The 487587-nt window shown below is 45.0% G+C and overlaps 1 protein-coding gene across 3 annotated transcripts; it reads right to left on the bottom strand.

The window, feature by feature from the left end:
* Positions 1 to 10241: 10241 nt before the first annotated feature.
* On the bottom strand, positions 10242 to 238274 carry RADX (RPA1 related single stranded DNA binding protein, X-linked). 3 transcript variants are annotated; one of them, XM_086918577.1, is made up of 14 exons: positions 237458 to 238274; positions 221677 to 221819; positions 212381 to 212573; positions 195547 to 195655; positions 172605 to 172714; positions 172395 to 172517; positions 164921 to 165028; positions 149781 to 149948; positions 136672 to 136832; positions 132461 to 132669; positions 127471 to 127547; positions 101294 to 101584; positions 60717 to 60860; positions 10242 to 10736 (listed from the first exon to the last, which is right to left on the bottom strand). In XM_086918577.1, exons 1-14 carry the CDS (start codon positions 238074 to 238076, stop codon positions 10594 to 10596), a joined length of 2598 nt encoding a protein of 865 aa, XP_086774703.1. In that variant the 5' UTR covers positions 238077 to 238274; the 3' UTR covers positions 10242 to 10593. The 3 variants fall into 3 exon arrangements, with proteins under 3 accessions (XP_086774703.1, XP_086774704.1, XP_086774702.1); XM_086918576.1 differs by having other exon boundaries at positions 10243 to 10736; positions 101294 to 101581; positions 237458 to 238241; XM_086918578.1 differs by lacking the exon at positions 164921 to 165028 and having other exon boundaries at positions 237458 to 238241.
* Positions 238275 to 487587: the final 249313 nt, after the last annotated feature.

Raw genomic sequence — 487587 nt, 5'->3', positions numbered from 1 at the left:
GGCTTACTTATATATATATATATATATATATATATATATATACACACACACAAAACACATATGTGATAAATTCATAGGAAGGAATGTTGTGTGGAAATAACATTTTTCAGCGATTGCTCGTCTGATGCTACATTCGGTATAGCTCAGGCAGAACATCGAATTCAAAAGACTGTTGGAGAATCGCACAATATCAATACCAGTCTAGCCACTGCTAAGGACAGTGGAGTCTAAGCATTATCTGAATGAAGGTGTAATATTTTGTGAGGTTATTCCAAGAACATGTACTTTTTTGTTTTGTTGGAAAACAAGACACAACTAACTTTTTGTTGATGGCTTCCCTGTGGGTTAAACTCTTTTGCATATAGAAATTCAAAGGTCAAGGCAGTGCTGAGGCGACAACCAGTATGAAGCATGGCTTTCTCTACCAGCAGCACTTGAAGTCTGCAACACACCAAACACATTACTTGTGGCTTAACGGATAGTGAGTGCGGCAGGAGTTACCTTCGGTTTGCATCAAAGAAAAATCTAGAACTTTTTAAAAATACATTAAAAATTTCACTTCATATATTTATTTCTAAGACATTTCTGTATAATACTTTATAGGTTTAAGTTAAGTACAGTCAGGCAGGTGATTTTCTTACGTGATTTAAATTAGGGGACTATTTTTATATGAAGCACTTCGGCTATAGAACATTAAAACAAGTAAACAGGTTTGTTGAACCGGTCCTTTTTGCAGGGTTATCCCTAAACTATTTGTCTGCTTCCTCCTATTTTTCTGACCTTCTGTTTTTGTTGGATTTAGGACTCTAGCACTCGTGAGCAGTGATAAAGTGCCCAAAGTGCATACTTTCCCTGTGAAAATTGTATTGGTGATTGGGTTATCCATGATTGGAATATCTGATTTACTCCCTAGTAAAGTGCACCAGGTGTGCTGAGACATGCCCTTGCAGTGCGTGTGTGTGCAGTTTTAAACTGCCAATTCGACCTGGCAAGTGCACCCACTTGCCAGGCCCAAACCATCCCTTTTATGTAAATCACCACTAAGGTAGGCCCAAACCAGCCCCATGGGCAGGGTGCAGTGTATTTAAAAGGTAGGACGTGTACTGGTTTGTTTTACAAGTCCTAATATTGAAATACTGCTAATTTATTTTTTTCACTATCACAAGGCCTATCTCTCTCATAAGGTAACATAGGCATTGACTTGAAATATCTTTTACATGTAATTTCCCATTGGGAACAGATAGGGAATTGGAGTTTGGAGTCTCTGAACTCACAATTTTAAAGTACATCTTTAGGTGAAGTTGGTTTTTAACTTGCATGTTTGAAAATGGCACTTTTAGAAAGTGGGCATTTTCTTACGTAACTATTCTATGCCTCTGCCCGTCTATAGAATCTACGTCTGGGTGAGGATGACAGTTGGGCTCTTGTGCATTCACTCTTGAAAGTCACACAAACGGAGCCGAGGTGTGCCTTGCATGCTCTGATGGGCCATCAACAGACTGAGCAGCACTGTGCCTGTCCTCAAAAAAATCTGTCTCCACCCCCCTGTTGTGTGTCTGGAGCCAGGTCAGGGAAAAGCAGGGTCTGGTGCACTACAAAGACTTTCCTTTGAAGTTTGCCTACTTCAAAGGCAGGAAGGGGTATAAGTATTGAACCTTTGACACTCACATCAGAACACTTCTGGACTGAAGGACATTCTGCCAGGAAGAAGAGCTGGATGCTGTAGGGTGGACTGACACACTGCCTGTTGCTTTGTTGTGCTGGCTTGCTGCTTCTGTCCTGGGAGTGAAAGGACTGAACTTTGCTTTCTGTATCATCCTTCCAAGGTTCTTCAAGGGCTTGTGCATGCTTGCCTCCTAATAAGAAGTCTCATGGCAATCAAAGACTTTACCTACCAGTGCCTGGGCTCTTCTGCTGGAAACCCGGACTTGCCAAGTGGCACCAAATCCAGTTACTTGGAAGTGTACTCTGGTGACCTGAAGAGAAAATCCACACATCGACTCCGAGCATCTGGTTTGATCGACACATCACTACAAACTTAGAAGCATCGCCACTGCCAGCACCAGAGTGTGGTTCCTGATCAGCTCATCAACCAGGGCTTTCATCGCAGGCCCCAGCTTTCTGTCACAGGCATCAGAAGAACAGCTGCAGTGTCAGTTACGAGCACTGCATCACTGAAGTCCGCGATGCACCTCTCCAACTAGGACGCAGTGCCTGCTTCATCGGTGTGAAATAGATACATCCCATCTTGATTTTCAATGGATCCTCCCTGGGTGCCAATTTCTTCATCAACTTTGCCCAGCAGTAAGGAACCAAGGCCCCGTATCCGGAGACAGACGCATCACCTACCCTTCCAGTAAGGAAGTGATGCATCACCTCCCCTGCTCAGCAGGAAGGAACCAACACATCACCTCCCCTGGGAGTAAGGAATGGATGAGGGGGGTCGAATGCAACAGTGTGATGCGCAAGCCCTTCTGCTCATACCTATGTGCAATGATATGTCAGAGCACCGTCTGCCACCCAAGTGGATAATGAGCTTCCAATGCCAGTCAATCACATGTGGGGTGCAGGCACATTTGTGGGTTAATCTTCAGTCACAAATGAGTGGTAGTCATGAAGACACTTACCCATCCTATAAAACAATAGACAATCATCCCCAGCAAAAGAGTTATTAAAACCAAGTGTAAAGGGTAGCAGACGACGCTCTGACATATCATTACACGTGCGTACGAGCAGCTGGGCTTGAGCATCATTCTGTCGCATTCTGCCCCCCTCATGAGTGCGTTTGAATTTGGAGTAATGACAGCCCACTTGGGCTAGATATATTGCAGCAGTATCAATGCATATATTTATATTATATATACTAGTGGCGAATATGATGCACTTTGCAATATCAATGGATTGCTTTTATTCTTTCTCTGACATGTGAATTTCTTTATGTAAAACGCTGTTTTATCAGAACACTATTATTAATCCTTTACGAATTTGTAATGTGGTTTAGTCACAAAAGTATTGAACACTGCTAGTAAAGAAATTGTATTAGAAGTACATGGATGTTCTCCATTATGCAGTGGGAAATTGAGGCTAATATAAGATGGCGCTGATGTGAATTTGTAACACCTATGTTTATGACACTTTGTTTTGTTTATCAGTCCACTTTCACTTGCGAGTTGCACTCGTGTTCAAGGAAACCGTTTTTCCAGAAACGCGTTGTGTTTGCTGCGAAAGGATTAAATATCATCACTGATCCTGAAATGCACATGCCATGCTTTGTGCTCTATAAAGGTTATTTGCTGAATATGTGTGTGTGTATATATATATATATATATATATATCCAAAGAGTTGCCTGTGTATGAAGGGGCCACTCAACAGGTGTAACCTTCGCCAACTTTCTTTAATGGAAGAATACACAGCGAGGAGGAGGCGCTGCATCACACAGTTAAGTCCAACCTGACGCGTTTCATGCCTGTGGCATTTCTTCAGAGGTAGCAGACTTGTGAGGCATCAGCACAACATTTGAAATCAAAACTCCGCCTTGAGGGCGTGGCCACTTCCAAGGCTTTCTGGATCTCGTAGTCCCGTTTTACTCTAGTGAGGTGTTGCGCTTGACACCCAGCTTACTTTTATGACCAAGTGGTTTGTAATGTAGCACTCGAGTCCCCGCTGGCCATATCACTCTTCCATAAATAGGCTCCTGTCCCTTAGGCAACTACGTCGTTTAGGCGTCGCTGCAGGGAAGCTTCGCAGCCTCGGGTCACCCTCCGCGGCTCAGGCAAGCCGCAAATACATCCAAAGAGTTGCCTGTGTATGAAGGGGCCACTCAACAGGTGTAACCTTCGCCAACTTTCTTTAATGGAAGAATACACAGCGAGGAGGAGGCGCTGCATCACACAGTTAAGTCCAACCTGACGCGTTTCATGCCTGTGGCATTTCTTCAGAGGTAGCAGACTTGTGAGGCATCAGCACAACATTTGAAATCAAAACTCCGCCTTGAGGGCGTGGCCACTTCCAAGGCTTTCTGGATCTCGTAGTCCCGTTTTACTCTAGTGAGGTGTTGCGCTTGACACCCAGCTTACTTTTATGACCAAGTGGTTTGTAATGTAGCACTCGAGTCCCCGCTGGCCATATCACTCTTCCATAAATAGGCTCCTGTCCCTTAGGCAACTACGTCGTTTAGGCGTCGCTGCAGGGAAGCTTCGCAGCCTCGGGTCACCCTCCGCGGCTCAGGCAAGCCGCAAATACATCCAAAGAGTTGCCTGTGTATGAAGGGGCCACTCAACAGGTGTAACCTTCGCCAACTTTCTTTAATGGAAGAATACACAGCGAGGAGGAGGCGCTGCATCACACAGTTAAGTCCAACCTGACGCGTTTCATGCCTGTGGCATTTCTTCAGAGGTAGCAGACTTGTGAGGCATCAGCACAACATTTGAAATCAAAACTCCGCCTTGAGGGCGTGGCCACTTCCAAGGCTTTCTGGATCTCGTAGTCCCGTTTTACTCTAGTGAGGTGTTGCGCTTGACACCCAGCTTACTTACTATTGTGGTGACATGGCTGTTGGTTTCTTCGTTGCAACCCTTCAATAAAGAATTGTTGGCAATGGAACATCTTGTTAAGAGGCTGCTCCTTTAGACAGGCAACTTTGTTGGATTTGTTGCGGCCTGCCTGTGCCGCGGAGTGAGCCCTTGTGCTGTTCACAGCATTCCAGCTACGACAGTAAAACGCCGTTGCGTAATGGGACAAGAGCCGCTCATTGAGGGAAGATTGTTTCAGCGGAGACTCAAGCTGTGTCCCACCGCCCACTGAGGTGATTTTATTGAACGAAAATTGGGGCAAATGCACAGCATCTCACTGTAGTAACATTGGGCACTACAAAGACCAAGAGGCCACATGCGTGGCCACGCCCCCTTTGGGGCGGAGGTTCGTCATCAGGTGTGGTGCTTGAAAATTGCAGTGCTGCTGCCTGTCAGTTCTTGGGCCTTTGAGAAAGTGGAGAGACCACGAAACGCGTCAGGCTGAACTTACTATTGTGGTGACATGGCTGTTGGTTTCTTCGTTGCAACCCTTCAATAAAGAATTGTTGGCAATGGAACATCTTGTTAAGAGGCTGCTCCTTTAGACAGGCAACTTTGTTGGATTTGTTGCGGCCTGCCTGTGCCGCGGAGTGAGCCCTAGTGCTGTTCACAGCATTCCAGCTACGACAGTAAAACGCCGTTGCGTAATGGGACAAGAGCCGCTCATTGAGGGAAGATTGTTTCAGCGGAGACTCAAGCTGTGTCCCACCGCCCACTGAGGTGATTTTATTGAACGAAAATTGGGGCAAATGCACAGCATCTCACTGTAGTAACATTGGGCACTACAAAGACCAAGAGGCCACATGCATGGCCACGCCCCCTTTGGGGCGGAGGTTCGTCATCAGGTGTGGTGCTTGAAAATTGCAGTGCTGCTGCCTGTCAGTTCTTGGGCCTTTGAGAAAGTGGAGAGACCACGAAACGCGTCAGGCTGAACTTACTATTGTGGTGACATGGCTGTTGGTTTCTTCGTTGCAACCCTTCAATAAAGAATTGTTGGCAATGGAACATCTTGTTAAGAGGCTGCTCCTTTAGACAGGCAACTTTGTTGGATATATATATATATATATATATATATATATATATATATATATATCCTACTGGCGATAGCCAGTAGGTATATATAGTTAGGACCTAGCTCCCATAGGAAATCCGCAACATTCTATTGGGAATAACTTTGGCGCCTGTTGAGGAATTTGCATGTAATTTTCCAAAATTTTGGCCAGCTCCGCTGCGCTCCTTCCCTGAAAGTTTCGGGGGGATTCGTGAGGTGGGGGCTGAGAAAAAAAGGGGGTCCCAAAACGTTTTTTCCCCATGTTAATTTCCATACGACGTTTGACAAGTCTACAGCCCGAAACGCTGAACAGAATTACACCAAACTTGGCACAATTGTAGGGACTGGTACGCAGAAGTGCCTTTGCTATATTTGGTGAAAATTGCTCCAGTGGTTGTTATGAAAATTAACTTCAAAAACACACATATATATATATATATATATATGGGCGGAGCCTAACCACAGATCTCATCGTGAGATTTGATTGGCTGTCAGCACTTCTTCCAAGAAGTGTTGGCAGCCATCTTGGGACCAATATACATGATAGCACCTCATTAAAAAGCATTGTAGGTAATAGAGGGTTTTAGGACTTTAAGGTACATTATAAATCATTTGTTGATGGTACCATACTCATTTTAGGAATTGTGGTGTGTTCTAAGGTGATTTTACCATGTGAAACAGCCTTCTGCTGGGATATCATGAATCATGTTTGTAAGAAAACTATTATCTCATGCTTTTCCCACAGTGGTTTGGAAGGGGATCTATAAGCTAAACTGAAAGCATATTTTCTGTAAATTTCACATTATCTTTCTCAGTCATGTGAGAATGAAGTCCGATATTCTCAGTAAAACATGTACATCCAACAAGGACAGAGACTGTCAGTTGATTCCTTTGTGTTCTACTGCAGCCTCCTAGAGTGTTCTAAAGAACAACTAGAGCGCTAACAGTCCTACTTATTACAAAGGTATGGCACAACTGAAGCCATCTTGATTGGAATAAAGTGGTAACTCTTAAAACATTTAATTTAAAAAGGAACACAATGAGGGGGTATATTTTGCCATAGAAAATATGATTAGTGCTTCAGAAAGAAAAATTAGGGCACATTTTGAGTGACTTCTCAAATCCTCTTCTATTTCATTAAAAAAAATCTGACATGCAGACTGAAACATGCACTTTGAATACCAGCAGCAGACTTCCCTGGTGAGCAGTAGCTTTACTACAGTGATCTAATGAGCAACTAGAGTGCTAACATTCAGAATTTATGGCAAATGTGTGACACATCTGAATGCCTTCTTGATGGAACCAAAGTAAACAAGCATTGAAAATGCAATAGATCTCGCCCTCGTTTAAGTTAAAGCCATTCTGTTTGTAATGAGGTGGCTTTTTAGCTTTGCTTTTATTAGTGTTTTTAAAACTTTCATGTAAATAACATGCATATGTATGCATATATGTATATGTATGCATGCATTTATATTTGTATTTATATAGATATGCAGATTATATATCTTTATATATGTATGTATATGTATATATATATACATACATATATATATAAATGCATATGCATATATATGTGTATATGTGTGCGTAGAGGTAGAGGTAGAGTGGTAGGGACTAGTAGAGAGAAGTAGAGAGAAGTAGAGAGGTAGAGAGTGAGTAATAGAGTTGAGAGTGAGTAGTAGAGAGTAGTAGAGAGCAGTAGAGAGAGTAGCAGAGTGAGTAGTAGAGTGAATAGTAGAGTGAGTAGTAGAGAGTAAGTAGTGGAGAGTAGTAGAGAGTAAGTAGTAGAGAGCAGTAGAGAGTGAGTAGTAGAGAGCAGTAAAGAGTGAGTAGTAAAGAGTGAGTAGTAGTGAGTAGTAGAGAGTGAGTAGCAGAGAGAAAGAATAGCAGAGAGTTAGTAGTGAGTTGTAGTGAGTAGTAGAGAGTAGTAGAGAGTGAGTAGTAGAGAGTGAGTAGTAGAGTGAGAGTAGTAGGGTGAGAGTAGTAGAGAGTGAGAAGTAGAGAGTGAGTAGTAGAGAGTAGTAGAGAGTGAGTAGTAGAGAGTACTAGAGAGTGAGTAGTAGAGAGTAGTAGATCGTGAGTAGTAGAGAGAGAGTAGTAGAGAGAGAGTAGTAGAGAGAGAGTAGTAGAGAGTAGTGGAGTAGTAGAGAGTAAGTAGTAGAGAGTAGTGGAGAATATTCCAAAGTTTCCACTGATGACATCCTGATCATTGATCATTGATGTCATTTGAGATGTCATCAGTGATGTCACTGACCATGTCATGAATGATGTAATATGTGACATCAGCAGTGGATTGCGGGTGCGCGAAATATAGTTAGTACAACTAACTATATAGGAGTAATTTCAATGGTTTTGTATGAGTGAAATGTCCAGCTAACTCTAAAACCCCTAAAACTTATAGTTTTTTGAGTGAATTTTAAAGGTTTTTTTAAATGCTAATTCCTAACTATATAAGGCCTGAAACCTATGGTTTTTTCAGTGACTTATATATACATATACACACATACATACATACATATCTCCCAGCTCCCAAGTACATCAGTACAGCACTCTCGAGAAACTCAAACCAAAAGTGTATTTCTTGCTTCAACACAAAAGACGCGTTTCGGCGACTGCCGTTGTGTGTGTATATATATATATATATATATATATATATATATAATCATTTTGGTTCCGCAAGCGCTGAAATGCCGCCTTGACCCAACCTCTTTACGATGGGGCTCGTGCTGGGTGGCGAGCCCTGCAAATTATTTCGTATTTCCACACACTTTTTCCTCCAGGTATGAAAAACACGAGCCCAAAGTGCATCCAAAGATTTATAAAACGATTGCGAATGCACAAAAGGTGGTGGCGGGTAGGAGTAGAGAGTCATTACTCATTAAGCAGCCTGAGATAACAGAACAAGAAACAAAGACCAGGTTCATTACAACTTACAGCAGCAAAGCTTTTTTATTGCGGAAAAGCTTAAATAAATTCTGGCCTATGTTACATTCTGATCCTGATATAGCCACCTGCGTAGAAATGTCTCCACAGGTAACATTTAGGAGAGCGAAATCATTAAAAGACCAATTGTGCAAGGCAATTGAACCCAACAAAACGATATCACCATGTGTACAGGGGTTTTTTACATGCAGAAATTGCAAAGCCTGCAAGAACAGCCAAAATGTAAAAGTAGCAATTTTGTCTTCCGCAGCAGAACCATTTGTAATTCAGGAACATACATCGTGCAACACTGATTATGCTGTATATGCATTGTTCTGCCCGTGCAAGAAAGCTTACATTGGCAGCACAATCAAAAAGGCTAAGCTACGTGTTTTAGAGCACTTGCGTGCGATTAAAAACATGGACAAAACATACCCCATAGCAAGGCATTTCCAGAGTCACCACAACCAGAATTCAGATCTGTTGAGTTTTTGCGTCTTAGACACAATAAAATATAATGAAAGAGGTGGAAATAGACAACAGTGTTTACGGAGACTAGAGTCAAAGTTTATAATCAGATATAAGACCATGACACCTCTTGGACACAACAATGACGAAGAAATGGAAGTACACTTAGGGTGATCTTTTATACTCATTATGAAGTTAGTCAGATTTGTGTTTGCTGTACCTGGGTGCCCCATGGTCTGTCCTGAGATAATCCCAAGAGTTGATGTATATATATGTGCCCGTAGATATAACTCTTTTAAGAATTTGTATAAATATCTTGTTAGTGTGTTTTTATAATTTAGTTTATTTTTATTATTTTTCAGGGAATGTGAAAATCCTTGTGAAGGAGAAAATTTATACAGCTCACCAGACAGTAATGGTTAAACAAGGAAATGTGCCCACTGGGGCTCAATTCTAGTCACATGGTAGCCGCTGAGATTTCACAGTGTGTGCGCAATGTAATAATGAAATGTATGCCCATAGGGGTGGCATCGAATAGAAGTAACCAATTTTGGAAGGCACCGCACGATGAAAATTGCGATTGCCCACATGGGCTTTATTCTTATTCAATGATGTTTTACCTTGCGTGATGTGTAAGATACATACAATCGGAAGAACTGAGTAGAAATGAGAAATAGGACTGCCCACAGGGGCCCTATCTGTTAAATATTAAGGAGACGTTATGAATGTTGATCTGATTTAAGCCTTAGTTCTTCCTCTTCTTGATTTGCGCTGACACGGTACACATCAGCTGATTACCAAAATAAGTTGTGCCTTTTGTAAATAAAGCGATACACACAATGAATGTATAGCGAAATGCCATTGGCAATAATTTAAATTACAGTTAACCATGTTTAGGAAATGTGAATTGTATTTAGAAGAAACATTCCCTAACTACCGCTTTGTTTACCTAAATCGCGGTAGTCTTTTGTTTATGTTTATTCGTCACATGTTCTTTAAATTACTCCAATGAAATTCACACAACTTGACTCGTGAGCAAGGGAGACTATCCCGAAACGCGTTGAGTTAATCTGTTGCCGATTTTGCTGAAATAAATCTTTGGATGCACTTTGGGCTCGTGTTTTTCATACCTGGAGGAAAAAGCGTGTGGAAATACGAAATAATATATATATATATATATATTAGTTTATCATGTAAAATTCACAAAATATTCTTATCAAACGAAATTATGAAAGTCAGTACAAATATACTTTATTGACATATACCGTAATCACAGTGTGTTTCAGCCTATTTTTGAAAATTCATTAATGTAACTTAAAGTAATTCAATGGTTCTGGCAAGAAAGATAATTCATTGGTCTATTGCAATGCACATTACGAGTTTGGGCTGAGGTAAAGCGATCGATTAGGCTTTGTAACAGAGCGTTAACAGTAAATTAAAAACGGATACATATATTCACCCACTAGCTTGTAAACAAATGAAAACATTAATACATAATTCATATAAGAAAATACCCATACAAAAATTTACCTTTCGTGTTTAAAAAAATGACACTAACAAAGAAAATAAAATCTACACTATTATTTTTCCACATTAGATTCCTCTGCAGGGTTATACATTCTGTTCAGGCAGACTTCCACATGATCTCCACCCAAGTGACAGATGTCCAGGATAAAGATGAGATGTAATCTGTTGAGGTCGTGGATCGATTTCACATTTTTACCTGCAAGTGACATCGAATTGGAAATGTAAAAAAATATATATAACCAATTATGTATTTCTGTCTACCATTCATACCCATTTACTTTGATAACCTTTACTCTAACATTTGTTACCCAGACACGAGCAGACACCTTCGGAACAAATTATCTAAAAAAGTTTGTGTGTTCAAATATGAATATATTGTGACTGTTCTATTCATAGCAAAATATAGTATGTAAAATAAAGCACATCTTGTGAAGTGAACCTAAATCAGGTTTCCTAACATTGCAGGAAAAGTTTGGTGCATTTTCATGACCTTTTGTCTGAGGCATGGCAAACTTTACACAGTGAGTCTGCTAACACCAGAATGCACGCCTCCCTGTAGTCCCTCTGACTAAATGAAGCTGAAGCAGTGCAGTGCTGAGACTAGGATTACAGCTCAGGGCTGCATCAGCACCCAACCGCTGGATTATCAGCAGAAGAACTACCATAAATCAGAACAAATTTTACACATTGCCCATGGTTCTTTTTCTCTGGAGACGAACACCGACGGGCCATACTCGGGTATGAGAAGCACCAAATGTAGGCCAAGTCCTCTCACTGCCAGGCAAGACTATGTATGTGTGGACTGCCTTCTTACACAGCTTTCTTAATCATGGAGGTGGCATGCATTGTGCGCCATAACGTCCTGACAAACCTCGGGTCTGAACATTCACCCCCCTCCAACACAGTCATAATAGCTTCAGCCTCATAAATGCCCCTGTTCCGAGATCTGCAAGGAGCTCCTCCCGTCCTGCTTTAAACCACTGCAGTACGGCAATCTTGGCTCTTCAACCATTCACCCCCACCACACCCACATCCACCACAAGGCCAATGCGACTAAACACTAACACTCTTGCACCCCCCCTTTCCAAATGTAAGAGTCATAATTTACCTCAATATTACTCCCAACCCATCGAGACGAGAGCTGGTATGTGCTCTCAAACTTCCCATATTCTAATTCTAGAAGCTCACGCTGCTTTTATTAGGAAATACTGGATGCTTTTAAGACCGGAAAAAAACAAAATATAACTGAAAATAGGATTTAAGATGTCAAAGGCATTTACAGACTTGGATTTTCACTTCCAGCTGTAATTAGTCGGCATACACTATTAATCTGTCTTAACAACCAACTCCTTCCTTTGAAAACCTGAGTCCATGCATTCATTACTCAAGATAAAGCCATGCCTCCGCCAAGAAACGAGTGTAATTAATGTCTCCCTTTCTACCTCACACAGGCATTTTACTGTCAAAAGGTGAAGCGCTGAACTATTTAGAGTTCACAATTGAATACCAAATTTTATGTATGTATTTGTCTTTCAAAAATTAAAATAAATGTCTAGTAAGACCCTGCATCTAACCCATCAAGTTCCAACACCCCCCAATCCCCTCCAATCTAGGCCAATTCATTGAAACAGACGTGTACAACGCAGAATAAAAGCATCCATACGGAAATCATTTCATTTATGTGAGGCTTTGCACTACCCAACCTTTAAATCCACCTGAACAAGACTCGACCTCAGTGATACCTTTTTAGTAGACATGCTAATTCACATATGAAACTAAATATATTTGCAAAAGGCATCATTATCTTCGAAGCGCAGCAAAATACCAGGATCAGTTAATCATCTCAAAATTCTAAGGGACTAACACACCTTGTCTGCAAGGGAGCACAACTGGATCGCCAAGCACAAGCTGCAAACACTCGGATCCATGGGGATTTCAACCGCAAACTAAACCACAAACACACAGATGCGTCAGCTGTAGGAAGGGTTATGAGCAGGTGTTCCTGCTTTTCAGTGTTATATACGTATCAAAGGGTAATTCCTTGCTTAAAAACAACATAGTAATCCAAGTTGGGTTGAGAGAAAAGTGATTCTTTTTATTCACCACATTGTTATGTCCATTTCACTCTTTTGTAATGATTTTCTTTGATCGGACGTGAAGAGGACAAAATTGAATAAGTGAACAGTCGACATGCGTTTCCCCCGATGAGGCAGGTAGAGCCAGGGCTTTTTCAAGGCTAGTCGTTATAGTCCAACATCACGGTATCAATCAGTGGTCTATACATATTCAGAATTTATGAAAAAGTAGTATATTCAACATCCAAGATTTGTCGGTCGTGTTGGCAGGCGCGTCTCATCAGGTCAGCACAGGTGGATTCATTTTAAAATTATTATGACAAAAACAAACATGGTCATACTCACAAAAAAGAGAATTCATCAGAAAGCATAGAGAAAACGTATTGATAAAGGCACGTATTATTGGGAATGAAGTAGCCTATGTAACAACATCAAAGTCACACAGTAAAAATTCTCCTCATTGTTCATTCTATGTTTAAAATTAGGTCACTAAATGGCCAACTACTTTCTCAACAATGAACCAAACGGGAATATAATGGCATTTTCTTCATCTGCCCCGATCATTCCTTTAAGATGTAAGCTGCATCTACCGAGCTTCACAACCACCTCCTCAGGATAATCATTGTAGTCATGTTTTCCACTCACCAGTACTCACATTCTACTCCTGCACACTTGATATGTGCCCTTATGCTCGTCATAGAGAATTAGCAGTGCATGTGTATGACAACCAGATAGACATTGCTCGGATGTACCCAAATAGCAGAGCATATCTGGAGCAGGCATATATTTTCTGAAATATTTCCAGCCAACTAGAGGCTAAACAACCCTCAAAATGAAATACAAGGGACACTTGTAGAAATGACGGATCTACATTTACAAGAACAATTGTTGCAATAGATCTGTTAATCATAAAAATGCTTTCCCTCTTCATATATTTTTTATATCTTTACAAGATTCCAAAAGGAATCCCAATAATAATTTGGTGAATCTACCGTAAGCTATTACAAAACAGCAGCCTGTTTTATCAGATCAGAGGGTCTATGCCTGAGCATCCAATCATAATGATGTTTTCCTAAGCCATGGAAGGATTGTCAGATGGCCGTCCTGCATTTATATTTTTGCAGCTACCCGATAGCACAGTCATTGGATACTATTTAAGGAGGATATGGCACCTGTGGAGTGAACAATATCTTCCAGTGCTAAATTTTCTATCCTATCCTAGGACATACTTACTTCTGTTTGAGCCAATGGCACGGGAGACTTGCCTGAAATGAAAGGCACTGGAGGAGATCTAAATACAGTTGTAGTAGTGGGCCTCAGCAAGGCCTACCAGTGCTAGATGTTCGCCCATCTCTGCACAGAGTTCTCAGACCACAGAATAGAAGTTGGCACAGAAACTGGAATAGAAAGTACAAAATGTACATGAAATGGAACTACATTCACACAACACCCTTCGGTAATGTATAAAGTAGCACCCTGAATGGAAGGAGCTTGGTCCTTTTATACCCACAAAGGAGCTCAAATGAAGGCAGTACAAGTACAAAATGCTGGTTTCAGGTACATATAAGGTCATACAGAAAATGCACAGTCAGCAAGTGGGAGGAGCTAACAGTGGCTGTTTTTGCCAAACACATCCTGACAGTTACATTCTAGTGGCAGCTGAAAAGACAGCTGCAAGCTCAACTGAGCGTGTGCGAAGGTGGAAGATGCTAAATATATCTTGTCTCTAGGCAGATTTCAAGAGCAGTTAACAGAAAGGTAGGACAGAAAACATGGTAGCACATGGCAAACAAAATGGCTGTCGGAAATACAAAATGGATTCCACAAAACGGACAAGATAACTTCTAAACACAGGATGGATTCTACTAATGCTAACCTAATCGCTGCCAAATTACAACAGACAGCCCTTTTAGCATTAGCTGAAAATATTAGTTTATCTGGGATAATCTAGATATGCATCCTGTACATTGATACTCATAATCTCAATGATCTCTTTATTTAGCATTTGTTGTACTTTCATTTCTGCAATATTTCTCTTGGCAGGTGTACAAGCAGTCTGTGGTAATCTACTTATGCCTGTACAAATGTTATGTGCAATTGTAGATATGTCATATTGGAATTGATAGTGTCATAGTGTGATGTCATGGGTTCTTATAACTTCAGAAGTAAACCTGGTCAGTTGTTCCAGTTGTACTGCTGGTGGTTGGATGAGATTCTTACTACAATAAAACTAAGAAACGTACTACTTCTGCCTTTATCCTTATTGGACCAGCTTCACTGGCGTAGTCGGCAGAGAAGCAGTGAAGAATCTCAGAGGAAGTTTGGTGGGGAGCACTATTTAAAAAAAAAATAATAATTATTTTTAATAGAGACTATTTGGCATTGGATACTTGAAATCACTAACTTTTGAATTCAACTTATAAACATTCTTTCATTCTCTGGATGTTTGAAGACTTGTGATATTTCCTTAAAGTATCTTGAGATTGGGAGCTTTCGCCACATTTGTTAAGCTGTTTAGTTGGTATTCGATGCAGGCTCATCCCAAATTTTATCTTGCCAATTAGAGTTTTTTTTAAAAAGTTGCTTCGTTATTCTGTTCCAGTTGTACTGCTAGTGACCCTTGACCCGGTCACTCTACTACCGCACGGCCCCCGTGTGCCCGGATTCAGCTGCCGCTGCCTGCTTGGCCCTCTTGCTGCCACCTCTCTTTAGGGCCCCTGCTCTCCAGGCTTGCCCTCGCTCCCCAGGCTTGCCCCCGCTCTCCAGGCTTGCCCCCGCTCTCCCACGCTCCGCTTTCCCGCTCTTTCCACCCCCCCTCTGCTCCCCGCCGCTGCTCTCCTGCGGCCCCGCCCCCTTCTCCTGTCTCCCGCTCCCCATTCGCCGCCCCGCTCCCACCTCCCAGCTGCTCCTCCCTCCCACTTGGCCATAAATGGCGGGGACCGCGCAGCAGTGAGCTGTGACCCGGTCACTCTACTACCGCATGGCCCCCGTGTGCCCAGATTCTGCTGCCGCTGCCTGCTTGGCCCTCTTGCTGCTGCCTCTCCTTAGGGCCTCTGCTCTCCAGGCTTGCCCTCGCTCTCCAGGCTTGCCCTCGCTCTCCAGGCTTGCCCTCGCTCTCCCCCGCTCCGCTTTCCCACTCTTTCCAACCGCCCCCCTGCTCCCCGCTGCTGCTTTCCTGCGGCCCCGCCCCCTTCTCCTGTCTCCTGCTCCCCATTCGCCGCCCCGCTCCCGCCTCCCAGCTGCTCCTCCCTCCCACTTCGCCATAAATGGCAGGGACCGCGCGTACGCGCAGCGGGCGCGCCAAAGGCAAACCCATCTACGCCCGTCCGCGCCTGGACCGCGCCCAGTGCCAGAACCCCTGGACCCCGCCAGAGCCAGCCAACCAGACTGAGCTACGACATCGCCACCCTCCACGCACTCAACAACAGCCGACATCCAGCCTGCTACTAAGCCACCCCGAAACGCACCCACGGAGCCTTCACCTGCCACGCCTGCTACTTCACCTGCACTCGGTCCTGCACCGTGCCAGCCAAAACAGCCGCCAACAACAACCACCTCAAGTGCATCCTGCTCAACACCCGCTCAATCCACAGGCACGCCGTCAAACTATGGGACCTCCTGGACAAAACAGCATCAGACGTCGCCTTCTTCACAGAAACCTGGATGAACGCCTCCTCAGCCCCCGACATCGCCATTGCCATCCCGGAAGGCTACAAGATCATCTGGAGGGACCGCGTCAACCAGACCGGAGGAGGCATCGCAATCGCCCACAGAAACACTATCCACATCACGACCAACACCGACGACACCCTCGCCACCGCAGAGCATCTGCACTTCCAGATTCACACCGACCCCAAGACCACCCTCAGAGGATCCCTCATCTACAGACCCCCGGGATCACGCTCACACTTCAGCGAGGCCATCATAGACTTCATCAGCCCACTCGCCCTCGCCTCCCCGACTACATCCACCTAGGAGACCTCAATTTCCACCTGGAGAACGACCAGGACAACCAACACCACCGCCCTACTAGACAACCTCGGATTCAAGCAACTGGTCAACACTCCCACCCATTACGCCGGCCATACGCTCGACCCAGTCTTCTCCTCCAGCAACCACATCTCCTTCAGCCACACCACCGAGCTCCACTGGCCCGACCACAGCTGCGTACACTTCAACTTCAGGAAAACAATGACCCACCACCGCCCTCAACAAACCCCCCGAAGATGCTGGAGCAAGATCACCACCGATCAACTCACCACCTCCTTGCGCCTTAACCCTCCCACCCACACCACGGACCCCAACGAAGGAGCCTGCAACCTCACACAGTGGATCACCGACTGCGCCGACACCCATGCTCCACTGAAAAACCCTCCCAGCAACCTCAACAGCAAGAAAGCCTCGTGGTTCACCAACGATCTCAAAGACTCCAAGAAATCCTGCCGTGACCTCGAGAAAGCCTGGCGCCACAACCAGTCAACGGACAACATGACAGACCTCAAGAACGCCACCCGCAAACACCACCAGCTGATCCGCACCACCAAAAGGTCATCCTTCAGAGAACGACTGGACAACAACACCCACATCAGCAAAGAACTCTTCAACGTCGTGAAAGAACTCTCTAACCCCAACGCCAGCAACAACGAAATCACGCCTTCTCAAGACCTCTGCAACTCTGGCCACCTTTTTTCACTGTAAGATCGTCAACATACACGACAGCTTCAGTGCTCAGAACACGTACACCAGCACTGAACCTACACCCCTTACCACCACCATGTGCGCCTGGACTCAGGTCAGCACGGAAGAAACCACCCATACGATGAACACCGTCCACTCGGGCTCCCCAGCCGATCCCTGCCCACACCACATCTTCAACAAAGCCGACTCCATCATCGCACCCAAACTTCGGGACATCAGCAACAACTCCTTCATATCCGCCACCTTCCCGGAGAGCTGGAAGCACGCAGAGATCAGCGCCCTCCTGAAGAAACCCACCGCAGACCCCTCAGACCTCAAGAACTTCGGCCCCATCTCGCTCCTCCCCTTCCCTGCAAAAGTCATCGAGAAAACCGTCAACAAACAGCTGACAGCCTTCCTGGAGACGAACGGCTCCCTCGACCCATCGCTGTCCGGATTCAGAGCGAACCACAGCACCGAGATCGCCCTCATCGCTGCCACCCGACGACATCCGGACCCTGCTGGACAACGGAGAAACCGCTGCCCTCATCCTGCTCGACCTTTCGGCTGCGTTCGACACGGTCTGCCACCGCACCCTGACAACCCGCCTCCGCCACGTCGGGATCCAAGGAAAGGCCCTGGAATGGATCACCTCCTTCCGCTCTGACAGAACCCAAATAGCCCGTCTCCCGCCCTTCCTCGCAGAAGCCACCAAGATAATATGCGGCGTACCTCAAGGCTCCTCTCTCAGCCCCACCCTCTTCAACATCTACATGAGCCCCCTCGCAGCCATCTCACACAAGCACAACCTCAACATCATCTCCTACGCCGACGATACCCAACAGATCCTCTCTCTCACCAACGACCCCACCTCCGCCAGAGCCAGCTTCCAGGACGGAATGAAAGACATCGCAGACCGGATGAACCTCAGCCGCCTGAAACTGAACTCAGACAAGACGGAAGTCCTCGTCCTCGGCCCATCCATCTCCGCCTGGGACGACTCCTGGTGGCCCCCTGCTCTGGGCCCCCCACCCAAGCCCACGGACCACGCACGCAACCTAGGCTTCATCCTGAACTCCTCCCTCACGATGGGCAAGCAAGTTAACGCCGTTACCTCCTCCTGCTTCAACACTCTCCGCATGCTCCGTAATATCTTCCGCTGGATACCCACTGGAACCAGGAAAACGGTCACCCAGGCCCTCGTCACCAGCCGTCTGGACTACTGGAACGCCCTCTACGCTGGGACCACCGCCAAACTACAGAAAAGACTCCAGCGCATCTAGAACGCCTCAGCACGACTCGTCTTGGACATCCCCCGACACAGCCACATCTCCGTTCACCTGAGGGACCTGCACTGGCTTCCCGTCAGCAAAAGGATCACGTTCAGACTCCTCACCCACACACACAAGGCTCTCCACGACTTGGGCCCCGAATACCTCAACAACCGCCTCACGTTCTACTACACGCCAACCCGTCAGCTCCGCTCCGCCAGCCTCGCCCTCGCCAACATCCCACGGATCCGCAGAACCACCACCGGAGGAAGATCCTTCACCTACCTGGCGGCCAAGACCTGGAACACCCTCCCCACCCACCTATGACTCACCCAGGATCATCTCTCCTTCAGGAATAAACTCAAGACCTGGCTTTTAGAGCAGTAGCAGCCCCACCCCCAGCGCCTTGAGACCCGAGTGAGTAGCGCGCTTTACAAATACTCTTGATTGATTGACTGGTGGTTGGATGAGATTCTTACTACAATAAAACTAACAAACTTACTACTTCTGCCTTTATCCTTATTGGACCAGCTTCACAGTGATGCACATGAGCAAAGCATAGGACCACATTGTATACAAGCACAGCATGTAAATAATATCGCCAACAGTATACTTAAAATAGTCAGTAGTTTCCAGCCCCAAGTAGCAAATAGTGTCCAGAACCAGGTCGAAAAAGTCCATGTACCAATCTCTGGGTGAATCTCTGCAGCAATCTTATGCAGTCTTGATATTGCGTCGTATACTGAAGGTGAGTGATCTGGTATAAATACGCAGCAACTGCTACCGATGATGCGACATGCACCACCTCATCAGCCAAAATCACATCAAGCACAATTCTGTTTTGGAGTGCTATAATCCTTGCAATTTGCAGTTCCTCTGTAATGTTCCCAAGTGCCATTGCTGTCTGATTGGTAACAGCTTCCACAACACGAGTGAGTCTCCTTATTTTCCTACTGTTTAATGCAGCACCCACGAAAAAGAACAAACCCAAATTAAAAATCGACATATTGTTGCAAAGTGGTATCAGTCTAATCAACCTCATCAGTATTTCTTGTCCTCTTATTTCTGTTCTCGGAAATGTCATTGTACAATTTGAAGTCGACGTGATATGACTCATGTGCCAAAAACACAGGGGGCAACAGAAAGGACACATAGCAGATCCCTGACCACCCAACAGGTACTTGATGATATCACTTATTTCCGCACACAAAATAAGTATTGTGTGAGGCTGTAAAACCCGCTGTTATTAGCACCTTCAATAGTCAGTGTCAAAATACATTCACTCCGTCCCACTGGAATTCTCCCAACACTACTTATACACAAATCTGCTTTAGCTCTGGTCACAGATATCACAAATAGTCCATTGGTCTTAATAGCTCTCATATTCGTGAAGACATATGGTGTCATCCTACACACCCAACAGTTGGTGGTATTCGTGGCCTTATGTGTATGATGCAACATTTGAATAAAAGTATTGTTTAAGTAGGATTGTCGATGCTTCTGCTCGTGATAGGGAAGCGTGAAGTAGTGATGTTCCATTGGTACTGTAGTAGTGGCAACAAAAAGCTGTTGAGCAGGAGCCACTTTCTCAACATACCAGGTGATTATTGCCATAACTACCAGATCAGCAACAAACCCTACAGCACAAATGATTCTTTTGTTATGCATTTTAGCAACAGCGATAATTGATCTTTCTACAAACTTGTTGGAGCTCTTATCCCTGGGCAGCCGTTGATTTCTTCACCAAGGGCCAAGACGGGAATCACTACACTACCGAGGACTGATCCCCCCCCCCCCTGCTACATCGGCGTTCCGTTTCACTAACCCAAGGCGGTAGCTCAACCAGTCTTTTTCAGCAAAGCAGATTCTTTCCTTGGTCTCAGCTGATATCGTGATTCTCCAGCGTTCGTGTGGTCCGGGAAGACTTCCGCAGATTCGTCAGGCGAGATAGCTTGACCTTTCTCCGTCTCCAGAATGTCTCGATGGTCGGTCAACACAGAAGGTTCCACCAAGGTAGGTAGTACTCTCTTGCAGTGAGTACTATGGACCCAATTCTTTCGACTCGTCACTCGAACTGCAGTCCTTGTCGCTAGGAGCACTTGCTCTGGTCCTCGCCACCTCGGCTCCAAGCTGTTTGATCTGTCATAGACCATCACGTGGTCGCCAGGACGGAGTTCATGGGCCTCACCTGTAGATCTGTCAGGAAGAGCTTCTCGAACCTGTTGATGAATAGAGATCAAACTGTCGGTTAACTGTGCCAAATAATTATTCATCAGAACACAAGGTACATCATGTATGGGGCGTGGCTTAGGAACTCCCCAAATGTTAATCGGTCTCCCAAGTACCACCTCAGAGGGCGTAAGGCCGGATCGTGAATGTGGCACTGATCTTATGGACAACAATGCCAAGGGTAGTGCATCCGGTCACATCAAAGACGTGGAAGCCAGTATTTTCGCCAACTTTAGTTTCAAAGTGGCGTTGTAACTCTCCACTAATCCTGCTGATTGTGGGTGGAAGACTGCATGGAATTTCTGCTTGATCCCTAATCCTTTCAGGACATGCTCAACAACTTGCCCAATAAAATGAGGTCTGTTGTCACTCCACAAAAGTTTACAAACACCATATCTAGGGAAAAACTCCTTAAGAAGCACCTTCACTGTAGTAAGAGCTGTATTATCCTTTGTAGGGTATGCTTCTATCCATTTACTGAAGGCACATACCACCACTAGTACGTATTTCAGATTAATGCAGCGTTCAAGTTGGATGTAATCCATCTGCAAAACTTCAAAAGGTGCAGTCGTTGTAGCAAACCCTCCTGTAGGAGTTTGTGTCCCTTTTCCAGGATTATACTGCCAACAAATCAAACAAGACTGTACTACTTTTTAGCTGTGCTGGCAATTTCAGGATGCTCCCAAATTTGCGTAAGCAATTTAGTTATTGCTAGAGCTCCAACATGTGCCAGCCCATGTGCCATTTGAACCATAGGTTGTAAATAGGCTGCAGGCAATTTTTATTTATCCATGTCGTGTTGCGCCAACAACAGTCATCGTCCAATAGTCCTTCTTTAGACCATTGCTCAAGTTCTGCTACAGAAGCTGATCTCTGTACATCTAATACTTCTTCTCTAACATCATGCCATTGCTCAGCTTGAGACTTCACTACGTACATGGAAGTAGTGCTTCGTTGCATTGCAGTCTCACGAGCTACGCAATCAGCAAAAGCATTACCTTGTCCTATCTTGTCAGTCACTTTGTGTGCGCTACACTTCACAATGGCTATCTTCTTCGGATAGGTCAGTGCAGGCAAAAGGTTATGCACTAATTCTCCATGCATTATTGGCATCCCGTGGGATGTAAGAAAGCCTCTTTCCTACCAAAGCAGGCCAAAATCATGAGCCACTCCAAAAGCATAGGGGCTGTCTGTATAGATGTTCACACGCAAGTCGGTGCTAAGTTCACACGCTTGTGTCAGAGCTATTAGTTCAGCTACTTGAGCTGACTTCTGTGGTATGCGAGCTGTTTCCACTACTGTCTGAAGTGTCGTAATTGCATATGCAGCTGAGGTCGTACCATCTGGCAACTTCAAACAGCACTGAACAATCCGAAATTCAATATCCAAATTTCTTTCAGTACGCACACTGGTCAACAGACAAATTCGAACGAGTATAGGAAGGAAAGGACAAACCATAAGATACACGTCCACCTCTATCACTTCCTCTAGAAGGCGGACCATAAGCCTGAGCCAACATAACCTTCGTTTTCAACTCTTTAGTCTTTTTATCCTCATTACCCTTCGCTTCCAATTCCTGGCGTTCATAATACTGAGCCATAGTCAAAAGAGCAACCGGAGAAGAGGTAGTCCATGAACTGTCACTGGCCTTTAGGCGACTAGTTATTCCTAGCAAAAGGTTTGCAACCCATCAACCCACAGTTCCCCATCTAAATCTGGAAGGGGCGTATCTTGCAAATCGATGCAACCCTTTGTCTGTTCCTCAGTAAGGATATACAATCGTGAGGCTCCCTTGACTGAGTCGCAGGATATGGCAACAAAGTGGCTGGGTTCAGTGTCGCGCATCTCTTCAAGGTAATACGAGGTGCTAACCGTGTCAATTCGTATCCTGTCAAACGGGCACTAGTTAAGTGTTGTGTCTTGGTCTGATTCAAAAGGGCATCTCCTGCATGGGGTACTAGCACCAACAATTTGTGTGACAAAACTATCCCTTCACTCTGACGTATGGACCCAGCTCTTGCTGCAACTGAACGAAAACACCCAGGCAATGCACGAGCAACAGGATCAAGGACGGCTGAAAGATATGCACAGGGACGCTGCTTGTCACAATGTGTTTGTACTAGAACTGACAATGCAATCCATCTTTTTCGTGTACATAGACTGTAAAAGGCTTCGTGTAATCTGGAGTGCCTAACACTGGTGCAGAACAAAGAGCTTGACGTAACTGTCGGAAAGCATTCTCACATTCATCTGTCCATGGGAGGGGCATTGGACTATCTTTCGTCAAAAGTGCTAGCAAGAGTTTGACAATGTGAGAAAACCCTAATATCCATTGCCTACAAAACGAGGTCAGACCAATGAATGCACGGACATCTTTCTGAGTGGAAGGTACTGGTGTGTCTAAAATTGCTTGAATGCGATCTGGTGTAAGTGCATGGCCCTCAGACAGAAGATGACCTAAGTAGGTTACCTTCGGTCTACAATATTGCAATTTCTTTCGTAACACTTTATGAAGGTGTGTAGCAAGAAAAGAAAGCAAAGACAAAGTACACTCTTCACACAGTTCAGGCGTGTCAGCTGCCAACAAGATGTCATCGACATATTGAATGAGAGCCACTCCTTTGGGTAAGACGAAATAATCAAGTTGTCTTTTCAGTGCTTGGCTATAGATACCAGGACTCTCAGTGTACCCGTGAGGAATTCTACAAAATCTGTTTGATCGATTATTTAAAGTGAAACCAAACAAATATCTGCTATCAGGATGAATAGGGATCGAGAAGAAAGCATTCTTCAAATCAATCACGCTAAATGTTGTCGCTGTCGGGGGAACCAAAGTAAGTAGTGTTGTTATGTCAGAAACCACTGGGTATTGTGGTACTACAATCTTATTAACTTCTCGCAAATCAATAATGAATCTGTAAATCCTAGTATCAGTATCCTTTTTCAAAATGGGCAGAATAGAACTGTTACAAACATTGTAAGGGACTTCCTCCACAACCCCCACTTTAATCAAATCATGGACAATGCGAATGAGTGCTTTTTCGCCTTCCTGAGAAATTTTATATTGAGGCAAGCGTGGCAATGAAGCGCCCTCCTTGACACTAATATGCACTGGTGGAATAACCATTTGTCCTACATCAGTGTCTGAAGTAGCCCACCAACCACTAGGCAGTGAAGCCAATGCAGTATCCTCTTTCACAAGACAAGATCTCTCAATTGTGGGGTAGTTGTCATTCAAAATAACACGTACTCCTTCAGGAGAACATCGTATTGTAGCCCTGAAATACTTGAGCATATCAAGACCCACAATATTGTCTGGTGTGTTCGCAGAGAGCAAAAATGGACATGAAGCAGTAAACTTATCAACATGGAATGCAAGTGGTTGTGACAATGGACTAAGGGAAGGTGTTCCATCGAACCCTATCGATGTGATGGTTGAGCCAGACAGGGGAGCCCTTTGAACTAATTGTTTAGATAAGGCGCTACTAGTAGCTCTTGCATCAACCAGAAACTGATCAGTAGAACCCAAAACATGTGCTGTAACATAGGGACCCCTCTGATCTACTGGAACTTCAACTGATTCCTTATCACATCCTAGGCAATCCTGTGCATAAGCAGAATCTTGAAAATCAGATGGCACATAGTCGAACATTTGATATTGGTTCCTTCTATCAAAAGTGTTAAACCCATCCTGCCCACGTGTATTAGCATCAAACCTAGCGCGATCATTCGTGCTTCCTCTAGGCCCTGAATATCCTGAACGACTTCTTATTTGTTCCCGACCACGTGGACACTGCTGAGCAGGCAGCACTGGACAATCAGAAATCCAATGTCCAAATTTCTTGCAGTACGCACACTGGTCAACAGACAAATTCGAACGAGTATAGGAAGGAAAGGACAAACCATGAGATCCACTTCCACCTCTACCATTACCTCTAGAAGGCGGACCATAAGCCTGAGCCAACATAACCTTTGTTTTCAACTCTTTAGGCTTTTTATCCTCATTACCCTTCGCTTCTAATTCCTGGTGTTCATAATACTGAGCCATGGTCTAAAGAGAAACCGGAGAAGGGGTAGTCCATGAACTCTTACTGGCCTTAAGGCGACTAGTTATTCCTGGCAAAAGTTTTGCAACATATTTATCGACAAACAGATGCCTACCCGTGCCATCTGTCTATGACTGGCCACGAAAATCATGGATGCCTCCTCAACGCGTGTAAAAAAAATCTGAAACCGATTCATCTGCCTTATGCTTACACAACGCTAATACAGTCCAATCTATCTTTTTAGGGAGAACAATCTTCTTTAACTTTACTAATATAGCTGTAGGGAGACCTAAAATCAATTTACGCGGTTTCTGTGCAGGCTCCCGCTCCACATCCATTTGTTCTAACTCTTTCCATAATGCCCCAAAAGTTGCACAATCATCAACTTTACACAGCTCTCCACATGTCAGGCGGCAATATCAATCCAAAAAACAAATCAATATCAGGCAAAGTCATGGTACAAGAGCTAATAGCACCCTCAACTTCCTCATAAAATGCTGCTAGATTTTTGCGCAGATCAGGAAATGCATTTTTAAGGGCCATAACATCCGCTCTATTCCAAGGAGTATAGACCCAATTATAAATAAAGTAACCCTTTGCATCAGCAGAACTTTCATCATCATCGGTTTCCTCGCCTCTAGGAGGAACATACAAAGGCGCGGTTTCCCCCATAGGTTTCGCATGAACTATCATAGTCTCCACTGGTCTGAGATGTTTGTGCAGCTGTGTCTGCTGCCTTTTTCTCCTCTCGCAAACGGACTGCTTCAACACGTAATTTAACCAAACGCCTGATAGAGTCAGCCACCTGAGAAAAGAGAAAAAGACCACCACGCATTTGCTTACAATCATTTGCTATATCAACAGACTCCAATTCCTCAGCATGTTTCCTAAACAATTCAACTACTTCTGCGGCAAACACCTCTGTAAAATATACTTGCTCCCTTTCCTGCCAATTCTTCATGTCATCTAAAAGTTCAAAGGCAGAAGTAAATTACGGGCGGCTTTGCGCGCAGCAGATCGAAGCTCAGCAGAACGTGCAGTGGGCAACATAGAACGAGTCTCTCGCGCTTTATCCTGATCTGTAGAAGATTCCTCATCGGACTTATGAGGAGCGGAATGGGAAATATACAGAGGTGGAGAACGATCTAATAACAAGAATTCATCTTGGATAAAGGGGTTGCCTAACAGCGTAGTGGCCAGTTACCTGTAAATGGCGCTCCCTATCCCCTCTCTCTTTTAGTTCTTTCGTTTCCTTGTTTTGTAACTCTAATGCTTTCGCATAAATATTCTTTCGCTGTTCTTTTTAAATCAAGGCTTGCTCACGCTTCATTCGTTCACGCACTTCTTTTCCCCACATTTGCACACAAACATATCTTGCCTAGTCTTTCGCTTAAACATACATTGTTCCACATACTGAATCTTTCGCAAATCAAATGACCCATGCATAGGCCAACGCAACTCAGGATCCTTACAAGTAGATTTATTCCTTAACGTGCTTTACATTATAGAAGAAATACCATACTTAATATACATGTTCCTATTAGGTGTCCCCTCTGGGGGGGGGGGGGGTTGTGCTTCATCGAGTCTCAAACTGGTACCTCTACAAAAGTAACACATCCTACGAAGTGTGCTGGAAACAGGCGTACCAAAAATAGTGAGAAATATGCAGTATTATAATCAAAGTAGCGCTTAAGGGACTCTTCGTACTTTGCGCCGTTCAAACAAATTCGAATAGAGAAAAATCTCCTCATTACCTGCCTATATAAATTGCATTTTATATATTAAATACATACAAATATTGGCCAATCATTCAAATCAAAAGCCACAGTAAGTGTTACTAAACTACCGTACCAATTCAAGGCATCAAAAACCAACAGCAAGTGCCGCAGAACGACTCTTACCAATCAAATGGTGTCCAGGTTCCAACTGCCAATTTCTCAAATCGACCAAATGGTCACTGCACGGCGAATCAACAGAAGCGATCTCAGTCGAGGACCGGCACCACCTGGATGGTCAGATCAGAAAGAAAGGAATACGCTGTGGTTGCCAAGACTCGGGTCTCCTCAGGCAGCGATTGCATCCAAAGCGAAATTTCAATCCTTCATGTCGACCAGTCCTTCGGGCATCCGAGTCGCCGATGAGCCCTGTGTTGAAAGCGCCAATTTGAAGTAGTGGGCCTCAGCAAGGCCTACCAGTACTAGGGGTTCGCCCTTCTCTGCACAGAGTCCTCAGATCATAGAATAGAAGTTGGCATAGAAAGTACAACATTTATTAAACCTCATGAGGTGGAACTACATTCACATAACACCCTTCGGTAATGTATGAAGTAGCACCCTGAATGGAAGGAGCTTGGTCCTTTTATAACCACACAGGGGCTCAAATGAAGGCGGTACATGTACAAAATGCTGGTTTTAGGTACATATAAGGTCACACAGAAAATGCAAAGTCAACAAGTGGGAGGAGCGAACAGTGGCTGTTTTTGGCAAACACATCCTGACAGTTACATTCTAGTGGCAGCTGAAAAGACAGCTGCAGGCTCAACTGCGTGCGAAGGTGGAAGATGCTAAATATATATTGTGTCTAGGCAAATTTCAAGAGCAATTAACAGAAAGGTAGGACAGAGCACATGGCAAACAAAATGGCTGACAGAAATCCGAAATGGATTCCACAAAACGGACAAGATAGCTTCTAAACACAGGATGGCTTCTGCTAATGGTAACTTAATCGCTGACAAATCACAACACAGTCACCGGAGGATCACCTGCAGCTTTCTTCCCAAGAATTTCCAGAAACGTAAAGCTTATACCGTCTACTTCCCTCTCTTGACAACAGAGGAAACCTCTGCTTCAGTAGCACTTGATGAAGCTACCAATCATGTTAGGCCTACTCTAAATGGTGCAGCACAGCTGTTCCGCAGTTTCACTTCCCAGCCAGTGAGGCAAACCTCAGAATCTATGCATCAAAGGGCTACAACCTTTCCACAGACACAATGTGCAGATCCCGTCCTTCCTGATGAGATACTGCACCATACTATTGTTGTTTTGAGTATAAAAGTATTTTTTTCAGGAGTAGCTTATTGTGAGTCGGGTGACCACATTTAGTTCCCCGTTATGTAGAAGCCCCTCCTTTAATACCGAAAGGTCCTCATTGAAGGATCACGCTGGCTGGGTGTCCATATTTCCAGCGTGGCGTATACCAGAAAGACTACAGAACCAGAATCTCCCATAAGCCCAGGAAACCACAAACATATTTGCAGATTCCATTAATGCAGGGAAAACTAGCCTCAGGAGGCCACTGAGGGGTTTGAATTTATAAACAAACAAGAAAATAATAACCTGACTACATAAAGAAGGAGGAGCTCCGCATTTTGTGCTATCCGAGATCAACCCGTATTATACAGTGCTTTATAATTCAATTCTGCCACTTTAAACAGATGTCATAAATAGACGTGCCTTAGTCTGCGCTGATGGCAAAGAATTCAGTGACCTTGAAAGGACGAACGGATGAGTCAGCCTTTGCTGAGATTCAAACTTGTAAACACCAAATAACTGCAGTGTTAATGGTGATCCACCGTACAGGAGAAATGCAGGAATCCTTCAGAGCGTGAAAAGCTTACTTTTTCTACCCTGCTGGATATCAGAAACTTAAGAGTTTCTGTGGCTTGATAATTTTCCAGAGGGAAGACAATTTGTTTGTGCCATGTAGTGGCAGTTTCGAGAACTTGACTTGGAAAAACGGCATCACAAATATTTTTTAAACTTCAGGTATAGTAAGGAATATATATTTACAAGTGGGTGATTTTCTTTGTTGTTCTTTATTAACCAAAGTGCTTTTCTCTATGTAACTTTGCAGAAAAGCCGAATAATCTTCTGAATTATCAAAATAATCAGATAAATACTCAATGCTCAATGACACTGAGGATCTGGGTAACAGTAACCTTTAATTCTCTGCTTTTGGAATTTGGGAGAATATGGTCAAGGTTGAGTACAGGCCTTTGTTCGTCTTTAGGTGAAGTATTTGATGTAGCTTTATTGCTTCTAGTTTTCTAGTGTCTTCACCTGGATGTCGCGATTTTGAGAATAAGGTTGAAAAGGGAGTGGAAATCCAGAGGAGCTGTTGAGAAACCAAGTTATATTATATGCCTATCATTGAATAGAATGAAATAAAATCAAAAATGTATAATAAACGCGCTCTACTACCCTGAGGTGTCTAGGCGTGCAAGCTTGCAAAATTGGGCAGTGGCAGGTATGAGGCCAAGGGCTAAAGGCTCCTAGAAATTAAACAGCCATGTTTTTAGTTTTTTCCTTAAGCAGAGAAGGTCTGGTTCCTTTTTCAGGAATAAAGGGAGACTGTTCCAGAGACGGGAGGTGCTACCAGAAAAACTCCAACCCCATTTTACTTTTTTTTCTCTGGGAACAATGATGTTACAAGCGGTTTCCGAGCTGAGGGATCGTGGCGGGAGGTACCATTGAAACCATGGTCCGCTCCAGCTCATAGTATCCGATCGTGCTATACCTGGCCCACGGGGTGGGTGTGCGGGGGGAGCCGCCGCCATATCGTCAGTGCGGGAGGGGGGGGGGGGAGGGGGGGTTAGGGTCAGGTGAAGGGCGTTCCGCGACAGTCACCAGAGCTGCGGTGGCGGCGGCTCGAACACTGGGGGACAGCCAGCGCACTTGCGCAGGTACCGGGGACGGAGCCGGGAGCGCGGGGGCCTGGCCCACGGGAATGACGTCAACACAGAAACTCTGAAAGCCCGAGCAGCAGAGCGGCTCAACTAATAATCTGCGCATGCTCATATGCGCGTAGGGAGCCCAAGGAACATATTTCAGTCAGGCGCAACGTCATCACCACTCTGAGGCTGCAGAAGTCCAGAGTGGCGGTAAGTGGGCCTTAGTTGTAGGGGGAGTGGCGGGGGGGACATGGGGGGGGTCTCGGTGCGCCTGTGTGTGTGTGCGCGCGTGTGTGTGTATGTGTGCGACGGCGGTGTCTCTGTATGTGTGCATGCATGTGCGCTCGTGTGTGTGTCCGTGTGCGCATGTGTGTGTGAAAGCAGGGGGAGTTGTGGCTGTGTGTGTGTGTGTTGGAGCTTCCCAGGAGACGGCCACAGCGTGCTCGTTCTCGCGCGCGCGGCCCGCTCCGAACCGCTTTTGGAAAACGCGCGTGGCCATCTCTTGTCTCCTGGAAAGCTGAGTCGCTCACAATAGGTCTCTGGCGAGACAGCGCTTCGCGCTGTAAACGCCACGAGACCTATAAAGGGTCTGACTCAGAGACGAACCCTGGGGGACGCCGCAAGGGAGATAGAAGGAAGGGGATTTGAAGTTATCAGCTGCTACAAGCTGGATTCTGTTTGACAGAAATGATTTGACTAAATCAAAGGCTTTATCCTTTACCCCAATATCCTCCAGTCTCTTCAGCAGGATTTGGCCGTTTACTGTGTCAAATGCCACTGAGAAATCTAGTAGGACCAGCACTGCGCTGCCCCCTGCATCCAGTGTCTATCTAATCTGTTCTGAGGCACTTATCAAGGCCAATTCAGTGCTATGATGCTTCTTAAATCCGAATTGGCAAGGATCTATAGGACTCTGGTCCTCGATGAAAGCTGACAGCGGTGAGTTAAGAACTTTCTTGATTATTTTCACCGGTAGGGGCAATCTGGAACATCATCTTCTTTTGGTACCACCACCGCAGACTCCCATCGACATAACGACGATACCAAAAAATTAGTAGAACTAAAAAAGAAATTGAAGCACATGGGGAATTCATGTTAGCCTATTTACGGTTAGGTATCATCCCTATGGGTCTCCGAGTTAGAAACATCCCTGGCCTCTTTGTTCACTACAAAGCATTCCTAGACAAATGGAGCAGAATTGCTAGTAGATGTTCAGGGGACCTAATGATGCTCATCGTTGAGACCGCCAAAGAATTAGCAGCAGAAGTAAGGTCTGAAATAGAAGATCTAGAGAATATAATCAAAAAAATAGGAAATATAGAAGAAGCCATAAAAAAGATTGAAGAGTGTAATAAGGATTTAGAATCGTTCACTAGCTATTTAGAAAAAAGGAAGAATGACAAGCTACTAAAAGATAAAAGGTTTGCCACAATTGAAAATACTTATCCCTATCTGAGACCAGATTTCTATCAACAAAATCATTATAACACTGAAACTAGAGACCAACAACAACAAAAACAGCGTGTAAACACATTTTCAGACACTTCTGACTCTGAAAATGAAAACAATGAGGGTTACTATGAAGACGATCCTAATTATAATCAAGCACCTAATAGAGGGAATCGTAGACAGCCTTTTTTAGGGAACCGAGGGGGTGGTCGGGACGCCCCCGAGTTCACTTCCAGGGCCAACCGAGAGGGAACGATCAACCTCAGCACCACAGGAAGAGCCGCAATTTGTTCGAGAGACACGAAGCAGACAGTACTGGAAACAAGGAATGTGATTCCAATCTTTAATCTAACAAAGCTAGAACTAGATGAATACAGTACTAACTTGCTATCCAAAGGATTGTCTTACGTCTCACACTCCACACTCAATTTATTTGAGTTATATTGCGATATAATCTCCTTTTTCCGCAAAATTCGCTTGAAAAAGTTTTTTGCACTAAACCCTGCATTAGATGAAGAAAATCCCCCCATAAAACCCCTTTCTCTTTCATCTACCTTCAGCCCAAGCCTTGAGCAACTTGGACCTGAAGTAGCGACCTTTGAGTTAGTTGTTCTGAAGAAATTAGACCAAGCTTTAAGATTTATCCCCAAACCCATTTATAATCTAGGAAAAGAATAACACTAAGCCTTAATATCCCTTTCAACTAATAAAGACCTCTCCTTTAAAGGGTGCGACAAAGGAGGTGGCATAGCGATTATTGACGCATCTCAATATGAAACCAATATGCTTAAGATGCTAGATGATACGACATTTTATGTCCCTTTGAGATCTTACTCCACGATAAATCTGTCAAAAAGAATCATGTCCTTAACTAAAACTGCGAGGAATACATTACTGCACTACCGTAGCTTCCATCCGAGAACGCAAAAAAACAGTATTCCTTTCTCCCAGTTCCTGCGCATTAGGCGCAACTGTACAAGCCTAAGTGATTTTGACAGGCAAGCTTCAACAAGGAGATCTAAATTTATCGAAAGAGGCTATCCCCATCGCCTAGTAAGAGATTCTTACAAACGAGCACGGTATTATGACCGAGACTGCCTTCTAAGAACCAAAACAGCTAAACCTAATGACCAAATAGTCTGTATAACAAAACATTCGACTATGAATGAAAAAGTAAAGCAAGTTATAAACTCAAACTGGCATATACTAAATAGCAATTGCTCTAGTGAACAAAAATTGATGAAGCCCCTCTTTGCACACAAAAGAAATAAAAACATAAAAGAATTCATTGTTCATTCCCGATTTAAAACCACTGTAAATGAAGAAAACTTGACTCAAAGATCTATTCTGACGAATAATCCAGTCAAAGGGACCTTTCCATGTTCCTCATGCACTTCATGTGGAAATATTCTACGAGGCGAGGAATTTGAACATAATGGTCATAAAACAAAAGCAAAGGAAATGTGGAATTGCAAATCAACCAATGTGCTTTACTTCATACAATGTCCTTGTCTCCTAGGATATGTGGGAGAAACCTCACGCATGATTCAAACACGCTTGAGCGAACACCGCTCAGCCATAAGAACTAAAAAGATTGCTTCACCAATGGTAAAACATTTCATAGAAAAAGGCCACTGTGCTGAGGACTTCAAATGGAGAATTTTAGAAAAAATTCACACCCCAGACTCCAAAGGAGGTACAGCTATCCGAAAGAAAAGGGAAGTTTTCTGGATTTTTGTTTTCAATACCTTTCGTCAAGGCTTGAATAATGAAATTCCATGGGAACATGCAATCTGCTGAAGATTTCCATAAGTAGAGACGAATGTCAAAAAATATGAATCAATCTGCCTTGTCTATAAGCTAAAATAATTAGAATAGAAGATAGTAATCAACCCCCATCTTTTTAAAAAATAAATGGCGGTTACTGATCTAATAATTAAAGCCACTTATATATAAAAATAGCATTTTTGTCTTTTATGAAAAAGCCAACGATAAAGAAAACCTAGTCTCTTTTCTCTTACAAATGCCTACGAGGATAGACCAATGCAAAATAAGAAATTACTAAAAACTACAGAACTAGAGTCTTTCTTCCCTTGCAAACATGACAACATAAATCATATGAAGCTCCTCCTTGTCCACTCACTGGTACTTGCGCAGTAATTTCATCATTACTTATTTATCTTGGAGTCCTCTTTCTACTCCGTACATCTGATTATCTAAACAGAAACCTAAACAGGTATAGACAATTTACACCAATTAACATCAGTATGTATACGTGACTCACGAACGTGCAACCAATTACCACTTCCCGCGTTCGTATCACCTGATAGAACCACCCGCCTTAAACAGGTGTAGACAATCTACACCAATTAACATCAGTATATATACGTGACTCACGAACGTGCAACCAATTACTATTTCCCGCGTTCGTATCGCCTGACAGAACAACCCGCCGCCGGACATAGAGAGCCCTGCCGATCATCCTCAGGTAAGACTTGAAACCAAACAAGTCGCCACCCATGAGAAATTGAAGTTAGATCCTTCCGTAAATGAAACTTGATATACTCCCCTTTTTTACATCCACATGCAGGGAGATCTTTTAATACTACTCGCTCGTGCTCGATATCCGAGAACCTTAAAACACCATCTATACCTTTGGAATAGAAGACTCCATTATCTTGGGTAAGACTACTGACAGATAGGGCATTTTTTGCCCCTATCTTAAATCTATATAACAGAAACGGAAAATGTAGACCTAACTCCCAAATCTTTTTGTTTAGACTAATAGGAAGCTATCCAAAGCAGCTCTTCGTTATCAGATCATATCACAGATCGTAACCTGGGCCCAAGAGATTGTACAACAAATTAAAAAAATAATACTAGCACCTGCTTCAAAAAACCAATAGGTAAGATTAGATCAAGTACGGATAAAGAAATATTACAGTATGTTATGATATCCTAGGAAGAATCGCCTTTAATTAAAAATACTATAGGAATAAGGGAAACATACACATTTTTGTTTATATACTCCCCATAAAATAGATATCCAGAGATACCTTGGAAGGAATCAACTTTTGATATCAATCAGCGTTATTACATACAAAGGGCTCCGGCTGGCGGGAATCAACTCTTTTACTTCTAATTAATCAGGTAAATACGGTTGAAACATGTTAGTGTAACTATCTTAATCAGATATATGATAACCAGAAGACTCTAAAAGTTAACAAGTATGATCTCTCCCCCCAAAGCTCCTGCAATATCTGACTAATAGGAATCAAACAAGAGGCTGAAACTGTATCCGATTATTTTCACAAAAACTCCTATTAGTAAGTACTATAGATAAACGCATTATGACAACTGTCTCCTCATTAAATAATATATATAGCAAGCACACGTAGAAGCTGCTATAAATTGACTCTTTATTATTGAGTTTTTTCCTAAAATTGAAGAAACAGTGAACCTAGAGATAATGTTATGCCTGTTGTAAATATACTCATTGCTGCCAGGTCCACTTAGTCTGTTTCAAGACCCCATCTCCATAGACTTAGGCAAAATACCGCAAGGAAATGACAATGATAACGATGAAGAATAAGAAATATATCTACAATAAGTACTAACTGGCTGCAAAAGTTAAAACCTTTGATGTTAGAATTTTAATTTGTATAAAAATATTATTTTCAAAATGTATAATTATGTATTCTATATATACTTTCATTTTATAGAATTTGCGTGGCTGCTCCAGGAAGAAGGCGCTGGCCGCCGAAACGCGCTTAGAGACTCATTGTGCCACCTATCTACTAGAGATAATTTTTAACTTGTGTTTGCATTTAACTTTTGTATAATGTTTTTTTACAAAAATGTGTTCTGTGAAATTTTAACCTGACTATTGTGTTATGTCACTGATTTGTTAAAAAACATTTTAATTACTTAATAAAATACCATGTTTTGTAGCCAGCTGTAGCCAATTGTTCATTTCTATTGTTATTGTGTTTTAAATATTAGTTGCCTAGGTTGTTGTTTTTCAAATATATGCAATCTGGAAATAGGACAATACTTCGACGGATCTAGCGGGTTTCAGAGACTAGGGTATTTATTTACCTGACCTAACCATAAGATTAAAAATAGTGTCAGCCACTAGATGAGTGATTTTCGGTGGGCATGGATCCAGTGGAGAGCCTGATTTAAGTTGAAGGAGGATGGTTTTAATTTGGTCTAGGAAGAGTTCAGAAAAAAAGGTTAAATGGGACTTGCATTCGTTATTGATAGTTTGGGAGTCAATGTGACATTCAATGTTCAAATTTTGGGAGTCGTTATGATCATCCAAAGGATTGGAGGAAAAAAGATCAAAGACAGACTTAATGAGCCACAAACTGGTTATTGGTCAGCCTTTTGACGTCAGAGAGCAATCTAATTCACCCCACTGGTTTGTCACGGTATCAGTATGTTGGCTATAAAATGAGATCTTGGATAGTAACAGACACGTGTGCCTGAATGTCTCAAACAGCTCCAACAAAGATAAAAACCATTAAAAAAAACACCCAAGACTCAGAATACTGTTTCGAAACTGTTAGCACTTTTATAGTTTATTCCCCTCACCAACGTAATGCAACCAAGGGAATGTGCAAATAGCTGTCCACATAGATCTCACAATGTAATGCACAGGGTTAACTCCCACAACGATGATGTGCTTTAGGTAGTAAAAATATTAATAATAATTATGATAATATTAATAGCTAGCTGTTAGTTTCATCACAAGCCTGATATTTTTAAGCCCTGTAAATCACATGTGTTACCAAATGTGATGCACTAAGTTATTTGTCAATAAACAGCATTTGCAAATGTCAGCACTGTTACCCCTATGGGTATCTGGGTGCTGTGTCTCCGTCGAAGAGCCAGGACTTGAGCCTATTTCTGAAGTCTGCTGACAAGGGCGCTGTGCCTAGATGGAGAAGAAGGTCGTTCAAGGTCTTGGCAGCGATGTAGGAGAAGGTGTGGCCACCGTTGCAGCTGTGACCGATGGGTTGTGTGTGTGTGTGTGTGTGTGTGTGTGTGCGCGCAAGGGTGAGTGAATAGGAGGGCAGGTGTTTAGAGGGTTGGTGGAAGTTCAGTTGATGGTTGAGTTAGGCAGGTCCTGGAGGGCTTTGTAGGCATGCGTGAGGAGCAGCTTGAACTGGCCTCTTTTCTGAATTCGGAGCCAGTGGAGGTTTCTCAGGTGGCGGAGGGGCGATGTGGGTTCGTTTAGGGAGGTCCAGGAAAAGTCTGGCTGCAGCTTTCTGTATGGAGCTTGGTGGAGATATTGGCGTTGAGAGTGTTGCCATAGTCGAGGTGGCTGGTACGAGGGCCTGAGTGACCATGTTTCTGGTGTTGGTTGGGATCTATCTGAAGATTCTGCGGAGCATGCAAACTGTGTGTAGCCGGAGGCAGCGACCGCATTAACTTGTCATTTCATGGTCAGTTGGCTGCCGAGGTTGAATGTATGGTCGGTGTGGGTCAGAGTTCCGCATCAGCTGTGGTACCATGCAAATGTGTTCTTCCCGAAGGTCAGTACTTGAGTTTTGTCGGAGAAGAGTTGGAGGCAGTTGTCTCTTATCCTCTTGGCTACATTGGTCATGGTGTTGCAGACATTGGTTTTGGCATTGTAAGGGTCCTTAGTGAGTGAAAGGATCAGTTGAGTGTATTTTACGTAGGAGATTATGTTAAGTCTGTAGTATCCAACAACTTCTACGAGGGGGGTCATGTAGATGTTGAACTAGGTGGGGGCTGAGATATGATCTTTGTGGTATGCTGCAGTTGATTTCTTTGGATCAGGAGGTGAAGCGAGGTAGTCTGATGCTCTGTGTGCATGTGCATCCTTAAGGAAGGAGGCAATCTACTTGAGGATGTCTTGCTGTATGCCTATGTTGTGGAGTCTATTGATGAGGGTGTTGTGGGAGACTGTGTCAAACGCTGAGGAGAGGTATAGGAGAACCAAGGCCAGTTTCTCCACGGTCGAGGAGTGTTCTGATGTTGTCTGTGGCTGGAATCAGTGCGATCTCAGTGCTGTGGTTGGTATGGAATCGTGATTGAGAGGCGTCCAGTAGGTGGTTTGGTTCTAAGAATTCGCTGAGTTCTAGGAGTTTCTTGTAAGTGTAGCGTCGGGAGGGCCAGGGGTCCTGGCGCTGGGCGTTGTCAGACTGGCGGTGCGTTAGCGATGCTTCACTTGCTGAAGGAGCACGCTAGACTCTTCTCAACAGTCATATGAAGCAAAGCAAGTAACGGAGATCAAGATGAAAAAGTCACTTGCGAAATTAGGTTCACCTTGTTTGAGCTACTCTGCGTTTTCAGTGTCACTCATCACATACTTAATATATTGGTTTATTGTAACTGTCATTCATAACATATGAACCATTGCCAGTGTTTGAGCACGAGGTCAATACATATAGATAAGACCACATAAGGATGGACATCACTTTTGTTTCTTTCGATTTACTGTTTTGTGCAGAATTGGGTGTGAATGAAGGCCACATACAGTAGTTTACCCAATCAAAGTAAGTTTTCTTTGACGTGACAAAATACACTGTTAAATACGGCTATCAACAACAACTATAGGGGACCCCCAGGCACTGAAACTTACCCATTATGGAATGAACAACATATGAGCCACTTTGTGATTAAGCACCATCCGCAAGAATAATTAGTTATTAAAATGGAGCCTGGAAGGCTAATAATGATGGATGGGAGGGCTTTGAGAAAACAATAGGCTTGGGCATACTCCGTCCCAAAGATATGACTGACAAACCTGTACAGCCAAAGCGTGCAACTCAAATGCCATATACTTTAGGGAGAACTTAGATACTAAATAACTAGATAGGCCCATTTTTTTTTAAATGATGTCTGCTTCATGTTGCACTAGACCACCCACCCACAGATGTTTCTGAACCAATACAATCTATTGCAAAGTTAGGCTTTTTTTCTGCTTAATCAAGGTAGGTTCAGAAGACTACATGACTGATTGGTGGTAACTCTCACAAAAGAAGTAGGCTCAACGATGCCTATTGGAGCAATATCATTTCCCAGCTTTTATTTTTTTGACTGACTGACTGAATAATTTGTTAAAGCGCACTATTGCCGAGGCGTCTTGGCGCTGAGTGAGGGTTAGGATTGGCAGCTTCCAGTCTAAAATTGGCTGAATAGTCAGGTTTTTAAAGCCTTTCTAAACAAGATCTTATTCGTTTGCAAGCATAGCTCTGTAGGCAGAGAATTCCACAACTTTGCCGCCTGAAAGGAGAAGGTCTTCCCACCCCATCGGGCTCTCTTTATCTTAGGAAGGCAAACCAGACCTAGACTGCCAGATCGGTACATAGCGGGGAAAAAGATTTCATGTCCGCAGCACCTCCTCCATTTACAGCTTTATGAACTAGGCATAGAGCCTTGAACTGCACCCTTCGTCGCACAGGCAGCCAATGTACTTGCCTTATGCCATTAGACTTCGGGTGGTGTCTAGGAAGATCCAGCAGCACTCTTGCAGCAGCATTCTGCAATGACTGGAGTTTGGAGAGCTCTCTTTCTCCAATTCCAACATACAGTGCATTGCAATAGTCGACACGCAATAAAACCAAGGCTCCTGCTACTATCTTCCTTAATGCAAAAGGTATGAAAGGCAGTATTTTTCGGAGGACCTTAATCGTAAAAAAACAGGCAGAGGTAACCTGATTGACTTGAGAAGTGAGTGTTAAGTCTTTGTCAATGAGGAAGCCTAGGCTCTTAGCCTTTTGTGCCGGAACGGGACAGATGCCAGCTTCTAGGGGCCACCAATACCTGGAGTGAGCCAGCACACCAATCTCAGAAAAGTAAATCAAAAAGTAAACCAATAGTACCGAACCAATGTACTCAAATTTTGCATGCGTCCACGTGAGTGAGGGATGTAGCCCTAATCCCGAGCAATATACATGAAACAAAAGGAGGCAATGGAACACCACAACCTGCGAAGCGCACAGCTATGGACAATTATGTCTTCAATAAATTACACAAACATAAGTTCAAATGTACCATATTTGAAAAAATTATCAAAAGAATAAAACAGTTTTGATTTCAGCAATCAAGTAAACAAATGTACTCAATGTGCTTACAGGACAACCAGAAAAGTGTGTTTTATCATCATAATAACAAAAGCAAAATCTTTTTGATTCCACATATATACAGTCAGTGACAAAAAGTAGAAACAATCCCAATGCATTTCGGGTTCATTCTGAACCCTTCTTCAGGGGATAAAGTTCATCACACAATAACTTTGGAATCCTGTGTGTCCTCTTTAGGTATCTACAACACAACAAATATACACTAGGTAACAAATGGTGTCCGAACCATTCAGGTCTCAAATGTGAAACAATACATAAAAATTATTAGGATTTGCACTCGCAGGAAGAAACCATTTACAGGAAGGTAAAACAAAAAGAAGTGAGGAAAGAGTGAACAAGCTGTCCCGTGAAATGCGAAGGTGCGCATACAACCAGGTTCATAGGACAAAAGCACACCATAACGTGCCATTGTTGTCAAAACCTATCATGCATTGCAGAGCCTCAGTGAAATCTCTAAAGAGACCACATAGCTGTTCAAAGGTCTTAAGAGAACTAAACTAAAGAGATGTGAACAGCCGAATCTTACCCTTCTAAATCAAGAGCAGCTCAAAATATCACTAAAAAACATCAAACAACGTATATTATACACCTGAGCCCAGAAGACATGAAGTCTGTAAGACAAATATGAAAGCCAATGCTTCTAAACTGGTTCTTACCCGCCAATGTAAACAGCGTGGTGAACTTGATGCTTCCTTTGCAATACTACTTTTATTGCAGTATTGTATTTCTACTTGTATTTTGTACATTTTGTGTACTTCTACTTATATTCTGTGCATTTTTGTACCCTGCACCCATGTCACTTTTTCTTCACCGGTAATGCACCGATCGCTAACTCATATATGTGTGATTAAGTGTGCCTTTTATTGCAGTATTGTACTCCTACCTGTATTTTGTACAGTTTTTGTACCCTGCACCTATGTCACTTTTTCTTCACCTGTAATGCACCGATCGCTACCTCATATATTTTTGGCTGCTTACTAGTGTCATTTATGACTCATTCAGCTTTTGTTTGCACCTATATTCTGTTGAACATATCATCAGTATTTTACTTCTACTTGTATACTGTACATTTATGTAAGCTGCACCCATCTCACTTTTATGCCGGTAATACACTGATTGCTACCTCATATACCTTGTACATTTCTTTGTAAGCGTCACCCATTTCACTCTTGATTCCTGGATTGCACCGATTGCTACCTCTTATATCTTGGTTATATTGGCTACCGACTACTGTCACTTGATCCATGTAAGTTACTGTTTGCATTTGTTTGCACATGTGTATCACTATCGTTCACCCTCCCATACCCTCCTATACCGCCATCCCAACATGGATCCCATCGGCAAGCACACATATAAAATCAAATACCCTTCCACACTCACCAAAAAAGCCGCTAAACGCTTTAAACACAACTTCCTGAGGTCCCACCCTGAAACCCCCTTTGCCGACACCTACTTCTCACCGGTCAATGGATCCCTGAACATCGATATCATCTTCTACACCACACGCAGAGCTCAATGAAGAAAGGCGTTCCTCGCCTTACTCACCGTCTCAACCACCAGGAAATCCGCTCATGGCCTAACTCTCTCCATCACACCATCCCAACTCTTCCCAGGCAGAGCCACCATTACTATCTACAATAACGGGATTGTCCTAATTCAATCCACAGACAGGAACCTGGAACTGCTAGACAACCTGTTCCCCACTTTCAAAGAGCACCTCTCCAATCCTCGGTTCTCCACACATATCTCCTCCAGTACTATCACCCCTGACTTCACAGCCCCCAGCCACAACCCTCCTAACCCAGCTCAGCACCAGAACGGCACGCATCTCACCTCTTCCCCCAGCGCCCTTGTCAATCACCCACCTGCCGTAACCACCCCACACTCCTCAATCACAGACACAAATCTCTCCCCATCATACACCAGCCTCCCCCCTACCACCAACCCTTGGACACCCACTCATACCTCTCCCATTCCTCTCTCCCCTGACATCACAACTCCCACCCACAACCCCTCTAACCTAGCTCAGCACAAGAATGACACGCATAACAACAAATCCCACCCTTTATCCCCCCCCATTCTCAGCCCCCACTACCACCCTCTAACTAACTACTCAGAACACACCACATCCATTAATTTAACTCCCCCCTCCCCACAACAGGACCATCTCCAATCCCATTTCCCCCCCCCCCACTCTCAGCCCCCACTACCCTACCTGCTCCCCCATCACCACTAACATACACTCAACCTCTTCCCGGCTCACTCCGCCTGCCACCAATGCCCTCATCTACACCACTAACATCTTCCCTACCTCATCCACACCCATCCCTCCCAACCCCTCTCTCCTCTCTAACACCAACCCGTACATCGACGCCACGGAGACCTGCACGAACACCAACCCACCCCCTCGCTAATACTCAGGTCAGTCACTCACCCATCCCTAACTCCAACACTTATCCCACACTGGACAATATTATGCTCACCCTCCTCCAGTTCAAAGAAGACATGCATACCATCAAAGAAGACATTCACACCATCAAAGAACTACTCCTCACTCATCCCAGACACCCCTCACACACAAACTTGCCCCCCACCCTTCCGGATGACTCTCACACTCTATACCCCCCACATTGGACCGCGATCCCTGTCCACAATCGCAACAACCGCCCCCGTCGCCCATGCAACCCTCTTTCGGACATCGACACACTCACCCTCCTCCGCACATACGACCCTGCTCCCCTAAACCACACAACCACCACTCACCTCTCCATTCCCACGATGCACTCAAATTCACGTAGACCCCCCACACTAAGCAACAGAATCTCCGTCCCTAATAACCTTAGAAAAGTCCCTCTCACTCTAGAACCCTCTACCTCCCCTGACACACCCCGTCTCAAATGTACTCTCCTCAACTGCAGATCAGCCTCTAGACACTCCTCCGCCATCGCTGATCTCATCTTAACATTGGACCTTGACCTAATCATCTTAACTGAAACCTGGCTAACGGAATCTTCTACACCTATAATGGACATTCTGGTTCCCCCCAACTACCACACCATTAGACTTGACAGGTCTGGCAAGATAGGTGGTGGAATCGCATGCATATACAGGAACAACCTTTCTGTTTTGAAAGTCACCGCACCTTCCCTCCCCTCCCATCCCCTCCCCAACTTCCTGTGAATACATCTGCCTCGATATCGTTAGTGAGGGCAAACCGATATGCTCTCTTCACGGCATCTACCACCCACCCAGGGACAACCTCACCGTCGCCCAACAAATCTTGGATATGATCTCTACCAACTCCGGACGACAGCTCACCCAAATATACCTTGGTGACTTCAACCTCCACTGGAACGATCACAATGATGCGGTGGTAAATAGTCTCAAAAATCTCCTCAACGCCCTTGACCTCACTCAATTTTGCAACAGCCCGACCCACGAGAAAGGCTCTATCCTCGACCTTATCATCTCCAAAGAGGACGCTATCCAACTTGAGTCCATTCAACCTTGTGACTGGTCAGATCATCATATTGTCACAATCTTCATCAATGAAAAAGTCAAATTCAACACGGTTCAATCCTCCAAGACTAAAGTCTGGAAAAGAGACCTGAAAAAGCTCAACCCAAAATCCCTACCCCCGAACAGCTGCGAACTCCTACTCCCTCCTACCGGCGCTACGGACGTCCAATCCTTGACTGACCACTATCTCAACGCCATGACCTCAATAATTAATGAGGCTGCACCCATGCAGTTAAAAAGAGTCTCTGCTAAAATCTCCAACCCATGGTACGGCGGGAGTCTCAATGAGGATAGACGAACCATGCGAATGGCAGAGCGCACCTGGAGATCAGCTCCCTCTGCACTGCACCTAAAAAACCTGAAGGAAAAGAGAAACGCCTACTTCAGGAAAATAAAGCGCTCAAAATCAGCCTTCTTCAGCCTCCAGCTCGACCAAGCAAAAAACTGTCCGAGAAAACTGCTTGAGCTAATCAGAACACAATCTAAGGAACAACCCCAACCACTCAGCACTGTGCGCGAATCACCCTCCTGTGAAGCCTTCGCTGCTTTCTTTATCCAAAAAACTGAGAACATAAAGAGTGATCTCCTCATTGACGCAAGCCTTTACCCCAAACCTCACTGCATTGCACCCAACTGAATTAAAAAACAATGCTACATGGTCATCCTTTGACACCTATTCTGAAGAAGAAATTGGCAAATTGCTCAGCACCTTGAAACCATCCAATCACCTCCTAGACCACCCCCTGCTAACGCTGTCAAAGACTTCACCCCGTTGCTCCTTCCACTCTGGACTAAAATTATCAACAGCTCACTTCAACAAGGATCCATCCCGGACTCCCTCAAAGTTGGACAAGTCACTCCCTTACTAAAGAAACCTACAGCCGACCCATCTGATCCAAACAACTACCGTCCCATTACCAATATTCCCACTCTAGCCAAACTCCTGGAAAAATGCGCACAACTACAATTGACTAAACACATTGATCAGTTTGATCTCCTCAACCCTCATCAATCAGGCTTCCGAGCAGGGCACAGTACAGAAACTGCTATGACTCACATTATTGACGACGCCCTTCAAATCCTAGATCAAAACGACACCTGCCTCCTCATCCTTCTTGACCTCTCCTCAGCATTCGACACCGTTAAACATGAGAAGCTACTTGAACTTTTAAACACCAGAATAGGTCTATCTGGGACTGTTCTCAAGTGGTTCACTTCCTTTCTACACAACAGGACGCAGAAATTCAAGAACAACAACCTGATGTCCTCGCCAATACCTGTATCGTTAGGCGTCCCCCAAGGATCCTCCCTATCCCCAACTTTGTTCAACCTAGTCATTGAACCTCTCACCACCTTGCTACAAGCATCCAATGTACTCTTTCACATGTATGCCGATGACACCCAACTATATCTCAAATTACAATCCCCCAAAGACATTGTACTCCTGAACTCCACGATCAGAAACACCCAAACCTGGCTTGCAGATAATCATCTCAAACTCAATGCTCTGAAAACAGAGTTCCTTCTGATCTCACCTCCCGCGAAGATCTCCACCACTCAAACTTGGCTAAATCACCTAACTGCACTCAATGTCCAACCCACCATCGTGGACTCAGCAAAATCTTTAGGCATAACACTAGACACCAACCTCAACATGCAGCAACATATCAGCAAGGCAACTAAAGGAGCGAACTACCAAATCAATACCCTGAGGAAACTTAAACCCTTCCTCCCAGCCAAAGACTTCCAAACTGCAGTACAAGCACTAGTCCTCCCTCGAATAGAATACGGCAGCATAGCCCTCTGCGGGCTCCCTCTAACTTCTACTGCACCCCTAAGAGCTTCTCTAAACGCTGCAGCGAGACTCATCACTGGGTCAAAAAAGCACTCGCACATCTCCCCTGACTTTAAATCTCTGAACTGGCTGCCTTTTGAAGCCAGAATACATTTGAAAATCACCAGCATGACATACAAGGCTGTACACCTGAGCTCACCCGGATACCTCACCCCGAAGCTGACAATCTCTGGCGGTTCTAGAAACACTAGAGGCACAAATAATCTTCTGCTAAAACCTCGAAGATTCCGGAAGGAAAAAACGTATAAACGCTCCTTCTCAGGAATGGCACCCAGGATATGGAACTCACTCCCTCCTGAAACCAGACTCATCTCCTCCATCGCACTCTTTAAGAAAGAAGTAAAAGCTATCCTCATAGCCAAATACACTTGATCTGTTAACGTGGATTCTTAAAGTCTCTGCACCGATCTGTATTATTTGCTCGATCCCTTTGATGATTTGTATTACTTTTTTATTTACTTACCTGACTGTCTATGCTCACACTTATGTATTATTTGCATTATTAATGTACCTGCTTTACCATGCTCCCTCATGTACCTACCCCACCCCACTTATTATCTACAATTGCACTATACCGAATGGCCTGTTTTGCACCCTCATGTTTGTATTCCCCGCTTTGTAAAGCGATCTGATATCTGCAAAGATCTTGTTTGCGCTTATAAAACTTTAAAAATATAAATAAATAAATAAAATAAAAATAATACTCCGCGTACGTCGGTGAACCGTGTGCCACTGGAAAGCATAACTATAAATAAATCGCATTACGAGCAATCCTAGGGTATAAAGTGAAGCATAACAGCCGAAACAGCTGTGTAGTATCTTACCTGGCTCCGAGGCAAGCAAATCGTGCAGCAGTAGAGAAAGTCTATTGTAAGTGTACTGTTGGTAAAAAAACGCATGGAAATTAATAAAACGGAAGATAATGTGCAAGGTGAAAAAATAAAGTGTAAGCCCGCGCCGCCGAGTTTCTCACCGTAGTTAAGAATGCTGAAACTTGCAACCTCTGTGGCTATGTTCGGATCAAACGCCGGTAACTGCGAGATGAAACCGCATCCGGCATGCTGAGCGTTATTAAAGGGACCGCACAAACTACATGAGGAAATGATTAAAGGGACAGCGCAACTTAGACGCCCATAATACAACAAACTTTAATGTTCCCAAGGGCTTGATACTCAATGTAACTGAAACATAGATCGTATCATGCTTGCGTATTCGAACATTCTAAAACAAGTAGTGCAACGTAAAAACCGATCTCCAATTCCCAAAAACTACTGGACTAAGTAATACCAGGGTTGGAAAAATAAGTAATAGAAGAAAGGAAGGAAAGAACAATGGGAGAGGGCATATAAGTTCAAGAGGAGAGACATTCAGCCTCTTATACAAGTTACCAGCCCACGCAGAGATATGAGCTGAACCAGATGTTTAGTAATTAATACCAAATCCGAGTGTCTTGGTGCATAGCAAAACGCCAATCTATAGATAATGGAGTTCAGTGGGCAAAATAGAATAAACAGTCAAAAACAACTAATCAAGAGGAATATGAGAAAGCGTGTGAGTTCAAAAATAAAAACCAAACCCCCCCCCCAAACCTTGTTAGTCTATCTGCCAGTTACTAAAGTAACTAAGTACCGGAGTAAGAAGGAGGAATGCAAATCCTGTACAAAGGTATAAAAAGTATAGAAAATAGAACTGAGTCAAAGTAAGCTCAAAGGAAACACAATAATTCATAGTTATCATTGAGCCCCCCAGGGGTCACTGTGCCCAATATTTTTATCCAATATGTCTCCCTACGCGCCAGAGCGATGTTGATATCTGTGCCTGCACTCACAACCACTTGTTCTAAGATGGTGAACCTTAATTGTGGGATGGTATGTGAAGCTTGTAACCAGTGTGCAACCAATGGGGAGCTTCTGTTTTTACTGCGGATCCTACTCTTGTGCTCTGTCATACGTGTTTTACCCTTCCGACTTGTTCTGCCAACATAAACCAGTCCGCATGGGCACTTGATGGCATATACCACCCTCTCTGTTTTACAATCGGATGTGTGATATAATTTCATTTTTCTGCCTGTGTGTGGATGTGTAAAAATGTCTCGTACAATTACATTTCCACATTTTCCGCAATTGTAACATTTCCTCATTCCCTTAGTGAATTATTTTACGTCCTTCGTAGTAGGTTTCAGTAATTCACGTACATTTCTTGGTCTGTTGTGAGCAAATATCGGAGGGCCTTGAAAAACGTTTACAAAATCTGGTTCTTGAGCTAAAATTTCCCAATGTTTTCTGATGATCGATTTAATTTGAGAAGCTTGTATCGACTGCTTCAAAACAAAAACTTCACGGGATTTTGGTTGCTTTTCAGATGGCTTTAAAAAATCCTCTCTTGTTTTTGAGGCTACCTTCTGTGCAGCCTTTGTCAGAATCTGATCAGGATAACCTCTGGTCTTGAAGCGCATCAATTGATCCTGCATCAAATCCGTGCAAGCTTCTGCATCTGATGTGATCCTCTTGATCCTTATAAATATAAAACTGGTAAATGTTCTTTGAGGGAGTATGGATGGGCACTTGAAAAATGAAGCGCATTATTTACATCTGTAGGTTTCCTGTAAACCGATTTTTCAATCCAGAATTCGTTTTGCAAATTTCTATATCCGGAAAATGGATCTTCTCATATTGAATGTCATGTGCGAATTGCATTCTTGGATTAAAATCATCAAGTTCAGAAATACAATCTTCTAGTAATGCTCTTGAGCCTTTCCAGACGACAAGTATATCGTCTATATATCGCAAGAATAGAGCTGCGTTCTCCTTCCATTTTGTATTGGTTAAAATATGTTTATGCTTAAAATAAAACATGAAGGTGTTGGCATATGCTGGGGCCCTGTGAAAGCCCATTGATGTGCCTGTCTTCTGTACATAACATCTTTTTTGCCAAGTAAAGTAACTGTGATATAACACAAACTCCAACAAATCAAGTAAAAAAATACTCTTGTCTGGTGTGATTGAGGAGGCCAGTAACCACCATTCAATGGCCTCTAAGCCCTCATTATGGGCTATCGACGTATATAGGGCGACCACGTCAATAGTACACAGAATCACCTCCTCATCAAATAAGTGATATACTTTTTCCAATTTCAATAGACAATCTGTGGTATCCTTAATGTAAGTCTCCCATGACTGTACCAATGGTTGCAAATAATGATCCAAATAGTAGCCAAGTGGTTCGTATATAGAACTGCAACCTGCAACAATGGGTCGAAACGGTGGCTTCAGTCTGTTTTTGTGCATTTTCCGGAGCATATAAATATGCGGAACCTTAGGTGTAGAGTTCACAAGAAATTTACCAGTGTTGTCATCAATAATGCCTCTGTTTACAACACTTGTAACAATGTCAGTCAATAAAGTTCACATTTCAGGCATTGGATCCCTCTCCGGTAGGATGTATGTTTCCTCATCTTATACATGGGAATCAACCTCAGAGTTGTAGTAATCCGTATTTAGAATTACCAGAGCTCCACCCTTGTCGGCCGGTTGAAAAGTGATAGATCTATTCTGTCGTAGTGCATTAAGAACTTGAAGTTCTTTATGTGATAAATTTGAGCGTGAAGGTTTATTATATGTTATTTCTTTCAAATCTTTCTTAACCAAAATTGCAAAAGTATCAAGAGATTTGTGAGTTATGGGTGACATAAATTTGCTCTTTGGTCGAAAGGATTAAGTTTCTGGATGTAATTCTTCAGCTGGTGGCAATGTTGAAAAAAAACATCTGAGACAAAGTTTCGGCATGAATTGAAATAAAGATACTTTGGTTTCCAATTCGTTAGAACTATATGTGGGGACAAAAGAAGTCCCTTTATTCTACTTCTTGAGGTTCCTCTGGGGTCTCCCTGTTTTCTGGTGCTTTTTTTGCTTTTCCCTCTCCGGGTGCGGACTCAGGCTGCTGTGTGCCAGATATTGTAGCCGTTTCTTGTAGTTGGACAATGTTTTGTTGGTACACTTCTATAGCTTTAGGGCGTTGGGTTGTTAAATCCTGGTCAGGCACTATACTCTCCTCAGGAGAGGTTGCTCCCGATTTAAAAAAAAAAAACCTTTTTTGTGCGTATGTCTCGGCCCAGGTGTATACCTCATCTAATTTATAATCGATGGTATCCCTTCGAAATTTTCGAATCTTGCGTTTGTGAACTTCTTCTGGGGTTCACCATGGATGATTCCAGATTGAGGGTTTTTGGCCAAATTCTACCACCTCTGTTTTCTCTGTGTTGAGCTTTAGAAAATTAGTATTCATCCAGCTCATAACACTTGTGAGGCAATTTCGGAATTGTTCGGCTGTGACTTCGACACTCTGTGTAAGTGATACCACTAACTGTGTGTCATCAGCGTAGGACACCAGTTTCAAACCTTGATCTTTTATCAATTTTGCCAGTGGGGTCACATACAAGTTAAAAAATGTGGGGGATAACGCTGATCCTTGAGGGACTCCACATGGGAGGAAGAACTCTCCAGACTGAATCCCGTCCCAATAGATTGTTTGTACTCTGGAGTCCAGGATGGACCTAAGCAGGGTTAGAGCAGAATCCTTAATACCCATGGCTTTAAGTTTTTGTAGGACTACATGATTTACGGTGCCAAAAGCTGCCGTTAAATCAAGTAGAATTAGGACAGCTCTGCCGCCTTCATCCACAGCCCTACGAATTTCCTCAGTTGCCATTATTAGAGCAGATTCCGTAGAATGTCGTGATCTAAAGCCGTGCTGAGAGGGGTCTAGGATATTGTTAAGATCCACAAACTCCATTAGCTCCTGATTCATTGCTTTCTCAAATATTTTAGAGGGCAGAGGGAGACAGGATATAGGGCGATAGTGCTTAGTATCCTGAGGGTTCAGCGAGTCTTTCTTCAAAATAGGTCTTATACAGGCCTTTTTCCATCTCGGAGGAAAGAATCTAGATCTTCTAGTCTCGTTAAGGAGAGGAGTGAAGAAAGCACTTATCTCTTCAGGGGCCAAATGGAGTATGTAGGGAGGGCATGGGTCAGGGTCAACCTGACTTAGTTTGAGTTAACAGGTTAGTAACCTGTTTTACATTAAGGAAAGAAAATTGGGACAAACAATTCAGAAAGGAGAGGTCTAAATTGGTTCTCTGTTGTCTTTTCTCGTATTTACCGGCAGGTTCTGGAGTTCATTATAAATTGCTTGGACCTTTCGCTGAAAAAACAGAGCCAGTTTGTCAACAAAGTTTTGATCTGGGACAAACGTTGCGTCATGTGGACATTTAGTTAAAATTGATACTGTTTTAAATAGTTCCGTAGGGGAATTAGTGGCCTCTTGAATTTGTTTGGTAAAATATGCAGTCTTGGCCTGTTTTATTACCATTTTATACTCCTCCATAGTTCTATTATATTCCTTCCTATGCTCTGTACTGTACTGTAGTCGGATCTCCAGATTAGCTCCTGGCGCCGGCATTTAATTTTAATTAACCTAATCTCTGCTGAGTACCATGGTGAGGTGGCTAATCTTCTCCTAGGTTGCTTACTTTCCTCGGGGGGCAACTCATATACCGCCTGGCTGATCCATAAATCAAAATTATTAGCCCCGCTGTTGGCTATCCTCGATGCGGGGGGGGGAACTGTTTGACAAGATTGTGATTAGCTCTTCTCTCTGAATGTGTTTTCAAGGGTGAGCTTTAGCTATCAGAGGGCGAACCCTTCGGCCATTAATAGGTAAGTTTATTTTTACTTTAGAATCAATCATATTTTAATGTGTGGTAAAGGATCAGTATACACAGCTCAGCTGCCTACACCCAAATGCCGGCAGAGCGTTATGTTATGGTCAATGCACAGCGTGTAGGTCGCCCAGTGGAAAAAAAAAAAATTCAGACCACAGCGTATAGGCCACACAATGGGCTAAGATACCACTTTTGTAAAAGAAGAGGAACCTGAAAACAGACAAACACCCGCCCCCTCCACCCTCAATCCCCCCACCCCCCCACCCCTCATCAGTCTCTAACTCTCCCTCCTACCGCCCCATAACAGCCGGTCACATCTCAGAATTAATCAGGCTACCTTTGTGGTCCCCAAAGGTTCTAGAGGTATGAGTTGCAGGATTTGTAGGTATTTTGGGCACGTGACTTCCATCATTTCTTTGGAAAGGAGTTGCAGGAATGGACCCCATAGCTTCGCATATTCCGAGCCCTTCCCATCAATGCTAAGCGAGAGGTGCTCCATTGCTAAACGGTGCCAAAGCCTCTGGAACCAGGAGTGGCTGAGGAACCCCAGTGCACTAGGAGAATCTGTTGCGCCGCAAGCAATGCTAGGGCTATCTGTTTACCCCTCAACGAGCGTAAAGGGAAGGACTTATGATGGGGGAGTCTCAACAGTGTGTGCTCAGGTGCCCGTGGGAATGTAATCTGTTAATGTAAATGTAAATGTAAATGTACAGGAATTTATATAGCGCAAATCACCAAGCGGTTTCTAAGCGCTTACTTAGGGAACCCGTCCTGGAATTTCCCTGTGAGATAACCCCAGCAGGGTATCCGCAAGGTGAAAGCCAGGCATCCCGCCGCGAGGGGCCATTGTGGAGATTAAGCAAGCTATTGCCCAGAGTCGCAGAGTGTGAACCCATAAATCAAGTAGGCACCGGAGCGAGAATTGAAATGCAGCATCAAGGTAGTCAAGAACCGCTGTCCAATATCGTACCAGTTTCGGGCAGTGCCACAGTAAATGTATCAAGGTGCCAGGAAGACCACACCCCCGCCAGCAGAGGCCTGACTTCGTTCCATCTCAGGACTTGCGCTGGGGTATAATACCAATAAGTGATTACTCTATAGGCAGATTCCGCACCTGCGGTATTGGAGGCAGTGTGGTGTGCCCGGTAAAAGATGTACTCCCATTCTTTGTGTGTCAGGGGGTTCCCTAATTATTAAGTCTCCCAGCAGACCTGCGCCTTCGTAAGCTGCTTCTTGGGGCTCGCCATGATCATAGCATCCCTTTTGCAGACTAGCCACTTTTCAAAAGCGGTCAAGGGGCGAGACATTAAAGCGACGTTGGAGGGTTGGGTCACCAGTGTGCAAGCTGTGAGTAATGGAAATCGTCCGACTCTGGCAAATCATAATAATCCTTACACACTCTAGGGAAGGGGATCAAGTCATCTAGGTCAAATAGGGAGCCCACCCTTTTACGACCCTCCTCCCTCAACGGTGAAAGACTGGGGAGGCGCACCCTGGTGGGAAATCAGGGATGTCCACGATAGGAGTCATAGGGGAGGGAAACGTAGTCAAGCCTCTGTGTAGCGCTAATTGATCCCATGCTTTAAGAGTCGGCGAGGTCACCCTGGAGGAGTAAAGGCCCCACGCTCTGTGTTTGCGCGGAACCACAGTGCACGCCAGATATTACAGCCAGCTACTGTTTGGTCCATAAAGTTCCAATGTTTGCTGGACAAGGGCCTGTTCCACTCCGTGATGTAGCGGAGACAGGATGCTTAATAATAAGCCCCCACTAACGGGAAGCCCTCCCCCACCCCCCCATGCCTCCGACATGGAGGGAGTCACCTCCCCAGTATCGAGAAAGGAACTAAAGAGTCTTGTTAAAAGAGGAGGCAGCTCCACGCAAAAGGTTTTATAGAACAAAGCGGAGAAACCGTCCAGGCCCGGGGACTTGGCCACCCTCAAACGGGCTATTGCTGATATGACCTCCTCTATGCCAACAGCAGCATCTAACGCGTCAGCCGACGATTTAAACAGAGGCGTAAGACCACAAGAAGCTAGATAATCCACCATACCCTGCAGGCTAGTGTCCTCCCCCTTGTACAGGCACTGATAGAACTGACGGAAGGAGGCAACAATAAGGGTGTCTGTGGTATGTTCCACCGCCTGTGCATCTCGAATGGAGTGGATAGCCGACATCTGTGCTTGTGCCCTTAGCCTAAGCGGCAACATCCTCCTCCCCCTTATCCCCGCTAAGGTAAAACTTATGCCGCAAGCGCAGGAGGGCATGCTCTGCCCTATCTAAGTCTAAGTGCTTCAGCATGCGCCGCTTAGTTTCCAGTTCCCTCCATACTCTTGGGGCTCCCGTCCGCTTGTGTACTGCCTCTAGGGCTCCCACCTCCCCCTCCAACTCTGCACGCTTATCTTCGCGTAGGCACAAATGATGCCGCGGTCGCGATGAACTCGCCCGCACTACTAATTTCAGGGCTTCCCACACCGCCGCCAGAGGTGTGCCCTCCTGGTCATTATCTACAAGGTAGTGAATTATAGTATCCCGTATTCGAGTGATGACCGATTCCAAGTGTAGCAGGGAGTCGCAAAGACGCCAGCCGGGCGGTGGTGGACGTTGGCCGTGGGAGGTAAGCAGAACAGAGATGAGAGCATGGCCTGGTAGGGACCGGGGAGTAATATCCACTGTGTGCAAGTGGGGGAGGAGAGAGGCTGTGGCTAAAAACCGGTCTAGGCGTGCATAGGTTTTGTGCGCTGCAGAGTAGTAGGTGTAGTCGCGCTAATTAGGGTGCTGGACGCGCCACACGTCATGCAATCTGCCATCATGGTTTCCCCCCCCTCGACAGTGCTCTTGCCTAATGTGACCATTGCTCGGACCTATTCATCCCTGAATCCATCACTATGTTCAGGTCACCACCCACCAATATCGCTGCATCCGAAGATGCAAGAACTTCAGAAAGTGCAATACGCAGGAAGGGTTCTTGTCATTCGTTCGGGGCATATAGAGAGCCTACCGTCCATTGAGAGTTCCCCCCATTGGATGCAGACAGCTAGGAATCTACCTTTAATGTCTACCACAGGAGAGAGAACTTTGCAGTGCGAGCGCGTGCTAAAACTGATTGCCACCCCATGCTTCTTAGCCGGGCCCGAGGACCATAGTTGCAGCGGGAAGCACTTATCCGTCATCCACTTAGTATCTTTGGAGAGTAGGTGGGTCTCCTGGAGCAGGCATAAATCACTCACTGCGTTTTCAAAGAGTGAGAGGATTGCAGAGGGCTTGACTGGGCTATTTAACCCTCTGACTTTCAGGCTCACAACCTTTAGGTCTCTACCCATAGCATCTAAGGGAGGAGGAATAGCCACCTAGTTGCCCCATGCAAAAGGTACTAGAACCATAAGGAGTCCATGCCCTCGAGCGAGATACCTGCCCTGCCTGCTTGAGATCTGATGTGGAGCCCCAAAAACAACACCAAAACACCCACAAACCCCCATTCCCTAACACATAATGTAATAGAAGATAAAGAAGGAAACCCAAAAGTCGCACACAGTCTGTCTTGTGAGTCAAACGTTTAGGGGAACATGGTGCCATCCTGGATCAAGTCATGCGCCTGGTACAGAGCAAGTCCACCGCACCAAGAGTGAGTAATGACACAAATCCACGCCAGTGTACTTCCCACCTCCGGCGCCGAAAAAGAGCCCAACTGATGCCAATCATGTGTAGATCAAGGGACGTCGGTATTATTCGTCACCTGCGCCACCGAAGTAACAGCCGCATCTCTCTCCAGCATACTAGTTGACGTGTCCGGTTTTGATGGAGGGGCGATTTCCCGACTCATTGCCAATTGGTGGAGCGCCTGCTTCACCTTGAAGGAGATCCGTTGTTCCCAGGCTGAGCAGAAGGCCGCTCCAGCCCCAATACGTCGTAAGCGGCATCCAAAGAGAGAATCTGCAGGAGCTTGCCATGGTGCTTGAAGATGAGATGAAACGGATGGCCCCATGAGTAGGGCATTCCTTGCTCTTGTAGATGGTTAGTGATGGGCTTGAAGTCTCTATGTTTGGGCAGGGTGGAGGCCGCTAAATCCTGGAAGAGTGCAGGCTGATGACCACGGAACTGCACAGGGTTAAGATCGCAGGCCTTGCGAAGAATTCGCTTGTTGAGTTGGAAATCATGGACACAGACAAGCATGTACGGCGGGGGAGCCTTAGCGCCGCGAGGCAAGCCGATACGATGAACACGATCCATCTGAATTTCCTGATCCTCGCCTTCACCCAAGATCTGATGGAAGAGCTCGCAGACGTACTCACAAAGGTCATCTCCTTCTCCTTTCCAAGGCACCGCCCTGATTCTGATATTATTATGCCTGGACCGATTTTACAGGTCCTCAGCGTGGGCCTGGAGATCGAGATTCTGCTCAGTGAGACATCTTGCTGGAGTTGGTGGAGATCGTCTTCTCTTCCTAAGTCGTACTCTTCCAAGGTCGCCACTCGCTCCCAGATGGCATCCAAGTCACACCGTACTTCTCTTAGGTCTGAAGAGAGCTGGGAGCGCAGCTCCAGGATGTCCTCCTTTATGGCCGAGAACAGTTCGATCATAAAAGCTTTGGTCGCCTGCAATCCATGGTCCTCAAGGTGAGGAGATTCGGAGTCCGGCTGAAAGGCGGACTGTCCCGCCGACTTCTGTAGAAGATCCTTCAGGGGATTGTCCTTTCTTTTCCTGGAGGAAGACATGCAGTGGGAGGCAGGGCCTAAGCGCAGTAGCACGTGACCCGGGCAGGGATGCGCCGGACCCCTCGGGTATCTCAATTGAGGTCTGCCCTAGGCAGGACCAGGTCCTAAGCTCCAGGCAGCAAGTCACCGGCCCACAGCACCTCACGACCAACGTGGCTAACAAGGAAAAACCAGAGCCCTGGATCCACATTGCGGGTGTACATCAGGAAGGGGAAGCACCTGCACACGCATCTAATCTCGGGCCCCCTTTACCGGCAGTGTGCTGGCTGCAGCTGGGTAAGGCCTCCACCAGCTCACCCTACGTCCCCGCTGCTCCGATGCCCCAGGCCTCCCCTCAGTTAATAAAGGAAGTCACAAGGGGAGTACCGTCCCTCGAAGTGCAGTAGAGTGTGTGTGGGGGGGGCAGCTCCCAGGACAGAGAGCACCCCACAGTGCGCAAAACAGCATGGCTGCCCCCCCAGCTGTCGCCACCGGCCCTAGATCTCCGGACCACACCACACCGTCTGCCGATACACGGACCGACCAGCTCCACCAGGGGGCAAGCGACTGTCCTCCACCAATTGCCTCCCCCCATAGCACACATAGGGAAGGGGGGGTGCAAGGCTCCAGCCAGTGTTCAGTATTGGCGTCCTCCCCAAGTCCCACAGACGAGGCGAGATATAACACAGGGCAGAGAACCAGCGCCCGCCGACTCGCGGGCCGGCCCACTGCTCTCATTAGCGCAGGTCCCCAGGCCCCAGCTCCACTACAAGGCCCAGTTAGAGGCCACTCCGGGGGAGAGAGCCTACGTCCGCTTCAGCCCCTCAGGCCCCGCCACCACAAGGGATGCACACAGCGCGGCCTCCACAACCAAGTCCAGCCCCCACCACACAGCAGACGGCAAAGTCTTACTGCCAAGCAGGGGGTAGCACAGGGACCGCTGCAGACATCTATGTCATCCACAGGTAACCAGCAAGGCCCCCTCGCCACCTCCACCGGTGAATCGCCGCACCGTCCACCGACTCGCGGACCGAGACCCATAGCTAGAGGTCTGCCTCCCCGCCGCTCCTCACCATGTCTCTCCTGGACTTCGGGCACCTCGGCCCCGAACAGCAACAACGAGGGAGCAGTCAACCGCCCACCGGGGGTTCGCTGCTGTTGTCTCTCTGCGAGGGCTGTGCACGCCTTATACTGCTGGGCTGTCCGTGTGCCTGGATTCCGCACTCCTCGGCCAGGCCATCTCCTCAATACCGCAAAATGGCGGCCGCGGCGCGGGCCTCGTCTCAGCCCTCTTTCGGCAGCTCTGCAAGACGTGCCGTCGTCCAGCCGGTGAAGTTGCTGCCTCAAATGTGTTGCCGGGCATCCCCGCCAAGCAGTCGGAGGCACTGCGGGGAAGGGGTCAGCTGCAGCAGTAGTGCTCTGCTAGGCCCGCTGGGCCGCAGCAAGGCCGGGGCCGGACGGCCCAGACAGATGCAGAGAGAAGCCACAAATCGCAAAGGTGAGCACACCGCCGGTGCCAGGGGGTCAGCAGGCACAGCCACGCTCAGTGTCCAGTGCGGATGGGCATCAGGAGGGGAGATATATAAGGCTTTAGGCAGGCGGCGCCGAAGGGACTGGGAAACACGTCCTACCTCGCCGCCATCTTGGCCACACACCCCTATTTTTACTTTAAAATGTATTTTCTATGTAAGAGTTGTGCCTGAACGTCAGCATTGGTTGTATTAGTTAAATTACATTTTTGTTATTTTACTGAATTCCTAGTAGGTGCTACCTGGTTCCACGTTTCTATTTAAGATGCTTAATTTATTTTACCATTTTTCTTTTCATTTGTTAGTTTTGTTACTCTTATGTCATTTTTTACTTGGCTGATCTTGGCTGGGGCTCCTTCCTAGTTTGTTCCTGCAGCCTAATCCATGCCTTATCATGGCGACCGCTGCCTGCACCCTTTTATGATTGTTTGTAGATATGCTTCTACTTCTAATAAAAGATTAATAATGCACAACGGTGCATATCTGGAGCAAAATCAGGTCAAGGCTTCTATGTACTTCTATTCTACATGTAGGAGGGATGCTGGCCCTCTGCATTGATTTAATTATTTTTCAGTTATTTTGCTGCGATCCTTGTACTTAGGTACTGCCTGCCACAATTTTCCATTTGAGTTGCATTATTTATTTTAATAGTTTTGCTTATGCAGTTTTGTTTTTCTTCCACCACTTTTGCCTGCCTGATCCTGCCTACTATGGGATTTGCTCCTGCAGCCTTCCGCTTACTTGCCTTAAAATGGCAGCTACTGTTTGGTTGTACAGAGGACATGCCAAAGGCAAGCCGCCATGGCCAAACCAAAGCAAACCATGCTGGTGTTTTCTAATTCCATCTTGGATATTCTGATGAGTTCTCACTAGAATCATACTAATATAATTCTATTTAGGTAATTAGGGAAAAGCCTTTTTTTTTTTAAACAAGTGTTTTTATTGAATTTTTCAACAAAGTACAACAAACATATTGACAGATCAAGAATTACAAAGTATCTTTAGGAGCATCTTCATACAGGACCATGTGTTAACATGAGATAAGGGTGGGAGGTAATATAGATTGAGGACCAGGGCGGAGCTTGAAGCAAAACATTAACAACATCAGAGCACATAATTTTAATAGGGCTGAACCGTGCTGACAGTGGCATGATTAGAGGAGTGCCAAAGAGGGCCCACAGGAGAGGTGGGGTGTATCATCTGGGCTTAGCCAGGGTAGGGGAGAGTGAAATACTGAAGTGATATGTCATATAGCTCATGGAGGCAGTGTGTTGTCTCAGGTAAGAGTGAGGAAAAGTTCAAGGAGGGTATATCATGCGGGGGAAATGGGTCGCCTATGGATGCGCCGGACCACCTCAAAGCATAAAGCTTTGCCAGCCACCAGGAGAGCCACTAAAGCTGGGTTGCTAGATAATTAGCCTCAAACGAAGGTGCACCAAGACTGTCCCTCTCCACCGGTAGCTGCAGTTTCTGTAAACCTATGTGGTGGTGTTTCTTACTCCAGATAAACTCTGGAAGTACAGCATCTAAATCATTAAAAAAGCTACGTGGAGGGACAAAAGAAATGTTGGCACAGTGATAAAGAAGGTCGGGGAGCACGCTCATTTTAGAGAAGGGCATTTTTCCCCTTGGGGCTAGCGGGAGTGACTTCTAAACTTGGACCGGAGATTTCATGGATGTGTAGGTCCTCCGGAATTTGCCTTAGAACAGATCTATGGGAGAATGGTACGAACAAACCCCCAAGTACCGAATGGCTTCACCTCTCTATTCCAGCTGACATCCACCTAGACAAGCTTCAACAGGAGGCAGCGGGTCCCCCAAGGGGAACACACAAGATTTCGCTCAGCTTACATGCAGACTGGTAATGTGTGCCAATGAAAATAGCACAGTGTAATTAGGGGAGAGGACTGTATGGATATCACAGACGTAGAGTAGATAATCATCCGCCAAGAGAGAAACCGCGTGGGTCAACCCGTTGAGAGATATCCCCCAGGTCTCTCCCTCAATACAAGCCTGGAGGCCAGAGGCTCCATCCCCAGTGTGAACAACAGAGAGGACAGCCCTGTCTGGTGCCCCTCTCCACTAGGAATGCTAGGAAGACCAGTCAGCCAAAATGAATGCAAGATTTGGGGAGCAGAAGGCTCAGCCAACTCCTCCTGACAGTGTGGGTTGACCTTTAGGAGGGGGCACACAAATAAGAATAAGCTGATCTCTGTCGCCGGATGAGGTGTTGCAGCGTAGATTGAGGAATAGTAAGCGAAGGAGTCCAGAATAGTCTATGGGGTGTGAAGGGTGACCCCGTGGGTGAGGTGATTTAGGATGGACCCAGAATAGGATTCCTGGTGAATTAGCCACGCCAGAAGCCTACCCAATTTGTCCTACTCACTTGTCGTTTTAGTTTTATACGCCCTGTAGTTAAAGCAGCGCATCTGGTCAGGACTTCGGCATAGTGGATCCTGGCATCTAAGAGTGCCCCATGTCTGGATGTATCAATGACTACTGCCTTGTCCAGGTCAGTGATCTGGCGCTCGGCCTTTGCTAATTCCAGATGAAGTGTTTTGCGAACCCCAGATATAACCTGTATACAGGTGACCACGCATTACCTTTCAAGGCATCTCACTCAACTACGCACGAGGACGCTGAGCCACTATTTGTGGAGAAATATTGAGTGATGTGTTGGGCGTATGAGGCAGGGTCTTCCAGAGTCTCCCTGGGCAGATGCTATGTGGGTACTGGGCCCAGTAGGGAGTGCCAGTAGAGGGCAAACGTATGTGCGTCGTAGTCAGAAAGTATGCGCCCAGATAGTCCTCCTGGCACATGAAATCTAGGAGTGTGGCCGACATAAAAATGCAGTCGAGACGCACATAGGGGTTGTGCATCGTTGCATTACAAAAAAAAGCCAATCAATCTACTTGCCAGGATGGAGCGACCGCCATACATTAATTAATCTCCAGTGGTTAGCCCTCTCCTGCAGATGTGCTGCCTACAGGTGGGGCTGTGTGCGAGTTAACAGCGAACAGGAACGATCCAAGGAGATGTCAAGAGGGCAATCATAGTCCCAAGGCCAAGATCCATAGGGTCCACATTTTTTGTGACAGTGTTAGGAAAAGCGTGGCCCAGAAAGCATCTTGCTCAGTATTAGGGGTGCATATGCTGCCCAGGAGAACCCTGTAGCAATCTAGACCGCCTTCTATGAAGGCAAAGCACCCCTCCCTGTCCACTATGTTGTTGATTACCTGGAACAGGATGCCGGGCAAACCCAAACCGGGGCGCCACATGGGTATACAGAATAAGTGGTGCTTGTGATGTGACCTCTCCAGCGCTTACAAAGTCACTGCCATTCTGGAAGTGTAATGTGCATATTTTGGAGCAAGATGATCTGGGCGTTGTGATGCTTAGCGTAACAGTAAACATCCTCGACTAGGTCAGGACAGTTAAAAGTACAGGAGACATGAAATTTGTAGCAACAAGGATATAAACATATTTCTTCAATGTTTATTTTCAGTTTAACCTCAGTGGACATTTCACAAGTATGCAATTTACTGGAAATGACTTGCCCTCATCCTTACCCATGATGTGCATCCCTACAAAAGGAAAAAAGTTTCAGGAATAGCAAAGCTGGAAAATTGGTAGCTCAGAACCACCTTATGTTCCATGTATATGAGATTCTAAATAATAGCAAACAGGAACAATTTCTGCTGACACACTTCCCCAAAGTCCCAAGACAGACGGGATGTGTGGAATAATTCTTGGTGTTAACAAGGGTTGCCTTGTTAACACCAAGAATTTCCCAGAGAATAATGCACAAACAGGCTTTGCATTCTAGTCTTGCATCTTTTCATTTTAACTTATCCACCCAAACTTTAAGTCAACTAAAGGAGTAGAAGAACAGTATAATACAGTTCCTTAATTACTGAGTGCAGCCCTTACTAGTGGCATACGTTATGTTGGAAAGGACCTTGGGCCTTACAGTTTGGCAAATAAGGTACTCTATCACAAACTTTCATAACTTTGTCTCTGATGACTTGAGCTTTTATTTAGCAGTGCAAACAACTTCAACGTACCTCCAATCAGGATAAACCATAACTTCAAGACTATCGTCTGGCCATCATATTTTTTATTTTTATGCTCTTCATACTCAGTTTTTTGTGTACTCTAGAACCCATGTCTTTCACTAAGCATTCCAAATTACATGGAACATTTCTCTCGGCAGAATCTACAGTTGCATCAACTTTGCAAGGCAATCCTTCATCATCCTGGTTTTGCAAAGACCATACAACCCGGGTGAACTATGCAAAGAAATGGAAAATGCCACAAAATGTATCTTACCAGTGAGTGGAAATCTTTGGAGCATTCTTTTCATGCAGTTGGCTTTAGATTGGTCAGCTGGATTTGTAGGCCTTAACACATCTTGTGGATGTGTGGCATCCACAGGAAAATAAGCAACATCTATTGCGGCTCTATGGTTGAGATCTAAAAATGAGAAGACATGTGAAGCAATGAACATCATTAAGAATGGACAATAGAAAGCTAAAATGAACCATGTAATGTTGAGTCAGGGCATCATCTCCATGTGGCTCCCAATGGCTAAGGTGACCAAAGAGGCATCCATTATTTCACGTTATGGCGCATAAAGAAAAACAGCAATATTATGGAAAAAAATAAAGTATCTATGTAACAGTGCTTAAAATAATATTGTGATTGGGAAGAGTCATATAGAGTTTCTTGTCAACATTAAGTTGGACTTTTCAAACCAAGTATCAGAGTGGTGAGGCTTACTCATGAACCTATTTTGGGATCAATAGGATGAGAACTGCAGAAACGAGGAAATACTTTTTTGAAGACATAATTAATGCAGAAAAATATGCATATTAGGAAATGTGTAGCTGCAGACTCCTGCAAGCTATAAAGCAAAAGGCAGTGCTGAATTCCTAGCCGTTCCTTTACAAAGTATTTGCTAAGAATAGGCTCCACATGACAATACTTACAGTCACAACTGGGATCATCATGGCAGGTGTTGTAAATGGGCCTTTCTAAGGTGCTTTTCCCTCAACTTTTTGATTTTGTCCCTCCTGGTTATGCACTGATCTATATATTAGCCGTAGGATTTTGAGGACATTTGACACTGCTACTCAGTGCCACAGCGCTGTGCTTGTCATATATACACTGGAGATTGATGTACACATGATTGGCTGATTTGATTTAGCTGCAAGTCCCTTGTCCAGGGGTAAGACATATACCTAGGGCATGTAACCCAAATTCTCCTCCGTGGGCCTGAAGCACTGGTTGTGCCGACAGAGGTAGCTCTTCAAATGTGTCACAGGTTTGCGCTGGCGGGTCCTGTGTGTGCAGCATACCGATACTCTGGTTGTCATTTAAAAAGCTAGTGGCCAAGGTTCTATAGGTCTCTTGTTACATCGGAGCAATCCCTGGGTCGGGAAGAGGCAGCGCGTGTGCGCTACATGCACTGGTAGTGAATGGCACCAGATGGTGTGTTCGGTACTGCGAGGTCTGCTTCTCGCATTTATTAATGTGGGGACCAGGGGAAAGGCTATTTCGCAGTACTTCCTAAGAGTAGAAGAGTAGCAGTATAGTGTTTCAGATCGATGAGATAGTAAGGGCAAATCCTCTACAGTCGTGCAAGTGGATTCAACATTACTAATGTGGAAATGCCACAGTGAGAAAGTGGGCATTTCTGTGCTTGTGGCTCAGTGTGCCGGTCAGCCTGTTTCCAGAACTTATCTGGGTGCTGGGGGGACAGTTACATCTGTGTTTTCCCGATAGAAGGCCATAAACTAGGGGTCAAATAAAACTGCAGACCTCCGACTTTGAGAAGCCGTCCTGGGACGGATATGAGGGGGTGGATTTGGCACCTGCATTCCAAGGAGCAGGGTCTTAGCCCCACTAAAGATATTGTTCAAGCCGCCCGGGTAGGATGGCAGACAGGTCAAACTTTAGAGAGGGCCTTTTGAACTGGTCTCATCTTCAAAGGCAATGAGGAGTTAGAGACGCTTTTGGGATTGGAACCATACTACGCTGGTTCAATGCTAGGACATCGACACGAGGAACCAGTGGGGCAGAAGGGACTGCAACTGGATTACCTGCAGACATTTGGTTGCCTTGGGATGGTCGTGCTCCAGGAAGGGGACTATCACTTGGTGGATTTTGCCTGGATGTTGCTGGCCTGCAGCTAATTGCCAACTGTCGTGCACTTGTCCCTAAGCTGGCTGGCCTCCAGTCAACAAGATCCCAGGGACACAATTGACCTCCCAGTTTCCATGAGATCATGAGGACTGCACAGGGTGCGGCAGAAGCGGGTGGAAGTGATTGTCGATTGGGACAAGGACCTGACATCTTGATGTAGGCAGTAAACACACTGTGCAGAGAGGTATGTACTCATAAAGATCAGCAACCCACCTGCGGTGTCAGAACGTGAGGAGTTCGAAGAGTGCTGGGGAACTTTGCAGAGTCCGAGGGACCCATGCTTGCAAAAGGAAGCGTGCGCTAGCTCACACTCTGTAGCGTGTGGTGTCCGAGGGGTATTGGGTAATGTTTGCCAAGTCTGTGAGACTGGAGCTGGAAGCCTATACTGTCTCAGACCTCCAGATCGGAAGGACAACAGTGTCTGACATCGTGGCCTCTGTCCGAGCTCACTCTCACCGGACCCACGTCACAAGAAACTCCGTTGTTGAGAATATCCTGACTGACCCGAGGGCTGGCTGCCTAGAGCAACTGTAACTCGCATCTCCACCTGAGGAGAAACAATGCTGCAATTTGGAAGTGCGCCAGCTTCTTATTTTGCCTCGTGGGCAGGTGGAGTAGGGGAGTGTTTAAGTGATCCCGCACTTGTGAAGGTGCAGCTAGGTGCCTGAAGGCCAAATCTGGATGGACGAAACAGAGTAACTGTTTCCTTCCTCTTTAGATGGTCCCGACAGTCTAATCAAAGTGATGCCAGTGGATGCAGCATGTATCGTTGGCTGGTCTAGTTTGAGGGGCTGGGTCAAAACCTATGATTTCTTGACCATTACAACTGCAAGGGGTAAACGGAGGTGCGCAGCTCAAGAAGTCCAATAGATCAAAATAGTTAGTAAAAATAACTTCTTTATTCCAAAAAATCTTTTTTTGAAAGACATCAAATATAAACAATCCAGCCAACGTGTTTCATTCCCATATAGGGAACTTCCCCAGGGCAAAAAATGTATCACTAGTTGAAAGCACTTTGTAAGAGATGCCTTCAATACTTGGTAATCACGGTTGTAAAAGCAGCGGTTAACTTCTTTGGTACATTCCTATATATACCTATATTCGGCAGAAAGAGACTTCCGCCATATGTCAGAAATACGGATCCAATTGAAGTAAGGTAGCCCCATGCAGGCCAATCAATATCCATGAATGTACTGTCGTAGCTGCCTCGAAACACTCCCCAGAATTTGATAAATCTGTGTGCATGAAAATTCAACAGGAAAATTAATACGGAGCGCCTTATCGCCACGCACGAACCTGTCCCATTCCTTCATGTGCAACCTGTACACGAAGGAATAGGACAGGTTTGTGCACGGTGATAAGGTCCTCCATATTAATTTTACTGTTGAAATTTCGTGCACACGGATTTATCAAATTCTGTGGAGTGTTCACATATAATCTCTGACTGAGTTCGCAAGCGCAACAAGTTCAGCTGCTTGGGCAGATTTTTGTGGAATTCAGGCTGTTTCTACCACAGTTTGTAATGTGGTTATGGCATAGGATGTAGAGGTGGTGCCATCAGGTAGTCTTATACAAGAACCATCCACTCATAGTTCTCCATCAGGATCTAAAAAAGGTGCATCTTTAAGATCTTTTCTACCCTTAGTTTGTTCTTCTGTCAGAAAAATACAGTCATGCAAATCATGAGTTTGTTCAGCTGGCAAAGGTAACAATGTAGCTGGGTTCAATGTCAAACATCTCTTGAGAGTGATATGAGGTGCCAAGAGCGTAAGTTCATATCCTCTGAGTCTAGCGCTAGTCAAGTGTTGTGTCTTAGTCTGATTAAGAAGTGCATCTATGTAATGTGGTACCATAACCATAAGCTTGTTGCTCAACACTATTCCCTCAGATTGTTGTTTAGAAATCACTGTGGCGGCAACTGCTCTAAGACAGCCTGGAAGTCATGCCAATAAGTGCCCTGACTTCTTTTTGAGTATTCGGGATAGGAATTTTTAGAATAGTTTGAATTCTGTCTTTAGTCTGAGTGTGCCCTTCCTTAAACAGGGGGTGACCCAAATAAGTGATCTCAGACTGACAATATTGCAACTCATTCTTAGAGTCTATATGTCCCTTAGTAGCAAGATGATGCAATAGGGAGAGATTAGCCTCTTTACAAAGCTCAACTGTGTCTGCAGCTAGCAAAATGTCATTAACATATTACACAAGTGTAACTCCTGATGGCAAAAGAAGTTCATCCAACTGTCATTTAAGTGCCTGACAAATGTGCACCCTTAGGCGTAGATAGATCTTGCCCACTAAAATCGTGGAACACTTCCTCAAAGCGAGTAAAGAAATCAGGGACGGCCTCTCCCGGTTCTTGTTTACAAGCAGTAAGAAGTGCCCAATCTATTTTCCTTGCTGGTGCTATTGTTTTTATGTAAGTAAGAATGTTACCAGGCAGATCCAAAATGAGCAGACTAGGTTTCTGACCAGGTATCCTATCCCGGTCGGTTGCTACTATGGCAGCCCAGTCTCCGCCCAAATCAGCAGCATGATCCTGTTTCCGGGTAAGTCGCCACATATCTGGTGGCAGGATCATACCAAAAAACATATCAATATCTGCTACGGTCATGTCACAGGAATCAATGGCTGCGTGTACATCATCATAAAATCCTCTAGGATTTTTCCATATGTCTGGTAAGGAGGCTTTTAAAGTGCGTACATCCGTCCTTTTCCACAGTGAATATATATACAAAATTTACAAAAAATGGGCTCTAGCATTGGAATCATTAGGGTCATCATTATCTGCATTCCCTCTTCCAGGAATGAACTGTGGCGCGGCTCCCCTCATAGGTCTTATTCGGGGAGAAGAAGAAAGTTTATTACAATATCCAATTATTGTTGCTATGGCAGTGTTAAGTCTACTTACAGAGAAGGCTCCTCTCTGACACCATCGATTAATAGCTCTAACATCGTCAGAGCCATTCTGTCCTGTAGTCATCTCCCATTGGACCATAAGTTGATGAGAAAGCTTTTTTATGAGACAAAGAAGCTCACCCTCAGAAAAATCCTGTATTTGAACTATCATTTCTCCTACCTCTATTTCTAGATCACTCAAACAATTTAATACCATCAGCCTTATGCATCCTGACGTGATTGAGATACTTTAGAACAAAGAATTCGAGAGGTCAGGACAGATACAGAAAGTACAAGATCGTCAGTCATTTTGGGTGCAGTGGCCTGGGATGGAGGCGCAGTTGCCTGGGATGGAGGGAGTAAGGGATGTACCAGTACTGGCTGGAAAATAGGGAGCTGGACAACCGCTGGCAAAAGAGGTGGAGCCGAAGGTACAGGGGGAACGACATTCGGTGGTCCAGGGCGAAGAGGTGTCAAGGGTACATATGGGGGTGGGGCTGGGGGTGGTCAATCAATAATCTGTCAATGTCTGAATCCACATCTTCTTGGTGGATTTGTGCGATTACTGTCGGTCTGACTACATATTCCTTAGATACTAGTAATCTATGCTCTTTATCTAAACATTCCTTTTTCTCCTAAACTTCCTTATCCTTCAATTTCTTATATTCGGTCTTCCTTTCTTGCTTCCTTTGTACCTTCTCTGCCTTGAGCTGCCACTCCTTTACTTCCTTCCTCCACATACACAAACTGTCAAACATAGCTGGCCTAACTTTCTTTAAAAACAATTATCTATCTAAATACTCGAGTTTGTGAGGGTCCATTGTCCCCTCTAAAGGCCATTGCAACTGGGGATCCCCTTTTGTATATTTGTTCCACAATGCATTATACATGATGGGACAAACACCATATTTGAAGTACATCTCAAAATTCGGCGTACCTTCTGGTGGCGCCGGCTGACTTACTTACAAAATGCTCTGCTTATCGCAGCAGCAGCAACAAAACTTCCAAAGCGTACTAAATACAGGCATGTCATATAAGATATAAAAAAACTTATACACAAAGAGAAATAAAAAAATATTCCCACATTACCTGTAAGGAAAAAATGTTTAGTCAAAACAAATAGCAAGTAAAACAGATTCCAAATTCCAAAACAAATACCTATCAAATTCCAAATGGATACCAAACAAATACCTATCAAATTCCAAATAAATTCCAAGCAAATACCAAACAATTCTAACCAAATGAACCGGTTCAATACAGATTTACCTTATGTGTAATCTTCAACTCCTACCTGTCGATCCTCCACGACCCAAAAAAATGACGGTCCGAAGGCCCCAGTTAAGGCCAGCAGCCACCAGGAAGATCAGAGTAAGAGAGCTGAAAAATCACCTTGGACCACGAGAAACACTAGTCTCTTCAGGTGGTGCGCCCCTTAGCGAAGTTCATCTTACCGACATAATCTTCTGCCTTGGTCTGACTGCAAGCTCTTGATGGGGCCCACGTTCTGGGTCAATTTGTGGAAGTAGACTATTAATAATCTACTGGTGCAGGGTAACTTTTCGTCCACAGGTAAGGAGGAATCGACACTTGAGCAAAGTACAAACCACAAGTCATTTATTTAGCATTCATGAATGGGGCCTCATCCGACAAGCACCATAGAGATACTAAAGGAGAAAGCACACTGAACGATGGTTACATGGTTTTTTTTAGCAAAAGATCACAAACAAGGGACGCCCAGAGGTAAATAGAGCTTTGGGAAAAACACACAAAGGAGGTAACGGTAAGAATCGCCAGCCTTGGTGCCTTGTGCAATTGTTGCATCCTGAAGTCCTGAAGCTGCACAACATATGCTATTTGGGTTAACTTTACTTAAGGTTTTACCATTGTTTGAAAACCCTTGAGGAGACGCCAGCTGTTCTTTGGCGCTCACTTTGCATGTTTAAACAGCCTACAATGCCCCAATCTAGATTCTTTGCTCATGTTTATAGAGATGCTGGGTTAAGCATAGAGCGGGGCTGGAAGCAGGGCAGAGGTGAAAAAATGGATGTGTTGTAAATAAATGCTACGTAGTCCATATACTTCCTTGATGCTCGTCCAACAGGATGATGCAAAGCTTCATTAAAAAACGAGAGAATCAGATTTTAAATTTTAACACACCTTCAGGCCCAATACATAGAACCTGGGACTTCTTGAGGAGTGATCTCCCACTCAGGTGATCAGAAAAGAATCCTGATCAAGTTGTCCGCTCTAGTGTAGTGTATCCATGCAAGTCTTGTTGCAGTGCCCACTCCTACAAAGCTGCTGTTGGCAGAGTGTGTGCCGCATTTGCGTGGACCATAACCTTCATTCTAGATTTCAACACTCGGACACCTCAAAGAACACTGCCCTCAACTCCACTATATTTTCATGCAGGGACATATCCGATTTACTGTAAAAGACACTATACTGAGAAAATTGGTTTCCCCATCATGAACTGTAGGCGGTTTCATTATACTGTGCACATCCAGTTGTTGCTCTGTACAGCTGCTAAAACCTGGCTATTGTCAGCATTTTGAATGTCTACAGAGGAAATATCTGGTTCGAAGTTTAGAGACATAGGATAAGGTGGACTCTTCCCCATTCATTTATCCTTACAATTAAGTGGTGGGATTAACACCGCTGGTCTGTTCTGGGGAGGAACCAGCACAACTGTACATAAAAACAGGAGCTTCTCTGCCTTCTGTAAATATTTTTGGGACAATAACTGAGGCAGAGGGAACGTGGATGAAAGAGGCTGTGGAAGCTATAGAGCATAGCTATTCAGCAAAAGTAAAAATAACTATGCATCTTTGGTGGTTGCGCTGGTGCAGAGTGGTCTTCCTGAATCGGTGCCACAAAAGATCGTTGGTCCATGGGAACACACTAGGACTTGATTGCCTCAGCTGAGGCTGCGAAAGTGGGGTTTCCTTCCACTTTAAATGTCATCTTTCACCTGCCTGCTTCTGATAGAAGAAAAGCATTAAGTATGAGTTCTTGGATATGGAGGTCTCACTAGCCTTTGAAGACTGCAAGGCCTTTACTGGCTGTAAAGGAGGATGTGATCTTGTCACTACTGTTTAAATGGCATTAAGTCATTTGACAGTGACCATTCCCATCTTGTACAGGTTGGGGACCTCATTAATCATGAGATCAATCATTAAAAGAGAGGTATATGACTTTAAGCAGGGCTTCTTTTGGGTCCTGGTCCAAGAAGGTGAGCGAACAGGTCAGCCACGGGGTCCTAGCAGTTCTTATTCACAACCCAGTACCTTTTCTCCTGGAGATATAGATAGAGATATATATAGCTAGATATATATATATATATATATATATATATATATATATATATATATATATATATATATATATAGATAGCTAGATACATATATATAGATAGAGATATATATATATATATATATATATATATACATATAGATAGAGAGATAGATAGAGAGATAGATAGAGAGATAGATAGAGAGATAGATAGAGAGATAGATAGAGAGATAGAGAGATAGATAGAGAGATAGATAGATAGAGATAGATAGATAGATAGATAGATAGATAGATAGATAGATAGATAGATAGATAGATAGATAGATAGATAGATAGATATCAACAATCAAAGTTGCTCCCGATGGGAATTCCCTCACGATAGCATATTTCATGCAGCGGGGTCCACAGCAGGCTCCTGCACTACTTCAAACACCAACAGGCTCGACGCGTTTCAGAGTTTCCTCCTTTCTCAAGAGTCATTCACAAGAAAACAGCGACAGCGTGATTTGGAAAACCTGCTATTTATTTACTGAGTCCCGCCTTTAACAACAGGTTACTCCCGCCTACTTAGGCATCTGCCGTTAAGCACTGTGGTTGTTGCAGTCCAAATCCAATGATAAAACCACAGTGCTTGGCGGCAGATGCCTAAGTAGGCGGGAGTAACCTGTTGAAGTAGTGCAGTAGCCTGCTGTGGACCCCACTACATGAAATACTCTATCGGGAGGGCTTTCCCATCGGTCGGTAGATGTTGCGGGTGATGGTTCGTAGCATGTAGCAAAGAATTTCCCGCAGTAGGTTTACAATACATTTTGGTGGAGATTGTTTCATCCTTTATAAATACCTCCACATCTAAAAAAACTACTGAAGATTTACTCATGGTAGCAGTAAACTCAAGGTTAAGTTGGTTTCTGTTTATTTGATCAACAAATTCTAGGGCAAGTGATTCAGGACCTACCAGATTAAAAAAAGGTCGTCAATATATCGTAGCCAAAGGGGTACATGTTTATCTATAATGTGTTTAAAGTGCCCCATGAGGACCTGCTCCTCCCACAGCCCCATATGGAAACAAGCATAGCTGGGTGAGAAGCAGACCCCCATTGCAACTCCCCTAGTTTGTTGATAGATATGATTATCAAACAAGAAGAAATGTTGCTCCAAACAAGTAGTGACCATCTTGACTAGGATTTTGTTATGCAGAAATAGATATGCCGGCCTACGGTTTAGGTAATTTTGTACTGCCTTAATACCATCCTGATGACGTATGGGCGTATATAATGCAGTAACGTCCATAGTTATTAAAATTAAATCATCACTCCATTGTATTCCCTGAATTTTTCTTAGAAAGTAGGAAGTGTCTTGGAGGTAGGATGGTAAACCTTTAACCGATTCTTGAAGGAAATAATCGATATATTTTGTGGTATTTTCCATGATACTGCCTATGGCTAAAATAATGGGCCTACCCGGAGGTTTAGTTTCGTTTTTGTGAATCTTCAGAATAAAGTATATCAAGGGGATTACTGGATGGTCATTTCTAAAAAAAACAATATTCATCATCACACAGTAACCCCCCACTTTTCCAAGCAAGTAATTTACCATAATAATCATTCCAAGAGGCTTTGGCAATATTGATGTTACTTTTTTTTATAGCATGCAATTTCATTTAAGTGGAGTTGGGCTTCCTCCATAAACAACGTCCGTGGCCACAGGACAACCCCCACCCCCGTCAGATTGTCTCTCAATCAAGTTATCATTGTCCTGCAACTTCTTCATGAGTTGTACATAACATTGTTGATGATGGCTGTATTTGTACCCCGCAAAGTTAGTAGATTTATAGAGTCTTTTTAAATCAAGAGTTACCTGCTCATGATAGACATCAAGGTTATCGTGGGGCATAACCGGTTGGATCACAGATTTGGGCTTGAATGATGTTTTCACAGTCCCACTTATATCCATGGTTTCCAGCCCCAAATCACTTGTAGTGGCTGTTTGCTAGTTTTATATATCTCTCTCTCTCTCTTCTCCCCACCCCGTGGGTTTCTGTTTCCCAGAGGGGGGCTGACGTCGGTGAACTTTGCCTTGCCAGGAAATGTGTCTGCAAGGAATGCAGTTAGCATGCTCAGCACCCACTGTCTTGCAGCAAGAAGCAAAGATCAAGTGCTGATCCTTGGCAAAAGGAGTGCTCGGTCACTGATGAAACAAAGCACTCAATCTTTCACAAAACAGGTTGGCAATCAGGCAAGCACTGATCCTTGTCAAAGTTTAGCTGCTGGACTCACAGGTTGCAGAGTCCCATAGCAGTGGTAGGGATGTGAAGTCTTTGATAGCCCTGAGACTTTATGAACAGGTGGCAAGCCAGCAAGCCCTCAGAGTTACTTAAGATTCAAAAGATTGTTCAGAGTAGGTTCAGTCCTTCTCACTTGAAGGCAAGAAGCAGCGGGTTGTAGGCCAAAACAGCAGAGCAAGTTGCAAAGTAGCAGTATGTTACTGAGTCATCCTATGCACTAGGCACCCCTATTTTATTTGTTGGCTGGGAGTGGTGATAACTGACTTGATGTTCCAGAGCTCTGCCTAACCAGGCCCAGGGTCAGTAATATTATGAATACACTTCGAATACAGTGAAAATACCCACACACACAAGGGTACACTATGGGTTAGAGTACCCTTATGATTGGCATGACCACCCCTATAAGTCCCTAGTACATAATAGGGCATGGCAGCATAGAGGCCAGCAGCCATTTCTGCACTTGCATGTGTGGACTGCTGACAGGCAAAGATCCATTGAAAAGCAGCCCTGTTTTGCAGAACTGCTTTTAAATGTAAAATGTGCCCAAACTCAATTTTGGTGTTAGGGGTATTCAAAAATTGAAAAACGACAATACAATAATTTGGCATATTAAGTATCCCCAGAGTATCCCCAAGGTGTCCAAGGTTTGGGGGGGTCATGTACTTAGAAGGAGGAACCTTATAGAAGATGTTTTATATGACCAGAGGATAGAGAAATTGCACATTTCACTTACCTTATTGTAGTAAAGTGCTTCCCAAAATCGACTTTTGTGCTATAAGGACGGTGGAGTGAGGATCAACTTAATTTTTGTATAGTCAGGACCCCTAAAGTCTCCCCTAAGTGTCCCAGGGGTTGGAGGTCATGTAGCTATAAGCAGGGACCCTATAAAAGCAATGTTAGAGTCCCTGATGTTGTAGAAATTGGTCATTTCATGATCCCCATTCTGGATCCCCAGCCACATAGGTAAACATTGCAATGGTTTACGAATTCATAACTACTGCAAGGGACAACCGAAAAATATTATTCAAGGACTTTGGAGAATGGTATTGATAAATCCAACAATGTGCTTTTGTTGAATTTATCCTAAAAAGGTACAAAAACGAAGACATAAGTCTTTGTCTATGAGCAAAAATTCAGTCTTCCAGTGGTCTGCCCTGATTGGTCCGAGTTAAGTGGATTAGCCAGGCTACTTGGATAAAGTGGTAAGTGGCACCCAGGGAGAGAGGCTATCTCTTGTAAGAGGACCCTACTCCAGAGGAATGTCAGAGTAAGGGGGAAGGGTAGTAAAGCATCAGCTTCAAAGGTAAATGAAATCCAGTATTTGTAAAGCGCACAATTACCCAAGGGTGTCAAAGCGCTGGGGGCCATCGGGAAGATTAAGCGAGTTATTGCCCAGAGTCACATGGTGCTGGACTAACCTGCCACTGGCACCAGGGATCGAACTGTGAACCCTGTGGTGTGGAGTCAGGTGCCCTGGCCGCTGCGCCACACCTCTTCCCGTAGCCAGGTCCATCTACCCCCTGCCCCTCTGAACCCAGCCAGATGGCAGGCTTAAGGAAGGAATTTGCAGATGTCAGGTTACTGGGAGCGATGGAAATGAGTCATCCTGGAGATTGGTTTAGCTAGCTCTTGCTTCTCTGCTGAGATTCCAGCAATCTTGAATTTTGAAAGAATAGTGCTTTCTGGGAGACTATTGTGCCACACTTTGGAGGAAATGGTCATGCCCTGGGGTGTTGCACTGCAACTTATTGGACAGAAGTACCCTCCTGCTTGACCCCAGAGAACATTTAAAATGTGTCCGGTCCAGGGAAGACCTGTCTTGACAGTTTGGGCTGGACTGTTTCCATGAGGTACAGGATCAAGACGGATTTGCATATGGCTAGGTCTGAACTGTGTTGGCAAAGTGAGCTAAAGAACGAATATGGATTCAACCAAGATCTGTGACTGGGGGTGAGCGTCTGAAAAGTTTTAGCGCTCCGTCCATCATCTCCTTGTGTTTGCTTTGTTCGGCCTAGGTTGGCGGGGTATGCCCAGATGTGGGTGCCTTGCTCACTTTGCCACTGGATTCAAGCTAGCCTGGCTGATGAGGGGTGTTACCTCGAAACCAGTCCCAGGGTATTTGTTTCCTCTCCAGGGAAGTCCCGGCTTGGCAGTGCAGACTGGACTGTTCCCATGATGAACAGGGTCAAGACTGATTTGCATATGGCTGGGTCTGAACTGGGGTAACAAGTGAGCTAAGTGCTCTGTCCATCACCTCTGTTTGCTAAGTAGGTTAACTTGCCAGTTCAAAATGGAAGTTTAAAACTGCACACACAGGCTCTGCAGTGGCAGGCCTGAACCATGTTTAAAGGACTATTGAGTGAGTGACAGTGCTTCAGGCCCCCTAGTACCATTTAATATATAGGACCTGGGTACACATAGTACACTTTACTGGGGTCCTATAAGTAAATTACATATGACAATTGTGGATAAAGCAATGTTACCATGTTCGAAGTACAGAGCATATGCACTTTAGCTCAGATTAGCAGTGGCAAAGTGACCAGAATCCTAAAGTCAACAAAAATGAATTCAGCAAAAAGGGGAAGAGGAAGGCAAAACGTGTGTGGCAACCCCGCAGAAAGGGCTATTTTCATCATTGGAGCAACAACATTATTACAACTAAGGTTAGCTTTTCTAGAATGCTTGGGATTTGAGGGTTCCAGAAAGCTTGGTTGTGATTGATTGCAACTTTGAGAAAGTAGTAAACTTCTTTGTCAGGAATATTGGAGCTCTTTTCTAGGTATGCGTACGAGATTGTGTTCGCCTTGTCACCAACATCCTGAATAGAAAGGATGTTTAGGGATGTCCATTGATGCCAATGGTGAATTTTACTGTTAATTTTAATTAGTGGGTTGTGCCATAAAGAGGTGTAGGAGGAATGCTTAATTTAGACTACACTTTTGCTAAGTGTTTAACTGCCATTATTGTGTCTCTGATTATGTTTGAGGAGTGTGGGGGTTGGAATTGTTTCATAGAGATAGCAGCTCTTGAAGTGAAGGGGAGAATGAGTCCTTTCTCAATACCGGTCCAGAAGGGAGGGGTTGCTTCAGTTTCAGTTGAAACCAGTGGATGGATTGTTTAAGTAAAAATGGCAGTTGGAGTTTGCTCTTAGTAAGACAGAGTGGGTATCTTTATTCAGTGTGTATCCCGAGGCTTTGTCATATGCATCGATTAGATTCAAGGTTTCTGGTAAGGCTGTATCTGCATCTTTGGACAAGATGAGAACATAGTCACTGTATGCCGCCACGTTGTGGGGCTTGGAGTCAAACTGGATACCTTTTATGATAGTACCAAGACATTTTTCGGTTAGGATGGGTCGATACCAAGGATGAAAGTAGTGGGGACAAGGAGCAGCCTTGCCTGGTGCCTTGGGAAAGGTTAGATTTGTCTGACAGAGAGCCATTTATTCTCACTCTGGCTGAGGGGTTGTCCTAAAGTACAAACACCATACGATCATAGGTTGAATTTGCAGATAACAGATCTGAGGAAGGGTTGCCAAAATTTGTTGAAGGTCTATAGGTGTCTAAGGCCTTAGCCACCACTGGGGATTGTAGTAAACAAGCAGTTTCCAATAGATGAGCAAGCCAGATCTTATCAGAGCCAGACCTCCGTTAATAAAACCTGTATGGGAGGGATGGATTAATGAGGAAATCATGTTTCCAATCTTGTAGCTAAGATTTTTGCGTAGATACTACAATCTACGTTAATTAAGGATAGAGGCCTATAATTTTTGGTATCTAGCGGGTCTTTATTTTCTTTGAGAATAACTTAATATGCCCCCTGAAAAGTTCAGACTTGTTCTATCTTTTGAGGAGTAATAGTCAAAGTGGGATTTTAAATGCAGTGTTAGTAGTGCACTGAGAGCTTTGTAGAAACTACCTATAAAGCCGGCCCCCCAGTGCCTTCCTTATTTTAAGTGTTTTAACCATGTTTTCTATTTCTAGTATGTCAATCGGTTTATTTAAGAAGATTTGATCCTCCTTCCTGATCTCCTCGATTTTGTTGTTTTTGAGGTAGTCATCGTAATACATAATGTCTGGTCGCCACTCATTGTTGTAGAGCGCTTTATAATATTCCGCCCAGATTTATTTTTAATTGAAGTTATCGAGGAGTTCTTCTGGCTTTTGATCTGTAAGAAGTTAGTTAGCAATATCCCCGCCTTATTGAATGCATATAGTTTTTTAGCTTTATTTGTTTTCAGCCAAATATTTTTTTTCTCGCTTATTAGCTTGTTGTGTTCATATTTCAGGGCTTTGAGTTTATTAATTAATTCAGTGGAGTAGTTTGAGATTAGGAGACGTTCAAAATGTTTCACTTTGGATTCTAGCTCTTGCACATTTTTTATTGGCTACCTTGTTTTTGTTGCAAACACAAGGAGATGATGGACAAAGTGCTGAAACTTTTCAAACACTCACACCCAGTCACAGATCTGGGTTGAATCCTTAATCAGCTCACGTTGCCTCCCCAGTTTTTGTTTGTTCATAATACTGATCATCCTATCTCAGATTTATGTTTTCACGGCTTCCCAGATTGTTTCTGGAGAGAACTCTGGGGAGGATCTTTTGTTGAAGTAGTTTAAGATTGCGGAACTGATTTCTTCCCTGCTGGTTGGATCATTCAGCAGTGCTTCATAGAGACGCCATATTTTCTCAGGATTTTTGGAGTTGGAGATTGTAATATCCAATGACATACAAGCATGGTCTTAAATGAAGGGTTCTATCTCAGGAATGGCGCAGAAGGGGGTGAGATTCGGATTCATTAAAATGTAGTCAACCCTCAAATGGCAGTAATGCAGGTGGGAGTAAAAAGTACATTCTCTACCTGTGGGGTTGAATAACCTTTTTTCACTTGCTTACATTATTTTCCAGGTCTAAGTTTGTTGGGGAAGTCTGTCAAGCACTATGTCCATAGGAAGGTTAAAGTCACCTCTTAGTAGTATATTCGAACCATTTGGGATTTCATTTAGTCTTTTATTTAGATTGATCTAGAATGAGGGGAGTCGGTGTTGGGTGCATAAATGTTTACTATAAAGAGCTCTTGGTTGTTTGGACACTTGCGAGATGACTCATCTGCCTTCTATGTCATGTATGTTTTTGATGACTTTGATGCCTGCCCATCCAGCAAATACGGTGACGATTATTTTTCTTATTAGAATCGGGAGAGCATGCTAATTTTGAGTACCAATTATTTAGATGATTTGGGGCAATAGAGTGGTCTCATTTGGTTTCTTAAAGTAAGAGAATATCGTCTTTCAGCTTATGGCAGTATCCTATGATGTGTCTTCTTTTAACAGATGGTTCAGCCCCTTTGTGTTTAAAGAGAGAACCTTAAGGGTGTTAGGCATAATATGAATTGTATAGATGTTGGTCGCATTTAGGTAGTTTAGATATATAGTTGGTTCTGATCAGGCTGCAACATGTATTACAACGTATGGGAATAAGGGGATTTCGAGGATGAGACTTGGGATACCCTCGGACAGAGAAGGAAGGCTAGGGGAGTGAGTAAGAGAAGAGACTAAGCGCAGGAATGTGAGGAATGAAGCATGTAAGAAGAGAAGCCACTTTCTCAGATGGAAAGTAGGGCAGTGGAAGCCATAGGTTCACCCAATCAAGGGGTAAGGGTGGGGAGGGACAGCAGCAGGGGGGGGTTGGTTGATGGGTGAGTTGTAAGAAGGGAGCATGAGGGCTCAGGAGCCAGAAATTAGTCTTGGTGTAAATCATCATTGGGGGTGATAATGAATCTTCAGAAGGTTACCATCACGCTAAGTAAACCTCTTTAGCATTGGAAAAACAACATTGTCTAACAATTGGATGATGTAATTTTGGATCCGGTAGTTTTGTACAGGAATCTTATAACCAAACAATTGTCATACATCATTTATGAGCGAGCAGAACATGCAGACAATAACAACCTATCACAATTTCATAGCTCAAGGTTGGTTAGTGACTTTTAGAGAAAGGTTAGGTATGGAGCAGAAGAACAATAGTTACTTACCTGTAATCTGTGGTTCTCCAGTATTGGTGTCTTTCATAGATTCAAATGCCTGAATCATTCCCCGTCGTCGGAGTGGGAGTCCCACGGTACATGAAAAAGCAATAATATGCATTAATATCCTTGGAAAAACTTGGTAATAACCAACCAGGAAGTAAAGTAGCCCAAGCTACAAGAGTAAAAACTTCCAAACTCATGACTATCCTAGTCATTTTGTATAGTCCAAACTGCAGCCAATCAGGCGACAGCACCCACCAGAATGTTCTCCCCAGAGGCTCAGGGTCTCAGATTTTCTCGCACAGGAGTGAAGCTTAAAACTTCCTAGCCAAGAGCCTCTGAGGGGAGGTGGGCGGGTTGCATGTAAATCTATGAAAGAAATTGTAATTGAAAATGTGTGTGTCTTATAAAACGCACTTCTACCCGCACCGCAGGCCTCGTAGCGCTATAGACCGCTGGGGAACCCGTCCTGGCTTTCCCTGTGAGATAGTCCCTCCTGGGAGTCTCCAAGGTGAAACCAGGCATCCCCGGCGTTTGTGAGGGGCCGTTGTGGAGATGAGGCAAGCTAATGCCCAGAGTTGCCGAGTGTGATCTCTGGCTGGAGTAGGCACCGATGCGAGAATTATCGAGTCCGCTGATCCTGATCCGAAACCCTGCCGCATCGGGAATCGAACCCTGGTCCCGGGCCGTTCTCTGCTCTCGGGTCTGCCGCCTCTAACCAGTGAGCCACACCACTCCACCAATACTGGAGAACCACAGATTACAGGTAAGTAACTATTGTCATCAGTGATGTCATTTGAGATGTCATCAGTGATATCACTGACCATGTCATGAATGATGTAATATGTGACATCAGCAGTGGATTGCGGGTGCGCGAAATATAGTTAGTACAACTAACTATATAGGAGCAATTTCAATGGTTTTGTATGAGTGGAATGTCCAGCTAACTAACACCCCTAAAACTTATAGTTTTTTCAGTGATATATATATATATATATATATATATATATATATATATATATATATATTCGTTTCCCAACAAAACTCCTTCCGGGTCCCTTGACCCATGAAAGGTGGCGTGGACGTCGGCGGAGTGAATCCGACACAAGTATGCTCTCAATAAACAAAGTCCATATCCCACGCTCTCAGGAAACAACACGGAGACACCAAGATGAAGCCAGTGCTGTTTTAATTCACAACGCGTTTCGCCGAAAAACGGCTTGATCACGTGAATTAGCGTTACCGTATCAGTGCCATATATCACAAAACAGTGGAAATAAACAGAGGACTGTTCTGGCAGTTCATTGTAAGAGTAAAGTTTTCTGATACAAACTTGACGCACACACTCAATAAAGAATTTGCGACATACTGTGAAAACAATGTTAAATAATCACATACTTTTCACACAGAAATAAAATTGCATTGAAATACCTGCGCACACATATAAAATAATACGTGAAAAAGTTAGCAGCCAAAATGCGGCAAATTACGCAATGAAAGAGAGGCAAATTGAGCCAATGGATTTCCAACGTCTCACACTGTCTACACGCCCAATGCGTGTAAGGCAGGGAGGCTCACTCAGATACGCAAGCGTACGAGACTTATTATGCGCCTGCGCACAAGAACAAAATAGAAGCACTAGTGACAATGATGGGATGTCAAAATAAACAATGGGAGGAGCAGGGGGAGAGAACTTAATGGCAAGTGCCCAAAACATACTCTCTAATGCTTAGTCAGTCCGGTCACAAGAACGATAATACAGGTGCTTGTTAGAAAGATGGAGAGTCTCAGACTGTGCAGGGAAAAAGGTGATCTTAGTGGCAAGTGCCTAAAAATACTCTCACATACAAAGTCAGTCCAGTCAAATTCCAATTCTTAGTGCTGGCAGATCCGTAACGCAAAAGTGCTCATGTGACAAGAACCGGATTAGGGGAGAGGTCCCGTGAGGTGAAGTGCCGGTGAACTGGGCCCCATATCCCGGTCCTACAACAAAACAAATAAACAAAGACAATTAAAAACAGTTTCATCAAATTGAAAAGTTACATGAAGCTAAAATATGATCTTCAGACAGTCAAACATGGTGAAAGAAGAAGAACGTTATGATCTAATTACATTATTCCTTGAGGTGTACGGCTAGCTCCTCATCCTGGTTAAGACCCCCCGGGGTCTTGGTTTGGAAGTCTATGATAAGTTTGGACTCCCTTTGACGTAATTTGAGTACCCTGTTGCCCCCTCTGGGATTTTTTCCTATCTGTTCCAAGATGAAAAAACTCAGATCCTTGACATTAGAGAAATGTTTGTCTCTAAAATGTCGTGCCACTGGGTATTTTGGGTCAAAGTTACTGATGGCTCTAGTATGCTCCAAAATTCTTTTTTTGGCCATACATGTAGTACTCCCTATATACCATTTGTTACATGTGCATGTAATGGCATATATCACAAAAGTCGAGCTGCATGTCAGGAAAGGTGCAATCTTTTTCTGGACACCGTTATACATCACTTCTTTCACAGATTTACTGTTGGCACAGGCTTTACAGTGCCCACATGGGAAGAAACCATCTAATCCCTGTATATTACTGGGTGGGTACACTGTGATATCACTGTGAACTAGCATATCCCGGATACTCCTTCCCCTTCTGTACGTTATGCTAGGTCTGGGAGGTAGTTCTTTCCCTATAACACTGTCCGCTTTGAGAATGTCCCAATTTTTGGCTACAATTCTCTTGATGTCTTGGGAGTCAGTGCTATAGGTGAGGATAAGTCTGGTAATATCCCCACATTCCTCCTTGTTCTCAGTGTTGTCTAAGAGGGTATCAGGTCTTTGGATATTGTTGGCTCTATCCTTAGCTCTTTTAAGGACCCAATTAGGATAACCTCTCTCCTTGAATCTGTCAAGAATGATACCACTCTCTTCCAAGTATGCTGTCGCATAAAATCAAGATTGTGAACAATGAAATCCATACTTCACTCTTTCGCAAGGCGACTGCGCACAACAGTGTGCTTCATGCCCTCAGTAGTCATCCAGATAAGTTAAAATGGAGTATTCCTTTTGGAGAACTACTGAGGGCCAAACGCAACTGCAACACTGCGACAGCATACTTGGAAGAGAGTGGTATCATTCTTGACAGATTCAAGGAGAGAGGTTATCCTAATTGGGTCCTTAAAAGAGCTAAGGATAGAGCCAACAATATCCAAAGACCTGATACCCTCTTAGACAACACTGAGAACAAGGAGGAATGTGGGGATATTACCAGACTTATCCTCACCTATAGCACTGACTCCCAAGACATCAAGAGAATTGTAGCCAAAAATTGGGACATTCTCAAAGCGGACAGTGTTATAGGGAAAGAACTACCTCCCAGACCTAGCATAACGTACAGAAGGGGAAGGAGTATCCGGGATATGCTAGTTCACAGTGATATCACAGTGTACCCACCCAGTAATATACAGGGATTAGATGGTTTCTTCCCATGTGGGCACTGTAAAGCCTGTGCCAACAGTAAATCTGTGAAAGAAGTGATGTATAACGGTGTCCAGAAAAAGATTGCACCTTTCCTGACATGCAGCTCGACTTTTGTGATATATGCCATTACATGCACATGTAACAAATGGTATATAGGGAGTACGACATGTATGGCCAAAAAAAGAATTTTGGAGCATACTAGAGCCATCAGTAACTTTGACCCAAAATACCCAGTGGCACGACATTTTAGAGACAAACATTTCTCTAATGTCAAGGATCTGAGTTTTTTCATCTTGGAACAGATAGGAAAAAATCCCAGAGGGGGCAACAGGGTACTCAAATTACGTCAAAGGGAGTCCAAACTTATCATAGACTTCCAAACCAAGACCCCGGGGGGTCTTAACCAGGATGAGGAGCTAGCCGTACACCTCAAGGAATAATGTAATTAGATCATAACGTTCTTCTTCTTTCACCATGTTTGACTGTCTGAAGATCATATTTTAGCTTCATGTAACTTTTCAATTTGATGAAACTGTTTTTAATTGTCTTTGTTTATTTGTTTTGTTGTAGGACCGGGATATGGGGCCCAGTTCACCGGCACTTCACCTCACGGGACCTCTCCCCTAATCCGGTTCTTGTCACATGAGCACTTTTGCGTTACGGATCTGCCAGCACTAAGAATTGGAATTTGACTGGACTGACTTTGTATGTGAGAGTATTTTTAGGCACTTGCCACTAAGATCACCTTTTTCCCTGCACAGTCTGAGACTCTCCATCTTTCTAACAAGCACCTGTATTATCGTTCTTGTGACCGGACTGACTAAGCATTAGAGAGTATGTTTTGGGCACTTGCCATTAAGTTCTCTCCCCCTGCTCCTCCCATTGTTTATTTTGACATCCCATCATTGTCACTAGTGCTTCTATTTTGTTCTTGTGCGCAGGCGCATAATAAGTCTCGTACGCTTGCGTATCTGAGTGAGCCTCCCTGCCTTACACGCATTGGGCGTGTAGACAGTGTGAGACGTTGGAAATCCATTGGCTCAATTTGCCTCTCTTTCATTGCGTAATTTGCCGCATTTTGGCTGCTAACTTTTTCACGTATTATTTTATATGTGTGCGCAGGTATTTCAATGCAATTTTATTTCTGTGTGAAAAGTATGTGATTATTTAACATTGTTTTCACAGTATGTCGCAAATTCTTTATTGAGTGTGTGCGTCAAGTTTGTATCAGAAAACTTTACTCTTACAATGAACTGCCAGAACAGTCCTCTGTTTATTTCCACTGTTTTGTGATATATGGCACTGATACGGTAACGCTAATTCACGTGATCAAGCCGTTTTTCGGCGAAACGCGTTGTGAATTAAAACAGCACTGGCTTCATCTTGGTGTCTCCGTGTTGTTTCCTGAGAGCGTGGGATATGGACTTTGTTTATTGAGAGCATATATATATATATATATATATATTTATATTTATATTCGGTATAAACCTCCCTGGAGCAGAAAGGAAGAGGCCACTCGGGGAATCCAATGAGGAGGCTTTAATGGAAAGCAACAGGTAAGCATGATGCATTTCGGCCAATGGGGCCTTCCTCAGATGCCGCCGTTGAACCCAGAACATAGTCTCACCCTCGTTGAAATAGTTCTTGCAGCTCTCTCATTGGTGAGAGTAAACACCCTCCCCCAGTCATGTGATCACACACCATGGATGTCGCTGTAGGCACTACATCCCCCATAATGCATCTCTATTGGGTTGGTGTTGTGTGGGGAGTTAATATATATACAAATCTATCTATCTCTTTCACTTACTTGTGATAAACTTACATTTTCATGGAGACCTAGGACGGAGGCTTCAACATTGGGATCATAGCTCAAATGTCTTGGTCTCGATCCAAAAGGAAGGCCCAAAAGAGCACCTGGATGACTTAGAAGAATGGTGCAGCTTTAGCTAGTTAATTAAGAACCTCAGTGAAGTAAGGAGGTTGGCCCTCGCCTATAGGTGGCACAAGACTGATTGTGGCAAACCCGCTTTTATCAGTCAGTTGCTGAATTATCGGAAGACAGGTACCCACAACCTCCAAAGATGGGAGGAGATAACTGCCATCACCTTAACAAACACACGAGGGGCATTGGTGAGGCCAATAGAGAGCACAGTTAATTGAATTGCTTGTGTCCTACCTTGAACCACAGGTAGCATACATGGGCCTGCAGTACAGAGATAGGAAAATAGGCAACCTAACTGGCCCATCCTGTCTAATGGATCTAGGCCACAGTGACCATCTTGAATTTGTCCTTTGCAGGAATTAGTTGAGCGGATAAAGCTCCAAACTAGGACAAATGCTTCCATCCTTCTTCTGCACACAGAAGTAGCGAGATTAATATTCAGTCCCCATTTACAATGCCAGGACCTTCTCTATGGTTCCTTTGTCAAAAGCAGCCTGCACTTCCTGACACAAAAAGGACAGATGGTCCTACAAAAGCTTCTATGATGTAGGTGGCAGGTGCAGCATGTTAAACCAGGATTTGCAGGATGTAGCCCTATTGGAGCATTTGAGGGCCTATGCACCAAACCCCTGGCATACACCAAAAAGTATGGAGAGATTGCCCAACTGGTGCTGAAAGACAAAGAGCATGCCGTTGCTTGGTGGTTTTTAAAACGCTCCAGAGCAGAGTCAGCTTTTCCACTTAATAGGCGGGATCCTTTAAAAGGCATGACCATTCAGGATGCGAGGATGACCCCAGAGAAACCTGTGAACCTTAATGCGTGGTGCTGAGAAGAAATGCGTTACTTACCTGTAACTGCAGTTATCCAGTATGGGTATCTTTCATAGATTCACATGCCTGAATCATTCCCCGTCGTCGGGGTGGGAGTCCCCGGTACATAACATTAGTAATGTCATATAGACATATACAAACTAATAGGCCAGAGGCCTCACATTAGTAACCTGAGTCCTTTTGTAAAAAAGGACCAAACTTTGGCCAGGAGCCAATCAGCTACTACCACCCTCTAGAACTTTCCTGGAAGGAGCCCTAGTCCCTCAGATTTTCGTAAGCACAGTGCTAATTAATACCTACTGAGAGAACCAAGGTGAGCCCTTCCAGGGGAGGCGGGTGGGTTGCATGTGAATCTATAAAAGATACCAAAACTGGATAACTGCAGTTACAGGTAAGTAACGCATTTCTTATGCAGTATTATGGGTATCTTTCATAGATTCACATGCCTGAATCAGAGTAGCAAGCAATAGTCAGCACATTTCGTATAGTACACCATGTAAGACACTAAACAATACCTTATCATGAGTGCAATACCATAAAACTGGAAACATTATCATGAGGAAGAAATGTGCAAGAATGCAAAAGGAAGGTGGGATGAAAGGAAGAAGCCTCACCTCTAATTAAATAGATGACGGAGCACCGCTTGTCCCACTGCTGCATCCTTCATAAGTTCTGAATCCAAGCAGTAGTGCCTGGTGAACGTATGTGGTGTCTTCCATGTCGCCGCTCTACAAATGTCGACAATGGGCACCCCAGCAAAGAGCGCCATGGAAGAGGAGACTGCTCTTGTGGAATGAGGCCGAGCTTTGGAAGGCAGAGGATGTCATGCTTGTTGGTGGCAGAAGGCGATGGCCGCAGAGATCCATCTTGAAATACTCTGCTTTGTCAACGGATGACTTTTCCTAGGCCTGCTAGGCAATGAATAATTGGTTGGATTTTCTGAACTGTTCCGTCCTATGGATGTAGAACCTCAGACATCTCTTGAGGTCTAAGGAGTGGATAGATCTCTCCGCTGCCGTGGATGGATTCGGGAAGAAAGATTTTAGAACAATAGGTTCATTGAGGTGAAAAGTAGACAGAACCTTTGGTATGAACTTAGGATTGGTCCTTAAGATGACTCTATCCTGTTTGAACTGAAGGAAAGGGTCCTGAATAGATAAAGCCTGAAGCTCTCCTACTCTCCTCGCTGACGTGAGAGCCAATAAGAGAGCTGTCTTCCATGACAAGTATTTGATATGTACTTTATGAATGGGCTCAAAGGGGTGCTTCATCAACTGAGCCAAGACAATGTTGAGTTGCCATGTAGGTGGTAACGGTCTCACTGGAGGGAAAGTTCTAAATAACCCCTTCAGAAATTGATTGACCAATCTATTGGACCACAATGACTTTCCAGACGAAGAGCGCCTAAATCGAGAGATGGCCGCCAGGTGGACCTTTATCGATGCGTGGGCCAATCCCAAGTTAGCCAGGTGAAGTAAGTAAGGCAGCAATTGCGCCGGAGATGACGAAAATGGATGCAGTTTGTTAGCTTTACACCACATACAGAACCTCTTCCACTTAAGGGAATACGCCTTGTTGGTACTGTCAGCCCGGGCCCGGGCCAAGACTGTTTTGCACTCTTGAGGAATATCTAAGTCCTGGAACTCTCTGAACTCAGGAGACAAGCCGATAATCTGAGAGATGCCGGATCTGGATGCTGGACTTGCCCCTGGTTCATAGTGAGGAGATTCGGGTATGGCCTGAATGGAATCGGTGGCTCCAGCGATAGAAGGTGGAGTTCCGTAAACCAGTGTTGGCGTGGCCACGCTGGGGCTACCAGGATCAGGGTGCAATACTCTGTTTTCAGTTTCCGGAGAACCCTGGGAATCGGGGGAAATGGAGGAAATGCGTAAGCAAAGACGTTGCACTATGCGATCGAAAATGCATCCCCGAGAGATCCTGTCTGGGGAAGCCAGCTTGCATAATGTTGGTATTTTGCGTTCATTTCCGTCGCAAACAGGTCCAGGTGACGAGTGCCCCAGCGGTAGAACACTGCGAGGAGAGCATGATGGTCAAGCTCCCACTCGTGGCAAACGGAGCGTTGTCTGCTTAGAGAGTCCGCCAGGGTATTGTCTGCCCCTGGGACGTACTCGGCTCGAAGAGAAATGTTGTGTTGGAGTAACCATTTCCAAATTCGTTGAGATTCTTGAAACAACGTTATCGATCGAGAACCCCCTTGTTTGTTCAAGTAGTGCATTGTGGTGGTGTTGTCCGTTCTCACAAGCACTGTGAAGTTCCTGATCCGAGGCAGGAATGCTCGAAGAGCCAGGTATACGGCCTTAAACTCAAGGAGGTTGATGTGCAGCTGTTTTTCTGTCAGTGACAATTGGCCGTTGATCCGGAGCTCCTGCAGGAACGCACCCCATCCTTCCAACGAGCATCTGTTGTTATTATGTGAGGTGAAATTGGAAGTAGGAATGGAAGGCCCTGGTTCAGATTTTTTGTTTGAAGCCACCAGAGCAGGGCCTGCGTCATTACTGGCGTGATCTTGATCAGATCGTTGAAGGACCCCGAGCACTGGATCCACTGAGATGACAACGCTTCCTGTAATGGGCGCATACGGAGGCGGCAGTGTGGAATCAGTAGGATATTGGAGGACATCATCCCCAACAGTGATTTGAAGAGCCGCACCTTGATGGTCTTTTTGGTCCGAACTCTTAGTTTGATTTGACTCTCCTGTGAAGGGAAGGCCTTTCCCTGTCGTGTGCCCAGAGTTGCTCCCAGGAAAGTGAGACGTTGCGATGGCCGAAGGACAGACTTTTCCTGGTTGAGCGTAAGTCCTAGGCTCTCGAAGAGTTGAAGACAGGTGTTGGAAGATTTGGTTACGCCTACCAGAGTAGGAGCCTTGACGAGCAAGTCGTCCAAGTAGGGGAAAACCTGGTGATGGAGTTGGCGAAGGTACGCTGCCACAGGAGACAGGCATTTTGTAAAAATGCGTGGCGCCGACTTCAGGCCGAATGGCAACACTCTGAATTGGTAGTGCCTTCCCGCCACTACAAATCTTAGGAATTGACGGTGACTCTTGTGGATCAGTATTTGAAAATAGGCGTCCTGGAGGTCTAAGGACACCATGAAATCTTTGGAATTGAGTAGCTGTAACACCTCTTGAATGGATACCATACAGAACAATTGTTTCTTGAGGTATCTGTTGAGGTTTCTTAGGTCCAATATAGGCCTCCATTTTTTCTCCTTTTTTTGTATTAGGAAGAATCGGGAGTAGAATCCTTTACCCCTCTGACCTCGGGATTTCTTTCTACGGCTCTTTTCTGGAGCATTAATGAGAGTTCTTTTTGAAGGAGATGCAGATTCTTGTGCTGCTTAGGACGTAGGGGATTCGTCGGAGGAGTCTCTACGAACTCCAAAGTATGTCCGAACCGAACCAGCTAGAGAACCCAACGATCCGTTGTAATTTTCTTCCAATTGTGGAGGAAGTTGGATATTTTCCCTCCAACTGCGTAATGCGGAGAAAAATTGGAGGGCTGTGAGAGAAAGAGGTCATTGGCTTCTGGCTGTGTCCTTTTTTCCTCCTCGTCCTCGAAAAGAAGACTTGTTGTACGAGGAGTGGCCTTGTTGCTGTCTCTGCTGGTACTGCGCCTTGTATTGCTGTGATGAGCCATAGGAGGTTTTGTATCCCTGATAGCTACCTCTTGTCTGTTGTCCTCTTCCTCTGGAGCCCCGAAAGGAAGTATTTTTATACTGGAGGGTACCTAGGGCTTCTGCAGTCTCTGTCTTTTTCGATACCCTGCAGCATCTCATCTATATGCTCTCTAAAGAGCAGAACTCCATCAAACGGCATGTCCAGTACCTTGGTCTGTACCTCGGTCTGTACCTCGGGGCAAAATTATGTGGCTTTAAGCCATCCCTGGCGCCTGAGAACTGCTGCCCCTGCCATTTGTCTAAATCCTGTAGAGGCGATATCCATCGCCACGTCTATCATTTCCAAGGCGAACCGCTCGCCTTCAAGGAGTATCTTCTTGGCCTCGTCTTTTTGATTTTCTGGTATTGCTCCCAAATATGGGGCAATATCCGCCCACATCTGGCGATTGTATCGTCCCAAGAGGGCCAGTGAGTTTGCCGACCGGGTGGAAAGGGCCGAAAACTTCTTACCAATATTATCGAGTTTGCGGTCTTCCTTATCTGGTGGCGCAGTGAGCGCGGCCGACTGGTTACTAGATTTATGCTGTGCAGCCTGCGTAATAACAGAGTCCAGTTTAGTTTGGCCTATAAGGCATGCCGGAGCCGTATCTGGGGCCTTATATTTTTTGTCGAGCCTGGGCGGAACTGGAAGTAGAGATGAGGGGTTATTCATTATCTTTACCCCCTGATTCCAGATGTAATCTATAATAGGGATGGATCGCACAGTCTTCTTGAATGGCTCTTTGAAGAAGTCATACAGGAAGCAATCCTGTGTTTGAGTGGTCATTTTGATCTTAAATCTTGCGGCCGCCCTTTCTACAATATTATGAAACCCTCCGATATTCTCTGGGGGTGAATCCGCCTGTGCCTGGTCAGGGGATGCCGGATCCTGAATGACGTACTTATTCCATTCATCGTCCTGTATTTCTCCTTCCTCTTGCTGTACCTCCTCTTCTTCCACTACTTCCTCTTCTTCATCAGAAGAAGGTATAGGTGGTAAAGAGACTGGATCTTGACGAATGACCAGTGGAGGTGGTCTAGGGTGAGGTAGTTGTTGAGGTATCACAGGTGTTGGTTGCTTTACTGGAGGAGGTGGAGTGGGGGGAAACCGTTGTTTGTAGTCCGCTATAAGAAATTGCAGGTCCGTCACTATTGATTCTGGGAGGCACACCATAGGTTGTGAAGAAGGAGGAGGAGTAATATGACATTCCTCCTGACATCTCCCTTCATCCTGACCCAGATCTTCACAGTCTGAGCTTTCGTGGACCTTAACATGGAGATCTGATGGACTTGTCGCAGACTGGAACATGGAACCATTATCAGAATCCTCCATGTCCAGCAGGTGGGCCGGTGGCAGTGGCTGGACTCTGCTAGGTGACGTCAACTCTGGCGTTAAAGTACTCGTTGTCAGTCTGTAATGTGTGTAAGAGCACTTCAGCTTAGGAGACTCTGTCGTCGACAAGTCCGTCGACGGGGTGGTAGTCGACGGTGGATCGTCTACGGTCATAGCAGATGTCTCTGTTGTCTTCATCGACGACGATGCTGTCGACGGCAGCGTCGACAGTTGTTTCTTCGCCGACGGCAGAGTCGACGTTGGACCGGTCAACGCCTCGTCGACGCCAGCTTCATCGACGCGGTTGTCGACGTCGATGGCTTCGTCGACGCTGGTGTCGACGACGATGGCTTCGTCGACGCTGGCTTAGTCTATTGTTTCGTCGACGATGGAGCCGTCGACGGCACCTTAGATGCCATCGATGAGGATGTCGTCGACGCTGATGTGGCTCTCGTCGACGACGATTTTTTAATAGCAATGACGGATATAATAGACCTACCCGTCGACGACGTCGTGGTAGTCGTCATGGCGGAGAAGTACGATGCCGTCGACGTAGATATAGTTGCTGTCAACGTTGTCACAGACATGGCTGAAGTTACCAGCAAAGGCTTCTTGAAAGTGGCATCCTGAAGAGAACTCTTTCCTGCCATGGTCTGTCGACGGACCTCTGAAGACTTGGGTGTCTTCTTTTGAGGAGGCTGTATAGACCTGTTTGGAGATGATGGTCTGGGCCTTTTGGAGGAGGAGTGTGAGCTCCTGAAGGAACACTCGCTCTCATCTGAAGAGACTGTCTGATCCTTCTCCTCAAGTCCCTTGAGCCATAAAAGCAGGCGCCCCTCTCTGTCTTTCAGAGTCTTGGCAGAGAAAGTGCGGCAGACTTTGCAATTCTTCGCAGAGTGGTCAGGATAGAGACAGTAGAGGCAGTCTTCATGCCTGTCATCCACATGTAGTCTCAACTTGCTGCATGAAGCACAGGGTCTAAACAGCCCTTTTTTTAGGAGTGTCAGACATGGTTGACTGAAGTACTCCTCCACAAGAATAAATTCTGTGTGAAAAGTATGGAATAAATCCAGAAATATCAGAAAGCTGAGCAGAGCTCAGTGGAGACTCCCTTAGCACGACGTGCGGTAGAAAATCTGAGGGACTAGGGCTCCTTCCAGGAAGGTTCTAGAGGGTGGTAGTAGCTGATTGGCTCCTGGACAAAGTTTGGTCCTTTTTTACAAAAGGACTCAGATAGGTTACTAATGTGAGGCCTCTGGCCTATTAGTGTGTATATGTCTATATGACATTACTATTGTTATGTACCAGGGATTCCCACCCCGACGATGGGGAATGATTCAGGCATGTGAATCTATGAAAGATACCCATAATACTGGATAACCACACTCATCCTATTAGCCCGTCCTAGATAATCAGTGGTGTCCAGGACTGATAGGATAGCTTTCCTGTTCATCTGGGCACACTCGATGCAGGCCTTTGAGTCATTCGTTGAACCCAAACACTTGAGGTACACCTCCTGGTGATCCTTCACAAACATCTGTTTGCAACCGTCCCTAAAAGGTTTAAACCCTGTAGTCTTAGGAAGTTACATATTCCCTTGCACACTAGTAGAATTGAGATAACAAAAATTGATAAGAAATCTCTTTAAGATAAGAAAGGGAATAGAGCTCAGTTCCACATCTAAAGTTCGTAAAGAAAGGAACTGACGTTGTGCGCATGGATAGTGCTTATGTGCATCTGGCACTATCCACAGCAAGAGTAATGGCAATATTGGGAAAGTTGTGGAGTTAGCCAGAAGCCAATTGTCGGGTGATCAACCAGAATCTCAACTCTGCTTAGGGGAGTAGCAAGAGAACTAGTGATGATGGCTTGGGGAATACTGTGCCGGCCCATGCACTGGAGCTACCCCAAGATTCTGTAAGCGAAGGTGTTCGATTGGTGAGTGATACTATCTGCTCCAATGCCACTAATCCGAAGTGTATCACAATAATGTCATGGAATGTGGCGGGTTTATCAAACAAATTAAATTGTCCAGAGTGGGGTTCCTTTGTGGACACCAAACACATCTGTCTCTTTCAAGAGACTTGGGCTAGGGAGGAACAACACAGAGTGGGATTTGCCGCATACAATGTTCCCGCTCGTTGGGGAGGGAAGGGGCGCCCGTCAGGGGGCCTTACCACCTGGGTCGGCTTACATTTGGGCTGTTTGGGTGAGTCCATCTCCACCTATTCTGAGGACATTCAGTGTGTGGTCCTAAAGTGGCCTAACTCTTAAAATTGCTATCGTGAATGTTTATTCACGTCCGGTAAGTCCGGCCAGCGAGTCTACCACTATTGATGATCTATCGCACTTTTTGACCACTCTTGCTAGTGACCTTCATCTTTTGGTGGCTGGCGACTTAAATTGTCACTATGAGCCCCTGCGGGGGTTGAATGAAGGAGCCCTCACGGGTGAGGATGACCATTGGGTCATCCCGCCATGCCAGTCGCTCCGTCCCAAGTCATGGTCCCCGCTAGCAATCTAGATTATGGCCCTAACTTTAAACAATTCGATCAGGGCCTGCAATGGTCGAACCCCCTTCGATATTCCATCAAGGTGCACCTTTAACAAAAAGGGTCAAGAATCACGCCTCGACTATATTATGGTGGAGACACGGCTGTGGTCCAAGGTTATCGATTTTGAGGTAATCACTAGGGTCGATAGCGACCACAATGCTTTAAGTCTGAAGATCGTTTTCCCTGGGCCTAAGGAGATCGAAATTGAAGACGCGGCAGATCAAGGTGATGGGAAGAATCTAATTAATAATAGACGTAGGGTTAAGTGGGGGAAAATTGTGGCATCTTCAGATGGATTATCCGAATTATATAACACAATCCTCATTTTGTTCAAGGAGGTTGACGTTTTAACTACTCAACCCTCCCCCTAGATTTTAATGAAAAAACTACAGTTCTTGCACCAGGAACTGGTAGCCAGCTTAGCTGAAGTTTTCAATGCCCAGGTTCCCATCAGGAGTAAAAGGGTGCCTGTATCTTCCTGGTATAACGCCTCATGTAGGAAGGCTAAATCTGAGTAGCTTAAGGCCCTTAAGCTTGGGAGTGATAAACACAAAACCCGCACTCTGAGACTCCACCATAAGGAGACAATGAACCACGCGAAGAAAGAGTGCGATATGGAAAGGTGGACAAATTTAACTTCCGCCTTCAGATTTTGGGCAATAGTTAGTACAGGGTCTGGAGAACCAAAATCAGCTATAGAACCTAACATTGAGGCTGGTGTTTGGGAAGATCATTTTAAAGCCCTATATTCAGCTGATATGGGTTTGGAAACTATATCGGCACCTGTAATTTTAACTGACCAGCGGGTTGAGATGGAATTTACTGTTGAGGAGGTGTGTCATGCTATAGGAACACTTGCTTCGGGAAAAGCTCCGGGTCTCAACAAACTCCCATGTGACCTTTTTATGCATCAACCCAGGATCTGGGGTCCCTATCGGCACATTTTTTTCAATGCAGTTTTAAGAGGCATGGAGGTACCCTGTACTTAGCTGGGCGCAGAGATAGTTCAGATTTTTAAGAAAGGCTCTCCCCTGCTCCCAGCCAACTACAGGCTCATTAGCCTCATTGATGTTCCTCAAAAAATCTTCTCGCGGCTCATCCTGGATCACTTGCAGGAGTGGATGGAGGAACACTATTTCCTTAGTCCGTACCAGGCGGGGTTTAGGAGGAACACATCCACCATGGACGAGATCTTTCGCCTCATTTTACTGTACTGGAAAACGGCAAAGATAGAGGGTGGCAGCCTCTACATGGTGTTTGTGGACCTTCGGTCCGCCTTTGATTTAGTCCCCAGGGGAAAATTGTGGTCGGTGCTTTTGGAGTTGGGTGTACCATCCGAAATATTGAGTGTCCTGATGAGGCTGCATGAAGGGAACTTTGCACAGGTCAGATGTGGGAGGAATTGGGCGTTGTCATCCAGGTTCCCAGTTGGCAGGGGGGTGAGGCAGGGGTGCGTATTGGCACCGACCCTGTTTTGCCTCTACGTAAATGGTGTAATATCGCATCTGGATGAAGTCCCCAACAATGACGCACCTAGGTTGGCAGGCAGGAGTGTGCCGGCGATTATGTTCGCTGATGACACCCTCCTGCTTTCCAAGTCTCCTATGGGGATTCAACGCATATTGGATGGCTTTGTGGACTTCGGTCGATGCCGAGGATTGGAGATTAACGCGGATAAAACAAAATGTATGATTTTCAATCCCTCTGCATCTACCCGCCTTACCCCTATTTTGGGATCTGTGAGACTGGAGAGGGTAACTACCTTCCAGTACTTAAAGGTCACGATAAATGAAAACTTCTCTTGGGGCCCCCAACAAGTAAAACCTCAAATGAATTTGTCCCAACTGGCTGGGGGAATTCTCAAGCTGTCCAATACATCATCATTTAAACCGGTGAGCCCCGCGTTAGAGATTTATAAAACCCAAGCGAGGGCAGCGGTCCTGTATGGTGGGGAGCTTTGAGGGCATTCGTGTAGGCCCGAAATTTCCAAAACAGGAAACAAATTCAACCAGCAATTATTGGTGCTCCCTCAAAGTACACCGATTCTTCCACTAAGGTTAGACCTGGGATTGAGATCTATTGAGGACAAGTTAGCACTAAAACCCCTCAGGTTCTGGCGCAGGCTCTGGGTAACGCCAGAACTGATGAACTACAGGCTAGAACTGAAGGAAATACTAAATTGTAATAGTGCAGCAAATATTCCCTGGCTCGTCTTCTTAAAAAAGGAATTTGGGAGAATGGGTCTGCCTGCCTTGTGGTATGATCCGGAAAGGGCGTGCAGCGAGGTTTCAGGCAAATCCCTCAGGAGGAATTTTATGGATAACAAACTTAACTTTATTTTGTATGATTCACATGCTGGTACCCTGACCAATTCCTTTTTAACATTTAAAATTCCTTCTGTTTTGAGGATTTTATGGACATTATCTATCCCATAGGATCAAGGAAACTATATCCAATGGAGATATGGTACATTACCCTTAAGAGCCTTCACAAGCAAATGGTCTGCCTCCACTAATAAGTCCTGTCCTGGGTGTAGCTGTAATTTAGAGGATGAATGAGTAGTTTCTGTCCTGTAACTCCAGTTCTGTAGTAGGGGTATCTCTGTTATAGTCATAATCTAGTGAATAGTCCCGCCCATGTGCGTGGACCCCGGCAATCAAAAATAATCTCTTAAGTTGTCAAAATAATGCAGAAACTGCAAAGACACTTAAGAGAGAATTTAAAGACAAATAATGCAGCCTATATCCACAGGCTACACTGTCCAGTACTTCAACTAGAAATTCCACCAAAAAAAACACCACACATAATACAGCCTGCCCAGTTTCTACCATAGAGAAACTTGCCTCCCCCAGTAAAAGACTCTGGAATGATAGAGAGGAAGGTAGGGACAGACAAGCCCCATAGGCTGCCATTATGTGGCTTAAATAGGATACTGTGCCTTTAAGAGAACTTTCCAGAACTTCTCCCAGTATCCCAGAATGCATAGCAGGTAGGGACCTGCTATGCAGTCTGGGATACTGGGATGTTCTTTTTGAAGGCGAAGCACGCCAGACCTGTGGCATTCCTTACATGATGAAATATCTCCACCGGGGAGGAGGGCGGGCGCTTAAGACTATAACAGAGATACCCCTACTACAGAACTGGAGTTACAGGACAGAAACTACTCCTTCTGTAGTAGGGGATCTCTGTATATAGTCATAATCTAGTGAATAGAATGGCAAGCCCATCCCCACACCAAAGCGGCGGTGGAGAAAAAACACATAACGCCACTACTGTGCGAACAAATTCCGCAGCGAAGCCTGCCCAACCTGAGCGTCTGCCCTGGCGTCAGTGTCCAGGCAGTAATGCTTAGCAAAGGTATGAACCGACTGGCTGCCTTGCAGATTTCAGCAATCGGCACGTTACGGAGCAGAGCCGTCGTGGCAGCTTTGCCCCTGGTGGAATGAGCCTTAGGCTTACCTCCTAAGGTCTTATTAGCCTTTTGGTAACATAATTGTATGCAGGACAAAATCCACCTAGAGATGGACTGCTTAGAGGTCGCAAGACCCGTCCTGACCGATCCATAATTGATGAACAACTGGTCAGACCTACGAATATCTTTGGTTTTATCCAGATAAAATTTCAACACCCTCCTACATCCAGGGAATGGAGAGACCTCTCCGCTGGGGATGAAGGGTTCTGAAAAAACGTAGGCAAAGTTATGGTCTGGTTGACATGAAAATCAGAAATAACTTGGGAAGAAATTTAGGGTGAGTACGCATAACAACCTTAGCAGCATGAAACACAGTATAAGGTTCAGTACAACACAACGCCTGAATTTCACTCACCCTGCGGGCCGATGTAATGGCCACGAGGAACGCCGCCTTCCAGGACAGGTGCTGCAACGAAGCCTTATGAATAGGTTCAAAAGGCTCCTTCATCAATCTGGACAGCACCACATTCAATTCCCATGAAGGCGAAGGAAGCCTGACAGGAGGGAATACTTTTTTCAATCCTTCCAGAAAATCTTTGATCACAGGGATCTGGAAAAAGGAAGTCTGTGAAGGGCATTTCCTGTAGGCAGTCAATGCAGCAAGATGAACCTTAATGGAATGAACATTAATGCCAGACTGCGCCAAATGTAAAAGGTAAGGAAGGAAGACATTTTCCTTACAGGTCGTAGGGTCATGGTTCTTAGACTGGCACCAGATACAAAACCTCTTCCACATGTAAGCATATGAAGACCGAGTGGAAGGTCTCTTAGACTCCTTCAGTATGTCCATGCAATCATCGGGCAGATTCAGATGGCCATATTGCACTATCTCAGGAGCCATGCCGCCAAACTCAAAGACGAGAGGTTGGGGTGTAACATCCGTCCCCCGAACTTCGTGAGAAGGTCCCGCCTGCACGGCAACCGAATGCGAGGAAGGAGAGACCGGTGAAGTAGGTCCGTGAACCACCACTGCCTGGGCCACTCCGGGGCAATGAGTATCATCCGAGCCCTGGACCGGGCCAGCTTGATGAGCATCGCCGGAATCAGGGGAATGGGAGGAAAGGCGTACAGAAAGTTGTTCGTCCAGTCTATCCATAACGCATTCCCCAGCGTCGCTTGCTGGAAGTACCTGGAGGCGAAGTCTCTGCACTTGCTGTTTTCGGCGGTGGCGAACAAATCTACGTCTGGAGTTCCCCACCTTGCGAAGACTTCTCCTAGTACTTCGTCGTTTATGACCCACTCGTGGTTTTCCTGAACCAGCCTGCTCAGTGCGTCTGCCTGAACATTCTGCACACCTGGCAGATGGGTAGCCGTTATCGTCAGTCCTCTGGCTAGGAGCCAGTGCCAGATCGCCTGCGCCTCCTGTGACAGAGTGCGCGATCTCGAGCCCCCCTGCTTGTTGAGGTAATACATCGTGGTGGTATTGTCCGTCTGTACAAGCAGAGAGTTGGTCTGGAAGGACGGAAGAAAGGCCTTCAGTGCCAAGTGAACAGCTCTGAGTTCCAGGAAATTGATGTGATACGTGGCCTCCATTGGTGACCACGTTTCTTGAATCTGTAGAGTCCCGGAGTGTGCTCCCCATCCCAGGAGAGAAGCATCCGTCATGACAGTCTGCGTGGGAATGTCCTTGTGAAAGGGAACCCCTCTGAGGAGATTCTCCGCCGAACACCACCACTTCAGAGACTGAAAAGCATGCAGCGACACTCTAATCTTGTTGTCCCAAGATCCTTTCCTCTGATCCCACTGGTCCTCCAAGCACTCCTGCAGCGGTCTCATGTGCAGCCGTGCGTGTGGCGTCAGGAAGATACAAGAGGCCATCGATCCCAGTAGAGAAGACACCGTCCTCACTGTTGTAGATGGAGTTGTCATAAGAGCCTGAGCCTTCCGAAGGAGAGATAATCGTCGCTCTTCCGAAGGAGACACGCTTGCTGACAGCGTATTGATGGAGGCTCCCAAGTACTGTATGCATTGGACTGGAGTCGGGACAGACTTGGCCATGTTGATGTGCAGCCCCAGCTTGTTCAAGAGAACGCATGTCTTCTGGAAGTGTGCTCGCGCTTCCGAGAAGGAGGATGCCTTGATCAACCAATCATCCAGGTACGGGTAGACGAACACCTTGTTCTTCCTCAGGTGTGCTGCTACCACGGCCATGCACTTCGAGAATGTTCTTGGCGCAGACTTCAGTCCGAATGGGAGTACTGTATATTGATAATGATTGGCGCCGACTTGGAACCGCAGGAACTTCCTGTGTTTGTGTGCAATGGGCACATGGAAGTAAGCATCCTGGAGGTTTATAGCACATTGCAAGTCCCCCTGTTGCAACTGAGGATAAATCTGATGCAACGACAGCATGCAAAACGTTTCCCTGCAAATCCGTTTGTTTGCCTGTCGCAAGTCCAGAATGGGCCTGAACTCGTTCTTGTCCTTCTTGCGAACCAGAAAGAACCGGGAGTACAGACCTCTTCCTCTCTGAGACAGAGGTACGTCCTCTATCGCCCTTTTCCTTAACAGGATATCCGCTTCCGCCTGAAGCTCGCGCAGCTGAAACTGCGAGCTGACCGGTGGAATTGCTGGAGGAGGGCTGGTGAACCGAAGACTGTATCCATTGCAAACAATATTCAGCACCCACTTGTCCTGAGTAATTTTTCTCCACTCTGCCAGACAAAATTGAATGCTTCCCCCTACCGGAGTGGGTAACAGATCTGGGGGAAGTAGGTTCCTAGGGCCTAGACCCAGCCTGGCCCTTGGGCGCCGGAGCAGACTGCTGGCCTCCTCTGCCCTTCTGGAATGGCTTACGGAACTGTTGTTGTTGCGAAGCCTGGCCACGTCCTCTGCCTTGCCCACCGAACCGCCGTTGGAACGGGCGGTACGACTTCTTCGTGTCTTTAGGCTTCTCCAGGCCCACAGCAGTGAGCGTTTCGGCCTCCGCCTTCATGCGTGCCTTTTCATCGTCCGCATGCTTCCCGAAGAGGGTCTCGCCGGAGAATGGTAGGTTGGCCACCCTCTGCTGTGCGGCCGGTTTCAAGGATGTAAGACGGAGCCAGGCGTGACGTCGTTGGTTAACCCCATGGCAAAACCCATGAGCTGCCAACCAGGAATAGTCCGCTGCCGCGCTGATAATCTGGTTAGCCACCAGCATCCCTTCATTCAGCACTTCCTGGAAGTCCTCGCGCTTCTCGCGGGGTAACATCTCCGCAAACTGCTGGAGGGAGTCCCAGAGGGCGCGGTCGTAGTGTCCCAACAGTGCCGTGGCACTCGCAGCCTTCATGGAGGTAGCCGATGTTCCACACTCTTTCCTCCCTGCCGAATCCATCCAACCGTGGATGACGGGGAGGTGGCATGTTGCTTGCGGGCCGCCGTCACAATTACAGAGTCTGAAAGGGGTCCCGCCCTCAGAAAGGCCGGGTCCGAATCGGGAGCCCGGTACTTCTTCAGCAGCCTCGATGGAGCCGCCTTCGTCACCGGAGGGGTGAGAAAAAGGGCCATAGCCGGTTCTTCCAGGCCCGGCACCAGAGGCAGGAGAGGACGAGACAGGTGTTTTTGATGCAATGTCTCAAAAATGACTGAAGTTTTAGGAGTAGGCACCGTCAAGGATATGCCCAACTTCGCAGCGCCCCTTAGAAGGACATCATGGAACGCCACCAGGTCATCAATCGGGGACACCCTCGTGTCCGGTGACTCCGACAAGGTAGGAGAATAGTCTCTGGTACCAGAGGACCTTGTGTGGGAGCGAGATTTGCGCCTCCTATGGCGGCGTCTCGACCTCGTGGACGATCTGTGTCGCGATCTCTCCCTTCTCCCAGAGCGAGAGCGAGACCTGCCAGCCCGTGGCCGCTCCACCGGTTTCCGTGGTGGGGTCTTCCATGGCTCCTCTCGGGGTTTAGGTTTTGGGGTCCCCTTAGGAGGTACAGGCAAAGACGGCAGCGAAGTGGACCTCGGCGGAGGAACCCTCGGCTGCGGGGCGGGCCCATGCGGAGGAACTGGTGATGGTGGGTCGCCAGACGGAAGTGGAGGGTTGGGTGGAGGATCCTCTTTAGGAACAGGTGGAGGTGGCGACCGAGTCGGAGATGGCGTGTACACCTCTGAGTACACCGAGCCCGGTGACCTCTTAGGCGAAGGGGGCTGAGATACAGCCCCTTCAGCAGGTGATCGCTTCCTCTTGCGTCCTCCACTAGAAGCAGTCTGACTTCTGGGACCAGAATCCCTCTTGCGCCGTTTTGGAGAGGCAGAACGACTCCCAGACGCCGACCTCTTTCTTCTCGACGCTGAGTGTCGCTTTTCTGGCGAACGTCGCCTCCGCGACTCTGGCGTCGAACGCCGCCTCCGCGACGTCGACCTCCTCTTCCTCGACGTTGACCGTCGACCTCTTCCTCCGTGACGTCGTACGCCGCCTCCGCGACGTCGAACGTTCCTTCCTCGACGTCGAGCGCCGATTCCGCCGTCTAGATGCTCTCGGCGTCGAGGAGCCCCTCGACGTCGACCGGTGCTTCGACGGCGATCGGCGGTGTCACCTCGACGGCGAGCGCCGATGCTTGTCACTTCGTCTCCGACGTCGATAGGAAGACCTTGACGTCGACGATGATGACTTCGACGGCGACCTCTCCAGGCCCTTCGACGTCGAGCCGTCACGCCGTCTCGACCCGGAGCCCCGGGGAGAAGGGGAGCACACCGCCGTCATCCCTCTCGACGTCGTCGTCAATGCAATCGACGTCGACGGAGACCGGGACTGTTTGCTGGGCTTCCTGCCTCTGGGGAGCCCCCCAGAGGCCTCAGCAGAGGCAGAGGGAACCTTCCCAGCCTGCCCAGACCCACCTGCAGCCTGCAGACGTCTCTCCTCAAGGCCAGAAAGCCTGATCTTCATCCTGTCCCTCAGAGTCCGAGCAGTAAACTGCTTGCAGATGACACAGTCCTCAGGGACATGATCTTCAGGGAGGCAGACGATGCAGACATCGTGGGGATCACTCTTGGCCTTCTTCCTCCACATGCTGGACACTTATCAAAAAGGCCAGGCATTTTAGAGCCCTAAAACGCCTGAATCGGCACACAAAAGAGAAAGAGAACACCAAGAAAGTAAACTGAAACACTTTTAAAACACAAAAGTGCCAAAATATTCAATAAACCCTTGAAACAAGGGAGAGCTCAATGCCAGGGTCCTGTAAGCAGGAGCCGGAAAAAAGAACTGAAAGTAGAGGGACCTGCTATGCATTCTGGGATACTGGGAGAAGTTCTGGAAAGTTCTCTTAAAGGCACAGTATCCTATTTAAGCCACATAATGGCAGCCTATGGGGCTTGTCTGTCCCTACCTTCCTCTCTATCATTCCAGAGTCTTTTACTGGGGGAGGCAAGTTTCTCTATGGTAGAAACTGGGCAGGCTGTATTATGTGTGGTGTTTTTTTTGGGTGGAATTTCTAGTTGAAGTACTGGCAGTGTAGCCTGTGGATATAGGCTGCATTATTTGTCTTTAAATTCTCTCTTAAGTGTCTTTGCAGTTTCTGCATTATTTTGACAACTTAAGAGATTATTTTTGATTGCTGGGGTCCACGCACATGGGTGGGACTATTCACTAGATTATGACTATACATAGAGATCCCCTACTACAGAACTTCATATACTCTTCTTTTGTCCAGCTTACAGTAAACCCAGGAAGTACCGGCTAGTACAGTTATGTAAAAACATGGGTTTTGTTCAATGTCTATATGCTTTTAGAATCCTAAAAACAGACACTTCTAGACATATTGTATTTGCGCTTTCTAAGTACCTGCTAGCTATGTGGTCCAAGCAACGACTTAATTACCAATGAATGCTAGGGTTGATTTATTTAGAAGATTGTTTGAACTGTACCATTTTGCAGGTGTCTATACAAATGCTTTTATGTATTTTTTCTTTTCTTCCTTTTCCTTTTTTTTTTAATTCATGTTTTATCTGTACTCTTATGGCAAAAAAAAATTCCGAAATAAAGATTTCAAGCTTCAAGCTTATGTGCAGCTTTAATACTTCTGAAGTTTACCGAACTTGCTGTGGAGCCACACAATGCTACCTCATCGGGCACAGGACCACTGCTTTTTGAGTTTCTGGATCCAGTCTAGTATCTGGTATATTCAAAAAGTTAGGAATCTGAACTTAGAAGTATCCAGCAGAAATTCAAAGATTTTCGTGACTCCTACCATCAAAACCACAGCCTTGATCCGGGGTTAGCACATTATGCAAAACGCAAAAAGTCATCTTAAATTAATTTTTTTATCTCCTGGAAACACATGACAGCCTATGATTTTTACTTGTGGGATATGGTCAAAAAGTCTTGCGATGTTGCAGCCAGATAAGTCTGCTAGGAGGTATGTATGAGATCAAGGATGTACACAATGATTGCTTCAGCAGTGATCGTGAGACAGATGTGTACGTGGCTGGGAAAGGACTGTCACCCCAGCAATTAAGCAAAACAAGTAACGCTTAGGGGTAAATGGATATGAATTAAGAACTGAAACCAGGTTTATCCTTGTGGGATCCCAGGAGTCAAAACAGCTTTATCAGAAAATAAGGGACAATTTTTAATATTGAGATTCATTAATTAAGGAATGACTGGACCCTATTCCTGAGCACATTAAAGGGATACCTGCTCAGTAAGACGGTGGTCCCATGTTTGCAATGAAAAATAATTTTTCGGTGATCGATCAAAGTTTTAAGTTGTCAAGTCAATAACATTTTCCCAAATCAACATCATGCAACAACGGAATACAAGTTGTTTTAGTTTGAACAGGGACACTTTTTGTCTTCCTAAGAAGGCAGGGACATGATGGGGGTAAAGACAATCTCAGGTGTTTTTTAAAATGCATAAGGGTGTAGGATCTGAAATTTTCCAATAAGATGAGAATAGTTTTCCATGAGGTGGGACACATATGCCTTAAACAAAGTAAAATGACAACTGCACACTTCTTACCCTGGATTGTCAAAATATAGTATCCAAGACTACTAGCAGGTTTGAATTTGTCAACTGCTTCATCTGATTGGCAGTTTTTAGCTTTGAGTTTCGCTGGATATACATTGAATTGTTGCATTAGGAATTCTTTATGGCTGTAATCAAACTGACGTGGAATACTTTCTGGAAGAAGAGGGCAGTATTTTAGATGCTCGATCAAGTTAAGATTGACATCTGACCACATTTCACTTTCCCATCTTCCTTCATCTGCTTCTTTCTCATCAGAGGCTTTATTTGTGCTTTGTTCATCTGCTAAAAAGAGAGGATGAAAAATATTTATATTCTGGTGGCTAAATAGTGTGAAAGCAGTAAATAGTCGTTAAAAAAAGGCAGACCGGGTATAAAACAAACTAGCTTAAATGACAATTGCTTATAATGTTGAGGATATTTTGATTACATTTTAAAAAAGTAACTAAGGTTGAGGGCTCTTGTATATCTACTGTACAGAAACGGACTAATTCTTGCACCATTACAGGGCTAGGACGTTCTGAAATGGGAGTTTACCTTCTCGTTTGTTAGACTACAGATAGAGAATACATGACATACATATCTGACCTTTACAATTAGTATGCGTTGACAACCATATTTGAGTTGAAATCTAGGGTGAACCACTGGAAAAAAAAATGTTTACAAATTCTAAACACTATCTGGCCAACAGACACTTTACCAAGGAAGCCTCATTTCCTATATCAAAGAAAGAGGGGAACCCATTGTCTTGTGAGGTAAGGTAAACTTAAGATTCACTCTCAAGGACTGGAACAAAACCAGCAATTTCTTGCCCTATTAGCCTCATTAAAAGTTGTCCAGAATTTTGGGACGAGGGGAAGGAGGGAGAGATTCTGTGGCTGGAATGAACAATTACGGGCAGTATCCCCCTCACATAAATCTGGACCCAGAATTGTAGGGTCGTGTACAGTGTATAGTTCCAGATTCTGCAACCTGTTCTGCTGACATTCTCCATCTGCTCCGAGTAGGTGGTATATGACAGCAAACCTGCATTGGGTTTACCTGTGTGTAGTTCTCTGTCTGGCAATCCTGAATATTGGGCACCTAGGCCACAGAGTAGACATGAGTGGTATCACCCAAAGTACTGCTCTGGCTGCCACTGTTGCATAGACTAAGGCATTTACCTAGTTCTACCAAGTCTGGCTTTCCAGCCCTTGGGTGTCCGAACTCAGTCAGTGCACCAAGCTTGAGTATGAAATTCCTGGCTGTAGTAGCTCCACACAACCCCAAGTCACAGACCCTAGTCTGTGTGGTGTTCGCCCTTTCTGGGTTACTAGCAGTACAGTCTCATAAAGGAGTCAAGGACCCAGTGGTAATTCAAGCCCAATTTCTGAAAGTACTGCATTAAGAAAAGGCACTATATCTTTAAAAGGGTTTATTTCAATAGCCTCATCCTGTTGCTTAGTGCATTAGTAATAATCACATAGAACATCTTTAGAACAGAGCGTCACTAACAGTGAAAATAGCATGAACTTTTTAAACATGATTGCAGTGTTCCTGGCAGCCTAACACCCTATAAACTACTTGTCTGTGCTACACTATGACAGCATGGAGTAGCTAACTTGCCTCGAGTTTCTTGGGATTTAGTGCACTGCATACCTGTTCAAAGCAGAGAAGCTGTGATTATCAGACTTCTGCTAGGAGAGAGTGTTCTCTAGGAAGGAAGACATACATCAGCTGGGCTCAGCCCCTCTCCTCTCTAATTTGGATCTCAGCATAGAAATGGGTGCTGCAACAGTCTGGCAGGACCAAATGCGATAAACTGGTGCGAAGACCTCTCTAATTCAGTGGTCAATTCACTCAGAGAGAGGTGTGGCGCAGCAGACAGAGTGGCTGACTCCGGAGCGAAGGGCTCGTGGTTTGATTGCAGGCAGCAGCTCAGCACCATGTGACTCTGGGAAATAGCAGACTTAATCTCCCCGATGACCCCCAGCTCCTTGAAACCCCCCACAAAACAATTGAATTATGACGTACATATAGGGTTGATCACTGACTTTTATCCTAGTTTGGGGTACTTTCCACTTGGTCCGAGACAACCAGTATGAATGAGCATGATGGAATGCACTACATTTACATTTACATTTACAAATACATTAACTCTGACTACATGTTTATTTTTGCACATTCACAGTCAGAACTTGAAACAGATATCAGGGAACTTGTATCAGATTTGTGTCACCTTGGCCAAAGGCAGACTTGGCTAACTTAACATTCTCAAAATGGAGTCTGTCTTTTGACACTTTACAACAACTGCGGCTTGTACTTCTGAGTATGACATCATTGAATGACCTGTAAATGGATTACATAATTCGAAGGATTCTAATTTACAGGAATAACGTAAATAAAATCAACAAATTCGAAGTAAAATTTATGATCTCAGAATGGAAAACGGAAAACTTCACATTTAACATGAAGCAATAAAAATCAGCATAAACAGTATACAATAAATATATGTATAGCAGCATAAAATAATGCAGTGAGTTTTGCACAAATCCTTTCTTTCAAGCCTTGCATGTTTCAAGCAGCAATATAAAATGGTGTATCATAAAGAAAAAGATATCACCATATCTGGACATCAATATGGGAAGAGATTCATTGTGTTAATTAAATAGACTAGAGACAATACTGCAAAGGTTGAATTGGGGAAAAATCTACTTGGGAAAAACTAAATGATGAAAGAAAAAATATTCAAGGGGATTCAGGACACCTTTCTAGTTTATACAGAGGGCGGCTGCTCCTAGCTGTCAGCTGAAATTATTTCCAGGATAGCATCAAAGCACTTGAGCCGATAAGGCCCCTGGGGCCACCATCCTTTCTTATGGTCCGTGTTAGGTCTGGGGGTCTCTAGTTGGCAATGGTATTCACCTTTGTCCAAATAGGGACCCCTACTTCTAAGTCAGGATAAGGGGATTACACTCCTTAATAACCCCTGCTCACCCCCTTGGTAGCTTGGCACGAGCAGACAGGCTTATCTCAGAGGCAGTGTGTTAAGCATTTGTGACTATACACAGTAATACAGTGGAAACACTACAGGTGGACACAACACAGGTCTTATAAAACATAAGTATTCTTTATATAGACTTAACACAAGACCACAAATGACAAAAAACTACAATACTACACTTAAGATTACTTAAAAGATGATAAAAGTTACTTAGTTCAAGTTGATGATAAATGCAACAAAGTTCTCAACAAAGTACCTGGATGCGTAAGGCAAAGTAAACAAAAGGTTCGCATAAGGGGAGATTCTTTGGTTCCGTGATCCAGGGGAAATGATGCGTCGTGCCCCAATGCTTGCGCAGAGTAGGGGATGCGTTGTAATCCTTACCGGTGCGGAGGTGATGCGTAGATTCTCGGCCTGCGGGCCCGTTTGATGGCCAAGATGGCGCCTTGATGCTATGATCCGGTTGTGATGCGAGAAGATGGCGCCCTTGATGCGATGACGCTGCGATGATGATGCGTAGGCGCCCTGACAGCCTTTGCTACGACTCTGTACTTTGGAGCCGCGACAGGCACTGTGACACGCTTCTCCGGTGATGCGATGGAGACTCTCTCGATGGCGTCACGCTTCTCTGGTGATGCAACAGCAGGCAGCTTCGATGAACACCCGCTTCCAGGGAGATGCAGCGAAGGCTCGTTTCTCCGGCGATGCGAAGATTTCAGCTGCGGCGGCGACACGCTTCCTCTCGATGCGTTGCGCTTCCAGCTCCCAGCGACAAGCAAATGTCTGGAGGTGAGAATTCCCAGGAAGGAAATTCAGAGGGGAGCTGGAGATCAAGTCTTTTGTCCCTGAGACTTCAGCAGGAGGCAAGCACAGTTCAAGCCCTTGAAGAATATTCTGTAGATGATGAAAGTCCTTAAAAAGTTCCTTCTCCTTTCCTTGGCAATGAAGCAACCACTGCACGCCAACCCGACAAACAGCACACTGGCAGAGGGGCAGTCAAACTCCTGCAGCTTTGTTGGTTCTTCTCCTTGGCAAAAGGTTTCTTGTTCCAGAAGTGATCTAATTTCTTGGGATCAGGGTCCCAATATTTATACCCCAAAATCCTTTGTTCTCTGAAGGCAGAGAGGCATCGGCCTAGTCCAAACCAGTTCCTGAGCACTTTGTTTACATGACTCTCTCCTTCCTTTCACTGTGCAGGGCAGAGACATCAGCTGTCCCACAGGAGTTGGAGCCAGCACAGGGGAGGGAAGGCACAGCTCTGGAGCACTTTGTTGACAAGATTCCTTCTCTCCTTTCACAGTGCAGGGCAGAGACATCAGATAAGCCCTAGGAGGTGGAGCCAGTATTGTAGAGGGAAGGCCCAGCCCCAGCCCCATTCAGGTCCCAGGTGCAACTCCTACCTCCCATCTAGATGCAGATCTCTCTATTCACCACTGGGCTGACCCAGCATGTCTCCTGGAATCCCCCAGCCATGTCACTCACAAACCCAGACAAGGAATACACAACCTACCAGAGGCAGGCCTGGACAGTTAGGCAAGAAAATACCTACTTTCTAAAAGTGGTATCTTCAAACACAGAATATTAAAACCAACTTTACTAAAAGATCTATTTTATTATTCTGAGTTCAGGCATACTAAATTTTAATTTCTACCATGTTCCCTGAGTCAGTTAGGATTATAAGAATGTAATAATCTAACTGCCCATTCTAGCCTATGGAGAACAGGTAGCCTTGCAATAGTGCACAACGAAAATGGCTGTAGTTCACTATTTGGACATGCTACACACACCAGAGCATGTCCTACCTTATATTTACAATGCACCCTGCCCTTGTGCCTAACATAGGGGTGTATAATATGAAGCAAAGGGAAGGTTTAGGGACTGGCAAGTGGGTGCTCTTGCAGAGTCGACATGGCAGTCACAGACTGCACATAGGCCTTGCAATGGCAGGCATGAGACACACTTTACAAGCTGCTTCTGTGGGTGGCACAACTAGTGCTGCAAGTCCACCAGCAGCATTTGATTTACAAGCCCTGGGCACACATGGTGCACTGTACTAGGGGCTGACAAGTAAATCAAATAACCCAATTATGGAATCACCAATTAGTACATCAATTTAACCTAGGGAGCACTTGCACTGTGGCACTGAATAGCAGTGGCACAGTGCCCAAAGCACATAACCAGCAAAAACAGATCAAAACAGAGGAGGAAATCCATCAAAATGGAAGGGAGACTCACGCCAATTATGCCAGGTCTAACAGTCAGGACTAAACTGGAACCCCTTCCTCTGAAACTCTTTGGTCAGCTTCCGGGCCTTCCTGCCCATGCCAGGATGTACTGAGCAGCGCTTCCAGGAAGGTGTTGAGCGTCTTTGTTGCCATTGCTGGGGAGTCCCGTTGCAGGCCCCGGGAGGAGTCCTCTCTATGGGCCGCATTCTGAGGCCGTCTGCTGCTGTCGGCAGGCCTGCGCTAAGATCCATGCCCTGCCGGCAGGCTGGGTGGGTGTTCCCCATCGGTGTTCCCCGTATCAGTCACCTCCTCGCTGCACACGTTTGGCTCTTTGCCCCCAGGATGTAGAGCGGGATCTTGGCTGCCTGACAACGGGGTCGAGACACCACACCGTTGCCACTCAGAGTCCCAATGGCCTAGTGAGAGCCGTCTCTCTCTCATGGCCCGTCAGCAGGCCGCTGTTACATCAGTAGGCCGCCACTCGCATCAGTAGGTCGCAGTTCTTCAGTCTTCGCCGGGGTGATACGTCGTCTGTTGTCCAAACAACTCCCAGATGAACCAGAGCGTGTGCCGGGATCTACGCCTCCCCCCCACAGCCCAGGATGCTGCTGTATTGTGTGCGATAACAGTTGTTGCAGCGAGACCGGAGGGACCGCAAAACACGTCCCACAAGGCCGCCATCTTGGTAATGCCCCCTTTACATGTCTTTTAATACTGTATTTTTTACTTTAGCTTTTTTGATCCTGTTTTTACCTGCAATTATTGATTAATTTGTTGTGGAAATTAGATATTTTATTGAATGTATGTAGGACTTATTGTACTTTTATGATTTTAATGGTTAAGGTAGAATAAAGTTAATTGAACGAACGAGCTAACATGGCAGCTCAGAGGGTTAAGATACCTGTAGAATTAACTGTGGGTAGCCCACTAGCCTGCAAATTACAAATACTTATACTAGTAATTCTGATCCACTGAGGCAGATAACATACTATAGTTCTGGATAACAGCAACATCTACTATTAAGGTTCTACTGAGTGTTAAACCTGGCATCCTTGGCCTGGTTTCCCCCGATTGTTTGCCTTCTGACCTCATGTGTTGCCGACTTCATTTTCGCCGGCTTTAGGATTCTGGGCACTTTACCACTGCTAACCAGTCCTTACGCTCTGTACTCAAAACAAGGTATCCTTGGCTTATCCACAATTGGCATATATAATTTACTTATAGGTCCCTAGTAGAGTGCATTATATGTACCCATGGCCAGTAAATTAAAAGCTACTAGTGGGACGAGAAAGCAAAAGAGACACAAATGATGAACGGAATACAGAACAAATCAAAACATTTACCCCCACTCAAGAGATCTGGGTTAAATTTATCGTTCTTTTGATCACCATGCCACCCCAGTTTAGACCCAGCCATATGCAAAGCAGTCTTGACCTTGTTCCTCATGGAAACAGTCCAGCCTGAACTGCCAAGCCGTGTCCTCCCTGGACCAGAAACTAGAACCCTGAGACAGTTTTCGGGGTTTCACCCCTAATCAGCCAGGCTAGCTGAAATCCAGTGGCACAGTGATCCTAGGACTCACGTCTGGGCATAACCGGTGCACATAGGGCGAGAAAGCAAAAAACACACAAATGAAATAAGGAATGCAAAACAAATCAAAATAGTAACCCCCAGGCAATAGATCTGGGTTAAATCCATCACTTGTTTGCTCACCATGCCCACTCTAGTTAAGATCCAGTTTAGACCCAGCCATATTCAAATCAGTCTTGACCCTGTTCCTCATGGGAACAGTCCAGCCCGAAATGCCAAGCCAGGTCCTCCCTGGACCAGAATCAAGAATCCTAGGACCGGTTTCGGTGTTTCACACCTCATCAGCCAGGCTAGCTTGAATCCAGGGTCACAGTGAACTCCATGCCACTGGAGTCAAGCTAGCCTGGCTGATGAGGGGTGAAATCCCGAAACGGGTCCCAGGATGCTTGTTTCCAGTCCAGGGATTGCCAGGTTATTGCTGGGGCAGCTGTTCGCGCTCAAACAAATACTTAACATAACATGAGGAGCAGGGTCAACACTGATCTGCATATGGCTGGGCTTCAACTGGAATGGCATGTGGAGCACAAAAGCTATGGATTTATGCCCAGATCCCTGTACTGGGATGAATGTTTGACATTGTTCAGCATTCTATCAATTTTTCTTTTGTAAGCTAATGGGACTGCAGCACTGATTGTGCAACCCACTAAGTAGCCCTTTAAACATGGGTCAGGCCTGCCATTTCAGTCTGTCAATTCAAACAACTTGCCAAGCCCAAAACCTTCCTATTTATTACCTATAAGTCACCCATAAGGTAGGCCCTAGGCAGCCCATTGAGCAGGATACAGTGTATTTAAAAAGGTAGAGCTTGTGCTTTCGAGTTTTACATTTCATGGTAGTGAAAAACTGCAAAATTTGCTTTTCACTACTTCTAGGCCTATCTCTCCCAGAGGTTAATATTGTGATTGCCTTAAAGCATCTTTTAAGTGTCATTTCCATTTGGGAAAATATAGAGATTTGAAATTTGGAAATCTGAAAATGCCACTTTTAGAAAGTTGGCATTTTCTTACTTTAACCATTCTGTGCCTCTGCCCGTCTCCTAATACATGTCTGGGTTAGGTGACAGCTGGGCTTCGTGTGCTACCTGTAGAAAGTCAAACAAAGGGAGCTGGAGTGGGAGATTTGCATCCTGATGGCCCATCACCAGGCTGATGGCCCTTCCTGAGGTAGATTGGGGTGAAGGAGCAGACACTTACACCTGAATAGGGTTCTGCCTGTCCCCACACAAAGAACTGCAAACCACATGTAGCGAATCTGTAGCCAGGGCAGGAAAGGCAGGGACCTTGTGATCTTCAAAGGCCTCTTTGATGTCACCCCACTTGAAAGGCACATTTGGGTATAAATACTGGACCCCTGATACCACCAAATCAGTACTTTGCTAGAGCCAATGACATTCTGCCTGGAAGAAGAGCTGCTGTGCTGCAGGAGATACTGCCACTTTGCTAACTGCTTTGCTGTGTTGACCTGCTGCCAGCGGATTGCTGTGCTGTAGGGGAGACTGCCACTTTGCTACCTGCTCTGCTGCGATGGCCTGCTGCTTCTTGCCTGGGAATGAGAGGCACGGGACCTGCTCTCTACATCCTTGAAATCAAGTTTCTCCAAGGGCTTGTTGGCTTGCCTCCTGTTAAGTCTCAGGGGCACAAAATACTTTTTTGCAACTCTGCTGGTGCTGCTGGACTCTGCCATCTGTGAGCCCTACTCTTGCCTGAGGTGCCCCACCCCCCAGGTCCTGGGCCTCAGAAGTGGGTCCTTATTCTTATTCTTATTCGGAATTTGTTAAGCGCACGGTCACCCAGAGGTTTCATGGCGCTGAGAGACAGAAGGTGACTGATGAGGCAGAGGTGACAATGCTCTAACCGTGCGCTTGTTTGAATAGCCAGGTCTTCAAGGCTCTCCTGAATTCTACTAGCTTAGTGCAGTTCCGAATAGACAGGGGAAAGGAGTTCCAGATTTTGGGGGCGAGGTAGGCGAAGCGAGATCCACCTAGGCGTTTCTTTTTGTACATGGGTAGCGAGAGAAGGGACAGGTGGGCAGAGCGAAGATCCCGGGTCGGTTCGTATTTATTTATGAGATGGTTGACGAACTTGGGGCTTTTGCCGTGAAAGGCTTTGAAGGTTATGCAGCCTACCTTAAAGGTGATCCGTTGGGCTATGGGGAGCCAGTGGAGGGAGGCTAGTAGGGGTTTGGCCGACTTCCTGCGGTTGCTCTTAAATATTAATCTAGCCGCTTGATTTTGAGCAATCTGCATGCGTTTAACGAGGGTGAGAGGAAGGCCCAAGTAGATAGAGTTGGAAAAGTCCAGACGTGAAAGGACCAAGGCGATTATCACCTGAATGAGTGCAGAATGAGACAGCAAATGGGCGATTTTTTTTATCTTTCTTAGCTGAAAAAAGCAGGAAGAGATCACTGTTCCGACCTGGGTTTTCAATGAGAGGTCGGAGCAGAGAGTAACCCCGAGGCTTTTCACTGAATGGGTGGGGGAAGGAGGGGAGCCCATCGAGGCTGGCCAGAAGTGGGGGCCCCAACTTAAAGCGCTGTTACCAGGGAGTACAAGCTCGGTCTTTCCAGGGTTGAGCTTAAGATGGTTCTGGTCCATCCAGCTCTGGATGTGCAGCATGGTGGTTTGAAATTCCTTAGTAGAGTCCATAGAGTTGAGGGGGAATATCAGCTGCAAATCGTCCGCATAGTTGTAAATGCAGCTGCTTCTGCAAAAATTGATGCATTGTCATCACTGTGCTGATTGGAATGAACAGCAATGCAGAGCCGATCCAAGGACATCGATGGGCAGCTTGACAATGAAGCAGTGACCTGACTGTGAGGTTCAATGACAATGCAGCACCGATCCAAGGTCCCAACTGCTAGGCCTGATGATGACGCAGTACTGATCCGAAGAAGAATTCAACGCATCAACTAGACTGTATAAATCAGAACAGACACAGAGTATTGGACATCAACACTTGCTCCATAAAAAGGTACTTTTTCAGTAGGACCTGCGTGGATCCTGTACCCGGCCTGCCATCCATCACGGTCTGCCTGAACTTTGGATTTACCCCCGACTAGTGCATCCTCAAGTAACGTTTTGGCATTATTGACTAATTCTGACGTGGGGATACATGGTAAGTTCTCATGGTAGAAACAGCCGTCTCTTATACTGTGGTTGGGTTTCTCTAACCACCCTGGGGAGTCTGGGGTTTCTGTGGCTTTTACTAGCTTATGCCAAAATTATTCATAACTGCAGCTTATGATGACTTTTACCAGCAAATATAGTCTGTTCTCTAATCTCTTGAATTGCGTCTGCCAATGGTTTTTATAATAAAGAGTATCAGTTTTAGCTTACTTAGTGCCTCCACTCTTGTAAAGCCATTTTGATGGCCAACTGTTCCAGTTCAGCAATGCTGTATTTCTGCTCTGTGGGGAGTAGTTTTTTTTTTTTTTTAGAGAAGGTGGCTATGTGGGGGCAAGTGCCCTGCCTCATTGTGAGAACACTATGTCCATGGTGTATTGAGCAGCGTCTGTTAGTAATTGGGTTAAAAAAGTTCAGACCGATCAAGATGGAGCGCAGGTCCGAGGATGCCTCGACTTCGAGGGTGAGATGCGTGGAGCAGGGAGGCGGTGTCGGTTCTGATCCATAGGATTCCCAGGCGATGCGTCCTCGTTGAGCCGTGCACTCGGAGATGTGTCGTCGTCGAGCAGCACTGGATGTAGGCGATGAGTCGTCAAGCCGCTCAGCCAGCAATGCATTGTCCTCAAAGCAGACAATGCATTTGCGCCAAATGAGATGCATCAGTTCCGGCAGGCGCAACTTCAGCGATGAGAGGATTTTTGAAGATGCAGCACAGAAAACCAAGGGGCCAGGACTGGATTGGCATCGATTGGCATGCAGGACTCACAGATTGCAGAGTCAGGGTGCTGTTGCAGGGTTGCTGGAAGTATTTGATATCCCTCAGACTTTAGAATAGGAGGCAAGCAGACAAGCACTTGGAGTCACTCTGCGTTCAAATGGTGTAGGTCCAGTCCTTCTTACCCAGGCAGAGAGTGGAGTCGGCAGGTCTTCACAGCAGAAAAACAATTCTTCCGTAGCAACAGAGGGGCAGTCCTTCAGCAGCACAGCAGGCCTTCTTCCAGGCAGAGTATCTACAGGTCCAGAAGTGTACTGATTTCATAGAGTCAGAAGTTCTGTTCTTACACCAAGTAGTACCTTTGAAGTGGTAAAGACTTCAAAGAGATGTTGAAGTGCTCAGAGGTCCTCCCTTCCTGCCCTAGCTCCAGACTCACTCCAGGGGGTTAACCAGTCCTTTGTGTGGTAGCAGGACAATGCTCATTCAGGTATAAGTGTTAGCACCTCCCTCCCATCCAACGCCGGATGACCCATCAGGATGTGAATGGCTCATTAGAAACACCTACGTTTTTTTGTGTGTGACAGTCTAGAAGGAATGCACAAGGCCTTTCTATCCCCCACTTCTGGCGAGTACCCTGACCACCCATATGGGAGTCCCCCTAGATGCCTTTGTGAACGCTCTGCTGCTGAGCCAGAGGTCCGAGACAGAGTGCAGCTCTGGAAAACACAGTATGCACTCCCTCATAATTAGGTTGTACAGCCCATTAAAATCATCTACCTGTCTGCCCTCAACCAGCCTTGCTGAAATAATCAAGGAAATCCACTCAGGTTAGTGTGGGAAACTTGTGGTTATTCCTGAATCTCTGCCTCTCTCTCCCATAATATTAAGTATGGCTTTCATGAAGGTGTATCTGGTCTGGCTTGCTACCTCTAGCGTCAGGAGTGTGTCCCGCCACACTGTGGCCATATACCTCCACAAACTACCACCCTCTAATACTCCTCAGGAACCATGTGCACCCTTAGAGCCACCTCATAGGCTGATAACCACTTATCTATGTTGCCTCCGCCGCATAACGGGGCAAAACATCTTTTGGGATGTCTCTGACTACTGGTTCTACATTTGCATCTGCGAAATGGATTTTGAGTTGGTCAAACTTGAAAGTTACTCTGTGGTCAAGCACAAAGCTTCCTGCAAGGGGTTTGATCTTTCTACTAAAGGCTTCACCAGGAAGGTGGAGCCTCAGAAAGGCGCTGAGGGCCTGGATAGAAGGTTGGGTTTCTGGCTATCAGCCAGGATAGCTTGATTCCAGTGGCATGGAGAGCACGGGACTCACGTCCGAGCACACCCATCCCACTCGGGGTGACAAATGCAAAAACAACAATTGATGGACGGAATGTTGCACAATGGCAAAACATTCGCCCCCAGTCACAGATCTGGGGGGGAATTTTTTGCCATTGTGCAACATTCCGCCCATCATCTTGTGTGTTTTGCAGTTCACCCTATGTGGGAAGGGTATGCCCAGACGTGGGTCCTGTGCTCACTAAGCCACTGGAGTCAAGCTATCCTGGCTGAAGATGGCCGATAGCCAGAAACCAGTCCTAGGATGCTTGATTCCGGTCCAGGGAAGACATGGCTTGGCAGTTCGGGCCGGACTGTTGCCATGAGGCACAGGGTCAAGACTTATTTGCATTTGGCCATGCCTGAACTCAGGTGGCTTGGAGAGCAAAATAACGATGGATTAAACCCAGATCTGTGACTGGGGGTTTTTGCCATTGTAAAACATTCCATCCATCATCTTGTGTGTTTTGCTGTTCACCCTATGTGGGAAGAGTATGCCCAGACGTCGGTCCTGTGTCCACTAAGCCACTGGAGTCAAGCTATCCGGGCAGAAGAAGGCTGATAACCAGAAACCGGTCCTAGGATGCTTGATTCCGGTCCAGGGAAGACCTGGCTTGGCAGTTTGGGCTGGACTGTTCCCATGAGGCACAGGGTCAGGACTGATTTGCATATCGCCATGTCTGAACTGGGGTGGCTTGGTGAGCAAAATAACGATGCAATGGATTAAACCCAGATCTGTGACTGGGGGTGAATGTTTTGCCATTGTGCAACATTCCGTCCATCATCTTGTGCGTTTTGCTATTTACACTTATAGAAAGTAGGCATTTTCCTGTTTAACCATTCCGTGTGCCTCTGCCAGTTTGTGTATTGACCTACTTCACCATACAAATTGAGCAAGCAAAATGCTCCATGAAAAAACGTTTTCAGGTAGTGGATCACTTATCCACCCCACCGATCCCACCCCCACAAACTTCCCAGGGCCTCTGCAACTCATTAGCAGAATTTTTTAAGGATAAAGTCATGTCAATCTTCACAGACTTTTCCCCACAGCACAACCAAACTACCAAGATACCTAATCTACCCAACAAGTCTGATCCCCCGAGCTTTTTGGAGTTTCGCAAGGCACACCCCGATCAGATTTTTCAGCTGATTTCATCCATTAAATCAGGCTCACCCCAAGATCCATGCCCCCCTCCATACTCAATACAATTCCAGAAATCATTACCCCCGCAATAGCTAATATATGTAACACAATGTTCTCTAGCGGCATATATCCATCTATATGGAAAAACACAATCATCAAAACCTTGCTAAAGAAACCAATACTAGACCCCTCGATATCTGCTAGCTATAGACCCATTGCCTCCCTCCCATTCCCAGCAAAAATCTTTGAGTCTATCATGAACACACAACTGTCTGAATACATCCACACACATACTCTACTGGATGACTCTCAATTTGGCTTCAGACAGGGGCACGGCACCGAGACCGCCCTTATAAAAGCAGCAGACGAGATCAGAAGAACTATGGATGATGGAGGATCAGCAATCCTGATACTCCTGGATCTATCTGCTGCTTTCGACACGGTTGACCATACCACCTTGATCAACCGTGTTGAAACAATTGGCATCAAGCACAGGGCTAAGGACCTCCTTACATCCTTCCTTGCCAACCGCAACCAGGCAGTAAAACTAGGCCCATTCCCTTCGCCCATATTCTCTCTCCCATGTGGAGAACCACAGGGATCCTCGCTAAGTCCGACACTATTCAATATCTATGTCTCGGACTTTGCGAGGGAAATCAAGGATTATAACATTAACCTTACTACCTACGCCGATGACACCCAGCTGGTCTTATCCATCCACAAAGACGGTACCAAAATAGCAGCCAACTTTAAAGCAGGAATGAGAGCAATCAGCATCTGGATGGAGGCCAATTGCCTAAAGTTAAATTCATCAAAAACCGAGGTGATGATGTTGGCAAGGTACAACCACTGTGGTCGCCTCAATGGTGGGCAGAAGAAATGGGTGCACCACCGCAACCAGTTAGCAAAGTGAGAAACTTAGGGGTCATCTTTGACGACAAATTACATTTTGAACACCACGCCAGCTCGGTAGTCTCCTCATCATTCCATACTCTGAGGAAAATAAAAAAACTACTTCCCTTTCTCCCGACATCAGCAGGAAAGACCCTCATATCTACCCTTGAGTTCTCGCGTACAGATTACTGTAATGCGCTTCTCCTTAATGCCAGGAGAAAGTAATCAACAAGCTCCAAATGGTGCAGAACGCTGCAGCCAGAGTCCTACTGGGAATTCCCAAACATACTCACATCTCCCAACATCTCCGCCAATTACACTGGCTCCCCATCAGGAGCAGAACCAAATTTAAGTCACTCTGCATTGCCTACAAGGCAATCCACAAAACTGGACCCCAATTTCTCAAACAAGCATTTAGACCGTATGCTTCTACCAGAGCACTACGCTCCGACTCAGCCCACCTTCTCAATGTCTCTCGAACAAGGAGAGTCAACTGGGGTGACAGATGCTTCACTACCGCCACTGCAAAACTGTGGAACTCCCTCCCCCTCCACATTAAAACCAGCCCATCTCTCATCATGTTCAGGAAAAAGTGAAAACCTGGTTGTTCACACAGTAATCACCCTCTGTTCAGCTAGTCAAACTCAATAGCGCTGAGACACCCCTGGGTAATTGTCGCGCTCTAAAAATTGCAAAAACAAACAAACATATTGACTGTCTGGTTTTGGAGTGACAGGAGCTTGGGATGTGAATTCACTGTAGACAGCTACAGAGGGTGTTTGGGGTGGGGGGGGTAGATGGATGTGCCTGGCCCTTCTTGGATGGCTCAGAGTAGAGCTGAATTTATAGTAGTGGGAGTTTTCCTTGCACCTGAATAGGGCCTGGCTCACTTGCACAATGCTGTCTTTACCCCCTGTGGCCATACTCCACCAGTGAGGACAGAACTGATTTGGACTGGGCTCACAGACCCTTGCACAAAGAAAACAGACATGTTGAGGTATATGTATTTGACCTAAAACCTCAGAACTTTAGATTATTTCTGGATTCAAGAGGAACCTTGGTCAAGGAGGCGAGCTGAAGAACTGTGAAGAGGAGAACTGCCCCTTTGCTGTGTGCTGTGTGGGGCTGGCCTGCTGTTGCTCTTTCTGCCAAGGAAAGGACAAAGACTGGAACTTTACTTTGAACCTGCTTGAAAAAGGTCTCCAAGGACTGACCTCCTGTTCTGAAGTCTCAGGGATACAAAGACTTCACCCTCAGCTCCCTTGAACTCTGTTGCTGCAGAGATCTGACCTGCCAGGAGGTGCCTGTTTTTTTTCCGAATGCCAGCACCTTGAACTGGTAGTGTCTCTTGTCTACCACAAATCTATGGAATCTATTGTGGCTTGTGTTCATGGGAATGTGTAAATAAGTGTCTTTTAAATCTATTGTTGCCATGCAATCCCCAACTTGTTGCTGTGGTATTACCTCTAGCAGCGTGGTCATCTTGAATTTTTTTCGTTTTTATAAACTTTAGGACTAGTATAGGGCGTAAAGTCCCATCTAGCTTTTGGATTTGGAAATATGTTGAGTAATTTCCCTTATTCTTTGCAACCGGTGGCACTAATTCTATTGCGTTCTTGCTAACATTTCCTCTATTTTTTTGAGTAGACATGTGGTTTCCTCTTTTGAATGCACTTTTCTCCTTGGACCCGTGTTTGGAGGAGTCTTGTTTAATTCTATAGAATAACCATATTGTATTATGTGTCAAACCTACAAACCCAATTGTCTGAAGTGGTCTTCCTCCACTCCTGAAGAAAGTGGTTTACTCTGCTTCCTACGTGTGTTGAATGAAACCGGTCTTGATGATGTATATTTGTACCTTGGGTTGTTGTTTATTTTGTTACTACACTCCTGCATCTCTTTAGAGTGTCTTTTCAGGTCATTATTGAGTCACTTATTTGCTGGTGGGGCTTATCCCCTTTGGGGTTGTCCTCTTCCACGTGGACTTCCTTGAAAGGACTGTCTTCCCTGCTGGTACTGCCAACCTTCTTTTTGTTGATTTGCCAACCTCCCCCCCCCGATATATTTGCTGGTATGTTTTATTGGAGGTTCCTGCATGGAAGGTGCCCCTCTCCGAGAATCTTCGAGATGGTATAATTCTTCTCCGAATACTACCTCTGATTTGCAAAGCCCCAATTGACTTATCAGTTTCATTGTCCTTTTTAGGTCTTGCTGACCTAGAGCATGTGCTGCTCTGCGAGACATTTAGTGTGTGGCTCCAGAAAATGCTACCAGACGCTTTTGCTTGCGGCGGCCTAGAGCTTGCGGTTACACGCACAAGCGTACACGCCTCGCTCCGCCTCTCCAATGCTCGCTATGCAATGAGGCTCGAGAATACTTCTGAGGGGGCAGGGGCAACATGTGCGAGCGTGGTTGCTTTTGTAGACGATCAGGGACGGGCAGAGAAGACCCGGACAATGTCCTCTTCTTTTCTGTGCTGGCAGCTGACCCCTCCCTCCCTCTTCCTATTATTCCCTGTCTTTCTTTCTTGCTCCTGACTTACTGAAAACTGTGACTTGAAGAAACGGTTCACAACCTCTCTTTCCTTCTTTCATTTAGTTGTTTCCCTGTGAAATGGTTCCAAAAAAGAAAAACACTCTTGTGGGAAATGCCCTTTTACTAACATTTTTCTATTCCAAAGTGCAGCCTCGGGATGGAGAGAAATAAAAGGTTTTAAATATGAAAAATAAATACATAACTAAATAAATCAAGACAGAGTGGTTGCAAAGTGGACAGATTAGTTTTATTCACATCCAAACACATCAGCCTCACTTTACAGCCTTTGCAGTGAAGCGCTACTTTTCTTTTCTCGTCTTTCTTCGAACAGCATTGTTGTTCCAAGGTGGGGAAGTGCACCCTTCCTGTATGTATTGCAATACCTGGTTGATGGGTGGATTGGAAAACAAATTGTGTACCTCTGTGTTTATGGATGTGGTCTTTGTAAATGGTCGGTGAAATGCCAAATACTAAAAATTGGGATGTTTGGCACATTCTGGCCACACCTCTGACTCCGCCCAGTGATCCAATCCTTGGGTTATCCATGCCCGCAGAGTTTCCGGCCACAGTTCCCCTACTTTTTTTCACCTTCTTCGACCACTGGGTACAATCATGGACTTGAAACAGTGCAGCAAGGAGATGTATATCTACTCTGTGTGCAGAGGAATTGTAAACTCCGGAAGTTTAACTCTTCATCACCCTGGGATTACGCTCTCTTGCACGCATTCCGTCTCTCTCTTTTTCCTCTCTCTTTCTCTCTCTCTCCCCTTCCTTCACTGCCTCTCTCCCTAACTCTAGTCCTCTCCTCTCTCATGTTTCCTATCCTTTCTTTATCTCGCACTTCCTCTCTCCATCTCTGTATCCTCTCCCTGTGTCTCTTTTTTGCTCTCTGTGGCATTGTCTGTCTAAAGCACACACACTCGTCTTTCTCCGTTTATCTGTTTCCTCCGCCCACCCCGAAACTCTTGCCTTTTCTTCCCTATCAAGTACCGTTTGAACGACAAGAAAAATAGGATATCTTTATTTAAGGTGTTAAGAATATCGTAACATTTAGATCCAGAAAGTCAGATTCGATATATTTTTCCCTTTAAGGGCTATAAAAAGTTTTATTTAAATCTATATCCCTAGAAAACATTATAGTTTATAATATTGAAAAGTCTTTTCTCCTAATGGAAATTACATTTTTAGGTTTCCGATCAAAGCATGTATTTTCTACACACACGTTTTTAATCAGCTTTTCTCATTAGTTTCTGGCAGCCTGCTGTAAATTGTGTAGACAACTTGTCCCCAAATGGAGCTAATCACCCGGGACACCGACCCTTATTCCTTACAAACTTGCCACAGACAGTCTCAAAGCTCTCCCTGCAATGCCCATTGATCAGTCTTGATGTTCTGTTCGCTCGGTAAAAAGGCAATGCTTCGAACATCTAAACATGGCAAGGCTGACTTTGGAAGTACGGGGCATGTGTTTGCCAAGGACAACTGTCTGGCTTCTCAGGAGAAGAGCAGCAACTCATTTGCCTGGCCAGTTTTGCATGATTTTCTTGTCTGATTGGCACTTCTTAGTGCCACCTGTTGAGTACTGCTTTGAGACAATTTCTTAAGATTAGGTGTCTCGGAAAGAAGTATCCCCCGTGTTCGATAACTCTTTTTATGGTGTATAATCTATCTTTTGCAGATTCTTCACCTCTCCCCTTCTCTCCTTTTTAGGTTGGGCCAGTACTAGAAAGGTTCCATTTTAGGTTCTGGTTGATACTTACATCCGTCTAGTTTCCCCCTCCTTAGGCTTTGGCTGGCCGCCAGGAAAAACAAGCATTGGCATAGGTAATAGGTCTCACCTTTGGGACCTTATAAGTGTTTAGACATGCAACAGTTGATGTTGATGCACCAAGAACATTGCGATGCATAACTAAATACGTATAAGGTTCCAAAAGCGAGACCTATTGGCTATGCCAATGCTTGTTTAAATGGTTAAGGGTCTTAACTACTACACTCCTAAATCGCTGTACTCCATTAAATGGTGCATTCAAAATACTAGTTTGAACTTCGGGTAAGAAACCTGAAATTTTTAGCCAGGCATGTCTTCTTTCTGAGATGCCTCATCATCTGCCGCAAATCACAAAAAGGGTTAGGCCTTTAATCAGCAAGGCCGGACCAATAATACAAGAAACCACCAAAAAGAATGCCAATACTGATACTCATTCATCCTTTCATACCAAGATCAAAAAGCCCTAATCAATCTGATCTGAAATTTTTTTATTTTGATTACTTTGTGTTCTACTTTTAAAAAAAGAAAGATTTGAATTTTCTGAAATGGATCTTAATATAAATTTGACATACACTGAAAACACAACAACATAAACCATTATATAGCACAAAATATTGTCGATATACAAACAAATCACATCACATTAAAAACATATAAAACACATTATCCCCTCTGGTTCTGTATAATTCTTAATATCCACAATTTCATAAACCCACAATGCCTCTGGAGATTGTGTATACTGATCATTTTTCAATTTATTTCAGAGGCCAAGGTCAAATGGTGTCACTAGTCTGCTCACTTCTTGTTTCTAACAAAGAAAGCACAAGTATTTGGTTTGCACGAGTGGTATCTCATCCACATGAGCACCTATTTGGTCAAAAATAAACCAGTCAATGGTTTATGAAACAAATTATCCAGAGTGGACCTTAAACTACTCCAGTACCTTTCTAGAGGTTTCCTTTCTCCGGTCATCTTTTGGTGAACTCTTCCTGATTTTCCATGGATTTTTTTCCCCAGTTATTGGAGCGCCTTCAACTTACATCCAGGCCCAACGGTGGGGAAAAAAAAAGAATCTGAAGATGGTGACCAAACGTGGGAGCTTCTAGGGGAAGCACGACGATGTCACAAGAGGACTCCAAACGGCGTTCTGTCGCCGCCCAACAACAACAAAAGCAACAAGCATTGGCATAGCCAATAGGTCTCGCCTTAGGGTCCTTATAAGTGTTTAGCCATGCAACTGTTGATGTTGTTGCACCAAGGATATTATGCTGCATATCTAAATACTGATGAGGTCTCAAAAGCCAGACCTATTGGCATTGCCGATAATCAGGGGCAGGTCTCAAACAGGGAAATAATAGGAGGCTTTGTGGAGGGCGGGATCGGCTGAAAGCAAGGCTTGGAGCGCGACGCATTGTAAGCCTCATGTAGATCTCAAACAGGGAAATGGTAGGGTACAGGAAACAACTTGGAGGTTTTGTGGTGGGCCTTCTCAGCCGAAAGCGAGGCTTGGAACTCGATGCGTTCCCTTGCGGGAGCGAGCAAATATATGCTGCCAAAGCTCGCTCCTGCAAGGGAATCGCCAAACGTACACGCATTGCCATTGAAGGCAATGCAGTGCGTGCACGTTTTTGGCTGAAAAGCCGAAGCGATTTCTATAGGTCTTTTCCTATGCAGCACATGCGCGCTGTGTAGGAGAGACCTAAAAAGGACACGTTTTTTAAGAAGAATTCCGGACCCAACCACCAGATGGTAGAATAATGCACAGCATGTGAATCCATAGAAGATTAATGCGAAAACACTGAGTTACTCATAAAGTATACATGCAAATATAGTGGTTGCGCTTGAACGGGGTAAATCCAAAAGGTTTATGCTCCATCGCAGTCGGATGTGTCGGATTCAAAAACCAACCTTGTCCCACTGGAAAAGTACCTTGGTTGGAGGATGCATTGAGGGTGAGATGCGAGGAGCAAGTAGGTGATGCGTTAATTCAGATCCCTAGGAGATGCATCGTCGAGCTGTGCACCTGGAGATCGGTCGTCGTTGAGCAGCACTAGATGTAGGCTAAGAGTCATCCTCAAGCCCCGCAGCCGGTGATGGAATGCCTTTAAAGCAAGTGATGTCACCCTTCAATACCAGGTCACGTCACTGGGGCAGGCCTCAACACTTATTGAGTCTCCTCTTCTGTTCAACATTTTAATGAGAGTTTTGGCTCATCAGCTGAATGGACTGATGTTTCCATCATCTTCTATGAAGACGAAACCCAAATGTTAGTTATTGGAGAGAGTGGACTCAGTGTCAGATTCACTCGGGGGTCTGAAAAGTGTGGAGTGGTGGTTGAATGTAAGCTGCAACCATCAAAATCTTAGATATTTTAACTTGAAACGTCATCTTCAGCTGCCACAAATCCCTTTGGCTCAGATTCATGGAGTCAAGCCCAAGACCTTCCATGATGGTGAGAAATTCTGGGTGTATTACTAGGCTCCCACTCATTTACGGCACAGTTTAATAATGTTGCTTCTTTTTACCTTGAATCCTTTCAGAGAATCCATTCTTTCCTCCTCATCTCACACAAAGACTTGCCATTATATCTTTTTACCAGGAAAGGATTTAGACAGGCCACCGTACATTTAACAAGCATTGGCATAGCTTGGGAACTTATAAGTGTTTAGTTATCCAGCACAATATCCTAGGTGCAACAACATCAAGTGTTACATGGCTAAAGACGTATAAGGTCCCAAAGGCAAGATCTATTGGCTATGCCAATGCTTGTTCCCTTTTCAGTCTAGATAGAGTCAAAGTTTCTTCTCCAAGTTTGGATTGTTCGAAAAACAATGTTTTAAAACCCGATTTGAAATGAATGGAATCTCTGTTTAAACAGCAGGTGTTGGCTTGATGCCAGAAGGTGGTGCCATGTTTCGGCGATATGAAATCCCTCACTGGTGGACTCATCTGGGAATGACAACACGCAAAGCTGCCGGGTATGCGCGGCATTTGCTCCCGGGCTACGAGGCGTCTCTGCTTCCAGTCAGGGAATTGACTAGACATTTCAAGAGCCATTACTTTCAGTCAGCCACTGCGTACACGTGTTTCTGAGATGACCGGAGGTCACAAGAGCCGTGGCCTGGAGTGACAAGAGATTTCAAGAGCCATTACTACCAGTCAACCGCTACGTGCACGTGTTTCTGCGGTGACTTGAAATTACAAGCGCCATTACTCTTATCCAGCCACTGCATGCATGTGTCTCTGTATTGTCCGAAGCTTAAGAGCCAATGCTTTCAACCGCCACTGCATGCATGTGTTTCTGCAGTGTCCAGAGCTTAAGAGCCATTGCTTTCAGACAGCCACTGCATACATGTATGTATTTCACTACAGGCCCTTGGCACAGACAAAGAAGGGTAAAACTAACTGCACAGTGACCAGAAGTAAGTAGCTTGCAAACTTTCAGTCAGCCGCTACATGTATTTCAATAGAGGGCCTTCGCACTGGGAAGGGAGGATAAACCTGCCAGAGTAATGATGTGGCGTAACTCTCGTGCTGCCACAGAATAAACCATTACAGTGCCAATTTAAAGTAAAACAGCTCTATGACTAAAGTCAGTCGTTCGACCAAGATGGAACTGTGAACCAAGAGAGCAGGTTGTGGCCGAAAGTAAAGGGTGGGTCTGCTACGGGCATTGCCCTTAGGCAGGGGTAGAACCCTGGCTGGAGATAATGGCGTTTTGTATGGCCAGAGCTAGGCTGCGGTCTTTTAGCAATGGGCTGGGAATGTGGTCTCAGCGAAATAACGCAACTATAGAGTGACGACTAACGAAACCCGAACAAACAAGGTCGGAATCGGCAAGAGGCACTACCTACTGGCCTGACATTCTCCTACACACTCCCAAACATCGATCAAAACAAGGCCGCTCTACAAACAGGACCAACATTTTCAAGAAGGCCAGGAGCACAACCACAAGCACTTCAAGGCTGGCGTCTAACGTCACATGTGTAGTGTCACAAAGGCGGGGAGCGTGTGGGCTTTGTGAACGCTGCCCGACTACAAAACAACCTTAAAGGTCCAGCACACCACTGGAACTGGCAACAAACTTGATAGAAAATATGCAAGTGTACTGAACGTTCTAATAAACAGCTTATTCTATCTGGCAAAGCCAGCAGGGCACAGGCAACACTTTCTTGACGTACTCAACGATCAACCAGACACGTATTTGCGCACACCTCCCTAGGCACGGCCTTCCAGTCAACTAATGGTGAGTAGGTGCGGTATGTTTCTGTACAGTGCGCCCTACACACATCGCGTTACTAACCACAGTCATGGACCAGTCACTTGGCGTTTGGTTGACCGTGGGCCTCCTCTCACAAAAGACAGGGGTCAGGAGTTTACTGCAGCTGGGTCCTCTGTCAGCTGTTTACAATCCTTGTGCCTCCCAGCATGCAAGCTTTTTACATGCCTGCATTGTTGCGGGGGCTACTGTTAGGCTAGGCTGACCTGCCTTTGTGCTTTAATGACATATGGGCGGGCTTCACAGAGCAATCAGCAGACTGACACTCACCATACACTTGACCCTGCTTTTTCGCCATTGTTGTGCATATTTTTGGGGACCGGCAAGCAGCCTGCCCAACTGAAGGAGGCAGCCCAGCTTGCGAGCGGGACAGTATAGTCACATACAGTCCAGCATGCACACTGCTGACACTTGGCCTGGCATTCTTTGGATGGTTTACGCACATGTGCGGCCCAGTTGGCGTAGGCGCAGAGGGGTACAATGCCCAGCTCTGTCTGCTTGGGGCACGTGTGAGCGCCTGCACCAGACATCTGAAAGCCTCGCATAGGCACACAGCCTGTTGAGAGCTTACAGGCCATAGGGGCAGCACAAATCGGCTTTTGTGTGAGAAATACAAGAGTTCTTCCCACAACAGAGGCAATAACAGACGTCTCCACTACAAGGTGTGTGAAACAAAAACAACAAATCAACATCTGGCTCTACAGTGCAGAGGTGCTGCCCCTCACATGTCGCACACTTGATTTCGTTTGACTTTGAGCATGAACACCGTCAGTTACGACACCTCCGGGCCTCTGAGAATTACACGTACACACAAGCGCGCGCCTCCGAGCGCGTGCATGGTCTTCACATTATTTTATACTTTGTGGCTGGCAGGGCGCACCATGGCACACAGAGCTGGGAACAGTTGTCAGTGTTGTGTGGTTACTCTGGGCCCGAGGACCGCTGCTTAGATTACAACCCATTAATTCATGTGCATGATAAGGGAGGGCTGGCGGAGTCGCCAACCCTACAGTTCAGGCCTCTACATTTATTGCAGATATCTGCGTTTCAGCTACGGCTAGGGGGCTTCACGCAGCATACCCAAAAACAAAATGCAGAGTAATGCTTTGACAAAGTAAAGAAACCTACACCCAAAAAGATGACGTCTTGGTACGTCTACAGAGCACATACGCCAAGAGAAAACCCTTTGGACGAGGAGGCGGCGGGCAGGCTGTAACTCTGGGCGCACTGAGCTGACTGCGGCCATTGTAAAGCAGTAACAGAGAAAGTATGTTCGCATTGGACACTTTCGGAGACAAAGCGATCTCTTCTGCACTAACACCAACACAAACCTTACCACAGATGGCCCTGAGGTTTAGGGAAGGCCTCTGTCGCAACATTACTGCCACTGAGCCAGTCAAGCCACGTTTACAGTAACTCGTTCCTTGCCATTTATATAGCGCCCAGTGGGCCTCGGGTGTGGTATTGCGGCACTTATGCATCACTTGTAAAACGTTTAACTCTATCTTCTCAAAATCCAGTCATGCACTGGCACTTGTGCTACCAGGGAGGCCTCCCTGTAACATATATGATGTATGAGGTCCCTGAACCCACTCTTTAATGGGACATTAGAAAACTGAGTTTAATGGAAGGAGAGCCTCTTATTTTGGTGCACAGATAACGGAGCTCGGGATTATACTTGTATTGGTTCTTCGTGTTAATGCAGACAGAGCAAATACGTTTGACACGTGTAAGTTTATAAAAAAACATTTTAAAGATGTAAAGGAATGCACAACATACGAGTTAAATTTTTTAAAAAGCCAGGACCCAAAATTGAGGTGCACCGGAAAGGATCCTGCCACCAGGAACTGACAGATGACCAGTACTAAACCCTCCACAACCGCCCTAACACAGAGGGTACAGTACCACAGAAGTCAGATATTGGAGAATACAGCATATTGTGGTCGCGCACACCCCTGATGCAAGGTTTGCGCCACTGACAAATTAGACTGTGTGAGCTTCAACAGGAATGAAAAGACAAACGTGACACCTGTCAACTTAACAAGCCAGAAACAGAAAAGTTACACCACCTAGTCGTTTCAAAGGGAAATTCCAATTGAAAAAGAAAAACAGCAAGTAAAACATTTGTGAATGTCTACGGATCGCACCTGACATCCCTTCTGCGGGTGTTCAGCCTTGACCCGGACGATGCTGGTGTACAGAGCGCCAGAAACACAGGAAGAAGCCGCAGGTGAGTACATGCACACAGTGATAAATGGAGAGATATAAAACAACAAGCTGCCTGCAATAAGTGACAGAGAGCCGGCATCTCATGATACCGCATATAACTCACAGCCCCTTCACCTGCAGGGCTGACCAACAAACCGACAAGAGAAGGTAAACAAGCAGGCAGCACTACCTGCCTTACCCACATGAAGCAGTCAGCGGGTTCAAAAGGCCACGAGTCTTAACCTCTTCGCCGCTAATGACAAGGGTAACTCGTCATGGACTTTCCATTGATTTCAATGGAAAGTAAAGCAGAGGATAAATTGTACCTTAGCAGCCAAGTGGTTAAATACAGCCGGTGGAGAGCATCTGCCTGTACGCATTTCAAGTACAATGCAAATCGCCCTTGCAGGCGCTTCTTTCTAATGCACTTGGTTTCACATAGCACCGCTAACACACCTTTAATGCACAGATGCTATCAACACCCGGATTGTCCTCTTGATAGGCAGGAGCCCCCCTATCTCATCGTGGGCCACCATGCTGCCCCCCTGTGCTAGAACCAGTGTCAGGTTGTGTGTTGCGGCGGCGCCCTGTCATACACGAGCCTGCGGTGTGCGAGGAAACACTCACAACTCCTGCCCATGCTGCATGCTCCCAGAGCCCGACTGGTGGGGGCAGGGCAGGCGCCGCTTCCTTAAGGTGGGGGGGGGGCCTGTCGGCTCGGAGGCCGGCACATCCCATGCGCCCTGGGCCGCGCAGAGTGAAACACAAGCCGGTCTAGGCCTAGCCTTTGAAGAGTCTATTTTAAAGCTGCTCTCTGTGATTACAAAAAAAAAAACAAGCTCGCGTGGCAGCAGGAGGAGGAGGCGGTGGGCCTGAAGTTGAAGGAGCGATAATTGCTGGCAATTGCAGCGCGCGCTTCCGCAAGTGGATCGCCACACGTGCACGCGTTGCCATTGACGGCAATGCAACGCGTGCACGTTTTTGGCACAAAAAACAAGTCGATTACATGAGGTCCCCTCCTATGCAACGCATGCGCGTTGAGTTGGACGAGTCCTAAAAGCTCCAGTGAGATTGCTGGTGTGGCTTAGGATGTTACACTTATTGTCCAATAATATTAAATAAACTGGATGCTCACAATGAGGAAGAGGGTTCTTAGTAAGCAGTTATGTATTATGCACAGGATTTTCCATTCAGCTAGCCACAATTTCATTGCAACATGATGTCACCTTATTATCTAGAGCACACATTGAATAGTTGAGACCCCTGGGGACACCTAAATGACATCCATAACTCATTAACTATTGACAAAAATAACCATATATTAAATGATTAGAGAAAAGGAAACATAATGCTTTAAGCAATGCTTAATACCTGCTTCACTAAATTGGGACCCCTCTTCAATGCCTTCTTCATCAAAAGACCTTTCTTTCGAAGAGACACGTTTATTACTGAAAAAAACAAATTGAAAAAATGTGAGCATGACTGGTTCTATACTTGTGTATCTGTTTTTGTATTGTATTTTCAATTGTTATGTATGGCTTTAAATAGAACATAAAAGAGTGTCTAGGAGGTGAGATAAATCCCCTAACATGTACCTACAGCAAAATGTGGAGAAGTAATGTTCCATACAGAGTCATTCAAAAACCTTGTCAGCTCACAAGTTTACTTCCCAGAACGAAAATCAAAGAGCAGAAAGTAAAATATAACCGAAATGAACAGCATCCCTAGCAGCACAGGAAAGTTATTTGGCTCCCCCCCAAAATTAACGTTTTTATAAATTATTTTCACACAAAAATTTGCAAAACTGCAGATTCATCGTGGTATGATCAAACGTGTTACATTCTCAGCAAATCAGAGAGCAGTCTTATCAAATGGCGTATTCCCATAGCACCTAAGCACTATCCCAGGACATGAAAATTGATTCTGCCCACTCCATGCTAATGTCATCTAGAGATGGTGGAACACACTAGATACATGAACACCAGCAAACTATTATTAATAAGCAGGGCACTGTGAGCTAGCAGAAGGTCCTTGATGTAAAGATACAGTTTTACAGTAAAAAAAAGGGGGGGGGGGTTCCTTTATATTAATTTAACTTTTAGTATTCAAATATGACAGATTATTATATCTGCACACGACTAAGGTATTTTTTATCTATCAAAGTTTATTTTGTTAATATTTTAAAAACAATGGAATTCAATTATTTCATAACATTTTCAAATAATCCTACACAAATTGACTGTCTAATACACATGATTATCCCTATACTTATATTTTAATCAAATTGCAATTAGTCAGTACACAAAAAATTAAAAATTTCATAACATTATGACAACAAATATAAAAAGTTTTATATAAAAAACAGAAGAAAGTCCTTTGTCGACGCGTTTCGGTGTATAGAAGCTGTTGTAACACCTTCTTCAGGGCAGACTTTGAATTAAAAACCAAACTTCTTCATTCTAAAATTAAATACATACAGTTAGTGTCATATATTCTAATGAGAGCTAAATGCATTAACCTAGTGTGCATGGTTACCCACGTGACAAATTATTCAAAGTGTTCTTACTTTCTTATAATGGATCTCGATATGATTTTAGATTCCACACCCTTGGAAATTACGGTCAACAGTTCCTCCTCATAGGTAGTAGTACTGTTAGGTGTTAGGAACTATTTGTTCATAAGTAGTTTTCTCTCGCTTTTGTCTAGACACTTATGACCTTGATTTTGTAGTTCGGCGTATGTAAGCAATCTACCAAAATGGTGTATTAATACAGAAAACTAAACACATATAGCAGTCAGGCAATGTATACGGAAGGGTATACTAGTGAAACTAACCCTTTTCGGGCACCTTTGTGGGCATAGAACAGTTCGACATGTAAATTCCAAGAATATTTAACCCTATTCTTCGGGATATCTAGCTTAAGACAACGACAAGTTTAGCCTACAAAAGTCGATGCATAAAACCTACCAATATGGCGGCAAGCGATGGTACTTCCGGTGACAATTACCGCACAAGTGTAATTAATAAGCTAATTAAGCTAAATTTAGTGGATTATATAAACAGAGACTCAGGCGTATTCCTTCATCGTATAGCCGGGAGAGAGGACGTGTCGATCGCTAGAGTTCGCGTAGATTAAGGTAAGGAGTCTGGGACAACATGGAGGGGAATAGTAAGCCGTGACAACACTTAATGTGTCACAGATACCAGACTAAATTTGTAACGGGACTTTATATATGCCGTAAGCGAGGGCTCCGGAAACTCAAAACCGGCTCGTTTTATCGGGAATAAGGGAAACAGGTTAAAAACCAAACCGCTGAGCAACAGAGACGGCGATTGAAACCGTGGGTATTAGGCTAAATGCGCTTTCACTATTAGTGATAACGGCGGCACTAGCAAACTTAAAACAGAGTTATAGAAGCGTTTTAACTATTCCGCGAATATATGCTTAGCACTCACCATATCGGACAATGCTCACGAACATAAAGAACTTAATGAAATTGAGCGTTTTCGGCTCGAAATGTTAAAATTAAGAAATATAGATTGCTAAGTAAGAGAAGGTTTTAATAATAAAAAGCGTAATAATTTAAAATCTTTAAATTCAGGTCAATCAAAAAGAAGAATCACGGCTTCCATACTAAGGGTCTAAAGTGAAGAAAACCCCATTAAAACGAGAAAAGAATCAGTTTTTAGAATTACCGGAGAATGGATACATAATCCTAAGTATTTGTTTGTTGAAGGCCGAGTTCTGCTCTTGAGATACAATTTAAACATACGGCCATACCGATACAGATGTTCTCTTTTAGGACTAGACCCAAGAAAATAACCAGAAGGGACCTAGACCAGAATCGAAAGTAAAAAGACTCGATCCTGACACAAAAGACACACCTTTCTCCACTTTAAGTAACAACCCCACAGCCCATATTAGAGCCTCTAAATCCATCTGAGACATATCTCTAATTGGTGGGTTTTCTCTCCTTAGAGAAATTAAGAAATACACCCAACAGTACTACTACCTATGAGGAGGAACTGTTGACCGTAATTTCCAAGGGTGTGGAGTCTTAAATCATATCGAGATCCATTATAAGAAAGTAAGAACACTTTGAATAATATGTCACGTGGGTAACCATGCACACTAGGTTAATGCATTTAGCTCTCATTAGAATATATGACACTAACTGTATGTATTTAATTTTAGAATGAAGTTTGGTTTTTAATTCAAAGTCTGTCCTAAAGAAGGTGTTAAAAACAGCTCCTATACACCGAAACGCGTCGACGAAGGACTTTCTTCTGTTTTATATATAAAACTTTTTATATTTGTTGTCATAATGTTATGAAATTTTTTGTGTACTGATTAATTGCAATTTAATTGAAATATAAGTATAGGGATAATCATGTGTATGAGACAGTCAATTTGTGTAGGATTATTTGAAAATGTTATGAAATAAATTAATTCCATTGTTTTTAAAATAATAACAAAATAAACTGAGAGATAAAAAATATCTTAGTCGTGTGCAGATATAATAATCCGTGTCATATTTGAATACTAAAAGTTAAATTAGTATCTAGGCCTGAAGGTCAGACCTCAAAAGTCAATTAACACAGAAAGGAACCCCCCTTTTGTTTACTGTTGTATAACCAGTCCTTTCTGGTTTTCTGGGAAACTCTCTTTTGAAGGAAGATACAGTTTTACAACCAGGCAGAGGAAGATTCGTCAATAAAAGCATGAATAATTACAATGGAAATAAACAAACACCATTCTGCAAATGTTCATGAGAAGCTTGGGGAGATATCCATTTTGAACAAAATGGCTGCTAGACTCAAACTGAGGCCAAGATAACAAGGATCACGAAAACACACTTCTACATATTATAGGAAATTCTTTTTTTAAAACAATCATTAAATTAGTGTGCACATGTAATCAAAAGCAAACTACACTGTGCACATTCATTTGGTTGGTAGTTTGAAACACTTTAAATAATACAATTATTTATTTTGTTGTTGGAGTGAGCAACGAATATCACTAGTAATTGCACAACTGTATTTTTTTCGCCTCCATTGGTATACTATTTGCTCAGAGCCTGTCATACTGACAACATAGGGCACGATGTGACAAACGTCAACCATTAAGCAGGTGGTACCTTTGTGTAGCAACTGCTTTGGTAACGGACCCTCAATCTGTGCTGCAAAGAATGTACAAATCGGTCCTGCTGTCAGGCGACTATTTGGACAGTACATTGCATTATACACAGATGGCTCAAGAAAAACATGGAAATAATCTGAGTAGACAGGAATGCAGTTGGTTTGAAAGATGGAAAAATATGGAGCACAGAAAGAATTTAAGTGCCGGGAAATATAAAAGCATCGAGAGAACTAAAGAGCAGATAGATATTTCTGATTGAGGGTGTCTTTAACAAAGTTCTTCCCTCTTCAGGTCACATAGCAATGCAATTTTTGTCAACTATTGTATCCGTTCAAAAAAGATGCGTCATATTATTTAGCTTTTTAAGCTTGTATCCTCTTTGACCTGGTACGCCTTACCTGGATCACAAAATACCAACATTTGATATGCCTCAATGGTCTTGGTGTAGTACCGCAACATGGATAAGGAGACACCCAATGTTGCGTATCGTTATACAAATAAAGCTTTAATAAACTAGGTTTCATCCCTCATTATTGCAACGATCAGCCTAGGAGCCTTACATTAAGTGACACTACATATGTGAGGTTCTAGACTTTAGCAGATACCCTCTCCAGACTCCTCCCCAGGGATGGATGGATTGGTGATTGGCAGGCATATTCACTGTTCAGATCCTGAAGTTGGAGCTGGCAGTAGGTGGAGAACATTTTTGATAAACACATATCACTGAGTGCAGACGCTGAAATCTCGTTTAGGGGTGCTCATCTCCCAAGAAATTATGAAGAGAACCTAATTAAATATTTTAATCGGTCAGGACCAATGGCCTGGAATATTTCTGCAGCAGAAAATGTAATATGTAGCAATGTGAAAATTGTGTATTCTTCCCCAACAAATCCAACCCACAAAGCAAGCTGCTCTTAAACGGCCAAATGGGGCTTTTCCCGTGACTGCAAACAGGCAAAATACGGTCGCCCAAAAACGATAAGAAAGTAACATTTCATTTTTAACACACATTTGATAGAAAAATTGAGCTTAAGGTTTACCCATATCATATATTTTCAGAATATGTCATTTAATCCAAGAGCGAAAATAGCATTTGCATAAGCTCTAAACACGGTGTACTCCTATTCAAAGCATATGCTTTTAAATGTCAAACAATTCAAAGAAAAAATAAAACCATCATGTGCTGAATAAAATTACAACTGAGTAAGAAACCGACTTACTGCTGCGCTTTTGAATCATACTGTGTCTTTCTTCTCTTGCTCGGATTCTGAGGGCCTTGTTCCTGCGAAAGTTCCAGGTCACTAAGAGCAGGAGTATCTCTTTCATCATGACCCTGCCTCGCTTCTCCTTGGGGTCTCACTTTCAACAGAAGGCTAGGACTTCCTCCAGATTCTGCAGTCTCATACGGAGAAGACGAGAGTTCTTCTTCCTGCAAGAACCCTTATTTTACAGCTATATCCAGCACTCCAAATGCGCTACTGATAAAAATATCTGAGAGAAGTACTTAATGTACAGAAAACGGAAGAATCGATTGCAACATAATAAGACAAAGTATGCTGAATTATTTTTAAGCATATTATCCCTCTTTAGAACTGTGGCACTTCAGTATTCTCAGAAATAATTGTTTAACAGTGCTAGTATATCAGACGGCACAGTATGCGTATAAATTACAGAACATATTAATGCGCAGCTGAAACTGAAAAATCAACAGGATAATAATCCTGTACAGCAGGACAGCCAAAATAAATTCTGATCAATTCTCACAAAATATTTTATCACCCAGACAACCCAGTCTTCAAAGAGTAAGCATATTTATTCGGGAGACAATGCCCGTATTGTTCTTTAAGAGACTGTGGTACCAACAAAGGCAATGAGACGTTAAGTACTGCAAGTGCCGTGGTGACAAGGTGCATTTAAAAGAACAATGCTCAAAAATAAATAAACTGAACAAAAAGGAAAAGGTTTAGCAAGCAATTTGTAGGGTATTTAATAAATAACCCATCCACAGGGTGGACTGGTAGGTTTTTCAGTGTTACACTCCCAGAAATGTATCTCCCAAAAGATCTAGTCATTCAATGTATTTTACAGTACAATGTTTTAGGAGGCACAACTCCAGTTATAGAAGCCTAACAGACTAAGTCAGTAGATAGGGCCTTTGTGTTACACAAATCTTGCAGATCAAAATCTCAGAAGTCTTAATTAGGTTTAATGCCAATAACACTGTCAACACATACTAAGCTACACCGCATTGGCACCAATATTCCCCACCATTATCAATAACTCACCTACCCTTGGAGAGGAACCTTAAAACCTAAAAAATTGCATGGCATTCTGATGGATGCGCTGCACCCAGGGCAGCTGCGAACTCGCGTTGCCCTGGGGAAACAAGAGCAGCTGCTTTGAAGCCGCTCTCTGCTTTCACAGTGCATGCTTTGCAAAAAACACAGTTGATGGACAGAATGTAGAACAATGTCATACATTGACCCCAGTACAAGGATCTGGGCCTAAATCCATCGTTTTTTTTGCACTCCACACCACCCTGGGTTAGACACTGGCTATATGCAAATCAGCTCTGACCCTGTGCCTCATGGGAACAGTCCAGTCCGAACTACCAAGCCAGGTCTTTCCCAGACCGGAATCAAGCATCCAAGGACCGGTTTTTGGCTAACAGCCTTCATCAGCCTGGATAGCTTGACTCCAGTGTTGTGGAGAGCCTGGGACTCACGTCTGAGTATACCCAGCCCACTCGGGGTGAAAATTGTAAATTGTTCTACATTCTGTCCATCAGCTGTGTTTTTTGCAATTTTCACCCCGAGTGTGACTGTTCCCATGAGGCACAGGGTCAGAGCTGATTTGCATATAGCCAGTGTCTAACCCAGGGTGGTGTGGAGTGCAAAAAAACGATATGGATTTAGGCCCAGATCCTTGTACTGGGGTGAATGTATGACATTGTTCTACATTCTGTCCATCAACTGTGTTTTTTGCAATTTTCACAGAGCATGCGGCAACTTTGAAGGGGGAATAGAGATCCACTAGCAGGCTGGTGCAGTGAGTGACTGCACACACCTGCAACAAGATGTCTAGGGAGGGGAGGGTGGGGGGGGGGGGGGGTGGGTTCATGGGACTCCTTTTCTCCCCGCCAGAAGGCTGCCCTCAGCGGGCGCACTGTCATTGCGCCACCTTTGAGGTGTCCCCCAGAGTATTATAACACAAGGTATGCAGTTCCTGGAGAGGGTTGAATGGAAAGGGAGAGGACAGGTCGGTGTAAGTTAAGGTCCGAAAGGAGGAGGGGGCTCCCACTTTGGGAACTAAGACCCTCATACCCTGCTGGGTGTCATGCTTCATCATTGGGCATGCTCCTCGTCAGGTCGGTGCTGAAATACCCGATAGTCTCCCTATGAGGGCTCTGTGTTGGAGATCTTTAATTCCCAATGCATTAAGATGCATTTTTTTAATTGAGATTAGTGGACTCGCTGATTAAAATGTATTCTTGAGGACCACTACATCCCATTTTATCATTCTCAACCCCACCTTGCACCCATACTTTCCACACACTACACCACAAGGCCCGTACCGCATCTTACGGCATTGGGAATTAAAGATCTCTGACAAAGAGCCCCTCAGGGAGCCTGTCCGGTATTGCAATGCCGACCTGATGAGGAGCACGCCCTATGATGAAGCATGACACCCAACCGGGTGTGCTAGGGCCCTTGTTCCTAAAGTGGGACCTCCCTCCCCCTTCCGAATCTTAACTTACACCAACCAGTCCTCTCGTTTTCCATTGAACCCGCTCCAGGAACTGCATACCTTTTGTTGCAATACATTTGAGAATAGCTGCCTTCCTGCCTCAAACCCGCATTGATCGGGAGAACAATGGAACCTAGGACTCTACTCGATCAGTTAGCTAAGAGTTTAGTAAAGCTCTTATAGTCCACATTAAGTAAACTGATCGGCCTATAAGAGTTAATGTTTTCCTTTTTTTTGTAATCTTTCTTTAAAACGCTCACTACAACCCCTGGTCTAAAGGAAGGCGGGGGCTCGTCTCCCTTTAGTATGTAATTTGCAAGTTTAAAAATTTCGATATTGAAAATTGGTGCAAACTTAATATAAATCTGAAGGGGTACCATCTTCCCCAGCCAATTTAACATTAGCCAATGATTTAACTACTGTCTCCTCCACTTCTAAAGAGAATTCCGCAATCAATTCATTTGCTTGGTCGTTTTCCAACCGTGGAATAGGGAGCTAATTTAAAAATTGCTTCAACCGCGACGTATGAATCGGTTGATGCAGATTGTGTATATTTTCATAATGTTTGTGAAAGACATTCTGTATCTCTAGGGGATCTGTTAAGTGGGTCTTAGTTTCTGTGTCTAAGAGAGATGTAATCCTATTACTTGGTTTCTGTTTCCTAGACTGCCATGCCAGCAATTTACCCTCACATTCACTTTCTTTATAGATTTTTTGAAGATATGCAGAATTGGCAGTAATGCTTTGTGTATAGTAATATTCCTGGATGAGTATTTTGGCTTGTCTAAATAGTTATTTATTTACCACAGTCTTAACTTGCATGAATATAACACTTGCTTGATGCAACTCATTCTTCAACTTCATTCTTTGCAAAGATACCACTTTTGAATTTTTGAATCCCCTTGGTGGTAATATATCCCCAGAGAGTTGCCATCTTCCAACTTGTCTCTCTATCCTAATTTCCGTGATTTACATTTGAACCACGGCATGATCTGAAAAAGCATTTTGTATATGCTCGTATTTAATTCAATTCAAACCATGTGTGGAAAGAAAATAATCCACTCAGGCGGAATTGTGTTTAGCTGATAAACATGAGAATTCACGCTTTTGGAGGTGTATATCTCGCCAGAGATCTACTAGCTTTAGTTTACTCGTACAACCTGTTAATGCTCTGGCCATTTGTGGCCTATTGTGATTAAGAGCAACGGTGGATGAATCTAGTCCTGGATTTTGCAAAAAGTTAAAATTCCCTCCTTTAACTACCAGCCCTGGGATGCTAATGAAGGCCTCGTACAGCTCAGTGAGGGGAACAGGGTTATCATATATTGGTGCATATATCTTAGTTAGGGTGAGTCTCGTTTTATTTAATATACCACTAACAATAACCTATCTCCCTTCTGTATCTGCCTCGGTGAAAGTTACTTGTAAAGGCAGGAGCGTGTAAAAATGAATTGCTGCACTCGCTTTTGATAAACATTGGAAACCAGCCCACTGCTTGAGGAAATTACGAACTATTGATTAATGTTAAACAAAAAATAACCAAATATTACAAAAATATTCTTAACTTATATTAGAAACAAAAATGTTCTTTAAATAGCATTGTGTTTAAGCAGGCAGAACATGATCACTTAAAAACAGTTCTAACTTTAATTAATAACCTCAGTATTCTGTTCAAGCTCCGTACCTCAACTGGTTCTGGTCCAGAGACTCCTTTTGCTATACTGTCATCACTGATACACTGTATTGCAGCAATTATCCCTTGTACAGCAATGCGTCTGTGTTCCCTGTACTGCAGCTCTTCTATTTCCTTTTTCAGTTCACCAAAAGTTGAAAAAACGATTTCATCTGTAAAATACATTAACTCATAAAACACAGAGTTAAAAAAAAGTATTCTCTTGAAAGGTACAGTATTATTGGATGGGCAAAGAAAATGGGCGAAGAAAACATATCTGCACATGCAACTGTGAACTGATGTGCATACCCAATTCCTGTGATGTATCTAGGCCACCTCCTATGAGGGCCTGATTCTTAACCCCTGCGCTGCTAGGACTCCCGCCCCCCCGTGCAAAGCCTTTTTTTGGGGCTAATTGGGGTAGTTCGGGCTTAGGCCCCTGTAACTTTTTTACCACATAAGGTCTCTACGCCAAATTTGCATCCTTTTCTTCCAACATCATGGGGATTTTAAAGGTACCCAGGGTTTATTGATTTCCGTGGAGGGGACCCAGAAATAAGCAAAAATACAGGTAAATGTTTTTTATGGGAAATAAGTGCTGCAGAAGAAAGCGTCTGTTTTTTCCCTGCAAATGGTGTCAACAAAGGGTTTGTGGTGCGGAAATCACCATTTTCACAGCTTTCAGGGACTGACAGACTTTTGTCAGAAAACCAATTATTTATTTTTTTTACACAGTTTTAGTAATTTTACTAGGACATAGCCTATTTTTTTTTTTTGCTTTCAACCTCCTTCCTGTTAATGGTAGAAATGAGCATGAAAGCAAAATGGATCCTGGAAAGCTATACATTTCAGAAAATTAGACTAAATTCTGAATTCAGCAAGGGGGCATTTGTGTAGATTCTTCAAGGTTATTTTATAGAAACAAACAGCCATTTGTGCCAACGTTTTCACCTGTAACTTCTACCAAGTACGACACATTTTTTAAAGCAATATACCATTACATCCGCTGGACCCTTCTGGTTGTAGGGATATATAGGACTTGTAGGTTCACCAAGAACCAGAGGAACCCAGAGCCAATAACTGAGCAGCGTCTTGCAATGGTTTTATATTGTGCACCAAGTATATAGCAATTCTTTTGGGAACATAAAAACAGTGTATTTACGAAATGGGAACAAAATATAGAGTTTATAAACAGTAGCTATTTGCACATCTCCGAAAATTTGAGTACCCATACTAGCATGTGAATTATAGGAACGTTTTCAAAGTGACTACCTTTTTACACATTGTCCTACATTTGGAAGGCAGAAATGCATCGAAAGTCAACAGGAAATAACAGTTGCTACAATTCTGTGTTCCCCAAGTCTCCCGATACAAAATGGTACCTCACTTGTGTGGCTTGGCCTAGTGCCCGCGACAGGAAACAGCCAAAAACGCAAAGTGGACACTCCACATTTGTACAGTGATAACAGACCCTTTTTTGGCAAAGTGCCTAGTTGTGGTTTTTGAACCCTAGCTCAGCCGGCACCTAGGGAAACCTAGCAAACCTATATATTTTTTTAAACTAGACACCCAGGGGAATCTAGGATGGGGTGACTTGAGTGGCTCCCACGAGGTTCTGTTACACAGAATCCCTTGCAAACTTCTTTTTTTATTTTTTTATTTATTTTTGCATAATACATGAGACAATCGGAATGAATCACTTAAACATGAAAAAATGTATAATTGCAGCCATTCAAATCAGTATCCGCAATCAATATCTTGGACCATCAGACCAAATTAAGAATAACAGGACCTACATAATACAAAGAACATGCTGCATGACCTGACTGGGCAGAATTTTTTTTTCGGTAATTACAATTACAATGTGGAGCGAAAAAAGTGAAACATTGAAAACCAAGGAAAAAGACACAAGAAATACGAGCAATTTGGATAGATAAATAAACATGAGCGGGATTTACATTTCAGGCTCTAAGTACCGCCTCACACCCCCCATATTTGTTCACCAAGCTTTCTCTTACGATGACCCTACAGGGCATATAAACTGTACTGCAGATTATATACTGTGAAAAAACGTGCCCTCCACATTTCAAAAGAGGGCGGTTCCTGCTGCAACCAGAAGTATGCAATGCTAAGTCTATATACAGCAGTGGCTAAAAATATTAAATTAACATGTTGTCTTGGTATGCCGGTCTCCGCTGATCCCATTTCTACCCCTAAAAGAATCAGCGTGGCTGTTAATTGGAGTGGGGTCCCAACAATGTCTGATAAACATTTCTCCACCTGCGTTAATAACAGTGCCAACAATGAACAGCCAAAGAAAACATGAAGATCATCTGCAGATGGATATCCACAGCAGAAACATTTACCAATTACATCCCCCGACTAGTTTGAAACCTTGTCTGGTGTATAACAAATTAAAAAGTGACTTGAAATGCTGCGCTGATAACTTTGCCGAGAGGAACACATTTTTAGCCATTTTCAGAGAAATTTCAATCTGTATATCATGCCTACCTAATTTGGTCCCCCATTTAGCATTTTGTTGTTCAACATCATTAGCCTTCGTACTTAACATATGACCATGTAACACCTACCCTTGCAGTTTTCATGATATCTTCTATCAAATAATTAGCTTGGAAAATGCCTCCACTATTCACCAAATGATTCCGAATTTGTAAATACTTAGCAAAATGCTCCCTAGGGAGCTGGTACTGTTCCCTCAATTGTTCAAAAGATTTCAGACAACCTTCGCTATACAAATCCCCCACCATCCTTCTACCTTTCCCCCTCCACTAATAAACCACCCGATCCCATAAATCCACTGGCAAAAATTGAGGATACCAAAGGAGTATACCAAGAAATTTTCCCAAAGCAAAACATATTCCTTACAACCCGCCAAACTTTATATGCTTCCGCCAAAGTCTTAAATCTCATGCGCTTATAATAACTCCACTCGAGGTACAAAATCAAACAATTTCTCGCTTTCACCCCCAAAAGCATCTGATATATAGATGGACATTCCGCAATATCCAAGGGGGAGCCCCTGTTAACAAAAAGTTCATACCTTGTAACATACAAGCATAATAATACAGCGCAAAGTCTGGTACCGACCAGCCACCTAATATTCTTGGAAAAATCATGTATCGTACAGCCCTACGGACCTTGCCACCAGACCACAAAGCTCATACAGATAGTTTGGAGCTGTGTCAGGCTTGCCGTAGGGATTTCTAGAGGAACACATCTAAAAAAATTAAGTATTTTCCGGAGTATCATAATTTTTAATAAACTGCATCTCCCCACTAGGGAGAGATGCAGACATTCCGCCTGATCTAGTTGTTTCTTTACCCCCGAAAGAAGACCCTCCCAGTTAGATTTGACCAGGGCGGTTGTAGAGACCCTTAACTTAATCCCCAAATAGGTAACCTCCTGGCATACCCTTGGGTCAAAATACTTCGGCATATTGGCACATAACAGCTGGGTCTTGCAGCATTCAACTTATAGCCAGAGACCAGGCCAAATTTTGAGGCTAGATGTTCAATCTCCTGCATCGCTGTAATTGGACACGGTGTAATGACTGCAACATCGTCCGCATAGTTGAGGACCTTAAACTGATAAGGTTGTATCGCCACAGGTTGTATCCTAGTGCTAACTGCCAACATTCTTAAAAACGGCTCGACATAAAATGAAAATAAGAGGGGGGAACAAGGGCAACCTTGCCTGGTACCCCTTTGTATTTGAACCACCTCCGACACGAGTCCCATGGTGCTAATGCGGGCTACAGGTTGACAATACAGTGTCTGCAAAGATGTTATAAACTCTCGCCCAAAACCCCGGCGCCTCATGACATCCCACAAAAAGCACCATGCGACCCGGTCGAAAGCCTTCTCTGCATCTAACAAGATTAAACATAATGGCTCCCGGTTTACATTAACATAATCAAACAAAGTTATCACACGACGAACATGCAGCGATGGTAATCTTCCCGCACCGGACTGGTGCGTCCCGCAAAAGAAGGATGCGACGGCTCTGGCAGCGGCAACAGGCGCTGTGGCGATCTCTGCCTTCGTAGCGGCGGGAATTTCCTCGCCCTGTCGGGGATGCGCTCCGCAAGCGAGCGATGCGACAAAACTTGAAGAAAGTCTTTAAAAGCTTGGTTTCCAGCTCCCCAACACAGGTACAACTTCCAGAGGCACCACACATGGGCCACGCACTCCAGGAAGGCAGAACTCTCTCAGTAGAGTGGAGGGAAGCTGGGGGTGAAATCCTTTTGTTCCTGGGACTTCGGAACAGGGAGCCAGCACTTCTCAGGCCCCTTGGAGATTCCTACAAGCAAGGGGACACAACACACAGCAAAGTCCTTTCTCTCCTTGCCGGCAAAGCAACAGCAGGTCAGTCCAGCAGAGCAACAGCAGGACAGTCTTCCTCTTCAGTTTCAGCTTTCTCCTTGACAGAGGTTCCTTCGTGATTCCAGGAGGATCTAATTTTCTGTAGTCAGGGGTCCTGTACTTATACCCCTAAAAGTCTTTGTTCCCTTTGTGCAGGAGGGCTCTGAGCCCAGTCTGAACCAGTTCTGGGTGTTCCTTGAGCACTTTGTTTTCCTGGCTTCTCCTTTCCTTTCAGAGTGAGGGGCAGGATCGTCAGCCACCCAGCAGGAGGTGGAGCCAGCATTGTGGAAGGCAGGCACAGCCCTATTCAGGCCCAGGTGCTATCTCCTCCCACCACTCAAGTTGCAAATGCAGTCATTCAGCCTAGGGCTGACTCAGCCAGCCTCCTGGGGAATCCTCAGCCCATGTCACTCTCAAACCAGACAGTCAATTCACAAACAGGCCAAGGCACACAGAAAGGACAGACAAGAGAACAGCAACTTTCTAAAAGTGCTATTCTCACACACAGGAGTTGAAAACCACCTTTCCTAAAAGATGTGTCATTAAATTCTGTGTTCAGGGATACCAGACTTTTATGTCCTATCTTGCTCGTATAGGAAGATATGCTGGTAGCCACTGTAGCCAGCATCCCTCATGATAGCCTATGGAGAAAGATAGCCTTGCAGTAGTGAAAAACGAAAATGGCTGTAATTCACTACCAGAGCATGTCACCTGCACAAGTACATGCTCTACCTTTCACATACACTGTACCCTGCCCAAGGGGGTACCTGGGGCCTTCCATAGGGCTGGCTAATGTGCACAGAAAGGGAAGGGTTAGGCCAGGTCAGTGGGGACACTGACCAGGAGGACATGGCAGTTCACAGACTGCACACAGGCACTGCGGTGGCAGGCCTGAGACACCATTTTAGGGATACTCATGTGGGTGGCACAATCAGTGCTGCAGGCCCACTAGTAGCATTTGACATCACCAGCCCTGGCACACTCAGTGCACTTTACTAGGGACTTCTTGGTGATACAAATATGCCAATCATGTATATCCAATCACAATAACAATTTACACAGGGAGCACTTACACTCTGTCACTGATCAGCAGTGGCAGAGTGTCCCAAGTATCTAAACCAGCAAAGCATCAAAAATACAGGAGGTAGAGGCAAAAAGATAGGGGGAAACCACGCCAAGGATGCCAGGTCTAACACCCCCCATGGAGCGATTCCGGCAAGAGACAGCGGTCTGGCGCAACTTACCACTGACACTGCTAGAAAAGGCAGCGCGGTTTAAAATGATGGCGTTCCCACGCTTTTTATATGATTTGGAGAATACTCATTTTAGAGTACTTCTGAGCTACTTCAAAACGATAGCAACAGAAGTCTCCGGTCTATTTTGAGGAAATAAACCAGCGCGCATTGCACAAGATAAAATGGTAAGGAGCTGGTATGATGGCGGAATAGCCCTTCCAAATATACAGTTGTACTATTGGGCAGCTCAATTGAAAGTGGTGAATTGCTGGATACATGACCCCCAGACACACCCGGCGTTCCGGGCAGATAGGCAAGGACTGGGAGATGAAGGGGTAATGTCAGTGCTTTATAATACACGCAGATCCAAACTATTGATAGGGCCAACAGCACACACAGCATATGGTATGCGGCACATGGCTAGCTGGGGTGGCGGGGGGGGGGGGTCATCACGCAAATGACACCACTCTGCGATTCGCAACGGCTTGGGCGACTCAGAAACAGTAAAGGATTTAGCAAATGGGATGCGATAGGCATATCGGTGGTAGGTGATCTCTGGAAAAAGGGCGAAATGGTCTCGTTTGAACACTTACGGGCCCAGTACGAGCTGGCATTCTCAGAAATTTTCAGATACATACAGATCAAACATGCATTGAAGGCAGTTTTACCCTGGAAGCTACTCCTCTGGAAGATAGATCTATCGACAGAGTAAATGCAAAAAAGGGCCACCGCCCTCACCTATCGTAAGTTGGTTAACAATTTACCTGACCCCATGGTAACACTTAGGCAAAAATGGTACAAGGATTTGGGGGACTTCGATGACTCAGATTGGCAGGGGGCACTATCGTCCCCTCGTGAGGTTGGGATACCGTCAAGATTAAGGCTGATACAACTCAAAATACTTCACCGAACATATTATACTAGAATGACCCTCTACAAAATAGGGACAGCTTCACACCAGTTTTGTCTGCGAGATTGTGGGGAAGAGGGTACTTTTTATCATACTATATGGGAGTGCCCGAAGATTATGGCTTATTAGGTCAAGGTAATGAGGGCTGTATCGCAAACTGTGGAGGTGTCACTGATTCCAAAGCCAAAGAGATGCTTACTAAATATGTGGGAGTCAAATGATCTGAGTTATCCTGCGCAGGAAATATTGCGAGGAGGTGGGGTTCAGGAGAGTCACCTACACTGCAAGAATGGTGTAAAGACATGGATGAAGCCATGGTGGCGGAAAGGGCGGTGTATGTACACCGGGGGTGCCTTCAAAAATAGGGAAGAGTCTGGGGAGACTGGAACAAATTCAGAGGGTATATTTGCGAACCACCAAGAGAACCACCAGGCGTGGAGACTGAGCAGTTGTCAGATTGAAGGGGGAGGAATGTAATTGTTGAATTGTTCCTGGGATCGTTTGTGCTGCCACGGGTAGTAATGATGTAAGTGCTGTTACAGCTCAATGTGCCAAAGATTATTGAACAATATGAACCGTATGTAATTTTATGATGCCCTACGTTTATAATAAAAAAACATTTTTTTTTAAAGTGCATACATGACCGGTTTATCCTAAAGGACATGACAACGGCTTTTGTGTATACCTCAGGGAACCACTACTCTTATTGTACATGAAGAATTGGGCATGTCATATTTGTCAGACCTGTTATCTTTTCGCCCCCTATCCTATTGGCTTAAAGTATGGTTAAGTAACAGGACTGCTTTACACAAAGAAATCCTAAGGAATCGCCTGGCCCTGGACCGTGCTCACCATATTTCCCGGTTTAAATAATCACTGAAAGTATTTATGAGATTAGGAAGAGTGGCTCTCTTTAGCAATCCGGACATAATCAGAAGGTAAGACCTGCTTTGGGCCAAGGAGTCCTTTTCTAGACTGTGGCGGTAGTAAGGGAAGAATGCGATCTAAGGAAGCCCAGTTTACGTAGATTTATCATCTTAAAAACTGTAGTATCTTCTAGGGCTTCATAGCTGGTATGACTATTTTTTACTGACTAGATTTAGCTTCGATCTATTCCATCTTCTTCTTGCTGATCCACGAGTGAGTAACAAAGGCGAGACCATGTTGCCCTGCGGCTGCAACAGCAAGTCTCCATAGGACATGTGTCATTTTTTTTAATGTTTTGTAGCAATTACTAGGTGCCAAGAAAGACTCATTTAATTCCAATAAAAAAAAAAGAATATTTTAAACAAGTGGGTCCTGCTTTTAACTTATTATCAATGCTTTCATGGACCACTGTATGGCATGTTCTTAGCTTTTTAAATGCCACAGTAACGCTCAAATCGTGCTGTGATTAAGTAATATGGGTGGCGCATGATTGGGCGCAAAGTTTTTTTGTATCTTTTTAATTTGTATCATCTGCATTTTTATTATGTGTATTCTTGGGCACCCTGTAATCTTGAGTTATATTGTTTTTCTGACAAAGGCCGAATAAAGTATTGATGTTGTTATCTGGCATTGGATCATTTTTGGAGTCACACTCAAATTTAACACAGCATTTTCTGCGACTATTGGTAACCCAGATGCTGTCATATGTCAAAAAAATGAAGGACAAGCTTAACATACTCAAAAATATTGACTTTGATTCCATTACTGATTGTCTTCTAACACTAGATGCAGAGGCCTTGTATACGAGCATCCCGCAGGAAGCCACCCGCAAGGTACTTGAAACATTACTGAAAGAAATACAATGGAATTCCAAACACCTATTAATTTCATACTAGACTGCACACACATGGCCCTTACCAGGATTTATTCATAATCAGAGGTTCAATACTTCTAGCAGACACGCAGGACATCGATTGGCAGCACATTCTCCCCAAACATAGCGTGTCTCTATGTTCATGATTTCGAATCTAAGCATATTTACAACACCAATTCATACATTCCCAATAAATATTGACAATATCCTGATTATATGGCGAGGCAATAAATCACATGTTCTCAAATTTGCATAACAGTCACACTCTCAGGATCATTTTCTTTGATTTACCATTACGATAAACAGAAAAACAATCACATTCCTGGATCTAAAAATCTGGGCACATGAAAATCTCACAACTGAGGTATACTACAAATTTAAAGACTGTAATAACTTGCTAAGAGACAACAGCTTCCACCCAAAGTCACTCAAGGACATTCTAGCAGTAGGGCAGTTTCTAAGAATGAGCAAAACTGCACTGCCAAAAATGATTATTATCTACTTGCTGACTTTCCAACCAAAAAACTAAAGGCTAAGAGCTACCAGTCAATCTGTTCGAAAAAATAAAAAAGAAGGCTCGCAATAATCTGAGGCAATCCATGTTGCAATCATTCGAAAAACTAAAGAATGAATGTCTCATTTGTGTCGCTACATATGAGACACATTCTGATCAGATGAGGAAAAGGGGCTCCAAACATTGGAAGATTGGGACTTCGGGTCCCATAAATCTTCAAAAAACAATTCTCTTCTTCAAACGGGGAAACGCTCTGGAGAAATGTTAGTACATACCAGACACAAGCCCACTGGCAGCAAAACATACCTACTATTCGGTCACTGCGGAACTTGACCCCTGTGATAGGCCATTACCCATGCGGCAATTGCAACATTTTTCCTTTACCCAAACCAGTATAAGAACTAGACCTGGCTCAACGAACACCTTAAGCCCTGAGACGACAACACTAACTGTGACACAACCAGCATGGTCTATGTCCTCATCTGCCCCTGTGGCCTTAAATACATAGGCATGAGCACCAGAAAGATTCGCACCAGAATCAATGAGCACAGAAGCAACTCCAGGGGCACGAAAACAGTTCCCAAACTGATGCACCATTATTGGTCCATGGGACATTGAGGATGATTTACCGTGGTTTATAATTAGCAAACTACCATCACATGCATGCAAAAAAAAAAAAAGGTGTTTACTTACGTACAACGATGGATCTACAATGCTACAACTGGTCTAAATGACGCGATTTCTCAATCACAGCGGGAGGGAAAACAAAGCGAAGTCTGTGAATTCCTCAAAAACATCTCTCTCACCCTCCACCAGTTAGTGGAAAACATAAATAGGGCAGTATTTCTCCACTTGACATGTGCTCAGTTCTGTAAGAAAATACCCTCATAATAGTGTAATAATCTTGAGGAAAGTCAAGACCCCATTGTTATATGTTATTTCTTTTTATGCGTTATTTTTCCATTTTGCTGAGTTTTTTACAAGGTCCATACTGTTTTAACACATATCTCACACTCAATTTGGTTTTAACCACAGGACATTCAGATTGAATGGGCCTACATTGTAAATCCAGACTTAACATTGCATTTTTGCAGGCCTGTCCCAAGAAATGTTTCTTGTTGCCCCATACTGCGTCCTTAACACAAGTCACTGGTAAGGTAAATTTATTGCACAGTTAATTAAAACTCACAATTTAAAATGCATAAAAATTGGTTATCAAACTTTTAAAATTATTTGCGTAGTACATATTGTCGATGAGTCAGTTAATGTGCTTAGTTTGGATCATGGGCTCAGAGTTGCTCAGGGCAGTGACTGGCTATTGCACATTTACATCTTTTTGTCCTTAACACAAGTCCTGTCCTTCCAGTTACATCGTATGCCATTGAAATGTAATTTCACATGAAGCCCGCGGTGGCGTCCCCGTGACGCGTCATTTGATAGCGCTGCGAACCGACCCAATCACCTGCTTTCTTCCCCTTCATCAGAGCAGTCGGCACAAACTCTAATTGTTCATCAGCAATCTGTTGCGGGAAGCTGTCGATTTTAACGACATACATCGAACTTAACGAAGTAAGTGATTTGAGGGCATGAGCCCTGCACCTATTATCAGTCTGAGACATTGTGACTGTGATTTGAGCCACAAGTCATGCATGCCCAATACATTTGGTATGTGGCACCTCCGCTCCCTGCACCAATTATTACTCTGTGGCATTTTGGTGGAAGGGGTCTCTTGGGGGTGGGGGAGGGGGTGGCTCAATCCCCATACAGACTGGCATCTTGACTAGAGGGCACGCTTTGGGGAGCCAGCTCAATGACTTCTTAGATGATTGTTAAGTATTATGGAGCGAATCCAACATTTGGCTTACTAGCGTTTGCAAACATGGAATGGTATATAACTAACAAGTGCTTCTCCAGTATATGTGAGCCCATGCGAATCACAATATCCACATTTGGAGTGCATTTCATGAAAGCATAGTAAAAGCGTTCAGCCTCCCAGGACTTCCTGATTTCCTACAAGACCTTGCATGACAAGATAGCCATATTTAACAGATACTAGCCCCAGTGTGCCGTTACCAAACATAAGGCAATGTAACAAACTAAGTTATGCCCCTACCAATGAAGTGTGTGACTACAGAAGGGTGCAATCCTGCCAGGTCTGCATGACCCCTGTGCCACCCGAATATAGTGTAAAAAGTGTGTGCGTTTCGGCATGTTTTGTAAATTGCTGTTGGTGTATGCACGTGTGTCGTTCTGCAGTTGTTTGACGTGCCTCACTTTATAGCTTATTGTGTATATTACAGCAACAAAACTATACATAAATAAAGACCGTTTCTTTTAATACCAGTCTGATATAGAAATGGGGCTTTTTGCCTGTAGGTGGCTGCTATTGATGCGCCCACCCCCCCACCAACGTTTTTTCCCATTTTGAATATAATATTACTGGTAGTGCCATTCAGAGTCCTGTACCTATTAACTTTTGGTGCGTCCATTATAGTTTTAGGTTTTCTGAAGTAAAGTATCCTTACTCAAGAGGAGAGATGTAGGCCTCATACATATGCATGTCATAACTGCTTAGACGGGCTTTAAAGGCAGACCAAAACACGTTCGATATTAAAGGGTAATTGAGACATTGATACTTAATAATAACCCCACTCTCTGTTTTTATTCATGTCTAGGGTACCCACCTATTAAAGGAAATTTCCTGTGGTATGCCACAAGACATTTTTATCTCTTATTGTCTGGATCCCTATCACAAATCCAGCCATGGTTTATATAAGAATTACTATATTTTTGGTTGAACCTGCCATGGTTGTACCATACCAGGCTGTGAATAGGTGCAGATGATGAAGCATGCCAATATTAAGTGGGTGAGGCGTCTACTCCAAAATCTTTGGATTTTCCCCAGGACCTTCTTTTCTGGCAAATACATCCGAGTTGCCCTTTTGTGTAAGTGCTTTAACCTCTTCCGTGCTCGTGACGGAACCACTCCGTCACGAGCCACGGATGCGCTGTGCTGGTGATGGAGTGGTTCAGTCACTGCCCACGCTGCAGGAATTCCGGGTCTGCGCGGGCGTTCTATTGAGCCGGTGGGGCGGGGCCGGGACGGAACCACTCCGCCACAAGCACAGCGCGCCCGTGGCTCGTGAGGGTGTGGTTCCGTCACGAGCATGGCGGCGCCGCGCGGACCCCCTCCCCCCAGCGCCGTGGCGAAATTACCGCCGCGGCCAAGGGGTTAAAACTTAGGCAGTGAGTCACACTGAAATCCGCTCATCTATACCACAAGCCGGACAAGGGAAAATTATGCATATGATACAACACAGTTGTGAAAGGACCAAAAATATAGCCCACGATTCGGATTAAACTAAGGGGAAATAAACAGAAAATTGCAGGTTAACCCCTTCGATGCTCATGACAGAACGGTTCCGTCATCAGCATCGGCTGAGCTGTGCTGATGACGGAACCGTTCCGTCATGACTCCGCCCGCGCAAGGCGGAGTCAGCATGGGCGGGGAATTCGCGCCGCACGGATGCGGTTAAGATATTCAGTGGAGGGGGTGAGGGGGGGAGGGAAGTACATTAGTTAAACTGAATTACATGTTGCCCTCTTCAACACTCAAGAAACAGAGATACTGCCAACGGCATCAACTAAGCCCCAAAAGTTTTAGATTACAGGCTCAGCAAGGATACTGCACAGGAACCTGTTGATGACTTCTCTGCAATGGGAGGCCTGAACAGGACGTTTACAGCTGTGGGAAATTAACCTATTTTTCCAAAAGCACAAACTAAACAATAAGCACGAATGATGGAACATCAACATCAAAGTCAGGCTTTGATGATGCTATAATAGATGGAAAAATAGATCTAGATACGTGGGGCTGTATTCGATTAATCAAAGCCATTTGAAAATGCATCAGTATTTACTCAGTTGGTGGTTCTTAGCTCTCAATCTGTCAAGTATGTATATAAAGCCAGACGCTTGCTAGATTTGTATTTCCTAAAATTGCTGTATATCCAGTTCTGCATTTTGACATGGTTTCAAAAATTCAAATTTTAGTACAACATGACTTGCCATTAAAAAAGTATGACAACATAATGACAATATATCCATTAAAAATATTTGGAAAACAAACAAAACGGAAGGTTCGTTTAGCATAAAAAGGTTATACCAACAGATTAAAGATTATAATCTTGAGGAGTTAACGGAGTCACTAGCAATGTTGCATTTCATGAAGTAAACATTTAGGGTAAATACAAAGACAGAATTAGCGTTAACAGCACACCTTTGCTGTCTTTACGATACAGTGAAAAAGTATCAGGAGCCAGTGGAAAGTGGCAATATCCTCCTATGGAGCTTTTCTCCAGCAGCTCTGCTTCGGTCTGTGTTTTAGTCCACCGGATAAAGCGTTTAACCTTCTCGTCTGTAATGTAAGGCTGGCCTCTGTGAAATCCTGCCAGAAAAAATAAGCAGTTATGAAAAGGAGAATTTAGTGATGTGTGTGTTTTAAATCGAACACAGTATATATCTTATTGAACAAAGAAGCATAGAGAAGTCGAACAACGGGGTAAAGAAAGGTGTGCAACTGAAATCCTATCCATATTATCACTAGATTACACTAGACTGGGTTTTTCTCACAATCGGAAAAAACTACCATATACAGGACACAGGGATACAAATCACGATATGAAACTTGAACTGAGGAAACAATATTCACATTTTACCCATGGCCATCAGGCTGTTTGCTGCAATGAGCATCTAATAGCAACAGTCAGTTTTTGAGACGCTCGAGATGGGGTAGGTCGCCGGTACATTGTCCCCAAGACTGTCATGCTAAAGTATAGCGTGTCTCCATCGCTCACTCAAGGAGGCATACAGATTACCCATATTGGGTCAGCGTTTTTGGCATCTATTCTAAAAGGTACATCATCTTTGGGTGCTTAGTGTTTGAATTCCGTATAGTTTACCATTTAGTCCCAAACACTTTGTAGATTAGGTTCACTCGGACCTGACGAACTGTCCATTGATCTTTACTGACTCTACGACGGCAAAAAACATGTAGATGTTTTTAACTCTTTTGCAACCAGGGATCATGGTCTCCACAGGTGGCCACCACAGTTTTAGTTGAACAATAAAACTCGTAGAATAAAAGCCGCCTTAGAAAATTGCTTAGGCTATTTTTAAATCACTATTCACTTACATCTACATATCCTCCAATCAACACCCAGGGAACTACACCTGCATTTCACAGACAGCATTAGAACAAATGATCTCGATAAAGAGCACCCTTGAAGGTGCCCGACGGGCATTGCAACGCCAGCCTGACGAGGAGCAAGCCTGATGATGAAGCCTGATACTCATCTGGGTGTGTGAGGGCCCTAGTTGAATGAATAAAATTGGTTTTATATAGCGCACTTCTACCCTGAGGCCTCGTGGCGCTAGGACCGGACAAACAGAGGATATAGCATGTTAATGGATGGTAGTGAAAAGATAAGTTCTAATAACTCTACGAAAGATCTGTAGATTGGATTCCCTACGAAGAGTAGGGGGCAGGGAGTTCCAGAAGATGGAGGCATTACAAGAAAAGGAACGTCCACCCCGTCTGGATCTCCGTACTTTCCTCGTAGTGGCGAGTAAGGCTGCGCTGGAACGCAAGCTTCTAGAGAGTTGGTAGGGGGTAAACAGAGGGTGGATAATGGCAGGACCAGTTTTCCAAATGGCTCTATGGGCCAGGCACATGGCCTTAAATCGTATTCTGGATTTAATTGGCAACCAGTGAAGTTTCTTCAGTGAAGGAGTCGCTGATTGTCTCCGAGGGATCTCAAGGAGTAAGCGTGCCGCACAGTTCTGGGTCACTTGCAGTTTTTTGATGGAGGCTAACAGGGCGCCCGGATACAAGGCGTTCCCGTAGTCTAGGATGAACAGGATGAGGGCTTGCACCATAATCCTTCGCGCCTGAAAGGGGAGTAGAGGGAGGATTTTCCTCAACATCCTCATCAGGCCAAAGCAGGTAGCAGAGAGTTTGGTGGCTTGGTGATTAAAACAAAGGGTACTGTCAAGCCATATTTCTAAGCTCTTGATGTGGTGCTTTGGGGCTGGCATAGTGCCAAGACAGGCCGGCCACGAAAAAGCCAGGGTGGGTGAGGGAGACTTGCCCAGAAATATTAGTTCTGTCTTGTCCCCATTTAGCTTAAGGTGAGATAGTGCCATCCATTCGGCTCCCGCTTCTAGGCAGGTACCCAGAGTGCACGATGACCCCTCAGGGTGGTTTAGCGCCACCACCAATTGGGTGTCATCTGCGTAGGTGATGATTTGTATGCCGAATGGAAGCACTCTCTCAGCCAACGGCGCCACATAGGTGTTAAAAAGCGTGGGGCTCCGGGATGATTCCCGAGGAACCCCACAGCTAGGAGGCTATCGGTTTGAGGTGGCAGCACCCTCAGAGACCTGGAAAAATCGGTCTTTTAGAAAGGACTGAAGCCAGGTGATAGCCAGGCCTGTCACACCCAGGTGTTTTAGTCGCAAGAGCAGGATGTTGTGATCCACAGTGTTGATGGCGGCACTGAGGTCCAGCTAAATAATTGCTGCTGTGCCACCTTGATCCAGAAGTCTCCGTGCTTCTTCTGTCACTGCCAAGAGAGCCGTCTCTGTCCCGAGCTTGGGACGGAATCCTGTCTGGGAGTCATGGAGCAAGTTGTTGGACTCTAGGTAGTAAACTAGGGTGGAATTAATGTGTCTCTCAATCAGCTTGCTCAGCCAGGGAAGGAGGGAGATGGGGGGATAATTGGCCATGTTGGAGGTGTCCAGGTTAGTTGTTTTCAGCAGGGCTCTGACCTGGGCACATTTCCATGCCGGTGGCACCTTTTCCAAAGTGATGGAGGCATTAGGAGCATTCAGGATTACTGGACGGATTATATCAGTAACTAGAGTGATATAATGCGGAGAAGCGGGGCCCGTGGGCGAGCCCGATGTAACCCTTGAGATTAGATGTTCAACAAACCCTCATCTAGCAGAGGAAACTCTGCTAGAGAGCACTGTGGATCAGGATGGGAACTCGCAGTGCGAAAGGTTACAGACTCATTCTGGCATGGCACAAAGGATTGAGGTATTAGTTGAATTTTTTTGGTGGAAGTATTCCGCCTGATTGTTACAGCTAGCTTGTGCATCTTCTGGGTTGGGGAGTTTTTGCTGTGTAATAATGAGGGATTCGGCAATCCAGATTATCTCCTTAGGTGAATTCGCGGCCGCACTAATCCTGTCCTCATAAAATAAGGATTGCGCGGTTTTGATTTCGGCCTTGTAATTTCCAATTGCCTCTCTATAAACATTTTTCCTTTCAACTTCTAGGTTCTGTCCCCAGCTCCTTCAAGTTTCCTAGAAGTTTGTTTGAGTTCCTAGTTTGGGGGAAAACCATAGTGCCTATGTTTGTTTCGATTTCTTATAGGAGAGTTTCTTTGGGAGTAGTGAGTCTAGAGACGTATGTATCCAGAGATTAAAATTGCTGTTAGCCTTTTCAGGGTCTGGGTCAGTAATGTGGGTAGTGGTAGTTAACAATGTGGACCACTGACTGACAGAGAGATTGGACCATTTCCTTTCCAGCAGTGGAGCAGCGCTCTGCGCAAAAGAGGAGACTGTGGTTTCCCATACCAGGGGAACTAGTAAGTGATCAGCCCACAGGAGAGAAGTAGGGGGTGTTCCAAAAGGAATCATCTCCCTTCTTTTAGTTCCTATGTTTCCTACCAGATACCTTTCCTCTTAGGAACTGCATACCTTTAATTGCTACCATCTAAGAGCAAAGCTAGGAAAGGAAGGCAACTTGACAGGAAAAAGGGTCCGGAAATTGGGGCCGGAAATTGGGGCCAGGGGCTCAAAAATACGAATAGAAATCTATTTTGTTAAGAGTGAAATTGTCGTATGATCAGTAGTGTGAGAAATTCACCATTTCTTTTTTTAAATTAAACATTTCTGGAATATTATGCTAACCATAAACCAGCCAAAAATTGCACAAGATTGAAACAGCAATGGCTCAGGTTCTATTCATTCACACCACCTATGTGATCCTGCGATAGGAATTTTCCCCGAATGGACAGAAAATTATGAAATGTGTTGTAATGGTATAATTTCACGTATTTCGTCCAACAGGTGTAACGGAAAATGCCAGACATTACGCTACATTTTAATGGCGTACCTACAATTTAGCCCAGGCCTACTTGTGATGCCAAAAATATGCACTTGTGCTCTTATTCATGAGTCTACCTACGGTTTAAAAAATGCTATTAATTCAGACATTGGTTTCTGGCTTCACTGGGAACATGGTTCAACATGCCCTGACTCAGAACTGTTCTCTTTCCTGAATTAGTGGAGGAGAGTTCTAATAGTGTCTTGAGTTACTCTTCTCTCAAAGTGTGTCTTACAACTTATACTTTTCAAATATCATCTTTGTACAGCGATCATGCGGTTTAACTTAACCCTTTCGATGCGGATGACGAGCTCAGCTCGTCATCACCCACGGGTGTCGTGTGCTGATGACGAGCTGAGCTCGTCATGACACCAGCAAATTGGCAACAGCGCAAAAATCACCGCAGCAGCGATGCGGTTAAACCAGTTTTCAAGTTCTGCTCTAGGAAAACCTGAACCACGTGTTCTTTGCAGTCTCGTATTTTAATTGGCAAAATTAAGATGCGCATCCTGCTGAACTCTTCTTAAGTGATCCTAGATTAATGAATAGCAGCGTAAAGCAATATCATTAGTTTCTCTGGCAGAGTTGTGTCATTGTACACTATTATTCAGCAAACACTAGTTCAACACTTGAGATGATCACATTATCGTTTCTTTACTGTTCTTACTATCTGTATATTGCTTCACTAGTAAGACTTATCGTTGTTTCTAACAAAATCACATTTCATAATGGAAAGGAGCTGAGAAATGGATTTCAATACCTTATGCCACAGTTAATTTTCTAGTGTAGGGAGCAGACAACGGGAACTAGATAGTATAGCAAATGTGATTTACCTTGTATCAATTGGCCCACACTCTTATCACCTAAAGATAAAGATCTAAGGTAAACCCAACCTAATCAGAATGGGTGAACTGTACAGTCTAAATAGCCTAGTAAATGGATGAAACTAGCCCACTACATGTATATTTCAATGAACAGTCATTTTAATATGGTGTTTTTTCTCCACTATCATAAAAATAAGTTTAATTACCATTCTATTTCTTTGGTCTGCCATTAGTTACTTAAATGCTATGGGTATCTACGATACTATTCTCTAATTTTAAGAAATAACCATTGTAGAGCATGTCTGGCAAAGAAAATAGTACAACAAATAAGGCAACTTCATAATTTGACTAGGAGTGCCGGCTGGTGAAAAAGAATGTCCTGGATAAAATTACCATTAAGTATAATGGGGATGACCCTATAACCCTCAAAACCTGGTCGGGTAATGAAACAAACAATAATGGTTCTGTCGGGAGGAACAGTTCAATTTAACATGGTACTTAATACTTAAATTGCAATCATATGTCCCGGGAGAGGTACATACGTAGTAAGACAAATAAATGAACACTGACCCGAGTGATGAAAAAGTAAATCTTTAGTATTCAACTTTCTCATAGGTTTTGACTAAATAAAGCATTAGGTCTGCTGTCCAATATACAAGAAGACATATACAATAAAAACAACAAGTAGTGTAGATCGTGGTTTGTGATAGACAATTACAGGTTACACAACATGTATACATAAAAACTGAAATTTTTCAAGCTTATCAACTGCAATCACAATAGTCTTTCGGCAATAAATGATTTCTTTAGTTCCTATCAGACTTTGCGCAGTTAGATATATAGCAGTGTGTGTCGACGTTTCGACCCTAGTAGTGATGTGCTGACTATGTGCATCTGGGGCGGGTCTTCATCAGGATTGAAATTAGGTTGGACAGCCTTAGTGTTAGGTGTATGTTTCCTCTGTTCTTCTGGTGCGAGTCTTTGCTATGAATGGCATTCATAGCGAAGATTCGAAGGAGACGGTCGTTCTTCCAGATATACTTGAGCTATCGCCAAGGCGTCCCAGATCCGTAGATTTTCCCACCGGCTGGTGAACAAGAACCCGTGAACCTACAGCATACCATGGGCTTGTCGGCTGACAGACTCAATACAAACTTTCATAGGCATATATTTACATGTGCTTCTAAGGTCCCAAAAGATGTGAAAATGGGAGTGAATACCTAGAATGTTACGGTTTTCCGGCCTCAATCCTAAAATATAGAAAAATCGCAAGATTACAATTACAAAATGAACTGTTAGATTTAGGGGTCTCTAGTTGACACAGGTAGGTACCTTGCCTCTAGTCAGGGTAAGGGAGTACACTCCTAAAATAACCCCTGCTCACCCCCTTGGTAGCTTGGCACGAGCAGACAGGCTTATCTCATAGGCAGTGTGTAAAGCATTTGTGAACACATACAGTAATCAAATGACAACACTACAAATTGACACCACACAGGTTTAATATACAAAAAAAGTATTCTTTATATAGACTTCTCACAAGACCACAAACAACAAAAATCCACAATACTGTACTTAAGCTGGTAGAATTAGCTTAGTTCTTCTTAGATCTTAAAATGCGACACTGAGTCAATGTACCTTAAGATGCGACATTCAGGGCAAGGAAAGCATTGCAGGGAAGGTGATGCGGTAGTCCCTTACATGCAAGGACGGTGATGCGTTGAAGATCTGGTGCAAAGCAATGAAGATGGTGTTTTCTCCTTAATGCGACACGCTTCCCTGGCGATGTGAGTTGCTTCCACAACGATGCCACGACAGTCCCTGCGACACACTTCCCGGTGATGCGGCGGAGTCTGCTGCGACGTCTATCCTCTTTGGCGATGAGCCGCAACAGGCCCTGCAACACGCTTCTCTGAGATGCAGCGGCGTCTGATGCAATTTCGATCCTCTTCTCCTGCAACATGCTTCCCGGTGATGCACGGCGTCTGCTGCGACGTCGATCCTCTTCTCCGGCGGTGCGAGGCGCTTCGTGTTGTGAAGCGGCAGCAGCAGTTCGGCGATACGCTTCCTGTTCTTGAGTCGCGCTATCCAGCTCCTTGCGGCACAACTGCAGGCACTTCAAGAAAACTCTTGGGGAGCTGGTGGGTGAAGTCTGTTGTTCCCGAGACTTCAGCAGGAGGCAAGCTCTGTTCCAAGCCCTTGGAGATCCTTAAAAGTTGATGAAAAGTACACAAAGTTCCTCTCTCCTTTCTTTGGCAATCAGGCAACCACTGCAGGCCAATCCCCCAAGCAGCACTTCAGCTTAGGGATAGTCTCTCCCCAGTCTCTCTGGTTTTACTCCTCAGCAAAGGTTTCTTCTTGTTGTCCAAAAGTGATCTAAATTCCTGGGATCAGGGTCCCAATACTTATACCCCAAAATCCTTTGTCTTCTGAGGGCAGAGGGGCCTTTGCCTAGTCTAAAATAGTTCTGGTCAGTCCTTGAGCACTCTGTTGACATGACTCCTTCTCTTCTTTCACAGTGCAAGGCAGAGACATCAGACACCACAGGAGGTGGAGCCAGCATTGTGGAGGGAAGGCGCAGCCCTATTCAGGTCCCAGGTCCAACTCCTCCCTCCCATCTAGATGCAGATCTCTCTATTCACCACTGGGCTGACTCACCCTGTCTCCTGGAATCCCCCCCAGCCCTGTCACTCAAACTCCAGACAAGGAATACACAACCTAGCAGAGGCAGGCTTGGATAGTTAGACAAGAAAATACCTACTTTCTAAAAGAGGTATTTTCAAACACAATGTTAAGACCAACTTCACTAAAGGATGTATTTTATCCTCCTGAGTTCAGGCACACTAAACTCAAATTTCTACCATGTTCCGAGTCAGTTAGATGTAATAATCTAACTGCCCATTCTGGCCTATGGAGAACAGATAGCCTTACAATAGTGAAACACGAAAATGGCTGAAATTCACTATTATGACATGCCACACACACCAGGGCATGTCCTACTTTACACTTACAATGTACCCTGCCTTTGGGCCTACCATAGGGGTGTCTGATATGAGGAAGAGGGAAGGTTTAGGGACTGGCAAGTGGGTGCACTTGCCCAGTCAGCATGGCAGTACCAGACTGCACACAGGCTCTGCAATGGTAGGCCTCAGACAAACTTTTACAGGCTGCTTCTGTGGGTGGCACAACCAGTGCTGCAAGCCCACTAGCAGCATTTGGATTACCAGCCCTGGGCACTCCTGGTGCACGGTACCAGGGGCTGACAGGTAAACCAAACCAGCCAATCATGGAATCAATAATCCATACATCAATTTACAATAGGGAGCCACTTGCACTGTGACACTGGACAGCAAAAACACGAGGCAACAGCGAAAATGGAAGGGAGACCCACACCAAGGTGCCAGGTCTAACAACACAATTGTGACATCTATATATTTTTTAAAACCTCTTTATTAAACAATAGTCAGCTTGCCAAACATGATCATAGTCTTACATTGGGTTGCATTCTTTGGCATACACATTCTAATATATAGGGAAAGTGGTTCCTTGGTGTTCAACAGTTCAATTCACACCAGCTCCTGGGCCCTCCCCACCTAACTAGATCATACCCCCCCCCCCCCTGAAACCCTTGTAGTCCTCCCAACGCTGCCAGATTTTTGCCCATTTCCCTGGGCGTTTCCTGCTTTTGTACATGGTCTTTTCTGCCACACAGCACCAGTCCATGTCCTTTTTCCACTGTGAGATCTTAGGCGGTTGAATCGCGCCCATGCCCCCAAAATATTTCTCTCAGCAATTATCGCCGCTGCCTGTCGCCAAATCTTTGATATTTGGGCCGATTCAGTTGCCCAGTTACACACAATATATGCCATCTGGCGTCCAGGGGGACTTCCTGTTCTAACACCTCTGAAATAATCCGGACCACCTTCGTCCAGTATATCTGTTTCCTTCTGGGTACACCCCTCTGACACTCCTCAGCTAAGATGCGCACTAATTTAAACATAAGTGTGCTGGTGTAGTAGGACCTATGAGGAATCCGCAGTTGGACTAATCTAAATTGCGCGGGGATCACCACCTCTCTAGGACTCTGCAATACCTCCACCCAGCCATCATACTCTAATAGTCCCACATCTGACTCCCACGCCTCTCGCACCTTGGATAGTAAATCTGGGGAGTTGTTTATAATTTTCTTGTATGTACAGGACAGTGCCTTCTCCGGAATTGGGTCTAGCAACAATCGGTCTTCTAAAGGACTATATCCGGGGATCTGGTATCCATCCTTAAAATGTCTGCCCAGCGCATGCTTCAACTGCAAATATTTATAGTGTTCTGTGGTTGCGAACTGAAATTCTGCCTGCAGCTCTCAGAATGATAACACTGCCTGTCTCCGCCTCACATCCCCCAAGCGTAAAATATCTATTCGCTTCCATTTCGAGAAGCCCTGCAATCGACCCACCTCCTGGAGCATGTCACAGCTCCACAAAGGAGTCTGCTCCTTCAGCCGAGCCCAGAAATCTAGTAGCCTTAGTCCATGCCGTCCGTACTACTTGAGTATGCAGGGGTATACCATCCTGTCTCTCCTGACCATATATTGCCCGCATGTATCCGTCTGTCCCCATTGCCCAGTGGTTGACCCTATATGTCGGATCGTTTATCTGCAAAGACCCAGTTCTTAATACCCATAAGTTGTGACACCCAATAGTACTTTTGGATGTCTGGGACAGCCAAAACCCCCTTGTACACCCCTTTCTGCAGTTTTCCAATGCTATCCGTGCAAACCCCCCCCCCCCCCATCTCACAGCAACTTTGTTAACTCACTGTCTACCTCCTTAAAGAAAGTGTCTGGTATTTGGCAGGAGGTATTTTGTAGAACATAGAGTATCCGTGGCAGCGACATCATCTTGAAGATAACTGCCCTTCCCATCAGGGAAATTAGCAGCTTCCTCCAGTGTGCGACGTCATTCTTCAGACGATTCAACTGTGGCCTTAGATTCCTTGCCAAAAACGCGGTCAGATTTTTTGATCTGTATGCCCATCTGAGAGCATATAGAGGAGAGACGTATCCCAATTGATCTGATACCCGGAGTAACCCTCAAAAAGCTTGAAGATCTGGAGCAATCGGTTAATTGGAAACCGTGGTCTTGTTGCTTACAAGAGGACATCATCAGCGTACAACGATATCCTTTCCTCCCACTGGTCGCCCCCATAGATACCCGAGATTACCGGATCCTCTCTGACCCATACTGCCAAGGGCTCAAGCGCCAGTGCAAACAAGATCGGTGAGATGGGGCATCCCTGCCTTGTGTCCTTTCGCAGAGTAAATGAGCGAGACACCGAGCCATTTACCGGACCATGGTCATGGGCTGCGTATTGAGCAGCTTGATCCAGGTGAGGAACCAGGGCCCGAAGCCGAACCTCCCCAGGACTTCAAACAGATAGTTCCATTCAATACTATTCAACGCCGTGCCGGCGTCAAGTGACAACAGGTCCGCCAACACCCCCAGATTGGACCTTACCAGATGCATTACCCCATACAGTTGTCACAAATTGAGTCTGATACTTCGGTGGGGCATAAAGCCTGACTGATCCGGGTGTATCAGAGTAAGAATGGGCACCAGAAGTCTATTCACCAAAACTTTAGCCAGAATTTTCACTTCTAAATTTAACAGAGAGATCGGGCGATACGAGCCACACTGATCCGCGGGATTACCGACCTTGGGGATCACAACTTTTCTCGCTGGTCAATCGGTAGCGAACCACGAACGCTCGCCTCGTTGAACATGGTTAGAAGGTGTGGGACTACTGTGTTGGCTGTACATTTGAAAAGTTCAACTGGTAGTCCGTAGGGCCCCAGTGCCTTTCCCACCTGCAGATCCCTTATGACGCCCACTATTTCCTCCTCTGTTATCTCCCTATCTATAGAATCCCTGTCCTTCTCCGCTAGTACTGGAAGGCGCATTGCCACAAGAAGTTCACAACAGTCTTGGGCCGTCCTAACCAGGGTCGGGTCATAAAGCTCCTCACAGTAGTAAGTGAATACTTGTGCTATGTCCTCTCCCGCAGAGTTGTGCTCCTGTCCCTGTCCTTTATTTACGCCACCCAGTTCTTCTCTCTATCGTGTTTTTCTAGCTATGCAATCATTTTATTAGCCTTATCCCACAGGTCATATACTATTTTTTTGTGTAGCCAAGGCAGCTGACCTGGCTGCGTTAGTAGCCAGATCCTGTAATTCACTCCTCCGAAGATCGATTTGGTGCGCCAGCTCCCTATCTTTCCTCCCACTCTCCAAATAGAGTGCTTCCAACTCAAGTACTGCCATCTCCAACGCGTCCCAGCGCAATCTCTTTTCCTTGTTTTCTATCCCAATGCATGCTTGGATGTGACCCCTAATTACCGGCTTAAACGATACCCGCCTGCTTCACTGACCCTACATACTCCTGAAAGTAAAATTGCGCTCTTTCCTTGACCTTCTGGGCGATCTCTTAATTCTGAAAGAACCTGGCATTCAAGTGGGGTGGCAACGTATATTGGCAGGTCAGGCCTCTCATCGTTCTGTCCACCGGAGAGTGATCGGATATACCCCGGGGTCCGATTCTAGCATTAATGAACCACCCCTCAACTCCTCGGTGTGTCACTATAAGATCTAATTGTGAATAACTGGCATGGGCAGCAGAATAAAAGGTACATTGCTTGACACCCGGGTTGAGTAACCTCCAGAGATCGTTCAGCCCAAACGCTTCAGTAAATGCAGGAAGTGGCTCCAACCCCCTAACTCTCACTGCCACAGTGTCTGTCTTGCCCGCAGTCCATCGTAGAGTTCATATCCCCTCCCAGCACCAACACCCCCGGAGGAAGCTCCCGCAAGAAAGCTCCCAGTGCTGTGAACGCCTCAGAACGCACCATTGGCAGGATAAAACAGGAAACTAGATTAAGAGCCCGTCCCTCCCAACAAGAGCCAGTGTTTTGTGCCACACTTTATCAACTACTAGCGGGACCTTAGCCTTAACCAAGACTCCCACCCCACGGAATCCTGATGTATAACCCGTGTATGCTACCAATCTATAGCCATATCTATCCAGTGCTTGATACCTCTGACCCTTGAGATGCGTCTCCTGAAGCAACACAATACTCGGGGAGTGACGATGCAAATAGTGAAGCACAATTTAACACTTGATACGGTTCCCCAGTCCGTTTACATTCCAGGATATAAAACTTAGGCTGGTAATACCCCGAGTGCCCACCCATAGCCCTCTGGAAGGTGCCCGAGCTGTTCCCTGCCTGACTACCCGCTCCTGCGATACCATCCATGTCTTAATTGTCTCATCATGACGCTCTCGAATTGCAACAACCCATGAACATACTCACACATCACAAAGTAGCTGACTTTACAACAAAAAACCTTTACAACGCCTAACAGCCGCCCCCTGTCCGCACCACCCTCCCTACTACCCTGCTGGCAATTGCTACAACTCCCACCACCCCAACTCGCAGAGTGCCTGTCACCCCAAACAAAACCATCAACAGTGGGGTTGGTTGGTGCAGAGCTCGAGGCTCCTACCCCAGGTCCCGACCACATTCCATTAGCAAAAAATAGTTCTGTCCTATAGTGACCACAATAGCAATGTATGACAATATAAGGCCATTCCTGCCGTGCAGTCCTTAGCTCATACATTCCAACCGACCCGTTCAGTGTTCACCCTCATGTGACCCCAACTTTACAGTCCGTGGGTCATCCTGGGGCGACTTCCACGAATTCCAGACCCTCCATGCGTCCCAACTCCAGTGCGCCCATCAGTCGAATTCCTCTCCTGCCGTCCTGCTTCTCTCTCGCCATTTTCCTGTTTGCAAATTGGAACCAACAGTGCACCATGCTTCCAGCCAGTCCATGGCGCACTCCGGGGCTCCGAAGAACTACGCCTTCCCATCAGCTTCCACACTCAATTTAGCTGGGAACATCATGGAACACTTAAGTTCCTTGGCCCTCAGCTCCTTTTTGACAGCATCAAAAGCACACCTCGGACGCTGCACGTTGAGGGTGAAATTCATAAAAAAAATCTGATCACTGCATTTTTGTGGAACAGGTCACCACGTTGACGTGCTGTTTGCAAGATGGCGTCCCTATCATGGTAGTTAAGAATCCGAGCGATAATCGTGCGCGGCAAAGCTCCTGGCTTGGACTTAGGGATGGGAGCTCTGTGTGCCTGTTCAACAGTGAAATGGACGGAGAGACGTTTGGGCTTGAGGTGTTTCAGGATCAGGTTCTTGAGGAAGAGGTCCACGCTCGGCCCCTCCATTCCCTTCGGCATTCCCACCACGCGGATGTTATTTAGTCGTGCACTCCCTTCCTGGTCCTCCAACTTAGCCCCCATACGTTTTTGCTGTTTCATGAGGGCCTGAACCCTCTCTTCCAGACTCTGTACTAATTCCCAGTTGCGTTACTTGAGTTTCAGTGGGCGCAACCTTTACAGACATTTTCCTTAAATCCGCTCGCAGGAGGGTAGTTCGAGCGTTACAGCGTCGATTTTAGGATCTAATGTCCCCTTGAGGTCCGCAATTGCCACCCTGATGGCACTCAGTGAAGGTTCCGTCTTCTCCCCAGGTGGACAGTGTTGGGACGGTGCCGCTGAGAGCGGCACCACATATTTGTCTATTTTATTGATTTGCGCCCCCGCTTGGCCTTTGGGCTTCATCCGTGTAGATGCGCCGATACAGCGACGATCTTGCAGTAGGAAGCTCGCAGAGCACTCGCACCCCACGAGGTGTCTATCCGGCCTTACGCACCCCACACTCCCCAAGTCCAATAGTGGTCTCTGAAAGTGCCAGCAACTCACAGTTTGTAGCTCCCTCAACTGTCTGCAGATTATGGGTCAGCCCTCCGGGTCTCGTGGCCCACAGGAGGGTGTGAGCACGCAACTTAGTCCGCTCCAATGTCGCTCCTAGTGCCCTACGCACTGTCCAGCCCTTTGTAGAGCACACTGCCTCTGGACGTTCCGCACCCTCTGTAAGCCATCCATCTCATGTCCACCATTGGCACCCTTCCATGCCAGATTCCCCACTCCAAGGGCTCCTGCGCTACCGACTCACTTGCTGCGACACCTGCAGGTGTTGTTCTCTATCCCTGGGAGTGTCAGTCTCTGCCACGGGCTACACTTCTCCCCCCCCCCCCCCCCCCCCCCCCCCCCCACAGCCCCAGGGACTAGTAACCTCCTGTTTGTTGATGGAGTTTGGTTGAGTGGTGCCTACACGGGCGATAATGTCCGCGGTGAGTCGGGGTCCTCCCATGGGTTCTCAGGCCTCATCCACCGCACACCGCTGCCGTACCCTTCCGTAATTAACTGTTCCCTGTGCATTCGGTCCCACGCCATCAGGCCATTACCCTACAACCCTCGTGTCAGTCAAGGAAGGGTGCAGGAGCACCTCACCCCTGCATCCCGCTCGAGTAGTGCTCTCAGGACCGCCGCTCCGCTCACCCCACCTCTGGCAGTGATCGGAGGGTCCGGGAACCTGTCACAGCCTCTTCAATCTCCTCCGGGCGCCGCTGCTCCGCTCGTGCTCCCCAGGGGCCCGACTCTGTTCTACCGTCCCCTCACATTCAGCACTCGCCTGCTGTCTTTGAACGTGGTCCCAACCGCGGTGCATGCCGATGTTCTCCTTGTCACGCGGGACACCGCCTCTAATCAGGCCCGGGGCCCGCGGCAGTACAACGGGCGCCGCTGCGTCACACCAAACAGCGAAGCCCCAGGGGTCCGCACAGCTCAGGATCGCCTGTATTTGTGTTCTTGCAGCCTTCAGTCAGCCAATATCCCTCAGTTTGTTTCTGCGAAGCGGCTGATTTGAACGGATTTATCGGGTTTTAAGGACCTGTAGGAAGGAGCGCTTCCAACACGGTGCCATTTCCCTCGTCTCAGAAGCCTCGCCCGCAATTGTGATATATTTTTGACATCTTTTTCTGTTCTATAAACATTTTGATGCCTGTAATAGCAATTACAGATTTCTGTGTTATTAAATCTTTGGCACTGATAATCTTTAGAAGTGTGATGCTCTTAAGGTGAGCCTCTAATAGGCTAATGCTATGAACTATGAGGTCCATTGGGTCAAAGGATTGAAGAGTCAAAGATCACATAGTGCCTGTCTGGCATGACATAGGCTACAAAAATGAACAAACTCATTCTTAAAAATGTGAAAAACAAGTTTACTATGGCACAATAGCTACCCTGTTAAGGAAGTGACAAACATTTTATCAAAACATTATTAATGTTAGTGAGAAACCAATACTAGGCAATATTAAAATTATAGATATGGTAAAAGTAAGATTCTCCTGCATGGGTTTGTGTACTTGTGCAATAAAAGTGTACAATGAAAACAAAACTTGACAACCACGTTAGGAATGCAATACAAAGGATAAATAATATTGTTTTCATAACCTACCAGTAATAAATATTTGACTTTCACAAGTTGTTGTGAGATAAGCTGTAGCTGAAGTATTAGAAGCAGAGTCTTGTACCAATTTCATCTGTGTGCAAACCAAATAGGACACTAAAGAGAGCAAAGATCAATGTCAACAAATTAAAATTGATTTTCATTGAATTAACTACTTTTGCATATTTTTCACATCAAAATGTCCAGGCAAGGATGCATGAATGCATCACGTTTGCTACAAATAAACATCAGGGAAGATGGTGATCCTTTCTGTAATCAGAAGAATGTCATTCCCTCCCCCCTACCCCTTTCACTCAAACATATGGCGCCTCAGTTTAACAGTAGGCCAATTGCTCAAGGATAAGGAAATGTAAAAGTCCCTCAGATTCCAAATCATCATTGGCTTTTCAGATAAGCATAGTGGTGTGCTATTCTTAGTAGTTTCACAACTGTGAACAACTGCTCAGTGCCAAAGTGCAAGTGCTTCTTTTGTAAATTGTTGTTATGGATTGGTGTTTCCATGATTAGCTCATTTGATTTACTACTCAGTCCCTAGTACAGTGCACCGTGTGTGCCCAGGGCCTGTAAATCAAATGCAGCTAGTGGGCTGCAGCACTGATTGTGCCACTCATATAAGCAGCCTGTAAATTGGACTCAGATTTGCCACTGCAGTATCTGTTAGCAGTCTAGTACTGCCATGTCGACTTGGCAAGTGTACCCACTTGCCACGCTTACCCTTTCCTTACATGTTAGTCACCTCTAAGGTAGGCCCAAGGTACCTCTGTGGGCAGGGTGGAATGAATGTAAAAGGTAGGACATGTCCGGATATTGAATTACTACCAATTTTGTTTTTCACTATTGCAAGGCTATCTGTTCCGGTAGGCCAGAATGGGGAGTTTGTTTATAACATCGTATAAACATAACTGACCCTGGGAACAAGATAGGAAAGGAAAATGCTACTTACCAGTATGCATCTGTTCTTGGCATGTAGAGCTGCAGAGTCCTACACTTAGCAATAGATCGGCACCTGGTGTTGGGCTCGGATGATTGCAGGTTGTTGTCTTCTTGGAAGAAGTCTTTGTAGTCACAAGATGGGAGACTCCTCCCTTGGACAAAACTGCGCATGGTCGTCGACTCCATCCTCAGATTGTTTTTCGCCAGGATGGGAAATAATGAAGTTAGTAGAAGTAAAGAGAAAGGATGTCCATGCGTGTGCATCTAAGTAAGATGAGTACTGGAATGGATACAAGTCCCGGGGAGGCGGGAGGGCATGTAGGACTCTGCAGCTCTACATGCCAAGAACAGATGCATACTGGTAAGTAGCATTTTCTGTTCGAGGCATATGAGCTGCAGATCCTACACTTAGCAACAATTGTGCAGCAGTGTATCCCCTAGCGGTAGTCGCTTGTATCCGATGCAGCATACTGAAATAGTGTTTTAAGGACAGCTTGGCCCACTGCAGCTTGCTTCTTGGCTTGCACATCAACACAATAGTGTTTAGTGAAGGTGTGTATTGTAGACCATGTTGCTGCCTTGCATATGTCCTCTAGTAGTATGTTTCTTAAGAAAGCCATAGAGGCTCCTAGTTTGCGAGTGGAGTGTGCTCTAGGAGGAACTGTTAGTGTACGTTTAGCTTTTTGATAGCATATTTGAATACACTTTACAATCCATCTGGCAATTCCTCCTTTAGAGATGGGATTGCCTTTGTGTGGGGGAGAGAAAGATACAAATAGTTGTTTTGTCTTTCTGAAGGATTTAGTCCTGTCTGTGTAGTATAGTAGAGCTCTTCTAACATCTAAGGTGTGTAAAGCCCTTTCTGCAACAGAGTCCGGTTTTTGAAAAAACACTGGTAACTCTACTGATTGGTTTAGGTGAAAAGGAGTAATCACTTTTGGCAGGAATTTAGGATTGGGTCTAAGAACTACTTTGTTAGGATGTATTTGAAAAAATGGTTCTTGTATTGTGAATGCTTGTATTTCACTAACTCTTCTAAGAGAGGTGATGGCAACAAGGAAGGCAGTTTTTCATGTTAGAAATTGCAGTTCACACTTATGTAAAGGCTCAAAAGGGGGGGCCATGAGTCTTGTAAGGACCACATTTAGGTTCCATATTGGAGCAGGTGGTAACCTAGGTGGGATTATTAGTTTTAATGCTTCCATAAATGCTTTTATTGCAGGTACTCTAAAGAGAGATACATGTGGTCTATTTTGTAAATACGCTGCAATTGCTGCTAGATGCAGGCGTATGGAAGAATAAGCCAAATTGGACCTTTGTAGGTGTAGAAGGTAGCAAATGATGATTTGGATGGAAACATCCAGTGGATCAATTTGATTGTTGTTACAGTATATTGCAAATCTTTTCCACTTAGCAGCATAACATGCTCTGGTAGTGGGTTTTCTAGCTTCTTTAATTATATTCATACAGTCTGGTGGTAAGTTTAAGTAACTAAACTCTAGGACTTCAGGAGCCAGATCGCCAAATTCAGTTGGCTTGGTTCTGGGTGCCTTTTTTCTCCATGGTTCTGTGTTGACAGGGATGGCGTGAGCCGTAATTTCTGATGTGAAACCAGTGAGAGATCTAGTAGCGTGGTGAACCACGGCTGGCGTGCCCATGTGGGGGCCACTAGTATTAGTTTGAGAGACTGTTGTCTGAGCTTGCGTACTACTAGTGGAATGAGTGGGAGAGGCGGAAAAGCGTACGCAAATCTGCCTGACCAGTTCATCCATATTGCATTCCCCTCCGACCGTGGGTGTGGAAACCTGGCGGCGAAGGTTGGGCATTTTGCATTTTCGTGGGTGGCAAACAGGTCTATCTGTGGATGCCCCCACATTTGGAAGAATGGTTGTAGAACTTGTGGGTGCAACTCCCATTTGTGAATCTGTTGTGACTGATGACTCAACAGATCTGCTATCTGGTTGTGAATTCCTGGAAGGTGTTCTACCGTGAGGTGTATGTTTTGAGGGATGGCCCATCTCCAAATGTTTTGTGCAAGCTGGGACAGTTGCAGAGTGTGTTCCCCCCTGTTTTTGTATATAACACATGGCTGTCATATTGTCCGTCTGGACTAGGACAGCTTTGTTTTGTATTTGTACTTGAAAAGTCTTGAGTGCTAGGAAAATTGCTAGCAACTCCAAATGGTTGATGTGGAACTGCTTCTGTTGATTGTTTCACTGACCTTGTGTGGTATAAATCAAGAGATGGGCTCCCCATCCTGTGAGGGATGCATCTGTCGTGAGCACAATCTGTGGAACAGTGTCTAGGAACGGCCGTCCCTTTGTCAAGTTTTTGGTGTTCCACCATTGCAGAGAGCGATATGTACGGCTGTCTACCAACACCAGGTCTGTGAGCTGACCTTGAGCCCGATTCCACTGTTGTGCTAGACATTCTTGTAGTGGGCGCATTTGCAGTCTTGCGTGAGGAACTATAAAGATGCAGGACGCCATCATGCCTATTAGTTTCATGAACACTCTGGCTTGGAGAGAGTGCTGGCATTGAAAAAGGGAGACTAAGTTCTGAATACTTTGAATCCTGTCTTGATTAGGATACGCTAGAGCTGCAGATGTGTCTATGGTAGCTCCTAGATATTGATGAGCGTGCGAAGGCTCTAGGTGCGACTTGGTGTAGTTTATCGTAAACCCTAAGTCGTGCAATGTTTGAATTGTTTGTTTTGTGTGTTGTACACACTAGTTGAACGATCTTGCTTTTATGAGCCAGTCGTCGAGGTAAGGGAAGACATATATTTGTTGTCTTCTGAGATGTGCTGCTACTACTGCTAAGCACTTTGTAAACACTTGTGGTGCTGATGTGACCTCGAATGGAAGGACTTTGAACTGATAGTGTTGTCCTTGTATGACAAACCTTAGATACTTCCTGTGTGCAGGATGTATAGGAATGTGAAAGTAGGCGTCCTTTAGGTCTAGTGTGGACAGAAAATCTCCCCGTTGTAGTAATGGGAGTACTTGTTGTAAAGTGATCATGTGAAAATGATCCGATTGTATGTAGTGGTTGAGGGGCCTGAGGTCAAGAATTGGTCTTAATGTCCCGTCCTTTTTGGGAATTAGGAAGTACAGGGAGTAAACTCCTGTTCCTTGTTCCTCTAAAGGAACTACTTGAATAGCATCTTTTTGTAGAAGTGCTAGAACTTCCTGTTGAAGCAGAGTTATATGGTCTGTGGACATTGGACACTGCCTGGGTGGTATGTTTGGTGGGTTTGCTGTGAGTTCTAGGCAGTAACCATGTTGGATAATTTGTCTTACCCACCTGTCTCTTGTGCTGGAGTTCCAGACAGGTAGGAACTGTGAAAGCCTGCCCCCCACAGGAGTGGAATGCTGTAGGGGAGGCAGAGGGAAGTCACTGTTTGGGAGTGGAAGAGGAGCGGTTGTTGTTATTACCTCTGCCTCTTCCCATATTGTTGTTGCCTCTGTATCCTCCTCTAAAGTAGCCTTTATTAGAGGAGGTTTGTGTGTTTGTCTTAAAAGATGATGTGGTCTCTGTACCGGTCTGCTTTGAGCCTCCTCTATAAAAGGAGCGGCGAAAATAACTTTTATTCTGGGTGGATTGTAATGCACCCATAGACTTAGCTGTGTCCGTGTCTTTTTTCATCTTCTCTAGTGTGTTGTCTACCTCCGGCCCGAACAACTGGTTTTGATTGAAGGGCTGGTTCAGGATAGTAGTTTGTACCTCTGGTTTAAAACCTGAAATGCGTAACCATGCATGACGTCTGATAATCACACTAGTATTGACTGCTCTGGATGCTGTGTCAGCTACATCTAGTGTGCATTTAATTGAGGCATTAGATATTGGTTTGCCTTCTTGTAAGAGCTCTGCTGCCTGATCTTTGTATTGATCTGGGAGATGTTCCATTAATTTTTCTAGTTGGTCATAGTGATCCCTGTCGTAGCGTGAGAGTAAGGCTGGTGTGTTTGCTATGCGCCATGTGTTTGCTGCTTGTGCAGCAATCCCTTTTCCCCCCCGACGCATCAATAATTTTTGATTCTTTGTCAAGCGGGGGCGTGCCACCAGAAGTTTGGGAGTTTGCTCTTTTACATGCATTTGACACTACCAAAGAGTCTAGTGGCAGATGTCCCTTAATATAGACCGGATCAGCTGGTGCTGGTCTTTACTTTTTTTCTATTCTGGGATTTAGCACCCAACATCTTACTGGATCTTTAAAAATGTCCGGAGCATGTTTAATGACTCCTTTGATCATAGGTAATATTTGAGTAGACCTTTGTGACTGCTCAAAAGTGTCTAGTAAGAAATCCTCCTCAATTGCATCAGAGTGCATTGACACTCCATGGTAAAGGGCAGCTCTGTTTAATAAATGATTAAACCCAATACTATCTTCTGTAGGGGAAGGTTTTGTTGGGTAGTATTGAGGCTCAGGGATGTCTGGTGCATTGATTGGTGTAAAACCATATGCCTCGTCCTCCTTGGGATATTGGAGGTTGACATCCTCATTTAAAGGGTATGTTACGTCATTGCCCCCACCTAAATCATACTCTTCGTCAGTGTGGTGTGATGATGCAGGAGATTAACTGGAGAAGTAATAGGTTCAATGTAAGGATTAGGAGAGGAAGAAGGTGAAGGAGAGGAAGGGTGCATTGCAGAAGTTGCACAGTCCTTTTTGGCAGGAACCACAGGTGGAAGTGGTGTGTCTGCTGGTCTTTTGTTATATGGAATTGCCTCCACATGTCCAGTTTTTGGATTAATATAGACTTTTTTCTGTTTAGGATCTGGTTTAAACAGTTCTTCTTGTTCTATAATCTTCTTTGGCCTCGATTTTTTCGGTGCCGATAGAGGTTGGTTAGTGTTCCTTGCCTTAGGAGGAGTGATTGAGTCCTGTGGCAATTTTTTCGGTGCCGAAGGTGGTCTAGGCTTGTCTGTATCATGCCTTGGAGTCTTTGTTACCGATATTGTAGATTTTGGCGTGGACTGTACAAGGAATCGGACCCTGTGGTTTGTATTTGTGAGTGAGGTCAGAAATACTGACTATACAGAGATGTGTGGGGAGGTTGTGGTCTGAGCGGAGTCCCTAATTACAATAAAGTGTAGTTGCAAAGGCATATACAACACTCATCATACTGTAAACACAAAACATTAATCAATAAACAAATCCACCAAAAATGTAAAAACAATTAGCACAATTTATTATGGTACCTCCCTATAAGGGTTACAATCTAATTAAAAAACATTATTCATACGATCATCATCATAAAAAAATTTAAATTGTTAAAAAACAGTCAAAAGGAAGAGTGTGGATTTTTGTCATTTGGGCTTGTTTAGATAAAGATTACTTATTTTTCTAAACTTCTGTAGTGTCCATTTATAGTGTTTTCACTGTATTACTGTATGTGTTCACAAATGCTTTACACGCTGCCTTTGAGATAAGCCTGTCTGCTCGTGCCAAGCTACGAAGGGGGTGAGCAGGGGTTATATTAGGAGTGTATCCCCCTTACCCGGAATAGAAGCAAGGGCCCCTATTTGGACAAAGGTCCCTACCTCTACAAACTAGAGAACCCTATTTCTAACAAGGAGGAATCAAGACAGGCTTGTATTCAACAACTCTGAATTTCTACAGCTCTGGCGGCAGGCTTCTTAGAAAACCTTGGGCGATGGCACAAATGATTTTACAAATTTAGCACTGGTTGGGAAGCTAATAGAACAACAAGCTTCAGCATTAAAATGTGCTTACAGAGGAGCTGTAAATTGTGCTTACTTGGAAGAGGATAGTTCAGAAAGACAGGCAGTTGACTGATCTACTTTTTTCCTTTCATTTGTGGTCTGGAAAAAGATCATAATTCAGCAAACAAAGTTGCAAAAGGCAGAGGCAAACCACTATATGCTAATGTATAGCATTGCAAACACAGTGACTATGGGGCTAATTACGATCTTCGCGTTCAGGGTTTCTCCGTCACAAACGTGACGGATATCCCGTCCACCAAATTACAATTCTATTATGTCCTATGGAACTTGTAATTTGGATATCTGTCATGTTTGAGACGGAGTATCCCATCCGCCAAGATCGTAAGCAGATCCTGTGTCATCATTTGGGTGCCCATTTTTTCTGCATGAACAAACAAAGCGGTCAGTTTTCTGTGGTATAAGCTGGTCAAAGTACTCCATTAAATGCTACTTAGAAAAGTGATGGGAAGTGTCACTCACCAGGGAGCAAGAAGTCCAGGCTGGTATCATGAAAATAAGGGACAGAGTACTGCTGAAATTGTGGAAGAGCCATGGGATATGTAGTGTAACAAAATCAATTTGCGTTACCTCGTGTAAAACTGATTACGATAGGGATAACTAAGTATTCCCAAATCAGTGCTTTGGCCAAATGCCAGAGGGAATCACATTTCGGGATCGTAATAATGACGCATGTTGAGGTTCCCTAACAATATTTAAAGGACTAATACATGGCAGCAATGACAATCAAGCCACAGTGTTATCACTTCTCTAGAGCATCAACACTATTTGCAGTACATACTTGGGTGAATGTTTTCAAATATGTCTGGCTGAGAAGATGCAAACAGCTGAAGCACAAAAGGTTGTTCTGAAGTTCCATCGACAGCCTGAACCCAACGGTGCAACCAAAATCCTTCACAGTCATCTGTGGAGAAAGAATTTTAAAAATCATTTCCAAATTACTTTTCCCCCTTATAATCTTGACAAATACAACGTTTGCCAAAAACCATACCTGGAAACCCAGCTCTACTTTTCTTTCTTTTTCTTAGTGCTCTTCCAACAAATGTTACAAGACCGATCACATCACAAGAGTGATTATGTGGTAGAGAATTTAATTCTGATCTGAAACAAACGAAAAGTAAAACGAAAAACAGCATTTATTATTTAGTCATTCTACACATATTGACTAGAAAGAAAGCCCACTTCCTCAAAATAGGCTAAGCTGCGTTTTTATAGTAAGAGTCAAAATTAATGGTTTTCCTTTTTATGGTTTATACAGAAGCAGCACGGGTAATGTATGAACAGGATATTGCTACATATATCAGTAATTTAAACCATCCCTTATTTACATCACCCAGCACGACTGCACCTTTCAATTACTTTAGATTTTCTTCTCTAATATATCTGCCATAGAACAAACAGAAAAGCATTGGCAAATGTAAAAAGATCTAGCCCTCATTTTGAGTCCTGACTAAAGCTTTAAAATAGATTGCTACATTGAAAAAAAACAAAGAACAACAATACAATTTATATAATTCACTAAGGTTCTGACACAAGTAGGTAATGTGCGATGATTCAGATTACTTTTTAGAGCTAAAATAGGCCTACTTGCACAGAGCAATTCAATCATTTCAGTAGAGGTGGAAAATTACACTGAACAGCTAATAGCATGAGGTTAGTGATAAATACTGCTCTGGGTGGAGCCGGAAGCCACTCAATGTGCATAAAGAAGGAATAGCAGCAATAGGTTCAGGCACTTAAATATCAAGTCAGTTGTATAAATGTATCTAAACTCTGTCAAGGATGTGAAAATGGTTGGTAACCTGTGGATAACATACGATTTGGGATTCCATAGTTAAAGTTAAAATAACCTATCTAGACTATTTACCATGAGACCGACAAAGACATCTTATTACTATTATAAAAAGGGAGGCGGTCGAGAACATCCAACAACTTTCACGGGAGAAGTCTGAAGCGTCCTGTAATTACATTCCTACGGCATTCTGTCCCCAACAGCAGAGCCAAGCATAAGGAAAACGGCGACCTTGTCATAGACGTCAATTACTGGTGCTAGGCATAGTATCCGACACGCCTGGCTTGCCCTTCGATACCCAGGGCACTGCCCTTCCACCCCCTTATCGTAGTGGTCATAAAGGCTGAGGCAGAAACAGAAAGTTTCTCGTTTCCTAGATAAGAAATCACAAATCTGTTCCTACAGAAGGGCTAAGAATGGCTCAAAGGCTCAGTGTGAGCTTATCATAAACCATATGTTCATTGTTTCACAGCAAATATGCTCTATTAAAATACATGTCAAGTAAAAACAATCTCTAAAATCATATATAACACCAGAGCTACTTACTACAAACAAATCAATAAATCCTCCTATCCAATTATCGACAGTTTAACATGAAATAATCTGGGTAAATTATCTATTATCCGCCGAGTAGCTAATTCATCATACTGTGCCCATGATATGATATGATATGAATTGGCTTTTATAGAGCGCAGCTTACACTCCATGGAGCATCTTGGCGCTAGTCATCACGTGTCACAGATGAGAAAGAGGGAGAGCTACCTAAACAGACCAGGGGAGGGGGGAGAGGGGTGAGAGTCGGGTGTAAAGAGTGAAATTAAATTAACGCTAGGCAGAGTGTGTCAGTGGCCTTGAAAATCCATGTTTTGAGGGCTTTTCGAAATAGGTTCTCTGAATGGATCAGACGCATCTGGGGTGGGAGCTTGTTCCAGGCTCTGGCTCCTAGCACTCCGATGGATTTTCCACCTTTTGTGGTTAGTCTGAATTTGGGGACTGTCAATAGGTTTAGGTTGGATGATCTGAGTGACCGGGAGGGAATATATCTTCCAAACCTTTGAGCTAGGTATTTGGGGCCCGACTGGTGGAAAGCTCTGAAAGTGATGAGCAGGATTTTGAAAAGCACTCTCTTGTGGATGGGTAACCAATGCAGGGTTTTAAGTGCTGTTGAGGCAGATGATTTCCTGGGTAGTCTTAGCACTAGGCGGGCGGCAGCGTTCTGAACCATCTGCAGTTTGTGCAGAACAGCTTTGTTGGAACCTGCATAGATGCTGTTACAGTAATCTAGACGGGATGTGATGAGGGCCACTGCTACCGTCTTTCTGGCTGTCAGGGGGAGAAAGTCAAAGAACCTTCTGAGGCCTTTGATGATGTTGAAGCAGGACCCTGCCACAGTGCCTGCTTGTTGTTTGAAGGATAGGGCTTCATCAAACCTTATCCCGAGGTTGCGGGCCGACGTGATGGTGTTGGGTGGGACTTCGGCGTCTTGGGGCCACCATTTATTAGGGGAAAAAAGTTTGTTTTGGCCAAAAGGGAGGATTTCAGTTTTGCCTGAATTACATTTTAGGTGGCGAGTTCTCATCCATTCAAAGGTTGCAGTGAGACAGTCTCTCAGATTTTCTTCTGCTTTAGTTGAGTTGTTGTCCAATACCAGGATGAGCTGGGTGTCATCCGCGTAGGATATCGTACTGATGTTGAAGGATGTGATGAGTTCAATCAAAGGGGTCATATAAAGGTTAAAGAGAACCGGGCTCAAGCTTGAGCCTTGTGGTACTCCTGTTTTTAGTATTTTTTCATCTGAGCAGTGGCTTCCTAATATGGTGACTTGTTTCCTATAGCTTAGGAAGTTTTTCAGCCATTTGAAGGCGGTTCCTGCTAGCCCCGATTCTGCCAGGCGGCCAATTAGTACGGGGTGTGAGACCGTATCAAAGTCCGCCGACAGATCGAGCAGGATCAGGACGGCCTTTTTTCCTTGATCCAGTGCCATCTTAAGTGTCTCTACTGTATGTAGAAGGGCCGACTCCGTGGAGTGTTTTGCCCTGAAACCCATGGCAAGATAAACAGGTTGTACGGATTTTAATAAAGTGCAAATGCGCTAAAAACGTACCAACCTGTAAAAAAAGAAAAGCTGTTGAAACTGAATCCTCCTGCTGCACCCTATCAAATGCACAGGTTACATTTGGAGTAATGAGGTGCATGAGCAATATTAAGAATGGTCACTGGTAAAGAAGTTTAATAATGTAAGCACAGCCTGATATCCGAATCATTAAAGCACTCAACAACAACTTGGGTAATAACACAGAACTTCCAAACAGAATTCTGTCAGGATTGCAAGAGATGGGTAGATAGATTGTTGAGCTCTGAGTTGGAGTAGCCTCGGACTGCTCGCCCTTGCTACCCTGAGAGTCAAATGCAGAAAGAGCTGTACTTTGCGCAGTTTGCAGAGCCAAAGTAGTAAGGGCCCTGGGACATCATAGGCACACCAACTCAACTCTTACGGTTGAGGTCTCGTCGCTCCTACCAGTCTGCTCCTTCACCCTCATCAGCAAACAGAGTCCAACAGGAGGTAAACCGAATAACTAAAGTCTTTATTTTGTAACCAAAGTACCGCTGAACATTTTGCAAACTCACACCTTGATTTTTTTTTTTTACATTTGCAAAAGATGGAGTCTACAGTACAAGGAAAAAGGAGGTGTGCATTTACACGTTTTAATAAAGGAAAACATTACAGCTTAAGTGTATACCAGTGGTTCGTGATATAAGTAGCTGTCAGTACCATATAATGTAATAAAACAAAAACATGTAGATGCAGTTGGAAATAAAACAAGAAAAACATAAAACTGCCTTATTTTTTAGTCTTAGAGTTGATAGTTGCCTTCAGAGTTCGGACTAATTGACAATGTTTGTGAAACAGCAAACAAACCCTAAATTTCAAAGGTAACTTACTGCACTCTGTAGTCTTCGCTTGCAACAACTTACCAGAACGGAGTTCATTTAAGGGGAGTTGGAACGGATCGTGTTATTGCCTGCAGGGATGGTCTGTTGTATTGGATAGGCTTGGGTGATAGGACACCAGAGATCTGCCTCTTCACTTTAGTCACTTCAAGGGTTGCTGGAAAATCATGTGTGCAGGTGTTGTGTGCGGAGTGAAGATCCTGGGATGGTTCATAATGAATGCTGACTTCTGCTGTCACTGACCCTTTACTGTGGCTTTATGCGTGCTGCAGAGGGTCTTGACCTTAATCCTAGTATCCTTTTGGGACTAGCTTCGATGTGGAATTATCAAAACATTACCACCTTTGAACTGGCCTTATTTACAAATTAAATTACTGTGAGAAACGTAATTTTCACATAGTTGGGAAATCACAGCAAAAGAATATGGTTGTTTAAGAGTTTGGTAATCCACTGAAAAACATTGTAAGACTATATGAGCTAAAAAACAAGTTACTTACCTGTACTCTGTGGTTGTCTAGTATTGATATCTTTCATAGATTCACATGCTTGTATCTTCCCCGTCGTCATGGTGGGAGTCTCACGGTATAATAAATAGATAGCAGTACAAAGAAAAAAACTGCACCAGTAACAGACATGTCTTATACTTAGTAACCCAGTACCATCATTATGTGGTCCAAATACCGACCAATAAGAAGCCAGCCCCGAGATCACAATCCCCAGTAGAGCCACCATACCTCAGATTTCCAGCCCAAGTGTGGGCCAAGAGTTTATCAAGAGGTAAAAGTGTTCTACCTTAGCAACTGGGAGGCGGGCGGGTCGCATGTGAATCTATGAAAGATATCAATAGTGGAGAACCATAGTGTACAGGTAAGTAACTTGTCTTTCTCCAGTATGGAATCTTTTATAGATTCACATGCTTGTATCAGAATAGAAAGCAGTATCTCCTCCGTAAAAGGTGTTTCCCGGGTAGAAACTCTATTTACACATCATTAAATATAGTCTTTCACAAGAGTACCAGAACTCTCAGATAATATATTGGATTGTGTGTCTCTGCATGTACAATAGTGAATCGTACAATTTAAAAACAAACATATTATGAGTTTTATGAGCACAAAATAAACATAAATGAAACAATACATTAAAGAAACAGTCGGGGCAGCACCGCTTGTCCCACTCCTGAACCGGTCTTCCACGCTGTGTCGAGACAGTAGTGTTTGGTAAATGTATTGACATTTGACCACGTTGCAGCTCTGCAAATGTCAGGGAGCAATACTCTCTCTAAAAGTGCAGCAGAAGTCGCCATCTTTCTTGTTGAGTGAGCTCGGACTGCCGAGGATAAAGGCATTCCAGCCTTTTTGTGACAAAGTAATAGCCGAGGCTATCCATCTGGAAGTACGAGATCTTGACAGAGACAAACCATTCCTGGGAGCAGCATACGTATTAATAGTGGATTTGCTTTTCTAAAGGATTTTGTCCTGTCTATATAGAATTTTAGACATCTTTTGATATCCAATGTGTGAAGAGATTGTTATGCTGCAGAAGATGATCTTTAAAACTATGAAGATAAAACAATAGGTTCATTGAGATGAAAGGACATTGGAACTTTCGGAATGAATTTCGGATTCGTTCTGATCATTACTCTGTCTGCTGTGAACTGTAAAAAGGGTTCTGCTGTAGAAAAAGCCTGAATCTCACTGACTCTTCTGGCTGACGTCAGAGCTAAGAGTACAGCCACTTTCCAGGAAACAAATTTCATGTTAGCTTTGTGAATTGGTTCGAAAGGTGGCTTTATCAGTTGTGTTAAGACTGTGTTAAGCTGCCACAGCACTGACGGTTGTTTAATTGAAGGACATTTTCTAAAAGCCCTTTCATGAATTCTTTAATCACTCTCTGCGACTACTGAGATGGCCTTCTGCGATATCTTGAAATTGCCACAAGATGCACCTTCACCGATGCGTGAGATAGCCCTGCTTTGGCTAAAGGCAAGAGATATGGAAGGATTTGTTTTGGAGATGAAAGCAAGGGATGTACCGCTTGCTCCATGCAACATTGACAAAACTTTACCCACTTTACTGCCTATGTTTTGTTGGTAGACACTGCTCAAGAGTGAGAGAGAATATTGCTGCATTTCTGAGGGATATTTAGAGATTTAAACTCGTACTCATGAGGTTCCAGGCTGATAAATTCAGTGAGTCCAATTGAGGATCAAGCGCTTTACCTTTGTTAATTGAAATCAGATCGTGCATCAAGGGAAATTTAACCCGGGGAGCCACTGACCTTTGTAGGAGTTTCAAGAACCAGAACTGCCTCCGCTAAGCCGGGGCTATGAGGATCAAGTAACATGGTTCCAATCTTTGGAGAACCTTTGGGATCAAAGGGAAAGGGGGAATGCATACGCAAACATCCCTGTCCAGCGAAGGTGAAGAGCATTACCCCATGAGCCTTGTTGGGGGAATCTGCTGGCAAACTGTTTAATTTTTTTGTTGGTTCAAGTGGCAAACGGGTCTAATCCTGGGGTGCCCCAGAGTTGAAATATTTGCAGTAGTTCACTTTGATCCTGTTCCCATTCGTGGCATAGGGATGTCGATCTGCTCCCGTATTGCGAATCCCTGGGACATGTTGAACTTGTAGAGTGATATTGGGCCTTAGAAGCCACTGCCAGATTTGTTGCGCTTGTGCAGACACAGGTTTCGATCTTGTCCCTCCTTGTTTCAGCAGATAAAACATAGTCATTGTACTGTCCGTTCTGACTAGAACTGGGGAGTCTTGCGTTCTTGGCAGAAATGCTTGTAGGCCTAAAACACTGCTGTGAGTACTAGCAGATTGATGTGCAGCTTTGCTTCCTGTAGATGTGCCCCCATCCCTGAAGGGAGGCGTCCGTCGTCATCACATAACTTGGAGATTGTGGTGCAAAGAGTAGGCCTTCTGAGAAAAAAATTCTTATCTCCTACCATTACAGAGCTTTCTTTATCAAAGGATTGATGACTATTAGATCTTCGATCGATCCTTGATGTTGTACCCATTGTAAGTCGAGAAGCTCTTGAAGAGGCCTCATGTGAAGACGGCAATTCGGGACTAAAGGGATGCAGGATGAAAGCATCCCCAGCATGGACTTTAATATCGTCACTGAAGTGAACTTTCTTTTTCTCAACTGAGAACTTAGCTTGAAGATTTTTTGAATGCGCTCCTCCGACGGATACACCTTTGCTTCCTTTGTTTTCAACGCAGCCCCCAGGAACTGGAGAGTCTGGGACGGGACTAAAGATGATTTTTCTAGATTTATCTTCAAACCCAGAGATACAAAGATGTTCATGCAGCTTTCCAATGAGTCTTGAGTGTCCTGATACGATAGGCCTTTGATCAGCCAAATGTCCAGATATGGATATACCTGGTGACCTTGCTGATGTAATTGTGCTGCCACTGGAGCCATGCACTTTGTGAATACGAGTCCAAAGGGAAACACTCTGAACTGGTAGTGGCGCCCTGCCACCTCGAACTGGAGGTACTGTCTGTGTTTGACGTGTATTGGAATATGGAAGTCTGCATCTACTAGATCTACAGATGTCATATACTCTCCTCTGTTTAGCATCAGCAGTATATCTTGCAGGGATAACATTTGGTAAGACTTTCCTGATAAATTTGTTTAGACCTCGCAGATCCATCACCTGTCTCCACTTGGTAGTCTGTTTTTTCCCTATCAGGAAAAAATGCAAGTAGAATCCTTTCCCTCGTTGTAGACAAGGAACTTCTTCTATTGCCCCTTTTATGAGAAGAGAAATAATTTCTGTTTTTAGGGTCGACAGGTCCTGCTGTTTTCTGGGAACCGGAGGGCGGTCCAGAGGCCTTTGGAATAAGTCTAGGGAGGCCTTTGGACGAAGTCTAGGGTGTGACCATGATAATAATGTCCAACAATGAAAAACAGCATTAAGTGTAAATACTTATTGTCCCTCAGTTGCACTCCGTGTAGGTTGGAATAACCTTTTTGTTCAAATTAAAGAAAGTTCCACAAAATGAATTCATAGTATATCCAATAGGAATATATCTTGTTTTATTATCACGTGTAGATCATCATAATGATACTTCTCAAGTATGATTATACATCAAATGTGTATGTTCTTAATGACACGACATTTTTAGACCATCCCAATGCATTTCGGGTCAAAGACCCTTCATCAGGGGGTTTAGTATCCTGAAAGTAAATAATTCACAACTAAAATTCAAGAAGGGAGGCCTTCTGGTATATACAAGTTGACATGAAAATACATGTTCACAACAACCAAGGCTCTTGAGCGATCATTGAAGTGAAAACGGTTGAAATCAAAAAGTGAGTGTACCCTAAGGTCGAGTGAAAAATTTGTGGTAGAGAATGCATGCCAGGATAAAAATGAGCTTGGTGTGTTGGTAATATGTGCCATGCAACAAGTGTATGAGAACAAAAATGCAGATAGCGCCATGGTTACACGCTTAAGTCAACCATGGCGAAAGTAAATTACACGCAAATAAGTGCAACAAGAAGTAGGGGCGCAGGCAGGAAACATGCAAAATCTATCACTATTAGAAGAAAATAGTTGGTGCAGAACGGTAAACCTGCTTAGAAAGTGCCGTGATAGAGCGGGTACAGGGTTTAAAGGATGGTTCCTACCTGAACAACAGTTAAGTGGGAAACCCATTCAATGTATGAAAACGAAGCTCGGAGTCTGTAAAAAGAAAAGCGCAAACACTGTGCCGTGTCAAAGATAATAAAATCGAGAGTCTGCTGCTGAGCGAGGGCGCTTACCTGGATAGTCGCGGTACGACGCTGAGATGTAGAAACGAGAAAAGTGTAAACTTTCACAAAGTACACCGGAGTTATAATGCGTCACTCAATGGTAAACAAAGAAAGTGGACTTGCGGGAAGTATAGAAACGATAAAAGTGTAAGCTTTCGCAAAGTACACCGGGGTAAACAAAGAAAGCGGACTCGCGGAAAGTATTGGTGCCATGATGTTGCAGCACCACAAATCAGTAGCGAAGAGATAACAGAGTATATAAGAGGTTGGAAAGAGAGACCACAGAGTGCAGAACACTCAAAAAACGAGTAAAACTGCCTGTGGGAGCCACAAGAAGACTTAAGCCGGTACAAAACCGGGAAAACAGCTGTTTGAAAAATAACCATTGTGGTGAACAACGAAAATGCAATTGTAAAAATAACAAAAAGTGTGAATGTGAAAAGAACAATAAAGGTGTATTGAAAGCGAAGTAGAGCTGTGTGAAATCCAAGTTTGTTGCAAACTTTAAGTGCAATAAAAACAGTTCATGAACACAAAGTGTACATAGTACCCAGATACATAGTTCACATAAAACAAGTATATTCTATGTGGTCATGGAGACCTTTTGGATGACATGAGTCCAATTTTTGTACCACATTACTTCTTTTTGTAATAGTCCCTTTCTATTACCCACTCCTTCCAAAATATTAAAATTTTCTAGGACCATGAATCTCAGTTGGCTGATATGTCTTTTGTTATTGAAATGTACCGCTATAGGTGATTTGTCGGATTTGGTTCTGATCTTACTCTTATGCTCAGTCAGTCTCACTTTGATATTTCGTTCCGTTTTTCCCACGTATGGTAATCCACAGGGACCTTTCAATAGATAAACCACATTTTTTTTTTTTGATTTTTTTTTTTTTTAAATCGGTGGTTCGAAGTTTAATAGGCGTGCCTCTTGAGGGGTGTGGGATACTTGTGCCCTTTATGATATTGTTGCAGTGGCTGCAATTTAAACAGGGGAGTGTTCCTTTGTAGATCGGTTTGTCAGGAATCGAAGGTTTAGATAAAAGTTCTTTCAGGTTTTTGGTACTCTGATAAGCGAATAATGGTTGTGTGTTAAAGATTCCTTTAAAGTCACTCTCATTCTATATCATGGGCCAGTATTTCAGCAAGACTCTTGATTTGTAGGCTTTTCGTCAAGTATTTAGATACAAAAACAGGTCTGTTACTGGTATCTGTAGTTTTTCTGCTGGTCAATAGTTGTTTTCGATGAATGTTCTCAGCTCGTTTAACAGCACTTTCTATGACCGAAGTGCGATAATTTCTCTCTTTGAACTTGTCGATCATTAGGTTTTTGTTTTTTTCAAAACTTTGTCCAACACCGATCTGTCTGATGTTATTGACAACCGTTGGTGGTGAAAACGAGAGAGATAATGGGTCCGGTGAGGATTCATTGATCTCGAAGTGGTTGGCGCCTTGCCACTGTCTCCTATTAGACTCCTGGGGTTTTCCTCTTGTCGAGGACTTTCTTCTGTTCGTCTGTTGATACGAGGGACCGGATGATCGAAATTGATACGTACTGGAAAACTGACGATACTCCTGCTGTTGGTAAGGCTGGTACCAATATGAAAGAAAGGATGGTCTTTGCTGATAATGACCTCGTGTTCCTCAGCCTCGAAAGGACTGAAATCTGTTCTGCTGCAGAGACCCTAAGGCTCGAGCCATATCCTTTTTAATGCCTTGCAGGGCATCTTCCACATGTTTCCTGAAAAGGTTCTCCCCATCAAAGGGCATATCAACGATTTTTGCTTGCACCTCTGGTCTGAATGAGGTGGCCCTAAGCTAGCCCTGCCTGCGGAGTGCCACAGCTCCTGCCATTTGTCGAAAAGCCACTGCAGCTATATCCATGGCTATGTCAATCATCTCCGAGGCCCCTCGGGTCCAATCTTGAAGGATCTGTAAGGCCTCTTCATTCTTATCCTCTGGAAGATAAGATAATAAGGGTGCCAGATCTGACCACATTTGTCCATCATATCGGCTGACTATAGCCAGCGCATTAGAGGCCTTGATGGACATGGCCACCATGACCACAAAACATTTTCCTGCGCTATCCAGTTTTCTTCCCTCTTTGTCCGAGGGTGCTGAGCAAGCCGCAGCCAGGTTTCTTGAAACGTCTTTGAGCTGCCTGCATCACAACAGAATCCGGTCTGGGATGGGATGACCTATCAGACAAGCTGGGGATGATTACAGGAATTTATATTTCTTTTCAATTCTCGGAATCGAGGCTGAAATGGAGGCTGGAATCCTCAAGATTTTTAAGCCTTCTTCCCAAATATAATGGACAACATGGATAGTTCTGATTGAATTCCTGACAGAATCTTTGAAGTCATTAGAAACATTCTGTTCCTTTTACTGGAAGAGGGAGATCAAAACATTTTGAGGTTCTTTCCATGAGTTTGTGATATTCCACGTTATCCCCCGGCGGGGAGTTTGCTGGAGAAGGTGATGGGGAAGGAGATGATGTAGCAGTATATTGGTCCAATTCATCTCCCACAGGCTCATCCGGTGTTAATTCCCCTTCCTCTGTTTGGTCTTCTACCTCGCTTTCTACATAGTCGTCTCTGATGGTTATGAATTTTGGAGGTAGTATCTTTTGAGAGGTTTGAGGTGTCTGCACTTACACAGCCTGAAAAGCGCCCTGCGATTTACTTGTAGTATCAGACGCGGGAGCATTGGCTTCCGGAAAATGGAGATAGTAATCTTAAATCATATGTCGCAAATCGGTTACCAAAGATATTGGCATGGAAATTGCCTCTTCCCTTGGGGGTAAATCCTCATCCTCCTCATATTCATGAGTATCCTGAAAAGCGCCCTGCGATTTACTTGTAGTATCAGACGCGGGAGCATTGGCTTCCGGAAAATGGAGATAGTAATCTTAAATCATATGTCGCAAATCGGTTACCAAAGATATTGGCATGGAAATTGCCTCTTCCCTTGGGGGTAAATCCTCATCCTCCTCATATTCATGAGTATCCTGAAAAGATTAATTTGTTTTTGTGCTTGACGAAGGGCGATCTTTGAAAGAGAATTCTTCTTGTACCACCTCAAGCTGTTCCTGGTACTCCTCCTCTTCTGTATCTTGCCTTTTTATTTTAAGTTGAGATGAGCTGTAGGCAACCCCATAAGCATTATCTTCTTCAGACTCCTACATCTCCAGCAAATTGGATGGAGTAAGCGGCGAAATTCTATTCCAAGACAAAACCTCTGAAAAGGCTTTCCTGATTTTCTTTCCGTCGACGAGCCCGTCGATGGAGAATACCTTTTAATAGATATAGACGTCACCACTGTTGGAGAAATTGGAGACTTAAAAGTCGTCGACAGAGCGGTCGTCGACTAGGTTGTCGTCGACTAGGTCATAGTCAGGACTGTAGTTGACGGTGCCGTTGTAATTGTCGATGCCGTTGTCAGCACCATGACCACTTTAACTTTCGTTTGCGGGTCCGACGGCGGAGCCTCCGTCTCCTTATATTTCTTGAGAGGAGTATGAGGCACTGAAGAGGATGCAGACTCCTTTTCCTTAGATTTGTCAATTTTTGGTTTTTTAGAATCAGACCTCGACCCAGAAGGCTCGACCTTCCTTTTTTGAGAGGAATGAGCCTTTTCCTCCTCCGAACCGGAGTCAGACATGACCTTCTTTTTTTGAAGCCATAAAAGCAAGCGTGCCTCTCTGCCTCTCATAGCTTTTGCAGGAAAATTCCTACAATGCTTGCACTCCTTAGGGACGTGCTTAGGATGAAGGAAGTATAGGCAATCCTTGTGGGAGTCCTCTGAAAACAGTCTGGCCATCCCACAAGATCTACAAGGCCTGAACAGCCTCTTTATAGAGCTGTCAGACATTTTAACCTGAAGACAAAAGGCAATACCTTCTTCCCAGAATAAACTTGCTATAAAGTAACAGGTCAAAAGTTCACCAAGGAACAAAACTGAGCAGTGGGAGACTCCTCACATGACGGCGGTTGGAAATCTGAGGTATGGTGGTTCTAATGGGGATTGTGATCTCAGGGCTGGCTTCTTATTGGTCGGTATTTGGACCATATAATGATGGTTCTGGTTTACTAATAATAAGACATCTCTATGTTACTGGTGCAGTTTTTTTCTTTGTACTGCTATCTATTTATTATACCGTGAGACTCCCACCATGACGATGGGGAAGATACAAGCATGTGAATTTTTGAAAGATTCAATAATGGAGAATCATACTTCCCTCTGTTCACTGCCCTTGCCTTTCACATGACAACTGATGGGTGCCAGAGTTACACAGAACAAAGAGTGCAATATGCACATTAATTTTATCCATTAGTACAGGTAAATATGAAAACTGTTTTGCTCCTTTTTTTGGAGCAAGATGGCGCCTGAGTAGCCGGCTCGGAGAACTCTCCTCGCGGCTCGATATCAATCTGCGGTTTAAACTGTGCCGACCCATGGTAGAAGCAGCACGCTTACCTGCAGATGCCCCCTGGCTGGGATCTCGTTGATGCAGGATTTCTCGCCGTGGTGGAGGAGCTACTGGTGACGGCCTCTGCGGCGGTGCGGCTGGTGGAGCTCAGGAGCGGCTCGAATCCAGCCAGAAAGTGCACGGAGTGCCGAGGAGCATGAGCGGACCCGGCTACACGGCCCGGGTGGTTCGCGGCAGGATATCGCTCCCAATTGTCACAAGCGGTGAGAATGGCACCAAAGACGACTCGCAGAGCTCGAGGAAAAGCTCCAGAGACACAGATGTGTCAATCACCACAGGAAAGCACGGAGACAAGCGCTACCAAGGGAGGAAAAGGGCTGATCAGTGCAAAAACACTACACCCTCACCCAAACACTGCTTTAAAAGGCGAGAGCACTGAGGTAAGCTAGAAAAAGGGAGAGAAGGAGAAGGGCACTGTGGGCGCAGCTGCAGGTGCTAAGGGGGCAAAAACGGGCTCCAAGGATCCCGGGAAGGGGAATGCCATTACAAACTTTTTCTCTGGTACGGCATCAGCCCTAAAAAAGAAGGGCTTACAAGCTCCAGCACGGGGTGAGAGAGGAGCAAATGGTGGATTCAGAACTTGACCACACCGAACAGGCAATATCACCACCATCTCAGCCTGGCTCTAGTATACACATACACACGAATGTGCATGCTGATCTTATAGTAGAGCATACCCCACACACTGACCCTGCAGCAAGCATACAAACCCCTTTAGGAAGTCAAGTCATACCCCACCTCCCAAACGGGGGAAGGGGTCTACCCAGAGGCAGCCGCAGCATTTGTGGCCTCAGTGGCAACCGGGGGTCCACCCTCAACGGAGTCGCAAATGGACACTAGCGCACTAATAAATGAGATTGAAGTAGCCGATGTCTTGGGAGATCTGGCTGATCTCGATTTTGACCTAGGAGATACGTATGGTTCTGATGGGCCTGACTTAAGCCCCTCGGAGGTGGAAGAGAGTGAGTCACAACTTTCCAGTGCCACGACAAGCCCGGACACAGAGAGACACTGTCGTTAGGAGAAAGAAAATACTAAAGAAACACAGAGAAGGGTCAATATTGGAGAAAAGTGCGGAGGCCCATCAAAGAGAAAAAAGAGCCAACTTGGACACTCCTTTGAGATGGGATTACTCGGCCACCAGGAGCACCTATCCAGATCAAGCGGGATCAGAAGAAGTTAGAGATAAAACTTCACCATCCTTGAAAATGATATTCGACTATCAAACAACTGCAGGAGGAGACGCGCATGGATGGCAAGAAAAATAGGCTTGCTACTAAAAAACTGCAGGGGGCAGGAAGGAAAATGGCCAAGGCTTGCACGAATGTAAACACAAGGATAACACACGTTGAAGAGCGCACAATCACTTTGGAAGAGAACGCAGTGAAAGCCTAAGCGCAGGTTGACTCTTATGACAAACAACTGGTCGATCTTCAATGGAAGATGGAGGACTTGGAGAACAGGCAACGGCGCATTAACCTCAGAGTTCTTGGAATTGAGGAAGGCGCAGAGGGCGATGACATCCACGCCTATATCTTGAAATTGATGAAAAGTGCCTTTCCTGAGTTACAACATTGGAACTGGGAGGTTGAGATTCAACGCGTCCATCGCTTTCCTTTGATGCTGAAGAAATCATCGTATGCGACCAAACATGGATCCACCTTACCTAGAGCAACCTTAATCTACTTTGGAAATTTCCTGCTACGAGAAGAGATCTACGCAAAGGCACACCCCAATGCCAAACGCTCATTTGAGAATCAGTCTTTCTTCACCAGGCAAGACTACTGTCATACAACTGTGGAAAGACGCTGGAGGTTAAGAGAACTGATCCAACCCTGTCAATAAACAAAAGAAGAGAGGTTAATGTCTCTTATAAGCCACTTGGATGGAGCCAACAGATTCAAGATATTCACACCCTATTTGGGTTTGAAGGAAAGCCCTCACACACCGACCTAGTCAGTGTCATGCTTCATCATCGGGCCCCACCGAAGAGACCTAATGCCTCTTCGGTGTGCTGCGACGCCAGAAGACTGCGGAGCTGGTATTGTGTAAAGGGTGTGTTGTGAGGATAAATAAACTTAAACTTAAAAGTGTCTAAAGGGTATCTAAAAAAAGTTTATTAATGATCCCTAGGACACGAATACAGGAGTTCTATGTGTCTGAATTGTAAAGCCAAGGTAATGATTGGTTTAATTCAGAATTAATATATCATTAGTATGTCAACATGTTTCAGCCGTAGTGTTGGTTTTATTTTACCTAGGCATTCGTCAGGACAATGATAAACCCCGGCGGTATGGACTCTCTAATCGTCCACCCTGACCTGGGGACGTGAAAGTGAAGAAATAAAAAGGTGTTTAAAGTGCATAAAAATAGGAAGAGCAAATGCTCATTCCAAAAATCACTCCTAGTTTTGGAGTGTCTCGGCACCTGTGGAACAAAAAAGTACGAACAGACATATAAGACAAACAAACAATTATTTGTAGGGCTATGCCAAAGTACTTTTCGGTTCATGGTGTTCCAAATAAGTGGCAGCAAACGTGTTCCCAGAATAACTACTAGAGTTAAGCACCATCCACAAACCCTCTAGGGATGATACAACTAGTTCTGGGAAGTGTAGTGAAAATAGTGATTTAAAATAAGCCGTGAGTGGCTTAAGGGGGTTAAAATCACATGGTATAAGTGTTTCAAAAGGATCAATAGACAAAGAGTCAGTGACCCCCACACGCAAGTATGATATAAAAACAAGTCTCACTTTAAATATTGGCGCTATCTGCACCATGGGTCTCAGGAGGGGGGTTGGAGTGTCCCTGGCACATCCTAAAGATAAGAAAACATAGGCTAGAAACATACGGAATCGCGATTGACTTAGCTTGATAGTATGGATTTGGTCCGATCGTCATTGCAGCATTACTCACGCCCTCAGCACTCGCAGCCCGCTTGTACACCTAGTACTACCTCCACCGGACCCCGACGATGGAGAGCGGGGCCGGTGGATTTGTTTTAAAGGGCTGTGAAACGCTGTTGGCGCTCTTCCGGGTGGGCGTGGCTATTCCCGAACGAGGCCAGGGTGTTCTATCCCGTGGGCGCGGTCGGTGAAAACGAGGCTTGGTTGCACTCGTTGCTATGGAAACCTCGTGTTATGTCTCCAAAGAGAGGCTTGCTTTAGCTGGCCAATCCTTGACTTCGGGCTTCGGTCTTCGGACTTTAAAGAGAAGCCAACAAAATAAAAATAAAAAATAAGGGATGTATACAGCGGCAAGCCTTGGTTGTGCTTGTTGCCATGCAAAACATTGCATAGTATTGTTTACATTGGGGCTAGAGACTATATTGGCCGATTATTAGTTTTGGGGATGTGACTAACAGCAGTGTTCCTGTTACGCCAGTATAACACAATTTGTATTGGGTTGTGTATTCGCCAACCCTGTCAAGCCATGGGTACGCAGGCCTTTCTGATGAATCCTGCAAAATTTTAAATTATTTATGAAAATACATCCAAAGTCTTTACCTCAGAGAGCCAAGCAAAGGCTTATATGGATTAATTTCCTAAATCACAGGTGGACTGAAAACCTGCTGTATATTTCGAGCTCAAACAAACCTTGAGTCTGTAAGCTAGGGCAACTGAAACATGGGGTAGGGTATCCTAAAAGGGGGGGGGGGGTAGTCTGAAAAGGCCAGGGGCAGGGTAATGAGGGCATGATAGGCTAGACGCACACATAGGTTATTAACAGGGTTAGCTATGAAGGGATGGTAGTAGGGTTTGCACGGAAATAAAAAGGCATGTCTGCAGCGAGGAGGGTCGCTTCTCAGGCTCCATCACAGAGACCTTAGGTCTGCTTGCTTCACAATGTAGGAGGGGTGAGGGGGTGGGAGGGGGGGTAGGGAGTGGGGTATCTGCTGGGAGGGCGTGGGAGGGGAAAAAAGGGGGAAAAATTCACCATCTAGTATGAAAAATGGTCAGCTCAATAAAGGAGATAAAGTTGATACGCAAAAAGGCCAAGATTATTATGATTGGTATTACACTAAACCTTATAGTTCATGCGAGTAATTACACTTCACATCTGTGGTTTGAATGACCCAGTTAAAAGGAGAGCGGTGAGAGAATATCTTAAAACGTTACGGGCATGCCTGCAAGAGACATGCTAAGGGAACACGCAAGTTCCTTTTGTTCCTTTTGGAACAACTAGGTTTTCAATTAATAGCCTGTACATCACAGGGAACCAGGACCAGGGGGTGGCAATATTGGCTAAAAGCAGTGGGCTAACCTTTAAGAAGTGCCTGTCAGACAAATACGGTTGATGGGTAATTGTAGAGGGTCAAATGGCAAGATTCAAATTCACACTTTGCTCAGTTTATGGCCCCACGGTTGATGATGCAGAGATGTTTGATACAGTTAATCAACAACTGGCAAATTGGCCACTCCAGATTATCTACTGTGGAGATCTTAATATAAATTGCATGAACGGGCTATGGAAGGGGGATCCAACTAAATTTACAGGCCGGAAAAAGAAGGGCCATAGGGCGCTAACCCAAACAATGGAGGATAATGGCCTTGTCGATGTATGGGAGCAGTATAATTCCCAAGGCAGCGGTAGCACCTATTACTCTGCACCTCACAGGATAGTGGCGCGGCTAGATTACTTCTTAGTTTCCCTTTCAATTATTTCAGCCTGCAAAATCAAGAAATTACCACGTCTAATATCGGACCATAACCCTTTGATTTTAGACATCCAGACTAATAAGGGGGCCAAAAAAACAACTAATTGGACATTTGAACGAGCTTTTTTATACAAATCTGAATATGTAAACCATATGAATAATTGGCTCAAGGATTTCTTGGAGATTAACTGGGGGAGTGCTGAACCAGTAATTGTCTGGGACTCTCTTAAGGCTGGAATACGGGGGGAAACAATGAGCTACTCCTTGAGAAGGAACCGGTTGGAAAAGCTTGAACGGGAGGCTATGCAAAGGTTAATTGGGATCCTTGAAGAGGAGTTGGTTAAGGCAATTGCTCATGGCTTGAATATACATGGGATCCTGTGGAAATTGACTCAGGCAAAAGCGACCACAGGGGAAGCTATTGCAGCAAAAGCAGCAGGGAAATTTCTAGCATGGAAGCAAATACAGTACGAGTTTAGCGAGCAAGTAGGGCACTTATTGGCAGTAAGGTCAAGACAGTTAGCTTCTAAAGGGGAGATCACAGAAGTTAAATCATTAGATGGTATGGTGGCTAAAACCACGGAGGATATTTGTAAGGCCTTTCAAGGGTTTTACCAAAAATTATACAATGAGGATGAGATAAGAGATCCCGAGGGGAATAGGGAATACTTCGACTCAATTTCGGCTGATGTTTTCTCCCCAGAAGATTCAAATGCAATGGAAATTAACTTTACAGATGAGTAAATTAAGAAAGCTGTCTTTGATTTACCATCAGGGAAGGCGGTCGGCCCGGATCTTATTCCCTTGGAATTCTATAAAATCTTTTTATCTTCGCTAAATAAAATTTGATGTAGTATACTGCGACAGGTACACCTCCACAAACATGGGGAGAGGCTACTAGGATTGTGTTTTTAAAAAAAAGGCAAACACCCTCTTGAGCTTGGGTCTTATAGACCAATATGTTTAATGAATAGTGATTCTAAGATCTACTCGAAGATCCTGGCCAATCGCCTTAGCCTGATTATAGGAAAAGTGATATCTGTTCAGCAACATGGCTTTATACCAGGCAGAGGAACAGCTGAGCATGTGAGGAGAGTTTTCACCCTCCTGGACGGTACATCAGTCACGCGAGACCTTATGGCACTTATCCTGCTTGACGCGGAAAAGGCGTTTGATAGGGTCTCGTGGGGCTTTCTTTGGTCAGTACTGGAAAGAGCTAACATCGGCAGGGAGTGCTTAGGAGCATTACAAGACCTATACAAAAATCCTAGGGTTCGGGTGATGGGAGGACAAAATGATGTTATAAATATCAAACGAGGAAATAGGCAGGGGTGTCCGTGCTCACCCCTCCTATTTGCTTTTTACATTGATCCATTTATAAGGAAAATAGTTTCAAACAGACGCATTGCTCCAATACAATTTAATGGTTTTGAAACAAAAATATTGGTCTGCGCTGACGATTTGGCTATTATGTCCCCGCATCCTGCAGAGGCCTTAAATGAAATTGAACAAGAGGCAGATTTATTTGGGTTAGTCTCTGGATACAAACTCAACAGGGGGAAACTCAGATAGTTATCAATGAGCATATCAGCCTGGTAGATTAATGTGTCACAGAATCAGCCACATACTTAGGGGTGGTAATTTAATCTAATTTAACAAAAGTCGTCGAAAGGAATATCTCTCCTGTAATTAAGAACTCGTGGAGGGATTTAAATAAGATGAACAACTTGCCTCTAACAATCGTGTGTAGGTGCAACATTATTAAAATGCTGTTTCTCCCAACGGTTTTATATCTTTTTAGAACAATACCTCTAAAATTTGATAATAGCTGGTTTCAAGAGATGGAGAGAATGATTAATAGATTCATCTGGGCCCATGGAAAGACTAGAAGAGCCTATAAGTTTATGACGCTTCCAAGGGAGAGAGGTGGTTGGGCAGTTCCCAATGTAAAACTATACTATTGGGCAACCGCACTGCAGTATATGCGGGGGCTGCTGGGGGGTTATGTGACTGATAAATGGAGGGAGGATGAAACGGTGTCAGAAGTATATGGGCTCCTTTTAAAAGGTGAGGCACACAAATGGCTTCGAAGGTTTCACGAGGCCAGCTACCACAAGAAAGTGAAATTTAAGACTCTAGGAGCAGCAATTTCAGTTTGGTCCTCCGTTAGAAAAATGCTAGGAATAGGCAGAATGAATTTCTATACTCCTTTATTCGGAAATCCAGCCTTCCCAGAGACGTTTCATAATAATATAATGAAACGGTAGGACGGGATGGGAGTAAAACTATTGGTGATATAATGGATTCTGACTGTATAATAACATTAGAAATGGTACAAAGTCGGTTCCACCTTGATCGAAGGGAGTTTTTTTAATTCCTACAGATACGCTCAGCTTTAAGTAAAAAGAGGGGGGGGAGTAAACGGTTTGGATAAAGAAGTAGTCCCGGACAGGCTGCAAAATCTTGAAGGTTGCTCCATATCCCAACTATATGGCGAGTTAAATCAAAAACAAAATGATGATCTTACCAAACATACTGAGAAATGGAGGGAGAAGCTGGGTATCGAAGGTAGTGAATTGGCTACCTTGCTCAAAATGGGCTGTATGGTTTTGAAGGTAGCAAACCTACAAGCACAACATTTTAAAACGATTTTTAATCTCTACTATACCTTGGCGAAAATAGCCCAGTGGGGAGGACAAACAGGAATTAGCTGTCCACGATGTGGCAGTCTGGAGGCTGATGCTTTGCACATGTTTGCAACCTGCCCAAAACTTGATCAATGGAAAGGTGCTATAGAGTCCTTTTTGGATCATTCGCTAGAAGTTACAGTAAATTTATCTAATGAATTAATGATCTTAGGCACTTGTTGGGAGGGTGATGTAATACCGCACAAAGAATTTTTATTTGTTGCCACTGCGATTGCCAGGATCTCTGTTGCTGCAGCCTGGAAAGATCCTAACCCTCCCACATTCCAACAATGGGTCTTTAGACTTCTGGCCATGTACAATTTGGAAAAAGCGCTCTATGAGAAGAAAGGGTGGAAAGATAGAAATCTGGGAAAAAGCATCTGGGCTCCGATAACAGACTGGAAGGCTAGGATGTAATTACTTTAAGCATAAGAGCGGATTATTGATATGAAATGTCTTAGAATTGTTTATGACATGTAATACTCTTTGTTTTTTCCCTGTGTATTATGCTACTGCTTCTTCTTGGTTTTCTTTTTGTTTCTGTCTATACTGCTTAAACATTTTGAGGCTTAATTGCTTTTGTTTACATTTTGTGAAAAAATTGATGGAATACGGATGGTGAAAAATAAAACAAATTAAAAAATTTAAAAAAATAGTACAGGTAAATATAAAATTATACGGCCAGAGGACAAAACAATTGGTATACCTACAAATAAGATCCTACGGATACACATGGTTCTTAAGAGTCCCGATACCTACAATGAGAGCTGCTGGACGTTCGTTCCCATAGCCCTTCGGGGTACAAGGCTCCTGTGGCCTTTAACCATATGGTTTCTACAGAGGAACTTCAGCCAGTAATAAAAAAATTAAAAAAATGAATAGCAAGACATTTCTCCATAGAAAAAAAATAGTACTGTAGCAGATGTCCCGTTCTGGTTTTGCCATGAGACAGAAAGAAGACCAGAGGTTGTAAGGGACATGGCAGAAATTCTTCCTAAAGTACAAGATGTCTTGATGAACAAAGGACACAGTTCCCTATTGTACAAAAGAAAGAAAACTGAAGAAAAAAGGGCATCAGCAGAATGGGGTGCAGCACAACGCATAGGCAACCAATCAAGAACTAGGGGGAAAAAGCTACTCCGTAATGCAAGTTTAATATTAAATGGGAGCAAGCATCACATTACAAACTACAAATGAGGCATGGATTGATTAGCAATGGCGTCATGCTTTGCTTCACAAGGTACTCTACGACACTTGTATTCTTATCACTTGAGCAATTACATATGTATGACAGCCTAGCCTTGTTGAAATATTAGTTTGTTTAGAGGATGGGATGAACTTCCAAATTTGAACACTGCAATAAAGACAAAGAAAATATAACCGCACCCTGTTTTTATGGGAAGCCCACTACAAAATCATGTATGAATAGTACCTACACCCCCAGAAACTTCACACAATTTTCCCTAACACCTCAGATAAATGTTGGCGGGGCTGTGGGTTGATGGGAGGCTTTCGCCATATATGGTGGGATTGCCCCTCTATACAACTCTTTTGGAAATAAAATCTCTCCCAAATTAAAACTATTCTGGGATACCTAATTCCGAACACCTTGGAGCACATGCTCTTGGGCGTGAGGAACCCAATGCTAAAGTATCAAACCCAGTGGGACCAATCCATCATGTGGCTATGTCTTGGAGTGGTCAAGATGGCAATAGCTGCAGCCTGGGAAAATAAGCCAGAGGCCCCCTCCATTACTCAGTGGCATGGTCGTCTGTGGCAGGCATTATCTCTTGAGCGGATTACAGACATTGTTGAAGGCACACAGGCGGGCTTCGATTATGTCTGGAGCCCCCTGGTGGGTTACCTATCAGAGGGTCTACCCTTGTTTGCATGCGAACTTAGATTGCGAGCCCTTTACCTCTTTCAGACTTAGAGGCTTGGGCTCCTCCTTGACCTGCTCAGTGGATGTTCTCGAAGACGCCTGGGGTAGCCCTCGGAGGCGGTGGTCGCGGGACACTCTGGAGATGTGGGGGGAAGGGTCCTGGAGACTCAGCGGCCCAGTAATATGATCCCGTTCCCAGCGTATCCCCAACCCACCTGGACCAATTATTCATATTACCACGGTACAGTTGTATTGTTTGTTGTTTGGTTAAAACTGAGATTTTCTTTGCATAAGCTGTGCATTATCTGTGGTCCCCTGGGCGCTAGTGGGAAGTTACAACCTAGAACATACAAGCTTTATACTGAAATGGTATAGGGACAACCCTGCCACATCTAGTGGAACGTGTGAAGTAAAACAAACAGAGTCGAGAACTTGTGAAAATGCTGTGTTTCTTTTTAGATATCTGTAACTCTTGCCATGTGAACTGTGCTTGGGAGAACTACAATGTACTGTGAATCATTTCAAAATCAATAAAAATATTTTTACATAAAGACAAAGATACATTTTGCATTCATTTGCTTAATGAACACACCTCGGACCATATGAATAAATTCCAGTTGGACGATAAAATGCATATTTCTAAATATTTACTCATAGTACAGTACTAAGTTATAACTAGGTATCAACATTGTTTTCACCTTGTAATAAAGTTATATTTTACATCAGGTAATTTCCACTCTGCTTTAACTTGTTTGTCTGGTACGATATTAATGATTGGAGATGGGTTTTGTGAGTTCAAACTTAATTCTGAAAAATATATAAAAAAAAAAGCAGACCATGAACATTTAGTTTGTGGTTGGGTCAAATAAAAAAAGCTCAACTTGTATGAATAGGGAAGAAAACACACTTTTACAATCCTCAATTGGGATTTTTCTGATTACATTGTCTATTTCTGCTGTACAACTACGGATTTCACATTTACAATTATTGTCACTGTAATATGAAACAAGGTATTTACTTCATATATATTAGGAAATATACACTGTATAGTCAAGTTAACATATCGCAGACATTTACATAACTGACTAGTATAACGTAATTACCCATGAATAGTAAAACACATGAGATATGCATATTAATTGCCCTGTGAGTTTTTAAAAAACACACATAAAACAGGCAAGAAGTCTAAAGTAAAGGAGAATGAGGTATATATGGAATTATTTTTGCCAAGTTTACTGCTTCTCTTAGCTTCCCCACTTGGATGAAGTCTTGGATTCAGTGGTCAATATTTTTTAAGACAGTCAGCATATTTTTGACACCACACTTTTGGCTACGAGCAAGGTTTTAATATAAATATGCTTTTCTTATTAATAATAGTTTAATTTGGCTGGCAAAGGCAAGCAGGGTAAACATTTGCTGATTTTCAATTTCCAATTTTCCGGTCAACTCTCAACCTAATTCTGTGGAAACCCCGAGACTAAAGTGAGGACAGACGGTCACATTACATAAGATATGAACAAAAGGTCTCCTTATCCTCTACAGGACCAACATAAATCAATTTCCAACAAACACAAGTGATGCGAACAGGTGTACAATATTTACAATATAAACACTGCTGGAATAACGTTAAATTCAGTTAATATTTGGAACATTGAATTTTTAAAACGACTTGGCAGCATTTCTTTTGCAAATGGTGCGTTTAACTCATCAGATCATTCAACGCAAGTCTTTAATTGTCAATAGTAGTAAATTGCATCTTTTTTACCATCTTCATTAGGGTTTTGACATGAACACCACATTATGCAGGCCAGCACATGCTCGTCGATGAAAAATATCAATGCAAGCAGTAAGCCCACCGCACCCCTCATAATCGCGATACACATTTTCGAGGTGATCAGGAGATACAGGTTCTTCAAAGTCTACGAACATAGAAACATATCAAACAATAAACCAAGTTAGCAGCAGTCATACAGAGAACATCGCGATGTTGTGGATCATTCCTTCCAGGCCTGCAGCTCATTAACCCTTTGTGACCCCCATACTCTGATGGTAAGTCCTATTACTTGGTATATTTGAATACATGATCTGCAACCTTGCTGCACTCTCCACCCTCGTACCCCCCTAAACGTCAGAGCAGGTGGGAAGGCCAGTGTGCACGAAGTAAACGTGCTATATTCTTATGCCTTTGCAACAAGGTCTACCTGGGGAGTCTGCAGCAAAGGGTGTCTTCCACAACCCACGTGCCTCCTTCCTCTTCAACTTTAGCTCTACCCCAATGCCCTATTCCGGGCAATACTCCAGCCTTACAATGCATGTCAACCAATTTACAGACCCTCAACATCGCTAAATTTATGAAGTGGTCTGTAGTACCCCCTGCATGACTGCACTTATATAGCACCAGCATGCCACTCGCCATATTATATAGTTCGGTGCAGCCCTTTATCCTGGTGAGTTTGTCCGTGACCACTAGCCATTGGTCCTTAAATAGCGGGCAATTGCAGAACATGTATGCCATGCCCGCTTCAGTCACCATACACTGTGGGCAAATCGATGCGGAGCCAGTAGAGATCCTGTGGAGTCTCGCTGGAGTGAGGTAAGCCATGTGCAAAAATGTTGTGTTGTAAGTACTGGAATTGGGCATTATTGGCGATCTTTCATAGGTGTAGGATGGCCCGTCCCATTTCTTCTGTGTCAGTTCCCAACCTCCGTTCCCCTCTTGGCCACGTGAAGTGTTACTAAAGAATCCTTTGATAGATGTGAAAGGGACAGTGAAAGTTTTATCTGAAAGAAACAGTTAGTTATAGATTCCTTACCTTAGAATTACCCCAGGCGTCAGACTGGATCCAGAAAGTTTTTCGTCAGCAGTACCAGCATTCCTCGTTGGCGTCGTAGTCGCCGGGATGACATCGCAGTAGCTACATAGATGCCACCCTGGCGCGCTGATGTCAGTTCTTTCTTTTTCCACGCCAGCAAGCGCAGATCCGGAAAGAGCGGTACCCCCAGTCACTTTTTGACCGACTTTTTTGCCACTTTGTTTTTTAGTCTAACATCGACTCCTGGTATACGAGGGAGTCCCAGCTTCAAGGCCTGCGGTTCCTGTACCCGACTGTTGTCAGTGACGGATCCGCACTGCGTGTGACTCTCCTGCCTGGAGCACGACCATGACCCCAAGTCGTGCTCCTACTGCCAAACCATGGCCCGAAGTGTTTGCGGAAGCGGTCCCGAAAGCTGCTCAGAGTCGTTCAAGGTCCCAGTCCCGTGGGAGGTTGAGGGACCGATCGCAGAGCCATCATCACTCCTTGTCTAAATCTTCGCACTCTGGGTCAGGTAAGTCAAAACATAAGAGAAGTCGAAGAAGGATTGTCGTTTTTTGGATTTCCCCTCACCTGTCGGCTGATGCGGCAAAGTGGGCGGGTGGTGCCACCCCCGTGTCCCCTCGTGCGGAGCCTACAGGGTTGATTCCGGCCTCCCAGGAGCGACCACTGCCCAGCTTAGTCAGTTTTACAAAGCGATGCATGCCATCTTTGGGCAGCCCGACTACGCCGGTGCGCCTACGGGCCCCACTGACTTGGCTGGGGACCTTAGGACTTTGATGCCAGCGGCTCCGGCCTCTGCACCGCAGGGCCCAGTTTGGATCCAGGCTTGGATCCAGATCGGCGTCGGTCGACCTAGTTACACCTCCACCTGTGCCGATTCCACCGGCAGCACATCTGCAGCCAGAGTTGGCTGGGCCCCCAACCAGAGTCGAACCTGGCTTACACTCCGATGTGGATATGGAGCCGGAACCGGACCCGGATCCAGCGCTGATGGGTACATTTGTGCCTGCATTCCACCCCGTTCATTTTCAGCCAGTTTGGCAGCCAAAGGAGGGTGAGTAATACTGGGAGGTGTTTGATGACCCTTTAACAGACCAGTTGGAGTATGACCAGTACTGGAGAGGATGCCAGTGGTCTGAACATCTCACCAGACCATGGCATGTGGTCTCCTCCTACCATGGCTATGGAGGAGGGACCGTCTTACGCAGTGGTGTTGCGTAGGCCATCCGAGGCCCTAACCTTGAGCTACCTACTGTGGTAGTCTGGTCTAACTTCCTGACAAAGGTGCTTCAGCTAGCAGCGAGCTCTTCGGAGCCCCATGCTGCTGTTTAATGAAGCCCTCGAGGACATCCTTTTGGGCACCTGGTCCAGGCCCAGGGGCTCCTATGGATAGGATGGTTGCCCAACGCCACTCCCGGCACCGGGCGACTCCACTTTCCTCCCCAGAGAGCTTGGTGGTCCAAGCTTCAACTTCCCAAAGCGCATTCCCTAACGCACAACCGGACGGTGAATCCAAGCAGCTGAATCAGCTTCGGAAGAAGTGTTTTTCTTCCTCCAGCTTAGGGCTGCGGTCAGTAAACATTGCATGCCTGTTGGGCCATTAGTCCCACTCTGTGTGGGATACGGTGGTGCAAGTGCTGCCTCAGTGTCCAGAGGAGGCCCGGGCCGTACTTTCCAGTGCTATTGCCCGGGGTGGGGGGGGAAGGACGCAGAAAAGTTTACCCTCCGCTGTGGACTGGACACTGCTGACTCACTGGGTAGGACCATTTCAACGTCGGTGGCGCTTCGCCGTCACGCCTGGTTGAGATCAACTGACTTTTCTGGGGATGTCCAGAACACTTTGATGGACATGCCCTTTGATGGCCGTTGCCTGTTCGGCGACAAGGTAGACAGTGCACTAGAGCGCTCCAAGGACTCTCGGGCTACGGCCAAATCAATTGGGCCTCTCCACCATGCACCCTGCCCGGTCTGCGTTTCGCCCTTCTCGTGGCCACGGAAGGGGTGACCCAACACATTCCTTTCAGAGCCACAGGCCAGCGCTAACTGTTCAACCTCAGCGAGGCGGGGGAAGTGCAAACCACTGATGTGGTTCTGGGGGCCAACGGGCGGGCCAGTCCACCAATGCCCTCTCTGCAGCAGCCTCCAAACACTCCTAGTCTGACCTTTCAGGCCCATCAAAGGACAGTGGACGACAGGAACTGCCATGACCTCCCACACTGGCGCACCATCACGTCGGACAGGTGGGTTTTGCAGATAGTCCAAAGGGCTACTCCCTCACTTCGAGACTACCCCTCCAGTCATGCCACCCCAGTACGATCGCATGTCGGGGTATCACCTGGCCCTTTTCCAACAGGAAGTTACGGCTCTCTTGGCCAAGGGTGCCATTGAACGCATTCCTGCCGCAGAAGTAGGTTGTGGTTACTATTCCCACTACTGGTGGTCAAGAAGGACCTACGCCCTATCTAGGATCTCAGGGACGTCAACTGCTTCCTCCGGAAGGAGAAGTTCAAAATGTTGACCCTGGTTCCGTTCTGGTCTGCCCTTGACCCTGGAGACTGGATGGTAGCGATGAACTTGCAGGATGCTTATTTTCACACCCCAGTCCTGCTGGCCTACTGGTGTTACCTGCGGTTCACGGTAGGCCACAAGCACTTTCAGTTTACAGTGCCCCCTTTGGCCTTACCAGCGCCCCTAGGGTGTTCACGAAATTGATGGCGGTGGTCGCAGCTCATCTGGGCAGATCAGGGGGTCCATTCTTCCCCAATCTCTATGACTGGTTGTTGAAGGCAGGCTCGCCCAAGGCAGTAGTCTCCCACCTCCAGACTAAGGCAGACCTCCTGCATTTGCTGGGGTTCTCCATCAACATGCCAAAGTCACACCTGACCCCCTCTCAGAAGCTCTTTTTCATCAGAGTGGTTCTGGACACAACGCAGTTTCGGGTTTATCTACTCGAACAGCGAGTCTGGGATATTCGGGCTATGATTCTGATCTTTCAGCCTCTATCCCAGGTTTCGGTCAGGATGAGCCTAAAGCTGCTGGGCCTCATGCATCCTTCTGGTCGATCATGCTAGATGGCATATGCGGGCTCTGCAGTGGGACCTGAAGTTCCAGTGGACACAGCATCAGGAGAATCTGGCGATTGCATCCAGATCTCGGAGGGCACTGCACGGCAATTGCAGTGGAGGCTCATGAACCAGGATTGGGTCAACGGCAGATCCCTCTTCCTTACCCAACCAGAACACACAGTGATGACAGATACATCCCTTCTGGATGGGGCGGCCACATGGGAAAGGCGGAGATCAGAGGCCTCTGGGCTCCGGCGGAGTCCGAGCTCCACATCAACCTCCTGGAGCTTCGGGCGATCCGTCTTGCACTGAAAGCATTGCTTCCCTCTGTCTGAGGAAGAGTAGGGCAGGTGTTCACGGATAACACAGTTGCCATGTGGTGATGGAACAAACAAGGCAGGGTGGGGTTGGTGGACCCTATGTCAAGAGGCCATCTGTCTCTGTACATGGCTGGAACATCAGGGCATATCCCTGGTGGTTCAACACCTGGCAGGGCAGATAAACTCCGCCGCAGATGCATGATGATCACAAATGTCGTCTTCACTCCGAGGTGGTGCAAGGTCTCTTTCTACGATGGGGAGAGCCTTGGTTAGATCTATTCACCACCGAAGAGAAAGCACAATGTAAGCAATTCTGCGTGTTGCAATTTCAAAGGCAGCATTCGCTAGGCAAAGCTTTTCGTCACGAGTAGAGTTGCGGTCTTCTATACGCCTTTCAGACTATACCACTTCTGCCCAGAGTGCTGAAGAAGATCAAGCGCGATTGGGCCCAAGTCATTCTTGTGGCTCCGGATTGGGCACAAAGAGTCTGGTATCCAGAGCTGCTCAACATGGCCATCGATCATTTGATCCGACTGCCTCTTCAGGACGATCTTGTGTCGCAGCAGCAGGGGTCGGTCCTCCACCAGAGCCTGTCCAGCCTCCACCTCTTTGCGCGGAGATTGAGCTGCGGCAGTTGACGTCATTTGACTTGTTTCCCGAAGTCTGTGATGTAATCTTGGTAGCCAGGCGTCCCTCCACTAAGAGGGTATACGCCTGCAGATGGAATACATTTGTGGCATGGACGCATGGTGCACAGCAAAGGCTGTGAATCCCCTTTCTGCCCCTTTTCTGAGGTTCTCTTGTTCCTTCTGTCTTTGGCCCAGTAGGGCTCTGGTCTGGGCACTCTTTAGGGCTACCTCGTGGCCCTTTTAGCCTTCCTCAGGCATCTTGATCTGTTGTGTAACATTTTAGGACCCTATTGTAATTTTCCCGATTCATGCCCTTATATAGGCATAAATCACCATATACTTATATAGGCATAAGAATCATAACCGTATTTAGACATAGCTAATGCAGTCCAAATACGGCAGGGCTACTTCCACTAGTTTCGAAAATCTACAACGATTTCTTGGAAAACTCTGCTTCAGCAGCTAGGGACTTCCCCTTGCTCGAATACTGGCTTGTCCAAGAACTCATGGAGTTTTCAAAGAACTGAGACTCTTTGATGACGTTATTATGTACACCTTTACGTCAATCTCGGCATCTTCAAGGAATAAATATGCCCACACTTGCCATAGCAAACACACAGTGTTTTGGAGCAGTTCGACTATCTACTTGCCCGACGTGCCCTGCTACTGCAAGTGCCGAAGGAAGCCGACCCTTCAGCAGACGCACTGAGAGAGAAACGGTCTTTTCTCCTGCTGAGAAATCAATCTCCAGTGTTTCCAAGCTACCCTTGGGGATTGTTGGGCAATCGAGTCCTGAGCCTGACCTTCTTCATTCCAAATCAAGGTACGGAGCTGATTAGACCCTAAGAGAAATCTTGGACAGATTCTTGGCAAAAGAATACTACATTTATGCTACACCTCACTTACTTCTTCCCTCGTACTAAGCTTAGGTTAGGTTAGGTACATCGGGGTAGGGGTATTTTAGAAGCACCAGTACTTTTAGCCTCTGTTATTTATGTATGTATTTATCTATGGTTTAGGAACCATACAATGCTCTTAAAGTATTATTTTATTCTACTCTTTTTACTGTATCCATTATATTTTGCAAACAGTTTTACGATTGTAGCAGTTCATTTCTTATGCTTGAGAAAGAAGACTGTTCAATAAATCCTTTTATTGAAAACGCCCGTCTATCTATTTCTCTGCACCTCTGGTGAAACTAAGCATGCACGATTGACTAAGTGAAACATCTATCTATTGTTTCCACGACTCTGAAGATCAGTTTTATCTTGGGGAAACAAAGTTGTCATGTTTATGCGGTTGTCAGAAACTAAATCCCTTCTTGTGAACTCGAGAAAGTTTCTAGTGACCTCTGAGCTAACGATGTCACAATTAAGTTTAATATATTCAATAGAGACCTAGTCGACCTAAGTCCTACGTCACATCTATAGAATATATTATTCCAATGCGCAGAGCCTATTGGGAATATAGGAACTACACTACAGATCAGCCTTCTCTTTTCAAGTCCCCTGTTGTAAATAGATTTCTTATAGGCATTATTCATCTTTTTCCACCCGTTCCATTTGTGATGCCTCAGTGGGACTTGAACTTGAATCTTAGTTATTTGCTGTGCGCTCCCCTTGAGCCACTACATAACTGTTCTATCAGACTCCTTACTCTGAAAACTGCTTTTATGGTGGCCATCACTCTGCGCACAGGGTGAGTGAGCTACAAGCTCGGTCTTCCAAGCCTCCCTTTCTGGCTGTTCAGCTGGACAAGGGTGTCGTCAGAACTCGACCTTGCTTTCTTCCCAAGGTGGTCACTTCTTTTCATATCAGCTAAACCATCACTTTGCCCACCTTCTTTCCGCCTCCGCATTCTTCAAATGAGGAAGAGAGGCTCCTTCATCTGGAACCAAAACGTGCCCTCTCCTATTTGGTTCGCACCAAACAATTCCGGGTGAACGACCAGCTCTTAGTTGGTTACGCAGGCACTAAGAAAGGTCAGGCTGTGCACAAACGAACCATCTCCAGGCGGGTTGTTTTGTGCATCAAGGCATACTATTCTTTGGCAAAGAAGGAGCCTCCAGTGGGGCTGCGCGCCCATTCCACCAGGGCGAAGGCAGCTACTACTGCTTTGGGACGGGAGTCCCCCTAAATGACATCTGTCCGGCAGTTACGTGGGCATCGCTGCACACGTTCACCAAGCACTACTGCCTATACAGCCAAGTCTGGAGAGATGGCTTCTTTGGACGTTCTGTTCTCCAGGACTTCCTGGTGTGAACTTAGTTCTCAAACTCACCTCTGGGGTTGGTATTGCTGGTGTATCTATTCTAAGGTAAGGTATCTATTACTGTTTCTTTCAGATGAACAAGTTACTTGCCTTCGGTAACAATATATCTGTAAGAAACATAGGTTAGTTATAGATTCCTGACCGCACCACCCATCCTCCCCGTTCTACGAACTGACTTCTAGGGTTAAGGACATCTTTTCAGGGCCCTAGTTATGTCCACCAGTGGTCAGTGTTTTGCATGGCTCTGCGCTTCTGGTGTGGAAAGTCGTGTACAGAACGGACATCAACACGCAAGGGCAGCGTCTTAAGTAGCTACCACAACGCCAACCCGGCGACCACGACGCAATGACTAATGCGGAGCCGACCGACGCCACCTTTTGACGCCTGGGGGTAATTCTAAGGTCAGGAATCTATAACTAACCTATGTTGCTTACAGATATAGCGTAACTTGTTCGTTATCAGACGACAGCTGTCGCCTATAGTTTGCATTTTTGTATGAGTGGGTGCTGATCTGGTTCCAGGTCAGTGATATCTAACAATCGTTCAAGTTCAGCCACCAGCCGGCCATAGGACAGGAAAGGCCCTGATGGGAGTCCCCTGTCCTCTCTCAATGGTCAAGAGGGACTAGTGCTCCATCCTTGAACAAGTCTCCCTGGGTTCCTACCCACTATGTCACACCTCCCCCCCCCCCGACCCCACCCCCCAAGCAGCTCTGCAGCTCTTCAAATAGCCGGATAGAGCCTAAATGGATCCCAGGTGCATACGGAGGTATATTCGGCATGAGGCATAAACTCCTCCGAAAACTACTTTGGTCCACTCTTAATAAGCCACTAGCCTGCTGGGGGATCAACCCCTGTGGGTGAAAAGTCTCTCTCACTTGGGGCTCAGGGGCCAGTCCCATCTCCTCTACGTACCAGTCCACCACCCAGCTGCTAAGTAATGTTGGACATTTTTACTAAATTGCATCTTGAGCAATCTGTAGAATCTGTTGTGAAGCTGATTTCACAGGTACTCTCAATTAGATAACCAACACTGAGTAACACCCGATTCCCTGAGTTGATGGGCTGGCTAGGTGCTGCTAGGTTCTTGATAGGACCAGTGGGTATGCCAAATTACTTTGGCACCTACTTCCAAGGAGACAACTGCATTTTCCACAATGGAGGGGTTATATTCCATATAGGTACCCTATACAGGCGCAAGTAGCATTGCAACCTTTCACCTATATTCTTCCCTACATTACATATATAACGGTTCTTAGGAACTGACCTTTTACCTAGATACGACACTGCATTCAGATTGCTGGTTTTTCCCTAGCTCGAATCTCATAATTTATGCACGAGGTTTCTTGGAAGCACAGCAGGACTACCATCTCCTGTATAATATCTCTGTATAAAGTTCAGGCCCGACGCCATTCTTTAGGCCGACACAGTAACACAGCAAGGTAGGATCCCTGGGGAAACCCATGGGTATATATACATCATGTCTTGTTTAGAAAGACAGAAGAGACAGACTTCCCAGCTGACACACTGACCAGAGATGCGGAGGTTCCTGCATGCAGATACTCCAGCTCGCAGTGGTCTAACATCTCTTGCAGAGTGTCCAACTCGAGACCATGACTGGGTCCCATATTCGCTCATTCTCAGGTAATGGGGTTGACCAGATCCTAGAGGGATTCTTGGCATAACACCTAAACAGATGCTAGGTACATCTAGTTAGGGAGGCACCATAGGAGTATGCACTCTTGATCATGTATTTTATGTACTTGTATATATTCTCAATTACTGCAAAATGGTAGAACTGTACTTACTTTCGTAGTACTGCTAATCATATATCTCTGCTACTGTCTAATGGTTGTTACAGCTCATCTAGTCTACACTAGAATAACAACTGTTCAATAAATTCAAATTGACAAAAGCCCAGTATGTGTATTCAGTGTATCTCGGAGGCAAACTAAGTGAGCATGAGTGACTGAGCGAAAGGTGGTATATTGTTTCCACAAGTCTGAGGGATCAGGGTTGTCATGTTCGGAGGTTGCCAGAAACTATTCTCGCCTTGGTAAGAGGAGATTATAGTGGCACTGTAAGCTAGCACAGTTTATGTTATCCAAACGCACAGATCCTGTATAGGTTACATAGGAACTACATGACAGAGGGTCTGGGCCAGTACGGAGTCATGCCTTTGAACAGAAGTATGCTCCAACCACTTTTGTACGTAGCTCACTTCATGATACTACTATTTTCAGCAATACATGTGAGGACCATCTGAAACACCTGGACGAAATGCTGTTGAGGATCCATGAAGCAACACTGACCCTTAAGATTTGTCCAGTGACACAAAGGGTTCTAGCAACCTGGAACACAAACCCTGTAAGAAGCCCTTTTCACCGACACTGCAATTTCGTTAAAACTTGCTGCCTCCCTATCCTCCACCTTTCTAAATGGTGAGATGGGTCGAAAAACCAACCTATAACCCCTCCGTATATGGCCCAAATGAGGGGGGGGGGAATATTTATATATCTGACCACCTTAGTTAGTGGTAGGTCATTAAACCCCCCGCCCCCCACCATGCAAATGTACTGATATATACTCTGGATATATTTATACCTCCCCCTGCTCCAGAGGCAGCTGGTGTTAATTAAGTAGACAAATGCCGCTGCCCTGGACAATGGTGAGGAGATTCTCTCACACCCCTCGCTTCGCCCAAGGGCAAGTAGGTTGGCAGGAGTTTAAAAAACAAATTCTGAAAAAGCAAGCAAGCAGCTACCAGCTTCTTTGTGGCCCATAAAATGTGTACGGCGTGTAGCTGTCCCAACTCTCAGTTGGTAAATTCTTAATGAATTGTTTTGGTACGTGTAGCTGTCCCAACTCTCAGTTGGTAAATTCTTAATTAATTGTTTTGGTACGGAGTTAACAGTTCCCATTTCCACCCCTCTGTGTATGTTTTTTTTTTGTTTTGCAATTTCACAATTGGTTTAGCTTTCACTTTCCACTGTTTTTATTTCGAATTCTTTTCTGTGTGCTGGCCTCGACTACATCTCCACTGGCACGTGTGTTAATCTTTTTTTCGTATTATTCACCAATCGTACTGTTCATTAAGGGGTTGTTAAATCAACAAGTTTTAATCAGACATTTCCAGACACGCATTTTTCCTCAGCACATGTAATTTACGGAGACTTTACATTTAATTTCACCCTAGTGTCGGGCCATAATAGAACACGATCTCAACCAGTTACACTAAATGGATTGGGTTACTTACATTGTAGAATTTGTCTGACATTGGCACTTTGCAGAGTTAGCTTTTCAATTTACAGGGCTTGTGAACGGACCATCCATCAGACGATGACAAGAGCCTGACTCCTTCAAGCAGGAAAGGGAAAACAGCCTCTACTAACTTTTCAAGTAGAGAATTGGAAAGCACACAGTACAGCGAATACCATCACATGGAAATGTACCAAACTCGTTTTCAGAGTGCATATGGGCGTTGCTTAAATACCAAACCTTAATGCACTTCGCGATCCTAAACACGGAGCAAAAGTCACTGAATGGTTCTGCCTCTTCTCCAGAGGACAATATCACAATTCCTTATTTCGGTTTTGTCAGGTCTATGATGCGGCGCTGAAACAAATCTTTCCCATGAGAACATTTTAGAAGACAGCCTTTTCACTTCGTCGATGCTCACCAACTTCATTTTTTTAGATCTTGCCTACACACAGCTTTTAGCAGTCAGTTGTCAGATACTTTTTGTGACCAACAGAGGGCATTGGTCAGACCATTGCTTACCATTTGTTGGCTTTTTGTCAATCTCATTTGCTTACATCTTATTCAACCTCGTTCCTTCATCTTGCGTTTGTCTTTCCCTGGAGCGTAGCTTCTTTACCGTCTTTATGTTTGATTGGATGTCTTGCGTCCTTCTGCAGCTTCACAACCAGTAACTACTTTTCCTTTCCGTACTCCAAGGGTCGCAAGGGTTATCTTTCTCCGTCTCTCCTCACATCCCCACTTATCACTGCCATGTTCTATTTGTTGCTCCCCATTCCATATGCTGTTTTCTCCTCCCTACCCAGCCATGTTCAACTTTGATAATTTTTTTATTTATTTAAATTTAGTTGCTCCCTTGCCGCTTGCTGGCATTTACCCCACCTGCCAGTCACTTTTGTCTTTTTCTTTTATAGATGGCACATCAGCTTCAATTAGCTGCTCGATCACTCCTTTCTTTAATAAAAATGAGGTTTGACACACTTGTGTATTTCAGTCAGTCAGTCAGTCAAAGTACTTTATTTCGGTAACATACCATAAAAAGGCCATACAGCTCAATAAGCATAGCACAGTAAGAAAATAAAACAGATAAAACCATGTATTAAGTTTCACATACAAGCAATTCCTACAAATATTAAACAAACATCAGATATTACACCGAAATATCAGTATATAAAATGTATAAAATTGGGTAAAAAAATGTTGCACCTCCTAAAAGTAGCCCTTAATGCGAACTATGAGCTTCCAGCTTTAGTATTGCACATCTCATGTACCACATGGATTGAAGAAATCTTGCTGTGGCAAAGACTATCAGGGGGAAAGTATCATATTAACCCCTTCCTTGCTCATGACGAGCTCAGCTCGTCATGAGGCACAGTTGAGCTGTGCTGATGACGAGCTGAGCTCGTCATGAATACAGGAGCATAGCAATTTCCAGCACAGGGGAAAAATAACCACAGCAGCGATGTGGTTAACGAATCCTGAAAACCTCCCTGTAGTCCCTAAAGCCCCTGGCCCTACACAGCTGTAGAATCCATTTCTCCCTTGCACTAGCGTAAGTGGGGCAGAAGAGCAGAACGTGCAGATCTATCTCACTGCCGCTCAAACACCCAGGGCATGTACTTGCCATTGAGGAGGTGTTCCGCCATTTGTGCGTTACCGCCCTCAATGGCAGTATGGTGTGTCTGAACTGAATGTAAAGTTTCTTAGCAAGGGGCAGGCTGGATATCATCCAGGAAGACTTCAAAGCGGGAGTTAGCCTTGATGTTCAGGAAAATGTCCGTTAGCTTACCTGTCAAATGATTGCTAGTTATAGACTCCATGCGGTACCTCCTAAGAGCTACATTCAATAGTTTTTTTAGAGAGCTGAGGACAGGAATCTTGGGGAAACTACCACATGTCTCATCTGTCTAAAGCATGGCAGAGGTGCTTGATGTAATTCAGCCAGGGTATTTTCCCAGAGGTCCCCCTCTGCAGAATGTCTCTCAGGTCATCCCTATAGCTCGAAAGCTCAGGGGTCGCCCAAAGTCGCCTCCAGTACAGGAGAGGGCGATTTGCTACGATCTCCTGAATTGGAACCAAACCCTACTTCAGAGGGATCGAGGGCGAGCTCACAGGAAGACGAAGTAAGCGCCTAATAAAGCTGTTTTCAGTGAGCATCAGATGGGTAGCTGATGTATGACCCCAGAGCTTCACGCCATAAAGGGCGCCCCCTCTTGCTTGGGCCTTATAGATCTTAAGAGGCGGGCTCACAAGTTTCAATGAGGTGTCATTAAAAACCTTTAAAATGCCACCCGAAGATTGGGCCAGCTTTAAGTTGGCCCTGCCCGTTTGAGACCCCAAATCCATCTTATCGTTCAAAGTGACCCCCAGATACTCAAAGGTGGACACACGGTCCAGCACTGTTCTGTTCATATGCGGGCGGGGGCAATTGGCCAGTTTATAGTTAAAGACCATAAACTTTGTTCTCGAGGTGTTGATCACCAGGTTTCTCAGATGGCAAAAGGAGCAGAATGCCTCTAATGTGCGCTGTATACCCCCTGACGATTTTGACACCAAAAAAAAAAAAAAAAAAGACTTTATAAATTGGCAGAAATCACTTCCGCAGGGATGTAATGAATGCGAATGTGGGTGCAGCTGTGCAGGCGTTTTGAGCTAATGTGGCTTTTTGGAGGACCCTGCCCTTCCCGGGCCACATATCGGTCAATAAAATGGGGGCTCTAACCCGCTTACTATATTTCTTTACCACCCTACTGATTTCCATCTCTTGCACTGTTTTTAAGGAATTGGATTCCTTACTGGTTCACCTGGAGTTTAGGTAGACAAAGTGTCCATGGCTAGGTTGCATAAGCCTACTGGGGAGGACGACTTGGCCGCGCCAGATTGGGAAACATTCTACTGATCAGCTCAGCTCCAGTGGTTTACTAGGTGGTTGCATGCCAGATTGAAAAGTGACAGGGGGGATGCTACTAGGATCCCAGCTCTGCACAGCCTGCTCCGTATCCTTCTGAGCGGCATCACAGAATGGATTGTTTGTTTTCTCAGTTTGCAGGCAGAGTGCTGCTAGTGCTGAAGACTGTTGTTCACATTTGCTCTTGGACTTTGGGCTGAATGTTCAATTATATCATTGTAGAGGTATCAGTTTAATGATGCATGTACGATGTAAACAATATGAGAATTAATATGGAACCGCTAGACTGCAAAGACAATTTTTTTTTTTTTTAAAGTTGTGTTATACAGTTTAAATACGGTCATTACATGAAATGGAGGTCTCAGAGAAAATGTCATCTCTTATGAGGGGCATTTCATGGAGCCTCTTGTCTTGATCTTAGGCTCATTTTGCTCATGTTGGTGATCCCTAGCCACCTGGAGCAGTTTCAGTATGCCTTCTGGCCTAAAAAAGGATGCACTCTGCAGAGAGCTGTTTGCACTGGCTCCCTGCACTACTTTTTCAATTTTGTCAGACTTCTGGTACTCCTCTTCACCTGGTGGGTCACAGAGGTCCAAATCTAACCCAAACTGGTCAACAAGGGGTTTAAGGGGCCAGCGTCACTAGCCCTGGAGAGACCCATATAGCCTCGGAGGGGTTCAGCCGTAAACAACGTTCTTAGTTCACAGAGGGCTTTGCAGAGGGCTTTGCATCCAACGGTCCACGGTGTTGCCGCCGTGGCCGTCCAGGACTAGGGTCTTTCTTTACTTCTTGTTCAGGGGATGCCACTTTTATGACTAGCGCTAAAACTTGTTCTGGTCAGTTCCTCCCTTTCCTCTGGGTTTGGCTGCAGCCTTCTATTAAAACAAAGGCAATTGCGGCCCAGGTGTCAGATTTCTTCATGTGTGCTGGAGGCAGGTTCCTTTGAAATAAAATTAGTGCAGGGCAAGGCTCCTTCCCAGATATTGTGCCAGAAAGACCCATTTCCCTCTACACCCAGATCCCTTTTGTTCACGCTCTGCCTCCAATACACATTTCCCAGTGTGACAACCATCACAGAAAGGTAGCGAAATACTAACTTTATAAAAGCGTAATTTCCAAAATAATTTAAAATCCAACTTTACGACTAAAGAGGTTTACAAATTACATTTTAAATGAGTGGGAGTTGTATTTCTCTAGCTGCTACCAACTCAAATTTAACACTTAATTAATGTAATAAGGTAACCCAACGATTCCCTATGGCAGCAGTCAGCCTGGTGACATTCTCACTTTATTGGCAATAAGGCCTACATATGGGTGACTTATTAATATTTCAAAGGAAGATTTAGGTCTGTAGAAGGGTCAATTTGGCAGGTCGAATTTGCAGTTTAAAAGTGCCACAGGCAGGTTACCTGTGTGCAGCTACCAGGCTGCACAAGACTGTAGTCTCGGATTTGCAGATCGCACACATGTGCACATGTTCACATGAAACCAGCTAAGTGCCTCCTTACTCTGTGTTGCAGCTGCCATATCTTAAAAGGCAGACAACTGGCAGCAAACAGCAGTCCAATTTAAAATTAAATTACTAAGTGAAATTCGGGTAGTGAAACTCGCTCACAGTAAAGGTTAGAAAACTGGGTGATCAAAAAGCAAAATTTCCGGATGTAGTAAATATGCGGAACCCACTTGCAACGACTGCCGTAAATTGTACCATGCAATGTGGTCTATACTGAACTACGTTATAATGGTAGGGGCTCAGCCAGACATATCAAATCACCACTAGCTGCTCAAAGAATATGAGCACCTTAAGCAAACTGCAAGTGTCATGCAGAGAAGCTGTAATGCATGCAGTCACTCAAACCAGAGGCTGAGGCGGCAGATTGAGTCCATGAAATACATTACATAAGAAAGACCACCCTACTAAAACAGCTCAACTTATTGAAGACCCAGTACAAATTAGACAGAGGAAGCAAATATTAAATTGCAGCATAGCAAAACATATAGGAAAGAAATAAGCATTTCTTAATGCTGGACCCTGCAAACAAAGAAAAGTCCTGGTATGGAAAGAGTGTGTTAGGAAGGGGGCTATGTGGGAGATTTTGTATAGTTATGAAATACATCTGTGACCAGATTTAGAAATTATTTATTTGAGTTTGCTACTGGATGGAGTAAAGAAACTGTAATTATATGACAGAGAATTATAAGGAAAGACAGTATCAGATGTATCGTGAAACTTGTTAAAAAGAAGTATACAAATGAAGTACTTAACCAATTGTTGTAAACATATTCATCTGTGGGTTCCTAGGAACTGGACGAATTCTAGAGGGGTAACTCAGTTTTACTGAATACTGACGAAGCAGAATTACAGTACCAACTTTTAGACTCTGAAACCAATCAAAACAAACGGAGTTCCACAAAACCAGTGACATCATGCCCGATTGGTCAGCCACTTCAAAATATGCCTAGAAAAGATAACAGGAACGATAATCAAGGACATTGCTAACGCCAATATTCAACACTTCAGCTGGACAACTAGATTACAGATAACATGAATTCATTAGGCATACACATCAAAGATAATATTTTAAATCAATACAGTGTACATATAGATCATTTTTGAACTTAGGAAACATGTGCTAATTTGTCAGAAAGCCCATGAACAAGCATATTTTGTACAAGTAGTGTATACCAACAATTTATTTCTCAAATTGAATACACCTCTTTACTGGGAGATCTGTAGAAGATGAAGTCTTGCCTTTACAAAACTTTAGACTAAATGTGGCAAAAAGAATGCAATTTACAGACGAACGCCCTGATTTAGGGTCTAATGGAGGAGGTAACAGATATCTAGGCTCCGTTATTGCAAGTGCACTAGGACTAACCATCCACTCAACTCTAAACCGGGCACTAATTTCTCAAATTCTTGAGATAAATGTTACTTGTGCTAGAATGATCTGGGCTTTGTTTGGAGGCCCCACATAACGAATCCCCTAGGAGTAGTCAGTAGGTCCAGAGGCTCGTCAACCAGTACGTGTACCCCCTACCCAACCAAAAAGAAGTGACACTGGTGCACGATCGGACATCTATCTATTCAAGTGTTCAACTGTGTGCAATATCCCTGGGTCCAGTCCGGCAACCAGCATCTGATCGAGGTGGATCTATGTACACTGTGTTACTGAATGGCAGGTATATCCATGTGTCTGTGGGTGTAGTGGGTGCCAACTATCAATCTTTCCCAGGTTCATTATAAGGGTTCAAGATTTGTTTATTTGGGTCTGGGGGATGGCGGTCCCAGTGTCCATCTATGACACAGTTGTAGTCGACCACCCATACCAAAGAGTGCCTATGCTGCCCTCTGGCAACCCATGCAACGTTGCATAGAAATGACCAGTTAAACAACAAGAGAGTGTCAAAAGTTATAAAACAAATTAGCACAAAATCAGAGATGAAGATCTTCCTGTCGGATTCACATGGAAATCATTTAGGATTTTTTAGAAGCCCTCACTCACCACCCCGGTGTGGGCGCGCTAAGGTCCACGAGGTCTGGTAGCAGGAGACGCTAGGTGCCGAGCGGGTGCAGGGCGTTGTGGGCGGTGTACCATTGTCGCCCCACCCACCTCCCGAGACCTATAGGGCGTGGATCGTTTTTTGTACAAACTATACAGGTTCCTCTAAAGTAGATGTAATTCCCACAACTTGATGGTTTGTTTTTCTGCACAATTTTTACACAGTCATTTTTAACTTTCACGTCCTCTGGTAGGATGGACCTTAGCGTGCCCACACCGCCGAGGTACACAAAACATGGTCCTGAAGAAAAACTGTACACATAAGGGCTGAAACAGGTCGACCCCACCTTAAGTGGAAATAACCAATACATTAATTGGCACATTTCCCTACACATATTTTAACCTTGTCAGGCTGACCACTGAATAAATTTTTCTTTCTGGTACAGCTCTTTGACAATTTTAATATCACGTATTTTTTCACATCACTGTCACAAAAAATCCAGCTTCGCAGTAATCTGGCGTTGTAGCACACCAGGGAGGCACTCGGCTTCTCCTGGTGGGCCCGAGGATGAAGCATGTCACCACCCAGGGTGGTGAGTGAAGGCTTCTAAAAAATCCTAAATGATTTCCAATGTGAATCCGACAGGAAGATCTTCATCTCTGATTTTGTGCTAATTTCTTTTATAACTTTTGACACTCTCTTGTTGTTTAACTGAGATTGCCCGGGGGACCGAGGGTATCCCTTTTTCCCTCTTTCTCATACTGTTACTACTGCATAGAAATGACCCTCATAGACATTGGGTCCATATGAGTTCAAATGGTTATGTCCTTCCCATAAATGTGCCCTGCAATAGGACTAGTTATAAACAACAGGGGCAGCCCTGAAAACCTAAACCAGGGGCAACCAATACTAGAATCTCGACAAGGGTTAAAGTTAACACAGTATGTGCATCAAAATATGGAAAACTAGACCAATGAAGACACAGAAAATGCAAAAGGAAAGAGAAAAAGGAGAAAAAAGAGAAACCCCATGTTTAAATATATACAATTCATAGAAAAAGTTCTATTAACAATGATAAATATTTCAATCTTAAAACGTATGAGACAAAATGCGCTCAACACAATACACAAACAAAGACCTATAAACAGTGCAATGTGTAAACAGACAGACAAGTGGCTGAGGAAAAAAGGTTTACAAAAATCAGAACTGAAAACACAAAGCAAACAATGCGTCGTGTTTAATTTCGGCCACATATGTGCTTCAAGTGGTTTCGACCATAGTAAAACTAAAAGGTCATCTTTGGGACAAGCGGTAATTATATGAGCGTCTATACCAGTTTCAATAAAACATCTAAAAATCAAAAATATATAAACATGGGTATCAGACATTCAAGGGTTCTATTTCAGCAAAATAATGCGAGACAAAATCCCCCTCTATTTAGAAAAAAAGATAATGCGCATATAAATGACCACCACCAAGAGCAAGGGGAGAAAAGACCCTTAAACCATCTTCAGAACCTAGATGTGTGAAAAGAATAGATTAATGTGCCAAAATGGCCCATAACTCCAAAACGTTGACGCACATATGTGGCCGAAATTGAAGAGGACGCATTGTTTGCTTTGTGTTGTTTCAATTTTGTCCTGAACTTCTGATTTTTGTAAACCTTTTTTCCTCAGCCACTTGTATGTTTACACATTGCATTGTTTATAGGTCTTTCTTTGTGTATGGTGTTGAGCGCCTTTTGTCTTATATGCTTCAAGACAGAATTATTTATCATTGTTAATACAACTTTTCTATGAATTGTATATATTTAAACATGGGTTTTCTCGTTTTTTTCTTTCCTTTTCTGTGTCTTCATTACTATAATTTTCCATATTTTTCATTTTATAACGTTTTCTTTAGGTTTTTTGATTTTTTCTTCAAAATGTGATGCACATATTGTGTTAACCTGAACCCCTGCAATAGGACATAGCGTCCCTCTATTTCCGCTTCACTATAAGCATGACAAATTGGTACCCCGGTGGCTACCCAGATTGCCCTTGGCATTATGAGGAGTAGGTTGCTGAATACAATTGCCCTTGCACTTTTTTTGCTAGCTTTTGTGTCTGCGCCCATATTGACCACATGAGGCTTGAGATACGAATGGACCCTGTACCTTTTTGTGCAATATTGTAGACCTCAGACATTCCAAGTAAAAATACGCTCTCTCAACCATGTTTGGCAATACCCCACCCCCGCCTGCCCCAGAACCAATTCTGATGCTGTTTGGGTCCGTTGACCTAATGTTACCTGCAAGGAATGGATATTGTTATCACCTGTCCATGCACATCAAAGAAACCTCTTCCCCAACTGGAACAGGAGAAAAATAAAGCAACATCTCTCTCTCCCCCCCCCATCCTCCCCAAGAACAACTAACAAATGTCCCCAGATACGGTGATCTAATACCAAACCCTCATCACTGGATAGACAGCGTAACAACAACATTCCACACTGTAAATCAAATTGTACTCTCGCTGACAGAACTTGCAGCCTAGAACCCCCCATACCAAACAAGTGCCTACCACAAAAGTGTAGAGGTTACCCATTAAGACACAACCCTCATATCTGATAACATGCCTTCAGAAATCAAGTCACAAATACACGTCATACCAATATATATCAGTACGCTAACCAAGCAACTCATAAAAACCATACTCTCCCACCCCCAAAGTATCCAATAAATAGCACCCAGCCTGAAAATGGAAGGAATACATCCTGTAAAGAAAAAAAACAATGGGGTCAATAAACAATTATACAGAGGCAATCAAGTTCCACCTCTGGATTTGGACCCAATCTGAAAATAGTCTAAGTTCCGAGCAAAAAAGAGCTTGATATGGGCAGGAAAGTCATGGAGTGGGCAGTTTATGATAAGTACCCTACCTTGCAATGACTGCTCATGTTCAGAATCACTTGGGTTAGTAAGTGAAAATGAACACGCACTTCTTCATCAATGCAATAGTTTGCCTCTATGACACCTCGCTTCTTCTCTTCCTGATATATTAATATCAGCCATATCATACATGGCAGCAAAATGCCACAATAGTTTTAGGTACCCATCCAGCACTGATGTCGGACATGATAGGAATCTTGTGAGGTCAATTTGTGGCTCAGCTATCCTTTGGTGTACGATTGTGTTTATTAGTATTTTTTTGCTTTTATGGTTTTAAATATTTCCATGATGACTGTCTCTTCTAAGCCCGCAATTCTAATTTGGAAGGAACAGCATTTCCCGGTGGTATAGCTCTCCGCCCAATTATAACTGGGCCAAGGTTTACGCCCCCAGATTTCCAATATGAGGGATTTCTGGACCCGATTTTACCAGACAGTAGTAAAATCAAATTAGGGCCAGGCTGCATGCGCATCCTGGCTTTCAGCAGCCACCAGACATGGTTTGGGAAGAGTACAGAAAGCTCTGCTCTGATGTCCTTCCCAACACTGCCCTCCTTCCACTCACCGAACCTGCCTTTCAGTTTCCATTTGCCACCTGTTCATAAGCAGGTGGTATAAGGATGGGTCTTTGACCCAGGATTGGTGAGACAGCATGTGGATTTCGACCTGGTAAATCCAGGTCTCCATTTTACTCCACTGGCAAATACTCATCATAGTTGGATTTATGTGCAGGTATATCAGACGGAAACATTATTTTCAGCCACACACTAACCCCGTTATAAATCCAGTCAAGTCAGAAAGGTGCTGTAATGCATGCTGACCATGCTTTTTTGATGAAGTTTCCACCATCGTTGCCTAGGTGTGTTGTGTGCATTTTAGTGCCATTTTAGGTGTCCACTCTTTCCTTCCTTGCTTACGCCTGCCCTGGTGTTATACCTGGCACCCATGGCATGGTTTCCCCTGATTTTCTGCCTTCTGACCTCCTATGTTTGCTAACTTAGTTTTTGATGGCTTTAGGAATCTGAGCACTTTACCACTGCTAACCAGGGCTAACTAAAGTGCATGTGTCCTTTATTTTAAGCATGGTAACATTGACATTATCCACAATTGGCATATCTAATTTACTTATCAGTCCCTATGTACATCATGTGCCCAGGGCCTGTAAATCAAATTATGCAAGTGGCCCTGCATAAGCGCTGCCACAGCCTGCAACGCTTCAGCCTTCTCCCCTTCTGTCTGCAAAGAGGTCGGTTCCTTTGTGGCCTCTACGAGGTCGTCTTCGGGAGCTCTTCCTAATTCCCATGGTTTTCTTCCGAGCAGGTCCAGGGCCCGTGCACCGTGAAGACCCAGTCCTGTAGGCCACTAACCAGTCCCAGGCGCCTTTGAGACTTTACACAGTAGTGTGTTCCCATCTAGGATAATTAGGATAATATGCAACCGGGCTGGGAACTGAGAGTATTGGAGGCCTTCCTCTCTCAATGCCTTCTTGACCTCTAGGTAAAAAGCCTGTTTTCGCTGCACTTCCAATGTATAGTCCGGGAAGAGGGGGATTCTGCTGTTGTCCACGGTTAATGGGCCCGCAGTGCGAGCTTTTTGCAGGAGGAAAATTCTGTCTCGAAAATGGAGCAATCGAGCCACCACGGGCCGCGGGGGTCTTCCAGGGGCCAGCGGTTTGGCCGGAACTCAATGGGGCCTCTCTAGTGTATAGACGGTTGACAGTCCCACAGGTGCTACCACACTACGTAGCCAATGCTCCAAGAAGGACACCATATCACTACCTTCAACCCCTTCTGGCAGTCCCAGGACCCTGATGTTATTCCTCCAGTGGCGCCCCTAGGCGTCTTCGGACCTCTGCTATAGCACACACTCTGTTACACTCTGCTCTAATGCATTCTGTGCCAGCATTAGTTCGCAATACTGGTTTCAGTCCCTTTCACGCTCTCAGATAAATTCTAGTGCTCTTCCCGCAGTAGGTCGAGCCCACCGTGCTGATATCTTGGTGGAGGGTGGCATTTGTGTCCGCTATGGCCTTCAGGAGTTTGCTCAGCTGTTTTTGCATTGGGTCCTCTGGGGTATATTGTAATTGCTCCTGGGCACTGTCCTCGTTGCTTGTAGGCCCCTGGGTTTGCCCATTATGCCAGAAAGCTCATTAGGTCTCCAGGAGAAAATAGAACCAGTAACTGCAGTGCCACCCCTTGACACCACGTAGTGAGGCACCCTATGTTCCCAGGACCGCGGGTCTCAATATCTGCCCCAGTGTCCTGGCCTGAAAGATAGCCGGGTATGGGGCAGTCAAGCACCTCGCGGGTGTGTACTGTGCCCCCCCGTTTTTGTTTTATTCTCTATTTTTTCAGATAGTTTTATCCTCGCATCCATCGAAAACAGTGTGTTAATCTCACAGGATTCTCTTTTGGTAAGACAGGTTTCACTTCTATTCTAGTCGGCAGGACACGGTGTTAGTATCTTTGTTCATGTCTTTATCACAGTTCATCTGAATTCAAGGATTACACCATAAATCAAAAGGCAATCAACTTTGAAAAGTACAAACAGACTTTTTCTTTGGAAAGAACATATCCATACTTACAAATTTATTTTTATTCACGTCCGGAATCACAAAGATTCCTACCAGACTATCAGGGAAGGTTACGCTATAAATTCATTTCATTTTCAGACACCTCAACATCTTCAGGAGGAGAAAACGACAATAACGAAGGAGGTTTTAATAGCAACCACTGAGCAAATAACCAGCAACAAGGTGGGCCTTTTTTAGGCAGAGGCCAGCAGAAGCCATGCGGAGGAAGCAGATACGTCAATCAACCTTGGGAAATGACAACCAGGCAGCGGTACTACAAATCCTAATACAATCACCAATTTATAATTTGTCCGGTATTGTTCTTACTGAAGCGGAAGAAAGTATTTTAGGAAAAGGTTTAACCTTAGTCCCAACTAAAAAAAAAACTTTGTGAAAATGAAAATCAGAAGTCATAGAATTTAGTAGAATGATTTGTCTGATAACTTATTTCTCTGAAAATCCAACTTCTAAAAACACAGAACTTAGAAATAGATCGACATTCTGCCCTCCTTACAGTAAATACCTAAAGAAGTGGTAACCTTCGAAAGAACATTTTGCCAAAAGTGCATAAAGGTGAAACCTACCCACCAGGAAGACCGATAGTGTCGGATTGCGAATCAGTACTTGAGCCAATATCAAAATATGTTGATTTCTTTTTTAAAACCATTCATGCAAGAGGTACCATCTTACCTCCCCGAAACAACTGACTTTTTAAACAAAGTTCAGACGATGGATTTTGAAACAGGAACATACAGATTAGTCACACTTGATGTAGTGTCACTGAACACTCAGATACCACAGGACGATGGGTTATCTGGAATAGAATCCTTTTTAGAAAAAATATCCAAACCAACAAGGGTACCAACAGAATTTATCAAGAAATTGGCTTGTTTTGCTCTTCGTAAAAATTATTTTTGATCTGGAAATGATTTTTACTTCCAGACCAAAGGAACAGCGATGGGCTGACTCTCCATGCCGGAGCTGGGGGTGTTTTATATGGCCAAATTCGAATAAAGATGCATCTATGACAATAAACTGTATGTCCACTGGATTTGAAATTGAGTATGCTACATGTTTTTCATTTTGTGTTATTTATCCACAAATTAATTGTTTCTGTGTAGGATGTGATGGTTGTAACATTTAAAAGAATTTTTCATAACTTAAGAAAAAAATAATACAGAAAAAACTTTTCTATTAAAAATAAAGAAATAAGCAATAATTACTTTGGGTCACTTTGAATGGTTTCCTGTACCCCAGTGGAAATAATATAGTGAATCAACATCAGTATTGGCACCGTATATGTTGTTTTTTGCGACAAGGATTAAAGTTCTTTTCTTCAGCAGGCCCTGTGTTGGTCCCTTAGCTGGCCAGCGCTCCATCGCAACTGTCTGAACTCTTGACTTTGTCCTAGTCCAGTGCACCCAATTAATTATTTAAGCTATATTTGCTTCCAATCGCTATTTTTTAATTTAATCTTTTAAAATGTATATCTCGACATCTATCAATTCAATTTTTGTCATTTTGGTCTAGTTTTATTCATAAAAATATTTGGTATTTTTCTAAACTGCTGTTGAGTCTTTTGTGGTGTTTTCATTGTGTTACTGTGTTGTGTACATAAATAGTTTACGCATTTCCTCTGAAATTAAGCTGGATTGTTCTGTGCCAAGGTACCAGAGAGTGAGCACAGTTTAAAGTGTACTTCTGACTTATCCGGACTAGGATTGGGGTACCTGATCAAGCAGGGTGCATACTCTGCCAACCACAAACCCAATTTTGAACACCTGGGATATTGAAATTATACCCAACGTCTATGTTAGGACAGATTAAAATGTGACAAAGTAAATGTGTTGACTAATAACTCAAATAATAACACCTCATTTACACATATCTTTGGTTTGCTTTGTTTACTGAAGGACACTCCTTTGTCACTCACTTGGAACTCACTTTTTTTCTGACGATTTCTCCTTTTTGGTGTCCCACCAACTATAAAGGCCTGTTTTTCATTCTCAGTCGAAAATTAATTTTGTATAAGCATAAATCTACATGTTTACATCCATTGATCAACCAGAGAAAATCACGAAATGTGTTCTCTCTTTGAAAACGTAAGCAGGTCCTACATATCCACTAGTTTCTGACTTGAGAACAAATCCTACAGTACAAAGTCTGGTACACTCCAAAAATTGATCTGCAGTTACGTTATGACATTGCGGATTCTTTTTTCAAGCATTGCTTAATTTCACTCAATATTTGCACTTATTTTATTTCGGGTACATTTTGTGGAACAAAAATATGCAGCCTTACAGCTATTTCAGAACTCTAATGCAAGATTACTATTCGCACTTTAACGAATGAATTTCTTAAAAAAATAGTTTTTGAACCTGTTAAACTCCCATTGTAGCTTTTAAAAACTTTTTTACACCGTCAATATGTACACAATCACAAATATGCAGTATTTAACTCTAAATTGTCACGCATACTCACAGACATGTGGCAACTTCTTTGCACATTGTGCTTCGTGGGGAAGAATCACAAAACTATAATATTTAAGTTGTGTTTACCTGGTAAGGTACATCAGGTTTCCTCCTTTTTTTCCCAAAATATACAAGTCTTGATTTTAGTATAATTTTTACGAGCAAAGGGGGAAATGATTTTCTGTTTCTCCAGGTCATTTCCAAATCGGACAAAGAGACGATCTTGAAAGCTAGAAGACAAAAGTAAAATAGATTTCAAATTTGTCCTTTAGCCTACAGAAACAAAACACCAATCAAAGCGTCGGAATCACGGAAACACTCGTGACATACAACAGAGAGGGGTGTAAGAATACAGAAATTTTGCACGGTGGAATTACCAGTGCAAAACCATTTTGCAACTTCTGTAATGTGAATTATGCATAACTATTCCGTCACAATCCATAATACAGAAATGTTGTTGCACCAAAGCCAAAGTGAAAAAATAGATTATGGAACCAAAGCTGAACATACACTATGTATCATTTGGTTTTAAAATCAATGTATGTTTGTACCAGTTTTAATTTAATGGGTGAAACATCTTAACGACTTAACGTCTAGTAGTCTACCCCCCCTCCACAACGGCCCCACCCCCCCAACTCCCACTAGAGCGGAGCATTTTTTATATTTGCAGCAGGTCATACTTCAGCCGTCATACTTACCTCCTGGCAAAAATGGGGTCTTTTGTCTTGTACATGTTTGAGGGTTTAAAGGTATCCAGGGTCCGTACTTTACAAAGGAAAACAAAATATAGCCAAAACGTGGAATATTTAATATAACAAACTGAAAGAAAAAAAGTGCAGTGCAAGGAAGTCTGTGATTTTCTATAAACAGCAGGTTAAGCAAGAATTTGCAATGCAATCGGTCTCACCTTTGGGACCTTATAAGTATTTAGCTATACAGCACATTATTGCAGGTACAACAAAATGTACTGTTTTAGTGTGCCCGAAGCAGGGAAAGGGTGTAGTACCACAACCTGTCACTAGGTGTCCCATGGGATTCTTGAAAACATAAGGTACTGCACCCTGCAACATGGATAGGGAATTAATATGGTGCATCGGTAAGAGCTCCGCCAACGGAGTCTGGTGTCGGCCCAATATAAATGAAAGCTACTCATTTAAAATAAGAATAATAAATCAATACAGCAGTCTCATAGGTGGGGGCGGGCAAGTAGTACTGTGCAAGGGGGTAGGGAGAGGAGATTGAATGAGGGCACTGCACATCATGTGAAAATTAACCAAACAGGCAGGAGATAGGAGATCAGCAAAACAAGCAGTGGCCTCGGAGGGATGGTGTCGGGCCTGCAAGCAGTGTTGTGGAAGGAATCGGTGAGGCATGGGGAGATTAAGGGGAGAGCAAGCATATAAAAGAATGGCTATAAAGGATGGAAGACAGACTTGGCCCAGCCCAGAATCAAACTTGAGACTTACAGACCACTGCTTTGCTCAGCAGTGAGCGTTTAACTCACTGAGTAATGTTGAAAGTTTTGTGGCATTATACTAGGTCAAACATAATGCCAGTTAAACTCTTCACAGTCAGTTTAGTTGTAACTTCTACAAACCCTTACGTATAGGAAGTGAACCAGCTGAGAGTCTGCAGATGTCAGTGGTGCAATCTCCATCCTGAAAAAATGTATCCTTTTACTTTAACTCACAGCTATATGTTCATACAGTGATTTTTCTAAATTCAGACACAAAATCGCATCCGTTGAATAACATACACAGTGGATTAAAAGTTTTGAATATTCTTTGTCACAATAGTTCTGTGTCACCAAAGAACACGTTTTACATCATGTTGGTTGCAGACTGTGTACGTTATGTATGTACATGGTATTTCTATGGTGTGAACCTTACCAAAAGGCAGCATAATACAGCTGGGTACATTGATGAGAAGATGATGTGATATCACTAGGAAATCACTGTTCTAGGAAATCACTGTTCTTTTTGCATTTGTTGCTTTAACGCACCACTGCTTTCAGCTATTTGTAGTCTTGGTTCTTTTTTTAATGATTCCAATTGGACCAACGCATCTGATTACAATGATAGATAAAAGCACAGCTCAGAAATGGAAAAGTGGTGCCCAGGTGACATGGTGTCACAGAGTCACCCTACAAAAGAGTGACACCTGCCTGTAGTGTCAGCACTCTAGCTGACGCATGTCGCGTGATGACGCGTCGCGCCTCCGGCCATTTTGTGGATGCGCGCGCATCCACATTAGGACGCTTTACCGGCTCGGCGCTCCGAGAGAGAAAGAAAAGAATAAATGCATTAACCCTCACGCTGTGTCCTGTCGTATATGGGGAGCGCTGGCGACTTTACAATGGCAACGAGATCGGGATGGAAAAAAAAAAAAACGAAAAAAAACCCGGACACAACGTCGGAAAACAGAGAGCCTCAACCCAGGCAGGAGCAACAATCAAACAGCTCGACGGGCCTGTAAGTAACACAGCAGAGGGACATCAGAGAGCGCGGCAGAGCCCACATCCCCACAAAGGAGCCACACTGAGCACCGGGGAGGAAGTAAAGGGCACGCAGAGTGGTAGACTACAAAGGGCACCCCAGAGCACAGTACACCCCACGGGCAGGAGCACTGGCGATCTCAGAGAAGAGCGAAGGGGCAGAGACAGAAAGCCCCCAGCTGCTGTCTGAGAAGCAGGAGGAGAACGGCGCACCAGGAGCAACAGTGGGACTCCACCCCCGGGAAGGCGCGAAACCATGTGTGCACAGGCATCGTCCGCAACAGCGCCCGTACAATTCCTAACCAAGCCAGGGGAACCCCTTATGAGGTGGGAAGACTGGAGAGACTATATTGACAACTTCATTGAAGTACTTGAAGATGAAAACGAGGAGAAATTTACCAGTAAGGGGAAGAAACTGATACGGTTACATAATCTAGGCCTGGAGGGGCTCAGGATTTTCAAAAACCTAGTGCCCAAACAACGTGGGAGTACAGATGACGACGTATATGCCAAAGCAATTGAAGAATTGAATGAGCACTACAGACCTGCGGTTTGTGTCTCAATCGATAGATACAATTTTCAACAGAGGAAGCAAGGAAGCAGCAAGCGGGGGGGAAAATTGGTGGAAGAATACATGGTGGCATTGAGGAAGCTGGCGTCCACATGCAGATACGATACATTCCAAGATGAATTCATTAAGGATCAAATCGTAATGCACACAACAAGTACAGCCGTGCAAGACAAGCTATGGGCTGGTGGGGATGCCACGCTGAAAGAAGTAATGGTAAAAGTCAAGAAAGCGGAATTGGCACGACGATGCGTGGAAGCGGCAAAGAGAGAGACGTTGGCCAGTCCGATGGTGATCAGGAATAGAAGAAGAGGAGCCCCTAAGAGACAGTAAAATCAAAGGGACCACACCGAAGGGACCGAACAGGTGGCAAGGGAATCCAGGAACACCGGGAAAACAACAAGAAGGCCTGCTATCGATGCGGAAGTTGGGCACGCGAGGCCTACGACAGGAAATGCCCGGCGTTTCGCGCCAAATGCATGTTCTGTGGGATCGTAGGGCACTACGAGAAAGTGTGCCGCAGAAAGTCCGCATGGAGTATGGTTAAATACATAGATCAAGGACAAGAAGGCCCGGAGGAGAACGACCAAGAAGAGGATGACACCATACTCTGCATCTATGACTAAGTGTTAAGTGTGGATACCAAGAGATCAACCAAGTCGGTGCTGGACATGACGATTGGGGGAGTGCCAATAAGCATAGTGGCAGATACAGGTTCGCCCTATACTATAGTCCAGAGGGCGGTGTGGAATGAAACATTTAAACCACATTTAGGCCCAGAACTTGAGCGACTGGACATAAGGCCCGTCATGTACAATGGAGATCGCATACCCATGGTAGGGTTCAGGCCATTAAAGTTTGAATTCAGAGGACGCAGTGCCAACTGCAAACTGTACATATATGAAAAAGGACCATCGGTGCTAGGATGGTTGGACCAGGGTGACCTGGGCATCAAACTGGACCCGGGGGGTAAAGTTCAGATCTTACTCACCGGGCCTGAGGGTTGGCCGGACCTGGACAAATGGAAGAGAGTACCCCAAGGTATTTGGAGGCACAGTGGGAAGACTCGAGAAGTTTGCACACAAAATTGTATTCAAGGCAGGAGCAGTACCAGTGTCTCACAAGGTGAGAAATGTGCCCCTCGCAGTGAGAGAGGCGGTGCAGGAAGAACTGCAAGAGTTGGAGAAACGGGGCAAAATCGAACCAATCACGTGCGCTGAATGGTTGGCACCATTAGTAGTGGTAATGAAAGCCAACGGAAAGGTCAGGCTATGCGTAGACCTACGCGAACTAAATAAAAACATTGTAGTGGAGAAGTTCCCCTTACCAAGGATCGAAGAGATGTTGGCCAAAACAAGAGGAATTAAGTGGTACTCCACCATTGACTTAACCTCAGCATACCACCAGATCGCGTTGCACCCGGAGAGCAGAAGGTTGGCGTCATTCATCACCCCCTTCGGGTGTTACCAGTTCCGTCGCATGCCGTTCGGACTGGCATCGGCGGCAGCGGTGTTTCAGAAATTGATGCACCAACTGTTTAAGAATATGGACGGCATCCAGTACTTCCAGGATGATATCCTAGTGATGGGGCGAGACAGGTTGGACCACGATGCAAAACTAACCAAAGTACTGAGGGTGTTGGAAGAAAGAGGCCTAACCGCAGAGTGGGAAAAGTGCCGCCTAGGCATGGAATCAGTGACCTACTTAGGACACGAAATTGGAGTGCAAGGAATCACGCCCAAGACTGAGAATGTAAAGGCGATTTGTGACGCACCACCACCCACCAGCAAGGAAGAGGTCAGGTCCTTTTTAGGAATGGCAGAATACTATAGCAAATTTGTTCAGCATTTCGCAACAAAGACCCGCCACATGAGACAATTAACGAGAGAAAAGACTATGTTCTGCTGGACGAAAGAGGCACAAAGGGAGTTCGAAAGCATAAAGAAAGACGTTGTAGGGGCCATACCCCTGCAAGGATATGATCCCCAAGGAAGTACAGTGCTCACGACAGACGCCAGTGATAAAGGATTGGGCGCTGTGTTAATGCAGGACCGAGTACAAGGAGTGGTGGAGACACTGAGTTTCGCATCTCGCACACTGAGTGACCGGAAAAAAAGTTCAGTGTAATTGAAAAAGAAATGTTGGCCGAAGTGTGGGCGATGACAAGATTCCGACAATTTCTGTGGGGTACACGGTTTCAGTTGAAGACGGATCATAAACCATTGGTGACGGTACTTACCTCCAGTGGGCACGCCAGTGCCACCCCCAGGATTTCGAAAATGACTTTGAAGCTGCTGGAATTTCGATATGATGTTGAATATATTCCGGGCAGTCGGAACAAAGTGGCAGACTATTTGAGTAGGGCGGCAGCCATGGAACCCGAAGAAGAAGACAAAGTAGGCGGTGAGGAAATGGTAGCCTTGATGGATGACCAGGAGAGGGTCATTAGCAACCAGGAGTGGAATGAAGCCTACAAAGAAGATCAGGCCATGCAGGAGGTGAAGGAATGCATAGTAAATGACTGGCCAGAAAAGAAGCACCTTAGTGAAAATCTACGGAAGTACTACGAGGTCAGGGAAGAATTGTCAATGGACGATCAAGGAGTGTTCGTATACAGGGGGGACAAGGTCATTTCCCCAGCACGAATAGTCCCAAAACTATTGGCGATACTCCATGAAGGTCATTTGGGAATCGGAAAGACAAAACTGCTGACTAAACAAGGATACTGGTGGCCAGGCATGGACCTGCAAGCTGAACGTTATGTCAGGGAATGTACACAGTGCCAAGGAGCGGACAAAACGCTCAAGCCACTAAGACCGGCACTGGGAAGATTTGACTCCCCAAAGAACCAGTGGGAAGAGTTATCCATCGATAACCTAGGCGCGATCTTGGACGGACAAGGAACCCAAAAGTATGTGTATCCTCATAGACAGGTACTCGAAATGGCCCGAAGAAAAAGTGGAAAAAGTAATGGACACAGAGACAAGTCTGAGGTTTTTGAGGGACACGTTTGTGAGAGAGGGCATTCCCAAATCTATCCTGAGGGACAACGGCCCTCAGTTTACCTCAGAAAAATGGACCAAGTTCATGGAGAGGAATGGTATCCTCTCCAAACACACCTCTATATACCACCCATCCGGAAATGGACTAGTAGAACGCTTCAACCGGGTGGTGATGGGTTCTGTGCATGCGGCGATAACGAATGACAAGGACTGGGAGAAAGAAATATGGCAAATGATATGGGCGTACAGAATCACCCCCACTGAAACAGGGTATAGCCCCTTCCAAATTCTATGGGGCCGTGACCCCTTCACGAAGGAAAACCGAGCGTGGAAGGAGAAAACAATAACCAGCAAATGGTCCCCCGCAGTGGTTCAGGCGAATTTGGAGAAAGCACAAGCCGTTTATACCAAATACTACAACATGCGAAGGAATGTGAAGGACACTGGATTAGAGGAAGGTGAATGGGTGCGAGTTAAGTTGGCGGTAATGCAAAGGAAAGGGGACAGCAAATACAGTAGACCCCTCCAGGTCAAAGAGGTGTATGATAGAGCTGCCTTGTTAAGCGATGGCAACATATGGTCTCAGGACCGCATGGCGAGATGCAATAAAGTACTACAGTGGAGCCAAGATGAGCTGGAGCCGGAAGGGGCGATGTAGCCCAATGCAGGAAATGAACCATTTGACTTGGAGATGGACATGGGAAGAGGAGAAGTCGACGAGGAGCAAAGCAACAGAGGTAGCCCCGGGATGGAGAAGGAGATGAATACAAGAAGGTCAATGGAGAGCCCAGCTGCACTGAACAATAGAGGAGGTGGCGCAGAGACTCATGAGAGGTAAGCCACGGCTACCCCGGTAAGACAGACCCGTAGGGGGAGAGCGGTGGTGAGACCATCCAAGTTCCAGGACTATGATATGAGCAGCGGACTGTAAGTTTTATGTTTGTTCTATTGTTTGGAAAAAAGGGAGATATGTAGTGTCAGCGCTCTAGCTGACGCACGTCGCGTGATGACGCGACGCGCCTCCGGCCATTTTGTGGATGCGCGCGCATCCACATTGAGAGGCGCGAGTGCCAGAGCCCGGACGCTTTACCGGCTCGGCGCGCTCAGAGAGAAAGAAAAGAATAAACGCATTAACCCTCACGCTGTGTCCCGTCGTATATGGGGTGCGCTGGCGACTTTACACTGCCAAAAGAGACTGCTTTAATATGTGTGCTCTCAGTGTTCATGCAACAACAACAAAAAATGAAGCCCTCAATGGATTGCGAGTGTAGGTTGTTTACATATTACCAGTGCCGGCGTTAGCTCGGTTGGAGCCCGGTGCTGCAATGCTTGTTGGCGCTCCCCCAATGACCTCATTCTACACAAATTCCCTCACTACTACCCTCCAACAGTGCCCCTCAAGTCTCCACAACTACTCTCTCATGTGCATTTCTTTTTATTTATAGCTCTACTTAATCAGAGTATGGTTTCAGAGACCTTTACATCTCACACACATTGTACAGTGACAATGAATCATACGAATGTAAATAAGTCTTTGGTAAATGTTACATAAAGACAAAGAGGACTACAGGGTGCAGGTGCCACATGTCATCCATACTGGTAGGCAGTATGTTTAAGAGTGCTTGGTCTGGAGAAGCACAAACTCACGATGTAAAACCTAACATAGTGGTTAGGAATTGATTTTACAAATAAGAATCAATTTCTACCCAAATGAACCTGCTTTTAGCAACAATAGGATAATGAAAGATACAAGAAAAAAAATCACAATGCTCTAATCTGCAGCCAGGGCCACTGGAGTTATACACTTGTGTGGCATTTTTCACAATATTATAGGATTTGCTGTACTTGCCACACATTTCCTTATTTAATGCATTATCTTCTAGCTCAAACAGTTCAAACATTACTACAAATGCAGCAACACATGTTGCCATGCAGTGGAAGGCCATTTGCAAAGGTAGAGTCGTCACATTTCTGTTGCTTATTGCTATATTTGGGCATTAAGCCAGTACTCTTTAGCTGCAAACAATGTCCAGACAGTGTTTACTAGTGTACAAATGACAAAATAATGAATCCTATCACAATACCTGCCATATTATACCACATAATTTGCCTGCTACATAATTTACTCAGCCCTCCTCTGCCGCTTAATTCCTGTGGCCCTGCCAATACCTTGCAGTTTACATGCAGTTATTTGATGGCATTTAATAGCTAACTATAATATTATACGATTGAAACGTATAAACTGCAATTAACAAAAGCATCTCGCTGACAAAAGCAGTAACCTGCTGCAGGGTCTACAATAAATGCACTGTGGTGATCTGCATGGTATACTTGATTTGCAACAGGTATGTTAGCCCTCTGCACCACTTTAGGAAAAGCCAAAACTTCCACTGGACAAAATTCCATCTCTCTACAGCAGGGCCATTATTCTTTTTTATTTTATTTTTTTCAATTGCCACAAAGAAATAAATAAACATGAGTAAATATAAGGCAACATTTGGAAATACAAATACATCAATATAAATGATTGTGCAGAGCATAGAGGAGCATTTATGAAGAAAGGAAAAAAGGAAAGAAAAAAGGGAAAGAAAAAAAAAAGAAAAACAAAGGGGAAAAAAGCAAAGAGAAAAAAAGAGCGAAAGAAATAAGAGAATACGTACAATCATTAGTCCCACTGCAGACAGGACCAAACCCCATTCAATTTTAACAAAGATCGGGGGCCTCTAGCTTTTGCCAATGCAGTTTCCATCATCAGAGACCAACATTTGTTAATACTGGAGGTGTGGCATGTATCCAGGAGCGGGCTATAAAAAGACAAGCGCAAGAGGCGATAATGGAGGCTTTGGGTTTCGTAAAGCACTCAGAGTCAGTGAAAAGTCCCAGCAGCAACTCTTTTCCCGAGACCGGGCAATCGTAGCCGACCCAGGTTGAAAAAGCCAGAGCGATGTTAGACCAGAAATCCGAGGGCAGGTAAAAAACATGGCTTAGATCAGCAGCGAATTCATGACATTTAGTATCAGCAGCGGTTAAATTATTAGCTCATTTAGAAATTTGCTCGGGAATGTAATACAGCATAAAAATAAATCTATGCTGCTCTAATTTTAAATTGACGGACGATACAGATGAATCAATGGTCTGAAGAGACCGTTGTATTTCCTCCTTAGAAATATCAAGCCCAAAGAGCTGGCTAATTTTGGCTGCAATTTGTAGACCATCGTCACCAACTGCCCGATGAGTTTTTGATAAATGTAACCGATAGCTCCTCGCCCTCTGGTACCAACAAGTATAGACAAGATTTCACATGAGCTGGACAGCACAGATAGTCCCAGACCTCGAGTGAAGTAGTCCCTAACTTGCAAATATGTAAAAAAGTGGGTGTATGAAAGATCACATTCTTCTTTTAGTGAAAAAAAAGTTTGAAAACCCAGATTATCATACAGCTGACCCACCAGAGTTATGCCCTTGATTTACCATTCTTTCCCATTATAATCGTTAAATATATTGGGAAACAGAGGGTTCCCCCATAACAGCGTATATTGGTGCAAGTTGGGTACTGGTAGGTTTTGCAAATTTCACGCCATAATTTAGTAATGTCTCTGACTACCTTAAAGCGAACTCGTTTAAAATAGTTCGGGTCAGATGTTTGGTACAATAAAAACCCAGTATTAGGCCCACACGCCAGCTGATATAGAAACCAATTGGGATTTCACCGGAGATAGCTTGCCAATTTTATGTTGCCTCAACAATGCTGAAGGCAAGGAACTCTGCAGCAGGTGCTTTTACATCCAAAATAGATTTTAAAATTCGGAGCCCTGGCAGAGTGCCAACAGTCGCACTGCCCTGAAGCTGCCCCTACATATTACCTATGCTTTACTTTCCTATTTAAACGGACACCGCCTGCTGTTAAATTTGCTGCACACACTAGCAACATGACCCCGATGCCTGTGGTTAAGAGTTGATAAATGGTGCGAGATAACTCAGTTTTAGCAGGGACAGTATTTCTCTCCCCGATCTTTCTTTTATTAGTCTCATGCATTGTAGAACTGTAGCACTGGCTCATATCAACTTAACCCCTTCGATGCTGGTGACAAAGCCAGCTCGTAATGGGCGTTACCTGCGCTGCGCGCATGACGAGCTGGCTTTGTCACGTAACGCGCGATTTTCGAATTCTCAGCGCGCAGGGGGAAAACCCGCTAGCGCGCATGCGGTTAAACAATTGGACTAACGCACCTGAAAACAACCAATAGCCCGGAACTTGATGTATTACTCTGACGACGTGAAGTCATCCAGCAAGAAACCACACTGATGATGGTGCTTTAAATTGAAAAAATAAAATATTATATTATCTATAGTGCTACTTAGAAGCGCCGGTTCTCTCCCATTAGAAGAATTGACGTGTGCTGCGAAGTGCAGGTGCTTTCCCTTTTAAGTCAAAAGGTTTAGGTATCCGGGATTTGCGAATTCCTGCCCAATTAAAACACGGTCATGACTAGACTCTCAAAGGAATTCATTGACACAATTGCCTGGGGTTTGACTTAAAGCTTGATATCCGGAAGCCATAGACTTGCTGGAGTTTGATCAGTTTCCACAACCCATCGCGTAAACCCAACAGTACCCCCCCAGACAGTTTTATATACCACCCCAAATTAGCATACCGACCTACAGATTTTTAAAATCAAATCCATTGGCGAACAGACATGCTGGTACCCATGCACAGAGATCACGGTGCTGAGACTCAACAAGAGGGCACACGTACAGACAGACACCCATGCAGTCAAACAGCACAAAGGAATGGACAGAAAGATGGACATGTTACATGTCCAGCTACATTATTTTGATGTATAAACGTACAGTGTCAACTCCCATTCAATCCCTGGCCACTTCTTGTGTGATGGAATATGAAGGATTGGAAACCCGTTCAGAGATTGAAGTGAAAAAAGAAAGCAGGTGACGTGAACAAAACAAGCCTTTGGCTTGTGGGAGGAGGATTTGGGAAGCCTGATCCCCAAGACAGACTGGGATCTATAGTCGAAAGGACTCAGAAAGTGTCTAGGAATGAGAGGTTCAAATTAATGAACTATTACCTCCTTCACAGAGCGTATCTCACCCAGACACGAATTAGAAGATACTTCCAGATGGAGACTGTAGTTTCCGATGGAGACTGTAGTTTCCCAAGGTATGGAGAAAGGGAAGCCCACATGTTGCATATGTTCTGGGACTGCCACCACCTTGAGCACATTCAGGGAGGAGGTAATAAACATAGTAGAAGATGTCACTGAAATAGAGATCCCACATACCCCAGGCCACTGCTGATTGGGTTGGTACCCACACACAGACAAAACATAAACGCAGGGAAATTCCAAGATCTTGCTTATGTCCTGGCCAAACGAAAAATCATCAGGAACTGGAATTCATCCGGAGGACCAAAGGTGGGAACATGGAAGAAGGAATTAGAACAAGTATTAGCAATGCAATCGGTCTCGCCTTTGGGACCGTATATGTATTTTTCTATGCAGCACATTAGCCTGGGTGCTGAAACATCTACTGTTCTTTTACCCGCATGCGCCGCGAATGTTCGCGCTGTGCAGGCGATTTTAAAAGTGGGCGGTATTCTAACAGGCCCTGGCCATCCTTCGCACAAGCCCACCGTGGCGCATGACGGCCGAGGGCAGTCGTGAGCATGCAAGGGTTTAATATGGAGGGAAAGTAAGCACCAAACTGCATGACACGCCAGGTATGGGAACACATGGAGAGAAATATTGCCTTCCAGTGGTAAAATGGTATAGTCCATAGCTCTGTTTTTTATATAAAATCAGGGCCTTCGTGGTCATATCACTGAAAATACAAGTGCTCGTGGAAGACAATTTCTATGGACTGAAATCTAGCGAATGCTAAAGTGATTCTGGTATTTTACTGAACTCTGTTTCTCGTTTTCTATCAAGAAAGTTAAATAGAGACAGTTGCCACAAAAATTTAAAAAAGAAAGTCTCTCAGTAAAAAGCTATTCTGGTATTTTACTGACCTCCGCTGGTCATTTTCTATCAAGACAGTTAAATAGAGGGAGGTGACCAGAAGAAAAAAAAAAGTCCCTAAGCGGAAGCAGACAAGTCCTAGGGCTGATCTCCAGAGCGCACAAAGTACATATACGTACATTATAAGTATATACTAAAGTATATACAAGAGGTCTTGAATGTGCAACCTAAAAATGGGCAGGCACAGAAGGGAGTATCCTATTGAGGGAAGCAAGGCGGGGCATTCATACACTAGAAAATGCATTGGTGGACAAACTACTAGCAGTTGGGCAGGAAGCGGAGAGGGCAGGCCCCTCACAGCCCTCCTTCACCTGACTGGGGGGGAATGGGAGCCAGGCTTGACAGCATGAAAGCTGGCCAACCACCCGACACTAACCCCATCATATGTGCCTGCACAATACCAAGGATGTTAAAAGAAGGACCCCACTCTACGACTATATGACATTCTGACTCTTACCCAGAAGCAGCTGCAACTCAAGGGGGAAAAGGGGTGGGAGAGGGTGGTAAAACTGTTGTCACTGAGGGGAAACAGAAATATATGAATAACACCTCACATGCACTGTATGGCACAAGTGAAGCATGAGATGCAACTATTTAAAAAACTCAATAAAATCTGGTTTAAAAGAAAAAAAAAAACTTGGGTGACTTAGAAGAGGCAGCACTACCTCATAGCCAGGGCCACTGGAGGGCCAGATTATGCAGCGGGGTTGACTACATTATGTATCAAGAAAAGACAAAGTATGCTGCATAAAGCAGAACATCTGGAATAGTATTACTTACTTATTTTGACATTTCTACACAGGTTAACATTTTCTGGCAAAGGTTTCACGACATTAGTGCCAAAATAACCCCTACAAACAGCAATAAGCAACAGATTGTGGACCAATTAACGGTTGCCAAGAGCCTTCAACTGTGCGGTAACACGTGTTGCTGCGTTTTTATTAGTAACTTTTAATCTGTTTGATCTTAATCAATTCTTAGTTAAAATCTGCAAATAATGCTGCAAGATTATGCAGCTGCAGCGCATCCATAATTGTGCAGAAAACGTTGCAGCCCTAAAAGTGCGTAATACAAGTGGCCCTACTCTTAGTTAACATTTCACATATCAGTTCTTACTCACTAGACACTTTCGTGATGGGTGGAAAGTCCAACCACGCCCTGCGGATTAAGAGATTGAGTCAAATCTTGCCACCGTCATGAGGAATAGTAAGAGGTGAGCGGCAGCCCTGAGAAAGTCACTGAACAAGTGAGCATGTACTGATAATCATTACTGAGTGACTGGCACAGTAGTGAGTTGGATAACAATAAGCATCTATTTCAGCACCAAGGAACCTCTTAGGATGAACGTGCGCTTTGCACATTTATGTAATTATATTAAGTTACGTATGCTGCATATTTACTAGTAGTGTACTAGAACGAGACAGCACAATAGGAACAGAAGCCTCAGGGTGTTAGTGTGAAACTTGTTTGCACTGAATGGGAAGTGAATGGTTGTTGCTTTCAAGAGGTGGAAGTGGTAGAAGAAGAAAAACACATTTATTTTTTAGAAGTGCCTGTATAAACTTGAGTGTGAAAATAGCAGTGAGACAAAGGCAAATCTGAAGACAGTGTAAAGCCAATGACTCAAGAGCAGGCAGTAAATGGTGGCGCTAGCAAGGTTTACCGACTGTCACATTCCATACTGCAGGCCCTTGGCATAGGTGTCATTCAATCTTGATGAAAAAAATATTTGACTTGACAGCACAGACATCTGGACTTTGGACAAAAGAGGGGACACAACTAGTTCTGGGGAAGAGGACGGTGGGGGGTTGAATGCAGGCTTTGTGTACACTAAATATCTAACCCGTCTGCGGCTATCACGTTAAAGTGGAGAAAGTAGGGGAGTATCAATGCCCATTCGGACCTTGGCATCTCCTTGAAAAAACACAGTTGTACTGGTTGGTGGAAGCCTTTGTTCACCATATCATCTTTTCCTATAGTTAAGAACGAGGTGCACATCGAATGCCCATTCCATCCTCTGCTTCTTTGAATATAGTGCACTTTACATGTCGATTTGAATTCAGCACCTGCATGTCTTTGCAACTAGAGTATGCCACAGTCTGGGCTACCAGAATGCTCCAAGGACAACTAGCAGCACTTCACAGCAGTGAGATTTCCTACCATAATCACTTTTATTAACTCTATTATTTGAATTGAGTCAAACAAAGCAAACAACAACTCCAAATGCCAGAGTGCATTGAATTGTGAAATGAAAACCCTGTACTAGAAATGTTGGTATTTAGCATATGTGTTTTGATTTCAGTTGCAGACTTTAATCAGCATGAATTAAATGGACCAGTTTTTTGTTTTCAATCCCGAACATAAAGTAGATGTAGACGAGGGTCCCCATGACAAGTTCACTGTTACCACCTGTTTAGAGCAAGTGGTAAATGGTTGGATGGGCTATTTCTTTTGCTTGGAAGGGTTTGGAGGGGCAGTTCTCCTTTTAGTTCAGCTGGAGAAATATTCTTTTGCTACACCCCATGTGGACTGAATAATTCTAAATCCAGACACCTGGGACACCTAAAGTTGCCTGAAGCAGTTTCCTCTGGTGAATACCACTTCCGGTACCTTGAGATGGACCATTCTGTGGTAAACTTCACTCCCTAAAACTTGTTTCACAGCTCTTTTGCGTGATTTGCTAGTCTAAAACGTTGCGCCATATACAATAAGAATCTAGGCCACAATTAGGTTATACTGGCAACGGACTTGCTCTTTCACAAATGGCTTCGTCATCAGGGTGGGAACCAGGGCGGGTGGCAGGAATACTTCTAAGTTCAATTTTTATAAACTACAACTTTTAGTAAATACCTCTTACTGCAGTGATTTAATATGATGTACTAAGGTGAAACGTTTCCTTTCGTTAAACATCCGTATTTTAATTTTCAATGGACTATATCCTATTTTAACATATTGTTTGCTGCATGATTATAACATTCTGAAAATTTTCAAGGCACACCTCATGTAGTCTCTTGGAGTCAAGCCAGATCCCTGGCTCAGGCTCTCTCCTTGTTATTTTGTTGAATCAGCCACCTCAAGTTAGGAATGTAGAAAATGTTAATGTCTGTGAAAGTACAACAGAAGTCACAATTAATAAATAAAAGCTTATGCAAGGAGTCTAAGCTCTCGGCCCTATGAGAACCCACACCAGCCACTAGTCACAAATCATATATTGGGCAAACAGTACAGAGGAACAGACATTAGTGCTATTACCGTGAGCAGCCTCTGCACACCCCGCCTCCCCTTCCCCACTCCAGCATTTATTGAAACCTGCTTCCCGCAGACAGAGCCAACCCCCAGCGCCTAGAGCCGAATCCGCAAACGTGGGTCGTAAGCCCACAATGTAGATACAGCATGTCTTGGTTCGAGACAGTTCATGCACACCTACTAGTTGAGACCTAAAAAAGGAATTCCTATCATTCCGCCAACTGACAAATTGCTAAGAGAACCTTTGCATGACATCACTCTTTTAAGTTGGGCACTAATTCATTTACGAAAATATCACCTGTGTTTTCCTTGGTCTTGAGTAGCACTATGATGTTTTACCTGAGAGAGAGAGAGACAGAAACTAATGTTCCCTGTGGTTTGAGCAGCACTTGGATGGTTGACCTGCAATAGAGAATGTAACGCACTCAAACACTAGATACATGGAAAAATTAAGAAACAACTGTTGGTTAGTTGTGGTATTCAGAGTTTTTTTTGCCAAAGTGTTCTGGCGAACGTATACACTTACTGTTCAAGTTAAGTTGGACGTCCGGTATATTATTTTGGATCCATATAGCCCCATAGGGTTCTTCGTTATTCCACAATGGAAGGTAATGTTTCATACCCCCTTTCAGAGGCAAATTTGGGTCCTTTTTCTTTTCTATTTCTCTACAAGGTAACGTCTTGGGACGTAAGCCATCCTTTCCACAAAAAAGTTCTTCGATGCACATAAAACCCCAACCCATTCGTCTCTCATCGTATATGTAGGAACACTTTGTAATGTTCACTTCTGTGCCGCATTTTAATATATTTCTCTGCACTAGAAAGTTCAACCCATTGTCCAGGTGCCACTTTTCCTGGTAAACCCCATCGGAGATGGTTAGGTCATAGCTGAAGTCATCGCGGGGAGGCATGGAGACTGCCGGAGTCTTATTTTCGCTGGTACATATCGTAGCCAAGTACCTTTCCACAGCAACGATGGCAACAGGTTGGTGATCGTCGATGGTTATGCTCAGGGTGGGAGAAGTGGTTACTTTAAGAAATGTACTTTCTAGCCAGGAATGTGGCCTCGGTGCTGTGCCCTGGGGACCAATATCATCATCTGCTGCCTCCCTGACTCTTTCAGGCACCCCAGACTCCATATTCATACCGGTGGCGCATTTTCTGAAAGTGTTGGGGACCTCACCAGTGGAGTGAAAATGCAGTCGTGCGGGTGAGGACCCATAACATTTCCCACATCCAATCCGTTCAACTCAGCTTGTTCTCGTCGACCATGGGAAAGCTACTGTATTTGAAACTAGCTAGCGTTTCTCGCTCAGGCCCGACATTGGTTGGAGCTCGGAGGCAGTACTACCGCCCCACATGCCCTGCGATTGGATAACAAATAATCCAAGGCCCCGGAAGTAATGGTCCAGCCGCTCGCGGGCCGCGGCCTGTTGACAGTTTAGCTGGCTGTGTAGAGGCGGACGTTCAGACTCAGTCATGGGGAAGGGGGTGACTTTTATTTATTTATTTATTTTTTATTTATTTATGCAATTTTATATAGCGCGGACTTTACCCGAAGGCGTCAGAGCGCTTCACAAAAGGAACAGAAATGATACAAACTGTGAACATTACACGAACAACAGATTGCAAAAGCATACGTTACGTTACATACGGTAAAGTGATAATTGTGAGCAAACAAAAATACATGAGGTAGTAAAGACTTTGTAGAGGCATGTCCCGGTGGGCCTATACCGACAGAAACAAACAGAACAGACGATGTTCTAAGAACCCTAGCGCTTGCAGGGGGACTCTAAGTAGCATTTGGTGGTGAAAAAAGGGGCTACTCGTGAGGCTCTTAGAGACATGGCAGAAAACATTGAAGGCCCCTGCAGTCTGAGGTGGTAAAAGAAGGTAGTGTCTGGCTCACAAATATTTTTGTTTTTCACATACTCCACATCCCTTTGCAAGGTTTATGAGGAGTGAGTCTGAGTCAAGCAACGTTTCCCTCCAGCCATTATATTCCCATGACGTTATAGACTATTAAGTAGCCATCCTTCCTCTCATGGCTTACCAATATTTATTTAGATCTAAGCAAATAAAGCATCTCGCTACACTATTTCTAAATGCATTGTCCACGCTGAGCAATCTTTGTCACAATAGATAGCGCCAAGCGGATCACCTTTACTTAAGTACATTGCTGTGGAGACATGCCCCAATAAATAATCATACTTCTCCAATAGGAATATCACATTGGTTCACAAATATTTGTATTGGTTTTCAAAAAAATAATTTCCCTCTACAAGGCACCTGAGGAATTAGCCTCCGTCAAGCAACGTGTCCATCAAAGGTACCTAATTTGCCACACTCCAGCCAATGTATTTCTATGGGGTTAAAGACAAAGTAGTCATCCTTTCTCTGAGGCTCACGAATATTCATTTAATTCTATAAATGCAGCCTCCCTCTACAGTATCTACATGTAAATTGTCTGAGCCAAACAATATTTGTCACAGCACATGGTACCAAACGAGTCACCCCTCACTTCAATCCATTCCTCATCATTATTTCTTTCTTTCTGTGTTTTATAGAGCGCAAACTTGACCTGTTAGGGTATCAGAGCGCTTTACAGGAAAACATAGCATTGCATAGACAGACAGGTAACGGATCGGGTAATGGGGGTGTGGCAGGATACATAAGAGACAGAAGGGCACGTATTTACAGATTACATTTACAATTACTCAAGACAAGACAACATATTTTACAGGTTAAATTTACAATTACTCAAGACAAGTTCTCAAGGTTCTTGATGGGGTGACTAGGTAATCCGAAGGGAGGTAGTAGACCGCCATAGATCAGGGCCATAGTGGTGGTTGAGTCAAAGATCAAACGAGAAATCATTAATGTCTGAATCAGTTGCAGATGGTGTTGAGTGGGGGGGGGGGATTTGTACGGGGTCACGTGACAAAAAAAAAAAAAAAAACCGTGCTCGTCCGCTTCTCTCCTTGCAGACACAGTCTCCCAGCCTCATTACAGGAGAGCAGCATCAGAATTGGCCAGAGTGCTCGGAAATAGCTCTTCCAGGGAGACTGGGAGCTATGCCTGCTCTCTCCAACCCGCAATGCAACTGGGGTTGGAGAGAGCTTCAGTGTGCATGACAGTTTGGACGGCCTGAGACGGCTAGCCAAACCGTCATGCGCACTGCCAACAGTGCATTACCACTCCTCCTGTGCCTGTCATCCCCCTGGCCCCGCCCCAGGACTCGTCAGAACAAGAAAAATAAAACAATAATACAAAGTGTTCATCATTGTTTTCCTTTCCTGTCATTTTGAGGCGAGAGGGGGGGGGGAGGGGCGATGAGGAGATGCAGCTGGTCCGAATAAGTAATCATACTTGTTGGGATAGAAAAGTTCCTTGCATGGTGATGAATGTGCAATCCTGAGTGTCCCAAATGTAGTGAGGTTTAGATCCCTAATGCTGATTTTTGTTGTCATGGGCGAGCATGGACCATGTATGTGCTCCATGAAATAGGGCTGTTTCACGGATTGTGGTCTTTTTTTGAAAAGGAGAGTCACTCAAAGCACTACACTCGTAGTGATGAAAGGCTACTGCTTTTGCTAGAAGTTAAGCAGCAGAAGCACACTGTTGGCAACATATTGTGTAGTGATCAGTAGGAGTGAACAGGTCCTTTTTTATTTTTTGATTATACAACGTGTATAGAAACATTCCCCCCTGCAGTTGGCATCAATAAAAAAGACTTGCACACAGTTCGATGACCTCATTATGGCATTAAAGGGTACGGGTATCACAGGTTCGGCTGAGTCCATGTGGAATGAGAAAAGCATGATATAAACAGGAGATGAACATGAGGAAGCAGCCGAGCACTACCCCAGACCTAGCAGTCCCTCTCCCCCTCTCCCTCCCCATCAGACCCCGATCCCTCCGTCGTGAATAATTCATCACTTGTCCCATCCGAATCACTCAGGGACAGCCCCGTAGTACAAATGACCTGCCAGGCCAGTAGGTCGTCCTGCAGTTTCTCGTCCCTGCACGTACGCTGCATATGGGTCTCCTCAGCCAGGGACCATTTCTTGACATCTCTAAGCCATACCGGCACCTCAGGAGCCCTCCGCCCCATCCAGGTAATCGCTACCCTACGCCTCGCCAGGACCAACATTAGTTGCAGTAGTTTATAAGAAAGGTTCTTTTTCTTAGGCTTAGGGACCAAAGCTATCAGACAGTGGAGCAGGTTCCGGTCTATCCGAAGGCCGGTGTCGGCGGTTATACGTACCACCACTTCCGTCCAGAAGCTCCTGACTAATGTGCAGTCCCAGGCCAAGTGTAGGAACCCCGCCCCCTCCACACCATATCTGGGGCAAGTGTCCCCCCTATCCCCCGAAATACGCTTCAAAGAAACCGGAGTCAGATAGGTGCGGTGCATGAAATTAAAAGTGTGCGAGCTTGAACCGTGCATTGCATGATACCTTATGTGTGAGGCTCCCTATACGCTTGCACTGCCACTGGTCCAAGGTGGCTCCGAGATCCGTCTTCCCGGCCCCCCATGAAGGTTGGACCAACGGAGTTGAATCCTGTCGCATGGCTGAATATAGCAAAGATATCAATCTACGCCCTCTACCACAAGAAATAATGATGTTCATGGTATGGGAGATCGGGGGCGCTTCTGGGAATTGGGGCCAGGCCGCTTTCACCACCTCTTTTTGCCCCGGTAGTGTAGATATTGCCCCACTCCCAGTCCAAAGGCCTCCTCAGCCTCTTCAAAGGACACGAAGGACTCACTGGGGTAAAGGTCACCAAGGTCTCACAGCCTCCCGCCCGCCAGTCCCGAAAGGACATGTGCTCCTCCATGGCGACTATAGGGGCCAGGATCCACACCGGCAGCTCCCTATGGAAGGCGGCTCATCGCAGTATTTCTCCATGAACCGCTGCCAGATACCTGCCGTGTGACGTACCACATATGGTAGGGCCGCATCGGCTCCCCGTCCCTGCATTAATGCGACCTGTAACGTCCGCCCATTTGCTCTACCGGCCAGAAGTTGCATCTCCCAATTATCTGCGTCCGCGAACCACTGTGCTGCCGGCAATAGTTGTGCCGCTTAGTAGTACAAATCAAACCTCGGCGCCTCCAGACCACCCTCCTCCCAGCTTCAGACAATGGTGTGAAGGGCAACCCTGCTTCGCCGTGCCGCCAAAAGTAGAGACGTGAGGAGCGTATTAAGTGTGCGGAATACTCGCGGGGGAGAGGGCACAACGAGTTCTGGAGGACGTAAAGCATCCTGGGGAGCATTACCATCTTCGCGACGGCTAGCCGTCCCATAAGGGAGAGCGGCAGGGTGTTCCAAAAGGACACCGATTGTTGTAGGGACGTAAGAATCCTATCGACGTTCCGGGCTATCAACTGTGCATCTGTCGGGCCACCTGAATTCCGAGATACCGGAATGCCTCCTGTTCCCAGCGCAGCCCAAGGCTCGGCAGGTCCATTAGTGGTCCAGAGCCGTAACCCGCCAGAAGGAAGATCAGGGACTTGCCACGATTGATTTTCAGACCCGAAGCCAGTCCGAAGCGGTCCAGGTGCTGCAGAAGAATGGGCATCGACTCCCGTGGGCCATTAAATAAAAGAGGGCATCGTCCGCATATAAGGATACCACGTTACAAGTGTCACCTACTAGAATACCCCACTGTGCCATTTCCGTTCGGACTCGAATTGCCAACGGCTCTATTGCCTGGGCAAAGAGGAGAGGCAAGAGGGGGCACCCCTGCCTCGTACCCCGTCCCAACTGCCATTCCTCCGATCGTGCCGCACCCATCTCACCCTGGCACGGGGGCCCCATACAGTATGCGGACCCAACGGCAGAAGTTGGGGCCCATCCCCATCACACAGAGGACCACCAGCAGGTACCCCCAGTCAACAGTGTCGAACGCTTTAGCTAGATCGATCAACACTATGACCATCTGCTCCTCCCTATCACGTACCTCATGTAGAATGCGATTCAACCACCGTAGGGTCATGGCAGTGTTGCGCCCCGGGATAAAACCACACTGGTCCGGGTGTACAAGGTGGGCCATATGTGGTGCCAGCCGGGCCGCTAAGAGTTTGGTCAAAATCTTCGCGTCCGTGTTTATCATGGTTATGGGGCGGTACGCCCCAGGATCACACCTATCTCCCCCCATTTCGCCCTGGTTCATACTTGGCGGAAGGGTTTCACATTCAAAGGCCTCAAGATACACCTGTAGGAGGAGACGGGCAAGGGTATCCCCAAATGCCTGATAGAATTCAGGGGGGAAGCCATCACTCCCCGGGGATTTAGCCCTCGGGAGGCAGGCCCTCGCCCCTTGCACCTCACTCAGCGAACAGGTCCTTTTTAACTGTGTCACTGGAGTGAGGCCTACATGCTCACTGAATTTAAGTTCCGCTCCAGTATTCTAAATTCTCTTTTGGGCTACATTGGTTTGGTGTGAAGTTTTGTGCAATGTCTGTGTGGTAAATATGTGCTGGGTGTAGACCACTTGTCTCTGGAGTCTGGAGTACAAGCGCCCTCCTGGTTGCCAAGATCAGTGTTCTCTGTCAGGGAGAGAAGCGATGTCCAGTGAGAGAACCTGGTGATTGGATCCCTGTAACGAGGTGTGAAGAGACAGCTCCTGCATCAATTGGGTTCTTGCTTACATGCAGGTAAAAGTTGGTGACCCCTGTATGCTAGAGGAGGGCCACTGCAAAGCTGGGACCTTTGCAACAAGGTTGGGTTATCACCTGTGTGCTAGTTGTGAGTCAGCGACCCTGTATGCCAATCGGGCTGTAAGTCAAATTGGGACTTCTGAGTCGGACTATTAGTGGGGCTTAACCTGAAGTCACCTATATGTAATGTGGAATAACCACTGCTGTTAGAGAGATGGGAATAGGATTCAGGAATTTATCTACGAAACACTAGAGCCCTGACCTCAGGGGACTGTGTGTATTGTTTGTAAATGCCGTATTTTACTTTGTGTTAATATATAAATACTATATTTTTCATAATGCACATATTTGACTGGACAATCATTCATTGCAGCTGTTGGACATATTTTGAGTTGTGAACCTATGTCCATACCCCTTTGTCTACCTCCCCTCTGAGAAGCCTTGAACTGTTTGACCCCTGCTACAACTGAGAGTCAAGTGCTGAATGGGTACTTGGCCAAGTTGCTCAGGATCCATAATAAGTCAGACCTCTGGACATCAGGAGTGAGAGGCCTCAACCCCCACGGTATGTGCCCAGTAACTCCTGCTTTCAACGTGACTCCCTTAACGGGGTTCTGACACTTTTCCTATAGAACAATCACATTACTTCACAAATATATGTATTGTTTTTCAAACCTCTACAAGGTACATATGGATTGCGTTTGAGTCAAGCAATCCTCCTGCCAATGTGTTTCTATGGATTTAAACACAAGTAAAAAGTCATCCTTTTTCCTGTGAAGATCAACTAGGCACACCAATATTCATATTGAGCCTAATAAAAGCAACATCCAGCTACACCACTGATTCTTAATCTATGGTTCTGAAACCCCTGGGGTCATCAATGCATTCTCAGGGAGTCTACGACGAATTAGGAAATTAAATAATGGTAACAAATTAATAAATGTTTATAAATAAAAAAGCAAAATGTAAAATTGATTTTTTAAAAACTTTCTGTAACTGTGAAGGAGTTTGAAATAAGAGGCTAAAATGTAAGTTGGTATTCTGTGATTGATTTGTGGGACAGTGCAGTTGCATCAAACAGAACATAGTATGGACGGTGGGTGCCCTTAATTTAATTTAGAAAAGCTCCTCCCTTCCCACTAAAATTAAAATAGTGATTTCTTCAATAATTGATTGTAAATTAAATAAAATGTGCCATAATCTGTATATTGTTTTGTAGTTTAAACTATCGAAATTGCTCAGACAGGGATACCTGGCTTCCAGTAATGACTCAGTGAGGGTCCCTTGATTGCAATAAATATTCAGTAGGTGTCCCAGATTCCAGTTCAACAGGGCCTAGCACACCCTGACTACAACTCTTAGCAAGGGATTATTAGGCAAACAAATAGTGTAGGTAAGTGCACCACTTACACCTCACTAGAAAAGCATGTCAGACAAAGGAGGGAACTCAGAGGCCCCCCTTGTGTCAGTCGACCCTCCACAGGTCACTTCAAGATATGCAGCTCTTAGCTTCCAGGAGATGAGACAAGTGTGTACCTCCAGGAAGCTAAAACAGGGTTCTAGCCCTACAATCCCATTTCTGATTGGTCTCTTAGAGACTTATGATGCCAGAAGGACTGCTAACACAGACCCTTCTAATCCAGATGGGAACATGCCCCCTTAGAGGGAACCCTTGGGGACCCTGACCTCCATCTCAATGGAACAGTTAGTGAAGGAGAGGAGGAGGATCAGGAAGTGTCAGGGGATGAGGCAGACTAGGGTCAGGTAGAAGTCAGTAGACTCACCAGGACCAACTTAAGTAGGCATGAGAATGGATTTGGGGGACCCCCAGGGCCACTCTCAGGCAGACTTAACATTGGGAATGGACGAGTTAGGTCTCTATCCAGAGGTTCTAACAGATCCATTCGAACCAATGGCTCTCAGACCTCTTCTCACAGAGGGATGACATCCCCTCAGAGAAGAGAGCATGAAGCAAAGATGAGGGAAGTCAATCTGAGGATTGAAAGGGAAGAACTTGCCCTGGCCAAAGAAAGACTTGCCTCTGCTAGAGAGCAGAAATTGAGTGGGGCAGACCCCACTGGTGGCAGCATTTTACCTAGAGAAAAGGACAGGAGTTTAGACACTAGACACCTGAGTAAGATAGTGCCCCCCTTTAAACAAGGGGATGATATCCACAAATGGATAACTGCTTTGGAGAGGGCCTGCACTGTCCAGTGCGTCCCCCAGAGTCAGTGGGCAGCTGTCTTGTGGCTCTCCTTTGAAGGCAAAGGTAGAGATAAGCTCCTCACTACTAGAGCTGAGGATGCTAACAATTACCAAGTCCTGAAAAACACCCTCATAGATGGGTTTGGCTTAACCACTGAGCAGTACAGGTTGATACCCAGAAAACTCAGTCTCAGGATTGGTCTGACTTTGTGGATTGTGCCACTAAGGCTTTGGAGGGCTGGTTGCTGGGCAGTAAGGTTACTGATTACACAGGATTGTACAATCTCATCATGAGAGAGCAAATCCTAAATAATTGTCAAAATCAGCTTCTGCATCAGCACCTGGTTGACTCTGCTCTGGCCACCCCCCAAGAATTGGGTAGGATGGCAGACAAATGGGTCAGAACCAGGATTAGGCCTAAGAACCAGGGTGGCAACCAAAAGACAGAGACTAACAAGCCTCAAGAGAAGGGTGGGGATAAATCTACAGAGAAGACTTCCCAAGGGCCCCAAAACTCCAACAAGGGTGGTGGGTCCCAGAACACCCCTTCAGAACAGAAAACGCCTTATTGCCATGCCTGTAAACAGATGGGCCACTGGAAAACTGATAGCAGTTGCCCTAAAAATAGCAATAAGGAGAACATACCCCCAGGTACTACTCCCAGACCTCCTGTTACCACTAATGGTAATCCCCCAGGTGGTGGGAGTGCCCCCAAGAATGTGGTGGGCATTGCCTTGGGAAACCAGGTGGATCATGGCCTAGCCAGATCCCCTGACACAACTCTTTTCTGTGAGACTGGCATGGGGTTTGCCAACTTCACTACTGGTTCCCACACTTTGGGAAAGTATAGACAAGAGCCCATTATCAATGGTCAGAAAGTTGAGGCATTCAGAGACACAGGGGCCAGCATCACCATGGTGATTGACCATCTGGTCCCCTCTGCTCAACTGACCCCTGGTTTTAGTTATCAGGTGACAGATGTTCATGGAGTGAAAAGAAGGCATCCCATGGCAGTAGTCGAGCTCAGTTGGGGTAATGTCACAGGGCCCATGAGAGTGGCAGTGACAGACAACCTACCTGTAGATTGTCTACTGGGGAATGACCTGGAACTCTCAGCATGGGCTGAAGTGGAGCAAGAAACCCACTCCATGATGGTAGGCCTACCCAGAAAGGTTAGTGGGGCAGTAATAGCTACAGCCCCAGTCCAAGCACCAGTCCTCCCTGAAAAGGTTGGAAGGACAGTGGTAGCCACTGCCCAGGCTCAGACAGACTTTCCAGAACAGGATAGGAGGGCTGTGACAGTCACAGCCCACACACAGACTGAGTGCCCTCCTGAAAAGGTTGGTAAGGTTGAAATGGTCTCAGCCTCTACTCAAACAGATAGTGGGGTTGTGAAGCCTGAAACAATGGATCACTCCACCCAAACTGAGAGCATTGAGGAGGAAGAAAAGTCTTCCCCCTCCCAGACACTAGGTGAGAGCCAGCCTCCTCGGGGAACTGACTCTACCCCTGGTGAAGGAACTGCCCCAGAAGTAGTCAGGCCTAGCCTGGCAGAACCCCTGATGGCAGTGGACCCTTCCCAGGTGGGACCCAGTCTGGAGCAGGTAGCCTGCACCTCTCTACCCTGCCTCAGTCAGCCCAGAGCTGTAGAGGTCAGGAAGGCCAGTGGCCCCAAAGGGCCCACTGTCCACAAGAACCCCCCAATCAGCAGATTAAGGGCACTGAAGCTAGTAATCCTAGCCCAGTGAAAATAAAACAAACTCCTGAGGGATCCCCCTTAAAATTAGCTAGGGACCTCCCACAGCTGGACACTGTTGGGCACAGCCAAACCTGGGCCTAAAAACCCCAAACCTGACCTGTCCCTCCAGTAAGCCAAACAGAGGGACTCAGCCTCCAGCTTTAGGTAGCCAGAGGTTGACCCTGAGAGCACAGTGCATCTCAGCTACAGAAAGAAAGGCACACATGATGGATGGTGATTGGAGGAAGTTGAGCCCAAAGGTAGAGGAGCCTCACTTCAGTACTCCATCCCAGCATCAGCCTTTTACTTTCCCAAGACACACCAAAGACAGAGATTCCCTATGGTGGAGACCCTCAGATACCCTTAGGGTGAGGGGTTGCTTAGTGGACCATGACACAGGGGGAAACCAAGCCAGAGCTGGTCCTTCCTTATATGGCCACTTAGGCAATAGAGGCTTACCTGGACAAGGATAGCCGTATCTCCTTTCGTTTGGGGGGCGGGGGGGGTTATGTAGGAAGGTAGATCCTGACTATGGTTGCCCCCAACTGTTTGCCTTGTGTTTTAGCTGGTTTTTGACATAGTTGGCCTGGGACCCTGCCAATCAGGACCCCAGGCATACTGCTCTCTCTGTAAAATGGATTCCATGTACCTTAGGTACATATCTAATTGGTACTGGGCCACCTTATCAGTCCCTGATCCCAGGGCATAGGTGTACCCAGGGCCTACCAGGGGCTGCAGCATGTATTATGCCACCCCTGGCTAGCCATCTAAATCTGACACAACTGGCTGCACGACAGCTGGGGCAAGGTGGTGTAGTCACCCTTTGCTTTAGATATAGTATACCTATATCTAACCCTAAAATAGACACATGTATTCCTATCAGTCACTCCTATGGCAGGCCTTAACAATCCTGAAGGCAGAGTGCTTGGAATTATGTGAGATGGTGCTCTGGCATGAGCTGAGCCCTTCTGCAGCTTGCGGAACCAAGTTCTAATAGCTGTTCTATGATAACGCGTAACATATACTCTTAAGTACCTTATAATCCTCGCGGTTATTTGCCAACTCTGGTATCGCTTTATCAAAACATGTCGAGTAAGGTGTCATACGAACTGGAATACTAACCCCTCGCCAATTCTGGCGACGGGGTTAGCATTCCACCCTTCTAGAGGGACACGACATGTATGTAACTGTGAACCCCGGTTAAAGTTAACTCGAGCCTCAGCATCACAAAATGGATGCTGCCACCACAGACACAAGTCTGATCCCCTGCAGCTGGGAGTCCTTCCAGCGAGGGGAGCTTGAACAAAGGGTTTCCTGTCAGGGGCGGTGCTAGCACCATCCCAGATAGGGTTTTGTGTATCCTAGGTAGGCAGGGCTGAATAGGAAGGTGATTGCAAGTGGCACCCCGGTGCTCACTGTGCATCTGCCAGTTTGAACCAGTTCCAGGGGCACACCCGCTCCTAAGCTGGGGAAAGTCCGGCATGGGAGAGGGGTGTAACCACCCCCCATCCTGGTCCTACCCATGGGCAGGACCTAGTCGCGTACCAGCCCCTTTCTTAGAATAAAGGTGGGAGCGGGGACCCTTCCAGATTAGATCATCTTTGAATCCTGAAACTACTTTCTACGAAAGGAACTCAAGACTTCTTCTCAAGATTTCTCCCTTGTGACTAAGGAGTAGTCACCCTGCATCAAGCGGGCACCAACTAAGTAACCTGCGGTTTGCTGCACGTCCTTCCTCCGGAACCAGACCGACCAGCACGACGAGACCTGGCTTCCCTGGCACCTCTGACCTCTACCTGCATCATCAGCCCAGCTGAGATTCGTGGGTGTGACGAGACCTCGAGGGACCGGCCATCTTCAGAACTGCACTACGCTTATCCAGCACGACCGCCGAGGGATCCTCGAGTGAGTGCTTTGGGGTTTGAGAAGCCCTAACCCTGAGCAGCTCCAGCACCGAAGTCCAGCCCCCCAGCCTCCACGAGATCTGCGTGGGGCCCTTCTGCTCTTTGCTGCTCACCGCGTTGTCCGGCCACTTGCCTGCTGGCTTGTAGCCCTCCTGACGACGAACAACGACACTTCCATCGCTGGTCTGGTTGCTCCAGACTGGCCCTTGCTCCCCTCCAACAGAGGAGCATCCCGGACCCTCCTGGTCCACTCCAGACGCCATTTTGAGTCCACCGCGTGGGCTTGCATTTGCCAAGAGTTGTTGCCCCAATCCTGGGTCCAGCATCGCCGACAGCAGATACCTTCGTGGGACAGCTCGCACCTCCATCCTGGTCGCCGACAACGCCTCCTGGTCCGAGAGACTGCAGTGCCCAGCGTCGCCCACTCACCTGGTCGAGGTGACTTCATCCGGTGCCATCCTGGTGCCCATCTAATCACTGGCTAGTGATTCAGAACTTGGTCCCCTCTGCTTACAGGTACTCTTCTTCAGCTGATCCAGTCCTTGGAACAGCCCGGAACATCTTCACTGGTCGCCTGCCAGCAACTTCCACTTCAGGCTCCTGGTTCGTCAACGAAGAAACCCGACGACAATTGAACCCTATGCAGCCGCAGCCCCTGGGCTAGGTAAACCGAGTACCACGGTGCTCCAGCGTAGACCAACTCTCTAAGTGTCTAGATTCACTTTCGTTTTTGACCTACCTAGGCGGGTTCGCCCGAGAACACTAACTTTTGCATTTACTAGTATCCATAGACTTTGTCCCGCATTACGCGTGAGAGTTCCCACTCTGCACACAGCGTTCCTAGACCTCCTGCTTCTAATCTAAGGGTTCAGCATTGTAGGCCTGGCGATTCCAAAGTCTCTGAGATTAGTACTTACCTGCTAGTAAATTCGCATTCCACTTTTGTAGTATATGGTTTTCCGTGCCCCTCGGGCATTTGTGTAAATTGTGCGACTTTCAGTATTTCTTTAGGAGCTTTGTATTGTGCTTAGCGCCCTGTCCTCATAAAGAGTCCAGGGCTGTTGTGTTATAATAAATATCCTTTTATTTTCATAACAACTTGTGTGGTGTCCTTTCACTTGGTGTTCAAGGGGTATATGTGATGGTATAACAGCTGGCTTAACACGCCCTCTAGAGTTTAGCCTAAAGACTGCTCTTGTCCATGCTACTAGGATAGCTGGTCTATAAGGTTGACTTACAACCAATCATCAATAAGGGTCGTTTGGAATGATACACAGTGATCACTAGAATAGTGAGCACTACATATCAGGCCAACTTCTCACAGCAGAGTGTATGAGTTGGAGCTTACAAAGCTCAGGCTAGGGAAGGAGTGTGACATGGAGAGTAATGCATTTGAGTTAGAGAAGCAGAAACTGGCCATGCAAGAGAAAATATGCTCTCAGAGCATGAAAGAGGTTTGAGGGAACTGGATCTAAAAGCAAAAAGTAGCCCAATCCCCATGGTGGCAGTGCTCCATCAGTGCCTGGAGAAGGGAGGTCTATACATCCCCAAGGAGGTTATTAAGGATTTCATGAAGCATGAGGACATTGGTCAGTGGTTTAAAGCATATGAGGTATCAATGAGGTCCGACAGAGTCATTGAGAGAGACTGGGGAGCAGGGTTGTGGAGCCACTTCCTAGCTGAGGGGAGGGAAAGATGCTTGCATTGCCCACTGAGTATCAGATGTCTTATGCCCCATGAAAAAATTGTGTTGTTTTTGTTGCGATATGGACTCCCGACTGGAGGACTCTTGTCCAATTCCGCCGGCTAGAACTCCTACTTATGAGCTCTACTCTAAACATGGTGTGGGCCCCATCACCTTTAATGAAGTGTGGGTTCGCTATACGAAGAAAGATGGTATTTTACAGTGGCCACATAATGGTAGTTTTGAGCCTGATATTTTAGACAATTTAGAAGCTACTTTGTTTAAAAGAAAAGCCCGGCCAGCTATGTTTGACTCTTTTCGCCTTTGGCGCAAGGAAGCTAAACAGAAAGAAATTAAACAGGCAAAAAGAGATGGGAAAGAAAGAGGCATGACTCTTATACAGGCTGCCCAACAGTTTAAAGATAATGAAATAGATCATGCGATAGAGATCTCAGATAGGCAACATCGCATGGCGATTGATAAATGTTACCCGGTGCTGCCGACTTCTTCCCCGAATCCCGATGCTGATCTTGAGAAGGATCCTTTAATGTCTCACTTGTTCAGATCGCCTCCGCCCTATGTACAAGGTGCTAATGCACCCCCGCTTTTGTTACCCGTCCAGCAACCTGTTATTCTCCCACCAGCTCCTGCTCCTGCACCTCCACCACAGCCCTTTGTGGCACTACCACTACCGCCAGCTTCTCTGCCTCCAGCTCCTCTGCCTTCGGCTCCCTTGCCTCCGACTTCTTTGTCTCAGCCTTCTCTGCCCTCGACCTCCGTTCTACCTGTTGCCTCTTCTCCTGCTCCGTCTCATACCTTATCTCCTGTTTTTCTGCCAACTTCCCCTTCTGTCCATCAGCGGATGGTTGAGACTCTTTCTGGTCTCTTTTCTCCTCTCTTTGGGTCAGTAAGTCTGACTCCTGTCCTTCCCCGCAGGCAGACCCGTAGTTTACTCCCAGATTCCCAAGAACGAGATGCGTTAGATCTCCTTGCCCGCAAGTGGATTATGAATAGTCCTGAGTATACTGTACGAGATATTATGGATACTTTTGAGCAGTGGGATGCCCCTATACAAAGATTTGTTTTTGACACCATGTGTGGCATTTTAGGTCAGGAATGGGAGGCTGCGGGATTGGGTTTAGCTCCCAAGGGTTTGCTGGATATTAGGACTGATTTTGATAAGGGAATTATTGTGGGTCCTGAGGTTGAGGATGCTATACAGACACTTGTCACCTTCAGATCGATGTTTATTTCCCGGTCTTTGTCTGAACCTGATCCTTCTGTTTGGCGCAAACTGATACCCTATGCGAGAGGTTCCCCCAATGTGGAGAGAAGCGGTTGCAACCCAGGATGGTAATCAGCCTATACCAGCTCTCTTCCAACGTATATGGGTACATGTACCTTGGAAGAGATCTGAGGTTCTGGCCCTTAAACAGTCTTTACCTGACCCCCGTAAAAACCCTGCTGGTTACTACAAAGAATGATCTCAGACTGTTGGTGCTTGCATTATGAATTTGGCTGTCATAGATATGTTGATGGGAAATGTTGTCCCACAACCATTGTGGGCTAGGATTCGGAAAGAGGACCATGTCCAAGAATTAGGAGGTGATTGGAATGCTATACTGGCTGCTGATAGACTCCAGGTGGGTGGTGCTAAACCTGATGATTTAGTTGCACAACTTCCTGGTAGGATTATTACCTTAATGAATACCATGATACCCACTCTCCGAGTTAATTGGGATAAGTTATCTGCTTGTAAACAGAAGAAGGATGAGAGTGTCTCCGATTTCTTTACCCGTTTCGAGGAGACGTTTCTTGATCACAGTGGTCAGGATATGAGCACAGAGGGTGGACAACGATTGTTCGTAGATAAATTTGTATTTAATTTACTTCCCGAACTCTCTAATAAATTAATAGATTACAAAAGTTCATGGGCTGTTTCTTCTTCTGCCCAGAGATTGGCTACTGCTCAGTATTATGAAAATAGGGATAAGGAGGAGAAGGATAAACTTGATAAAAAGACCAAAGAATTAAAAATGAAAGTTCTTTTGCAACAGGCTTATCCCCCTCGCCCTGCTCAGCGTCATTTTCAGTCGACTCCCCAATTTCAGAAGTTGTTTCAGAAACCTGAGCCCTTTGTTCCACGGCCTCCACTGGGTCCGAGTCAATGCGCCTATTTTAAAGAGGAAGGTCATTTCAAGAATAATTGCCCGATTTTATTGTAGCGTGCTGGTGGTACACCTGGATCGCGAGGCCGAGGTGGCTTTCAGTCAACACCTAGGGGGAGGGGGCGGAGTACATTGTCCCAGTATCAAAGTTCCTTTCTGCCTAAAAATTCCATGAATTATTTTAATCAGCAAAATGCTCGGTCTGCCCATTATTATAATGACGATTATTATATGGAAGATGAGAATCAGGGTTTCTCCAGCTAGGACAGCCATAGACAAAGTGAGGGAGTCATATCAGCTCCAGTGGACCAAAATGGGCCTTATGTTGATGTTGTTGCACTTGGTGTGTCAGAGCCATTTCTCTTGGATACTGGTGCAACAAAGAGTTCTATCATCCACTCTAAACTCCCTGGGGCACCTTTGTCTGGCTTAACAAATGTTTCTGTAGGATTTTCTGGCGCCCCAGTTCGTAACCCAGTTTCTTGTCCTTTGCCTATCTCCATTGGTCCTTATGATTTAGAGGCTCCGCTTATTTTGACAACTGGTTGTGGTGAAAATTTGTTGAGTTTGGATTTGTTGAAAAGACTTTATGCGACACTGCATTGTTCTCCTTCTGGTGTACATCTTATTTTAGGGAAGAGAGTGATTTCCCCGACATATTTGTCGAGAGACCAACTCCCTTCTGAATTACGTTCCCTGCCTGCTACTCTTTGGTCTACAGGCCCCAATGATGTTGGTCTCTTGCAGATTCCACCCTATGTTGTCACCCTCAAATCTAATGTTACCTCGCATTCCTCAGTATAAGATTTCTAGTGATGGTGAGAGAGAGCTCTTGGCTATTATTTATGATTTGGTTGAGAAAGATGTGGTTGAAGAGACTAGGGGAAATGTATGCAATAGTCCTGTCTTACCTGTTCTTAAACGTACTGACTCTTCCCAGCCACCTGTTTATCGTTTTGTGATCGATCTCCGAGAGGTCAACATAATTGTTGTACCCCAGGTTCCTGTTGTCCCAGATATCACTGCTCTACTGACAATGATACCTGCTTCGGCTGCCTGGTTCTCGGTCATTGACCTTAAGAACGCTTTCTTTAGCATTCCCATTGCTGATGAAAGTAGGGATATTTTTGGTTTCTCTTTGGGAGGCCGAAGTTTCCGGTTCAAGCGTGCACCTCAAGTCCCTCCATTTATAGTCAGGCTTTGAAAACCCAGCTCGATGCTTACACTTTGCCTTCAGGGCGCCACCCTTATTCAATACGTAGATGATCTGTTGGTTGCTGCTGATTCTGAGGAAATTTGTAAACAAGTTACTGTTTCACTGTTACGTCACTTGTCTGACCTTCATCACAAGGTTTCGCCCTCTAAATTGCAATATTGTTGCCAAGAGGTTACCTACTTAGGTCATCTCTTGTCGAAGGAGGGACGGCGATTGACCCCAGAACGAATCCAAGCAATCGCACAAATATCTGTACCATGTACACAGAGAGAGGTGCGTGCCTTTTTGGGTATTACCTCTTATTGTAGACAGTGGATTCCAAATTTTTCTTTGTTAGCGAAACCTTTGTTAGCACTTACCCTTAAAGATACACCCCAACCTCTCCCTGGGACAGAGGAATGCCAGAAAAGTTTTACTGATTTGCGTACTTCCTTGTGTTCTGCTCCTGTGTTGGGTACTCCGGATTACAGCAAGCCTTTCACACTTTATGTCCATGAGAGAGAAGGTTGCGCGTTGTCAGTTTTGACACAACAATTTGGGGACAAGCAGAGCCCATGTGCCTATTTTTCGGCTACATTAGACCCTGTAGCTAAAGCATTACCCAGTTGTCTGAAGGCTACAGCAGCAGAAGCAGTTTCCATTCGCCAGTCTGCTGGATTGGTACTAGACAATACTCTTATTGTCATGGTGCCACATGCAGTAGATACTCTCCTAAATAGGACAAAAACTCAGCACCTTACGAGCGCCCGCTTATCTGGGTACGAGCTGACGCTCTTAGCTAGCCACATACACATCAAACGATGCAATACCCTAAATCCAGCTACACTGTTACCGATCCCAGTAAAGAAAGGCACTCAGGAGCAACATGATTGTTTTCTCCGTACAGAGGAAGAAACGAAAGGTAGAATTGATTTAAAAGATACGCCACTCCTGGACCCGGATGGGATCCTATGGGTGGATGGTTCTTGTTTCAAGCTTCCAAATGGTGAAACGACTGAAGCCTATGCTGTTACCACTTTGCATACAGTTGTAGAAACAGCACGCATTAGGCATAATTCAGCCCAAGCAGCTGAATTGATAGCTCGGACTAGAGCTTGCGAATTGGCTAAAGGAAAGAGAGTGAATGTGTTCACCGATAGCCAGTATGCATTTGGGGTGGCCCACAGTTTTGGCCGCCTCTGGAGGGACAGAGGATTCTTCACCTCCCACTGTACTAAAATACAGCATGTTCAGTTAGTAAATGACCTTCTAGAATCACTTGCTTTGCCCACTCAGATAGCAATTGTGAAGTGTGGTGCGCATAAGAGGATCAGCGATGACGTGGGTGAAGGAAATGCTTTTGCGGATCAGATAGCGAAAGAGACAGCTAGAGATGTGACGAGTCGTATGTATGTTGCAGGCCCTGCTAGATGGGTCAGCCAAGGAGGAATGTGTGAGGACACAATAGAAAGTGTGAAAATGATTCAAGAAGAGGCTACAGAGAAAGAATTGAGTAAGTGGAAAGATGGCATGGGAATGTTGGATGCGACGGGGTTTGGATAGAATTGTCGGAACATCAACGTTGGTTGTTACCAGACACCTATGTGCTTCCAGTAGTTACTATGGCGCATGGTCCAGCCCACATTAGTGCGAAAGGGATATGCAAGCTTCTGGCCCCTGTATGGCAGAATTCAGGGATCCCTAAATGCGCAGATAATCTTGTTAAGCATTGCATGGTTTGTATAATGCATAATCCAGGAAGGGGGACATCAACCCCAGCAGGCCATTTTGCTCTCCCAACGTATCCTTTTGAGGTGTTGCAAATAGACTACAATTACATGGAGAGATGCAATAACTTAAAGTATGTCCTTGTGGTGGTGTGTTCCTTTTCTAGAGGGATAGAGGCCTACCCCCTAAAGGATAATACTGCTTTGTCTACAGCCAAAGTCCTTCTGAAAGAATACTTCCAGAGGTTTGGTTTACCTCGAGTTGTCTGGAGTGAGAATGGAAGCAAATTCATGGATAAAATCATGCAGAAAGCATGCGCAGGTCTTGGTATTAGGCAGAAATTCCATGCGGCAAACCATCCTCAGTCAGCGGGTTTGGTAGAGTGCTATAATGGCACTCTCAAGCTTAAACTTGCGAAGATACAGGCCAGCATGGGTCTTGCTTGGCCCGATGCTTTACCTTTGGCTCTCTTGTCCACCCGAACCGCTGTTCATTCTCGTGTGGGACTTAGCCCATACGAGATAGTGTTTGGACGCCCGGCGAATGTCTGGGGAGTCCCTAGACCCAAGAAGTACTCTGACATAGAATACCCAATGTTGGTTGACTATTTGCATGACCTCACCACTAAATTGCGTGTTCTCCATCAGCAGGTACAAGACGCTTTGCCTCAGGCTTCTTCAGCTCCCGGGCACACCATCCAACCCGGGGACTGGGTGTGCCTGAAAAACTTCCAAAGGACGAGGAACTTGGAGCCTCGCTGGCGAGAGCCGAGACAAGTCCTACTGACGACAAGTACAGCTGTGAAAGTGGTTGGAAAGGAGAACTGGATCCTTGGTATGCACTGCAAATAGGTACCCTTGCCTTTGCCCTTTGACCAGTGGATCCGCAAAGGTGTAGGTGATTTTGAAGGAGAAATGGTCCCCCGGATTGTACCTTTTGGCAATGCACATCTGGAATGGACTCGGACTGAGAAGGAAGACGATGATGTTTTGCAAGAAGCTGTACCATCGGATCTCCGAATAAATACAACTCATCCAGAGACCCCTTTCCAGGACCAGACTGTGCCAAACAAGACTAGATACAATTTGAGGCCTAAAGCGGCCAAAGACAGTTGAGACTTTTTCTCTTTTCTTTATTCCTGAATTGTATTTTTTTTTCATACGATACTTGAATCATCCAATTAAGTTGCAGGGTCATGGTAGGAGATTCGGTTTGTGACCTGAGTAGTGGCAATAGGCCTGCAGGACCTGCAGTGTCATAGGACGGCTAATAACCACAGCTAAGTGAGATAGGAAGATTGCCACGAGCAACACTTTAGAGGATTGATTTTTAGTGAATTACAAAAGAACAAAAATGAAGAAAAAATACTGTAAATTATTATATAGTGGATGTGGTGTAGCATTATGTGTTTTAACCTTTTTATGTATTTTATTAGCTTGTGTGGGTTGGGTTACTCACACTTTGCAGCCAACATCTGTACCTATATCTACCTCCCAGCCCATCACTACTGCTTCCCCACACCAATTTCATACGCTGCCAGAGCATGAGCAAATTAGGAGAATGGACTATTTTAACAATTCCTTCATTCAATTGTTACACCAGCATCAATTGGTGATCAATACCACCGATTGCTGGGTATGTGGACTTTTACCCCATAATACAGATAGAGGAATGCCATATTTAGTTCTACCCTTCTCCCTAAAAGGATCTGCTTGGGCTTACACCTCTATGTTTGCCAATGCCTATGAGAACTAACATCGATATCCTGTTGGTCCGTATAGGGATGGAATTGATGTTAGTCATGACGCACTAATAAAAGGAATAGTGGCTATGTCAAAACATTATAAGAAATTTAATGAATTCCCCACTGACGAACGACAAGCATACATTGATTGGAATGTGACACATTATGTCACTAGTCTTACAGACAGAGCCAAAAGGAAAAGATCCCCACCTATATATACTGTACCCCACCAAGGTCACTTATGTCTCCAAGGAAATGGTCAAAGTCCTAAGGCCCAATTGGGAAAGAGCACTTGTAACATCACATATACCTATGCATCCCAAACGTCTCCACCACTGGTAGCATCTCAAGGAACATATTTTGTTTGCCATGACAGAGCCTACACATGGCTACCAGCCGATTTCTTAGGAACTTGTTATATAGCTTTTCTCCTCCCTCCAACATATACAGCTCCTTCGGGACATCACAAGACAAGGTACGGTAGAGGGGTAATTGCTTTGGAAGACACAGCAGGATAAGAAGGAGGCGATTTCCTTAAGGGATTCCTCCCATTTTGGGGCCCTATGGCCAATAGTAGAAATATCAGGCATCTCATTCGAGTAGTTGAAGCAACAATAGATGAAACTGTCGGAGCACGGAGTAATATAACTGCCGAGCTTCAGGCGGATCGCCTTTTTTTTTTAAAACTGTATTTTTATTGCAGAATTAGAAAACATACAACCAGTTGTTCCAGTTGTCCTGCCTTTTACAGAAATCCTACAAACACCATGAGGTAAGCATCACACAGCCATTTAGCCCACACCCCGGGGGCTGGGCGGCGACAGTTATAGAGTGCTAAGCATGGACCTTCAGCAATGAAACAAAGACAGCAGCTCGACAGGATGATCTAGTATCTGCTTTTTTATTTTGAAACCAACCCTTCCCCTAGTCCCAACAAATAACCTGTCCTATTGCTCAAAAGGGGGTTACTGGTAGCCACTGCTAGTGTAATCTAACAGCCCACCTCCAACTAGCTAGCTCCGGTAAGGTGAGAAACTTATGAAAACTAAGCACTGTGTACCACCCCCGAATTAGGGGAAATGATTGACCAAACGTATTGCACATAGATCAACACACCCGTCTCTCAACAGTCAGTCCCCTACTACACCAACATTAGGATCCCCAACTATCCCAACTACACCCTCCCCCCGAACCGCTACTGTGGATCGCCTTATGACATTACAAAACAGAATGGTGTTAGACATCATTCTTGCAGATCGTGGTGGAGTCTGTAAATTGATCAGATCCAGTTGTTGCATTTACATACCTGACAATGCCCCTACAGTATACCAGGCCATCTCTAAATTACACCACATTGCTGAGTCCATCCACCAGGACAAAGGAAATTGGTCTCTGATGGGATGGTTTTGGGGACTACTGTCCACATGGGGATGGAAGGTATTGACTTTTGTTGGAGTAGTTTTGGCCAACATCTTTTCGTGTTGCCTTTGTTTGCAATGTGGCCCCGTAATCTGTGGTCTTTGTGCTACTATGTGTGTCCCAAGACCCATGTCACAGAAAACAGAGAATATGAAGATGATGTTGCAGCAACAGCTTGACGACCTCATGACCATCGACATTGATTCAGATTAGCGTGAGTCTTTGTGAATTGCTGCATAATGGCAAAAGGAGGGTCTGAGGTTCTTTATTTTTTACTCCATCTTACATTCGCCGCCATTTTGTGTTGCCTTTACACAGGCTGCTCGATGAACGAAGTGTCTCTGCCCTTTTGGACTGCAAACGTGTCGAAAACCCCCTCCATTTTGGAACCAATCTCAGACACCAGCCGGCCTAACTAATCCTTGTCTGGACTACCTAGTCCCCGTATCAACTATCTGTTAGCCTTTAGTATTCTTCTCTTGTCTATCTTATCTTTTTGGCCTTCGCTATTCTCTCCCTGTGTTTTCCCATTTCACAACCTTTCTTTTGAAGCATACATACATGTCCTGCCATTGCAACACTGAACTATGGGCACCAGTATTTTTTTTTTTGGAAACCCTTTATTGTTCAAGTCAATAACATTACAGGCATGGACCTACAACCACAGGGGCCGGCCGCTAATCAACATAGGAGCAAATATATTGTAATATGCCACAGCTCTTCAGCCGACATCCCTAAGACCCGGCAGCGATTCAGGATAAAATTCGTATTGAACGCATAATTAGTCACAGAATGGAATGGAGGTTTCATTTTTTAAATTGACTAAATCAACGTATCGGGTGCCACACAATCGAAGATACTAATACGGTGGCCAGGCAGAGAAACAGGATATGCAGATTAGGAACAGCTATGATTAAGACACTGGCGTTAAAGCATACTATTCAGGATATAAAACCATACAATACACAGTCTACATTAAGCGCCAGTCCTCGGAGCCCCCCCACCCAAAGATCAGGATAATGAAGAAGCAAGAGCACCCGATACGGATATACGATATTAATCAGAACATTTCGCCAACTATACTAATCAAAGGAAAGAAAAGGAAAGGAAGAAAAAGGCCATAGAAACAAAATAAGGGCAAAACCAACCCCCCCCAACCTCCCACCCTGCACCCCTGCAGTTGGCTACAGCCTAACCCCCCTAGCAACGTGCCTGTTGCCCCAATTAACTAAGACCCTAAAAGAAGGAAGAAATGGAGCAGGAGGAAGCATATGAGCACCTGGTCTCCTTCTCCCCAGCCGGACACCAACCACCCCTGCGATAGCTCAGATAATACCAGGAGATATGACAGTAGAAATACAGGGGGATCACTAAACCCCACCCGACCTCACTCTAATACCCAGATCCAAGTCCCATGTCCGCCAAAGCCCCAAAATCAAACCCATCGAAACAGTCTCATCCTTGGCCCTTCCGATCTTGCACGCAAACACCATCCGGCAGCAGCACCGCAGTCATTGTAGATCCAGGATACGAGAAGAGTACTGCAGAGGATAGTTCACAGAGAGCCCGAAAAACAAAGTCATTACCAGTCACGATCATCAATAGGCCCTCTATCGTCGGCACCCTGTCCCAGTGATGTTCCCTCCGCGGAAGCAGCAAAGCAGACGGGGGAGGCAGAGATGTTGTGGTAATCCAGTCGGCTCCGACGGAAAACTCCAGGATATAGAAGCCAAGTGGAACTACCCCAGGCGACAACAATGGCGGGTGCGACCAACTCTCCGGGGGACCAAGTTCGCTACTCTCTGTCGGTACACAACTCAAGGGCTGCACCAGATCGCTTTGCCCTGGGCGGTCATCATTGGTCACCCCAGACCGCACAGGAACCGTCGATATTGGTAGTCGTGGTAGAGGATCAGAGCCCGGTCCCATACATTCCACATCAGGCCCATCGGCAAGCATATTATCGAGTCGAGATTCAATATGCGCCTGTAGCTCCATGATGGCTGCCAACACGGTCCGCAATGTAGGCTCTTCATTCGTTAGACCCGCCTCCGCTCTTCGGTTCACAATCACATTGGCAGTCCCCGAAGAGCCGGGTACTCCCGGGGGGAGGGGGGGGGGCAATGACAGAGCAGAATGCAACTGAGGGCGTCCTGTAGACAAAATGGCCCTGGACAGCGAGCGAGGGCCCCACCCCGGCGGACCCCGGCGGTGGAGTGAGATTGAGCGTGAGGCTTTTGCCGTGGTCTGGGCACTGAGAAGCTGAGGCCCTACTTGTTTTGCCGACTCACGTTCGGGTTCAGACTGACCTCAGGCCTCTCAGATGGTTGTTGCAGATGAGGGGTGAGAACCCAAAGTTGTTGAGGTGGTCCATTTCCCTACAGGGAAAGGACTTCACGTTGGAACACTGCCCTGGTACAGAACACGCCAATGCTGATGGTCTGTCCAGATTTTTCCGCCTTAGTGAATAGAACTCACAAGAGGGTGAGTAGTTCTCCTCACATTTCAGCTGGAGGGGACACGTGTTAGACCTGGCATCATGGGCGTGGGTTTCCCCTGTATTTCTAGGTCTGGCGTAGCCGTGAAGCGCAAAAGTGCTGCCATCGCTTTGCGAGACATGCAATATGTACTGTAGCATGGAAGCTTCGTGGAAGCTCCACCCACTCTCTGCCCATTGGCTTCTGTCTTAAATGCTGCCTTGAGATTGGTTTGAGGCTTCTTAGTCCCTCCTTATTCGTCCCTTGTATCCTTCCACGGCTACCGGCCCCTTTACTTCCAATAGTATTTTTCTTCCCCTGCCTTCCCCCCTTCACTCCCGCAGTCTGTGACTCCTCAGACCACACCAGCCCCCCCCTCTTCAATTCGCGCCTTCTTCCCGCCTGCAGTTCCGATTTTAATGCAATAGGACTCGCATTTTCAGTGCTTGCTTATAAAATTCTTCCAGTGACCTAGGCGGCGGATTGAATATCCCGGCAGGCCTCGCACTTGCGTCTCACTTGTTTTAAAATTATAAAGAGCTTGCTGGAGCTCTCTTTTATGTGCAGCCAGCTATCGCCACTCTTTCACGTTCACAATTGTGCCCCACGCAGCGCCTGATCATTTTCTAAGAGCTTGCAGCCGGAGCAAGTTCCCGGAGCTCTGTTGTCATCAGCCGGGGGCTAGGGGGAGGCAGAGTCAGCCACATCCTTGCCAGCACCGGAAGGGCTATGGGGGGCCTACCCCCACGTCACAAGCTGCTGCTTTGCTCACCAAGCAGGTTCTCACTTCTATCAGGCTCTACCGGTTGTTCCTCTGTGTGGCTGGCGGCTGCAGTGCTTTAAGGGATATTCTGGTCCGAAGCGCCGACCTGACTTACGAGGACCACCAAGGTTGCACGTTGTGCATGCCACCTCTGCCTCCTGGTGCCCCAGCAGCTGCTCTTTGGGTTCGGCAGGGGGAGGAAACCACAGGCCAGACTCCAGGAACTGCGGCAGTGAGTCTGGGGCAGGATGAATATACAAGATAGAAAACAGTCTAAAAGACGTCCGCTATCTTGGCTTTGTTGGCCTTGCCCCCTCTTATTTTCAATGTCTAAGGGTCAATGCAGGCTCAAATAACTCTAGAGCGAGGCATTCTGGTATGGTTTCCAGTAAAATGGAGTAACATTATTAACAAAACAAGGATCATAAGGCAGGTTTTTAGGTCGAGCTGGAGTTGCATCTGAAGGATGCTCCAGCTCGACAACTTTAGTCAGCCGTCTCGGGGGAATTAGGGACAGGAGGGTGCCACGCGCTTCTGTTGCAGATTGCTGGATTTGCCTGCGTGAACGCGCACGTCGGCTCCATCCACATTCCCAGCCTAACGCGCGTGCATGCACACAGACACACACACACGCGCGCACACACACTTACACTTACTTACACACACACACAGACACACAAACACACACACACACACATGCACACACACACAGGCACCCAGACGCAGGCACACACATACAGGCAACCCCCTCTCCCCTCCCCTCTCTTACCTAACCGGGCTTCGGGCTTCTCGGGAGCCTCGCAGAGCACTCGAGCTGCTCTGCCATGCCTGCAAGATGCGGGGCTCTCCCCTTAAGCTTGGGGGTCCCGCAGTCTCCCCGCTAGTCTTCAGCCGGGCCCCCTCCTGGGTCCCGGGACTTCAGGTACGGCACTTCGCTGTCGCTCCGGGCTCGCGCTCCGACCTCAAAACAAAACTTTAAAATGTTGCGCATGTGCAGGCAGCCCCCGCCCTCCCACTCCTCCCAGGCCGGATACTGAGCTTGTTATTAACCATTAACCTGTAATGTTCACACTTTATTTTTGCTGTATCCATGGTGACATTTATGGCCGGCTACACCCCCCACCTGGGACATGGTCTGGATGGGACACCGTAAGTGTGCTGATACCACTCTGGCCAGCCTTCGCCATTCCCTCGGTGCAGTATATGTGTCTCCGTCCCTGTGAGGTACTTCGTAATTCTAAAGCTTGGATGGGAGGGGGTCGATCTCCCAGGCAGAAGGAGCACGGCACTGCATCCTTGTCTGGAAGGGTGGGCTTCTAATTATCACTGGAAACTGTTGATTACATCTGGCCGCCATCTGGTAATTGATTCTTTCCCCTCCTCCATCCCCCCCCCACCTCCCACACTGGTGCGTGGCTGGCACTTAATTGATTTCTGTAACTTCAAAGGCTTCGATGGTGCAGTAAAAAAAAAGAATGGAGGCGTCTCTTGCGTGCAGTTCGCACACTTCATGGCGGCAGCCCTTCTGTTCTCACTCCGTACCTCCTCGAAGACCCCCCAACTATGCCCATCCCCTCGGACAGCCGGGAGGCGGTGTACTGCTCAGCAGTGTCCCACAAGTCCTCTGCCCTTTGTACTTGAAACTCTAGCCTCTCGGGGGACATACCTTGTCTCTTTCCTCCTCCTCCTTCCGCACGCCTCTTCTCTTCTTGCCATTCCCACCCCCCACTGTCGGTATAATGCGCCCACTGTACGTTCCCTCCCTCTTCAGTCTACACCCTGTATAGTATTTTGTGTCCAGATTTAATCCTCGTCACAAGTCTGCAGTCTCCTTTTTCTCCCACCCATCTTTCTCAGTCTACACTTGTGTACCCCCCTCTTTGGGCATCTTGTTTTGTTTCCCCTTTCTTCTCCAGCTCCTCCTTTCCTCTCTCCCTTCCTCTCTCCCTTCCTTCAGGCACTTCTTATAAACATGTCTCCCCCTCAGGCCCTTCTCTTTTCTCCCACCCTTCTCCTTATCGCAAGCCTGCTTTCCTTTCTCCGTTTCTCCTTTTATTCTTCTCCAGATCGTTCCTTTCTCATTCCCACCCTCCCCTTTTTCTCACAATCGCTCCCTTTCCTGCCTCTCTCTCCTGCTACCATGGTTCTCGCTATGCCCCTCCCTGGCCCCTTCTCCATGAATCCTATTTTTTCTTCTCCCTGCCTCCCTGCCTCCAATTTCTCTTCTCCCTAGACCTCCTCTCCTCCTTAATTTCTCTCCTGTTTCCTCTTCCCCTTCTTCCTCTGCTACGGATTGTCCTCCTCCTCCTCCTTCTGCTCCTTCTCATTCTCTTGCTTCTCTACCTTTCTTTCTCCCCCTTTCCATCTCTCCACCCTTTGCCTCTCTCCTCAATGTCTCCTGTTAATCTACCTCTCGCCTTCTCCCAGGTCCCTACTCCACCCCCCTTCCTGGTTTCGCAGCGATAAAACAGTGCTCTGTGTGGAGAAGCTCTAGATTTCTTTCTCTTATGTAAGCAGAACTTTGTATCGGGCCGAGGGGTTGTTTATGGCCGCCCACACTACGGGTATAGTGGGTGTGAGTACACGTATTATTGTGCTAGTGTGGCTGCCGGACGCTTTCCGTCCATCCTTGTAATCCTACTCGCAGAGATACAAATTGCTGCGAGATGACTTCTTTCGAAGTTTTGCTCCAAACAAAATGAATTCTCGTACGATAAATGCTCAAAATAATTTTTGGGTAGAGCATGCTGCTCCAGTCATTCTTATTATCTTTTGATCGCACAGATCTCCTTCCCTTGCCACTCCACAAAAAGCACCTGATGTTTCAAATGTTGAAGAAATTGTTTGCTGAGCCACGCCCCCATTAATATTTTAATGTTCCACTCGTAGACTCGTTGTTAAAATAAATCCTCAAAACAAATATATGTTTTAGACCATGATCCAGGCCTGTCTTAATGCTCTCAAGCATTCATTTTGTGTGGGTTAGGGGTGTGGTGACCGGCGAGAAGGGGTTGTTTTTCGACCTTTTCTCGCAGCATTACATATTTGATAGATTACCTAGGAAAACAAATGTTCTAACTGCGGACATATAGCATACTACCTTGTGAAATACATTTCAGAAGTAAAAGCTCGCCAATTTTTGTCAATTTAATAATCACTTTTTATTTATATGTGCTTGTACAGAATAAAGTAGGTCTCACTCTTACGGAACTTTGAGCTATTGGCGTTGTAAATGACAATGCATTTTATTTATGTTTTAAAAACCAAAACATAAATAAAAGGCATTGTCATTTACAATGCCAATAGCTCAAACTCGCCTAAATGCGAGACCTATTGCATTGCAAATGCTTGTTTTATTCTATGCACCGTTCGCGCCTGTGACTTAATGTCTGAAAGTACGGGGACAGCTGCATTTGTCAGGAAATATTAAAGTGCCTTTATTTTTTCTGGGGCGGGCGAGGGTCTCTAAAGTTATTTTCTGGAATGGCTGTTTTCAAGGAAATCATCTTAGAACATTGGAAGTGTGACCTCATAGCAGGGGGGTACTGCAAAAAACAGACTGGCATTGTAATAATCCATGTATTGTAAACCTGTTTTTGTGACACCAATAAATATCAAAGATACTCGTGTTAAACTTGCTGAAAGTTTAAATGTTATTTTTTTTTTTCTTGGAGGGCACATAACCCGCAGTCAAGACAATTCACCCACGTATCCGCGGCCCATGGCTCTTCCTCCAGGATTGACTACATGCTTACACGAAATGATAGCTTGAGCCTCTTTAGGGGCGGTCATCACAAGGCCAAAGGGATATCAGACCATTCACCGGTTGAGGTTCAGATGGTGGGTCCTAGGCGAGACCGGAGTGTCCCCCCTCGACTTGATTCCTTCCTATTCAAAGACAGGGATTTCCAGGAGAGATTCAGGGAACGGGTGGAACATTATTTCAAGGACAATGTAGGGTCCGTGAGCTCCCCCGGGGTGGTCTGGGAAGCATATAAGACGGTGGGCAGGGATTTCGTGCAGGCGGAGGTGGGGAGACGGAGAAAGGAGAAATATGCGCAGGCTGAGAAGTTAGAGTTGGCGCTCAATGAACCGGAGACTGAGGTGGGATCCGCCCAGGAACAGGGGCATGATAGGCAGCATAGAGCGCGTCTCCTAAGTAAAGAATTGAAGGACCTTATGACGGAACAGGCACGGTCCCATGCGTTGGCCACCCAGCGATGGGTTTACGACCTCGGAGATAAGGCGAATAAAATGATTGCTTGCTGGAAAAGAAAGATCGAGAGCGCAGCTGGGTGCCGGGTATAGAGCGCGTGGACGGGTCATTGAGCACTACAAGCGTGGCGATCGCGGAGGAGTTTGCCTGCTACTACGAGGATGTCTACCGATCTCAGACTTCTAAGGGGGAGCAGGATTGTTGTGACTTCCTGGCCCCGATGCAGCTGCCCCTACTGGAGCCTGCGGATAGGGATATTCTTGATGCTGATATTTACGGTCACCGAAGTAGAAGAGGCCATGGGTGATCTGCAGAGGGGTAAGGTCCCGGGTCCCAACGGGTTCCCGGCGGAAGCATTCGGGTGTGTGGCAAGCTGTATGGCACCGCACATGTGCGCGATGTTCCACGAGGCGCGGGAGAATGGCCAGCTTCCGCGAGATCTACGACAAGCAACTATCGTGGTGATCCATAAGGAGGGTTAGCCGAGGGAAGCATGCAGCTCCTACCGACCTATATCCCTCCTCAACTTCGAGACGAAGGTCCTCGGGAAGATCCTAGCCACGCCCCTTTCTCCAACCCTCTTTGCCCTTGCGCTGGAACCCCTGGCGCACTGGGTTCGTACAGACCCGGGAGTACGGGGTATAGACCTGGGAGGTGGCTGGTGAGGAACGCATATCGTTATACACCGACGATATCTTACTGTACACACAGAGTCCATCTGAGTCCATCCGAAGGGTGATGGCTTTATTACGCGAATTCGGGACATACTCCGGGTACTGCATCAATTGGAGTAAATCACTGGGGTACGTACTGACAGGCCCCCAGCCCCAAGCAACAGAAGATTGTCAGGGCCTAACCTGGCGTACTGAGTTCCGGTACCTGGGGCTATGGATCACGCCATCCGACACCGAATTCCTCCGGTTAAATGTGCAGACACAATTGGATTGTCTACACAGTGACGTGACACACTGGAGGACCCTCCCGGTCTCCCTGATGGGCCGCGCCGTCTTATTTAAAATGATGGAGCTGCCTCGATTGCTCTACGCGCTGCAGAGCGTGCCCTTCCCGATCCCGGAGCACATATTTAAAACAGTGGAGGCGGAGCAGTGCTCCTTATTGTGGAGTGAAGGGCAGCCTAGAATAGCACTTAAAAAACTGCAGAGGGGGCCGTACGAGGGTGGATTGGCGGTGCCAGACATTCGCCTTCACTACTGGGCGACACAGTTGGTCAACATAAACGGCTGGGTATTTGCCCCGATGGAGGAACCAGCGTATCAAGTGGACCGCATGGCCCTGGGAGAAGATTCATATCTGGCGGCCTTGTACTCTAAATCTAGACGCAACCAGACCCTGCCCCCTCAGACGGCGATTGTGATAGAGGTGTGGAAGAGGGCAATGAAATCACTGGGGTGGAATGCAAAACTTACAGCACAGACGCCCTTGTGGAAAGGTGACTATCTTCGGGAGGTAGTGAAACTGCGAGACTTGCGCCAATGGAGTCTGATAGACATAGACACGCTGGGGGATATATTCTGAAAGGGAGACTTGGTGGACTTCATAACTTTGCAGAAGGAGTTCCATATGGGCGACGGGGAATTCCTGCACTATCAACAATTAAAGCACGCCATGCACACACACCTGAAGCGGGGGGACCAGCTGCCCGAGTACGCTCCATTTGAAGACAGACTATTGTTCGACCCTATGATTGACAAAGCTATCTCTCTCACCTATAAAAAGCTGGTCAATAATCTCCCAGACATCTTGGGCTCACTTAGGGAGAAATGGGAGTCAGACCATGGCCTATTGGAAGATGACGACGGGAATGAGGCCTTGCAGTGTCCCAGAGAGGTAGCGATCCGGGCTAGATTCAGGCTGGTACAGCTGCGTATCCTTCATAGGTCCTACACCTCACGGGCGCTGCACTACAGGATGGGATTTGCAGTTTCCCGGTTCTGTCTACGGGGCTGCTGGGAAGAGGGCTCCTTCTTCCACATCCTTTGGGATTGCCCCAACTGCAGGAAATCATGGAAGAAGTAATTGGGGCGGAGGTACCGCTAGAGGCAAGGTGGCATATCTTAGGGGTGACAACGGATGTTACCTGGCCCAAGGGAGACAAGGTGTGGCTGGCCCTCGCCAGTATGGTGGCCAAGCGAAACATAGCCCGACTTTGGGGAGTGACTTGGTGCCAAAGGTGGAAGGATGGCAGAGGGACCTGGATTGGTGCCAGAGGGCAGAGAAGGTAATCTATGACAGCCGGGGTTGTCCCAAGAAATGGGAAAAGGTATGGCGGGCGTGGAGGCGTTACAGGGGAGACTGGCTGAGCACCCCTGAGGGTTCACCACTGGTTTAACGGGGCCTCGCGTGGAATCCACTCCCTGACACACACCCCTCGTGGTTTCTTGCTAAACCCAATGGTCTGTAAGACCACCCACCAGCAAGCACAGAAGGGAATGGCCCTGTGGTGAGGGAGGGTGGAAGGGGAGGGGGGGGGTTGGGCCAAATGGGGGGGGATCTGAGCAGAGAGGGTTAGGAACGCTTTTGGAGAACTTTACATCTTGTACAGGGCACGCTAGGAGGGTAGACCACCACGGAACTCATCTAATGATTTTTCGATTTGTATACTGTAAATGTGCCAATGAATTCCCACTGCTGCTAGATGTGTATTGAAATGGAGTGGTTATGTTTTAATAAAAAGACTTTTAAAAAAAAAGTTAGTTTTTCAGGAATCCTTGGGAAGTTAAACTGAGCTCAGCTCGTGGCTCAGTTGATGCCAACATTCGTACGTGTTTGTGGCTGCTATATAATGTCAGGTCACTTTAAAACATACCTCTGCTCTGTCAAACACAACATCTTATGCTAAGAGCCGTGCCCCCTGTGTATTTCCTCATGCATGCCAGGGCTTCTGCGATATTTCAAGTCGGTGAAAATACAAGTTAGTTCTACTTAAGTGTGAGAGGCAGTTGTGCTCTCTGCTGAAATAAATTTTAGAGTTTGCTGCCGGGTGTGCTTGTTGAATGACAGTGTGGTGAAATCTAACCTTATTTAATATTTAAAATTCAGCATTTGTCACCATGACTTCTGATGTATCAAGTTTCACATGGTTGGCGAGAATGAACCTGGGTCTGTTGTCATACCATAAGTAAACAGCAAAGTAAGTTAGACCTTCTACATGAAAGGCAGTTTCAGGGTTCTGTAGGACCATATTTAGTTATTATTTATAAAGGTATTGTTTTCGTAATGCCAAATCGGTCCCAGACAAGTTTTTTAATTTTTTTAATTAATTGACGGGCTCTTTGTGAAATGATTATAGTTGCTATTGGGGAATATAAAACCGAAATATAACCTCTGTTTATTCCACATCATCATGACATATGAGGTAATTTCAGAATCAAGCAAAATTACGTCAAACACGTATCCATCCTGTAGGATGGACAACAGAGATGATAGCTACTATTAATGGACTGACTGGAGTCTTACAAGTGAATTTGCAGAGTGCATTCAAATCCCACCTTTCATTGCACAGTCCACTGAGCTAACTTTCTAGCATTCCCAGGGAGTTGACATGTCATAGGTATGCATTAAATTCAGGACTGGTAATCTTAAGAGCAGGGTACGTGACAGAAGCAGGCTCATGAAAATCCTGGTCAAAGCCCTATTCGTGATTCTTTAATGCAAACCTCAAGCAGAATGCAAGGCTGGAAGACCTTAGCCGCATAAAACTTTGCCAGAACTTCTTTTCAGGATACATAGACAAAAATGAAAGTCTGGGCTTTGTTCCTGAAACCCCAGAGAGTCCGGCTTTGGCTAGAATGCCAGGTTTACCTCACTGACGAACTTCTAGTCATGGGGCTTGTCAAGACAGGGCAGCCAGAGTATCTTCCCAGAATGTCTATTCAGGTTGCCTGACAGAAATGTAATCAAGTTATCTTGAGTTTTTGTGAAGCGCGTGTTGCTGATTTTCGGACACTATAAAGCCCTTTGAGTAAGGGAGACCAAGGCATAGTAACCTACTAATTTTGGTCTGGGGCTGTGGACAAAAGATATTCTTTTCCGATTTGTCCTGAGCCCATTACACTTCCATGCAGTGCCCACTGGTCACAGCCAGCTGCACCCATTTGAAACCACGGGACTCAACGTAGACCATGCCCAATGCATGTACTTTAGTCATGCCCTGCTTCCACTGCTCTCAGTTTCTCTGGGCATCACCATACTGAGTGCTTTGACTATGCTCTGTCCCTGCTCCACAACACCACCTCAAAAAGTGTGTGTGTGTTTTTATTGTTTGTGGTCCAAAATGTGCACATTGTGCAACATACTTGTTAGCACCATATGTGGATGCTGCTCTAAAACACTTTTAGGCTGAGGAAAGGGAACCCTGTCCCCTTTAGTTTATGCTCATGGCCCCCAGTGGATAAGATCTACTATTTTTCCACCAATACAGGTCCCAATAAAGGAATTTGCACAAAGGGCCTTCCCAACCTGCGAGTGGTCTGTATTCAGCTCTGCATAGCGAATCTTATTGAGAGTTCAGTTTAAGTTTTCACACAGGAATATATATATATATATATATATATATATATATATATATATATATACTAGCAGCCCGTCCCAGCATTGCCTGGGGCAGAAAGGGGCTGGGGGCAGTACACCCGCTCCTGCCCGACTCCCTCCCGCACTGACTCCCTCCCGCCCGACTCACTCGCGCCCCCCTCCCGCCCGACTCACTTGTGCCCCCCTCCCGCCCCGACTCACTCGCGCCCCCCTCCCGCCCGGACTCACTCGGGCTCCGACATTTTCATTTACTGCTGCCTCCTTCTTGCCTCCCCCTGCATCACACCGTTTAACTTTCCCTTTCCTTACCTGTGCCGCCGCTCCTCACTGCACAGCCGCTCGTCACTGCACCACCCTCCTCCTTCGTCATCACGCACGTCGCGTAGCGGCCAGCGCTAGGTCCCGGCCAGCGCTACTTTCAGGGGACTACTTTGTTTACAAACTTAATTTTTTTAATTTACTTTTTTTTTAAATTTATATAGCCTATGTCCATCTACACACCCTGACATTTTCATAGATGTATCGGGTGTGTAGATTGGCGCTGTGGTTCCTGAGTTTACCTAGCCAAAAGGTGCAAGTTCTCTCTTTATAATAGTAGTATAGATATAGATATATATATATATATTCAATCAAAACAGGTAGCCTTAACAGAAGCTCTGCCACACAAAGTTTTTCAATGAGCACGTTTATTTTAATCCATTTCACTGCTCGCTTCCCGGCAGATTTCAGAGTCTCCTTCGAACATAAAAGCCTGACGCGTTTCAGGGATGACCCTTTCCTCAGAGGCAATGTTCATGAAAGTCAATCAAACAGTTCCTGGTAGTGTCTACTCAAATAGCTCTCACCCTCCTCTATGGGCGTGTCTCAGGCGCACTGCATCCTGGGCTTTGTAGTGCGCTGTCCTTTAACCCACAGTGGGGCTGCTTCTTCAACCTTGCAATTTGAAACCAATGTTCTCCCAGTGGAGCGAGGAGGGCACTGGAACCTGACTGGAAGTGCACTTGCAGCAATGAATTCGTGTCCAAGGCAGCACCACCTGCGTTGGCACTGCGCCTGCCTTGGTTCCATGACTGCAAGCTCCTACCAAAAGCCTGCATGGACCCTCATTAAAGGTGGGACTTCCTTTCCGACTGGGCAACAGCCGAAAATATTCAATCAAAACAGGTAGCCTTAACAGAAGCTCTGCCACACGAAGTTTTTCAATGAGCACGTTTATTGGAATCCATTTCACTGCTCGCTTCCCAGCAGATTTCAGAGTCTCCTTCGAACATAAAAGCCTGACGCGTTTCAGAGATGACCCTTTCCTCAGAGGCAATGTTCGTGAAGGTCAATCAAACAGTTTCTGGTAGTGTCTACTCAAATAGCTCTCACCTGCCTCTATGGGCGCGTCTCAGGCGCACTGCATCCTGGGCTTTGTAGTACGCTGTCCTTTAACCCACAGTGGGGCTGCTTCTTCAACCTTGCAATTTGAAACCAATGTTCTCCCAGTGGAGCGAAGAGGGCACTGGAACCTGACTGGAAGTGCACTTGCAGCAATGAATTTGTGTCCAAGGCAGCACCACCCGCGTTGGGCTGCGCCTGCCTTCGTTCCATGACTGCAAGCTCTTACCAAAAGCCTGCATGGACCCTCATTCAAGGTGGGACTTGTTTCCCCACTGGGCAACAGCCGAAAATATTCAATCAAAATAGGTAGCCTTAACAGAAGCTCTGCCACACAAATTTTTTCAATGAGCACGTTTATTTGAATCCATTTCACTGCTCGCTTCCCAGCAGATTTAAGAGTCTCCTTCGAACATAAAAGCCTGGCGCTAGGTCCCGGCCGGGGCTACTTTCAGGGGACTACTTTGTTTACAAACTTAATTTTTTTAATTTACTTTTAAAAAAATGTATATAGCCTATGTCCATCTACACACCCTGACATTTTCTTAGATGTATCAGGTGTGTAGATTGGTGCTGTGGTTCCCGAGTTTACCTGGCCAAAAGGTGCAAGTTCTCTCTTTATAATAGTAGTATAGATATAGATATATATATATATATATTCAATCAAAACAGGTAGCCTTAACAGAAGCTCTGCCACACGAAGTTTTTCAATGAGCACGTTTATTTTAATCCATTTCACTGCTCGCTTCCCAGCAGATTTCAGAGTCTCCTTCGAACATAAAAGCCTGACGCGTTTCAGGGATGACCCTTTCCTCAGAGGCAATGTTCCTGAAGGTCAATCAAACAGTTCCTGGTAGTGTCTACTCAAATAGCTCTCACCTGCCTCTATGGGCGCGTCTCAGGCGCACTGCATCCTGGACTTTGTAGTACACAGTCCTTTAACCCACAGTGGGGCTGCTGCTTCAACCTTGCAATTTGAAACCAATGTTCTCCCAGTGGAGCGAAGAGGGCACTGGAACCTGACTGGAAGCGCACTTGCAGCAGTGAATTTGTGTCCAAGGCAGCACCACCCGCGTTGGGCTGCGCCTGCCTTCGTTCCATGACTGCAAGCTCTTACCAAAAGCCTGCATGGACCCTCATTCAAGGTGGGACTTGTTTCCCCACTGGGCAACAGCCGAAAATATTCAATCAAAATAGGTAGCCTTAACAGAAGCTCTGCCACACAAATTTTTTCAATGAGCACGTTTATTTGAATCCATTTCACTGCTCGCTTCCCAGCAGATTTAAGAGTCTCCTTCGAACATAAAAGCCTGGCGCTAGGTCCCGGCCGGGGCTACTTTCAGGGGACTACTTTGTTTACAAACTTAATTTTTTTAATTTACTTTTAAAAAAATGTATATAGCCTATGTCCATCTACACACCCTGACATTTTCTTAGATGTATCAGGTGTGTAGATTGGTGCTGTGGTTCCCGAGTTTACCTGGCCAAAAGGTGCAAGTTCTCTCTTTATAATAGTAGTATAGATATAGATATATATATATATATATTCAATCAAAACAGGTAGCCTTAACAGAAGCTCTGCCACACGAAGTTTTTCAATGAGCACGTTTATTTTAATCCATTTCACTGCTCGCTTCCCAGCAGATTTCAGAGTCTCCTTCGAACATAAAAGCCTGACGCGTTTCAGGGATGACCCTTTCCTCAGAGGCAATGTTCCTGAAGGTCAATCAAACAGTTCCTGGTAGTGTCTACTCAAATAGCTCTCACCTGCCTCTATGGGCGTGTCTCAGGCACACTGCATCCTGGACTTTGTAGTACACAGTCCTTTAACCCACAGTGGGGCTGCTGCTTCAACCTTGCAATTTGAAACCAATGTTCTCCCAGTGGAGCGAGGAGGGCACTGGAACCTGACTGGAAGCGCACTTGCAGCAGTGAATTCGTGTCCAAGGCAGCACCACCTGCGTTGGCGCTGCGCCTGCCTTGGTTCCATGACTGCAAGCTCCTACCAAAAGCCTGCATGGACCCTCATTCAAGGTGGGACTTGCTTCCCGACTGGGCAACAGCCGAAAATATTCAATCAAAACAGGTAGCCTTAACAGAAGCTCTGTCACACAAAGTTTTTCAATGAGCACGTTTATTGTAATCCATTTCACTGCTCGCTTCCCAGCAGATTTCAGAGTCTCATTCGAACATAAAAGCCTGACGCGTTATATATCCAAAGCTCCTGATACACCAACAACACGAGTCACTCAAAAGCGGGTGCTGTTACGCGGCGGTGCCCCGCGTCATAAATATTTGCTCCAATTCCTCTCGAATACCCAGCCGGGTCAGGAGAAAATACAGCACTCACAGGGTTTTTTAGCAGTCAGCAAAGGATTTATTCACAGAACAAACGCGTTTCGGGAATGAATCCCTTCGTCAGTGTTCACATCTGAACGCGCTGCGCGGCATCTTTATCTTTGTTCACTGGAGTCATTGAAACAAAACGGACATCAACAAACATTTGCGTTCGCGCGCCATCTTTGAATATGCATTTCATATCATTTTTACAGTAATTGTTTCAGTGAAAAGTTCCAGCGTTTGATCACGCCGTGTATCGGCTAACACAATGAGTATAATTAAGTGTTAAAACACTCATGAGGACTTTTAAGTTTCATTTGCCTGGACATCGATTTTCTGGGAAACAGACGCTATGGATTAATTATGGCGTCCAACGAAATGTATTCATCGTAAATTAAATCCCAGTGAAGTTATTGAAGTATCAGGAGGTGCAGTCCGATTGTCAAAATTGGGTTGGAGGAATAAGAGTGATGTGATCAAACTTAAAAGTGGTCAAAAAGAATTGATGTCTGAGCATAATGATCATAATTCTGTTTCTCTAGCTGATAGTTTTTGGTACGATCTAACAACCAGAAATGAGAGTAAGGCTTGTAATAATAGTTCAGAGTTTTGTGTTCCTTCAAGTTCTAAAAGGGACAGTCACCAGCCTAATGAAACTACTAATGTTGCTTTGGAAACAAACGGAGATTCATGCTTATGCTATGCTATGGGTACTTATAATGCGCGCAGCTGCTCCAGCAAAGGAGCGTCCCGGCGCAAGACAAGGTAGAACACAGCATCGCTAAAATAAAGGAATAAAGGTTCGATTTTGCACCTTTGAGTACTGATGAGTCAAATTCTCAAGGTACAGGGGAGGTTGAACATATATGAGTCTGAATGTTCTCAATATGAGCAGAATGTGTTATTTTCTCCTAGAACAGGTGAATCCTCAAGTACGAGTTCTGGAAGAGTTGTACAAATTCCCTGCAAGCTTAGAGATTTTATTATGTATTGAACCTTCATCTTGGTTTATTGTAAAAAAAGGGAGATGTTGTAATTCCCTTTAAAGTGCTGCAGTCAGCATTCCAGTTTATCTGCCTCCTCTCTCCTTCCCCCCTCCCTCCTCCTTACTCATTGGTTCCTTCTCCGTTCACGTCACACTTCTTGTCATCCTCCCCATTGTTTGAGTGCCGCCTGTCATTCCTAGCCCCAGCTGTCTGTGTTATCGGTCCCGCTCTGGCGGGCCTTTGTAATAAGTAAATAAGTAAATAACTTATTCCTATTTTGTGTCTTAATGTACAAACTGACACTTCAGGTCCGTTTTCTATGTCTGTTCATTCGCGTATTCGGAACCATAGAGCCGCATCAGAAGAAAACTTAGCAATAAATGGGAGCACGAACCGTCGGGCTGTGCAGACCATTCAAGTGAAAATATCAGGGATTTGAGGCCTACAGTGCTCTTCTTTGCCAGAGTAACGCCGAATACAACATTTTCTAGCTCTCGCGACAAGAATTTTAGATTCTATTAAGGACACGGAGGTGAGGATTATGCTTTCTCATTTCTTTACTGCACAAACACCAGCCAATGAAAGTAGAACTACAATGGTAAAAAACAACATTTCCCATGAGGCTTTGAACCACGCCTCCAATAACAGTAAACCAATCACAGTAGTAACAAGCATATAAAGTATAGAGACACTAATCTGGCCTCCTCTTTCTTTGCGCGAACAGTCTTGTCATAGTGAACAAAGTCTTTAACTCTCAACGGAGAGAACAGTTCCTTAGGAATTCTCAACGGAGAAAAGATCCAAAATCACAAAGAATCATCTTCCACCAGGAAGGTACAGCAGCACAATCCACAGAAGGCAATTAACTTTTGTTGGAGTCATTTCCTGAAAACAGAAAAAGAAGGATTGAGAAAAGAAGCCCACGAACTACATTTCTCAGAGGGTAGGTACAAAGTTGTTAAACAACATCATTTCAAACAACTTTACAGTTATAACTGTCCCAACGGGTGAGATAATCCTCGCCTCAGTGTCCTTAATAGAATCTAAAATTCTTGTTGCGATAGCTAGAAAATTTTGTATTGTATGGCAGGACTGGAGGCTTCTGATTATGCTGGTTCAAAGCTCATCAATCAAGCTCATCAATCACAGCATCAGAAACATGAGGAATAGGTTTATAATAAAACACTTTAAACATTGAATCCGAAGACCAATCCGCCGCTTTGAGGATATCCTCCAAGCGGGAACCTAATAAATAGGCTTTGGAAGCCATCGCACCTCTAGCTGAATGAGCACCATAAGCAGATATATCAATGCCCGCCTCTGACATGATCCATCTAACCCATCTGGCTAAAGTAGCCGCAGCGACTGGTTTGAAGGGTTTTTGAACACTGATTAGCAACTGACCTAAAGGATCAACCCTGTGTGCAATAGTACGCTCCTCATAACATTTGAGACACTGCAACACACATAGCTTGCTCTTATGTGGAAAGGCGGGGTATTCCACTGAGCGTGACATGGTCTTAGTTCGTCGTGTGATAACAAAGGAGACACCCTGAGGAGAAAACATCCTACCAGCTAAATCTAAAGCTCTAACATCTGAAACTCTGCGACATGAAATGAGACACAATAGCATAGTGAGCTTGGCAGAGAGCTGTTTTAAAGACAAATCACCATTATTGGGCCAGGATTCCAACAAATTAAGCACCTTTGTAACATCCCACATTGTGGAATACCTGGGCCGAGGAGGATTGGCCACACGCACACCTTTAAGCAACTTACAAACTAAGGGGTGCATCCCCACAGGCTTACCCTCGATGTGGTCGTGACCAGCAGAAATTGCAGACCTAAAATTATTAACCGACCTGTAAGCCAGGCCTGAAGCTGCACGTTCAGACAAAAAATTCAATACCTCAGTCACATTTGATCCCACAGGATCCACCTGCCCACCCACCTCTTCCAAGAGGCAGAGTATCGCTTCCGGGTGGAAGGAGCCCACTCTTGCTGCATAAAGCCGGAAGCTTCTAGTGAAAGACCTGCAAGGCATTCATGTCTCCGGAGAGCGTCCACACCATTAAGGTCAATTGATTCTGCAGGATCAACGGATGACAAGCTCCTACTGAGTCCTGCAGAAGCGTCGGGAAGACTGGGAGCCGGAATGGAAGATCCACAGACAACTCCAACAGTGTGGGAAACCACGACTGAGTCGACCAAAACGGAGTCACCAACGCCGCCACTCTCGGGATCAGCGCAAACGGGGGGAAGGCATAATTCCTCCATTGCCCTCAAGGGTGAAGGAACGCGCCCGTTCCCATCGCCATCGGATCCGGTCTCCAACTGTAAAACTGGGGGAGATGGGCATTGAGGCGAGAGGCAAACAGGTCGACCTGACATGGGCCTCGCATAGTCATGATCTGAAAAAAAAGTGATGGGTGAAGTCTCCAATCGCTGAAGTCTCGGAGAAATCAGGAATTCCAATCCGCCACCTGGTTGAATTTCCCCAGAAGGTATTCTGCCACCACAGAGATCTTGCGATCCAGGCAGAAATGCCAAAACTCCTTTGCAATGTGGATCAGCATTCGGGACTTTGTCCCCCCTAATCGGTTGATGTATCTCACCACTGAGACATTGTCCATTCGAAGGAGAATACAACAATTGCTCTTCAGCGGTGAGACAGACCTGATGGCAAAGGACCCTGCCAAAAACTCTAGACAGTTTATGTGTAGTGTAAGCTCGTCTGCTGACCATCGTCCTCCTGTGGTATAATCTCCACAGCGAGCGCCCCAGCCCCATTGACTGGCGTCCGATTCGACTACCACATCCGGGGCTGCGCCGAAGATGGCTCGGCCATTCCAGGCTGACATGTGTTCCAGCCACCACTGGAGTTCCTCCCGGGCCTCTGGGGAAAGAGGAATTAGGTGATCGTAGTGAAATTTCCTCTGCAGATAAAAGATTTTCAGTCTCTGAAGGGCCCTGTAGTGTAAGGGACCGGGGAAAATGGCTTGGATTGACGAGGCCAGGAGGCCCACAATCCTCGCTAACACACGCAAGGAAATCTTCTCCTTGGTCAAAGTGGATGCTATTTTCCTTTTGATGGACCTGATCTTGTGAAGGGGAAGGAGCAGTTGAGCCGCAACAGAGTCTATCAGGAAACCTAGGAATTCCATCTGCTGATTCGGTATCATCACCGATTTCTTGGTGTTGATGACGGACCCCAGATTCTGTAGCAGGGACGTTGTCCACTCCAAGTGAGTGAGAAGAAGGGACCGTTCTTGGGCTAGGTTGAGCATGTCGTCCAAGTACACAATGAGGTGCACTCCCATCTCTCGCAGACGCGAGACCACAGGTTTGAGAATCTTGGTGAATACCCAAGGGGCTGAAGACAGGCCAAAGGGAAGCACCCTGTAACGATACCATATCGCCCTCTCCAAGGAAACTGTAAGAATTTTTGATGAGAGGGGCAGATGGGGACTGTCAGATAGGCATCTTTTAGGTCTAAGCGGACCATCCAGTCGTTCTCAAACAGGAGGTCTCGTAAAAGATGGATACCCTCCATCTTGAAGTGGCGATAAGTGACATAGGGATTGAAGTCTCTTAAGTTTAGAACCAAGCGTTGGCCGCCACCCTTCTTATGTACCAGGAAGACGTTGCTGCAGAATCCTTTGGGGATGAAGGGTCCGACAGCAATAGCCCTCTTTTGTAACAATTCTTCCAGTTCTGAGTCGATAAAACTCTGTTCTAGACTGGAAAAAAGGAGAGGCTGAGGAGGGAAGGGTTGAAGGGGACATTCCAACATCTCTATGTGATAACCTTGGACAGTCTGCAGTATCCAAGCATCTGAAGTGAGACACGTCCAATTCCTTACAAAATGACGCAATCTGCCTCCTAAAGGGACCAAGGGGCACATTTGACTTACCGGAGGACTGATTGTCAAATTTTTTGTAGCCTCTGTTAACCCCTCCATTATAGCGACCTCTGAAGCCGCGGGATCTCGACGGGTAGAAGCCAGCCTGGTCTGGTTCCTGTGTATAGCCTCTGCCCCGTCTAGGGGCGTAACCTTGTTGAGGACTGGTATTCGAGTAGCGGCCGGTCGAGCGTCCTCTGCCACGGCCGGCCCTATTAGAGACCTGGTGCAACACCCTCTTCAAGGAGGCTTGAGACTTATCCAAGAATGCAAAGGTATCGACAAATTTAGCAATGTCTTTTACAAAGTTGTCCCCAAACAACTGTCCTTCCGCCAAAGGACCCGGCTCCGACGAAGCCAATTCAACCAACTGGGGATCAATCCGGAGTAAGACTGACTTCCGTCTCTCAGAAGCTAGAGCGCAGTTGGCGTTACCCAACATGCAAATGGCCCGTTGCGCCCAACCCGCAAGGACTTCACGGTGGATGGCATCACCCATCTCTTGAGCCTGGAGGGCCAGCTCCAGTATCTTGGCCAAAGGCCCCGAAAGGTCAAGGACCTTATCCTGGCACGCTCTGAGCGCGCAATCAATTCCTTTTTTGGGGTCTTTCTTGTATTTTTTGAGGAAAGTAGTCATGGAAGGGTCGATGTCTGGGGTAACGGCCACCTTATGGGCCAAGTCGGGACGGGGGCACTCGGACTTAAGGCGAGCTCTCACCTCTTTATCAAAACCTTTACAGAGGTGAGACTCCAGGTATTCCGCCACAGCTGGGGGGGGAACCCAATCAGAGGACCTAGGATGTATAATGTCCGTTGGGTCAAAGGAGAAGGGCGAGGGAGTGACAGAAGGGGAGGCATGCTTGCGTTTCTTAGAGCGCTTGCGGGGCGCAACATCTGAGGAATCTGTGTCCGTATCCGTGTCAGTGGTGGTGTCTTTAGGAGGGGGGGAGGGTGGGCAGGACGGCAAGGACTTTTCGCCAGCGGAAGACTCCTTGGATTTGTAAATTTTATCATAGGACTGGGCATGGGGCCAGGACGGGTCAAGAGCCACCTGTTTAGGGAGAGGGGGATGTGAATGATCTTGGCCAGGAAGAGGGAGTGGCTTACCAGGGACCAGCAGTTCCAATTTTTTGGCTAATGGAAGCAGGGCTGAGGAGAGGGCCTTATCAAGCTTAGCGTCCAGCTTCTTGTCAATTATATCCTCCATAGACTTCTCCTCGTAATATTCGTCATTGCCCTGGTAATCGCATGCAGTGCCCTCCTCTTCGGAGTACTCAGTATCTGCCATATTCACAAGGGACCTCTTAATCCCACTATAAATCCCCAGAGGGAAGCAGAATTGCCAGCCCAGTCAGGGGCGTCGATTTGGGGAAGTGCCAGGCGCAGGAGCCAGAAATACCAAGAATATCAAAGTACAAAGTCCAATTCCAGGACTACTGGAGGGAAAACCAACCCAAATCAGGCAGAAAAGGGTTGCCAAAAATTACCCCACTTCCTCTGTCGGCCCCTCAGCTCCTGGCCAAACTGCGTGGAGTCCTCTTTCATCCGGGGCTAGAGCGTCCGTTCGGCACCAACTAGGGGCTGCGCGCGCACACAGGCGTGCGCAAGACCCCGAAGACGCACGCCGGGCCTCAGCCGGGCGTCTACATGCGCCTCCTTCCCCGAGGGGGGGGGGGGCTAAGTCCCTCCGGATCGCGACCGCGATCAACAGCGGTCACAGCCGCGAGCAGCGATTAGGGGCACAGGGAAGCCTACGGGCGCTACAGCGCTCCACCTAAATACACAGGGACACGGAGCGGGCAAGAGCAGCAGTGCTCTGAGATCGGGAAGGAAGGGACGCCGACCGCGGCGTTAACAAACGAGGCGCAACAGCGCGGCAACTCTAACAGGCAACAGAAGCATCAACATCACAATAAATGGTACATCGTAATAGCAATGATATAAATAGCACGATCCGATCATGAAAAACATGCGCCTGGGGCGAATTCTTATAATCTAAAGTCATACAAGCATATAAAGTAAGGAGCACTTATCTGGGCTGCGGAGCAGCAAAGAAAGAGGAGGCCAGATTAGTGTCTCTATACTTTATATGCTTGTTACTACTGTGATTGGTTTACTGTTATTGGAGGCGTGGTTCAAAGCCTCATGGGAAATGTTGTTTTTAGGTCTCGCTAGACCTATTGTTACCGAGTTCCTTGTGAAGCGACCTAGATCTGGCCACGAGCGCCGATTACATCTCGTGGACGCGCCCCCTCTGGCCCCGCCCCCCCCAGCCGTGCACATCTCTTGCTCCAACTTTGCACAGCCAGTCAGCCTTTCAATCGCGCGCGCGCACACACACACACACACACACACGCACACACCACACACCATACGCACACACCATACACACCTCACACACAGGTGCCAAGCCCCACTTACCGCCTCAGCCGCCTCTCCTGACTTCTGCTGCCATCCACTCTGAGGGCGCAGGCTTCTCTCAAAGTCGGAAGTCCCGCCCCACGACTGCCGTGAGCGTGCACATCCCGAGACCGGAAGTTCGGGAGAGTGCACGCTCGCGGCTTTTTTTTAATGTGCAAATGATCCTTTCACGGCCGTGCAGCTTTACTGCTGCGCAGCCAATGCTTGTTTTTTGTGCGTGTGTTTGTCTGTCATTGTTACCTCGTCTTTTCAGCAGCACACGCAGCAGTTTACAGCTCGGGGCAGACAATCTCGCCTTTTATTTATCTTATGGCAAAACGTAACTATTTCCCAGCACATCAAGGTACACTAGTGGGGGGACATACCCACATGCCAATTCAAATTGTCCTCGGCAGGGAAAATGTTCTTCGGAGCAGTGAGAGAAATAACGCCGGGCCTGTGCACCAAATAGCTTTTAATTTGGGGATTAAGCAAATCGGGCTATTACGGAAGCATGGTGGGGGGCGGAGGAGGCAGCGCTTCGGTGCAACGACGTGAGGTGGTGGGTTTAATTTGCTTGTTCTTCTATGTTCACAGCGTCGTGTCACTGGTCCATTAGACATAGAAGGGGGACAACTTTATTCGTGAGCCTTCGGCCTGGTACTGGGGTGGAGTGGTGACGTTTCTCTGCACAGCCGCGGCCGTTGAAATTGTGACGCCCAACAGAGGCAGGCGCCTGGGTGGAGCTCCCAGTTCCTATGTTCTCCGTGCACAGCCTTGTTGTGTCAGTCCGACGGCGCGCCCGGGAATGCCAGGCTCTTGCTTTGCGGGATGTATTAGAACACACTGGCCTCGTCCAGATGGATGCTGTTGGGAGTCTGGCAGAAAGCGGCTCTAAAGCAGGCCTAGTAGCGGCCCAGCGGCTGCGGGAGCTGCTGGGCCTCGGTTTACATCACACACAGTGAGCTAGGGCTTGACCTGGGACTGGAACCTGCATACTTCCCTTCCTGGGCGCTTCTGCTGGTGACCGCGCTGCTGCTCAGTCTGATATTCTTTGTCGCGGCCTGCGCAAGCAGGAGGAAGAGCCGGGCCAGCCCGACTGAAGATGTCAGAAAAGTCTCAGCGGGGTCCAAGAGCACTAAGAGCGAGGAGGCCAGGAAGAAGAGCAAGAGAAAGGTCCCCGAGAAGAGTAAGGTGAAGGTCTAAGACAAAGTAGCTTTGGTACACTTATTTAATAGAGCCTCCTTTTCAGGAGTATTCCGCATTTATTTTTGGTACAGATATGGCTAGTTTTGAGTGTAAAATGTATGCTTGTAGTGCAGTATATTTCAATGGGACTTTGAAGGGAAGAGCCAGTTAAACGTAGCAGGGCCCCAATTGCAAGTGTAAATGAGATGTATCTCTGCAGTAGTACTCTTGCTTTGGAGGTGATGATATACGGGGGCAGTTTGGTCCTGCCTTATTGGTATAATGGGTCTCGGGTAGTTTGGGGCTACCTTATCGGTGTGATGGATCTAGTAAACTAGTCCTAAGCGTTTGAAAGTGTTAAAAGCTGATTTTGGGTGGGTGAGTGGCAAGGCATAAAAGCAAGTGGCTTTTTTCAATCAAAGCAAATGGAATTTGTTCTCCAGTTTGTTAATTTGCTTCCAAAGATCCACCATTGGACAGTTATTTTGGGTGACAGTGAACATATTTGACCACGCATGGGACAAGGCCAGTGTTCAGTAAATCTCTGCATGTTAGCGAGTGGTACGGCTGCTTTTAGGGGAGGAGGTTCATAGTGGAATTCTAAACAGTCCATAGAAATCCAATCCGACCGGTGTCAGGATGCGGCACCTCTTTAAATGCGCACCAGGTCATAGGTGTTTGAAAATATAGCTGTACCCATCCCTAAACAACCCCCCTCGTCCCTCTTTATTATGCCCTAGTTGTGATGCGCACATGTTTGATTCAGAAATTAGGTATGTGTTAGTTAGCGAGCATGTGAAGGATTCCTGTGGTTTACCCTTGTGAGTGTGGCAGATCGGTTTCTTCCACTTTCAGGCCTTCACCAGTTCGTCTTCCTTTAGGATTCCATACCAAGATAGGTAACATTGATGTAGTCCTCAGCAGTGTGCAGTCAACAGTATAGTATTTCAGCATCTGTGGTCCTGTCAGGATTCGTTTCTGTTTTTAATTAAACAAATTTTGGGGTATTTTTACCATTCAATTTGAGATACCGTTGTTCTACTTACATTTAGGTGAACGAGCTAACAAAGTAGGTCTGCCCTGTTCCCATGATGCACTGGGCAAGGGACAGACTAATTTGCATATAGCCAGGTTCTGAGCTGGGATGGTGCAGAGAGCTAAAAAACGGTGATGGATAAAGCCCTGATCTTTCGACTGGGTAAGAGTGGTCTGCTTAATTCAGACACTCTGTTCATCACCACCCCCTTTTCAGAATCGTCGTGTCAGCTAAAGCATTTCAATAACAAGAGATCCCCATGCTCCGGTCAAAAGTGAAAGCGGACTGTGCTTATTTTTATTGAAATGCTTTAGCTGACACGACCAAATTAGGGTGGTGGAAACTGTATGTAGCACTGAGTCTTTAAAAAATAAACAGGCATGTTTTTATTTTAATATGGAGTCAGAATTGATACTGGTGGATGTCTGTATATTGTGAAGTATCTGTGAAGCAAGTGGGTGGGTGATATTAAAAGAGCTCCTGAGAACAGCAGGTATGGGGAGAGGTTATGCTGTTATCATACTTTATGCAATGTTTTTAACACCCCTTCAGCCCCCTTCCTTGCCCTCCCGTCACCTGTGGACTTCTGCTGGCACATATCAACAAAACCATCATCCGCGTGCAAATGAACAATCATTAAAAATGCAATAGGTCTCACCTTTCATTAAGTTAAAGCCATTTGCTTTGCCATACAATACCATTAGCAAAGCAAATGGCTTTAACTTAATCAAAGGCGAGACCTATTGCATTTTCAATGCTTGTTTACCATTGTAGTTTTACTTTCATTGGCTGCTGTTTGTGCAGTAAAGAAATGAGAAAGCATAATCAGAAGCCTCCGGTCCTGCCATTGAATAAATCTCTTACTTGGAAGACCGCTTCAGCTTAGAAGACAGACTGCGAGCAGTTCTGGGACTGAGGCACAGTATATGCCATGTGTGCCCAGGGTGATGATAGACTCGCATACACTCATAAACATCTTTTCTGAGTTTACAGAAAAAGCATGTAGAGCGGACTGCTACCTAATTGTATTTGCACACATTTCAAAATCCCAAAATAAAATGCATTTTTTTAAATCTATAGTAATGTTTGCTGACTAGTTCTTGCCTCATTAGTCACGTGACATTTTATGTAAGCTGAGCTCAGACGCTCGAGCTGTGGTGATTCTGCAAAGATTGTTATTTTTCCCCCCCGCTTCCTGACAGCCAGCAGCAAACACCGATTCAATTGGGGTGCATGTAATGTAGTGAAAGGCGGCAGGCAGCAAAGGACAATTAATCCAATACGTGGAGCAACAAGGGAATAAAAGCGGCCTCAGGAAGCATATATTAGAGAGATAAGTACCTGCTTTTCCGCACTGAATACAAATGTAATGCAATACAGAGCTCATATTGCTTTGATAATATGCATCCTGATGTAAAAAGTCTTTATTTGTCAGCGCATGTACCAGGACACTTGACTGTCTTAGCAGTCATAGCAATCCCTTGTGGCGGTGGTTGTAGGTCAACTTTATAGTCAAGCTATCTAGGTAGCATGGACTAGCTGCCTCGAGGCTAACTCACGAGGGCATGTGAATCCAGTGTATTACCATTGCAATCCTGTGATATCAAATATAGGGACCCCACACAAGTTATATATTATAAAATATGTGTAATTTTCACCAGAATGATCCCCTGTACTCTTTATGAGTATTGAATCACAAGGGTTTAATAAAGCACTTTTAACAAATTATTCGGGGGACTGCGGTACGGCAGAAGTTGAATCCTACCGGGGTGCAGTCTGCGGACGCTTTGCGTGAAGGTGTGTGGTTGTGTCTCAGTGGCGTGCGCTGGATCTCCTATTGTACAGATTTCAGGAAGCGCTATCAGCAATGGGGACCCCCCCTCCTCAGCAAGTGGTCCTTCACCTGGGGGTATGACCCTACGAACCGGGGACAGTCTACACTAATGCTGTAGAGGACTAAGGACCCGGGGGTAAGCTGCAAATTAGTGACAGAGGGGCTTTGGTTCGTCAGGCATGTGTTGTTTCAGGACAGGGGCAAAGGTCTCTTGGAAGTGGAAGGGGTCCACCTCTCACCTGTCGTTTTGGACTTGTTCCTATTGGACTGACGAGAAGCTCTAAAGAGCAAGGGTTGCAGGTTCCCTAAGTAGCGAAGTGGTGGGGGCCCAGACGGTGACGGTAGCTGCCGGCCGGGCTGTGGCAGAGTTACAGGGCGATCCGGAAGCAGAGAGGTGCAGCACTGTACTTCAGCGGGCACATAGGGGTGCCAGAGCCTAACCTGGAACCTCATGGGAGGTCCAGGAACCCGTGTCGGTGCCCCAGTAGTCCTTTGGGCGGTTGTGTGCCTGTGCAACCGGGGGTTTGCCTAGATATGCCCCGCAAGGGGCGTGAGTAGAGTAATTATCATAATGGCGCAGCAGATGGGTGGTTCGCCACTGTGCTGCTTGGCTCATCAGGCGGGCAGATGGCGAGAATGCGGCCTGCCGTTGGATCGCCCGTAAGATAACCCACCGTGATTACATAATGTTGTATGTAATAAACCTGCAGCAACTTTTCCCAATCTAACACTGGTGTCTGTGTGTTATTTGCGGGATGTTGGGTATGTTGGGGCGGGGGGTTCTGTTGACCTGATGTGACTATGCGGCTGCCCGAGGCCGCCCTGTGGCCATCAGGAGGGCGGGCCCTTAGTCCCAGAGGGCTTCCCCTGCCCCCCCCCTACTCTGGTTCCACTCCTCCCCGGGCAGGAGGCGCCCGGCTGGAGGGTGGGCGGGCTAGTGACGCGCGTCCGGGGCGGCAGGCAAGGCGAGGGGGTATATATCCTCCCCTCGCCATTTTACTAGCCTCTTTGCCACTCCGGACGTCGCGCGTCGGGTCTCGGGACACTGTTTTTTCCTCCCTACCTCTTACCCTGAGTGTCTGCGAAGGGGGAGTACCTGGGGGAACTTTAATGTGTTCTTTTTCGTTGCAGGCGGAGTTACAGGGCGATCCAGAAGCAGAGAGGTGCAGCACTGTACTTCAGCTGGCACATAGGGGTGCCAGAGCCTAACCTGGAACCTCACGGGAGATCCAGGAACCCCAGTAGTCCTTCGGGCGGTTGTGAGCCTGTGCAACCGGGGGTTTGCCTAGATACGCAAGGGGCGTGAGTAGAGTAATTACCATAATGGCGCAGCAGATGGGTGGTTCGCCACTGTGCTGCTTGGCTCATCAGGCGGGCAGGTGGCGAGAATGCGGCCTGCCCTTGGATCGCCCGTAAGATAACCCAGCGTGATTACATAATGTTGTATGTAATAAACCTGCAGCAACTTTTCCCAATCTAACACTGGTGTCTGTGTGTTATTTGCGGGATGTTGGGTATGTTGGGGCGGGGGGTTCTGTTGACCTGATGTGACTAAGGGCCTTGTCACTGCCTCTCTTCATTTGGACGACAGGATGGAGTCCGAGCTGAGACTGGCATGGTGAGCTGTATGTACTTAGAGTGATGTCGAGAAATTACACACCCAGCATTTTAATTATTTTAAATTGAGTACATTTGAAAGCATTGAAAGAATGCCCATCTCGGCATCTGTGGGGGTGATTTTCGCAAGAGCTTTACTCTCATAAAATTGTTTGAAAGGTTGGCACGCTGACACCAGCATCGGAAAGATAGTTGTTGCCACAAAAACTATGCTTGTTTTTTTGGCCCCAAGGGTGGGCCAGGTTAGGAGGGGGCGGGGGGTTACTTTTATTGTATTGCAGGGAAGGGTCCCGGCATGCAGTCAATGGTGAGGAGAAGCGGTGCCCCCTTCTGGAGTCTCACATTGCACCTCCCCAAAGCAGCAGACAAGCTGAGAAGAGGTGCCTCAGGTGGCCTGGAGTGGCGCAGCAGCTCGAAGGAGCAGCCATAAACCATGGTCACAAGTTAACTGCAGCTCAGGTACCATTAATATTTGAAGTAAGTTTTGAATTTTGAGCCCACTGAGAAGGCCACTGCCTAAGCTCCTACACTGCAGGTATCTGTGCCAGCCACTGCAACGGGTCATCCTACCCTTCCTCAACAGGCCCATGTAAAAGGCTTTCTGTAGAAGGCCTGTCCCAATGGCTTTCTGATTTATATACATATTCTATTTACTACAAGTGAAGAGCTACTTGGGAGCACTGGCTGCATGAGAAAATAAATACCCTTGCAGTACAGTATCGGCTTATTCACCTTCCAGTTAACTCTCAGGGCTCCCAAACTTGTGCAGCTCATCCATTTCAGGCATTTACTTCGCAATCCGCTTCTTGTAGTCATGTATATCCTATTATAAATTTGCAGCTGCAACTGGCAAAATGCAAACCAAGAAACGGGACTGGATCATCTTATTGTCCATGAAAATGGCACACTTGAGAGCTCCAGACTCTGTGCAGGTTTATTCTGGATTGAGTGTGTCATGCCACTGACTGTCTCTTTTCCAGCCTAAAACTCTCCATGTTCACAGGGTCTCGGGTACACAGTGGGAAAGGCCGAAGCCTTAGGTACTGAACATGGCAAGCTATCTAGTCTGATGTGTGATTGACACCTTTGGCCTGTGCTACCGCATTAGTCAACAACACTGTGCATTCTGGGACTTATAGCTGGAATATTTTCATCTATAGCTGTACTTAAAAAGTCCCAGAATGCCAAAGCAGGTGCTAAGATGCAAGACTCACTGAGTGTGTCAGATATGACTTGCCCACTTGGCAGCAATCTGATAATGGCAATTGCCACGTCCTGCCAATTCTGCAATTCATATGACATGCCCACCTGTCTCTGAAAGCTTTGCAGGAGTGTACCTTAGGTAAGAGCAGAGATCTGTCATCTTCCACTAAGTTTGCTATTATTTGACCCATGTATAGCTGTTAGAAGCAGTTCGGAACCTGACTCTCATTTGTTCCCATGGCAATGTTACTGCAGTGATAAGAGGGTAACAATGAAATCACTTTGTTTCAGTCTATAAAGAAATGTGTTTTAAAGCTTATTTTAGACTATCAAATCACAAAAAACAAAATAATTTCTGAAATGCATTCCATCCCATGGATGTCATACTTCAGTCCAGTCAGGATAAACTGTCACTCAAAGTGCCACAAGCAAGACATTGAAATGTTACTCATGAGCACACTCAAAATATGGAAATATCACACATAATAAAACTAAAAACTTAGCAGCTAAGAAGTACGCGCTTCAGCTGCCACCTCTGTGTCATATCAAACAATTTTATTTAGACGGTGGATTGTCTGCCCTGGAACTTCTCCATTGCATGGCTCTATGTAACTCTATTGTGCTAAGTATGTTGGATGATTTGCAACTTGTGCACGTATTTGTAATGGTCACAATCAAAGTTCCTATAAACGTACAGCTGGGTCCATAATGTGTGCATTTGCAAGCTTTGTGTTTTGTATCTCTCTGCAGTTATTCAAAGCGGTGTTGCCGAAAGGCATGTGTGCTTTGTTTCTCTTGGTTTTGCAAAAGTTAGAGTGATGGATACAGGTGTATTTACTGCTTTGTAAATGGCATGAATGTCACTCATTTCTTCCACAGATATTCATGCTGCAACACTACCTGGAGAGACTGGCTATCAACAATGCTAGATTTAGATTCCCGCTGCATTATGACTATCCTGTCAGTCTCAACGTAGGCTTTGTTTCTAACTTTTCTTCTTAGGCACCAAGGTCAACATTAGTGTCGAGTTTCACTCCTACTTCTAGGCCTGACCCCCATCCTCCAACCCCCTATGTTGGTCTAAATATTCGTTCTGCTCAGAAGATCTTACCACTCACTAACAGTATGCAGAGTTTCACCTGGCCATATAAACATGTCTGGAGGTATTGCGTGAACGCTTTCTGTGGTTTTGATGGAGTCTGCATTGAGTATTTAGGGTATCTGAACATGGATGACAGTGTCAGTGTGCTTGAGTGGTATTTTTATTGTCTCTAAAGGATACTTTGACTGTGTTTGGTGTTTTTAATAGCTAACTAGGTAATTATGCTGCAATAAGAGATCCTAATTGTGGTGATGGCATGGATGAAGAGCTCTGCATCAGATGTGGTGATGAACCAGTTCTTCAGTGGAACAGGCTGCGACTAACTAAGGTAAGCTCTTCTCTAACAGACAAATGAGATGTCATCAGTGATGTCATCAGTGATGTCACTGACCATGTCATAAATGATGTAATATGTGACATCATCAGCAGTGGATTGCGGGTGCGCGAAATATAGTTAGTACAACTAACTATATAGGAGCAATTTTAAAGGTTTTTTAAAAGCTAATTCCTACCTATATAAGGCCTGAAACCTATGTTTTTTAAGTGAATATATATATATATATATATATATATATATATATATATTATCTGTAGTTTGGTTCTGTGTGGAACACCGGCGCTCTTGATTGAAGCGTGGTGCCCTCCTTAGAAACGTCAGAACCAGTCGTAATATATCAAACAGGGAACCGATTGAAAACCGGTAAGGAGGCACTCACTCAGGCAATTTTCGATTTTTAGACCAACTGCTTTATTTTCAGCATACTCGTCCTAACCCAAATCAAACTACCAAATCACACAGTGACGAAGAGTCGACCCAAAGAGTGCTGGTGCAGAGGTGATTTATTCAATCAATGCCAGCGCTGCCGCCATGACGCGTTTCGCCTCCAAGGAGGCTTGATCACATGACAAACTGCTCGCCATAGTGCGGAACATTTAAAGTGACAGTGCATTAAGTTAATTCATGGACAAGGTAAAAATACTGTGCAAAGTAACGCCGTTATCTCCTTATTGCTAGACAAATGCTAGAAATAGAGGTAAAAACTGATTATCAGTGTAGATAATATTTAAGACTATTAAACATCCTAAAACCCACTACACATGATACATTTATATTTACACAACATAAGAAGATAAAATTGATACATCTAACTAAACATGACAACCAACTATGTCTATGTGAGGGTATCAACGGGATATACAAATATACCAAATATAAATGCTAGTGTTGTGTAAAAACAGTTTTATATACATATGTACAGAGAAACAACGTTAGATGTAAAGGACACTGATATTGAATAACAGAAATGCTAATTCCTTGTCACCTTGTTTGGATCATTTATACAATAATCTAAATAGAGCCCAAGTGGGCCTGTCACCTTAACAGTGCCTGCTAAGACATATCTAGTGCAAAAAAGTGATTGTGCAAACTATCAATATAAAGTGCATTGTTTTAATATAAAACAGCTGATTCCTAATATTAAAAATAGAAGGATTAACAATTAATTACAAAAGAGATACAAAAGAGCCACCACTCTATCAAAGTATTTCAATACAGAAAAAAATGACTGTGACTAGGGTAGGATTCTCATACTATCCGGACAGGTCTTATAGGCATACAGGTGAATTCTAAATGCAGGTGTAAAGGTCTTCCCTGTCATTTAATCCATTCGGATTCTTTGTATTGAGCTCCAGTATATATCTGGTTTCAAGGAGATGGAGTTTGGCCTCACAGTCACCTCCTCTCCTCGAGACCTCCACTGAGTCAATTAAAAAATACTGGAGCTGATCAGGTATGCCTTGATGTTTATCCTGAAAATGCCTGGCAACCGGATAGTTTTGATCATGACCCGAAATTGCACGTATGTGTTGGAGTATCCGTTTGTGGGCGGGCAGTTTAGTACTGCCCACGTATTGTAGTCCACACGGACACTCCAACACATAGATCACGTATTCGGTTCTGCAGGTAAGCCACTTGGAAATGGCAAGGGGATTTTCACGAAAAGGGCTTTTAAAATGAGTCCTAGTGCTACCGAAACGGCAGGCTTTACATTACAGACAAGTTCTGAAGCCCTTCTTGAGTGCCATCCAAGTGTTGGAAGCTCTTGGTTCCAAAGTGTTGTTAACCAATGATTTGGACATAGAAGGGGATTTTCGAAAAGTGAGCACCAGTTTATTGCTCACTTTATGCCCGATGACAGGGTTACTTTGTACTAAATTCCAGTTCTTATGTAGAATTTTCCGAAGGGCCCCATGCTGTCGATTATAAGTCAAAATGATTCGTGGGGAAGCTGTTTGAACCCCTACTGCCAAATGATTGTCTCTAAGGATGGTTCTATCCTTTAGAACTAAGGCTTCCTGTCTACTAACCGAATTAGAACGCCGAATTGCCTTTATGAGACTGGCATTGGAATAGCCTCTAGCTAGAAAACGTAATCTGCATGCCTCAATGATGTCACTGACCATGCCATAAATGATGCAATATGTGACATCATCAGCAGTGGTACAACTAACTATATAGGAGCAATTTCAATGGTTTTTTAAATACTAATTCCTAACTATATAAGGCCTGAAACCTATGTTTTTTAAGTGAATATATATATATATATATATATATATATATATATATATATATATATATTAGTTCGAAGAATCCCAAAATTATACCAAGCTCTCAGAGTCCTGAAAAACACCACACAAATCAGCAGAGTCCAAGGTGATTACGGAGTCATATCTTACCGTCTCTGTGCATTCCGCACTCTTATCTCTCTCCGTTCACACATCAGTGAACTGATTTTCCAGCATCCGCGAACAGGAGGAACCTCTCACAGCTGAGAGGGGAGACCCCATAAACACCCAGCGGCAGCAATTACAACTCCAGGGGCCGCTAGACATGGAAGAAGAAGATGAAAGAAGGGCTGCTGCCCAATTGTTGTTTAGACGGAAGAAAATTGATTCTGTTACCACCATGGCGGCTAAATCTGACACTCCTCAGACTATTAAGGACAAAATCAATAAACTAGAGAAATTGAAGAGAGGAGAAATTTCGAAGTCGTGGGAAGCCATCTCCCTCCAAAATTATATTGATCAGGAGATGGCACCCAGAGGGTTGAGAATCTTCACTACCCCCACCTACGAGGCACCCAATACCGAAATGCTGGCGGAGTGGTCAGAGAACTCGGCCAATAGCTCCAGGAGGATGTTAGAGATCCTAGTTAAGTATGCCTGGTTTGATAGGGATCTGTTGTTAAAAGAAATTGCGGAGCTGATGGAAGATATTAAAAAACACGCGGAGGACGACGTTGTCAATAAATTGGTCGCTGACATGAAAGATCGTCTAAAAAAGGATGAGGAGGACATTAAAGCACGCAAGGAGAGGAAACTGGATCGAGATTACAAAGACTACGGCACAGGCAGAATTCTAACCTTCAGTCGTAAATTTGACTATCTCTACAACAATGAGGACAAGACAGCTCAACCATCGATACAAGGAGGGGAGGAGAATTCTCTCACACTCAGTGAGACAGAGTCGGATGTATCCAACGTATCCATTGAAGAGACAAACAAAGCGAAAAAAACACTTGTAAACTGAATTTTTTAGAGGAGTATCGTCACCTGCGCCGGAGCAGGCGGACGAACAAGGAGACTCCGGCATCATCACCCAATGTGACGAGAGGACGAGGACGACCGAGAGGATGAGGAAACGCAGAAACCGGGGGAAGAGGCTCTTTCAGAGGTGGAAAAAGAGGCAGCACAAGGGGCAACGTGGGATACATGAATACTCGCTCCAACAAAGGACAATAATGGATCCTTCAAGGGTAAATAAGACTATTATCAATTTATCCAAAAGAAAAATTACTGACATTGAAAAAAACACTTTGAGCTTGGGTTTATCATTTTGTCCCTCTATGTCTTTTAACTACAGCGAATCCAGAATTGATCTTTTTAAATATATTCCCAAACAAAAATTAAAGAAATGGCACAAATTGAAAGGCCGCACAGGTATTAACAATACTGCACCTGGGGTCAATAAAACTGACAGTTTTGTGATTAATGATATAGATGCCCTCATCAATATTGTTGAATTAGAACAAGATAAAGATCATTCTGTGATTGAGTCCTCTTTGTTGAAACAACTAATACAGATGTTAGAACTGGCTATTTCTGGTAGGCTAAGGCTTACGCCAAAGCCAAGCAGAAACCACCATTCTAGTCAGGGCAAGGGAGTCACACGCCAAGATAACCCCTGCTCCCCCCCTGGTAGCTTAGCACGAGCAGTAAGGCTAAACTCGGAGGCAATGTGTAAAGCATTTGCGCCAGCACACAACAGCAACAACATACTAGGCACACCACAAAAGGGAATCCACACAAGGTAAATAACTTAAAACATAAAACAACATAAAATAACATTTGTATTGTAAAAACACATCAGATAGTATCACACAAAATACATGGTGCCAACTGGCACGGGCAATATTCACAAGGGATTATTTACAGGAGACAGGGCCACGTGGGCCACTTTCAGAATCAGAAATAGCACTTCTAGAATAAAGAATAATAAAGAATAAAAATCATAGTAGCACAAATTAGCAACTATAGCACACAACCAGTAACCACTGGTAACAGGAACCAGGACCTCACTAGGACCACCTGTACTAAAAGAACAACCACCTAAGAATAAAATACATTTAGGGGTATAAACAAGAACACATTACCCATGATGCATGAAACACATTCAGAGGAGTAGTAAAGGAAAAACACATGATGCCTAAAAACATTCAGAGGTGTAAGACAAGGGAAACACATGATGCAAAAACCTACATATTCAGCGGTGTTCAGAACAAAGCACATGATGCAATAAAATACATTCAGAGGTGCAGCGCAAGAAGACACATGATGCCTAAAACATTCAGAGGTGCAGCGCAGGGAAAAAGAAGACACATGATGCATAAAAACATTCAGAGGTGCCAGAACAATACAATAGCGCAAAAATCACATGATGCCTAAAAACATTCAGAGGTGCAGGAATAACACATGATGCAAGAAAACACATTCAGAGGTGCAATAACCATACAATTGCGCAAAACTTACATAAGCCACCCTCTGTGACAGTCCCTAGTCCAACTGGCCTTCTTGGGGCTCGGACGCCCTGTGTCTCAATGTCAGGGGCCTAAACGGTGCAGCTGCCCACTAATTGCTGGGAAGCTGGAAATCAACAAAACTGCGCCAGGGCCCTCACTGACCCTTAGGCGCAAACTGCGCCACTGCTGGAGCCACACAGGCTCGGAACTGCGCACTTGGAGCCACACAGGCTCTTAAACAATTATAGGCCCCTGGAGCTCTCAGGCTCTGAAAACAATGGTGGCCCCTAGAGCCTCACTGGACTCTAAACCTAACACTCGCAGGCAGGAGGAGGCGGGCACCGGCAATGTGCCCCTGCGCCCCCTCTAACTAAAAATAATGGCCCCAGAGCCTTCTCGTTGGGGCGACCCACTGCCAACCGGGGCCACCCTTGAAGCCCTTGTGGCTTCACACTGACCATAAGCGCGAGCTCGCGCTACTGGGGAGGGGGCGGACACCGACAATGTGTCCCGGCGCCCCTCCCTTCTCTTCTGCCCCACTCACCGGGTCTCCAGAGGATCAGCGGCTCTCCTCACTCGGGGCTCTCCCTCCATTCGGGGAGCCTCGCGCTGGACTTCTCTCTCTCCCTCAGCACACGGGAGCCCCAGCAGCAGGCCACGCTTCCTCCTCTCTTCCCAGGGCTGGTGGCCCCGATCACGGGCCCTGCAGGTTATCTCCGGTCTCCCTCGGCATTCGGGAGACTGGAAAAGCGGGAAGTGGCTTCTCTTCACGGGGAGCACGGGCGATCCTCCAATCGATGCCCAGCTCCGCAGGCGAGCCCCCAGTGACACCGGAACTGCAGCCACTCACAGCGCGGCTTTCCTGATGACGCGACGGCCCTGGAACCAATCCCAGCGTGGCGTTGCTGAGGGGGCTCGTCGCTTCCAGCCAATCAGGGCTCTGCTCCTTCGGTTTCTCGTCCATTTCAAGCCCCGGGCAGCGGCGGTGAATTGGGAGCAAATGCCGGGTGGGCACCGGCGTCCTTAACCAAGAATCAACAATAAATCGAGGTGGGCACTCGATAGGCTCCTCAATCCGGGGCAAACGCCGGGTGGGCACCGGCCTCAATCAAACACAAAAACAAAAGCGCTACTAAGCGCTTGGGCAAAGCAAAGCGCTTCAAAGCGCTAGAAAACCGGCAGAGCGCTCCCAGGCGCTCGGGGGTAAGCACAGCGCTTCCAGGCGCTGGAAACACAAATTAAGCGCTCTCCACAGGAAAATGCAGCCTCTCCATGCTGCAAAGGTCCCAGGGATTCCCAGGGGGGCAAAGCCAAGTCCCCCCCATCAGCCCAAGCAAGGCAGAGGGGTCCCCCAGGAGTCCAGGAAAGTCCATCAGGTGTCCAGGGGCTGGGCAGGGCCCAGGGATTTCCCCAGGCCCAAGCAGCAGCCCGCCCCTGACAGATTCAAGTCCAAAAACAAACAAGAACAAATTGGAAGGGGACACATCCCCTTCTTATACAGAGAAAAGTCTTTGAAGTCTTTGTGCAGGCAGTGTGAGAACCAGCTAGAACTGGTTATAGGGAACTCTCTTCAGTGTCAGGGACAGAGGTGACAGTCGCCCAGCGGGAGGTGGAGCCAGCATTGTGGTCAGGCTGGCACAGCCCTGGTCACTCCCAAGTGCCATCTCCTCCCACTTCCCTGGCAGCAGATGCAGCCTTTCATCCACGGGCTGACTCAGACAACCTCCTGGGGCTCCCCAGCCCCTGTCACCCTCAAACCAGACAGTTAATCCACAAGCAGGCCCAGGCACTCCTGAAACCAGGCTCACCAGCCAATCACACGCCAGACACAAATTACACAAATATGCCAACTTCTAAAAGTGGCACTTCTAGACTAGACACAGTCATGCATCATATATCATTTCGCAGCATTCAATCTCACGAGTTCGTACATATCAAACTCGACCCTGCACTCCCCACACATTAGGAACTCCCATGGCATACATATTCCCCATTCATTCCTATGGGAGGGCAGGTCACTCACCACACATACACAGAGAGCTCAAGCACTTTACACTGTACCACAGTGAAAAAGTGCACAGAGGCCTAAAATCACCACCACCAGGTTCCAGAAGCAGGCTAGGAAAAAGCAAAAAGTCCCGGGGTGAACCTGCCAAAAGGGCCGGGTCCAACAACAGACATCAGCAACACACAGCTCTGTCATATGGTTACTACGTTTCTATATATTGTGTTAAGTTAGCATGTGCTTAATAAATAATTAAACGCCATATTTTCTTTCTGCTTCGGTTTGCACACGACACCTAATTGTTATTGTAGCTTTTAACCTAGACGAAAGATGTGATTTATTTGAGAATAATATGTTATTGCCTTGGTATCAGTCGTGCTTGGTACACTTGGTACAACTGTCTGCACACTGAGAACTGCACACTCTAAGGATAACCTAACACAAGGTTGCTGAAGGCCTGATCCTCGCACCACGTTAGACATAACACAAATAATGTTGCTGCCAACATTGGGCTCTACGCGGGTTTAAGATACAGTTACAGGGAATGAATCAACACACTTGATGCTTCGCATGCTGAGAGCTGGTAGCGGTTGATGTGATCTCCTCCTACTGAGAATTAGAGGTATGGGTCCGCCCTGCTAAGAACCCAGATGAGACCTTCTTAGATATAATATAATATGCTAATTAGGGTGCGCGAAATATAGGTGATACATAATTCTATAGATTTTTGCATCATAACATGCTATCACCTTTTGCTTATTATGGATTAGTGACTATGCTGCTAACTCTGATTTTTATAATATGTATGTTGATATTATACAAGATACTGCGTTTGAGAATGTTGCATTGAAAAATAAACATTTCAAACTTGCACGTGTGTTCTCTGCCTCCCAGTTTCGGTTTGTAATGATTATATAACGAAAGAGTGTTCATGTGTTCCACGATACCTGAGGTATTCTAAGTTCATGTTCTGGATTGTCTAAGTCATTGCTAAGTTATTACTACCGATGAGACACTGTAGCTAGCTTGGTAAGGGGATTTCTGAAACCAAGGTGAGTTTTGGTTCACCCTAACTCACCCAGGTTCTAGATCTCTGTGCACAGTTCTGTGGGAGAACGGAAACCCTGCTACATGGCGCCCATACGTTGGTTGGCCATATATCATGACACTCGAGTAGTATATCATTCATTCCTTAACGCCTTCATTCCCGTTTCCGGAAAACGGCAGTGTCGGAAAAATCTACCTATTTTTGAAATAGGTGTTTTTCAAGCTTGAATTTATCTATATAAGGTTTCTTTGAATTACTACCCAGTTGTGCTACAAAGTAATCTTTGTGTTTTCACTTTCCTGTGCTGACATGGCACAAGCCGTGGACATCCCGCAGCATAGTCGCATTGCGGTGCGTGACCATTTGCGGATGTATGATGTTCCTGTGGAAGGCTTGGCTGTCGTTCTGGTAGTGAGTGCGGAACATGCTTACCCGTACGAACTGTTTTATTCGTGGGTGACATTTCCGGCGGTGGACGCTAATTCTGAAGTGTTCCATTCATACACTGCTACAGCTGTACTGGCTGCGTATGCTCCGTACAGAGCACTGGAGGTTCCTATTGATGCTTGGCAGCATGGAGTTTGGTTTGGTGGCGCCCTACCACACTCTTTATCCGCTTCGAGGTTAGGTCCTTTGTCCATTCCGGGCACACCTTGGCCCGCTTTGGCTGGGTTCACTCTCACCCTCAACGCGCCACTTGTAACGTGGCCGATCTGCGGCGGCTTCATGAAGTCGCGGTGGCAGTGATTAGAGCGCTTGTTCATTACACTAGCTGTAATGTTCAGGACGCGGCCCCAAGGGGCGCACAGCTTCGTGCAGAACATGCTGGTCTGAAAATGAATTTGGTCATGGTAAATTCCGTGATGGGTAAAAAGCCCCAGGAAAAGGATGATTTTCCGTTCTGGCTCGCTGAGAAATTCGGACAGCTGGAAGCTGTGTTTCCCAACACGAGTCCGGGTGATAAACACTGGATTCTTACACTAAGTTTGCCGAAAGATTTGGCTCCTGAACTTGTTGACTGTGAGACCTGGGGCAAGACTTTTGCAGCGGTCTATTCGAGGTGCTATGGCTCCCCGTCTGTGACCAATCTAGGTGGGGTCCTTAAATGTGTTCAGGACGAACACGGACCGGAGTCGGCTGTTGAATTGGGTATGCGCCTGTGTGGCTCCTTTGATGTGGTTTGCGATCTGATCCTTGCGAATGTCAAGGGGGATGCAGTGAACTTTCAGGTTGCTAACGCTTTGGCGTTGGTTCCCGAGGCCGAACGACCCCGACGGTTGGCAAGGATAATTGTAGCTGCTTACAAAATGGTTGGCCGCAATGCAATGGGGGTTAAAGCTTTTCCTGATAAGGAGAAGAAGCAGCCCAGGGTCAGACATCGGAAACTAGTGGTCAACAAAAGTCCAAGAAACAAAATTGGCCTAAAAAGTAGAATAAGGGTAAGAAACAACAACAACAAATACAGGTTTCTGCTCCTGCGTTTCCGTTGCCTGCACAGTCGGATCGAGTTTATGATTTGCGCGACCGCGCGATGATTAAATTGCCTGAGAGGTTTCAGGCTTCTGACCAACGCTCTCCTCGTTCCTTTCAGGACTCATCGGCTCCGTCAACAGGTGGTGGAGGGGGCGGCAGGGGCCGGGGTGGCCAGCAAGGACGTGGTCAGCCCCGCCCGCGAAACAGTGGAGAGTAGCAGGAAGGCTCAACACCCAAGAGACCTCAGTTTGCCACGAAGAAAGTCGCCGCCCTGACAGCGCATCGTTATGCCCCAGATAGTGAGAACGCGGCTTCGGAATCTGACGTGGGCTCTGACCTTGCTGGACAGCGCAGCAGAGATTACCATAGTGAGAGAGGCCCTCCGTCCACTGTTGAAGGTGACAGCGACTGATACTTATGTTGTGATTGAAAATGCTGATACGCATGTTGCTCCCCCTGAACGTCTTTTTGAAATTGTCCTGTTAATTGAAGGTGACATGCAGCGAACTGTAAAAGGGGTATTTTGGGAAAATATCTCGTCTACGTATGACATTTTGCTTTCGGAGGCTGACTGGCCCCCATCTTTTGTTCTCGAAGCCCCACGAGGGGAGGAGGTAATACTACCCAGTTTCGCGCACACTGTGCCGAGAGTGGAAGCGCTGCATTTTGCAGAAGAGTGGGCTCTGGCGCTTGCGCCGGCTGTGTACCGCAATATGTGTGGCTGGGATAAATTGTCACCGAGCCACGAGATTCCTTTACGGTCTCAGCCACAGCCTCAACCTCAATATCCCATACGGCGTGAAGCCAAAGCTTCAGTCGCGGCTATCCTTGAACAATTGGAATATCAAGGTGTAATTGAAACGTGTGTGTCACCGATGAATAACACCCTTTTTACTGTAAACAAGCCAGACGGCTCATATCGTTTGGTTTTGGATTATAGGCATTTGAACTCGCATTGCCGTAACTGCGCAGTACAGAATACTCATGGCTCTGCGTTAGTGAATAGTCTTGAGCGTAAATGGTTCAAAAGCACGCTCGACATTTCCAATGGCTTTTATGCCCATAGATTAGACGGTCTAAGTTCTCAATGGACCAGTTTTATATGCGACGGTGTGCAAAAAATGTTTCGGCGACTCCCAATGGGCTACAAGAATAGTCCTGGAGTATTCTCCGCACGCATTGTCTCTCTTCTGGAGAGCTTCGACCCAGTTGCTTGTTCGTATGTGGATGATATTTATCTCACAGACGACGATCTTTGGGAACATCTGTGTCGAGTAAATAGCATAATTTGTAACTTTGCTGACTTAGGTTACAAGTTTAACTTTGCAAAGTCGCACATTGCAGAGTACACGGTGTTGTTTCTCGGTTACGAGCTTAACAACGAAGGGAAGGGTTTAGCACCCCACTTCCTGGAGAAATGCGCACAGTTGCGTTCTCCGACAACACTGAAAAAATTACAATTTTTACTGGGTTTTTTGAATTTCGGGAGGACTTACATTCAGGAATATGCCCAGCGTATCAAGCCTTTGTATGCTTTGATACAACCATCTTTTTCCAAATCATGCTGGGTGCCTGAGCATTCAGCCATTCTACAATCTTTGTAGGCTGATTTGCTCGCTTCTGAATACTTACAGACTCGTGATAACCAAACCAACATGGTGATAAGAATTATCCCTGGGGCGGTGGGTTTCACGTACCTGACTTTTAATGAGGGAGATACAGTACCAATTGCTTACAAGTCACACTTGTACACTTCGGCTGAATTGCGTTTTTCCACTGTGGAGAAAGTTTTAACAGCTGTGCAGAAGGCGATTCTTAAGGAACGTGCCCTGTCACAAGGAAAACGCATGTTGGTTGTTACCCCGTGTCCTGCATTAGAGGCGGTTACGAAAGCCAGTGTACCTAATTCCAAAGCTTTGCACCCTCAGTGGATTCAATGGGCTGCATCCTTGACGTCCCAGGATGTCACGTTTATTTTTGACGCCACTTTACGGTCGCAGGAGTATTTACAGTATGAATTTGTTCATCCTGCTCCATTAGCAATGCGGCCGTTGGAGGATTTCCATTGCATCATTTACACTGATGGTTCGGCGCAGGTTGCGCATGGCTCTAAAAATGCCTACGTTTCCGCTTGCGCCATTGTGGTCGGTGCCATGGTGAACGATGAGTTCAAGTCCAGTGTCGTGCACACGCAGACGCTTGGGGACTGCAGCGCACAATTAGCAGAGCTTCGTGCTCTGATGCTTGCATTGGAGTACGCAAATCCTAATGTGACGACTTTAATAGTAAGTAATTCTTACTACTGTGTCCAGTCTTACAATGAAAACTTGTTCTTTTGGATTCAGAATGAATTTCGTGATTCCAAAGGTAGCACAATAAAAAATAAAATGATCTGGGTCCGAGTGGCGGAACTTAAAGAGAAGTTGCCACTCGTGTTTGTGATTCATACTCTCGGTCATCAGCGCGTGGGGGTCCACGCTGTTGGCAATTCGCTTGCTGATGAAGCAGCGAAGTCAGCGGTATCAAAATACTTAGTTGCAGCAGTCACGAGGTCCAAAAGCAAAATAGATGATGACATCTTGGCAGCAGTTGCTGCAATAGAGAAGGGAATTAAATATCCTGCGGGGTTCCCTTCTAAATACACATACCACTTAAGTCCCGATAAGGTTCCTTATGTGAAAATCCCTGAAGTTGGCGAACGTCTAGTTCCCAACTCGGATCGCAGGGCTGTTTTGATTGCAGCGGCTCATGAAGGTGTGGCGTCTGCGCATGCGGGCGTCTCGGCCACTGTAACTCAGCTACAACAAAGGTTCTGGTGGCGGGGGCTGTACAAACAGACGCGCGAATATGTTCTTCAATGTGACATTTGCCAGCAGATTAAGTCTTCAACTGCTGCGCGTCCGCCTCAGACACAGTTGTACATCTCGAATAAACCACTTGGATGCGTTTATTTGGATCACTGCGGTCCATTTTCTTCTGATACTGCATACAAGTACATCTTAGTAGCAGTAGATTCATGCACACGCTTTGTGTGGGTATGGCCACATCGGAGCGCTGATTCACGTACTGTCATTAAGGATTTGCGTGTCTTTGTGGGAATTTTTGCCTGTGGTACCTTCCATTCGGATCAGGGTCCGGCTTTTGCCTCTAAGGCATATAAGGATGCTATGGTTTCGATGGGGGTCCAAGTCAAGTTTTCGAGTCCCTACAGACCCGAGGGTAACAGTGTAGTTGAACGAATGAACCGCGACTTAAAGGAATTTTTGACAGCTCGAGTTATAGGCACTTGCAGAAATTGGTTAGCCCACCTTATAGGCGTGCAGCGTGCGCTTAATAATCTCCCTAGAAGGTCTCTGGGTGGGCGGACCCCATACGAAATGCTCTTTGGTATCAAGATGTATGTCCCTGACCTCGATGGGCTAGACTGCAAGGCCCAGGCCACGGCCTTTGACGTAGATGAACATTGCAATGTTTTACAGAATCTACAAAAGACCAGAGACAGTCTTGCAAAGGAACATTTGCCCTCCACATCGGATGATGCACTGCAGATCCCGGTAGTTGGCTGGCTACCCCAAGTTGGAGAACTGGTTCGGGAGAAGATCGATAACAAGAAAGAGTTTGGTCCCTCATATTGAGCACCAGTTCGAGTTCTTGGAGTGAAGGGCACAAGAACAGTCATTTTACCACCACTTCCAGGTCGTAAGGAAAACAGATTTATTTCTATTGACAATGTCAAGACACACAGGGTGGCCGATTCTTCATAGCATGACACCGGCTGTATCCTGTCCTTCCATGGTGAGGCACTCTGTGCTGGCTATTACATCTGGTGCAGAACAGGAGGTGTCCCTCGAGATGCCTGCCATATCCAGTCCTTTATTAAATACTATTCCTGATACTAACATTGATGAGCTGAACTACACTTATCCTGCTGATTTATCGATGCCTGATTTACAGACCCGTTTGGCAGACCAATCCAGATTCTCTTTTGACTCTGTTTCGGAACTTTCAAAGAAACCCTCAAACATTTCAAAATATACCAAGTTATTTAAAAAAAAAATGTTGATTCCTCCGTGGACATACATTTGGTTAATCCTATTTTCATTTTACCTTTTTATGTCAATTGGTTTTGTGTTTTATTTTTTCCGCCTGATCGATGGTCACTACGTTAAAGAAAGAACAGGAATTCGGTACCTTAATGGAACATTGGCCCCTCTTTCCTCTTCACATTCAGCACACAGACTGAAAGGAAACTTAAATACAGTTAACATTACTGCTTGGCCTGTCCTTGATGGGATTGTGTGGGATGCGGTTAGGTTTCAGATACATGGGCCCACTGAAGTGATTAATGTTCCAAATGTGCTTAGAGTAAACATGGGAGATGTAATTAAACAGAATATACGTTCTGATGATTGGGATATTCAGGCCGTAGAAGCATTATTCTCTGATTTAAAGTATTATGCTGCCTTCGATGCTGAGGATCTGTACACAGATTCTATTAATTATGGTGATTTGTTTTGTTTTCAACACTATGGTAATCATTTTTTACATAAGACAAATTCCAGGAGGGTTGCTGTAAATTATACACAATGGGAACATTGCCCTGCACCATTCGGTGGCAGTTCCAATACGTTTCTGAAAAAATACACCTATTTTACAGACTTTAATCAATCTAATCCCGGGTCATTTTATTTTAAAATGACACAAAAGTCAATGTCCAAAGTTAAACTTACCGATACAAAATTGCTGTATTCAAAGTCCTTTCTAGACAACTTGGCTGTAGATGGCTACGAGTTTTGGAAAGGAACAATTGACCTTAAATCGGTTTGGGGTACCAAAGATTGGCAGGTACAAGGCACTGAGGCTTTGCACCGTGCATGTCTCATCCCGAATCACATGTTGTTTTTAAATTCAACTATTTTCCAAACAACATGCTTTGATTGGCTACTTCTAAAAAATTAAATACACCGACCATCCCAGATTTAAAGGAATATACAGGTTGGGGTAATTTTACTGATTTGTCCATTCATGAGTTGCAAGCTCTTTTGCACACATCATCCTTTAACATTTCCATTTTGGATTCCAAGGGTTGGCTGATATGGCAGAAGAGTGCTGATTCTTGCCAACGCCGTTTTCTAGGTTTGGCTAAAGGGTTCACAGAAGTCAGGCCCGATCCCCGTTTTGAAGAAGACTATACTGTCACAACTTATTCTGTGGGGAAGCTGTGTCAAAATTGGTTACAACATTCCACATTAGCTGCAGTTAAACTACATCTATCTCAATTAAATGATAATGTGGATTTGAACGATTTTATAAAAGGCCCGGCTAAAGGTAGATCTAAACGATGGCTGTATGCGATTTACAATGAAATTTGGAAAGTTACCCAGGTTGAGGCTGCTAAACGCCTAAGAGCTATTGATCAAGCACATTTAGAAAAGGTGCTTGCAGTTGTTGATAACAGTATTAACACGCTTTCTTCCCGAATTTACACGTTAAAAAATATTGTGTCTTCTGTTGTTGACATTGTACATGATGAAGTGTCCATGTTATATCATGGTCAGAATCAATTACGTTCTGTGATGCAGTTTGCTTGGACACTACAGACTCTTAAGTCTGGTCGAGTGCCTTGGAATTTTATGAACGCCTCATCACTATTTGCCCCATTTAATCTGACTGAAAAAGAGCGCATGGTATCAATGAGAGATGCAACATTTTCTATGTTACACATTAAAACATTAGAATCCTTGCCCTTTTCTGTGGCTGAGGTGACTGCTGCTACATGGCTTATCCATGGTGTTATTACCTTACCTTTTGCTTTGTATAAATTTACAAATTGTATGAAATATATAGCCATTGGGCGATATGAACCATTAGGCAGTGCTTTCCTCCATGAGACATGGTCTTTACCATACACTTACAGATGCCTAAAAGAGGGAAATGAAGTGAATGTGAATGGTGAAGAATGTACACAGTCACCTGACCGCTCACTAATATGCAGACACATCCAGTTGCATGGTTCTTGTAATAAGGACAAACATAATTTGGCCTGTGTTTTGAAAGGGACACCAGTTCCTGCAATAGTTCCCACGTTCACTTTGTTGTCAACCGGTAGTTATTTACTTTTGAATAACGAATTTTGTTGTGGGTTAGAGGCCGGTATCGCTTATGTGGTTACCGTGTCAGAAAGGGTGGTTTGCTGCAAGAATGTGTTATATCCACCCACGCATGCGAATTCAGATGTTTTAATTTGGCCAAGAATACCAACCTTGAGAGCTGAGTTCAATGGTTTAGGCCGTATAAGAGCCCTATTGTCTCAAAAGCAGGAGGCCCTGAGCTCTGCCCGCGAAACTTATGTCCTTCACATAGCAAACACACGCACAGAAGTACAGGCTCTTTTAAGTACTGATTTGCCGTTTCATTTCTGCGAGCTGGTTCATCAAATTTTCAATGCCTCCTCCACAACGAGCCTGGCTCATTTTTTTAAAATGGTTAGCAGTGGTCTCGTGACTACATTTGGAAAAGTATTTGGTATTATCCCTGCGTTCTTTCATTCTATATTCGCTAGCCTGTTTGGCGGATTTCCTGTTTTGCTGGCTTTGGCTGCAGGCGTTCTGGTGATATTTTACTTTATAAAACATGGATGCCCATCCTGCGCAAGGAAACGCTCAGCCCCTACTGATGCAGTTTCGCAACCGGATGCTTGATTACTATGGCTCCTTGCCGCTTGCGACTTTAAGCACGGCTTTTGGATTATCCTTCAGATTTTCCTATTTCACATGTGTCCAGCCCGTGTTTCATTGCCTGAGCTGTGATTTCGACTGGGCCATTGATTTGTGTCTCTGTTTACCGACTTCTCCTGATGTCAACTTTGATCAGCTGATGAACCCCGTAGTGGCTCACGAGCTGGTCTGTTCTGGCGAAAGGGTTATGGCTGTGGCAGCGATGCATGGACTAATGGGTCAGTGGGACATATTCGCAGCGGTGCATGACTTTCTGGCACAGAGCGTTCTCGAGAACCCACTGAGTTGTCCTCTGATGTTGCTAGAGGAATAGGTGTTGGAGGAGCACGTATGTTCTTTCCCATTGCTTAATTGGATGGCTGAACTGTTTTCGGATGATGACAGTGATTTCATGTTGGAAGCTGTAGCTACCTATTTTGCATATTGATTCAACCATGAGTGACTTTGAAAACTTCCATCATTATGGCACGTGACTTTTTAGTAATTCTGAATGGTGCCTTTTTTCAATACGAACATTCGATTTTTCATATGTTCTAGGCCTATTGACTAAGAGTAGGCATTAAGTTCGACTTTTTATATTTTGTGTGGCCACTCTAGGCATTCATACATAAATTTTGTTTTTGAATTTTACATACATTTGCATACTTTTAGCTTGGCTCAATATCATTGAACTCTGCTTTCATGTCTTGCCTCTCATAGAGTATTGGCTTATATTTTTTCTTTTTTAACTGTCCTCGGATCATTGGGGGGGTGTCATATGGTTACTACGTTTCTATATATTGTGTTAAGTTAGCATGTGCTTATTAAATAATTAAACGCCATATTTTCTTTCTGCTTCGGTTTGCACACAACACCTAATTGTTATTGTAGCTTTTAACCTAGACGAAAGATGTGATTTATTTGAGAATAATATGTTATTGCCTTGGTATCAGTCGTGCTTGGTACACTTGGTACAACTGTCTGCACACTGAGAACTGCACACTCTAAGGATAACCTAACACAAGGTTGCTGAAGGCCTGATCCTCGCACCACGTTAGACATAACACAAATAATGTTGCTGCCAACATTGGGCTCTACGCGGGTTTAAGATACAGTTACAGGGAATGAATCAACACACTTGATGCTTCGCATGCTGAGAGCTGGTAGCGGTTGATGTGATCTCCTCCTACTGAGAATTAGAGGTATGGGTCCGCCCTGCTAAGAACCCAGATGAGACCTTCTTAGATATAATATAATATGCTAATTAGGGTGCGCGAAATATAGGTGATACATAATTCTATAGATTTTTGCATCATAACATGCTATCACCTTTTGCTTATTATGGATTAGTGACTATGCTGCTAACTCTGATTTTTATAATATGTATGTTGATATTATACAAGATACTGCGTTTGAGAATGTTGCATTGAAAAATAAACATTTCAAACTTGCACGTGTGTTCTCTGCCTCCCAGTTTCGGTTTGTAATGATTATATAACGAAAGAGTGTTCATGTGTTCCACGATACCTGAGGTATTCTAAGTTCATGTTCTGGATTGTCTAAGTCATTGGTAAGTTATTACTACCGATGAGACACTGTAGCTAGCTTGGTAAGGGGATTTCTGAAACCAAGGTGAGTTTTGGGTCACCCTAACTCACCCAGGTTCTAGATCTCTGTGCACAGTTCTGTGGGAGAACGGAAACCCTGCTACAGCTCCTTTGCAAGGCATGCTTTATTACTGACAGCATCAAGGAGGACAAGGGGAACCCATTAAATCACTCGGGACCATGGGTGGCAAGTATTTATCAAAACAACAAGTGGTCCTGAGCATACGAGAATGAGGAAAAAATAATATATATAGATCACAATGGAATTCTATATAGTTCAGGATTCCTTGACCAGCCGGCCAAGGAATATTTATTGGTTCAATAAGTTTATGATCTCAAAAATACAACAAATAACCCAAGGAGTAAGGGTTAAATTGGGGCACAGTCCTGTGCCATTCAGGAAGAGGGAGGGTAAGAGGGTAAAGGTAAGTGAGGAAAGTTATCAGGCAAACAGAGTGAGCTTGCAGGTCACTGATATTAGATATACATTAGCAGTGTATCCTGGAGTCATTCATACAAACAATAGTATCATGGAAGTATATGTATGAATTACTCTAAGGTCGACGTTTCGATCCCCAGCTCAAGTATCACGGGATCATCATCAGGACAAGAAAAATATTTTTGCCTGAACACAGTTATTTATAACACCTGTTTTTGAGAAGAAGTGAAAAGGGAAGAAAAACAAAGATATATACACAGTCATTATTTGTATAGTCAGAGCTCACATTGTAACAACAGACTTTGCTTTCGGAAACGCAGTGGTAGGTGTTGCCATGAGGAGTGAGTATTCCGTGCAAGACCTCTGAAATTCATGCAATTTGCAATTCATTAATTTCTGTGAATGGTCATCCGTATTGACGTGGAGTGTTGGTGAAGGGTACTCATTGGACTTGTGAGTGAAGGTGATTTGGGGACTATAAGTAAGCCGTGAAGAGGTGAGGCTTGTGTTGGTGGAAAATTCCGGTTTTTTAGGGGGCGAATTGTGAGGGCTCATGGCGCTTGTTAGCCGGGGGAACCTACCAAGTTGGTGGCTAGAGGTGGGATTAGCTTCAATTGGGAAGGTCCTTTTTGGGTCGCCCACGCGATTCCTTCTGTTGACAATAAATGGTATTAATACCGGTGTTAGAACTCAGGGGCGAAGGGGAACTTATTCTTAGATGAGCCTGGGTACCTTAGTGGGTGAACCGTTCTTCGAGATGCGGTTGGGTTGGGATTCTGAATAGGCACCGGTATAGGTTTAAGGGTAAAGCCCAATCTGAAATAAACATTTTAATATTACTGAGTGCACACTGTTGCGTGAAGGTACGTTTTAGGTGTGGCCATGGTGGGGAGCTGAAGGGATTTACCTTCTGGGTTGTTAGGTAGAGTGACACCGAAATCACGGGTCTTGAAATTATTCAGTTAGGGGCATCTGATCCTATGCGTTTATTTGCTATGAGGTAAATAAGAAAAACAGGAATTCCATTAGTTATGGTGTTCTAATGACTTCATGGGGTATCGAGTAATGTGGTGACACAGTTACCATGGTGTGGTGAGAAGTATCATTGTTTAGCAGAAGTCCGTTTCAGTTACTGGAAATACAGTCTATTATATCCAGTTGGAGCACGATGCGCTGGCCAACCTCTGTGAGGAAAAAGGGAAAGAGAACTCCTCACCTCCCCCCGAGTTAATTGTTCTCTTTCCCTTTTTCCTCACAGAGGTTGGCCAGCGCATCGTGCTCCAACTAGATATAATAGACTGTATTTCCAGTAACTGAAACGGACTTCTGCTAAACAATGATACTTCTCACCACACCATGGTAACTGTGTCACCACATTACTCGATACCCCATGAAGTCATTAGAACACCATAACTAATGGAATTCCTGTTTTTCTTATTTACCTCATAGCAAATAAACGCATAGGATCAGATGCCCCTAACTGAATAATTTCAAGACCCGTGATTTTGGTGTCACTCTACCTAACAACCCAGAAGGTAATCCCTTCAGCTCCCCACCATGGCCACACCTAAAACGTACCTTCACGCAACAGCGTGCACTCAGTAATATTAAAATGTTTATTTCAGATTGGGCTTTACCCTTAAACCTATACCGGCGCCTATTCAGAATCCCAACCCAACCGCATCTCGAAGAACGGTTCACCCACTAAGGTACCCAGGCTCATCTAAGAATAAGTTCCCCTTCGCCCCTGAGTTCTAACACCGGAATTAATACCATTTATTGTCAACAGAAGGAATCGCGTGGGCGACCCAAAAAGGACCTTCCCAATTGAAGCTAATCCCACCTCAAGCCACCAACTTGGTAGGTTCCCCCGGCTAACAAGCGCCATGAGCCCTCACAATTTGCCCCCTAAAAAACCGGAATTTTCCACCAACACAAGCCTCACCTCTTCACGGCTTACTTATAGTCCCCAAATCACCTTCACTCACAAGTCCAATGAGTACCCTTCACCAACACTCCACGTCAATACGGATGACCATTCACAGAAATTAATGAATTGCAAATTGCATGAATTTCAGAGGTCTTGCACGGAATACTCACGCCTCATGGCAACACCTACCACTGCGTTTCCGAAAGCAAAGTCTGTTGTTACAATGTGAGCTCTGACTATACAAATACTGACTGTGTATATATCTTTGTTTTTCTTCCCTTTTCACTTCTTCTCAAAAACAGGTGTTTTAAATAACTGTGTTCAGGCAAAAATATTTTTCTTGTCCTGATGATGATCCTGTGATACTTGAGCTGGGGATCGAAACGTCGACCTTAGAGTAATTCATACATGTACTTCCATGATACTATTGTTTGTATGAATGACTCCAGGATACACTGCTAATGTATATCTAATATCAGTGACCTGCAAGCTCACTCTGTTTGCCTGATAACTTTCCTCACTTACCTTTACCCTCTTACCTTCCCTCTCCCTGTATGGCACAGGACTGTGCCCCAATTTAACCCTTACTCCTTGGGTTATTTGTTGTATTTTTGAGATCATAAACTTATTGAACCAATAAATATTCCTTGGCCGGCTGGTCAAGGAATCCTGAACTATATAGAATTCCATTGTGATCTATATATATTATTTTTTCCTCATTCTCGTATGCTCAGGACCACTTGTTGTTTTGATAAATAATTATTACTGACAGCAGCACAGCCTCTGGCTTCAAGCCCAAGTCCACATTTATCCCGATCATGGCGCATGACGCCATTGATACGTTTCATGAATGTGTCAGTAAGCAACTTAGCGCCTACAGGGCCAAAAACAAGAAGCACAGGTATGGGCATGACAATTTTTCCATGACCCAGAGAAAAGCACTGAAATCTCTTACAGAGGACGATACCATTGTCATGCGTCCTGCCGACAAGGGAGGTAATAGTGTCATTTTGGATAGAGAACAATATGTAACAGAAGCCCTGAGACAACTGTCTGATGGCAATTTTTACACCATCAGTACTTTTGACTTATAACAACAGTATAGTTGTTCTGTGGGATAAACTAGAGATTTGGAGGGAGAAAGGCATACTGGAGTGGGAGGAGTACAGGTTTTTGAAGAACAACAACCCTACCCTCCCAGTCCTGTACCTCTTACCCAAAATACATAAGTGCAAGGAGAATCCCCCTGGAAGACCCATCGTCTCCTCGAGGGGTAGTGTTGCGGAACACGTATCCAAGTACGTAGATCATTATCTACGGGACTGGGTCCAAGGCCTAGGTAGCTATATCAAGGACACCAAAGATTTTCTGGCCAAACTCCAGAATCTCACATGGGATGATGACTATGTTCTCATTACCATGGATGTCCAGGCCCTTTATACCATCATTGACCATCGACAGGGCCTGGAATCCTGTGAACATTTCTTGAACAATCGGCCACTTCGCTTCAGAGAGCACAGCAAAATGCTCCTGGAAATGATGGAATTTTATCTCTTAAACAATTTTTTCCTCTTTGATGGTAAGATCTACAAACAGGAGACTGTAACAGCGATGGGTTAGTGTTTTGCGCCAAGTTTTACTAACCTCTTTATGGGGTATTGGGAGCAGAAGATCTTCGCGGACCCATCACTGAAGGACCAGGTGAGCAATATCGCCACCTGGTGGAGATATATTGATGATCTCTTCTTGGTATGGAGAGGATCGGAGGAAAAAGCCTCCCTTGTAATCGATCTTCTCAATATCAATGACAGAAACATCAAATTGACCAGTACCATCAGTAAAATTCATGCCGAGTATCTAGATGTCAGAATTGACATTATAGATAATAAGATACACACATCTCTTTTCAGGAAGGAGACTGCTGGCAACAGTATACTCCATGCCCTCAGCAGCCACCCGGAACCACTCAAGTGGAGTATTCCTTTCGGGGAACTTCTGAGGGCAAGGAGGAACTGTAATACGGATGACAGTTACCAGCAGATTGCCAGGGAAATGCTGGACCGTTTCAAACACCGTGACTATCTGGCATGGGTGTTGAAAAAAGCCAAAGCCAAGGCTGATGCGGTCAACCGCGTTGACTTTCTTAACAACAGTGCCCGCGAGGACAGCAGTCCAGAAGATAACATCACCCGACTCATTTTAACTTACAACAAGGAGTCAAAAGAGATCCAGAAAATTGTAGCCAGAAACTGGAATATCCTGAAAAGTGATGGAGTAATAGGGAATCTTATCCCTGATAGACCCAGCATTAACTACAGGAAAAGTAGAAATATAAGGGACCTGTGTGTATGCAGTGACATCACGGAGTATTCTAACAGTCAAAATTTGGGCTTGAAAGGATATTTCCGTGTGGCCACTGCAAGGCCTGTAAAACCAGCATCCTGGTCAAAAAGGTAGAATACAATGGCATTACCAAAGAGATCACCCAATTTCTTACTTTCAGTACCATGTTCGTGGTTTATGTTATAGTCTGCCCCTGCGGACTATGGTATATCGGCAGTACCACCGCCCATGCCAAGAAACGTATCCTAGAGCATTATCGTGCCATTATCCACAAAGATGTGAAATACCCAGGGGTGAGGCACTTTAGTGATCATCATTTTTCCAATCCTGCACTCATGAGATTTTTTATCCTGGAACAAATTAACAGGAAGCCTAGGGGTGGGAACAGAGTGCTCAGGATGAGACAAACTGAATCCAGATATATCATTAATTTTCAAACCAAGGTCCCCGGGGGCTTAAACCACGATGAAGAACTGGCAGTTCATTTAAAAGATGATTATTTCTGATTCATTGTTTCCTGCCAGTCCTATACTGTTGTCTTCATTAACTCTTCTTCTTCACATGTCCAGCGAGTTTATTTATTTATTAATAGCATGCATACGATGTTGTCATGTCTGATTTTAAACCTTGCTTTTTGATTTACAGGAATACTACAGGGACAGAAGCCCCACATTGCACTTTGCACCAGGTCCAGCGCCAATCACGTTCCTCATAGTAACTTAAGAGCACGCCCTTCCGGGCCTCTGCCTTTGTTGTTGTCACCCCTGTAACCCCCTCTCTGGTATTGTGCTGAAGTCAGAACACAGAAGAAAGCTCACACTCCGAAATATAATTTGCCGTAGTAGTTTACTCAAAGGCTGACTTGTAGGTGTATGTACTTTCTGGGCTCTGGAGATCAGCCCTAGGACGTGTCTGCTTCCGCTTAGAGACTTTTTATCTGTTCAACGGCCTCTGTGTAACTGTCTTGATAGAAAACGACCAGCAGAGGTCAGTAAAATACCAGAATTACTGTCTGCGGAGGGACTTTATTTTTTACATTTTTCTGGCAATTGCCTCTATTCAACTTTCTTGATAGAAAACGACCAACAGAGGTCAGTAAATTACCAGAATAACTATAGCATTATCTAGATTCCAGTCCATAGAAATTGTCTTCCACAAGCAACCATAGACAATAATATTTTTTTCAAATCTTGTATTTTCAGTAATATGACCATCGAAGTCCCTGATTTGATATTAAAAACAGAGCTTGGAGTTTGGTGCTTACGTTTCCTCACATTGAAGAACAGTAGATGTTTCAGCGCCCAGGCTAATGTGCTGCTGCAGTGTAGTTCCTATATTTCCAATAGGCTCTGCGCATTGGAATAATATATCCTATAGATTTGACATAGGACTTAGGTCGACTAGGTCTCTATCGAATATATTAGACTTAATTGTGAGTGCCAGCTAGCTCAGAGGTCACTAGAAACTTTCTCGAATAAACAAGAAGGGATTAGTTTTTTGACAACTGCATAAACATGACAACTTTGTTTCCCCAAGAATAAAACTGATCTTCAGAGTCATGGAAACAATAGATAGATATTTCACTCAGTCAAGCGTGCATGCTTCCTTTCACCAGAGGTACAGAGAAATAGAGAGACGGGCGTTTTCAATAAAAGTATTTATTGAACAGTCTTCTCTCTCATGATGAAGAAGTGAACTGCTACAATCGTAATACTGGCTGTAAAGTATAATGTGTACAGCAAGAAGAGTATTATAAAATAACACTGTAAAAGCATGGTATGGTTTCTAAGCCATAAGATGCATACACAAATAACAAAGACTAAACTTACTCAGCTGGTATTTCTAAAATACGCTTACCCCGATGTACCTAACCTAAGTCTAGTACGAGGGAAGAAGTAAGTGCATAGGTTTCGTTTTTTTGCCAAGAATCTATTCAAGATTTCTCTTAGGGTCTAATCAGCTCCGTACCATGGTTTAGAATGAAGGAGGTCTGGTATCTCTGTCTTCGGAACTCAATTTCCCAACACCCCGCAAGGGGAGCTTGGATACACTGGAGCTGGATTCTCAGCGAGAGAAAGACAGCCTCTCTGTCAGTGCGTCAGCTGGAGGGTCGGCTTCCTTCGGCACTTGCTGTTCCGAGCTGCGTCGGGCAAATAGATAGTCGAACTGCTCCAAACCACTGTCTCTTTGCTAGGGCAAGTGTGGGCATGTTTATACCTTGAAGGTGCCTGGTTTGATGTAAAGTTGGACATAATAACGTCACCAAAGAACCCCAAGGGAATGGTAGTTCTTTGAAAATGCCATGATTTCCAGGACAAATCAATATTCCAGAAAGAGGATGTCCCTGACTGCTGAAGCCGAGTTTTCCAAGAAATCGTTGTGGCTTTTTGGAACTAGTGGAAGTAGCCATGCCTGTATTTGGACTGCATGGGCTATGTCTAAATATGGGTATGATTTCTATGCCTATATAATGGTAGTGTGAATTATACCTATATAAGGGCATGAATCGGGAAAATTACACTAGGGTCGTAAAACGCTATACAACACCCACTCCACTTTATTATGTTCGATATTTCTAAATTCCTAGCATTAAAAACATATCTAAAGCATGATGTGTTTACAATCCCTCCCAAAATACAAAAAATGCATTCGAAATGGTTGCACACGAAAATAAGCATTTGTGATGTACGCATTTAGAAGAGCAATATTTACATTCAAAGCATGTAGTGTGATATTGGAAAAATGTTCATCAGAATGAGTCATTAGATAACAATTTATGAAATGGCTCTGAAATACAGAAGAAAGGTCGAGACCATTCCATGAGAGAATATAAAAACTGTTTTGGTTGTGAACGAGGTCAAATATTGTCTCTTGGTAGTGTTCAAAGAATTCTTGTTCTCTAAGAATAGTTCTACTTTAAGCAGATTACCTTCTACCCCCCAAAAAAATTCCATTTGGAAAAAGTTAAATCCAAGAAAAATAGAGTTCTAAAGTTAGAAGTTTTGTTTTGAAAAGTGAAGGTCAAATTCAGAGTTCATCAGAACGCTGTGTGCTAATTTCAAAAGTCATTCTCGCTATGAGGAGTAAACTGTCAGGGTTTAGGACAGCGTGCGCCTGCCTAAACTACAGTTCCCAGTAGCTTTAGGGAAAAAACTACATTTCCCATCATTCCCGGTGGTGCAGCAGGATATCAGAGGGCGGAGCCAGGTGTTCGGGGCTCGTGATTCCTGTTGTTAGCGAGAGCTGCTGCTCCACGGTGCCTCGGTGTTCCTGCATCTGAATCCGTGCTCTTCCTCCGCCGAGGAACTGACTTCTGCACGGTATTGTGATCGCGCTGGCTAGCGCGTATGTTCTGAAAATACTTTTGGCTCGTTTTCTTTCTTTTGACGCTGTTCTGGTTCCTCGCGGCTGCGAGTAGCTGTCAGAGAACTGTGCACCTAAATCCCTTGGTATTGCTTTCGGGGGGAAGGCTTCTCTTAGGTGTTCCAAGTGAAGGGATTATCAGACTTGGGAATACAAGTGACGGAGTGCAGGGGGGGATGAGGACCTCCGCACTGCCGGCATGAAATCGTGATGTTGTGAATCACTTTCGGTTATTGGACTTCCTTACCAAAGCGGATGGCAGTAGTGAAGGAACTACGCCATGCCGTGTTAGGTTTACCTTTTGTCTTGCCATCAAAAAGGAGACATTTGCGCTATTATAGCAAAGAGGATTCTGTTCATCTCTTTTGTTGGGAACTATTTTTGTAATCTCCAAACACTGGCTTGCTGCATTTAGTTTTTTGTACTCTTATATGCCTTGGATTGCCTATTTCTTCAGAGCTTTCCAGTTACTGGTCATAGGGTATGTTACTATTGAGTACTACTACTTTAGGCAGATAGTGTACATGTCCACTGTGTTCTTACACTTGTTCTTATGTTCATGCAGGATAAAAAGAAGGCAGAGGAACAGCAGTGTGGTGTATGCACATGTGTTTATACAGGTGAATTAAGGAGGTGTTTGTCTAGTGAGAAATTACTGAGTGTAGGGTTAAGAATTGTATTAACCATTGCCTATTTGTCTTACAGCTTCTTTTTCCCTGCTGCCCCTTTCCTTCTTCCCTTTATTCTTTTGGGTTTTTTCCCCTTTTGGGGGTTTTCCCTCGCCGTATCGTCTGAACACCCTGTGAGTATACTTCAGGGTGTTCGGAGGGTCCGGAGGTGGAGTATTGTTGCTGCATACGGATCCTGCGGAGTGCAATCCTGACATAAACATCAAGTCTTCTAAGTTTAAAAAGAATTCGTCTACTACTGTAGGTGAAAGTTGGACTACCTCGTCAAGCAGATCAATTGTACACAGATGAGAAGCATCGCCGTCAGCGTCAGTCGCATTAGCAATGTTCGCAGTAGATGGTACCTGTGTGCCTGTTGGTCCACGTATCTAACCGTCAGCTGGTTGTGCTGGTGAGACCTCCATGAAACGCGTCCTCAGGATTCGTAGCCGTTGGGGACAACACAATGCATGAGCCGTTACCGAACCAAGCAAATCGTCAACATCTGTTGGCAGTGCTGATGGAAGTGTTAGACAGATGTCTAGCACACATTCTTCTCCACATAGCAGGCATCATAGAACAGGTAAGATGCAATCTTGCCAGATTGGTCTGAATGAATGAAACCATGTGGTATTCAGACCTCTTAAATGAGCCAAAGCCCAAAATTTGGATTATGCGCTCACAACACTTTATTGCCAGGAGAGTGTTCTCAATGGTAATCTGGGCGTTGTTGGTGTATTGGCTTGCCATATTGAAGCAGAAGTAGCTAAAATAAAATTCCTGCTGTGAGTCCCAAAATGAGAGGCAGTCCGCCAAACACTGAGTGCACAAAGTTTGAAAATATACAGAGGACTGTTAACAGTCCCGAAAAAATCGCCTTAAATACATGTACAATACCACTGGTATCAGACATGTTTAAGATACGACCTAACATTTCTGCGAAATGTCTGGGGCAGTTTGTTGATAATAAGACATGTATCTCTGCTAAAGTCCATGCAACCTGCAGATCATACGTCTCTTTAGACAAGGTCAGTGGAACAGTTTTTTGTAAAAGAATGGCTTTCATTCTGCTTAAAGAATCAATTCGAATAGAAGAGATGCTCAGTGAAGGCCATAACGGCGACTCCCCATCTGTCTTTGCTTTAGGAAACAATACTTGCATACAACAAGTGACCCTGGCTGACACACCTACGAGATAGGCAATTCCTGGCATCATTCCTAAACAGCTGTGATCATTCAACATTATGTAGCTCCCATTGGAAAGCTGCCTAAATATTGGATCTATCACTGCTGCCGGAGAACCTTGCAGGTGGCAGGATAAGTTGGTCAAAAAACTATCACAGGCTCCGTGTAAATTAATACCCTGACATAAAAGTGTACCACTTAGTGCGCTGTTACATTGTGTATCACTAAGAAATACTTATTTTCCCCCACTCCAACATCTGTGTGTGTATGGTAAATTCCAGGTTGACTTAATGTATTCTTTACCCAACCTTTCATACAGGCCTGCTGGTATGTGTTTTCAAGCAATACTAAAACTGGAAAATTGTCACTGGCAACGTAATGGTGCCATGTATTATCCATTCTATGGCTGGTTTCTGTTAATGGTAATCTTTCCAGTTTTTCTATGCTCAGCACAGTATAGTCTGCTCCCCTCTGTGCCAAAGAGATTTGTTTATCTTTAAGGTTAAATCCAGTACACAATGACGTGGTGTTGATTAGACGCCAAGGGACATAGCCTGAACGGAGATTTTGTAACGTCCAGCCTAGCAGCATTACAGAACGCAATTGAGACTGCCCATGTTGTAACATGAGCAAGTCATGTTCGATTATGTCTATGGCAGAGGATACAATGCTGTCCAAAGAATAAATTCTGGATGACAGAGTTGTTAACCCATTGTCAACTACAGAGAGAGCTTTCTCTAAATTAATATGATCAATTTCTCGTATTCGTTCTGCAGTTTCCATTTGCGGGACTTTCCATGCCTCATTATAAGCAGCATAGATACCGGCGTATATGAAACATTTATGACATCGCTTTGCAGGACCTTGTAGGAAGCATCTTTAAGTAAAGATAAGTGTTGTTTAACCTCTGTGAGTGTAGATTTTTGTAGCCACTGAAGGCACAGTTTTCCTACACTGTATGTTGTTACTATCCCTGGATGTTGTCTCTGGACATATCTTGGGTCTGGCCTTGTTACTGTAAACCCTTGTGTCTTGTTCAGGAATCTATTTTGACAGTTATTCGTGTCTATAGGCCAGAGTAACCATTTTTTCCAATCAGGATCAGTTCTGTTTTTAAGTAAAATCGATGTTAAGTCGACCCCTCCCTCTGAAGTGTATTTACTATCAGCTGTAGGTACAGGTATGGACGGTTTGTTTAAATCTTTTATCTTTTGTGGTATTGAACCTAAGAAGTATGGAAATTTTTCATAAAATGTTTTTGAGCTACCCTTTGGTGGTGCGTTGGACAATGTTCCCATTGATTATAAGTATAACTATTTCTAGGGTTTGCAGATTTGTGCAAGTAATGATGACCATAGTGATTGAAACAATACATTTGTTCATAATCTGATTAACATTTTAAATATTCATTGTTTGTAAATTTTGCTGACATTTCTAAGGGGAAGCGCTGGGGCATAAAGCCTTCCCTCTCGAGTCAGTTTTCGGCTGCGTAGGAAGCACCTGTGGGCCACCGCAAAGTGTAGTTGCGACGGACAGGGAACCCTGGTCAGGGGGTGAAACAATGTGCAGATTTGTGTGTGAGTCCAGGTGGTGGCGTCTGTGGCAGTATCGCCCAAGTTCTTTCCGCTCAGCCGGCCCGACACCCACTGTAGCTGCGCTGCTAGTTAATATAGTTCTAGGTGGGGCACCGCGAAGCCCCCAGCCTCAGTAGGTATGTACATTTTCGTCAGTGCTACACGCGGCCTGCCAGTGTTCCAGATAAGGTTTCGGAGCAAGGCTTCTAGGTCACGAAACACTCGGACGGGAACATATGTCGGGATATTGGCATAATAGTATAATAGCCTTGGCAGGACTAACATTTTCGTCAGCGCAAAACGGCTGGGCACATTCAGGGGAAGGGTTTTCCAAAAGGTTATCTGCACACGTAACGAGGAGATGGCTCGCATCAGGTTTCCCTCCAGTATGTCAGATTGAGACCTATAAATGTGTATCCCAAGATAACTAAACGTGGTTGGGTACCAGGCGAGTCTCCCGCCGTTGATACGGATATCACACTCCTGCATATCCGGGCCAAAGGGGTATGCTCCCGATTTAGCCCAGTTAACTTTCAGTCCCGACATGGCTTCGAAGGTTCGGAATATGTCCGATAGGGATTGTGGTAGACAATGAAGGTCATTGGCGTATAAAAGCAGATCATCCGCGTAAAGCGAGACTGCGTGTAAGCCGTCCGCCAGTGGGATCCCCCACTCCTCTCCCCATATCCTCAGCAGTGCTGCAAGCTGTTCCATTGCCATAGAAAAAAGTAGCGGAGACAGGGGGCAGCCCTGCCTGGTTCCCCTTCGCACCGAGTTGTGTCTGATAGCAACCTGCCCATGCGCACACGTACAGTGGGTTTCTGGTATAGTAAACTGACCATGTCAGTGTAATCATCCCCTAGTTCATATTTCTCCATCATTATCTTGAGATTGGGCCACTCTACAGAGTCAAAGGCCTTCTCAAGGTCAAGTACGAGGCATCCCGATCTCGGCCATTGTCGGGTGGCATATTCCTGTACTCTGAACAGCCTGCGAATATTATGCGATGTGCTGCGCGTGGGCACAAAACCATTTTGGTCATGGTGCACGAGAGTCTAGACCAGAGGGGCCAGTCGCTGAGCCAGGGTGGAAGCAAGTATTTTGTAATCAGTGTTTAATAGGGCCAGTGGCCGCTAAGAGCCCACACACGTGCCATCTCTGCCAGGCTTTAGGATGGAGATTAGGTTGGCTTCGTTCAGAGTGAGGGGGAGAGAGGAGTCTTCGGCGGCGGCCGCGTACATTTTTAGCAACTCAGGAATCAGTATATCAGGGCAGGCTTTGTAAAATTCGGCAGGTAGCCCGTCCGGGCCAGGGGACTTGCCATTTGACAAGTCAAATATGGCAGTGCACAGCTCCTCAGGCGTAAGCGGTGCCCCAAGGTCTCCCTGTTGTGCGGCGGTGAGCCGCGGTAGCTGAATGCCTGAAAGATAATCCGTGATGTCCGCAGTAGGGACTCGTAGCTGGGAGCGATACAAAGCCCGGTAGTGGTCTGTGAAGGCCAAGTGTATTTTGGTTTGTGAGTATACCACCTCACCCCCGTCGGTGCATATTGCAGACACCGGCGCTGTGCGATCTTCCTGCTTAATGAGCCAGGCCAACAATTTCCCGGGTTTGTCACTGAGATGATGCGTGCACGCCGAGTGAGCCGCATAGTTGATGTGACAGAGCCTCTCTAGCAACCGCGCATGTGCCCCGCGGGCCTCTAGTAGCGGTTCATCAGCGCCATCTGCCGCTTCCTGCTCTCGTTGGAGCAGTTCAGACTCTACTTTTTTCAATTCCCCCTCAAGCTGTTTTTGTATATGTCCCTGCGTGCCCAAGCAATGTCCCCTGATCACGACTTTGAAGGCATCCCACTCGACCAGGGGAGAGGACACCGTGCCGGAGTCATCCCCAAAGTATTGTGTCGTTTGCGCAATGAGGGAGTCCCGGAACGGGGCACCCAGGAGCAAGGCTGGTTGTAACCTCCAGGTATGGATGGGCGGGTGCGGGCGTTCCCATTCTATGTCCAGTATGTGCAGGTTATGATCTGAATGGGTGCGGCCCATGTAGTGTGTGTCTATAACAAGTGGCAGGAGCTCTGTGGATATCATGTATCTATCCAGCCGTACATGTAAGGTGTGCGCTCCTGAGTAATAGGAATACACCCTGGATGCAGGATTGCGTGTGCGCCAGACATCATGTAAGTCCCATTGTGTTGCCCAGCTGACGAATGCTTTCATGGCCCCGTGTGCCGGTGTACCGCGTTGAGGTGGGGAGGAGCGATCCAGTGTCGCGTCTAATACGCAATTATAATCACCCCCCAGTATCCAAGGGATTCCATGCCAGGGCGCCAATTTCGCTGAAAGTTGTGTAAAAAAGCCCCCTTGGTTTGTGTTGGGGGAGTACAGGGAGGCCAAAATCACAGGTTGCCCATCTAGTCGGCCATGGACAATCACGAATCTACCATCTGGGTCGGTGTGGGAGTGTGTTACTGCCAGTGGAGTCCCAGGTCTCACTCATAACAGTGCCCCGCGGGCGTAGGAGGAGAACTCTGTGGCATAGAGGTGCCCGCGCCACCTACGATATAGCGTTCGCGCGTCCGCCTTGTTCAGATGTGTCTCCTGTAGGAGCACAATATGAACCTGGTGGCGCTTGAGATAGGAGTAAATTTGGTACCTGCGCGATGGTGTATGCATGCCTCTAATGTTCCATGTGCAGATTTTTATCGCAGACATTTTGTTACTCTATGTAATCCCCACATTCTCCTCCCACCACTCCTCTATCTCAATGACCCATTTTAAGGCTCCTCTCCAGGCATCGCAGAGCCACAGCCCCACCAAGATCTGCGTTGGCTTCAAGATCAAGCTATTGCTGCCAGGGCGTGTCCCGTTGGGATCCGACTATGTCTCTCAACAGATCAGATCCGCAGTCTGGGGTGTCACGTCTGGTTGGTCCATGACAATCTGGGAGTCTGGCAGTCCATAGTTAGCTTCATCATCGCTCTGAAAGGCTCGGGGGCTGGTGTTCTGGACTGGGCTCAACACCGAGGAGCGGCTTATTTCTGTGACTCGGCAGAGAGCATCCTGCTGCTCCAGACGAACCAGTTCCTCAGGTGGGGCATGGTCCACCGCCTCTTGCGACTGTTGGGCCGCTGGCGATTTGTGTCTGCGGCACCGCCGCGATCCACATGTGCGTGTCGATGTGGTAGATCCTTGTGCCCGTCTGAGCGCTGTGTCCACGCCACTGTCTAACCAGGCCTCCACTTTCTCTGGGCTGGTGAAAAAGTGTGTTTTGTCCTGTGCCACCACTCTTAACTTGGCAGGAAAGAGGAGGGAGTATTTGAGGCCCACGTGGCGCAGTCTCTGCTTTACAGCAAGAAAAGAGTGTCTCTGTCTTTGCACCTGAACCGTCGGGGAAGAACATTATTTTGGTGTTGTCGATCTGAATGTCTCCGAGCTTCCTGGTTTCACGCAAGATTGAGTCGCGGTCGCGGTAATTCAGGATCCGGAGGAGGTGCTGTCGAGGGCTGGAGCCCGTAGGTGGGGTCTCGTCAGCACCCGATGCACACGTTCCACCACGAAGGGTGGTGACAATGCGCCCTCTGGCAACAGGGCCCTCAGCCAGTCTTCCACGTGTTGCGTAGGGTCTCTCCCCTCCCATCTTTCCGGCACACCGACAAGTCTGATGTTGTTTCTTCGTGCCCGTCCTTCCGCATCCTCAGCTCGATCTTCTAAAAATTCAACTCTGTTCAGGAGGTCTTTTATATGCTTATCTGCTTGTCTGACTCGGGGCTCAAGATCTGTCACCGCTCCTTCCAGAGACGTAGTGCGGTCTGCCAGTTTCTTATGTCGGCTCGTAGATGAGTGAGGTCGATTGCGACGCTGTCTATTTTGGTTTCCAGGGAGGTACGGGTCAGCTGGACCGATTCTTCCAGCCGCTCCATGGCAGCAAGCACAGTGTCCAGTTTCATCGCCCGTGGTCGGTATCCATTGGTTTCAGCTGTTTATCTATTTTCCCTTTTGGTTGTGCACCTCCAGTGCCAGTGCGTGTCTTCACACCCCCAGACATGGGCACAGTGGTGGTCCAGGGGGTCTGCGGTGTTCGCGAGAGTCTCCAGCAGTGTGAATCGTTTCTATGCCTGGTGCCGGTGTTGTAGGTCCAAGGGTGTGGCGGGTCCGGAGGTTGCCTGTGGCAGGCAGAGCTTTTATTATGGCCGTCGTGGTTTTTCTTCAACCGTTAGCAGTGTTGGTCGCCGTGGCTCAAGGTGTCTGGTGCCGCCTGCAGTCGTCCAGGTGTGTTTCACCAGTTTGGGGCAACCAATTAGCGTGGCCACGGGGTATGTATGCGGCTAGTCCGTCAGTTGTGGCTCTTGACAGCTTGGCGCCACGTCGTACCCAGCAGTCGTGGTCTCTCCCCCCTTCAAGTGTGGCTCTCAACACAGAGCCCGTAGTTTCGCGGGGCACAGAGGTCCTCCAGTGGGCCTGAGGGAAGCGGGGGGAGGGGTAGAGTCAAATACAGCTCACCTCAACGTCTCAAAAGGGCAGCAGAGTGCAACCCTCGAGTGTTCGTCTTATGTAGTTGTTGCTGCGGGACTGAGCGACGTGGTTATCCCTTGCCAATGCGGGGCTTTTTCCTATCCAATGGCGCTGGGCTACGCTCCCTGTGGAAATGCGTCCTGCCTGGGTGCGGCCCTCCTCAGGCCTTCGGCAAGAGCCCGCACTTCGAGACCCTTCCAGGCGCCCGGCAGCAGGAGAGGTAGATTATCAGGGTGTCGGTGTGGTCCAGTCTTAATTGGGGACCCCGCTTCTCAGGGATGTGTAGTCCACCGCGTTTTCCGGTTCCCAAGGGGTCTCCGATGTCTCCTGGCACCGGTCCTGCTTCCAGGGCCAACTCCCCGGTAGATCCACTGTTCCCTCGTGGTCTCTCCCGTTGCCCTGTCTGAGTGTGGTGATCCCCGGCCAGGGCGTGCAGCAGCAAGGCGTGTCCCCTCAGCATCAGGGTGGGCGGAAGGGCAGGGTGCCCCGTCGGGGTGCGTCGCTTGCGGGACTTAGTGGATGGTGCACTGTGGAGCGCGCCCCGTTGCAGTCACCATGTGGGCATCGCTGTTGGCCGTTCTCACCGTCATGAGGTTCCAGCCTAGTCGGCAGTCCAGCGGCGCGCTCCGCAGGGGGCCCGCGTCTTCTTCAGCTATGGCATCCTGTATGGCTCCCCATCTCGGGCCCTCCTCGTGTCCCGTGTGGCAGCAGGTGTGAGGGGTGTCAGCGCCGGTGTAATTCCGCCCTGGTTAGGGCCTCGGGGGCATAGGTGCAGCTGCTCAGGAACAGGCGTGGGATGTCAGGAGTTGCCGACGTCTCGCTGTGTAGGCTGCGTTTTCGGGCCTGATGACTGAACAGAGGCCCCGGCCTTCCGTGGTCGCGCCCGCTAGACAGGCGGCACGCGATGCGGCAGACAGTCTTCAGAGGGTGTCGGATCGGCCGTGGTCGGTCTTTCAGCACCAAAGTCAGCTGGAGGGTGGGGGATGTTGCCCCAGTGCTCCGACTGCAATTTCAGCCGGCTGCAGATAAATGTGGCAGATTACCGGCCTAGGGAAGGGGAGCTCGGATCGGAGCTCTACCCAAGTGGATCCGCTGCCAATGCGTGCCTAGCCACGCCCCCTGGGGTGCCTTTCAACACATACGCCAAATTGAGTGCAAGGACATTACCAGAGCTGTGCAATTGAAGATTTCTGCATGTTAATTAATGGTCTGATGTAGTGATGCAACCCTCGCCATTTAAAAATACCTCTATACCATCCCTCAAACACCTGTAAGTGAATGGGAGGTTCCAAATTTCATGAAGATATGCTCCACCCAGGGGCTCAAATCTGCCTATAGCATAGTGTTTAATGCAACTCTCGAACTTGAAAAGAGAGAAGGGTAAGGTTATTAACCCGTGGATAAGCCACACAGCCGAATTTGCCTCTGCTACAGAAAAAGGCAATGGTTCTAATTTTTCAATATGCAACAGGGAAAACGTGGCATCTTTCATTGACATAAATTGCTGTTTTAAAGTCTAATTAAAAGGCAGAAATAACAAGGTCGTGTTCATGTAATCCCAAGCAACGTGACCATTCTTAAGTGTCTGCAAAGTCCTGGCAAAATGCATTACAGAACGCAATTGATTTTGCCCATGATATAACCCTGCAACATCTTCTTGTACAGTATCAACCACAGATGACACACTATTATCTAAAGTGTAAATTCGGGAAGAAAGGGTGTTATTGCTATTGTCTACAACTTTAAGCACTTTTTCTAAATTAGCTTGATCTATAGCCCTAAGCCTAGAAGCAGCTTCAATTTGAGAAAGTTTCCAAACTTCATTGTAAGCAGCATATATCCATCTTTTCGATCTGCCACCCGCAGGGCCTTTTACAAAATCATTTAAATCAACAGTATAAGAGATCTTGGACAAATGTGACTTAACAGACGCTAAGGAGGAATGTCTGAGCCAACTCTGGCACAATTTGCCTACAGAATAGGTGGTGACTGAATGGTGAGTCTAGAAACATTAAAAGAGGAATTACTAAACAGTGCTGAATCTCACTTAGGGGTGTATGGTAAAATTATTCCAATGGGGGAATTCGCTCAAATCTGGAAAGGAAGGAACATTCAATTTTTTAGACGTAGCCAATCCAAAGCATGTTGTTTGCGAAATAGTATAATTCAGAAACAACATATGGTTCGGGATGAGACAAGCACGATGCAAAGCCTCAGTGCCTAGTACTTGCCAACTTTTAGAACCCCAAACAGATTTAAGATCAATAGTATCTCTCCACAATTCATAGCCCCCAACAGCTAACTGGTCAATAAAGGACTTTGAATAAAGTAATTTGGTGTGGGTAAGTCTAACCTTGGAAAATTACTCTCCAATCAATTTTTTCTGATAATCAACTTTATTGACATTTTCAAAACAACAAAGAAAATTCATTGGCTGCAGCTCATCAACTAATAGGTACAGTTGGAGAGAATCAGCAGCATTTATAAAAGGGTAGAAATTAATCCAGTCCGACGTCACATACATTTGGATTGAGCAAAAAACAAAGCAAATATCAATGTTCACGGTGGCAGCAAATTGAACCACTTCCCCCAAATTTTGGAGAATTGTTCCGGTAAACCCCGGGATTCGCATAGGGCCTCCTCCTGGGCCCTGCACCAGTCCACCCCTCTCCTCCAGCCCTTCACCGTGGGAGCTGAGTCTCACAGCCAGTGACGTGCGATGTCCCGCTTAGCCACGGCCACCGCCTTCCCCATCAGGCGCTTGTCCAATCTATTGCCATCTAGGCCATCAAATATCCCCAGGAGCTTCCGAATTGGGTAATGGGGGACCTCCCAGCCCAGGGCTTGTGTTAACTCCCTCTCCACTCCCCTCCAAAACCTCCTCAGTCCCGGGCATGGCCACACCATGCGAAAGAAATCGGCTGGGGAGCTGCCGCATCTAGGGCAATCTGGGGAGGCTCTCAAGTGGGCTCGAAAGAGCCTCTCCGGGGTGAGGTAGGACGTGTGCAAGTAATATATCTGTACCAGCCGCAACTTGGAGGACGTGGTCAGGGTACGTGGAGCCATCAAGGCGTCTCTCCAGTCGGTCTCTTCCAGGGGTCCCACCCATCCCTCCCACCGGGCACGCAAGTGGTCAAGGGACGCGGGGCTATTATTGAGTAGGGTGCGGTAGATTCGGGACACTCCCCCCCTTCCCAGGTCTCCCATCATTACCTGGGCCTCCAATGGGCTAAATTCTGGGAGGGTAGTCGGTGCGGGGAGGAGCGCGTGGGGGGCGTGACACAGCTGGAGGTAGCGGAAGTATTGGCCGTGGGGAAGGGCGTGATGCTGCTGTAGGTCGGCAAAGGCTCGAATATGGTACCCCACCCATACCTCTCCTAGCACCGACACCCCAATGAGATCCCAACGTCGGAACCCGTCCAGGGACGATACCTCTCGGAGCCAGTTCCCGTGCCAGAGTGGCGTCTGGCGGGTAAGTGTGCGGCCCCATCCCATGTGGCATAGGAAAGTACGCCAGGCCAGCAAGACCGCTTTGGTAATGGGTGTCAGGCCCAGGGGCGCTTGCGGTCTAGGGCCCGCCCCATTTGGCCTTCAGCCATGTCCCAAACGTTTATGTGGAAAGACTTATGGGTCTTCCCCTCCTGGACATTGGTGGTTGCTTTGTTATAGGGCTAGGGCAGGCTAAACTTTGGAAATGTATTTTGCCCTAAAAATTCCATTGATTCCCTATGGTCCGCGAGATGAGTGAGGTTTGGCAGGGTACGCGAGATGAGTGAGGTTTGGCAGGGTACGCGAGATGCGTGCCATTTGGCATGCTGTCGCATTTCAGCGCAGCAAGCAGGGGAAATGACGCGGGTGTGGTTACGTTGATGTACGTGACCACACCCAAGGATCTGTGCTCACTATTCTGGAGATTTCTGAGAAGGAGGTTGATTCCAGGCAGGCTCTGTGTTTTGGTATGCTGTTTAACCCTTTGATGCAGATTCGTGTGTGCCGCGCTGGAGCAGACCTTTCCGGAGGAGCTTCTTGAGTTGGTAACTTCTCCGGCAGTCTTTGAGAAGGTGGTTTTGGACCGGATTTCTTCGAGGAATTTCTTCCTTTGGGGTCCAGAGTTTGCAGATGAACCTATAATTAAGAGTAGGTCGTACTCTTTAGGTATGAAGGCAATTGAATGCACAAAAAGGTTTTTATTTTTTGTATTTACAGAATCTAAAGAGCAAGAAAGATTTAAACGCTGTTTCAGTTTTTTATATCATGTTATTGAAGGAATTAGAAATCTTCAATGTTTTTGGTATGAAGTAAACCCAACATAATATTTCGAATAGAAAGTTATTGTTTTAGCACAGAAACAAGATTAATCTCTTGCTTATGTTTTCTACATGTAACTTGATTATGAAGCTATAACAAGACAATATTAGAGTGTTTTGCAATACACAGTTTCGTGCTATGTGAACAAGTTTAAAGGTTTTGATACTATCTAACAGTGAACAATTTACAGAAGATAATGTAAATCGTGCTATTTTTTCTGAGAGAGTTTTATTAGAAAAGTACAGATGTTTTATGTGCAAAGTAATATCAAGCATTTGGAGAATAATTAGTATAAAAGTGCAAATTGCAAGAGGTTTAATTGCGATATTATTCCACAGAATTTTGTGAAGTGAATCTAGTTTTACATGAAAACTCCATGCTTAGATTGCTGCTTGCATTAAGGAAAATTTACTGAAATATAAGTAAATAGGTATTAGTGTGTGTCTAACTTTTTCCTTTTCAGATCTCCCTCCCAGCTGTTCCCTTCCCAACTCCCCTTTTCCCCCCGCTTGATCACTTCAATATTCTGTGTAATAATTAACCATGGGCGTAGTGGGCGTAGTGGGGCTTCGCGGAGCTACGTGAAGTGGGCGAGAAACTACGCCCACCTCCACACTTCGCGTAGCCCCACTACGCACCGCAGGCCTCCCTCCCGCCCTCCCTAAATACTTTAAATTAAAAGTGTAAAATAATTAAAAGGCACTTACCTTGCCCGCCGCTGCCCGCCGCTGCCCGCCGCTGCCCGCCGCGTCGCCGTGGCTCGCTATCTTCATTGCTGCCGTCTTGTTTACTAATGCGCATGCGCGGGCGGCCGCGCATGCGCATTTTTTTGTGAGAAATGCGCATGCGCGGCCGCCCGCGCATGCGCATTAGTACACAAGACGGCAGAATGAAGATAGCGAGCCCCGGGGACGCGGCGGGCAGAGGCGGGCAAGGTAAGTGCCTTTTAATTATTTTACACTTTTAATTTAAAGTATTTAGGGAGGGCGGGAGGGAGGCGGGTGGCGGCCAGCTACGCTCCGTCTGCGGAGCGTGCGTAGTGCCGGATTCTATGCCTGCTACGCAAAATGCATAGAAGCCGGCACTACGCACACTCCGTGCACGGAGCGTAGCCGCCCGCCCACCCTTAGTAATAATTACAATCAGAATTGGAGGTATCGAGAGGTGGGACCTTATATCATCGCATCAGATTCCGAGGAAGACTTCGTCTGACAGAATAGTGAGCCCACGAATTATTTTCCTCCCGATCTGACTGTGTTGACATAATGGCCACCATGGATGATTTACTTGCGGCAATAGTTAAAATGCAGGCAGATTTAAATTAAACTATGGCTGCTACAGCATTGTTGTCTGATAAAGTAGATAAATATTCAGATTTTGAACACTCCCCTTCCTGAGGAGGCGCAAGACACTAGAGCTTCCACAAATATATCAGTAACTGTTCCACCACAAATTCCTCTGGCTGCGCCAGAACGTTTTTCAGGAGACCCTTCTAAGGTTCAAATATTTTTAACACAAATAGAATTGCATTTCTCTTGTAGACCTGCTGCATTTCCCACCCCTCAATCCAGAATAGCTTTTCTAATTTCTTATCTGTCTGGAGATGCTGCAAATTGGGCCGTTCCGCTAGTACGTCAAGATAGCGCTCTATTGTATAACTGGCGGCGCTTTGTAGAAGAATTTGAGAAAGTATTCGACAGACGAACAGTAACTTTGTCTGCAGATCGAGAACTGTTACAATTAAGACAAGGAAATCGAGATCTCATTGCCTACTTGTCACATTTTAATAGATTGGTCGCAGAAACCTCTTGGCCTGAAGAAAAAAGAGCAGCACTTTTCTATCAAGGGTTGAAGGACGATCTGAAAGATGTGTTAGCTCAAATTGACCCACAACCAACAACTTGTTCAGATTTAATTAATCTAACTTTGAGATTGGATCACAGACTATCAGAATGAAGGGGTGATAAAAAAAGAGGAGAGAAACCTAATTGGAAAAGTGAAACTAAACCCAGAACTCAGTTCACACATTCTGAATCTAGCTCTGAACCAATGGAAATTGGAACTCTTAGACAACCATTGTCAAAAGACGAGAAAGAGAATAGACGCAAAAATGGACAGTGTCTCTATTGTGGACGCAAAGGACACTTTGTGAAAGATTGTATGTTGAAACCTAAGCATAAAACTCCAACCACAGGTAAAGTGTCAGTTTTGGAAACAAAAGACTTTGAGTCGGGAAACTAACATGCCCAGGATTGGTAGAAGGGGATATCTTGGGAACCATTGCTTACCCTTCAATAAACTCTTGTGTAAGTAATTACAAAGCACATTTTCGATTAGCAGTTCAAATACAACTGATTCACAAAATCTGGCAAATGGAAGTTTTAATTGACTCTGGGGCCACAGGAAACTTTGTCGATTTAAAAACCACCCAGCGATTGAGCATCATCTGTGAGAAAAAAGACACTCCTGAAATAGTCCAAGCCGTAGATGGAAAAGTTTTGTCCGGAGGTCCAGTCACCATGCAAACCTCAAAGGTAATAATGTGTTGTGAAGACTCAAAAAAGAGATATCATAGAGAGGAGGTTCAATTCGATGTAATCCAAGCACCTCAATACGGCTTTATTTTAGGAATGCCATGGCTCTGTCTACATAATCCAATTATTGACTGGCAAAAGAGAGAACTTGTATTCCAATCTGATTTTTGTCAATCATCTTGTATGGGAACTCTCACAAAAACAATCAGTCAAATTGCTACTGCAGAAGAAAAAGAGACAATTCTACCCAAAATGTTACAAAATGTTTCAGGAGGTATTCAGTGAAGAGAAAGCAGCAATCCTTCCTCCTCATTGCAGCTATGATTGCCAAATCGATCTCATGCCGGGTTCATGTGTACCGAACTGTAGGATTTATGCACTCTCTGAAACAGAAAATCAACACTTGAGAGAATACTTGGATCAATATCTTGAAAATGGGTTCATTCGTCCTTCAAAGTCACCAGCCGCCTCCCCTTTGTTTTTTATTCCAAAAGCAAATGGTGAATTAAGAACGTGCATTGACTATAGGGCTTTGAATAAAATCACCATCAAAAACAAATATCCCTTACCATTAATCCCAGTTCTTTTAGATCAAGTAAAAACAGCAGTAATTTACACCAAGCTTGATCTAAGAGGAGCATACCATCTGGTGAGAATCAGACAAGGAGACGAATGGAAAACTGCATTTACAACTAGATATGGACTGTTCGAATATTTGGTAATGCCGTTTGGTCTTTGTAATGCGCCAGCAGCCTTCCAGTTTTTCCTCAATGATGTTCTACGGGAATTTCTAGATTTATTTGTTATTGTCTATATAGATGATATCTTAATTTATTCCGATTCAGAAGAAAAGCACGAAGGTCATGTCAAACAAGTTTTAAAGGCATTACAATCACACAATCTGTATTGCAAGTTATCCAAATGAGATTTTCATGTCTTTGAGGTCGAATTTCTTGGAGTACTGCTCACACCAACGGGCATGAAAATGACTGATAGAAAAATAAAGGCAGTAGCAGAATGGCCAATCCCAAAATCTGTTCGAGATGTGCAATGTTTTTTGACCTTCGCAAACTTCTATCGACGATTTATCGATCACTTTTCAGCAGTCATAGCTCCCATAACTCGTCTGTTACGAAAAAAGGTGAAGTTCGAATGGACTACAGAAGCAAATGAAGCATTCCAAAGTTTGAAAAAGCTTTTACTGAAGCCCCAATTTTGATGCATCCTGATGTGAATGAACCTTTTATAATCAAAGCGGATGCCTCAGATGTTGCAATTGCAGCCATTTTATCTCAGAGACATCACAAAACTTGTCAAATGCATCCTGTCGCTTATATGTCTCGTAAATTGAATGCAGCTGAACAGAATTACATAATTGCAGAGAAAGAGTTGCTTGCAATACTTGAAGCATTCAAGGAATGGAGACATTATATTATGGGAGCAAAATTCACAGTAACAGTGTATACAGATCACAGAAACTTACAATTCATGAGTTCAGCCAGAATGTTAACTCCACGACAAATGAGATGGATGATGTTCTTTGCAGAATATGATTTCATAGTAACCTATCGACCTGGACAAGACAACAAAAAGGCGGATGCTTTATCCAGGAAAGACTCAACATTACATAAGTGTGAAGGAACTCCACAATCAATAATAGAACCTGACAAAGTGATCTGTTTGTTGAATGCTGATCAGTTCTTAGACAGTATATATGAGAATTTTCCTCCATCACAATGGGAGAAATGGAATAACAAGAAGAAAAACCAAACAATCAAAGAAGGAATACCATTTCATGGAAAACAAGTCTACCTTCCAACCAAGGAATTACATGAGACGGTCTTTAATTGGCTACATTCCCATCCTATGGCAGGACATCCAGGTCCAAAAAAGACTGTAGAAAAGATTCAAAACTTGTTTTGGTGGCCAACTCTCAAAAAAGATGTTTCTTTGATGGCTCAAAACTGTGAAACATGCGCTAGATTTAAAACTGATCATAGCAAACCAAAAGATTTGTTACAAGTCTTACCAACACCAATCAAACCATGGGAACATGTTTCTTTAGATTTCATCATGAATTTACCACTAGTGAATCTTCATTCAGTAATTTTGGTAGTAGTGGACAGTTTAACAAAATATGCCCATTTCATTGCTTGTAAAAAATTGCCAACAGCAGGACAATTAGCGCAAATACTACTAACAAACATTGTGCGATTAAATGGTTTGCCTTCAGTGTTACTGTCTGATCGAGGGTCTCAGTTTTCATCTAAATTCTGGCAGCAATGGTGTCAAAGTCTACAAATCACATCTAATATGTCTACTAGTTACCATCCCCAAACTGATGGTCAAACTGAAAGATTAAATCAGACATTAAAGCAATACTTAAGATTTTACGTAGAAGACTCCAAGAGATCTTGATATGATTTGCTTTGGATTGCAGAAATGGCTTATAACACATCACCGCATTCTTCAACTTGGTCATCTCCATTTGACGCTCTCTATGGCTATTTACCAAACACAATTCCTTTAGTATTGCCCAAACATGTAAGTGATACACCTGCAGTACAGGATGTTATACAACATATGCAAACTGTTCACCAACAAACTCACCAACGTTTACTACAAAGTAAGGAAAAGTACAAACAGCAGTATGATAAACATCATAGACCTGGTCCAAGATATGTTGCTGGGGATAAAGTTTGGTTGTCTACCAAGAACTTAACCTTCAAAAGAAAAAGTATGTTTCATTCTAAGTTTATTGGACCATATTCAGTAATTCGTCAAGTCAATCCAGTAACGTACAAATTGTTACTTCCAAAAACTTTGAGAATCCATCCAGTGTTCCATACATCCCTTTTGAAACCAGCTAGACAAAATGTTGCAACTAGGCCAGCGCCAGTTTTGGTTCAGGGTAACTGGGAATACGAGGTAAAGGACATACTGGATTCTAAACTAAGGAGAAGCAGATTGTGGTATCTTGTCTCCTGGAAAGGTTACGGAGCTGAGAACGATTCTTGGGAACCGGCAGAGAACATTCATGTCTCTCGCTTGGTGCAACGTTTCCACCTCCTTCATCCCTCGAAGCCGGGCCCTAGACCGCTCCAGGGAGGGGGGAATACTGTCAGGCCCAGGGGCGCTTGCGGTCTAGGGCCCGCCCCATTTGGCCTTCGGCCATGTCCCAAACGTTTATGTGGAAAGACTCATGGGTCTTCCCCTGCTGGACATTGGTGGTTGCTTTGTTATAGGGCTAGGGCAGGCTAAACTTTGGAAATGTATTTTGCCCTAAAAATTCCATTGATTCCCTATGGTCCGCGAGATGAGTGAGGTTTGGCAGGGTACGCGAGATGAGTGAGGTTTGGCAGGGTACGCGAGATGCGTGCCATTTGGCATGCTGTCGCATTTCAACGCCGCAAGCAGGGGAAATTACGTGGGTGTGGTTACGTTGATGTACGTGACCACACCCAAGGATCTGTGCTCACTATTCTGGAGATTTCTGAGAAGGAGGTTGATTCCAGGCAGGCTCTGTGTTTTGGTATGCTGTTTAACCCTTTGATGCAGATTCGTGTGTGCCGCGCTGGAGCAGACCTTTCCGGAGGAGCTTCTTGAGTTGGTAACTTCTCCGGCAGTCTTAAGAAGGCGGTTTTGGACCGGATTTCTTCGAGGAATTTCTTCCTTTGGGGTCCAGAGTTTGCAGATGAACCTATAATTAAGAGTAGGTCGTACTCTTTAGGTATGAAGGCAATTTAATGCACAAAAAGGTTTTTATTTTTTGTATTTACAGAATCTAAAGAGCAAGAAAGATTTAAACGCTGTTTCAGTTTTTTATATCATGTTATTTAAGGAATTAGAAATCTTCAATGTTTTTGGTATGAAGTAAACCCAACATAATATTTCGAATAGAAAGTTATTGTTTTAGCACAGAAACAAGATAAATCTCTTGCTTATGTTTTCTACATGTAACTTGATTATGAAGCTATAACAAGACAATATTAGAGTGTTTTGCAATACACAGTTTCGTGCTATGTGAACAAGTTTAAAGGTTTTGATACTATCTAACAGTGAACAATTTACAGAAGATAATGTAAATCGTGCTATTTTTTCTGACAGAGTTTTATTAGAAAAGTACAGATGTTTTATGTGCAAAGAAATATCAAGCATTTGAAGAATAATTAGTATAAAAGGTCAAATTGCAAGAGGTTTAATTGCGATATTATTCCACAGAATTTTGTGAAGTGAATCTAGTTTTACATGAAAACTCCATTGTTGTAAATTAGCATAAATGGGTTAGCTTTGAATACCACAATTGGCGACCACAAAGGGACTCATCAGAGAGGTGACAATCTGGAGGAGTGATCAACTTGCCAGGAGGCAGAAAACTGCTGAGCAGCATGGGACTGGTTTCTGCAAGGAGGTATGCTGTGCACGGCGCGCTTCTGCTGATTTCTTGTGTCTGCAGCTCGGTGTGTTTTCTGACCTTCCTGACCTCTGGTCCTCCCAAGGATGTCACCCCCCTGACTGAGAACACTTTTGGCGTGAGTATTAAAATGTAACATAAAAAGATAGACTGTTAGATGAGACTTGGCAGTTAGAATTTGGACAGCTTATGTTTGGTAAAAGTAATTTTGCGGCGCCTGTTCTACGTTTTGAATGCCTTTGTAACGCTTACTGTGGCATATTTGAGTTTGAGATAGACTTGTCTACTTTGAATTGTGTGTGATCTTCGAAGAATATGATATGAATATGATTTGATGTGATTTGATTTGATATGTATGTGTTGCAACTCATATAGGCAGGTAATGCGAGGATATTTCCTCCACCTTTGATAGTAGTGTATACCCTGCACTTTTTTTGGCATGCCTGTTGTCCTTGGTTAAGCTCACATGTTAAAATGTGTTGCTTTTGTGAACGGTACCATAATGTGATGTGAAGTAAATGAGCCGGCTTCCCTTAGAAGGGATACCTAAATAGGTTTAGGTGTGAAAACATATTTCTTCCTTGGTGATATTGTATCCTCAGGCAACTAAAATATGGCCATAATACATGTAAGGATCCTTTGTTCTGTGCACTTTTATGAATGGGGAATGCAGAGCGATTCTTTGGTGCTCTGCCAGTTAAAACTTGTGAATTGAAACATCATTGCCAAACATTCCTTGTAAATATGACGTACAACTAGCATTTACAATTGGGTTGGTTTAAGATCTGTTTGTGGCTTGTTTTTTGTTTCAGTCCTATGTGTTGATCTGTGGGTTCAATGTGCGTTTAAATGTAGGGTTTTTGTTCCTGTTAGTGTAATTTCTGCTTGTGAATAGCGTTGGCGCGAATTTATGAAACACATGCCTTAAGCGCTGTATTGTGTGTCCTGTATGTTTGAAATATTTCTGTTTCTGTGTGAAATGAGCTCAATGCGTGAATGTGGATTTCTTGATGTTTTCAGTCTGTTAAGGAAAATGTTGCATTAATTGATATTAGGTGAAAATTAAATAAGAATGCAGTAATTTGCCATGTTACCTGCAAAAAAAATCGCTATATGTTGCTTTTTAAATTATAGACTAAACAAAGGCACATATTTGCAAACTGTTGAAATGCTTAAATTAGATAAAGTTAAAATTTACATTCACTAGGAACATGAAAAGGCCTCAAAATTAAATTGTGTGTTCTATAGGGAAAAACGAATTTGAAGCCCTCCTTTGCCTACATGCATTTTCATACATGTAAAATGTTAAAGTTTCAGCTAAATGTGAATTTTTGCTATGTTTAAATGTATTTTGTGGCACACACTTTTCTAAAAAATGTCTGTTTCCTGAAAGCTCTAGGGTCAGCTTCGTGCAGGCCATTTCCTGCCTTGAGAACAGCATGTGTTGTTTTTGAAAGGCAATAAAAGACACTGGAATGTTTATTCAGGCCAGAGACTAACTGGTAGTTTTAACACGGGCTGAATTTAGGAACTCAGAATAAGAGTTTTAAAGGGTTACAAAAGTAAGTTGCATTATTTTATATCACAGGAAGGCATTTCAATTGAGGGTTGTTCTCTTTTTTTTTTTAAACACAGTAAAATGAAAAGGGGGTTTATCTCTGGTGATGTTGCTCAATGTCCTCTTTTAAATTTTGGCGCGAAAATCTGCCATGTTTTCAGTAAGGCTTCTGCGCATAGGCTCCTACATGACTGCATCTAAATTGATAGGCAAAAAGATGCAGTTTGGGTTTTAAATGTGGTTTTAGCAATTCAGATTGGGTTTGAGGAAAAAAAATAATAAAGAAATGAATAAATTCTTAAACATGGAAAAATTATTTGAAAAAAAATATGTGTTTTTCAAAATCGTTTTTGGATATTCATAAAGCTTAATACTCATACTATGACCTCCTAAAATTAAAATTTGATTAAAGTAATGTGTGACAGCTTAAATAGGACATTTGCATGTTAAGGGTTTACTTGGCGCAGGCTGAAAGCTCATTTTTGTAAGCCATTACATGCGAGATACTTCATGTTTACTCTTTGTAATTTGTAAAGCACATTCTGGGGTTGATTAATATGTAATGCAAGTGTAGGATTTTCATTTTTATGTACCCCACAGTCAAAAGTCGAAATCTAGTTAAAATTGACTTTTAACAAGCATTCTAGTCATTTACCATAGCATTGCAGTGTTTTTTGGCTTTCAGTAAAATGCATATTTGTGTATATTACAAACTGTGGGTTGTTATTAGTCGAGGTTGTTCTTCATAGCTCAGTGACCTATTGTGCCTGGTGCAGAGGGTTATGTTTAATATCAGGATTAAAAACTCAAATTTCGGCAGGGCCTATTCTGTCTTTTATCTTTTTAGAGTTGATAACTGGGTACCACTGTATAGGATGGTAGCAAATATTTAATATAATGCTGGTATGCTCTGTTGTCATGTTCTACAAATTGTTCACAGTAAATGTTTTACTAAATGAATTTTATCCCTAAAAGAAGTCATTTATATAACATGTGTTTTTCAATAGGGTTGATCTTGTAGCTTAGAATGAGTGGGGAAGAGTTTCTGACTTTGTCGGTTTAAGGGACGAAATAGGATCTAGGGCATGAGAGGACCGCACGGTACGCCTGGCAGAATTTGACCTTAAGGTCAGTGAGAAGGGGGTTTAGGAGTAAGTAAGTGAACAGATGGAGCAATGACTGCTTGGTGAAAAGCTTCTTTGATTAGCAGAATTTCAAGCTTGCACATTAGATGGGTTACATGAGGGTTTTTGTTTTTGAGAAGTGCATTCTTGACCAGCCCTAAAGAAAGGAAAAAAGCAGGCCCTCAGGGGCTTTGGGGAGAGGGGGGACCATGAGGGGCTCGCAGGCTCCCAGGGCTGTGAAGGGGCGCAGGCTATCAGGGTCATGAGGGGCCGCAGGCTCTCAGGGCTTTGAGGGCAGGGGGTCTGGAGGGGCCACATGGAAAGGCTGGTGCAAGGGATGCAGTGTGTCTGTGAAAAAGTTTTACAGTTAATATGAAAGTGGGTTAGCATGTTTTACAATCAGGATGATTGGTTAACAGTTGAGATTTACTCTGTTATGCGCTGTGTTAGTAGTATGTTGAAAAGAGATGGGTTTAATTATGACTTCTTTGAAATGAAATGTTTGTGTGTTTTTTTCATGATTTTGCATTTTTCCCTTCTGAATGGTTCTTGCTCACCCTTGTTTATCACAAGTGACACTGTAAGTTTATTGACCAGTTTGATAGCCAGCAACTGGTGATCACCTGGTAAAAGCGGGGTGTGAGTAAATTAAAAATCGTAAGTTTGGTACAATTTGATTTTGATTTCGTTTTTGACAAATTAAGCAGGTCTGGATTTCAGGTTTTCAGTTGCATGAATGCATGTGTTTTTCTGCTTGATTACAAATGCCATTGTGCTTTGTTTATGCTTTTTGCGCTTATTATACTGCATGTATATTTGATGGCTTAATCATGATGTTGTTTTGTTTTATTAGCTGCTTTTTGATATTATTACAAATTTGCCTGTGTTGTGAAGAGACATGTATGACGGTATGTGTCGCTCTACACCACGTGGTTAATATCTGCGTTTATACTAAATTTCACAGATATGATATTTGCATACTGTGATCATAAAAATACATTCGCCTCACCAGTGGATGTTAAAATTTGACCATAATAGTATTGAAGTAAAATAAAAGAGATATACAGGAAGCCACAATACAGATACTGCCCTTCTCCCTTAAGGAACAGGCAGGCCTAGATTTATATACATATCCTTGATTGGACCCTAAAGATGCAATTATAGATTCGTGGCTCTTGTTAAAAGGTGACCTAACTTTTTCATTTTTTCTACATTTTTCATTTTTTCCCTTGAAGGAGGAACTGGACCATTAACTGAGATTACTGTGTATGGTGTAGCGCTTCTCCCCAGATGTTGCATTGTGTCCAGACTGCAGAGATGTAATAGGAACAACAACATTATGCATAATTCCCCTTAGTATGACCTGACCAGACTGTTTCTTTCTCTTTAGACTTTTTCTTTAGGCCTATATTTTTTATGCTTTCCAGTCTGACTGTCAGCTTAGTGATAGACTGGTTAACTGATTTAATAATATAATAAGGAAAGCTTTCTCATCTCAATAGGAGACACTGTATGTTCATTCTTGAATGTGGGAAAAATGTAATGCCCATTCTAATTAGGTTCTCAGTTCTTTTAGCTGCTGTTTTAATGTTTGATGGACCACATGTGTTCTAATAATGGAAACATTAGGAGTTTGTACTCTTGTTTTTTCTCTGTTTTCACATTTTTAATAAATTAGCCATTGTCTGAATGCCCCTGACCATCTCTTATGTGATTTCGTTTTTGAAATGTTTTAGGTGAGGGATTTAGGAACACTTACATTTTCTCATTTAGGAAAATGTTTACCCATTAGATGATGCCCCTATATGTAAGGACTTCCACTCAGATAAAATGTTTATGTAATTGTCTACCCTTAGATGATAGAAGACATGCTCTCATATGGAAGCACAATTGAAGAGGCTAGAGTCATTGTTTTGCCTTCTATGAGAATGATAGTGTATTTTAGATTATGATAGTCTCATGGCGTATGACCACTCTCTTGAAGATTGTAGGGTAACTGATTGCAATCCCCTTGTTAAATATCGAATTGTTTTTGTACAACAATTGAAGGAAACTAACAATTGTGTCATATCTTCTACATTGATAGGTTCTGCAGGATTCTCCAGAGTCAAAGGGAGAGTGACACCTGCAGAACGAATGACAAAGATGAATTCGAATTCCTATCCTTGACAGCCATAGATAAAAGCAGGAAGTTTTGGTTTATAGTCCCAGCACCCAGTGAGGAATCTGCACGCCATCAATGGTATACCCTAGTTCTTTGTTCACTCTACTGCCCAGCGTTCCACGACAGAAGAAAAGGAGTCCCTTTGGTTTTGCAACAGAATTTGAATTGGAAAAAAAAAGAGCAAAAAGGTACCTGTTATGTACTGGCAACCTCTGACAGTGTACAGCCCCTTGAGCCCTTGGCCTAAGTTTTGGCCTGAACCCCTTGAGTCCTTTGGTCTGCGTCTTGGCCTGAGCCTTGGTCTAAGTTGGCCACACCGTTCTCTTTCTCACCTTTGCTCCAACGAAAAAGAAATGAAATGGAGAATTCGAGGTTGGCGAGAGGCACTATCTTATAGTGCCCATGAACGAGCAGCTTGAGCGTCCTCTGACACCGAACAAGGAGTGTTGGAGTTTGAAAGTGCTGCTGATTTGCTAAAGGAGTTTTCTTGACAGTGCTTGGATCTGCACGAGATGCTTTGTGCCCTTGATCACGAAGAGCACGCCATTTGTAGTGTCTGCCGTAGTGTCTGCCGCAGATGAGAGACACTGGTGCACTGCCCTTGTGAACTTGAGACTTTTGACTGAACTATGAGTGTTTGCCAAAAAGGGCACTCCAACGGATGCTGAGATACATTTCTATGGAAGGCCTGAAATGATGAGGCCCTTGCAGCGATGGATGAAGAGATTCGATGAGCAATAAAAGTCTGCCAGAGAGACTTGGAATTGGACTCTGGGCATAAGTCGTGGTTATAGAAGTGATTCCTGAAATGTTGAGATTCTGGGTGTGGTGGAATTAATTTTTATTGTTTTGCCTGCAGTACTTTAGAGTAGTATTCTTTTTAGCACAGGTAGAATAGAAGTTCATTCTCTGTGGAAAAGTGTTCTTATCCCATTTGAGAGCATTGAAGGATTGCATTGCCACCATTTTACATGAGTATATAGTGTTTACTGAAAGATTTTAGGATTTGCTATTGCTTAGGGTTGTGAAAATGCTAATTTTCTCTGTAATAGTGGTCATTATTTCCTCCTACTGTTTGTATGTATGCTTATGACCTAATATCCCGTTCTTTAGTATTCCTGGTCATCCCCTTGCTGAAATCTTTAGAATGGAAATGGTTATCTAGCAATGAATTAGAAAATTGACGAAATTATGTTCAAATTAATGAGCACCTGTTTTCCATGTTCCTACTGAATAATACGAATGTCTTCAGCAAACGCTAAAACGGCCGTCTGTTGTAAATTAGCATAAATGGGTTAGCGTTAGCAGAAGCCATTTTGCATTTAGAAGTTATCTTATCCGCTTTTTAGAAGCCATTTTAGTTTCTGGAGGCCATCTTGGCTACCAAGTGCTGCCATGTGCTCACTATCTGTATTGTCCTACCTTCCGTTTAGCTGCGCCTGAAGTCTGCCTAGTAACAAGATATATTTAGCCTCCTCCACTTCCACGCATGCTCAGAAATGCCTGGTAGAGTCTGCATCTGTTACTGATTAAGTTTTACATAGGAATGTGTTCACTACGTTCTGAAACTGTTAGCTCCTCCCACTTGGTTCCATATGTCCTTATTTGGTATTCCTTGTGTGCTCACAGGAACCAAGACTGCCCCCTTTTCATGTATGCTTACTGTGTAAGTCTGAAAATGTATATAAGGCGCCTGCCTTCTGACTTCCTCAGACTGCCTCATTCATTTGCCATGGCCTTTGGGCGACGCAGCCTCACTTCATGTAATAAACTGTCCTTTGATATTTCAGAGTTCTGTGCCAGCCACTTATTGCTTTTAAAGGACTCCAAGGTTTTTGAATACCACACCATGCTTAGATTGCTGCTTGCATTAAGGAAAATTTACTGAAATATAAGTAAATAGGTATTAGTGTGTGTCTAACTTTTTCCTTTTCAGATCTCCCTCCCAGCTGTTCCCTTCCCAACTCCCCTTTTCCCCCCGCTTGATCACTTCAATATTCTGTGTAATAATTACAATCAGAATTGGAGGTATCGAGAGGTGGGCCCTTATATCATCGCATTAGATTCCGAGGAAGACTTCGTCTGACAATGGGGGCCAAGGCTTGCGGAATCCAGCGGGCTGTAGAGGAGGGCCTGGATCTGAGGAAAGTCCGTCTCTGCCAATTCCACCCGATATGCCGGGTCGGACCAGCCGCCCGCATACCAGTCGTGGATAACTATCAGTTTGGTGGTGAGATAGTAGAGGTAGAGATGAGTCACCCCTAGGCCTCCATCATAGGATGGGATGCGGCTGTGTACAAGGGAAATCCGCGGTCGCCTGCCGCCCCAGAGGAACCGCGATAGGGCTCCATCCAGCTCCCGAAACCAGACACGGGGGAGTGGAATAGAGGTGTTTTGTAGGGTATAAAGGAAACGGGGAAGAATTATTATTTTGAACAGCGCGCTCCTTCCGAGGGGATTAAGGGGAAGGGAGTGCCATTTCTTCAAGTCCGATTTCATGCGGGCCACCAGGGGCGCGATGTTCAGTACCCATTCCAACTCCAGCAGGAGAGTCACCCATATCCCCAGATATTTGACAGAGTTGTGACGAATCGGGATAGACGACTGCCAGTCGAAACATTCCCGGGAGGGGTGCAATGGGACCAGGGTGGACTTGGCCGCATTAAGTCGAAGGCCGGAGACATGCTCAAAGTCCCGGAGGAGGTGCAGACATCTGGGGCCCGAGTTCGCCGGGTCTGCCAAGTACAGGAGCACATCGTCGGCGTGGAGGGCGATCTTATCTACGTGACTCTCATTCCAGGCCCACCCCTGGATGAGGCGATCATGCCGGCTGAGCGTCGCCAAGGGCTCTATCGCTAGCGCGAATAGGAGTGGCGATAGGGAACACCCCTGGAGCGTCCCTCTACAAATCAGGAATGCCTGTAAAAGCGATCCGTTGACCAGTACTCTGGCCCTGGGATTCGCATAGGCAACCCCAATATAACTGCAGAACCGTGGGCCGAAACCCATTTCCCGCAGATACTCCTAGCCCACCGTATCAAAAGCTTTCTCGAAATCAAGAAAGAGGAGGGCAAGATAGGGAGACAGCCGGGAACGATGGGCCAAGGCCAGATGAAGACGGCGGATACAGTCATGGATACCTCTGGCCGGCATGAAACCACACTGGTCCGGGGGGACCAGGTCCTGTAGGAAGGGCTTAAGTCTCTGGGCCAGTATTGTAGCGAAGAGCTTGATTTCGGTATTGATGAGTGAGATAGGGCGGAAGTCCGCACAGTCCACTGAGGGCGGGTGGGTCTTAGGAATGACCACGATCGTGGCCAAGTCCGGCTCGGGGGGGAAGGCGCCCTTTTCTATCACATGGTGGAAGAGATGCAGCAGCTGGGGGGCCAGAGTATCTCTAAAGGCCGCGTAGAACTCCTGAGGGAATCCGTCCGAACCCAGCGTTTTGGCCCGGTTCAAAAGAGGGATAGGCTCCAAGACTTCCTCCTGCGAGAAGGGTCGCTCCTAGGATTCTGCATCCTCTGGACCCAGGGAGGATAAGCGTTACCCAGCTCCGTCCAGGAGGTCGGTCAAAAGGGCCTCCGGAGGGCGCGCTGCGTAAAGGCGAGTATAAAAGTCGGCGAAGGTTCTCGCAATGGCCCCCGAAGTCATCCGGAGGGTGCCATCCAGCGCACAGATCTTTGGAATGACGCAGTGGATCTTAGGGTAGGACACCAGGTTGTGAAGGAGTTTACCATTTTTATCACCCCAGCCATATGTCCGTGCTACTGACGAGCGCCACAGCTGCTGGGCCGAGTCGAGCGAGACCTTGCGAATCTCTTCCCGGATCAATGCTAACTGTCGGGTGGGATCAACCTCGACCGCTCGCAGCTAGTTCAGCCTCGAGTCGGGCTGCTCAGGACTTCAAGTCCGCCAGCCGGGTCAGCCAATCCGCTCACTTGGCATGGACCAGTCCCTCGCCACTCCACGGATCACAGCCTTACCGGCCTCCCATAGGGTTCCCGGCGACAAGACGGAGCCCTCGTTCGTAGTGAAATAATGGGCAAGTTCCTGCCCCAGTTCCTCCACTAGGGCCCGATCCTGTAAGAACCAGGCATTGAGGCGCCATACCGCACGCGGACCCCCCGGGGTAGAGCCCATGCGAAGGGAGACCGGGGAGTGGTCCGACAACCCTCTTGGCAAGATAGTCACTTCGGAGATCCAGTGGCAGTCCGTGGCCGGGAGCAGGAGGAGGTCTATGCGGGAGTGGGTGTGGTGGGAGGCCCAGAATGGGTGTAATGTGTCTTACGGGGGTTCCATACCCGCCAGGCATCGCAGAGCCCAACTCGAGAGGGACGCCGCGGTTAAGGAGCGGGACGCTGAAGGGGGACCTGATGTGTCTCGTCCTGGTTGCATTACAGCGTTGAAATCACCGTCAACCATTGTGAGGCCGGGTGGAAAATCGGAGAGGATATGCGTGAGGGAGCGCAGCGTCGGGGCCAGGAGGGCAGGCGGGACATAGACATCTAGGATGTTCAGGGGCAACCTTCCATCACACACGAGACCACAACATACTGCCCCTGCGGATCGGTGTAGGCTTTAGTCAGGGTGAAGGGGAGACCCCTCCGATGCAGGATCGCCGCCCGGGACCCGCGCTGGAAGCCAGAGTGCCAGACCGTCGTGAACCCGTAGCAAGCCAGGAAGTGACAGTGGGTGCCCAAGAGGTGGGTCTCCTGGAGAAGGAGTACGTCCGCCGAGTGGCGATGCGCCGCTCGGAGGACCGCCGTGCGTTTGATGCGGTCAAAGAGACCATTGACGTTCCAGGAGAGAAAGTGGAGGGGCCTATTCAGAGAGTACGCCATTGGGGAAGGCGGGGAAGTGGGGTAGCGCAGGGGCAGCAAGGGAGCGTGCCGCGGGGGTAGGACCCAGCACATCGCTCCGGGGCTAAAGAACTGGGTGCGCAGCGCAGATCTACAGAACCCAACATCCGGGGCATCGGTGAGTCAGGAGGAAGGGGGGGCGGCAGTCCAATGACTGTTCCTGTAACGGCCCACAGGGGACCCAGGGTAACCCGAGCCTTGGTGTGTCGCAAGTGCATGTCGTACAGAGTGTGTCCACCTGAAAACAATAATGGGAAGAGCTGCTGCCGGCCGCTCGTGAGCGGCAACCATGTTAGCCGAGAAGCAGCTGCACAATATCAACCTGAAGAGCAGCCCGTAGGCGGCTAGAACCATTAACCACAGGGGAGACAACGGCCTCCCTTCCCATCCCCCCCAAGACCCCCCACCCTACACTTCAGAACAGGAAGCATCTGTCACCCGTAAATTCAACCTCTCAAAAACAAAGAAACTAAACTGAAACGATTAGTTGGGAGCATGGGCAATAGTCCAGTGACAAACAAGGGAGGACCCCCCTCCGTATAGTCGGATGAATAACAACAGCCATAAACATTGATGATCCGTTAACCAACCTAGTACATTGACAGTTATCTGCATGGTCACCCAAAAACCGCAGGATATATAGGCGGAGGGTAGATAAGGATAGAGGCATCGGAAGAGAAGTGAGAAGGAAGGAAGAAGAAGGGTGTTGAGGGGGAAAGCAGGTGGGAATAAGAGCATGAAGTAGACACTATTCAGATCTCGCATGTGACCCCACCAGGCCGTCCGCCCTCCGGGCGTCTGGCAAGACCTGGGAGAGCGTCCCCGGCATTCTGGCCGCACAGGGCGACCATGGGCAGTGAGACATCACAAATCGAGGTTCAGGCTTCTACCTCCTGCGTAGAATCTCGGATCACTGGGCTGCCGGACAGGTCCGAGTCTGATCTAGATTTGCGCAGGCCCGCACCCGAGGTCAAGGGCTCGCCCGTGGTGGTCGCATTGGAGGGCCCCGCCGCCAGGGGAGTTCCACGGTCCGGGGGAGGAGGGGATGGTCGTCGCACAGCCCCCCCAGTCGAGCCAGAGGCATCCTGATGTCGGCGGCCCCGTCTTCGGGACCCGGTCCGGTGCCGCCGCAGCTTGAGCTCCTCATGGGCGGAACGGGCATCGGATCCTCGGGAGGAGGAGGGCATCCGTTCCGGAAGAAGGGGGCGCTCCTCCGTGAGCCATGTCCAGGCGGCCTGAGGAGTATCAAAGAAGAAGGATTTGTCCTGGAAAAGGACCTTGAGCCGTGCAGGGAATAGGAGGCCGTACCGCAGACCCATCACCCTAAGCTTTTGTTTGACTTCATCGTAGGATTTCCTTTGGGACTGGACTTCCCTCGAGTAGTCCGGGAAGACCATGATCGTGGAGTTCTGGAATATCAGGGGGCCCAGGTCTCTGGCCGCAGCTAGAATGGCGTCCTGGTCTCAGAAATTAAAGATGAGGAGGATGAAGGGTCGGGCTGGGCCTCCCGGGGGGGGGGGGGGGTTTGGGCCCCAAGGAACGATGGGAGGAGCGGAACCAGCTGTCCAAGAAGTCGGCCACGGGCCCTTCTCCACCCCCTCCGGAAATCCGTTGAGGCGGAGGTTGTTCCGTCGGGACCGGTTTTCCGCGTCCTCCGCCCTATGATGGAGATCAGACGTTAGCGTATGAAGGTGGGCCACTTGGGTCTTGAGGGTGGCCAGGTCGTCCTCCGTCGTGGAGATACGTGATGCGCGCCGTGGCGTTTCCTGCCGGATTAGGGCGACATCGACCCGTACTTCCCCGATCTTGGTCTCCACCGATGTCTGGGAGGCACTAATTGCTTGAAGGATTGTCGATAAGTCCCCTCCCTCCGCCCCCGAGGGAGGAGGAGGACCGGTACCGGGGCCATGGTTCATCCTGGTGAATTGGTCCATACGTAGTTGGGAGGAGGGGACCAAGGGCTGCGTATTTTTCCCCCTAACCATGGCTCCTCCGGTCGCAAGCGCTCAGTCCAACGATTGTCACCGCACGTTCCCGCGGTAGGCCTAGGAGGCCAGTTCTCGAGGGGACACAGGCGGAGACGGAGACCCACGACCGGGCCCCGTGACCTCTCTCAGCATGGGGGGAAGAGGGTCAAGGACCAGGAGGGAGAGAGCAGGGGGATCAGCAGTGTTCCAGGTGGAAGGAGTCAGTCCAGGGTCAGGAACACCATGGCGGGCGTCTCGGCCACAATGCCCCAGGGTGCTCGGCCCAGTCCAGGCGCGGGAGGGCAGAGCGGAGTCCGGGCAGTTCCCTCACCAGTCCAATGGCCGCTTGCGCCCCTGAGGGAGGGCAGCGACGTTACCAGGGCGGATGCAGCAGACGGCGGTCCAGGGGGGGCCTCAAGTCAGGAACAGGCGGGGGGTCAAGTGGTGGGCGAGTAGCACGAGGGTGCGCAGCCTCCCAGCGCAGGATGACAGTGGGCCACGGGGATGAACAGGCCGCGCTTCCGGGAGACGCGAGGCAGAGGGTCCTAGATCAGTTCTTCCAGGATAGGGCGGCGCAGCTGGCAGTCCCGGCGACAAACGTAGAGGGGGGGGGACGCAGGGACAGCTGGTCTCTTCAAAAGGACCCCTTCAAAAGTTTCAATTTTTGTTACCTGGTTTAAAAAACATTCTTTGATCCCACCTTGGATTTACATTTGGCTGGTGCTGATTGCTATTTTTTTGTTCATGTCCATAGGGATTGTAGTATATTTTTTTGGTTTTATCATTGGACACTATGTTGAAGAAAGAACGTCAATTTGAGTGATTGATGGAACTTTGGCTCCCCACTCCTCTTCGCACATCATGAAGAGGGACCAGACTTTTGTTAATATAAGTGCTTGGCCCATTTTAGATGGGATTGTATGAGATGCTGTAAAGTTCCAGATTCATGGTCCCATAGAGGTCATTAATGTTCCCAATGTACTCCGTGTTTCTATGGGGGATGCGGTTAAACAAAATATTCGCTCTGATGATTGGGATTTTAAGGCGGTTGAAGCCTTATTTACTGATTTGAAATATTATGCAGCCTTCGATGCTGAAGATTTATATTTAGAGTCCGCAAATTATGGTGATTTGTACTGTTACCAACATTTTGGCAATCACTTTTTGCATAAGACTAGTTCATTCCGAAGCATGGTTAATTTCACACAGTGGGAAAATTGTCCCGCACCAGTAGAAGGCAGTCCCAAAACATTCCTGAAAAAGTTTTCCTATTTTACTGATTTTGATCAGTCCAACCCTAATGCTTTTTATTTTAAATTGATTGGAGAGGGGGCGTGGCCAAGGACGTCAAGATGGCGGTCGCACTTTAAGTGTGCTCCGGACCCCCATCCGTCATCCGTCCTAAACCCACCGCCAACAGTCATTATCCGGCACCTCCGCTATTACCGCTGCACTTGCCTGCCTGTGCTGTGTCCTCCGGTGCCATTTGGGTCCCTGACGAAGGCCTGCTACCACCGCTGCTGCCCCTGCCTCTCCGGGCCGCGCGCCCATCAAGATGGTGGTTACACACTAGACTATCCACTAAAGCAGAACTGTTAGTATTCTGCACTGCACACGTACGACAGTGTGAGTTTAAGTGGCGGTAATCCAATATCAAACGGTACGAACCATCCGGCTTGGTCACAGTAAAAAGCCGGTTATTCATCGGAGACACAGACGTTTCAATTACACCTTGATATTCCAATTGTTCAAGGATATCGGCTACAGAGGTTTTTGCCTCGCGCCGTATGGGGTATGGGGGTTGTGGCTGTGGCATCGACCCCAAAGGGATCTCATGTCGAGGGGAAAATTTGTCCCATCCACAATGAGTAAGGTATAATGCCGGCGCAAGCGCCTTAGACCAATATTCTGCAAACTGCAGCGCCTGCTCCTTCGGCACAGTGTGCGCGAAAGCGGGGAGATCACCTCCTCCCCCTGCGAAGCAGCCAAGACTAAAGGTGAGGGCCAGTCGACCTCCGCCAACAAAATGTCATAAGTAGTCGTTAAATTCTCCAAAAAAAAAAACATGGTACGTTCTATGTCACCTTCAATTACAAGGACAATTTCATAAAGCATTTCAGGGGGAGCCACTCTAATGTCTACTGTTTCAACTACAACAAAGGTGTCAGTCGCTGTCACCTTCAGTAGTGGACGCAGCGCCTCTTGAATATTGGTAATCTCCGCTGCGCTGTCCAGCAGGGTCAGAGCCCATGTCAGATTCCGAAGCTGCGTTCTCACTATCTGTGGCATATCTCGCTGTTACAGCAGCAACTTTCTTCTTCTGAAACTGGATCTTTGACGCCGTGACTCATCCTGCTTGCCTTTTCCGCCAGCCTTACGAGGCTGCTTACGGCTCTGTTGGGCACCTTGACCTCTGCCGCCGCCTCTTCCACTGGCGGTTGTCAACGATGTTTCCTGCAAAGAGCAAGGAGAACCTGAAACCTATCAGGCGACTTAATAGTACTGCGGTCGCGCAAATCATATTTACGCTCAACAGGGGCAGGTGTAGGCGAAGCGGGATGGGACCCCTGTTTCTGCTGCTGCTGCTTCCCCTGTCTTTTGTTCTTACTCCAATTTTGTTTCTGAACTTTTGGGTGGTCATCCTTATCAGATGACCCCTGCTGAGCTTGCTGTTGCTTTTCTTTCTTCGCGAAAGGCCTAACACCTAAACTATTACGGCCCACGGCAACTGACGGGGTTTGTCGCGTCAGGCACCTCGCGTAGAGCATTAGAGACTTGGAAACTTACAGCATCCGAATTGGCATTAGCAAGGACGAGATCACGTACCATATCAAACGCTCCAACGAGGCGCATTCCCAACTCCACTGCACCCTCTGGCCTGTGCTCATCCTGAATACGTTTGATCACAGTGGGCAAAACAGACATTGACGGGGTGCCAAAGCACCTAGTGTAGTCTGCTGCAAAAATCACCCTCAAAGTTGTACACTTATTTACGTCGGGCACTAAGTCTTTCTGCAAGAAGTGTGGTTCAATGGTGTGGAGAAGTGTGGCTCAATGGTTAGAGCGGCAGATCCTGATGCAGAGGTCTGGCCCGGACCAGGGTTCAATTCACGCCTCGGCGGGTCTTGGGCTCAATTTTTCCGGACCTGATAATTCTCACCTTGGTGCCTATTCTAATCATGGGTCCCACTCTGCAACTCTGGGCAATAGCTTGCTTAATCTCCACAATGGCCCCAACAGCACTAGGATGCCTGGCTTCACCTTGGGGGTGCCCAGCAGTGAGCACTTCACAGGGAAAGGCCAGGAAGGGTTCCACAGCGGTATGTGCACAGCGCCTTGAGACCCCTTCGGGGGTGATTTGTGCGCTATGTAAAAGCACTACATTTACATTATATATTTACAAGCTCACCGTTCAAATCGTATGTTTCTCAACAGGACTAGTATTCGGGAACACTGCCTCCAGTTGGTCAAATTTCTCTGCAGGCCAAAAAGGCATCTCTTCCTTATCTTGGGGACGTTTGTCCATGACTGCGTTAACCATGACAGGACTAAGCTTGAGTCCACCACCGCCAACTAGATGCGCTGCACCAGCCGGGGCCCCACCCGGGAGGTTGCAAGTAATGTAATGAACCAGACCCCTGACAACTGTTAACGAAGAAGCATACAGGGGATTGCAGTTGCACAGCTGTCAAAGCACCCGCCTGGAGATGCGGAGTGTAAGCAGCCAACACAGGCCAAGTAGCGCCTGGAATGGACAACAGCCTTTGTTTGACCGCTGTAACAACGTGTGGCAGGGCGCCATTAAACCAAACGGCATGCTGCGAAACAGAAATCGGAATTTCTGCTGTCCGATATAGAGTATACACTGCAGGAGCATCAGCGGGGGTATACGAGTGAAAAACACCAGAAACCGCATCCACTGCGGGAAATGTAACCCATGAGTAATACAACTCAAACGGGTACGCCACGTCAGCAGAGACTACAAAAACCATCGCCTGTCCCTCAAGAGAAACAAGGTATTCCTGCAAATGATTACACACAGCTACACAACTGTGAGCCGTGATATCAACCGCAGCCATATTGAAACAGTAAGAGAGAAGTACAAGACAATACTAGTACGCACAACTGGTTTGTAATCCAAAGATGAAACCTTCGAGAATTAACAAGCTTGAAACAACCTATGCAAATATAGGTAGGTTTTTGATCCGTCACTACCGTCAACCGGAAACGATAGTGAGGGGGTTGTAGACTGATAAAAGCACTACTCAGGTGTCTCACAATAAGACCACACTCGTTGGCGGCGCCATGTAGCAGGAATTCTGCGCAAACTCAGAACTGTGCACAGAGACTTAGGACATCAATGAATTAGGGTGTGCCAAAACACACCTTAGTACCCAAAATCCCCTTCCAGACTAGCAATCAGTGTCACATTAGCTCTTCGTCCTATAGCAAAGAAACCAATGATTATACATCCTAGAAGATGCGACTTAGGATCATCTCAGGAATGGTGGGAAGTGAGAACACTCTTTTGTTATACGCTCATACCAGTCCACAACAGGAGTAAACTAGAGACACAGTAAGGTTAAAATGTTTATTTTAATGGCGTGATCTCAAGGTCAGTATTTTAATCGACATCAGCATACATATGGATAATAATAATACGGACAGCATGATTACAATTCCATAAAATACAGAAGGAGGAATCAAGTTACAATGATAGTGCAAACAGGTGATAAAAAGCGCCTATTTAAAGCACCCTCCCTATCTAGAAACTATGTATTATAAAACTATAGAAGGTCTCTGGAGCTTTCTTAGGGGGACCCCATTTACCTGTCGGCTCAGGAAGTGTAAATTACATCAGGATCGGTTAGTCTCTGTGCATGCCTGGAATCTTTCAAGTGTTTTTAATTCTGGCAAGTGTGCTATGATAAAGGCGCCAAAATCCTACTCATGTTATGATAACCTTGGCGGCTTAGCACTCACTGTACAGACTGAGAACACGATGTATGTCTAGAGATGTCGAAAAACAAACATTTTCTCATCTATAGACCTTCGTGAAATCTAACTCAGCAAAAACAGCCAAGGAGTGTCGTGTGCAGAAGCAGCAAAGAGGAAAAATGGCTTTTAAACTTCGAATAGGCCAATCTAACTTAACATGCACGCAGAAAGAGGCCCGTAAACCATACTACAGTGCGAGAGCTCTCTCTTTTGCTACTGCTGTTTGAACCGCTGTCAGAATTTTTTCTGTTGAAGTGAATTTTATTTCAGCTTGTGTGTACAAGTGTGATTTGTAAGTAATTGGTACTTTTTCACCTTCATTAAAGGTTAAGTGCGTGAATCCGCATCTACCTGGTAGTATTCGGATTACTAGGTTTTGTATGTTTACGCGTGTCTGTAAATGTGATGTTGCTAACATGTCTGTTTGCACTGAACGTAAAATTTCTGTGTGTTGTTTAGTCCAATTAGTTGTTTTAAAATCAGGTTTGATTAATTCGTAGAGAGGTTTAACCTTTTCTACCTAATTTAGAATGTAAGTTCCTCCGAAATTCAGGAAACCTAGAATCGACTGTAAGTTTATTCCTGAGGTTATACCTCTTTTCAGAGGGCTCCTTTTGAGGAGACCTACCTCTGGATTGAGAACGCTTCTCTTTAGGAAGTGTCTGTCTAGTATATTCCCACTTCTTTTTAGGAGTAGTGAGAGTGTTTTTAATAAAGACCTTTCAAGGACTTTCTGTTAGTTGGGGCTTAACTGGTTTCCCTAGTTCTTCAAAGGATTTTTCTATTATTCTGGCCAATTCATATGGTTGCTCAAGCTCTTTTAATTTTTGGCGGATCGCCACGGATGCTGTTTCACCTTTAATATTAGTTAATATTATGATATTATAGCTGAGACCTGTTTGAAATCTTTAAGTAACTTCATACTCAGATTTAAAGCAGGCTCTGCCCCGTATTCATTTTGAATCTGTTTCAGGACTTCTGGTATTACCCCCATAGACGGACCATGAGTTTTTGTGTAGATTGCAGCAAAGACTTTACCCCAAGTGTCGCAGTCCTCCAAATGTGGTGTGATCCCCATTGGTAAACTGATTGTTAAAATTCTGTGTTTTTCGTGAGGTGTACTATCAGGAAATACTGCCTCTATTTGAGTAATTTTCTGAGCTATCCAGAATGGAATTTGTTCCCGTTTTGCAGGCAATTTACCAATGACTGATTGTATAGTCTGTGGTGTAGTTTTATTTGTTTTCCCCTGATGAGGGGTTTGCTGTGGGATCCTGATAGCAGGTTGGACTGTTAGAGTCTGCATGACATATTGAACCAATTGTCTATGTATTTTTATTAGTTGTTTTAGTTGAACTAATAGTTCTGGACCTGTCATTCGTTCAATGTCAGGATGTGATATATAGCTGGCTAGTACCGGCCATGTTGCTCCTGGTCTACCTAGTGAATCGAGCCTGGTAATGTGATTTTGATGTTGTAGGGCGCCTTTAAACCAGAGCGCATGCTCTTGGTATGTTAATGGAATTCAATATCCTCGAAAGGGGTGTATTTCACTTGAGGTTCCTCTACTTTGTAGAAATGGAACACGTGTTAATGGATTTGCTTCTGGAAATACAATCCATGAGTAGAATATTCGTGTACCTCTATGACAAAAATTACCCTACCACCTCTCTATGATAGGCCATTTTTTTTAAGCTTTATAGTGATGGTTTTCCTTAAATGTTCCGGGATGATTATAGCATCTGCATCGTCTTTGTTAAACCCTGTAACGTCAAAGCCCGGTCAGGTTGCAGTTGCAGTTCCACCAGTTGCATTATTGCCTGCCGGTCAACCATTCTCGGTGTCGCTATCCGACATTTTGTTGAAAGTCTTGCAGAGGCAAATCTCAAGGAAACAAAGATAAGGTGCACAATATTTTGGAACACTGTATCCTTCAACGTTGAACAAACCAAACTCTAATAAATAGGATTTTCGTCCTACTCAGTAATGGCGGCTATTTTATCCTTCAACCCACTCCAGACGTCTATTGGAGTATGTTACGGGAAAAAGGGGTCTCTGTGAAAAGCACGACTGAGTTACTCTAGTATCTACCGTTAAATTAGTGCCTTACCAAACGTTGGGCGCCATGTAGTGTAGTTCCTATATTCCCAATAGGCTCTGCGCATTGGAATAATATATCCTATAGATTTGACGTAGGACTTAGGTCGACTAGGTCTCTATGGAATATATTAGACTTAATTGTGAGTGCCAGCTAGCTCAGAGGTCACTAGAAACTTTCTCGAATAAAGAAGAAGGGATTAGTTTCTGACAACCGCATAAACATGACAACTTCGTTTCCCCAAGAATAAAACTGATCTTCAGAGTCGTGGAAACAATAGATAGATATTTCACTCAGTCAATCGTGCATGCTTCGTTTCACCAGAGGTGCAGAGAAATAGAGAGACATGCGTTTTCAATAAAAGTATTTATTGAACAGTCTTCTTTCTCATGCAGAGGAAATGAACTGCTACAATCGTAATACTGGCTGTAAAGTATAATGCGTACTGCAAGAAGAATATTATAAAAAAACACTGTAAAAGCATGGAATGGTTTCTAAGCCATAAGATACATACATAAATAACAAAGACTAAAAGTACGCAACTGGTGTTTCTAAAATACGCCTACCCCGATGTACCTAACCTAAGTCTAGTACGAGGGAAGAAGTAAGTGCATAGGTTTAGTTTCTTTGCCAAGAATCTATCCAAAATTTCTCTTAGGGTCTAATCAGCTCCGTACCTTGGTTTAGAATGAAGGAGGTCTGGTATCTCTGTCTTTGGAACTCGATTTCCCAACACCCCTCAAGGGGAGCTTGGAAACACTGGAGCTGGATTCTCAGTGAGAGAAAGACAGCCTCTCTGTCAGTGCGTCAGCTGGAGGGTCGGCTTCCTTCGGCACTTGCTGTAGCGAGCTGCGTCGGGCAAGTAGATAGTCGAACTGCTCCAAACCACCGTCTCTTTGCTAGGGCAAGTGTGGGCATATTTATACCTTGAAGGTGCCTGGTTTGACGTAAATTCTGACATAATAACGTCCCCAAAGAACTCCAAGGGAATGGTAGTTCTTTGAAAACGCCATGATTTCTAGGACAAATCAATATTCAAGAAAGGGGATGTCCCTGACTGCTGAAGCCGAGTTTTCCAAGAAATCGTTGTGGCTTTTTGGAAGTAGTGGAAGTAGCCATGCCTGTATTTGGACTGCATGGTCTATGTCTAAATATGGGTATTATTTCTATGCCTATATAAGTGTAGTGTGAATTATACCTGTATAAGGGCATGAATCGGGAAAATTACACTAGGGTCCTAAAACGCCTTACAACACTACATAGCTAAATACGTATAAGACCCCAAAGGTGAGACCGATTACATTGCAAATGCTTGTTTGCATTTGCCTACTGTTATTTTGCTGTGTGTTGGACTTCGTTTTTGCTGGTCTAGATGCTTTAGGCGCTTTGCCACTGCTGTTCAGTGTAAAAGTGCAGGTGCTCCTTGTAAATAGTTGTTATGGATTGTTGATTCCATGATTGGCATATTTGATTTACTAGTCAATCCCTAGTACAGTGCACTGTGTGTGCCCAGGGCCTGTAAACCAAATGCTGCTGTTTGGGCTGCAGCACCAATTGTGCCACGCACACAAGCAGCCTATAAAGGTAATTCAGGTCTGCCATTGCAGCTCCCCTGAACTTCCTAGCTGAGAGTTCTGACCTGCCAAGAGGTGCCTGTCTCTGTTCTGGGCCTCTGGAGGGTGTTCTGGCTGTTGGGAGCCTTAAAAGCAATGCAACAACAAGAAGCACAAAGCAACCATACCTGTTTCTGATTCATCGCCGAAGACACCGAGGCAGCGCCAACCCGCGTCTTGAGAAAGCGCTGCACGCCACATTGAGTGCACCGGTCTGCGAAGTCCGAGATCACCACTCAGATTCCGCCGTAAGCCCAGCTGTGCGGCTGCAAGAATGCACGCATCGTCCTGGATCGTCGCATCGAAGCACCAAGTCTGTAGCATTGTTGGGGGACTCAGTAAGAAACCGACGCATCACTTCCCCACGTAGTAAGAATCCGACGCATCACCTCTTCTCTGGTAAGGACCCGACGAATCACCTCCCCTGCGCAGCAATAAGGAACCAACGCATCACCTCACCCGGAGCAAGGAACCGACTCATCACCTTCCCTCAGTGTAAGGAACCGACACATCACCTTTCCTGCAACCTTTTTTGCTTGTGTGCATGAAGCATCCAAGGTACTTTGTGTGAAAAGTGTCACATCTACAATTTGCTTTGAACTGAACTATTTCTACCATTTGAAAATCATATTTTAATTACTGTATTGTGGATTTTTAATGTTTTGGTCTTGTTTTGGTTCAGATAAAGATTTCTTATTTTTCTAAACTGGGGTGGTGTCCATACTTAGTGTTTTTACTGTATTACTGTATGTGTTCACAAATTCTTTACACACTGCGTCTGAGGTAAGCCTGTCTGCTCAGGCTGAGTTACCAAGGGGGTGAGCAGGGGTTATATTAGAAGTATATCTCCCTTCTGCTGGCTAGAAGCAAGGGTCACTATTTGGGCAAAGGTACCTACCTCTGCCAACTAGAGACCCCCATTTCTAACAATTACCTAGGTACTGGCTGAGCTAGAATCCAAAATCCACAGCTATCCACTTTGAAAAAATGGGTCCATTTAGAGTGGAAAAATGTGATGTATTCATGTTGAGTTTTGGGCCATTTTCAGTCGCTGACACTAGGCCTAACAGCACACATGAGGTACCATTGTTATCAGAAGACTTAGGGGAATGCTGGGTGGAAGGAAGTTTGTGGCTCCCCACAGATTCCTGTACTTTCCAAAACAGAAATATGAAGGAAATGTGTTGATTTAGTCAAAGTATGAGGTTTGCAAGATATTCTGGGTAAAGCAACCTGGCGAGAACCATGCAAGTCACCCTATCCTGGATTCCCCTAGGTGTCTAATTTTCAGAAATGTCAATACAAAAAGATAATGGACGGAGCGCTGAAAGTTTTCTACCACTCAACCCCAGCCACTATTAGATCTGGGTTGAATCCATCACCGTTCTTTAGCTCACTTCTCCCCTTCCCCCAGTTCAGACCCAGCCATATGCAAAGCAGTCTTGACCCCGTTCCTCATGGGAACAGTCCAGCCTGAACTGCCAAGCCAGGTCTTCCCTGGTCATGAAACAAGCATCCTGGGATTTGTTACAGGGTATCACCCCTCATCAGCCATGCTATCTTGAACCCACTGACAAAGTGAGCAAGGGACCTACGTCCGGGCATACCCTGGGATCTACACACATCACCCCTTGCTGAATTCAGAATTATGTCTACTTTGCAGAAATATATAGCTTTCCTGGATCACCTATGGGGTTGACATTGGTTTCCAGCACAAACTGGAAGTAAGTTGAAAGCACAAAAAAAGAAAAAATGAGTTACCTCTTTGAAATATGCCAATACTGTGGTATAACATTTGTTTTTTTGATTCAGCTGTGCATGTTCTTGAAAGCTGGTGACTTTAGCACAGCAAACTATTTGTTGACACCATTATTATGAGAAAACCGGTCACTTTTATTCAGAGCACTTTCCTATTTTCCACCCAAAATCAGAATGTAACTATATTTTGGCTATTTTCTCGGTCTCCTCGAGGGAAATCAACAAACCCTTTAGATTTCCCAGGTTTGAAATAAAGGATACAAATGTGATGTGGGTGTATTATGTGGACAAAAAGATATGGAGGCGTATGTACAAACTACCACAACTAGCCAAACTGGGCTCAGCATTGGTGGATGGAAGGCCCAGCAGTTAAAGAGATAATAATAATAGTAATACTAAAGATGAGGCCTCAATAGATGGACACAGTACTCAAAGTGTCACTTCAATACTTAATTTCTTCCTACAGATTGCTTAAGAGTCTTTCTAAAAAGGAGCGCTTTGAGATTTTTTCCGGGGGATATGAAGTGCTATTTAAATTCTTCAATACAAAACACTGTAAACTGTCTACCGTGCCCAGATTTATGGATGTCTCTAGATCCCTTCTTTTAGATGACAACCTTGGTGCAAATGCTGTTTTGCTGTTTGAAATCAGTTGATTTGATGTATATTATTCTGTAGATTTGAGTATGTAATGTCAGGTTTCCGAGCCTGCTTGCTTTGCTTGATATTTTCAGCGGGCTGTAGCTGCACTGCGGTTTTGCATTTTCCTTCTCCCTATTTCAAAATGAGGGCATACACATTTAAATCAACATAATGCTATACTATATCCTGGGATACTTCTATCATGTACATTGGCAGTGCTCAATTTATAAAAAAATATATATATACATTTTGGGCCAACGTTTTTCTCAGAAGCCGCAGCCAATGTTCTCAGGTACGCATACATAGTTAGGCTCAGATTTCACATGTACAAAACCATGAAATTCGACAGTTATAGTTACCTGGGCTAACTATAACTTATGCCCCCACCATGCACTGCTTATGAACCCACAAAATACATCACTCTTGATGTGGTCAGTAACATCACTGATGACATCACAAATGCCTATGATCAAACTACATAGTGCCTTAGTAAGTTGCTGATGCAGTACAAGAAGACCACTAATTTGGCTTAACCATAAATATCAATCATTTTTGGATAAAATTACCTCACAGTTACAAAGAAACAAATGTCACCATAAAATTTGGATCAATCCCGAAAAATAAAATACAGGAGATCTAGGTCGTCTGGGGGGAGCTATTATACCCATCATATGAGTTGTGATTCTATTCTTCTTAGGATCAGTTATCGGTCACCTCGGCTGACCTTTACTATAATGTGTTTTATTTCATAATAATGTAGTTCCTTAGTTTCACCATTCTGTTTCTCCCAGAAATGTTTTGCTTTAGGATACGTATAGTCACTATCTTCAACAGCTCGCAAATGTTATAGAACACTCTGTTTAACTGTGTTAGTGGTACTCCCTACACATTTGGTTTCACATGTGATGTGTTCCTTTATTTTCTCATGTTTTCCACCATGTAATTTGTATGTAGTTTTATTTATACCATGCTCACATGCCTTGCATTTAGCACATTTCCAGATAACATTTTGGCTAAGCCAACTGGAGCAAGGAGGTTTCACGGGGGTATATGGCTTTGAGTTAAAAGATCTCCTATGGATGAAACCTATCTATATGTTATGCTTATATGGTCCATAAGTACATCCCTTAGGGTTTCATTGAGTTGCAAAAGTTCCCAATTTTTATCTAGTATTTGTTTTAATTCTTGATGTCTGCAATTGTAATCCATAATTATGCGGATATTATCATCCTTCATTGTTTTCTTTATGCGAGCTATTAGGGGTTCTTCTCTTTTCCGATCTTTTGCAGTATTTGTTGCATTTGTTAGCACTTTAAGTGGATATTCCCTAAGCAGGAACTTTGTTTGCATTTCATGTGTCTGTTCCTCAAAATCACTGTCTTCCGAACAGTTACTACTAACTCCTAATATTTCTCCAAAAGGGATACTCCACTTTAAAGTCTTAGGATGCCCACTGTTGGCATGGAGGATGCTGGTACATGATACAGTTTCATATCCTTGATAAAAAGTTCCACGTCAAGAAAGGTTATTTGTTGAGAGCTAAGGATGTGAGTGAAGCTCAGATTTCAAACATTATGATTCAAGGACATAATGAACTTCTCCAGACCTAGGCTGTCTTTTTTTCAGATAATGAAGATGTAATCAATAAACCTTGTCCATAATCTTACATTATTTACCACAGCCTGATTTTTTTCAGTCCATATTGTTTCTGCTTTCCAAACCGCATATGTAAGTTTGCATACGTAGGAGCAAAACATGTCCCCATAGCTGTCCCTTGTTTTTGGAGGTAATGGGTTCCATCAAAATAAATACATTAAGGGTCAGTCAGAGACTAAGCATTTCCAACAACATTTTCGAATGCTTCATGTAAGTGATTGAGCAAGCTCTGAGAAAATATTTACATGCAGTTAAGCCATCCTCATGTCTAACTGAGGTGTAAAGTGAGCAGACATCTATTGTTGCTGTCAGGTAGTTTTCTTTCTATGGGATCGCATGTATTTTGGCAAGGAAATCCATAGAGTCTCTGAGATACGATGGGACTGTTCTGTATTGAACAAGAAAAGCATCAATAAACCTAGCGGTGTTTTCCAGCAACGAGCCAATACAGCTCACAGTTGGTAGTCCCAGAGGGTCTTGTAGATTCTTATGTACCTTTGGTAGGAAATGGATGGTGGGGGTTGCCAGATGTTCTACCTTGAGATATCTTAATACCTTAATGTCAATTAAATCCAGATTCAGCCAAATTGTAAGTTTTTGATGATATTCATTAGTGATTTTTTTCATGGGGTTTTCTTTTGATTTCTGTTTATTATTTAGTTCTTTATAAGCTTCTGCCATATATGTTGAGCGATCCTGAATGATAACATTCCCACCTTTGTTACATGCTTTAATTACTATGTGTTGGTTATTCCTCATGTCATTAATGGCTGTTCATTCACCCAGGGTTAAATTCAGTTTCTTTTTGATATTTATCTTTTTCTTTAATACGTGTTAGTTGATGACACCTCATGAAAGAGGTCAAACTTATTTCCAGCTGACATTTGCGGACAGAATATAGACTGAGGCTCAAAACTGCTATTCCCTGATTTTCATGTAACAATACCCATGTCTTTGCAAAATTGCACATCAGACTTGCCATTTGAATCCTCATTGCTAATTAGTTCTTTGGAATACTCTTCCAAAGACATCAATGTTCTTAGACCTGGTAGGCCCTTCATGGTGATTTCAGATACCTCTATTTGAGTAGCGTTGTTGGTTGCAATAACTGGAAGGTGCATGAGGAAGTGTTCCCTAAGCTTTAATTTGTGAGTAAATTTATAGAGATCAATTTGTATGTTTGCCAGGTTCATTTCTGCATCCGGGAGAAAGGACAGTACTTTATTGACAACTCTCAAATGATTTTCATTGAGAATGTTTAAGGAAAGGTTAATGACCAGGTTCCCCATTACCAATGCCTTTTTAAGTTTTACTTTTTCTTTTCGCCTCCTGGTTTTGATCTTCCATCTTCCTCTACTCCTCCTTGTTTTGGTCTTCCCCTGCCTCTTCTGGGGTTGTGGCTTCTGCCTCTTTGCCCAGTACCCATCTGGATCAGCCTCATCTCTCTGAATAAATTCAGATTTGTGGAACTCTGATCTTCATCTGCAAGGCTAACTTCAGAGTTATTTACATGTTCTATTTTTTTGTTGGCTCTTTACTTCCCGTAGCTTGTCCATGGCCTCCCTATTTCTTAGGTTCACATATTTTCTTGCAAAAGTCTATATCATTCTACTTGCGTAATCAATATGAGAAAAAAAATATATATATATACCAACTTCAAGCTTCCCCAGTGCTTTTGGTGCACAAAACAGGAACATTTTATTTATATTATATAGGTGGAACGGTGCATGCCTCATATATATATATATATATATATATATATATATATATATATATATATATATATATATATATATATATATAAAGCGCTCAGAACCTCGAACCAGTTTTCGAAGGAGACGACACAACGTGGTGGAAAAACCTTTTCTTTATTTTCTTAGTCGCTGTCTATATGTATATGTATAGTTTCTTCGGGGTGATGCTACCCAGCGGCAGGACCGCCGCTAATACAATCCGCTCCGTGGGGTTGTCCAAAAAGCGGGTAGCACTCGAGCCTGCGTGCGCCTTCCCCAAGGCGTTAGTTGGTATGGGCAGTTGCGTGCTTGTAATAGGCCCGACGCGTTTCGGAAATTTATTTTCCTCATCAGGGGCCAGCAGTAAAGTGCACCTACCATCTCCCTTTATTAAACCAAGCAAGTGCTTGTGGGAGATGTAGTCCATATTATCCTGGATGGATGCACTTTCAAATTACTGCTCGTTCCAAAGGCTCTAACATGAGCCCCCAAACATCACTCCTGTCCTCATCCATCGCGCAGCTCCACATGTGAGACTCCTTGGATAGAGGGTCTCGTGGCCCCCGTTTCTTCTGGGTGATGCTACCCAGCGGCAGGACCGCCGCTAATACACTCCGCGGGGTTGTCCAAAAAGCGGGTAGCACTCGAGCCTGCGTGCGCCTTCCCCAAGGCGTTAGTTGGTATGGGCAGTTGCGTGCTTGTAATAGGCCCGACGCGTTTCGGAAATTTATTTTCCTCATCAGGGGCCAGCAGTAAAGTGCACCTACCATCTCCCTTTATTAAACCAAGCAAGTGCTTGTGGGAGATGTAGTCCATATTATCCTGGATGGATGCACTTTCAAATTACTGCTCGTTCCAAAGGCTCTAACATGAGCCCCCAAATATTCACTCCTGTCCTCATCCATCGCGCAGCTCCACATGTGAGACTCCTTGGATAGAGGATCTCGTGGCCCCCGTTTCTTCGGGGTGATGCTACCCAGCGGCAGGACCGCCGCTAATACACTCCGCTCCATGGGGTTGTCCAAAAAGCGGGTAGCACTCGAGCCTGCGTGCACCTTCCCCAAGGCGTTAGTTGGTATGGGCAGTTGCGTGCTTGTAATAGGCCCGACGCGTTTCGGAAATTTATTTTCCTCATCAGGGGCCAACAGTAAAGTGCACCTACCATCTCCCTTTATTAAACCAAGCAAGTGCTTGTGGGAGATGTAGTCCATATTATCCTGGATGGATGCACTTTCAAATTACTGCTCGTTCCAAAGGCTCTAACATGAGCCCCCAAACATCACTCCTGTCCTCATCCATCGCGCAGCTCCACATGTGAGACTCCTTGGATAGAGGGTCTCGTGGCCCCCGTTTCTTCGGGGTGATGCTACCCAGCGGCAGGACCACCGCTAATACACTCCGCTCCGTGGGGTTGTCCAAAAAGCAGGTAGCACTCGAGCCTGCGTGCGCCTTCCCCAAGGCGTTAGTTGGTATGGGCAGTTGCGTGCTTGTAATAGGCTCGACGCGTTTCGGAAATTTATTTTCCTCATCAGGGGCCAGCAGTAAAGTGCACCTACCATCTCCCTTTATTAAACCAAGCAAGTGCTTGTGGGAGATGTAGTCCATATTATCCTGGATGGATGCACTTTCAAATTACTGCTCGTTCCAAAGGCTCTAACATGAGCTCCCAAACATCACTCCTGTCCTCATTCATCGCGCAGCTCCATATGTGAGACTCCTTGGATAGAGGGTCTCGTGGCCCCCGTTTTTTCGGGGTGATGCTACCCAGCGGCTGGACCGCCGCTAATACACTCCGCTCCGTGGGGTTGTCCAAAAAGCGGGTAGCACTCGAGCCTGCGTGCGCCTTCCCCAAGGCGTTAGTTGGTATGGGCAGTTGCGTGCTTGTAATAGGTCCGACGCGTTTCGGAAATGTATTTTCCTCATCAGGGGCCAGCAGTAAAGTGCACCTACCATCTCCCTTTATTAAACCAAGCAAGTGCTTGTGGGAGATGTGGTTCATATTATCCTGGATGGATGCACTTTCAAATTACTGCTCGTTCCAAAGGCTCTAACATGAGCCCCCAAACATCACTCCTGTCCTCATCCATCGCGCAGCTCCACATGTGAGACTCCTTGGATAGAGGGTCTTGTGGCCCCCGTTTCTTCGGGGTGATGCTACCCAGCGGCAGGACCGCCGCTAATACACTCCGCTCCGTGGGGTTGTCAAAAAAGCGGGTAGCACTCGAGCCTGAGTGCGCCTTCCCCAAGGCGTTAGTTAGTATGGGCAGTTGCGTGCTTGTAATAGGCCCGACGCGTTTCGGAAATTTATTTTCCTCATCAGGGGCCAGCAGTAAAGTGCACCTACCATCTCCCTTTATTAAACCAAGCAAGTGCTTGTGGGAGATGTGGTTCATATTATCCTGGATGGATGCACTTTCAAATTACTGCTCGTTCCAAAGGCTCTAACATGAACCCCCAAACATCACTCCTGTCCTCATCCATCGCGCAGCTCCACATGTGAGACTCCTTGGATAGAGGGTCTTGTGGCCCCCGTTTCTTCGGGGTGATGCTACCCAGCGGCAGGACCGCCGCTAATACACTCCGCTCCGTGGGGTTGTCCAAAAAGCGGGTAGCACTCGAGCCTGCGTGCGCCTTCCCCAAGGCGTTAGTTAGTATGGGCAGTTGCGTGCTTGTAATAGGCCCGACGCGTTTCGGAAATTTATTTTCCTCATCAGGGGCCAGCAGTAAAGTGCACCTACCATCTCCCTTTTTTAAACCAAGCAAGTGCTTGTGGGAGATGTAGTCCATATTATCCTGGATGGATGCACTTTCAAATTACTGCTCGTTCCAAAGGCTCTAACATGAGCCCCCAAACATCACTCCTGTCCTCATCCATCACGCAGCTCCACATGTGAGACTCCTTGGATAGAGGGTCTCGTGGCCCCCGTTTCTTCGGGGTGATGCTACCCAGCGGCAGGACCGCCGCTAATACACTCCGCTCCGTGGGGTTGTCCAAAAAGCGGGTAGCACTCGAGCCTGCGTGCGCCTTCCCCAAGGCGTTAGTTGGTATGGGCAGTTGCGTGCTTGTAATAGGCCCGACGCGTTTCGGAAATTTATTTTCCTCATCAGGGGCCAGCAGTAAAGTGCACCTACCATCTCCCTTTATTAAACCAAGCAAGTGCTTGTGGGAGATGTACTCCATATTATCCTGGATGGATGCACTTTCAAATTACTTCTCGTTCCAAAGGCTCTAACATGAGCCCCCAAACATCACTCCTGTCCTCATCCATCGCGCAGCTCCACATGTGAGACTCCTTGGATAGAGGATCTCGTGGCCCCCGTTTCTTCGGGGTGATGCTACCCAGCGGCAGGACCGCCGCTAATACACTCCGCTTCATGGGGTTGTCCAAAAAGCGGGTAGTACTCGAGCCTGCGTGCACCTTCCCCAAGGCGTTAGTTGGTATGGGCAGTTGCGTGCTTGTAATAGGCCCGACGCGTTTCGGAAATTTATTTTCCTCATCAGGGGCCAACAGTAAAGTGCACCTACCATCTCCCTTTATTAAACCAAGCAAGTGCTTGTGGGAGATGTAGTCCATATTATCCTGGATGGATGCACTTTCAAATTACTGCTCGTTCCAAAGGTTCTAACATGAGCCCCCAAACATCACTCCTGTCCTCATCCATCGCGCAGCTCCACATGTGAGACTCCTTGGATAGAGGGTCTCGTGGCCCCCGTTTCTTCGGGGTGATGCTACCCAGCGGCAGGACCACCGCTAATACACTCCGCTCCGTGGGGTTGTCCAAAAAGCAGGTAGCACTCGAGCCTGCGTGCGCCTTCCCCAAGGCGTTAGTTGGTATGGGCAGTTGCGTGCTTGTAATAGGCCCGACGCGTTTCGGAAATATATTTTCCTCATCAGGGGCCAGCAGTAAAGTGCACCTACCATCTCCCTTTATTAAACCAAGCAAGTGCTTGTGGGAGATGTAGTCCATATTATCCTGGATGGATGCACTTTCAAATTACTGCTCGTTCCAAAGGCTCTAACATGAGCTCCCAAACATCACTCCTGTCCTCATCCATCGCGCAGCTCCACATGTGAGACTCCTTGGATAGAGGGTCTCGTGGCCCCCGTTTTTTCGGGGTGATGCTACCCAGCGGCTGGACCGCTGCTAATACACTCCGCTCCGTGGGGTTGTCCAAAAAGCGGGTAGCACTCGAGCCTGCGTGCGCCTTCCCCAAGGCGTTAGTTGGTATGGGCAGTTGCGTGCTTGTAATAGGCCCGACGCGTTTCGGAAATGTATTTTCCTCATCAGGGGCCAGCAGTAAAGTGCACCTACCATCTCCCTTTATTAAACCAAGCAAGTGCTTGTGGGAGATGTGGTTCATATTATCCTGGATGGATGCACTTTCAAATTACTGCTCGTTCCAAAGGCTCTAACATGAGCCCCCAAACATCACTCCTGTCCTCATCCATCGCGCAGCTCCACATGTGAGACTCCTTGGATAGAGGGTCTTGTGGCCCCCGTTTCTTCGGGGTGATGCTACCCAGCAGCAGGACCGCCGCTAATACACTCCGCTCCGTGGGGTTGTCCAAAAAGCGGGTAGCACTCGAGCCTGCGTGCGCCTTCCCCAAGGCGTTAGTTAGTATGGGCAGTTGCGTGCTTGTAATAGGCCCGACGCGTTTCGGAAATTTATTTTCCTCATCAGGGGCCAGCAGTAAAGTGCACCTACCATCTCCCTTTATTAAACCAAGCAAGTGCTTTTGGGAGATGTGGTTCATATTATCCTGGATGGATGCACTTTCAAATTACTGCTCGTTCCAAAGGCTCTAACATGAGCCCCCAAACATCACTCCTGTCCTCATCCATTGCGCAGCTCCACATGTGAGACTCCTTGGATAGAGGGTCTTGTGGCCCCCGTTTCTTCGGGGTGATGCTACCCAGCGGCAGGACCGCCGCTAATACACTCCGCTCCGTGGGGTTGTCCAAAAAGCGGGTAGCACTCGAGCCTGCGTGCGCCTTCCCCAAGGCGTTAGTTAGTATGGGCAGTTGCGTGCTTGTAATAGGCCCGACGCGTTTCGGAAATTTATTTTCCTCATCAGGGGCCAGCAGTAAAGTGCACCTACCATCTCCCTTTTTTAAACCAAGCAAGTGCTTGTGGGAGATGTAGTCCATATTATCCTGGATGGATGCACTTTCAAATTACTGCTCGTTCCAAAGGCTCTAACATGAGCCCCCAAACATCACTCCTGTCCTCATCCATCGCGCAGCTCCACATGTGAGACTCCTTGGATAGAGGGTCTCGTGGCCCCCGTTTCTTCGGGGTGATGCTACCTAGCGGCAGGACCGCCGCTAATACACTCCGCTCCGTGGGGTTGTCCAAAAAGCGGGTAGCACTCGAGCCTGCGTGCGCCTTCCCCAAGGCGTTAGTTGGTATTGGCAGTTGCGTGCTTGTAATAGGCCCGACGCGTTTCTGAAATTTATTTTCCTCATCAGGGGCCAGCAGTAAAGTGCACCTACCATCTCCCTTTATTAAACCAAGCAAGTGCTTGTGGGAGATGTACTCCATATTATCCTGGATGGATGCACTTTCAAATTACTTCTCGTTCCAAAGGCTCTAACATGAGCCCCCAAACATCACTCCTGTCCTCATCCATCGCGCAGCTCCACATGTGAGACTCCTTGGATAGAGGATCTCGTGGCCCCCGTTTCTTCGGGGTGATGCTACCCAGCGGCAGGACCGCCGCTAATACACTCCGCTTCATGGGGTTGTCCAAAAAGCGGGTAGTACTCGAGCCTGCGTGTACCTTCCCCAAGGCGTTAGTTGGTATGGGCAGTTGCGTGCTTGTAATAGGCCCGACGCGTTTCGGAAATTTATTTTCCTCATCAGGGGCCAACAGTAAAGTGCACCTACCATCTCCCTTTATTAAACCAAGCAAGTGCTTGTGGGAGATGTAGTCCATATTATCCTGGATGGATGCACTTTCAAATTACTGCTCGTTCCAAAGGCTCTAACATGAGCCCCCAAACATCACTCCTGTCCTCATCCATCGCGCAGCTCCACATGTGAGACTCCTTGGATAGAGGGTCTTGTGGCCCCCGTTTCTTCGGGGTGATGCTACCCAGCGGCTGGACTGCCGCTAATACCCTCCGCTCCGTGGGGTTGTCCAAAAAGCGGGTAGCACTCGAGCCTGCGTGCGCCTTCCCCAAGGCGTTAGTTGGTATGGGCAGTTGCGTGCTTGTAATAGGCCCGACGCGTTTCGGAAATGTATTTTCCTCATCAGGGGCCAGCAGTAAAGTGCACCTACCATCTCCCTTTATTAAACCAAGCAAGTGCTTGTGGGAGATGTAGTTCATATTATCCTGGATGGATGCACTTTCAAATTACTGCTCGTTCCAAAGGCTCTAACATGAGCCCCCAAACATCACTCCTGTCCTCATCCATCGCGCAGCTCCACATGTGAGACTCCTTGGATAGAGGGTCTCGTGGCCCCCGTTTCTTCGGGGTGATGCTACCCAGCGGCAGGACCACCGCTAATACACTCCTCTCCGTGGGGTTGTCCTAAAAGCGGGTAGCACTCGAGCCTGCGTGCGCCTTCCCCAAGGCGTTAGTTAGTATGGGCAGTTGCGTGCTTGTAATAGGCCCGACGCGTTTCGGAAATTTATTTTCCTCATCAGGGGCCAGCAGTAAAGTGCACCTACCATCTCCCTTTTTTAAACCAAGCAAGTGCTTGTGGGAGATGTAGTCCATATTATCCTGGATGGATGCACTTTCAAATTACTGCTCGTTCCAAAGGCTCTAACATGAGCCCCCAAACATCACTCCTGTCCTCATCCATCGCGCAGCTCCACATGTGAGACTCCTTGGATAGAGGATCTCGTGGCCCCCGTTTCTTCGGGGTGATGCTACCCAGCGGCAGGACTGCCGCTAATACACTCCGCTCCGTGGGGTTGTCCAAAAAGCGGGTAGCACTCGAGCCTGCGTGCGCCTTCCCCAAGGCGTTAGTTGGTATGGGCAGTTGCGTGCTTGTAATAGGCCCGACGCGTTTCGGAAATTTTTTTTCCTCATCAGGGGCCAGCAGTAAAGTGCACCTACCATCTCCCTTTATTAAACCAAGCAAGTTCTTGTGGTGGATGTAGTCCATATTATCCTGGATGGATGCACTTTCAAATTACTGCTCGTTCCAAAGGCTCTAACATGAGCCCCCAAACATCACTCCTGTCCTCATCCATCGCGCAGCTCCACATGTGAGACTCCTTGGATAGAGGGTCTCGTGGCCCCCGTTTCTTCGAGGTGATGCTACCCAGCGGCAGGACCGCCGCTAATACACTCTGCTCCGTGGGGTTGTCCAAAAAGCGGGTAGCACTCGATCCTGCGTGCGCCTTCCCCAAGGCGTTAGTTGGTATGGGCAGTTGCGTGCTTGTAATAGGCCCGACGCGTTTCGGAAATTTATTTTCCTCATCAGGGGCCAGCAGTAAAGTGCACCTACCATCTCCCTTTATTAAACCAAGCAAGTGCTTGTGGGAGATGTAGTCCATATTATCCTGGATGGATGCACTTTCAAATTACTGCTCGTTCCAAAGGCTCTAACATGAGCCCCCAAACATCACTCCTGTCCTCATCCATCGCTCAGCTCCACATGTGAGACTCCTTGGATAGAGGGTCTCGTGGCCCCCTTTTCTTCAGGGTGATGCTACCCAGCGGCAGGACCGCCGCTAATACACTCCGCTCCGTGGGGTTGTCCAAAAAGCGGGTAGCACTCGAGCCTGCGTGCGCCTTCCCCAAGGCGTTAGTTGGTACGGGCAGTTGCGTGCTTGTAATAGGCCCGACGCGTTTCGGAAATTTATTTTCCTCATCAGGGGCCAGCAGTAAAGTGCACCTACCATCTCCCTTTATTAAACCAAGCAAGTGCTTGTGGGAGATGTAGTCCATATTATCCGGGATGGATGCACTTTCAAATTACTGCTCGTTGCAAAGGCTCTAACATGAGCCCCCAAACATCACTCCTGTCCTCATCCATCGCGCAGCTCCACATGTGAGACTCCTTGGATAGAGGGTCTCGTGGCCCCCGTTTCTTCGGGGTGATGCTACCCAGGGGCAGGACCGCCGCTAATACACTCCGCTCCGTGGGGTTGTCCAAAAAGCGGGTAGCACTCGAGCCTGCGTGCGCCTTCCCCAAGGCGTTAGTTGGTATGGGCAGTTGCGTGCTTGTAATAGGCCCGACGCGTTTCAGAAATTTATTTTCCTCATCAGGGGCCAGCAGTAAAGTGCACCTACCATCTCCCTTTATTAAACCAAGCAAGTGCTTGTGGGAGATGTAGTCCATATTATCCTGGATGGATGCACTTTCAAATTACTGCTCGTTCCAAAGGCTCTAACATGAGCCCCCAAACATCACTCCTGTCCTCATCCATCGCGCATCTCCACATGTGAGACTCCTTGGATAGAGGGTCTCGTGGCCCCCGTTTCTTCGGGGTGATGCTACCCAGCGGCAGGACCACCGCTAATACACTCCGCTCCGTGGGGTTGTCCAAAAAGCGGGTAGCACTCGAGCCTGCGTGCGCCTTCCCCAAGGCGTTAGTTGGTATGGGCAGTTGCGTGCTTGTAATAGGCCCGACGCGTATCGGAAATTTATTTTCCTCATCAGGGGCCAGCAGTAAAGTGCACCTACCATCTCCCTTTATTAAACCAAGCAAGTGCTTGTGGGAGATGTAGTCCATATTATCCTGGATGGATGCACTTTCAAATTACTGCTCGTTCCAAAGGCTCTAACATGAGCCCCCAAACATCACTCCTGTCCTCATCCATCGCGCAGCTCCACATGTGAGACTCCTTGAATAGAGGGTCTCGTGGCCCCCATTTCTTCGGGGTGATGCTACCCAGCGGCAGGACCGCCGCTAATACACTCCGCTCCGTGGGGTTGTCCAAAAAGCGGGTAGTTGGTATGGGCAGTTGCGTGCTTGTAATAGGCCCGACGCGTTTCGGAAATTTATTTTCCTCATCAGGGGCCAGCAGTAAAGTGCACCTACCATCTCCCTTTATTAAACCAAGCAAGTGCTTGTGGGAGAAGTAGTCCATATTGAGGTTCTTTGAAATCTGAACCTGTGTTTAAAATATCATTATTCTGCTATGATTTTGATATCAGAGAAACGAAAATGGCAAGTTTTATATGTGTGTGTATTTTCATCACGATACAATGATGCATGCAGGAGTTATTGGCAAATTCATTTTGAGCCCACAGGCCCCAGGTTGTGAACAGCGTCCATTTTAGTTGTTGCCCTTTACATAGGCATATACATGAGCCAATGATTCTGGTAGAGCAAGTATTAAAGGACACGTACCCCTTAGCTTGAGTTCTTCCTGACTCCCATTTGACCTGAACAGGCTGAATCTGCCTACGTGAGGTTGGCCTCACCAAACCAGTCCATGCCCTCTAGTCAATCTATATTAAAGATCTGAGCAACTTGTTGTGTACATTGGCCTGAGCAAGATTAGAAGGCCGAATACAGTAGCCATGCCTGTTTATGACCCACAAGCATCCCTTATCCTACATTTCTATCTTCCACACCTGGCTCTGTTTCTCTGCTTCTGGGCTTTTACAATGGGGAGGTGACCGTTTATATGATGGGGAGGAAACCAGTTCTATTGTGAGTTTCTCCGGCCTGCACAGGAAAATATGTGAAGTTTGACATATGTTCATGATGGAAGATGGGTTGGTCAGTTTGGGCAAGTAGAATGGAATTCATAATTATAGCCTGCTTTGTTATGGTACCATGGGAGCGACCTACAATGATGTGTTTCACAGCAAGAATGTGAGCCTAGGGCCAAACTTTTTGTATAAAAAGCCTGCCTGAGAAAGCTCAGGCAGGCTCCCTCTTTCAATTGTAAAACTACGGTTGGACGACGAAGCCTCATAATTAATTATAATAAAGATGTCTTTTAATTTTACAGATTGGCTGTCAATTCCTTTGCTGCTTTATTATGCAAACTGCTGGATAGATCCCTGGTGGGGAGAGTGAGTCATTTTCTACTTTTCCTCAATTGGCGCCCAACATGGGGCCTTATCATGGAGTGGTTATCTACAGGAGTGTTTTGTCAAAGGATGGAAAAACTACTGGGGAAGACAAGACAGAATTCTACCAAAAAGAGGTACTCTGGGCACAGGGTTTTCTGGGGGATTATCTGTCTCTGTGGACCAGTATGTTTTTTGATTTTTCTGACTTAAAACTCTCCTGAAGTTGCCACTCCTGACTAAGGAACCCATTCTTTTTTTTGCTGTAAGTATTTTTTAACAGACTGTTAGTGCAGTGGAGAATTGACAGTTATAATTTGGACAAATATTTGTGTATATGCAAATTGCAATTTGTATAGGAAGTTAATGAAGAGATATTTTCTCCATCTGCTTTAGTTGAAGAATAAAAGTGGGTCGCTCCCAGTTCTTTGTGGTTCTGAGTCCTTAGTTATTTATTGGTCGCAGAAATGTGACGCGGTCCTTAGTATTTATTGATACTCTTGGTTGCTTTTGTAGATTATCACTGGTTGCTTTTGTTAAGATAATCTTTGATTTGGGTACCGGTACATTTGGTTCATTTGGTAGGCCTTTTGTTGCTGTGGTTCAGAATATCACCGGTTGCTTTAGTTGGATAATCTTCCTCAGTATTGGTTCCTTAGTTTTATTTGAACACTGCAGTATTCAAAAACCGTGGGTCACGTACATTTGCGTGTATATCGTTGGAGATAGCCCCATGAAGTTTGAAACCCGACTAGTGAGCGCAGATGCCTGGTCGCGGTATTTTGTTTTGTATTAGTATTGACTAGGTTGCAACAAAGGATTCCCGGTTGGAGGATTCGCGTTCGATACCTCCGGTTGGAACTCCAATTTATGAGCTCTCTCTAAAAGGTCTGTGAGGCTGTCCCTTTTGCAGCCTTCTGGAAATCTGTTGAAGAATTTAAAAAACAAGAAAAATAGGAACTAAAACGTTTTTGTTGTAAATATGGTTTACAACTAGTATTGGCAGGTTATTTTTGAACACAGTCTGAAGGCTGTTCCTTGTTCCTGTCCTAAGTGTTGACCTATGGGTTAAAATGCGTGTTTAAATGTCTATGTTGTTTGTGGGTTTTGTTGTAAATTGGGACGGCGCTATGTACAAGAAATGGTTAGAGCGCGCTGTTTTGTGTGTCCTGAGTGTTTGACCCCCCTTTCTGTTTATGTCTGAAATGAGCTCAATGTGGGTGGTTCACATTTAATGGATATAAATGAAGCCCTAGACAAAAACGAAATTACATGTTTCTGCAAAAATAAATTAATGTACAGCATTTTCACTTAAATGCAGTGTTAGATGTTCACAGGCAAACGTTTTTAGCTACAGTATATTTGATAGGAATGTTTCTTCAGCCAGCATTTTTTTTGCAGTTAAACACGGGTCGAATTTTGCATGAAGGCCCTTTTACATAAAAGAGGCCCAAAAAGTGACGCAGAATGTGACGCTTTTTAAGTTAGGTATATGCGCTCAGGTTTGTGAGTTAATGCATCTAAATAAGAGGCAAGGGATGTAGTGAGCATTTTTATGTGTAGAACAGTCACAAATAGCAATAATTAGGTTTCATTAGGAGAAAATAATTGTTAATTATGAAAAATAATAATTAAAAACAAGTGCTACAAAAATCGTTTTTTAATATTTGTGAAGCTTAACACTCATACTATGACCCCCTAGCATTAAAATGTTTGATTTAAGTTATGTTGTACCATGAAAATGACCAAACACTTCTGTGCGCAATTTCCCTTACCCTAGGCGCAAACAAGCTCATTTCTATAAGGTATAACTTAGTATTTTCACATGTATGACTCATAAATTAGGTAGTAGGCATTCTAGTAATACCCATTATGCAATAAAATTATAGGATATTTATCTCTTAGTATCTAGAATACCAAAGTCGATTTTCAGATAAATAGACTGTTTTAAATGGTTTCAGGGCCCCTTTTTAAAGTGTCTCTTTAGTAAATACATATATTTAGATCTTAATATATATGTTTGCAAGTTGTGCCTTCTTATGATTCAGCGAGTCAATGTGTCATAGAATTACAAGAAGCTTTTATTCTGAAAAGACTAGTATGTGTGTTATTAGGTTTGGTGATTTATTCAGTAAATCTAGGTTAATAATATAAGAGTAGGGAGATGAATTTTAGCGCGGAAAAAAAAGAGAGAAATTATTGTTTTAAATATAGTGAAATATTGCAAGTTATGTGGAAGTGGTTAATCCTACTGGCCTTGTCAGCTTCAGTTACCACGAGCAGGGGACGGGCAGGGGTTGAGAAACCTGTAGAGCCTGTTCCAGCAGCGCGGCCGAGATGTTATCTTGTAAGGATGTCTTGTTGACATTTGTGACCTTTTAATTAGGGCCTCGCCTGTGGAATGCAGCATGACATGGTTAAACATGCATCTGATGCTAACTTCAGCTGCCTCTTTGTATTTAAATCCCTGCCCCTGCCACGGTCCTGACCTGAGGTCACTTGAATAGCCTGACTTGCTCCGATAAATTTAATTCCTGCTCATTTTTATAATTTAAAAGTATCTTCTTAGAGCATTACAAATATGACATTAGCTGGGATGGGATTTTCGTTTTTGGGAACTAAAATGAGCAAAGGATGCAGGGCCATGTACAGCAATGATGATTACATTTTAGCCAAAGAATAAATAATAGCTCCAGCATGTTCCCTCAAAACGCTTGTTGTTCGGTAAATTATGTCACCAACACATTTATTTTCAATTAGATATGGGCTGACACAGCATTGCATCCCGCTGATAATAATAAAAGGAACACTATTTAATTTGTAAAACTGCAGCCTCATTTGTCAGTACCCTGAAGGATTGTAGAGCCCACACGTGGTTTGCATAGCTCCCAGTTGCTTTCAAAATGCTGCACACAAGCGCTTTATATGAGATGTAGTGGATTGTATATGATTTAAATCTGTAACCTTCATTCATTGCAGGCTGGCTTGTTCTCATTTGCCGCATTCACATTACATCTGCGTTAAAAGCGCACATCTGAGATAATAAACAAATAGGAAAGGTATTCCTCATGCAAAATTGTAGCACCTGCACTTCATGTCTTACAAATTAAGCACTGTGTAAAATGAGCGAACATGATTTAAAAGGGGCAAATGCAAAAATGATTTCTTCGAAAAAAAATATATCAAACATTCTGCTAAATGATCTGTAGAACTGGTATATGTGTGTCTCCACGCTAGGAACAAATTTTTTTTTAGTTAAGTTTATTTGACAAAAAGAAAAACGAAGTGTTACATTAAGTTTTAGATAGGCAATAAGTAGAAGCCCTTCCCCAAAATTCTGCAACTTAAAGGCCTTAGGCCTGAGTGAGAATGGGCGTTTTTTGCAAGGTACATGGACAAAAAGTTACAGGTAAATAATGAAAAGTTTTTGTATGTCACATTGTGTCATGTTTTGTAGCCTGATAAAAAGGGTTATAATTGATGTTGTATTATGAGAAATATGTGTGTTGTGTATCTTTTCTGCTTCTTCCTACAGATAATTCATGGATTAATTCACAAGACACGTGAGTTGGCTGGTTGAAGAGAAATGTTTTTTTTGCGTAATTTCTTTAAGAAAAAATGTGTGTGTTTATGTTTCATTTATACATTTGGTCCACTGAAACGCGTTATTTGACACAGCGACACTATATTTTACAGCAGAGTATCAATTACCTGATGCCCTGCTGTCAAAAGAAGGGTATAGGATTTTAGACTTGACAATTGAGATTGGGCTGCAGGTTTATAGTATACAGTACATGTGCCATGGTATTATGCATGACCGTTTATTCATATATGCTGTTTGTTTGTCTGGGCTGTTTTTCCTTGTGCTTGATATACAGCAAGTATATCTTATGGCTTGAGATGGTTTGATATGTGTATTTATTTTTTAATGTTTTGTGTGTATGTTCTGTTCTATGGTGCTACTTTGAATTACAAGTTCCCCTGTGTTGTGAAGGAACTCATATGACGATATGTGTTATTTCACAATAAATTGGATGAATATTGTATTAAGATAAATTTCACAGATATGGACCTCATACTGTGAGCGAGTAAGGCAGCAGTTTTTCCAGTGCATGCCTAAATTTGGCTGTAATGATTTTTAAGAAAACTAAAATGATATACTGGATCAAAGTGTGCCATCCGTTGTTAGTCACTTAACTGCCCTTTTTCCTTAAGGACAGGCAGCTCTGCATTTATGTATCCTTGATTGGGCCTAAGGATGGAATTATAGATCCGTGACTAAAGGTGGCCTAATTTCGATATCGCATTTTTTTATCGCATTTTTTGATTCCTGAATAAGCCTATGGATTCATTTTTTTCCCTGAAGAGACAACTGAACATTAGTTAGAATTACCGTGTGGGGTATAGATTGTCAGCGGTAGAGTTAAATTTCTGTAACATTGGTCTTTCATGTATCCCCGTGCTCTTGGTGCTGTGTCACATGCCTTAGGCCACCCAAGCAAACTCTTGTCCTTCCTATAGATTTTTCTTTTTGCTCCTTACCTGACCAATGTTGCATCATGTTTAGTTATTGAAGATTTTTGTTGTGTTCTACTTCCATTTTCCCTTCTCCATCTTCCTTTCACCAGTCAGCCCATTTATTATTATGGGTGTATTGTTCATGTTCACACTTTTAGACTGCAGTGATGTATTAGGAACCCCCCCTTATGCTACATACCATTCCCTTTTGTGTGACCAGACTGGTTCTCAAGAATTTTCTTTAGGCCTACTTCAAATGCCTTTTCAGACTGACTGTCAGGATAGTGATAGCCTGGTTAATTGACCCAATACAAGTTTTCCATCTCAATAGGAGATTTTCCATCTCAATAGGAGATATCTCAAGTTTACATTCTTTTTAGTACGACATATTTTTAATGTCTATTTTTAATTTTTCAGTTCTCTTCTGTTTCTGCTGTTTCAATTTTTTAATTATATGTGTTCTAATCATGCAAATACCAGGACTTTCTAGTGTTTGTTCTTTGTCTTCACATTTGATCATTAGCCTTTGTGTTGCATAGTGCACTTAATGCACATTTTTTTAAGGGACTTTTCTTCATGTCCTTGATAATCTGAATCATGTTATTTTTCTATTCGAGATGTTCTAGATAAGGAATTTAGGAACACCTAGGCTTAGTCATTGAGGGAACACATGTATTTACCCCATTAGACAATGCCACTGTGTGAAGAAATTCATTTGGATAGAATTCCTGTGTAGCTATAGATGACAGAGAATAATGAAAAGAACATAACTGAAGATTCTAAAGATACTGTTTTGCCCTTTTGCCTTTGCTCTTGTATTTTATGCCAATGGCACATTGTCACTCCCTTGCAGATTACAGGCCACATGCTTACCAGTCCCCTTGTTAAAACACATGAACTGCTTCTTGTGCTTGATTTGGAGGAAACTAACAATTGTGTTACATTCCCTGCATCACTAGGCTCTGCTAGACCTTCCAGAGTTAAAGGAAGAGTGATTACCTGTAGACCTGTGATCAACACTAAGCTCACTCCCCATCAGTGACCGCTCTGAGATTAATAGATTTCCTGGCTCTACAATTCTTGCAACAAGAAAGTCGTGAAGCTTAACAGCGATCATCAGCGCGACATCAGTGGTACCTCCAAAGCAAGGCATTTGATTTGCGAAAGGCGTTGCAGAAGAAAGGAGGAGCTGATTCTTTTATTTGTTGTTTGGGCTCTGTACCTGTTATGTGCTGGAAACCTCTGTCAGTGTACATTCCCTTGAGCCCTTGGCCCGAGTTTTGGCCACATTCACACCTCTTTTGCTTTGCACCAGTGGAACGGCAGTACACCCAAGCATCCACGTTTGGAAAAAGGCACTACATTTTGGTGCCCATGAGAGAGCAGCTTGAGCGTCCTCTGACACTAAATGATGAGTGTTGGAGTCTGAAAATGCTGCTGATCTTGCTAAGTAATGCTTGGATCTGCACGAGATGCTTTGTGCCCTTGATCAATGAACAGCACATCATTTGTAGCGTCTGCCACAAAGAACAGACACTGGTGCATTGTTTTGAGACATTGAGACTTTCTAGTGAGCTGTGAGTGTTTTGCCCGGAGAGCACTCCAACTAAACAGTATTGTTTTCTCATGAAAAGCCTGACTTGAAGAGGCCCAACACGAATAAAACACTGGAAGCGGATTTGATGGATAATAGAAGCCTGCCAGGAGAGGCTTTGACGGACTTTGGGTATTTTCTGTGAGCTTGTATAGACTTGAAGTTTGGAAACTAATTTTTGCTGCTTTTCTGGCATTGTTTTAAAGTACTATTCTGTTTAGTAAAAGCAGAATAAAGTCCACTCTCTGTGGAACAGTATCCCTTTTCATCTGAGAGCATTGATCAGGAACACCATTGTTTCACTTAAACATATAATGAATTACTGAAATGCATAGGAAGCTATATAAAATGTTATTAGATAATTCTAGGATTTGCTTTCTGTTTAGGAGTGTGCAAGTATTTTGCATTTGACTTTTGTTTTTCTTTTTCTCTTGCTTTTTCTGAAATTGTATTATGTTTTTTTTTTGTTAAATTTTTGATTGGTTACCATTTGCCAGTTGCAGGGTCACGTAGGAGTACAAACGGTTCAGTTTGTGACCTGAGTAGTGGCAGTAGGCCTGCAGGACATGCAGTGTCCCTATGACCTGCTAATAATCACAGCTGAAGTACTCTACCAAGATTGCGTGAGCGACATTAGAAAATGGAGATTGTATTGAGGAATGACGATAAAAAGCAAGAGATGAAAAACAGACATTATAGAATATTGTTCTCTAAGTGCGGTATAGCTCTATCTATTTTAATACTTTTATGTATTTTATTGGCTACTATATTTTGGTTTGTTTCTTCTACACAATTGACGTCTGCACCAACTTCCCAACATACTCTTTCTTTTTCTACTGTTTCTTCACATGAGTTTCATATTTTACCTGAACATGAACTGGTTAGGTCAGAGTTTACTGATAATTCCTTTTGTACAATTTCTACATCAACACCAGCTAGTGATGAATATAGACATGGACTCAGATTTAGCATGAGTATAGGTTATTGCCTATGTAAGGGCAAAAGGGGCGTCTGAGGTTCTTTGAAATCTGAACCTGTGTTTAAAATATCATTATTCTGCTATGATTTTGATATCAGAGAAACGAAAATGGCAAGTTTTATATGTGTGTGTATTTTCATCACGATACAATGATGCATGCAGGAGTTATTGGCAAATTCATTTTGAGCCCACAGGCCCCAGGTTGTGAACAGCGTCCATTTTAGTTGTTGCCCTTTACATAGGCATATACATGAGCCAATGATTCTGGTAGAGCAAGTATTAAAGGACACGTACCCCTTAGCTTGAGTTCTTCCTGACTCCCATTTGACCTGAACAGGCTGAATCTGCCTACGTGATGTTGGCCTCACCAAACCAGTCCATGCCCTCTAGTCAATCTATATTAAAGATCTGAGCAACTTGTTGTGTACATTGGCCTGAGCAAGATTAGAAGGCCGAATACAGTAGCCATGCCTGTTTATGACCCACAAGCATCCCTTATCCTACATTTCTATCTTCCACACCTGGCTCTGTTTCTCTGCTTCTGGGCTTTTACAATGGGGTGGTGACTGTTTATATGATGGGGAGGAAACCAGTTCTATTGTGAGTTTCTCCGGCCTGCACAGGAAAATATGTGAAGTTTGACATATGTTCATAATGGAAGATGGGTTGGTCAGTTTGGGCAAGTAGAATGGAATTCATAATTATAGCCTGCTTTGTAATGGTACCATGGGAGCGACCTACAATGATGTGTTTCACAGCAAGAATGTGAGCCTAGGGCCAAACTTTTTGTATAAAAAGCCTGCCTGAGAAAGCTCAGGCAGGCTCCCTCTTTCAATTGTAAAACTACGGTTGGACGACGAAGCCTCATAATTAATTATAATAAAGATGTCTTTTAATTTTACAGATTGGCTGTCAATTCCTTTGCTGCTTTATTATGCAAACTGCTGGATAGATCCCTGGTGGGGAGAGTGAGTCATTTTCTACTTTTCCTCAATATTATCCTGGATGGATGCACTTTCAAATTACTGCTCCTTCCAAAGGCTCTAACATGAGCCCCCAAACATCACTCCTGTCCTCATCCATCGCGCAGCTCCACATGTGAGACTCCTTGGATAGAGGGTCTCGTGGCCCCCGTTTCTTTGGGGTGATGCTACCCAGCGGCAGGACCGCCGCTAATACACTCCGCTCCGTGGGGTTGTCCAAAAAGCGGGTAGCACTCGAGCTTGCGTGCGCCTTCCCCAAGGCGTTAGTTGGTATGGGCAGTTGCGTGCTTGTAATAGGCCCGACGCGTTTCGGAAATTTATTTTCCTCATCAGGGGCCAGCAGTAAAGTGCACCTAACATCTCCCTTTTTTTAAACCAAGCAAGTGCTTGTGGGAGATGTAGTCCATATTATCCTGGATGGATGCACTTTCAAATTACTGCTCGTTCCAAAGGCTCTAACATGAGCCCCCAAACATCACTCCTGTCCTCATCCATCGCGCAGCTCCACATGTGAGACTCCTTGGATAGAGGGTCTCGTTGCCCCCGTTTCTTCGGGGTGATGCTACTCAGCGGCAGGACCGCCGCTAATACACTCCGCTCCGTGGGGTTGTCCAAAAAGCGGGTAGCACTCGAGCCTGCGTGCGCCTTCCCCAAGGCGTTAGTTGGTATGGGCAGTTGCGTGCTTGTAATAGGCCCGACGCGTTTCGGAAATTTATTTTCCTCATCAGGGGCCAGCAGTAAAGTGCACCTACCATCTCCCTTTATTAAACCAAGCAAGTGCTTGTGGGAGATGTAGTCCATATTATCCTGGATGGATGCACTTTCAAATTACTGCTCGTTCCAAAGGCTCTAACATGAGCCCCCAAACATCACTCCTGTCCTCATCCATCGCGCAGCTCCACATGTGAGACTCCTTGGATAGAGGGTCTCGTGGCCCCCGTTTCTTCGGGGTGATGCTACCCAGCGGCAGGACTGCCGCTAATACACTCCGCTCCGTGGGGTTGTCCAAAAAGCGGGTAGCACTCGAGCCTGCGTGCGCCTTCCCCAAGGCGTTAGGTGGTATGGGCAGTTGCGTGCTTGTAATAGGCCCGACGCGTTTCGGAAATGTATTTTCCTCATCAGGGGCCAGCAGTAAAGTGCACCTACCATCTCCCTTTATTAAACCAAGCAAGTTCTTGTGGGAGATGTAGTCCATATTATCCTGGATGGATGCACTTTCAAATTACTGCTCGTTCCAAAGCCTCTAACATGAGCCCCCAAACATCACTCCTGTCCTCATCCATCGCGCAGCTCCACATGTGAGACTCCTTGGATAGAGGATCTTGTGGCCCCCGTTTCTTCGGTGATGCTACCCAGCGGCAGGACCGCCGCTAATACACTCCGCTCCGTGGGGTTGTCCAAAAAGCGGGTAGCACTCGAGCCTGCGTGCGCCTTCCCCAAGGCGTTAGTTGGTATGGGCAGTTGCGTGCTTGTAATAGGCCTGACGCGTTTTGGAAATTTATTTTCCTCATCAGGGGCCAGCAGTAAAGTGCACCTACCATCTCCCTTTATTAAACCAAGCAAGTGCTTGTGGGAGATGTAGTCCATATTATTCTGGATGGATGCACTTTCAAATTACTGCTCGTTCCAAAGGCTCTAACATGAGCCCCCAAACATCACTCCTGTCCTCATCCATCGCGCAGCTCCACATGTGAGACTCCTTGGATAGAGGGTCTCGTGGCCCCCGTTTCTTCGGGGTGATGCTACCCAGCGGCAGGACCGCCGCTAATACACTCCGCTCCGTGGGGTTGTCCAAAAAGCGGGTAGCACTCGAGCCTGCGTTCGCCTTCCCCAAGGCGTTAGTTGGTATGGGCAGTTGCGTGCTTGTAATAGGCCCGACGCTTTTCGGAAATTTATTTTCCTCATCAGGGGCCAGCAGTAAAGTGCACCTACCATCTCCCTTTATTAAACCAAGCAAGTGCTTGTGGAAGATGTAGTCCATATTATCCTGGATGGATGCACTTTCAAATTACTGCTCGTTCCAAAGGCTCTAACATGAGCCCCCAAACATCACTCCTGTCCTCATCCATCGCGCAGCTCCACATGTGAGACTCCTTGGATAGAGGGTCTCATGACCCCCGTTTCTTCGGGGTGATGCTACCCAGCGGCAGGACCGCCGCTAATACACTCCGCTCCGTGGGGTTGTCCAAAAAGCGGGTAGCACTCGAGCCTGCGTGCACCTTCCCCAAGGCGTTAGTTGGTATGGGCAGTTGCGTGCTTGTAATAGGCCCGACGCATTTCGGAAATTTATTTTCCTCATCAGGGGCCAGCAGTAAAGTGCACCTACCATCTCCCTTTATTAAACCAAGCAAGTGCTTGTGGGAGATGTAGTCCATATTATCCTGGATGGATGCACTTTCAAATTACTGCTCGTTCCAAAGGCTCTAACATGAGCCCCCAAACATCACTCCTGTTCTCATCCATCGCGCAGCTCCACATGTGAGACTCCTTGGATAGAGGGTCTCGTGGCCCCCGTTTCTTCGGGGTGATGCTACCCAGAGGCAGGACCACCGCTAATACACTCCGCTCCGTGGGGTTGTCCAAAAAGCGGGTAGCACTCGAGCCTGCGTGCGCCTTCCCCAAGGCGTTAGTTGGTATGGGCAGTTGCGTGCTTGTAATAGGCCCGACGCGTTTCGGAAATGTATTTTCCTCATCAGGGGCCAGCAGTAAAGTGCACCTACCATCTCCCTTTATTAAACCAAGCAAGTGCTTGTGGGAGATGTAGTCCATATTATCCTGGATGGATGCACTTTCAAATTACTGCTCGTTCCAAAGGCTCTAACATGAGCCCCAAAACATCACTCCAGTCCTCATCCATCGCGCAGCTCCACATGTGAAACTCCTTGGATAGAGGGTCTCGTGGCCCCCGTTTCTTTGGGGTGATGCTACCCAGCGGCAGGACCGCCGCTAATACACTCCGCTCCGAAAGTGCATCCATCCAGGATAATATCGACTACATCTCCCACAAGCACTTGCTTGGTTTCATAAAGGGAGACGGTAGACGTCGTGCACTTTACTGCTGGCCCCTGATGAGGAAAATAAATTTCCGAAACGCGTCGGGCCTATTACAAGCACGCAACTGCCCATACCAACTAACGCCTTGGGGAAGGCGCACGCAGGCTCGAGTGCTACCCGCTTTTTGGACAACCCCACGGAGCGGAATATATTAGCGGCTGTCCTGCCGCTGGGTAGCATCACCCCGAAGAAACGGCGGCCACGAGACCCTCTATCCAAGGAGTCTCACATGTGGAGCTGCGCAACGGATGAGGACAGGAGTGATGTTTGGGGGCTCATGTTAGAGCCTTTGGAACGAGCAGTAATTTGAAAGTGCATCCATCCAGGATAATATGGACTACATCTCCCACAAGCACTTGATTGGTTTCATAAAAGGAGACGGTAGACGTCGTGCACTTTACTGCTGGCCCCTGATGAGGAAAATAAATTTCCGAAACGCGTCGGGCCTATTACAAGCACGCAACTGACCATACCAACTAACGCCTTGGGGAAGGCGCACGCAGGCTCGAGTGCTACCCGCTTTTTGGACAACCCCACGGAGCGGAATATATTAGCAGCGGTCCTGCCGCTGGGTAGCATCACCCTGAAGAAACGGGGGCCACGAGACCCTCTATCCAAGGAGTCTCACATGTGGAGCTGCGCGACGGCTGAGGACAGGAGTGATGTTTGGGGGCTCATGTTAGAGCCTTTGGAACGAGCAGTAATTTGAAAGTGCATCCATCCAGGATAATATGGACTACATCTCCCACAAGCACTTGCTTGGTTTCATAAAGTGAGACGGTAGACGTCATGCACTTTACTGCTGGCCCCTGATGAGGAAAATAAATTTCCGAAACGCGTCAGGCCTATTACAAGCACGCAACTGCCCATACCAACTAACGCCTTGGGGAAGGCGCACGCAGGCTCGAGTGCTACCCGCTTTTTGGACAACCCCACGGAGCGGAATATATATATATATATATATATATATATATATATATATATATATATATTATATATATACATTCACTGAAAAAACCATAGGTTTCACACCAGTTATAGTTAGGAATTAGCATTTAAAAAACCTATTAAATTCACTGAAAAAACCATAGGTTTCACACCAGTTATAGTTAGGTGGAAATTTTACTCGCATAAAACCATTGAAATTCCCACGTGATTGTTAGTTGGACTCACTATAACTTGCGTGTGCAATGCACTGCTGATGACGTCACATATTACATCACTCATGACATGGTCAGTGACATCACTCATGTCATCACTGATGACATCTCAAATGACATCACTGATGACATCATCCAGTGAATGTGTATGTTTCTGAAAAATAAATATTTTTTATATATGTATATCCAAAGGTTGATGGAAGAATAAATGGGTAAATAAATGTCTAAATGGATTTGTTTTGTAAAATTGATTGGTTAACTGACTTATTAAATGTATCTTAGTGAATACATATATTAGCGAGTAATGTTTAAATATTTAAATATCTGTATCTGTGTCTCACTTTGTGTATAAGTGGCTGCATGGGTTGGTGAGTAGCTACATGAGTGTGTATATGGGTTATTAGTTGTTTTTTTGAGTATTAGTATCAGTGTCTGTATGGTTCGGTGGGGGATATTACTTAGAGCACAGATGCATGAATGAGTGACTCACTATTTGTATGTATTTTGAAGACAGCATGTGTGCAAGACTGTATGGGTGGATAATTGTGTGTATGGGTGGGTTAGTGAGTATGTGTTTTTATAATTGAATGTTTAAGAGAGTAAATATGTTTCCTTTTCTGTAGAAGTATGTGTAGTGGTGTGCATATAGCAGTATAATCAAGTAAATGGTTTATTTGCATGTGTGAATTTGTGTGTGAGTAACTATATGGATGAGTATTCGTGTGTAACAGGATGTATAAGTGTATGAGTACATATGATGAGTAAGTACATGCATGAGTGACTATATAGAACTGTTGGTGAATGAGTGGATGTGTATGTAGATTTTGGAATTACCTAATAAGTTGTTGTAATTGGTATTGGTTTCTCCTTTTTTAAGAAAATGTTAGTTTCTATTTTTGAATGTGTGTGTCAAAGGTTATTTTATGCTGACAGGAGGTCTGCCACTTTGTCACAAGGATGTTGTCAACAGTGATGTCATTTGAGATGTCATCAGTGATGTCATGAGTGATGTCACTGACCATGTCATGAGTGATGTAATATGTGACGTCATCAGCAGTGCATTGCACGCGCAAGTTATAGTGAGTCCAACTAACTATAACGTGGGAATTTCAATGGTTTTATGCGAGTAAAATTTCCACCTAACTATAACTGGTGTGAAACCTATGGTTTTTTCAGTGAATATATATATATATGTATATTACCTACTGGCGGTCACCAGTAGGTAGTTATATTTAGGACCTATTTTCCATAGGAAATTTGAAACATTCTATTCCCAATAGCTTTGGCTCCGGTTGACAAATCTATGCAAAATTTTCGAAACTCGTGGGGCGCGGCCCCCCTTCTGGAGGCCTTCAAGCCCTAGGGGACCGCCACCCACCAGGGCGGGCTCCTGTAGTGTCCCGAGGTGCCCACCCCCAGGACACTGCTGTTTGCTATGGCACAGCAATACAAAAGGGGAAGATGGATGGAGCGTTTGAGCAAATCAAACACTCACCCCCAGTCAACTGATCTCGGTTTAATCCATCACCATTCTTTAGCTCACTCAGCCACCCAGTACTATTGAACGTATTTACACCATTTTATGCTTTCTGGACCAAGACCTACCTTTTTTGCCAAATTTGGTGTAATTCCGTTCAGCAGTTCGGGCTGTAGCTTTGTCTAAAGTCCTATGGAAATTAACATGGAGAAAACCATGTGTTGGGACCGCCCTTTTTCTCGGGCCCGCTTGACGAATCACCCCAAAACTTTTAAAACAGGAGCTGACCTTAGTAAACCATTTGTTTCTAAAATTTCGCGAAGATTCGTCAAACGGCGCCAAAGATATTGGCAAAAGAAAAAACACTTCATGAATAGAAACAAGGACCTAACTATAACTACCTACTGGCGACCACCAGTAGGTTATATATATATCTATCTATATATCTATATCTATATATAGATATATAATTCAACAATCTTTGACGTTGGTGGGGGGAACACTGTCACAGCCTGTGGTCACGGCGAGACAAAGGGCCAAATTTCGCTTTTGTATTTCTCAGCAATCGAAGAATAGGCGGCACATACCTTAGTCGTTTTCCGCTCTTTAATACGACAAAAAGCTCTTCCCTTCCCTACGCATTTTGAACATCTCGTTCTTGATCAGGGTACCGTGATCAAGAACAAGATGTTCGAAACGCATAGCCCACCAGCTCACCAGGTGCTTCCAGTAAGCGCCACTGCACTGCGTTGCAGAGAGGTGGTTCTGGCCATGCCCCTATTTACACCTTTCCGCAACGCAGCTCTGTGGCGCTTACTGAAGGTACCTGGTGAGCTAGTTGGACCCCAGGGACCCTCAGGATTCAAGGGGACTTAATCCCCCAACTTACAATGCGCCAGGGGGCATGTTCGCAGAGTGGTGGAGAAAGGGGCATGGCCTTTGTCTATCTCTCACCAAGCCCACTGCGTGGAGCTTACTGTAGGTAAAAGGTAGGCTAGTTGGCACCTAAAGGACCCCGAGCAGTGAAGGGGATTTAAATCCCCATCCAATAGCGTGCCAGGGAGCGCGTTTGTAGCGTGGTGGGCAAAGTGCGTGTGGCCTGGTACGATTACTCAACAATGCTGCAGTGTGGGACTTACTGGAGGTAATAGTTTGAGAAGTTGACCCCCAAGGATGTCCTTGGGGCCAACTACCCCTCTTGTTACCTACAGTATGTCTCACCACCGTGGGTTTGCTAAGACGTCTTCGGAGGCCATGGCCCCCTTTCTCTACCACTCTGCAAACGTGCCTCATGGCAGACTATGGGATGGGGGATGAAGTCCAATTTATTCCTGAGGAACTTTGGAGGCCAATAATCCCTCCTGGTACCTCCTGTAAGTCCTAAGCAGCTGAATTCCTGAGCGTTGGTTGGACGCCCAGTACCCTTTCTCCACCACTCTGCAAACACGACTTCTAGTTAAAGTAGCATATTTCTGCTACTCTGACTTAGGGGTAATTTTAATCCCCCTGCCCTATTATGTACTAGGGGCTTACAGAGGAGGTCATGCTAATTACAGGGGTACCCCAACGCATAGTGTTCCCTACATACACTAGGGAGTGTATGTAGGTGTTTTCACTGTATTCTAAGTGTCTTTTAGCATATCACTGGCTCTAGGCCTGGTTAGTCAGAGTCAGTTACCACCAGTACCTGTCAGAAAAAGTTGTGGGCACAGGATGATTTTGCAACAAGGCCTCTTTCTGCTCCTCTGTTGGTTCCTTCTGCCCATGTCTTGCTTCTTCCTACACTTTTCTTTGTCTTTGAGGACTTCCGTTGCTTCTTTCTGTATTTCTTTTGCTTCTTTCTGTGCGTTTTTTCTTCTTTCTTCACATGTCCTACCTCTGTAGGCATAGTTAGAAGCTAGCATTTAAAAAAAACTTTCAAATTCATTGAAAAAACCATAGGTTTCAGGTATGTTATAGTTAGAAATTATCATTTAAAAAAACTTAGAAATTCATGGAAAAAAAACATTTGTTTCAGGCACGTTATACTTAGAAATTGGCATTTAAAAAACCTTTGAAATTCACTGAAAAAAACATAGGTTTCAGGCACGTTATAGTTAGAAATTAGCATCTAACAAACCTTAGAAATTCACAAAAAAAAACATAGGTTTCTGGGGCGTTATAGTTAGTTGTACATTTCACTCATACAAAACCAGTGAAATTCCCCTGTTATAGTTAGTTTAGCTAACTATAACTCGTGAACATATATATATATATATCTACATATATATATATATATATATACATATATATATATACTCACACACACATATATATATATATATACATACATATATATACATTACCTACTGGCGGTCGCCAGTAGGTAGTTACAGTTAGGACCAAGTTTCCATAGGAAGAACATTTTTTGTTTTGCTTATTACTTTGGCGTCGTTTGATGAATCTTCATGACATTTTCCAAACTAATTCTTCGTTCATATCAGCTCCTATGTTGAAAGTTTGGGGGTGATTCGTCAAGAGGGGGCCGAGAAAAAAGGGGGTCCCAAAACTTGTTTTCTCCATGTTAATTTCCATAGGAAACTTTAGACAAGGCTACAGGGTCGAACGGGTGAACAGAATTACCCCAAATTTGGCAGGGAGAAGGGTCATGGTCTAGAAAGAACTCTTTTGTTTATTCAGTGTAAATCCGTTCAGTAGTTTTTGAGAAATATCAAAATTTAAAGATATCGATATTTGGGAATTCTGCCATCTGACTGGCTGAGGCTTTACGAGCATGAGCTTGCTGCTTATTGGCTGCGAGCGGTTGCAACTAGGAAGTGATGGCCGCCATTTTGTGATTTGTGAAGAGGAAAAAAGGGGGAAAAAAGTAGGAAAGAGCATGGTAGGAGCACTGTAACCTCTGTGGGGTGTTCAGAGTGTGCTAAAGAGGGGGTGCAAAGCGAAGTATTCACCCCTACTGGTGTGAAAGTGCTGGGCTACGGAAATTAAGTGCGGTATTGCATAGTGTCTGATTCTGCTAAGGTGAGCTGCTGCGGGACTCGGGGATTAAGGCGTGAGCTCAACCTGTGTGTCTTCTGCTGTGAAGTCATGTGCCCTGGCCGCTGCACTACAGCTGTGGAAGTAGTGTCAGCATGTGTTTATACCTACTAGGACAAAGTACTGACCCGTACTGGTCTGAAAGTCCTGGGGTACTGAAAATATGTGAGATATTGTCTAGAGTCTCATGCTGCTAAGCTAAGCTGTTGCCGGACTCGGGGATGAAAGCGTGAGCCCAAACTGTGTGTCATATGCTGTGAAGTCATGTGCTCTGGCCGCTGTGCCACATCTGTCCAAGGAGTGTCAGCATATAGTTATACCTACTTGGATGAACTTTTGTTTCAAACACTGTAACTTGTGTATGGTACTTAGGGGGTGTTATACAGGGAGTGCGAAGGTGAATGTGCGTGTATCAAATCTATTCCGTATTTGTACAGTGCAAACTACTCACTCCTACGGGTCTGATGGCTCTGGGGGCAGCAGCTGAACTACTGACCCCTACTGATTTGAAAGTGCTGGGTACAGAAATTAAGTGAGGAATTTAGGTATGCCTAGAGTGTCATGCTGCTAAATTGAGCTGCTGCTGGACTCAGGGATGAGACCGTGAGCTCAAACTGTGTGTCCTATGCTGTGAAGTCATGTGCTCTGGGCGCTGTGCCACGCCTTTCCAACTTGTATATTGTGCTTAGGTGGTGTTATATAGGGAGTGCGAAGGTAAATCAATACGGTATTTGTAAAGCGCAAACTACTCACCCATATGGGTCTGAAGGCCCTCGAGGCCGGTGTGGAAATTATGTGAGCTATTAAGTGAGCTATTGCCCAGAGTCATATGGTGCTGAGCTGAGGTGCTGCCGGAGCAGGGATTAAATCATGAGCCCTGTGCTCTGAACTCATGTTTTCTGGCCGTTGCGGCACACCTGTCCAAGTAGTGTCAGCATTTGTGCATAAGTTCTAGGAGGAACTTTGTTTTAAAAAGCCGCAGTCGGTATTGGGAGTATCTGCCGGGCGGTGACATCAGGAGGGGAAGTCTCAGGGTGGGGGGTAGTAAACTATGGATTACGGAGGTTTACAGGTTAGTAAACATATAAATAAATAAAACAAATGTTGTTGCGCACAATGCATCGCAATTTGTGGCGCTGGGTGTTGTGGCCTTGTTGGGTGTCGGCGCTGCATGATCAGGAGCTGTATCACGTGTTGGTCTTTAGATGTGGCTGTGAGTTGGGTCCAATTCACGCTGTAGATAGTCGAGCTCCTTACACCAGTTAAAGGTTAATGTTAATTTCTTACTGCTAACTCGCCTGTTTTTGGATCGCATTGCAGATTTGGCTGGTCGTTGAAAATATGGGGAAGTGGTGTTTTAGTTATTAGTTTCCACGGGAACGTTTACTTTGCATATCATTAGCGTTAATTGTGACTCTCGTTGGTGGCGATTATTTTGGCAGAAGGTATGGATGAAAAACTGGTGAGATTTGCAGTTTTCACCAGGTTGAGAATGGGATGATAATTTAAAAACTCAGAAAAATAGGTTTAATGAACATTATAATTAGAAATTATCATTTAAAAAAACGTAGAAATTCATGGAAAAAAAACATTTGTTTCAGGCACGTTATACTTAGAAATTGGCATTTAAAAAACCTTTGAAATTCACTGAAAAAAACATAGGTTTCAGGCACGTTATAGTTAGAAATTAGCATCTAACAAACCTTAGAAATTCACAAAAAAAAACATAGGTTTCTGGGGCGTTATAGTTAGTTGTACATTTCACTCATACAAAACCAGTGAAATTCCCCTGTTATAGTTAGTTTAGCTAACTATAACTCGCGAACATATATATATATATATATACATATATATATATATATATATATATATATATACTCACACACACATATATATATATATATACATACATATATATACATTACCTACTGGCGGTCGCCAGTAGGTAGTTACAGTTAGGACCAAGTTTCCATAGGAAGAACATTTTTTGTTTTGCTTATTACTTTGGCGTCGTTTGATGAATCTTCATGACATTTTCCAAACTAATTCTTCGTTCATATCAGCTCCTATGTTGAAAGTTTGGGGGTGATTCGTCAAGAGGGGGCCGAGAAAAAAGGGGGTCCCAAAACGTGTTTTCTCCATGTTTATTTCCATAGGAAACTTTAGACAAGGCTACAGGGTCGAACGGGTGAACAGAATTACCCCAAATTTGGCAGGGAGAAGGGTCATGGTCTAGAAAGAACTCTTTTGTTTATTCAGTGTAAATCCGTTCAGTAGTTTTTGAGAAATATCAAAATTTAAAGATATCGATATTTGGGAATTCTGCCATCTGACTGGCTGAGGCTTTACGAGCATGAGCTTGCTGCTTATTGGCTGCGAGCGGTTGCAACTAGGAAGTGATGGCCGCCATTTTGTGATTTGTGAAGAGGAAAAAAGGGGGAAAAAAGTAGGAAAGAGCATGGTAGGAGCACTGTAACCTCTGTGGGGTGTTCAGAGTGTGCTAAAGAGGGGGTGCAAAGCGAAGTATTCACCCCTACTGGTGTGAAAGTGCTGGGCTACGGAAATTAAGTGCGGTATTGCATAGTGTCTGATTCTGCTAAGGTGAGCTGCTGCGGGACTCGGGGATTAAGGCGTGAGCTCAACCTGTGTGTCTTCTGCTGTGAAGTCATGTGCCCTGGCCGCTGCACTACAGCTGTGGAAGTAGTGTCAGCATGTGTTTATACCTACTAGGACAAAGTACTGACCCGTACTGGTCTGAAAGTCCTGGGGTACTGAAAATATGTGAGATATTGTCTAGAGTCTCATGCTGCTAAGCTAAGCTGTTGCCGGACTCGGGGATGAAAGCGTGAGCCCAAACTGTGTGTCATATGCTGTGAAGTCATGTGCTCTGGCCGCTGTGCCACATCTGTCCAAGGAGTGTCAGCATATAGTTATACCTACTTGGATGAACTTTTGTTTCAAACACTGTAACTTGTGTATGGTACTTAGGGGGTGTTATACAGGGAGTGCGAAGGTGAATGTGCGCGTATCAAATCAATTCGGTATTTGTACAGTGCAAACTACTCACTCCTACGGGTCTGATGGCTCTGGGGGCAGCAGCTGAACTACTGACCCCTACTGGTTTGAAAGTGCTGGGTACAGAAATTAAGTGAGGAATTTAGGTATGCCTAGAGTGTCATGCTTCTAAATTGAGCTGCTGCTGGACTCAGGGATGAGACCGTGAGCTCAAACTGTGTGTCCTATGCTGTGAAGTCATGTGCTCTGGGCGCTGTGCCACGCCTTTCCAACTTGTATATTGTGCTTAGGTGGTGTTATATAGGGAGTGCGAAGGTAAATCAATACGGTATTTGTAAAGCGCAAACTACTCACCCATATGGGTCTGAAGGCCCTCGAGGCCGGTGTGGAAATTATGTGAGCTATTAAGTGAGCTATTGCCCAGAGTCATATGGTGCTGAGCTGAGGTGCTGCCGGAGCAGGGATTAAATCATGAGCCCTGTGCTCTGAACTCATGTTTTCTGGCCATTGCGGCACACCTGTCCAAGTAGTGTCAGCATTTGTGCATAAGTTCTAGGAGGAACTTTGTTTTAAAAAGCCGCAGTCGGTATTGGGAGTATCTGCCGGGCGGTGACATCAGGAGGGGAAGTCTCAGGGTGGGGGGTAGTAAACTATGGATTACGGAGGTTTACAGGTTAGTAAACATATAAATAAATAAAACAAATGTTGTTGCGCACAATGCATCGCAATTTGTGGCGCTGGGTGTTGTGGCCTTGTTGGGTGTCGGCGCTGCATGATCAGGAGCTGTATCACGTGTTGGTCTTTAGATGTGGCTGTGAGTTGGGTCCAATTCACGCTGTAGATAGTCGAGCTCCTTACACCAGTTAAAGGTTAATGTTAATTTCTTACTGCTAACTCGCCTGTTTTTGGATCGCATTGCAGATTTGGCTGGTCGTTGAAAATATGGGGAAGTGGTGTTTTAGTTATTAGTTTCCATGGGAACGTTTACTTTGCATATCATTAGCGTTAATTGTGACTCTCGTTGGTGGCGATTATTTTGGCAGAAGGTATGGATGAAAAACTGGTGAGATTTGCAGTTTTCACCAGGTTGAGAATGGGATGATAATTTAAAAACTCAAAAAAATAGGTTTAATGAACATTATAATTAGAAATTAGCATGTAAAAAACCTTTGAAATTCACTGAAAAAACCATAGGTTTCTGGGACGTTATAGTGTGTTGGACATTTCACTCATACAAAACGATAGAAATTCCCCTGTTATAGTTAGTTGAGCTAACTATATCTCGCGCCCCGACAATGTACTGCTGATGACGTCACATATTACATCATTCATGACATTGTCAGTGACATCACTGATGAAATCACTGATGACATCTCCAATGACATCACTGATGATATCATCCATGTGAAAATCTGATGCACCTCATCAGACCCTAATATAACACTTGATACACCCACTCTAAAATACAGAATATAATTTTCTAAACCATTAACACACTAATACCAGTTAGTACATATCCACTCACTAATTTGTAGGTCTACACACACATCCACTCATTCACTCATACAGTCACTCATACATACAGTCAGCCATCAATACAGCATTATCATATCCAGTCACATATCTATACAGACACTCACACACCGTGTCTCATTGATAGAGTTATTTACACACCTAGTCAGTCATGGAAATAATCAATCACACTTTCATTTACTCACCTGTACAGTTATACACATACCACCACAATTATTTAAAGATATACCAACACACACTTACACTCTAATACAATAACTAATACAAACATACACTGATCCATACAGGCAATCAGTCACTCTCAAATGTAGTCATGTATAAACTCCAACATGCAGATATACTGCCTTTCACATATGCAGTTACTCACACATGTACCACTGAGGCATCCATTCACTCATCAACACACCCATACACACACTCACCCAGCCATACAGCCCTTCAGAGATACAGTCTTGAAAACATATACCCAGTGAATTATCCACTCACAAATCTTTGCACATAGTCACCCCCCCACCCACCTACACAGACATTCAGGGTCCCATACAGATACTCAGACAACCAATCAATAGCCCATATAGATCCTTCTTTAGCTGCTAACCAACCCCTGCAACCGCTTACACCCCAACTGATAACCTAAACTGTGTGAGTGTTTGTATCAGTAGCTAACACATGCATTCAGTAAGACACAATTGATTACTCACTTATACAGTCAGTCACACACCTACTAAATCATCCATCCTGACGCTTATACACCCATTCATTCTTCAATACACCTTGGTGTGTGTGTATATATATATATATATATATATATATATATATATATATATATACTTAACCTACTGGTGATAGCCAGTAGGTATATATAGTTAGGATTAATTCTCTATGGAACTTTTGAAAAGTCTATGTCTAATAACTTTGGCGTTTGTGCACGGAATCGGCTGAAATTTTCAGGAAAATGGCACATTTTGTTTCTGAGCAGCCCTTGAAAATTTGGGGGGGTTTCGTCAAGGGGGGGCCGAGAAAAAAGGGGGGTCCCAAAACGCGTTTTTCCCATGTTAATTTCCATAGGGCGTTTGGCCTCACTTTTAGCTCGAACGGCTGATTGGATTTGCAAGAAACTTGGCAAAATTGTAGGGACTGTTAGCCCGATGTGCCTTTGCTGGGTCTCAATATATGTGCTCCTGTGGATTTTGAGAAATGAACGTTTTAAAAAATGTACATATCTGTGACAGCGTCCCAGATAGCGCTCCAGATCGCGTACTTTTCGCGTCACGGAGCTTTGCGAAGCGATGCTGATTGGCTCTCCGGTGTCTGTCAACATTCTAAACAGTCCGGTGCGGCCGCCATCTTGTCTCTCTGTAGGATCGAGAGACAAGAAGAGGTGAAAAACGAAGGGGGAATTTAATGAAAGGGGGCAAGGTAGACCCCTCTTGACCCCCTAGGAATGATGTTGGGGTTATTAAAGGGTCCCGTGGGGAAAATAAAAAAAAATAGATTTTTCACGGTAGAAGCGCTTCCCGGATTGCGAACCGGGCTGCAAACTGGTAGCGAAACGGGAATTCGCCATTTTGTGTTTCAGTTTAATTAAATTACAGGGTATAAGGGGGTACGGGAGACGTATCCTGATCCCTTATGTTTTTTGAGGGTGGCTGAGGAGGCTCATATATGTTGATACATGTCTTCCAGCGGTTGTGCATGAGCGTTTTATTTTTTTTGCTGCGTGACGTCTGTTAACATTCGATTCGATGGAAATCAGGAAGTGTTGACCGCCATTTGGTCACTGCGAGTAAATATTTTATTTGTTATAAATAAATCATTATTGATAAACATTGTCTGCGCCATTTTTTGCAATGCCACACTTTTGTCGAGCACAGCAGCCATTTTAGATGCCTTGACCAGACCCACTGTCTGCACCCTCACAAGCATCTCCCCCACGCACTGGTCACTCCCGCTCTCCTTTTCATGTATGGGCTAGAAACCTCCTCCCATCTGCGCTGTTCTTCTCTGAGAATCACACCCTGTGCCCGTCCGACACCTGCCTTTCACCCTATTCACTACTGCACCCTCTGACACTCCTCTTCCTCTGTGTCCGATTGTCCAGGCCCGTCCCAGGCTATCACCTAGCCCTGCAGATGTAGTTTATGGCCTCAACTGTAAAGAATCACCCCTCTTCAAAGAAGTTACAGTAGATCAAGGCCCCCACCCGATGAGATCCGTCACACTACACGCGTTCCTGCAATCTGATAACCATCCTGTATTGTGATTGGAGAGGGGATTCTCACTGTGAGGGTGTGTGGGACCGAGCCTGAAGCGGAAGATTCCAGGGATGCCTTTTTGAACATCAAAGTCTTCACAATTATGTGTCACATTAAAAATATATAGCACTCCAACAAAGTAGAAGGAAAATAACACTTTAATAACTTATCAATATATACATCGCAACAAAAACAGTAAACACCTTAAAACATTTTTTATTAAAACAGAAGCAACAATGGTTTATGACATGGGGAACAGTAGTGATATCCTGGGCGGGTGATGGAACTGGGTTTGTTAATGGAAAAACATCTACAGAGAAAACTATTGGTAAATTATACTTCTCCGGAAATTTTAAACTCACAAATGTTTCATTTGTGTAATCGTTTTATGAACATGTACATTAAAAAACTAAAAGAAATGCCAAGAACGTCCCATGTGAAAGTGAATTTTATCTGGCAATTTTTTTCTTTTCCTTCTCATGAAAAGAAAGTTAAAGCCAGGTTCGTTACCTGCCTCATCTGCAAAAAAAAAACTCTCGAGAGGGACCGAAAAAAAATAGCGCTATGGTAATCATACCATGCATCGGCACATGGAGAGGTGGCACCCTCTTAATTATTCTAAAGCACAACTTCGAGATTTGGGGGATAACCCCCGACCGGCAAAAACATCCACCAATGACTTAGCAATAAGTGAGTCAGAGGCAAGGGAAACGGTCCCAAATCTGCAAAAGAACTTTGGGCAGATGAGATTGACTTGTGTAGCATGTGGAAAATTTATTTCATGCGGAGAGATCAGTATTACTTCAATAAATACAGTAATCAATGATGCATTAGAACTTAATATCAATTCATTTTCCGAACGTGTAATCAGTACCTGCCCCATGTCAATTCATTGTTCGAACGTATAATCAATACCCATCCCGGATCAATTCATTGTCCGAACATATAATCAGTCTTATCCCATATCAATTCATGTGCTAAAAACTGCATACATATCTCATGATATCAAGGCTGAGCAATCGGGGCACAATAGTTGCATTTGTACCGGCGCCATTTTGGGTGAGGTCTGGAAGGTCCAAGTATAGTCAAAATGTCTCCACCAACTCGTGGTTGGACTGGGACCTCTTTCGGTAGTCCAAAAGTTTTCGTTGAAGGGTAGTAGAGGGGACTGGCGACATGAACCATCAGTCAAAGAGGGGTGGGAGGCAAAAATCTCTCCTACCGGGTCATACTGGTGTCCCACCGGAACTGATCAAGTTGGTAGTCTTGCAGGATTTTGGTGATTTCATGACTGAGGCCGGCGCCGGCATGAGCGCGCCGACGTCCCGCGGCTACGTCGTGGTCGTTCCGTGAGTGATCATGGCAGTCATTCCCCATCGGGGGTCGGGGGCCCCCGTGGCTCTTATAGAATCTTCAAAGTTGAGGAGAACGTTTCTGGATGCAGGACTCATTTTGTAGTTGAACTCAGAAGCGCCGTTGCACCGCAACAGTGGACGAGACCCCCGCTGGGTGAGCGGAGCATCATTGCCTCGCAATAGTGGACGAGACCTTTTGTCGGGTGAGTGCAGCGTCGCTGCATCGCAAGAGTGGACGAACCCTTTTGTTGGGTGAGTGGAGCGTTGCTGCATCGCAAGAGTGGACGAACCCTTTTGTTGGGCGAGTGGAGCGTCGCTGTATCGCAAGAGTGGACGAACCCTTTTGTTGGGTGAGTGGAGCGTTGGGGGTGCAGCTGAGGGGCCCCCACCTGGGGGGGGTGGGAGAGGCTCGTTCGCGCCGCCTCTCCCTCCCAGCGCACCCCACGCTGACACCTGGCGTTGATATCCGTGATGTCCGGACCAGGCGATAAGAGGGGGCGGGGGGTCGGAGGCAGAGGCAAGACACCCCCCCCCGTGGCCTGCAGGGCGCCGCTTCAGGCCCGAACGGGGAGCTCATATCAAGCCGGGGCCAGACCAGGAGATACGAGGGGGGGGGTCGGTGGCATATGCAAGACATCCCCCCCGTTGTCGCAGTCATTATCTAAGAAAGAAGAAGAATCCCGTCGGCCTCGGCTCCTCTCCTGGCCCACCTTACGGGATGACCTCCCCGGCCGACGGCTGCCAGCAGGACTCGCCCTACACGTGCCGAAGGCCTCGTCTTCCGGATGGGCGTAGCCGCGAACCTGTTGCACTTCGGGAGTTTCCGGAATGGGGGTAGGTATCTGCTGATTTGTATTTATTTCATGTTACCGTTATTGGGCGTGGCGGGCGGTGGGACAGACATGCTTGGAGCAGTGGGGGGGTGGCGGAGCCTAGCTACCTTGTGGCTGCCGTAACGTCAAGCTTGGCTTCTTTCACCATTTTCATGTTTCTTATTTCTAGCGAAGTCAAAAACTCATCAGAGGCCTACTGATTTTGTTCGATTTCTTTCCTTTCCTTTTCAAGTGTGTTTCATGCTAAAGTTTCTGTTTAACAGGATACAGGGATTACTTCGTATTTTACATATGTCTGCTTTATTAGGGGTTCTCTCCGGTTGAGTCAGATGATGTACCTCTAATAAATGGTCCGGGTGGAAGTAGTTTCTCAATCAGTGGGGAGTGACAGATTACAACGGGGGACAAAGGTCCGCATTACCCACCCTTCACTACTTGCAAAGACTAGACAGAATATTTCTATTCCACGTTATTTGCAAACAGAGAGTACCTCGAAAGAACTATTCCTTGAACAATAAATTTCCAGCCAATCAATCAATCAGGCATGACGGATTACAACGGGGGACAAAAGTCCGCATTACCTATCCTTCACTATCTGCAAAGGGAGACAGAATATTTCTATTCTTCTCTGTTTGTAGACAGGGAATATCTCAAACAGCAATAATCGATAAAAAAAATAGTAGGATTATAACACTTTAATAACTTATAAATATATACATCGCAACAAAAACCGTAAACACCTAAAACATTTTTTATTAAAACAGAAGCAACAATGACAACTAACAGTAGTGATATCCTGGGCGGGTGATGGAACTGGGATTGTTAATGGAAAAAGATCTACAGAGAAAACTATTGGTGAATTATACTTCTCCGGAAATTTAAAACTCACAAATGTTTTATTTGTGTAATCGTTTCAGGTCAAACGGATTGTGGGACAATGTTCACAATGGAAGAGTCACCAAAAGGCATTTGGATCGATGTTGCAGCAGGCTGTCATGTATATAGTTATTTAATAAAACGTTTTACCCTGTTACTTTGCTGGTGTGTTGTATATATTTATAATATTTGCATAGGTTTTGTCGTTATTTTGGGTGGGGTGGGGTGGGCGGCGGAGTCGAGCTGTCTTGCAGCCATCATGGTGTGGAGCTAAGTTCATCTTACTAGTTTCGTATTTCTCATGAGGGGTTGTTCTTAATGTTTCTATTTTAGCGAGGTCAAAAACAGATCCCATTAGTGGCCTACTGATTTTGCTCGATTCCTTTAGTTTTTTAAAACTATTTTTCACTATCTGCAAAGACTAAACAGAGTATTGCGACTCTGTGCTTGTTTGTAAATACAGAATGAACCAAAGAGAACCAATTCTAAAACAGTAAATGCTTGGATAGCAATCAATCAAATAGAGAGAGAAGCAGGCACGACGGATTACAACGGGGGCAAAGGCCTGCGTTAACTACCCTTCACTATCTGCAAAGAGAGAGTACTGGTAAGAGAAAAGAGGGGGGGGGGAGGGGGGACAGCGTTCAAAGCACATCAGCGTGCATAAACACGAAAATGTTTTTACCTATCATGTACTTGACATTTGACAGCATTTGATATTTGATATTAAAAAACCATTGAAATTCACAGAAAAAAACATAGGTTTTAGGCCATATATAGTTAGGGATTTGCATTTACAAAACCTTATTTTACTCGCATAAAACCATTGAAATTCGCATATATAGATAGATGCGCTAACTGTATATCGCGCACCCGCAATCCACTGCTGATGATGTCACATATTACATCATTCATGACATGGTCAGTGACATCACTGATGACATCATTCATGTGATAATACGATGAACCTCTTCAGACTCTAATATAACCTTAGATATACTCAGGGTAAACAGACACTCACAGACTGTCACTCATCCATGGAGTTACTCACACACCTAGTCAGTCATGCACTGAATCAATCACACCTCCATATCCTCAACTATACAGTTATACACACCTTACTTATTCAAACATATACTAACACATATTTACTCTTTTATACAATCCCTGATACAAGTTCACAATGATCCATACAGCCACTCACACATTCACTGGCTCTTATGCACAGTAATTTATATATGTGAACTCTCACATGTACTGTGTTTTACATATGTACTTACTTTGACATGTAGCACTGAGATATCCATTCACTCACCAATACACTCGTACACAGTCAACCACCCATACAGCTGTTTCCACATGCAGTTTTGAACCCATAGATCTAGTGAATAAACTGTTCACACATATATGCACAGAGTCACACACCTCCCAGCCACCCCCACACACACACTCACTCTCCCATACAAATACTTGGACAACCAATCAATAACCCATACAGTTACTCATATAGCTACTGATCAACACATGCAGCAGTTCATAGAACAACAGATATAATGATGCACAAATTAGGATAGTTTAGTCACTAACCCATGCACTCAGTGAGACACATTTAATCACTCTCTCATACAGTCAGTCATGCACCTACTAAATCCTTCATCCAGACACTTATACATCCACTCATTCTTCAATATGTAAGACATATTTTAACTTTACAGAAACAGACAGCCACTGGATGATGTCATCAGTGATGTCACTGACCATGTCATGAATGATGTAATATGTGACATCATCAGCAGTGGATTGCGGGTGCGCGATATATAGTTAGCGCATCTAACTATATATGCGAATTTCAATGGTTTTATGCGAGTAAAATAAGGTTTTGTAAATGCAAATCCCTAACTATATATGGCCTAAAACCTATGTTTTTTCTGTGAATATATATATATATATATATATATATATATATATATATATATATATATATATATATATATATATATATATATATATATATATATATATATATATATATATATATATATATATATATATATATATATATATATATATAATAGGAAATCCCCAACATTCTATTGGGAATAACTTTGGCGCCGATTTAGGAATCTGCGTGTAATTTTCCTTAAAATTGCTTCGCTCCGCTCCGCTCCTTCCCTGAAAGTTTCAGGGGGATTCTTCAAGCGGGGGCCGAGAAAAAAGGGGGGTCCCAAAATGTGTTTTCCCCATGTTAATTTCCATAGGGACCTTTAGACACCGCTACAGCCGAACGGCTGAATGGAATTACACCAAACTTGGCAAAATGGTAGGGCCTGGTATGCAGATGTGCCTTTGCTATGTTTGGTGAAAATCCCTCCAGTAGTTCTTGAGAAAATTGAATTTGAAATGTTTCAAATGACATTTTCTATGGGACCTTTAGACACAGCTACAGCCCGAACGGCTGAATGGAATTACACCAAACTTGGCAAAATGTTAGGGACAGGTATGCAGTAGTGCCTTTTCTATATTTGGTAAAAATCCCTCCAGTAGTTGCTGAGAAAATTGAATTTGAGCAAATTATATATCTATCTGCGCTCAACATTCTATTGGGAATAATTTTGGCGTCGATTGAGGAATCTGTGTGTAATTTTCAAGAATTTTGTCCAGCTCCGCTCCACTCCTTCCCTTAAAGTTTCGGGGGGATTCGTCAAGCGGGGCCGAAAGGGGGGTCCCAAAACGTGTTTTCCCCATGTTAATTTCCATAGGGACCTTTAGACACGGCTACAGCCCGAACGGCTGAATGGAATTACACCAAACGTGGCAAAATGGTAGGGCCTGGTATGCAGATGTGCCTTTGCTATGTTTGGTGAAAATCCCTCCAGTAGTTGTTGAGAAAATTGAATTTGAGCAAATTATATATCTATATGCGCTCACCGTACGCGCACCGTATGCGTACGGTACGCGTACCGTACGCGTACATGCGCGTACCCTTACGTGCGCGAGCGAGTTTCTGATTGGCTGGCAGTCAACTGTCAACATTCCAAACTGTGTAAACTAGGAAGTGTTGGCCACCATCTTGTTTTTCAGGAGAACTGAGGCACAAGAGAGCCCAAACCAAGAGTGGAAAACACGAAAAGGGGGCAGGGCAGAGACCCCCCCAACCCTCTAGCCCTTCTCAGGGGGTCCCAAAAGGACCCCGAAGGGCAAAAAAAAATAAAAAATTCGAAAAAATCAAGTGGTATGCGCACAGTACGCATACCTCGCGATTTAAAAAATAAATGTTTTTTTGCACTTAGTGGTCCTTCTGGGACCCCCTGAGAAGGGCTAGGGGTCAGGGGGTCTCAACCCTGCCCCCTTTTCGTGTTTTCCACTCTTGTTTTGTGCTCTCTTGTGCCTCACTTCTCCTGAGAAACAAGATGGCTGCTCAGGTGGTCCCAGAAGGATAATAACATATATAAAGGTTATCTGCTAATAGAATTAGCATTTACAAAACCTTTGAAATGTATTGAAAAAAATATAGGTTTCACGCCTGATATAGTTAGGAATTAGCATTTAAAAAACCTCGCAAATTCACTTAAAAAAACATAGGTTTCAGGCTTTATATAGTTAGGAATTAGCATTTAAAAAACCTTGCAAATTCACTTAAAAAACCATAGGTTTCAGGCCTTATATCGTTAGGAACTAGCATTTAAAAAACTTTGAAAATTCACTGAAAAAACCATAGGTTTCAGGCCTTATATAGTTAGGAATTAGCATTTAAAAAACCTTTAAAAATAACTCAAAAAACTATAAGCTTTGGGGTGTTATAGTTAGCTGGACATTTCACTCATACAAAACCATTGGAATTGCTCCTATATAGTTATTGTACTAACTATATTTCGCGCACCCGCAATCCACTGCTGATGATGTCACATATTACATCATTCATGACATTTTTGTGTTCTACACATTTGTTTTTCTGCTTTCTTTTGCCTCAGTCTAATGAGCACAAGATGGCTGCCAACACTTCCTGGTTTGGAGTGTTGACAGCCAATAAGCATGCAGCTTTCTCAGAAAGGTACGCGCACCTTCCGCATACCGTACGCGTACGTACGCGGACCCGTGCGCGCATGGTACGCGCACCCCACGATTTTTCGAAATTAAAAAAATAAAAATTTTTGCCTTGGGGGGTCCTAGTGGGACCCCCGAGCAGGCCTAGGGGGTCAGGGTGCTTCGACCCTGTCCCCTTTTTGAGTTCTACACGTTTGTTTTCCTGCTTTCTTGTGCCTCAGTCTATCGAGGCACAAGAGGGCTGCCAACAATTTCTGTTTTGGAGTGTTGACAGACATTGGCAGCCAATCAGCATGCAGCTCGCACACGCGAAGATCCGCGCACGTCAGCGCACGTATATATAAATATATATATATATATTATAGTTAGCTGGACCTTTTACAAAACCATTGAACTTCCCCCGTTATAGTTAGTTGTACTCACTAAAACTCGCACGCCCGCAATCCACTGCTGATGATGTCACATATTACATAATTCATGACATGGTCAGTGACATCACTAATGACATCTCAAATGACATCACTGATGACATTACTGATGACATCATTCAGTGAATGTGGTTTGCTTTGATATTTAAATATGTATTATAAATACACTAATTTGCATTGAAGAATGAGTGGATATATAAATATAAATGTGTGGATGGTGGATTTAGTAACAGTGTCATTGATTGTTTCCTTGACTAATTTGTAGAGTCTCACTATATAAAATGTGTAGTTATTAACTGTGTGAAAGTCTTTTTTGCTTTGTCGTAATTGCTATGTTAAAGACTATATTTGTTATTGGTTTCTTAACTGAGTATTTGTATGGGTAAATGAATGTCTATTTGGTTTGGTGGGGGTGTGTGATTGCCAAAAAATGTGTGAATAGTTCATTCAGTAGGTATATGAGGTTAAGACTACATGTTATAACAGTTGTTTCAGTGAGTGTATATGTTTATCGGTGTGGTGGTGATGAAATATTTCTCTCAATGGTACATCTCCATTAAACTTGAAACAAAAGGCAGTGTATGTGACAGTTATATCTAATTAAGTGTGTCTAAGGCTTAGTGATTGTATGAGTCACTATATGGATAACTGTATACTTGTAATAGTGATTTTATAACACACTAAGTGTGAGTTATCTATATAAATAGATGAACAGGTGTTTGAGTAAATGTAAGTATAATCAATTGTTTGCATAATTCAGAAGGATGTCTTTATAAGTGAATACAATGTGTGCTGGTGTGTAATGTTGAAATAGGCGTATAAGTATATTTGATAGTGTTCTGTTGAATATTCACTGCATATAACACTGAATCTATAGGTAAGAGTTTAGATGTGTGTATAGTTCTATGAATAACTGAGTGGGTGTTTAGAAATTTCTATTGGTGTGTCAATGGTTTCAAATGTGGCACTTTCGATTTTACAGTGAGTGATGAAAGATTATACTAGTGTGTGATGAGGTGTATTTGATTGTCACATGGATGATGTCATCAGTGATGTCATTTGAGATGTCATCAGTGATGTCATCAGTGATGTCACTGACCATGTCATGAATGATGCACTTTTTGTGACGTTCCGGTGGTGCAGAAGACTGAGTGATATTTATCAGGCAGGACTAAGCCACTTTTTGTGGCGTAATCCTGCCTGATTAATATCAGTCCCTTTAACGCAGTGTCCTGCGTTAAAGGGGTGTGCAATGGGTGTTGCTGGGGGCGTTCTCAGCAGCATCCATGGACTTGAGTAATTTATAGCATCCGCAAAGTCAGTCTTTCAAAAATTCCAAAGTATAGGACATGATAATCCAAATCCAAATGTTTCTCAAGAAAAGTCATAAACTGTGTCCGTGGGTCATATCTGCCCAAATACCGATATTCCGAACGATTGAAAATGACTTTTCTTGAGAAACATTTGGATTTGGATTATCATGTCCTCTACTTTGGAATTTTTGAAAGACTGACTTTGAGGATGCTATAAATTACTCAAGTCTGCCCGAATTGTGTTGGTAAAATTGATACCTAGTCACTTTGAATAAGAATGTACTTACGTCTCATCTAATATTTGGAAGAAATATCTAGTTATATGACAACAGGATACCGACATAACTTGAAGGAAATAAGAACGCCCTTAAGAAGTTCTGTTGTACAGAACGAAACGCGTCGGCTGGCTGTGGTACATAAACTTAAGGAAAATAAAAGCATTTGAATATACACCAAGATTCAGCGCTTCAATAAGGACTCTAAGTGATATATTTTGATTGGACTTGTGGTGCAAGTGGTGCTGTGCCAAACTTTGGAATATTCTCCACTACTCATTCTCTACTACTCTACTACTCTCTACTACTCACTCCCTACTACTCACTATCTACTACTCTACTACTCACTCTCTACTACTCTCTACTCTACTGCTCACTCTCTACTACTCTCTCTTTACTACTAACTCTCTACTACTCTCTCTCTACTTCCCACTCTCTACTACTCTCTACTACTCACTCTCTACTACTCACTCTCTACTACTCACTCTCTACTACTCTCTACTACTCACTCTCTACTACTCTCTCTCTACTACTCTCTACTACTCACTCTACTACTCACTCTCTACTACTCTCTACTATTGTCTCTCTCTGCTACTCACTCTCTACTACTCACTCTCTACTACTCACTCTCTACTACTCACTCTCCACTACTCTCTACTACTCACTTTTTACTAATCTCTACTACTCTCTCTCTACTGCTCTCTACTACTCACTCTACGACTTACTCTCTACTACTCACTCTACTATTCACTCTACTACTCTCTACTACTCACTCTCTGCTACTCTCTCTACTGATCCCTACTACTCTCTACTACTCACTCTCTACTATCTATTACTCACTCTCTACTCTCTACCTCTCTCTAATTCTCTCTCTACTAGTCTCTACCTCTCTACCTCTACCTCTCTACCTCTACCGCTCTACCTCTACACCTCTACCTCTCTACCTCTCGCTACACCCACACATATACACATATATATGCATATATATGCCTATGCATTTATATATATGTATGCGTATATATATATATATTCACTGAAAAAAAACATAGGTTTCACACCAGCTATAGTTAGGAATTAGCATTTAAAAAACCTATTAAATTCACTGAAAAAACATAGGTTTCACACCAGTTATAGTTACCTGGAAATTTTACTGACATAAAACCATTGAAATTCCCACGTTATAGTTAGTTGGACTCACTATAACTTGCGCGTGTATTACACTGCTGATGACATCACATATTACATCACTCATGACATGGTCAGTGACATCACTCATGACATCACTGATGACACCATCCAATGAATTTGTGTCTTTCTGAAAAATAAACATGTTTTATATATGTATATGTAAAGGTCGATGGAAGAATAAATGTTTCAATAAGTGTCTTAATGAATGTTTTAAAAAAAAATTGATTGGTTAACTGGCTTATTAAGTGTATCATAGTGAATACATATATTAGCGAGTATTGTTTAAATATTTAAATGTTTGTATCAGTGTTTCACTTTGTGTATAAGTGGCTGCATGGGTTGGTGAGTAGCTACATGTGTGTGTATATGGGTTATTAGATGTTTTTTTTAGTATCAGTATAAGTGTCTGTATGATTTGGTGGGGGTGTTACTTAGCACATAGATGCATCAATGACTAACTCACTGTTTGTATGTGTTTTGAAGACAGCATATGTGCTGGACTGTATGGGTGAATGATTGTGTATATGTATTTGTTAGTAAGTGAATGACTGTCTTACTAGTGTCTTTATCAGTAACTACATATGTTTTAATCTAGTATATGTGAGTATTGATGTATATAAGTGAGTATATGTGAGAGTGAGAGATTGAAAGAGTTCTTGTTTAAATAAGTATGGGTTTCTATAAGTGATTGTTTAAGAGAGTAACTATGTGTAAGTTTCCTTAGAAGTAAGGTGGTAGTGTGTGTATAGCTGTATATGCAAAAAAAATGGATGTTCAATAGTTTATTTGCATGTGTGAGTATGTGTGTGAGCAACTTTTGGAAGACTGTCTGTGTGTTAACGGATGTATAGGTGTATCACTACATATGATGAGTGAGTATATGTATGAATGACTATATAGAACTGTTGGTGAATGAGTGGATGCGTATATAAATGGTGGAATTACTGAATTGGTTGTTGTAACTGATATAGGTATCTCCACTTTTTTGAAAATGTTAGTTTCTATTTTTGAATATGTGTTTCAAGGGTTACTTTACAGTGTAATATGTGATGGCATCAGCAGTACATTAAACACACAAGTTATAGTGAGTCCAACTAACTATAACGTGGGAATTTCAATGGTTTTATGTCAGTAACATTTCCAGGTAACTATAATTGGTGTGAAACCTATGTTTTTTTTAGTGAATTTAATAGGTTTTTTAAATGCTAATTCCTAACTATAACTGGTGTGAAACCTATGTTTTTTTTGTGAATTTCATAGGTTTTTTAAATGCTAATTCCTAACTATAACTGGTTTGAAACCTATGTTTTTTTCTGTGAATTTCATAGGTTTTTTAACTGCTAATTCCTAACTTTATATAGGGCCTCATACCTATGTGTTTTTTAGTGTATTTCTAAGGTTATTTATTAGCAAATGTATATAGCTTAGAAAGGTATTTTTTTCTAAAAATGAATCCTATATTGTATATTAATATAATATTTTTTTTAAAGTATATTCATTTTGTTTAATGTTTCATCCTGGAGAGCTCTCTGTGCGCGTACCGGTGTGCGCCCCGGTGCGCATACCGGGGCACGTCCCGTCAGCGCACAAAAAAAAAAAAAAAAAAAAAAAAAATGAAGGAGTGAGCATGAGGAATGGGGACAAAGAGAGTGGTGTAAAGAGAAAGAGAGCTAGAGGGAGAAACACAGAGGGACTGTGTAATAGAAAGTAAAACAGAGAAAAGGTATAAGAGGAAGTAACTGAGAAAAGGAAAATGAATAAGGGAGCAAAAGAAGAGAAGAAAGAGGAAGAAGACTAAAGCAGAGGTTCTGGGAGAATGTGAATGGGTGATGAAAGTAAAAGGAAGGAAAGTAAAGGATGGGGAATGATGGGTAGTGACGGAACCAGAGAAAAGGAACAGCGGTAACGGAGGGAAAGAAAAGAGCAGTTAGTGTAAGTAAAGAGAAGTGAAAGAGAGTGGATAAAAGTGAATAAGGGAAATAAACATGGAGGATAAGAATAAGTGAGGGAAGCAGATTAAGGAAACAGGGGTGAGGTAGGGTGAGAGAAAAGTAGTGAGGTTAAAGCAAAGGGTGATGACAAACTACATTTTGTAGTCACACTTACCATATAATTAATGAAAACTTACTTGCATGTTTAAACTACACTTTGTATCTGTGAAAGACAAAAGAAAAAATAAGTTATAATTAGTAAAATATATATTTTAAAATAGAAGAAACAGGTCAAGAGGTAAAAAATCAAAAAAGTGTACTAAGAAATAAAGCAAGAGTGAAGGATACAAAAACAGAAATAAAGTAATGTAGAAAGACAAAAAAGAGGGAAAAGAAATATAAGGAGAACAAATTACTGAAGATAAGTAAGATACTAAAAGAATGTGAGATACCCAAAACGAAATCAGGAAAGAGAAGAAAGTAAAAGGAAAAAGAGTGAAAAGGAAAGGAGTCTAAATGAGGTCCATTAATAAGAAAGAGGAATGGAAGATGACTGAGAGTGAGTGAAGGGGAGTCACAAAGTGAAAGGATGAAAGGAATGAGGTTAATATAGAAAGATAGAGGAAAAAGGAGTGAGAAAGTAAGTACACAGAAAGACAAAGGGAAGGACTGAATGAACTGCAGTACAATGAGTGAAGAAAGGAAAAAGAGTAAAGGAGCAAAAGAAGGAAAGAGAGGGGAAGAGAACTAAAGCAGTGGTACTGAGAGAATGTGAGAACGCTGAAAAGTGGTGCAAGGGAGAGAGGAAATGCAGATAGTTGAAATTGGATTGAGGAGTTGTGAAAGAAGTGGAGTAAAGGAACAGCGATGAAACAAAAGTGAAAGAAAGGCAATGTAAGTGAGTAAAGAGAGCTGAATAAGGGTGGAAAAAGGAAAATGAGTGTGAGACAATGGGAATACAATATAAATTACACAATGCAAACTATAGAATGACTTATACAATATGTTACATTGTTTATTTTTGCTGTTCTCAGAATATATTGAATTTCACTTAAAACAGTGAGTTCAAACTCTTCATCATATAACAGCGGGAAGAAAAAACACAATCTAAAAGATTGTGTTTAAAAAAAAAGTATGAACTTACAAATCATATATGTACACTAATCTTTGATTCACTTACTTTTCCTTGAGGCCAAATAGTAGATAGTGAAAATCCTTTTGGTGGAAAAAAAGTCTTCTGTTCTCTAAAACTTCCATTTCATCGACTTCCTATGAAAAAAGATCTAAGAACATCATACCTTACACTTTCCTTACGGCCAAATAGTGTCAGATATATGAGTATATTTTTAAATTTCTCTAATTAAACTCTGAAATTACTGTTTACCCGAAGTTTTCAAAGAAAAGCTCATATAACATTTTGACAATCTTTAAATATTCATATTCCCTTTTTTGATCACTCACGTTCAACATTTCCTATAAAACTGATATCACTTACTATGAGATCCACTTACAGTACCTATATGAGATAAATAATTTTAAACATTAGACTAACTAACTAACTAACTTTTATTAACTACACCCGTCTTCAAAGGCCAATTACCTTTACTAAAACTTTGGTTTTAAAAACACTAGGTAAGAATTTTTAAAGTCATAAGGCAAACGTTGTTTATAAGTCAAATGAGAATCATTGCAGTAACTCCAACCTTTTTGACATTTTAAGTAGCATGTATAATGTCCTGATGTTGTCGAAGGACCGTCATGATAAATAATAGCTACAGTTGTAAAGGTTCTTCCTGAAATTGATAACTGAGAAGCCACAACATTTTTGATACAAGTTGTCAATTTAGTTCCATCAGGTCTACATCATCGGAAAGTTAAAATTATATACTGACCATAACTTTGTATAACTAATGTGGACAGCATTGGACACTTACATTGGGTACACACCATATTATGATCTGCTGCTTTAACTAGATTATTAAATGACACTGATTTACAGTCTGGTAAAGACAAATATATAAATCTTTCAGTGTCTATTCTAGTAGTACTTGATGAACTACAGTTGTGGCAGTCATGCTGCCATTGATAAGAAAGGCTAAAAAGATTATCTACATCTACACCTTCATCTCCCAAAACTCCAAACATATACATTAAAAATTCCTGACAATCCTGCTGAATGTTCCGTGAAAATTGATCTTGACCAGAACACATATCTAAAATATTTCGAATTTCTGTTACACTTTCTATTTTTGCTCTATCACTGCTACATTTCTCAAACACAGAATTCAATAAACCACACAATCTTTGATCCCGATTTTCAACAATCTGTTCTTGTAAAGTTTGAAGGAAAAAAACAACATTAACCACTACATTAGCATAGCAGTTGACACCAGAACTGTTTTCAAACTGAAATCCAACAACATTTTCATCAGAATCCTTTTTCTTTCTGTTTTGAATTACATTTTCATCTACTTTTTCTCTTTTTGCTACTACCTCACTGCAATTATTCTCATTTCTTCTTTTTCGGCCTACCACACGTTTTTCAAACAGAGGATATTGAGGCAAATGGGAGCATACTCTCTTCTTAACCTATTGTATTCTTTAACACAATCTAGATCTGCAAAAATCTTTGTCTCATCACACTCAATCAAGTACAATCCTGATAAAGTTCTGACTCGTGATAATGCCACATATGCCATACCCTCTTTAAACACAGATCTTCCAATGTTCACCAAAGCATTATCTACACTTAAACCTTGAGATTTATGAATTGTCACCGCATATGCCAAACAAACAGGAAACTGTTTTCGGCGAACATATAAGTCTTTTACAAGCAAAAATCTAGCAGAACAACGATTGATTTGTTGTACTTGCTCAATGCCATCAAATTTTATTTTTAAAAAATCAATTCTATTTCTATAATTCACAAAATCAACAACATAACCCATTGCTCCATTTACCAGACCTCTTTCAACATTTAAATTCCTTCTCAAAATGATACAACAATATAAACACACATTCAGAGTCTTTTCAAAACCAGCTGTTTTAGAAATACTTTTCTCTAATGAATCCAATTTTGTTTTCAAATTTTCTGACAAAACAATTGTTGCACCATATGCTCTATTTGATCTATTGCTTCCAGCTTCACAATTTCTTCATTTTCTAACTTTAACATTTTGTTGTTAAAGATGGAACATTCTTGCAGAGTTGGCATCAAACATATCCCAGATTTCTTCTCAGTCATTTTTAAAAAAATATTCTCTGGAAGAATGTTTTCATTTGGATACAAAACTGAAATTAATCGAGCATGTGAAGCTTCTTTCCCAAGCTCACTTACTTTTCCGATTCTTACATCTTGTAGAATATTTTTATAATCTTCATCCTTTGCCTGTCGCATATTTTGAAGCAGTTCAGCATAATTAAAATTTAACCATATATTAACGTTTCCAATGCTTCCAAGGGACTTCCTGGTATCTTCATGCGTAAGCATTTTAAACACTAGTTGTCCTTTTACTGGAGTCAACTGTAGTAGATCTCCAAAACAATAATGTGTTTTCCTCCAAATATCACATCATACTCTGTTCTAAGAATTTCTTGCATTCTCAAATGCACAAAAGCAAGCATTAGATTTGAGACCATGCTTACTTCATCAATGATAAGAAGTTTCATTTTCTTCAAGACTCTGGAAACTTCAGAACACGCATCTACAGATAGCTTTTTGTAATGCAATTTATTATCATGCTCATCTGGCAGCATCAGTAAACGATGTAGAGTAATCCCTTTAATGATATGTGCTGCCAGTCCAGTTGGAGCGGTTACAACACAAGACAGCGGTGATTCAGTCCTTTTCTGCAAATAAGTTGCAATGGCTTTAATAAGAAAACTTTTTCCTGTTCCCGCTTCTCCACTTACATACAGTTGAACAGGCTTAAATGATGTACATGAGCACACTTTTTTCTCATGTCTGAATCCATGTTCAATCTGTTCTGTGACTTCGTCATATATCTTTTTCTGCTCAATGTTTAGTTGCTTTACCAAATCTTTTAAGTTAACTATATCCTCTTGAGCTTGTTCCATAGCTCTTTCCACCTCAATCATGGCAGTTGCAGCTTCATTTTGGATAATTGGTCCTCCTAGTGGATCCTGACTCAATGAAGTAGAACTCTGACTGTTTTGAGAACTGTCTCTAGCAATCTCTTCAGCAATTGTGGTTTCTTGCTCTATTTCTTCGTTCAACATTTGCAGATAATTTGGAAAAACAGGACATTCTATGGTATCCTTGTTGCATTAAAAGAGTCTTCATAACAGAGAAAATCTCCAAGTAGTTCCTCTTCTGTACGCCATGGCTTAAAGTGTTGCAAAAGAGCTAAATAGTAAAATTCTCTTTTGTCTGGAGCTTCGCAACTCAATTTTCGATGATTAATCAAATGGCCTTTTCTCTGCTTCACTAGACATCCTTCATACCCAATGACAGCATATTTTCCATTATTGATATCTTCTGTGATGTTCCTCTTATAACTGTAGTTTTGCAGAACTTCATACAAACAAGTGTTCTCAAGGTGAGTACTTCTATTTGGATAGTATGTATCCAACATGTTTATCTTCAAAATATCTGTACTGTTTGGTTCTTTCTCCGCCAAATATTCAATTTCTTGTACAGATTTCAAAACTCGGTTTTGTGTTGCAGCAAGACCTAGACTCACCCAAATGATTGTTCTTGATTTGGCATAGAGACTTGCTGATGATAACCAATCAGAACATTCATATACTCCAATTTCTCGATGCAACAACATCTTCAGACTGAAACTGTATAATTTCTTGCTTAGACTCTTTTCATGTGAAATGTCCTCCCACATTTCCTTCAGTTCTGTCTTTTCTTTTTTTGTGATGTAAGATTTCACATATCGAGCCACAGCAATAGAGTTGTCAGCAACAAACTGAATATCCATGTTAGCATTCCACATGGACAAAATCACTGGGTTGTAGTCGTTGATGTACTTGGACTCTTCGTTTCTTTTTAAATTGTATGTATTTTTGGGTGATTTCCTCGTCACAGTATGTCGTAGAGATGACATCAAATTATTTACTCTTCCCTTAGAAATCACTGGTCGTGGAAACGCAAAACGACATTTTGTGTAGTACTTTTCCTTGTTTTTGAATTTTCGACGACAGTACTTTCCATAACGATGAGATTGAAAACGTAAAACTTGTTGCCTTAAACTGTTTTCTTCAGTAGTTTTCAGAACAGCACATGTTGAATATTCTTCAATGAAACTAATAACTGTGTCATCCGAATCAGTTCCAAATGTGGGTGCATCTTTAATCCATAACAACATATGTATATGAGGAGCACCTCTCGCTTGATATTCCTTCCTCCAAAAGAAATCCAAAACCTCTCCAAGGGGAGGATTTTTTTTGTTGGTAATAAAAGACATCATAGCTTCAAATCTATGATTAAAATATCTGCAAACATTCACTGGATCCAAAGAACACAGTTCTCCAGGTGTTTTCAATTCTATATTTTGTATGTTTCCATTTGCCTCTCGTAGAAATTGAAGTAAGTCGTCCCATGCATACTCAGCACTGCTAAGAGTGAGGAACCATGTAGGAGTCCCTAAGTTTCTTAGCATACATTTCAATTCCCCATGATGACAGAACCAATACTCGTTTGTTCCACGCTGACATGCCATGAGATTGATTAGCTGAGATTCCAAAATACTGTCTTGCAGATTGACTTTCTCCATAAAGTCCCTCGCCGAAACATTTTGCAGATGAGCTCCACTTTTCAGTATATGATTAACTGCATAAGAAAGCCCAGACAAATCATTTTTATACAGTAGATGAAAGAAATACGGAATGCATTGACGAAACCTTGGATCTTCAGCATATAATCTTAAAGTCCGGTATTCAGCTGCAGGAATTTTAACTAGTCGATTGTCATATCGTCCACCTCGACCTGTTGGAAATAACTGTGGAAAAAATGAGCTTCCAAACTTTCTTCCCATACACTAATAGGACTTCCTTTTGCTGCTTTCATTTGAAACAAGTCAATTGCATTCCCCATTACTTCTTTGGAATGCAAAGGATGAACAGTTTAATGTTCATATATTTCTTCACTTCTAGACACATCAACTTTTTCAATTTGGCCACCTGAACAATCACTGTCTTCTTCTGTAGCTGTTTCCTCTGCTCCAACACTTACATCTTTATAGTACTCATTGTTTTTGACCAAATACAACGTTGCCTTTTTGACTTTCCTAACATCCACTATATCTTGCCAGATTTTCTTACTCTTTGTCGGAACCCCATTATCTAGAATAACCAGAGGATCCTCTTCTACTCTTTCTACACCAATTATATCAATATTTTTCTTGACATCCAGAGGCAAATAAACAACTCTTCCCTTTAATCCTCTTTGTAAATCTGTAGGAGGTAATTTCCCTATCGTAGGCTCCATGCGAACAATAGCCTGAAAAGGATGGACACATTGAATCAAAATTGATTCATAAGTATTTAAATCCATAAATTCAGAAGGAATATCTATCAACTGAAGATTATTATGAACAGCTCTAGCAGGCATTCTATTTTCATTTAATTTTTTCAAACAATAATTACAAATACGCTGATCAAAACTCAAATCAAAAGAATTCTCCACCAACAAATAACTTACAAAATCCTTCCATTCACTATTATTTTCCAATTCACATTTTGCATATAAATCAACTAACCTAGTCTGAATCTTATAATGAGTCCGTCGACAACACACACAAGTTAAATTAGGCCTTTCACTTGATTTCACCTTAAACTTGGTAATTTCCTCGTCAAACTTTTCTATACTTGAAATCTGTACATTGTCTTCCACATTACCATCCATTACTATATCCATTTCTACACTGTCCTCTTTGTTCCCAAAATAACAAAACTCAATTTCTTCACAAATAGTCTTCACATCTACTTCAGATCCATGCAAAAGAACACTGTTTAACTGTTTAAGCTTAAGTGCTGGACGTTTTGCATAATACAACCTTCTCACTAATTTCCTCACCTTATTATGATGCACTGCTAACATCCTAAAATGATGAAAAACACTCTGACATACTTTTCTAGAAAGACAAGCCAGTGAATGCCCATGCAAACCTGTGGTTTCTCTCACTCTGCAAGGATCTAACTCTTGCAAGATCTTCACTTTCTGTTTTACACTTTTCTTACTATATGTACGTAAGAAATTTCGAAGCAAATCAATTGAATCCTGTCGCACACTACAAACACTACTGCACTTCCATGTGTACACTGGACCCTTAGTACGTCTCCCTAAAACTTCATCAGCTAACACCTCTTCTGCATCTCTAGACACAAGTTTCTCTTTTTCCATCACACAACCATCTTTCACCTCATATGCTCGACCACTGGTGTCAACTGCATGCACCAAATCATTTTCCTGAAAGTAACTCTCCTCATTAAAAAATGGCACAGAACTTGAACTATGCATCCATTCTCCAGAAAATATTTCACAAAAATTAGTCTGATTAATTATTCTTTTCCATCTACTGTTCGATTTGAAAACATCAATTGCCTTATTAAGTATCCTAATTCTATTGATTACTAAAATAAATAATTTTTCCTTAACTTCAAAAGCCTGATCAACAATCTTCTCTACACTTTTCTTTTTCTTGTAAAAAGCACCTCTCTGTTTACCTTTCTTTTCATTTTTTAGCAAATTTAAAACTACCCTATTGCGAAACATTCGTCTACAAATGTCCCTAAATTGATTTAACCTTCTATTGCTATCCATATTCTTCTCTCCTGCTCCAATAGAGACATTTTTTGAGGGCCTCTCCTTCCTTTTCAAATTTGCTCTCTCCTTCTGGATCTTCACATTACCGTTAACATTTGTTTTTGTTTTACATATGTTGCGAAAAAAAGACTTAGTTGTCTTACCAGGACCTTTTTGGGTGTTTTTTGAAGTACTTGTTGTAGAGGATTCCTTTACTTCCGTTGCTAATTTTATTATTTTCCGTATGGTGTTTTTTCTTCTCCTTTGCCTTGACGGCATTTTTGCTTACTTTTTAAATGTTGATTTCAATCTGTGGTAAAGAAAAAAATAACACATTATAGACCACTATTAGCAAACCACAAAGCAATTACAATAATCAAACGATATAAACACTAATTTGCAACATATCTAAGTTTATACCACAGCAACTATATAACTAGTAGTAAGACAAAGAAAAACAGCTAGAGTGAGTAACACAAAAACACAGAGAGACTCAGACAAAGAAACAGGTAGAGGGAGTAAAACATACAAAAGGACTAAGACAAAGAGAGTGTATAATATGTTGAAAGACAGAAAAAGGATGTAATAGGGAAAGGGAGTCAGTCAAAAAAAGGGAGTAAATCAGAAAAAGGATGTAACAGGGTATTAAACAGAGAAAGGGTGTAACAGGAACTAACACAGAGAGAGGGTGTTAGAAGAGAAAAGGTTGTAAAAGAGACTAAAACAGAGAGAGCCTGTAAAGGAAGAGACAGAGATTAAGTTTCAGAGAGGGTGTAAGAGGAAGTAAATCAGAGACAGGATGTTACAAGAAATAGGACAGACAGAGGATGTAACAGGAAGAGAGGTAAAAAGTCAAGAAGAGAAAGAGAGACGGTATAAAACAGACAAAAGGTGTAATAGAGAGTAACTCAAGGCTAGAATATTACAAAGAAAAAGGTTGATTAGATAGTATCTGCATGATTCAAGAAATATATTAACACATTTCACAATCATGTCATCTATGTTTCCTCAGATTACTCATATTTTTGGATAATGCTTGGTTAAAACATTTTGCTGCATAGAGAAATTATCTTTTTAGAAACACAGCACAGGACCTATGTACAAGCATTCAATTTCACTACTGAAACCTCACTGTTTCACAAAATACAAATCCCCTATCTTGCAAATGTTCATAGCAAGCATTATCAAAAAGCAAGACACAAACCAACAGCAAAGAAACTCAGGGCCTTATTTATGAAGGCCTTGCGCCACCAGTGTGTCACTTTTGTCCCATGTTAAAAGTGACGCACCGGCGCCACACAGCAATCATAAATAAGACCCAAATGTAAATACCATTGATTTGCCCCCAAAATCGTTTTTTGAATGACATTTTAAAAACACAGCGCAGGACCTATGTACAAGCATTCAATTTCACTACTGAAACCTCACTGTTTCACAAAATACAAATCCCCTATCTTGCAAATGTTCATAGCAAGCATTATTAAAAAGCAAGACAGAAACCAACAGCAAAGAAACTCAGGGCCTTATTTATGAAGGCCTTGCGCCACCGTTGCGTCACTTCTTTCCCATGTTAAAAGTGACGCACTAGTGCCACAAGGCAATCATAAATAAGGCCCAAATGTAAATACCATTGATTTGTCACCAAAATCATTTTTGGAATAACATTTAAAAAACACAGCGCAGGACCTATATACAAGAATTCAATTTCACTACTGAAACCTCACTGTTTCACAAAATACAAATCCCCTATCTTGCAAATGTTCATAGCAAGCATTGTCAAAAAGCAAGACACAAACCAACAGCAAAGAAACTCAGGGCCTTATATATGAAGGCCTTGCGCCACCGGTGCGTCACTTTTGTTCCGTGTTAAAAGTGACGCACCGGCGCCACAAGGCAATCCTAAATAACACCCAAATGTAAATACCATTGATTTGCCCCCAAAATCGGTTTTTGAATAACATTTTAGAAAAACAGCGCAGGACATATGTACAAGCATTCAATTTCACTACTGAAACCTCACTGTTTCACAAAATACAAATCCCCTATCTTGCAAATGTTCATAACAAGCATTATCAAAAAGCAAGACAGAAAGCAACAGCAAAGAAACTCAGGGCCTTATTTATGAAGGCCTTGCGCCACCGGTGCGTCACTTCTTTCCCATGTTAAAAGTGACGCACCGGCGCCACAAGGCAATCATAAATAAGGCCCAAATGTAAATACCATTGATTTGCCCCCAAAATCGTTTTTTTGAATAACATTTTAGAAACACAGCGCAGGACCTATGTACAAGCATTCAATTTCACTATTGAAACCTCACTGTTTCACAAAATACAAATCCCCTATCTTGCAAATATTCATAGCAAGCATTATCAAAAAGCAAGACAGAAACCAACAGCAAAGAAACTCAGGGCCTTATTTTTGAGGGCCTTGCGCCACCTGTGCGTCACTTTTTTCCCATGTTAAAAGTGACGCACTGGCGCCACAAGGCAATCATAAATAAGGGCCAAATGTAAATACCATTGATTTGCCCCCAAAATCGTTTTTTGAATAACATTTTAGAAACACAGCGCAGGACCTATGTACAAGCATTCAATTTCACTACTGAAACCTCACTATTTCACAAAATACAAATCCTCTATCTTGCAAATGTTCATAGCAAGCATTATCAAAAAGCAAGACAGAAATCAACAGCAAAGAAACTCAGGACCTTATTTATGAAGATCTTGCGCCACTGGTGCGTCACTTTTTTCCCATGTTAAAAGTGACGCACCGGCGCCACAAGGCAATCATAAATAACACCTAAATGTAAATACCATTGATTTGCCCCCAAAATCGTTTATGGAATATCATTTAAGAAACACAACACAGGACCTATGTACAAGCATTCAATTTCACTACTGAAACCTCACTGTTTCACAAAATACAAATCCCCTATCTTGCAAATGTTCAGAGCAAGCATTTTCAAAAAACATGCCACAAACCAATAAGAAAGAATCTCAATCTGCTTCCAAATTTGGGGTAACGCAGGTGACATCATTCTAAAAGGTTCACATATATTTATTTAATGAGGCAAACACTATTAATTTCTTCTCAAAAATATAAGCCATCCATTTCCCCCAAAATCGTTTTTTAAATAGCTTTTTACAAACACAGCACAAGTCCTATGTACAAGCATTCAATTTTACTACTGAAACTTCACTATCTGCTTCCAAATCTTCTCCATAGAGCAAACAAGTCTCTATCTAAATTAAATGAATCATTACTTACCTTTACAAATGCTTTGGGAGATTGAGAATAGTGTCAGACACACACACCAATTTTTTTTAGCAGAGCAAAAGGTGTTCACTCAATACACTGAAACCAAGACTGGCAGAGAAAACCTCTAATTCTACACACATATGCCTCATTTCAACCAATCAAAACTATTCCCTCACTTTTTTCAAACCAACACCCTTCCCCCTCTCAGACCTCTCTATCTGTTACCATAGCAACTCCCTCCTAACTGAACTCTCAGGTTCAAAAGTTTATTCTACAATGTTGCAAATTAAGTCAGCAAGGATGTTTGACCTCTCAATACACCAGCTTATCCAGGGCATTATTGCTTTTAGTGACTTTTTCTTAACCATTCAAATTGCTTCTTTCACACAACACAACCATGCACCCTAACTTTCAGTTTTCAACTATCTGAATCCACCAATCATTGCTTGTGATTCAATAGTAGAGAAACTCCACAATTATTTTTCTGTAAACTCCTACTGTTCCAACTGCCATTTCATTCCCACACTTCATCTGACTGCACCAGAACCTTCTCTCATCATGTATTCTGTATGGATTATTGGACATAGCTACATCCACTGGGCTCAAAGGTATGCAGCTAGCAGAAATTTTCACAACCTTGATTTATCAAATGTGGAAATCAAGTGGATTGGCCAGAGAGGATTGAGATGTCACCAATTGATACCATTGGTGAAAACCTTTTTGCATCTGCCAAACCCTGACCTCTTAATAGTGCACTGTGGTGAAAATGACGTGGGCACTATGACTGGGGTTGGTCTGGAAATGCTTTTAAAGGACACCTTTGATCAATTGATGACACTTTTTCCACAAACTGCCTTGGTATATTCCAATATATGCCAAAGACAGAAATGGAACTGGTCCAACCAATTTCATCCACAATTTGAGAAATCACAGAAACATGTGAATAAATCTGTTTCTGCTTACATGAGAGACTATGGAATGGTTTCAATATACAACAATAACTTGCGTTACAACTTGCAAGACATCTACAGAGGAGATGGTGTGCTCTTCTCAGATGAGGGGAATAGAATATTCCTCCTGAATTTAAGACTGTGCATTGGAACCTACTTGTAGGTACTTAAATCAGCCACAGAACCCAAAAGCTCTTTTCAGGGCTATCCTACCTCTGATCACTCATAATTATTTTCTTTTTCTAACTTTTTTCACTATTTTTCACCAAAGTACGCTCCCCGGCGGGCGCTCCCCCGTGAAAAATTTAAAACTGTTTTTTTTGGGGGGACATAAATGGCCCTCCTAAACCCTCCTCAGAAACCCTAGAGGGTCAGGAACTGTCTACCGTGCCCCCTTCTACCCATTCCCAATGTTGTTTGTCCTCCATCTTGTGTCTCAATTCTACCGAAACACAAAATGGAGGACTCCCGTAACGCTGCCGGTGCGCGTACTGGGCGTGCACCGGTAAGCGCTCCCCAAAATAATGTGGGAAAGTAATTTACATAAAAACCACTGGAGACACTTACACCAAATATAGAATAGGCCCTACTACATAGCAGTCCCTACCATTTACCAAAATTTTGGGCTGTAGCCCTGTCTAAATATCCTGAGGTAAACTACATGACAAAAACACATATGAAACTGTTTGAATTTTCAACCAATTAAAATGTTACTTACATTTTGTACTTTTATGTGCTGACATTTGATTGGTTAAGTACATGAATATATATGAAAAATTAGAGGGAAACACAGCCATTTTGACTAACACTACCTAAGGTACATTTGGAAAGAATTTTGACAGAAAACTTCAACTACTTTGAAATAGGTACGTTGTTAATTTGAAAGGAGAACTATGTAATGCACTTTAAATTAATTTTGGAAAACGTTTTCAGATAGTTATATACTGTCCCTCTGTAAGAGTTAGAGATTGAGATAGGCTTTTCTATTATAATTATGGATTGATTTAGGCTTCTCTGGTATAATTATGAATTTACTTAGGCTTCATCACAGGCACTTTTTAATAGTTCTACTTCCTGCCTGAAACCATACACTGCCCAAAGATAACTTCACTGTTAAAAACTCACAAGTACCTGTCTGAACTTAAACCCAACAGTGCCCTATCTCTACTGATATATTTATTTTTTATGCAATTTATAGCAACAAAATGGAAGAAGAACAGAATATTTCTTTCGAAATTGTTTTGGACAACAACCCTGAAGAAAAAATTGCTGAGAATGATAACTTTGATTTTATGGATGAGTCTCTGGACCATCAATTAGTTCAGTGTGTGGAATCAATAGCATCACAGAATGAAAATGAGGACATTCCAGACAATATATTGTTAGAAGTTTTATTAAATTATGAAAAAGAATCAGAAAAATAAATTTATATTTAATAATCAAAAATTGTACGAGACAATATTCATTTTTATATGTAATTCATCAAGTAGTTCCAAATGTTTATAATATTAAGTGAGACTTATAGTATACTGTGCAACTTTTTTGTGTTACATAGTAAGTTTGCTCATAGTTACTTCCTTACTCCCACTATATTATCTCCAATGTGTATTTAACATCTCTTTATCATCTCCTGCCTCCATGTTGTTTCTGCTTTCCTGACAGACTATGGTATGAATTCCATATACCACAATAACTTCTGTAACAACATGCAAGATATCTACAAAGGAGACGGTGTATATTAAATTTTAGACTCTGCATTGGTACCTACATGTTGGTACTTAATAAAAAAAACAACAAAAAGAACAATTAATAAACATACAATTTTTGAAAAGTCTGTCATTCTTTTTTTCCCCATGGTACGCTCCCCGGTACGCTCCCCAGTCCGCTCCCCGGTGCGCGTACTGGGCGCTCCCCCCGTGCAAAATGAAAAAAAAATATTTTTTTTGCCCCGCGGGGCCCTTTTATAGCCCCCACATCAAACCTAGGGGACCAGGGGGGGTCTACCCTGCCCCTTTATGATCATTTTCCCCTTTGTTTTGGCCACCTCTTGTGTCTCGATCCTACCGAGACACAAGATGGCAGCTGCTCCGGACTGTTTCGAATGTTTACAGACACCCGAGAGCCAATCAGCTTTTCGTGCGCAAGTCGCGTGGCGCGCCCGGTGCGCTGCCATTGATATATGTATTTTTTTGAACCTAAATTACTCAAAATTCACTGGAGCACATATCTTGAGACATAGCAAAGGCACATCGGGCTACCAGTCCCTACAATTTTGCCAAGTTTGGTGGTAATCCATTCAGCCGTTCAGGCTAAAAGTGAGTTCGACTGCCCTATGGAAATTAACATGGGGAAAACACGTTTTGGGACCCCCCTTTTATCTCGGCCCCCGCTTGACGAACCCCCCCCCCCCAAACTTTCAGGGAAGGACCGGAGCTCGACGAGGCAAATTTGAGGAAATTTTCAGGCAGATTCGTCAACCGGCACAAAAATTATTCCAAATAGAATTTTGAGATTTTGCATTGAAAAAAATCCTAACTATAACTACCTACTGGCGAGCGCCGGTAGGTAATATATATATATTACCCCCGCTTGAGGCTCCTTCCTTCATTACTGGTGGAGGTGTTCGTTTGGATATTATGCGTGTCGGCAAGAGACACGGTTGGGAGTCCACGCTTCACAAGCCAGCTGCCTTTCATCTGGACACCTGCGCCTGCAGTTTTTCGTTTTCGTCAAGGGATAAGGCATGAGGCAGCTCACCCGCAGCAAGCAGGAAAGCAAGGAACGCTGGGAATACCTTCGGTGACTTCACTGATGGTGTTGGTGCACACGATCCTGCAGACCTATGAGCTGTTGGTCGAAGCGAATGCGGGGACCGGAGGGGTTCATAATGCAAATATTAACTGTCCTGAACATCGCCCAGCTTTGCACACGCCTAGCAATACAGAGATTTGACTTTATTTTTTCCCCCCGCAATACCGCCCAGTTTGAAAGCATTCTGGGAGTTGCAGTTTCAGTCTTTCCAACTGCATTTGTCGACCATGTGGTTGGGGGAGGCGTGCACTCGTCAATTAAGGGTGCAGCAGAGGACAGCTGGGTGAATGAACTCGCAGTTGGGCAGAGGCGTCTGACGAAGGCTCACGCTGAAATGCATAACGCCGTATCTGCCTGCAAATAAAGAACTTCTCTACTTACCCCCACTTGAGGCTCCTTCCTTCATTACTGGTGGAGGTGTTCGTTTGGATATTATGCGTGTCGGCCAGAGACACGGTTGGGAGTCCACGCTTCACAAGCCAGCTGCCTTTCATCTGGACACCTGCCCCTGCAGTTTTTCGTTTTCGTCAAGGGATTGGCATGAGGCAGCTCACCCGCAGCAAGCAGGAAAGCAAGGAACGCTGGGAATACAGTCGGTGACTTCACTGATGGTGTTGGTGAACTTTTACCAGCACACGATCCTGCAGACCCATGAGCTGTTGGTCGAAGCGAATGCGGGGACCGGAGGGGTTCATAATGCAAATATTAACTGTCCTGAACATCGCCCAGCTTTGCAAACGCCTAGCAATACAGAGATTTGACTTTGTTTTTTCCCCCGCAATACCGCCCAGGGTGAAAGCATTCTGGGAGTTGCAGTTTCAGTCTTTCCAACTGCATTTGTCGACCATGTGGTTGGGGGAGGCGTGCACTCGTCAATTAAGGGTGTGGCAGAGGACAGCTGGGTGAATGAACTCGCAGTTGGGCAGAGGCGTCTGACGAAGGCTCACGCTGAAATGCATAACGCCTTATCTGCCTGCAAGTAAAGAACTTCTCTACTTACCCCCGCTTGAGGCTCCTTCCTTCATTACTGGTGGAGGTGTTTGTTTGGATATTATGCGTGTCGGTCAGAGACACGGTTGGGAGTCCACGCTTCACAAGCCAGCTGCCTTTCATCTGGACACCTGCGCCTGCAGTTTTTCGTTTTCGTCAAGGGATTGGCATGAGGCAGCTCACCCGCAGCAAGCAGGAAAGCAAGGAACCCTAGGAATACAGTTGGTGACTTCACTGATGGTGTTGGTGAACTTTTACCAGCACACGATCCTGCAAACCTATGAGCTGTTGGTCGAAGCGAATGCGGGGACCGGAGGGGTTCATAATGCAAATATTAACTGTCCTGAACATCGCCCAGCTTTGCACACGCCTAGCAATACAGAGATTTGACTTTGTTTTTTCCCCCCGCAATACCGCCCAGGGGAAAGCATTCTGGGAGTTGCAGTTTCAGTCTTTCCAACTGCATTTGTCGACCATGTGGTTGGGGGAGGCGTGCACTCCTCAATTAAGGGTGCGGCAGAGGACAGCTGGGTGAATGAACTCGCAGTTGGGCAGAGGCGTCTGACGAAGGCTCACGCTGAAATGCATAACGCCGTATCTGCCTGCAAATAAAGAACTTCTCTACTTACCCCCGCTTGAGGCTCCTTCCTTCATTACTGGTGGAGGTGTTCGTTTGGATATTATGCGTGTCGGCCAGAGACACGGTTGGGAATCCACGCTTTACAAGCCAGCTGCCTTTCATCTGGACACCTGCGCCTGCAGTTTTTCGTTTTCGTCAAGGGATTGGCATGAGGCAGCTCACCCGCATCAAGCAGGAAAGCAAGGAACGCTGGGAATACAGTTGGTGACTTCACTGATGGTGTTGGTGAACTTTTACCAGCACACGATCCTTCAAACCTATGAGCTGTTGGTCGAAGCGAATGCGGGGACCGGAGGGGTTCATAATGCAAATATTAACTGTCCTGAACATCGCCCAGCTTTGCACACGCCTAGCAATACAGAGATTTGACTTTGTTTTTTCCCCCCGCAATACCGCCCAGGGGAAAGCATTCTGGGAGTTGCAGTTTCAGTCTTTCCAACTGCATTTGTCGACCATGTGGTTGGGGGAGGCGTGCACACATCAATTAAGGGTGCGGCAGAGGACAGCTGGGTGAATGAACTCGCAGTTGGGCAGAGGCGTCTGACGAAGGCTCACGCTGAAATGCATAACGCCGTATCTGCCTGCAAATAAAGAACTTCTCTACTTACCCCCGCTTGAGGCTCCTTCCTTCATTACTGGTGGAGGTGTTCGTTTGGATATTATGCGTGTCGGCCAGAGACACGGTTGGGAATCCACGCTTTACAAGCCAGCTGCCTTTCATCTGGACACCTGCGCCTGCAGTTTTTCGTTTTCGTCAAGGGATTGGCATGAGGCAGCTCACCCGCATCAAGCAGGAAAGCAAGGAATGCTGGGAATACAGTCGGTGACTTCACTGATGGTGTTGGTGAACTTTTACCAGCACACGATCCTGCAGACCTATGAGCTGTTGGTCGAAGCGAATGCGGGGACCGGAGGAGTTCATAATGCAAATATTAACTGTCCTGAACATCGCCCAGCTTTGCACACGCCTAGCAATACAGAGATTTGACTTTGTTTTTTCCCCCCGCAATACTGCCCAGGGTGAAAGCATTCTGGGAGTTGCAGTTTCAGTCTTTCCAACTGCATTTGTCGACCATGTGGTTGGGGGAGGTGTGCACTCATCAATTAAGGGTGCGGCAGAGGACAGCTGGGTGAATGAACTCGCAGTTGGGCAGATGCGTCTGACGAAGGCTCACACTGAAATGCATAACGCCGTATCTGCCTGCAAAGAAAGAACTTCTCTACTTACCCCCGCTTGAGGCTCCTTCCTTCATTACTGGTGGAGGTGTTCGTTTGGATATTATGCGTGTCGGCCAGAGACACGGTTGGGAGTCCACGCTTCACAAGCCAGCTGCCTTTCATCTGGACACCTGCGCCTGCAGTTTTTCGTTTTCGTCAAGGGATTGGCATGAGGCAGCTCACCCGCAGCAAGCAGGAAAGCAAGGAACGCTGGGAATACAGTCGATGACTTCACTGATGGTGTTGGTGAACTTTTACCAGCACACGATCCTGCAGACCTATGAGCTGTTGGTCGAAGCGAATGCTGGGACCGGAGGGGTTCATAATGCAAATATTAACTGTCCTGAACATCTCCCAGCTTTGCACACGTCTAGCAAAACAGAGATTTGACTTTGTTTTTTCCCCCCCGCAATACCGCCCAGGGTGAAAGCATTCTGGGAGTTGCAGTTTCAGTCTTTCCAACTGCATTTGTCGACCATGTGGTTGGGGGAGGCGTGCACTCGTCAATTAAGGGTGCGCCAGAGGACAGCTGGGTGAATGAACTCGCAGTTGGGCAGAGGCATCTGACGAAGGCTCACGCTGAAATGCATAACGCCGTATCTGCCTGCAAATAAAGAACTTCTCTACTTACCCCCACTTGAGTCTCCTTCCTTCATTACTGGTGGAGGTGTTCGTTTGGATAGATAGATACATATATATATATATATATATATATATATATATATATACACATTTGGGCTCTTTTGTCTCTGGTGGCCATCTTGGGAGACTGCATGTCAGAATTTTTTAATGAAATAGAAGAGGATTTGAGAAGTCACTCAAAATGTGCCCTAATTTTTCTTTCTGCAGCACTAATCATTCTTTCTATGGCAAAATATACCCCCTCATTTTGTTCCTTTTTAAATTAAATGTTTTAAGAGTTACCACTTTATTCCAATCAAGATGTCTTCAGGTGTGCCATACCTTTGTAATAAGTAGGACTGTTAACGCACTAGTTGTTCTTTAGAACAGTCCAGGAGGCTGCAGTAGAAAACAAAGGAATCAACTGACATTCTCTGTCCTTGTTGGATGTACATGTTTTACTGAGAATGTCATACTTCATTCTCACATGACTGAGAAAGATAATGTGAATTTACAGAAAGTATGCTTTCAGTGTAGCTTATAGATCCCCTTCCAAACCACTATGGGAAAAGCAGGAGATAATAGTTTTCTTTCAAACATGATTCATGATATCCCAGCAGAAGGCTTTTTCACATGGTAAAATCACCTTAGAACACACCACAATTCCTAACATGAGTATGGTACCATCAACAAATGGTTTATAATGTAACTAAAGTCCTAAAACCTTCTATTAACTGCAATGCTTTTTTTTTTTTAATGAGGTGCTATCATGTATATTGGTCCCAAGATGGCTGCCAACACTTCTTGGATGAAGAGCTGACAGCCAATCAGATCTCAAGATGAGATGTGTAGTTAGGCTCCGCCCAGATATATACATTTTTTTCCTTTTAATTTTCTCAGGAACTACTGGAGGGATTTACACAATTTAAGCAAGAGCGTGATCTGCGAATCAGACTCTACCATTTTGCCAAATTTCTAGTAATTCCGTTCAGCCGTTCGGGCTGTAGCCGTGTCTAATTATCCTACGGAAAATAACATGGGGAAAACACGTTTTGGGACCCCCCTTTTTTCTCAGCCCCCACTTGACAAATCCCCCCAAAAATTTCAGGGAAGGAGCAGAGCGGAGCGGGCCATCTTCTTTGAGAAATTTGCGAAGATTCATCAACCGGTGCCAACGTTATTCCCAATAGAATGTTGCAGATTTCCTTTGGAAACTAGGTCCAAACTACATATAACTACTGGCGACCGCCAGTAGGTACTATATATATATATATATATATATATATATATATATATATATTACCTACTGGCGTTCGCCAGTAGGTATATATAGTTAGGATTTTTTCCCTATGGGATTTTTGAAAATTCTATGTCTAATAACTTTGGCGTTTGTGGACGGAATCGGCTGAAATTTTCAGGAAAATGGCACATTTTGTTTCTGAGCAGCCCCTGAAAATTCGGTGGGGTTTCGTCAAGGGGGGGCCGAGAAAAAAGGGGGGTCCCAAAACACGTTTTTCCCATTCATTTTTCCATAGGGCGGTTGGACTCACTTTTAGCTCGAACGGCTGAATGGATTTGCACGAAACTTGGCAAAATTGTAGGGACTGTTAGCCCGATGTGCCTTTGCTAGGTCTCAATATATGTGCTCCAGTAGTTTTTGAGAAATTAACGTTTAAATCAAGATATATATCTGTAACAGCGCTCCAGGCTGCGCTCCGGTTCGCTTACTTTTCGCGAAACGGAACTTTGAGCGCAGAAAGCTGATTGGCTCTCCGGTGTCTGTCAACATTCTAAACAGTCCGGAGCGGCCGCCATCTTATCTCTCGGTAGGATCGAGAGAGAAGAAGAGGTGAAAAACGAAGGGGGAATTTAATGAAAGGGGGCAAGGTATACCCCTCTTGACCCCCTAGGAATGTTGTTGGGGTTATTAAAGGGTCCCGTGGGGAAAATAAAAAAAAAAATGATTTTTCACGGTAGAAGCGCTTCACGGGCCGCGAACTGGGCCGCAAACTGGTAGCGAAACGGGAATTCGCCATTTTGTGCTTCGTTAATTAAATTACTAGGTATAAGGGGGTGCGGGAGACGTATCCTAATCCCCTGTGTTTCATGAGGGTGGCTGAGGAGGCTCATATATGTTGATACATCTCTTCCAGCGGCTGTGCGTGAGCTTTTTATTTTTTTTGCTGCGTGACAGTCCGGAGCGGCCGCCATCTTATCTCTCGGTAGGATCGAGAGAGAAGAAGAGGTGAAAAACGAAGGGGGAATTTAATGAAAGGGGGCAAGGTATACCCCTCTTGACCTCCTAGGAATGTTGTTGGGGTTATTAAAGGGTCCCGTGGGGAAAATAAAAAAAAAAAGATTTTTCACGGTAGAAGCGCTTCACGGGCCGCGAACTGGGCCGCAAACTGGTAGCGAAACGAGAATTCGCCATTTTGTGCTTCATTTTAATTAAATTACTAGGTATAAGGGGGTGCGGGAGACGTATCCTAATCCCCTATGTTTCATGAGGGTGGCTGAGGAGGCTCATATATGTTGATACATCTTTTCCAGCGGCTGTGCGTGAGCTTTTTTTTTTTTTTGCTGCGTGACGTCTGTTAACGTTCGATTCGATGGAAATCAGGAAGTGTTGACCGCCAATTTGTCACTGCGATAAAATATTTTGTTATAAATGAATCCTTATTGATAAACATTGTCTGCGCCATCTTGCCTTTTTTCCAATGCCACAATTTTGTCGTGCACGGCAGCCATTTTAGATGCCAGGCTGGTCCCAGGCTATCACCTACCCCTGCGGATGTAGTTTATGGCCCCAGCTAAAGAGAATCCAGACATGCCAACCCTCCCGATTCAGGCGTGAGACTACTGATTTCAGTGCTAGTCTCCCGCCTCCCGATTTCTGCAAGCAAAAACCCGGGGGCATATTACGATAACTTGTTTAGAGACAAAAATTTTCGCCGCACATCGGCGATTTTTATCGCAGATAAACCTTGCTATTATCGCAGAAAAGTCAGCGATATTCATGTATTATCGAGCAAATGCTCTTAGCCATGTTATCCACCTCCCATTGGATAACATGGCTAAGAACTGCTCAGGGCAGGTGTTAGCTTTTGGAGATATTCGCGTTTAGCGCGAATATCTCCAAAGGTTGGTAATAGGAGATAGCGATGTTAGGGACTGTTTCCAGTCGCTAACATCTTGGCACGCCCACTTTGCATGTCATTAGTGATAAGTATCACTGACATGCAAAGCGGGGCCCAAGATGGTCGCTATCTCCTTTTAGCTGTCACTAACTGGTGTTAGCGACAGCTTGGTAATAGGGAGATCATTTTATCTCCGCTTTCATGGCTTTTAAAGCCAAAAAAGCGGAGATAAACCCCCTTGATAATATGCCCCACGATTCCTCGGGGGTTTCAGCTGATAGGGCTTGGTATTGTGTTACGTGGTAATTTTTCCAGGAAACATCAGAGGGTCGATGCAGGTGTTCTAGAAGAGGTGATAAACCATTTAAGCCTCATGAACAAGCGCATGGTCTTTTAAAGATTTGTGAAGTACTCGGGGCGGCGGTGTGTGTGTGCCCTCTTTCAGGAGCGGGCAGGGGGGCACTGCCAGCAACTTGCCAGGTCAGGTAGTGTTCAACACGTGCATCGACCTTTCTCTGCCTGCTATTGCGCTCCATGCTTCGGAAAGGTAAGAAAAAGAACGTGCATTTGAGTTTGAAATGTCCGATCCTGTAGCAGTACACTTGCAAAGCCCACACATGACAATAACCCGATTCAAGGCCCCATTCACCCGTTTTTAAAAAAATTTATAACACTCCAACAAAGTAACATTATAAAACTTTATTAACTTTTAAATATAATGAACGGAACAAAAACTGTAAAAACATTTAAACATTTTTCACCCAAAAAAGCAACAATGGTCAGAAGCTGTCTTTTGTGCGAATAGTCCCAAGGCAGCACAACGTGCAGAGTTCTGGACGGCACCCAGATGATGTCGCCTGGGTGCCGCACTGGTTTTGGGATCCTACAATGCTGCTCCGAAAATTGGCGTGGGGCGTCCCGGGTGGTGCGGGGGGAGGCCTCGTCAGTAGCGGTCTGTTGTGCGAATAGTCCCAAGGCAGCAGAACGCGCTGAGATGTTGATGGCACCCAGGTGATGTCCAGTAAACTGCCGCACTGGTTTTGGTATCCTACAATGCTGCTCCGAAAATTGGCGTGGGGCGGCCCGGGGGGGGGGGCGTGGGGGAGGCGGCGTGAACGGGCCTCCCCAGGTGGCGGCCATCCAGCTGAGTTGCGCCCGCTCTTGCGGCTACAGCGTCTCGCTCACCATGTTGTTGAGTTGCTCCCACTCTTGCAGTGCAGCGATAGGCGGCTGCCACATGACTCTTAAAATGGCGGCCGGCTCTTCGGTTTTGGGCCTGGTCCACTGAAATGGCCCTGGGACACCTTGGAACTCGGACGCTTGCCTGCTAGGGCTTGGGCTCCATTCTCGAAAAGCGTCCCCTCAGCCGTGAAGATTCTACAAAAGTCTTGGGGGCCCTCGACTCCCGCAGGCTTCCGGTGGGGAGCGGCTGCCATGATTGCTCGCGGAATGACCACGACGGAGCCACGAGATGGTGGTGCTCTCAAGCTGACGCCAGCTTCAGTCTGAATCATCCAGAAACAAGGTGGGGCTTTCATCGTTTGGGAAAAAAAATGTTCTAAACCAATGAAAAGTGTTATTTTAGGTCATATGACCAAGCCTTCCATCTTTAGGAAACCAAAAGTAAAATGAACCAATGAAAAGTTTTATAAACAAGTCACATGACCTGTTATGCGGCATAGGGCTACAAAAAGCGTAGAAAATCCGTTGGCACGTGAGGCGGCGTCAGTAGCGGACCGATGTGCGAATAGGCCGAAGGCAGCACAACGCGTCGAGATCCGGATGGCACCGAGGTGGTGTCCAGCAAATTGCCGCACTGGTGTGGCCATCCTACAATGCTGCGCCGAAAGACGGCGTGTCCAGCTGAGTTGCGGTCACTCTTGCGGTACAGTGAATCGAACGCGCCGAGATCCGGATGGCACCGAGGTGGTGTCCAGCAAATTGCCGCACTGGTGTGGCCATCCTACAATGCTGCGCCGAAAGACGGCGTGTCCAGCTGAGTTGCGGTCACTCTTGCGGTACAGTGACTCGAACGCGCCGAGATCCGGATGGTACCGAGGTGGTGTCCAGCAAATTGCCGCACTGGTGTGGCCATCCTACAATGCTGCGCCGAAAGTCGGCGTGGGGTGCCCCGTTGGCTTATGAGGTGATGTCAGTAGTGGACCGATGTGTAAATAGGTCGGAACCAGCACAAGGCGCCAAGATCCGAATGGCAAGTTCTGGATGTTGAGTGCCATAGTTGAGAGTTCTGAGCAGTGCTTGTAAGACTATCTGAAGTTTATTATAAGAATCAGACTAAGTTGAAGACTGTCTGAAGCTTATTTGCACCTTTTGCAGCTTCACTATTGCCCAAGGTGGTGTCCAGCAAATTGCTGCACTGGTGTGACCATCCTACAATGCTGCGCCGAAAGACGGCGTGTTCAGCTGAGTTCCGGTCACTCTTGCGGTACAGTGACTCGAACGTGCCGAGATCCGGATGGCACCGAGGTGGTGTCCAGCAAGTTGCCGCTCTGGTATGGCCATCCTACAATGCTGCGCCGAAAGACGGCGTGACCAGCTGAGTTCCGGTCACTCTTGCGGTACAGTGATTCGAACGCGCCGAGATCCGGATGGCACCGAGGTCGTGTCCAGCAAGTTGCCGCACTGGTGTGGCCATCCTACAATGCTGCGCCGAAAGTCAGTGTGGGGTGCCCCGTTGGCTTATGAGGTGATGTCAGTAGTGGACCGATGTGTGAATAGGTCGGAACCAGCACAAGGCGCCCTGCACTGTTGAGCTTTTTTCAATGCCTGTTTTTTGTTGTTTCCCCTCCATCAAAAACAAAAAAAAAAATATAAAACTGTGCAAAAATACAAAGAAATGTTTAGAAAAGCAGTGCTTGTAAGACTGTCTGAAGCTCTTTTGCACCTGCTGCAGCTTCACTATTGCCCTGGTGTGGCCAAAGATCGCCCATGACATAGGCGGCCGGCTCCCGAGGTCCGGCGGAACTTTTTTCCTTTTCCTTTCTGCTTGTCCCACAATCCGTTTCACCTGAAGACACGACCAGGTTCCTGAATGTGTGCAGGGGGACGCTATTGATTGAATGAAAATGGCGACTTGACACAAAGCTGACTCAAGCGTTGCTGTTGATGCTATACAGACAAAAATTGGTTTTCAGTTTGTACATTCTTCAGGATTTTTTTTTCCATCCAAGGCTGATTGAGAGTTTGTAGAAAAATGGCTTCAGATTTTCCACATATTACTCTTCAACATTCTTCCTAAATGTAACAATGTGAGACTCACTAGGAGAACGGCTGTTTATCTTTCCTTTCAAAATGCTGCCAACAATATTTTCTGAATGGAAGACACCATCTTGTAGCATAAAGGGCCGAAAGGGGTTCTGGTCTGGCCGATTGTTGGTGGAGACATTTTGACTATATCTTGGACCTGCCCGGCCTCGCCCAAAATGGCGCCGGTATAAATGGGACTCGTAACTCCTTGCCCGCAAATGTATATCTAGAAAATTTTATTGTAAGTGGCCCTGTGTTATTTTAATTACAAAATGTACGTCCACCGATTCCGCAACTGTTAGACACCTTAGTTCTTGTAACCTAATGGCCCGCTCGTTACGTTCCTCTACAGTGTAAATGTCTCCTCATCATATACGATTTCAGTTTGCTCCGTGGCCGGCCCACGTGGTTATAGGCCCGTTTTGTATACTGACATTTTCACAATAAAGGTTTTTAAAACAAAACACTGTAGTAGTATTTAGATTGGTAAAGTTTTTACTTTTAGTCACTGTTTTCGAATCAGTAAAAGGCAAGTGAAATAAAGCAGTCCAATTACATGACGGATAAAAGGTATAATATGTAGGAACGCAGTAAAGATAAATGGTCAAGGGCAGTTGTGTTTTCCACTCCTGCAACATAAAGTGATCGATAAGAATCTGATAATCAGGCGTATCGGCGACTAAGACAGCAGGCCGAGTATCTTTTACTCAACGGCTCCGTCATGGAACGAAGAAACGCCCTTTTTCTCGAAAAAGGAATATATTTTACTTGCAGGACAGTTGTACATTTTCCGGGAAAGTACATTAGCCTGGAATATTATAACATATGTTTTAAAAAAAATAATGTTCGAAAACAATAAAAAGCGTAATTTTTAGGTCCTATGACCAAGCTTTTCATCATTAAAATAACAAAAGTAAAATGAACCAATGAAAAGTTTTATTAACAAGTCACATGACCTGTTATGCTTACGTTACGCGCTGCGCGCCGCGCCTCGGATCACTTCCGGGTGCGCTAACGCGGCGTGTCATATAACGCATTACGCGACAACGTAGGTCAAGAATATAGTCAAAATGTCTCCACCAACCAGCGTTCGGAACACAACCCCTTTCAGTAGTCCAAAAAGTTCTGTTAAATGACAACAGAGGGGACAGGCAACAAGAACCATCAGTCAAAGAGGGGAGGGCAAGTTCTTCTCTTCCGGGTCATGTTGGGGCGCTACCGGAACTGATCGAATTGGTAGTCTACAGTGTTTCTGGATGTTTCAGACTAAAGCTGGCGTCAGCATGAGAGCACTTCCATCTCGTAGCTCCGTCGTGGCCATTCCACGAGCAGACATGGCAGCCGCTCCCCACCAGAAGCCTGCGGGAGTCGGAGGCCCCCAAGACTTTTGTAGAATCTTCACGGCTGAGGGGACGCTTTCGAGAATGGGACCCAAGCCCTAGCAGACAAGCGTCCGAGTTCAAAGGTGTCCCAGGGCCATTTCAGTGGACCAGGCCCAAAACCGAAGAGCCGGCCGCCATTTTGAGAGTCCTGTGGCAGCCGCCTATCGCTGCACCGCAAGAGTGGGAGCAACTCAACTACATGATGAGCGAGACGCTGTAGTCGCAAGAGCGGGCGGTAAACAGCTGAATGGCGGAAGAGGCACAGTGTAGCAAAAGCGGGCGGAATGGCAACTGAAACGGTAAAGGGGCGCCCCACTACAGCTTGTCTTCAGGTCAAACGGATTGTGGGACAAGGTCCAGAATTGAAGAGTCATCAAAAGGCAAAAAGTTCCGCCGGACCCCGGGAGCCGGCCGCCTATGTCGGGGGCGATCTCAGGCTATACCAGTGCTATAAGACTTGGGGAGGGTGTCGGAGCCAAGCGTCTTCTCCGAGTCCGTGCCATCACACCGTCCCTCGGGGGCCTCCGTCAAGCGGTTTAGGGAGGTACCATATAACATTGTTTTCAAATGCAGTCAGGTCCACAAACGACCCTCACTTACTTTGAGAATAGTGAAGCTGCAGTAGGTGGAAATAAGCTTCAGACAGTCTTACAAGCACTGCTTTTGTAAATATTTTTTGTTTTTTTTGTATTTTTGCACAGTTTTATATATTTTTTTTGTTTTTGATGGAGGGGAAACAACAAAGCACAGGCATTGAAAAAGGCTCAAACTCAGAACTCTGAACTATGGCACCCAACATCCAGGAGCTTGCCATCCGGATCTTGGAGCCTTGTGCTGCTTTCGACCTATTCACACATCGGTCCACTACTGACATCATCTTATAAACCAACGTTATGTAAATAGTTTTTTAATAAAATGTTTTACCCTGTTTCTTTGCTGGTGTGTTGTCTATATTTTTAATATTTGCATAGGGTTTGTCGGTATTTTGTGCGGGATGGGTGATGGAGCCGAGCTGTCTTGCAGCCCTCATGGTGTGGAGCTCAGTTCATCTCACTATTTTCGTATTTCTCATGAAGGGTTGTTTATAATATTTCTATTTTAGCGAGGTCAAAAAAAGATCCAATTAGTGGCGTACTGATTTTGCTCGATTACTTTTATTTTTTTACACGATTTTTCCCGATCTGCAAAGACTAAACAGAGTATTGCGACTTTGTGCTTGTTTGTAAATAGAGAATGAACCAAAGAGAATCAATTGTAAAACAGTAAATGCTTGGATAATAATCAATCAAATGGAGAGACAAGCAGGCACGACGGATTACAACGGGGGCAAAGGCCTGCGTTAACTACCGTTCACTATCTGCAAAGAGAGAGTACTACTAAGAGAAAAGAGGGGAGGGGGGGGGCAGCGTTCAAAGCACATCAGCGTGCATAAATACGAAAATGTTTTTATCTATCACGTACTTGACATTTTAAAGCTTTTCATATTTGCTATTAAAAAACCAATGAAATTCACAGAAAAAACCATAGGTTATAGTGGATATATAGTTAGGAATTTGCATTTACAAAACCTTGAAAATTCAATGAAAAAACCATTGGTTTTAGGCCATATATAGTTAGGGATTTGCATTTACAAAACCTTATTTTACTCGCATAAAACCATTGAAATTCCATATATAGTTATAAGCGCTAACTATATATCGCGCACCCGCAATCCACTGCTGATGATGTCACATATTACATCATTCATGACATGGTTAGTGACATCACTGATGACATTACTGATGACATCTCAAATGACATCACTGATGACATCACTGAAAACATCTCATTTGACATGACTGATAACATCACTGATGATATCATTCATGTGATAATACAATGAACCTCTTCAGACTCTAATATAACCTTAGATACAATCAGTGTAAACAGACAGTCACAGACTGTCACTCATCCATGGAGTTACTCACACACCTAGTCAGTTATTCCAAAAATCAATCACACCTCCATTTTCTCAACTATACAGTTATACACACCTTACTTATTCAAACATATACTATCACATATTTACTTTACTCTCTTATACAATCTCAGATACATATTCACAATGATCCATACAGCCACTCACACATTTACTGGCTCTTATGCACAGTTATTTATAGATGTCAACTCTCACATGTACTGTGTTTTACATATGTACTTAATTTGACATGTAGCACTGAGATATCCATTCACTCACTAATACACTCATGCACAGTCAACCGCCCATACAGCTGTTTGCACATGCACTTTTGAATCTATACATATAGTGAATCAACTACTCACACATCTGTGTACAGAGTCACACACCTCCCAGCCACCCATACACACACACTCAGTTTCCCATACAAATACTTGGACAACCAATCAATAACCCATACAGTTACTCATATAGCTACTGATCAACATATGCAGCAGTTTGTAGAACAACAGATATAATGATGCACAAATTAAAACAGTTTAGTCACTAACCCATGCACTCAGTGAGACACATTTAATCACTCACTCAATCAGTCAGTCATGCACCTAGTAAATCCTTCATCCAGACACTTATATATCCACTCATTCTTCAATATGTAAAACATATTTTAACTTTACAGAAACATACAGTCACTGGATGTTGTCATCAGTGATGTCATCAGTGATGTCATTTGAGATGTCATCAGTGATGTCATCAGTGATGTCACTAACCATGTCATGAATGATGTAATATGTGACATCATCAGCAGTGGATTGCGGGTGCGCGATATATAGTTAGCGCTTATAACTATATATGGAATTTCAATGGTTTTATGCGAGTAAAGTAAGGTTTTGTAAATGCAAATCCCTAACTATATATGGCCTAAAACCAATGGTTTTTTCATTGAATTTTCAAGGTTTTGTAAATGCAAATTCCTAACTATATATCCACTATAACCTATGGTTTTTTTCTGTGAATATATATATATATATATATATATATATATATATATATATATATATATATATATATATATATATATAGTACCTACTGGCGGTCGCCAGTAGGTAGTTATAGTTAGGATTTTTTTCAATGTTAAATCTCAAAATTCTATTTGAAATAATTTTGGCGCCGGTTGACGAATCTGCATGAAAATTTCCTCAAAATGGCCTCTTCGAGCTCCGGTCCTTCCATGAAAGTTTGTGGGGGATGCGTCAAGCGGGGGCCGAGATAAAAGGGGGGTCCCAAAACGCGTTTTCCCCATGTTAATTTCCATAGGGCGGTCGACCTCACTTTTAGACCGAACGGCTGAATGGATTTCCACCAATCTTGACAAAATTGTAGGGACTGGTAGCCCGATGTGCCTTTGCTATGTCTCAAGATATGTGCTCCAGTGGATTTTGAGTAATTTAGGTTAAAAAAAATATATACATCTATGGCAGCGCCCCGGTACGCGCTCCGGGCGCGCTACGCGACTTGCGCACGGAAAGCTGATTGGCTCTCGGGTGTCTGTAAACATTCCAAATGGTCCAGAGCGGCCGCCATCTTGTGTCTCGGTATGATCGAGACACAAGAGGTGGCCCAAACAAAGGGGGAAAAGACCATAAGGGGGGCAGAGTAGACCCCCCCTGACCCCCTAGGTTTCATGTGGGGGCTATAAAAGGGCCCCGCGGGGCAAAAAAAAAAAAAAAAAAAATCGATTTGCGAGGGGGGAGCGTCCGGTACGCGCACCGGGGAGCGCACCAGGGAGCGCACCGGGGAGAAAAGAGAATGGCAGAGTTTAAACATTTAAGTCATTTTATATAAATGGGAGGTAGTTCTGAAAAGAACTGGTTTTTTTTCTATTTGTTGTTTTATATTTTTTTGGGGGGGGTTTTAAACATTTTTTTCTTTTTTTGGTTTTTCAGAACATTTTTTGTTTTTTTTTGTATTTTTTAAGGGGAGAACAAAAAACAGGCATTTCAAAAGGGCTCAACAGGAGAAAAAAAAAGTGCAACAAATTAATATTTCCTTTGGCACTTGTGGTTATCCCAAGCACGATTAATAAGTGTGATGCATTGCTCACCATAGCAAATTGTTTGACCACAAAATTTACAAACCATTTTAAAATTTGAAAAGTTGGTTTGTATGATGGAGCATGTCTCCCTAACTTCCGGTCCTGATGGGGTGGAAACAGTAGTTTGGGAGGTGCTGGCAGAAGATTGGACAGGGTTTTTGGCCAGTTCCCTGACCTCTGCCCTAGAATAGTTATTGGGATGCTTTCTAAGCATATGCCTAATCATTGTGTGGTTGCCGAAGGAGTATTTCTTGTTGGGATTCCCCCTTGACAGCTCCTGATGACAGATTAAGCAGGTTGCTTTAGGTGCATTTACTTTTTTTTTATCACTCGGGATAGAAAAAAATTGCCATATGATGTGCTCTTTTGGCTTGTAGGTTATGTTGTCCTCTCGGACGAATCTACTCTCCTCTTCGTCATCATCCTCCTCCTGTTCTTGATCTCCACCACTGTGAAGTTGTGGAGGTCCTTGTGGTGGTGGTGGTGGTGGTGGTGGTCCAGAAGATCCAGCAGCTGCAGCTAATGTAGCCATTTTCGACAGATATTAGTACAGGTCTTCCTCTCTCAAAGCAAAAAGGTAGAATAGGGAAAAAAGGTGGGGGCTTTCATCAGTTGGAAAAAAAAATATCCTGAACCAATGAAAAGTGTTAATTTTAGGTCACATGACCAGGGGTTTCATCATTATGAAACCAAAACTGTTATGAACCAATGAAAAGTGTTATTTTCAGGTCAAATGACCCGACGCGCTTACGCTACGCGCCCCGGAAAGCGTCCCGGGCCACGCCCCGATTCACGTCACGTAAGCGCGTCGGAAGTGTGGCTCAATGGTTAGAGGAGGCATACCCGGAAGCTGAGGTCAGACCCGGGACCAGGGTTCAATTCCCGACACGGCAGGGTCTGAGCCCAAGTGTCCACGGACTCGATAATTCTCACTTCGGTGCCTACTCGAATCACGGGTTCACGCTCTGCAACTCTGGGCAATAGCTTGCTTAATCTCCACTACGGCCCCCGCGGCGGGATGCTTGGCTTTCACCTTGGGGATGCCCAGTACGGGTTATCTCAGAGGGAAAGGCCAGGACGGGTTCCCAATGCAAGCGCCGGGACACCCCGTTGGGGTAGCCGTGCGCTATATAAGATACACAAAAAAAAAAAAAAAGATAACGTTGCGCGATCTTATTCGCTCGAGTGCTCCCGGGTGCGCTTACGCCGTGCGTATCACGCGGGCGCGGCTACGCGATACGTCACGATCATGTTTTCGTTCGCGAAAATGGCGGTTACGGGACGCTCCCCAGGGCGCGCCCCGGGGCGCTTCATAATAGTACGCTTTCCGTTGCGCTCCCCGGGGCGCGCACCGGGAGTGCTCCGATGCAAAAAAAAATGCAAAAAAAAATTTGCAAAATTGAAGGGACTGGTAGCCCGATGTGCCTTTGCTATGTCTCAAGATATATGCTCAAGTGGTTTTTAAGAAAATTAACTTAAAAAAATATATATATTGGGCCTCATTGGGCTATATATATGTTAGAGCCCAAATGTAGCCCAAATGTAGCCCAATGTAGCCCAATGTAGACCAATGTACTTATAAAGTGAGACTTATAGTTAGGAATTAGCATTTAAAAAATCTATTAAATTCACTGTAAAAACCAAAGGTTTCACACCAGTTATAGTTAGGAATTAGCATATTAAAAACCTATGAAATTCACTGAAAAAACCATAGGTTTCACACCAGTTATAGTTAGGAATTAGCATTTAAAAAACCTATTAAATTCACTGAAAAAACATAGGTTTCACACCAGTTATAGTTACCTGGAAATTTTACTGACATAAAACCATTGAAATTCCCACGTTATAGTTAGTTGGACTCACTATAACTTGCGCGTGCAATGCACTGCTGATGACGTCACATATTACATCCTTCATGACATGCTCAGTGACATCACTCATGACATCACTGATGATACCATCCTTGTGACAGAGTGACAGGCCTCCTTTCACTGTAATGTAACCCTTGAAACACATATTCAAAAATACAAACTAAAATTTTCAAAACAATGCAGATACCCATACCAGTTACAACAACCAAATCTATAATTCCAGCATCTGTATACACATCCACTCATTCACCAACAGTTCTATATAGTCACTCATAAATATACTCACTCATCATATGTAGTGATACACCTATACATCCTGTTACACACCGACAGTCATCCAAAAGTTACTTACACATACTAACACATGCAAATATACTATTGAACCTCCATTTATTTGCATATACAACTATACACACACTACCACCTCACTTCTAAGGAAACTTACACATACTTACTCTCTTAAACAATCACTTATAGAAACACATACATATTTAAACAGGAACTCTTACAATCTCTCACTCTCACATATACTCTCTTATATACATCAATACTCACATATACTGGATTAAAACATATGTAGTTACTCATAAAGACACTAGTGAGGCAGGCTTTCACTCACTAACACACACATATACACACTCATCCACCCATACAGTCCTGCACATATGCTGTCTTCAAAACACATACAAACAGTGAGTCAGTCATTGATGCATCTATGTGCTAAGTAATACCCCCACCAAACCATACAGACAGTCCTACTGATACTAAAAACACATCTAATAACCCATATACACACACATGTAGCTACTCACCAACCCATGCAGACTAATCTAGGCGTAACATCTGGCGGTAATCCTCAGAGTCGCACGGAAACGCACTCTGGATCTACTACAGACTCCACCTCCAGCATTGCCAAGCTGGATTGTATCTCTTCTCCAACATTTGAGGAATTCTGTTCCCTAGCCAACAGTGTGTCGTCGGGATCACCTCTAGACCCATTACCGCATAAACATTGGAAGCTCTTCCGGGATGAACTCTTCTCTCCATTGTTTGCCATCTGCGATCAGTCCTTGGTCTCAGCATGGGTACCAGATTGCTGGAAACTTGCCGTGGTTTCCCCTTTACTTAAAAAGCCCACCTTGGACCCGGTAAATCCTGCAAACTATCGACCCATCTCCCTGCTCCCTTTTCCAATAAAGATTCTGGAAAAGTGGGTCACAAAACATCTGTCTAAACACCTGGAGACTGGGTCCTGTTTGGATGAGGTCCAATTTGGGTTTAGACCGGCCCATGGGACGGAATCAGCGCTGGTGACTGTACTTGATGACCTTAGGACGCGAGCCGACCAAGGAAGAGCAGCCTTTTTAGTGCTGCTCGATATGTCGGCCGCGTTCAACACTGTCAGTCACGCAATTCTGATTAACAGGCTAGAGGAAGTAGGGGTAACTGGCCTTGCCCGACAGTGGTTAACATCTTACCTTGGAAATCGTCACCAGGTAGTGGCATTGCCACCGTTTAAATCTAACATCAGAAGAGTGGCGCAAGGTGTCCCACAAGGGTCGGCCATCAGCCCTATCCTCTTCAACCTGTACTTGCGGCCCCTAGTTGCGCTGATTAGATCCTTTGGCATAGCGGTGACGAACTACGCAGACGACACTCAACTTGTCTTCTCACTCGAGGGCAAGGAAGCAGTGACACTTGACATCTTCCACCGCTGCATGCTCGCAACTGCGGACTGGCTGAATCAGAATTCGCTGCAGTTTAACAGCACTAAGACAGAAGTCTTACACTGCACCACTGACCGCGTCCCTAGACCTCTTCCGCCGGATTTCTGGCCTCCTTCCTTCCAAAGCACGACTGCGTCTACCACCTCGGTCTGCAACCTGGGAGTGATGTTTGGGTCCAATCTCCAACTGGACGCAGCTGTCAATAAAACAGTGAGTACTTGCATGGGACTGTTGCGTATGTTGAGAAAGGTCCTCCCGATGCTTCCCATGGACAGTAGGCCTGAGGTGGTGAGGAGCATCATCGTAAGCCGCCTGGACTACTGCAATGCCCTACTCCTTGGAGCACCAGCCACTCTGGTAGGAAAACTACAACGGGTGCAAAATCTTGCAGCCAAACTAGCGCTTGCTCGCCGCCGTTACGACTCCTCTTCCCAGGCATTAAGAGACCTTCATTGGTTACCGATCCTTCAACGGATCGATTTTAAATCTTTATGTATTGTATTCAGGGCCCTCCACGGACAAGGCCCAATACCACTCCAGAACATGTTTCATTGGTATACTCCGTCTAGATCCCTTCGCTCGGCTTCCGCTTACCTTGCTGTGGTGCCTAAAGTTTTGAGATCACGGCTGGGCGGCCGATCTTTTAGCTTTACGGCAGCCAGATTATGGAACACTCTTCCGCTAGGATTGAGAAGTACCAACGACCTTGTCTCTTTCAAGAAAAACCTAAAGACACATCTTTTTCCTAGAACTGCTTCTTCTTAGTTCCTAAATCAGTAGGGTGCGCAGCAGGATCTTTTCAGTCAAAGCGCCAGGATACCCGTTGGGTGACAGACACGCGCTATAAAAGATTACCAATACATACATACATACATACATTATACACAAAGTGAAACACTGATACATATATTAAAGTATTCAAACATGACTCGCTAATATATGTATTCACTAAGATACACTTAATTAGCCAGTTAACCAATCCATTTTTTTTTAAAACATCCTTTTAGACACTTATTTAAACATTTATTCTTCCATCGACCTTTACATATACATATATAAAACATATTTATTTTTCAGAAAGACACACATTCACTGGATGCTGTCATCAGTGATGTCATGAGTGATGTCACTGACCATGTCATGAGTGATGTAATATGTGACGTCATCAGCAGTTCATTGCACGCGCAAGTTATAGTGAGTCCAACTAACTATAACGTGGGAATTTCAATGGTTTTATGTCAGTAAAATTTCCAGGTAACTATAACTGGTGTGAAACCTATGGGTTTTTCAGTGAATATATATATATATAAGGGGGGATAAGGAAGGGGCATTTTCCATTGACTTTGTACTCACGCATAGTGGCAGGTCGGATTTTCATAAAATTCGGTAGGATTATAGATTATGGTGTGCAGATGGTCCTTTTAGGTATTACAGGAAAGTAGGTAAAGTATATTTAATGTTATAAGGCATTTCAACTTATGATATCTGTGACCGCTGTAGTTTCATGATATTTCATGAAATTTTAAAAATATATAGAAAAATATCAATTTAAATACATTTCCCTACCTATTAAAACTTCAATAAAGTATAAATCGATAGGAAACTAGAAGAAAACCTACTACTTAGCTATATTTAAGGATCTAATCCAGAACGCAGTTAATGTGTACTAAAACAAATATGGCTGCCTTTTAATTTTGTAAAGGCAGCCATTTGCCATTTATAAACTGTCTTGTCATTAGCATGTACTGTGATATACTGCAAAGTTACAGCAGTATACCATGGCACAGTATATGACAAAGGGACAGATTTGTCATTGTATTGCATTACTCTTGCATCACACATGGTGTCGCCGGAGCAATGCAAAACTTAAGTCAGATTTACTAATCAACGCCAGGCCACCCCTTATAACTCTGCGCTGCTTGATCAATCTTAAGAAACTTGAGGTAGCGCAAGTTGATGCCTTGTGTTAATCTGTCCACCATATTCGTCACCACATGAGACACCACTACACTCAACTGTACGACACTCCACTGTACGACACATCTCTCCACTTCAATGTCCGACATGACACTCAACTCTATGACAAGTCACTCCACTCTCGGGCATGCCATTACACTCAACTCTACGCCAGTCCACTCCCCTCTAAGCAACTACACTGTATTCCATTCCACTCTACACTATGCCACACTATGCCACTGTATGCCACTCTACTGTATTCTACTCCATTCTATGTCATTTTAATATATACCACCCCACACCGCTTTACTCTGCACTATTGTATTGTATGCCACTCCGCTCTATGCCGCTCCACTCTACACTGTCCCACTGTATGCCACTCCACTCTACCCCACTCCACTGTATGCCACTCCACTGTATGCTATTCTGGTGTATGCCACTGCACTCTATACTGCTCCACTATATGCTATTCTACTGTACGCCACTCCACTGCATGCCGCTCCACTACACACTATTTCTCTATATGCCACTCCACTCACACTTCTCCACTCAACACCAATTCGTTCTACTCCACTAGGCGATACTTTTTGCCACCCTAAGCTGCTCTACTCTACACCGCTCCACTCCACGACACACTTCTCCACTCTATGCAATCCACTCTACAAAACTCTCCTACACTCTATGCCACTCTGCGAGGCTCTGCTCCACTCTATATCCATACATGCCACTGTACAGCTGTGCACTCAGCTATATACCTGTACACTCCACTCTATCTCGGTACACTCCATTGTACAACACTCTATTCCATTCTGCATTCTACAAGACTTTTGAACACTTTCCCACACAGCACTCCACTGTACTCTACGAAACTCCACTCCAGCTTATGACACTATGTTCAACTCTGTGCTCAGCCACTCCACTCTATTAAACTTCATGGCAATGTTTTCTACGAGACGCCAGTCCACTCTATGGCGCTTTACTCCACTATATGCTGTGCCACCCCACTCAATAACACCCCACTCTACATCACTACACTTTAGAACACTCATCTACACTGGACTGTATGACTCTCCACTCAACGACACTAGACTCTACGTTTTGAAAGACTTTTTGATTTTTTTTAAAACCATTAAAATTCAATGGAAACATTTTAATTAAAACGTAGTTATAGCTAAGTAAACTTTATTGTTTCTTTCTGTATCAACCAAACTTAAACTACACAAATATTAGAAATTCTTAAGTTATAGTCATACCTTAAATGTATAATATATGCACCACCTTTAAATACTATAACTTTATTTCTTCTTTCTATACAAACCACACTTAAACTACATAAACATTAAATATTTTTAAGTTGCAAGTATACATTAAATATAGAATGTATGCACCACCTACCCATTATAATAACTAGTGTACCTCCAAACACAGTGTTTTTAGCTTGTTAACGAGACAACAATAACTAATCACTGTGAGCGGTGCACTCAGCACATGCCCCTTTGGAGGCTTGATGAAATAAAAGGTCATGAAATGTTAATGAAGCACATTGAGTGTTTTTTACTGCAACCCATGAGGAAGGGGATGTTTCCCTGAAACGCGTCGGGCAGAGTGAATTCAGAGGAGCGGAAAGGCATGCTCAAACTGGAAGCCTGGAGGGCGGAGAACTGACGTGTGCCTCTTAAATGCTTCGGGCAATTTGTTGAACTATTTTCCTGCACGGCAGCTCGGCCGTGAAGAGTGCACCATTGTGGGCTGACACTGGAATGTAATTGTCAGCACAACAAGGCTCGGAGATCTAAACTCTTTGGGACTCCCTGAGCCCAGGACTCCACATTTAAAAATAACTGAAAAAACCATAGGTTTCAGGCCTGATATAGTTAGGAATTAGCATTTAAAAAACCTTAGAAATTCACTGAAAAAAACATAGGTTTTAGGTGTGTTACAGTTAGCTGGGCATTTCACTCGTAGAAAACCATTGAAATTCCTCTGATTTAGTTAGTTGTACTCACTATATCTCGCGCGCCCGCAATTCACTGCTGATGATGTCACATATTACATCATTCATGACATGGTCAGTGACATAACTGATGACATCTCAAATGACATCACTGATGACATCACTGATAAAATCATCCAGTGAATGTGGTTTGGTTCGTTATTTAAATATGTATTATATATATATATAGGAATTTTCATTGAGGAATGAGTGGATATATAAATATAAATATCTGGAGGGAGGATTTAGTAGCAGCGTGATTGACTGTTTACTTGACTAATTTAAAGTGTCTCTCTAAATATATTGAATAGTGACTAAACTGTGTGAGCATCTGTGTCACTTTGTCAGTTGTTGTGTAACCTTCTTCTCCAGTTGGTTACTTGCTATTTGAAAGTCTATAATAGTTATTAATTAGTTAACTGAGTATTTGTATGGGAGAGTGAATGTGTGTGTGGGTCGGTGGGGGGTGTGTGACTGTAGAAAGGTAGGGCCGTTTTCGACCGAGAACCTTAAGTATTGCCCGGCGTTAGCCGCCTCTCCTACCACTCGAAATTGTCAAACAAAGAGGCAGGCGCTGGAGACTGGAAGGCGGGAAACAGGAGTTTATTCCGACGGAGCAGAACACGTCAAAACAGATAACAGGGTATCTTCTCGAGGTGCTCTACCAGCATCTCTGAGGCCTGGCCTCTTATACACAGGTTTATGGTCTTTATTACAGTTTATTACATGTGGCACATTCCTGCAAATACTTTTAAGTACGGAAAGACATCCTCGGAATCCCCGCTTCAAGCCCGTTCCCACACACATTTACAGTAGAAGTCCCCACCCCGATCTCAGTAGGTGATGACTGTCGCGCTGCTGGACATTCCGCCGGTTCCCGGAATGTATGCGGTTGATCGGATCTCATGGGGTGGGGGCTTTGATCAGTTGTAGATCCTTTGAAGAGGGAAGCTTCCTACTGTATGTGGGCAATAAACTGCATCCGTAGGGCCAGGTGGTGGCCTGGGAACGAGCAGGACAATCGGGCACAGAGGAAAGGGGGGGGTTCATCAAAGGATGTATGATCATGAAAGGGATGGAGGGAGGTGTTGGCTGGGTACGGGATGTGGCTCCGAGGCAGGGTTGCGCTGAAAGGGAGGATTATGGCCCAAGCATGTGAGAGCGGGGGCTGTCAGCGTGCGGGGGGATGCTTCCAAGGTTAAAGGGAGAGAGAGAAAAACGCGCTGGCTATCGGCAGTGAGCAGAGAGGCCATGACATTCAAAATGGCTGCTACTTACGCGCACATATGAGCCTGAAAAGGGACAAGATGGCGCCGATAATGTTGATGTCGCAAACTAGATTTTAACATGACTAGTTGATTCAGAAGGTATATCAAGTTATAACTACATGTTATAACAGTTGTTTGGGTGAGTGAATATCTTAATGGGTGTGGTGATAATCAAATATCTCTCTGAATGGTACATGTCCAGCAAACTAGAAAAAGAAAAGACAGTGTATGTGTCAGTTGTTGTTTATAAATAAGTATACATAAGACTCAGTGATTGTATGAGTGACTATATGGATAACTGTATACTTGTAATAATGTTTTTATAACGCACTAAGTATGAGTTACTATCTATATGAATAGATGAAGTGGTGTTTGTATAAGTGTGTAGCTAAGTAAATGTAAGTATGATCCATTGTTTGCATAAGAGAATAGGATGACTTCATAAGTGAATAGGATGTGTGCTGGTGTGTAATGTCGATAAGTATATTTGATAGTGTTCTATTGATCATTGACTGCATGTATGATTGAATCTATAGGTAAGTGATTAGATGTGTGTATAGATCTAGGAAGCACTGAGTGGGGTTTTAGAAACTTGTATTGGTTTGTCAAAGGATTCAAATATGGTACTCTGTATTTTACAGTGAGTGATGAAAGGTTATACTAGTGTATGATGAGGTGAATCTGATAGTCATGTGGATGATGTCATCAGTGATGTCATCAGTGATGTCATTTGAGATTTCATCAGTGATGTCACTGACCATGTAATGAATGATGTAATATGTGACATCATCAGCTGTGGATTGCGGGCGCGCGAGATACAGTGAGTACAACTAACTATATAGGAGGAATTTCAGTGGTTTTGTACGAGTGAAATGTCCAGCTAACTTTAACCCCCCCACTAAAACCTATGTTTTTTTCAGTGAATTTTTAAGGGTTTTTAAATGCTAATTCCTAACTATATCAGGCCTGAAACCTATGTTTTTTTCATTGAATTTCAAAGGTTTTTTAAATGCTAATTCCTAACTATATCTGGCCTGAAACCTATGGTTTTTTTCAGTGAATTTCGAAGGTTTTGTAAATGACAATTTTATATGCATTAATTGTTATATTTATTTTTGATACTGATTTACTACATTTTTTAAACTATTTATTTTTAGATATTTAATTTTTTTTAAACATTATAATTACATTATACATTACATTACAAAATATAGTTTCTCAGAATGAATTACTTTAGTTTAAATACTTTGCATATAGGCAAAAGACTTTTAAGTAAAGTAGTTACAGTTGTTGCAATGGGCAACACAATTTCATACAAAATGCAACATTGAGTGAATTCCTAGTTAAATGCAATTAGTTACTTTATGGATTACTTTTCTAACCACAGGACTGGATCCTAGATTCAGTCCTTGGACATCTCCTATAAACGGTTGACTAAAAGCGTTTTAGTTACAGTAGTGATTTTTAAGGAATATTATTGTATTTCAAAAGTTGACAGAAATTTTTTAACATAGAATCACCAATGTTATCCTATGGCAGGAAGTTCCTTTAGCAGGTAAGTAGTGCTATTGTCACTTTTTCTTACTCAGAGTGGATCCTGGATCCAGTACTGCTGCATCTCCTGTAAACAGTTGAAAGAATGCGTTTAAGTCATACAGGCAATTTTTTAGGATATTTTTAGTTTGTGAAAATAGACACATTTCGAAACTTTTCTGGTGAAAACCAGACAATGGATTCCTAAGGAAGGAAATACAAGTTACTGGTAAGTATGGTTAGAATTACTTTTCAGGGTCAGTGCTGGGCTAAAAGATGCAGCACTGGCTTCTCTCCTGATAACAGGTTAGTAAATCGGAATTTGTTGTTCGGTTGATTTTAGAGGAATAATTGTACGTTTCAAAAACGGACACTTAGAAACTTTTCTGGTGAAAACCACACAATGGATTCCTATGGAAGGAAATACAAGTTACTGGTAAGTACTCTCAGAATTACTTTTCAGGGTCAGTGCTGGGCTAAAAGATGCAGCACTGGGTTCTCTCCTGATAACAGGTGAGTAAATCGGAATTCGTAGTTCGGCTGATTTTAGAGGAATATTTGTACGTTTCAAAAATCGACACTTCGAAACTTTTCTGGTGAAAACCACACAGTGGATTCCTATGGAAGGAAATGCAAGTTACTGGTAAGTACGCTTAGAATTATTTTTCAGGGTCAGTGCTGGACTAAAAGATGCAGCACTGGGTTCTCTCCTGATAACAGGTAAGTAAATCGGAATTCATAGTTCGGCTGATTTTAGAGGAATAGTTGTACAATGGTGAAGGAAGGGGGTGAGGCCTGAGGTGACATGTGTGCAAACACGCCCTGTGGCGCGTTTTAGGTTGGGGAATTAATTCCTCTTCAATCATGCGGTCCCCTGGAGGCCCAACAGGTACCTCCAGTATGCGCCAGGGAGCTGTGTTGCAGAGAGGTGCTCAGAGGCCACGCCCCTTTTTACAACACCCTGCAACACAGCTCCGTGGCACTTACTAGAGGTACCTGGTGGGCTAGTTGGCCCCTAGGAGATCTCTGGATTGAAGAGGAATTAATTCTCCAACTTAAAACGCACCACAGGGCGTGTTTGCACACATATCCCCTCAGGCCCCGCCCCCTACCTTCAACACTGTGCAAACGTGCCCCGTGGCATGTTTTAAGTTGGGGGATTAAGTCCCCTTGAATCCTAAGGTCCCCTGGCCGCCAACAAGCCCACCAGGTAGCTCAAGTATGCGCCAGTGAGCAGCGTTGCATAGAGGTGTCCAGAGGCCACGCCCCTTTTTACAACACTCTGCAACGCAGCTCCGTGGTGCTTACTGGAGGTACCTGCTGGGCTTGTTGGCCCCCAGAGTACCTCTGGATTGAAGAGGAATTAATTCCCGTACTTAAAACGTGCCACAGGGCATGTTTACACACATATCACCTCAGGCCCCGCCCCCTACCTTCACCACTGTGCAAAGGCACCCCGTGATGCGTTTTACGTTGGGGGATTTAGTCCCCTTGAATCCTGAGGTCCCCTGGCAGCCAACTAGCCCACCAGGTACCTCCAGAAAGCACCACAGAGCTGCATTGCAGAGAGATGTAAAAAAGGGCGTGGCCTCAGAACACCTCTCTGCAACGCAGCTCCCTGACGCATACTGGAGGTTCCTGGTGGGCTAGTTGGCCCCAGGGACCCCTTGTATTCAAGGGGAATTCGTTCCCCCTCTGCAAACACGCCAGGGGGCGCGTTTGCAGAGTGGTGCAAGGAGCGGGCGTGACCTCCGGCCCGTTCCCGTTTCAAAAAAAATAATTTTTAAAGAAGGGGGGGCTGTGTAGCCCCCCTTCTTTTTCTAAGTTATTGGCCCAGGGCACCCCATCCCCCAGGGCCTGCCCCCAATTTTTAATAAAAAAATAAATCGGGAAGGGGACAGTGTGGCCCCCCTCCCGAGGCCATAATTTGCCCCGGGGACCCCATTGCCCGGGGCATGGCCCTTTCTTTTTTAAATTCTTATTTTCGAGGGGGCTGCCTTGCCCCCCTCCTGTGGTCAGTTTTGGCACCAGGGACCCCATCACCCGGGGCCGTTTCTTTAAAAAAAAACATTTTTCTTTTTTTTTGGGAGGGGGCCGCATGACCCCCTCCCGGGCCACTACTAGCCCCGGGGACCCCATTCCCCGGGGCTGGCCCTCTCCCGCCCTGTCATTGCAAACTACAGTATCCCGGGGTGGGCACCCCGGGACACTGCAGGAGCCGGCATTGGGGGGTGGCGGTCCCCAGGGCCCTCCTGGTCTCCAGGAGGGGAGCAGCACGGCCCCCCTCCCATACTTTGAAGAAGCCCCGGAGTGTGGTGGTCCCCGGGGCTGGGGGGTCTCAGAGCCCAAGTTATTGTTGTAAAGCCCCGGGGTGTGGCGGTCCCCAGGGTTGGTGGGGCCTGAGATTCCAGGTGAAAACAAGGACCCCCTGGGTAGTGTTAATATATAGACTCCTAGGGCAGGGTAGCAACAGGTGTGAGAAAAAAATCCTAGGACATCTAAGAAAATTGTGTGAACAATCAAGTCAGACCAGTGGTCAAGAAGGAATAATCAAAAGATTAACAGTTTTTATAAAACGTATATTTTTAATCAATATATTAAAAATCATATTGTGAATGACCAGAAAGTCAAACCATATGATAGGGGTAAAAAATGTCTCAATTACATACAATTATAATAAACAAATAGCATAAAACTCATGTTCAATACAGTGAAAATTATAAACAAAAACACATATTTAATAACTCAGGTATTGAAAAAAGCATAAAAACTCGACGCGCGTTTCGGCAGTGAACCGCCTTCTTCAGGAGATTCAGGAGATTCCCCCCTCCCATTTTAAACAAGCCCCGGGGGTGGCGGTCCCCTGGGCTGCGGGGGGCCCGTGAGCCCCCCGCATATATTAAGTTAGAGCCCCGGGGGGTGGCGGTCACCAGGGCAGTGTGGGGGGGGGATTGGGACCCTCCCACACTATTTTGTTTGATAATGCCCCCGGGATTTGGTCCCCCGGGGCCAAATTACCATATTTAGCGTGGGAGACCGCGTTTCCCTTATTTTTTATTGGCAGGATGCGCGGAACCTGCGCTCATCCTCCCATTTAAAAAAAAAAAAAGTGTTTCTACCCTGTCCCCCTTTTTGCATTTTGCAACAGTTTTTTTGGTTTTCTTGTGCCTCGGTTATACCGAGGCACAAGATGGCTACAAAAAACTTCCTGGTTGGAAGTGTTGTAATATACATCTCGTGCACGGCAGGGTGCGCGTAGGCTTCGCTTAGGGTACGCGGACCCCTCTTGCGACCCTCCGAGGCCATAGATATATAAATGACTTTAACTGTCATTTTCTCAGGAACTACTGATTGGATTTACACCATTTAAGCAAAAGGCACAAAGTCTGAACTTAGGACTACCTCTTTGCCAAATTTTGTGTAATTCCGTTCAGCAGTTCGGGCTGTAGCTGTGGCTAAAGGTCCTATAGGAAATTGCATGGGTAAAACGTGTTTTGGGACCCCCTTTTTTTTCGGCCCCAGCTTGACGAATCACCGTGAAACTTTCAGGACATGAGCGGAGCGGAGCTGGACAAAAGTTTGGAAAATTTCACGAAGATTCATCAATCGGCGCCAACGTTATTCCAAATAGAATGTTGCATAATAGGTCCTAACTATATCTACCTACTGGCGACCGCCAGTAGGTAATACATATATGTACATATATATATATATATACATATTTCCACTTGAGGAGAAACGAACTATAAAGTTTCCATGAGCCCACTTGATCGCATGCAGGGATGTTTATTTACAGCACACCAGAAAAGGACGACGCATTTCGACCACACCCGTGGTCTTGGTCACATATATATACTATATTTTTACTTTACCGCTACCCAACCCTAAACTCTAAAATTACCCTTACCTCCCCTCATCCCAAACCGTAACATGACCTATATCTCCCTTTACCACTATCCACGCAAAAACTTAAAATTACTCTTACCTCTTTTTACCACTGCCCAAACTTAAACCCTAAAATGACTTCTATCCTATTTACAACTGCCCACCTCGTAACCCTAAAACTACTCGTACCTCCCATTACCTCTACTCACCCCATAACCCACAAATTAACCATAGGTCCCTTTACCACTGCCCACCCCATAACCCTAATATTTCTCTTACCTCCCTGTACAACCACCCACTCCTAAACTCTAAAACTACCCTTACACCCCTTTACCTCTACCATCCCTAAATGCTACATTTACCCTTACCTCTCTTTACCACTGCCTGCCCCGAATCCTAAGATTACTTTTACCTCTCTTTACCACTACCCACCACTAAACCCTATAAATATCCTTTTATCCCTTTACTACTACCTGAACTTAAACCCTTTAAAAAACAACAACATAATAGTTATGTTATTGGTAAAGGCATTTGTTGTAAGGGTACAAATACATATTGCTTGGTACTAAACTGAGTGGTAATGGCTCAGTGGTAAATGCATTAAATGGTAAAGAATGCATTGTAAAGGCTTATTCCCCCTTTTTTAGAGCTGAGCAGAGTACTAAAAAACAACAAGAGTACACTTGTCTGCGTGCAGACTTTAAAAGGTAAATACAAATATTTAAATTGTTGATTTTTCAGTAAAAAAAAGGTTCTTTCATCCAGACACTGGGGTATTGCACCTTCTTTGGATCTTGCAAACAATGACGATTCATTACCAGCTAAGAGCATGAGTTGGTTACCTGCCAAAAGCAACCCTGCCTAGTACCACGCAACAGGAGTTAGATTAATGCATTTTAGTGCCTCTATCTGCATCACTGCACTAAAATACCTTAGTCATGCATTATAGCTCTCCTGGGGCCACTGCAGTACAACAAAGGATGCTGTATGAAGCTGCATAACAAAGGCAGCCGGCTCGGTAATTAGCTTGCTCTGGCCTTGCCCCCGCTGCTGTTACTGTTCAGGGCCTGCCAAAATAGTCTCAGCTTACATTATTTCCTGCAGGGAAGGGTGTTGGTGTCTGTGTTTACAATGATATTTGTTTAAAGGCAGGCTAGCCTCTGAATCTCTCTGGGCAGCCACGTTCTCTGCCTAAACATGTCTTGGGGGTGAACAACATAAGCAACACAGTCAGATGTTTATCCAAACTGCACTTATAGCTGCCATGGTTTCACATGGCTTATGTGTGACATTTCCATAGTTTCAGTGAACTTTTTTTTTTTTTTTTTTAAATATATTTTTATTGCAGAGTTATAAACCACAGGATACAATTAATCAGCCAGTTCACTCGTGACATCCCCCCGTTCAATAAGAAATCCAAATCGTACACAGCCATTCAGCCCGCATCCCGGAGGCCGGGCGGCATATTACTTCATTCAATAGGAAAACATCACGGTGCACGTCCCATAGGGACCATGGTTGAAATGTCGTTTTACGTATCTGCTTTTACCCCCCCACCCACAACATCACTCCCGTCAGCCATCCCAGTTATAATCAGTGGTACCGCCCTTGTCGGGACCTGCCCTAGGCGCAATGGGTCTGTCACGCCTGGCCGCTCCCCCCAGCCATTCCACACTCCACACAGTACCCACCATCCTAGTAGGTCCAAGGTGCCCTGGCGGGCTACCATCTAATGGCTTCCGGCCCACCCCGAACTCCCATTAACCAAACCCCCCCAAAACCCCCCCTCCCCTGGCAACTGCTAAGGTGTATGCCTCGTCCTGTCGAGCTAAATGGATCCACTACAGTGCGGGGTATAATACTCTTGTGTTCGCCCCGCGGTGTCCACCGGCTTAGTTCTCACCATCCTCATCCTCTACCAAAGAATCACGCAAAGCCTGTACCACTAACTCCCATGCACGCGCCGCATCCAATGCCTTCTCATTCCCCATCTTGACAGCCTGCTTCATCCGGAGCACACTCTCGCAGTCAGACCACCGCAGCAATTCATTCTTCCATCTACGCAGTGAGGGTCCCCCCTGGACTTCCAATGCCACGTTATTTCCCTCTGCGCCAATATCAGACCCAGGTCAATGAATTTGCTCGTCACCTTGGTGTGTTTGGTATGCGGGAACCAGAGCAGCAGGCACGCCGCCATATCGAATTCCACTTCCCTGTCAGTCACTTCGTTCAGGAGTTCCCCTACCTCCGCCCAATAGGTCCCCAAGTGTGAGCACCCCCAAAACAAATGGTCCATGTCCGCTCCCAGAAACGAACACCGTGGGCATCGGGCATCCGGCACCTGGAAGTACCGCTGTAATTTCTCAGGAGTTAAATAAGCCCTATGAAGCACATAGAAATGTACTTGCTGAAAGCGCGCATTTCTCGTGCCCTTCCACGTGCGCCGCAGGATGTGGCCCCATGCCGTATCCGGTATGGGCCGGCCCACGCTCTCCTCCCATGTAGCCTTGAGCCCTTGGAGCGGTTCCAGTCCCTCATTCAGCATCCTATTATGGAGGCACGTCACAGCTTTGAACGTACCTGCTGCCATCACCACATATTGGCACGCCATAGTCGTTGTTGGTTCCATGAGCCCCCCTTTCCAGTGCTTCTGTATGGCAGCCACCACTGCCGCGTGTAGGAGGAACCCCCCATCGGGCAGCCCGAACTGGTCCCGGAGCGCTTCGAACGGCGCCAAAGCCCCGTCTATGTATAAGTCGCCTACTACCTGCAGTCCCGCCTCTTCCCAATCCAGCAACGGGGACCAATCTCCCCCGTGCGGCAAGGCCGTCAGCATTCCGATCGGGATCTCCGGTGCATAAGGCCGCGACGCCTTCGCTCTCCGAAGGCTCCTCTGCCAGCACAGCCGGAGCGTCCGCTCCTCCATGGTGAGGGCCCGCAACTCGAGCCTCTGTTGCATGATGATATAGGACAGCACGTGGCGTTGAATCCCCCGGTCCCGGTCCTCCTCTGGACCCCGAAACACCCTAGCTACGTTCTGTGTAAGGACCTGCAACTGCGCCGCTAGATAATACAGCTCGAAGTCGGGCACAGCCATGCCCCCTTCCAGCTTGGGGCGAAGTAGCGTGCTCAGGGCCACTCTACGGCGGCCATGCCCCCATAGGAAGCCAATAATCATGGACCTCAGGTCTCTAAAGACCCCCTGGGGAATCCAGACAGGCAGCGTTCGGAAATAATAGAGGAAGCGGGGGAGCGCCACCATTTTCAAAAGTGCAATCCTACCCAGAACCGTCAGCGGGAGGGTCGACCAGAAAGACAAGCTGCCCCTCAGTGCCCGGACACAGCGACCAATGTTGCCCTCCAATAAGTCCGCAGTCGCGTGGTAGATGCGAACACCCAGATAGGTGAAGCAAGAGGGCTCCCAGACCACGCCCAAGTCGCCGCCAGGGTCTGGCGATCCCGCTCGCAGCGGGAACACACAAGTCTTCGCCCAATTAACCTTAAGGCCCGACAGCCGGCCGAACTCAGACAACAGATCCATCGCTCCGACCAACGCCCGCGAGGTGTCAGCGAGGTACAGGAGCAAGTCATCCGCATATAGCGATATGTAATGCCACTGCCCGCCGCTGGCTATCCCCGCGTACCTGTCACCTGACCTCGCATGGACCGCCAAGGGTTCCATCGCCAGAGCAAACAGTAGGGGGGACAGAGAACAACCCTGTCGTGTGCCCCTGCCCACCGGGTACGCCACAGACACCAGGCCGCCCAAGCGCACTCTCGCCGTCGCCGAGGTATATAAGACCCTCGTCCACCTGCGGAACCCCTCGCCCATGCCAAACCTCTCTAACACTCCATCCAGGAAAGACCATTCCAAACTATCAAAGGCCTTCTCGATGTCTACGGACAGGACCGCCGGAGCTCCCTCCCCGTCCAAGATGGCGTCCATTATTCCCACTAGGCGGCGGATATTCAGCGCCGTGCTCCTCGTGGGTATAAACCCGGCCTGGTCCCTGTGTACCAGGCCCGTCATATGTGGGCACTACAAAAATAGGAGTCCAGAGGGAAAGACAAACAGAACTAGGACGCCCTCCACTCTGTAAGCTAATCAACAACAACAGTCCTAGTTCTTATGGCAATATTCATTTATTGGACTGTAAACATCCATGGTCGAAATTCGTTATCCAAGGGATCTCTTTAGTCTCAAGATAATCCTAAGATGTTAAATCCTAAGAAGCTAAAACAAAAACGTGTCTCGAACCCCAACGGCTGTAAGTAGAGAGTGAATCGATAGGTAGTATTCACTCTCTCCTTTTTTAGTATATGTGTGTCTACTGTTTGCAACAAAGAAAGGAACGAAAGTAAAGTTTATTGTCCTAGTTGCGCAGTGACTTATATGTTAAATGTTACATGTTGTTAGTTGTGTCACATATAAGTTGTGTCCACTGCACCATCCACTGTCCTTTTATTTTTGGGGTTCGAGACACGTTTTTGTTTTAGCTTGATGGCACCGATGATGAGAACAGGGCCATCCTGGTGAGTACCAACCAGGGGCCCCATTGGTGGTGCGCCCGTGAGGTGCCATCTCGCTTTTCACACATTTTTTGTTTGTGCTGTCCTGTCTGTATAGATCAGAGAGGTTGTTGTTTTAAAGAGGCAGTAGATTGAAACATCTTAGGATTATCTTGAGACTAAAGAGATCCCTTGGATAACGAATTTCGACCATGGATGTTTACAGTCCAATAAATGAATATTGCCATAAGAACTAGGACTGTTGTTGTTGATTAGCCGTCATATGTGGGGCCAGCCTGGTGGCTAGGATTCGGCTCAGAATCTTATAATCTACCGTCAGCATGGATAGCGGGCGATAAGACCTCACATCTGCGGCATCCCGGCCAGGCTTTAGGAGCGGTACAATCAAGGCCTCCCGCATGGACCCAGGCAATACCCCAGCCTCGAAAGCTTCCGTATACACCACCAGCAGCCTGGGGGCCAAGCTGTCCACATACTGTTGATAAAATTCAATCGGCAGTCCGTCCACCCCGGGCGTTTTGTTGCGGGCCATATGTTTGATGGCCACCCGTATTTCTGTGAGCGTGATCGGGCTACCCAGCTCCTTCGCGTCCTCCTCGTCCAGGACCGGAAGCTGCCTCTCTCCCAGGTATTCCGCAATGTCCTGAACCTCCACTCCCAGCTGACTCTGGTACAATTCCTCATAATACCCCCTAAAACGTTCCAATACCGCTGCCTGGGAGTATACCATGTCTCCCTGCGCATTGCTAATACTGAGGATCGGGCAGCCCCTAAGTTCCGGGTTAGCTAGTCTGGCCAAGAGGGTACCCACCTTGTCCCTTTCTGCATGTGCCCTGATGATATACTGCCTGTGGTCATAGCACCTCAAACGTTCCGTCTCGGTGGCAACCACTTCCTTCGCTTCCAATAACTGGGTCTGTAAATCTGGCCTAGCCGGCCTGCGGCGCTCCAAGTCCCTCAAAGTTTCTTCCGCTTTCATGAGTTCGTTCAACACAGTCGTGCGAGCATTCGAGAACCTACCCAAACACACCCCTCTCACCACCACTTTCATCGCATCCCATTCAGTGGACCTGCTCGTGGCCGTGCCCTCATTCACTCCGAAATAGCTATCAATGCCTTGCCGAACCGCGTCGCTGAACACAGAATCCTCAAGCGTCTCCGGCCGAAGCCGCCATGTTGGTATCACTGAGCGCTCTCTCTGCCACTGAATGTGTACCAATAGGGGGTTATGATCAGAGATAGTCCTAGCCAGGTACTCCGCATGGGAAATCAATGGGGCTAGGGATCCACCGCAGAGCACCGAATCAATCCTGACATGCAGATCATGGAGAGCAGAATAAAAGGAGTAATCCCTGGTTCCCCTGTGCCGCTCCCTCCAGACATCCAGCAACCCCCATCTATCCTGCCAGTCCTTCCTGTGCGCGGCCAACCTGCGCACCGGGGAGTCCACCAGGGGGGGATGGGACCTATCCAGAGCCACATCCGTGATCGAATTGAAATCCCCCCCTAACACTATCGGGCCCGCCAGGAAAGAGGCCAAGGACCCCGAGAGGCTATCAAAGTATCGAGCCTGATCAGTGTTCGGTGCATATACACAGCAGAAAACCACATCCCGTCCATATAACCTCCCCTCCACCGCCACAAACCGGCCATCCGGATCCACTACTTGATGCAGCACTTGAAAGGGTATCCCCGCCCTCACCCAGATCAACACCCCCCTGGCATACGCTGAGTAAGTGGTGCCGAACACCTGGCCCCGCCATCTTTTCTGCAAGGCAGCGCACTCTTTTTTAGTGAGATGAGTCTCCTGGAGCCTAGCAATCTGAACCCCCCTGCGTACTAGATATGCATGGACTTTGTGACGTTTCACCATAGTTCGCAGCCCCCGGACATTCCACGTCAGGCATTTCAAATTAGGTAATGTCCCCATTCCAGCTTCGTACAGTCCAATTCAAATGACGATGGTTCATAGCCCCCCCAATGCAGTTGCCCCCCCCGAACATACCCAAAACAGAAAAACTTCCCGAACCCCACTCCCCAGGACAGAGCACACGAACCCAATGTCCGCCCCCATCCAAACCTTGAACCAACGTCTCGCACTCCTACCCTGTGGTCTCCACCACAGTCGGCCTTAAGGGCCCAAGGGGGGTGAGTCACCGCCGACCCCAGCAAGCGGAGCCCGCGCCCCGCGCCTTCATCCCCTCCGAAGCACACAGCTCCCCTGCCCGGCATCCCGCCCTCCATCAACAGGATACCACCCTACCATGAAGTCTCGATCTAGTGCCAATTCAATCTCAGCCGCAGAAGATACCATCCGATGTCTGTGGGGTCACTATCGGCCCCTTCGAGCTTTCCGCCTCTGAGAGTTCCTCTCCCGTCCTGCTGCCTTCCCCTCCCGAGTCCGTTTCTGCCCGTTCACTGTTCTGTTGCGACCCTGTAATGGCCGCCGTCGCTGCGAGCGCATCCCTCTTCTCCGCCGCCATTTGAGCCTCCCGTTTCTCCCGCTGGCGCCTGTTGCGGAATCTGATGCGTTGTGATTGCCTCACCCGGGGCTGCTTGGGTGGGTCTCGCCTACTTTTATGCGATCTGTCCGTCCCCGCTCTATACGACTCCAGCCATTGCCAAACTTCATCCGGAGTCTGAAAAAAGTGCGTAGAGCCATCCATAATGATCCGCAGCTTAGCCGGGTAGAGCAAGGAGTACTGGATGCCTTCCTCCCTGAGCTCCTTCTTCACCGCTAGGAACGATGCCCTGTTCTTCTGGACCGCTTGAGTGTAGTCCGGGAAGATTGTAACCTTACTGTTCTCCACCTCATACGGGCCCGACATCCTGGCCCGCTGGATGAGGAGATCCCGGTCCTTGTAGTGGAGGAGCCGCACCACCATCGGTCGGGGGGGGCGGCCAAGTCCCGGCGGGCGAGCAGGTACCCGGTGAGCTCGCTCCAGAGTGAAAAAAGGAGTAAGCCCCTCCCGCGCTACCACAGTGCGGAACCAGTTCTCCATATAGGCCACCGCATCCTCCCCCTCAATCCGTTCCGGCAGGCCTACGACCCGCACGTTGTTCCGTCTATTGCGGCCTTCGGCATCCTCCGCCCTCCGCTCCAGCGAGTCCAGCCGGGCCAATATGTCCGTGATCCTGTGCTCCGCGGTCACCACCGACGGCTTCAGGTCCAGCAACAGTTGGTCATGGTCCTTGACCCTGTCCGCTAGCTTCGCATGATCCGCGCGTAGCAGCCCCAGGCCCGTGGCCACTTGGGCAATGTCTTGGTGCAATGCTTCCTTAGTTGAGGTGATCGCATCAAGTATGGCATCCAAACGCCGGTTCAGCCGCTGTTCTTGGTCGAGCTCCGGGGAGGGACTCTCGCCCAGCCGAGATGATGTCGCCGAGTCCCCCTCAACGCCTCTCTCGGCCATCGGCCCTCCGATCGCCGCCATTCCAGGAGCCCGTTTTGCGTTGGCGCCCGTAGTTCCGTGCCAGTCTCCGGGCACCGGGCAGTGCAATGTCCCCACCGACGCTCTCAGGAGCAATGACCAGTTAGACGAGCTCCGTTCCGCCGCCCCCCTCGGAAGCCTGAGGGGGGAAGGATGAGTCTTAGGGCGGAGGCCAACGAGGGTCCCCAAGCTCCGGGCGAATCAAGTCAGCGTCCCCTGGTCTCAGGACACAGCACCGCCGATCCTAGTGCCTCGATCAGCCGATGGCAGGATCTCTTGCCAGTCGGCGACAACTTGGCTCAGGGCTGAAGTTCGGGGCCGTCCGACCTCCTCGCCGCCATTTTCTTCGCACCCTCGGCAACACCTCGGCCGCCTCTTCAACACGGTCTTCTCGGGCCAGCAGTCCCCCAGCGACTCCCCGATTGCGCCCAGCTGTCCCCTTACACTTCAGAGGGCAGGAGCGTCGTCTCCGGGTCGCCTAGGGTTCCGAAAACAGGAGAATTAGCGGGATTCCGCGCGGAGCTGCGAGCTCACGCCGCCATCCCGATCGGCGTCCAAGCCACGCCCCTAGTTTCAGTGAACTTGTGAGTGATATTGCACAGCAAATGTGTGACACTTCAAATGAAAGATATTTTAATATATATGTATTACAATTTCAAAGGAAAGACTTGCATAGTCACAATGCTTTCTCAGGTGCAGTCTGGGACATTGTAACATTATAAATACCAAGTCACTACTCCCAACTGCACCACACAGGATGCAATTCTGTTTTTCTTTTCTTAACTCGCACACAGACATCTGCACAGATGGCACTTACCAAGTGAAGGTTCACAAAGTAAAAGACTGCATTTTCCACCTATGCTATTTCATACCTGCGAACCTACAAATTATTGCCACTGTGTGAGGAGGCAAATGCAAAAACAACAGTTGATGGACAGAATGCAGAACAATGTCATACATTCACCCCAGTACAGAGATCTGGGCCGAAATCCATCGTTTTTTTGCTCACCATGCCATTCCAGTTTGAACCCAGCCATATGCAAATTAGTCTTGACCCTGTGCCTCATGGGAACAGTCCAGCCCGAACTACCAAGCCAGGTCCTCCCTGGACTGGAAACAAGTATCCTCGGACCGGTTTAGGGGTTTCACCCCTCTTCAGCCAGGATAGATTGATTCCAGTGGCATGGAGTGCACGGGACCCATGTCTGCACATACCCTTCCCACTCGGGGTGACAAATGCAAAAGCAACAGTTGATGGACAGAATGCATAACAATGTCATACATTCACCCCAGTATACTTTGTTTCCGGTCCAGGGAAGACATGGCGTGGCAGTTCGGGCTGGACTGTTCCCATGAGGCACAGGGTCAGACTGATTTGCATGTGGCCATGTCTGAACTGGGGTGGCAGAGTGAGCTAAAGAATGATGATGGATTAAACCCAGATCAGTTGACTGGGGGTGAGTGTTTGCATTGTTCAACACTCCACTCATCATCCCCTTTGGTTTTGCTTTGTTCACCCTAAATTGGCAGGGTATGCCCAGACATGGGTCCCTTGCTCACTTTGCCACTGGATTCAATCTAGCCTGGCTGATGACGGCTGATTAGCCAGAAACCGGTCCCAGGATGCTTTGTTTCTGCTCCAGGGAAGACATGGCTTGGCAGTTCGGGCTGGACTGTTCCCATGAGGCACAGTGTCAGACTGATTTGCATATGGCCATGTCTGAACTGTGGTGGAGGAGAGAGCTAAAGAATGATGATGGAATGAACCCAGATCAGTTGACTGGGGTGAGTGCTTGCATTGTTCAACACTCCATTCATCCTCCCCTTTGATTTTGCTTTGCTCGCCCTAAGTTGGCAGGGTATGCCCAGACATAGGTCCCTTGCTCACTTTCCAACTGGATTCAAGCTAGCCTGGCTGATGACGGCTGATTAGTCAGAAACCGGTCCCAGGATGCTTAGTTTCCAGTCCAGGGAAGACCTGGCTTGGAAGTTCGGGCTGGACTGTTCCCATGAGGCACAGGGTCAGACTGATTTGCAAATGGCCATGTCTGAACTGGGGTGGCGGAGTGAGCCATAGAATGATGATGGATTAACCCCCGATCAGTTGACTGGGGGTGAGTGCTTGCATTGTTCAACACTCTGTTCATCATCCCCTTTGGTTTTTCTTTTGTTCGCCCTTAGTCGCCAGAATTGGGTCCCTTGCTCACTTTGCGACTGGATTCAAGCTAGCCTGGCTGATGACGACTGATTAGCCAGAAACCGGTCCCAGGATGCTTTGTTTCTGGTCCAGGGAAGACATGGCTTGGCAGTTCGGGCTGGACTGTTCCCATGAGGCACAGGGTAGACTGATTTGCATATGGCCATGTCTGAACTGTGGTGGCGGAGTGAGCTAAAGAATGATAATGGGTTAAACCCAGATCAGTTGACTGGGGGTGAGTGCTTGCATTGTTCAACACTCCATTCATCCTCCCCTTTGATTTTGCTTTGCTCGCCCTAAGTTGGCAGGGTATGCCCAGACATGGGTCCCTTGCTCACTTTGCGACTGAATTCAAGCTAGCCTGGCTGATGACGGCTGATTAGCCAGAAACCGGTCCCAGGATGCTTTGTTTCCAGTCCAGGGAAGACATGGCTTGGAAGTTCGGGCTGGACTGTTCTCATGAGGCACAGGGTCAGACTGATTTGCATATGGCCATGTCTGAACTGGGGTGGCGGAGTGAGCCATAGAATGATGATGGATTAAACCTAGATCAGTTGACTGGGGGTGAGTGCTTGCATTGTTCAACACTCTGTTCATCATCTCCTTTGGTTTTGCTTTGTTCGCCCTTAGTTGGCAGGGTATGCCCAGAATTGGGTCCCTTGCTCACTTTGCGACTGGATTCAAGCTAGCCTGGCTGATGACGGCTAAATAGCCAGAAACCGGTCCCAGGATGATTTGTTTCCGGTCCAGGGAAGACATGGCTTGGCAGTTCGGGCTGGACTGTTCCCATGAGGCACAGGGTCAGACTGATTTGCATATGCCCATGTCTGATTTGTGGTGGCGTAGTGAGCTAAAGAATGATGATGGATTAAACCCAGATCAGTTGACTGGGGTGAGTGCTTGCATTGTTCAACACTCCATTCATCCTCCCCTTTGATTTTGCTTTGCTCGCCCTAAGTTGGCAGGGTATGCCCAGACATGGGTCCCTTGCTCACTTTGCGACTGGATTCAAGCTAGCCTGGCTGATGACGGCTGATTAGCCAGAAACCGGTCCCAGGATGCTTTGTTTCCAGTCCAGGGAAGACATGGCTTGGAAGTTCGGGCTGGACTGTTCCCATGACGCACAGGGTCAGACTGATTTGCATATGGCCATGTTTGAACTGGGGTAGCGGAGTGAGCTAAAGAATGATGATGGATTAAACCCAGATCAGTTGACTGGGGGTGAGTACTTGCATTGTTTAACACTCTGTTCATCATCCCCTTTGGTTTTACTGTGTGGGGAGGGGCGTGGCCTTGCAGGAGATGGGGCTCATGCCGATAGCTACCTAAAAGGTACTCTGCCCCCTCACCAAGCTCCCCCAACCCCGCACCTCTACCAGAAAAATAAAAAGAGTCATTGTGGCTATCGCTGATATCCTGGGGTGTTTCCACACGTCTTAATGGACATTGGTTGCTTACAGCCTCCGAAACGGAGCGTGAAACACTGAGAAGGCAGCAAAGGAGAGCGACGCTGAAGTGAACCAATTGTAAGCAGCAAGCAGGATTACACTCCGTATAGTGAATACAGCAGGCCTTGCAGACAGGCATGCACGCTGCCTAGGCTCAACCTAAAAAATTGCACTGCACACATAAGATTAACAATAAACTCAAGTTAAAGTAATTGGCAAGAAATGGGTTCTTTGACAGGTACGAATTTAGTTAAAGAAACCAATGGAGATCTATGTGGATTTATAGCCAGCAAGTATAGGAACTGAATCCTGGTTAACACGAGGGTGGGGAGCGGTGTTACTGACTTCTGTATTTATAGTGCTACTAGGTCCCAGCCGTGACTGAAGGCACAGTAAATATGCAAAGGATTTTTTAAAAATTGTTTTAAACACAGCATATGATAAACAGCCATAAAATGAGCAAAAACGTACTGTTCCATCAAATTGCATAGCTGGAAAATGCAGTATTTTACTTTGTGAAATCTCACTTGGTTATTGACATCCCTGTAGATGTCTGTGTGTGTTAAGAAAAACAAAATTGCATCCTGTGGGGTGCAGTGGGTAATAGTGACTCGTTATTTATAGTGCTACAATGTCCCAGACTGCAACTGAGCTGAGAAAGTATTGTGACTATGCACGTCATTATTTTGAAATTGTCCTACACATATTATAAAATAACTTTCACTCCAAGTGTCACACATTTGCTGTACAATGTCACACATAAGTACACTGAAGCCATGGAAATCTCGCACGTAAGCAATGTGAAACCTTGGCAGCTATGGAGGCAACAGATCCAAGGAAGGTCCTGCCAGGCTACACCCATGTATGTAGCTGTTATTTACAGATTTGTAAAAGAGCATTCACCTCTCTGATACAGAAGGACAACCGGCCTCCTGTATAGAGAAACTTCCTCAGTCAATTAAATAGTTAATTAGCCTAGAGGGCGGCCGAGTGGGTTCGAGTGTCACCATCATATTGGGGATTCAGAGATTACCTTTCCTGGTGGAAAGTTCTTGCCAGCAAGGTAATCCTAAACAGGGTGTGGACTGGAGCCGAAAAGCCTTGAAAAAGCGAAGGTGAGAAGCTAAACCCCAACGCCCAAAATAGTCATATAAATGTTATTACCAAGTTGCCTCTATTGACACTACTTTGACGCCCTCCAGTGTCATAGCAGAGCAACTGCAGGCATGCGGAAAAATCAATGTATCTCGTTTTAAACCAATTAGAGAATAAGTAGGGTTTTATCGGAAATTGCCGGTTTAAACAGACAACTGGAAAGCCTTAACATGCTTTATAAAAAATGCAGCCTGTGAATAAGATGCTGACCGAATAAGATGCTAACTTCAGCCTGCAATTAAATAAGGGGCTACATTCTGCATCATCTTCTTTGCGTGCAGGGAGACATTGGAAGACATTTGATGAGGAGCTGAGTGACTATGAGTTCTGCCTCACATATTTGGGGTTTAATTCTGATTCCCCCTCCTCTAGTTCAGAATATCTTGAAAGACATAACTTCAGCGTAACACGTGGGATTGCTATTCATACTGTATTTGAGTTTTAATCCCTTTACCATCCCCTGAAGTAAGATTTGAGTGCTCCATTATTGCAACTTTTGGAGTCCACTTTACAAAATGAACTAATCTGGTCTCCAAATTGAATTAAATAGTCTGTAGCGCTATAGCACTAGCCTTTTCTTTAGTTTCTTCTTCGGGTTATGCAATCCCATAGGAACGAGATGCAATATTAGGAGCTAGTTCTATGTCACCCAACCACTGATTCCGTCTGAAACCTGATAGAAGTTTCAAACAGTGCCAGCACTCAGGAGAAAAGGGAAATTGATAAAAGAAGAAATAACGCATTCCTTGACTAGTCTGGTTCTTCTGTGCACAGGTACTTCTCACTGGTTAACTTTCTGGTCTTTGTCAAAAAAGAGAGATTCCCTTTGGACACGTTAACAAAAGCAAAATGACATAACATATCACAAACCTTCAAACATACATAGAGCAATACAATAATTAACCAAATTCTGAAACGACAAAATAAATTCAATATGCACAGTTTTATTATTAAAATTGAGTTAAAAAACAGATTAAAAATTATATCAATCAAGGGAAAACAGACAATATATGTGGGAACAAATTATACTCCAAAGTTCATCAAATGAGTTCCTAAAGCTAAACAAAGGGAGATAATCAAAAGGTATATTCAGCGCCAGTCAGAATACTCCTTAATTGCTATAAGATGGATTCTCTCCCCCACTTCTCAACGCGTTTCGACGGACCAATTATCATACAGCCGTCTTCCTCAGGAATTTTTTTTTTATATTAGCTGTCTTCCCCAGATAACTTTCAATGAGGCGTGCTAAATAAGTAGGGGATAGATATCTCCCTTCTCTCTGATAAGATGTACTTCCAGCTTCTGGCAGTCTTTTTATAGATCGTTTTACCAAATCTTCTTTGTGTCCCACAGTCTATCTGTCGATGCTAAATGCTGCCACTGCCAAGAGTAGATATATACATTTCTATGTCAGTTTATAAAATGCAGATTGTCCTGCTTGCACGCGGTAAGGATGTTCCGATTCTTAGAATTCAAAACAGTAGCGCCAATAATAATTCCAGCAGGCGCGCTGAGATTGAAAGAGGGTGCCTTAGTCTTCTCAGTCTATTATATTGTTGCCTCTTCAATGCTCGAAGAAATGGATTCCCGCGTGCAGCCTCCGTTGTGTTCCGATTTTTTGACAAAGTCAATAGTTGGTACCCCATCCCTTTGGTAGAGGGTCCCTCTCTCTTTTATTAGAGATAACTTTCTGGTCGCTACAGAATGTGTCTGTGTGTATCTAACATATTAAATAAAAGTGATAACTAGAGGGTACTCTTTACAAAGTGTAAAGGATAATCCTGTTTACTTCTCCTGAATTCAGCTTACCAAAGACATCATTCTTTCCCACTTAAAAAATGTGTTTTTGGGCAAAACAGTATTTCCTAATGATGATCCCTAGTAAAACACACCAAACAATATTATCACTGAATAATTCTGATACAGAGTAGTAGCATATCTGACTTCCCTATGGAACCCACATATTACCTATTTATCCAATGAATGTCATGCCACGGATCTGGGGTATTACGGTATAATTCCCTTAATACTTTCAATAGTGAATAAGTCCTGGAAATTGCATGAGATCTCCAAATGTCCTACAGCAGACCTTAGGACAATAGTCTTGTGAAACAAAAAAGGTACTTTTACGTTTCTCATATAGTGTCTTCTTTTTTCAGCAACTTTCGAAACTCCAGAAGTGATGATACTGAAGAACAGATATCTAGTAGGGTAAGTCCTTCTCCATATCACATTTTTACTTTGCACCTTAGTAATTAGTAGCAACATTCCTCTGTTGGTAAAGCGGTTTACTATTTATTGCAGGTCCCCAAATTCCTTCTGCTGAGTGGTGTTGGCAGACAAACAAATGGGCAAACTCCATGGCTCCCTGAGAGGCAGGAGTCAGGCAGGTGTCAGGAACTCAAGCAAGCACCCAGGGCCAGATTCGGGCTGACAGAGAGATTATAGACGAGAAGACAGAATTCCAGCAGTGAAATATCAGCATGGTAAGAAGGTATAGGTAAGTATTCAGTATAACAGGCAAAATGTTGGTTGCGGGGCTCGGACTTAAACAGCTCGTCACAACACATACCCACTCGGCCGAACACACGCTCGACCCCATCTTCTTCTCCAGCAAACACATCACCTTCATCCACACTACCGAACTCCACTGGACCCACCACCACTGCATCCACTTCACATTCAAGAAACACACCAAGCACAACCACTCGCAGCTAATCCCCTACCGCAGCTGGAACAAGGTCACCGAAGACCAACTAATCCCTACCCTCGCCCGTGACCCACTGACCGACCCCACCGACACGACACAGCCGCCCACAAATTCAGGCAACGGAACGACGACTGCGCCAAAACTCTCACCCCGATCAGGAAACCCTCAAACAGACTCACCGACAGGAGGGCCATCGGGTTCACCACCGACCTCCAGGCATCCAAGCAGACCTGCCGAAGACTCGAGAAGTGGCACCACGAACAGTCACCGGACAACCACGCAGCCCTCAAGAACGCCATCCTCAAGCACCACCAACTCATCCAAACCGCCAAAAGGACCTCCTTCAAGGAATGCATCATCAACAACAAGCACAACAGTAAAGAGCTCTTTAACATCGTGAAAGAACTCGCCAACCCCAGCTCCAACAACATCCCGCCATCGCAAGTCCTTTGTGACTCCCTAGCTACCTTCTTCCACGTCAAGATAGCAGAGATCCACAACAGCTTCAACACCCAGGCCAACCTGTCACCCACCATCACCTCAGACTCACCGCCCCCCAACCCCACCGGCCTCCTACTCTCCTGGAACCACATCAACGACAACGACACCATCAAAATAATGAACACCATCCACTCCGGCTCACTATCTGACCCCTGCCCTCACCACATCTTCAACAAAGAAAGCTCCATCATTGCACCCCAACTCCGGAAGATCATCACCTTCGAGACCGCCACCTTCCCGGAGAGCTGGAAACACACTGAGATCAACGCCCTACTCAAGAAACCCAATGCGGACCCAAAGGTCCTCAAGAACTTCCGACCCATCTCCCTGCTCCCATTCCCGGCGAAAGTCATCGAGAAGACTGTCAACAGGCAACTAACCTGCTTCCTTGAGGAGAACAACATCCTGGACTCGTCCCAATCCGGATTCCGCAGCAACCACAGCACCAAAACCACCCTCATCGCCACCATCGACGACATCAGGGCCCTGCTGGACAATGGAGAAACCACAGCCCTCATCCTCCTGGGCCTCTCGGCTGCCTTCAACACCATCTGCAACCTCGTAGGGATCTGGGACAAATCCCTTGACTGGATCACCTCCTTCCACACCTTCAGAACCCAGAGAGTCCGCCTCCTCCTTTTCCACTCCGAAGCCAACTGCGGCGTACCCCAAGGATTATCCCTCAGCCCGACGCGTTTTAACGTCTACATGGCACCGTTTGCCAACATCGTCCGGGCGCATGACCTCAACATCATCTCTTATGCCGACGACACCCAGCTGATCTATCTCACCAAGGAATCCGCCACCCTCAAAACCAACCTCCACGAATCAATGAAGTCTGTCGCCGAATGGATGAAGGACAATCGCCTGAAACTGAACTCAGACAAGACAGAGGTCCTCATCCTCGGCTCCACCCCATCCTCCTGGTACGACTCCAGGTGGCCTGCCGCACTGGGTGCTGCCCCAACCCCCACCGACCACGCTCACAACCTAGGGGTCATCCTGGACTCATCACTCTCAATGATCCACAGCTTCAAGACCCTCGGAACTAGCTGGGCGGTCACCCAGGCCCTCGTCAGCAGCAGGTTGGACCACGGCAAAGCCCTCTATGCGGGAACCACAGCCAAACTCCAGAAAAGACTTCAACTCATACAGGACACCTCTGCACACCTCATACTCGACATCCCCTGCCACAGCACTGCCCACCTGAGAGACCTGCACTGGCTCCCCGTCAACAAGAGGATCACGCTCACAAAGCACTCTACAACACCGGACCAGCATACCTCAACAAACAAGTCACCTTCTACACCCCGAACCGCCAGCTCCGTTCCGCTGACCTCGTTCTCGCCACAGTTCCACGCATCCACCGAATGACCACTGGTGGCAGATCATTCTCCCACCTCGCTGCCAAGACATAGAACACCCTTCCAATTCACCTGCGACAGACCCAGGACCTGCTGACCTTCAGGAGACTTCTCAAGACCTGGCTGTTTTAGCACCTTGAGACCCTCACAGGTGAGTAGAGCACTTTATAAATGACTGATTGATTGATTGATAGATTGATTGACTGATTGATTCAGGATGTGGCTTTACTTCCTGTGGTGCCCTTATGCCAAACGGCAAAGCCCGTTGTCTTCAGGGATGGGTGTGGCCTCTGGTCAAAAAGACTAGACTGCATCCTCTGTGCCTGCCCATATCTTGGTCATAGTCTTATTCTGTGAAACACCAACTGTAAATATCAGTTTCTACCACGTATACTGCCCAATAACCACCTACTGCCACATGACCTAGTCAAGTGGGAACGTTTTAGCCATGGAACTAAGATGCATAACAACTAATATCAGCTTTAACACTTCACCTAAATAAGCTGGAAATAAATACGGTATTGTAAAGCAAGCAATGGCACAAAACTCTGTGACATTTCCTTCGGAAGAGCAGCCCATGGTGCTGCTCTTCCTGCTAAAATGGTTGCCTCCCTGAGCACCTTGCTCGGGCCTGAAATTTAGTCTGTAATAAATCTCTCCCTCAAGGAGGGACAGGTGCCTCTAGAGTGGAAGAAAGCAGTGGTGAATCCCATCTGAAAGAACGCGGCATTGCCTTCGACGGACCTCTCTAACCTCCGCCCCATCTCCCTTCTGCCATACCTTAGCAAGATGACCGAGAAACATGTGAACACCCACCTAACTACAGCATCGAATCTGCCCTCCTCTCCGTGACCGACAACATCAGGATGGCATTGGATGGTGGGGGCTCTATGATTGTGGTGCTGTTTGATTTATCCGCTGCCTTTGACACAGTGTCACATGATATTCTTCTCGGTCATCTACGGAAGGTGGGGATAGGAGGCACAGCCTTGTCCTGGCTGGAGAGTTTTCTCTCGGGCTGCTCACAAGGCGTCAGATTGGGCTCCCTTCGCTCCATCTCTATGGAGCTCACCAAGGGAGTGCCACAGGGCTCATGTCTAAGCCCCACACTTTTTAATGTGTATGTGGCCCCCTTGGCTGACATTGTGAGAGTGCATGGGTTCACCCCGGTGTCATATGCTGATGATACCCAGCTTTTGTTCCATTTCAGACCCTCACACCCGCAATTAAAAAATCTTTTGCTGATGGTATGAGAGCGGTATCTGATTGGATGGCCTATAATTGCCTCCAATGCAACGTGGGCAAAACTGAGGTCATGTTGTTCAGGGAGGCACCCCTTCTGTGGTATCCAGAATGGTGGCCATTGGATCTGGGGCCGGTACCCAGCCCCAAACAGGCAGTGAAGAATCTTGGAGTACGGTTAGATCAGGCACTACTTCTAAAAGAACATGCTAACCAGGTTACCGGGTCCTGTTTCCGGATCATCGGACTCTTAAGGCGTGTGTTCCCATTCCTGCCCGACAGCTACAGAAAGACTCTTGTCCAGACCCTTGTGGTCAGTAGGCTAGATTACTGTAACGGCCTCTTTATTTCAACCAATGAGTAACAGGTCAGCAGACTACAAGTGGCCCAGAACACCGCGGCAAGATTGGTCCTTAACGCCCCAGCCGGATCTCCCTCATGCCCCCTTTTGGACAAACTCCACTGGTTGCCTGTTCGGCAACGTGTCAAGTTCAAGGTCTGCTGCACAATACATAAGTGCCTCTTTGGCTCAGACCCTAAATATTTAGCTGAAAGACTCAACCTCTATAGTCCTAGACGTTCTCTGCGCTCCAACAACCAACTGCTGCTTCAGGTCCCCAAGACTAGGAAGGCTAGACAGGGAGGCCGAGCTCTATCCTATAGGGGCCCTACACTCTGGAACGCGCTCCCTCTCACTCTGAGACAAAACACTAACTTTCAGACCTTTAAGAAATCACTCAAAACATATCTGTTCTCGACATCGACATCTTAAAATACAGTATAGCCTATGGACCTAGATCTGACACCTTAGCTGCAGCACAAGCGCGGAGATACCCCTTAGGGGGTCGAGCCACCGCGCCTATGGACTAGGTGGAAATATGGAACCAGGAAAAATGGTTTGCAATCCCTGTCTCTCATTTGTACACATTGTGTGCTCTTGGACAATCACTTTTTTACTTATTCATCTTCTCCCCTTTTGGCAAGATTGGGAGTATTTAGAATGTATGTAAAAGCTGCTACTCAGTGTGGGGATAAAATATTTTGATTGGCTACTACCTGGGGATGTGGAGATCTGTCTAGTCTCATTATACCTTCACCATACTGAAATATGCTAATAAATGTATAGACTTTTCAGCAAGTAGTAGTTGCTGCATCCCCTACTACTTTAAAAAACTGCTTAATCCTGGGTGAATCATACTCTACCTGTACATATCCCCATTGATTTTACAATATTTCACCACTTTCAAGTAGGCCTAATGAAAAACTAAACAGGAAGGGCATACACCCATGATTAGTCTCCAGCATGGTTTTAATTCATACATTCATGGCTGTTTATCCGCAGGTGGCTGGATTTGAATTCAATACCTTAAAAACACTCCTTATTCTGCATTGTGCACAACTCGCCATGTGCTGCAGCTCCTCTCTCCCAGCCACAGAAAGCACCACTTTAAGAAGGGCTGAAAGATTGAGAGTTGCTTGTCCTTTGAGAGGGTTAAAAGAGAGAGGAAATAAACATGCAGGACAATGTGTGACTCGCAGTGCCTCCATGCAAGCAGCAGGACAGGAGACATGACTGCAGGACATACCTGCAAAACACATCACTGCTGACCACCCTAAACTACCAACAAATGACCAGTGTTAAAAATATGGAAGACCACACCTTTATTTGTGATGCAAATTTCCAGTAGTTTTATTGCATAATTAATCAAAATAACAGGATTCTTTCCTGTAACAAAGAGTACACATAACATGTCAAGCCAGCAATCAGTGGGTGTTGCAATTGGGTGGCAATATTCAGTGCACCCAGATTTTTTGCTTTTTTGAACTCCCACTTTTGGACTTTTTACTGTAGGTGAATCTCACTACGTGTCTCACCCATGTTAATCGCACATGTAATTGGACTGCGCATGTTTGCTGCCAGTGTCCACCTTTTAATAGAAGACTGCTGCGACGCAGCAAGGGTAAGAGTGCAAAGGGCTGGTTACACGTAAACATGTGTACACACGATGTGTGCACATGTCTGCAGGCTGCACTTGCACATGGGTGACGACTGCCTTGAGGTAGCCTAGCACAATGGGGACTGCAGGATTAGGTATCAACCAGGGGTAGGCCATATAATGTCAGTGTACACTACTAGGGAAAGTCAATGTGATTTACTGTTTTGTCTGTAGTGACACTTAATTATACACAAAGGGTGAAAACTGCCTTAGTGCAGTTTTGCTTCCCTTTGACCTCCAGAGACCATTGACATATTGAATTGGTATATAACCTATGCAAGAAAATCAATTCTGCAAGTTACACAATGATACCTGTACAACTTATGTGCCATCCAGAAATGGCATATTTCTTTGTCTCAGCTTAGGATCAGGACCCAGGCATTTTGTCACTCTGATGTTAATTAAATTTCCCACCAGGGGCAAGAACAAAGGCCTCCCCACACAAAGGGAGTAATTAACAATGCTTCACCCAGCTACTGTGGAGGAAAGAGGTTGGGTGAAATTATCTGCATCAACCAATCAACTGTCACACTGTACCAAGAATGGGCCTGCCCAAGCCCACTGAACAAAAGAGAGAGTCCAGACCTCAGAAGCTAACATCGGAGGGGGATCCCCTTTGAAAATCTCAGTAAGAAGGCCCTGGCAGTGATGTCAGCGAGGGGCACTGTGCATGTGTGAGAAGGACTGGATCTACATCACGTGAACCTAGAGTGACTCCAAGGGCTAACTAGTTGGCCTCCTGATCTGAAGTCTGAGGGACATAAAAAACTTCCAACCTAACAGCTTCTGGACCTGGACTCTGCCATCTGTGAATCTGCCCTGTCAAGTGGTACCACCCCAGTCTTGGACTCTTGGAAGTGGGCCTAAGGTGCTGGTTCCAGCAAAATCCATGCATCTTCTGTCGAACTGGCACATCACTGCTGTTGCATAGATAATAAACAGCAATGCTTCTATTGCATGGACATTAAATGGCACATCACTTCTCGTACGTAGACCAGAACAGGCTGTTGCGTGGATCAGAACTGGTGCATTGCCTCTGCTGCTTGGATCAGCCATAGTGCATTGTCGTCGGAACCACCATTTCGGGATTGTCAGTAGCCCAAGAATAAAAATGCCACTAACCTTGTCCTTGAGACCGGCGGAGATGATGTCTGGTGATAGGCCTCCCAATTCCTCCTAGACACGAACCCCAACAAAGGAGTCTGTACACCCTCTGCGTGGACTCGTGCCCCGGGGAAAAGGGAAGTGGATAAAAGAAAAAACTAGCTATAGGTTCTGTGATTCCCTCAAGGTCTGGTCAAGAGAACGACTGGCTACCAGGAAGGCTGTCCTCACTGCATAAGAGGATGACAAAACACAATCCTTAACACCTGTTCTTTTCTGATTACCTCTAGCTGAATAAACAAAGTTTTCTCACTCCTTACCAGAAAGTCATACAGCCAGGCAGGGTATTTCTAATCCCTTGTGTCCCAAAACAAAAATATATAAAAATAACTAGGGAATAATAGTCCAATTCCAAAAGTTTGTATCTGGTACGGAGTATACCACAAGATTAAGCACACCCAGGCTTGTCCTTTTCCAAGAGTGTGAGCGTTGTTATAAAAGACACAAAGCTACAGTTCACAACTGTGCTTTCGATGCTAGTGACCATGGAATTGATATTGAAGCAACTAGTGTCAGAATGTCCAAACGAAGAGTGATCGAGATACCCAGGAACTGCGGTTAAATATCACCAACAGAACGTAGCAGACCAAGCAGATCCCCCTGACTACCGCGAGAAGGAAAGTACCTTGAGCGCGTCTTGACTTCAGACGTGTGCAAAGCAATAACCTTTCTCTCTCCGTCTAATGCGATGTAAGCGCGTAACAGCGCGTTTACATTACACCGCAGCTTCACTCTCTAACTCTTTAAATCCAGGTACGAGGCGAACGCGGGGGAGGCGAGTCCGCACTCCTTCCGCTGAAATACCTGGCTGAATTTCAAACTTGGAAATAAATGTCCAGAACTGCAACGACTTCAATCTTCATGCTGAAATCCGGCGGGGAACACCATCCGCCATTCCCACAGAAACAGGTTGATTGACAAGCACCTTCCCAGCGTGAAGGAAGTGCTTTTGTAAGTTCCACCCTGAGCCTCCGGGTGACGTGTCTCTAGGCATGCTGGTTGTTGTAGTTTTCCAGTAGTTTACCCTCATCTCATGTCGAACAGGAGAACAGCGGTAACCACAACAATGGTATGGTCTTAACCCCCTTGACATCAGAATCGCTACACACCACTGCGCAATACTTTCCCCTGCACAAGGTCTTTGCATCCCCGTCGACAGCATTCTCAATGACAAATCTCTGCATCACATCTCCTTGCTCATCAGAGCTGCCTCTTTACCGCTGCTGCACAGATCAGGATGGTCATATTGCTGCCACTGCATAGATCCACACCTGTGCATCGATTCGGTACCACCGTGCGTCTTTGACATCGGCGCAGCCAGGATTAAGTTACTTTTGCTCAGCCGGCCTAATTGGGTTCCTGTATCCAACCCTCTCTCCATTGCGGTTTGCCTAAACTTTTGACTTTGTGCTGCTTCAGTGCGATCAGATATCATAATTAAACGCTTATTGCTTCTAAGCATTATTTTACAGTTTATTTTTTAAAAATGTATCACAAGTTCTCCTTATTAGATTTTTGTCCTTTTGGTCTTGTTGTATTTATAAAATCAATTTGTATTTTTCAATCTTGGTGTGGAATCTCTTTGTGTGGTAAATTCACTGTTTTATTGTTTGAAGTGTTGCACAAATACTTTACACATTGCTTCTAAGTTAAGCCTGACTGCTATGTGCAAGCTACCAGAGGGTGAGCACAGGTTAATTTAGGATTTGCCTGCTTTTTACCCTGACTAGGGTTGTAGTTGCTGCCTGAATTGGGCTTATCCCTAATCAACCATCAATCCAATTTCTAGCATCCTGCTTCATCAGAGTTTTTTCTACATTTAGTCTCAAATACCAGGGAGTACACTATGCTAACTATTAGAAAGTGCATGTTGTCAGTGTAGAATAACTGCACTCTGCCCCAATGCTCTACTTTTATGTCCAAGCATGTCTCTCAATGTTCACAAGAATCCATTAGCTTACATGCTGCTGGGGGTACAATGTAGTTTTACACTACATGGAGGCTAGTTGCTTCATCCCTATAGTCACAGCTTTTGCGTTGTACAGGCTTACTTGATTTTCTTTCTTGCATCTTGCGTCAGGCTACCTAGTCAGCGGTTGTGTTGCCTTAAGATGGTGCAGCATCAAAATGGCAAGGGCTGCCGCTTTCACATTCAGTTAAGAGGTCATCCAGTCTTTGCAGGTCTTCTACCGAGCATGGTGAGCACTCGTCCTGGTAAGGCACCATGAGGGTCAGACAAGCTATTTATTCCACCAGGCATTTCCGCTGTGAACTGGAGCCCTGAGAGGCCAGTTTGGAAAGCCCAGGTCCGCTTCTGGTGCTTTTATTACTTTCCACAGTTCACCAAGGTTAATTACAGCAATAACAGGAGACTTCAAGAGAAGAAAGACACAGAGGGGGAAGGTAGAGAGGAAACGATCAAAGGGAGAGTTTCAAGAAAGGCGAGAAGGTGAGAAATGTAATGGATGGATGGAAAGAGACAGATTGCGAGAGTAGATGAACAGACCTGGCTGACTTAAGCATTTTTGCGAGAGCTGCTTTTGGTTCCCCAGTCCAGTCCTAGACACCATGGAGGTGAGGTCACGTTGAGCTCATCCTAGCCACCTGTATCGTGGTGCAGGTAAAGGGAAGTAGACTACACCGATGCTGAGGATCAAGCACCACACACATCAGAGCCAGTGAAGACTGGCATCTACGGGGGACGTGCACACATATAACATTTAAAAAAAATTAAATAAAACACTTACCTCGTCGCTCTGGACATCCTCGTCGCTACTGTAGCCCGGCCACCAGGAAACTCCCTTGACCAATCAGGGTGCTGCTCTCACCAGCATGAGAGCAGCACCCTGATTTATTTTACTCATTTATAGAGCGCAGCGAATCGTCCCCAGGGGATTCTCTCGGCGCTTGGAGAAATGAGTACTAGTGGGCAGGGCCTCCTAAAACAACCAAGTCTCTAACAATTTCTTGAAAATAGATATCTTGGTACAGGCCCGGATCTTCTCAGGTAGGTTGTTCCAGTAAGTGGGAGCCAGATGAGAGAAAGCTTGACCCCCCGTTTTCACCTTGTTTATTCTTTGTGTACACAAGAAATTACGGTTGATAGATCTTAACTGCCGTATGGGTTGATAAAGGGTAAGTTTCTTTTTTAGGTAGGCTGGGCCCTTCCCCTGTAGAGACTTGAAGACCACACATAGCATCTTAAAACTGGCTTGTTTCCTGATTGGAAGCCAGTGAAGTTGGCTCAGGAGTGGTGCAGAAGGGGTACGAGCTGGTTTGTTATGGGTGAGGCGAGCTGCAGTGTTTTGCACCACCTGTAGTTTGAATAGTAGTTCTTCCATATTCCAACAAGCAACGAATTGCCATAATACAGTCGACTGACCAAGAGTGACTGGATAAGGGTTTTTCTTGCTGAGAGTGGAATCCAGTGGAAGTTCTTTCTAAGAATCCTCATGGTTCCGAAGCAGGTGCCTGACAGTGCCTTCATCTGCTCCTCCATTGATAGCTTATTATCAATTCTAATGCCAACATTCTTAGCCCAGTTTTTTGGGGAAGGAGCCTCTCCCAGCTCTACAGGCCACCAATTGGGGGACCAAATGTCTTCGGCCTTTCCGAACAGCAGTATCTCTGTTTTGGATGAATTGAGCTGTAGGAAGTTCTTCTTCATCCATATCGCAATGCTAGACGAGCAGTTTTTAAATTTTGATTGAGTTGATACAATGTCCTCCTCAATGGGGACAATCAACTGTGTGTCGTCGGCATACAAGATAGTCTCAAACCCACAGCTTCTGATGATTTCAGCCAGGGAGTCCACATACACATTAAATAGGGTAGGACTCAGGATAGATCCCTGAGGAACTCCCCTGTCCACCAATGTGGTTTGTGACACAAAGGAGTCCAGCTGGATACTTTGGATACAATCTGATAGATAACTTTTTATCTATTTGAGGGCCATGCCTCTGACACCAATCCCTCACAGTCTGTCCAGCAGGATTCTGTGAGAGATGGTGTCAAAGGCTGCAGACAGATCAAGAAGGACTAGGATCACTGAGGTCCCTCTGTCCAGTGTCAATCTTATGGTGTCCGTAGCCTCCAACAGTGCTGCTTCCATGCTATGAGAGGCACGGAAGCGGGACTGGAAGGGATCCAAAAAGGTTGTTTTGTTCCAGATAACGGGACAGATGCTGGTATATTAGCGATTCCATTACCTTCGAGCAACAGGAGAGAAGAGAGATCGGCCTATAGTTTTGTAGCTCAGTCTGATTCGCTAGCACATTTTTAAGCAATGGTTTTGTGCGTGCGCTTTTCCACTTCCTAGGAAATGTGGCGGTGACTAGCAAGATCTTACAAACCTCAGCAAGCGCATCAGCTAAGACCGGACTGAGTTCTGACATGACTGCCAGTGGTGCAGGGTCAAATGAAGATCCTGATTGCACGAGGCTTAATAAGGAGCCCACTTGTTCACTCATGATATGAATTTGTCATTTGCATTTATATAGCGCATAATCACCAACAGTTTCTAAGCGCTAGGAGAGAAGAACCTGCTCTGGATTACTGGTAGGGAGACAGTACTTTACTGTGTGACCCAGGCTTCCTTGAAGAGAATGGTTTTGAGTGATTTCCTAAAGGGAAGCAGGGAGTGTTCCTTTCGGAGGTTGTCAGGGAGTTTGTTCCAGATCTGTGGGATGATGGTAGAGAAAGCTCTGCCTCCAAGGTATCCCAGACGAGAGCGGGGGCAGACTAACATCCTAGCTTCCGAAGAGCGAAGTGCTCTCGTGGGGGCATAGTTGGTTAAGCCCTTTTTGATGTATTCCGGAGCCTTGCCATACACAGCTTTATGAGCAATGCAGAGGCCCTTGAAGATGATCCTTTGCCTGATGGGAAGCCAGTGAAGTTGGCGCAGGAGGGGGGAGGCATGAGTACGGCGCGGAACCTTAAACACTAGTCGGGCCGCGTCGTTCATGATGATCTGGAGTCTAGACAATTGGTAGTCTGGGAGTCCGAGGTAGAGCGAGTTTCCGTAATCCAATCTGGACAAGATCAGTGCAACTACCACTCGTTTAAGGGTCTCGAAAGAGAGGAGAGGGGCCAGTTTCCGCAACTGCCTGAGAATGCTTGAGCAGACCCCTACTGTTGTAGAAACCTGTAGGGCCATAGTTAGTTTGTTATCGATCTTGATGCCCAGGCTTTTAACTGCCGGGGCAGGCTCGGGGTATTTGCCCAACTCTGGTGGCCAAAAGAGGCTATTCCAAGGGCTGGTAACAGTGGTGATGGCCAGTATCTCAGTCTTGTCTGGATTGATTTTGAGGCTGTTGGCCGACATCCAGTTAATTATGAGTTTAAGGATATTCTGCGCTCTATAGTGGGCGGATGTGGAGTTGTCTATTTGTATGATGATCTGGGTGTCATCTGCATAGTTGTATATTTGGCACTCTAGCTGGTTGAGTGCGGCTATCAGGGGTTGAGGGTAAGCATTGAACATGAGGGGGGACAGTGCCGATCCCTGTGGGACTCCACATGGAAGAGTGCCCGGCCTAGACACTGCATCACCCAGCTGCACTCTCTGAGAGCGATCTTTCAGAAATGATGTAAGCCATGTCAAGGCTGTGCCCTGCACCCCAAAATTAGACAGCCGCGACAGGAGCAGTTTATGGTTTACGGTGTCAAAGACCGCGGACAAGTCTAAAAGGATCAGGGCGCAGGGATCCTTAGCATCGTCCCGCAATCTCAGTCCATCTAGTACTGCCAGCATCACTAGTTCTGTACTGTGGTGCGCCCGGAAACCTGCCTGGTTGAATTGTAGGAGGTGGTTGGCCTATAGATGGTGTGCAAGTGAGGTTAGTACGTGCTGTTCAAGTACCTTGGAAAGGAAGGGGAGCTGGGATATTGGCCTAAAGTTCTTCAGGTTTTTAATATCGGCCCCGGGTTTTTTCAAGAGGGGGATCACACACGCCTCCTTGAAGTCTCTCGGGACCACTTCCACTTTGAGGGAAGAATTCAAGAGTGATAAAATCTCGTCTTCAATCCCAGGGAGGGCCATCCTATAGGTCCCAGGTGGACAGGGGTCTGCTGGAGAGCCAGACTTCACGCGCCATAGAAGTGGGGTCAGGGCTTCTTGCGAGAGCGGGGGGAATGAGGTTAGGGCTTGCTCCACAGAAGGATAGATTGGTAGTGGATTTATTAGACATGGAAGCCTAGGGGTGTTCTCAATTGTGGACAGGAGGTCCTCCACTTTAGTGGTGAAGAAAGTTTGGAACTTGTCGCAGTCATTTATGCCAAAAGGAGGCTTCTGCTCTTTGACCTGTCTGAGTTCTTTTAGGACTTTGAATGTCTCTTTTTGCGTATTATGAGCAGATGAGATTTTATTTTCGTAGAAAACTGCTTTCTCAGTTTGAATGGCGTTTTTATAAATGGCAAAGGCTTCCAGGTAATTTGAGAGGGCAGTTGGATCGTAAGTTTTTTGCCAGGCTCTTTCACCTTGGCGAAGCTGTTGTTTTAGACACTGCAGATTTTCAGTAAACCAGGGGGCCCCCTTCCCCTTCCCCCTGATCTTTTCCCTGCGAGCGGGTGCAAGCGTGTCGATAGCACTGTTTAATCTATTCGTTAGGGCACTATATTGTGCATCAGTGTCCCCAGTTGGGTGGTTAGGCGGACGGGATTTTCTGAGGATAGACACGAGGTCGTCCGCCCTAATTTTGTTCCAGCTTCTGATTGTTCTCCAGTTGGGGGGTAGTGGGGGTCCCGGCTTGGGGGTTTGGATGGTGCCATAAATGATTAGGTGATCGGACCAGGAGCATGGTCTGATAGCTGGGGGGCCGGTGAGGGGCAGTGAGGACCACACTAGGTCCAGTGTATGACCTTTGGCATGAGTTGGGCCAGTGACGTGTTAACATAGTCCCAAGGCGAACAAAGCCTCCTCTAACTGGTTGGCTTGGCTCTCCTTGGGGGATTCTTCCCAATGAAAGTTAAAGTCTCCCAGTATAAGGAGGCATTGATAACGTGTGCAAAAATCGTGTGCCAGTTCCGTCAACCACTTGATGAATTTGGGTGGAGTTTTTGGGGGACGGTACACGACCAAGACGATGACACATGCTGAAGAAGAGTGGAATGTAGCCCCTAGTACATCCGCCCCTTCAATGCTTTTGGTAAATAAGGTCTCAGCCTTCAGGGAGTTTTTGTGCAGGCTGGCCACTCCTCCTCCTCGTGTGCTGCCTGGCCTATTATGATAGAGGGCCGCGTAATTAGGGGGAATAGATGCTACAAGGTCGGCGGTAGATGAGTCCTCGAGCCAGGTCTCAGTGATGCCTATCATATCGATTATATCGTCTTGCAATAATGTAAATACCTCCAGATGGTGTTTTTGTAGGGAGCGGGTATTTAGTGACGCAAAGATGAGGGTCGGTAGTTTTCGGGGGCCGGGGGCTCTCCGTGGGTTGACAGCCGTCCTCCGAATCAAAGGCCTCAATAACCCTTCAGATTTAAGACAAGACGCTACCCTGTTATCCAGTGCGATTGATGGGTTTTTCAGGAGGTGAAGATCTGCCCAGGAGTATGTTAAGCCTCTGGCAGGGGTTCTGGCCCCTGTGCCCGGAAGGGCGCGGACGGGCGCAGATGGGCTTGCCTTTGGCACGCCTTCGGTGCGCCGCCGGCTCGCCCGCTGCGCGCTTGTTCCAGCTTGAAAGAAATAGGCTGAGTCACCACCCACCCGCCAATCAGCCGTGCTGAGCAGCGGCTGTCACTTCCCAGCACTAGACCGGTAACCGACCGGAAGTGCATCTACCAGGAAGCGTCGTGAAGTGGGGGGTAAGATCTAGCAGAGCACGGTGAAGTATAACATTTTAAAACTAGTACATCAGTTAAAAATCGTTCATACACTGTGCAAATAAGCAAAGAATAGCAGCAATTCAAATTTTAAAAAGGCAGCGAGTGAGGCAGCGTTTCAGTCAGCCCATCACACCTGAGCACGGCTCTCTCATCTGAGCGCTAGTTCCCACGTGGCTAAAATAGGCAGAGTCACCACCCACCCGCCAATCAGCCCTGCTGAGCAGTGGCTGTCACTTCCCAGCACTAGACCGGTAACCGACCGGAAGTGCATCTACCAGGAAGCGTCGTGAAGTGGGGTGTAAGATCTAGCAGAGCACGGTGAAGTGTTACATTTTAAAACTAGTACATCAGTTAAAAATCGTTCATACGCTGTGCAAATAAGCAAAGAATAGCAGCAATTCAAATTTTAAAAAGGCAGCGATTGAGGCAGCGTTTCAGTCAGCCCACCACACCTGAGCAGGGCTCTCTCATCTCATATGAGGGAAAAGTTCTAGCCTAAAAGGCATTAATGTTTCCTGTGAAGGATCTACAGGAAGGTCTGCTTCCACTAACTCAAAGGAGCAATAGATTGTATCAATCTTATGGGTAAAATAGATGGCTAAATCATCACAAGGAGCCTGGGTGGGGGGAGGCAACGGATTGTTGGCCTTCGGGTCGGTGAATTCCTTCAGGATCCAAAATAGCTCCTTCGAGGAGTTCTTCGCCTCCATAATACGAGAGCCGAGATGTGCTCTTCTCGCTACATTGCAGCTATTGAGATAGGCTCTATGTACCCTTCGGTAACGCTGTTCATCTGGCTCTGCCTTGGGCTTCCTCCATTTCCTTTCCATGGCCCTGCATGTAGCTTTTTCTCTTTTGAGGATGTCTGAATACCAGGGGGCAGGGGCTGCCCTATCCTGAATGTTTACCCTTTTAAGTGGAGCTATAAAATCTAGAGCTTCTAGGATTGAGCCCTCAAACCTTCCCAAGGCTAGGTCGCAGTCTTCATCCATGCTGAACGAGGGGGTGCTATATGTTTGGCTAAATGTAACGAAGGTAACCTTTTTTCAAGGTCTGCGGAGGTCTTTGCGGCCTTACACGCAGGCAGTTGGGTTCGGCAAAAACATAGAGAAGCTTAAGGCCATGTGGTCTGTCCAGCTTATGATTTGAGGAAGTTAGACCATTAGCTCAGGAATGTTTGAGAATGAAGGGGCACATGCATCATTGTACCCGTTTGCGATTCCTAAATTGCGAAAATTAAGGAATCGCAATTTAGAAATCGCAAACGGCAATGCATGATTAAATCGCAAATATTTTTGCGAATTCTTAATTTTCCTTAATTGCGATTCACATTTTGCGAATCGCAATTAAGGAAAACCTTCCCATTGATTCCTATGGGCCAAAAGGCCCATAGGAATCAATGGGAAGGCATTAACATTTTGCGATTTTAATTTTGCGAATCGCAATTTGTTAATGCATTTCAAGAGTGCTGAGGGGGGTCCAAAGGACCGCCCCTGCACCCTTGAAATGCTATTTTAAGTGCAAGTTTCACACACACATGTCCAAAGGACATGTGTGTGTGTAACATGACACTTTCAAAAATGCTTTTTTGAGCATATTTGAAAGATTTCGCAAATTAACACGAGGTTCACCCTCGTGTTCATTTGCTCCCCCTATTTGCGAATTCGCATTTTTAAAAAAATTCATGCATTGCATTTAAGGAATCGCAAAAATGCGATTCCTTAAATGCAATCTCATTTTTAGAAATCGCAAAAAGTTGCGATTTCTAAAAAATTGTTTAATGCATCCCAAAAAGTGATTTTGGAATCTCAAACGGCTGAATTTTGCAATCCGCACTGTTTGCGACTCCAAAATCACTTGATGCATGTGCCCCATAGTGTCCAGCATATGACCGGCAATATGAGTGGGGCGGCGACTCTTGACAGTAGGTCGAGTGACTCCATTGCTGCCCCTAAGCTGGCAGAATCTGCATTAGAGAGAGTCTCTAAATGATGATTAAAATCCCGACTAATAGGAATTTATTTGTGTTGAAGATATGTGGAGCCAACCTATCAAGTAGCGCCGTACAGAACTCTTTCTTGCTACCTCCGGGTGGGTGATGTACTAGCGCTCCTGTCCACTCTATGATTTGGTCAAGCTCTACTCTTTATGTCAATAGCTCTAGATTTGGGGAGGAAACCGTATCCAAGTTCTTAATATGATAAGGGGGCACGTAGCGATAGCTGTGCGGCATTTTTTAAATTACCGCGATACATGACGAGCTCAGCTCGTCATCCGCACACGTCACCCGTGGCTGATGACGAGAGCTCGTCATCAGCATCGAAGGGGTTAAAGTGTGCATTTGTGGCTGGCTGTCGCAAGACAGACGGCCAAAAGACAAGCATACTTTAAACAGTGCATACACAGCCCACCCTCCTGCCTGCTGCTGTCACTCAGCAGTGGCCCCCGCCCCCATCCTGACTCTCTGTTCAGGACGGGAGATGGAAAATAAAACGGTAATGAATGGCCATTTTATTTTTCATCCCGGGGGCATTTAAGTGGGGAAACGCTCCTCCGCTCCAACGGAGGAGCCACCCCTGTGCAGAACACTGTGCTTCCCATGTCAGGGTGGAGCATGAGTGCCGCAATCCCAATGTATTTATCTGTTCCGCAGTGCTCAGTGTCAGGGTTGCCTGAACCTCTGCTGTGTGGTACATAGGTGCTAGGAGGGACACTACACCTCTCTCCATTACTTTCAAGCAGTGCTCATAAAAATAATTTTATGAAAACCATAACACAAGAATTCCGTTACGCGCTGAATACAGACCTTTTTTGCTAATTGCAAAGCTTCTCTGAATGAGCATTGTGCTCTACAGTACATATAATTGCATTTAACAAAACCCATCTCAACTAAAAAAAATAGACATAATTGTTCTATACGCTCGTCAATACATATGGATCGAACCCTGAAACTTGCTGGATGTGCATAGATCTTCTCAGCAGGTGCCTTAGCTTGCTAAATACGCTTAAAATGCAATCCGTTTCTGATCAATTATGTAAAACACAATAGCTTTCTTATTACATTTTTTCCTTGCTTCCAATTTCTTTGGGGTCAGTTTTAAAAAATACGCTAACTTTTCTTCACTCCCCTCCTCATGCCACTGCCCTTCATGACTCTACCCTCTTGTGCAACTGCCCCGAATTTATGGATTCCCAGAGAACATGTTTTCTATTTCCAGCACTGGATCACGCTCTTTTTACTGTCAAATCGAATATCACAAACCATTACTAAACTAGGATTTTAACAAATCTGTCTTAATCATACTCCATCCTTCACAACAAAACAGCCCTCAACCAAGAGCTGCACACCCTCCTATGTGCACAGGGAGGTAGTACCAGGTGATTCCTTCATGTTCCTCTCTTCCCCTACCTGTCTCTGAATTGTATTTAATTGCCAGCACGCTGCAGCGCGGTGCCTCCTTTGTGTGTACTTAGCTTCAGTCCACAAAGCACCAGCACTGGGTGATGACTGCCAGGCCTTGCCTCTTCTTAATTTGAGCCGGTGGTTTCCGGTGCTCAGCACCAGTACTTAATTGTCAACACCAGCACTTATGAGAGCTGACACATGGTGGCACTATTTGTGTAATTTGGAGATGAGCAGAACAACGGTTGTTTGTTCATTCAATATGGTAAACATCCTTTACCACAAAGTTTTTACCACGCGGTACCTTTACCACGCGGCCGTTACAACGCAAGTCGTTACCACGACTTGCGCTGGAGGGCGCTAAAGGATTAAAAATAGTAAATTTACTATCCCAACACCTTCCCTAGGGTCCACGGGGACTGGTGTTAGAATAGTAAATTATACTAATCGAGATCCGCGCCCCCAACGCAAGTCGTGGTAACGACTTGTGTTGTAAGGGATGCGGTGTAAAGGGATGCGTTGTGACGGTACGCGTTGTACCGTCATACATCCATTCAATATACATTAATATCAACTAGTACCTCTCACCCTAGCTATTCTTATAGCTTTGGGGGCCTGGAATAGTCTGGACTGTCACAGTTGTAGGCGTGAGATGGTTTGTAGTTGTGTTGTTTATGGTTTGTAGTTGTGTTGCTAATGTCATTGGCAGTGCTGGCAGGGGCAATGGGTGGTGCAAGCTGCAGTGGTCTCCTGGCGAGGGCTCTGGCACTTATGTTTTGTTACAAATTGAGCACCTAGAGCAAGCGGATTTGGAGTACATCCTCCACACACATGGACAACAATAAGTGGTAAGCAACACCTCCAGCCCACTTCCCAGCACCGAGAAATGGTTGAGAAGACACGGATTTAGCAGGAAGGGAGGGTGTAATGACCTGGGACTTGTCATTTAGGACATATGCCGCGCCCGAACCCTTAAAAGTTGTGTGCAGTTTCTTTGACCTCGCTTGGCTGATAACCTAAACACAGATTTTGTTATCATAGAAAGTTGCTAACCTCCAAAACCAGGGACCAGAACAGCACTAGCAGGGCCCTTTGGTCAGCTGGGGCATGTAATTTAGTCTGCCCTAGGTTCAACCTTGCGTCCATAGGCAGTAGAGCCTTTTCGAGTACCATCCCGCAGGCCTGGAACCGTTTACCAGCTGAACTTCGGAAGGAAACTAATCTCCTTCCTTTGAGGAAGAATCTAAAGACTGTGCTCTTCATGGGGGCCTCTGTGAGGTGGTGGCTCTGTGCTTTGCTGATGGTGTATGTCTGTTGATTGCGCTTAGATACCCCTGGATGATAATGCGCTCTATAAGTGTATAATAACATAACATAACATAACATAACATAACATAACACTACGTTTGTGCACATTTCTCTTTCAGTTCCCTGGCGAATGTTGATTTAGTGAACTCCCCCCTCTGTGTGTAGTCGGGCCGCTGCAGTTATGGCTTTCTTAACTCCTTGGATGGTAAGGTGGCAAAATAAAATGGAATTGATCGGAGCACGTGAATCACAGAAAAATGAAGCAGGGCGTCTCAGAGCTTTAACTAAGGACTCAAGATTCCTGGGGCAAGCCAACGCACACGTCTTTACACTATCACAGTAGTTGCTGGACTCGAGTGAAAGGGTTGGTACCCTAATGATAAGGTGCAGGGCGAATTCATGGAACCGAGGGCAGACCTTCAAAAGTACCAACACATGAACAAAGTATCTACAAAGAATTCACATTTTGTAAAAATCATGCCTCAGGTGCGAGGAACGCCCACTTCTTTCAGGGAACTTTAATGTACCCTAGTTTTCAGCATGGACAAATACACATGGCCATTATAGGCTAGATTAGCGAAGGGTGTGTGTCAGAAAGAGGGAGAGAGAAAAACACTTCATGCCCTTCCTCTTTATCTTGTAAATCATTTTCAGAACAGTCATCGTCAGGAAGCCAGGGAAGTGTCCCTTGCCTTAATTACCGCGGTCTGAAGTCGATACAGATGTAGCTAAGACTTGAAAGAAGGAACACAAAGATATACAGCCCGATTCATCATCGACATGTTTTGCGAGTCTGTAATAGTGAATAATAAGGAATCGCTATTACAGACGGGATTCATGAAGGAATCGCAAAATAAATTGCGATTCCTACACATTCCTTATTTGCGATTAGCAAATTGCTAATCGCAAATAAGGATGCGATTTCAAGGGTGCTAGGGGTATCCACAGGATACCCTGTAGCACCCCTGAAATGTAAATTAGACTCATGTTGCGCACACATGCCCAAAGGACATGTGTGTGTGTAACATACAACTGAGAAAAATGCACAAAAGTGCATTTTTCTCAGTTTTCGCTATTTACCACGAAGTCTGACTTCGCGGTAAATAGCGGGAATAAATAGCGAATTCGCAATTTTTTATTGGGTTATGAATAGCATTTAAGGAATCTCAAATTGAGATTCCTTATATGCGATCGCAATTTGAGAAATCGCAATTTTTTGCGATTTCTCAAATTGCGAGTACATGACCCAATGATGAATTTCAAATGCCATTTTTGCGGGTGCAAACGGCCGAATTCTGCGATTCGCACCGTTTGCGCCCGCAAAAATGCTTCATGAATCTAGCTTATAACCTTTAGAACGTTCATCCCCCCATCCCCAAATATAATTCCTAATCCAAA

The sequence above is a fragment of the Lissotriton vulgaris genome, chromosome 4_1 (genome assembly GCF_964263255.1).
Source record: "Lissotriton vulgaris chromosome 4_1, aLisVul1.2, whole genome shotgun sequence".
Taxonomy (NCBI): Eukaryota; Metazoa; Chordata; class Amphibia; order Caudata; family Salamandridae; genus Lissotriton; species Lissotriton vulgaris.
The sequence above is the reverse complement of the archived record's forward strand: the minus strand, read 5'-3'. Positions and strand labels throughout refer to the sequence as shown.

Coding starts and splice junctions, on each gene's coding strand:
- RADX (XM_086918577.1), bottom strand. CDS start 238,076: ATGAATATGGAGTCTGGGGTGCCTGAAAGAGTCAGGGAGGCAGCAGAT. Junction 165,029..172,394: donor ATTTGAAAACATTCACCCAA/GTATGTACTGCA, acceptor TGCTCTCTTTAG/TGTCCTATTTGGTTTGCACA. Junction 127,548..132,460: donor TATGATTCAAAAGCGCAGCA/GTAAGTCGGTTT, acceptor TGTTTTTTTCAG/TAATAAACGTGTCTCTTCGA.